Consider the following 542,978-nt stretch of genomic DNA (forward strand, 5'->3'; position numbering starts at 1 on the left):
GAGCCATGGGGTTTGGGCAGCAAACTCACTGGCTCACTCATTGCCTCTGCAGGACTAGCAGGGAATGGTCTGGCTATTCTCACCACCTACATGACCTGCCCAGGCCTTGGAGCTCACTAGCCTCATCTCCCAATGTCTTGGTAAAGAGGGGAAGCCACAAAGCCATCTTGCCTCCTGTAGCTGAACTTCAGCCATCACCACTTTCTAGCCTTGGGCAACTACATAGCAGGGCCTCCTGGGCTCTCCACACAACCACTGCACACAGAGAAGGGGTGGCACTTAATGGAGGCCTGACTCAGATGTGTGACCTAGGCCGACCTTACTCCAGAACAGAATTCTAGTCCCATGCCTAAATCTGGTCCTCCACTACTTTTGTAAATAAAGTTTAATTGGCACACAGCTGCACTCATGCATGCATTGCCTATGGCTGCATTCTTGCTGTAATGGCATAGTTGAGGAATTTTGAGAGGCCCTGCGGCCCACAGAGCTATTTACTATCTGGCCCTTTTACCAAGCCACTTTGCTAACCTCTCCACCATTCTGCAGTGCCCAGGACTCTGTTTACCCCTTGACAGGGAGCCCCCTGTATCAGACCTATTAGCTGACAAAAGCGAGAAGTAGCATGTGGGGTGAGGGTAGTTGTGAGTGACTGTCCTCACCTCAGCCTTCAGAAGACCTGGGTTTGGGTCCCTAATCTGCCACTGACTGGCGAATCACTGAATTTTTCTCTGCTTCATCTACCCATCTGATAGATGGAAAAGACAATCCCTGTGACAATACCAGTCACTCTGCCTTTCCCTGTGAGGATCAGATGAAATACTATCTGTCTGAGCTTCTCAAGCTGAGAAGCACAGAGTCAAGAGCAGCTACTCTCCAACCTCAGCAGGCATCAGAATCACCTGGAGGGCTTGTTAAACTGTAGCTTGGGGGCTCCGCCCCCTGAATTTTGGATTCAGTAAGTCTGGGGTAGGGCCGGAGAAAGTTGCGCTTCTTTGAGAATCTCTGCCCTAGTGAGTGGTTCTTCACATGGCTGCACATTAGAGTTACAAGAGAGCTTTAAAAATCCACAAAGAAATAAAATACCTAGGAATACAGCTAACCAGAGAAGTGAAAGATCTCTCCAAGGAGAACTAACAAAACACTGCTCAAAGAAATCAGAGATAACACAAACAAATGGAAAAATATTCCATGTTCATAAATAGGGAGAATCAATATCGTGAAAATGGGCATACCACCCAAAGCAATTTATAGATTCAATGCTATTCCCATTAACCTACCAATGGCATTCTTCACAGAACTAGAAAAAACTATTTTAAAATTTATATGGAACCAAAAAAGAGCCTGAATAGCCAAGGCAATCCTAAGTAAAATGAACAAGGCTGGAGGCATTGTGTTACCCGACTTCAAACTATACTGTAGGGCTACAGTAACCAAAACAGCATGATACCAGTACAGAAACAAACATATAGACCAATGGAACAAAATAGAAAACCCAGGAATAAGGCTGCACACCTACAACTATAAAATCTTTGACAAATCTGACAAAAACAAACAATGTGGAATGGACTCCCTATTTAATAAATGGTGCTGGGATAACTGGCTAGCCATCTGCAGAAGATTGAAACTGGACCCCTTCTTTACACCACATACAAAAATCACCTCAAGATGGATTAAAGACTTAAATGTAAAACCCAAAACTATAAAACTCCTGGAAGACAAGCTAGGCAATACCATTCAGGACAAGCAATGATTTCATGACAAAGATGCCAAAAGCAATTGACCCAAAAGCAAAAATTGACAAATGAGATCTAATTAAACGAAAGAGCTTCTGCACAGTAAAAGAAACTATCAACAGAGTAAACAGACAACTTGCAGAATGGGAGAAAATATTTGCAAACTATGCATCTGACAAAGGTCTAATATCCACCATCTATAAGGAACTTAAATTTACAAGAAAAGAAAACCAAACAACCTATTAAAAAGTGGGCAAGGGGGTCAGGCACGGTGGCTCATGCCTGTAATCCCAGCACTTTGGGAGGCCAAGGCAGGCAGATCACTTGAGCTCAGGAGTTCAAGATCAGCCTGGTCAACATGGTGAAACCCCGTCTCTACTAAAAAAAAAAAAAAAAAAAAATTAGCCAGGCATGGTGGTGGGTGTCTGTAGTCCCAGCTGCTCAGGGGGCTGAGGCATGAGAATTGCTTGAACCCTGGAGGCAGAGGTTGCAGTGAGCCAAGATCATGCCACTGCACTTCAGCCTAACCAAAAAAAAAAAAAAAAAAGTGAGCAAAGGACATACATATATATTCAGATATTTTCCAAAAGAAGACATATGTGCAGCCAACAATCATATGAAAAAAAGCTCAGCATCACTGATCATTAGAGAAATGCAAATCAAAACCACAATGAGATACCATCTCACACCAGTCAGAATGGTTACTATTAAAAAGTCAAAAAATAACAGATGCCAATCGTGGAGAAAAAGGAATGCTTATACACTGTTGGTGGAAGGTAAATTACTTCAACTATTGTGGAAGACATTGTGGCGATTCCTCAAAGACCTAAAAACAGAAATAACATTTGACCCAGCAATCCCACTACTGGGTATATACCCAAAGGAATGTAAATCATTTTATCATAAAGACACATGCATTGTGTATGTTCATTGCAGCAAATTATCCACAATAGCAAAGACATGGAGTCAACCTAAATGCCTATCAGTGGTAGACTGGATAAAGAATATTTGTTATATATACATCATGGAATACTATGCAGCCATAAAAAAGAACAAGATCATGTCCTTTGCAGGAACATGAATGGAGGTGGAAGCCATTATCCTTAGCAAACTAACGCAGGAATAGAAAACCAAATACATGTTCTCACTTATAAGTGGGAGCTAAATAATGAGAACACATGGATATATAGAGGGAAACAACTCACACTGTGGCCTATTGGGGGTGGGAGGGGGAAGAAGATCAAGGAAAATAACTAATGGGTACTAGGCTTAATACCTGGGTGACAAAATAATCTGCACAACAAACCCGTATGAAGCAAGTTTACCCATGTAAAAAACCTGCACTTGGACCCTTTAAGTTAAAAAAAAGCTTAAAAAATCCAGATGCCCAGGTCACAGCTCAGGACAATTAAATCAGAACCTCTGGGAGAGGGGCCCAGGCATTAGCATTTTCTGAAGCTCTTCCAGTGATTTCAGTGCACAGCCAAGGTTAAAAACAACTGACAGTGGGCCGGGCGCGGTGGCTCACGCCTGTAATCCCAGCACTTTGGGAGGCCGAGGCGGGCGGATCACGAGGTCAGGAGATCGAGACCATCCTGGCTAACACGGTGAAACCCCGTCTCTACTAAAAATACAAAAAATTAGCCGGGCGTGGTAGCGGGCGCCTGTAGTCCCAGCTACTCGGGAGGCTGAGGCAGGAGAATGGCGTGAACCCGGGAGGCGGAGCTTGCAGTGAGCCGAGATCGCGCCACTGCACTCCAGCCTGGGCGACAGAGCGAGACTCCGTCTCAAAAAAAAAAAAAAAAAAAACTGACTGTGTATTAACTAGTGACACTGGGAGGAATATCTGGGTCTTTTTCTTGTTTATTTATTGATGCTATAAGATTTATACTTTTAAAAAATCAGATTGAATACAGATACATTATGGAATAAAATGCAAAATATGCATGAATTTTCAGGCATTTTCTGTTTGTAATGAACTGCTTAGGTTACATCCTGCTACCAAAAAGTATCTTGCATTTTGAAAGAAGCTGAGGTTGCGCTGCCTTATCCTGAGCAATCTTTGTCTAAATTCCTACACAAATGTGTATCCAATGCAGCCACTGATAGCATCCTAGGGCTACCTTCTCTTGCATCCAGCTAAATCAACTTCCTCTGAAGTGCACTTGCATCTATTTCTCTCCTCCACCATCCAAGCCACCATCACTTCTCACCTGTATCCTGCAATGGCCTATTAATGAGACTTCTGGCCGCTCTTCCCTACATTGCCTACTGACAACAAGAGCAGTTTTATGAAACGTAGAGCTAGTATGTCTCTCCCTTGCCCCAAAACTGACAGCTCTTTCCCATTTACACAGAATAAAATCTAAACTCCTCACCTGGTTTATAGCTTCCACCCACAGCCCACCTCCACACCCGTGTCTTGATTCACTCTCACTGAAATGCCCTTGACACAGGGCTTCGCCCAGCTCCTCAAACAACCCAAGTGCAGCCCCACCCAAGACCTTTCCTCACCCCAGCACTTTTCCCCACATCTCTGCATCCTTCAGGACTCAGCTGAAAAATGCTGGCCCACGAGCACTTCCCACCACCTTAGCAAAGGCAGTCAGGCTCTCCCCACCTACATTACACTCCATCGCAGCTCCTCTTTCACCTGCCCCTTTCCTTTATAACAATGATCACAGTTTGTAATCATTTCTTTTTCCTTTTCTTTTTCTTTCTTTCCTTTTTGGACTGTCTGCCACTCCAGAATCAAAGTTCCTTCAGAAAAGGAACCGAGAAACTTTGTTCTCCATCCTGCCTCTAAAACAAAACACTGCTCAGTCAATATTTATTGCATTAAGGTTAATTTAGTGTTTTTATCAACCACCCTTGACTTCTCCATCTTGTCACCAAGGGACATGATATGCAAGGGTGCAGCGTCCATGCCCGTGGTGGGGAGGCAGGAGTGAGTGAGGCTCAGGCTCCGAGGGGGCTGCTGCCCTCATTCCTGCCAACTGTGGTCAGGTAGGCCCATGGTTGCCAGATCCAGATTTTTATGTGATCTTAAAATCTTGGCAACTAAACTAAACTTAAAAAAAAAAAAAAACACCATTGGGAGGCCAAACAAAATACACAACACATCTGTGGGCTGCATTCAGCCCAAGGGCGGCCAGTTTGCAACTTCTGCTGAAATCCAGATGGACCGAATTTCTCTTGTGATCTACCAGCTCAGTTACCCTATCAAAGGAGGAATGAGGTTAGATGTGGTTCAGATTATCAGTGTTTCCTAAGAAAGGACAGTTCTTTGAACCATGAATTTGACTATGAACTTCAAGGGCTGTAGACTCTGTGATGGGGCGAGCTCGGCCAGCCTGTCATTCGATCAACATTCCTTCATCCCTGGTATGTGCCGGGACCAGGCAGCCCTTTGGGTAATGGCTGATCAAAGCCTTAAGCCATGCTGCCTCCAGCCAGGCCCCCAGTGCACCCCTTCCCCACTGTGGCCCCCACTGAAGCCCAAACTTTACTCCTGACCTGATCCTTCTCACCAACAGCAAAACTCATGGCTCCCACCTCACCTATCCCCTTCCTGGCCCCTTAGAAACCTGCTTGCCCTCAAGGACACCACCTCCTCCCCCACATCCTTGTCAGAGGAGACGTTCATCCTTCCAGCTTCCCCTTCCCCAACAGTGGCAACCCTTAAGGTAAATGCAGTAGTTTGGGGTAGGGGGTGGCCAGCACAGTGACTTTGTTTTGTTTGCTTCATTTTACTATGATTCCTCCATCACTTATCTATCCATCCATCCCTCTCTCCATCCATCAGTAAGCTTTCCTTTCTGAGGCATTTCAAAGCAAATTGCAGACATCAGTACCCTTCACCATGCATGTTACTAATATTCAATATTTGTTAGTGATTTCTTTTTATTTGAGATAAAATTTGCCTCCAATGAAATGCACAAACCTTAAGCAGATAGTTGCTAAGGTTTGACAAATGCATACAACTGGGAAACCCAAACTCTTGTTGATATACAGAACATTACCATCATCTCAGGGAGTTCCTGAATGCCCCTTTCCCACTCACTGTCCCCACCCCATCCCCCAAGAAGCAAGCACTGTTCTATTTTTCACCATAATGAGTTTTGATGACTCCAAGACTTCATATAAATGAAATCATGCAGCATACACTATCTCGTGCAAGGCTTCACGCAGTGTTATGTGCTTGAAACTCATCTGTGGTATCTTGTGTATCTGTAAGTTGCTCCTGTTTATTGACAAGTGTGCCATTGTATGTTTCTCTGTTTTCCTATCTATGGGCATGTGGACTGTTTCCCGTTGTTGGCTATTGTGAATAAAGCTATTCTGAGCATTCTTGTGCAGGCATTTTGGTGTTCATTTCTCTTGGGTAAATACTTAGGTGTGGAATTGCTGGGTCACAGAGTCAGTAGATGCATGTGTCACCTGGCTGTGATGGGGGTTTCTGTTTGATCAAATGATATCAGCAATCACAACTCAGTTTCTTCTATGGGCCAGACCTGGTTGGATATTTCCAGCAAACGAAAGACAAAGCACTTGGCCTCAAGGAGCTTGCAGTCTAGTGAGGGGGACTGATGAGCACATGTGACTACTTAAATGACAACACCTGGGACATGGGGCTCTTCATCTGTTAAAGAGAGAATGAATGAGGATGCCCTGCTGAGCCTCATGTTCTGAGCAGGGAGAGGTCCCAGCCTCCAGGAGGGCTTCTTGCAGGAAGCAGTACTTACGCTGCACCTGGAAAGGAGGGCGAGAACTGGGTGGGGGGAGGAGAGTCATGCTAGGCTGGGGAGGCGAGGAAAACTTGGGGGCAGGACAGGGCCAGGCATGTCCCAAAGACAACTGGCCTGGCCTAGAAGGGCCTCGGGAGTGGAGTACCATAAAATCAGGCTGCAGGATGTTCAGGGCACAGATCTTTGAATTTCAGGGTAAGGAGTTTCGGGTTTTGAAAGACTCTTCTTCCGTTGTAGAGCACAGTAAACTGGGTTATCAGTCATTTTAGCCCCCAAAACAATACTCAAAACATCTGGACACAGCCATGAAATGTTTAAGTTTCTTAGAATCTCCAGTTGCAGAAAAATGAATCTGTCATTCCAACACTGCTCCAGTGACATCTTGGTTTCACTTTTTAGTTTTTCAGTTAAGTGGTTAAGCTTCACAAGAATTGCATAGAGCTGGGAGTCTCTTGTCCTAGGATCAAGTGGTTACTACAATTGCTTCTCAATCATCCCCACTTTGGGACTTCATGCCCTGCTCTCTGCTCTGTGCTGCCTACAGTTCTGAAGGCTGGAAAAGCAGGATTTTGGCCACAGTAGTGAAGTGAGAACATCTCTAGTTCTCATGTTCCATCCTTAGCAGCCTGGGCCACAGAACAACATGCTCCAAACTGGCTGGCATTGTCTTGAGGCTTCTACGTGACAAGAAAGAGATTGTGCTCGAGGATTTTTGCATTCTTTCCCGGTAGGACAAGTCATCTCTGGGCAAAAACAAATGTCTCCACTCTTTAAAGTCTGTGTATCTTTTCCAGACTTAGCAAAGAAACTACCAGCAACTAAGCCTGGCTGGGTCTCTGACTCAGAATCCTATAAAGACACTTAGATGGCCTCGGGCAGGAGAAAAATCTGTTGACCAGCTCTTGCGATCTTACAACACACTTGGGTTGGCAAGGCTCCAAAGTGGCCTTCTGATGTGATGGCCAGGTTGTAGAAAGTGGGCCGCCTTGGGAGGTGCACCCTCAAAGAAGAAATGGAGGACCGCCGTGTGAATAACCGACTTTCCTGCAGGCCTTCACACACCATTTATTCTATTTAGAAGACAAAGCTCACCAAAATAACTCAGATAGGTTCCCTGCGTCCAAATCTCAGATTTCATCACGCTGGAGAGTACAGGGAATAATTGCCTTAATTTCCTGGGGTGGCCAGACAGCCCACAGCTAGAGGGCAGCTTGTACGGCATAGTAGCGCCTTTGAGATTTCCTCTCCCCTGCTCCTATCGAGTAGACTGTCCCAGTTTGCTTGGTGTTTGTGGTTTTGGCACTAAAAGTCCCATATCCCAGGAAACCCTTCAGTCTTGGGCAAACTGGAATGGTTTGGTCATCCTGTAAACAGCAGCAATCCTAAAAAGCACTTTTCTCTAAATAAAACTTGGGCTTTCTAAAGCATTGGTTAAAAGAAGTCTTCTCAGGGGCATGTGCTGACAGCTACCACCCCAAATCCAGAGCCACCTCACCACCCAACGGGGGTGGCTGAGTGAGGCACAGCCATGGCCCTCCTGCAGCCAGGCTGTCAGTAACTTGGGCCCTGGGCCCTGGAGGATGCGCTGATGGTCACGGGAGAAGAGTCAGGGCTATGGTTTCGGCTGCAAAGACGGTTTCTGGATCAGTTTCCACAGTCTTTGATGAGGCAATAGATCTTACATGGCTGTTTTATTTGCAGATTTCAGAGGAAGCAAATGATCTACAACCAGTGAGCCTGACTCTGACCTGCGGGTAGGAGGTCAGGTCATTGCAGCCCTTTGGAGGCCTTCACTCTGTGCTGGGTTAGGAGAATGTGTCCCCTCTTCCACCTAGAATAAAGATGACACAGCTTTGGAGGGTGATTTGTTGCATCCTGCAGGGTGAAAAGGAGACAATTCATCTATGTAGCTTTTATTTCTGGAAGGTCATTCTCTTGTATGCCTGTTCCTCTCCACTAGACTTAAAGGGTCTGAGATTCTTGCTGCCAAGGAAGCCACTTTTGTCCTCCAGATATGTCAGTGTTGCTCCTCAGGCAGCAATCTCAGAAGCCAGTGCAGATCAGAGCTCTGAGTGATCCCTCTCCTAAACCGCATTTGAGGTATGGTAGAAGTTTGGGGAATCCCATCGTTCCACGGGTATTGGGCCAACTAGTCTGAAGCAGATGTCATAGTCTAAACACAGATAAAGTATAAAGTGTTCCAGGAGCTTCCTCCCATCCTCTATCCTGCCCTCTACCACACACACACCTGATATTGTGACAATGCACTATTAACAACATCACCAATTGTCCCTCGAGGATGCAAAGCTGAGCTCAGTGCCTACAGCTCTCGGACAATTGTGGGCACATGTCCTCTCCCACTCATGCCAGCCAAGACACACAATGTGTTCTGCGTTACAGACTAGACAGGGGGTCTGAAGAACAAGGAAATAATTCAGTCTTGCAGGCTGGGGTGAGATTGCGAATCAAAAGAACAATTTATGAGATCATTCAAACCTGGATGTGAAATTAATACCACACGGGATAACTCACCACAGACCACCTTGTTTGATTTTATTTTTTTCCTAGGAATAGGGTCTTCCTCCTGCTATCATTTATGTTTCAGACATTATAAAAACAACACAACCCTCTTGCTAGAAATTCCTGTAAGTCTGAAGTGCGAAGAGTTATGGCAGTAGCCTGAGCTTGAAGCAAATTTTGTCTGTTGTAAATGAATTCACTTTAGTTGAAGAGACTAAGTGTGTGTGTTAACCATTATCAAAACCCAGGAAGAAAAGTGCAACTTTGGTCAGGGTAGTGGAACCAGAACTTTCCAAGTCACTTGTTTAAAGCTCAAAGCCCTGGTCCTCAGGACCCCACTCTACTGGTGAACTGACATGTTCTCTGGGCTCCCATGAGACAAAAAGGAAAGCGCGTCAGCCTTTTGTCATTCCTTCCTAACCTGCCACACGGTCCAGGAGCCAAAACGAGTCCTGGTCCCACCCTGGAGGAGCTCAGGGCTGAGATTTTGAGGGGTTTGGAGCAGGCCACAGGGCTGAAAAGGGTTCACAGGGCTCCAGAGGCTGCAGAGACTCAAATCCATGGTGCTGAATAAAGCCACAACCCCATAGTTACTGGGATCAGGTGTCACATCATGTCACTAAAATAACCCTCAGTGCAAGAAAGAAAGGGAACGTAGTCATCTGGGCCCACCTAGTCTGGGCATTGGGCCCTCTCCTATGGAGACTGACTGAGACAAAAAAAAGTCTGCTGCTTTCAGCCTTCTGTGTAAAAGCGGCCCCGCCCCCAGCGGCTCCGCTAACCCATTTGTAGAAGGTCCTCTCTTCTCCAGGTGGCTTTTCCCAGTCCCTCTGGGCCTCCACCCCACACCTGTGACATTCACTGCACTGGATGCTCCTACAACAAGGAGACAGAGAGGCCAAAGGAACGCCAGCCCTCTTGAGCTACTTGAAAGAGATTGTGGGCAGGATTGTGTGCCACACAGATGGATGCTAACGGGTAATTTAAAGTTTGCTTTTGTCAGTTTACTCCAGCAATTGGGAAATAGCTGTATGGAAAATACGAATTAAAACAGTTCTGGCTATCTACAAACTATCCCCCCACTTAGTGACCCAAACCAGCAACTCTTCTGTTGTTTCTCAAAAGGCTGGGTGCTGACCGGGCTCTGATGGGGGGCATTTCTGCCCCATGTGATGTCGGCTGGGGCTGAGGTCATGTGAGGCTTTATTGGGTTGGCACATCCCAGGTGACCGCTCACTTGACTGGCAGTGGGTCCCGGCGGTGAGTTTGGAGCTGAGCTGAGGCTGCTGACCACAGTGCCTACGTGTGGCCTCTTCGTGTGCCTTAGGCTTCTCATGGTCACTGGGTTCCAAGAGTGAGAGTCAGAAGAGGGAGTGGCCCAAAGAAGGAGGAGGCAGGAGGTTGGACTCAGAAGGCAGATCCTGAGACGGGCACAGTGCCACTTCCCCTGGGTCCTACTGATTTAGCAAGTCCAGGGCCAGCCCAGCTTCAAGAGGAGGGAAATAAACTCCACTTCTTAGTGAAGGGATTGACAATTTACAGCCACCTTTAACCCAGCACCATAACCTAAAGTGTAGCCTTTCCAGAGAAGACAATGTATGCTAGTCTGTGCCCATACAAACCCATCCTCTCAACCTACACAGCCCTTGCGAAGGGTCCCGAAGCCAGGCTGACTTCCCATGGAGTTTAAAACCAGTATTCCCAGCCTGGGCAACATGGCGAAACCCAGTCTCTACAAAAGATCAAAAACTAGCTGGGCATGGTGGTGCACACCTGTAGTCCCAGCTACTTGGGAGGCTAGAGAGGAAGGATCACTTGAGCCTGGGAAATTAAGGCTGCAGTGATGCAGTGAGCTGTGATCACCCCACTGCACTCCAGCCTGGGCAATAGGATGAGACCCTGTCTCAAAATAAAATAAAACCAATACTCCGCTCATGGCTCTTCCCTTGAAGTAGAAGCACTGTCCTTAGAAGGTGAATCAAAACTGGTGGAGTTAAGACCACAGCCACCAGAGCAAAGGACAGCTCATTGTCAAGGTGGGAAGAAGACTCCCCCTCAGGACACCTGCGTGGGGCAGCACCTGCGGGCTGGGCAGCAGCAGTTGCCATCTCCGAGGGCAGTCACCACACTCCCCAGTCACAGGCCACTCTCTGAAGGAGTCACTTGTTTTCAAGTTCCTGTGGGCACTGACTCCTGCTACAGCACTGACAGCCCAAACAGGTGTCAGCGCTGGGTGGCAAGTGGGCAGAGATCGCTGACAGCAGCGTCGTTTCTTCACTCAATATTTGGATGCACACTGCCAAGTTGTCCTCTAGAAAAGCTGTGCCAATTGCTAGTCCTTATATCTGGTGTACTGGTATAGCTAGAACCTGGACAACAGTGGGCTTAGGACTTAGCTGGAGGAGCTGTCTAGCACCCCAAAGGAGTGTCAGGCTCCCTTCCTTGCATCCTCCTCCTCCTGTCAAAGTCACCCGTGACCTGCTGGTGCCAGTCCTGACGGGCTCCCTTCCATCTTTGCTCATTCATTTACCTCCTCATTGTGGCGACTGATGCTCCTGTCCACCCCATCCCCATGGCTGGCCTTTTCTCTTTACTCCAGTTCCTTCATGAGCTCCTCTCTTTTGCCTACCCCTTGAACATAACATAGATGCTTCCCAAGGCTTTGCCCTTGGCCTTTTGCTCTTTTCTTATTCCAAGGGGGGAATGCTGTTAATTCTCATGTCACTCATTACCACCCGGGGGCTTACTGCTCAGACACCTTCTCTTCAACTTAGATGTCTCTTTCCATATTGTTTTGTGTTTTTTTTGGAGGGTTTGTTTGTTTGCCTGTTCGTTTTTTGAGGCAGAGTCTCGCTCTGTCACCCAGGCTGGAGTGCAGTGGTGCCACCACAACTCACTGCAGTCTCAACCTCCGAGGCTCAAGCAATTCTCCTGCCGCCCAGCTGGAACTACAGGTGCCCGCCATTACCCCCGGCTAATTTTTGTATTTTTTTGGAGAGATGAGGTTTCATCATGTTGCCCAGGCTGGTCTTGAACTCCTAGCCTCAAGCCATCCACTTGCCTTGGCTTCCCAAAGTGCTGGGATTATAGGCATGAGCCACAGTGCCTCTCTCAATGTTTGATTCTACATCCTCAGTTACCAGTGAAGATCTTTCTTGGGATGTCTCACAGGCATGTCAGACTCAACAAGTCCAGACCTGAACTCCTTGCCAACGTGCTCTTCCCTGGATTTCTTGTCTCCATGACTGGCATTGCCACTCAGCCAGGTCCCCACACCAGGGCACTGGAGCCAGCCTGGGGGACCTTCCCATCTACACCCCCACAGCCATTTGGTGATCAGAGCCTGTTGAGTCTGCCTTCTTTGTGCTTCCAACTCTCTCTGTTCTCCCTCTCTGTTACTAATGCCCTCATTCAGACCCTTATTACCTCAAACCCTTTGGAAATGATATTTTGTCACCCACTATGCAGTGCTTCATGGGTCTCTAATCTTCTTTTATCAATGCACCAAGAAACAATGTAGAAGGACAGTGCAATGACACTGTAACCAGATAGAGTTACAAAGAGTGTGTTTCCCATACTGGCCAGGAGGGATGGGCTATTTACAGTTCCTTCTCTTTACCTCTAAGAAACATACCAACAGACACTAAGCCCTGCTTGGGCCTGATATTTCAGAACCACCTCAACAGATTTGGTTTCTCTGACTCTGGGGCTGTGTGTGCCTTCCTAGGTCATTGATAGCCTTCTTCTCCCAGCTTCCCCTGGCTCCCCAGGAAGCCTAGGTCAGGAAGTGCAGCAGGAGGTGTGTGGGGAATGTGTAATCCCTTTTTCAGAAATATTGTCTGACTCATGCATCTTTCTCACCAAACCAGGCCCAAGAGGAATTTGGGGCCACAGGTATGGAGAAGGCATCTCAAAGATGATCCTAGGGTCTGGGTGGCTCACAGGACTCTCCTGCAGTTGCTCCCTATTCTGGGTCTGAAATCATTCAGTTTGGGGTAATACTTGCTTGTATGCATGGTTTATTATTATTATTCTTGAGATGGAGTTTTGCTCTTGTCACCCAGGCTGGAGTGCAATGATGCGATCACGGCTCACTGCAACCTCTACTTCCCAGGTTCAAGTGATTCTGCCTCAGCCACCCGAGCAGCTGGGATTATAGGCGCCCGCCACCATGCCCAGCTAATTTTTTGTATTTTTAGTAGAGACAGGGTTTCACCATGTTGGCCAGGCTGGTCTTGAACTCCTGACCTCAGGTAATCCACCCACCCCGGCCTCCCAAAGTTCTGGGATTACAGGCGTGAGCCACCGTGCCTGGCCATTACTTGTATGCATGTTTTATGATGTCTTTAAGAAACCAAAATTTCATGATGCAAAGCAGCTGTGCCTTATTCATCTCTGCCCCTTTCTCTTCTTAGCACCTCGTTCTAGTTTCTGGCACACAGTCATTGATCAATAATTATTGACATTCATTGATTGGCTTTTGGTCAATCATAACTTATGTTTATTGAGTACTTACCTGTGCCACATACAGTTCAAAATACTTTAGATATATTAACTCATAAAATTAACTTATTGAGTCCATGTAACAACACTGCTATCCTCATTTTAAAGCTGAGGGGAGTGAGGCTTGGAGAAGTGAAGGTAACTTACTAAACACATAGAGTGAATTAGAGGGAAAGCCAGGAGCTGAATCTAGGCAGTCTGATCCTGGAATCCAACTCTTAACCATACCCAACACTGCTTTTGTGGTACAAGGTGAATAAGGATTATGCATCAGTAGTTGGAAAGGTTGTTGGTGGTGAAAGTGGTGTGGTAGGGGGGATGTTGGCTCATAAAACCTCAACTGTCACAGGGATTTACCCCAGAAAAAGGAAACCTGTGAACTGGATTCCTATAGCACTTTGGTTGTATTAGGTTGGTCAGGTCACAGATTAGAAAAAGCAGGAGTCTGGGTAGACATTCTATTATTATATTTTAGACAGGGTCTCACTCTGTCATGGAAGCTGGAGTGCAGAGGTGCGATCTCAGCTCACTGCAACCTCCATCTCCTGGGCTCAAGCAGGCCTCCCACCTTAGCCTCTCGAGTAGCTGGGCCTACAGGTGTGCACCACCATGCCTGGATAATTTTTGTATTTTTTGTAGAGACGGGGTTTCTCCATGTGGCCCAGGCTGGTCTTGAACTCCTGGGCTCAAGCAATCATCCCCACCTTGCTGTCCCAAAGTGTTGGGATTACAGGCATGTGTCACCATGCCCGGCCTGGACACTCTTTTCTATATTAAAGCCCGGGTGATTGGCCCAAGTGTCCCCATGAGGCTTATGAGAAGCAGGAGATGCTGAAATCAATTCCTATTGAAGTGCATCTATTTCTACCTTCTTGCATTTTCTCTCCATATCTGGTTCCTCTTTCATCTCCCAGTTGAACCGGAAGCCTTTGAGGGTAGAGACCTTATTTCAGGCTTCATTTGGTTCCTCACAGTGACTAACTCAAGGATGGAGACTCAATCCATATTTGCTGGCTCACTGATCGATTAGAATTTGGTTAAGTTTGGAACCTAGAAGGTAAGATATGCTTAGCCAGACTAGCCAGGCTAGTCGTCTCTTCTCTTCCTATGACAGAGGGAGTAGCTGCAGTGGAGCTGAAGGCACACAGCTGTTGCACATTATGTTGTGATGACTGTGAAAGCAACTCCAGTTCCAGACCAAAAAAAAAAAAAATTTAAAGGTGCTGACTTTCCCTGATGTCAGAGATGACCCATTGGCTAGATTCTCTCCTCAGACTTCATATCCAGGCCTGGTCTTTGCCAAAGATGGAAGTTTATTAATTACCTTGAGTTGGTGAAGTGGGATCTAGTTCCCTCCCCTGTACTCAGAAAATATGGAAGGACTAGTGGCCAAACACCACTCTGGAAAATTACTACCCATGTAGGAGATTTTGTGGCAGGCTCAAGAGGAAATGGAAGATTTTGACTGCTCATTCCTGAGCTAAGGAGAAGGCATTTAAAGACTTACCTGTAGGGAACACTTAGTCTGCTCCCATCACAGATGCCTTCTCCAGAGCTTCCTTTTTCCTCGTTCTTCTCCAGTGCTTTTTTTTTTTTGAGACAGAGTTTCACTCTTGTTGCCCAGGCTAGAGTGCAATGGTGTGATCTCGGTTCACTGCAACCTCTACCTCCCAGGTTCAAGCAATTCTCCTGCCCCAGCCTCTAGAGTAGCTGGGATTACAGGCATGGGCCACCATGCTGGGCTAATTTTTGTATTTTTAGTAGAGAAGAGGTTTCACCACGTCAGGGTGGACTTGACTCCTGACCTCAGGTGATCTGTCTGTCTCAGCCTCCCAAATTGCTGGGATTACAGGCTTGAGCCACCACGCCTGGCTCCAGTGCATCTTGGCTTCCTCATCCATTTCAGTTTTCCATCCAAATTTCTGATTCTTTCTATCAATCTGCCTCCTTCCATCACCTCAGATAACCAAGTCTCCCTTCTTTGGCCTCTTCTGAAAACTTATGAGCAAAATTTGAAAGAGAATTAGATCAAGTTTGCCTCTGTCTCTCTCAACCTCAGTTGTAAGAATCAGAAAGTCCCTTATAGTTAAAATCCACTCAGGCTAACAAAGCAGGGAAGTGGCCTTTGGTCTTTGGGTCTGTAGACATCGCTGAGGATGAACAACCACTCCACTGCCTATGCTTCTCATTATCCCTGTGTGCCTGAGGAAATGAGGCTTTTTAAAAATATACTAATTTGAGATCTCTGGAAAAATCTCGGTTTTTATTCCAGGTAATTTTATGACTCATTCAGGATAGTTATGTGGTTCATCAGACCCTTGAAACTAAAGACTGAAAGAATTAAACAAAACCAAACAAAATACTACAGACTTGGCAAACCTCAGAGCAATCTATGACATTTGAGAGAAGTAACTCAGTTATTTAAGCTTCACTGTTAATGTTGAAAATAAGAAGTAGCACGTGGTTATAATAAGCTTTGCCCTCTGAAAACTGTGGGAAGTGGCTGAGGCAGATATTTATTGGGTTGTCTCCCAAAACAGTGATTATCTCTTCTCTGATGATTACTCCACCGTGCCCCATAAGGGTAAGCTTGGGGCAGCCATATTTATGCAATGTGGGCTGGAGTGAATGCCTGGTTCAAGATGGGTCAGTCAGTGGCTCCTTCCTAAGACAATGGGAATGAAATCAAGAGGGACATTCGGTGTTTCTTCAGGTGGCTGCAAACTTGGGTTCTATTGGTAACCCTGTTCTCTGATGTGTGTACTTGAGAAGCAGGGCTAGTTTACAGAGAGATAGAGAGGGAGAGGGAGAGAGCATGCGGAACTGAGAGAGAACTTCCAGGTTTCCCCACAGCCTTCCACTTCCTGGCCCCAGTTCCTTTCTACATTTTTGCCTGTAGGTTCTGTGAAGCATCCCTCTGGCTTTATAATAAATTTCCCCTTGCTGGTTTGAATCGGTTTTTATCACTTGCAAATCAAAAGAATCCTAATTGGTATAAGAGTGATATTTTCCTTCCAGGTATTTGATTAAAAATCACATGTATTAGAGACAAAATTTAAATATAAGCCTATCACTATAGAGGTACTAACAGAATCACTAACAGGAAGATTGGTCTAGAGATGCAGTGCTTTTAGGGGCCATCATTTAACACACGTGGAAACTGAGGCCCAGGAAGGCCACATCCCTTGCCAAGGTCACGTCTGTGTCCGAACCAGGCCCCTAGACTTGACTCCAAGACCATTACTCTTCCCCTAATACTCATTCACTTTGATTGAAGTATTGTATTTACATTCACAACTTGTGCACTTTTAAAAATAGTCGATATAGTCCTGCATATTCTTATCTCCAATTTTTGCTTGAAAAGCTGAAACTTGAAGATGCTAAATGACATCAACAAGGCTACACACTAACAGAACTAGAACTAGAAGCGTTCCCTCAGGCAGAAGGTTTGCCCCAGGAGGCCAGATTTCTCCGTCCATGCATGCAGGTCGACATTGATGCGGTTAGATGAGCAGATATATCAGGTAGAGTTTTTGGGGTGATTCATCTATTCAACAAACATTTATTGAGTACTTACTGAATTAAGGTGGACATTGTTCCTGGGTCAGGAGATATGGTGAGGAATAAATTAGGTTGATTGGTCTTCTGAGTGTTTGTGAGCTTAAAGGGCTTTAAACCTAATATATGTATATGTGGGAGGGGGGGTCCACAGATGTTTGGGCTCTGGGTGGCAGTGAGAGATCCCCACTCAAGTGTAAGTTCCACAAAAGCAAAACTGGCTTATTTGACAGTGTCACCAGAATAAATAGCATGGTGCCCAAAGCATGGTAGAGTGAGTGAGGGAATGAATGTGACCGACCCAGAGAGCCAAGGAGGTGAACAACTACTACAGCAGAGTGACTCTGAGTACAGAAGGCTCAATTATCCAGGCTCATCTCCTTATCTGTCTGTTTTTCCCAGTTGCTAGAGTGTGACTTCTTTAGAGCGAAGCTGTTTTGTTTGTTTATTTATTTTCTGAATTCCCAGCACACATCAGAGTGTGCTGGGGATACAGTCAAGGAAGCTCTTAATTGGGACATAAGAAGCAAGCTTCCTCAACATGGTAACTTTTAAACAAGTCTTGGCAAGGTGAGATGGAACTTGGGTAGTGTCTGCCAGAAATGGACAGTTGGGTTTGATCAGGTCTAAGGCAGTCTCTGTTTTGACCCAGATATTACAAAGTCCCTCCTCACGAAGATATGCACATGTGATTGTGGAAACAGTGGAATGTATCTGGGATTAGAATGAAATCTGCCAGCTGATGGAAGGAATATAAATACAGAAATGGGAACATGGGGGAAGGATGGTTCCATGGGTCCAAAGTCCTTTGAAGTGAGGGCTTTTTGGACTTGCCATGTTCTTGATTTAAAAATGTCACGGTTCCCCTTGGATTGCAAATATAATATCTGACCAACAGCAAAACCATTGTCATGGGTGCCTGCCTCTGTGTCATGTAAAAAAACAGTGAGATTTGACATGTATTTCTTCAATGGGTGTTGAGTGATAAATCATCCATTCGTCCATTTATTCAATGTATGATTTCTACATTTATCTGGTGCCTATATTATGGTGGGTCAGGCTATGGGCAGCTCAAAGATAAATTTACAGAGGACTATGCAATTAACAGCTTGTCAGCTCTGTGTACAAAACTGTTAGATTCTCTATCATTCTTGGCCATAGTGGTAAGAGGTAACCTTTGGAAATTAAAAGGTACGAAACAAACTTTAGGCAATTACAGTGATAACCCACCTGCAGCAGGATTTAAGTACCAGTCAGTTGGTCTGGGCCACATTTCCAAAGTCACTAGGAGTCCTGAAAACCTCTGTATAATAAGGTAAGTTTTTCATTAAGCTATTTTTATTTTATGGTACAGGAAATTGGTTGAAGCTGTCAAAAAGAATCACTATTAAGCATGTTTTCTGGGGAGAAGAATTCTAGGACAGCTTATCAGAGGGGTCACCCCAGGAAAGGGGAGAGATGTCTGTCACAGCCTGATGGGTGGTGTCTCACCATTGATCTCTGGCAAGTTGTCCTGGAAAGGATGGTCAGAGTTCCAAAGTACAATATTATATTTCCAATTAAAATGTAAAAATAAACCTTTTTCATAAAACACATTGGCCTCGGCTCTGGAAAGCGACTACAAAGCCCAGTGCTTTGATTGAGAAAAGCTGAAAGCAGACACTGTAATTGATAAAGGAGATAAGTCAATCTGTGTCCTTTAGAGAATAATGAGTTCCATTTTTCATCAAAAAGATCTCCTTGTGCCGAAGAAACATACTTTCAATAAATCTACTTAATGGTTTCCCTCTAATGATATATAACATTGCTCTTTGGAACCCAGCGTTGCAGCGGGTCCCTGCCAACAACTGCAGGCCACCCATCATCTGCATTGGTAATTCAACCCAAAGAAAACCCAGGCGGTTCCCAGGAAGTGCTGCTGTGCAGGAGAAAATACCCGAAGGCCTTCCTGGACTCTGTGAGCAGGTAGAGAGGATGGGATTTGAATAAATAAGCTATCACTAAGCTTGAGCTCCTATGCAAATTTCCATTCCCTCGCCCCCACCACCATTGCTGTATTCATGGATATATCGGCTCTAAGGGTGACTTATCTAAGGATAAGCTGTGTCAGACAGCTCAAGAGTTAAATCCTTCAGATACTTGCGTCGTGAGAACTGATTAGCTGGGTTTGTTCCCGGAGCTCATTGCTCTCCTATAGACCTGACAGCCTTGGTGTAGTTTGCTGCAGGCTGCCGGAGGGAGCCTGTGTTTATTGCATTGGGTAAACTGAAGATCCACTTCAATGATCCTGCCTGAAGCAGTGCCTCGCCCCATTTGAGGGTCTAAACCTCAGGTGGCGAAGGCCTAGCAGAAGGAAGGGCCTGTGCCCTTCAAAGGGAATGATTTAGGGCCCTCTGTGCCCTGGTGTCAGGCAGCAGGACTGGGTTTCCATCCAGTTTACCTTTGTGAGCCCCAACTTTACAAATGTGCTGCTTTTTTTCGCAAGGACTCAGCTTTATGTAACATAACCTATTTCCTCCAAGGGCACCCAGCCCTCCCAATACTGACGGACTTCCCCACATGGGAATCATTAAAAACAACCCTAGAGTTATTTCCTTATGTTGCTGTTTGTTTATTCTCCAGTCGCGTGTGAGTCAGCCAGATCATGATTTGTGGTGGTTTTGCTTGTGAAATCTTACATAATTATATTCCTATTGTCATGTTGGGTCGAGCAGTTAGACCATATAGTGTTTTCTCATTGCACAACGTTTGCAAATCAATAAGGAGAAAGCCTGAACAATGCGATGACGTTGGCCAGGAACCCGGCCCGAGTCACCCAGGAGGCGGCTCTGCAGTTTCGCAGGTACAGCCTATCCATTCTCTAATCCCACTGCTGGGCAGAGTGACTAGGCCGGGTGGTGGCCTTTCGGATGGGTTTCACGGAGGTGATATTTAAAAGATGAGAGTGAGAGAACAAAAGAACAACAACAGCGCTTCACACAGAAACCAACCACATTTTTACTGCATCTGCTCCACGCTGGATTCCAACATGCTGGCCCGGAGCGTGGCTGGCTGGAAGCAACTCCAACAGGTTTTTCCCTTCCCCGTCATGTACATTATTTATTTTTGATCCTACTCACTGTCCCAAGTCCAGAGGCAGTTACAAAAAACACTCTTGATGCAAACCGTGAGTGGCTACAACACACGGATGGGGGTGGGCGCGATTCCCACAACAGGGAGTGGAATCCGGGAAAATGATATATAGGGGCAAGACGCCCCCTTACTTGCTAAGAGTATATGGAGCTCAAAACCCACAATTGCTTTGTTTTGTTTCTCAGTTCCTGGAGTATGTTGAAACTACTTGCTCTTAACATTAGTTCGTATTTTTCATCAGATATCTGACCTGATTTAAAACATGTTTGTTTGCATACATCTTTTTGTAGTGCACCTTATAGTTATTCCTACTGATATAGGATGAAGATTATAAATATCCGCATAAAAAGAGAAACCATGTGACTCTATATGAAGACAACCATCACATTCCACAGCACATCGTTGGTTCATTTTCGAATTGTCAAGCATTATTTGAAATGAGAGAGAGAGAATATAACTGAACACAAGCACCACGACAAAACAATCATAACAACAGAACCAAACCCAACTTCTCTATTATTAATCATGTTAAAATTTTAGCTTTGTTTCTAACACTTTTCTTTACTTGTTATTTTAAGCTCCAGTAGCAGGATCAGATTTCTGCTGCCTCTGGGCAAATGAGTTATGATCTGATCTCGAGTTCCAAGGGAAATGCTCAAAGTTTTATTTTCCCCCAGTTGAATAAACAGTACCATGTATATTATCTCTCGTGTTAGAATAGTGTTGTCTTCACATAAGACTCAAATAATGGTATTAGTCATTCATTTCCCTGAACACAGACACCCTCATGCGTGCTGACAGGTTTATAAGGATGCGGTGGCAGCCGCGGGTTCTGGGAGCTGCTAGACGGCCGAGTTTGATTTCTTGCAGTCCTGAGCGATGGAGCCCGGGGGTGCCTGGTTATTGTCCGCTTTCTCTCTCAGATGCTTGGCTTGTCTGAAAGATTAATACATTAACAAGAGCTGAAGGCCTGGGGTTGCACATCTTCAGACATGTTTATTAGCAGATGGCACAGAGGATTCAAAGGTCACCACAAAAGTGACATTTTAAAGTGAAACAACAATATTTATGTTCAGATAGTCTACTGATGAGATCATGTGGAAATGTTTTTGATTAAATTAGCTTATAAATGGTTGCCAATCTATAGACAACTTAAAATGCCATGTCTGTTTACCAAATGTTTTCTTCTCACGCTCTCACCTTCTAAATATTAACAACCAAATGCTGTTTGTTCTTATTAAAAATTTTTTGGAATGCTCATTTAACTGTAAGATCAGTGTATCTGGTTTTTACTTCCTGGGTTGACTATTTTTATTTTCTTTTAAACCTAAAAATGTTATCTCCTGCATGTGTTCTGAGATCCTACCTGCTATTATTACTGCTTGGAAAGAGTTTGAATTCTACTATATAAATATAACCCCTTTCCATTTTTTTTTTTAGTATAAATTGAGTCTCCGGAGAGACCCCAAATTCAGTCTCTTTGGTGAGACCTTCTGTTCACATCTCATTAAAACAAAGCTATGAGCTGGATTTCAGAAATAATTATGACAGCTGCATTTTTGCCTTTGTAGCCCTTGGGAGCCACACTTTGTGGCAATGTGTACTGGTGTTTCATAGAAAACAATACGAAAAACCAAATGCAGCCAAGGGGAGGGGCGCCTCCTCTCAACTTCTTTTCTTTTCTCTCCGCTTTTTGCCCACAACTTAGCAGGACTGTGAGTGAAAACTTTTACCTCTGAAAATGGCTTAGCCAGACAATGCTCTACAGTATGAAGTGAAAAACAATGTTTTGTAAGTTTTACAAGTCTCTACAGTCAGGACAATGCACAAATATTTCCAACAAAGCAATGAAATGCAAAATCAATGACCAATTAGTAGGTTAAAACTTTCACAGAAATATTACAGGAGATGTATATGGCCATATATACTGGTTTTCATTTCTTTACATTTAATTGTATTATTAATAATTGTGTAAGATGTAGATACTATTGTCTTGACTTTTTAAAACATTATTATCTATGTCTTATCTTTTGTACAGTTACAATTAAAGGTGTAAGAATACTGACAGGGGATTTACTCACTTTTCAAGAGAACCTTTTTCGATATTCATTGCTCCATCGATTGGATCCAGTCCTTGTTCAGAAAATTGTTTCAAGGCACTTAAGGCTGCCTAAAAATGAAAACAAACAGAGAGAGCCATTCACTGACTTCAGTGTAATGAACAAGTAACTGAAAGAAAGCTGAGATAGAAAGACTCTCATTTTCATTAGTCTACATAATTTTTTTTTTGCATTGTTTAACAAAAGTACACTAGAAAGTCTGCATGATCAGGCAGCAGTGTATATACATAACCGGAACTAGAAGGGCTTTAAGTCTCCTGCCTTATCCCTTCTCCACAGTTTTGCAAAATTGTGATGTTTTATCTGCAAACATGGCAACACCTCATATAAGCTTAAAATACTTCCATGGTGACATTGCATAATTTCTCACGTTACTGAAACTACACATTCTCTTCTCTCAGGTGTGACATCCAAATTTTCCACCTTGAGTATTCTTTCCAAAGTGAGCATAAAGGTATTGTTCAAACTGATAGACACTTAGCCCCAGTCAAGGTACAGAATGTCAGCAGAGGAATGGACAGTAGGTCCTCATGCAGACTGAGAGGATGGATGGTAAGATGGGATCCTGAGAGGATGAGGAAAGAGAGAAAGTTTGGGCTGGTCATGCTCTGGGGAGGCAGGCCTGCCGGGCAGAGCCTCCCGAGGTGTTGATAGGCTCGGGGTGCGTGGGAAGCCGCAGGGTGTGAACAGGCTGGTGGAGCCTTGCTGTATAGCTGGGAGGCACCAAAAATGCCATGCTGATAAGATCTACATAACTTGTTGACACTCTTGTGCATGTTCCAAACTGTTATTTCTTTGAGTAAGAATTTGGGTCTTCCTTCCCTCCCCCAAGCCCGACACTGCTGAGTGAGATTGGAAGGGCTCTGCTGAGTCTGAGATGGGCGTGAGCAGGCAGGGCTGTTTTCATCCTGGGGCATCCCGCTGGGTCACACTTGGGGCATCTGTGTCTTCTCAGCTGCCTTTGAAAACGAGCTAGCTCTTGGCGGTTTCCCAAACTTTTATCTGCCAAGAGCTCCTTTAGGGTAGCTGACTAAGTGCATGATTTCCTTTAAGTTTCTTTATTCAGAATATATTTTGGAGGTGTGATTCTTTTTTAGTTAATAGTCTTGTGAGGTTTACAGAAAACTTGGGCAGGTAGTACACAGAGTTCCCATATTCTTCCCTCCCCTAAATACAGTTTCCCCAATCATTAACATCTTGCATTGGTATGGTACATTTGTTATAGCTGATGAACAAATATTGATAGCTTATCATTAACTGAAGTCCATGGTTTACATAAGGGTTCACTCTGTGTGGTACATTCTGTGGGTTTCAACAAATGCCTAATGGCATTTATCCACCATTAGAGTATCATATAAAATAGTTCCACAGCCCTACAAATCCTCTGTGCCCCACCTATTCACCTCCCCCCACCCCCACCAGCCCCCTGGCAACCACCAATCTTTTTACCATCGCTACAGTTTTGCCATATAGCAGTTGGGATCATACAATATGTCACCTTTTCAGATTGGCTTTTTCACTTAGCAATGTATATTTGAAGCTCCTCTATGTCTTTTTGTGTGTGTGTGACTGAGTCTTACTCTGTCGCCCAGGCTGGAGTGCAGTGGCACGATCTGGGCCCACTGCAACCTCTGCCTCCTGGGTTCAAGCGATTCTACTGCCTCAGCCCCCCAAGTAGCTGGGACTGCAGGCGTGCACCACCACACCCAGCTAATTTTTGTATTTTTAGTAGAGACGGGGTTTCACCATGTTGGCCAGGCTGGTCTCGAACTCCTGACCTCGGGTGATCCACCCACCTTGGCCTCCCAAACTGCTGGGATTACAGGTGTGAGCCACTGCACCCAGCCCCTCTTTTTGTGAATGATATGGCTTTTCATAAATGAGCTTCGTAGCTCCTTTTTATTGCTGAATAATGTCCCATCGCATGGATGCACCACAGTTTGTCCGTTCACTTATTGAAGGACATCTTGATTGTTTCCAGTTTTTGGCAACTATGAATAAAACTGCTATAAACATCCATATGTGGAGTTTAATGTGTAATATTCATAATACTTTTTTCTTTCTTCTCTCTTGTTTTTCTATTGTTGTTTTTAAATCACAAATCCTATATCCAAGCAAAAGTCGGCATGTGTCCTTTCTTTTTCTTTAGATTACTCCTTCCTTTCAAATCTTTAAACCAGGCTTCCTAGATCAGAGGTGCTGATGTGAGTGCCCACGCAGATCTGCAGCCCTGGCCCGGGCATCCCGAAGCAGGGAGGATGTGGCGCTCAAGTCTCAGTTATCATCATAATCTCTTTGGACCTGGAGTGCTGCAGGGAGAAGGTCAGTGATGCCACCCCATAGCTCCTGATCCTGGCCCATGCTCATGCTGGACAACAGCCAGGTGGGTTTTGGTGGGAGGTAGGCGCTAACTTCAGTGGGGTGGGAGCTGTGTGGCCATCTCCCTGGATACTGTTATAGGTCGAATTGTGCTCTTCCCCCAAATTCATATGTTGAAGTCCTAACCCCCAGTATCTCAGAATGGGGCCTTATAGAATGTGGCCTTATTTAAAAATAGGATTAGTACAGATGTAATTAGTTAAGATGCGGTCATACTGGAGTAGGGTAGGTACCTGATCCAATATAACTGGTATCCTTATAAAAAGAGGAAACTGGAACACAGACCCACACAGGGAGAACGCCACGTGAAGATGGTGGCAGGGGCTGGAGTGATGCCGCAGCAGCCAAGGAACACGAAAGATTGCCAGCAAAGCACTCGAAGTGAGGAGAGGGGCCTGGGACAGATTCTCCCTCACAGCCTTCAGAAGGAACCAGCCCTGCCAGCACCTTGATCTTGAACTTCTAGCCTCCAGAACTGTGAGACAATACACTCCTGTTGATGAAGCCACTCAGTTGGTAGTACTTTACTACAGCAGCTCCAGCAAACTGTACAGGGACCTCATAGCTTCTCTTTAAGGATAGCAAAATCTCTCTCTCTCTCTCTCTCTTCTCTCTCTCTCCCTGTATTATTTTTTGTTATAAAAATAGTTTTTTGTTACAGAAAAGTCAGAATATATAGACAAGCAAAAAGAATGTAAAATGTATCCACAGTCCTGCTCACCATTCACAACTTGGCGCATGTCTTTCCATATCACTTGTTTTTTCTCTCTCTTTTTTTTGAGATGGAGTCTTACTCTGTCACCCAGGCTGGAGTGCAGTGGTGTGATCTTGACTCACTGCAACCTCCACTTCCTGGGTTCAAGCAATTCTTGCACCTCAGCCTCCTGAGTAGTTGGGATTACAGGCATGAGCCACCACACCCAGCTAATGTTTGTACTTTTAGTAGAGACAGGGTTGCACTATGTTGGCCAGGCTGGTCTTGAACTCCTAGCCTCCCAAAGTATTGGGATTACAGGCATGCGCCTCTGCCCCCAGCCTCCATATCACTTTGTATCCTCTCCCCATGTCTACAAACTGTAGCCTGGATCATGTCTTAACACTGTAGGTAACCTGCTTTTTTTTTTTTCATTGATAAATAATAATTGTACACATTCATGGGGTAGGTAACAATGTTGCAATACACATAATGCATAGTGATCAGATCAAGGTAATTAGTACATCCATCATCTCAAACATTTATCATTTCTTTTTGTTGGGTTCATACAATATTCTCCTTCTAGCTGCTTGAAACTATAGAACATATTTCTGTTAACTATAGTCTTTCTACAGTGGTATAGAGCAATAGAACTTATTCCTCATATCTAGCTATAATTTTGTATCCTTTAATAAATTTCTCCCTATCCCTCTCTTCCCCCTACCCTTCCCAACCTCTAATATCCTCTGTTCTACTTTTTACTTCTATAAGATCAACCTTTTTAGCTTCCACACATGAGCAAGAACAAGTGGTGTTTAACTTTCTGTGCCCTGCTCATTTCACTTCACATTCACCCAGTTTCATCCACATGGCCATAAATGACAGGATTTCATTCTTTTTTTATGGCCGAGTAGTATTCCATTGTATACATATACCATGGTTTTTTGTCCGTTCATCTGTTGTGTGCTCTTTTCATTGAATGTGTGCAGTATCAACAGAAACATTTCAGTAGCATCACTTCTCATGACTGCACAGTATCCTATCGATATCCCGTGTGATACCAACACTGCACCAAATTTCCTATTGGTTCAATCTTTATGCATCATCTCAATACTTTCCTTATGATAAATTCCTAAAATTGCATTTCTGAGCCAAAGATGATGTCCATTTTTAAAGATTTTTTTTTTTTTTTTTTTTTTTTTTGAGACAGAGTTTTGCTCTTGTTGCCCAGGCTGGAGTGCAATGGCGTGATCTCGGCCCACCACAACCTCTGCCTCCCGGGTTCAAGCGATTCTCCTGCCTCAGCCTCCCGAGTAGCTGGGATTACAGGCATGCACCACCACGCCAGATTACTTTTGTGTTTTTAGTAGAGACGGTGTTTCTCCATGTTGGTCAGGCTGGTCTCGAACTCCCGACCTCAGGTGACCCGCTTGCCTCAGCCTCCCAAAGTGCTAGGATTACATGCGTGAGCCACTGTGCCCAGCCTTAAAGATGTTAATATGAGCTCTCTATCCACCCTTGGAGAGGTTGTGCCTGCAGCAGCAGTGGGAGGAGGGTGTTACTCTAGGTGCTTCTGGAATTACCTCTCAGAACCATTTTGTGGGTCAGAGAAGCAAACCAGTTTTGTCATCTTTTGGCCCCACCTTATTTTAATGTGTTCATCCTGGTTGTTGACCTTCTTCACTAGACTTGGCTTTGTCTGAAGTTTTGCTGTTTTCAAAAATTAAACTCACCCTCAAAAGACTGAGGTTTGGACAGTTCTCCCCACCCTCCCTGCAAGAAAGGAATTCACAGAGGAATTTGACTCTCAGGGAGCTTTGATTCAGTGACTCTGAGGTCCTTTTAAGTCCTGAAGTGCTAAGGCGGCTATGCTGAGGGCAGTGCACGTGCCCACAGCCTGTGTCCATCAACCGGGGCCCACTGTCCCACCTCACACATGCGCGTGGGGCGCTAAAGGCCAGGCTCACTCACTTGTAGGCTCCAAGGACCAATCCATGCCAGACCTTTTTCCAGATATTCCCATTTTCACGGAGTGGGCTCATGAACTTCAAGTTCTTTGTATATTCAACAGTTTTAACAAAAGACCAGTTATTTTTCTTCTGAGCCATTAAAATGTGAATTATTGGCATAAATTCTGAAATTTATGAATTTCTTCCAAAGTGGACAATTACATTTGAAATTTTATTATTTTTTGTAACATAATGATAAATTATTTAACATTTTCTGTGATGACAACACCTGAAATATACTCTCAGAGCAATATCAAAATGTGCAGTACTCAACTGTTAGCTATATTCACCACACTGTGCAGTAGATGTCCAAAAAAATCAAACTTATCCTTTTTATCTGACTGAGACTTTGTACCCTTTGACTATCATTTTCCCATTCCACCTACCCCCAGCCTCTGTACCCACCACTGTACTCTCTGCTTCTGGGAGTTCAATTGTTTTATATCTCACATATAAATGAGAACATGTGGGATTTGTCTATGTTTGGCATATTTCACTTAGCATAATGTTCTCCAATTCTATCCATGTTGTTGCAAATGACATAATTTCTTCCTTTTTAAAAGCTGAACATATTCCATTGTGTCTATATACCACATTATCTTTTTCCATTCATCCATTAATGGACATTTAGGTTGATCCCGCATCTTTGCTATTGTGAATACTGTTGCAATAAACATGAGGGTGCAGATATCTCTTGACACACAAATTTCAAACTTTTTAGGTAAATACCCAGATGTGACAGTGCTGGATCCCAAAAGCACCATCACAGACGGCTACTGAGAGCCAGGAAATGGAACTGTGCAATGTGATACTGCTGAATGGGGTTCCTACGAGCTCTAGGGCTTCTCGGTCCTGTTTTATTCCTAGCAAGGGCAAAACAACAACTAAAAACAATTTTTAAAAATCTTTAAAAAATCGTTTTTAGGCTACTTGTAGCCTGTTTTCACTAGGTACACTGGGAATACTTGGTTCTTAGTGTGGCCTGAACACCAGAACCAAATGACCTGCTTCACCCAGTCCAGGACCCATGGCACCTGCTGTCTTCCATCTGAAGAGAACTGCATATATGAGACGAAGGCCAGGTCTCAGGGAGCAGCTTCAGCGTTTTAGCTCTTGCAAAATCTCCTGGATGATTTTATCAACATGCCAGGCAGGTCCCCGTGCACTGTCAAAATGATCGTCATCCCTCCAAGAATGTCCTAGAGTCTGGAATGGCGGCGTGCTCTCTCACTTGATGCCACGAATGGATTTTCAGAATTCTTGCGTGGCTGCTCTCCTCCACAGGTGTGCTTAAAGGCTTCCAAGGGGCAGTCCCTTATCTACCTGATCAGATAACTCAACCCACATCTCACTGATAACCCTGAATACAATAGCTTATAAGTATGAGAGGGATTTCTTTTCAATTTATAAGAGGCAGTGGTGACCGATTTATCTTAACCTATGTAAACAGTAATAGCTACCATTCGATGAGCATCACTCCGCCATTGTCATGGGACTGGCCCTTTACCTGCCATGACCTGAGTTGTTATCACAGCCTTGTGAGATAGTTCCTACCCATAAGGAAACAGAGGCTCAGAGAATTCAGTAACCTACTTAAGGCCACACAGCTCATAAGTGGCAGAGCAGAGATTTGAAACCAATCTATATTCTTGCTCAGGTCTCTCTCTTTTTTTTTTTTTTTTTTTTTTTTGGGACAGAGTCTCACTCTGTTGCTCACGCTGGAGTGCAGTGGTGTGATCATGGCTCGCTGCAGCCTAGACCTCCCAAGCTCGAGTGATTCTCCCACCTCAGCCTCTCAAGCAGCTGGGACTACAGGCAGGCACCACCATACCTGGCTAAATTTTTTTTTTTATTTCTAGTAGAGACAAAGTCCTGCTATGTCACCAGGCTGGTCTCAAACTTCAAACTCCCAAGCTCAAGCAACCCTCCCGCCTTGGCCTTTCAAAGTGCTGGGATCACAGGCGTGGCTCATGTCTCTTTATTTCCTCCAAATTTAAAGCCGCTCACATTCCACATACCTGATTTCAGCAGAGTTTCTTTTAATATTAATATTTCAAAATCACTCATTACCTCTTCCACACTCATTCTATTGTTTCTCACAAATAATTACTTGAGGTAAGCTCATAAAGTTATCTCCATTTTCTAGAAAAGGGGTTGATTGTTTCGTGGGGAGCACACAGTGTCCCGTCGGCAGTCCGCTCCCAGCCCTGGGTTGACTTCCGAGGCTTCGCTCAGCACTTCCGTAACACTTGCAATTTTGGCTAAAACTAAATTACTAATTATTATGTCACTTGGGTTTTGTTACCCAGTGGCCAGAGACAAGACTACTGGATTCTCCATTTCTTCACATTCTGAGTATCTTGTTCCCTCCTCCATTTCTCTGAAAATTCTTTTTCATTTCTTACTTTCCTGTGGTTTCTAGCAGGAGGGAGAAGCCCCAGGGTTTTGCTGGGCTTGTGGCATGTAGGATGCTGCAGTGAGAAGAGACACTGGGATTGCAAAGGTGAAGAGAACAAAAATCAAGGGTGAAGGGTTTAACTGTGATGTACAGATAGCAACAAGCTCAACATGTTCAGGAAAACAAGAGTGGGCAGGGCCTGCCGACCAGGTACCCCTCTCACAGGTACGGACAGAACCCTCAGAGCGGCTGCCTCCCTGCTCACCATGAGCTCAAGGAATCAGGGCTCTCCTCTCACACTTCATCACCCCCTATTTTCCCAGAAACAACACTTTACAGATTAAAGAACACTATGGAAAGAGATGAGTTTGCTTCTCTTTCTACAGGATCATGCCAATACCTGTAAGAGCCACACTACCTTTAGCAAGAACCAAGTATATACTGAAGTTGGCAAGCAGAATGAGCTTTTGCTATCAGATTGATGATTTCAAAGAACATATAATGCAGTGGCTTTGTGAACAAACACTGAAATTTAACAGTCCACAAAAATGTTTTACTAAATACCTCCAAACCTGTTCAGAAGATGGTAAAATCAACAATATCCTCATGTTTAAACTACTCTAACAGAATAAATTGTTAACTTGCTACAGGCCAGTTGCTTTAAAAATTCAAAACATTATAAATATGCTACATAATATTAAAAGACACTTTGGAATGAGAGAAGACGCAAATAACCTTCATTTTGGAAGACATACTTGAAGCCTGATTAAGAAGCAAGCTCTAAACTTTATATTTACTGAGAGGGTAAATTGATAACAAGGTGTTTAAATCCTACCATCTGCATTTCACTTTCAACATGGACAATTTGCTGTGTAGTAAGTGTAAACTAATCTTGGGGAGTTGTGGGGAGAAGGCAAATCTGGGTTCCTTAATGAGGAACATCCTGAATGATGCTTAAATCCGAGCTGTGTAACTTCCCACACGCCGCAGATTAGAGAATTTCAAAGATACACTAACATAAGCATCCAGAACGCTCCATAAGTCTTTGGCCATAAACAAATGGACAACTAAATGATTTCATTTCCCAGCTCAGAAGATGTTTTCCTAGCAAATCAAAACAAACACATTTAGCATCTACTTGTATGTTACCACAGCCTACTAACCGGAATCTTAAACTCAGCTTTATGACGATTAATATGTTCCAGGATTTTAAAAAAAGAAATAAAAGGTACATCTAAAGCAATAACTGTAGCTTCCTTTGAAGGAGAAAAATTAAAGAAGCATTTTAGAAAAGTGGATGACATTTCCTTTCCTTATTCCTGTCTTTTCAGGTCAACACATATTCATTTGCATGTGACTGTGTGTGCGTATCTGTGTGTGTGTCTGTCCCTTAGAGGAAAGCATCTGCATAGATACAAGAAATATTTTTGTCCCCCAAAGATTTTACAACTGTTTTGTGAGTAAAGCCCCACAGGTTTTAGAACAGATGTCGCTACCATTTCATGTATCGCTTGTTTTGTACGTAGTTATAGCAATGGAGAAACATGATGCCAATAAGATACTTTTCATGCCTATTTCTTGGCCTTGGTTTGCGCGCGCACGCCTGTGTGTGTGTGTGTGCTCACAGAATGGAGGTGAGTCCAGTCATGTCTGTAATTTCTAACTTTCCTCTTGTCAATTAGCAATTTGCAAATAGTGTTGAAACCAGCCCTGCTTCTTTCTTCAGGACTAAACAGTTTGTAACGACAATGTAGCAGCATTCGGCCATTCTCTGAGAGATAACGGCAGTCTTCATTAGCAAAATGTGGGTGTTAACTTATCCCCTTGTGACACGTAGTTCTTTGTGGAGTCTTTGAGTATTGATGTCCAATGGATCTTTTTATTTTGTCTTTTTCCATTTCAGTCTTTCCCCACTGACGTCATATTCTGGTTCCCAGAAATAGACAAGTAGTTCCCATTAAAGTCGATGGTAACAAAATATGTCTAAATGTGGCCTTCATTTTTTAAGTGTTCAAAGTTTGGTTTGTTTTGCCTTTTCTCCCTGAAAAGCTTGTTCATGTTGAACTCCTCCTGGGAGCTGATCTAACTGCTAGATTCACCTCAAAATGCACACAGTAGTCATATATGCAGTTAATTAAATCCGTCTCCTTTCACAAGGAAATGAGAGGTTTCGAATGTAAATGTCTTCATCTGCAGTTGAGTATTCTCCTAATTTCTCATCCCAGCAATCTCTGATACTGAATCTATATTAAATCATAAAAATAACTGAAAAACCAGAAGGTTCTTCAATAAGCTTGAAAGTTTATTGTCCAAAGTATGTCAATATTAGTATTTCTAAGTTATCCTTTTCTTTCTTTGAAAGGTCTGTAATTAAATACCGTGTCTCTTTTTATATAAAATAAGAGAAACCAAAAAGACATTTGTATATTTCTAAACTTAAAACTTTACGATAGGCTCTTCAGTCTGTTACATTTCAGATGAATCAATGATATGACTTTTTTTAAATAAAAAAAGGATTATATTGAGCTTGAGTTAACCCACTTGCTGCCCTGTTTTCTAATAATTTCATTATAGCCTGCACTTTTTATTCATGCTTCCACGATCCTATCAGTTCAGGTAATTTCCATAAAATTGGTACTTTCTAAAACGGCTTACCCTCAGAACAAAGGAGCATCTGCCTGCTAAGGTGGTGGTTACTCATAAAAAAAATAGAGGAGTAGGTGGTCGGAGAGACACATAGATTTTAGACAGTTGCCTAAGATGAAGAACAGGTGTTTTCACTCTAGAATTTGGGGAATTCATTTAAAATCGAGCACTTAAATCACAGACCTAGCCACTGCCTTTATTTCTGCAGTCAAGCTCTTAGAAGGATGATGGTGTAGCTGCTAGCCTTGACAACAACGCAGAGTGGAACTGACAGCAGGAGTAACTGCACAGAATGTGTTCTGTGCTTAGAACAAATGTTGAGTGCAGAGTCCTCGCTACTAGGCCTTCCTCTGACCAGGCTGTTTTCCTAATATTATTCCTTTTCAAATTCCTGGGTTTTGTCATTTATTTATTTATTTCTTTATTTATTGAGATGGAGTCTTGCTCTGTTGCCAGGCTGGAGTGCAATGGTGCAATCTCGGCTCACTGGAACCTCCGCCTCCCGGGTTCAAGCGATTCTCCTGCCTCAGCCTCCCAAGTAGCTGGGACTACAGGTGCCCGCCACGACACCCAGATAATTTTTTGTATTTTTAGTAGAGATGGGGTTTCACCATGTTGGCCAGGATGGTCTCGATCTCCTGACCTCATGATCCCCCCACCTCGGCCTCCCAAAGCGCTGGGATTAAAGGTGTGAGCCATCATGCCCGGCCTTTTTTTTTTTTTTTGACAGAGTCTGGCTCTGTTGCCCAGGCTAGAGTGCAGTGGCACAATATCAGCTCACTGCAATCTACGCTTCCCGGGTTCAAGCGATTCTTGTGCCTCAGCCTCCCGAGTAGCTGGGATTAGAGGCGTGAATCACTATGCCTGAGAAATTTTTGTGTTTTTAACAGAGACATGGTTTCGCCATGTTGGCCAGGCTGGTCTCGAACTCCTGGGCTCTCAAGCGATCCATCTGCCCCAGCCGCCCAAAGTGTTGGGATTACAGGCGTGAGCCACCGTGCCTGGCCTATTTAATTATTTTTGATTCAACACAAAGTCCCCTTTGTCACGGGGCTTACTGAAACAGAGCTGCGGGCACATCCACCTGCTGCTGAGGCACGAGTCCACACGGCAGGCTCACTCTGTGTGGCGGGCAGAATCGTAGCCCCCCAGATGCCCACGTCCTAATCCTCAGAGCCTGTGAACACATTACTTCCCATGGCAAAAGGGACTCTGTGCATGAGATGAAGGTATGAATGGTGACGTGGGAAGGTTAGCCTTGGGTTCTCCCGGGGTCCGCTGCAATGACACAAGTGCTTAAAGTCAGAGAACATTTCCTGGCTGTGGTCAGAGAGAAAGATGTGGCTAGGGACGAAGGGCCCAAGAAAGGCAATGTTGCTGGTTTTGAAGATGGAGGAAGAGGGCTTTCAGCTTCTAGAGGCCACTCACATTCCTTGACTCAACACAAGGAATGTGAGTGGCCTCTAGACGCTGAAAAAGGAAAGGAGGTGGATTCTCCCCTAGAGCCTCCAAAAAGGCAGTGCTGACTCCTGATTTTAGCCCAGTGAGACACCTGTCTGACTTCTGGCCTACAGAATTCCAAGATCACACATTTGTGTTGTTTTAAGCCACTAGGTCTGTGGCAATTCGTTAAGGTAGCAAGAGAAAATGAATACACTCTCCCTGTCACCTGAACAAGGAAGGGAGAGGGCTTGGCATGTGGAGTCTGTTAGACTTGGATTAAAACTCCAGCTCTACTGCAGACCAGCTGTGTGTCCTTATGCAAGTCATTTTATCTCTCTGAGCCTCTTTTTCATCATTTGTAAGCTGAAGGCTACGTGAATGCACCGGATTATCTGAGAGGTGAATGCCTTGACCATAGTGGTGTTTAATAAATGAGGGCTTTCATTACACATCTTTCTCTCTTTTGCTCTCTCTTGAGTCCAACATCCAGTCATGAAATTCTTTACACTCCCTTTCTCACTCCATATTAATTTAAGTTCAATTTCCTTTGTATTTTTATTCATTCCTTCAGCCCATTGCTCTCTCACTTGTCTTCCTAAGAGAACCCTATCATTAAGCCACTCTCAATCAAAAGCCATTAGTAACTCCCGCCCCTAGAATCACATTCCATATCTTTGCCCCAGCATTCAAGGCCCCCATTGGCTGGCCCCATTCTACCTCACAACCTCATTGAGTGCCAGTCCATTTCCCAGAGTGTGAACCCCAACCCAGGAGACCAGTCCCTAGCCTCAGGAACACCTGGCAGATGTCAGCGTTATCCACACGCTCCCTGGCCAGCTGGTATGGAGATGCCCCCCTGGACCTTCTGCCCTGCTGAGGTTGGTCTGCCCACTGTCTCCACACCTTCGCCCCTGCAGTCTTTTCTGCTTCTCCAGGTGGATGTCCCTAATTTCCCACCTGCCTCCCTCTGGGTTCCTAACAGTGCCTGCCATTTGCCTCTCTAAACTGTGAGTCACCTTTGATATGTTTACGTCTTGTCTCCCAGGTAGCTGGTAAACCCTTGGCTGGTGGGGCCCCTTCCCTCTTTGAAATCTTCACAGTGTGTCTACAGAACGTCCTCAAAAAATATTCCTCAGCTGATGACCCATCCACTTCCATCTGAAGTTCCCCCAGGAAGACAGGTGCTCGCAGACAGGGGTCTTATTCTGTTCTGTCTGTTCTCAGAGCCAGCATCTTGCCCTGGTTGGCTTTCCTCTCAGCAGGTAGCACTCCATATTTCTCTCCGCCTCTTAACACAGCCCTCAACCCCACCCTTGGGCTCTGCGGCCAAAATGCAAAGGGATAAAAAGTCCTAGGAAGCAGGACTGGGTTGTATCTATCTTGTCCAAGAGAAATGTTCCTGCCCCATAATTTACCTCCAAGGAATATGGATAATAGTTACTGTCTTTTTGAGATGTCAGTCATCTGAGATCTCAATCTTCTGTCATCTTCGAGGTCTGAAACAAGTGTTTTGCCCTCTTCAGGCCAGTCTGGGGTCTGCAAAGGAGATGCCTGGGAAACCTTATCTGGGAGGACTCCACAATTGGGGTTTTGCCTAAGACCTTGGTGGTGGCACATCCTGAACCAGAGGGACCTGAGGGAAGCACCTCTCGCCCGAGAGGAGCCTGGGTCTGTAGGGCAATCATGGCTGAGTTCTGCCTCCACCCCTCACCCCTCACCACTTGGAAGGTCTGTTTGAGATTTCTTGGTCCTTTGATATTCGACTCCAACAAAAATGTGAAGCATTCCTGCTGAACATGGGCACAGACAGCTCTAGTTAGGAATTTCATTTTGGTTTGAGTAAGCAATTGATAAAACCTTACATTACGGTTATTTCATCATTTTTGCTGCACTTAGCATATTCCTGGATTGCATGTGGGAGGGCTGGGGAGAGGGGGTGATGGTCAAACAAGATAACCTTTGAAGTTCTGTTTAATTCTGAATATTGGTTTTATTGAAATAGAGGCCCCAGCATAAAAGATGGTAAAGGCAGGTTCTCTCAGTGGGTGAAGGATGCAGTGAGCCTGACGTTTTTCTTGGGACATTTGGTGGCCATCCTAGTGGTGGGAGGACAGCAAAGACGGAGCTAGAACAGACCTTTGCTCCGTCCCAAATTTCTCCCCTTAACCTCCTCTTACACCTGATTTTACACGTATATTTATCTATTTATATTTTTCAACTTTTAAAAATAAAAGTTCTAAACCTTTGCAAAAGTACAAAGGATAATAATACACCGAAGCTCCCTCATCCATCACCCAGATGAGTTATCAGTATTTTGCCAATCTTTTTTTAATTTATTTACTTATTTATTTATTTATTTATTTATTTTGAGACAGAGTCTTACTCTGTCACCCAGGCTGGAGTGCAGTGGCGCGATCTCGGCTCACTGCAACCTCCGCCTCCTGGGTTCAAGCAATTCTCCCTCCTCAGCCTCCCAAGTAACTGAGATTACAGGCATGCACCACCACACCCAGCTGATTTTTGTATTTTCAGTAGAGGCGGGTTTTCACCATGTTGGCCAGGCTGGTCTCAAACTCCTGACCTCAGGTGATCTGCCCGCCTCGACCTCCCAAAGTGCTGGGATTAGAGGTGTCAGGCACCGTGCCTGGTCTGTTTTGCCAATCTTGTTTCAGGTGTCTCACTCCATGTTTTTCCTGCAATATTCCAAATCAAATATCAGGTAAAGATACATGCCATTAACACACCTAACAATATTAACTCTAAATCCTTTATATCATCTAAATTCCTATGTGAACATTTCCTTGATAGTCTCAACAATGTCCTTTAAAGTCAGTTTTTGAATCTACATCCTGACAGCTCACACACTGTATTTGATTGATTGATCCTTTAAGATCTAGGAGTTCTGTTGTGGGCAGGATAAGGGCCCCCAAAGATGCCCATGTCCTAATCCATGTCACCTGTGGTATGTTACTTTACCTGGCAAGGCAACTTTTCAGATATCATCAGGTTAAGGACCTGGAGATGGGACAAGTAGCCAGGATTATACAGGTGGGCCCAATCTAATCACACAAGTGCTTAAAATTAAAGAACCTTTCCCAGCTGAGGACAGAGATAGAGACATGATGATCGGAGAAGGGTGTGAGGGATGGGTCATTACTGGCTCTGTACTTGGAGGAAGAGGCCATGAACCCAGGAATGCAGTGGCCACTAGAATCTGGAAAGGCAAGGAAACGGCTTCTCCCCAGAGCCTCCAGAAAGGAACTCAGCCCTGGGGGCACCTCAATAGCTCCAGCGAGTCCATGGGAGACTTCTGACCTATAGAACTGCAAGATCACACATTGCTGTTGGTTTAAACCACCACGTTTGTGGCAATTTGTCACCACAGCCATGGAAAAATGAATATACATCTTTTTAAGGGGGACTGAAAGTCACACTGAGGTGTAAGGTTGGTGTTGGGCCCAGGGAAAGGTAAGGGTCTCGCTGAGATGCATGGGGAGGGGAGGCTGGGCCTGAGAAGAGCGGCCCAGGTGCCAGGGGACCTTCGGTTGCCTCTGCCCACTCCTCACGGGCCAGTCAGGCAAGAAGAGAAGAGCTCGCCCTCCTGCTGCAGTGGCCTCTTCGCAGCAGGATCAGGCCGCCTCCCACCTACACCCTTCAGCAGCCTCCCCTGCCCTTGGAAGGCAATCACGCACCACGCCCCCGTTACTCCTCCGCTCTGTGCTGGGCTCCTTTCTGTCCCTCTGCTGGGACAAGCTCCCTCCTGCCTCAGGGATTCCCGCTGGCTGGTCCCTCCGGCCATCCCTTCTCCACTGGCTGCTCATCAGCTCCAGGTCTCAGCTCCAGGGAGGCCTCCACTGACCACTCTGTCTAGAGTGTGCCCCCCAACAAATCACAGGACTGTGCTTATTTCCCTCATAGCACTTGTCTCAGTCTGTCATTATTTCTGAAGGAAGGGGCTGGCCTGTCTGACTTACTACTGGGGTATGGCCATGCATTCAACAAACACTCATGGAGTACCAGGCACCACGCTGGGCGCTAACAGACAGTCATCACCTTTCCATGGCATGCGTCTCAGCAGGGAGACAGGCAGGACAGCGACGGCAGTGGAACCAGACAGCTGTGAGGAAAGGACATACAGCAATGACACCAAGAGGTGGTGCTCAAGTCGCCCTGGAGGAAATGGAGGTGTCCCAGAGAGGCAGCATTTGGGGTGAGCCACAGGGAGCTGGGGCACAAAGCCACTCAGATTGGCTGCAGCCACCAGGGCGAGTGGGAATCCAGGACACCGTGAGTGTCCCAGGCAGTTTCAAAGCTGTGGTGTAGTAAAGGGCAATGCCTTATTCTGGGGAAGGCTGGGCCAAGCCCAAGGAGTGGAAGCTACAGGCAAACAGATTCGGGCTCAAAACAGGAAGGAATCTTGTGTCCAGCGAGGGCACGCTAGATGCTAAGACTGGGTGACACCTACTACCTTGGGCCAAATGTCAGATGGGAGGCAGGTGGCTGTGTAGGCCTCTCATCTTTCAGGCTCCCTGATACTCAGGGTTAGGCCCGCTAACGGGGACAAGGACACATAGGTAAACAGCACCAGCAAATTTGCAACGTGAGAAGGGCTATCGGAGAGGTGGCGTTCAGAACTACCTAATGTGTGGGGAGCTTGATTTGCTGGTAAAAGCTGTCTTCCTTCCCGCTGTTAGGAGGACACATTTGGACCTGAGCTTCACCACTGGTCATGTGAGAAAGCCTCTATACCTGGTTCCTCAACGTCTCCGTTTAGAAGACTGCATCAGCAAAACCATCCTACCATGGGAATTAACTGATGGATGTGTCTGGACTTCCCAGGGGGTTCTCCATGGACAGCATTGTGTTGGTAAATATTTAACAACTGACTCTTCGTGGGGAGAAAATCACTAAGTGTAGCATCTGTTAACACCTCCACCCTGGCTGATGCGCAGTTGGGAAGACATGTGCACAGCTGGCACCGTGAGCTGGCAGGAGCTGCTCCAGCACCCCCATTGCATGCAAAAGTCAAGCACTATCTCCAGCTCCCTGAATCCTGTGTGAAGGCAGGACAGCAAGCTGGTTAAGAGGCTAAGATTTGACTGGGCATGGTGGCTCATGCCTGTAATCCCAGCACTTTGGGAGGCAGAGGCAGGCAGATCACTTGAGGTGAGTAGTTCGAGACCAGCCTGGCCAACATGGTGAAACCCCATCTCTACTGAAAAATACAAAAATTAGCCTCACATGGGGGTGCACGCCTGTAATCCCAGCTACTCAAGAGCCTGAGGCAGGAGAATTGCTTGAACCCGGGAGGTGGAGGCCGCAGTGACAGGGGTGGGAAAGAGGCTGAGATTTGCAGCTGAACAAACTTGGGCTCAATGAGCAGCTCCAACTCTTACCGGTCATATGACCTTGAGCAAGTACAAATCTCAATTAGTAAATAGGAAAGCATCTTCTGCTGATGAAGCATTCATTCTGTTCTAAGGACTTGCCATCTCCTAACTCACTTAATCTTCACAGTAACCACAACAGGTTGGTTTGACTCTCACTCGCAGTTAAAGACGAGGAGACGGAGACCTAGAGGAAGTCATTTGTACAAGGCCATATGGCTTGCTCCTGATAGATCTGGAATTTGGACTCAGGCAGCCTGGTTCTGGAGCTGAATTCTGAACTACCTATATCATCCCACCTCAGTCCAGTGAGAGAACGTGTCATCTGAGTGCTCAAGATACATCAAGAGCCCGACCATGTCCTGGAGCCTCTTAAGAGCGAAGCTCAGGGTGCAGGACCTGAGAGGGTGTTAATCAGCCGCTTCCATTTTTTTCTTAATATGGGAAGACTAGATTTTGCTTGGCTTCTGGAAACCGCTGCCATCTTGCTTTTCCTCCTACTTCAGCTCTTAGTCTCCTGTGCAGCTGGCTTTTACTTCTTCCTGACTTTTCAAGCCCATCCTTGGACCTCTTATCTTCTCCATCAAAATTCTCTCCCTAGATGATTTCACTGAGGCCGATGGCTTAAATCCCTTAGAAATACTGATAGCTCCAAATCCCTATCTTTAGCCTGGCCTCCTGCCCTAGAATTCACATGTCGAAGTGCCTAGTGGATTTCTCCACTTAGATGTCTAATAAGCATTTCAAACCTGCCCAAAACGAAACTTGATTACCATCCCCAAACCACTCTTCCCTAAGAAAATGGTGTCCCCATTCCACCAGTTGCTCAGGCAAAAACCCTAGCAATCAGCCTCACTTGCTTTCATTCTCTCTCATCTCCCACATCAAACCCATTAGCAAATTCTGTTGCTTCTTTTTTGAAATGTACTCGGAGGCTACTTCTCACCACATGCTCTGCTATGGTTCTAGCCCAAGCCACTGTCAGTCTCTCCCAGAGACACAAGCTGTACCTTCCTAACTTGCACCCCTGTGTGCATCCCTGCTCACCCAAAGCCAACCCTTTGCATATATCCAGAGTGATTTTTTTGAAATGTAAATAAGAACTGGTCACCACCCTATTCAAATCCTCCAGGGGCTTCTCATTTCTCTTAGAACAAAACCCAGACTCCTGACTACAGCCCCAAAGCCCTACATGATCCTGCCCCATTTACAGCTCCAGGCTCATTACCTACCTCGTGCTCCCAGCCCACGGATCATCGCCTACCACATGCTCCCAGCCCCCGGATCTCCAGCACATCAGCCTCTTGGCTCTTCTTAGAACTTCCTGAATTCACTCCTGTCTCAAGGACTTTCCTGTGCTTTTCCTTAGACAGGAGATACCCCTCCCAGTTCACATGGCTCACTCGCTTCATCCAGGTCTCTTCTCCAGTGTCCCCTCCTTGTGACCCCTGGATCTAAAGGAGTTGAACCACCCCACTCCTACCCTTATATTCTCATAGCTCCTCACACTGCCTCACTTTTAGCAAGATTTCATTAAAATTTTATTGCTGTCTAAAATTCTATTATATATTTAACCATTTACTTGTTTAGTATCTGTGTCTCCCATTAGCAAGTAAGTTCTGGCCAGGCGTGGTGGCTCACACCTGTAATCCCAGCACTTTGGGAGGCTGAGGCAGGCAGATCACCTGAGGTCAGGAGTTTGAGACCAGCCTGGTCAACGTGGTGAAACCCTGTCTCTACTAAAAATACAAAAATTTGCCGGGTGTGTTGGCATGCACCTGTAATCTCAGCTACCCGGGAGGCTGAGGCAGGAGAATCGCTTGAACCTGGGAGGTGGAGGCTGCAGTGAGCCAAAAGAAAGAAAGTAAGTAAGTTCCATGAAGGCAGAAATTTTCTGCTTTATTCATTGCTGAATACTCAACATCTAGAATTGTAGACCCTCCATAGACACTTACTGGCTGAATGACTGAAAGAATGAATGAGTGGTTAGAAACAGTACCCATGTGGAAGAATATATAGCCACCTCTTACACACAGTTTCATTAATTCTCAGAAGTTTTCTATGGCAATTAGGAAGCAGATTATTTCGCCCGTTTATTGAAACCCAGAACTAACGATTGATGTTTAAAGACTAATCCGTCTGGAGTAAGTAGCTGCTGAACGTTGGCCTTTCAAATGAAGTAAGTTAAGTATTATGTGTCTCTAATGTATTTTAAACTTGTTTTATGTCAATTATATTATCACAACTTTGGAAGAAACTTTATTAGGACAAACTTTAATATTTTTTTCTAGAAAGTATTTTTTTTAAACTAACACAAATGCAAAGTCACTGTAAAGTTCAAGAAGTAAACGATATCTTCTTTTAGTTACAGCTGAAAGGAAAGCACATCACTAATAATACCAAACTTGGTTTGGCAATTTTTAGAAACCCCATTTAGGCCAGGCGCAGTGGCTCACGCCTGTAATCCCAGCACTTTGGGAGGCCGAGGTGGGCGGATCACGAGGTCAGGAGATCGAGATCATCCTGGCGAACACGGTGAAACCCCTTCTCTACTAAAAATACAAAAAATTAGCTGGGTGTGGTGGCGGGTGCCTGTAGTCTCAGCTACTCGGGAGGCTGAGGCAGGAGAATGGTGTGAACTTGGAAGGTGGAGCTTGCAGTGAGGCGAGATTGCACCACTGCGCTCCAGCCTGGGCGACAGAGCGAGATTCCGTCTCAAAAAAAAAAAAAAAAAAAAATTAAAAAGTAATGTTTAAAGTCTATACTTAAATAACCATTTCAAAGAAAAAGCTAGTATCCTGATTTCTGCAAAACATCCTCATTAAGACAATGTAACCATACAAAGAGATTTACTCTGTGTTTGAATAATATGGTCACAAGTGGTCTCCCTTACCTACCTCCACCCCTAAATGAGAAGAAATTTAGTATACTCATGGGGATATGAGTTAGGCCTGCCAAATACTTTTGGAAAAAATTCTGCTAAATTGTTTCTAGAAACTGCTAGTACTGTTAAGAGGGTTGACACATTCTAATATATCCAAACACAGTTTTTTCTAATTGCTTGGCTGCAAATGAACTTGTAAGGTTAAAAGTATAAGAATTTATTCCATGATCAGTGATGGAATCCTAATCCATCTTAAGCTGCATGCATGACAACTGGCATTTCCTAATATGTATTACGAGACAGAGAATTTTTTAAAATTTTTGCCTGAGGGTACATTCCCTTTCAAAAGCAGAAGATTTTCTTCTTTTGCTTTCTCAAGATATCACGCTAAACTTCATTCTTGATGGTTCATCTATTAAGGAAGCAAGATAGAAAGGAGAATCCATGATAGATTTATAAATTTGGGGCAAAATGTAACACAAAGCATTCCAATACGCAACTTCAAATCAAAACCTCAACTTGGGCAAGGGATGTTATATCAACCAACAGCATTCTTTAGAAATGCCTGACATTCAATTGGATAGAATTATATATTGAAATAGATTGTAGGCATATTGCGAATGTTTTTCCTCTAGCATCTGGTAGTATCAAAGCCCAGGAGGAAAAAAAGGGTGACTGTGCCAGAATTAAAAAGCTGCCTCTTTGGATAAATATGTGGAAAGGTTATGAATTAATTTATCAAAAGGCTAGAAGAATTTGCTGGAAGTCGGAGGGGGAAGCGGTTTCTAAAAGCAATAAGCTATTTGGAATTTGGCAGCATGCAACTTAGTGCTTTGTATAGCTAGTATTATTAGCCAAATAAGGGTAAAATGACATTTCAAAGGAGGAAAACGAATGAATGAATACATGCATAGAAAGCAACAAGGCAATATCCTAATTTGTAAATGTAAGTAGTAGTCATAGTGTCTGAGATGTAATGTGGGATGAGCCCCAAGGGAAATCAGGCACCTTCTCAATGAAGCCTTTTTAGACTTCAAAGAAAGTAGTGGCTGGGTGCAGCGTATCACACTGTAATCTCAATGTTTTGGGAGGCCAAGACAGGAGGACTGCTTGAGGCCAGGAGTTTGAGACCAGGCTGGGCAACATAGTAAGTCTCTGCCTTTAAAAAATAAAAATTAGCTGGGTGTGGTGGCATATGCCTGTAGTCCTAGCTACTTGGGAGGCTAACATGGGAGGATTGTTTGAGCCCAGGAGTTTGAGGCTGCAGTGAGCTGAGATTGCTCCACTGTACTCCAGCCTGGGTGACAGAGTGACACCCTGTCTCTTAAAAAAAAAAAAAAAAAAGTAGTGACTTGTGATTTGTGATCTGGATACTAGTTAAAGTTAGCTAACTGCTAAACAAACACTCCAGAACCTCAGTGATTATGGAAAGCCCAAGTAGGTGTTCCTGGGCAGTAGACCCTGGTCAGTCAGGGACCCAGACTCCTTCCATGTTGTGACTCTGCTCTCCTCTAGGCTAGCATTATGGTCCTCTCCTTTTAGCCAGTGGAAGAGAAAATAAAATGGAAGGTAGTGCATAGGAGGATATTATGAATGAAGAGTGACAGCTGGGTGCTGCGGCTCACGTCTGTAATTCCAGCACTTTGGAAGGCCGAGGCGGGCAGATCACTTGAGGTCAGGAGTTCGAGACCAGCCTGACCAACATGGAGAAACCCCGTCTCTACTAAAAATACAAAATTAGCCAGGCATGGTGGTGCACACCTGTAATCCCAGATACTCTGGAGGTGGAGGCAGGAGAATCGCTTGAATCCAGGAGGTGGAGGTTGCAGTGAGCCGAGATCGCGCCATTGCACTCCAGCCTAAGCAACAACAAGAGCAAAACTCCATCAAAAAAAAAAAAAAAAAAAAAGAATGAAGAGTGAAAGCCCTCATATTCCATTGACCAGAACCCAGTGACACGACCACACCTAACTCCATGAGAGGCTGAGTAGTGTAGCTGTGAGCTGAGAATTCTGAGGAAGCAGGTGTGAGTAATTAGTTTCTACTGCAAGTGGTACCATGACACTGTACTCACTTGCTGAGAAATCTCTGTTCTATCCCCCCATGGTAAATTGTAAGTTCCTAGAACAGGACAGAGTTAGGTCTTCTGTGTCTTGGTATCTTTAACGCTAACACTGGCATGGAGTTGATGCTCCATTTGTAGTCAGTGGATGTGGCTGTCTGGCTCACAGCACCCAGCACAGTGACCTGGCGATGTTAAGACTGGTGTTCTAATATTGCCAAGAAATACTTGCATTTTTCTCCCCTCCTCAAGATGGCTTCCCTGTGAAGACACTTCCAGAGGACACAGGGACCACATGCTAACAGTAGGCAAGGGGCACATACTTTGTTAACTCTCATTGTGTCTTCAAGCTAGGAGAAGCCTTCAGAGGAAGGCGTCCTCACACTCTTCACCTCTAGAAGGAGCGCCTAGATGGCGAGGCTGTGTTCCTGGAAGACAAAGAATAGGGCGGAGGGTTTCTAGTGAAACCCAACCTCATGAATAAAAAGAGAGCCAAACTCGAACCAGACGTCCTTATCAGCCAAGAAAGAAGTCAGAATTTACAAGTGAGTGAGCAGCACTATAGAACTTTAGACAAATCCAGAATCTTATTCTGTCTCCATTTTATTTCACTTAAAACAGGAACAGCCCCCACATGAATATTCAGGGACCACAGAGGAAGGGGTTTCTGCAGGGTTGCACTCCACTTTGCGTCAGGCTAGGAGAGGATGAATCCTAAGGAAGAGACGGCGGCAGCAGTCCCTTATTCATTTTTTTTATACGAAAGTACAAAGCAAAACAAAAACAAAAACACAATCACAAAACACAAAACAAAGCCCCCCAAATAAAATTACAAAACAAAAAAAGTGCAAAATTACAAAACAAAAAACGAAATTTTAAGCTTTATTTTTTAAAACACAATTACCATCAAGGAAAAATGGATACATTGGACCTCATCAAATTACAACTTATGCTCTGTGAAAGACTCTATAAGAGAAGGAAAATGACAAGCTACAACAGGGAGGAAATATTCGCAGACCACATATCTGACAGAGGGCCAGTATCTGGAATGCATGAAGAACTCTCAAAACTCAACAGTGGAAACAAACAATCCAATTAGAGAATGGGCAAAGGACACGAAGAGACATTTCACCAAAGAGGATTTACGGATGGCAAACGTGAAAAGACGCTCAATATCACTGGCTATTAAGACCATGTTATACACCTGTTAAAACAGCTGACATAAAACGTAGTGACACCACCATACGCTAGAGAAGATTCGGGGGAACTGGATCCTCAGCCACTTCTGATGGGAATGTAAACTGGCTCAGCCACTCTGGAAAAATAGCATGGCAGTTTCATAAAAAACTAAACATTCACTTACCATACAACCTAGCTATCATACTCCTGGGCATTTATCCCAAAGAAATGAAAATTTATATCCATATAAAAACCTGTACACAAAACTAGAAACAACCAAAATATCCCTAAGCAGGTGGTGGGTTACAAATTCTGGTGCATCCATACCATGGAATACTACTCAGCCATCAAAAGGAACAAACTATTGATATAACTTGGATGGACCTCAGGGACATGAAGCTGAGTGAACAAAAGTCCATCTCAAAGAGTCATGTTATTATGATTCCATTTATGTAACATTTTTATAATGATAAAAGCATAGAGATGGAGAACAGATTCATGGTTGCCAGGGCTGGGGATGGTGGGGAAGTAGGTGTGAGGGGAGAATAGACAGCACGAGGGAGAGCCTCATGGTGACAGAATAGCTTTGTATCTCGATCGCTGAGTGGTTGCACGAATCTTACACACGTGATAAAATGGAACAGAGCTGCAACATATGTGTTCTACTAATATGGATCTCCAGGTTTTGGTACTGTCCTACAGGTCAGTGAGATGTAACCACTGGAAGAGACTGTGTGCAGAGTACGTGGGACCTCTCTGTACTATTTCTACTACATTCTGTGAATGTTTAATTATATCTAAATGCAAGGTAAAACAAGAACAAAATTAAAACTGTGCTTTTGGAAAAACAGTATTTTACATTTTTAATTTAATTTAATTTAATTTTTTTTAAAGACAGGGTCTCACTGTGTTGCCCAGGCTAGTCTCGAACTCCTTGCCTCAAGTGATCCTCCTGTCTTGGCCTCCCAAAGTGCTGAGATTACAGGGGTGAGCCATTGTGCCTATTTTTAATTTTAAAATTAATAACTCTCATTGTAAAGTGTTTAAGACTATTTAAATGTTAAAGGAAAGTCCCCCATACTGTCTCACCCTTCAATCAACTCCAATCTCATGTCACAGAATAACTACTATGAACAGTCAAGTGTGGTGTGAATCTTATTTGTTATATTCTTTTCTGTTTGTTTGTTTTTTTGAGACACAGTCTCGCTCTGTCACCCAGGCTGGAGTGCAGTGGCAAGATCTCGGCTCACTGCAACCTCCGCCTCCTGGGTTCAAGCAATTCTTCTGCCTCAGCCTCCCAAGCAGGTGGGACTACATAGAGGCGTGTGCTGCCACGTCCGGCTAATTTTTGTATTTTCAGTAGAGACAGGGTTTCACCATATTGGCCAGGCTGGTCTCGAACTCCTGACCTTGTGATCTGCCCGCCTCGGCCTCCCAAAGTGCTGGGATTACAGGCATGAGCCACCGCAACCAGCCAATTATTATATTCTTATAGACACATATATGAACTTTTGGTTTTTTCCTCAAATGGAATCACTATGCTAACTCTTCTGCAACTTTTTTTTCCCACATAATAATAATACATCTTGGACATCTTTTCAAGACACCATAAACAGCTCTATCTCATTCTTTTTAATAGCTGCATGGCATTGCGTCATATGGCTGTGCCATAATTGATTTAATCAGTCCCATAATAATAAACATTTAGATTGTGTCCAGTTCTTACCAAAAATGCTGCAATGGATATTCCTCTACAAACGTTTTGTGCAAATACTACATCTATAAGACAAATATATGATTTTGATAGACAATGTCAAATTGCTTTCTTAAAAATTTGTAACAAGTTGTGGGTAAAAGCAGCTTTAAAGAGAACAGGAGGGCAGCTGCCTCCCCAAGGGCCTGGAAGGGAAGGGACCCGAAGGAACCTCGCTGACCACGAGGTGGAACCCCTGGAAGAACCAGGGCGCCTCCCACCTGCACTGGTGGGGACATCAGGCTTATGGAAAGTTAGCAGTCGTTTTCCTTTTCCTCCCCCCTCTGGGTGGCTAGGGGACACTTCATCTTTATCAGGAAATGAAGTGAGATTATCTAACATCAGAGGATCTATCTTACCACCCTCTGGAAAGCGACAGCAGGGCTAGTCTTCCCTCTCAAGACACACCTGGACATTCCCATGAGTGCACACACTGGCTACGGCATCCATCGATGGGATTTTTAGCCAACATCTTCCAACTTCACTTCCTCGTTTCCACCACCGACCCATTCCCAAAACAATTCTAGTTTGACTTTACACTGGACTAACCCGGGTGCAAAGTGACTGGACCCTCCCAAGGAGGACCCTAGGCAAAATCCTAAAATGGGCCTGCCATAAACTGATCCTTTCCCTCCCAGCTGCAGGTACCCATGAGTGTTAAACTAGAGAAGGCAAATGTTGGCATAATCATATTGGCTTACAGGAATTCATGGGTCAGGGATCATTTTGGGAAGGAAGGATATAAGATTTTAACGTTTGCTAAAAGGAGATACAAGTCTTTTTTTTTTTTTGGAGACAGAGTCTCGCTCTGTCCCAGGCTAAAGTGCAGTGGTGCGATCTTGGCTCACTGCAACCGCTGCCTCCCAGGTGCAAGCAATCATCTGCCTCAGCCTCCCGAGTAGCTGGGACTACAGGCGCACGCCGCCACGCCCGGCTAATTTTTTGTATTTTAGTAGAGACGGGGTTTCACCGTGTTGCCCAGGCTGTTCTAGAACTCCTGAGTTCAGGCAATCAGCCCGCCTTGGCCTCCCAAAGTGCTAGGATTACAGGCATTAGCCACCACGCCCGGCTAGGAGACACAAGTCTTAAAAGGATTGAGCGACACTGATGTGTTCCTGAGCTCACAGTTGCTCAGAAACTGGGGTCTCAGTGAGGTCATGGGACTCATCCACGTCACAGGGCTGGAAGATGACCCACCTGGCCTTGAACCCTGGTTATCTGTTTCCCAAATCAGAGTTGGTGGACAGAGCAACGACAATCCAGCTGGAGCGATGGTTCAGGGTATGTCTTCACCCAGCCCTTTCGGGATGCCGCGTGCCTGCACTGTGGGAACGCAAGTGGACAGCCGGTCCCTGCCGTGGGCGCTAGGGGCCAGTGCTCAGCGCGGGAATATTCCCACCGCCACGTGCGCGCGGACAGCGGGTACTCTGAGGAGGGGCCTGCAGCCTGGCTGGGGCTGGGAAGACTTCCTGGACGAGGGGCAGCCCGGGTTTTCCTCAAGGATGAGCTGGAGTCGGCCCCCGGCGCAGGAGCAAGGTGCCGGGACAGGGCCGAACTGGGTGAGAGGCCTGGGCCAGCCAACAGCGGCCTTTGAGCAGGGACCGCGCAGCTCCGTGTCCCCGCAGTGGGAGGGCGGCGGGCAGGGGCCGGGCGAGTTAGGCCGCAAGCATCTGCTGGGGCCGTCGCAGCACTATCCCACAGACCGCCACTGAATCAACAGCCCCCAGTTCTCCCTGGGCTCTGGAGGCCGGAAGTCCAAGAGCAAGCATCAGGATGGGTCCCTCCTTGGCCTGCAGGTGGCGGCCTTCTGGCTGCGTCCTCCCAGGGCCTTCCTTCTGGGCAGCACACCTGGCTGCTCTGTGTCCTGATCCCCTCTTCTGAGGACACCAGGCAGATTGGATTGGGGCCAACTCTTATGATCTCATCGCCACTTTACCTCTTTCAAAGATTTTATCTGCAAATACAGCCACATTCTGAGGTACTCGGGGTTAGGGCTTCAACGGATGAATTACAGAGGTGGGGGCACAATCCAGTCCGTAACAAGGCTTTTGTGTCATTTCCAGGGGCACAGATTCTCCCAGGCACCAACTGGAACCAGGGCAGCAGCAAGCTCAGATTTGTTTTTGGAAGGCCTGTCTGCCTTGGGGTTGGGTGGGCAGTGGGACCACCGGCAAGAGGCCTGCAGGACAGATTAAGCTCCCTCTTGACTAAGCTCCTACACCAGCCCACCCCCTTCTTGTTACAACCACTTTTGCTGGTTGGCTCTCTGGACTCCTGAGGCCCAGGAGGGCTTAGGGTGGGGGTGAGGCGGGGAGACGCCTTTCCCGGGGGCCCCCTCACTACTCCTGCCTCTGGCAGGAGGAGCTCTGCAGCGTCACTATCTGGACCCAGCCCGTTGGGCACCTTCTGCAGACTCAGAAGGGAGCAGCACTTCCCCACCGGGGCTACAGGGAGGGCCAGATACCTTCCAAGGGGCAGTCCTGGACAAAGGCAGCAGGATATGCCGGGCTGGCAGAGGCAAGGGATCAGTGGACAACCAAATGGCCTTCAAACCAACAGAGGATGGGTAACTTTGGATGCATGGATTTGGGGGCTTTATGAATTTAGACATTTAAAAATACGTATTAATAAGTAACAGAAACTTACTTCTTTAGGCACAATATTAGAAATATTGGAAGTATATTAGAAGTTATTAAACCAACTGGAGATCTTTTTAGCCAATGTTTTAAACACATTTATGACTAGAGCAAAAACTTACTTTCAAAATATTGTGATAGTTGTATGTCGACATAACTTAGGAAAATTGCACACATTTTTATCTTATGTAGTTTAAAACTATTCTTCTGTGAAGAGGTCCATAAGTTTCACCCGATTGCCAAAGAGTCCATGGCTCAAAAAAGGTTAAGAATCCCTGTTTAACCAAAGCCACGGATGAGATGAGGTGGAGTCCAAGGAGAGGAAACTAAAGACTCATTTTACCCTCTAGTAATAAGACGTTTGGGGGCTAGGACTTCAGAGAAGTTCAACTGCTCTGGAGCAACTGGAAAGTTCAGGGCTTCAAAATATAATACAGGTAAAGAAAAGCAAAGTATTGGTATTCTTCTGATGACAAATGTTCTTTGATTTTCATCATCCTTCTGAACACAAGTCACAAGTTTGAAAACCTGTATAATGCTGATCATCTCAAGTACCCTCTGCCTTCAATCTTGGGTGTGATTATTTGAAACCTAACAATGTGTGCAAAACCAGGAGAAGGCTAGGGAGTGAGGGATTTTGCCAAAGTCACACAAGTGTGTGTGCTGTTTCTGCTCCAAGCTGATTAGATGCTTCTATTGTTATGTATCAAGACATCTCAGGGTGTGGTTGCCCTAAAGGAGACAGTGAGGCAAGAAGGTGACGGCATTTGTAGTTACCAGCCACCCTCCTGCTCTTTTAGGATGTTTGTGTATACACACCCTAATGCCAGCACATGAGGATGTGGAGACCAGGCCCAGGAGGAATCCATCCTCACAAACACCGAAGAACCCAGTTATCCGTGTGCTGATCCACACGCTGCCGGCAAAGCCTGTAGCTGGCAGGCATCATGCCACATTTCTCTCCCAAAGCAACCCTATAAACGTAATCCTTGAACAGGGCCTTCTCATTTCCAGCAGCTCTTTCATAATTTTGTGCTTTCTACTTTTTGAAATGTTGTCTTGGCTCATCCCACTTGAACCTACAGCCGTCAGCTTCTTTAATAGGGGTGTCTATAAAGAACTGCCCTAAAATATGCTTTTCCAGTGCACTTAATGTCTTTCCAATTAGATCCAGATGTGAAAAGCTGCAGGAACAGTTCTCAGGACTGGACAAGATGACATAAATCTTGCAGCTGACAGAGATCCCACTGAGCTCAGTTGGGGAAACTCACAGAGAACTTGTTTGGGGCCAGAAAAGCGGCTGGGTATAAAGACAGATGTGTACACTCGGATTCAAAAAAATATGTTAAGAGAGAGAAAGCGTTCCTCTAACACAGTGCCTACAAATACGGCTGAGGCATGAGGCAGGCTGGGCTACCCACCCCCCGCAACTAGATCAAAGGAGGTGATTGAAAAGGCTTTGGAGAGAGCAGACCAACTCAGCGATGCTTCCTGGTCTCCTTAATTGCTCTTCTCAGGGCGAGGAAGGTGGGCACTCCTGACAGACCTTGCTGGAGGAGAACAAGGGCTGTTTGTGCAGCTGAGGACTTGGCTTTTATTTTTTTAATGATCAGGTTTTGTACACTTTCCAGAATGTTCCTTTTAAAAATAGTATATTCTTCCTTCTCTTCTCCAGATGCTAGGAAGTGCAGGTTCAACCCAAACCGTGTCTATTTCAAAGGGACACAAAAACCCAGAGCTGGAGTTAAAGGAGTTTGGTGGCATGCTGCCCAAGGACTGAAGGCTTTGGTTTTCTTTTACCTTCCCAAGTAATTTTGTTTTTGAAGGTTGGAAAACAAATTCCACAGAAGGATCAGCTTCTGCAGGATACAGCCTGGAGCAAGGCAGAGCAAGGAGCTGGGTGCAGGGCTGAGCCAGGACCAGGGCAGACACGGTCTCTCAGACAGGTGCCGCCCTAGACAGACAGCTCCTGATGCATCCAGGGGCTCACTTTCTAGTATTTCAGGTTCCCAGGGGAGGAACTGAGGGTTTTCTTTTTTCTCTCAAGAGGCTCCCTCCAATTATCCACTGCCTCTTCTCTAACTCTTCTCTCTCTCTCTCCCTATCATGACACCCGGCTCTGTGACAGAGGACAGAGGGGCTTCGCTGCACACTTGCTCTGAGGAGGCTCAAAGGGCCCATTTGCAGCACCTGGTCAGGGCCACTCTTGCAAACCTCGCCTGGGCCCAGCCCACCCAGTGCTGGAGAAGCCCTGTCCTCCTTGGCTGAGACCTTTTGCTTTTCCTGCCATGCATCCCACGGAAGGCCTGATGATAGTGCATTTCATTGACAATTTTATGACCCTGGCCATTTCCCCCTGTAACAATATCTTTAAAATGGCTCCTTGTCTTCAGGTGGGTGAGAGCAGGGCTGTGCTCTTCCCTCTCCTTCCTGTCACTAAACGTCTGTGCCTTAAGCAATAACACTGAAGTAGTAGAATGTGAGTTCTGGATCACAGAACTGCACACATAACTTTGACCACTTTTGTTTCCATCCTGAGATAAAAGCCAAAACATATTTTTAAAATTTATGTTTTACATCTTTTAGTTGGGCATTGCTTTTCTGAGCGAATTCTAAGTATTGTAAAGATGTCTTCAAAGACAGACAACCTCGACTCTAAAGAAATTAATGCAAATTACAGTGTATCTCAGTGACATGCTAATTTATAGCACCGTAAAGGTACAGTTCAAAGCTCCAACGAGCCAGAAGAAAGTCGGTGGATTGATGGTTTGCAGTAAGAAAGGTTTAGAAACAATAAAATGTAACTAGGATTTTAGTTTGGAAATGAACTAGGGGTCCATTTGTTCCACGTTACTGAGTTTTTAATTTAGATCTGCTGTTAAAACCTAATGCATTTTGTATTTGTGGCTAGTAAATGACTCTGACTCGGTGTCTTCAAGGAGACATTGAAAAAGAGCAGGAATAATTCTCAAAGATAAGACTTGCAGCTGCATGTTTCTTAACAAAAAATATAATCTCTAGATCTCACCTCTAAAATGTGATTACAAAGCAGAAAAGTAAAATGAAACAAAGAAACAAACAAAAGAAACACCTGTGATTTTTTAAAAAGAGGTTGGCAATTATTGTAAAAGGGAAAACGCATTTCCGTAGAAGCAAAATTCACTTGTAGTAGCATATAAAATATCATGCTGTATATTCATGAACTGGCAATTATTAATCCCAAACACGTGAATTTGAGTAAGAATGTAAAAGCTATCATTTGATGTTACAAACAATGACTATGTAAGCATATCTTCCCATTTCTTTGCTCAGTAATCCTATCATTTACACTCTACATGGACACTGAATGTGCAAATATATTCGGCAAACACACTCTAGATTCTAAGAGCTGTCTGGGAAAAATCAAGGGGCACCTTGTTACCTACCCAAACCAAACTGGTGAAAATTGGCACAAGTGCTTAGGTGCTTTGAGGCCTGAGTAGCTAAACCAGTTTGAAAATAGATACCTCTTTTTAGAACACAGAAGGAGAAAAAAAAATTTTAAGAGGCAATTAATTTCTTAGGATAAGTAGATTTTTGTTTTAATTTTTATACCAACAAGAAATTAAACTCTGGTAATACAAATAACATCTTTTAAAAAAAAAAAAAGATACAAAGCTACTGATCAGGCATGTATCTGTTTTGTTTTAAGAAAGCAAATTCCTGGGTGTGGGTCAGTGTAGCCCTCTCTCTGTGAGGATGACAGTTTTCTGAAGTGACGACTTGCTCCAGAGCCACTCCACTCCAGAGGGCTGAGCTTCAAGCTGTCCCTTGGATGCATGTCTGTGTAGCCAGAAAACAAATGTACACTTTTACTAAATGTTGTGTTCCTTTTACTCAAGATCACCTAATTCTAAATATATTTTTCACAAAAAAAAATTCAGAATATTAGACTATTTAAAAATTAGTTATCCTTAATGAATATAAAGGTTAATAAAATTATTTCTCAATAGAGCAAGCCGTAAAAAAGGAATTCCGTTCCCCAATCTAGCAGTCACAAATTCTGCACTTTAGGCTGTTAGTTTTTAAAATGCCACACATTCATAAAGTGGTGTTTTGCTACACATGCCAAAATATTACACAGTAGCTGTGATATGACACCAACTGGACAAATTTAAAATTTGTGGAACCCTGAAGAATTACATTTCTTCTTGGATTATCTGATTGCTGATTTCATCTGCAGCTGTAACCTAATTTTTACAATGTTAAGTGGGCCTACCTTCAACTCACATAGTTACTTTAGCTTCTTGATAATATGATCATAAAACCGAATTTGAAAGACTTCCTTTTGTGATCTGTGTATCTGTATGGAGGGATGTTTTCTTAATCCCTGAATCAGAGGTGGCAACAGACAAGGGTAGTGAAGATTAGGACTCAATAGAATGGGGTCCTAGGTCACTCTGTCCCAACAGGACATGCCAATCATTTATCCATCCACTCTCTTCTTCAACACAGAAATAGCAATCACAGACCATGATGACATCTTCCATTTGAATGGCATTTTACATTTTCTTATTTTTAAAAAGAGAAGAATAAGAGTATTAGGCAAGGAAAAGACTAACGACGGCATTCTTTCAAGCGGCGATTAATATGCATGGTCTGTAGATGTATATTAACACACACACATCATGGATTTAAATGACTTTATAGTAAAGCCACAGTAGGACTGTGCCTCCCCACAAGACAATGGTGCCCAGTGAGAGCTGCAGCCTATGCAGATCTGGGAAGTTGTGGCTGTGGAGCGGTTGAGTGCTCCTCCCACCACTAGGAGAGAGGTAGTTTAGGCAGGACCTTGGAGTCCAAGCCAGCTCACGCTTAGAGATAGGATTCAGCTTCAACTGGAGATGGAAACATTTAGCCAGTTCATCCTACTCAGTGTTTGCGGCATGACCCTAGAATTCTACCATGTGCAACCCTACCAAAAACATGCCTTGGTGCAGGCAGAAGGGCCATCTGGATCCCATCTCCTCATACAAAGGTGCAGGTCACAAAGCCTCCTGCCCACTCTGCTTGGGCTGGCTCTGAGACTCACAACTATCTATCTAGAGACTCACAGCTATCTGATGGTAAGCAAGCTTACACTTGCAAAGGCTCAGGAAGGACAGGCCATGAGATTGATTTGGGGAATTTAGCAACTTGGTCTCTGGTCAAACTACTACTCTCTCAGGGGCTGTGTGGCCAGGGCGGAGGGTTTGGGAGCCAGGAGTACAGGTTGGGAGTCAAAGGCCATCATGTTTAGGAGGCTCACTGTTGCTGCAGCAGACACTGACACCAGACCTCCCTTGACCTAGAGAGAATGTGGGACTTGTCCCCATTAGGCTCTGGGGCAGCCTCAGCTCAGGGCAGGCCAGAGCAGCCCAAACCAGGAGTGCGAGGTATGTTCACAACCTCCAGAGACAGGCCCAGGGGTGCTCTGTGCCTCTGCTGAGGTTATTCCCTATCCTTAAAAGGCCCTAACCTCTTATCTTCCTCTGAAAAACCACCGTCATTTCCTCCCCTAAAGTGCTCTCCAAATTTCATGTCTGTCCGTTGCACTTCCAGAATGCTTTGCCCATATATCTGTTATAGTTTTTTTTTTTAATCACACTGATAATATGTGAGACTACAACGTGTCTCTGTACACCACCTGGCCGTGGTCAAGGGGGGTGATGTACATATCTCTCTAGCCCCAACACATAACCTAAAACATAGTGGATGTTCAGTACATATGAGATGGATGGACGGACGGATGGATGGATGGATGGAGGGATGGATGAGAAGCTGAGGTTTAATGTCTGAGTGTGTCATCCAAATCAAAGTTCACTGGCTGTTTTTAGAGTTTAAGAAGATGGATTAAATGTCTAGACCCATGTCAGAAAGGATCCGTGTACTGGTACAAATGAATGACGATCGGACATGCTCTCCAGTGGGCAGACTCAGGCTCAGCAGTGAGACAAATACCCTTAAAATCTTCAGATCTGTGAACAGCATGTGTTTCTATCTTGTTGTCATGGAGCATTGTTCAGTTAAAAACCGAAAGTCAAACAGGGAATAAATAAATGTGCCACAGGAGATTAGGCACAAAAGGGCAATAGAAAATATACAGTGTGGTCTATTTAAAACAGGTCCCAGTTGGTGATATAGAAGACTTTAAATAGGGCCTCTTTAAAATAGGTGAACCTAAATTAATCCAGTGTAAGAAATGGAACCTCTCATCTTCCATTACATGGAGAAAGAATAACTGAAATCTGCCCAGAGTTATCAATCATTCATTCAGTCAGGTATCTTTTGAACACCTCCTAAGTGTACAATATAGTCCCTGCTTTGCTGAGGATGTAAAGAAATTGGAAATGTGGACATGAAAGAGGAAGAGTTTGCTAAGTGGGAGGGGGAGGGAGCAGGTGCTCCTCATGGCAGGAAGGGAGGGGGCAGAACAGTCCTGGTGTGGAGGCAGGAACGAGCATGGGGCCCATATTCGGAGGTCTTGGGGAGTTTCTATTGCATTCCGTCTTACCAGATAATTATTCTCTTCCTACCGTTCCTATGTGGGTTACTGGAGCTGATAACATTCTCTATGTTTACAGCCACTGATATTTTCTCTATGATGACATATGTTTCAAGTATGGAAAAATGTATATGCAAACACATTTGGGCATCTATTTAAACATGGAAACAGTACAGGGGCTGCTAGATTCAAATTCCAGGAGTTGTACCGAATATTTTATTGAGTAGTGAATCACACGCAGTGTACCGAGTAACAACATTTACCAAATGAAACCAAGGTCTCTTAATGTTCCCAAATCTTTGATTCTCTAATATAATAAATATATTGCTACTCAAACATTCTTTTAGCCCTGACATCTTTCTTTAACTTGCATTGGGAATTCTTTGAAGTTGAGTTTTCCTCAGGACATATTATATCCATAAATTAGATTTTTTTCATAATCCTCTCTGGCCTTTTCTAGCTCATCAAGGGCACTGAAAGGGATAGAAACGATGACTGTGCAGTCAGATATCTGTTTTCAAATGGAAAATGGCAAGAATACTAAAGAGATCTACCCCAGCTTAGAAATACACAGAAAGAAATTTCAACAACCAAAAACCACCTCCCTTCAGATGTTACTATCTACATGACAATCAACAATCCAATACACTGTAGGTTGGTGTCCAAGCTCAGGCCCTTGGAGGCTGCAGCCCTCCCAAGGACCCCATTAGGATAAGGGCCAACAAGGCTGCCCCCAGGGGCTGTGTGGCCTCCACACTCTTACACGCGTAGTTGAATCTTCATCTCGAATGAACCGCTTAGGCTTAGGCACCCTCTCATATTTCCATTGGTGATGCTGTCACAAGGGAATTTCATTTTATACTTTCCAGCCTAAGAGATTTGGTACAAAAAAGATATGCCGCCAAAATAAAAAGATGGGGGAGGAAAAGAACATCTCCCACGTCCCTGTGACGCCAAGGCTTTGCTCAGAATTTATTTAAGTCTGGGTTTAAATACCATTCTTGGCTTTTTCTTTGGTGTAATATTTGTATTTGCCTGACTCTCCTCTCCATTGAAGTATCCCCATTTTAGCTGTTTTTATTCACATAATTTCCATTAGGATAGGCATGATATGCAAAGTACTTAACAGGTAGGGAGTGCATGGGCACCAACCGAGCAGAACTAATTGCCACCCTGGGCTGGGGCAGAGCCTGAGACACTCCCTTGTTGCACTGGGTGTGATCCCTTGAGTAGCTGGGTCTTGTGGAGGTGAACGGGGTCTCAGGAGAGGGACCTAAGCATGGGGTTGGAGGAGGGCACTGAGGACTTAAGGCCATAGCTACTTACCAATAGCAGATAATTGGCAACATGGAAGTATTTCAATATTTTAACAACCTATATGGACATACTAAGGCACACTAACACCAACCTGCTAAATATCACTCCCATTAAAATCTACCCTTAAATTTCATTCCTGAATTTGACTTTTAAAATTTCCTTCCCAGGAACCTCACAGGAAGAACTACTTCATTAAAATTCTCAGCTTTACTTCCATAAAATAAAATTGGTCCTAGGATTGACTTGGAATTTTGGTTTTCACCATTATGGTTTTCCTCATTAGACAATTCAGCTTCATGATAATGGATTTGAATCTCATGGTTTCCACTTTGATCCCTGTTCAGTATTAGAATATTCTAAGAAATCCAGGAATCATACTCTTATTCCTTCTTTCATTTAATGTACAAACACCTTTTTACTTTATCAGTTCTTTGGGCTTAATCCTGTCTAGTAAGTTTACAGAAACAAGAAAGAAAGAGAAAAAAGCCTGCAGTTTCAGTAACAGTTGCCAGACATTCTCTCCCAATACTTGTGAAGCAAGGCTCAAGGAGAAAGCTAAAAAACTGAGAACAACAACAAAAATCACCCAAAAGTAGCTACAGTATAGAAGCTTCTTTTAAAAAAAAATTCACTAACTTGAATATTTTCTCTAACTGCAAAAAATGTTGGCTTATTCTGAACCCATTCAAAGATATGAGAAAGTTACCTCTTGTAACTTGAATCTGATCCTTGTCAGGTATATTCTCAAAAGAGGAAATCAGCATTTTATCCAGATATATTTGGAACCAAAGTGGTGTAAACCAAGCTCTGAATACAGAAAGAACAGGAAGAAGTTGATGCTGGTCAGTGGGTGGGTGGCACTGGAGAAGGGCAGTAACACTTGACATTAATTATACATTGCCCCATCCGATCCTAGTCAGGGTATTTGCCAAGAAGTTCTTACATTCCTGTGGCCAGGGAACAGGGCCACACTAGAGTTTCGTGGAAAACAACAGTGCATTATAAAACATTTAAATCATTCCAACTCCCTACAATGACTAAATGATTTGACAACATTATTTTATCGAATGGAAGCCTACTTTCATGAAAGTAATCACATTTTCATCTTAAGGATTTTTTTCAAAAAGAACTTTCCTATATTCATTTTTCTTTAACAACTAACGGCTGCTGTTTTGGTGTTAACTTGCCAAGGTTTTTATATTACTAAGGTAAATGCAGAGACATAATTTGAAAAAGAATAATAACATTTAAAGGGTGCTCTTACTTTGAGAGTGTATAGTCACAGAAGAGAAGCCAAGAAACCAAGCTCCTCTTCTAACATGAAGAATGAATTCCTAGTGAATACAGGTAATATGAACTGTTTCAGATAGGCTTTATTATTAGATTTGCACCAAAAAAGCCATATTTTTCCAGTCTATAGAAATAGCCTTTGAGAATACATTTTCCATATAGAAATCAGAAACCCCTAAATACATTCTGAGAGCCATCTTGAGTGCCCAAACTTTTTAAAAGGGGAACTTGAAATAGTTGGAAGCACTCTGGTTTCTGGAGCTGCATTTTTACCCTTCACCCTGTCAGGAAGGGGGGCCTCCTGTGTGAAGTCGCCTCTCGTTAAGATGATCCCCTCCGCGAAGACCTCAACCAGCAGCCCTACCATGTGCAGAGCTCCCACTGAAATCAAAACCCAACCTCAAGCTCACACAGCTCCGCCTCCACATATCGTCACATCCCACACATGCTGCTGTCATCACACCCACGCTGTTGTCACAACACCCAACGGGCTGTTACTAAGGGCCCTGGTATGCTGCTGAATATATGCATTCAATAGGAATTTTCAAAACATATTTCAGGAATACTTGTCCTTGGTTCCGCATCATCTGCTCAATGCAGCCACTGTCTCTGGAAGGAGCAACTCCTATCGGGCACCGCTCCTTTGACTCTTGGGGCCTCCTGCGTCCCCAGCCCCAGCCGTGAATACACAATGGAGATCAGAGGAATGCTGCAGGAGGAATCTAGGGCAGTGCTTAATTGGATCATTCCCCTTCTATTAGACCATTCATATAGGTCAGCACATCTCACTTCACCCTCTCCCTCTACTCAGCAGTGGCTGCCAACCCAAGCTCAGATGCAATTCAAGTTATGTATCTGTATCTTCTTAAGATTCCCAGGGTCTTAGCCTGAAGTACCTGACAAGTTATGTTTCTGGCAAAACATTCCTTCTAGCCTCTTCGATGCTACGAAATAGCTGTGGTCTCTGTATGTAATCAAACAAAAACTAGAAGAAAATGGGGGCGGGAGGGCATTGTTGTTGTTTTGATTAAAGTGGTTTGGGCAAGGTCATCTGTTCCAGGTTAGAAGAGAGACATTATTTGACAGACAGCACAAATTACTGATTCAATACTTGGGGGCTCTTAATTCTTGTTAAACATGTATGGTGAATTACTACAGGGGACGAGAGAGGTTTTGAACAAGTTTAAACACATTTGACGATATCTAGCTTAAAAACTCCTTGTCACCTTTCCTGGAAATTGATGTGAGTACCCAACAGAGGTAAAGGATGGCTAAATAATTATTACATTGGCCTTTTGAGGAAAATGCCTAAGTGGCAGGGATGACTTGTTCTCTGCTAAGGCTCTGAGTACTCTTAGATCCATGGTCTTCTAGACTTGAGCTGTCTTGTGCATTCTCTAGTTGCTTTGGAGGTCTCCATTTTGGTGACAACAGAGGCATTATCAGTTGCTTCTGGAATGACAGCCATAATTATTTAGTGCCAGACACTATACACAGCTTTATTTTTATATATATTCTTCAAACCAAAGTCATAAGGAGCTCTAAGATTGTCCTAACATTATCTTATGGTAGGTTGGTCACATCCTTCAGATTTCTCATACGCTTCTGAGAGCAATTCATTCCAATGGTTTAGCCATTGACACAAGAACCAGCTAAGACTGAGAGCCTGAACTGTAGCTCTGAGCTTCTGTTTCTGGGGTGTGCCTGCTCCTCTCCTCTCTCCACACTATTTTCCTTCTTTCAGTTGAGTTCACCCAACATTCATTGGGTAACTGTGTGCCAAGTTCTTTAGTATGTATTGGGTAGTGGGTGGTGATACAGGCTGTAGAGTCAGACCAACCTGGCCTGAAACCTGGCTAGGAGACTTAGGGGAAGTTACTTTACCCCTCTAAGTCTCAGTTTCTTCAATGACTATCCTCAAATGAGACAATGCACACAAAGTATTTAGCAGAGTGCTTGGCACACAGGAGATGTGCAGGACATAATATCTCTCACTATTTCACAGATATACACGACAGATCACAAACAGCTCATGAGCTAGTGGGAAGGAAAACACTACAGGCCATCTGAGTATTTCCTAGTAAGGGCTAGTTTCAAAGGAGTAATAATTATTCCAGCCTTAGTAAGTGGGTAGGTGGAAGATGGGGCTCAGAGGAGTAATACAGGAAATGATACCTGAGCTATGCTTTATTGGATAAGCAGTGGAAGCCATCCTCTGTGGTTTGAAAGACAATCATAAACCTTGTAGAGTCATAAGTAACATGGCAAATATGAGGTGACTTTGGAAGCTCCACACCATTTCTTCTATGTATTAAATGCACATGCTAAGGAGAGGATACCACTTGCATCATGTCATGCTGGTGGCAGCAAAGAGGCCAACAGAGAGCATAAGCACAAGCACGGCAGCAAGTAGGAGGAGGATGGAGACTGTGTAGGAGGGAGAGAATGAGGTGGGGAGAAGCAGAAGCCAGGCAGGAACGCAACCGCGGGCTTTCACCAATCTGTGGAATGTAGGGGAACTCAAACTCAGAGCCTGCAGGGATGGAACTGGACAGTCCCCAAGAACTCTGCACTTGGGACTCTGCCCAGCCGTGTGGCCACACCCAGGGCCCCAGCTGTCTGGTTCTCAGCAGCTCTGCCCAGGCGCTTCACCTTTGTCAATCCGATCTTCCTGCTTCTTTGTCTGCTTTGATTACCTAAGCCACGCCTGCCACATCACCCCATCTCTCCATCTTTTCTCTTATTATCCCCCATATAGAATGACTTTTTGTTCACATCTATCGGTAAAAAAAATTTCACCTATTTTATTTTTTATTTATTTATTTGTTTTTTTGAGGCAGAGTTTTGCTTTTGTCGCCTAGGATGGACTGCAGTGGCATGATCTCGGATCATTGCAACCTCCACCTCCTGGGTTCAAGCAATTCTCCTGCCTCAGCTTCCTGAGTAGCTGGGATTACAGGTGCCTGCCACCACGCCCAGCTAATTTTTGTTTTTGTTTTTGTTTTTTTTTTAATACAGACAGGGTTTTCCCATGTTGGCATGTTGGCCAGGCTGGTCTTGAACTCCTGACCTCAGAAGATCCACCTGCCTCGGCCTCCCAAAGTGCTGGGATTAAAGGTGTGAGCCACCACACCTGGCCTATTTTATTTTTTTGACAGGGTCTCGCTCTGTCACCCAGGCTGGACTTTAGTGGCATGATCATGGCCCACTGCAACCTCCCCCTCCTGGGCTCAAGCTGTTCTCCCACCTCAGCCCTCCAAGTAGCTGGGACCACAGACATGCACTACTATGCCCAGCTAATTTTTGTATTTTTTTGTAGAGAAAGGGTCTCCCCATGTTGCCCAGGATGGTCTTGAACTCCTGGGCTCAAGCGATCCTCCTGCCAGGCCTCCCAAGGTGCTGGGATTACAGGCGCGAACCACCACAGCTGGCCAATAAAACATTATAAACCTAAAAAATATGTAAAAGATTTTCCTTATTCCTGCTGCATCTATGCACTTCAAGCCTTGCCTATATTGTGATATGCCAAAATATGTGTTAGTCAAATTTAATGTCTTTATGATATCTAGTATTAGAAAAAGACAACTTCTTTGAGTGCCTTTAGAGTATACACAGCAAAGACTATGGGATTCCAGAGGGTGTAGCCAATGATGGTGAAGAAACCTTCTCTGAACATGTTTTTGCAGAATAATGACTTTGAAGGCAGTCATATGAAGAAGCAATGGGAAAGCCCCTTCTTCTTCCTTCCAGGATGCCTGCCTGCCGGCCTCCCCACTTGCACTTCCTGAGGCACAGTGGAGAAGCAGAATCTGGTAGACTTGGGTTTGACCCCTGGCTGTGTGATCATGGACAAATTATTTAGTAGTTATGATGCTTACTAGAAAGTGACAAGATGAACACTGTCCAGTTTTATCTGACTTTGTACCTTCAATGCAATATGCTGGTCTTTAGGAATGAAAATGGCCATAGACCTTGTGCATGGCAACATGCATGTGCTGGACTTTTGCTGGTCTATTTTTACTTTCTTTTGACCTGCCTCGAACTGGTGAAATACAAATTAAAAACACTTTTATAACAATGTTGTCCAGAAAAACTGTATTCCCCATATCTACTTCATTTCCTATGTGCCAGTTCTGGAGAGTAAATATGGTTTCTGTATGAATTTCTGAGTACTTGTTCATAAAGGATACTGCTTCATAAGAAAGACTACAGAAAAATAAATCACTGTAATGATTACAGAAGCCGGTGTTACTAATGTTCACAGCTCAGGTTGCTAAGTTTTTCTAAGTGCTCAAGGCCTTAGTCTGATGCTCTTTGCTTTAGGTTTACCAACTGATGTGCAATCCAACATTTGGACCCTTACTTTTATGAGAAGCATGTTCAGAAAAAGAAATCAAGGTATATGTACTTCATTTGGGGAGGAGGCTTTCAAACAGGTAATTTCCTCTGTTCCTTGTTTATCTCATATCTGGAATGAATAAATTTCATTTTCGTAAAATGATTTCTGCTGAGTGAGCAACCACGAAGATATTCATGAACTGTGGTATGCAGGACGAGATAAGGACAGTACCTTATGTCTCCTGGAACTGACTTTGAAGGATCTTTCATTTTCTCCTTCCACACAGATTTGCTCACCTTGTGTGTACTGAGAAGGAAGTGGGGTTGGTGGCTACAAAAGACTTCAAAGTGGTGTTAATACATCATAATTCTTCTCACTGAAGGCCAGATTTATTAGGAAACATCTTTAGTACACCTATTTTTTCCTTTTGGTAAAGAATTTGGATTTCGAGACAACAGTTTACAATGGGCCTGATAATCTAGCAATTTCTAGCTTTTGAATAAACTTTTCCGGGATATTGCCTGAAGTAAAGGGCCCTGTTTTTTGTTTGTTTTGGATTTGTCTTTTTGCACACAGCTCCTAAGAAACAGGCTGGCAGATAGATCAAGCAGAACCCAGTTTTGAGAGGCTACCCAATCTTCTAAGCTCACGTCAAGCTAGCAAATTGGTTCTCAGAAGTCTCCATTTTCCCTCAGAATCGTCTCTGAATGAAGGTCCTTGCGGCTGCTTACTGTTCTTTTAGAGGGTGACACCTATTCTCTATTCTCCTTCACTTTGAATATCATTTTTCAAGCTTTCTGAGAAGCGCTGTTACACTTCTATGAAGAGACTCCAACTGCCAATCTTGAAATATTCTTTGAAACCAGTAACACCAGGTGCTCTGTCCAAGAAGCAAAGGAGGCAGCTCCATATAATAGACAATGCAACATTTGTTCACAGGCAGCATTGGATTTAAATACGCACACACAGAAATGCACACGTGCATGCGTGCACGCGCACATACACACACACACACACACACACACTGCAGCCTTAATAGCTCAATGTTTCTCTTGAAACACTCCAAGGGTTTCAGGAAATGCAAGGACACTTTCAAAAACAAAGTGTAAAAAAAAGGAAACAGAATAATCAAAGGAAAGATTATAAAAGGAATCCAAATTGAATATAGCTTGTAATAACATGCTTAACAGAAAGGAAGTTGGGAGGTTAGATGAAGTTATATCACCAACCTGCAAATAAAAATGATCTCTTTCAGAGTGATTAAAGATCTACTCTTTGTAAGCAATTTCAGAGGCATGGATTTGTTTTGTGATATCATATTAAGAAGATACAGCTAAAATGAGGTCATTGCCCAATGGAGGATGCCACCATTTTCTCAGCATAATTTATGTATGAAACCAAAAAACTTATAAGAATAAACAGCAACATGATGCTCTGTACTCTTGCTGAGAAAATACTTAATTTCGTTTTGAGTTTTTAGACAGTCTTGCTTATCAAAGAGCAGAAAAATGCAAAGGAGAGAAGTCAGGTGAAAGAGAAATGAGCCCACCCCGGCCCACACTGACAGCTGAGCTGGGCCCCTCAATTTCCCGGCCACGGAGGCAGTGTGGCCAAATAGCGCTGGGGTGTCCTCTTCAGTGCTCAAGAGTCATTTCCATTTCTTTTGGGTGCCTATTTTGTGTTTTCTAGCACATGCAATAATATCGTAGTAAGTATTTAATGGCATTTTTTACCACAGTTCCTTTACAATATCCTAGAATATAGCCCATTGTCCTTAATTTCTATATTTAATAGGAATGTTTTTGACTAGAAAATATGTTATACTCATTTTCTTTGTTAGTAGAGGTATTAGAATGCCTCACGTATTACTGTATTTCTTAATTATGTCTTCAAACTAATTATCTCTTTCTAACTAGGCTTGGGTGGCTGCATATAATTTTTTGTTTGGGATGATTAACTTCCCTCTTCGCTTTTATAGGAGAGTGTTTTTAACCTCTTTCTGCTCCTTTTTTGAGTTTGTTGTGACTGATGCTGAACACCAATCATTCTGTGTCTGCATCACTGGCTTGCTTGGTTGGAATCCTTGTAACTGTGTGTGCTCACTGGCATGTGCATGTGCATTGCTTGATTAGACCATACAGGACTTGGTGTCCCCTTCCCTTGTTGTCTTTCATTCTATTGCAGCCTATTTCTCACCCCTGTCTTCATTTATTTATTTACTTATTTTGAGATGGAGTCTTGCTCTGTTGCCCAGGCTGGAGTGCAGGTGCAGTGATCCGATCTCAGCTAGCTGCAACCTCTGCCTCCTGGGTTCAAGCGTTTCTCCTGTCTCAACCTCCCGAGTACCTGGGATTACAGGCACACGCCACCACGCCCAGCTAATTTTTGTATTTTTAGTAGAGACTGGGTTTCGCCATGTTGGCTCACCCCTGTTTTCAAAGGCAGTGTATACTGGTGTAGGGTCATGCCCAGATGCTCTCATCTTAAACTCTTGACTAATTCATCGAACACAAGCAATGCATTCTTGCATTTTAGGATAGCACACTTGTAGACCTCACAAATGTAAATGGCAACCCATACATTACATTCCTTTAAGCCAAAATACCATGGTTCAATCTTAGAACTGGTTTTCTGGGTTTTAGACTCATGGAGTTACCCATGCATCTTTATTATTTTCAGGTTCTATTCATTTTTAATGTGGCTAGAAACTGGAGTTCTGTGTCTTTAAAAAAAATAATCCCTGGTGTTTGTAATAAAATTCCTCTAGAGGAGAGGTGAAAGGGCTTGAGCAACGCCTTTCTACCCTCTGGCTTATTAGAGAGGATGAAGGTTTCTAGGCAGGATGAAAGAAATAATCCAGGAAGGAAGCCAGGAAGAAAAAGGGGGTGGAGGTAAACTTAAGCCAGTGTCGAGAGGTTGGCGAATGGAAGAATGTGACACAGAAGAGGGGGAAAGGAGAAGCCACTCTGATAAATCTCACCATCCTTCCTTAAAGGCCTGTTTCAAAGGCCTCTTGCCATGGAGTTGCCCTGGCCTTTCCCACTCTCTCACTCTCCCACCTCATGTCAGCCTCCACTGGAATCCCAGAATGTTTTATCTACATCTCCCTTACAGCCCTCATCAACTTCTACTTTGTGCTGTGAATATTTATGTGACTTCCTGTAAGCCCTCCACTGACTCGCCATTTAATAAACCATTATTGAGCACCTCTCTGGGCGCCGGGCGCTTTGCTAGATGCCAGGGATACACAGATGGTTGTGGCACCGCCTCAGCTCTCAGGAGCCTCCCAGTCTTGGCATGGCTCTGGTCTACCAGGCCCACCATCCATTGTGCCCACCATGGCCTGTTAGTGCAGTCTCCCCTGCCTGAAATGGCCTTCCTCTCCTTTTCTCGTTTGTCTTTCAAGGCCTTAGACATAAACTCTTCAGGAAGTTTTTTGGGAACTGTTGAGTTCCTATAGAATATGCACACACCTCTTTCAGCACTTCCCATAAGTTGACATCTTCCATTTACAAGTCTATCTCTGCCACTGGACTCAGGGCAGAAGTCTCACTTTTTAATCTTTGATTCTCCAACTTCAAGAGCTATGCCTGTTCTATGGTAGATAGCCACGAAATATTAGTTGAGTTAATAATTGATTAGTTCTTCTCGGCCGGGCGCAGTGGCTCATGCCTGTAATCCCAGCACTTTGGGAGGCCAAGGCAGGTGGATCACGAGGTTAGAAGATCAAGACCATCCTGGCTAACACGATGAAACCCCGTCTCTACTAAAAATACAAAAAATTAGCCGGGCATGGTGGCGGGCACCTGTAGTCCCAGCTACCTGGGAGGCTGAGGCAGGAGAATGGCGTGAACCCGGGAGGAGGAGCTTGCAGTGAGCCGAGATCGCGCCACTGCACTCCAGCCTGGGAGACAGCGAGACTCCGTCTCAAATAAATAAATAAATAAATAAATAAATAATTAAAAAAATTGATTAGTTCTTCTCACACTGTCCCTCTAAGGTGGGGTGGGAAAGATATCATTTGTCCCCTTTTACAGCTAGGAAAACAAAGGGGTAGAGAGCATCAATAACTTGCCTCCAAATTTAAATGATGGTAGAGCCAGACAAGAAGCCGTGTCTGCTCTATTCTCCAGGCTAAACAGATCTGCTATTAGAAAAAGGTGTACCTGTTTCCCCTGTGTCCTTTTACAAACCACTGCTCAACGAAATAAAAGAGGATACAAACAAATGGAAGAACATTCCATGCTCATGGATAGGAAGAATCAATATCGTGAAAATGGCCACACTGCCCAAGATAATTTATAGATTCAATGCCATCCCCATCAAGCTACCAATGACTTTCTTCACAGAATTGGAAAAAACTACTTTAAAGTTTATATGCAACCCAAAAAGAGCCCACATTGCCAAGTCAATCCTAAGCCAAAAGAACAAAGCTGGAGGCATCACGTGCTACCTGACTTCAAACTATACTACAAGGCTACAGTAACCAAAACAGCATGGTACTGGTACCAAAACAGAGATATAGACCAATGGAACAGAACAGAGCCCTCAGAAATAATACCACACATCTATACTATCTGATCTTTGACAAACCTGACAAAAACAAGAAATGGGGAAAGGATTCCCTATTCAACAAATGGTGCTGGGAAAACTGGCTAGCCTTATGTAGAAAGCTGAAACTGGATCCCTTCCTTACACCTTATACAAAAATTAATTCAAGATGGATTAAAGACTTAAATGATAGACTAAAACCATAAAAACCCTAGAAGAAAACCTAGGCAATACCATTCAGGACATAGGCATAGGCAAGGACTTCATGTCTAAAACACCAAAAGTGATGGCAACAAAAGCCAAAATTGACAAATGGGATCTAATTAAACTAAAGAGCTTCTGCACAGCAAAAGAAACTACCATCAGAGTGAACAGGCAACCTACAGAATGGGAGAAAATTTTTGCAATCTACTCATCTGACAAAGGGCTAATAACCAGAATCTACAAAGAACTCAAACAAATTTACAAGAAAAAACAAACAACCCCATCAAAAAGTGGGCGAAGGATATGAACAGACACTTCTCAAAAGAAGACATTTATGCAGCCAACAGACACATGAAAAAATGCTCATAATCACTGGCCATCAGAGAAATGCAAATCAAAACCACAATGAGATACCACCACACACCAGTTAGAATGGCAATCATTAAAAAGTCAGGAAACAACAGGTGCTGGAGAGGATGTGGAGAAACAGGAACACTTTTACACCGTTGGTGGGACTGTAAACTAGTTCAACCATTGTGGAAGACAGTATGGCGATTCCTCAGGGATCTAGAACCAGAAATAACATTTGACCCAGCCATCCCATTACTGAGTATATACCCAAAGGATTATAAATCATGCTGCTATAAAGACACATGCACAGGTATGTTTATTGTGGCACTATTCACAATAGCAAAGACTTGGAACCAACCCAAATGTCCAACAATGATAGACTGGATTAAGAAAATGTGGCACACATACACAATGGAATACTATGCAGCCATAAAAAAGGATGAGTTCATGTCCTTTGTAGGGACATAGATGAAGCTAGAAACCATAATTCTCAGCAAACTATCACAAGGACAAAAAATCAAACACTGCATGTTCTCATTCATAGGTGGGAATTGAACAATGAGAACACTTGGACACAGGAAGGGGAACATCACACACCGGGGCCTGTTGTGGGGTTGGGGGAGTGGGGAGGGATACCATTAGGAGATATACCTAATGTAAAGGATGAGTTAATGGGTGCAGCACACCAACATGGCATATGTATACATATGTAACAAAGCTGCATGTTGTGCACCTGTACCCTAGAACTTAAAGTATAATAAAAAATATATATTTTAAAAAAAAAAGTGTGTCTGGATGGAGACTGAGTAGAAGGACTGAGTAAGGAGACGGGACAGATGTGGTAGGAGGCCTATTCGGCAAAAGAGAGGTCACTGAATCACAACCACTTCTTGTTGTCTCTAAAGAAGACAGGCTGGGGGTTAATGCTGCTGCGTGGATTCTATCCACGGTCAGTTCGAGAAAGGAAAAGAATATGGGTGAGAAAAACAAGGGTGAAAAGCAGATTAACAAGTGGCTGCCACTGGATAAGAACTCACAAAAAAAAATCCAGACAGAGAGCACCTGGGGAGAATCAGATTAAACCTCGAATTAAGAGCGAGGTTGTTTGACAAACAACACTGTGACCCAGGAAATATGGGAAACCGCTGAGCAGATTTATGAGTGAGTTTCTAATTGATGTGGCTTTTAAATGTGCAGATATATTTTTGTTTTTATACAAGGGTAAACAAAAGGCAGCACAAGCAGTGGGAGGGGCCTGACTGATCCATCTGAAGCGAGAAGCCCTGGATTTAGGTCTCTCAAAATGTACAGGCTCTGTGACTTGGGCAAGTGACTCAGCTTCTCTGAACCTTAGTTTCTTTTTAAACAGTGGGTAAAGGTGATGCTTTTGCAGGGATGTGGTGAGGATCAACTCTTCTTTACACTAGTGAATTCGGATTTGTTTTTCAAATGACTACATTCAGGGTTGGATTAGGTTGTTGGCCAGCTTTCTCAGAGGCTTCTAGGCAGATGTGTCTTCACGTCTCCTTGGGAAGGCTTCAGTCGTGTGGCTATCCCTGACTGCAAGGGAGTCTGGGAAAAAGATCCCCAGTTTTGCTTTTCCTTTGGTTTGGCTTCTATAAAGGGAAGAATTTAAGGCAGAAGAGAATTAGGAAAAGCTTTAGATTAGTCAACATAGGCTATAATACCCAATACAGGGTAGCAACAGCACATGTGTATCTGCACAGAAGAAAGGGATTATGAGACTAATAAAGCAAAGTCGTAGGCTGGGGAAGGTGAATCTAATTAAATAGTAAATTAAAAGTAGTAGAGGCCGGGCGCAGCAGCTCTCGCCTGTAATCCCAACAATTTGGGAGGCCTAGATGGGAGGATTGCTTGAAGCCAGGAGTTCAAGACCAGCCTGGGCAACACAGTGAGATCCTGTCTCTACAAAAAAAATTTTTTTTTTAATTAGCTGGGTGTGGTGGTGTGTGCCTGTAATCCCAGCTACACTGGAGACTGAAGTGGGAGGATTGCCTAAGTCCAGAAGCTTGTGGCTGCAATGAGCTATGATTGCACCACTGTACTCCAGCCTGGGCAGCAGAGTGAGATCCTGCCTCTAAAAAAAAAATTTTTTTTTAAATAATAGAGATAGTGGCATGAAGAGCCCAGTAAGAAATTACTGAAGCAGTGCCACCACTAGTTTCTAGGAAAAATAACACATAGGCATGTTTCCTGCAAAACTGAGTAGAGATTGAGTTACTTTTTCAGGGTCTCCCTTTTTCATCATCTGATATTACCATTTGCTTTTTATGTCTTCTCTTTAACCTCCACTCCCCTCCCCAACTCCTAACAGTTTTTAGTTCCTCTAAATCAGTACTCCCTAATGCTACTTTATAGTGAACTCGATTTTCCAAGGTTTTTTTCCTCTTTCTTTCCCCCAATAACTCAACTGTCTTATATTTAATTTTCTGACATTCTAATTCTCTCTCTCTTTTTTTTTTTTTTTTTTTTTTTGAGACAGAGTCTCACTCTGTTGCCCAGGCTGCAGTGCCATGGCACAATCAGGGCTCACTGCAGCCTTGACCTCCCAGGCTCAAGCAATCCTCCAGCCTTGGCCTCCCAGGTAGCCAGGACTACAGGCACACACTAATATGCCCGGCTAATTTATTTTTTTATTTTTATTTTTTTTTAGTAAAGATGGCATTTTACTATGTTGCCCAGGCTGGTCTTAAACTCCTGGACTCAAGCGATCTGCCTACCTAGGCCTCCCAAAGTGCTGGGATTACAGGCATGAACTACTGTGCTCGGCCTCATATTATAATTCTTGATTCCTCCTTCTGTAATTAAAAAAAAAAAGGCTGGGCATGGTGGCTCACGCCTGTAATCCCAACACTTTGGGAGGCCGAGGTGGGTAAATCACCCGAGGTCAGGAGTTTGAGAACAGCCTGGCCAATGTGGTGGAACCCTGTCTCTACTAAAAATACAAAATTAGCCGGGCATGATGGCAGGTGCCTGTAATCCTAGCTACTTGGGAGGCTGAGGCAGGAGAATCGTTTGAGCCCGGGAGGCGGAGGTTGTAGTGAGCTGAGATTGCGTCACTGCACTCCCGCCTGGGCAACAAGGGCGAGACTCCATCTAAAAAAAAAAAAAAAAAAAAAAAAGAAGAAGGAGAAGAAAGAAATTCACGTTAAGACGTAGGTAGGTTAGCACTCTCTTGTAATACTTGCATTTAAGTAGGGAGCATTGTACGACAGAACCAGTGGAAGAGGGACTTTCAGATCCCTTGAAATTTGTCAGATATTACATACCTACGTTGTTTGAGCTAAATGCTAACACTATTAACAAAACCCAGGAGTGGAGGTGCAGGAAGGGAATGCAGAATGGATTCGCCTTTCATCAGTGTGTGGTGTAGGACAGGGCGGTAGTGTACTAGAATTGGGTGGAGAGGGACAAATCTGTCAAAACATGAGAAGAAAAACTGATGTGCTAAGAAGAGATGACATTACGTTTAAAACAAGGCTTCATGAAAAGCTATACAGTTGGGTAACACCCAATCAAAATAGTGCCGCTAATGGACTAATGATGAGCATGGAGATATAACTGTGAATTATACATGGTAACTGAGGGAGGGGAGTGGGTGTAGAGAGAACAGAACTGGGGAAGGATATATAAAGGGTAAGTGAAAAGTTGGCCCCACATACACCAGGCCAAAGTTACAGAAAATGCCTTTGCTTTGCTTATTCTTCAGTAAAATACATTATTTTTTTCTCCTGGGTGTTTAACTGTAAGTGTGCACTATTAGAAAACCATCAATAAAAAAATTGATAAATGAGGGAATAATTACTTAAAATATAAAATAATTACCAGCTTTACAAAAGAATTTTCTTCAAGGCTTAAGTGCCATTTAAAATAATGTTGAACATGCCAAAGAAATTTTTTTTTTGCATATAGTACAAACTTCAAAGAATTCTGTTTCATAAAGTAAGGATGGCTCATATAATAGAGAGATAAAAGTTGCAGTGGATTTGGTTCAGCATTAAAAAAACAAAAAACATACACTGCTAATAGATAAAGGAGACAGAGAAACACAACCCACCTTCGGCTGTATTAAGGGGTCATTTTATATGTTGTGCCAGTAAGCTCCTGTTTCACCAAGAAGAATTCATTAAGTGAGAGCAAGTCAATGAAAATGAGCTTTATTAAAAAAGAACTGATGTAATTAAAGGTATTGGTGAAAACTAGCTCAGTTATGAAGGGGAAATGACTCAGCAGCAAATTTAAGAAATGAAACCATATACATTAGAATCTTTTCCCAGTTTTAAGTTATTTCAGAAAAAAATATAACACTCCACACAATAGCCAAGGTGCATGCCAGCATGAAGGAGGAAGAAGTGCTTATATAAAACTGTCATTCTTCACATACTAGTGAATTATAGCATTCATATGCTGGCAGGCCGAGCAGTCAATGAGGAGAGTAAGAAAGCCTGAGACTCAGGCTGACCCGGCTTCAGATGGGCAGTGGTGACTTTCATCAGTGCTGTTCTACATGGTACAGTCTAAATGAGAATACGTGACCTCTGAAATACTCAAGAGCTGTATACTGGGGAAAATACACCTAAGACTCTTGGAGCATCCCAGATCCAATAATATTTCTGTCAAAAAAATGTATAGGTAAGTCGAATGATAGAATATCCACAGCAGAATGGCTGTGCAATACGGTTTTGAAAAAGAATCATCCTATCCAAGTTTATGTGGTCTTAGTCACATGGCCTGAATATGGGACAAAAATCCACATGCCTCAAGTCCAAGCAATGTGCACACTGGGCGTTTTTGCAGACCTCAGATATATGGATATGCGATGAAGCCAGAGGGCTGTGTGAGGACTGGCACCTTCTTCCCCGGGAAGCCCTCAGCTTAGTGTTGTCTTGTGATCTGAACATTGGCCTGGAAGGATAGAGAAACGGCCAGAGGCTTGGATTTGCCAGTGATGCCACATGACAAGCCACTGCCTAGTCTAACACCTCCTAATACAGCACCATGACAAGGATTAAGTGCTCACTAGCTAAAAAATAAAATTAAAAGGTGGATCTGAAGGTGCTTTGAGTATTAGAACACTTAGACCCACCTCACCCTCATGCCAAGGATGGCAGGCAGAAAGCGGGAGGAGTGAAGAGGAACATTGTGAGAAAAAAGGAGATGGAAGAAGGTTGGAAATTTCCAGCTACAAAATAATAAATAACCCATAGTAGACTAAGTTCCAAGTGGGTGGCGCTTTGCAAATGAGAATGTCATGTTTTCATACACTCTGTGATCCACATAACCTTTTTGCCCACCTCAGAGAGTTGCTAAGACCAACCAATGAAATATTGTCTGCAAGAGTGGTTTTTGAACTACAAATCCTTTAATAATTTGCTGTGGTATGTGGTCTAAATGGTTAAAAAACAAAACAAAACAAAACAAAAAAAAACAGAAAACCCCACAAAACCTGGGAAGCTTGAAGAGGAATACCTGAAAATGGTTAGGCCTTTAGCAAGTCCCTGGAGTCTGCCATTTCTTCTTGAAATGTCTGCCAGCATGCGTTGGAACTGAATATTCTGGGGTAATAAAAGGGATATTTCACCTTATAAAATGCAAATAAAAGTTGAGTGATCAAGTTTGGGGGATGGGTTACTTCATGATCTAATTACTGTTGACTTATTGTGATATGTAAGGAAAGAGCGCTAGAAAAAGTCTCAGTGCATCTGAAACTTTATCTTACCTAAAGAATAAAAAGACCTTCAACACTTTCTACTCACAATCCGCTGCTCTATTAACAAACAAAAGCAAAACCAAAGCCCACCACTTTCTATCTCTGAGCATTGTTCATGGTTGGGTGTCTCATGGCTTTGTTCCATCACTCCTCAGGTAGAGGAGGTGTATTCTGTTCATCTTAATGGGTGTGTCTTTTAGGGGAGGAAGAAAAAAAAAGTAGGCTGGTTTGAATTTAAGTTAATCCCTGCCTTCTGATATTTATACAGCTTATTTTTATTTAATGTTCCAACAGACAAGTAGCCTATATGCCAAAGTAGCAGAAAAGGCAACATTTAAAAAATGGGCCAGTCTCCTCAATAGAATTGGGTACACATGTTCACCAAAAGATAAAAATAACAGTGTACGTCACAATATTATTCAACATAGCTAAAATCTAGAAAGGTTACATAAATTATGAGACAGTCACATAACTGAATATTATACAGGCATGAGAAGAATAACCTGTGACTATAAACAGATACAATATTGAGTGAAAGAAACAGAAAACAGATTCAAGATTGAGTCACCAAAGAGTATTTACAGTAAGATTTCACTTACGCAAAGTACAAAAACAAACACAACTAAATTATGTTGTTGGGAGACAGAACAGTGGTGACCTTTGGGGAGAGGGTGTGACTGGAAGGGGATCATGGGGTGGGGGCTTCTGGGAGGCTAGCGTGTCTCCTGAGCAGGATACTGATTACACAGGTGTGTTCAGTTTATGAAAATACATTAAATGTACACTGATGTACACTTTTCTGCAGTATATTGTATTTCAGTGAGAAGTTTTTCAAAAAAAATGGAGCAGCCTTCTAAGTTGGCAGGATTCAGTTAGACTTGCTTTGACGTGTGCTCTGAGGCCATCTGTTCTCAAATCCCCTGTTCCCACAGATCAGGATGCAGCTGAGGCACAGAAGCTTGATTTGCTTCGAGGCTTTGCAGCTGAGACCCGGAACATATGAATGAGTATTTTACTCTTACTGTAAATCATTGAGTCAGTACATAGATCTATAAATTCAGTGGATGCTATTTTAGTAATATGGATTTTGTTCCATTTTTGAGATGTCTTAAAAACCTTAGAGATTTCACATCTCCTGTACGAAAGAAATCATCTATAAAAACGGTCTATTGAATTTATTTAAGTCAACAAAGGATTTTCTTACTGATATGTGATCAGGGTCTCATTTAATACTAATTTAGAAGGTCCCTTTGGAAACAATCATGCTATGATTTTAACTCCCTCATTTTGTGGGTCAGGAATCTGATACCCAAAGAGGTTAAATGATATGCGTATGGCCATGCAAATATTCCAAAGCAGAATATGGACTAGAATTCAGGTTCCCTAACTGCTAAACCAATTTACTTCTCATTCTAGCTTTCTGGCTTCCATGTTATTGTTGATTCACAGAATTATGAACAACTAAAAACAGATGATATAAAATTGACAATGTAATGACACTAAATGTTTACTTCATTGTGACAGTCATATTTTCTAAAGAGCAGGGCCAATAAATTATGTGGCCCTGAGTAATTACTGGTTTTTAGAAATTAGCTAACACCAGTTTAGAAATTAATATGTTAACAGTACTTGAAAAAAATGGAATACTCTTATATTGGAAATGATTGTTACCAATGGGAGCGATATGGGCACCTTTATTTTCTTATTCAAGAACATACCTTGTCAGAGGAGCATGAATGACCTCAGACCACCCAGAACAGAATTTATCAGGCCCTTCTACACACCTCTGAGGACATTTAGCTGAGATGAATCTGGTGTTATTATGGAAGTTCTTGCCTTAAGAACATTTGGATTATTTTTATCTTATGATGCTCTTTCAAGGACTATTTACTTGCTGTGGGTCATTTCTATTTGTAAATGGTAATAGTCACCTGAAATTGAAACTGTATTTACCCATGTCCATTCTGTTTCCAAGAATCTAGATTGCTCTAACTCACTTGCTATAGAACAAAAGAAATTCATTATTTTTCAACTGCCTTACTTTCTGTATTATGGGTAATGTACTATGACTTTGTATTATGACCCTTATCAGATTAAAAATATATGTTTCCTTGATCATAGCTGTATAACATTTATGGTCTGATTCAGTACACTTCTAATAATAGGAAATGCAAGATTAAACTAGGCTTTAAAAACAACCATTGATGAAAATGAATTAACAACGTAAATATTGAGGCAGACATTAGTATCTTACCGCATTCTCATCCTAAGGCCCTCAGATCACTGGGGGGTGTAGATTGTACTTTCCTCTCAAATCTGAGGAATGGTTACATCTTTCATGGCATTTGTACCCACAGATGACTTGCTGGCCAAAGGCCCAGTGGACACATGGAGACAAACGCTCGTGAGAGCAGCCAGACTAAGAAGTGGCTTCTAGGTACCATAGAAATGTCAGCATAGTGAGAATATTACATATATACCATCCCAGTTCTAATTAACAACTGCAGGGGCATAATGTGAAGTTAATTCATTCAACAAGTATTACTGAGCACCTACTCTGGCAACTGGAGCTCAAATGAGATAATCCACGTGAACAGCAGGATAACACTTCCTGTGACACTGAAGAACTGGAAGAATTAACCGGGTAGGTGGGGGTGGAGTGGAAGAGAGTAGTGCCACTTGGGGACACTAAGAGGTTCAGGAGAGTGGCGCCATCAGACGGGAGGGGAAGAGTTGGGGCTACAGAGATGAGCAGGTGGCAAAGCATGGACAGACCCATCATTCTTGTTACAGAGGTTGGTTTTGATCCTTTAGACAGCAAGAATTCTAAAAAGCAATGCTTTACACACCGTAGGATCTCATCTATTAGTTAGCTCTGAAATAACTTTCATGGGGTCCAACCAGCACTACTTTTTCAACAAAAGAGATCAAAATAGAATAGGATAGAAAAGGACAGAAAACATAAAACTTGTTCACATATATATATTGATATGAGTATTGGGTCATGATGTTAAATTTATTTTTTATTGTGAGTCACAGTCCAGAAAGTTTGAAGGTCACTTCTTTGAAAGCATTTAAGTAGAGGAATGATATGAACAGCCTTGTGCTTCAGAAAATCAATTTGGCTGCTGTGCAGAAAGGACTGGCGGCAGGCCTGAGTACAGGAAGAACAGTTGCCATAGTCAGGCTAAAGAGGACAATGCTAACTGAGGGCAGGGCCAGTAGACGGACAGAAGTTCTACAGAGGGATACCAGGAGGGATACACTGAGGAGGACAAGATTTAGCTGAGGAAGGTGTCCAAAATGCAACCTGGACTGTCTAGGTTTCTGCATTAGGCAATTGGGTGGGTCTTGCTGCCCTTCTTTGTGGCAAGTAAGGAATGCCAGAGCAAAAGCAGTTTTAGGGACAGAAGAAGATTATTAGGTTGAGACATGTTGAGATAAAAAGTTGAAAACATGAAGAATAAGTACAATTTTGATAACTTTATAGAAACAAATTCATTATACTGCTCTACAAACCAATCATGATCAAGTGTCTATTGTCTGACGCACTGAAGTGTGATACTAATGTTAGAAATATATATGTATATATATATATTTTTTTGTAGTAAGAAAATGCAGTAAGTACAGAAGGGATTTGCAAGTGCTCACAATTTGGGGACAAGTTTTTATAAAGACATCTTTTAAAGCAAATGCGAAGAACACTTACAGATAAGGGCTGTAAAGATTAAAGATAAAGTATATGAGCATGTACAGGGGTGTCCAATCTTTTGGCTTCCCTGGGCCACATTGGAAGAATTAAGAATTATCTTGGGCCACACATAAAATACACTAACACTAACGATAACTGATGAGCTAAAAAAAAAAAAAAAAAAATCGAAAAAAAAAATCTCAAAATGTTTTAAGAAAGTTGATGAGTTTGTTTTGGGCTGCATTCAAACCTGTCCTGGGCTGCATGTGGCCCATGGGCAGCAGGTTGGACAAGTCTGATCTAGCACAATACCTGACGCAGAGTAGATGCTCTAAAAATAGTTTTTTTTTTCCCCTCCACTTTTTTATACCTTGTCATTAAGTCTCAAGATGCAGCAATGCAAACTATTTACATAAGTATATTTCAAGTCACTTGATAGCTAGAGTTAGCAAATGATGCTCTGATTCACAAAACGGTTTATGTTCTTTGTTTTACAAGGGCTGCCAAGAAGTTAATGGGCAAATTCATGATGCATCTCTAGTAAATGTACAGAAACTCAATATATGCATTTTGCATATTTCACCTATCCTATTTTTAAGCCTTTTTCTCAATTCCTTCACCCCCCAAAAATCATTAAGAATTGTAAAAAATCACTTTAAATATTTTTTCTGAAATAAGCCAAAGCCTATAGACAGGTGGGTAGATGGATAAATAGATTAGATAGACAGATAGATGGTTGAAACTGATGGATGGCTATATTTTAAATTATTAATCAAATATCTACGACTTTGGGTAGCTGAATCAGTTGCCTGAACCTTGTTTTCTTTTATTAAAAAATGTATTACATATCATAATGTAGAGAGAAAAGTATAATGAACCTCCATGAACCCATGCCCCAGAGTCAACAATTATCAATTCATGGCCAATTTTGTTTCATCTATACCTTCACCCACTCCCCCAACCCCTGGATTAATTTAAAGCAAATTCTAACCACTACATCATTTCATTGGCAAATGTGTTAGTATTAATCTCCAAAGAACAAGGACTCATAACTACATCACTGTCGTACCTTTAAAAAGTTAATAATTCCTTAATACCATCAAACATCAGTGTTCAAATTTCCCTTACTGTTTCTTAATTTTTTAAATAATTTGTCTGAATTTTAGATACTGATTATTTCTGGGTCAACTTATAAAACGATTTCTCAGAAAGTTAAACTGAGGACCAGAATAGAACTTTCCCAAGGAACCTTCCCTTCACGGCATGAGACTGGGATTCCTCTAGCTGTTCATTCAAATCCCCTCTCTCTTCCTGCTTTCTCCCTATTCTGCACACACACACACACACACACACACACACACACACACACACTCTCATACAATGGGGGAAAGCTTTAAAACTTGTGCTACATGTTAGGCTGTATGAAAATGAATGTTTAACATTAAAATAAAAATGATAATACAGTAGAAAAAATAAACAAGCACTTAAGAAAACTAGTCTTAAGAATTATCAAATTTTTAATTAATGACAGCTATCAAAACTTTGAGCAGGATATCTTCCAACAAAGATACACTTAAATACAATATACGTGTGTGTGTGTGTGTGTGTGTGTGTGTGTGTGTGTGTAGACCTAAAAAGAACACTTTACTGTGCATTTTGAAATAAAACATCCTACTCCAAAGTTTCTGAAGTTTTATATCCATTATATCTCTCAAAGTATCTTCAGGAACATAGACATATTAAAATGAATCGCTTCAGGAAAAACAAGAAAAAGCATCCCACACTGTCAGATGCATCTTTCCTTCTACTGCTCCCGTCTTCTTACTGGTTTCCCTGTCTCCAGTCTTTCCCTCCTTGGTGTCATCTAGATGACACCATCTAGATGACATAGATGCTAGCAAAGTTTGTTTTCTAAAACACAGAACCAAAATCTCATGTCTTACTTAAAAGTCTTCCATTGTTCACCACTGTCTACAGAATAGAGTTCAAATTTCTAACAGTGGCAGTCAAAGACTAATATAATCTACCCCCACCCAATTCTCCAGTCTTCTATCCCACTGCCCTTTCCACCCCAATATCCTCAATGCCCTGGCTATGTTGGAATAGTCCCATTCCCTGAACATGTCTTCCTTATGCCTCTATGGTTCTGTTCATGTTGTTCTCTCTGAAATACAATATTCCCTATGTATCCAATGTATAATAAATGTGAGCTTGCAATGAAGAGATAAAGGAATAAGACATGAGCTTTTCTCTCAAGAAGCTCACAACCTCATTACAGACAGAGATAAGTAACTTTCAAGAGAGGTGTGATAAGTACAGACATATTAAGATGTTCTAGGTTTGGTGACAACACGAAGAGGGATTTTGCTGTGGACATGAGACTATTAGCATTTGGAAACACAATGTGCAGAAAACACATGGAGAAAGGAGGGTCCAATGGATGACTTAAAATCCCCCAAAAGTGGACATGTCAAATTAATATATAGCCACGGGATGGTTATATCCAAGAGATAACTGAAAATCATTTGCAGCTGATCACAGGTAATGCCTATGAGAGACTGTAATTGCAAACTCAAATGTAATCAGTTTGCTTCTTTTAAGAAGCCTTTGCTATCAAATAAACACGAAATATGTAGGAACCAAACTGGAAGTGCAGGATGGTAAAGGGAGGCTGAGCAATCTGACTTACGCATGAAGAAAATGAAGCAGTTACTTCCAACAAAGAATGAAGCATACTAAAGTACACACTCAGAGAAGGAAGAAATTCAATGTGATACTAACAAATCAAGCTAGCTTAAACTTAAGTGTGCCATACTTGCTGCCACATTCACTCTGACATCATTTAAATCATGTAAATATTTTAAAATTCTTGTCATAAAAAGTATAACACATATAAAAGAATACATATATGCTGTTTTATTTCAAACTCACACATACTACACACAAGTATTCATGTACCCACCTGCCAGGTTAAGAAATAGAACATTATCAGTACCTTGGAAGCCCTTAGAATCCTCCTGTCCAATTGCCTTTCACTCTCTCCCTCTGAGTGGGAACCACTGTCTTGCTTTTTGTATTAATCATTCCTTTACTTTTCTTTATAACTTCACCACACACATTTTTACCACCTAGAAAACACTTGGGGTTTTAGTTTTGGAACCCTGCACAGCCAGCGCAAAGCCAGAGTCTAAGGAAAGCACAACATTGCCATTATAGATGGAGGGCCGGGAGAAAAGAAACAGCAGGGGCCTGCCTCATCTGCCTCAGGTTCTCTGAGAAGTCAAATTGCACTTGGAAATTCTGATACATGCCAAAGTTTGAGAGCCACTGGCTAGGGTCCCTTCTAGCTTCTGATTCTAGAATAAGTATTTGGATCAAAATAAGCCAAAAAACAAAAAAACAAAAAAACAAAAAACCACTTTTTTTGAGTGAACCAAACTAAAGCATTCTCTAGCTAGAACGGGCCTTCTGCAACCCCACATTTATATAATGTTGCTCCAACCAAAGGCTAAATTGTTGTATGTTAGTTATATACTAATAACAACTATGCAAAGAACTAAAATGTTTTAAATAGGATTGTATTTCAAAAATATGGGGAAATATTCATTGCTTTGAATTTTTAGCTGTGATTCTTAAAGGTAGGAAATACTGCTTGTTGAAACATTATAATGAATTTTCACTACATGTAACCAGTGAGTTTTGGGGATGAATCACAGTTGAGTATGACTCAAAAATTCCCTCCTCTTAAAACAACTCTATAGGGCAGCGCTTTTGTTTTCCTTTAGGTCTAGTACCGTAGGTGGGCCATTTTCTGAGTCCAGTTTCCCTACTGTGAAGTTAGTCTGTGTGTATATAGTCTTTTGAGTGCTATTCCACAGAGGTGGGGTTCTTTTTCCTTTTATTTGAATTTACTTTTATACCTGGAGAGATTCTTTTGGCTGCGGCTGGTTTATACTGTTTGAGCGCCTCCCAGGTGTGGGGCCACACTTGGTGCTTCACACCTATTATCTCATCTAATCCCCACCATAACCCTGCTGGATAGGTGTTGCATGCCTCATTAGAGACAGGTAGAGCAACTGGCCTGTGATCGCACTGCCAGGAGTCTCTTGGTGAGCTGGCAGATAAACTCCCTGACTACAACTCCTGGAGAATTCCCACCGGGGCCACCATAGCTACTGGCTACAACTTCAAAAAAAATAAAGAATAAAGAAAACAGAAAGATTTATGATCTAAAAAAAAAACTGTCTTTTTTTAGTTGAAAAATTTAATAGACATTTGCACATATGAACAAATTGGTTTATTTTCAGGTATCTCTAGGTATGAAAGGAATCCAAAGGAAGGAGAAGAAATCCTTTGCCTTGGCACTTTGCAAACTGACTACTTGCAAACACACACTCTCATACGAGCAGTCTATGCCAAAGAAGCTCTTTTAGGAGACAGTAACAGAAGTGATCTCAGTATTCTGCCCTGCATTTAACATAGACCACTTATTTGTGTTAAAATGTATTTAAGTTTTATTTTTAACAGAAGTCTTTTATTTGGGTTACAAGCTATATATACTATTAAGAAATTTATTTTCACGGTCAGAGAAATTAAGAATTACTAATTGTGACAGATATTTTAACATGTAGCAATAACTGGGGGTTATATTTATAGTTTGTTAATTGATTGAAAACACTCAAAAATAAGACTTCACAACTTCCTTTGCAGGATCATGTTGAGAAATTAGGACCAGCTACTGTGTACTTACACCAAGGTTCAGGTGTTAAAGTACAGATGCTATTTAACCAACTGAGATGACTTAATTGGTGGTTTTCTCTATAAAGAACGGTAAACAGAGCTCCCATATCTCTTATAATTTCCTTGTATCAGAACCAAAAATAATATTTAATATTTGCTTTGCACCTTACACAATAAATTTTTAAAAAGCCCCATACACAGAGTAATCAGTGGTCAGCAAAGAATGTGCAAGCCTATCACAGACTCTGGAGGATGGAGTTGCTGGACTTTTTCCTCTGGTCTCTAGTAGCATAAAAATGGAGTTACAGAAAAAGTGCTTTCAACATGCTGATAAAAGATTAAAAAGAATCACTTGGCCTGAAGGAATTTTAACAACATAACATTAAGGAGAAAAGAAGCTGTAAAATAAAACCAAAAAGCATGTCCACAAGAACTTAAAGAAATCAGGGGGGAAAAAACCTCACAAATTGTCTAGGCAGTCGTGAGCAATCATTGACTTGGTTTGTTATAATTTTAAATTAACTTCCCTTAAATATGTGATTTATATGTGACCATTTATATAGCTCTTATCTATGATTTCAAAGGTGATCAGTTCAAAGCTTAATGAATTTTCTTGATATTGAATTTTTCAACCTTTGAAATCTTATATTTCAGTAATGTACTATTACCTTAACATTTAAGCAAAGCTGCATGATCTAGAGAGAATTCAATCTCTTCTGATGATTAAATTTCAGTAATTGAACATAAAAACATTTGGAACAAGAAGGACTGTATAAATGAACTGTCAGCATATATTACAACATTACAATGTTGCTTAGGTAAGAAAATGCTCCTTGAAGAAGTTGGCACAACGAGAAGCCAATAGGAAAAACAGAGGAAGTAAGCTATCACTGAAATAATGAGCAGGAATTCCATTAAGGCTCCAGGCCAGGTATGTGAAGGAGGTGTGATTGATATGCAGGACTTGGAGATTAACTGTGTGGGACTTGCTGAGGCCATGCCTACATGCATCTAACATAGTGCTATATTTGGTATCAGACTTTGACTGAAGTGGTGTTTACAGAGTCACTGCTCTTGCTAGTTCTTTTCTTTTAAATGCTAAGGATTTTGTTTCAGCCACAGCGTCAGGAAGGGAGCATTTTCACGAGGCAAAGAAAAATATAGTCATATCCGGAGTTAGTCTCACATTAAGATGCAATTAGTGTTCACTTTTAGTGTCAACAACTATTTAAAAAGCTACATTTCATACAAACACAGGGATGACAATGACCATGAGGTCATCAAGTCCCTGTGTTCCTATCAGTAGGTCCCCTTGGATATTGCTAATAAATGATAAGATTTTAGAAGCCAACATAATGATATGATATAAAAACAATGTCAAAAATTTGATATTTATGAGTATGGCAGTATGGAAGAAGACAGTGTTCTGAGGCTGCTTCTAGAATTGCTACAGAGGATTGGAATCTAGTTCAAGTTAACGTAACATCCTTCAAAGGTTAAAAGACAAAGGTTACTTCCGAATATATTATTTCTATTGCAAGTGACTACATAATGGAATAGAGGTCAGCTTGGTGGATTTGGAAATTCTTAGTTTTTAAAACATTCTTTCTGGAATAGAAATGAAGCCCTGGAAATCTTGCAGAGTAGAACTCAGCTAATGAATGGCTTTCTATGATACGATTTACTATATAGTGAGGGTTAAATAATGTTCTATCAGATTCACCTGTTACTTACAATAAAAGGATATTTAAAAAGTATAACAAAAATATCTTAGTTTGTAAGGTGGATATCAGTCTTGCTTACCAATACCCAAGTTACATAAAAGGGTCCCATTTTCCTGTTTATGGCTCCTGCTTTTCACTAGAAGAAATGACCAGCCTGTGATTCCCAGTTCTGCTACTAGCTCACTGTAAAACCCTGATAAATCAATCACTCGGCACTCCATGGCAATCACAAACTCAGATGTGAGCACACTAGAGGTTAGTTCAAATTACGTACAAAGGTTTCTCTAATAAAATAAGGATTGACAACTGGGGCCATGACAGAAGAGAAGTCACTTTAAGGTATTTACCTTTTCCATACCTTATTAATTAGTTGATAATTTTACATCATAATTACACTTGATCCTTCTTCCAAGACCAAATTCAGGTAGATACATTCTAATTTCACAGGCAAAAAACCCAGAACAGCCCCTGTTGTTTGGATTCTATGATGCATTCCTCAACCCCAGCAACTGGTATTACAGGTACTGTTTAAAATGTTGCTTTGTTACCCTGAGAACTACATCCTTACTCTTTTTTTTTTTTTTTTTTTTTGAGACAGAATCTCGCTCTATCACCCAGGCTGGAGTGATAGTGGCACACTATAGTGGAATGTGCAGTGGCACAATCATAGCTCACTGCAGCCTTGAACTCCTGGGATCAAGCAATCCTCCCACCTCAGCTTCCAGAGTAGCTAAATTATTTGTTCTAAAATTATTATTCATATAACACATGAGCATTGATTCTTTCCAAGACAGGCACAATTCTGTGAATGTAAAAGTTGGTGCTCTGCCCCCGGGAAGTTTACAATCCAATTACCAAGTGGCCTCGTGAGAAAAGTGCCAAGTGCAAGTAGGACCAGGGAAGGGAGAGATCCGAACCTGCTAGAGAATTAAAATACATGCTTCTGGATAAAGGTGGCTACTGCAATGGGATTTCAAGAACCAATATAATGGCAAGCTCGGTAGCTCAGACCCGTAATCTCAGCACTTTGGGAGGTCCAGGCATGTGGATTGCTTGAGGCCAGCCTGAGCAACACAGCAAGACCCTCACCTACAAAAAATAAAAATATTAGCCGGGTATGAGCACAAGCCTATAGTCCCAGCTACTCAGGAGGCTGAGGCAGGAGGACTACTTGAGAGCAGGAGTTTGAGGCTATAGTGAGCTGTAATAGTGCCACAGCACTCCAGCCTGGACAATACAATGGGACCCTATCACAAACAAACAAACAAACAAACAAACAAAACCATGATAGGCAAAAGTAGGGAAAAAGCTGTCCAAAACAAGGAAAGGCAGAGTGAAATAAATAGTCAGGAAAGCCCAAGGAAAATTAGGTAATTTGGCCAAAGCCAAGGACTGTGTGGGGGGCCAGTAGAGGAAGAGGCTGACAGGAAGTTCAGGGTATACTCTTCAGGGTCTTGGCTCCTTCTCTTAAGGAGTCTAGACAGAGGGAACAACATAGAGGCCAGACCTCTTTCTATAAGTAACTAACCTGTTAACTTTGCCAATTAGGTACATAATAGAATATCCTTCCTCGTATTGATTGTGTGAACTCAGTGAACACAAGAGTCATGTTTTCTCACTGCTGAATCCCAGGGGCTGCCATTAGTAAACACTCCACTTTTTCTTGTTGAATAAATAAGTAAATGAACAAGTAACTAAATTGATTCATTAAAGGTACATATAAACACTTTAATTTTGCTATTAGTATTCTCTTAGTAAAAATAAGTTCCTGTGTAATTTATTTCAAATAAATGAACACTTGAATAATCCAGCAGTTTCTTCCCTCCACATTACTTTCTTTCCAGGTTACTCAAAATGTCATATAACTAGAGAAATATTAACAAATTTTATATGCAAGAAGATGATGTCACAAACATACTTCAGACTGGTTTTGCATATTATCAACTAGCTATTAGTATAAAAAGTAGAACAGCTACTCTATCAAACATGACCGCTAATTTTAGAAAATCCTTTCTCTTTTTCCTGAAAAATATCCATTTTATATATATATATATACATACACACATTTATAAGTAAATATATATATATATTTTTTTTTTGAGACAGGGTCTTGCTCTGTTACCCAGACTGGAGTGTAGTGGCATATTATGGCTCACTGCAGCCTTTACCTCCTGGGCTCAAGTGGTCCTCTCACCTCAGCCTACCAAGTAGCTGGGACTACAGGCGTGTGCCACCACACCTGGATGATTTTTTTATTTTTTGTAGAGACAGAGTCTTGCTATATTGCCCAGGCTGGTCTTGAACTCCCGGGCTCAAGTGATCCACCTACCTCAGCCTCCCAAGGCACTGGCATTACAGGTACAAACCACTGTGCCCCACCTCATATCTGTTTTTAACAGGGTTATTTCAAGCTGGAAATATAAGCAAATCTTTTTATAATGGCAACAGAAAACTATATGTAATATTTCAAAACTTCCCTTTCTCACTGGCCATTGAACTCTTGAGATGTCTGGAAGTGGTAAAGGCAATAAGCTCTTGTGACATTATCCAAGCACGAAAGCATTTTCATGAAATCATGGCCTAAGAACACTCTTGTCTATCAGGCTGCCAGTGCTATCTGTGGGTCAGTTAGGAAAATGATGCAAAGAACTTCTTTTGAAAGGATTCTCCAGAATTACCTCTAGGAAGGACTCTGGTGCTCAGTGCCTATAATTAACTCTGGTGGGTGGTAGGAGTGGAGGTTGGCAAATGTGTGTCTTGACTGGCATGTGAGTGAGGGAATTTGGTCTTTCTCTCCCACTAATAGCCATTGGAAATTAATAAGAAAGTGAAGAGGTGACTTGTGAATTTTATGTAATAATAGAGGAGGCTCCCAAACATTGCAATGATTATGGATGAAGAATTTACTTCTTTCTCCTTTTTCACATAAACACACAGAAGTGCCCTTCCATTTGATAAAGAGGGTGATAGGAGATCTTCTGGTTTGTTTGTTTAATGTCCAAGTCTTGCCTGATCCTGCTGCACTCTGCAATTTGAAAAGGAACACTTTTCTTATAAATAGCCCACATAAGGCATCTTGGGACATCTTAAGAGCTTTACATATATCTGTACAAGGCAATATTGTGGCATTATTATCAATGTTGAACAATGGTTCAAATAATCCCAGGACAAATTAGCTTAATACAGATTAACCACTCCTACCACAAAAGAAAACCAAAATTTGGGATCCAAGAAAGGAGAGGTTAAATTCCAAAAACCAAAAATAAATTTTTATTAGGTACAAACTATAATAAAAAAATTAGTATATCACAACCTATGTTAGCTGATTGAGATAAAATATTTGGAAGAATCCGTGATTCTGAAATACAAATTTTCTTACATATATTCTTTGGGAAAAAATCTGTTTACCATGAACAAAAAAACATTTTGTGTGGCTCAAATATTTAAGCTAGGCCAATTAGTTTGTTTAGTGGCATACAGTTTGCACTCAATAAATGTTAGGGAATATATGTGTGAATGAATAAAAAATGTACCATAAATACTTTTTGTCTCTTGAAAATACAAAGGGCTAATATAATTGTACTCTTTTACAGAGTAGGAATTTTTTAATTACCTTAACTTGTAAACATAATTTCAAATTCCAAATAAAATGATAAGACTAAAATCAGAAAACAATATATTATGTTCTGAATTTTTACAGTGCTTTTGACACTACGTTTATATTCCAGTTGTGAATGTTCAAATATAAAAATGGGTTCAAGTTTTCTATTTAGAAGACCAAATTCACCATAAAATAGCTTTGGATCAGACAGATCCCAGCATTTATGTCTTGCTGGTTCAAGGAAATAAAGCTGTAGTAAAGGAAATAAAGCTGTAATAAATCGCTCCAAAGCAAAGGCAAAATGACCACCCAATTAAGCTATAACTTTAAAAATCACCTTGAGGTTACCCTGGGAAGAAATATGAGGAAAAGGGCAATTAAAGATCAGTCTTTTAAATCTGAGGTCTCCTCATTGACAATGAAAGATTCAGTTACTTAAACTGTTTTTCACTGTTTCATTTATGAGTTGCTTTTAACAATATTTCATCCCTCAACAGAGGAAATAAGAAATCCTTAAAAAAAAAAAAAAAAAAGCTATACCAGACTATCAAAATCGTTGCTAAGGAAAATAAACTAATCAAGATTGATCTCCTGGGTCCTCAGAAGTTCACCAATTCCAAATGTTCTCATAAGTTTCAAAAGAGAATAAAACAATTAAGCTTCCTTATAATACAATGCTTAATAACTCATTGTGGGTCAGAGGAATTAATGACAGTGGCATTTTATAAAATACATTTAACTCTAATTAAAAGTACTCATTTATTTCTTTTCTGAATAGCCTGTCTCTTTCCCACATACTAAAAAGTCTGGGTCAATTTTTTTTTCTATCAATTCTTAAGGGATTTTCTAGAATAGTTTTAAAGAAAAGATGGGATGTACTGCTGTTAGCAGTACTTTCAGCAGAAGGAATTTTTTTTTCAAATTTATTAATTTTTAAAAACGAACAACAATGTAACTAAAGAAAAATGTCTACAAAGCAAACAAAATGGTGACTTCCTTTATATGCAAGCACAATGATCCATTATTTCCTTTTCAAGAGGCCTTCAATATTAGTTACTGAGAGAGCAAATGACAATGAAAAAAATATTAATTGCATTACTGAAAAGAGACTATAAGGCAATAAGCTTATTTTCCCTCATTTAAAAATGCTCTTCCTGCTTCTTTTAAATTCCATTAAAAAACATAGTTTGCTATAAATGACACACAAATGGGATGAATAAATAGTTAAGTACAACTGATGGAGGTCTTAATCTAATGTACCGTTGTCTGTCAGCTAATCTCTCCTGGTTTAACAATCTGAGTTTAACTACTTCATGATGAATGAGACAGGGTGCAAATGACCTGAGTGTTTCAGCCCATAAAACAGGCTTAGGGAAATAAAACCTGCAAATTTGATCACCAGACTTAGATTGACCACCATTGGCAATGCAGTTAGGGTTTTAAAGGAATTGTCTACGTGTAATATTAAGTAATGAAGTTGCAATCATTTATACTTAAAGTACCATTTGCTCTAAAGCAGCTTACTATTATATGCAAGATTTGCCGTTACATAACTGAAATTCAGATAGCTCTGAATTCAAAGGTGGTGAGCTAATTGTCAGAGGACCTACTGAGGCTGAGAGTTTTATAGACTCAGTTCTGCAGAAAGTTTCTTAGGAGCATTAACATGTACTCACATTAAGCAAGAAAGACTCCAATTGTTAACAGCAGTAGGTCTATTGTTCAGGAAGTAATACTTTTCATGAGATTCATTATGAAAGAGAGGGGGGAAATCCTTTTTGGCATTCTGCATATAAAATCTTCTCAGAAAGACATCTGCAGTTTAAAAAAATTCCACCTACTTTTACTACTACAACCTTTGTTAATTTGCTACAGTTCTCTGCTCCAGTAACTTAAAAGTCATTTCCTTAAGAAAACAGATGACAGACAACTTGAGTGACTGATTATATTGTGCCATCACTTTGTTTTTCTCAGAGGCCTTGGTTTAAGAGGATGGATGTTCGTGTAAATGACAGCAAGGGGAGCTTCGCATAAGATTTCACTTCTGTTCAAAGACAAGCTAATGTAACCTCACTGCGGTGCCATCAACTTGACAAATGGACACCGCGCAACCCTCTGCCTCCCACTGAAACCCGAGAGCCTGATTTACACAATATTCTCCCTGTAGATGGAAAAAGACTTCATGCTGCTAGGCTGTATAATGGGTTGATCTGATAATTCTTTGCATGTAATGAAATTTGATAATATGAAGGTGAAATGCATCTCAAAGAATGAGGCAAGCTAATGAACTTGTAAAACTACACTTAAGTCTTTTAAAACCTGAATAAACATTAAAAGGGACTTAGCTCAATCCATGTTGAGAAAACGTAGCAGTTCTCATGTTTTAACTCTGCAATCAAAGATACACGGCCTTTACTTACAAGGAATAAAAGATTCCAGCTCTAAGGAGTATAGCTCTATTCAAACAATTCAATATGATCTGTAGAAATTGCTGTGCCTTATCTTTACCATCAGATTTTGCTGGTCCTCAGTTCCTTACCTCAAGAATTCTACATTACTTTATCCTGTTAAATTATTTTCCTGGGAGCTCAATATTCTTCCTTCTAAAGTAGAAAATTTCTTAAAGAATTGATAAATAATGCCATGCAAAATTAACAAATAGTTCATCTGGAGATTTAAACGTACCTTAAACTGGCACAAAAATCACAAAAATCAGAGCTTCATAAGAAACATCCACTTCTGTTTTAAAGTCCTAAGTTCTTACATATTCAAAGTATGAATGTTTAAATAAAGTATTCTGAAAAGAAATTCATGGTATAGTATATTTTATAGGCAAGGCTGATCTCAAATCCTCGGCAGTAAAACTGTCTATTAGTATTAATGCCTGGAAATAAACTACAATCAGAAGCAGTTTTAACACATGTAAATGTTGGATGAGGTAGAATTTTAGGCTTATATTTACTTTGCTGTTGTCACAAATAAAAAAAGCACTTATGAAAACATTTCATGCTGAAGTGAATGGATTTCAACAGCTGCTGATTTGGTGACATGGAGAACCCCAGAGGAGACATCCTGCTGAATTAACGTTTTGGAAATGTTAAAAAGAAACTTCAAACAGACCTTGTTTAGCAGGCGGTCAAAGATTTTGCTCTGTGGGGATCATGTGAAGGCTAGCAGAGCAGTCACTCAGGCATGAATCAGACTTGTCAATAGTTGCCTATTTTCTCAACAGGTGACTTAAATAGGCACACAGTCTATTTCCCCTAACATTTCTGTGTGTACTTGTGCACAAAAAAATCATCCTAGACTTTGCTCTGGGATTTATTTAGGAAGGCACAGCATGCAGGGATGGGGAAATAGTTGTTTAAGGGGTTTAGACATATTTTTTAAATGTGTACTTTTGCTTTTTTTAACTAAAAAAATTAGCTAAGTTACATTTAAAATCTTATTTTCAAACAAACTTTTATCCTAAGTTAGAAACCTGGAAGAGATTCAATCAAATAATTATAGGACAGTAAAGAACCTTGAAGATAGCAAAGATCAAACCCATTATTTCACAGATGAGGAAACTAAGGCCTACAGAGCTTTAAGTGATTTGCCAAATATTTACTTGTTCATGTGTTCGGACTAGAACTTCCATTTTCTGACTCCTTGGTTCAAAATTAGTTCACTAAACTTATCCTTAAGAAATAAATAAGAAGTAGTCTTCTTTGAGCAATGTAAAAATACACAAGAGAAGAAACCATTAAACTGAGTAAGATCTCATGGTTCAGTGTTTTTCTGATTTGGCGTGTTTTGATTATTTTCCTTTAAGCTGGCCACAGAGAAAGAGAGAGAGTTAATGGAAAATTCCTTCCCCACACCACCAAGAAGTAGAGGTGGGGGCTGGGGTGAGAAAAGGCCCAGTACCAAGATGTGTTTTCTACTTTCAACATTTAGGAGTTTAGTGTAAATGTAGAGTACAAAAACAATAAAGCATTTCTTTGTTACTGACTCAGATTGGCATTGTAAACTATGCCATACAAGCTACTATTATGTCAGAAAATTACCAGGTATCCATTAAATGAGCTCAGACTGTTTTCTATTGTTAAGAATTTTTTAGTTGTTTTGGAAAGCCTAAGTACAGAGTTCAGTGAAAGTTCTCAGAGGTGACTCCACAATCACAGCAGTACTCATTACCTTAGTCAACCTCTCCTACTGCTTCCATCAATGCACGGTCATTACCAGCCAATGCTAAAATGGAATCCGAGGCTTAGTAAATCACCTCCAATTGACAAGATGCTTCCTAGATAAGTACTCTCTTGAAAATACTTTCTACATGATTCAGAGTTAAAAATTAGGAAGAAAAGCAAATGCCAATGCCATCAACATACACACACACATATACACAAACCTCTTAGGACCCAATTCCTAAGAATTCACTAATTCTTGTTATTAAAATTCATCTTTTGGAAGTTTAATTCTTCATATGGTATGAGGAAACAGGTACTCTAATGCAAAGGTTGATGGGAGTGTAAAAGACAGATTGGATTTATACATCAAAATGAAAAATGCACTCATCCTTTGACCCAACATTCCTACCTATAGAATGCTGAGGAGATAATTCAACAAGTGAGGAAAGATATATGTGCAAAGATTATCATGGCAGTATTTTTTATGGTAGTACAAAGCTGGAAATTAAGTTGGTGGTAAAATAAAGGTATATACATACACTGGCATACATGCAGCTGTTAAAAATCACTATTCACTTAATATAAAGCTACAGTAGTAATAGCAAATGGATCAATGGAACAGAAGAGAGAACCCAGAAACAGACCTACACTTACTTGGTCATTTGATTTTCAAAAAAATGCCAAGGAAATCCATTTATGTCAGAATAACTGAATATCCATGTGGAAAAAATAAACTTCAACTTCTTCCTAACACCACACACAAAATTTAACTTGAGGTCTACCTTAGACCTGAATGTAAAAGCTGAAACTATAAAGCTTTTAGATGAAATCAAAGGAGAAAATCTTCACAAATTGAGAATAGAAAAAAAGTTTCTTAAAGATAATCATAAAATAAAAAACTGATAAATTGAACTGCATCAAAATTTAAAAATTCTCCTCATGAAAACACATTGATAAGAAAATGAATAAGGAAGCCTAAGAGACTAAGAGAAAACAGACTAAGAGAAAACATTTGCAAAACATATATGACAAGGGTTTGGATAAGATATATAAAGAAATATAACTTAATAATGAAAAGACAAACAACCTAATTTAAAATGGAGATAAATTTGAATAGACTCTTCACAAAGAAACATAAATAACCAATAAACACAGGAAAAAGTACTCAATGTTATTAGTCATTAGGGAGTAACAATTTAAAACCCTAATGAGATACCATTACACACCCACCAGTATGGCTAAAATTAAAAGGTCAGTAGCAAATGTTGGCAAGGATATGTAGCAACTGGAAGTTTCATACATCGTTGGTGGGAGTGTCAAATGGTCCCTTATACAAAACACACACCTACCCTATGACCCAGCAATTCCACCTCTAGGGATTGATGCAAGAGAAAAAAACATGTCCACAAAAGCCTTACACAAGAATGCTCACAGCAGCTGTATTCATGATAGTTAAAAAATGGAAACAGTTCAGGTGTCTATCAAAAGGAAAATGAACAAACAAACTGCATTTATGCAATGAAATACTATTTAGCAAAGAAAGAAACAAATTATGGATACACAGAACAGGGCTGAATGTCAAAAGCGCTTTACTGAGTAAAAGGAGCATTACAGTTCATTTATATAAGGGCTGGAACAACGATTGCCTTTGAGGGTCGTGTGGGCTGAGATTTACTGAAAAGGGACGTGAAGGAACTTATTGGGATGATAACGTTTTATATCTTGACAGGGGTTTGAGTTGTACAAGCATATGATCAGAACTTGTCAAGTGGTACACTTAAGATTTGTACACTTTGTTGTTTATCTCAAAAGAAAAAAGGAACTCACATTTAAGGACGCCCATGCTAAAGTACTCGGGGTGGAGGGAGTATACAGATGTCTGCCTCTGTCTTTGAAATCCAATTCAAAAATGAGATGGGTTAATAGAGACCCACTTAAATAGAGAGATGAGGTGAACAAATATAGCAAAATATTAATTATACAATTTAGGTGGTAGGTATGTGGGTATTCACTATAAAATTCCGTCTCTCTTATTCTCTTGGTGTGTGTGTGCATGCATGATTGCAAGTGACTTACAAACAGCATGTTTAATTTTTCAAAATACCATTTTTCCAAACTGACATTTTAACCTCTATTAATAGACACTTGTTTATTTTTGTACTCAATGAAGTTTAACTTCTCCTAAAACATAGAATAATTAAATAATTTTCAAGTTCATCTATGGCAAATGTCAAAGGAAGATATACAATAAAACTGGTTCTGCTTGATCAGTTGATTTGGATATTGAAGTTTTCCACATTTTTAGACAATATGAAAGTACAGTAGTTTTGCACCACTTTCTATTAAAAATCTACAACATGGCTCAGAGCAGAGACTCTTTTAAAAATGATCAACAACAATAAATTGTAAGCCACTTGTATTGTAATTAGGAATCCCAAAACTTTTATGAAATATTATCTTAAATTTTAACGGAAGTTTTGTTAACAAATAACATTATAAATTTTGTAGATTACTGATTTACATGCATGTGGAAGGAAAAGCAAAATCCTTCCAATTGTGCTGAGCCATTAAAATGGAGATGAACCATAAGATACTGCAAAGCCCAGAAGGTCATGTGTAATTAAGCACATATTCTCCGGCTTCTTTTATCATATATTCATATTAAAAACTTAAACTGTATTCCACTTATAAATCAATGGATTCTGCTGATAAAGATGGGAGTTTTTAATTCTTATTTGTTGGGTATGATTTTTTTCCATTTTCAATGGAAATAATAAATCTACTTTGTATCACATTCTGGGATGGTTGGGTGTAATGCAAAAATATCATGTAAGGAAACTGATATATTCAAATTAGAAGTGAGTTGGTCTCTCCAAAAGTATTTGGTACTTTTTTAAGTACCTGTTAAGTGCTGTTAGAGTATGCATTTTCCTCTCAGGTATACAAACACTGAGCATCATATATCAAATTAAGTAGAAGTATTCTGCCATTTAATTGGAATTGAGGATTTTTAAATGGTTAATAAGAAATAGTCAAAATGTTAAAGGCAGTTTATCTTAAGCATTTACATTTTTCTTCTAACAAGTTATTTTTTAAAACATATCAGTTACTTTACTAAATGACTTAATTCTTTATTTAGTGCTTTATCTGCTAACATACTATCATAGAATCTTCCAGTGTTCAAATAAAATGTCAATAAAAACTTATACTTTTTATTAGTCAATATGCCCACATTTAACTATATGGTCCCTTACTTAAATCATAAACTACTCTAAGGAATGATTCATAAAGCCAAATATATATATATATATATATATATATGTATAGTTAACACTATTTATTGGATTTACCTAACAAAAATGTGACTATAAAACAATGATTAAAATATCTAAAAGATTATATAAATGAATATTGTTTTATGATATTAATCTACGGAAGCAACAATTGATTCATACAGTTGTAGAATTCCATTTTGGAACTTTCTCTCACAAGACTGTCCACCTCAAGTTTGTATGTTCTCTTTTGTCTCCCCGCACACATATATGTACACACACAAAGCTGCTCTCTTTTATAAACACATTTTGTTTCAGACACAGTATTACTTAGCAGACACCTCCAAATAACTTGTAGTTATTTCTAAAAATCAAAATCAGATTATACAGATGTCTGCCTCTTTCTTTGAAATCCAATTCAAAAATGAGATGGGTTAATAGAGACCCACTTAAATAGAGAGATGAGGTGAACAAATATAGCAAAATATTAACTATACAATTTAGGTGGTAGGTATGTGGGTATTCACTATAAAATTCTGTCTCTCTTATTCTCTCGGTGTGTGTGTGTGCATCAAAAATACACAAATTTGCTATCAAAAGAATGTTTAGAAAATTCCAAGATGTTTCTGAAAGTGGAAACCTAAATGTATTACTAAAATATGCATACACAGCCTCCCCAGATGTGAAGATGCCCACTTTGGAGGAATCAATGCTTACTTAGATGTATGTACTCTGGAATGTGTATGTGTCTGTGTGTTGTAACTGCCACAACTGAAGGAAGTGTGCTAGAATGGAAAGAACTGTATCAGGTATCACAAAGCCTGGGTCTGAGTATCAGCTCTGCCATTTATAAGTTGTACATGTTTAGATCAATCCCTTTACTTCTTTGGGCTTCAATTTCCTCATCTTTGACATAAAAGTGTTGATCTAGACCAGCACAGTCCAACAGAAATATAGTGCAGGCTACATATGTAATTTTTGTAGCCACATCTAAAAAGTAAAAAGAAACAGATGAAATTAATTTTAATAATATTCTTTATTTAACCAACACAGTATACCCAATATATTACCATTTCAACATTTAATCAATAAAAACTTATTAATGAGATCATTTACATTCTTTTGTTTTTTGGTGCTGCCTTTCAAATCCAGTGTGCATTTTATGCTTGGAGCACACATCCCAATTTGGATGAGTCAAATTTCAAATGCTCAATAGCCACATGTGGCTAATGGTTAACGTATTAGACAGCACAGACCTAGACAGTTGCTAATAGTCCTTTCAGTTTTATAATTTTTATTACTTTGTTGTTGAAAATAATATATTAATAAAATTAGCATCAAATTCAGTGCAAGTATATAAAAATCATAGATCAAATGCTTCCATGGAACATCTACTTTCATCAGGAAAGGTTCATTAATTCTTATCTGGCAGTTTAAAATTCTGGATGATTTTTTTCTAACATTGAACAATCATTAAGAAGTAAAGAACTGGCAATTATCTTCTGAACTCAACCTCACAGAAAGTGGATTACTTCATCTATTAAATTGGCTTAAGTCTATTAAATAATTGCCAAGTCCCCATTTCACATTCTATGATGCAGATTTGGCTCTAATCTGAAGCTTTAGATCTTTATGTAATCATAAGAATTGCAAGACTGGTTTTAAAATGAATAAACATCCAAAATTACTGCTATAGCAGTAAAGCTTATTTAATTTCTGCTTTGTTTCATGTAGTCTAAATTATGAAGATTATTAAAGGGCTTTATTTTAGTGAACCACATTTATATAAGCAAATCAATATTCAATAATAAATATCATTGCAATTCTTGGCAAAGGATTGGGAAAGGTCATGTTCATTAAAACAGGTGATATAAAAGCTGATACTCAGGTTCTAACTGAGAAAAACGTATAAACTATTAGCTATGAAGTATCCCTCGGTAATAAAGACTGAAGTAGAACCTACTTGCATCACAGGACAACTTTTCGAGTTATCAATTACACTTGCAATAGAACCTCTGCAAGTTATTTATCTCCAGGTAAAAATCATACATAATTTCAACTAGCTTATCAGTTTTTATACCAAACTTTACAGAAATTATATAAATGTTCTCCCTGATGTTGCTATAATCTTTTGACCCTTTTCTTCCCCCTCAAATTTATAACAGACTAGTAATAACACACTCGAGTGTTTCTGTATCAGTATAATTACCATAACAGAATTATTTCTTAAAAAGAAGTGAATAAAACATCTCACATGCTTTGTCAAAATACAAAAGGTGTTTCTGCAAATCTCTAAATTTCGTTTTAACAAATACACAGTGAAAGCTGGTAATGATACAACATATTTACAGGTGGCAACATAATATACTGATCTCTTAATGTCTAGCACAGGACACATTGTGTTTGTAAATTTGCCAGTAAGATAAAAATCATGTCCGTTGAAGTTAACTTTCTACATGATTGATATTTTAATGAACATTTAGCAGAGCCAGCCTGCCACATAATACTACCTTATTTCTGGGGGAAAAAAGGTAAACATTATTGCCATGCTGTAGTCACCTATAATTCCTCCAGGCAATTATCTATTACACGTCAGAGACCAGTGAAAAAGTAATAAAGGCAAAGGCAAAGAAACTCTAAACATAATATGGCCCATGCCCAGCACACTGCCTGGCATTTAGGAGACATTCAGTGTTTGTTGAATGAATGGCCATAGAACATATGTACACAGTACAGTCTACATGTGTGTATACACTGTAGCCTGCATTGATTCCATAGGTAAATAAATACACTATACATTTAGTAGGTATGCATGTTTACTTTCCTTTTTGCTAGAAAACTTTTATCCTGATTCTGAAGTCCAAATCTAGCTCTTCCTTGGGGTGACATAAAAACTCAAGTCTCTTTCCTGCTTTCATCATTAAGTACTTCATTTGTTCATCAAGTATTTGTGTAACTGGCACTATGATAGGCATGGCGCTGACATAAAAAGAAAATCATAAAGACAAACACATAGACTAATAATTATAGTCCTTATTTTGTAAACAAGGGAATTGCTATTTGGGGAGATTAAGAAACTTGCCCAAGGCAACCCAGCAAGTGAGTATATGAACCAAGTGTCAAAGCTGTATCCATATGTTTTTCAACTACCCCATGAGACATAAACATTGAGCAGCTAAGGGAATGTGAGGGTTAATTTTATGTGTTAACTTGGCTGTGCTGTGGTGCCCAGTTGCTTGGTCCAACACTAGTCTAGATGTTCCTGTGAAGATATTTTGCAGATGTGATGAACATATATAATCAGCTGATCGAATAAAGCAGATTACCTTCCATAATGTGGGTGGACCTTATCCAATCAGTTGAAGGCCTTAAGAGCAAAAACAGGATTCCCAGAGAAGAAGGAATTCTGCCTTAAGACTGTAACACAGAAATCATCCCTGAGTTCCATCCTGCTGGCCTACCTTCAACTCAAACTGCAATATTAACTCTGCCTGTTTCCAGCCCACTTACCTGCACTATAGATTTTGCACTTGCCAGCCCTCACAATCATGTGCACCAACTATTTAAAATCAATCAGTCTCTCCCCGACCTACTCTCTCAATACATGTATGTCCTGTTGTTACTCTGGAGAACCCTGACTGACACAGGGTGTCATGGCTAAATATGGAGGTTGAGAGGGCATCAAAATGTGGCTAGTAGTGCAATACTTGAAAGTGGATAGGACCCAAATGGACCCAAGATACCAAGGATAAAGCCTTGAGCACAACAGCATTTAAGGGGCCAGCAGAAGTCAAAGAGCCAAAAGGAAGAGATAAGTCAGTCATGGCAAAAGAAGGCTTCACAAAGGAGGGAGGCAATCCTGCAGAAAAGGCAAGTAGGAGGAAGTCTGAGCATAGGCCTTTGTATTTGGCAATCAGTAGGACAAGGGTGACTGTGGCCAGGTCAGTTGCAATGGTGACTGGGATGGTATCCATCCTGTATTCACTGTATTGTCTACCAGTGAATAAGAGGTGAGAAACTAGAAAAAGGTTGGCAGTTGAGGAAAGGAAGAAAATAATAGCTCAAAAAGGACAGAATGGTGGAGGTGGAAGACTGTGTTAGAATTAGGGAGACATTTGTAAGTTGAGGGAAAGGTGTCACTGGAGAAGAAGATAAAGATAGATAGAAACTAGTGAGAAAACAAGTCCCAGGAGTAAGATATCCTTGCATATGGGCTCTAGACCACGGGAGTATGGAATAACTCTAATCAGAAGTGAAACGCCTCTGTCAAAGACAAGCAGTGATAGTCAAGAGATTGGCGCTCTCACGGATTGAGCTGAAGCTGGGGCTCCATGCCTTTATTTTATTTATCTTATACTTTTTCAGGGAATTAAGAGGTGAGGTCATCACTGAGAGTTCTTATTAAATAACATATATGTGTCTAGTACCATATGGGATTCAAAAAAGCGCAAGACCCATTCTTTGCCAGTCTATCTGTCAAGCTATTATGGTCCAGTATATAGTCTCTCAGAAGCAATGGAGCATTGGTTCCAGGAACCCACATGGATACCCAAATCCACAGATGCTCAAGTCCTTTATATAAAATGGCATAGTATTTGCATATGATCTATGCACATCTTCTGTATACTTTAAATTACCTCTAGATTACTTATAATACCGAATACAATGCCTACCTACCACTTCGTTGGTGTGGATTCAACATACTACTTGGCACATGGCAAATTCAAGTTTTGCTTTTTGAAACTTTGTGAATTTTTTTTTCCCAATTATTTTTGATCACTGGTTATTTGAATCCACAGATGTTGAGGGCTCACTGTAGTTAAATTATCCCTAGTATTAAGTTACACAGTATTTTGTGGGAAACCTTTAACAAACTATGCTCGTTTCTGCCAGTGATTAGTAAAAAAAATATTGTTGGCCCTGTTTTTCATCATTTGTGCACTTTAAAAAAATAGAAGCTTGAAAATGTGATTTCTGCTAGTTATATTTTCGATTATAAAAATAAACATATGATCTTAGTGGCAATAAGAATATGACCGTGATAAAATTGCACAGTATATTTTAATCTTACTCTGTTCATATGTTTAGAAGACTAAACTTGAGACTAATTATATGATCAATGTCTCCTGTTTTATTATTTTACCTCAGAATATTAAAGTGATTACACAAATAATAAGTAATGATATTTTTCCCTTAAAATATAAAGGAATTTGCACAATTTTCTCACATTCTGCTAAACAAGGAGATGAATGGTTAGAGGCTAAAATCTTTAAGTTCTCCAATGATGCATTAACTAAACCAAAAAGACAACTTTACTCATTTCAAAATGTTTTATTATAACAGCAGTCTTCGAAGGCAAACACAAAAGATTCTACTATGCTTAGATTTTAAAACATAAATAACCAATTTAATGCATCACTAATGATGTACAATAGATGTCTTCTGCAGTACCAATTCAAATAAGAGACTGATGTAATCTGCCAGATACTTCAAAGTAACTAATTTGGTAATAAGAAAATACTTCTTTTGTGCAAACTTTCCTACTTAAAAAAAAAACTGCAGAAACCCTCCCAGTTGAATATTTACTAAATAAAAGTACTGAACCCTCATTAAAATGTGATTTAATAAGAAAAAGAGAACTATGCACTTTAGGCCTTCAAAATTTATCTTGAGTAACATTAGGCTTTTAGATGGAAATACATCTCTATACAAAGAAAACAGATATTAATAGCAAATTATGATCTATTTTAGAATTGTGTATTTATATTTGACATCTTAAAATTTTAAATATCTATTACATTTGTTGCTATTATGTTATACACCCTATATACACACACTCCAGATGCCTTATCTATGAAAGTATACTAGTACATTTCACTTCCCTATAAATCTTCCCCAGTATGTGTAAGTAAAACATTTCCCAGACTCTAAACCTCTAAAGGTAAAAGCTTAGGTCAGAGTTTCCTGAGCATATTCTACTATGATGTTAGTATGTTTTCCTGGGGAAAGAATCTTAGACTTCTCTTTGCCTTTGTTCTCCCTTACCCATCAGAGAATTCAAACTTTTGGCCTTAATGGGAAAAGAAAGTATAAAATTCAACAAGTATTTCCAAAAGCAAGTTCAATGCAATAATTATTCATTGGCCAAGATATTTGTCAATTGCTCTTTTGGCTCACAAATTCAACCAAAATATAAATGTAAATTAAGATGTTTTCAATTATCTATTGCTTCTTCTCCAGCAGCAGCTAATCCTGAGAAAGTACCTATTATTCCAGAGAGGAAAAAGGAAGCAGGAGTTTCCATTTCTGTTGGCCACTTGGGGGTAGGAGTGTGTGTGCAGAAGTAGGACACAGGAGATACTTCTTAGGGCTCCTTCTGCTGATATTCAAAAAACCCAGAATCCAAATTACCTAATTTGTGGAAAACATTTTCTTAAAATTGGATTTTTTTTATGGCTAATAATTGGGCAGAATTAGCATCCATGAAGTTACAGTAGGATTTTCCTTTATTACATCATATTTTAGGATATATGTTCCCAATTAAATAAAAAATTATTGATTTGAACCATTTATAATGTTACCAATAAAGCATTATTATGATACCTATTCTACAGAATTGCAGAAGCACCAGAAAAAAAAATTCCTCATAAGAATTTGCTAACTTCTTACTTCATATTAACTGTTGATACATGTCCTATGCCAGTGCATTAGCCATAATGCTTGCAAATTTTCTTGACTTCCCCTGACCCACTAGATAGAATTCAAATTCGTCATCCTAGTGTCCAAGATGCTTCACTCTCTGACCTGTACCTCACATTCTAACCCTTGTTCCCACTAATATCCAAAGATCAACCCTATACCTCAACCAAAAGGTCTGTCAAATAAATGACCTTGTGCCTCCCCACTCAGTGTCTGGGCCCATGCTAGCTCTATCTAGTAAAAGGCCCGAATGCCTTTTACTAAATGCCTTTTTTCTCTATTGCCTAGAGGGAGCTCTGGTTCATCCTTCAAAGGTCACCTTCTGCATAAAATTCTCTTTGTGGAAATCACTCCTGCCCCATCTCTAAAATTCCTTAAGCATTTTGCTTATATATCTCATAGGCCAGTTATGTGTTGTTGTTGTTGTTTACATTACAGATTTTCTTCTAATTATAATGATTAATTTTTAGGGACAGCATCCATTTTTTATACACATTTTAAAATCCACATGGGCACATATTGTCACACTGGCTTACATGAGGCAGATATTCAATAAAGGTTTATTGAATGATTAACTTTTATGTTATCATAATTTTGTATTTGGATTTATTCTTATTTGAGCAATCATTGTAGAAACCAGTGGGAAAAACTGCTACTGCCTGCAATCTCCTTTCAAAAGCAAACAATAGAAATGATTAATCTCTTGTTACAAATTTGATTGGAAGTAAGAATAGAGATCAACCTCATGCATAAAATGAGACAGCAGAAGCCCATAACAAGACTGATGTCAGGAGCTAAGCAAAAGGTCTGAATGACAGGTGCCCTCATAGCTGTGGAAAAGACACGCTGCATAGCACAGTGTACATGGGAGACACCATTTGGCATAAAACATAAATGAATACATAGTACATCGAAGTGCTTTATAATGAAGTTATGCTGAATATATTTTTTTTACTACCCTATTGAAGTGGTCAAATTTTAAAACCTCCAAATCAATGAGGCTTAAAGTAATAGCAGGGCTCATTTCCTTGGATGATACATGATTCTCTGTTGGGAGTTCTATCATCTACATAAACTGAGAAGCCGGGAATGGAAGAATTAATAAAATAGGGTTTCTTTTCATGGAATTGACCTAAACAGTGAATTACTATTTGAAAATTACTCATCTAAAACAAGAACTAAACACTCAAATGCCTTGATTCTTGTTTAAAATCCAACAGCACTTTTTTTTTTTTTTTTTGGCACATAGGGATACTAAATGTTTGTTGATTTTGTTGAATGGATAAATGAATGACTAGCTGCTTTTTAAAATTAGAATATTAATCACTTCTTGGCCTTTTGGCTAAGACCAAGTATAAAATTAGAATATTAAATAATTAAACAAGTGATGCAATGTTAATATCTGAGCATGTACTTCAGGGGAAGAAAGTGAAAATTTGTCTCTTGGCTGAGATTGAGAAATGTTCCCCTAAATTTTATACTGTTTCTGGCTTCGTAGGACACCACCTCCAGGGAAACTCTATTTCTCTTTGACAGTCCCAGGGGCCTGACCAACCTTAGGGAGGGAGTCAGTTTCTATTAGAATGAAAGCAATAGTCTGCTGCCCATCAAAGATATCTGGAGACAAAAGGACAAAGTAAAAGACATATAAAAAGAAAGAAGAGGGAAATTGCAACTGATGTCAATATTAAAATGAAAGTGGACCATTATTTGGTGACTTTAATAAAGAAAACCTTTGAATAGCACACTTTGAAAATGCTATTTTGTCTCAGGTCATTTTTACGCATATCCCAAGACCCATATAGTCAGTAGGACCTCCAGAAACTTTTCACATTCATGAAAGCCCAGAGGGGGAAGCAACCTACAGCGATATTAGCTTAAAAATGACTTCTAATAGCTTCCTACCAGCTACTATCAGATACAATAGCTTACTTAAAATGGAACTGATAATTTGGCACCAGGTTCTTCAATACTTGGCATTTCCCAAGGACTCCTGAGACAAAATTATCAATGACCACAGTCATTTTTTCTTCAGTGTTTCATGTGAAAGAAATACTAAGTTGTCACAAAATATTCATATTGCTATCAAAAATCAACACAAGTTGTAGATTCATTTTTCCTTCCTTTATTTTACAGACTTTAGGGATTACATAGACTATACATTTCAAATGTATAGAGTGTTTGAATTTTTCAAAATGACAGTTTTGGGGACGCACCACTTAGGAAGCAGAGACAACACAGGGTGTGGGAGCCTAGCTGTTAGGTCTCTCTCTGGCAGCTTACTTTTGCCACCTAGTGGGGGAGGCAGTTTCAGAGTCAGGTTTTATGTTTTGTATAAATAAGGTTGTCTCCTTTAAGACCTAATGATCAGCTGATTTGAAAACAAAAAACAAAAAACAAAAAACAAACTTGTTTTTCCTAGTGAGGATTTTATATAGATTTTTTAAATAACCTTAAATAATTTCTCCAAATTGGTTTATTCTATGGCTATTGGTTTTCTTTCAAGCAGTTAGTATTCACTACAATGATTAACTTAGAGAATTCAAGGTAAAAATAAAATTTTGTATACATCTATAATTTGTAACTATTCAGAAGAAAAAAGGCCTTTTCCTGGTTTCCAGTTATTTTCTATCCCTTGACTTTGTAGTATCTCACAAGATCTATCTTTTGGCTCATTGTTGTTCTTTCTACTTAGGTGGGGACCAAATCTATATCTTTATCCCTAATTTCTCACTGTGGCTACAATCTTCAATCTTCAGTTATCCACCAAATCATCTCTGGAAGACATTTAATATGGCAAAAACCTAAGTCATCGTTCTCCAAAAGGATCAAAGAATGGGCTCTCCTTTTGAGCCAGTGTGGCAGGCTTAATCAGAGCTAGAGTGCAGCCCAGGGCTAAAAATGGCAGAAGAGATTTTTTTAAGCAAGTAAAAATTAATAAAAGTTAAGCAAAAGGAACAATCAGAAGTCAGGATCAGTTTACTGGGCTGGGCAGGAGGAAACACAATGATCAAGAGAGGGTGGAGCAATAATAGTGAACAGGAATTGAGGTCAGGAACATGGGAAATTTGAGGCAGGTCACAAAGTTAAAGCTAAAAAAATTGGAAATAAGAAGTAAAAGAGGTTGGACAGAGTACCACAGCTCAAGTCCTGAGGCCTGGACGAGTCCAAGAGGACCCCCTGAGACATGGAAGGTTTGGGCCTAAAAATGCATGGTGACATGTTTTTCCACACTTTCTTCAAATTATAAAAGCCCCTAGTTCCCATGGAGAGTCAGTCTGCTGAATTTCTTGAAGTTTCTGACCTAAATAAATTATTGCTGATGAAAATTTCCATGATCATGAATGACCGTATAATAGAAGCTTAGAAAACTACTTCTTAACTGCTTTATTAAGGTGTAACTGACATACCATAAAGTTCTTCTGATACGGTGTGGATGTCTGTCCCCTCCAAATCTCATGTTGAAATGCAATCCCCAGCGCTGGAAGTGAGGCCCGGCAGGAGGTAACTAGATCGTGGGAGCAGAACGGTGTAGCATCATCCCCTTGGTGATAAGTGAGTTCTCACTCATCACATGAGATCTGGTTGTTTAAAAGTATCTGGCACCTCCTCCCTCTCTCTCTTGTTCCCATGCCCGCCATGTGACACGCCTGCTCCCACTTAGCCTTCTACCAGAATTGTAACCTTTCTAAGGCCTCATCAGAAGCCAAGCAGATGTTGGTGCCACCCTTGCTGTATAGCCTGCAGAACTATGAGCTAATGAACCCTATTTTCTTTATAAATTACTCAGCCTCAGGTATTTCTTTATAGCAATACACGAATGGGCTAACACGTGTTCCATTGTGAGTAGTTTTAGTAAATTTAGAAACTTGTGCAAATGTCACCATAATCTAGTCTGAGAACATTTTCATCACCACAAAAGTTCCCCTGTGCACGTATGCAGTGAGCCGTTGCTCCTAATTCCTAGTCCAAGGCAGCCACTGATCTGCTTTCTGTTTCTGAAGATACAGGCTTGCTTCAGAGACATTACAGGTGAGGTTCCAGACCACTGCAATAGAGTGAATATTGTAAAAAGCAAATCACACAACTTTTTTTGTTTCCCAGTCCATATTAAAGTTATGTTTACCTACACTCCAGTCTATTAAGTGTGCAATAGCATTATGTCTAAAAAAAGAACATACTTTAATTTTAAAAACAGTTTATTAGAAAAAAAATGCTAACAATCATCTGAGTCTTCAGAGTTGTAATTGCTGGTGGAGGGTCTTGCATCAGTGTGGATGGCTGCTGACTGATCAGGGTGGTGGTTGCTGAAGACTGGGGTGGCTATGGTTAAGTTCTTAAAATAAGACAACCATAAAATTTGCTGCACGGACTAACTCTTCCTTTCACAAAAAATTTCTCTGTAGTATGCAATGCTGTTTGATAATATTTTACCCACAGTAGAAATGTCTTTAAAAATCGGAGTCTATCCTCTCAAACCCTGCTGCTGTTTTATAAACAAAGTTTGTGTGCCATTCTAAATCCTTTTTGTCATTTCAACACACTCACAGTATCTTCACCAGGAGTAGATTCCGTATGAAGAGACTAGTTGTTTTGCTTATCCATAAGAAGTTCAAGTTTCATGAGATTGCAGTAATTCAGCGCTATCTTCAGGTTCCATTTTTAATTCTACTTCTCTTACTATTTCTACCACACCAGTAGTTACTTCCCTCACTGAAGCCTTAAACCCCCTCCAAGTCACCCATGAGGGTTGGAATCAACTTCTTCCAAATCCCTGCTAATGTTGATATGTTGACCTCCTCCCATGAATCACAAATGTATCTTAATGGCATACAGAATGGTGCATCCTTTCCAGAAGGCTTCCAATTTACTTTGTGTAGATCCATCAGACGAATAACTATCTATGGAAGCCATAGTGTTACAAAATGCATTTCATAAATAATAAAACTTGAAAGTCAAAATTACTCCTTTATCCATGGGCTGCAGAATGAATGCTGTATTAGCAGGCATGAAAACAACATTCATCTCCTTGTACATCTCCATCATGGCTCTTGCATGACCAGGTACACTGTCAATGAGCAGACATCTTTTGAAAGAAGCCCTTTTTTCTGGGCATATGGTCTCAACAGTGGGCTTAAAATACCCAGCAAACCATGCTGTAAACAGATGAGCTGTCATTCAGGCTTTGCTCTTCCATTTCTAGAGCACAGGCAGAGCAGATTTAGCCTAATTCTTAAAGGCCCTAGGATTTTCAGGATGGGAAATGAGCAGTGGTTTCAACTTGAAGTCATCAGGTGCCTTCACCGCTAACGAGAAAGTCAGCCTGTCCTTTGAAGCTTTGAATTCAAGCATTGACTTCTCCTTTCTAGCTATGAAAATCCCAGATGGTATCTTCTTCCAATAGAAGGCTGTTTTGCCTCCACTGAAAACCTGTTTAGTGTAACTACAGTCTTCAATGATCTTAGCCAGATCTTCTGGATAACTTGCTGCAGCTTCTACATCAGCATTTGCTGCTTCCCCTTACACTTTTATGTTATGGAGATGGTTTCTTTTCTTAAACCTCATGAACCAACTGCTGCTAGCTTCTTTCTTCTCTTCTGCAGCTTTCTCACCTCCCTCAGTCTTCATGGAATTGAAGAGAGTTAGGGCCTTGCTCTGGATTAGGCTTTGGCTTAAGAGAATGCTGTGGCTGGTTTGATCTTCTGTCCAGACCACTTGAACTTTCTCCATATCAGCCATAAGGCTGTTTTGCTTTCTTATCATTTGTGTATTCACTGGAGTAGCACTTCTAATTTCCTTCAAGAGCTTTTCTTCTGTACCCACAACTTGGCTAACTATTTGGTACAAGAGGCCTACCTTTTGGCCCCTCTCAGCTTATGACATGCCTTCCTCACTAAGCTTAATCATTTCTAGCTTTTGATTTAAAGCAAGCAATATGAAACTCTTTCAGCTGAACACTTATAGGCTGTTGTAGGGTTATTAATTGGCCTCATTTCAATATTGTTGTGTCTCAGGGAATAGGGAGGCCTGAGGAGACGGAGAGAGATGGGGGAATGGGTGGTCAGTGGAGCTGTGAGAACACACAGAACATTTATAAAGTTCACCATCTTATATGGGCATGATTTGTGGCACCCTAAAACAATTACAATAGTAACATCAAAGATCACTGATCACAGATTACCATAACACATACAATAATCATAAAAAAGTTTGAAATATTTCAAGAATTACCAAAACGTGACACAGAGACATGAAGTGGGCACATGTTGTTGGAAAAATGGTGCTGATAGACGCTCGACATAGGGTTGTCACAAACCTTCAACTGGTAAACAATGCACTTTCTGCAAAGCACAATAAAGCAAAGCACAATAAAATGAGCTATGCCTGTAATTTACCTTTTCTGGAAATTTCATATATATGCAATCATACAATATGTGGTCTCATGTCTACTTTTCATATAGCATGTTTTTGAAGTTCATCCATGTTGTAATATAGATGTAGTTCAAAATAGTGCAGTAGTTCCTTTTCATTGCTGAATAATATTCCATTATATGGATAAATGACATTTTGGTTACCCATTAACCAGTTGATGGACATTTGAATTGTTTCCAGTTTTTGACTACTATGAATAATGCTGCTACTATTATTTATATACAAGTCTTCCTGTAAACATATGTTTATTTTTCTTAGGTAGATACTTCGAGTGAAATTGCTGGATCATGTGGTAAATTTACATTTAACTTTTTAAAGAAACTGCCAAACTATTTTCCAAAATGCTGTACATTCCTACCATCAATCTACAAGCTTCCTATATAAAGTTTCTCCATATCGTCACCAACATTTATTATGGTCTTTTTGAGTACAGTCATCTTAGTGGGGTGTGAAATGGTATGTTATCGTGATTTTACTTTGCATTTCCCTGATGGCTAATGACATTCAGCATCTTCTCAGGTGCTTATTAGCCAACTGTATATTTTCTTTGGGTGAACTGTCTGTTCATATCATTTATTCATTTTAATTGGGTTGTCTTCTAATTATTGAGATATAGGAGCTCTTTATATAAACTACATACAATTCATTAATCAAATATATAATTTGTAAATATTTTCCTCTAATCTGTGGCTTTTTAAAAAACATTTTATTTTAAAATAAATTTTTAAAAGCAGAGGGTCAGAAAACATCAGTGGCTGCCAGGGGTGGGGAAGAGAATAACTGCGAGGGGGTAGAGGGAAATATTTTGGGTAATGCAACTGTTTAGTGTATTGATTAGTTATATAACGATGCATTTGCCAAAATTCACAGATTGGATATTAAAAAGGGTGATCACTGGGTGTAAATCATAACTTTCTTTTTTTAAGAGAAAGATACTGAAAAGAAAGGAGCCAAATATTTTCCTTATGTGAAAAAAAATAGGGTTTATGGTTTTCTCTGGTACATAGTAAAAACAATTACTGGGGAATTATAGTAAAGAACAGTAAGATGAGAGATTTCTTCAATATACAACCGGTAAAAAAAAAAAAATTAAGAACAATATGCTTATGCAGAGGAAATTTTTTTGTATTTGAGTTGATAATTTGACCTGGAATTTTTCTGTTGGCATAAAACTGTTAGAAATGCTTATTTTTTAAATTTCACAAAATTCTCAGGTAGTAAGCAAAGCATTAGAACAATAAAGGCCTCTACAACTAGTTCCATACAGCATTTTGATGTAAAAATATGCATAAATCTTTAATTGGAAAGTATATTTCTTTTTCTTTTTCTTTTTTTTTGAGACTGAGTTTCGCTCTTGTTGCCCAGGCTGGAGAGCAATGGCGTGATCTCGGCTCATGGCAACCTCCACCTCCTGGGTTCAAGCGATTCTCTTGCCTCAGCCTCCCAAATAGCTGGGATTACAGGCATGTGCCACCACGCCCGGCTAATTTTGTATTTTTTTAAGTAGAGATGGGGTTTCTCCATGTTGGTCAGGCTGGTCTCGAACTCCCAATCTCATGTGATCCGCCCACCTCAGCCTCCCAAAGTGCTGGGATTACAGGCGTGAGCCACCGCGCCTGGCCAGAAAGTATATTTCTTTACAGCAAAAAAATTAATAATATTTGGACAAATAGTCAAATTTGTACAAATAGTACAATTCAGATGTAACACACTAACTATAAACTATGTATTTTTACAAGAACTAATTTCAAAATATACATATATGGATGTATTAGTCCATTCTCACACTGCTAATAAAGACACACTCAAGACTGGGTAATTTGTAAAGGAAACAGGTTTAACTGGCTCACAGTTCAGCATGACTGGGGAGGCCTCAGGAAACTTACAATCATGGCGGAAGGGGAAGCAAACACATCCTTCTTCACATAGCAGCAGCAAGGAGAAGAATGAGTACCCAGTGAAGGGGGAAGCCCCTAATAAATCCATTAGATCTCCTGAGAACTCACTCACATCATGAGAACAGGATGGGGGAAACTGCCCCCAGGATTCAGTTATTTCCACCTGGTCCCTCCCACGACATGTGGGGATTATAGAAACTACAATTAAAGATGAGATTTTGGTGCCAAGCCTTATCAATGGATTTACACAATTGATATTTAGAAGCTCTTCAAATCTGTTTGTAAATTTAAAAGTTAAGTAGAATCATCTCTACCTTGCAATTGGGAGCTGCAGCAGGTCAACTGGCAGCGCCTGCCTGCGTGGGCAACGTTCTTGGTGACCACCGAAGGCAGTGTGGGCTCATCAAAGCGAGGCTGCTCCCTGGGTTCCTTCCTCTTCGGCTACTTATGGTGTCGGTGCATGAGATGCTCTATCTTATCCACGAAGGGAAACAACCTACTGGACATCTGAAAAAGTGAGGAAACTAAACGTGCAGTGTTGTGCTTACTTCTAAGCAATGGAGCTAATCCAGAAGGGTCCATACCAGGCTGATAAAGCACTTCTCTTTTGGTTTAGTATTCACCTTCATCAACATCACTTTCACCATCACAGTCATTCTACCCCTCCTCCTCATCTTCTTCTTCCCTCCTTTCCTCTTTAAGAACTTTCAGGTATTTACTAGTGGAAACCTTCTTTGGCAATAATACACCTTCAAGAAACTGAAAATTTTCTGATTCCTCTGCTGTATTTGCTAAATTACTGTTAGTGCTTTCTTCTTTCCACTGCCATGACTGTAGGAATAGATGGTTAGAGACTTAACAAAGAGTTGTGTGGCCTTGGCCAGGAGCACCTCGAGGTTGATGCACAACACCATGGGAGAACTCTTCATGATGACCGGATGTGAGACAGGGACAGCAAGAGGAGCCGCTGCTCCCTGCACTTGTCTTTGCCCACAACCACGTCCCCCACTTTTCCGCCCCTCCCATGTGGGTGGCAGCTGGTGCCCCACCATGAGGTGGCTCTCAATTTTCATTTTCTTAATAATGTTGTTAATGCACAAAAGTTTTAAGTTTTGGTAAAGTCCAATTTACCAATTTCTTCTTGTACGGATCATGATTTTGGTATCATATCTAAGAACTCTTTGCCTAACCCAAGATCATGAACATTTCTCCTATGGTTCTTTGAGAAGTTTTAAAGTTTTGGGTTTTACATTTAAGTCTATTATCTATTTTGAGTGAACTTTTGCATATGGTATGAGGTAAGGCTCCAAATTCATCTTTTTCATATGAATGTTTTATTTTCCCAGTACCCTCTGTTGAAAATGTTATTCTTTTCTGATTAAATTTCCTTGGCATTTTTATTGAAAATTGATCAAAAATAAATATAAAAGTTCATTTCTGGACTCTCAATTCTGTTCCACTGATCTACATGTCTATCCTTAATGCCACTAAGTAGAGTACTGTAGTTTTACAGTAAAACTTAAAATTCAGTAGTGTAAATGTTTCAATTTTGTTCTTCCTTTTCAAAACTGTTTTAGCGATTCTGGTCTCTTTGCATTTCCATACACATTTTAAGGTCAGCTTGTCAACTGCTATCCCCAAAAGCCTGCTGGGATTTTGACAGGGATTGTATTAAATCTATAGGTCAATTTAAGAGAAAGTACGAACTTAACACTAAAGGTTCATCTAATCCATGAACATTGAATACCTCTCATTTGTTTTAGATCTTTAATTTCTTTTAGCAATATTTTATAGTTTTCCATGTGCAAATCTTGCATCTCTATGTTTAAACTGATTCCTAAGTATTTTATTCTTTTTGATGCTATTGTGAATGAAATGGTCTTAATTTCATTTTTGGGTTTTTTTACCAGTATATACAAATACAACAAATTTTTGTATATTCATCTATAAATTATATCCTGTCTGTAACTGAACTTGTTTATCAGTTCTAATAGGGTGTGTGTGTGTATGTGTGTGTGGGGTGGGTATTTCTCAGGATTTTCTACATACAGGATCACATCATCTGGAAATAAAGAACATTTTGCTTCTTCCTTTCAAAGCTACATGCTGATCTATCTTGAAGTTTATGGGTGTGGGTTCTTCTGCCATCTCAAATCTGTTATTGAGTTACTCAAGTGAATTTTTCATTTCGGTTATTGTACTTTTCAACTCCAGAATTTCCATTTGACTTTTTAAATAATTTATCTTGAGATTCTTTATTTGTTGAACCATTGTTATTATACTTTCCTTTAATCCTGGTTTTCTTTAATTCCTTGAACATATTTTAGCTGCTTTGAAGTATCTGTCTGCATAGTACATCTGAGCCCACTCAGAAACACTCAGCTTCCACTTCCATTCACTGCTTTTTCCCCCTAAGTATTAATCACCCTTTTCTTTCTTTAAATATCTTGTAATTTTTTAAGCCTGAATTTTAGGTACAATATTGTACTAACTCTGGATTTTTATGTTCTTCCCTCGGGATTGTTGTTCTTGCTGTGGTTTTCTTTTTTTGTTTATTAAGTTCCCTAAACTAAATCTGTGGAATCCATCTCCTTCATGGTGCATGGCTGCTTATCTCTCTACTTAATTTTTTAAAACTTATTTTTGTTTTTATTTTTAAGCCTGATTCTTAGGGGTCACTCCCATGTCTGCATAGCTTAGTGGTCAGCCAGTAATTAGTCGGTGGTTATGCTCAAATACCCTAAGCTAGTAAAGCTTTTACCCTCTGCCCATGGGTCTGTGGTTGGGTTGGGGGAGCCCATTAAAAACTCAGGCAGTTTTCAAGTCTGCCCTGGCATTTACTTTCTGCCAGGCCTTTTTGCATCTTCTCTGCATATGTGCAGATTTCACAGTCATCCAGGGTATATAGGTAGCTTGAGCCCTCTTTGATATCTCCTGCTTGTGTTTGAAGTGTTTTGGTGAGTTTATCAAGGTTCCCTATCACTGTGCCATTTTCCCAAATCTCCCTGATAGATTTCTGGCTAGTCTGCTGATACACTGTTGGCCCCAACTAAGAATGTAACCTCAGGTTCACTGAGTTGCTAGCTAGCCTTTCTTGTCTCTTACCGAGATGTCTACTGTTACTCATGATGTTGGTGGGCATGGGGCTTTCACATTCCATTTCACATCAAGGAAGGCCACTCCATCAGTGAAACTGATGGTTTTCATGGCCTTCTTTACCCTTGTAGAACTATTGTGCTGAGTCTGCAGGTGGGGGATGGGAGCACCCGCAGGCAGAAACACCACAAAATCCTAATTAGCTTACTTGGAGCACTATAGTTTGTCTATGAATAAATGCTTCTCAATTTGTTGAGTGTCTTTTATCAATTTTCAGAGTCCTAAAGTTGCTGCGTTTGACAATTTTGTCTAGTTCTATTGTTTTTTGGAAAGGGAATTTGTTCAGCTCTCACTCTGTTCTTTTGGTAGTCTACCTTTAGAACTATTGTTAAGAGCTTTTTTTCACTCTTTCATACTCAGCTGGTCATCAAGGCCTGCTGATTTTTTCTCTGCAATGTCTCTTTAGGAGAGATGCTGCTTTCCTTGCCATTTTCAGAGTCACACCCATCAAGGTGATCAGTATCCATTCCTAAATTTCTATGATAGAAGCCTTCCTCCTCATCACAGTCAGTTCTGCATCTGGCTGCTAGATTGATCTTACAGACACCAGCATAATCACATCCCTTGTTCCTGAATGAAGAACGGCTCTTTGTTGCAAAGAACATAAATTTCATACTGCTCAGCCTACCTTTCAAGAATGTATTCAACTGCCTTGATCTCATGTACAATCATTTATGTCTGGAACTCCCACCAAGTTGAGTTTTTCTATCCCCACATATTCTTTGTCAACTTCCATTTTTCTACCTTTTCTCATGCTTTTCCCCTATGTGGAATGTCCTTATAATCTGCCTTTCAATTTTTGGTCCATCAACTCCTAAAAGAAGCTTAATCAGATTAATTCTTCTGTTGTTGATCATTCCTATACTCCATAGCTCTTCAGTATTCATATGTAGATTTTTAAAACATTTCTGGCACAAAATCTTACTGGTTTGCAATTGGTCTTCAATTATTTCTGTATATGTTTTATTTTTTCTCCAACTTTTTTTTCCTTTTTAAGGATTTATTTTTTAGAACAGTTTTAGATTCACAGCAAAATTGAGCACAACTTACAGAGACTTCTCATATAACCCTTGCCTCCAACTTTTAATTATAATCAATTTAGGACTTTATTTACAAAATAGAAGATACTTCTTAGCATCTAGTACAGTGGTGGACATGCAGCTGGTGGTTAAAACATGACTGTCGAGTGAATAAAATGTTTCTTGATCTTCAATGAAAATTCTAAAAAATCTTTGAAAATGAACACTTTTGGATTTCTTTTTTCCCGAAGACCTTAACTCTTACATATACCTCTGAAAGCAGCAGTAGTATTAAAACTATTTAATAGTGTGCCATGAAAACTGAAAATAAAATTAGAAAAGAAAACAGAGTCCTGAAAACTGCTGGGCCAAATAATGACCTATTAGTTCCTAGACCATGGGGAAGTCCCAGAGGTCCTGGACATGAGGCCATGAAGGCAGGGGGTGAAGCATGAGGTAGCAGCTATTTGCCATGTGGAATGAAAGTATTTAAACATTTTAACAATTGGCACAACAGTATCAGGGGACAGCCTGAATGTTGGTTCTGCCAGCAAGTAGACTGATACTCTCTGGATTTCATAATGGCTATAGAATATCTATAAAGCGGAATTCTGTCAACCTTCAGCAGTTTTGGATTTGGAAAGAAATATGAGAATAAGTCCCTGAAATGTAAAGTGCAGACAAGAACAGTCAGAAGCCAGTGTCAAGGATCAGTTAAACAGCAAAAGATCATAGAGTACAAAAGTACCATAAGCCAAGACAAACCAACAGTGGAGACCCTAGTTAAGTAACTAGAAGTCAGAGTTCAAATTAAGTAGGTGGAACAAGCCAAACAGATAGTAAGGAAATTCTAGGTGAGGATCCCAGCAAACAGTTGTCTAGGAAGCAGAAATGCATGGATAAGGAGACTCTGACTTCAAGGCAACCTTCTCCCTGTGCTGAAAAAATTTCTTTCTCTTTTTTTTTTTTTTTTTTTTTTTGAGACACGGTCTCACTCTGTCACCCAGGCTGGAAAGCAGTGGTGGCTCACTGCAACCTCCACCTTCCAGGTCTTCAGCATATCAGTCTTTTAGAGTAAGACATTTAAGTGTGGGTCTTGATAGGGCACTGACTTTTTTTTTTTGGAAAGAGAGTCTTGCTCTGTCACCCAGGTTGGAGTGCAGTGATGTGATCATGACTCATTGAAGCCTCAAACTCCCAGGCTCAAGCAATCCTCCCACCTCAGCCTCCTGAGTAGCTGGGAATATAGGCACACACCACCATGCCCAACTAATTTTTTTTTGGTATTTTCTGTAGAGATGGGGTTTTGCCATGTTGCCCAGGTTAGTTGCAAACTACTGGGCTCAAGCAGTCTGCCCGCCTTGGCCTCCCAAAGTGCTGGGATTACAGGCACAAGCCACCATGCCTGACCTAGAGCAGTGACTCTTCTTACCAAACAGTAGAAAACCTGACCTAGGTTTGCTCGTAGCATTATCACTGTTTCATCTATGGAGGGTAACAGAAGACATTTTTTTTTATCACTACCTTGCCCTTAAAATTTAATTTTCACATATTAAATTATGTGAAATTAAATTTCACATATGTCTAGAATATTTGGGGGTTTAAAAATGCCTTCAAATTTCTTCCATCAGAGGATGCAAAAGAGAAGCCAATTAACTAAAGGGTATTTTAAAAAATATGTAATCTAAAAAGGCATTCAGTGCCAACTTAGAAACAAAGAGAGTAGGCCAAATAACTATTAGCAATGAAAGAAAAATATTGAAATTTTTGAAAAATAACCAGTAACTGGTCTGTCTAAAAAGGAATTTTGGACATGGGGAGAGGCATGACTTAATTGAAGGTGTATTGCTAAGGGAGAGAAGGTTACCGCTTTTCAGTTTTAAATAGTGTAATAAATCATACGCAACACCATAATTTAAGTTTATGAGGAAGGTAATACTCTTTAGGTTGTAAAAGTGACCTCCAGTGGGCAATAATGCTCTCAAATCCGTGGCCTAGGGAACTATATTCCATTGATCGTCACTTTAAAAAAGTCTATATAGGCAACAGTTTTCCACTATAACTTTCACATCTATTTAGCAATTATATACATATGGTTATTTATTGGTTTAATAATGTATCTGGTTTGATTCATTAGTAGTGAACTGTTAACAGAAAGGTTTTTAGCATATTTCCCCAGTGATCTTCAAATCAACATCAAACATAGAGGCATACAGAATAGTAGGAATAGTAAATTCCTACCTAAATATTTTTAATTTAGAGGGGACACTAAGAATTAGAATACTGAATTTAAAATGAAGAAACTGGGCAGGCATGATGGCTCATGTCTGTAATCTCATCACTTTGGGAGCCTGAGGTGGAAGGATCAATTGAGCCCAGGAGCTCATGACCAGGCTGGGTAACTAAGAAAATAAAAGAGAAGAAAAAAGAAAAGAAAAGAAATTAGCTTATTAGGTGTGCTGGCGTGTGCCTGTAGTCCCAGCAATTCAGGAGGCTGAAGTGGGAGGATCACTTGTGCTCAGGAGTTTGAGGTTACAGTGAGCTAAGATTGTGCCACTGCACTCCACCCTGGGCAACAGAGTGAGTTCTTGTCTCAATAAATATAAATAAATAAATAAATAAATAAATAAAGGAACTACCGATAAGCGGCATATATGCAGGTCCAAAACTGAACAAAACTTACTAGAAAATCTAGAAAACACTTTGGGTTCTATTTATACTTTGTCTCCTATGAAATCATGAACATCAAATTATCTTCAGAGATAACCTGTTATGAAACACCAAGCTACAGATAAACTGAGGTACAGATTAAATAACCACATTTTTAGTCTTTTTTAGTGTGAAAAGTTAGGTTTTTTTAATTCTAAAATTTCACACTTTTTGCCCATTAAAATAGCTGTTATTCATCATTTCAGGAAAAAAAAAGTGGGAGAAGGAAAGCAATAAGTAAGTTCGTGGCTTTTGACTCTAGTCCAAAATTATTTTATGGCTCAAATTAATAAGTCACTTGTGTGCACAATATCACTGGATATATGCAACCTCTCAGAAATGTGGTTATGCTGTTCTAAGCATATATGAAATTATAAGTCAGTTATAAAATACACAATATTCAATCTTCCCACTAGCTTCCCCTATAACTCACTGTTGGTTCTGGAAACTGCTTATATATCTGAAATGAAAAAAGTGAAAGATCACTATGGAAATAGCAGAATATTCTTTATTACTTAAAAAAAAAGTTCTGCTCAGAAGTGTTTCTAAATGGAATTTCAGCAAGGAGAGAAAAGTAACCTTTGCCATAGGCAAACTTTCTTTTAACACTCTGATAAATACTGATGAAGACAGACTTATTTATTATTCCTTCAGAAAATAAAATTGGTTTCCACTGTAAATAAATTCAAAATTCAGTCAAGTCTAATTGTGCTATAAAATGGGCAATAATTCCAGAAAACTGGCTTCTTTCCAAAAGAGAATGGACTCTGAATAACCATATTTAAGGCAATATTTGATACAAAATTCAGAAGGTGAATTTTTAAGGCTTCTTCCTTCTAATCCTAGGATTGAACTAGCAAACTTTCCCTGTAAAAAGTCAGATAGTAAATATTTTAGGACTTGCAGGCTATAAGGTCTCTGTCATAACTACTCATATCTGTCATCACAGTGTGAAAGTGGCCATAGGCAATACCAAAATAATGGTTGTGGCTGTGTCCCAGTAAAGCTGTATTTACAGGCACTAAAATTCAAATTCCATATAATTTTCACATGTCACGAAATACTATTTTTCTTGTGATATTTTTCAGCCATTTCAAAATGTAAAAGCCATTCTTAGTTCAGGTGGTGGGCTGAATCTGACTCACAGGCCATAGTTTACTGACTCTTGTTTTCGTCCACAGTCTATTTTTAGCCTATTATTTAGATAGAATAATATCTATCCTGTGGTGAGAAGCTCCTGGTGACTTTTCCTCCTGTAATTTTTTTAAAGATATGATTAAATTCCTTAACTATAAGATATAATTTGTGTAAAACGAAAATTGTATATAATAAAGTTAAATGTCAGCAGAAGACATTTTAGTTCTAAGATCAAGGGACAAGTTTCAGAGGGAGGACACATTTTGAAATATTAAAAAAAATCAACAAATACGAAAGCACTTTACCAAAGCAAACATTAAAGTTGATGTTCATTTTTAATATATCTGTCTTAGCACTCTAATTCATAAAAAGTAAACAAAAATCAAGTTATAGTTTGAATTTTGGCAGCTCCAGGACCTCCTGGAAGTTGCCAGCGGCAGTGATTATACCCAATCTTTCCACACCCCACAGCACTCGGCGCTGCTGACGTACAGAGCAAGCAAAGCCGCTGAAGTTCAAAACCTGCACTGAATCTATCTCAAACAAAGAATGCCAGGACCCACTGCAGTGACCCCTAGGATGATGACATGGTATCTGTTATTACGCAATGTCACTTAAGTATGTCTTTTATATTAATAAAAAAGTTCGTCTTGGTAAATTCTTGCTCAAACCTATGATGTCTCTTTAGATTCTGAGGAATGCAGTCATGAATGACATTATTCAGTGAATAGTGACTTGTATACTAATAAGGAGGCTGCCCCTGGTACTTGAAGAAAGTAATTTAGGACACCACGAAAAATGTACTCATATGCATAATATGTTAGAAAAATGAAAAGTTATAAACAGAGAAAAGAACTAATGGAGATATTATGATGGATTTCTAAGGCCAATTACATGTATTTACAGTATGTGACTACACCAAGATCAAGCTCTGGGATTCTTTCACAAAAAAATGTCCTTATAGGGCCACCACTAGAAAAAGCTTACTAGGCCAAACATTCTATTTCTCTCACTAATTTTACCAAATGAATTTTACCAAACCTAAGTCATTCTAATTTTCTTAGAAATTCAATTTAATTCCATCCTATAAACACATATCAAGTGCCTCGTAAGTGCAAGAGCATAAACACTGAGAATACTGAGGTGAGCAAGACTCTGCCCTGTATCTCAAGGAGATCACTGCCCAGCGGGGTAGACCAACATGAAGAGATCTTGGGAGACAGTTTGATAAGTGTAACAATGGGATAATGTACAAAGTACAGATAGAGCTCAAAGGAAGCAGAGTTTTAACTCTCTCTTGGTTTGGGGAAGGCCTATTGACTGGAGTGACATCTTGGCTGAATCTGACAGAAAAATTAAAATTCCCCTATGAGCAATGAGAGAAAGGGCCAGGCAGAGGGAACACACATGCAAAGATACAGATGTAAGAGCATGAAATATGGTAACTCAGGACTGCTAGAGCATAAAGCGTGGGTATAAGTACAGGGTGAATGGTAAAAGATGAGATTGGAGACATAGGCAAAGAACCAAATCACAGTCCCCTGAGATTTCATCCTATAGACTTGTGCATCCAACACCCATGTGGCTACTGAGCACCTGAAATGTAATAGTTTTAAATCAGATGTATTATAAGAAGAAAATACATACCAGATTTCAAGTATGAAAGAATAGTATCTCAATAATCTTAAAAGTTGATTATATGTTGAGATGATATTTTAGATATATTGGGTTAAATAAAATGTATTATTACAATTAATTTTAACTGTTTGACTTTTTAAAATGAGGCTACTAGAAAATTTAAAATTACATATGTGACACTTGATCCCTTATGTAGTAGTCCTTGCGGTTGATTCCTCAACAACTACTTCACCCCAAGCATTTAAACCAGAAGTGATTACTTCTCCTGCCAGCAACTGGTGTAGAAATGGGCACATGACCAACCCAACCCAGGCTTATAAATTGAGGGAAAGATAGCTGGAGGGGTTCCTGGTACAGGTGTCTTTGCCCAGGACACAAGAAGATCAGCTCTCTCCTTCTGGATGTGGTTATACTGCACACAACACAGAGAACTCCTGTGGCTATCTTTCTGAGTCAGAGGATGAAGTGGAGGATGGCAGAGCTAAGAAATGGGAATAACCTGAGTCCTTGCTGACATCATTGAGCTGCTTTATCAACCAACCCTGGAGCTCACCCTTCCTTTGAACTTCCTGTTATGTGAGATAATGAGGTTCGTTATTATTTAAGCCAATATGAGTCAGGTTTTCTGTTACTTGTAGCCAAAAGCATCCTGGCTGATACACTCCATTAGACCACAATTACCTCAAGGGCAAGGGAATACAGATACTATCACTTAAGACCATCTCGTACTGCAAAAGGTCTGTACATAGTCTACAATCAATATATTATTGTTGTGATAATGTATATTGGGGTAATATGTGGGAAGGCTTTCCCTTTCTTAGTTCTAAAATATCATTAGTTGTAAGACATTACAGCCTAATGACTCAGGCGAGGAGAATTTTAATTAATCAGAGAATAACCTACAAGCAGAACTTAATCAAAACTAGAATACTCATTAGATTTGTAAATTGTTACACTTCATGAATGTCCTTTCATTAAGAGGCCTGACTTGAATCCTAGTCAAAGCATACACATTGGAAACAATTCAGCTTAATTTTACTAATCTGGACATAAACCCTTAAAGGTGATTTAGCAAATATACAACTGCTAGAGTTTATACCTCATTATTCTGAGAACTAAGCAAAATAATGTATGGAGAGCCTAGCACATATGTATATGTATGTATATGGTAAACATACTACATATAGATTTGGTTCTTGCTTATTTTCTCTTGTAGAATTGGATTTTAATTCAAAATACAAATGGTTCCCAACTTACAATGATTCAACTTATGATTTTTTGACTTTAAAATGGTGATACACATTCAGAAGGAACTGCATTTCCAATTTTGAACTTCCTGGGCTAGTAATATGCATACCATACTCTCTTGAGATGCTGGGTGGCAGCAGCAAACTGCACCTTCCAGTCAGCCACTTGATCATGAGGAAAAACAACTAATGAGGTAGGCTAAGCTAAACTAAACTATGATATTCAGTAGGTTAGGTGCATTAAATCCATTTTCTACTTATAATATTTTCAATTTAGATGGGTTGAAGAGCATTTGTAATATATGAAATATGCAGTCATTTACTCTATGTGGTAATCTTGCTTTTGTTGACTAGAAGTCAGATTACAGTAAATACTAATATACATATGTTAAACTTCATTGGCTAGTTAATGCTTGGTTAGGTGGTTGATTTACTAATTCATTCTTTCATGTATATGAAGCAAGTAAGCTCAAGATGTAACCTCAACACAATAAGGCAGGCAGCAGTAAAACTATCAACTAGAAATTAGAAGCTATAGTGTTTTTACTAAGCTACATCTACTTACCCAATCTTTGTGAGATTTGGTGATATTGACAATGCAATCAGAATGAAGATGAATAAAAAGGAAACAAAGATAGGGAAGGAAGTTTATGACTTTGGGGCTGTAATTAGAAGGTGACTAATGTAATTAAAGGAGACAGGAAAAGATACTTAGTAACATCTAAAAGTGATGAGGAAACATATAGAAAGGGTGTCATGACAGAGTCAAGAATAATACTTAGTGAGTTATATCAAGCTAGGAGATTACAAAACCCTCCTGAACTATCACTAAGTATGTTGCTTTTAATAACATACACTAACCAATACAACCAACTTCCAAATAGGATATGCTGAAGAATATTGAGCAAAACCCTCACCAGCTCAATCTTAAAAAATAAATGACTGACAAGTTCAAAATTTCATAAGACAATTGGCTCAGCAATTGTAAATCAGTGACCTTTGTATGCACTAGTGTCTAAAGGAGTATTCCTACACACAGTTGTTCACAGTTAGCTCATGTTTGCTGAGAAATCTGTATCTGAAAATTTAAGCTATGTTTTTGTTCTGGACAATTGAACTAATTTGAGTGTGAATTTCTAATATCATATTTGTTGTGATGAATAAGGTAAACATGAGAATGTCAAAACATTCTCTCCAAGACACCACGAGGACCTCCAGGCAAACCCAGCCTGAATGACTGCCCACTGTCTGGATGAGAATTCAGGGTTTCAGGATGGGAAACTCTGGCCTACAGACGTCTTCGCTAAAGCCAGACAGGAGTGGGCTTAGACCACTTTTTGTAGACTGATAATTACTTTAAGAAGTCTGGGCCAGGTGCAGTGGCTCACACCTGTAATCCTAGCACTTTGGGAGGCCAAGGCGCGCAGATCACGAGGTCAGGAGTTCGAGACCAGTCTGCCCAACATGGTGAAACCCCGTCTCTACTAAAAATACAAAAATTAGCCAGGTGTGGTGGTGTGCACCTGTAATCCCAGCTACTCAGGAGGCTGAGGCAGGAGAATCACTTGAACCCAGGAAGTGGAGGTTGCAGTGAGCCGAAATCACGCCACTGCACTCCAGCCTGGGTGACAGAGCAAGACTTCGTCTCCAAAAAAAAAAAAAAAAAAGAAAGAAAAGTCTGAAGCAGGCCTTAACTAATCACTGGCATTTGGAGAAGCTCTAAACCAGGCTATGGGTTAAATTTAGTGCATTCCAAGGTGGAGCCAACACACCAAGAGAGCACAGGAGAGGTAAGAGGATGGCATCCACATTTTCTCAGAATCAGGACTGCATATGAGTACGTGATAAAGCAATGAATCTGGCTGTTTTTTTTAACATTAGGCTTAATCTAGTATTATCTATATACAGTAAAATTTACCCTTTTTAGAGTGTAGTTCAGTGAATTTGACAAACGCAGTCATGTTTCTACCACCACAATTAAGATGTAACACATTTCCATTACCTCCCAAAACTCCCTCATGATACTTTGTAGTTAATCCCTCTCCACACCCCCAGCCCCTGCAACCACTCATCTGTTTTCTATCCCTATAGTTTTGATTTTTCCAGAATGTCATATAAATGGAATCTATAGTATGTAGCCTTTTGAATGGTTTCTTTCACCAACCATCATGTAACTGACAACAAGGCCAGTGAGACTCGGACACAATTGATGAACTGGAAAGTGGTAGGAATTGAAGTTGGATAAGTGGAGGGGGCCAAATCATAGGAGTTTGTGTGCCACAGCTAAATTTTTTGCATTTTATAGGAGGTGTGATGGGAAGCCACTGGAAGGTTTTGTGTAGTTGAGTAAGGTAATCAGATTAATTTTTCACACCTATAATCCCAGCACTTTGGGACGCTGAGGTGGGAGGATTGCCTGAGCCCAGGAGGCTGAGGCTACAATGAGTTGTGATTGTGCCACTGCACTCCAGCCTGGGTGACAGAGCAAAACTCTGTCTCAAAATAATATGTGAAAGAGAGACTACAGTGGAACAAAGGTAGAAAAAATGAGGCTAATTTAGAAGCTGCTGCAGTCATCTGGGTTAAAAATGATAGGGACTTAAACTAGAATGGTAAAATTGGAGGTGGTGAGCAGCAGTCAGGTCAGAGACATAATTTAGAGGAAGAGATGCTGGGACAAGGTGTAGCATGTGACGGGGACTAGGGGTTCAAGGAAAGCTCCAAGGATGGTCTGAGCAACAAGGTAATGATGGTAACATTCACTGGGACAGAGGAAAGGACAGAAGAGGTAGGAGCAGGCATGGTAGGGGGACGCAGGGAACAAAGAGTTCCATAAATTTGGGCATCATCAGCATATAGATGGTATTGAATCTTTCCCCTGATCATTTTGCATATCTGTATCAACTTCTGATAGAGAAATTTCACTTAACAGTCTCTGTCCTGTTACCCTTTAATACAGCAAATGAATGCACCAGGTAATGTATTCAATTTCCACTTCACTAAGTTCCTAGGGTTACATTTTTAAAAAATAAGAAGATAAGCTATAAAGGCTCAAGTCTAGAGAGCTCTTCCATTTCTTGCCTTTGTTTTCCACACAGGTAAGAACAACCTGTGTTTCATAAGAAGGACCACTTCCAAATTTCACATACACTTTTTTTCTCAGAATACCAATTCTGTTTGGTCAACTGCATTGGGCCAAATGGATTATGAATAGAAACTTTAAAAAAATGATTACAATTTTTCTTGCTTTAAAATGTTTCCCTGTTTACTAGCATTTACAAATTAATGGGTGAAAAAGCATTTAGTGGTCCAAGTTTTCCACCTTATGAGATCAAGTTGATGCTGCTACGGTGAAGGAGTACCTTTTGCTTAGACAGACCCTCAGGTTGGGGAGAGGGTAACGGCAACATAATGTAGAAAAGCCAGAGGGTGTGAAGTGGGGATTTACTTTGTGTCTCCTTTCCCCAGGGAGCCCAAATATCCAAGAACAAGAGAGGAGCAGTGATCACACCACCTACTTTCTACCTCCTAGGCCACTACAATAGTGTTTGATGTACAGGATGATTATTCCTGTCCAACATTTATTCCAGTCATTTATTCATCTACCAATGTGACCATCATCAACACATTTCCTGAAAGTTTCTATCTTAAAATTTCATGCAAATTTGTCATCTATAAAATAGTTGTATTTGCTTTAATATAAAAATGTCTTAATTTATCATTGAGTGCAATTGACATTCAGTTAGATATAGTGAGACCACTATGTACAGTCGTGCAGGTGTACACTGCACACCTCAATGGGGTGCATTCACACTGCAGTTATTGTAGATTTATTACAAAAATTTTCTGTCAGATGGCAGTAAAATGCCTTGAGGAAGAGGCACTTTTTTTTTCTAATTTGTAAAGGTGTCATATGGGTGAACAGTAGCCCTGAACTTTGAGTACCTTGGCATAGGAACTTGGCACAAGCCCAAACTAGCCTCATTATCTTATATATGAAGAAGCCAAGTCCCCAAGAGGTGAAGAAACAAGGTCCCAAAGCTAGTTCAAGGCAAAATTGCATTTGATCCCAGTCTGCACTCTCACTCCAGTGTTACAGCAACATGCCACCTCTGTGAACAGTGGGTTGCTCTTTTCAGAGGTGTGGGTTACTGATGTGCTCTTTCATTTCTTTGCTCAGCCTTAGAAGAGACCTTTCCAAGATAGGTATCCCACGCTGCTTTTGACATTTGCCTCTACCATGAGTGGATACATAGATAGATATAAAGTTAGCTATACTGTACTTGCCCAGTATTCAAAAAGGTGGAGTTGCTAGACTGTAAGCTCCATGAGAGCAAGAACCATGTCTGACATTCTCCTCATGTATCCTTAGCACCTAGCATACAGTCAATTTGTAGTTTATACAAGGAAACATAATACTCTTCTGTAAGCTAATTTAGGCCATGCCCCTCAGGTTCCTACTGCACTCTCTTCTACAGCTAGGGCATATGTCAATGTAAAACCCTGAGAAGCACTGGAGTGGTCTCTAAGCTGCTTTCCATATTAATATGCTACAACTGTTTATTTTTGGTTGGGCTCATTCAACCTGGATCAGGAAGATCAGTTACAGAATCATAACAGCACTGGAATGGATCTTGTAAGTCATCTAACCCAACTCCTTCATTTAACATAACCAGGAAACAGAGTTGCAAGGAAGTAACAGAATCCATCCAGGTAGCTGCAGCAAACCTATACTATGGTCCATTCCTAAAACTCAGATTTTCTGACCACCAATTACATGATCTTCCCTAAATATCACAATACTTCCCCACCAATGAATGAATAATGATTGGAAACAAACAATGTCAGAGACATTGTGAACTAGAAAGGTATGTCCTTAAGAATGTTTTCCAAAGTCTTGTTTGAGTTGGACAATGATAAATCATGAGTTTGAGAAGATAGACTATTTATTCTTTCCAAGCAAGAAGTACTAGTGAGATAGAAGAAAAGAAGATTAGTTAGGTAAGACTATTAGAAGTCCTCAAATTTACTGAAAAACGGATATAAAGCTGGATTATAGTTGTTCTGTACATGAATGGCTAATTTAGAAAGCATAACTGGTTAGTCATACAGAAAACATGTATGTCTATTTACTCTGACTCCAAGCCAGAAATTCTGTGATTTAGGACATTAGTTTAGTCTAAAGGGATTATTTTAATGAAAAATATGTATTCTGTTGTAAACAGGATGTATTCTCAAGCTGCTATCTAAACAATAAAAGGAATTTGTTTATTAAGAAACAATACACTTTTCAGATTTTTAGCTTTATTTCAGAAATAAACCTTTAAAAGTAAAAACAATACTGGAACTTTATTTCAATAATATCCCAAGTTATGGGACTAAGTTGATGGTTCTGAAAGTTTACACAGTTGTTCTACATACAGTCACATGCTGCATGATGACGTTTTGGTCAATAACAGACCACAAATATAATGGTGCTCCCAGAAGGTTACAATACCATATTTTTACTGTACATTTTCTATGTTTAAATATACAGATACCACTGCATTACAATTGCCTATGGTATTCAGCAAAGTAACATGCTGTACACGTTTGTAGTGGGAGCAGGAGGCTCTACCACATAGCCTAGGTGTGTGGTAGGCTCTAGTATTTAGGTTTGTGTAAGTACATTCTGTGATGCTTGCACAGCAACAAAATCACCTGATGATGCATTTCTCACAACATATCCTTGTCATTAAGTGACGCATCACTGTACATTCTATAATACAAAACTCTTTTTAACAGAACCAAATGAGTATACTACAGCGAGACTCCAGTGTTATCTATGTTGTTTTGTTGACCCTTCCTCTCATATATAACTATTAAAGATAAAAATAACCTGTGGGACAACTATTTTTCATATAAAATAATTCCATATTTAAAATAATAATGAACTGCAAACAAGAAGTCTAAAATAATTTAAATCTACTATGATATCAATTTCCCAACGCAAACAATTTTGATTTTTCAAGTCTAGCAGATGGTGCTAGCAGATAATGTATTAAGGAAAGCAAAGCTGCATGTGCGCACATAGCTTCCATTTTGATGGCCTTCCATTTCCGAGCTGGGCCATAACACAGCAAAATGGCAGTGGCATATTATACCTGATCATGGCTGGCTTCAATGGAGCTTCCAATAGCATGGAAAGTCATCTGCACAGGGGCTAATGTCAGACAGGTCACACACTCTTTGCCACTTTGTCTATCACAGTAGTGAACCTATAACAGAACACACGCAATCCACTGAACACCATTTTCAGAGGGGACAAGATGCAAATAGGTCCTTTTGCAAAGGGTCTAGATTTCAGGAAAATTCAAATAATTTACACAGAACACACTTTAAATATTTAAAACCTTATTGAACCCCTCCAATATCTGGGACTTGAATTGAATCTATTAATTCCATCTTAAGTCTTTTTGAGGATTTAAGGGAGTTTAGGAAATGCTATGCAAAGTGCTTTTACATTATAGCTAGTAGAAAAATTCACAACTAAATGCTATACCTATCTTTCAAGTCCAGCTTTTTATAATACATGATCCATAAAGGGCTCAAGCATATGCGTAAGTCAAAGTTCATCTGATTCTAATGTAACTTTGTCAACCTGAATTTTCTGTCTTCTTTGACTCCATGTGTATGTGACTGCCACATAATTGGTACTGACACTCTTCTATTTCTACAGTATAGTCCCTACAAAACCACTGTTGAATATATATCACTATATCATGTTCTGTTTGAAATTGTGACATTACAATCAAATTGAATTAAATTGAAATGATTTGTAATGTACAGACCAAAATAAAGTGGTCACAATATTACCTTTCATTTAGTTAAATACAACTAACCATTATTAAAGCCACATGTAAGACACTCCACATCAAAGGTAAGGTACATGGGGAAGGGGGAAGAGTTTGAGTCCATCTTCCCATTAAGAAAATTTCCATCCTTCCATTTATCTACTGTCAAAAACTTCCAGGTTTTTAAAATTGTAAGCTAATAAAGTAAAAAGAGCATCACTTTCATAATAAAATTAATGAAAATATGCTTATAGAATAAATTAGGGTTCCTATTTATTATATTAGAGAGAAAATTGGTTTTATTAGCTATAACTTGCTCAATTTGTTAAATGTGTATAGATTTAGGATAAAGGCTTAAGTGAAAATTTTGAATTTGTGAGGAAGAAAATTAAAACACATACCTGAGTTAGTTCCTTGTCTTGGTTTTTATTGAATACCTGAGTTATTCCCTTGTCTTGGGTTTTATTCTAATTGCTGCATAATGTCCATATATTTTTATTGCAGAATATGGCCTACGTTTATTTAATCATGTATAATATGGATCTGACTGAAAATTACAATATGAGCCCTAGTCTAATGGCTTAATAATTCAAGTTTTTTAAACCAGTAGGGTTGTTAAGAATGGCCATCATTTTCCCTGGAGGTAGGGAAACTTCTTCCTGGGAATCTATAAAAGTAGTTTAGAGCTCAAATCAAGTCAACATAAAAGCCTTATTCCCAAAGTACTATAAAGATTTTGTTATAAAAAATATTTTTACCAAGTTAACCTTGGGGAAAAAGGTTCGACAACAGTTCTAATTCACCATCCTACACTTTCTGAGCAAATTAAAAGCTCAGTCAATGTATACGAGTTCAAGAATGTGGAAGTGTTGTTTACTACACAGCAACCAGGTATAAGGGGAAAAATGAAACTTATCACATAACAGGTTTATGTAAAAGCCAATAAATGCTGGCACTAAAATAATAGCAACAGTTCACAACCATTTATGGCATGGTTAAACTATTATGTCTGATATAGTGCTATTATAAAACATGCTCTTTTAAAATTTAATAAAATATAATTACCCTTTCGACACCAACTGAAAGTCTGCATGAAAGACATGACAATCTCCTAAATATACAGTGACAGTAAACACACTTCTATGTCAGCTGACTTAATGTAGCTCTATTCTTTCTCCTAGAGAAATGAAAATTAGAAAGGACAAAAATAGGACAATTGCAGTCAAAAAAATAAACTTTAAACTTCGTTTCCATCAGTGACTCAGATACAATTAATGAGACATATAACTTTTCTCCCAACTGTATACAATTCACTGTGAAGCCTGCAAGTACTAATAAAACATTGTGCCTTACAGACATTCAATATTAGTGTGTTTACATATATAACTCATATATGAAAGATAAATGTAAAGGTGCAAGTTAGCACACAGCTCCAAAGATGTCACAGCACCCAATGATGTGACAGAGACTGCTAGTTGTCCTCCAAGATTCTTCCACCGTAATTCTTAGCCAGGCACTTGGAAGCTCAAAATAAAAAACCATATTTTCCAGGCTCCCTTGCAACTGGCCATATAACTAAGTAGACTGTAAAAGAAAGAATTATGTGGCAGCTTCCTGAAAACTTTTAAAAGAGATTTCAAGTGCGTGCCTTTTGCTCTTTTTTACCCATTTTGCCAACCTGCTGTTTGGAGTATAGATATTATCATCTTGACTGCGAGGACAAAGGCCAAAACCTAGATGAGAGTAGTGAGTTGGAAGGGAACTGGGTCCATGAGGACTTCATGGAACAGAACCATCATGCCAGCTGTAGCCTGCAAGCTTATGGACCTTTAAGTGACAAAAAAAAATCTCTATATTGTTTAAGCCACTGGGCTTTTTATCACTCACAAAAGAACCTAATCTCAGTGAGATTTTCTCCTATTGGCCCATAACTGACACCAAGACTCATGGCCAAACCAAAAGAAGCTCTAGAGAGCTGCCAACATTTAGGGCTAGGCTTTCCCCTGAACCCCCTTGTAAAAGTCAGTACAACTGGTCCAATCACAAAGAACACACAAAGGAACAAAGGATGGGGGAGTACAACAGGAGGGAATCATCTGGATTGTCAGCCTGATGAGAAATACAGTATTTCCAGCTAGTGGGTAGCTCTAAGAGAATAGCTGATACAGAGTGGGAATACCTGCATGAAGGGGAGGCTGACATTTCACTCCCTGGTGGGAGGCTTGCTGAGAACTGAAACTGTAGGCCCTTTTTGAATAGAAATTTTGACCGAGTTTGCTGTATGTCCCTGGCAGCTTAGAAGCACATGAAAATACAGAAATTGGGCTTGGAGGTATCTGAGAGCTTATTGAAGGAGTCCTAGGTAGATAGTGTACCTGAAAAAAACAAAAAGATAAAGGAAGATATGATCACTGCCTACCTCCATGGCCTTTGAACAGCATGAGAGAATCCCAGCAGAAGCCAAGGGGCTACTCAGGCCAGCCAAAGTAACACTCACCAACAGAGGAGGTCAGAGCACAAACCACTGGTAAAGCCAAAAGAAAACGTGGCTGTCCCTCAGGGCCAGAGGGGGCCACTGACTCAAGACACATGGACATGGTGTACATGGAAAAGCACAATGGAGGCCACCAGGAGTGGATGAAACCAGGATGAGTAGCAGCTTCCTCTACCCTAGTCACCCTCTAACCCTCCAGAGCAGTAAGGCCATGAAATAGACGTAAAGTGTGCAGGAAGGTGTCTCAGAGCAAGGTTAAGCTCTGACCCCACCAATCACAAATACATATGCTTGAGTGAGATGAGGAGTGAAAGAGATCAGTGTACACTGTCCCTCCTCTAAGTCTCTGGAGCCAAAATGAATGGCTTGCAATGGAAGGATATGAACTTGGAGTTCTACACTGATGCATTAGATTTTTAAAAACTAAAAGCTAGCCAGAAAACTATGGAATTTGCCAAAGATATCACAAAGGAACATGAACGGGAGATGTGGCAAGGCACGGAGGAAGGGGGTGACTGGAGAAATATAAAATCATTCTGTGTTATATCCCCACTGCATTGAGACTGCTCAGTAAACCAGATAAAAATATGTAGGGAAAAACATGAAACTCTTGCTTGAGGACCCAATTTCAAATTAAACGTAATAATATGCTGATAAAAGGCCTTAAGAAAAAGTCACATTTTACATACTCAACCAATGACTCATAAAGACAAGTTAAATATGGCTTTCTTCAGGTATATATTTTCTTCCTGGAAATAAAAATATCAGTGTTCATGAAACTGTGAATTAAAAAAAATATGTAAATGACATTTTGAAATTCACTCTTCTAAGTCTAAAAATGCTTCTTATGATTCAAAGCATTTGCAGGAACCAGGAATCTTAGAACACTATATTAAAATAATTAGGGCAACAAAATTCCATTCATTGTGTCTGTAACACACAAATCTTCAGAACTGACTGGGTAAACTCTTTCTGCTAGAACAAAGCAGTGCGTTTCTACAAACGTGGCCTGAAAAATTCCAATACACAATGTCATAGGACCTTGATTTTGATGAAAGAAAAATGAATAAAGATAATTATAGAAAATTACAAAAGAGTCATCACCCTATGTTTTGTAAACCAACAATAAAATCCTAAGGCCCCTGCAGCCAACTTAATAGACCCCCTCTGAGTCAAGGGGACCTCAGAGAAACCTGAAAAACTGAATTCCCAGCCATGACAGAAAGGGAGGTTGGATATGCGCAGTCATTTTAGGCATAACTAACCAACATTAACATTGAAATAGAGGTCATAAGACTGATGAAACATGTTATTTGTGGCAATAAGATTCTAAGTTCCAACCTGACTCTAAGTTTCAACCATAGCATCACATGACAGATAGCAGTCCCTGAAGGAAATTAAAATATTTTACCCCAATATATATTTAAATGACATGCCTTGAAATGGCCCTGCAAAGCAGTACCTTGTGCGGGGAACATGCACCTGTACAGAAACTCCATTAAGCCTCCCCTTTTTAGGCCTTTCCTGGGTCTAAGAGATTAAATGAGAGTCTGGGCTGAGCATGGTGGCTCACACCTGTAATCCCAGTGCTTTCGGAGGCCAACAGGGGAGGATCCCTTGAGCCTAGGAGTTTGAGACCAACCTGGGCAACACAGGAGACCCCATCTCTACAAAAAAAATTAGACAGGTGTGGTGTGCCCAGGAGTTTGAGGTTGCAGTGAGCCATAACTGCGCCACTGTACTCCAGCCTCAGTGACAGAGCGAGACCCTGTCTCAAAAATATAAAAAATTTTAAAAATGAGAGTCTGGCAACTTTAAGCTCTGAAAAGAGACATTTACCATCTATTCTCTCTAAAGGCTGTCACCTATGAGGCTTCATCTACATAAGAAGAACCTTGGCCTCCACAACCACTCCCTTTATCTTAAGCATTTATTTCTAAACTGACTTCAAGTCTTTAGACAAAGCTTAACACTTTCAACCAATTGCCAATCAGAAAATCTTTGAATCCACCTATGACCTGTAAGCCACGCACCTCCTCCACTCCCCACCCAGCCCCTTCCACAGCTTCAAGATATTCTGCCTCCTTAGGTTGAACCAATATGCACCTTCCATGTATTGATTTGATTTTACCTACAATTCCTGTCTCCCTAAAATGTAACTCCAACACCCAGTGCACACTTTCTCAGGACCTCTTGAGACTGCTCCTTGGGCTATGGTCACTCATTGGCTTAGAATAAACCTCTTTAAAAATACTTCAGAGTTTGGTTTATCAACAGTTTAAGATTTATTATTTATAAATTACATCATTTTGCTGCCTTTGGTACTCTAAAATGTGAGCAACCAATCTTGATTTTTATAATGTTATAGAGCTTCTTCTGGATTTATAACACCATCAACTACTATAAATTGATATTTTGTTTCTTTCTCATGAATTTACAAAAACTATTCCACTGAAAGGTGAGTTATAAATTTCAATATATCAATTAAATAAGATGGCTTTCTTTGAAATTTGCAAATCTATAACTTTTAAGATAAGTTTCCTAGTTTGATTTGTAATCTCATAAACCCAGATGAGATACTATACTTGAGATGGTATACTAAGTTTCCTAGTTTGATATGTACTCTTCTAAACCCAGATGAGATACTATACTTTTGCATTCTGATATTGACTTTGCCAGTCTAAAGACTTCCTTTTTTCTGAAGGGAAAATCAGGAAGTATTCATAGAATCACTTCAAATATTCATAGAATTTAAGAAATAGACAAGGCACTGTGGTTCACACCTGTAATCCCAGCACTTTACAAGGCCAAGGTGCGAAAACTGCTTGAGGCCAGGAGTTTGAGACCAGCATGAGCAACAGAGAGAGATGAGACCCTGTTTCTGTCTGAATGAATGAATGAATGTCTTAAATTACATAAAATGCTAGGTGTGTGAATTTTTTTCATGCTGTTTTGAAAATATGAGGGGCCATCCAAATAAAAATTTAAATTTCCTACCCCCAGCTCCGAAAAGAAGTTGAGTCAAACTACTTCCTGCAGAGCTAAAAGTCCTTGATGTTGCATGACTACTAATTTTACTAATCTCAGCAGGGAACTGGGTTAACTGCTTGTCTGTCGGATGTTTTTAATGGCCATCCCCTATGGAACAAAAATGAGGAGGGTATAAAAAAGACCTATGTTTAAAGAAAGTTGCTTGTTAGATCATTAAGGTATGTGATACATAGCACAATCACTGTGTTAAGAAAACATGTATTGATTAGTACACCTCAGATTCATTAACTGTGGAGTTGACTTCACAGCAGTAGGTAGCAATTCCACTGTAGCTACTGCACCGAAGCCTTGCACAGAAGAGTACAGGCAGCAAGGAGCTGAAGAGTGACAGTTGAACACTAAACCTTAGGAGATTCAAAACATGCTTGATTCTCGCAACATCTGCACCTCAGTTGTACAAAGTTGTACAAATAAAGACCCAAATCTTTATTAAGACAAAATAGCATGTTCTTGGCAAGGCACAAAGCAGCTTTCTTTCATAAATATTGACCTAAATAAGTAGATTAAGTTGGTTTCAAAACTTTACTACTTTTTTTGATCACTTGATGACATGTAAATTATTGTATTTATTTAACTACAGTCAACAGTACAAATCTACATGTTAGTTCTATTTATAACTAATGAATTAATGTATAAGTAAACAAAATTAATTTATGCATGAAAAGTATACAGAACTGTAGCTAGCTCATGATTAGCATTAATAATAAATATCAGATAGTCTTATAACACATCCACTCATAATGTAATAAAATAAATGACAAGATAATTATTGACAGTAATATTAATGAGAATAATATCTGTTACTGTCTCTTCAGTTTTTTCCCAGTCCTTTCCATAACTAACAAACATCATATCCACTCCTTTGTAACAAAAATATGAACATACATTTAACATGCTTGGTCATGTACCAGTGTTTTAGTTGATGCATAATGTTTCACTCTAAATGCAATATGCTTGTCACATTAATGCCTCTAAAGGGACATGGATAAATAAATGAATGAAATTACATTACACAGACTGAGACACAACTTGGAATTATCTTTTCTCTCTTTTAAAAATCCTATGTTTTAGATAAGCTTTGAAAATTACATGCTTATATTTGATAATCAAAATCTGGCAGTAATGTATAAAGATTTTTTTGTACAAGCCACGGATAAAAATTGTCTAACAAATGAAACAGATGTGTTGTCAGCATTGTTTAGGGGGATAATAACATTCTTACTGTAAGTGACAAGCATGTACATGACAAAAATCCTAAACATTTGATTTTTGCTTTTTTTTTTGAGACGGAGTCTCACTCTGTCGCCCAGGCTGAAGTGCAGTGGCGTGATCTTGGCTCACTGCAAGCTCCACCTCCCGGGTTCACGCCATTCTCCTGCCTCAGCCTCCCAAGTAACTGGGACTACAGGCGCCCACCACCACGCCTGGCTAATTTTTTGTATTTTTAGTAGAGATGGGGTTTCACCGTGATAGCCAGGATGGTCTCGATCTCCTGACCTCGTGATCCGCCCACCTCGGCCTCCCAAAGTGCTGGGATTACAGGCGTGAGCCACCGCCCCTGGCTGTTCTTTGCTTTTTAGTTTCCATTAACTATGCCAGTGAAGGTCTAGGGAGACAGCTAGTTAGGACATAAATTACACTTACACACACACAAACAATTATTTTAGTTTTACATTTCCATCAAAAGAAAACACTAAGTGATTCTTTAACAGTTTCACGTCTACCAGAAAAGGCACTTCCCTATTTTGCAGTGTGCACCCATGTTTTGACATACCTATATACATCATTTACATATGTAAAAGAAGCCACATTAAACGGCAGAGGGCTTTGTAAAGAATTAACTTTTTAATAAGAAAAATTATTTTCAACATTAAAGGAAAATTGTGGTTACACAGGCAGTCAGTATACCATCAAACTAACACAAACTCTTCTCTCTATGGGGCAAACTCTACTATTTCTAATGTATTACAATTCTATTGTATTGAATATCACTTCAAAAAATAGGTATCAAACACAGGACCTTACAAATCTTATTATATACTGACTTAATTCATAATGGCATTTAATTTTTTTTAAAAAAATATTTTAACATGGTGCTTTCTACTCAGGAATTACAGATTTTCAAAAGGTATAATATATACTTGAATTTAAAATAGTTACATTTATGATGACAGACCATTTATGATTTCCACATCCAGACAAGATGAGATAGATTAACTTTTTCTTATTTTTCCTGCTTAACTACAAAAAGCTCTGGACGCTATATATAAAATAAGCATAATTCCAAAATGTGGAGAGAAGGAGGAAGACTGACTAGGGTCTTTGGGACCCAAGGAATAATACAGTAGTGAATTCCTAAGTTTTCTTTTTGCTTTACATATCCTTGGCTGGGTACCAGAAAAGCCAGCAACTTGAGAATGCCAATGGGTATAGGTGGGAAAAAAAAGCCCTAAGAAAGTCTGCTCTTTCTAACCAAAGGACCAAAAAAATAATAATATAACAACATATAAATCTTTTAGGCAATAACTGCCCTACTCCAGGGAAACACCATGGAAAAAATGGCAGATCCACCTCCATCCCCAACAGCAAAAGTCAATTTGGAAGCCTACACTTTCACCTTACCAGACTGTAATGAGGTGACCCAATTTCCTTGCTAAAGTTGTGACAGAGAAGGCCAAATGGGGAGTTAGGATTTTCATCCCTGTTGGATCCCTGGACAGTCACCTGTACCTAGTGATGATGGGGCGTCGTACTCCTCCTTGCCAGGGTAGTGTCAGTAGAGGCATGGTGGAAGGTCAGGACTTTCACCACCACCCAGCTGTAACAATATCCCTCCTCCCAAGAAGATGTCAACAGAGGCTAGGTGGAAAATGTGAACTTCCAGTAACAAGGCAGCACCCCTATTCCCTAACTGGTACAATGTCAGAGGAGCCTTACTGAAACAGAAATTTTAGGAACATAGTACTCAAAATGTCCAAAATTCAGTAGAAAATCACCCTTATACCAAGAACCAGAATAATCTCAACTTGAATGAGAAAAGGCAATCATCAGATGCCAACAAGATGTCACAGATGATAGACTTATCTGACAAATATTTTAAAGTAGCCATCATAAAAATGTTTCAATAAGCAATTACATACACACTCTTGAAACAGATTTTAAAAAATAGTCTCACGAAAGAAATACAAGGTAACTCAGTAGATGGGCTTCATAGCAAAATGGAAAGAACAGAAGAAAGTATCACTGAACTTGAAGATAGAAAAATATAAGCTCCCCAATCTGAAAAACAGAGAAAAAAAGACTGAGAAAAAAACAAATAGTGCTTCAAGGGTCTGTGAGATCATAACATCTAATCTGATGACTTGTGTCATCAGAGTCCCAGAAGGAAAAGAGATGAGTGGGACTGAAAAAAATTCAAAAAAGTAACAGCTTAAAATTTACCCAGTTTTGGTAAAAGATAAACCTATACCTTTAAGAAGCTGGGTAAGCCCCAACAGGATAAAAACAAACAAATCAACAGACAATCAAGCTTCTAAAAATTAAAGCCTAAGAAAAATCTTGAAAGAAGTGAGAGAGAAACAACTCATGACCTACAGAAGTAAAAGAAAGACAGCAGTTTCTCAACAGAAACCACGGATGCCAGAAGGAACAGGCATAACGTTTTCCAAGTGCTGAAAGAACTGTCAGCCCAGACTTTTATATCTAGAAAAAATATCCCTGAGGAAGAAAGGAAAACCCAAAACATTCTCAAATACAAGGAAACAGTCTGTCACCAGCATACCTACCCTGAAACAATGGCTAAATTAAGTTATTGAAACAGAAAGGAAATGATAAAAGCAGGAAGAACAAACATGAAAAAGAGTATGAATATTGGTAAATACAACAGGTTTCCTTTCTCTTTTTGAAGTTTCTAAATTATATTTGACATTTGAAGTAAACACTATAGCACTGTCTAATGTGGTTCTAAAAGCATGTAGAGGAAACATGTTATAAAGAGTCACATAAAGAGCACTGAGATGGGCACAGTATCACTTCTGTGATAGTCTTACCAAAAATGCACAACCTCAATCTAATCATTTGAAAACATCAGGAAAACTCAAATTCAAGAACATTTTACAAAATAAGTAATTGATTTTCTTCAAAAGGGTTAAGATTGTGAAAGACCAAAGAACCGATACTTGATTGGAAGAGACTTGAGAGACTTGACAACTAAATGCAATGTGGATCCTAGACTGGATTCTGGACCAGAAAAAGGACATTAGTAGGAAAACTGGCAAAATTTGAATAAAATCTGTACATTAGTTAAGAGTTTTATATCATTTTAAATTTCCTGGTAGTGATAATTATACTATGGTAATATAACCAGTAACAATAAAGTCAGTACTATTTTTTTTACTTTTCTGAAAGTTTAAAATCCCTTTTTAAGGGCCATTTACAATACGAAATAAAATCATTAGTGCTATGAATTGAGGAGAATTGAAAGTAGCCAAGAGCCTATTAAGAATAGATAATAAACTTAAGTGTTTCTTTGCATGCCAGAATTTTATATGTAAAGAGTCTTCAATCAATGAAAGAAGGGAATCTGTGGGGACTAAATTTTCTCTTAATTAGAAAAACAAAGTCAGTGGGGCAATGTGGTACTGTCTACCTCTGATATGGAAAGGAAAAAGGGTACAGAAAAAATTTCTAGTATAAAGGCCTGGAGACTTGTAATATTGAAAGCTTCATGAAAAAGAAGAGTAAAAGCTTTCTCCTTAAGTCAGAGTTTTAGAGAAAAAAAAAATAGTAACATAGGCCTATGCATGAGAATCATAGTAATGGGGACCAAGAAACTTAAACCAAGAAACATCAATACTTGCTACTTGATTTGCAAAAGATAAGAAGAAATAAGTTGGTGCTTAAACTACAAATCCAAATTGGTAGCAAATACCACTACTTATGACAGATTCTTTTTTAGATAGTCCTATTTTTACTCTAAGAAAGCATTTCTACCACTACCTCAACTTTCTCCCCTATCATTCACTTCACTGAAAAAAGTTTGCACTAAAGCCACCCTAACAGGGAACAGTAACCACATAAATACCAACTCTATTAGGTTTTTCCGTGCAGCATTTGACACAGAATTTGATGGAGAGTCAGGAGAGGCTACTGCCCCAGAAACTAAGAGAAAAGAAAGTCCAAGAAGAAAGAAGTTTGGATTTGAGTCCAGCCAGATTAAGTGCCTCAGAAAATAAAACGCAAAACTATTCAGAGGACTGTAAACAGAATCCAAAGTCTCTATAATGTATTATTCACAAATGTTAAGATGCAATCCAACATTACTTGCCATAGAATAAACAGAAAAAGGTGATTTATACTCAAAAGAAAAGGCAATCAATAGACACCAAACTCAATACATCTCTGATGTTGAAATTATGGGGATAAAAACGGTGTTTAATGCACCTATGCTAACTATATTTGAGCATGTAAAGGAAAATACATCTGCAATTAATGAATGGATAGAAAATCTCTGCAGAGAAACAGAAACTAATGAAAAGGACCATATAGAAATTCTAGAAATGAAAAATATAATTACGCAAAATTAAAAAAAAATTTACTGGATTAAGGAGACAGGAGTCACTGAACTTATAGGTCAACAGAAATTGTACAATCTGGGCCAGGTGTGGTGGCTCATGCCTGTAATCCCAGCACTTTGGGAGGCCAAGGCAGGTGGATCTCTTGAGCTGAGGAGTTCGAGACCAGCCTGACCAATATGGTGAAACCCCATCTCTATTAACAATACAAAAATTAGCCAGGTGTTATGGTGGGTGCCTGTAGTCCCAGCTATTCAGGAGGCTGAGGCAAGATAATCGCTTGAACCTGGGAGGCGGAGGCTGCAGTGGGCTGAAATTGCACCACTGCACTCCAGCCCTGGGCGACAGAGTGAAATTCCATCCCCATCCAAAAAAAAAAAAAAAAAAATTGTACAATCTGAAACTAAGAGGAAAAAAATGAATAACGCCTCAAGGAATCTGTGGGACAATATCTAAAATGCATGTAAATGAAGTCCCAGAAGGAAAAAGAGAGAAAAAAGGAGACAGAAATTATTTAGGGAAAAAAATGGCCGAAAATTTCCCAAATTTGATTAAAATAATAAATATACAGATTAAAGGAAAAAAGAGATATATAGTGAGATGAACAGTGTACCCTAAAAGATATATCCAAGTGTGTAGCCCTAGTACCTTTGAATGTAACCTTATTTGAAAATAAAGTCTTTGCAGATGTAATTAAAGACCTGGGAATAAGATCATTCTGAATTTTGGGTAGACTCCAAATCTAATAACAAGTCCCCTTATAAGAGACAGCAAAGAAGAATACACATACACAAAGGAGAAGGCCATGTGAAGATGGAGGCAGAAACTGGAATGATGAATCTACAAGCCAAGGAAAACCAAGAATTACCGGCAGCCACAAAAAGCTAGAAAAGAGGCACAGAACAGATTCTTCTTCAGAGCCTCTAGAAGGAACCAACCCTGCTGACACTTTGATTTCAGACTTCTGGCCTCCACAACTGTGAGAGAATAAATTTCTTTTGTTCAATCCATCGTGTTTTTATGTAATCAATTATGTAATGAATATCTTACATTTAGAGATTTTCCCATATTTTGAATTATTTTATTTGAACAGATGTCAAGTTTACCAGTTAGTAATTAATTAGTCAATTCAATGAATATTTTAAAAGAATTGGTAGAGTTCCAGCTTCTGACAACAGGAGAATGAATTCACTGGACAAAGTCTTTTGCAGATATCAAAGTAAAATATAGACAAAATAAAAAATATTTGAAGACACTAGAATGTTACCAAAATCAAGCAGATACCAGGGCAGAGATTTCCCTGGAAAGATCAAAACGTATGCAGTAAGAATTATGAGTTTTGACTTTTTTTTTTTTCATCTGTGCTTCTTATAGTTCTACTGGTGGAAAACTGCAGTCTTACCCACTGGAGGACGCAGAGGAAAGAGTTTAGGGTTGGCAAATGAGCTAGACATTTTGGGAAGAAATCCCAGGAGAAAGCTGCAGAAGTGGCACAACTCTAAATCTGAATCTTTTACCCAAATTCCAGCTGACTGCTAAACTTCACATGCACAAGGGAGATCTTGGAAGGCCCAATGGAAAAGTAGGCAGAAACCAGTGAGAACTGGTTGAGATTTGAAAGTCTGCTACTTTTTGAATAGAGTGCAGTCCCTAATCTGAATGCAGCTCAAATGATTGAACGCTAAAGCTTTATAGGCCTGTAGTATCAGTGGGTGTGTGGCTGGCAGATCAGCTAGAAATTTAGAGGAGGAAATGCTAGAAAGAAGAAAAGGCAAAGAAAGTGGGCCCCAAAATATAAGCATAAACTCAGCCCAAATAATTGGCTTTCACTATATGATGCAGGCACAGAGGAGACCATAAGAGAAAATGCTGCAGTTATAAGGTAGAAATACTGAGTAGAGTGTATCAGCTGAGGGATACCACCATGAAGAAGATAAAGCTTGCAGTTTTAGCTTAAGCAACTTAATCAAAAACCAAAACCAAAATAAAAATATTAATCTGGGGAAGAAATGATGATCCACAGTTGCAACATGTTATCCACAATGTCCATTTTTCAAACAGAAACTAAAGACATGCAAAAATCAGGAAAAAGGTAAATCACACTCATGAATAAGGCAGTCAACAGAAATTGACTCCTAATGGGCCCAGCTGTTGGATTTAGTTGACAAAAAACTTCAAAGCAGGTATGATATAGATGTTCAAAGAATTAAATGAAAATACAATCTCAGTAACTATACAGATATGGAATCTCAACAGAGAAAAGGAACTACAAAAAAAAACCAAATGGAAATGTCAGATGTGAAAAATACAACAAAATGAAAAATTTATTATAGGGGCTCAAGAGCAAACTGGAGAGGATGGAGAGGATGGAGGGAAGAGTCTGTAAGAATCCAAAACTTGAAGGTAGATCAATAGAAATTACATAATCCAAAATACTAAAGAAAAATAAATAGAGCCTCTGAAGCCTGTGGGAGAATAACAGGAGATTTAACACATGTGCAACTGGAGCTCTAAAAGGAAAGGAGAAAAAGGTAGAAAACTTTTTTGGAAAAAATAGTGTGGTCCAAAACATTCCAAAAATGGTTAATAAAAAACACCATTTTTTAACTATTATTTTACAGTTCTAAGAAGCTAAATGTATCCCAAACTAGATTAAAAACACTCCTACATGTACCATAATCAAATCGGTGAAAAACAAAGATATACAAAGTATCTTAATGCTTTAAGTATTAAGAGGAGAGATTCCTTGCTTAAGCCTAGACAAAACACAACATGACATACATGGTCCTGTAACAACTGGCTATCCTATGAGAAAAAAAATAAATTTCAACTCTTACCCCACACCATACATTAAAAATTAACTTTAAGTGGGTCTTAGCATTAAATATAAAAGCTAAAAGCATTAAATGTCCATAACAAAACTTAAGATAAAAAGTCTTTGTGATCTTAGGGGTAGTCAAAGATTCCTTAGATTAGACTAAGAAGGCATAAACCTTAAGGGGGAAAACTGAAAATTTTACTTCATTGAAATGGAAAAACCTCTGTTTTTCAAAGGATCACATTAAGATAACAAAAAGACAAGTCATAGGGAGGGAGATAATATTTGTAAGGCAAATGACTTATGGCCAGGATACAAAGAACTTGTGTAAATCAATAATTATGGGGGAAAATCCCAATTAGAAACTGAGTAAAAGATGTGGACACTTCGCAAAGATACACAAATGACCAATAAGCACATGAAATGAAGCTCATATCATTTGTCCTCAGTGAAATACAAACTAAGATATCAATGAGACACCATTATACTCTCAATAAAATAAGACTGACCATATTAACGTGTACAACCCTCACACATTGCTGGTAGGAATGTAATGTATGTAATACATTAAAATAGAATCTGAAAGTTTCTTATAACATTGTATGTACACTTACCATGTGATCCAGCAATTCACTCTAAGGTATTTTCCCAAGAGAATTGGAAACATATGTCTGCACAAAATATTGTAAATCAATGTTCATAAACAGCTTTATTTATAATGGCCCCAAAGTGAAAACAACCCAAATGTCCATCAACAGGCAAACTGAAACAATCTGTGGCATATATACATAAAATAAACTAATTCTTAGCAATAAAAACTACTGATACATGGAACATGCGTGAATTTCAAAATATACTGAGTGAAAGATGCCAGATACAAAACTGTGAATACTGTGTAATTCCACCTATATGAAATCAGTGAAAAGACAAAACTAATTTTTAGTGCCAGAAAGGATTTTGTGGTTGTCTGGAGGTGAGGAAAATCGGCGGCAAGGGCGGAGGCAAATCTTTTGCAATAAAGAGTCCCATCTTGATTATGGTGGTAGTATACATTTTGGTGACTATATACATTTTTCAAAACTCATCAAACTGTACAATATGGGTGTGTTTTATCACATGTAAATTATACATCAATAAGGTTGATTAAAACACTTACGTGTAGTTATCTCTGACACAACTGAAGACACTAAGTCATGGTTTATATTTTGCATAATCATAAGTAACCTCACAATTAACTAATTTCCAAGCAACTGTTACATTAGGAGCTTAACACCATTTGAATTTATTGTATGTGTTCAGATGTGTTTATCTGCCCTTGCACCTACACCAAACCCTCCCCTCTTCCACACTACCATTCTGATGTTAGCTCATTGAGGGCAGAAACCCTGGCTATCACTTTCATGTTATATACTCAGTGCCAAGTCGTGTACCTGGTCCATGGCAGGTGCTCAATACACACTGGTTGAATTCATGAGTAAATGAATCCCTTACATGTTAGTATGCTTCTGGAATCTCTTGTAGGCCTTTGTCCATTCTCCCTGGGCAATATTAACTGTTTCTATGGCTTCAGTTATATCTATACACTGATGACTCTCAAATCTGTATATACTATGTTCTCTTACTGATCACCAGACCGATTTCAACTGCCTACTGGACAAATCCATGTGAATGTCCCACAAGCAATTCGAATTCCACGTTTAAAATGGAACTCGTTAAGTTCCTCTAAGTTTATTCACCTCATCCATAGTAAAAATAAAACTTTGCCTAAACATCTCACACTCATACTATCTCACTTACTCCTAAAATGGTCTCTACTTACTTTTCAACATATGTAAATCCAGCTTCCACCCTAACCAGGCCAGTGAAAGCATCCTCTCTGAAGTCAGCACAAGAGATCATTTAATTTTCTCAATTGAACCTTAGACAACTGTACCCTAGATCCACTCCTCCATGCCCAACAGCTTTGTCTTAACTCAATCTTTATTCTTTCTTTCCTGGATTCATGAAAAACCATTCTAATTGGTCTTTCTGTTATCAAGTCTGTCTCTTTCTTGTCTAGTTCATCTTGTACACTGCTGACAGAATTATCTTTCTGTTAACCAATCATGTCACATCTCTTTTAAAGATAAGTCAGTGGTCTTTGTCTAATGGCTAAAAAAATTCTAACTCCCAACAATACACACACATTTTTTTCAGCCTCCTCACTAGCCACTTCCACTTTAAATTATTTTCTAAAACACCATGCCCTTTTATGTCTTCAGTGCTTTGATGCTTCTGCCTATAATTCCTTTTCTTATCCACCTTAAAATCTGAAGTATTCTTTAAAACATATTTCAAATATTCCCTCTGCTATGAACTCTTCCCTAATTCCTCAGCCAGAAATGTTCATTTCCATTCACAATTCTTGACATCACTAACCACACTTCGAGTTAACATTTATCAGGTTATACTTACTATGTCATTTATTATGTGGGGTAGGCATTACAAACATTATTTCTTGCACCATGCTACAAACATTTAACTATTTTTTATAAGACCATTGTGTAATGTTTGAACACTGATCCCAGGAGACAGGATTTGTGGCCGTGGGTTATCTTCTTCTGCATATTGATTTTATTTGCCTGTCAGTCTCCAACTTGACCATAACTCCCCGAGTCCAAAGTTTAGCATGTTTAGCAAGTTTAGCATGCTACCCAGCATTTGTAGGCCTTTAATGAGTACTGCTCAGTGTGAGCAAACAAATGTTCCATGTCCTGTGCTTCAGCTGAATCAGTTCCAATGTTCAACGGGATGGCATTCTATGGGCAGATTAACTTCATATCCATCTAATTCTTCATATACATGCTGAAATTATGGAAACCTCTTCACAATATACTATCTACCACCTATCTTTCCCTTAGTAAGAGTTTTTCAAACTGTAAACCTAGTACTGTTTTCCAGCAATGGTTCAAATGTTCCATTTTAGGACTTGATTCTAGACTTTATTTTGAGACAGAGTCTTGCTCTGTCTGTTGTCCAGGTTGTATTACAGGTGTGAGCCACCTCATCCAGCCTGTACTTTTCTTATGCTTTTAAAAAAATAGATAATACTACAGATAAAAAAAAATTTGGAAGTTTTTCAAGTATGTGTTTTCTCTGACAGTTAAATCTGCTTTTTGATGTGACTATATTAAGATGGCAGAACTTTCTAGAACCTAAAATCTGTCAGGGTTTAAAATCAAGTAAAAACAAGTAAACTACATTACTAATATGATGTTCGATGTATGTATTCCCAAATGTGTTTACATATAAAATTTTATATTAGAATAAAATCTAAAGTCCCTTCCATCTCAAAGGAGTCAGAATTCTTTTTTTTTTTTTTTAATATATATTTTTTGAGACAGAGTCTCACACTGTCGCCCAGGCTGGAGTCCAGTGGTGCGATCTTGGCTCACTGCAAGCTCCGCCTCTTGGGTTCACACCATTCTGTTGCCTCAGCCTCCCTAGTAGCTGGGACTCCAGGCGCCCGCCACCATGCCTGGCTAATTTTTTGTATTTTTAGTAGAGACGGGGTTTCACCGTGTTAGCCAGGATGGTTTCGATCTCCTGACCTCGTGATCCGCCCGCCTTGGCCTCCCAAAGTGCGGGGATTACAGGCGTGAGCCACCACACCTGGCCCTACTGATTTTTTTGAAACAGGGTCTTGCTCTGTCATCCAAGCTGGAGTGCAGTGGTGGGGTCTTGGCTCACTGCACTTCCGCCTCCCTGGTTCAAGCACTTCTCCTGCCTCAGTCTCCCAGTAGCTGGGATTACAGGTGCCTGCCACCATGCCTGGCTAATTTTTGTTTGGTTTTCTTTTTCTTTTTTTTTTTTGGTAGAGACAGAGTTTCACCATGTTGGCCAGGTTGGTCTCAAACTCCTGACCTCAAGTGATCTGGCTGCCTTGGCCTCCCAAAGTACTGGGATTACAGGCATGAGCCACCATGCCCAGCCAAGGAGTCAGAACTCTTAAATGGCTTACTCAGTTGTATATATAGTTGAGGGCAGAAATAAATTTATTAATGAAATCTATGACAAAAACAAACCAATATCCAGAAGACTATGGGCCACCACCACACATTAGTCCTACTTACAGGGACTGGTCTTCAAACATTATACAGTAGCTTTCTTCAAAATCAAATAAAGATTTGTAGGCAAAAACATACCAGGTATTCTGAAATAATATATGTAATGCCTACTTCACTATGGGATATGTGAGTCCATCAATAACTGTCAGTTTCCTCCCTAGTTTATCCATATATCCCCTAAATGCATGCCCCTGTTATGTCAGAGCAATTTTTTGAGTATGCAAAAATCTTTTACATGCAACATTCCACATACTGTTCTTTCTTAAGAGTTGCCTTGGGTGAGAAGAGAACAATACATATGAAATTTCAGCCACTGTCATTTGTGGGGGAAAAAAAATCTCCTTAGATATAGCTGGATGCTGGAGAAAGGGAAATGCTGGACTCACTTCAACATGACTTGGAATGAGTGTAGGTATACAGCTGCCATCCACCTGAAGAGTACCATAATTAATTATATGTCAGGAAAAATTACATCATTGTCAATCTTTTCTAGCAAAAGGAAATGTAATGCATCTTTAGATGAAAAATAATTTTTTCCTTCAAATACTTGATTTTTCAAATAATTCCAAGTAGTAGAATTTTCATGTTGAGTTGAAATCTCTTCTGATACAAACAGAAAAGGTTATCAGATAGTTCTACTTGGAAAGGACACGAAATGATAATCATCTTTTTCTGTATCATGATGGCTCATTTCAGATCTACATTAAAGTTTCTTTGGTTGGAAAAGCTCTTACAGTGTTTGTATATTACTTAGATTTTGTTGAACTATCTTGTGTCTCTTACTATGTATGTGCTGGTGCATAAAGGCTCAAAATAAGTATCATAGCAACATAGTTTACGCAGTAATAATGGACTGTTTTGCTCAAGTCCTGCTTGATTCTTATCTGTATTACTGTTACTCATTGTAGTTTTTATATGCACCAGGATTTCTTTCTTCAAACATAGTATTTTTTTTTTACAGGGTTTAAAATTTCAGTAAAATGAGCTGATCTACAATTCTGCTGGTTTTTATGGAAGTACAGGTGTGTGTTATGTTTGCATATCCCTTGGACTTTGGCCTGCATATCAAAGTCTAAGGACACCAGACACAACAGGTCAGTTTGCATGAACTGGGGCTGCCCACTGGAATAACAAACCTGAGTGTTAATGTCACTAAAGGAAGACCAAGCCTTCAGGAGAGTTCTAACACATACTTAAGTCTTTCCAAGGTCCTTGGAAGGTAGTAGAGGTCAAATTCAAGAGAGCTTTTTAAGAATTTTTAAGATTTTAATGGCAAATCAGAGCAGCATCTGCTGACCAAACCCATAAATGTGTTTTGCTCATTGTAGTCTAAGTAATTTATTATGGTTTTATACATTTGTTTAATAGCCTACATGAACATTTGGTCTCAGAGGCAACACAGTAAGTTATGTTTCAATGACAAATTAAAAATAAGGGAAAACACACAGTTGGGCCCTCCATATCCATGGGCTATGCATCCAAATATCAAAAATATTAAAAAAGAATTGAAAAAAAACCACAAAAAAGCAATATGGTATAACCATTATTTATATAGCATTTACATTATATTAGGTATTATAAGGCATCTAGACATGATTTAAAGTATAAGGGAGGATGTGTGTAGGTTATATGTAAATACTACAACATTTTATATAAGGGACTTGAGCGTCCATGAACTTTGGTATCTTTGGGGGTCCTAGAACTAATCCTTCCTGCAGATACCAAGAGACAACTATATTCCTAAATGTGGGTGTGTATGTACATGCATTATTTCTTTCTCCATATTCTCCTAAGAGGAATTTACAAAATTGTACTTGTATTGATCTCCTAACAAAAATGAATACCTTATTCTAAAAAAAAAAAAAAAAAGCTGCTGCAAATAGCCACCTTGATGATAACTATATGGATTGGAAAACATGAGGTATAGGAGAGATAAGAATAAATAGGTGAAAGGTTGATTCTCAGATTCTCAGGGAGACCAGCCACCACCCCCCACTTCCACTAGCCCCATCCCAATATAACCTATACTAAGTCATATTGTTAAAAAATAAATACTTACAAGAAGCCTGTGGCTATAAAAACCTGCTATCATCATATTAAACTCCACAAAAAGAGGCATATGAGTTGAAATGTATTCAGCGTGAATTATATTTGAAAAGGAAGATTTTAATTTAAGTGGACAATCTCATCTTGCTGGAAATGTCATGATTATGATCAACAATGAAATGCCCCTCCATAAAACACTCCCTGATTTTGGACAATAAACTAATTATAGTTTAACTAAAACACCAACTAAGTGTTTCTTTATATTATTTATGTGAGGGAAAAAACCTAGTTTGTTACACTATACTCGGAAGGTTTCACAAACAACACTGTTTCAGTGGATGATGCTCACAGGAGAGGCACAGAATAGCAAACCGAAATGAAATCCATCTAGAAGGGACGATTTGCTAAAATAATCCACTTTCATTTTCAACCTAATTTTTAATGACTAGTTTAAACAAAGAAACCACTTATATTTATAGATTTCTAATATAATTAGCATAGAAAAGCATATTAAAGATGTGAAAACTTAAAATAATGCAAAGTACAACATGAAACAAATTCTTTCACTTCAGCTCAAATGCACAGCATTTCAAGAGTGTCTTTTGCATAATAAGTTTCTTTAAAAAGCTGAATGATTTTGAAACATTTTGCCATTATAGTAAAAGTGTACACAACAAGGAACCCTGAAACACTATGGTAGGACTACAACTTTGAATGAGTTCTTATAAAATGTGTAGAAGTTACAGAACCATACGATTAGGCTGAACAACAAAGTCTGAAGTTCACAGAACTACTGAATAAAACATTTAAAAGAATATAAATAAAATGTATTAATACTTGATAAAACTTGAAAGAAATAAACATTCATTTCTGACAGAGATCCAAAAGGTTCGATTCTAAAATACGATAAAAACTTTAGGTGAGACCAAACAAGAATAAAAGAACTGCTGAGAATGTGTAAGTGTTTGGTCACATTCTGCTCTCTTAAGTCAGTTTTATTAATAACTTTAATTGTATAATAATTTTACCTATTTTGTAGGTTTAAAAGAATTTGAGCTTGGATACCTACATTCAGTTGATCAAAGTAGCTTTTTGTAATTTATAAATTCAAATTAAAGACTGGGTGATGAAACAAAATTAAAAGTTAAAACAACTTTGTTTTCAATACACTCATATATTTTTACTTTGTAATACAATATAGCTGTCACATACAATGGCTCTAGTAGGCTTAAATCAAATTGCAATGGGCAAGGAAAGCCAAAGAAGGGTTTACACAATATCCAATAAGCAACAGTATCTGTTCAGTGTGCAATAAAATAAAAAAGTTCTAACCTAGAAACACAGAAAAAGAATTTATTGTTTTTAAGTTTCAGAAATAAAAGTAACAGAATAGCGTATAATCTGTAACAAGCTGGTCCTATAATTTCTAAACTACAGTCCAATTAAAACATTTAAGTAACAGAAACAATCTACATGTTTTTCTACCAGGTAAATATACCTGAGAGGGTTACCTATAAAGAAATAGGCTTTAAAACTTTTAACCACAAAGAACCTTCTGCTGCGACATTATGAAGATGGGCTATGCATGTGGCCAGACTAAGTCATTTCCCGGAGATTCTGCTCACTGCTTAGCTGCACGTAGTGGTCCATCAGTGACAGAGTATTTTACATCAATACCAGCTCATTCAACCAAAGAAGCACAGTAATATTTTAAAATCACCTGTTTATATTCATTAGTATGTAAAAATCACAATACACAGATTTGGAAACATATAACGTGTCCATAAAAAAGAGTATATTATGTAAGCATAAGCTTTTTAAAAAGGCCTTAGCAATGCAATAATGAGGGAAGCAGACTCTACATGTTGACTACAGTGAAGATATGTTAAAATTATAATTATTGTCATTGCCAAGAGCTTAGAAATAAAAACAAATTAAAAAAATTAAGACATTCTGGTAGCAAAATTACATCTACTGTAACAACAGCTCCAAGCAAAAAATCAATTCAGAGCTTGAATGCAATTTGTGCTTTGTTTCTATAAGAATGCAGTGTTACTCTCAGACATTTCTAAATGATTAGATTCATAAATAAGCAGTGAATTTCTTTTCATCACAATTTATTTCTAATTCATCCTACGGAGATTATAGATAGAACTAAAAATTACTTAGCTTTTTTCCAATACTTTATATAAATTGAGATCTTTTTCTAAACAGTGATTTATTGTGTTTCTTAAGGTAAAACAACAAAAACAAATTCTAAAATTGTAACTTTAAATTAAGTGGTTAAAATTTCAGATGACAGAGCCAATAACTGGTAACAGCTTCTTTAAGTTCATATTAAGAGTCCAATTAGAAACACTAACAACTACCTGGCAATAGTTTGAAAGAATCAGAAGGGTTCGGTGAAGGGAAAAAAAAATCCGAACATGCAAAACACCCTCCAAAACACATGACCTTCTTTTTCATTTTATAATCTAAACTTGTAAAATATTTATAAATACATGATCATTCTACACAATACAGATCTTCTAGAGCATTTCTAAAGGATATTACAGTTTTTGGTCTTAAGGAATAAAGACTAAGATGGAAAAGGAGATGAAAACAGTGAAATCTGAGGAAGCAATACACTCTCTACACACAAGCAAACTGTAGTTCATCCAGTCAAGTTAGCGGTTACAGTTCAGTACATGATTTTCAAGGCAACTAAGAAATCAAGACACAGATATTTCCCCTTCCTAGAGTTTACAATTCTTTCAAAAGCTCCAATGTATCCATAAAGGAGTGCTGATTTTTGTGGGTTTTTTTCCCAGAAGGAAACAAAGAATAAATAGGGGAAAAAAAGTTTCCATCCCTAAATTCACATACACAACAAGTTAAGTTAAACTATAAGCTAGTTGTAGACTACCCAGTGAAACAGAATTGTTGGTACTATCTGAGGCAGGTGCTACCCTCCCTAGTCAGTTCAAGACATGATCCAGTAAAACAAATACACATTGTTATGCCTCAAACAACTATAAAGCATTTCATTATTCTTCAAATATCATGTTTAATTAACTCCTAAGGTAACAGACTTCTAGAATGTTGTATCTTAATGGTGTACCTGAATCAATACTAGCAACAGAATGCAAAATTCAAAATTGCTATAAAGGTAAAATCATCATAAAAAAGAACTCAATCCTTATGTAAAAAAAGGGAGAACTGAGTGTGAAATACTAACACCAAATGTCTGAAGGCAGAATTTTTGTTTGTGGAAGACAGAGCGAAGAGATAGGTGCACCTAATCAAGACCAAATAGAAGACAGTGAAGAGTATGAAAAATGCTTAAAAAAGAAGAAGGAAAATGGAGAAGAGACAGGCAGCAAAAGAATTACTAGATAGATCAAAAATAAGAGAAAATGAGGCATGTGCATATGGCTTTTTTGTCTGTCCTTTGTGTTCCTAAATAACTTAAAACGTAAGTGGCATGTAGGCCATACTACCAGGCAAGAATGAGCCTTGTGATGGATACAGATGAAGAATCTGAGGCTAATGAATTGTTTTGTTTTTTGTTTTTGCTTTTAATTCATACCTGAAAGCCTTGAATCCTTGCTAAATATTCCAGTTGTTTTGAAGGTTGTACTGGAGAACAAGGGGGAGTAGGAGAACTTCCTTTTAAACCTATGGCTTCAGCTGTAGAAGATGTTCCATTCATAAGGAGTTCCCTGGCAATTGTAGCTGAACTATTCGATGTGGGAGATATACTGAAGAAAGAGCTTGAAGGTTGGTTCATATCTTTGGGTGACAAATAGCCTAGAGTAGTGCCAGAGATTACTTTGTGGCGGCTGGCTTCCATCTCTTGATAAACATCAGGAGACAAATGAAGAATTCCTTTTGGAGCTATAAATAAAATGAAGAACACTGTTATTACACTTAAAATAATTGAAATAGAAACATAGCATTATTAACTCAATGGCTTTACTTGGTGTAGTAACAAAGAAATGAGAAACACTGCCAAACAAGTAACTTTGTCATACTGTAGAGGCAATTGCAGCTTCTATTGAAAGGTGAATAATGTCTGTTTCAATTTTCCTAAAATTAGAGGTTTAAAAACATCCAAAAAAAGTGGTTTCAATGGGACTTATGTGTAGTAGTGAAGCTATAAAGGGACAAGGGAAACTGAATGTGTGGAAGTATAATGGGGCAGAAAATCAGGAATGTGCAGTGTCTCCACCCTGCAATTTAATATTTTATATCTCATAAAAGAGGCATGAAACCCCAACACATAAAGCAATTGAGGCACATCAGGTAAAATAAAGGCTGAATCAGTCCAAATTTCTTTGGAGGTACAAATGCATGTATTCAACAGCCTAGTGATCCTCTCACCTCCACAAGGATGTCCCACAGACAACTCTAACTCACGAACACATAAAAAAGCAAATGGGTATCATCTCAAAACTAGCACTGTCTCTAACTTGCTTTGCTCATACTACCATGTGGCTGCTCATGACCCAACCTAGACTCCTGGCAACCATCTCTGATTTACTCATAAGCAAGAAGTTATCGTGTTGCTCAAACATCTCAAGAATATGACCATTGTAGGGATTATCTAGTGCATTAATTCAAGCCAGGCCATGGACAGGTTCTGAAATCAAGAGGAGTGGGGGCTATGTCATTAGTTGATGGAGCTTAAACCATATTAGAGAAGCACTTTCCTTTGACTATCATTTGTCTCAGAGAAGTTTCAAACCACATTTCAAACTGCTTATTCTTATCTTTTGATCAGGTATCAATAACTCTCAAATGATATTATCTTTTAAAATTATTGGTAAGTCACCACTCATAAAGAATGTGCTCTGAGAGACACAACTTAATTTCCTGTTCTTGCCCCTTCCTCTCCTGATGCTAACCTTCTGATTCAAGCTTTCAATGTTTCTCTGCTGCTAGTATTCTCAGTGTCCATTTCCCAAAATGTGTTCTATAACATGGTCCCCAAATAAAATGGTTCCATAAATAAAAACTGAAAATAATGCAAATTACATAATACAAATGCCTTTTGTGAAATTAAAAATACACATTAGCATAGTGAAGAATCAGAAAACTCAAAGAACAAAAATCTATTCAACTTGGTTTAACTCAGGATTCCCGAGTTTACTTTTTGTCCAAGCCTTTAACATAGCATGAATAAAACAGCTAACACTTTGGGAAATGCTGGAGGCTAGCCCAACTCTCCTCTGACTCAGTCATTTCCAATGACCTGTCTTTGAGATTGATGATCTTTTCTTCTGCTTGACATTGTCTGCTATTGAATCCCTCTGGTAACTTTTTCAATTTATTGTATTTTTTAGCTCCATGCTTTCTGCTTGGTACTTTTTAAAGTTTTCTTTTTGTTGAAATTCTCACTTTTTTTCATGCATTGTTCACCAGACCTCAGTGGGAAGGTTTATAAGGATTACTTTGAATTCTCCATCAGGTAAATCACATATCTCCATTTCATTAGGGTCAGTTTCTGGAGTTTTACCTCATTCCTTTATTTAGAAAATGTTTTCCTGTTTCTTCATTTTTCCTTGATTCTCTGTGTTTGTGTCTGCACATTACATAAGACAACCACTTCTCCTAGTATTCATAAACTGGCCTCATACTGGAGAAGATCCTAACCAATCAGCCTGGACAGAGATTCTGGAGGCCTCTCAAACTTTTATGCTAGTCTAATCCACTTTCTTTGTTCTTGGCAGTCCCCAAGCATCAGTCCCTTGCTTGTCTCAGTCCCATCAGAGCTCTGAAGCAAGCAAGACTGAAGCCAATTCTTCAGGCAACTCCCAGATAAGTTGGGTCATTGGATACATGGTGCACCTCTTTGCCTCTCCAGGAAAAAGCTGAAAGCTGAAGCTTTTCAACAGTTAGCTTTGTGCTGGGCTGAGCAGGGGATGGTTACAGTGACCACCACCACCAGCCACCTCTTTCTTCATTGGCCCCGGGGTTGCTAAAATATGCCATGTCCTGTCAGCACTCTGAGACTGGCCAGACAGAAGCCAGTCCTCTGGGTAGCCCCAGAAAAGCTAAGGCATTGGATGCGTGGTATACATCTTTCCCCTTCTAGGCAGAAAGAAGCTGGGAGCTGGGGGTGGAGGGTGGTTGTCCTGATTGTATGGCACTGCACTGTGAGGAGGGATTATGGCATGAGGGTATCTTGAATTTCCCTGCCAATTAAGATCTGGCTGGTTTCATGCTCACCCGGCATACAGGAGCCTCTTAACTGGTTTCTGGATTTCTCACAAAGAAAATCTGCCTATAAATTATTGTTGAATTGCTGTGTTCCAGGGCTTCCTATTCTACCATCTTGCCAAGGCTAGAACATTCTCTTACTTAAAGGTCTTTCACCAGTTTATCAGTTACACTATAGAACCCAAACTCCTTAGGATAACCTAGGAAGCCCTTAATAATCTGGCTCCTACTTATCTCTCTATCTTCATCTACGAAATATTTCATGAAGATCCCATGCTCCAGTTACACAGATATATCCAATACTCCAGGCTGTTTGATCCCAACACATCTTTATTTCTATTGTTCGGTTACACACATGCACATACTCTCTTAGTTAAGCTCCAACTGCTATTGTGCTAGTTAAGCTTCAGGCATCGCACCAACCAATACTGTCCTGACCTCAAGTCATGCTCAGTCTATCAGGAGAGGAACGAAAATGGATAATACAATGTGATAGGGGTCTCACTAGAGACAGGTGTATAGAGCAGTGGGAATGGGAAAGGAGAAGTGCTAAAAGCTCAGGGAAGGCTTGCTGGAGATGACGATGACAGCAAATTTCAAAGGATGAGGAGAATACAGTCCTGGAGAGCAGATGGCCAGCAGGAGCAAGGGCAGGGACCTGGAGAGTTTGTGTTCTAGGAAACCTGAGGCCATGCCTTATCACAAGAGCATACAGAGAGTCAGAATTGCAAATGCAGGTGGGGGCACGCAGGGGCCAGGGTCCAGGGAACTTTATCCTGATGCCATTAAGTATAAAAGAGTTTTGTAAGTTTTTTAAAAAAAACTTTAAATAGCTTAAAATAATACAGACAGTCCTCCGCATGCATGAGTCCCATATCCCTGGATTCAACCAACTGTGGATAGAAAACATTTGCAAAGAGAAACAACAACAACAAAAACAACAACAAAAAACCCCACACAAAATAAAAAATAATGCAACAATAAAAACAATACAAATTTTAAAACTAATACAATAACTATTTACATAGCATTTATATCATATTTGATGTTGTATAATCTAGAGAAGATTTAAGTATACTGGAATATGTGCATAGGTTATATGCAAATATGATGCCATTGCCATTTTCTATCACGGACTTGAGCATCTGTGGATTTTGGTATCTATAAGGTGTCCTGAAACCAATTCTTCACAGATATCAAGGGATGACTGTATATCAATCCTATTTTATGTATTTTCTTTATTCCTTTATGTTAGCTTTCAAATTCTCTACATTAACATGTGTTAGTTTTTTTATAATCAGGAAAAAATTTCAATAAATTTTTTACAAGAAAACATTATGTACTGGAAAAAGTTAAGATAAATCTCATCAGCCAAAGGACATTACTTTCAACATTTTGCTTTAAAGATATGTTTTTAATCCTGTTTTATCTATGCACTTTTTAGTTGTTGTTTACTTGAAAAAACAAGTTAAATACATAGGAATACAATATGATCCTGTCACTGTTTATAAAACAATATATTTCTACAACTAATACTAAAAGTATAAAATGTCATTATATGAACTGTTTCTTAAAACAATTCCATATTATCAGACATCTAATTTATCTCCAGTTTTTTGCAATTATAAACACAGTGATGAACATTCTTGTAACTCAATCCTTATTCACATGAAAATTTATTTCCTCAAGTTAGAAGCGGAATTGCTAGCTGAAAGGATATTTTAGAGTTTTTGACACTTAACAAATTGCCCTCCAAAGAAGCTGTACCGATACCAGACGCCCACAGAGATATATGAAAGTATCTTGTTTCCTATTTTGGTATTGGAAATTACTATAAAAAATCTTAAGGCTGGGTGCTGTGGCTCATGCCTGTAATCCCAGCACTTTGGGAGGCCGAGGCTGGCAAATCACGAGGTCAGGAGTTCGAGACCAGCCTGGCCAACATGTTGAAACCCCGTCTCTACTAAAAATACAAAAAATCAGCTGGACGTAGTGGCAGGCGCCAGAAATCCCAGCTACTTGGGAGGCTGAGGCAGGAGAATCGCTTGAACCCGGGAGGTGGAGGTTCCAGTGAGCCAAGATCACGCCACTGCACTACAGCCCAGGCAACTCTGTCTCAAAAAAAAATCTTTGCCAGTTATCAACAGTAACAGAAAGCAGGTCAGTGGTTGTCTGTGGAGTGGAGCTGGTGGGAGTGACAGATTGCAAAAGGGCATGAGAAATCTTTTGGTGAGAGGAAAATGTCAAGACTGATTAAACTGTAGACATTATGTGCAGTTTATTATACTTCAATTATACCTCAATAAAGTTGTAAAAAAAATTTGCCAATTTGATAAACGGAGTGTCATATTACTGATTTTTGTTTTTTACTATCTGCATAAACGTTACATATATTTTAGTTTAAAGAATAACTTAAATGTTATAATTCTAACTTCTATACTCAATTTAAAAAATCAAGAAACTTAACAGCATTACTTCAGTATTGTTATTATACAGGACTAATGGGTTTGCCAATAGCAATATTATAAAGCAACAAAAATGCTCTCCACACTCAAGAGAGGCATTACCTCACAGCATAAGAACGTGGAGTTCAAGCTCTCTTATTCTACAGTAAAGCCTAAGTGGACTTTTCTTCACAAATAAAGATTACTTTCTACAGAGTTCAACTAACAGACTAGTCATAGAAATAGCATAAAAACATAGATTTATGTGGTCAAGAACTGAATGACTTTTAACTTGAACATCAGTAACAGTATTTGGATGGGTGTTAATTCACTTAGGATCTTCCTGTTGTAAATTTAAGTCGCTTTTCAATAGTATAAAGATCTAAAAGTAGAATCAAAGAGTAATTTAGAGTATGCATATTTAAGGACCTTATTTTGCTAATTAGGTTTCTCCCAAAAAACTACCCCAGTTCATACTTCTATTAGTAGGATGTGACTGTTTTCCCACACTTCTCCCACAACAGGTTTCAGTTACTCTAAATAATCATTGCCACTCTACAATAATTCAATGTTAATTTATTTTTGTTTGGTTACTGCTCAGGATAAACTTTTTCTCATGTAGCTACTTTAGGTCTGTGCCTTCTTTGACCTCAATTTTGCTCATGGACTTCAACCACTACACTTCCCTCGCTCAGGCTTGTAACATCCATTATATTCATTCACCCTTTATCTGAAGAGGTCCTGAACCCATTCTGCCATCATCTATCTTTTGTCCCTGGTTTTGCCTTTGATGCTCCCATCTTGGTACAGTCTATAACTACAGTACACAGTTACAATGCAGATACAACATGGGCACTGTTCTAGTACTTTACTTCTCATTTAATTCCCATAACAACCATATGAAATGGGCATTATTATTTTCCTATATTAGAGATGAAAAAAACTGAAGCATGGAGAAGATATGAAACTCTCCCAAGGTCATACGGATAATAAGCAGCAATGCTAGAATTTGACTCCAGGCAGTCTGTCTCTAGAGTTTGAATACTTAACCATTACATTAAATAGCCTCCTAAAAGAACAGGTAGGAAACTAAATGCAACATCTCACCAGCTCCAAACCCCTAAGGCTTAATCCAGTAAGTAAATGCCCGGGGTTTGCCCAGATTGGTTCCAAGGATGACCCATGTCATGATGGTTGTCCCTAGATGTTCCAGAGATGAGCTCACCAAAATCTCACTGAAGTATACAGAGTTTATATATGATTTTAAAGGTCTAAAGTTGCCAGGGACTGTGATATCTTAACGCCAGGCTATTGTACCCACTTGACATGTTTTTGCTCAGTAGATCTGTGCTTCTTTCAGATGGGTATATGAATCCTCTGGCACACAAATCTTCCTGGAGCATCTTTATGGAGCTCCAGTAAGAAGAGGGACTTTTGAATTGGAGAGCTCTTAAAAGGTTTTATAAGCGAACTTAGGAGAACCTTGCCTTTCAATGATCACTGACGTCATAACTCTTTCAGAGATGCTGAAGAAGATAAGTGTTTGTCAGTAGCAAGTGGTATCAGAGGTATTAAAACACGGCAAGCCAGGCAGCAAGAAAGATAATGCCACTGATCCAAATGGTTACTGCCACTCCACTGGAACTCCCAGTTTCTCTGGAAGTTCTTGGAATGGGCATAGCTATTTCACAATAAAATAATTTCTTTTCATTTTTCACAGCAAAGCTTTGGAAAAAAAAACTTTGTTTCCATTGCCAGCTTGAATTTACGCCTCAACAATGTTGGACTATAAATTTGTTTATAAATACCCAAATATCCAATAATACTCAGGCCCACTTTGCTACAGTGAGTTTTTCACAATAAAAAATTATAATTAAAAATTCTTAAGAACTAGAAACAGGGGCTTCTGGTTCAAAACAGGAAATGTGAGAAAATTATGAACAACAGCATGATTATCCGTCTCTAGTGATTTTTAAAAATCATTTATATGAGAACTGGTAGGCTCCAAGTAAGGTCTGTAGTCTAGTTCATTGTATTATGACAATTTCCTGGTTTTGAAAATGTACTGTAGTTATATAAGACATCACCACTGGAAGAAGCTGAGTGACGGGTACATGCAACCTCTTTGTACCATTCTTACAACTTCTTGTGAGTCTATCATTATTACACTTTTAAAAGTTTTTTTGAAAGCACCGTTTTATGCTGCTCTGGGCCTCTCCCTCAACATAGAGACCCCAGAAGAGGGTGGTGATGGGGACACCAAAGTGGGAAGGACTGGCGGCATCACCATTCCTAGATATAGCTCTGAGGATAAGCAGGGCTGGCACTGGCAATGCCTGCTCCTTGACAACTTTGCTCACGGCCTTTGCCTAATGCACAGGCCCTGGCTCCCCAGGCTCTGGGTGCTTGACTTTTAGCTACATGAAAGCAAGGGAGATCCTGATGACAGTGTGGGCCTCATAGCCGGGACCTTGTTCTCTCCCAGGGTAGCCTGAGGCCACGTATTAGGTAAGAGTACATGTGACCCAAGGGAGCCTACTGGACCACCATGGTCATGTCCCTGAAGGTCAGGGACAGGTGGAATGCACCCTTGGCATGATCTTTAGCTACTAGACTGATGTGAGCTACAGAAATCCCCCTTCCTGCTGCCCTGTTGTTGGGATCAAATTAAACAGGTAGTATTTGTATGTGACTCCACCTCTTCTTTTACACACAGCTCACTGCAAATCTGGTCTTCCAGATGAGGCCCTCAGACCCTTAGTTCTGCCTAATTTTTAAGCCAAATATATACTACTTATGATATCAAAAATCAACAATGCAAAATATAAACTCTTGTGGAAAACTAAAAAGAGAAAATGTTAGCTAAGAGCAAAACAATGAAAAAATTTAAAAAAAGGTAAATAATTTGTTAGAGGTTTCTTCTTAAGATCAGTTTCAGAATCACCTTGGAAACAAAAAAGACACACTAAAAAAAGAGTCATTACTGAACAGATTTTTTTTTTTTTTTTTTGAGACAGAGTCTCGCTCTGTCCCCCAGGCTGGAGTGCAGTGGCGCCATCTTGGCTCACTGCAAGCTCTGCCTCCCGGGTTCACGCCATTCTCCTGCCTCAGCCTCCCGAGCAGCTGGGACTACAGGCTCCCACCACCATGCCCGGCTAATTTTTTATATTTTTAGTAGAGACGGGGTTTCACCGTGTCAGCCAGGATGTTCTCGATCTCCTGACCTCGTGATCCGCCCACCTCGGCCTCCCAAAGTGCTGGGATTACAGGCGTGAGCCACCGCGCCTGGCCAAAATGATGTATTTTAATGTGCTCAAAAAGCATATCCTGAACAGTGGTGAAAATCAACCTTGCTCTTACCCTTAGAGTTGAACGGAAGCACTGATTTTATTAATTTGTGCATTTTATTGGTCCTTTTTTTTTTTTTTGCTACATTTAACATAATGATGTATGTGAAGGGTTCTTAATTTGGTGAATGTTTATGAATAAAATTACTGACAAAGAACTTTTCAGGAAGATGTTTGCCTTTTGGTGAACACAGTACCAACGGGAAAATGCACTTAGTCCACTCTTGCCCCCAAAAAGGCAGAATCCCAGGTCATGACATAGCATCCAGCACACCTCCAAGAGGAAGAAGGAGGAATACAAAATAGTAAATAATACATATTCCTCAAAACACCAGAAATGAACAGAAATAACAGCAATAAAGGTTTTTCAAAAATGTTTTAAAGATCAATTTATGATGAACTGGGAAATGCCTTTGGAAAGCTTGTACCTTAGTCAAATAAAAGTGCGAGTGAGTTTTCAAATTCAGGACTGGCTGCTGTTTTTTCTTTAAAACAGGAAAATGGAAAGTATTTAATAACAAAGAATATGAACCTGGGTATGGTGAATAAATTCATCATTCATCTTTTTTTTTAAAACCTTACACAAATGCAGTAACTTATACTTTTGCCAGAAATTTTCTTTAACAAGAAGATTCTGGAGCCCAAAGTGAGTCATGCAAATCAAAGAACAGTCTGGCACAGGGGTTATTAATAGTGATCCAAGGGCCCCTAAATAGTTTGAAATAGGTTGACTTCACAACAAGGGCAGTGCACATTGTATATGACTCAGAGTCACTGTGGTGCAGGGAAGTGATTGGGGAATTCAGGAATTCCCCAGAAGCGCAATCACCACTCATCTTAATAATAAGGAAGATTTCACTTAGTTGGCTTATTTAGGAGAAATTTTTTTCAAGGCTCAGCTTTTCAATAAAGACACAACTGTGACTATTTCTACCAAGTAAGACAAAATAGTTGCTGTGAAAATGATGTCTGAGAGCACCTTGTGAGGATAATGAGTCATCTTCAATTTTTAGTTTATTTAAGTGGGGTTAAAATGTTGCTCGTAAAATAAAGATCGTTCTTCTTGGTTATGCTTCTTCTCAGAAAAACTCCATTAGTTATGATTTCCCTACGACAGAAAAACACCAAAAAATGGATTATATAAGTCTGACATATGACAAAAGTGACCTGATCTCTCAGCAGGAAGAAACACATACTGAAATGTCTACCGCAGCAGCTTCCAAACACTGCACCACAATACTCCTCTGCCAGGATTCCTATTGCTTCCTAGTCAATACCTGCAAACAGCTCACAATACAATAATAGTACAATACAATAACAATAATAATTCTGGCTAAAACTCAGAGTCCTTACTAGATATCAGGCTTGTTCCAAATGCTTTGCATATATTAGTTTAGTAATCCTCACAATGACCCTCAAGAAGTAGGGACTATGAATATTCCCATTTTACACTTGAAGGCCCTAAGACACAGGTGATATGACTGGCTTAAAGTTACAGCCAGTAAGTGGCAGGTGTTGGGGCAGTATCCAGGCATCCGGCTACAGTCAGCAAGTATAACTACCTTTCAGTAGTAAAACAAATAACAAACCAAGAACTACTGTTCTTATATCTATACATTTAAGAAGTTCTGGGCATTTAGATTCTTGAAATATTCTAACACCATGATAGAGACAAGAAACTGTCAAGATATTGAACTTCATTTCTTCATTTCAGACCTATTTTCTAGGCTCAATGAACCTCAGTCTCCCCTCTCATAGTAAAAGAAAAGATGGAGGTCAGTGCAGTGGCTCACACCTGTGATCCCAACACTTTGGGAGGCCAAGGCAGGAGGATCACTTGAGGCCACAAGTTCAAAACCAGCCTGGGCTATACAGCAAGGTGCTGTCTCCATAAAAAATTAAAACTTTAGCTGGGCATGGTGGCATGCACCTGTAGTCCCAGCTACTCAGGAGGCTGAGGTAGGAGGATCCCTTGAGCAGAGGAGTTCAAGGCTGCAGTGAGCTATAATGGCATCTCTGCACTCCAGCTTGGACACACTGTCTCTTTAAAAAAGATAGAGAGAGCGAGAGACCGAGATTTTTCTCACTGTAAAACCACCCATTGGGAAAAATGTAAAAATAATGCGCTTGGCTATTTTCACAATTTTGTTTGTGGGAAGAAAATAAATTCAAATATTAGGTTCACACAAAGAAAAACTTAAGCACAGCCTTAGGATGAAAGAACTTAACCCACAAAACACTTTCTTACAATTCTCCTTATATGATCTAATTATGATTTAACAATTTACTACACATTAGTCTATTATTCAGTCTATTATATATTATTCAGAAACTTATGGAAGAATCCACAATATTATTAATAAAAACAACTAACTGGAACTGTATAAATATTAAGTATTGGGCTGGGTGCAGTGGCTCACACCTATAATCAGCACTTTGGAAGGCTAAGGCAAAAGGGCTGCTTGAGCTCAGGAGTTTAAGACCAGCCTGGGCAACACAGCAAAACCTCATCTCAAAAACTGTATTTTTAAAATAATATATATATATAAAGTACTTATCCAACTTTTAAATTTTCTTGTAAAAATAACAAATTCACTTTTTAGAACCAGGAAAGAAGCAGACTAGCAAGAAAGAAAATTTAGACAAAACACACCTTAGTCCAGCCAAATACACACAAAAAAACGTGTTCTCCCACTTTTATCTATGTATCAAAGGCAGAGAGGGACTTTCACCCTTGCAAAGCTGCAACAACTCTCCCCAACTTCCCTGATGTGGAAGTGTCAGAAAAAACTGAGTAGGCAGCTTGGACTTTCATCCTAGCCCCGTGGTGTCAGTGGAGATCATGTAGGGACGCTAAACTTCTACCCCCACCTAGCAGTAATAGGATGCAACCCCCCTCCGTGCTGGAGTGGTGTCAGGAGAGAATAAAGGAGAATCAGAACTAGTGGGAACAAGGTCACCTCACTATGGTGTCAGTGGAGACCATATGGGGACCAGAATTTCCACTCAATCCAGGGCTGGGGGTAGGGGAGAGGGTATGGCTATAACAGCACAACATGAGGAACTGTCATGGTGACAGAACTGTTCTGTATCATATTTATATTAATACCTTAGTTGTGATATTGTACTATAGTTCTGCAAGATGTTACCAGAGATGAACAAGGCAAAGGGTCCATAGGATCTCTTTGTATTAATTCTTACAACTGCATGTGCATCTACAATTTTCTCAAAATAAAATTTTTATTAATTATTTTAAAATTTATTGTAGAGACAGGATCTTGCTATGTTGCCCAGGCTGGTCTTAAGCCCCTGGCCTCCCACTTCAACCTCCCAAAGCATTGGGATTACAGGCGTGAGCTACCATGCCTGGCCATCAAAATAAAAAGTTTAATAAAAAAGAAGTCTTGGGTGACACCAGCAAGATGGTAGAACAGGAAGTCCCAGCCCTTATTCCTAACTCATACATTGGTTTAACAATGATATACAGACCAAAATACCTTTTTGAGAATTCCAGAATCCAGTTAAGAAGTTGCAGTACCCCAGATGAGCACAAAGCCAAGAATGGCCACACTGAAACATGTAAGAACAATTTCACTTTACCCACACCACCCCCCTATAAGTCAGCATAGCTTAGTGCCACATAGCTTAGTGCCGGGAGAGAGCATTCCAGATCACAACTTCTCCCTTGGGGTAAAGGCGAGTGGAATGTGCATCCAACATTTTAGGTTTTCGGAGGGCTTCCCAAGGGACTAATTTTTGTCTTGCTTCACTTGGAGTGCTGACAGAGCCAGCATATTTTGGATACCTGGGATATTTAGTTTTCCCGGCACCATTTGTTGAAAATGTGGTACACATACAGCATGGAATACTATGCAGCCATAAAAAAGAATGAGATCATGTCCTTTGCAGGGACATGGATGGAGCTGGAGGCCATTTTCCTTAGCAAACTAACACAGGAACAGATATCAAATACTGCATGTTCTCACTTATAAGTAGGAGCTACATTATGAGAACACATGAACACATAGAGGGGAACAACACACACTGGAGCCTATCGAAGGGTGAAGGGTGGAGGGTGGAGGGTGGAGGGTGGAAGGTGGAAGGAGGTAGAGGATCAGGAAAAATAACTAACAGGTACTAGGCTTCATATCTGGCTGATGAAATAATCTGTATGACAAGCCCCCATGACACAGTTTACCTACATAACAAACCTGCATGTGTACCCCTGAACTTAAAAAATGAAAGTTAAAAAAAAAGAAAATATACTCAGTGGGTCCTCAAATAATGTTGTTTTGTTCAACATCATTTTGTTATAATATTGATGAGAAAAAAAATCAAATCCCACCTGGGCCACTGTCTTATGTGGAGTTCTCATGTTCTGCCCATATCTGCACTGGTTTTCTCCAGGTCCTCCAGTTTCATCCCACATTTAAAAGATATGCATATTAGGTTCACTGGCAGGTCTAAGTTGTCCCAGTATGAGTGTCGTGTGTGTGTGTGTGTGTGTGTGCACATGCGTGTGCACATGTGTCCTGGAATGGAATGACATCCTGTCCAGAGTTGGTTCTTGCCTCTGCTCCCTAAGCTGCTAGGATAGGCTCTGACCAACCTCAATCCTGAACTGGAATAAGCGGGTTAGAAAATGAATGACTGAATGAATACAAATGAATGTAAAATTAAAATCTGTAAAATGCATGATAATCATATAATATGGTTTGGCTCTGAGTCTGCACCCAAATCTCATGTGGAATTGGAGTCCCAGTGTTGGAGGAGGGGCCTGGTGGGAGGTGACTGAATCATGGGGGCAGACTTCCCCCTTGCTGTTCTCCTGATAGAGTGTTCACAAGATTTGCCTGTTTGAAAGTGTGTAGCACCTCCCCCGCTTGCTCTCTCTCTCCTGCTGGCCATGTGAAGATGTGCTTGCTTCCCCTTTGCCATCTGCCATGACTGTAAGCTTCCTGAGGCCTTCCCAGAAGCAAAATCCTGAACAGCCTGCAGAACTATTATCCAATTAAACCTCTTTTCTTTATAAATTACTCAGTCTCAGGTATCTCTTTACAGCGCTGCAAAAACAGACTAATACATTACACAAATGCACAACAATAAACAATGCAGTATGAAAGTGTTCAGTGAGCCCACCATATTTGTTATTGTTTGTTTTTTAATTGTGTGGTGGAAGGAAGTACTGCTTACAATTTTCACTTTGCAAACATTTATACTTTGATTTAACCCACCACCACCATGACTGCTATCACTCACTTATTCACCCCACATTGAGTAAACAATTATCTTGTTTTTATTAAACTTTCTTAATTGTACATGTAAGCTCATATTTATTTCAATGTTTAATATTACAATTTGGGTCTTTATTGAGAAGTCTGGTGATATTTCTCTAACCACAAATATGTTGTAAGAACTTAACTCTTGTTTATATCAATCAGCCTATGGTAAAACTGATTTCGTTATATGTCATTTCACTTAAAGTAGTAGTTTCCAAGAACCTATCAATGATGTTAAGTAAGAACTTACTGTATTTAATTTTTTTAGTGGTAAAGCAAAAAAAAAGAAGTCTAATGTTCTGTATTAACACAAAATGTAATAAAGTAAAAACAACAATAGTACATTGGTAAATGCACCAGACTGGAGCCCAGCTATCTGGGTTTGAGTTGAGGCAGCAGATATTCTCCTTATCATGCTTTCTTCATCTGTAAAATGAATTAGTCTTAAGGAACTTGAAAATCTCTTTCAGCCCTAATAATCTATGAATCATCTTAACACAAACCAGAAAGCTTGGAATAAAAGAACACACTTGAATAACATCACCCAAAAAGCCTGTTGAGTGTTTTTTAAATTTGACTATTACTAAAGTTTTTTTAAATCTTAAGAAAAATCAAGTAATGTAGATGGCTGTGTCACTGATGTAATAATAGTTAAAACAAACATTTCACATAGTTTCTCAGCCATTTAGTGTTTTTACATGATCCACCCAAATATCAATCTGGTATCTGAAACAACAGTTTGAACATTTTCCATGTAATAAAACATCTTAAATGTTTTATAAAAAAAGATTCTGGTACATGATATATAAAACATTCTTTCAAAAAATGCGTACTTAATTTTAATGGAATTTCTTAAAAACACTATTCTCTTTTTTTCCTTTAATTACCAGCAAATGATATATCTAGAAATAAAGGTGCTGTCTAGTGGCAACTGCAGAGACCCTGGAGTCAGAAGACATGAGTTCAAGTCTTCACTACCTTTAACTAAGAGTGTCTTTAGACCTGTTATAAAATCAACTGAGCCTCAATTTTCCTGTATGTAAAACATGTGAGGTTGGACATTCTCCAACCTTTTCACACTTAAGACTCCTTATGTTGTTTTTCTTCTATGTATACCATGCTTAAAGGATCTGTCTTTCAGACAGACTGCATTTATTAAGTAATAATAAATCATCTTTCAAAGACTGCCAACCTGAGATTCAGAACATCTTGAGGTCTGAATTCAAATAAAATTCTAATACAAAGCAAAGCAATCTACTAAGAGTAACTGTATTACTTCCATTAGGTTGCTGAAATACTAATTATGCCAACCATTATTATATTGAATCCAACAATACCACGCTGAGAATCTCAGGTCTGGATCACACCTAAATTCCTAGAATTCTAATTGTTATATGTTATAAACTACTCAAAAGATCATTAATACAGTGGGGAAAAAAAAGTGAAAATGCAATTCTTGCATTTGCTCAAATACTGAGCACCAACAATGCCAGATACTGTGCTATATGATTTACTTTTTAAGATTAAAAAAAAGGCCAGGTGCAGTGGTTCACGCTTGTAATCCCAGCACCTTGGGAGGCCGAGGCGGGCATATCACCTCAGGTTGGGAGTTCGAGACTAGCCTGACCAACATGGAGAAACTCCATCTCTACTAAAAATACAAAATTAGCCAGGTGTGGTGGCATATGCCTGTAATCCCAGCTACTCGGGAGGCTGAGGCAGAAGAATCACTTGAATCCGTGAGGTGGAGGTTGCAGTGAGCCGAGATTACACCACTGCACTCCAGCCTGGGCAACAAGAAAACAATTAAAAAACGATTAAAAAAACTGATATTTTTTTTCAAATAATATTTGTCTCTCTCCCTTTTTTTTTTTTTTTTTTTTTTTTTTTTTTTTTTTAAGATGAAGTCTCACTCACTCTGTGGTCCAGGCTGCAGTGGCACAATCTGTGCTCACTGCAACCTCCACCTCCCACGTTCAAGCAATTCTCCCACCTTGGCCTCCTGAGTAATTGGAATTATAGGCATGTGCCACACCATGCCTGGCAAATTTTTGTATTTTTAGTAGAGATGGGGTTTCACCGTGTTGGCCAGGCTGGTCTCAAACTCCTGACCTCAAGTGATCTACCCACCTCAGCCCCTGAAGTGCTGGGATTACAGGCATCCCACCTTTTCTTACTTGCTGGGGGGGAGGGGGGAGTTGGGCGGGATGGTGGTGTTTATCTTAAATATGGACTAGTCTTTCAATAAGCAATTTCATCTTTAAAAACTACTGAAATCATCAATAATACCAAAAAGGGTACACTATAATAAACAAATACTTTCTAAAAAAATGAGAGAATGAATGATGCATTAACATTATACGAAGAAGTTTTAGGGAAACTATCTGCACTGCCTTCCTGAACCTTAATAGTTTTCAACCATACAGTTAGTTCTCTGTTGCTTATTTTAGTGCTTCATAATTGATGCTTTGACTACTCTCACATCTCTTATTTCTGTTGCCAAGGAAGGAGATTTTTGTCTTTTCAATTACTTGTACTCCATGTAGTATGTGCAAGAAGATTACAGACCAAGTACATCTTTATTCACATTTGTTTAAAACACACATTACTTTAAACTGACTCATGTTAAAACACAAGAAACACTCAATGATTAAGCTGGGTGCAGTGGCTCATGCCTATAATCTTAACACTTTGGGAAGCCAAGGCAGGATGACTTCAGGCCAGGAGTTTGAGACAAGCCTGGGCAACTCTGCAAGACCTTGTCTCTAGTGGGGGGAGTGGGGGCAAAGCTGGGTGTGGTGCCACGTGCCTGTAAAATTAGCTACTTGAAAGGCAGAGGCAAGAGGATCCCTTGAGCCCAGGAGTTCAAGTCTGCAATGAGCTATGATCATGCCACTGCACAACTGACAGAGTTTTGCTAACAGAGTGAGACCCTATCTCAAAAAAAAAAAAAAAGACAACGATTAAAACTGGCACATAAATAGTTAGATGAAAAGAGGAGAAGAGAAAGTCTGGAATAATACCAAATTCATAATCTTAGTATATGGTAACAGTGAACTCTCAATGCAGTGGGGAATAAAGTTGGGTCCATACTTTCAGTATAAATAACAGATGGATCAAGACTTCAAGATTTCAAAAAATGAAACTATAAGAGTTCCAGAAGATAACTTAAAAGAAATGTTTTGATTGGAGGTTCCAAGATGGCCAAATAGGAACAGCTCCATGCTGCAGCTCCCAGTGTGAGCGATGCAGAAGACGGGTGATTTCTGCATTCCAACTGAGGTACCAGGTTCATCTCACTGGGGCTTGTCGGACAGTGGGTGCAGCACACAGAGCAGGGTGGGGCATCATCTCACCTGGGAAGCGCAAGGGATCGGGGAATTCCCTTTCCTAGACAAGGGAAGCTGTGACAGACGGTACCTGGAAAATCGGGACACTGCCACCCTAATACTGCACTTTTCCAACGGTCTTAGCAAACGGCACACCAAGAGATTATATCCCGCGCCTGGCTCAGAGGGTCCCATGCCTACAGAGCCTCGCTCACTGCTAGCACAGCAGTCTGAGATCAAACTGCAAAGTGGCAGTGAGGCTGGGGGAGGGCCGTCCGCCATTGCTGAGGCTTGAGTAGGTAAACAAAGCAGCTGGGAAGCTCGAACTGGGTGGAGCCCACCACAGCTCAAGGAGGCCTGCCTGCCTCTGTAGACTCCACCTCCGGGGGCAGGGCATAGCTGAAAAAAAGTCAGCAGAAACTTCTGCAGACTTAAACGTCCCTGTCTGACAGCTTTGAAGAGAGTAGTGGTTCTCCCAGCATGGAGTCTGAGATCTGAGAACAGACAGACTGCCACCTCAAGTGGGTCCCTGACCCCCGAGAAGCCTAACTGGGAGACACCTTCCAGTAGGGGCTGACTGACACCTCATACAGCTGGGTGCCCCTCTGAGACAAAGCTTCCACAGGAACGATCAGGCAGCAATATTTGTTGTTCTGCAATATTTGCTGTTCTGCAGCCTCCACTGGTGATACCCAGGCAAACAGGATCTGGAGTGGACCTCCAGCAAACTCCAACAGACCTGCAGCTAAGGGTCCTGACTGTTGGAAGGAAAACTAACAAACAGAAAGGACATCCACACCAAAACCCCATCTGTACGTCACCATCATCAAAGACCAAAGGTAGATAAAACCACAAAGATGGGGAGAAACCAGAGCAGGAAAGCTGAAAATTCTAAAAATCAGAATGCCTCTTCTCCTCCAAAGGAATACAGCTCCTCGCCAGCAAGGGAAAAAAGCTGGATGGAGAACGACTTTTACAAGTTGAGAGAAGAAGGCTTCAGATGATCGGTAACAACAAACTTCTCCAAGCTAAAGGAGGATGTTCAAACCCATTGCAAAGGAGCTAAAAACCTTGAAAAAAGATTCGACAAATGGCTAACTTGAATAAACAGTGTAGAGAAGACTTTAAATGACCTGATGGAGCTGAAAACTATGGCACAAGAACTACGTGACACATGCACAAGCTTCAGTACTGATTTGATCAAGTGGAAGTAAGGGTATCAGTGATTAAAGATTAAACTAATGAAATAAAGCGAGAAGTTTAGAGAAAAAAAGAGTAAAAAGAAATGAACAAAGCCTCCAAGAAATATGGGACTATGTGAAAAGACCAAATCTACGTCTGACTGGTGTACCTGAAAGTGAAGGGGAGAATGGAACCAAGTTGGAAAACACTCTGCAGGATTTTATCCAGGAGAACTTCCCCAACCTAGCAAGGCAGGCCAACATTCAAATTCAGGAAATACACAGAATGCCACAAAGATACTCCTCGACAAGAGCAACTCCAAGACATATAATTGTCAGATACACCAAAGCTGAAATGAAGGAAAAAATGTTAAGGGCAGCCAGAGAGAAAGGTCAGGTTACCCACAAAGGGAAGCCCATCAGACTAACAGCTGATATCTCGGCAGAAACTCTACAAGCCCGAAGAGAGTGGGGGCCAATATTCAACATTCATAAAGAAAAGAATTTTCAACCAAGAATTTCATATCCAGCCAAACTAAACTTCGTAAGTGAAGAAATATGGGACTGTGTGAAAAGACCAAATCTACGTCTGATTGGTGTACCTGAAAGTGACTGGGGGAATGGAACCAAATTGGAAAACACTCTGCAGGATATTTTCCAGGAGAACTTCCCCAATCTAGAAAGCCTCCAAGAAATAGCGGACTATGTGAATAGACCAAATCTACGTCTGATTGGTGTACCTGAAAGTGACGGGGAGAACGGAACCAAGTTGGAAAACACTCTGCAGGATACTCTCCCAGAGAACTTCCCCAACCTAGCAAGGCAGGCCAACATTCAAATTCAGGAAATACAGAGAACGCCACAAAGATACTCCTCAAGAAGAGCAACCCCAAGACACGTAATTGTCAGATTCACCAAAGCTGAAATGAAGGAAACAATTTTAAGGGCAGCCAGAGAGAAAGGTCAGGTTACCCACAAAGGGAAGCCCATCAGACTAACAGCAGATCTCTCGGCAGAAACTCTACAAGCCAGAAGAGAGTGGGGAACAATATTCACCATTCTTAAAGAAAAGAATTTTCAACCCAGAATTTCATATCCAGCCAAACTAAGCTTCATAAGTGAAGGAGAAATAAAATCCTTTACAGACAAGCAAATGCTGAGAGATTTTAGTAAATGGGCTAAATGCTCCAATTAAAAGACAGACTGGCAGTTTGGATAAAGAGTCAAGATCCATCAGTGTGCTGTATTCAGAAGACCCATTTCACATGCAGAGACACACATAGACTCAAAATAAAGGGATGGAGGAAGATCTACCAAGCAAATGGGAAACAAAAAAAAGCAGGGGTTGCAATCCTAGTCTCTGATAAAACAGACTTTAAACCAACAAAGATCAAAAGAGACAAAGGAGGCCATTACATAATGGTAAAGGGATCAATTCAACAAGAAGAGCTAACTATCCTAAATATATATGCACCCAATACAGGAGCACCCAGATTCATAAAGCAAGCCCTTAGAGACCTACAAAGAGACTTAGACTCCCACACAATAATAATGGGAGACTTTAAACACCCCACTGTCAATATTAGACAGATCAACGAGATAGAAAGTTAACAAGGAAATCCAGGAATTGAATTCAGCTCTGCACCAAGTGGACCTAATAGACATCTACAGAATGCTCCACCCCAAATCAACAGAATATACATTCTTCTCAGCACCACATCGCACTTATTCCAAAATTGATCACAGTGTTGGAAGTAAAGCACTCCTCAGCAAATGTAAAAGAACAGAAATTATAACAAACTGTCTCTCAGACCACAGTGCAATCAAACTAGAACTCAGGATTAAGAAACTCACTCAAAACCACTCAACTACATGGAAACTGAACAACCTGCTGCTGAATGACTACTGGGTACATAACGAAATGAAGGCAGAAATAAAGATGTTCTTTGAAACCAATGAGAACAAAGACACAACATACCAGAATCTCTGGGACATATTTAAAGCAGTGTGTAGAGGGAAATTTATAGCACTAAATGCCCACAAGAGAAAGCAGGAAAGATCTAAAATAGACCCCCTAACATCACAATTAAAAGAACTAGAGAAGCAAGAGCAAACACATTCAAAAGCTAGCAGAAGGCAAGAAATAACTAAGATCAGAGCAGAACTAAGGGAGATAGAGACACAAAAAACCCTTCAAAAAAATCAATGAATCCAGGAAGCGGTTTTTTGAAAAGATCAACAAAATTGATAGACCGCTAGCAAGACTAATAAAGATGAAAAGACAGAAGAATCAAATAGACGCAATAAAAAATGATAAAGGGGATATCACCACCCATCCCACAGAAATACAAACTACCATCAGAGAATACTATAAACACCTCTACACAAATAAACTAGAAAATCTAGAAGAAATGGACAGATTTCTGGACACATACACCCTCCCAAGACTAAACCAGGAAGAACTTGAATCCCTGAATAGACCAATAACAGGCTCTGAAATTGAGGCAATAATTAAAAGCTACCAACCAAAAAAATTCCAGGACCAGATGGAGTCACAGCTGAATTCTACCAGAGGTACAAAGAGGAGCTGATACCATTCCTTCTGAAACTATTCCAACCAATAGAAAAAGAGGGAATCCTCCCTAACTCATTTTTTGAGGCCAACATCATCCTGATACCAAAGCCTGGCAGAGACACAACAAAAAAAGAGAATTTTAGACCAGTATCCCTAATGAACATTGATGCAAAAATCCTCAATAAAATACTGGCAAACCGAATCCAGCAACACATCAAAAAGCTTATCCACCACGATCAAGTTGGCTTCATCCCTGGGATGCAAGGCTGGTTCAACAAATGCAAATCAATCAATGTAATCCAGCACATAAAGAGAACCAAAGACGAAAACCACGATTCACTCAATAGACGCAGAAAAGGCCTTTGACAAAATTCAACAGCCCTTCATGCTAAAAACTCTGAATAAACTAGGTATTGATGGAATGTATCTCAAAATAATAAGAGCTATTTATGACAAACCCACAGCCAATATCATACTGAATGGGCAAAAACTGGAAGCATTCCCTTTGAAAACTGGCTCAAGACAGGGATGCCCTCTCTCACCACTCCTATTCAACATAGTGTTGGAAGTCCTGGCCATGGCACTCAGGCAGGAGAGAGAAAGAGAGAAAGGGTATTTAATTAGGAAAAGAGGAAGTCAAATTGTCCCTGTTTGCAGATGACATGATTGTATATTTAGAAAACCTCATTGTCTCAGCCCAAAATCCCCTTAAGCTGATAAGCAACTTCAGCAATGTGTCAGGATACAAAATCAATGTGCAAAAATCACAAGCATTCCTATACACCAGTAACAGACAAACAGAGAGCCAAATCATGAGTGAACTCCCATTCACAATTGCTTCAAAGAGAATACAATACCTAGGAATCCAACTTACAAGGGATGTGAAGGACCTCTTCAAGGAGAACTACAAACCAGTGCTCAACAACATAAAAGAGGACACAAACAAATGGAAGAACATTCCATGCTCATGGATAGGAAGAATCAATATCGTGAAAATGGCCATACTGCCCAAGGTAATTTGTAGATTCAATGCCATTCCCATCAAGCTACCAATGACTATCTTCACAGAATTGGAAAAACCAACGTTAAAGTTCATATGGAACCAAAAAAGAGCCTGCATTGCCAAGTCAATCCTAAGCCAAAAGAACAAAGCTGGAGGCATCATGCTACCTGACTTCAAACTATACTACCAAGCTACAGTAACCAAAACAGCAGGGTACTGGTACCAAAACAGAGACATAGACCAATGGAACAGAACAGAGCCCTCAGAAATAATACCACACATTTACAACCATCTGATCTTTGACAAACCTGACAAAAACAGAAATGGGGAGAGGATTCCCTATTCAACAAATGGTGCTGGGAAAACTGGCTAGCCATATGTAGAAAGCTGAAACTGGATCCCTTCCTTACACCTTACACAAAAATTAATTCAAGATGGATTAAACACTGAAATGTTAGACCTAAAACCACAAAAACCCTAAAAGAAAACCTAGGCAATACCATTCAGGACATAGGCATGGGCAAGGAGTTCATGACTAAAACACCAAAAACAATGGCAACAAAAGCCAAAATTGACAAATGGGATCTAATTAAACTAAAGAGCTTCTGCACAGCAAAAGAAACTACCATCAGAGTGAACAGGCAACCTACATAATGGGAGAAAATTTTTGCAATCTACCCATCTGACAAAGGGCTGATATCCAGAATCTACAAAGAACTTAAACAAATTTAGAAGAAAAAATCAAGCAACCCCATCAAAAAGTGGGCAAAGAATATGAACAGACACTTCTCAAAAGAAGACATTTATGCAGCCAAAAGACACATGAAAAAATGCTCATCATCACTAGCCATCAGAGAAATGCAAATCAAAACCAGAATGAGATACCATCTCACACCAGTTAGAATGGCGATCATTAAAAAGTCAGGAAACAACAGGTGCTGGAGAGGATGTGGAGAAATAGGAACACTTTTACACTGTAGGTGGGACTGTAAACTAGTTCAACCATTGTGGAAGACAGTGTGGCCACTCGTCAAGAGTCTAGAACTAGAAATACCATTTGACCCAGCCATCCCATTACTGGGTATATACCCAAAGGATTATAAATCATGCTGCTATAAAGACACATGCACATGTATGCTTATTGCGGCACTATTCACAATAGCAAAGACTTGGAACCAACCGAAAAGTCCATCAATGATAGACTGGATTAAGAAAATGTGGCACATATACACCATGGAATACTAAGCAGTCATAAAAAAAAGGATGACTTCATGTCCTTTGTAGGGACATGGATAAAGCTGGAAACCATCATTCTGAGCAAACTATCGCAAGGACAGAAAACCAAACACTGCATGTTCTCACTCACAGGTGGGAACTGAACAATGAGAATACTTGGACACAGGGTGAGGAACATTACACACTGGGGCCTGTCATGGGGTAGGGGACTGAGGGAGGGATAGCATTAGGAGATATACCTAATGTAAATGACGAGTTAACGGGTACAGCACACCAACATGGCACATGTATACATATGTAACAAACCTGCACATTGTGCACATGTACCCTAGAACTTAAAGTATAATAAAATAAATAAATAAAATAAAAATAAAGAAATGTTTTTAATTTCAGAGTCGGAAAGGTATTATTTATTATACCCAACTTACACATGCTATAAAAGAAAAGACTATTTTAAAATGTCATTCAAATATATTAAAAAGAAAAACCAAACTTTAAAAGAAAACAGAAAAGAATTTTCATGTCATAAAGGCACACAGTCCTACCAAGTAAAAAAAAAAAAAAAAAAAAAAGAGAGAGAAAAAGACTAACCAATCTAATTTCCAAATGGACATCAGATATGGTTATGTCATTCACAGAAAAAGTATAGCAATGGCTCATAGATCTACCAAATACATAGTCTCATTCTTAATAAGAGAAATGCAAAATAAAACTATACTGAATACCATATTTCAACTATCAAATTGGCAAAGATTCAGAACTTTGATAGCACACTGTGTTCCTGAAGCTGTAGGGAAACAGGAAATCTCCTACACTGATGGTAGAGACGTAAACTGATTCAGTCTATTGACAGTACTCTGGCAACATCCATCAAAATTAAAAGGATACATACTCTGTAATGGAGTAATTCCATTTGTAGGAATTTCTCCAACAAATATGCTACCACATACGTAAAATTACTTATGTATGAGGTTTTTACATGGAAGATAATAGGAAAATACTATAAACAATCTAAATATCCATCTGTGAAAAATTGATTAAATAATAATAAATCCCTATACATATCAATAGGAAAGGATCTTCAGGACATACTGTTAAGCTAAAAAAAAATGGGTAGAACAGCATGTTCAAAAGGCTGGGGGATTGAATAATATATATTTGAATTTGTGTGTGTATATATGTGTGTATAAAATGCATATACATTTATACATATGTATATAAATCATATATATAAATTCTGGGACAATACACACACAAAAAAACAACCACAAGTTACTTGCTTGAAGGTCAGGGTGGCCACTGCACTAATGAGGACAAAAAATACGGACAGCTGTTTTGCATTTTTAATTTTTCCCCATTCAAAAACCCCAGTAAAAATAGAAAATGAAAAATAAAATTAATGAAATAGTGGAATTTGAACTAAACTTCAACTAAATTCATTATCAAAAATGAAATTGAAGGTAAAAAATGATAAAAGATTTCTACTTGTTACAGCATGGAAAATTAGATGCTTTGAAGGGCCCTCCCACTATGAAACAACTGGTATTTCTTGTAAATTTGAACTTACACATATTATATTTCACTCCCAGAAACTCTTATACATGTGCACCCGTAGAAATGTTCAAAAATGTTCATAATAATATTGTTTATAATCACAAAATCCTGAAAATATCCCAACTGTGGACCAACAGATGAATGGATAAATCATTATGGGATATTCACATAGTGGATGAAATACTTTATGTAACAAAACAAAATAATCTTAAATTGCAATCTTAAGTGGGGGGCGGGAGAGGGCAGAATTCCAGAGGGCAATATACCATACGACGCTATTTTTCTAAAGTTTAAAAAAAAAGCAAAATTAAATAAATACTGATAAGGACTCATTTATTTGATGAAATTATGAGGAATAAAGGGTGGGGCGACTACATATAAAATTCAGAGATAGTGGCTACTTCTGCTGGGGGAGGCATAGCCAATGGGGGATATGAAAGAGGAGAACAAAGGTGAAGGTAAATATATTGGTAATGTCTAGTTCTTAAATTGGGCGGTGGGTTCATGGGTGTTCATTATCTTGCTTCATAACTTATATAAGTGTTAAATACATTATGCATCAAATATTGCTTATTTTTCTTTAAAAATAATAGCAGTTAATGTTTCTTCACAAATTGTAATACACTTTTAAGATTTTATAAAACTCCATCTTTCTAGACAAACTGAATGAGTAATTAGGAGCATTACCTTTATTTTCTCCTTATGCTTATTGTAAAGTTTCTTTGCTAACACAGAAAAGCAATTAAGTAGTTCTTAATACTTCAACTTTGAATTTCTGCAAGATATTTATCTGTGTTATCATTACAGTCTGCTCCTAATTTTGAAAATACTAATTTTAAACACCTTTTGATCCCCATAGACCTCTTAGAATACACAGTACATATTCTAAATTTCAGCATACATTTCAGAAATTGGAATTTCATTCAGACTCTAGAAAACTGTTTCTTATTCTTTACCTTCAGAAAAGTTTCCTCAAGACTTCAGTATACAGATAATTCTGCTTCCCTAGCTGTTTAAATATAATATTTATGGCCGGGTACACTGGCTCACGCCTGTAATCCCAGCACTTTGGGAGGCCAAGGTGGGCAGATCACAAGGTCAGGAGATCGAGACCATCCTGGCTAACACAATGAAACCCCGTCTCTACTAAAAATACAAAAAATTAGCCGGGCGTGGTGGCAGGCGCCTATAGTCCCAGTTACTGGGAAGGCTGAGGCAGGAGAGGGCATGAACCCAGGAGGCGAAGCTTGCAGTGAGCCGAGATTGCGCCACTGCACTCCAGCCTGGGCGACAGAGCAAGACTCCATCTCAAAAAAAAAAAAAAAAAAAAAAATTATATATATATATACACACACACACACATATATAATATTTATGCTTAAATGCAGTCAGATTGTGTATTTCAGGCCAAAGTTTGTAAATGTAAGTGTTTTAAATATTCTTCATTTTTTTCTGATTATAAAACCAGTATATGTTCATTATGGAAAACTAATCTATTTTTCCGTATGTTTTAGCCAAGCTCTACAAAGAAATGGGCCTAAGCTCTGTATACTTATGGCTAATTCCCTTCAGAATGACAATAAGTCAGAGTCCCATCAGCAGCATGTGACAGTCTGTTTCCCCAACAGTTGGAAGTATCATTTTTAAATCCCTGACAATTTGCATGGATCAGAAATTTCATAACATTTATTTTTAATCCCCATTTTCCTGATTGCTAAACATTTTTTCATGATTTCTTATCTGCTCTTTTTAATTGTCTTCTTAAGACCTTTGGCCATTGGGGTGTTTGCCTTTTTTTAAAAAATTGACTTTTATGTGTCCTTTGCATATATTCAATTTGTTGCTATGCTGCAATTTATACTGTCATTTGCCTTTTTATTTTCTTATGCGGCTCCTTGAACTTGTTTTTAGCATTTACGTATATAAATCCATCTTTTTTACTTTATGGTTTCATCCGTTGCTCTTATGCTTAAAAACACTATCATACTGCAATGAATAAATGCATCCTAAAAATGCTCATATTATTTCCATTTTTTAAAAAAATGTATCTGGTATCTTTTTACATGTAAAAATGAGCCAAGCGAGTTTTTAAAATCACAATTTAAATTCATTAAATCTTTCCTGAGAATATTGCAGAAAAACATGTTATCTGTGCTAATCTGATTAAAAACTTACTCTCTAATTTCAGATTATTTTTCCTTTAAATCAATGGATCTTTAAAGACAGACTCAACTGGTATGACTAAAACAGAGGCAAGCTTAACATTACCTCTAATCTTCCTTCCTAGATTCAGTAGGCAAGAAAGGAGAATTCTTGTCAATGTAATTTTTTAAAGACTATAGCTTCTCACCACTCAGGTAGGTCTAATATACAGTCATCAATGTAAAAGAAGGATGATATCATTCTGAAATATTTGGATCTTTCCTCCTGCGTTCAGAGGAGAAGCAGCAATTCTACCTGCAGGCTCAAATGGACAGCAATGAGAATATGTATGTTCCCATTGCTCCCAATTGCTTCAGATAGCCCTCTATTTACGGGACCTTTGTTTGAAAACAACCAGGTATTCAGGGACTGGGCTGCCCAGTACAAGTAACCCACCAATCCTTCTAAATAAGATCACTAAAAGCTGGCTACATTCTTACATTTCTAACACAGTATTTATGTCTAAAGAAATAATTAAGTTGGATCACTCAGCTTTATATTTACATCCAATTGGCTCCAACTGTTTTAACTGTCTCACTACAAAGTGGTTTTTACTATGGGAACCCCAAAGGGAATTTGTTCAGGGAGCGCTCTCAAAACACTATTAAAGAAAGTATATATTAATCTGTTACCTTAAAAGTCCAACACTTATATACCTCCCTTCTATCTCCCACCCCCTACCCTCCCCCCCCCCAAAAAAACCACAAAAAAACACTAGAGGTTCTAAATATAGTACACAGCATTTGGGAAACCAGCAGGCAATCTACCCAATGTCATATCACTGGGACAGTGTAGCCTCCTGGTTTCAGGATGTTCAGTGTTTAATAATACATGCATATGAAACAAAAGTGACAAAAATATTGGTAAGTCAATTAAGATCCTAAAGAGGTCAATAAGAATGCTATCTCATTCCACAAGTATTTGTCTTTGGTCATCTCTAATGAACCTACAAGTGCCAGCATATTTCACAGGGGCTAAATAAAACTTTTAAAAAGGTTAACGGAAAAATATTTATGTGAAAAATGCCTCCGAATAATCTTTTAGTGGGTGGATTCGGCACATACCAGTGAATACCTTTGAGCTTAGTCCAATCTCGAATTAAGCTACAGTTCACCTTTAAGAAACTATGAACCTGCTTTTAAGTAAAAGCCTGTATTAATAAGAAACATGGAATGTGAATACAAAAAGAGATGTTATCAGCTGAACTGTATCTAAATATTTTACAAAGTTTTCCAAGAGCCGTGAGCTGTCAGTAGATCTTTAAAATTGATGATCTTTTTTAAAAAAAGTTATTCATTCATCTGTAAAAATCTAGTTTTTTATGTGTACACCAAGCATAAAATTGCCCTATGCTAAACTTAACATAAACCTCCATTACAGAGTTATGTGTTTTTATTCTTCAACATAACTATTACAGTGATTCAAAGGATAAAAACACACTTAGAATAGTCTACCTTCTGCTGCATTTCAGTACAATGAAGAAAGCCTGAGCAGCACCCAAAAATTAGGTCCATATTTTAAATCTGCAGGCAATCAAGCAAGGAAAATAAATTGAGGAACCAGGCTATGTAATCACAATCACTTGCAAAACCATTTAAACTATTTTCTAGTTGTAATTGTTAGCAGTTTCCTATGACTGTAATCTTTTAAAAAATATCTTCCACTTAAAAAATTAAATGCACATGTACATTAATGTTTTTTTGTCTACTTATAGTTAGGTGCCATGCTGGATTAAAATTCCCCTCTTTCCCCTTTCCAATTCTGCATTCCCTTTTCATTTTTGTACATTATGGTTCCAAGCTAATTTCGTATTATTTATCCAAATAATGGGTGGCTAAAAATTTGATCTTTAAAACTACAATTTTGAAGCAATGTAGAGTTTAACAAAACATAACAAACAAAAAACCATAGTGAGTTAGCCATTTCATGATGACAGTGTTTTTCACAAAGTAGTATGTTACCTTTTCAGATGTTATTCAAGGATGGGTAATCATTTTATAAATGTTACATAATTAAAGATTCTCAACATTATAAATTAGTATGCATAACTCTTAACAGAGAAAATTGAATAATAAGATGTAAATTGAGTTGTTCAAGGTCAGACAGTATGTCAGTGAGGCAGCCAGCACTGGCAATCTCAAATTCCTGTCTTCCCCCACATGTGCCATCCCACAAGATCCCTGCTCTAACCTTTGCCTGCAAAATGCTAACTCCGGTATTCTTCACAGGACAGAAACCATTTAGAATACAATTTCAAACTTAAGAAACTGATTAAGAAGTTAACCTAAATATTACCATAATATATGAATTTAAATTAATTTTCAGCTAATTGGTCCATCATCTGAATGATCAATTCCTAAGCACAGTCCAACTTCTTCCTAATGTTGTATTTAAGTGCCAATGAGCTGGCTCAAGGGGACTCAGGTTTCACTTGTGAGAACTAACCCTTGGGGAATGAAACAGCTACTTTTCAGAGCTGGGCTGCCCTTATCCTCTATCGTAATCCAAGGAAGGGACAATCCAGTGTTCATTCAAAGAACTCTTAGAGCAGCTTTCTCACCTCCTTACAGCTGGGAAGGGATAAGAACATTCTTATTTCAAAGCCTTAATCTGAACCATTGTAGACCAGGAATTCCTAAAGCATTAACCATCTGGTTAAGTTTTAAGCTGGCTTCAAATAGTTTTCTCACTCCTAACTTTATGTCTCAAGCAAACCCGTTATGCAATCTTACACATTTCTGATCACTTAAACTCACTGGCCTCTTTGTGATATTCCTTCCCATGTCTGCACAGGACAGAAGTATCCCCCACTTGTCATCCCATGAGATGTATCCCTTAGCAAGTTAAAAAAAAAAACAAACACATAAAGCTAGGGGCCAAAACATCATTGTTTAATGATGGAGCCTGCAGGTTATCTATAAAGTGATTTCACGTTAAAATTGTCAAGTTAATAACTATTTGATCTTTATATTAAAATACATAAAGTTTATATTCTTTGAAAAAAATGTTTAGTGCCTAAATGTAACTATTCAATAATAAGCTATATATTCTTGGTCACCATATGTATGCACAAACCATCTGACAGACAAAAGTATAAGAATGGAATTTCTGGCACGCCTACATAGAATAGTATCATTTTTATAAAAGACAAGAGGGAGGAGGCATGGAAGGAAATCAACATTCATTACGTGCTTACTAGGAAACAGGTACTGTGCTAAGTACTTTACATAAAACTGCAATCAATTTCATGTTTATTACATTCCCTCACCAAATCATTATAAACCAATATATTCAAACATCAAAGGAACTGAACACAAACTCTAGGAATCCTGAACTGATTCCATTTTTTCCTTGGGCTATGTGCTAAGGCCATCATATTCATCACCCCTATTTATATAGGCCAAGGGCTCAGAAGCACATTAATTTAAATTATTCCCAGAAAGCAACCCCAAAATGCCATTACCTCACTGAAATATTCTTTTCAAGAGGCTAGTTTTGATAATCCAAGAATTCAATTCTTATGAGCATACTTTGATAAGAATTTGTTACTAATTTCATTATACATCAAGAGACGAGCCACTAATATCAAAGACTAAAACCATGGATTACGATAATTTACAGATTTAACCTTTTTCAGTGTCCAGAGGTTGTAAAGAAGATAGATAGGGTTGGAAATGGGATAGACTGGGTGTTTTTACTAGCCAAATATTTTGATTCACTGATTTACAGTAAAATGTTAACTTCAGTGAAATAGATACTTTTCAGGAAGTGAGGGAGAGTATTAAGGAAAAATGTCTAAACGTCCAATGTAAAATATCTTGATCATATACATTTGAAAAAAATTAGTAAACTGAAATTGTTTTTTAAGTGTTTGACAATACTGTAAGTGGAACAAAACAGCAATTTTATTCTTACACTTCTGACATTTCACTTAGTGACTTTAATAAAATATTAAAATTCTAATGACTCAGCAAAACGCAAAAAATGCTTAGGCAATGTTAAGTGAAAACAATAAAATTTTATGTATATCATAATTATATAAAAATTTGTGTGCATAAAAAATAATTGGAACTTTGAAAGTTGATTTGACAGTATAATCAGCTTATAATTACTTCTTTATTTTTATTATAAAAATTATTTTTATATTATTTAAATTATTTTTTATATTTTTATATTTTTTATAATGTTGTTTCAATAAAAATGGCAACTTTAAAAAAGCATGTGATCCCTACATGTATTAAATGGCAGTCTGTCTGCAATGGCTTAACTGTGTTAAGTGTATCTGTGTCTTAGTTTTCCAGCTATTCTGTCAGTTCCAGGAAAGCAAACACCAGGACTCCTTTGTACCCTCCAAAATACTTAACACAGCCTCTCAGACCCAGATAGACCCAACCAATCCCAGTGACAGCTAGTCACTGAGCCACTGATGAACACCAAGTGCAGACAACATAAAAATGAGAACTTACTATTATTTGTTGGTTCAGGAAACCCAGGCTTTGGACCACTCCATCCTTTGTTTTCCCCTGTCTGAAAGATTAAATCAATTGTTCAAATCCAGAGAAACAAGCTTATTCAAAAAGAAAAAAAAAAAGGTGACCAATTAAGCAAAGGCAAAGTCCTCTCACATGGTTATTCTGCATATTATCTCTATCTTTGACCCTGGGATGATGGCTACAAAAGAAACTAACATGAAGGGTATCATTTATTCCTTTTCTGCACCTAAATCTACTTATGTCCTTCTACTTTTGTCTGATAATGTAAATTTATAATTCAAGGCATAAAGCCAATATTCAATATATGTATTATTAGAATGTAAGCTCTAGCTAGGTGGTGAAAAAAATAAATCTTTTTTTTTTTTTTTCTTTTTTTTGAGACAGAGTCTCATTCTGTCGCCCAGGCTGGAATGTAATGGCTTGGTCTTGGCTCATTGCAGCCTCCGGCTCCTAGATTCAAGGATTCTCCTGCCTCAGCCTCCTGAGTAGCTGGGATTAGAAGTGCCTGCCACCACGCCCGGCTAATTTTTGTATTTTTAGTAGAGATGGGGTTTCGCCATGTTAGCCAGGCTGGTCTCAAACTACTGACCTCAAATGATCCACCCACTTTGGCCTCCCAGAGTGCCGGGATTATAAGCATGAGCCACTAAGCCTGGCCAAAAAGTAAATATTATTAAAATAGTAAATAATAATCATCACCACAAATGCTTAAGTGACCAAAAGAGCTTTTGTATGATTCCCGAGGTCAAATTAACAACCTAACAATCAAACATTTCTGTAGACAAAAATGTTACTATGTCCATCTAGAAAAGTCCTATGGTAAGGGTCACCAAATACTGCTATAATGACATATACAAAAAATACAAATATAAAAATAAAAAATTAAAAAATGACATATACAAAAAAATTGAAAACTAAGTCCTAACTTTAAGCAAACTAAGTCCTAACTTTAAGCAAAACATGTAATATTTTGGCAAAATAATCATTTTGCCAAATGATTAGTGTTTGGTATAAAATACATTCTGAAATGTAGATGCTTTGAAGTAGTAAGTATTCAAATCAAATTAATAAGTGACTTTAGTTATATTATCTTTCTGTACAGCTGGTAACTTATCTCTTATGATGATCAGCATTTTATATTTACGTTAACGGTCAAAGGTCAAATGGATAATTAAGCCTAGATATAAACACAAAATACAATTGCTGCAAATAGTTTACCCATGTTCATTTTTTAAAAAAAGTTGTTCTTATTGAATTCATTCCTTTTTAATCATACATCTTAGGGTGACAAGGAAAGATATAGTGGCAGACAGCAGAAGCAAAACCGAAAATAAAGAATCCTGAAGAGTAAGTTGACAGTATGTTAGAAACAACCAGCAGCTTCATATGAACTAGGGAGCATCTCTTTCTCTCTCTAATTAGCTCTTTTATCTCTTTAAAACACAAATTCCTGTCTTCATCAACATTTACCATTCTGAGAGATTGCTGCTATAACCTTTGACTGCAAAATGCTAACACAGGCATCCTTCACAAGAGAGAAATTACTATGTAATAAAATAGACTGATAGTAGTAATAGCTAATAGCTAACACTTAAGATTTAAAAGTGGGGTTGCTAATGTGCTAAGTGTTTTGCATAAATATGGATTATCTCATTTTCATCCTCACAAAAATTTGGTAAGATAAGTGATATTAACATTCAATTTTACAGACAAGCAAACAGGGTTAGAGTTCCTGTAATTACTCTAAGGTCACACAGATAATATGCACAGGTGCCAGGACATCAAACTACATCTTCTAACTAGAGGAGAGTAATCATGCTACCTTTGTACTGCCATTATCAGGAGAGAAAAAAGAAGCTAAAGAAAGGAATGAACAAAAAAGTTACAGATTAAGTAAAACTGTGCCATCTAAGAATGAAAAGAAAAACAGTGAGATGAAGAACAGAGTTTGGAACTATTAAGAAGAATGCTCTAAAGGTACGGCCAGGATGGAAAGGACTACTGCAAAAACAAATGAGAGGAAACAGAAGTAGACCAGTTTCAAGGGATGAAAGAAATTTAAAAGATTTTGAAAAGCAGCTAAAATAATTATTCACATGAAAACCTGGTGAACAGAAAGAAACAAAGTATGTTCAATTTTTCTTTTACATTCCTACCATACTTTTAATTTTATTCATACCTCCAAAACATAGCCTGTACTTATCAAAGTGCTGACAACTGTTTAGGTTTTTAGAGAAATAATTACGTTTCCAGAATCCTGGAGCAGTTCTACAATTAGCCACAGGATTCTAGTCTTTCTAAACAAGTTTTTCATTTTTAATAAGTGGAATTAATAAAATCTGTTTTATTCGACTAAACTAATTTCTTCTATCCTTACCTTGCTTATGTTACCTTAATACTATACAATTGGCTGGATGTGGTGGCTCAAGCCTGTAATCCCAACACTTTGGGAGGCCGAGGCGAGCGGCTCACCTGAGGTCGGGAGTTCAAGACCAGCCTGACCAACATGGAGAAACCCCGTCTCTACTAAAACTACAAAATTAGCCAGGCATGGTGGCCCATGCCGGTAATCCCAGCTACTCAGGAGGCTGAGGCAGGAGAATCGCTTGAACCCGGGAGGCGGAGGTTGCAGTGAGCCGAGATCGTGCCATTGCACACCAGCCTGGGCAACAAGAGTGAAACTCCGTCTCAAAACATGTATATATTATACAATTTATCCAGTAGGTAACATATGATTTTCATCTGAGAGCTATGCCTAACTTCAAAATTTCTTTCTTTTAAAGAGCATTGTTTGAAGAGTAAGGGGAAGAGGTCAGGAGAGATGAGGTCAAAGTAATTACTACGAGAACTTCTCTCTTGAAAAGGAGAAACCCAGCAAGCACAAAGTACAGTTCATCTCCCAATCCTTACTTTCTGTATTTCTTCTACTGTACCCCTCAGACACAAACAAGAAATATAAAAGGAGATGATATGGTTTGGCTCTGTGTCCCCACCCAAATCTCACCTTTAATTGTAATAATCCCCACGTGTCAAGGGTGGAACCGGGTAGAGATAACTGAATCAAGTGGGTGGTTCCCTCATGTTGCTCTCTTGATGGTGAATGAGTCTGACAAGATCTGATGGCTTTATAAGGGGTTTCCCCTTTTACTCGGTATTCATTTCTCTGTCCTGCTGCCCTATAAAGAGGTGCCTTTTGGCACAATTTTAAGTTTCCTGAGGCCTCCCCAGCCAGCCCTGCAGAACTGTGAGTCAATTAAACCTCTTCCTTTATAAATTACCCAATCTCTAGCAGTTCTTTATAGCAAACAAATAAAGGAGGCAACAGCAGGAGGTAAGTCAAAGTCTGGAAAGTGGAAAGCAGATGAAGAAGTTGTAGCTAGCTTAGCAGATGTGAGTAACTGAAACCTAACCTGCAGAGGAAGAAGCCAACAAAGAGCTCACAGTAAGGTGATGTGTCACCCAGAACCCTAGAAAGCCTCCAGAATTAGGAGTACACCTGGTACATTTAAAGATGAATCCTGGAAGGGGCTGAAACAGAAAGATTTGTCTGGAAGTCTTTTCAAGGTATTATGAAATCTCCCTATCACCTCTTTGACCCCATGCAGTCAGGTGCCTACCCCTTCCTAATAGGGGTTTCCTGTTGGGAGAGGCTAAAACAGAGGCTCTGGATACCAGGCATAGCTGAGGGTGAAATCCATGTGTCACCCTGCAAATAAGGAGATGGGAGTTCCAAGGTTTCATACTGAAAAATAAGATTCCAAGCCTCTTTTCTCATTTGCCCCTCAGAAGACACATCCAGGGTTCCAAACCACAAGGAACAGAAAGATAATGAGGAGAACAGAAGAAAAAAAATGCAAGAAAAAAAAAAAATCCTCAGGCACATAAGAGAAAGACTACACCCATTAAACAAGAATAGGAAGGCTTAAAAGGAATATTCTGAGAATGAGGAAGAACTCTGGGAAATCAAAAATAAAATAGCTGATGTGAAAATGTCAGAGAGGGACTAGAAAACAAACTTGAGGAAATCTTCCTAGAAAACAGAACAACAACAAAAACAGAAATAGGGGGAGAAAAGAAAAACCACAAGACCATCCATAAGATTGGCATCTCAGAAATAAATAACAGCAAAAATAAAAGTAAAGAAATTATTAAAGAAATAATATAACAAATTTCTCAGTTTAAAGTATATGAATTTCTAGATTAAAACTCAAATGTCCAACACAATTTATCAAATACGCATATAAAATACACGTATCTCAGAACCCCTGAGAAAACAGAAAAGCATCGAGAGGGAGGAGAAGGGTAAAAGTTTCATATACAGGTTGAAGAATCAGGTGTTGAAATTTTAACAGCAATGCTGGGAGGTACAAGACAAGGGTGCGATGCCTTCCCAACTCCGTGAAAATTTACTTCCAATTTAGAATTACAGCTTAGAAATAAACTATCAAGTGTGAGGCAAATATAAAAAAATTTCAGACCACAAGATCTCAAAAAAAAAGTTTACTTCCCATGTATCCTTCACAGGGAAGGCCCTAAAGTATGTACTCCATCAAAACAAGAAAGTAAACCAAGAACAAGGGAAACTGTCCAGAAAATAGTCAACTCAACAAAGGACAGAGGCCAGAGAAATTTTCAGGATAATGGTGAAGAGAAGAACCTTAACAGCAGCTCTGCAGCAGGCATATCGATCAATCTGAAACACAAGAGGAGGATAAAGAGCTCTAAGGGTTGGGTAGGGTGTAGGTTGGGAAAGGAATGAAAAAAACTGCATGATGTGCTTGACTGGTAAAGACTTTGGGGACAGAAAGATGTAGAAAAGTGTATGTGTGGAGTATGTACCAGAGTTAAACCCTCATTTTCCATAGCAGAAAGTACATTTAATTTTTTTACTTTTATATTACTTCTCATAATATTTAAACATGAGAAACCAAGAGATAGCACAAACTACCCATAGTGGTAAATAATAAAATAAATAGTTACAATAGGTGGTAAAGTGGTTGCCTCTGGCAAAGGGGAAGCAGAAATGGCCAGTGGCAGGGAAGGAGAACAGGATATTTTGGTATTTTAAATTATAAACCTTGAGTTTTTATACTATTAATCTTGTATAAATTCTGCCTTTTTATATATTTATTACTTTGAGTATGAGTACTACTTTGATGAATATAATGATCAAATACAAAAAAGAGTAGTCATGTCTTGACTTCAACAAACTCCAAGATATTAAGAAAACCTCTAAGATATCTGAATGAAGAAAATCAAGATGCAAGAATGGCATATAAAAAAGAGGTGAAGAGAGTATTCCACTTTTCCTTAGAATCTGGAAACAACGACAAACAGCCAATATGAAAAAGACAATTGCAACTTTTCTTGAACCCTTTAGAGACCTGAGATTACAAGGTAAACAAGCAAAATGAATTCTAGTGAGTGATAAATCCTTCTGGGAGAGATAGGACTCACAAAAATGTTAACAGCTTTGGCAGGGCAGGGATAGCAGAGATGACTGCCATGGATGTTAAGTAAGAAGAAAGTAGATGAAATGTTAAATTCTTAAAGCCTGAGTATGAGCTAGCATGATAGTTTAGAAAAACTGGGAGCTCCAGACAGCAGCTCTTTTCCATTGTCCTGCCCTGGATTCTCAGGAGGACAACTGGGGCTACAGCTGCAGACCAGAGAGAGCCCAACTTGGTGCAGGAATGCAGCTGGTTAATGGCTGCACTGAGGGATAAGCACAGAACCTTGCCACTTCTCTAGGCCACTCTCCAATACAAAACAAAAAATTTAAGCCACTGGGGGAAGGGTAGAAACAAATCCTATATGCCGTTGGGGCAAAGGCAGGAAATTCTCTGGTCCTAAGAGCTCAGTAAAGCTTCATTGCTTCTGAAGAAGGATTAAAAGCAAAAGCTATATGCTCCTGGGGAAAAAAAAAGATAGAAAACCTACCTGAGAGTAAGACACTACACCAGTATAAAGCAGAGGTCTGCAAATGCTGGGAAATGTACAGGAAACTCTCTCATGCCCAAACTGCCCAAAAATCCAAGATAAAATTTGGTTACCACAGAGAAGACAGCAAAAACAGAAAGATCCACCTCTGACACCCAGGCTCACAGAATCTGCCAGAAAATGAAGCTGGACAAAAAAATCAAGAACTATGACACCCACCACAATCCCAGGATTACATAATAAATAGCAGCGGTCTACTACAGAGCCTGAAGAGAGATAACCCCATGCCATGACACAGCAAAGAGGAGACCTCTAAACCTGAGGGCTGAGCAGAGAAACTGTGAAAAAATCCTCTCAAAACCTCACATTACACAAAGCACAGGTAACAGCATATCACTATTGAAGAAATTTGTAGTTAACAGTGACTATGGCAATAACAAAACCCAAAATGAATTCAGTTAATAACTAGACTGATGCAACCCTCGATCCAAAAAGTCTGAGAGAGAGACATATGCTGATTTCTCAACAAATACTATTTGACTTAGCCTCTACTATTTTTCTGTTGCAAGGTCCAACACTCATTCAAAAATTATGAGATACCCAAAACTGCAAGAAGAAATAAACCACTGCCAAAACATAGGGAAGTCAACAAAACAGGGCCCAGGGATGACCCTGATGCTAGACCTTTCAGAAAGGTATTTTACAACACCTATGATTCATAGGTTGAAAGACCAACTGGAAAAAGCAGATAACATACATGAGCATATGGGGAATTTCAGCACAAAAATAGAAACCACAGAACAAAAACATAAGGAAATCCTAAACGAAAAATATTAGAGATCAAAACATTGATGTCATTATTAATAATGCATTAATTCAGACTGCACACAGCTGAAGAAATATTGTTGAACTTGTACACAAATCAACAGAAATTACTCAAACTGTTTAATAAAGAAAATCCTATAAGACAATACCAATGGTCTAATGAATGTATAAATGGAAACTCCACGGAAAAGAGGGAGAAAACAAGGAAATATATTTTAAAAGATAATAGCTAAGAACTTGTCAAAATAACTGATTCCATGACATCAAATCACAGATCCAAAATGCTCAGAGAACCCTATAAGGACAAGGAGGCTGACAAAGATGAGGATGAGGATGAGGAAGGAAGAGAAGCAGGAGGAGGAAGAGGAAGAGGAGGAGGATAAAGAAGACAAGGAAAAGGAGAAGGGAAGAAGAGAGAGGAGGGAGGAGGAGAAGGAAGAGGGAAGAAGAGAGAAGAAGAAGAATAGGGAAGGAGGAAGAGAAGAAAGAATAAAGAGGAGATAGAAGAAAGAGGAGAAGGAAGTAGGGGGAGAAGGAAGTAGGAGGAGAAGAAAAAACGAGAGAAGAAATGAGAAGAAGGAAGAGGATAAGAAGGAGAAGAAGAAAAGGTGGAGGAAAAGGAGAAGGAAGAAAAATAGAAAGAAGGGAGGAAGAAGGGTGGGAAAAGAGTACAGGGGCAGAGGAGAAAGAAAGGAAGAAACAAAAAAAATCAATTAGATACATCACAACCAAACTGTTGGAAAATAAAGAAAAGAAATATATTAAAGGCTGAGAGAGGAAAAAAAATACATCAACAAGAACAAGTAAGAACTACAACAGACTTTACATTGAAAATTATGCCTATCAGGAGACAAGGGAGCAAGATCTTTAAAGTACTAAAAGAAACAGGAAACCCAGAATCCTATATCCAGAAGAAAATAACTTTCAAAAATGAAGGTGATTCATTGGAGGCTTAAAAAAGAAAAAATAACGTGAAATTTTCTGCTAGAGCAGTCACTGAAGAGCAGCAGCCATAGTTCTGCATTACCCCATGCCCATGGGCCTCAACCAGGGCCCAAGGTGAACAAGAATATGAGCAAGCTGAGGCAGGGCTGCCACCCTGGACACCTCACCAAGCACACAAAGCTTATGTAAGACATCATCTGGGAGGTGTGTGGCTTCCCCCTGAAAGTGGCATGCCATGAAGCTGCTCAAAGTCTCCAAGGACAAGCGGGCCCTCAAGTTCATTAAGAAAAGGATGAAAACACACATATGCACCAACAGGAAGCAAGAGGAGCTGAGGCAATATCCTGACTGCCATGAGGAAAGCAGCTGCCAAGAAGGTCTGAGCCCCCACCCCACTCTGTGTATAATAAAACCTATAAAGAAAAAAAATGAAAGTGAAATAAAGACTTTTTTGGCAAACAAAAGCTGAGAGAATGCACTGCCTACAGATCTGCTAAAATAAGTAATATTAAAGGAAGTCCTTCAAGCAAGGAAGGGGTATAATACCAGAAAGAAATTTGAGTTTACACAAATAAATGAAGGATATTGAAAATAATCAAAATGAGAGTAAATATAAAAGGCATTTTCTGCTGATTTTTATCACTTAAAAAGATAACTGACTATATAAAGCAAAATTAGTAACAATGAATTATACGGTTTGAAAAATATAGAAAACTAAAATGTATAGCTACAATAGGAGGTCAGAGAAACTTAGAGAAGTAACATATGTGACCACAATAGAGGTCAAAAAAGAAAAAAAGTAAACAGAGTACGTGCGGGAAAAAAAAAAGGCAACTAATAAAATGGTGTGTTTAAATACAACAATCTCAATAACTTCAGTAAGTGCAAATGGTCTAATCACCCTAACTAAAGGGCACAGTTTGTCAAATTAAATTTTAAAGAACAAGACCCAATTATATGCTTTCTAAAAGAAACCAATTTAAAGATAGGTTAAAAGTAAGCACAGGAAAAAAAATATCCCATGCAAACACCAGTCAAAATAAAACTGGAGTAGCTATATTAATATCAAACAAAACAGATTTCAGAACAAGGAATAAAGGGAAATATCCAATAAAAGTGGTCAAGTCTATAAAGACACAACACTAACTGTATACGTATATAACAACAAAGTTTCAAAATGCATAAAACAAAGACTAATAAAACTGTAAGAAGTAGAAGTAGGAAAATCCAAACTTATAGTTGGAAACTTTAACACTGGACAAAACAAGTAATCGTAACAGATACAGGGCCTGAAAGAAGAAATCAAGAGGGAAATCAGAACATATTTTGAGTTGAATGAAAGTAAAAACCCATACAGCGTGTATCCCAGAGGTAAAAAAAAAACAAGAGAGAGAGAAGAAAAACCCAACTTGTCAAAATGTGTAGGGCAGAGCTAAATCAGTACTTAAAGAAAAATTCACAGCATTAAATGCTTATATTAGAAAAAAGAAAGTTCTCAGATGTATAGCCTAAGCTTCTACCTCACAAAATTAGAAAAGAACAAAAAATTAAAAACAAAAACAAGTGAAGGATAAAATAAAGAGCAGAAATCAAAAAAACTGAAAATAGAAAAACAGAGAAAAATCAATGCAACTAAAACCTAATTGTTTGAAAAGACTTAAAATTTTATAAAACCCCTAGCTAAACTGAACAGAAGAGAAAAGAAATAAATGATCAATATCAGAAATGAAAGTGAGTATCATTACAGATTCTGCTACTACTAAAAGAGTAAAGAAATGTTATTTAGATTCTGCCACTATTAAAAGAAAAAGGGAATGTTATAAACAATTTTATACTAGTAAATTCAACAACTTAGATGAAATAAACTAATTCTTTGAAAGACTAAAACTACCAAAGTTCATTCAAGCAGAAGTAGGTAACCTAAGTAACCCTATTTTTAAAATCTGAGTTTGTAGTTAAAAAACCCTTTCCACAGAGAAAATTCTAAGCCCAAAAGCCTTCACTGGTAACTTCTACCAAATAATTAAGAAATACCAACCAGGTGAGGTGCCTCACGCCTGTAATCCCAGCACCTTGGGAAGCCAAGGCAGGCGGATCATTTGAGGTCAGGAGAGCAAGACCAGCCCAGCCAACAAGGTGAAACCGCTTCTTTACTAAAAATACAAAAAATCAGCCAGGCATGGTGGTGCACGCTGTAATACCAGCTACTCGGGAGGCTGAGGAGGGAGAATCGCTTGAACCTGGGAGGCGGAGGTTGCAGTAAGCCAAGATCGCACCACTGCACTCCAGCCTGGGTGACAGAGCTAGACTCTGTCTCAAAAAAACAAACAAAAAAATCCTGTTTTTGCTGGTTTTAAATATTGCTTTTGCCACACTCATCAAAAGTCTTATTGATAAATCAATATATTCAGTCCTCTTATTTGATCTCTCTGCAGCATCTGACTACCACCTAGCAGTCATTCTCTATTCCTTTTTGCAGGTAGTCTTTCCTCCTCTTTTTTCCTGTACCTTGCATGCATCTTATCTACTATTCAAATCTTACCCATTACATTTCTGAAATATCTCTGGAGTCTTTCTCTTCCTCCTCTCTACCTTCACTGTCTCAGTTCAGACCCTCAATATCTCTCACCTAAACAACTCTGGTTGCCTCCTGACTGGCCTTTCTGCCTTTGGTTTCGCTCTGCTCAAATCCATGCTCCCCATTACTTAGAGTTATCTTTTGAAGAATGCAAACCAGATCAATTCACATTCATGTTCAAATCTTAAATAAGCGTTTCTTCAAACCTTCTACTTCGCATAATAACAGTGACCTCAGCTTTTCCTGACTTTCCAGGTTCATCCTCATGCTCTCTAGGTTCTGGGATACTATAGTTTTGTTATATGGTTAAAATTCCTCACTCCCTGCACTTAAAGAACGATCAGCTCCTTGAGTGCAGAGACCAAGTCTCAGTCATCTTATTAAAATCAGTCATTTTAAGTGTCTGGCATTTAGTGAGTGTGATGATTAACTTTACATGTCAACTTGTCTGGGCCACAGTGCCAAATGGTCAAACATTATTCTGAGTGTTTCTGCAAGAGTGTTTTTGGGTGAGATTTACATTTAAAGTGGTGAACTCTGAGTAAAGCAGATCACCCTCCACAGTGTGGGTAGTCCTCATCTAATCAGCTGAAGGGCCTGAACAGAACAAAACGCTGACCTCCCTGGGCAAGTGGGAATTTTCCAGTAGACTGTTTTTGGACTGAAATTTCAACTCTTTCCTGAGTCTCCATCCTGTCAGCCTGTCCCATCAGATTTTACACTAGCCAAGCCTCCACAATCACATGGGCCAATTCCTTAATATATATACACAGACAGACACACACATACACATACACACACACACACACACACGTTGATGGTTCTTTTTCTTTGGAGAACCCTGACTTATACGGTGGTTATGCAAAAAATGTTTTTCAAATTAATGAAATTAATTAATGCTGGTTTTTTGTTGTGTTTGCTTTCACTTAATTTACAAATACATGTCTGTGAGGAGATTTATTTTGACATATTTTTATAGATCACTCACCAGTTTTAAGTCAATATAAATGTGTTAAGTTAAAACAACATATATACAATATAAGGACTATAGAAACTGGAACACATGTTAGGTTTCATGTTACAAATACTTTTAAAAGAAGAAAAAGTGTTGACTAGCCAGGTTATAAAAACAGAATTGAAATCTCTAGCAATAATACACAGGCAAAGATTTTTTAAAATCATTCAAAAGAATTGCCTAGAAAACAAAAAAGTACATCTAAGTGTCTTTATATATTTTTGTTTCTAATTCTAAACTTTTAAAATGTGTTCCTGTAGAAACTAAAAATATCTCTGAAACAGAATTCTTGTGTGAGAAGATGGCCTGGTCTAAAGCATATTACTTTTGATAAAAGTAATTAGGAAGCCTGTTTTGTGAATGTTCACATAAATAAAATGTTTGGTAGAAATAATGTCTACATATCCACAGATAACAAAATGATACTTAATACAAAATGGAAATAAGCCAATTTCTGCCAAGTTATCTGCCAAGTTCTGAATTCAGGGTTCTCTGCTTCCCTTGTAACAGATGTAGGTGTTAATGATGTCATTAACTGCTGCAGAAAAAATAGGGGACCATGAACACAGGTCTTGGCAGAAAATAAACACCCTATGAGTTCACCTTTAAATTTAAAGTAAATAGAAAAATTAGTTTATAGAGTGTCTGTCCAATATAGTTCCTGCCCTAAAGGGATAAGTCAGAATTTTTATTTCCAGTGTTTTCAGCTGTATTCCAAAAATAAAGGCTAACAACCTGTGTTCTTAAAAGGCACAAATTAAGACTGTGTCTATATGGCAAAAACAACCAGTCAACAAGTTAAAAATGTTAAATTGGTATTACATAAAATATGTACAACCATACAACAAACTTTTTGTATTTTCTAATCATAAGATTATAAATACTCATTAATATCTCATCTTACTCCATAAGTATATGTTATTTTGTGCTTAGATCATCTATCTTTGTATTGCCTCAGAAAAGTTAAAATTGACATTTACTTTAATACCAGTTAAGACCAAAATTTATTAATCACTTTGATATTATGACAGATAGGATACATACATGTAAACTTAACTCTTACCTTCTCAAGTTGATCCTGAAGATTAGTGGATGCTTTATAACCAAGTTGTAACAGCATTGCTTCTGCAGCATTTTTTTTGGCTATCTTTTTATTAGGTCCTGTTCCTGTAGCAACTTCATTGCCTACCTTCACCTGGTAAGATTAAAGAAATAAATTAAAGAAATAAATTTATGATAAATTTAAACAGGAAGTCCTTACATCATAAAGCAATTCTACTCTCTAGCATTTGAAAACATAAAGTTCAGTCCAAAATAAAAATGGCAACTAAGATAACATTTATGTAATGTTGTATATGTACATGAAAAAAATATGAAAAAATGGTCCTTAAAGTATCAATGGAGGATTATCTCAGGATGGTAGAATTTTATAGAATTTTTACTTCCATATACATTTATATGCTATTTGATTTTTTAAACACTAAATTTATATTATTTATATAAGCAGAAAAATAAAATTTATATTTTAACAGCGTTCATGTTGGTTATGACTACATTTTAGCATTCTTATATTTCAATTAATAAACTGAAAAGGCTAAAATTCATATTGGTGCCATTTAAAATAATGTTCAAATTGCAACATTATGTAAACATTCAAGTTTACAAAGATTTATATTAAATAGTTCCTGAAGAGAATTAATATACAAGTGTTGCTACAACATTATGATTAAAAACAAAGGCTTCTGGCCAGGCGCAGTGGCTCACAGCTGTAATCCCACTTTGGGAGGCCAAGGCAGGAGGATCACAAGGTCAGGAGTTTGAGACCAGCCTGGCCAATATGGTGAAACCCCGTCTCTATTAAAAATATAAAAATTAGCCAGGTGTGATGGAACACACCTGTAGTCCTAGCTACTCAGGAGGCTGAGGCAAGAGAATCACTTGAACCCAGTAAGTGGAGGTTGCAGTGAGCCACGATTGCGCCACTGCACTCCAGCCTGGGGCCACAGAGCAATACTCCGTCTTTAAAAAAAAAAAAAAAAAAAAAAAAAAGGCTTCCAAGTCAGATTGGGATATGAAACTCAACTCTATTATTTCCTAGCTGTATGAACTGGTACAAATTATTTAATATCTCTAAGCCTCAGGTTTTTCATCAGTAAAGCCGGGGTAATACCAACTACTGCACAATGTTGCTTTGAAAATTAAACAAGATAATGTATGTAAACCACAGCATTTAATCCATCACAATTGCTCCAAAAAAAAGATTTTTATCATTAGAACTATTCTACAGTTATCTTCTGTGAGCAATTTATACATGTACTTAAATACACATCAACCATACAACTATAAAAAGTAAAGTAGATAGCAAAAAAGGATAGAATTACAAGGAGAAATAGAAAATACACAACTATAGTTGAATTTCTTTTTACACAATGGTCTCAGTAAGTGATTGAAGAAGTAGTTAAATAGTTAATCACAACTTTGGAAATTAAACAGTGTAATTCTGGTCAGGTGTGGTGGCTTATACCTGTAATTCCAACACTAGGAGGATTGTTTGAGGCCAGGAGTTTGAGACCCGCCTGGGCAATATAGTGAGACCCCATTTTTACAAAAAAAAATTTTAATCAGCTAGGCATGATGGTGCATGGCTGTAGTCCCAGCTACTTGGGAGGCTGAGGTGGGAAGACTGCTTGAATCCAGGAGTTCAGGGCTGCAGTGAACTGTGATCACATCACCACACTGCACCCTGGGCAACAGAGTAAGACCACATCTCTAAAAAAATTAAAATTAAAAATTAAAAATTTTATAAACAATGTAATTCCAAATTACCTAAGGGCAAAAGAAGAAATTCCAGTGAAAACTAGAAAATATTTTAAATAATCCATGGAAATATATCAAAACTTGAAGGACACAGCAAAAGGAGGGTCTAGAAGAAAATGCATAGCCATTAACAGCTTACAGGAGGGCAAAAAAGTAATGAGCTAAACATCCACCTCAAGAAGTCCCGAACATATCAGCAAAACAAACCCAGAGAAAATAGAAGAATAAAAAGCAAAAAGGAAATACAAAACAAAGTACAATAAAGTAAGAAAAGCCAAAAGTTGGTTCTCTAATAAGACTAATAAAACAATAAACCAAAAGTAAGACTGATCAAGAAAAAAAATACGAGTTCTTCTCTGAGATGGGTATTTTTAAAAAAGAAAAGAAGAAGAGAAGACACAAATAAGAAATGAAATAATTAAAAAGGGAGATTACCATCACTTCTGTAGCATTACAAAATAATAAGGATTACTGAGGCCGGGTGGAGTAGCTCACTACCTGTAATCTCAGCACTTTGGGAGGCCAAGGCAGGTGGATCACTTGAGGTCAGGAGTTGGAGGCCAGGTTGGCCAACATGATGAAACCCTGTCTTACTAAAAATACAAAAATTAAAAAAAAAAAAAAATTAGCCAGGCATGATGGCAAGTGCCTGTAATCCCAGCTACTTGAAAGGCTGATGCAAGAGAATTGCCTGGACCCAGGAGAAAGAGGCTGCAGTGAGCCGAGATCATGCTACTGCACTCCAGCCTGGGCGACAGAGTGAGTCTCTGTCTCAAAAAAAAAAAAAAAAAAAAAAAAAAAGGAATACTGAGAGCAATTTCATGCTAAAATTTAAAAACATATTTAGATACAATGGAAAAATTCCTAGACAATACAGATTACCAAATTGCCACAGAATAAGCCTAAAGAATATGACTAAAACTACTAATGAAATTAAACCATAATTAAAAACTTCACAAAAAGGACTCTTCAGATCTTCTCCATAAAGTTCTACTCAATATTTAAGGAAGAATTATGCTATTCTTTTCATCCAAATTCATCCATAAAACACGAAATGAGAAATCAGTCCCCAATTATTTTATGAGCTCTCATTTTGATTCCAAATCCCAACAAGAATAGTATAAGAAAGAAAATTTACAGAACAGTTTCACTCATGAACATAGATGCAAAAGTTTTAAACAGTATAATGAATAAAGCAATATAGAAAAAGAAAAAGATTCATGACAAAGTTAGGTTTATTGCAGGAATGCAAGTTTGGTTTAACATTTGAAATTCAAACTAGAAATCGACATTTATTCATAATGAAAATTATTAGCAAACTAGGAAAAGAAGAAAACTTTTTTTTTTTTTTTTTGGGATGGAGTCTCACTCTGTCACCCAGGCTGGAGTGCAGTGGCACGATCTCGGCTCACTGCAAGCTCCACCTTCCGGGTTCACGCCATTCTCCTGCCTCAGCCTCCTGAGTAGCTGGAACTATAGGTGCCCGCCACCACGCCCGGCTAATTTTTTGTATTTACAGTACAGATGGGGTTTCACCGTGTTAGCCAGGATGGTTTCGATCTCCTGACCTCGTGATCCACCCACCTCGGCCTCCCAAAGTGCTGGGATTACAGGTGTGAGCCACCGCGCCCAGTAGAAGAAAACTTTTTAAATATGATAAAGGGCATTTTACAAAACACCTACAGCAAACCTCAGGAAACACTGTACTTAATGTTGAATGAAACTAATTAGAAACAAGACAAGGATGTTCCCTATTATTACTACTGTTTAACAGTTTACACAAATCCTAGACAGAGAAATAAGGCAAGGAAAAGTAAAAAAAGAAGCAGAAGGGAAAAGAACTCATTATTTATAGATGTGATTTCATATATAAGGAATCTAAGAAACTCCACAGATGAATTATAGGAATTGATTAGATTGTAATAAGCTCAGTATGAAAAAGAGGACTGCATTTCTACATTCCATCCACATTCAAGTAGAAGATGAAAAATATTAAAAAGATAACATTTACATTAAATGAAAATCAAATACCTACGATGTGCAAATCTTCTACATAGAAAACAAAGTCTTATTGAGAAACTTTAAGAAAAACCTAATAAACAGAGCAAAATGCCATGTTCATGGATTGAAGACAATACTAATGTAATAGTATCAGTTCTCTTCAAATTGACCTAAACTCAATTAATTGAACTCAATGAAAACTCAATCAAAATTCCATATATCTTTTTACAATACTTGAACAAGATGATTCCAAAATTTACATGGAAATGTGAAGTGCTAAGAACAGCCAAAATCCTTTTGAGGAAGAGCAAGGTGGGGGACACTTATTTGTCTGGATATCTAGACTTATTATGAGGTTAATATAAAGAAAAAATTTAAATTTGACTACACTAAAAATTACTCTTGTTCTTCTAAAAGCACTATTTAGAAAGGAAAGTCACAACACAAGAGGAGGTATTTAAAATGCCATATAACTGCAAAGGGCTTGCATCCAGAATATAAAGGAGGTTCCCATATATCAGTTTTTTTAAAAAACGAGCAGAAAAATGAGCAAGAAAAGTGAATGGGCAATCCATATCTGAAAAGTTGAATTGTTTTACCAGTTATCATTTTACTTAAAAAAAAGTTAGAAAGTTTCAATAATAGTTTCATGCCACTTTAATACATTTCACAATGACAACAAAATTCAGTTTTCAGCTATACAGCATGATACTCTAACCATACTTTTCTTTTTTGTCTATTGTGTAAAATCATAATATTGGCTGTTTCATCTGTCCCAGAACATACAGATTCCCATTTGGTATCCACACTTGAGTACTGTTCATCATTTATTCTTACATCCGTATTTACAGTTTTTATTTGTGTTATTATTTCCAACAGTACTTTTTTTTTTTTTTTTTTTTTTGAGACGGAGTCTCGCTCTGTCGCCCAGGTTCTGGAGTGCAGTGGCACAAACTCGGCTCACTGCAAGCTCCACTTCCCGGGTTCATGCCATTCTCCTGCCTCAGCCTCCCGAGTAGCTAGGACTACAGGTGCCCACCACCACGTCCGGCTAATTTTTTTGTATTTTTAGTAGAGACGGGGTTTCACTGTGTTAGCCAGAATAGTCTCGATCTCCTGACCTCGTGATCCACCTGCCTCGGCCTCCCAAAGTGCTGGGATTACAGGCGTGAGCCACCGTGCCTGGCCTCCAACAGTACTTTTAAGCTTCAGTGAACCACCCAATTTTAAGGAACTGGGAGAATATACAACAAAATGGTAAGAAAATACAAACTTAAACATAAACAATGTACAAATGATATAAAAAAGGTGCTGTACTCTCTTTTAACAGAGTTTCAGTAAAGACAAACTAAATGACAGTTCATACAGCACATGAAACGCTGAAAACATATTCATTACAGAATTTCTGTAACAACTATCACAAATTGTATAGTTTAAACCTGTGAAATATTTTTTAAATATTTCATTGCCCTTTTTTCTGAAACTGGAAACCACTATGTCATGACAAATCAGAAGTAGTCTTTGGACCTCACTCTGAGAAGGACAAATCTAGTACAGTCAGACCAGGTACTCAGAGCCAGATGAATACACACCACCTGCCGTAACAGTGTCTGCCTCAACATGGCAGGCCCTATGGATAATCTACTCAAATCCCTGGCTAGAGTTACCTCTGCTCCCTGTTATTTTTTCCAATGCTTGGTTTGTTCCCCCAGCTTCATCAGTCCCTATGTTGCTGCTGGAATCCTTGCTAGTGAAAAGATCAGGCCAGTTATGTCAGAAGCTTCCTCTACTGCTCTGAGGCCTGGTCTTGGACTTGTCAACTGTAATGCTGTTCCCATTCCTGTATTCACCTTGTCTCTCCATCTGCTAGATTTCCATCTGGCCTATTCTGATACCTTCAAGACTTACTTCTTCTAAAACAAGTGCTTCCCAGATTCATTTACCCATTCACCCAGCCCTTGTCTCATGCAAATTTTAATAATCGCATGGTTGAATAGTTTGTAAGCAGTTATCCTAATTTGTTAATATAAAAAGACCACATTGCCAAAGGACTTTCATTCCCTGCTAATAAACACAATGGTCACTCAAAACATCACTTTATTATAAAAGTTAAGTAAGTTTATGAATTTCACAAGTCATCTTCCTTGAGAAGTCACAAATTTTATAACTATTGTAAATATGGTCTCTACATTTAAATGTTAATTTCTATCTGTAAAGAAGCTCAATTATTTTACCATGCAGTAAATTTAAGACTGCCAAATGTTTGTCTTTAAATTTAACAGCTCATTCACATGAATCAAATCCTCAAAAACCTAAGAAACTAAAAAGTTCTGAAATAGGATTTACCAAAAACTTAATTTTTATTTATTTTTTAACAACCTAGTGATCTCAATCACAGGCTGAAAAGTTAGTAATACAGTGTGCTGATATGCAATTTGGTTTAGTTATCATTATTTTCTGTTTGAAAGATTAAAATACTCCTCACCAAAAAAAATGAAAAGCTTTAAGAAATCTGCTCTGGAATAAAATACCCAAATAATGTCATCGGAGATTTTCTTTTGTTTATCTAGTAATCAACATAAGTAACTGCATCCATTTTTTAATATATAGACTTTTTCTTTGGTAACAGATAAAAATGAGCATCTCATCTCTAGATATTTTGCTGCCACATTCAATTATAACAAATGATAACATTGCCTAAGTAGTTTATACAAAGGCCGTTACTTTGATAAAATTGCTGCAATACTGTAATGAATCCACTGGGGCTTCCAGAAGGGGAAAAAACAATATGAATTCAGTGCGAAAACATTTAAAAGCACAGCCAAATGTCCCCATTTGACTAGAATGTTTATGAATACCCATAAAATGGAAGCTGGCCTAAGATATGCTAAATTCCTCTTTCAAAAGGGGTACTCAATATACTCTGTAGAAAAGGATTTGTTTAATAAAGCCAAAGCCAGTTTATATTCCCAATACATGTCTAAAATTCAGGCGATTTTTTTCTTCAAGCTTTGGCATTCAAAGTATATGTTCCAGAATTCTTCAAAGTTAAGAATGTTAAGGAAAAAAATAGTGAACATATTTTACCAGTGAAAATAATAAAACAATCATGTGCTGGATCCTAATAACATCTTGATAATAATGTGATTACTAACCAGAGAATTCCCCTCTTTTTGGATATCTGGGTTCCCAGGAGTGACTTATCTATGACTACATTATAAGTTAACATCTCCAAAAAAAACCATACAGGCAGAAAGGCAGGCAGCAAATATCTATCAAATGTTTATTAAGATCCTACTATTTACAAACCACTGTATTGGGTACTGAAAGATAAAGAAACATGGAGATTATAAATTGGGAGGGAAGGCACAACTTAGCTATACACTTAATCAATTTGAGACACTGTATTTGAGTGCCAAAATGTCTACCACATGGTCAGCACTTAATATTTGTTGATTTTATCTAAGTTACATAAAATGTGAGATCCTTGGATTTGACTAAAAAGTTTCTGTGACTAACCAATTATTTAAAAAACAGTTTGAGACTAAGCACAGTGGCTCACGCCTGTAATCCTAACACTTTGAGAGGCTGAAGCAGGAGGATCACTTGAAGCCAGGAGTTTAAGGCTAGCCTGGGCAACATAGTAAGATCCTGTCTCTATAAACAACAACAATAAAACAACATTTAATTAGCTGGCCATGGTAGTGTATGCCTGTAATCCTAGGCTACTCAGGAGGCTGAAAAGGGAGGATCTCTTGAGCCCAGGAAATCAAGGCTGCAGTGAGCCAAGATCATGCCACCGTACTCCAGCCTGGCTGACAGAACAAGACCCTGTTGCCCCACCAAAAAAAAAAAAAAAATTAAAAAACAGCTTGGGGAAAATAATAATTTAAATATAGACTGGGTATTAGATGATTCTAATGAATCATGTCTAATGTAAGAAAAGCTTTCATATTTCTTAGAAACATACACTGAATATGTAAGGCTGAAATGACATGTAGTTAGAAATTATCTTTGAAATACTTCAGTAAAAGAAGAGAGAAAGGAAGAAAGAGAGGGAGAAGAGAAAAATTAATAGCTGAATCAAGTGTGGCAAAAATCTTAATAACTGTTGTGTTTGAGTGATGGGCATATTAATGGTCCATTATTATTCTCTCCCCACCTTTGGATATGTTTGAAATTGTAATAAAAAAGTAAAAGAAAAATTTCTTAAGACTGGAGTTTGAGCTGGCAAATGAAGATGAATAGGTAGGGGTTGAAAAGGAGAGCATATTAGGCATTCTACTTCATTCCTAGCCCATCCGCCAATACACTAGCAGCCATTCCTTGATTTTCTTGGCTCCACAATGCAGCGGTCAGATCTCAGCAATCCTGAGTGCCTCAGCCCCCACCATGGTTAGCTAGCCTGCTTACTCTCTTTTTCTAACTTTGCTGACAGCCCACAAGCTCAGGATTTTGGCCCTGATCCATCTACTACATCCATCCTTCTAAATTTTGTTTCTAATTCCATGTGTCTCCAATTCCCAGTAGTTAATAGACTCCGGCTACAAAATGTAACACAAAAAGTTAAAAGATAGGCATTAAATGATAAACTCCATGGTAAATAACCTGTGTGAACTCAGAGTCCCTTGGAAAACTCATGTTGTCTATTGTAACATGTCCTTGACACTTGAATGTTTCCACCAAGTTGGTAGGTGAGCCTGGACAGAATGAATGCTTTAACTGGAAACAGTTTTACTTTCTGCTCTTAAGTCCTAGTTTGCCTTTTGCCCAAATGCCTATTCCATCCTGGGGATTTCTAAATCTTTTCAATAGTTTTAAAAGGTTAGAAATACCTGCATCACAAATTCTCGACGTCGAGGCATTCCTCTTTCTGAAAGCAAAACATAATCCGGCTCCTTTTCCTTTTTGGCCTGTTGAATTTGCGCCAGGCGGCTAATAGGGTTCATCCCTTGGCCATATTCTGGTCCGGCCTAAAAATTAATTTAAGAAAAAGTTTTAAAATATGCTTGTGAAACCTGTTATTGAATCCTTAAAGAAACAGTGCTTCTTCCCTCCACCCCCACACCCCAAAACTGTGACTAGAAAAGATAAATGAGTCATTTATGAATATTTATAAAGGAAAATCATAAAATAGACCTGTAACCAAGGCTTCCATGGGACTTGGGGCTTAGATGTATTAATGGCAAGGTGTCAACTATGCTTTTTAAATTGGGCAAACTCTTCAGTATACCAGAGGTGCTTCACAACTTCTGTTCATCAAGAAACATCAAAAAGAACAGAAGAAGACCAACCATGAACTGGGAGGAGATCTCTGCAACACATATCATTTTATTTTATTTTATTTATTTTTTTGAGACAGAGTTTCACTCTGTCGCCCAGGCTGGAGTGCGGTAGTGCAATTTCAGCTCACCACAAACTCCACCTGCCGGGTTCAAGCGATTCTCGTGCCTCAGCCTCCCAAATAGCTGGAACTACAGGCGCACCCACACCATGCCCAGCTAATTTTTATATTTTTAGTAGAGATGGGGTTTCATCATGTTGGCCAAGCTGATCTTGAACTCCTGACCTCAGGTGATCCCACTGGCCTTGGCCTCCCAAAGTGCTGGGATTACAGGTGTGAGCCGCAGCACCCGGCCACAACACACATAATTTTAAAAAGACATATCCAGTATCCAAAATATATTTTTTAAGACCCCTTAAAAGTACTAAGAAAAAGAGAATATAAAAGGGAAATGGGCAAAAGAGATAAATACTTCACATAAGGAAAAACTCAATATATGAAATGATAACTAACCTCTAGGACACAGAAAATACATATTAAAAACCTCAGTGAGTTACTATTTCACATCCACCAAATTAGCAAAAATTAAGAAGACTAACAGCCCCAAGTGGTGAGAACGGGGAATAACAGAAACTCTTATAAACACTGGGAGTACTATAAATCGGAAAACAACCTGGCAATGTCTAGTAAAGCCTGAGATGGTACATCCTACCCCAACTAGCCTATTCCTAGGCACATATATACCCTAGAAAACCGTAACCCATGCACAGTAGCTCATATGTACAGGAATATCCACAGATGCATTATTTGAAATAGGAAAAAAAAAATTAGAATATTCACCAATAAAAGAACAGATAAATTACAGCATGTTCATATAATGGAATGGTACATAGCAGTGAAAATGAATTAATTATTGCTACATGCATCAAGATGAATGATTTTCAGAAAGAATAGTAAGTAAAAAAGGCAAGCTACAGAATAATATATATATAGTATATTTTATGTAAAGCCTGCTAAAACTACAAAATACTGCTGAAATTAAGATCTAAATAGTCAATACATCATGTTCATCGATCAGAAGACTCAACAATAAGATGTCAATTCTCCTCAAAATCCCAGTAGGCTTTTTTCCTTTTTTTTTTTTTTTTTTTTTTTTTTTTGAGACAGAGTCTCACTCTGTTGCCCAGGCTGGAGTGCAGTGGCATGATCTCAGCTAACAGCAACCTCTGTCTCCTGGGTTCAAGCGATTCTCTTGCCTCAGCTTCCTGAGTAGCTGGGACTACAGGCGCACGCCACCATGCCTGGTTAATCTCTGTATTTTTCATAGAGACAGGGTTTCACCATGTTGGCCAGGCTGGTCTCAAACTCGTAACCTCAAGTGATCCTTCCACCTCGGCCTCCCAAAGTGCTCAGATTACGGGCATGAGCCACCGCACCTGGCCCCCAGTTGGCTTTTTAAAATTTAATGTGTAAGCTGATACTAAAATTCATATGGAAATGCAAAGGACAAAGAACCAAACTTTTGGGGGAAAAAAAAAAAGACTCAGACTACCTAATTTCAAGATTATAAAACTATGGCATTCAAGACGGTGTGTGTAGTATTGGTATAAAGATAGACAAAGGGACCAATGAAACAGAATAAGTGCCCAGACACAGATATATATACACACATACACATACACATACACACACACACACACACACATACACACGGTCACATGATTTTCAACAAAGGCACAAAAGGAATTCAGTGGGGTAGTCTTTTCAGCCAATAGTGTTGGGACAATTGGCTATTCATATGTAAAAAGAAAAAGAAAAAGAAAAAAAAATCTTCAAGCCAAACCTCATAACATTTATAAAAATAGTTAACTCAAAATGCCTCACAGACGTAAATGTAATTTCTAAAACTATAAGATTTCCAGAAGAAAAATTTTTGTAACTTGGTTAGGTAACAATTTCTTAGATATAACACCAAAATCACGTTCCATGTAAAAAAACTAATAATAATAAAATGAAACAATATAAATAATAAAATAAATATAATAAATCTTCAAAATTAATAACTTCTGCTCTTTGAAAAAGACAAGTCACAGACTTGAAGAAAATATTTGCAAAGTACATATGTAATAAAGCACCTGTATCCAGAGTGTATAAAGACCTCTAAAAATTCAATAATAAATTTATTATTATTTGAAATAAGCAATTAAAATTTGTTAAGCTGGCAAAAAATTTAAATAAACACTTCATCAGGCCTCATGTGACAGTAAACACATAAAAAATTCTCGATATCATCTGCCACAGAGGAAATGTAAATTAAAACCAAAATGAGATATCAATACATGAACATCTGAAATTTTAAAAACTATGCTAGGTGTTAGCAAGGATGCGAAACAACTGGAGTTATCACACACTGCTGATGAGAATGTAAAAGTGCACAGCTGCTACAACTTTGAAAAACTAAAGTTGACTATATACCTACTAAATGACCAAGCCATTCCACTTTGAAGGATTTACCCAAGAGAAATGAAAGCATATGCTCTTAAGATATACACACAAATATTCATAGCTGCTTTATGAGCAACAATCAAAAATTAGAAACAGCCCAAATATCCACTGACAGGTGAATGGATAAACAAGTGGTGGTATATCAATTCAATGAAATATTACCTGCAAAAAAACAGAACTACCAATTCATGCATGCAACGATAAGGATGAATCTCAAAATAATTATGCTGGGTTAAAGAAGCCAGCCAAAAAAAGAGTGGTTTCTCGGCAAATTAAGGTAGAAGATTACAAAGGGGCATGAGGAAAATTCTGGGAGGAATGGATGGGTTCATTATCTTGATTGTGGTCATAGTTTTACATATGCGAACAAATACAAAAACATATCAAACAGTGCACTTTAAACATGTACAAGTCACTCTATGTCAATTATACCTCAATAAAGTTGTCTAAAGGAACTAAACAAATAACTTTTTTTAGAAAAACAAACATAGTAAAACTATAAGGTAGGAAATGGTCATACAAAACTAGTGATAGAGGTTGCCTAGGGAAGGTTGCATGAGGACGTGATGGAAGAAGAGCATACAGAGAGCTTCAAAGCTTATTGAGAAATGTTTTATACTCAAGTTGGGCAGTAGGTCTTTCTCACACTTACTTAGTATGCTTTTTTATTTATACGCAAGTTTATATATAGCTTTTTGTATGTATTATAACATAAAAGCAAAAATTCAGGCCGGGCATGATGGCTCATGCCTGTAATCTCAGCACTTTGGGAGGCCGAGGTGGGCGGATCACCTGAGGTCGGGAGTTCGAGACCAGCCTAACCAACACAGAGAAACCCCATCTCTACTAAAAAAAAAAAATAACAAAAAATTAGCCGGGCATGGTGGCACATGTCTGTAATCCCAGCTACTAGGGAGGCTGAGGCAGGAGAATCACTTTAACCCGGGAGGCGGAGGTTGCGGTGAGCCAAGATCGCACCATTGCACTCCAGCCTGGGCAACAAGAGCAAAACTCTGTCTCAAAAAAAAAAAAAAGAAGCAAAAATTCTTGGAAACCAAATTATCTTTCTGCATATGAACTTTCTTCATGTATTTTTCCTAGAAATAAAAGTCTGCGTATATCATATGGTCAAAACTTTATTTCCACCTATGAAAATTTATTCTTGTCTCTACTATCTGTAGAGACATGGATAATCACTCTGTTACAGATTACACGTTACACTAAACTTATGTAAGAGCCACTATGCAGTCTTAGCTCTTCCGGATGATTGCTGCCATTTCATCTTGACAATCTGTAGTTTGGTGCTCCAGGTACAGCCTCCAGGCAGATCCCTCATGGTCTTTCAAACCATGTTTAGGATTTTGGACTTTATCCAAAGAGTAAGAAAATTACTAAAAGGTTTTAAGCAGAGGCATGATATGATTAGACAGGTGTCTCTAAAAGATCATACTTTTTAAACGATCATTTGGTGTCAAGAGTACTTGTAGCCAGTTAAAACCTTAACTGTAGTAGTTCAGATTAATAGATGTCTGTGAGTTGGACAAAAGAGTGGCAGAAGGGATGGAAAAAAAGGAACCAACTTTAAAAACATTAGGTGACAAGGCCAAGCACAGTGGCTCACTCCTGTGAGAGGCCAAGGCAGGGCGGATCACAAGGTCAGGAGTTCAAGACCAGCCTGACCAACATGGTGAAACCCCGTCTCTACTAAAAATACAAAAATTAGCCAGGTGTGGTGGCGCACGCCTGTAATCCCAGCTACTCAGGAGGCGAGGAAGGCAGGAGAATCGCTTGAACCCAGGAGGCGGAGGTTGCAGTGAGCCAAGATCATGCCACTGCACTCCAGCTTGGATGACAGAGCAAGACTCCGTCCCATTAAAAAAAAAAAAAAGAAAGAGGAAAAAAAAGAAATATTAGCTGACAGAGTAATAGGCCTTAATAACTGATAGGACGTAAGGGGTAAGAGAGAAGTTAAACGTCGGGCGCAGTGGCTCACGCCTGTAATCCCAGCACTTTGGGAGGCTGAGGTGGGTGGATCACAAGGTCAGGAGTTCAAGACCAGCCTGGCCGACATGGTGAAACCCCATCTCTACTAAAAATACAAAAATTAGTCGGGCATGGTGGTGGGCACCTGTAATCCCAGCTGAGGCATGAGAATCGCTTGAACCCAGGAGGCAGAGGTTGCAGTGAGCCGAGATAGTGCCATTGCACTCCAGCCTGGGCAACAAGAGCAAAACTCCATCTTCAAAAAAAAAGAGAAGTTAAAAATGACCCCCAGCAGTTTCAGCAGCTGGATGTTAGTGCCAGTCACTGAGATAAAGAATGCTGCAGGAGAAAGAGGTTTAGAAGGGAAAATGATGAATTTGGGCCCAAAACTTGAGGCACCTGTGAAATAGTAAGTGGTGATGTCTAATAGGTAGTGCAGAGCATACGGTATTCAGGAATCATCTATTTAAAGATGAAATTGAACCCCCAGAAGTAGAAGAACAGCTTAGGGAAAGAGGAGGAAAAAGACTGAGAACTTCACTGTTGCAATGGTTAGATGAATGGAAAGGAAAGAGCAAAGGAAACTTTTAGCTTTTGATAAAATACTGGTTTCAACTTCTACTTATATCCTGAAAAAAAAAATTAAATAAAGGGCTGGGCGCGGTGGCTGATGCCTGTAATTCCAGCACTTTGGGAGGCCGAGGCAGGTGGAACATGAGGTCAGGAGATCAAGACCAGCCTGGCCAACATGGTTAAACACAGTCTCTACTAAAAATACAAAAAAATTAGCTGAGCGTGGTGGTGTGCACCTGTAATCCCAGCTACTCGGGAGGCTGAGGCAGGAGAATCGATTGAACCCAGGAGGTGGAGGTTGCAGTGAGCCGAGATTGTGCCATTGCACTCCAGCCTGGCAACAGAGCGAGATCCTGTCTCAATTAAAAAAAAAATTAAATTAATTATAAGGGGAATGAAGAGGGACTGATGAGAAAAGACAAATCCACATAATAATTTATAAGTCTAAGATTGAAATCCCAATGAAAAGGTAAAGAGAAGCTCTGAGTCTAGCACTACAAGTAGTATGCCCAGTTCATGAAGATGTTAAATAAGTAGGAATGTGTTTCCAGTGTCTTTATTTCTGTTTAATTTGACTCAAAGAATGTCTCTGAGTTCCAAGGAAATTATTGTTGATATAGATTGCAATGAAAAGAATCAGATACATAAATCCAATTTAGATAATGATGGAGTTCAGTGTACATTAAGAATTGCTTGGGGCTGGGCACAGTGGCTCATGCCTTTAATCGCAGCACTTTGGGAGGCCAAGGTAGGCAGATCACTTGAGCCCAGGAGTTTGAGACCTGCCTGCACAACGTTGCAAAACCCTGTCTCTACAAAAAATACAAAAATTAGCTGCGCGTGGTGGTGTTGTGCCTGTAGTCGCAGCTACTTGGGAGGCTGAGGTGGGAGGATCACCCGAGACCAGAAAAATCAAAGCTGCAGTGAGCTGAGATCCTACCATTGCACTCCAGCCTGGGCAACAGGTGAGACCCTGTTTAAAAAACAAAACAAAAAAACAAAAAACTCTGGGTGGCAAAGGCAGGCAGATCACTTTAGGTCAGGAGTTCAAGACCAGCCTGGCCAACGCAGTAAAACCCCATCTCTACCAAAAAATACCAAAATTAGCTAGGTTTGGTGGCACATGCCTAGTCCCAGCTACTCTGGAGGTTGACATGGGAGAATCGTTTGAACCCAGGAGGCAGAAGTTGCAGCCAGCCAAGATCATGGTGCCACTGCACTCCAGCTTGGGAGACAGAGTTAGACCCCGTCTCAAAAAAAAAAAAAAAAAGGCAGCCAGGGAGGGGATGACTTGGTTTCTTGCTCTGACTGAAATGAACTACCAGCACCCTTGACAATTAAGTTATTCCTTGGACAGCAAATCTTAAATCATCATTCTATATACCAATAAGGACAGTCTTGTAATAATTGTGTCCAGAACATTTGATCTCTAAGATTAGAAAGCCTTCTTTGTAGTCTCGTCTTATAGAGGAGAATTACATTTAAAAACAGAATGTAAACACAAAGACATTATCAGGGCAGTTTTACATGTTAACAGGATAACCCTATACAGTGACTCTGAAAATCCAAAAGTTCACAATTAACCAGTATCAAATGGGCACTGGAGTCAGATGTGACAACTGGATCTGAAAGCTGATTCTGCTACAGGATCTTGGATAGGTTTCTTAAATATAAAGGGCCTCATTTGTAAGATGGAAACGAATGCTGCATCACAGAGTGATTAAGTGATCAAATGAGACAATGTGATTATTTTATTACTTTAAATAAAACCAAGGCAAATAATCATAGATATTTTATCTGCTTCCACTGAGTGTAACAAACTATAGACCCTCAATGTATAAGCCATACAAGGAAGTGAGGAATATGCTAAAAATCAGGATACTATTCCAAGCTGATCCATTTACTGACATAAGGTATGAACATACTTAAAATTATCTAGATTCCAACTCATTATACACATGTTGTTCTCTCAAAATAATCTTACATTTCAGAGGGTATCTACAAGCTTTATTTTAACATAAGACAGACATGGCAAAAGTAACTCCAAGTGTGATGTATATGAGGAAAAATGCAGGAGGCTAACCTAGTCTGGGAGTAGGAGAGGACCAGAGGAGTTCCTAAAAAAGTCAAGTTTATGCTGAGATCTGAATGATGCATAGGAGGGAAGTTCTGGGATAATATTGCTTATATACTGGAAGCAGTAGCAAATAACTGAGAATTCAAAATGTTTCTCCTGTCTCCCACCTCTGGGGAATAACATTTAAATAATAATCTTGCTTTTAATAGCTATAGTTAAAATAAGAGTTAGATTTATATCCTACTATAGAAATGTAGAGATCTTTTCCAGCCTAACAGTTTATTATTATGATTATTATTATTATTATTATCATTTTGAGATGGAATCTCATTCTGTCACCAAGGCTGGAGTGCAGTGGCAGTGATCTTGGCTCACCTCAACCTCTGCCTCCTAGGTTCAAGCGATTCTCATGCCTCAGCCTCCTGAGCTGTAGCTGGGATTAGAGACGCATGCCACTACACCCGACTAATTTTTGTATTTTTAGTAGAGACCAAGTTTTGCCATGTTGGCCATGCTGGTCTCGAACTCCTGGCCTCAAATGATCCACCCGCCTCAGCCTCCCAAAAGTGCTGGGATTACAGGCATGAGCCACCATGCCCAGCCTGGTTTATTATTCTTAATTTATCAAGATAAAACTTAGTTTAATAGAGCAGACGGAAGTTATGTGACCAGTTTTGTGCCACCATTCCAACATAAAACGCTGTTCCTCCATCATAGAAAAGCCATAGATTTTATATATTAATAGATTTAAGAAAACAGTTCATGGATATATTCACATAAACATAAAATGTGAATAGGTAGTATTAGATACAAAATACCAATAGTTAATATGTGTTATTTATTATAGTATTTGCATTATCATTAATAACAATGAATACTTAATAATTACTAATGCATTTTGTGCATTGTTTCAGTTAATACTTATAACAATCCCATACAGCAAGGTCAGTTACTATTCCCACTTTATAAATGAAGAAATATTTTTAAAGTTAGGTAACTTGCTCAGGCCACAGGGATTCATACTCAGAATTGACTCCAAAGTTCATTCTCTTAATAGCTATATTCTACTCCTGACTGTGTAGGAGGAGCATATGAATGAAAGTTCCAGTCCTCTTTGGAACCACTATGACTCATGATAAGTGGATCTATTTGTATTTACTTTTAGTCTACCTTACATATAACATATAATTCCAGTTCAGGGAATGCATTACCTACTACATCTTCTAAGTGAAGTCATGTCAGTATTCATTAAAAACAAATATTTAAGTAGTTATTTTTGTATATATGTATATATGTATTTTAAATAAAGGTACAAAGGTATAAAACCTGTAAAAATATCTAAATTGTGCCATTGTGCAATCAAAAGAAATCCATTGAGATTAAATATATTTCTTATCTGTAATCCTTCATTTGTATAGCCTGATCAGAAGAAGGCTGCTAAATCAGTGAGGCTGAGCCAGCAACTAAAATGCTGGCAATTTAAGGCTTTCTCTGGAAACACAGAACTCTAGCTGCAGACATGTCATACGTGTCAAGCATTCACAGGCACTGTCCTGTACTAAATCCTGATTCATCTCATTCCTCTGATATTTACCTTGCTTCTCTTATTAATGTAAATAAATTCTCACCCAATAAAAGAGTCACAATATCTTGAAAAGCTGTGTGCTCTATATTCTTCTTTGGCAAGGTATACATATCTGAATGAATGGCAACAAAATAACACCATCTACTTCATATGGTTGCTATGTGGATTAAATGTGATTAAAGCATGAAAAGTGTTGGGACAAAGTCTGGCACATAGACTGCTTTATGATTTCCAGCTGCTGTAGCTATCATTGTTAGTATTAGTCACATGATTTTTTTGTGTGTATCCTGTTACCATTTCATGATATCCTAAGAAGTTACTATGCAACAGCCTTCTGTGCAGAAAGAACACTGGATTAGAGATCAGAGCGGTTCAGGAGGTTTGACATGATTGCTGAATAAAAATGGGCAAACTCTTTGAACACGTTTTGTAAAATCTTATTTGTAAAATGAGGGCTAACATCATCTACCTTACACGGTCATGAGGGGGATTATAGTAAAGGTGACATGAATGGTAAAGCACTTTTTAAACAACAAAGAAATACATAAATACCTAAGGTATTATGATTATTTGATGAACCAATGCAGGTGCACAGGTATTTAAAAAGCAAAATAGAATTGTCATTAATTTATAGTCACATGTGCTGCCCTGATTTCAGGACTGTATATAGTCCATAAGTTCAGGGATCTGCCTTATAGAAAAATGCTTATCTATAGCTACTATAATATTTATTTAGTAAAACTGACTGATGTTCACAAATATAAACTTACCTTTACTATTGTTTTAGGGCGTTTTTTAAAAAATAGTTTTGGCTTTTCCACCACAGGAAGAGGTGGAAGTTTTTTAAGCTCCTGTAAGACGGTGGTCGCAGCGCGCTTCTTGGAGAGTTTTTTGCTATTTCCTTCTCCTTCTGCAGAGAACTCTCCTACTGACACTCGAGTAACAAAGCTTTTCATATGTGGTGGTCCACTTTCTTTAATAACCTATTAAATATAAGTAAAATATTAAATAATGGATAGGCACTTGAGATGTATTCTTAAAGTATGACTTAATATTCATATCAAAACCAAAATTAGTATTATGCCAAAATTATAGTATTTCTTTAAGAAAGCTATTATGAAGGTATTATAGTGGGACTATTTGTGACACTTGATGCTTAATGCAATTGAAACAAAAGAAATCTAAATAAACACATTTGATTCACAGTCAAAATGATTTATTACTTTAAAACAGATCATTCTAATTACAGGTTCTCCATGTCTTATGGAACACAAATTTAAGAACATCAAAGATACCATTAGATTAGATACCATATTAGATTGGTCATCTAGAATAATTTGTATAAAATTACATACCTAACTTCCTCCTATGTACGAGTAAGTTGCTGCAGAAACGAGTAGTTCTATAAACCACAAGGCACCGTGCCTGTGGAAGCCTCTCAAAAACAGTCGATGGATAAAAATAAGCTGTTTTTGATAGGGATGTCAAAAGCTGTTTTACAGAAAGGGATATTTATTCTTGTGACACGATTTTAAAAAGGTAAGTAGGTATGCCAAAAAAATTCCTAGCTTTCTAGAGTAATGAGTTATGGATCTGTCAACTATGAATGTAATGTTCCTAAACCTTGTTTAATCTGCAATACTAAATATTTAACCTTTAATTGTTCACATTAGATCATCATTATAAACATCAGATATCCTATATCATAATATATTGATGTTCCCAAGAACATCTAAGAATAATAAAACTGTCTGTTCTTACTCATTGTAGCCTTTAAAAAAAATCCCAATAATTTTTTAGTATAAGCAATTACTTTTTACAGGTTTTCCAAATTTTCCGTATCATTTCTTGCTGGACCAATAGGATCTCAAGTACATTCTCTCCCTGACTTCCTCATTTTGCTGCTTTTAACAAGCTGTGGACCGAGAACTGAGATAATGCAACTTGTAAGAATGTGTCCAAGAGAAAGCAAACAGTTTCTCAGTCCAACTCAGATGATCCTGCCAATGAGTAAGATGTGGGAGCTTTCTAGTAGGTGAATGTCATACAATGTGAGGGAAGATTCTCCACAACTCTTTCAGCTTATTTCCTGGTTCTTGTCTACTTTCCAGACATGAGTTGTAAAATTAGTGACCTCTTAATAAGGGAAGTATTATAATAATTATTTTTTTAAGTTTTCTTTTTTGAAATTTCATACAATTTTATGAATATATTTGCGATATATTTATCTAGCTGTTAAGTCAAGAGTTGCTTCATTACATCTTACTTCTTGGTGATTTTGTTAGTTGAGGTTAAAGTGAAACATATTTTGGCCTCCACACAATTGAAAAAAAAATTGGATATTAACATGTGTGTCACTAAATCTTAACTTGAATAAATTTAATTTAATCCTATTTAAAATACCAAATCCTATAGGATACCACAAATTATCTATACCCAGAAAATAACTTTTATAATAAAAATTGAAATACCATGTATACAAAAGGCTTAATACAGAAAAGAAAAAAATCAGAAGGAATCTGTGTTATCATCATGATTTCTATTTTCACCAGGGCCTAGATCATTTCATAATACTGGGTTTGAACATATAGAAGCACACTAACTCTTGCAGGATACTAATACACCAGTTAATTTGATTTGTTTGTTTAAAATAACCACAGCAAGGGAAAAAATGGGAAGATCTCTACCGAGTACATACCTCAAAACTGACAGGCATATTTCGCTTCAGAGCAATTTCAAACACTAAGCTGATCTCAGACTTATTTGCATCTTTGTCATCATCCATATCCTTTCCTGATTCACCATTCTAAATCACAAAAAATAGGATAACACTGAATCTTGACATTATAACAAACTTTACTTTTATTCTACAGTCAAGATGGCCTATTTAAATTACAAGAAGAAACAACAAACTATATAGACTGTATCTGCTGCATTCTCCTGTAACCACAGCGGTCAAGGGCTTTGCTGCCAGGCTTTTTGTTACTCGATTTTTAGCTTGTTTTCCTTGAAGGAAAAGCATTTAATGCAGACTTTGGAAATCTTTTACTCAACCATACACTAATTTGAGTTTAGCCTACATCCCTAAACCTGGCACTCTTGTTTTAGAGTTCTCTACCCACCCAACCCCCAACACCCAGGAATTCCCCCACTGGTGTTCTAATGTGATCTATGAGGATGAAGTTACAGAAAGAGTACAGGATGCAAACCAGGAGCATCCTAATTGGAGATCTATGTCTGGCACAGGCATTGGTTTACTTTATTCACTTATTTAACACATACTTCTGGAAGGCCTCATATATGCTGAACTTACTATAACTATTAGAGAGAAAGAGACAGTATTCCTGCTGTCAAGAACTGGGAGAGAATGATCTAGTGGGAAAACAGACCAAGAAATAGATAGGAGCTCTCATGAAAGAGTACAAGCAGAAAAACACCTAAGTCTGCCATTAAGATAAATATCAAAGGAGAAAGAAACAATTGGTTTGGGGAAAGGAAAACTGTAGAGGTTGAACTGTAGGGTAAGTAAGAAGCTCACTATGCTGCCGGGCGTGGTGGCTCATGCCTGTAATCCCAGCATTTTAGGAGGCCAAGGCAGGCAAATCACGAGGTCAGGAGATCGAGAACATCCTGGTTAACACAGTGAAACCCCATCTCTGCTAAAAATACAAAAAATTAGCTGGGCATGGTAGCATGAGCCTATGGTCCCAGCTACTCAAGAGGCTGAGGCAGGAGAATCGCTTGAACCCGGGAGGCAGAGGTTGCAGTGAGCCGAGATCCTGCCACTGCATTCCAGCCTGGGCAACAGAGCGAGGCTCCATCTCAAAAAAAAAGGAAGCTCACTATGCTATGTATAGGACATGCCTGAGCTAGAGATACTATTTTGAAGTCAATCAAGAAAGTAGCTGAAGCCATGAGAATGAGTGAGATTACTTAAGAACAGCCTCAATGTCATTTGTAAAACAAAAGAGGACTGAAAAATCCATAAAATCTCTTCCACTTTAAATCCTTGATTCTAGATTCACACAATGTAATCTATATTCAATAAACATAGTATGAAATATAAGCCAAATCAATGTTATTTCTCATCCTCATATACATCCCCAAATCCCCAGTTGCCTGGGAAGTGAACTCAAGGGGAGAACCAAAGCTCTGAAAGGTAGTCACCCTGCAGGAACACATGAAGCAAGACTGTCAGGTCTTCACTCTAGTATTCTTCCCTATCAGAACAGATTATTTATTTTAATTATAAAATGCTCTGATTTGTTTCACTGGGAAAGTAGAAAGAACAGACTGTCACATGCAGCAGCACCACACCTGAGGAGATCTTTCTGGAATAGGTTCATTCTGCAGTGCTTGGAGGGCTTTCATTGCAGCATTGTGTCTAGCAGCTTGTCGAGTCTTTCCTTCCCCAAAAAATTCATTATTTCCTACAGTGAGCTGAACATAAAAGATCTTAGGCACTGGGCAATGATACCTAAAATAAGAAAATAAAAACATTAAAGTTAGCTTAATAAAACCACTCTATAATCATTCATAAGATTTGTTTAAAATGATACCAATTATATAATGTGCTATACTCTTAATAAAACTTTAACCTCGAAAACATACTTTTTTGATAAAATGTGAGTCAATACATCTACAGATAATAGCTTATACTGATCTCCATGAAAAACATATATAGAATACAACATTAAACATAAAACAATACAGTAAAAATTATTTAATTATATCACAGGATACTTCCTGGTGAGAAGTGTTCGGTCAGATTTTGACAGAAGTAAGAGAACAGTCTGGTAAAGCTACAACAGAGGCTGGGTCAGGCAAGACTGTTCAGGCGACAACATGTAGATTACCGTGCTTTTTGCAGAAGATAATTACGATTAGAAATATAGAAGCAGAGAAATGGACCGACTACAATGCAAAGTAATAAGGAGGGCAGATTCAGCATAAGAATAAGGAGTTTAGGCCAGTTCTTAAGCAGGAAGTGTTATATTCATACATTTTACGGTGACTGAGGTAATGAGGCTAATGAGGTGTGACTAAAAAGCTGCAATAATGCAGATATGAAGAGATAACAGAGGTTGTAAGAAACAAAAAAACCAAAAGAAATTAAGCAGAAAAAATTAAGATATGTAATAAAATCCATTAATTCAACAATTATTTATGGAGTGTCTTCTATATGACAGGGGACTATGACAATGAACAACAACACTTAGAGTGGGGAAGATAAACAATAAGAAAAATATGTAGAATACCTAGTATGTTAGATGTAGATGTAAGAAAAAGTAAAGAGGAAAGGGTTCAGAAGTGTCAGGGAGGTAGGTTTTAGATAGGGTGGCCAAGAGAAGTTTCATTGAGAAAATATCAATTGTGTAAAGACATGAAATAAGTTAGGGAACAAGCCATGCAGATATCTGGGACAGTGCATCTGAAGCAGAGAGTATACCAGCAGCAAGGGCAGCGAGGCAGGAGTGTGCCACACATGTTCAAGTAACTCGGAGGAAGCCTGTCCGGCAAAAGTTTAGGGAGACAGGAAAAGCTAGATGAGAAGAGGTGGCAAGATTCCATAGGGCCTTCCCTACAAATTGCTGTAGGCATTTTTACCCCAAGTGAAATGACCAGCCACTGGAAGGTTTTGCACAGAGAAGTGACATAATCTGACTTATCTCTTGGAATAACCATCTGACTACTATTTTGAGGACACACTGTAGGGGAACAATGCTGGAAGCAAGGATATCTAATAGGCTACTGGGATCATCAAGGGGAAAGGTGACAGTGGCCTGAACTAGGGTGTAGCAATGGAAGTAACAAGAAGTCATTGTTTCTAGATGAATTTTAAAAGTAGAGATGATGGGTTTACCCAAAGACTGGCTATGGAATATGAGAGGGGAGTCAGGGATGACATCACGGTTTCGGAACTAAACAACTGGAAAATGGAGTACCCATCTATTGAGACAGTGAAGATTGCAAAAGAAATGGGTTTGCTGGGGGTGGATTTCAACAGCTCTGTTTCGGGGATATTCAATTATTAGACCTATTAGATATCCAAGTGTAGATGTCAACTGGACAACTGAATTTATAAGTCTGGACTTCAAGAAAGAGGTCCAAGATAGAAATAACATTTGGGAATCATCAGTATACAGGTGGTATTTAAAGGCATAAAATAATGAGAACTCTGTGGGAGGGTGTGATGGGAGAAAAGCCAAGCAAGCACGATGTCCTTCCTGAAAGTCAAACAGGAAAAAAGTCTATCAAGGAGAAGGGAGGGATTAACTGGATCTAATGCTACTAACAGGTCAAGTAAAATGATGACTGAGAAATATGACCACTGAATTGAGCAACTTAGCAAAATAAACAGAATCGATTTTGATGGAATGGTGGATTTACAACTGCAATGCTGAAAAAAATGAGTTAAAAATCACTCCAGTCCTAAAAAATGTTTGTTTCCAAGCAAAAAGAAGTCCAATTGAGGTCCTACTATATTTTAGATAATTACTGCACATCCAAGTAGTGACGCTCTATGTTCAACCTGAGATAAACTGGATAGAGCGCATCATGTAAGCATTCACCAGGCAGATGGGACTAATCAATGAAGGTTTACTGAAGGTGAAGAACTAGAAATGTTGATTGGTACTGAAGATACAGATTTGTGAGGCAATAATTGAAACCATGCAAGTGGATAAGCACCTGGAAAGGGTAAGTGTAAAGGAATCAAAAAAGAGCCTAAGGCTAGGAACTGATTAATGCCTGTGATCAAAGTGCAAGGGAAACAATAGACAGCAGTGAAAGAGATGAAAAAGGGTCAAAGTTAGAAGAAAAATTACAACACAATGTCAGGGACAGGAGTAATTAACAGTGTCATATGAAGGAGAGGAATTCAGAGTATGAAAAAAAAGAAAAAGTTGCTGTTTTAAACGCTTAACTTAAAATCAATTTTCTTGAACTACAGTTTTCTATTAATTTAAGATAACGCATTTTAAATGTTTTTATTATAAACAAAGATTAAAAAGCATTAAAAAACTACAATCTTTTTTGCTTTTTGGTTACAACAATTAAATATTGTGTACTGAAGTGCACAATTTCCTATCATCTATTTTATTTTAATCCCTTTAATGCAGAAATTTATTTTAATTCCTTAATGCAGAAATCTGACAGACTAATATGAATAACGCCGGTCATCTTCACTTTGTATTTCACAAAATTCAATTTTCCCACCTCCACATAACTTTGTTTATTTTTAACTGGTGGTACTATAAAACTTTAAAACAGACAACTTGAAATCAGAAATTTACTCCTGAAGTGAGATCTCATATGGCAAACTTTCACCATAGAGCAAATGTTTACAATTAATTATAAACTTCTGAAAATAGAAGGTCCACAACTGAAATGCTAACAGACCTTTAACTACAGTAGAGGGAGTGGGCGCCACTATAATCACTAAGGCCTGCTGACAATTACAAAACTCATTTTGGTTTGCCACAGAGACAAACAAAATTTCTGTTCATTATAACTTTACTGGAATATGATGTCATAACACATAACCATACTGAAACAATCTGCTGATTTTCTGGCCAAAATATTAATTGCACACCAAAGAGCCCTTGGGGCCTCTCCCTTTTTGGTCATCAAATATGGCTCAATGTATGTGTATGTGCATGCATGTGGATATATATGTATATATAAATTATATTGTGTAAGTATCAGAGGAAAAATTAAGTATGTTGCATTTCTAACATAAAAGGTAAAAATTCTAGCACTAACAACAGGAAATACCAAGACTGGATGCCTGACTTATTTCATTCTGTTTCACTTCATCCTCTTACTTAACAATGATTCTTAATAATACACCCCACATGGTTTGAATACCTTATATATCACATCTCCTCATACCATCATGACAATCAAGATTAGCCAGAGCACTCTCATTAATTGCATCCAGATTGAATTACAGGGGAGATGATGCAGAATGGTTTTTGTGTGATAGGTCTGGTCTCAAAATACTTATTTCCTTTGGTAAAGAAATACCCAAAATTTATTAATTATAAAGATTGATATGTTCTATTTAGTGGATTTCCTTCTACTTTCACTTATTTCAAGTATTAAGCTCACTTTTAGTAAGGTATTTGATATGGTTTGGCTGTGTCCCCACTCAAAATCTCATCTTGAATTGTAATCCAAATTGTAATCTCCATGTGTCGTGGGAGGGACCTGGTTGGAGGTTAAGTGAATCATGGGGGCGGTTTCCCCCATGGTATTCTCATGATAGGGAGTGAGTTCTCACAAGATCTGACGGTTTTATAAGCGTCTGGCATTTCCCCTGCTGGCACTCATTTCCTCTCCTGCTGTCCTGTGAAGAGGTGCCTTCTGCCATCCTGAGGCCTCCCCAGCCATGCAGAACTGTCAGTCAATTAAACCTCTTTTCTTTATAAATCACCCAGTTCAGTCTCGGGTATTTCTTCACAGCAACATGAGATCAGACTAACACAGTAGGTATAATAAGTGATGTACATATTTTTACAAATCAGTATATTTACCTAAGCAGACATAGCTATTCTTGAATGATTTTTCTCAAGTAGAATTCTGTGGTCAATGTTTAGATCCCCATAATGATTACTGTTAAAAGATGAACCACGAAAACTCACCCATCCAAGTTATTTAAGTTTCAGGGTCAAATGGTTGAATTTCTTTTAAATCCCAAAAAAGTCTTGGGATTTGAAAGATCCTACTTACATCAGAATTATCTTCCATGCTTGTTAAAAATGAAGATTCCTGTGATCCAAGCCTGATCTGCTGCATCAGAGTTTCTGAGGATGGAACCATAATTTTAAGCTGCCCTGCTGACTCTCTGCACGATAAAGGTCCAGGATTATCACCACATCCCACAATGTGGCCCATGTGACTTGGCAATTGCTTCAGAGTCCATTCAAGGAGACCACACACAATGCTTACTGCACAATGGTTAGGTCTTTCTCTCTTTTTTTTTTTTTTTCCTGAGACGAAGTCTTGCTCTGCTGCCCAGGCTAGAGTGCAGTGGCTAGATCTCGGCTCCCCGCAAGCTCCGCCTCCCGGGTTCTCGCCATTCTCCTGCCTCAGCCTCCCGAGTAGCTGGGACTACAGGCGCCCGCCACCATGCCCAGCTAATTTTTTTGTATTTTTAGTAGAGACAGGGTTTCACTGTGTTAGCCAGGATCGTCTCAATCTCCGACCTTGTGATCCGCCCGCCTCGGCCTCTCAAAGTGCTGAGATTACGGGCGTGAGCCACCACGCCTGGCCAGGTCTTTCATATCTCTTTTTCATTTAATCCTCACTACAGCCTGGTGAGGCAGGAGATGTCCCCAAGGTCACCTTAAGAGGTAACAAATGTCCCCAAAAGAGTTGCTGGGAACCAACTTTAAGTCTGCCTAACTGCAGAGTCCAGGAAATTCCGTATGGAGTTTCCTAAAAATCTGCTTTATCTTCTTCCATTTTTGTTCATTTTCGTTTATTAAATTGTCTATCTTCATGGAAGGCCAGAGAACCTAATGCAAGGGATCTAAACTAAGGCCCACTGATAGACTTCAGAGATGTTTTATTGAGTGAATGGCTGCTGAAACAAACAGACAACCATGATGAAACACTGTGTTTCTGCAGCATGTCAGATCAAATAGACACAAGTGCATGACGTAAAATCAAAGTGAAACATCAAAATGACCAGCGTTGTGTGCCACATTACTTAACAGACTAAATCTGACAAATGCTGCTTGCAAGCCTTTTTATCCCATGTCTCCTTGCCTTCTAACTGCTGGAAGTCTTGCAAAAAATAAATAAAATTGTAAATAAAATAAAATAGAATCTTCCTTTCCTTTAGATCCCAAACAAGTCTTGAGATTCAGCCTATCTTCAAGATACCACAAGTCAATACAACAGTAAGAAAGAATGTATACTGGTTCCTTTGATTTAATACTTGACATTCCTTACAGTTTTTTTGAGTAAAGGAAAGATTTTACATTCACTTATATTTGACTGTTAGTTGTAGCAACTTTTTATACCACATATCCTTGACAACCTCCCTAAAGTTACTTCATTTAATGCCCTCTTTATGGACTCATTTTGTATTATCTTTCTAAACAACTAAAATCCCGTATGTCCTCCCTACCATTCTGTGACTGTTTTATTCTCCAACATCTCCACTTTCCTGAGTATCATTTTTACAAGGTGAGAAAGACATATCCCAAATAACATTAGGATTTTTACAAATTGAAAAATAATTACCTCATTCTATTTGATAGCATTATTCATAAATCTCAACACAGCTTAAACATTCATATCTCCCCTACAGACTTACATCTTAAAATATATGAAAATGCTATCTTCCGATCTAATAAGGAGAGGCTTTGGATTTCTGTGTTTATTTCTAACATTGACTGGAAACAGAAATGTCACTTAACCTTTCTATCTCAGTTTACTTATCTGCAAAATATTTGTAGAATTTATGTTTAAAGGACCCTAAAGGCCAAAACTAAGAATTCAAATGACATGTCGATTATTTTGACTCTTTGTACACTTTTTGGCACTGCTAAGCATTCTTTTTCTTGCTGTAGAAAAACAGCAGGTTTTTATCATAGAGCTATAAAATAGTCCTTGGCACATTTTCAAACTTGTATGTATATAAAATATCTAGATAGAAGACAGTTCTTTCTCTATTCATATCTACAAATTTTGAAAAATATATCTTTTATGAGATCTAACTGTTAATTCTTGAGGAATTTCAAATATTAGGACTGATTAGAAAGGATTCACAGGTCAGATGAAAATATGCTTTAAAAGAGGTGTATGGATATTCTATTTGTAGAATTACTGTAAGTATGTTTTAAATGCCTAGAGGAAATATAGAAAGATATGCACTAAAAGCTAGGATAGGGTGTTTTGAAATGATAGCATTATAAATGATGTTCTTTCCTCTCATAATTTCAAGTTTTAAAAAATAATACGGTACACTAGAATAAAAATGGAAAAAAAATACTTAATTGAAGGAAGTCTAGTCCCTATCCAAACAAATGTAAATCTGTGTTTGAAATTAAATTTGATAAACTAGTGGAATGATTTATGGAATACAGAACACAAACCAAGAGAATAAGTAACTTGTACTGTATCACTGACAGTAGTGCCATAATCAGGACTATGCAAGGCACAGCACGTTATCAAAGAGCCCCATTATTGTAAACACACAATCACCACCCTCAATCTCATACTTGGAACCAACATAAACCTGTTCTTGCCCCTTCTCTAAATGGATATATAGATAAATCATTATCACATCACCATTATCATAATTAGAGCAAAAACATACAAAGCACTTACTATGTGCCAGGCACTACTCCAAGCATTTAGATACTAATCTCACTGAATCCTCACAACCTCACTTCATTTTACAGATGAGGAAACTGAAGAATAGAGATATTCACTAACCTTCCCAAGGCCACCCGACTTGAGCTCACATTTGAGCCCAGGCAGTCTCACTCCAGAACCCATGCTCATAACTGCTATACCATGCTGCCTCTGAATGAACTGGATAGATGAACACTATAAACTGCAGAAGTACTAACTATAAACTCTGAAGAAGTCATGCTGGACTGGGAATATCAAAGCAACTTAAGTCTCTCTAGATGTATGAGATCTGGCAGATTCTGAAGATCTCTGTACGCCAAAAGTCAGGTGCAGGATATCAGCTGCCAAAGGCAATGATGGGGACACTGTAAGTCTAGAAGACCAAGTTGACTGCAAAGTCCTATTTCCTCTCTGCTCATTTTTTGTCTCCTCTTAACCCACCCATCTGGAGCCCAGGTTTAAATGTTCTCATTTTGTGGTTTGCATTTGGAAATGCAAATCCAAACCACAATAAGACACTACTTCACACACCCACTAGGATGGCTATAGTTTAAAAAAAAAAAGTCATAAAGACATGGCAAATTGGAACCCTCATACATTCTGGTGGGAATGTAAAATGGTGCAGTTGCTATGGAAAACAGTTTACCAGTTCCTCAAAAAATTAAACACAGAATTACCACTTGACCCAGCAGTTTCACTTCTAAATATATACCCAAGAGAAATGAAAACTGGGGTTCGAACAAAAACTTGTAGGTAAATGTTTACAGCAGCATTATTCCTAATAGTCAGAAAGTGGAAATAACCCAAAGGTCCTGATGAATAAATAAAATGTGGTATGTCCCCACAATGGAGTGTTTTACAGTCGTACAAAGGAATGAAGTATAATTACATGCTACAACATGAACGAACTTACATTATGCTAAGTGAAAGAAGCTAGATACAAAAGAGTATATACTCTATGATTCCATTTAGACAAAATATCCAGAATAGGCAAACCCATAGAGACAGAAAGTAGATGAGTGGTTGCCAGGAGCTGGGAGGATGGAGTTTGAGGAGTAACTGTTAACAGGTATGGGGTTTCTTTTAGGAGTGATAGATATGTTTTGAAATTAGACCATGGTGATGGCTGTACAACACTGTGAACGTACTAAATGCACAATGAATTGTATACTTTAAAATAGTTAAATCTTGTGTTACGTAAATTTTATTTCAATACAAATCATTTTTTTTAAAAATGTTGATACTCCCTAGGGTTCTATTTTGTTTCTCACTGACAAGACAGTTTTTGTAGGTGATCTCACCTACTCTCATTCACATTCTTGGCAGACTCCCACAAACTAGCCTACCAAATTTTGTAAAGGGAAGTGTAAAAGACCTCCCTTTTGCACTCTAGGATGTTACTGACCTGGTCTTCTTCCTACTCTTGTCTAATTGCTAGGGGGGTATGTGAATTACATTAGTAATTCAACATATACTTATTAAAGGCCTACTTCATGCTGGGATGGAGTTTTAGTTTCTAGAGATGGAGGACTGCCCTCAGGAAACTATCAATCAAGTAAGTACACATACACACATACACACACACACACACACACACACACACAGACACATACACATCAACAAATGAGATGAGCTAGGAAGAAAAATAAAGCATGGTATAGAAAAAGAGTAACAGGGGCTCCTTTAGGAGGTGACATTTGAACACAGATTTGAATAAAGTGAGAATTCTAGGCATGGAAATGCCAGAAAGAAAAAGTGCTCTAAGCAAATAAGACAGCAAGTGCAAAGGCCCTGCAGAAATAACATGTTGGTTGGTCAATTTTTGAGAAAGGGCAAGTGTTCCTTGTACCTGACGAGCCCTGAGTCAAGGAATGATTAGTAGGAAACTAGGTCTGAGAAGTCACCAGGCAGCAAATCAGAACTTAATTCCACATGATGGAAGCCACTGGAAAGTTTTAAGCAGGAAAGTGGCACAATCTGACATGATTTAAAAGGATCTTGTTGCTATTTACCTGAGGAGAGGCAAGAAGAGAGTAGGTGACAAGCCATTCCATAGTGCAGGAAAAGTCATCTCTAAAAATAGGAGACTGAACTGCCCAAGAAAATATAGGATTGCAGGCAGTGCTACAATTTCACTTAAGGATTGTGGTCATTATATCAAGGTGGACTAGTCAGCATAGGTGTTTTTCTGTAGCTTCCTAGGAGCAACTGCAGCAGAGTCAGAGGAGCTGGAATTAACCAGTTACAGTTTTGCCAAGCATCGCTGCTCATTCCAACTGGGAGGCAGTAGAACACACAGGAATTAGGTAGCCATAGGACTAGTGAAAAATGGGTGATCAACTCTAGTGAAAAGCAGCCACGCCAAATCTGGCAGGTGAGGAAAGCGTGCATCCAGCCTGGAGGTTCTGCTCAAAGTCTTCAGGTGCTAAAGGACACCACCCTATTTCTTGCCCTCCTGGTGGTCAGACAGTGTGTGGCAGAAGCAGTAAGATGTGCCTCCCCTGTGGTGGCTGACAAGCAAAGCAGTGCTGGAAGTGTTCCCACTTTGCAACTGTGAAGAAGGTCCCTGGCAAGGCGATCTGGGGGCCTCTTCTTCCAGTGTGCTGCCACTGTGTTCCCCTGGGTGCTGCAGCAGGCCTGTCTGAGAGGTAAATGGCTAGCACTGTGGAAACCAGCAGAATTGTGGAGTGATGCTGCAGGAACATGGCAGCGGGGGGAGGGGGGGCGGGAAGGCGGGTTCCCTGGAGTAGTATTTCTCAAGTGGGTCCCACATAGAAAACACTGGGGTCTTCCTAATGGGGTCTAGAAACACTTGCTAAAAAGCAGATTCAGGGCTGACCAAAGGGATTCAGGATGGAGTCCAGGAATGCGCACATTACCTAACAGCCTAGGTGGTTTGCACACATGCTACAGATTGAGAAGGGCCTCATCACAGGGGCCTTCTTCCCTGTTTGTGAATACAAAGGCTTCTGATTCCTGAATATCAACTTTGTAATCATCTGCCTTACAGAGTGCTCGTCCTGTCTTTAACGGGATTTTAGTTAATTCTCTCACCATTTGTTTCATAAGAAAAAATTAGGATTTTCCTATTATTTCCAGAATTTGTTTTTCCTATTTATTTCCACAATTTATTTTACTAATTTTGTTGATCCAAACTTCCAAAAGAATACTAAAATAGCAGCTGATAAAGAATATTCTTATTTCTTACTTGAATGGGAACACAGCTAGTAAATACTCATTAAACCTTGTTAAAAAAAAAAAAAAAAACACTGACAGTGTGGACAGAGGAAAATATTTTTAGGTTTAGAATAAGATCTACTGGATTTAAGTTCCAGCTACTAGATCTATAAAGACTTTGGGCAAGAAGCCTTATGTTCTCTAAGAGCCATCAGTAATAAGAACAATTTTGTCTGTATCAACTTTCAGCTTTATTCAAGTGACAAACCAGTTGAAAATTATTATACTTTTCATGAAATATAGCATATCTGTGTACTGAGGGACAATTTTCAAATAGATATATACGTTCACACATATACTTTGCAATTCAAAAACATACAATTTTTTTAAAAATATAAGTTTTTTTTTTTTGAAACAGGGTCTCGTTCTGTCACCCACGCTGGAGTGCAGAGCATGATTATGGTTAACTGCGGCCTCAACCTGCTGGGCTCAAGCAATCCTCCCATCTCAGTCTCTCAAGTAGCTGGGACCACAAGCATGTGCCATCATGCCTGGCTAATTTTTTTTTTTTTGTAGAGACAGGCACTCCCTATGTTGCCTAGGCTGGTCTTGAATTCCTGGGCTAAAGCAATCCTCCCAACTCAGGCTCCCAAAGTGCTGAGATTATAGGCATGAGTCACTGTGCCCAGCCACTTTTAACTTTTCAATATATATTCACTAAATACTGCATGCTAGTAATCTAATAGCAGAATCTTACGTACTAAAAACTTATGGAAAATATGGCTTATTGTCTGAGTTGTAAGAATATTCCTATTATTTAATTCCAGCAGCAGATATCATCTTTGGTTAAGGGTTCTCTGAGAATGCACTTTGAAAACAACTGGTGTAGAAAATCTCTCAAGTCCTTCCCACCAACAAAAGGATTCACGAAACGAGCTCTAGAAAATACTTATAAAACTTCTATCTCTCCATTAAGTCCACAAGCATATGTTTTTGAAAAGTTTGTTAGAAGTATAAAAAAGCATGAAAGTATAAAAGATACAAACATACTGGATTTTTTAAAAGAGGGTTTACACTCTTTTTCGATAAATTAATTTTATAATGTCTATAATAAAAGATTCAAATGGATGATTACGTTTGCACTAAAATCTTCCAAGAAGTTTAAAAACTGTTTGCTTTATTACAACGTCCAGCCCAGGCATCTACTCCAGTGCTTTTGCTGATCAGAATTAACTATCAACTTTGGATGTTTGCCCACTTCACATACTCCCAAAAGTAACATGGAGACATTACATCAGCGGTATTGCAGAAAGATTAATGTGCTTTGTTTGGAGATGCAAACTAATTATACTTACTGCATACTTCTAGTATTCTGTCTCTTTCACTCAAATCTAAATGAATTTAGTCATACATTTGCATACAGTTTAATGATAACAATAATGTGTAGTTAATAGATACTCACTGGAACAGAAAAAATTTACTTGGCATTTTCCCAGCTAATTGTTTTTACAGCTTGACTTCACTTTATACATTAGGTGCATTCATAAAAAGGTTTACATAAAGCAAATATTTTCATACTAAGTCCCATTTTCCCACTGTTGCCCAGTATTAAATCTTGAGTTATATTTCTACAGGAAAATGCTGGCTCCAACACATCATAAAAATTATAATTAAAAATCTAAACATACATGCCAAGGAATAGGTATGTTTAATACATTATTTTACAAAACACTTTATCTTCTCACCTGCGATAAGAATTAATCTAAAAGATAATCATTTTGTTTCATAGTCTCACAATCATTAGAAGGACACGTATGTTTTTTAAAAATTGCAGGGTTTTAAAGTAGCTTCATAGAAACTAAAAGTAGAAATATAATTTATTAGCTGGAACTGCCACATGGAGATCTCCTGTCAGATTTTAGGCAATGCAAATAGTCTCAGATTATTGACAGTAATCATTTAAGGGTCTTAGAAATTTCTTCGGCTATGAGTAACACACTTTGGGGGGTTCATTACAATCCAAACCAGATGATTTACTGGAATTATACAGATGCTCTGGAGCCAATACCACTGTCTGACTCGAAGCCCACTTTTCTCTTTTGAGGCAGGGCCTCCCTCTGTCATCCAGGCTGAAGTGTAGTCGTGCGATTATGCCTCACTGCAGCCTCAACTTTCAAGGCTCAAGCAATCCTCCCAAGTAACAGGAACCACAGGCGTGCACTACCACACCTGGCTAATTTTTTTTTATTTTTATGTTTTATAGAGATGCTTTTCAAAGAAATAGGAAAATGAACTTTGCTCAACTACCTGGATCCTTTCATACTGTTTAATATTAAAAGTGTAAAAAAAAGCAACATTTGCTAAAATAGTACAGCACTTGGAACTTTTAGAAAACTCTTCCACTTTTAAAGTACCTTGGATTAATGTTAAACAATTTATAATTTTCAGTCATTTTAAATTAATCTGTAAAATTTTTCCTGCACAAATCCTCTGGGGAATGCACTGTGTGGATTTCAATTACCTATGCTCTCCTTTTCCTGCACTGCTGCAGATACGCAAGGTATGCTTTTACATCAGTTAGTCAGTGTCAACTGTGACTCTTATTCCAGGATGCACACTAAGCTGAGAACTATCCAATCCTCTTTATCTTTGCCATGTACCCTGAGGTAAAACACAGCAACAAATAAGGGAGATGATATTGGTAAAGAGACAATATTGATATCCAGTCTGACTACCACACATAGGAAGAGGCTGAAGTAATACTTAGAGCTTTGAAAGGCTAACAGTTTTGGCCTCGGGTTATGATGGTTTACTCCTGTTCACAATACAGATACGTGTATTTTAGTCACACTAAATACAAAGTGTGGCCAAAGACATTCTTTTCTGTGGACAAAATAGTTTTTGAAGATATTCTGAAATAACTCAGTCATCATGACATCCTACTATTCCCAAAGAGTGGATGTTTACATGAGTTAGTGTAGCATAGCAGAAAAAGCACGAGCTTTGATGACATATTACTCCTGGGCTGGAGGGCCAGCTCAGCCCTTTACTAGCTGTGTCACCCTATGCAAGATACATGCTGTGTCAGAACATAGTAGCCCCAGGAAATCATAGTTGTTGGCCTCTTCCCCTCTTGGCAACTAATCCATCAGCCTTCTTTGATATTCTACAATGTTTCTATGAAGCTGCAGCATCTCTAAAGCTTTTGGTTATTCCCTGTAAAGAATACCCTTAGCTGTGGTTATGCTGGCAGAATCTCTAGACTTTCATTTCACACGCTCAGTGGCACCCCTAGTTTCCCATTAGCGCTTGTACCATACCCGGGAGAACATCACTTCATGCCTGTCTAGGAGATCTGACATTTGGTTCATTGGTCACTCAAGAATGCCAATCTAGGCCAGGCACAGTGGCTCACACCTATAATCCCAGCACTTTAGGAGGCCAAGGCAGGAGGATCACTTGAGGCCAGGAGTTTGAGACCAGCCTTGCCAAAATAGCGAGACTGTCTCTACAAAAAACATAAAAAATTATCTGGGCATGGTGGTATGCCCTTGTAGTTCCAGCTACTCAGGAGCGGAGGCAGGAGCACTGCTTGAGCCCAGGAATTCAAGGGTACAGTGAGCTCAGCATCAAATGTACCCTTGTGGTTTGAGTACCACTGCACTCCAGCCTAGGCAATAGAGTGAGACCTCATCTCTAAAAAAAAAAAAAAAAGAGGAATAAAAAAAGAACACCAATGCAGTTCAAAACACCAAGCAGTGTGCAGAAGATAAGCTGATAAATTCAGATATTATAAAAACCAGTAGAAATCAACTAAATAAGCCTCTGGAAGAATTTAATGTAAAATAATAAATAACATTACTACAATTTTTAAAAATTCTCTTAGTCTTATGTAAAGGCCATTTATTTATATGTTTGGGGTTCTGTTCTACACAGACTGTTCTGTATAGACTGTTCTGTGACCTGTCAGTCAATTACAGTACAGGAGTCTAGTAACTCATTTATCTTTAAAGAAGTGCATCTTGACCAGAGAACATGAGAATGTCAACAAATCATAAGGAAATAAATAAAGCAAGTTGGTCAAGGTCCTTGTAACTGAAGCCAAGAAAAAGCCTGGGAAATTAATGAATAATAAGCTCCCAGGAAACTCAAACTGAGAAAAGCAGTAAGCCATGATGAGAATAATACCTGAGATGATTAAATATATAGTCCAAATATTACTGCCTACGATCCTAAATCTTACCCACCCACAAAAGAGAACAGCCAAAAAGCTGAAGTCGCTCATTTTTATCTCAATGAGAGAGAGGAGGGATAAGGACGAGGCAAGAAGGGGGGAGGAGAGGGAGGGAGGGAGGGAGGAAGACAGAGGGAGGAAAGGAGAGAGAGTGCACGAACACGAGCAAGAGAACAAGGGCAAAAAATACTTGCTGATAGTAGGTATGATATTAAGAATATTGTATTATATTGCATTAGAAATATAGACTATTGAAAGCTGACATAAAGAACTGATTTGGATTTAGAAAAGATCAGAATATAAGATAGTTTTATTTCCATTTTAAAATGAGTATGTAAACAACTATTAAGTTCAGTACATTAAAAAAAAAAAAAAGTCTTGCTGCCTTTATTGATATGGAGAAAGCCTGCCACATACTCTTACAAAGACAGGATGTCAAGCAAACCAATAAGTCATTCAAACCCAGTGTATATAAGGTTCCTTAAGTATTTGAGGAAACAACATGGAGAATTCTGAAAATCTGAGACCCACATGGGAGTAAAGAAAGAATGCATCTTAAGCAAATTTTACTTATTGTTCTCTTTGTTATCCTGAAAAAGTCACTCAAGAGAACAAAAAAAGGTTTGCAAATAAGACCATGTAATCCTATTTGCAGAGGATGACACTTCTTATGAGACTTAGAAACCTGCAATACAATCTGAGCTTATAAGACTGAGAACTCCAAAGCAGGAGAGTGATCAAGACTGACAAGAGTACGACCATGGTGATCTCTCAGGAAGCTAAGATCACCCCAGTTATGCATAAAAAATTCTGGCCAGAAACTGAACACTTCAGAGCTGGTGAACTCATGATAAAATCAAACAGATGAACAGCTAAACTTATAATCTTAGTTGTCACTTGACTCTTGTTTTATCAAAATGTAATTCTAATATAATCAAAATAAGTATATCCTGTTACTTCTCAAATTTAGAAAGGCCAGACTCCCCCGCAAATGCTTGAGAACCCTGTATTAGACCTCATAGTTCCTCAACAAAGGGAAAAGTTTAGAGTAAATGATACGCATGCTATTCCAGGAATAGTGTTCTAGGAAGGCTACAAAAGGGACAATTTCTGCTTATACACAGGGAAAAAGGGAGTTGTATTCACTGCAGCCCTAGTGTATGGTATCCAGCATGATACCTAGCACTTAAAAGGAGTCCACTACATATCTGTTAAATGAAGGAGAGGTTATAGCTAACAATTACTGAGTGGTTTACTATATGCCGGCACTGAGCATGCAGTAACTCATCTAATCCTCACAATAGCCTGATAAGGCACATACATATTGTTATCATTTCCATTTTATAGTTGAGGAAACTGAAAAACAGAGAAGATAAGTTGCTTGGCCTAGGTGGAGCCAGGTTTCAAATGAAGATAGAGTGGCTCCACAGCACCCCCTAACCTCAATACTACATTACTATATTCCTCTCAACTTAAAAGTGAATGATTGCAAGGGAGAGACAGGACCAGCAAGGGCCAGGTTCTCAGCTATGTGGGAGTAAAGCAATCAGGACTAGCAGAAGGACAAGTTCAAAGTGAAAGGATGCATGTGAGATCTGGATGGGGAAGTGCTGGGAGTGAATGCACTTTGTGACTATAGACTCCAAGTACCTCTTAACACTGGGCATGATCTGACCTTGAGGCAGCTACAAGATGAGGATGGGCTAGATCAGTGGTTTCATCTTTGCCTATATACTGGAAGTACATGAGGAGCTTTAAAACATACTGAGGACAAGTCAGTAAGAAAAAGACCACTGAGGCCAGGCACGGTGGCTCATGCTTGTAATCCCAACACTTTGGGAGGCCGAGGCGGCTGGATCACCTGAGGCCAGCAGTTCAAGACCAGTCTGGACAACATGGTGAAACCCCATCTCTACTAAAAATACAAAAATAAGCCAGGCGTGGTGGTGGGTGCCTGTAATCCCAGTTACTCAGGAGGCTGAGGCAGAACTGCTTGATCCCAAGAGGCAGATGTTGCAGTAAGCCGAGATCATGCCACGGAACTCCAGCCTGAGTGACAAAGCGAGACTCCATCTCAAAAAAAAGAAAAAGACTACTGAATCAGCACAAAAAATAGCACAGGTTATACACTTACAGACCACAGAAAAGGAAATATAAATGACTTTATGCATATGAGAAGATGTTTGACCTCATTCATAATTAAAGAAATGCAAATTAAAATGCCAAAGAGGTATCATTCTTCACCTAATTATATTGGTAAAAAACTCCAAAACATTCAAAACAGCCTCGTCTCTAGTCTAGATTATTGTAATAACCTCCCAACTGCTCTCTTAATCAGCAAAACGGCTTTTTTTTTTTTTTGCTCAAAACCTGCGTTGGCCGGGGTGGGCGGATCACGATGTCAAGAGATTGAGACCATCCTGGCCAACATGGTGAAACCCCATTTCCACTAAAAATACAAAAATTAGCTGGGTGTGGTGGCGCACACCTGTAATCCCAGCTCCTTGGGAGGCTGAGGCAGGAAAATCATTTGAACCTGGGAGGCAGAAGATATAGTAAGCTGAGATTGCGCCACTGCACTCCAGCCTGGCAACAGAGTGAGACACCGTCTCAAAAAAATAAAAAATAAAAAAACCTACATTGGTTTTGCATTTCATTCATAGTAGCCAGAATCTTTACAATGGCCTACAAGGCCTTACATAAATCTGGCTCCCAGTCACATCTCTGGCTTCTTCTTATACCACTCACCTCTTCACTTACTCTTCTCTAGCCACACTAGTCTCCTTTCTGCTCCTCAAACTCACCATATAAGCCTCCACGTTAGGGCCTTTACAATGGCTGATCTCCTGCTTCTCCCCCAGACATCCTCAAGGCTCACTCTCTCACCTTCTTAAAGTCTTCGCTCAAATCTCACCTCTCAGCAAGACCTCTCTAATTCAAATTGTGATTCCCATCCTTTTACTCAAATAGGGCTCTATTCTTCCTATATAAGCACTTTTCACTTTCTAATCTACTATACAATGTACTTGTATTTATTTTTTATTTTCTATCTCCCCCAACTAGAATGTACACTTCATGAGGACAGAAATGTCTGTTGATGTACTCCAAGTACCCATAAGAATGTCTCACCACGTGTATGTATAAAGATACATTCTGCAACACTGATAACATCAGAAGATTCAAAACAACTAAATGTCCATGAATACAGGACTAAGAAGTTAAATAAATTACAGAGAAATCACACAGTGGGATACTAAACCGTTCTTAAATAAATAAAGCAGTAACCCTATTTCCAGTATGGCCAAGTAAACTCTCACTGAACTGATTCTCCTGCAGGAAACAATAAATTCTGAACAAACTGTAAAAAACAATCATCTAAAGGTACCAAAAAGTCAATGAAACAGGTGGACACTGGAGGCAAGTTAACATCTGGAAAAAAAGAAGAGCATAGGATGCATTTCTCTCCCTTTTTTTCTTTTAATAGCTTGAATTTGAAGGCAAGCCCATCTATTCCATGTGAAATAGCTAAATGCCACTGGAAAATAGTCATACTGGTTTGAGGAGCCAGCGATAAGGGCTCATATTCCACAGCCCCTGGAATATGGAGGAGGAAATATTAGAAATAAAAATCTGAGGCCAAGGGCGGTGGCTCATGCCTGTAATCCCAGCACTTTTGGAGGCCAACGTGGGTGGATCATGAGGTCAGGAGTTTGAGACCAGCCTGGCCAATATGGTGAAACCCCATCTCTATTAAAAATTAAAAAATTAGCCAGGCATGGTGGCAGGCAACTGTAATCCCAGCTACTCGGGAGGCTGAGGCAGAAGAATTGCTTGAACCCAGGAGGCAGAGGTTGCAGTGAGCCAAGACCGCGCCACTGCACTCCAGCTTGGGCAACAGAGTAAGGCTCTGTCTAAATAAATAAATAAATAATCTGGAGAGAGAGAGAGCTTCATATTCTATGTATAAAACTGTTCGAATCTCTATCTGACCCCTGAACCACACACACACACACACACACACACACACACACACAACCTGGAACCAATTCAAAGAAATTTAGCTATGAGATTAGAATTTGAGGTGCCTGCCACCCAATGCAGAAAAGTTTTGTTGAGACCCCAGCCAACTAACTGCCTGCCTAAAAAATTTTTTTGGCCAGGCATAGTGGCTCACGCCTATAATCCTAACACCTTTGGGAGGCCAAGGCGGGAAGATTGCTTGAACCCAGGAGTTAGAGACCAGGCTGGGCAACATAGCAAAACCCCATATCTATAAAGATAAGACAACAAAACCCCATATCTACAAAAAATTAGCTGGGCATGGCAGCATGTGCCTATAGTCCTAGCTACTCAGGAGGCGGAGGTAGGGGGATCACCTGAGCCTGGGAGGTGGAGGTTGCAGTGAGCCAAGATTGCACCACTGCACTCCAGCCTGGGTGACAGAGTGAGGGCCTGTCTAAAACATACACACACACACATACACACACTTCACAGGAACATAATAGAATCTAGGTTCTACAACATATAATTTTACAATGTCCAGAATACAATCCAAAATTATTCAACATATGAAACAGGAAAAAATGATCCATTCGCAAGAGAAAAAAAGCTGTAAGCAGAAAACTACCCTGAAATGACCGAGATGTTAGAATTAGCAGCAAGGGGCCGGGTGTGGTGGCTCATGCCTGTAATCCCAGCACTTTGGTAGGCTGGGGTGGGTGGGTCACTTGAGGCTATGAGTTCGAGACCAGCCTCACCAACATGGCAAAATCCTGTCTCTACTAAAAATATAAGAATTAGCCAAGTGTGGTGGCACACAGCTGTAATCCCAGCTACTCAGGAGGCTGAGGCATGAGAATCGCTTGAACCTGGGAGGCAGAGGTTACAGTGAGCCAAGATCACGCCACTGCACTCCAGTCTGGGTGACAGAGGAGACTCTGTATTCAAAAAAAAAAAAAAAAAAGGAACTAGCAGCAAAGTTATACTATGTTCAAAGAGATCAAAGAAAATATGCTTTTAATGAATAAATGTATGGAGAATTTCAGCAGAGAACAGTAATTATAAAAAGTAGCCAAATTCTAGAATATGATATTCAAATTTAAAATTCACTGGATAGACATAATAGCCAAAAGGAGATGACCAAGGAATCAAGATTAATCAACAGAAATTATACTACCTAACTATTAGAAAAAAAGAAGTTAAAAAAATGAACTGAAGCTTAGGGACCTGTTAGACAATATTAAAAGGTCTAACAGAAGGAGAGGAGGAAAAGGGGGGAACAGAAAAATATTAAAAGACCTAAGACCCAAAAATTTCCTTTGGTAAAAGGCATATTTACATATTCAAGAAGCTCAGTGAACTAGATTAATATAAAGAAAACCACACAAGATATGTTATAGTTTAACTGCTAAAAGCTAAAAAGATATATTATTTATGGGGAGCAACAATTCAAATGATGGATGACTTCTCAAGAGAAAAAATCTGAGGCCAGGAGACAAGTGGAACAACATCTTTAAAGTCTTTATAAAGTGCTGAAAGTTAAAAAAAAAAAAAAAAAAAAAAAGAAAGAAAAGAAAAAAAAGAAAAAACTGTCAACTCCGAATTCTATATTCAATGAAAATGTCCTTCAAAACTGAAGGCAAAATAAAGATGTTTTCAATAAACGAAAATTCAGAGAAGTCATTGCCAGAAGACCTGCACTACAGGAAATACTAAAGGGTGTTCAAGCTGAAGAGAAGTAAAGCCAGACAGAAATCTGGATCTTCAGAGAAAACAAAAACAAAAACAAACACAAACACAAAACAAACACAAACACAAAAACAAAACAAAGAAAGGGAAATGATAGATATGTGGGCAAATAAATTCAAGACCTTTTTCTCTTAATTTCTTTAAGATATAGACTAAAGCAAAAAATCATAACATTGTGGAAGTTATGATCTATATAAATGTAATACAAATGACAACTATATATGGGGTGGGAGTTAAATAGACCTATATGGTTGCAGGGTTTCTAAAATTTTCATAATCAGGTTAGAAAAAATAATGCAGCTTCTTACATACTGACATGGAATGCTGTTTAAGGTATTTTTCAAAGGAAAAAAAAAACAGATTCGGAATACTATTACAGAATGATACTTTCTTAAAGTAAATACATATACATATCCAGAGAATATCCTGAAAGGATAATACATGAAACTGGCAGGGGCAGGGGCAAAATTGGGTAACTGGAATGCAGGGGTGGCATAGTATTTACATTAATATTTGAATTTTTTATATTTTATACTGTATAAAATAAATACAAAAAATTAAATACCCACAAAAATCAAAAAGTAAAGGCTCTGAGAACTTCTACAATAAGAAAACGTTTAAATTTTCCTTGATCCAGCATTTTACAAACCTATATGACTATAGGAAACTGACTCCTCTCTCTTTTTCAAATAATAGCTATTTCTATCCCAATAGTGACTGGTATTGCTTACACCATATTAAAAAACACTTATTTTTTTAAATCAATTTTTTACTAGTTGTACCAACTAAATCTAGTAAGAATATAACTCAGGTCATTTGAAATATTCTTTTTTTTTTTTTTTTTTAAAAGAGTCCATCAGAGTAACTTCAAATGTAATTGCAATTTCACTGGCAGTCTAATAAAATTCCATCCACTAAAGTTCTAGACTTAATATTTTCCAAGACATTCTTAAATTCAGTCACTGTCCCATGCTTACCTGTTTTTAAAAACTCATTAGGTACCTCTGTTATTACTGTCCAAACTGAATGATATCAACTATTTCTGAAAACATAAAAAATTGCTTGTTGAACATACAAATGATTCCATAAGAAGATGCCACAATATATTTTAGTTGCTAAAGATTAATATGAAATGATATCACATGACCTGAGTCATATTCTTACTAGATTTAGTTGGTACAAGTAGTAAAAAATTGATTTAAAAAAATGTGTTTTTTAATATGGTGTAAGCAATACCAGTCAGTGTTGCAACAGAAATAGTTGATTAATATGAAATGATATCAACTATTTCTGAAAACATAAAAAACTGCTTGTTGAACAGACAAATGATTCCATAAGAAGATGCCACAATATATTTTAGTTGCTAAAGATTAATATGAAATATAACCATTATTTTGATACAAAAAAGAAAAACAAACCCACAAATTCTTGTTAAAGTTCAACAGATATTATTTAAATTGTAGTATCTTGTTTTTAACAATTTAACAGTTTAATAGTGAAAATTTTTTCTATGATACATTAATTTCACTGGTTCGAGTTTCTAAATCCACTTGACAATTTTCTTTAATAGTATATTTTATTCAATTTATCTTTGTACCTACACTAACAAAGGAAAAAGAATACAATTTGTGAATACCCAGAAATTCTTTAATCATGGAGAATGTATACAATTGTTTCTATGCTCTTTGAAGGGAGGACATGATCCTAGTTTCATTTGTGCTAACAAGGAGAATTTATTACTAAAAGATCTGGGAGATGAATGAGATGCTAAAACGAAAGACATGGAAGCCTAGCAACATATTCTAGTCTAGCTAACCCTTCCTAAGAAAAAAAGATAGTACTAATAGTAAGGTGCTAATGAGCCGTACTTGGTACCCTCATGCTCGACAACCTTCTCAGATCACTCAGGTTGAAAATAAACTTCTGTATTACAACTGAAACTAAAAATTACACTGAAAAGGACGCGTTTAGCACCGTAGAGGCTCCTACATATTTAAAGCCACTTCTTTAAAATTCCATGTTTTAGATGTTTGAACAAGACATCAATAATTCCATTATCCTTGTTCTGGTTTGATATTATTTTTATCTCTCCCAAACCATAAAATTTGCAAAAGAAAAAATTCAACTGCAAAATTATTCAATATTTGGAAACGAAAATTTAACAAACCCTCTTAAGAACCAATAAAAGAGCTATCAAATAGAATACAAATAGATACATAAAATTTTATACACTGGTAACAGCATTCAAATCAAAGAGGTGAAGTATTCTAAGAATATTTACTCCAGTTGTGTTAGGAACAAACTAAATTATGACTTCCTCGGGCCAACTAAATCCAGTAAGAATAACATTCTGTTGCTAATATGATCATATGAAATAATTATTTTTAAAAAGAACTTAGCCTATCAAAGTCAACTTCAAATATAAAAAGTGTTCCCCATCAATCAAGTGTATAGAAACAATATAAAATTATTCAAGATTTATTTTACAAAGATACTTCTCAAACCCAAGTGCTTCCTATAATAATATACATCATATACTGTTTACTGATCAATAGGAAAAAAGAAAAAAATGAAACAAAATTAGAATAAAATATACAACTTCTACCAGAAAAAAAAAGAGACTAGAACCAGCAGGGACAAATAAGTGGAACTGATTAGAAGACACTGACTTAAAGAATTGGTTACATATAAAACATAGATTCCTATATTGGATATACCTAAACTTATAATCCCATACACTCTATTATTCATTAATACAGACTAGAGGTCCACAAACGTTCTGAAAAGAGCCAAATAGTAAATATTTTAGGCTTTGCAGGCCATAAGGTTTCTAACACACCTTCTCAATACTGCTGTTGTATTGAGAAAGCAGTCATAGACAATACATCAACAAATGAGGGTGGTGGTGCTCCAATAAAATTTTGTTTTTATGGACACTGAAATCTGAATTTCATATAATTTCTACACATCACAAACCAATCTTCTACTAATTTTTTCAATGATTTTTAAATATACAACCTTAGATCATGGGACATACAAAAAAAGAAAGCTGTGGGCTCTAGACTGCCAATCCCTGTCTCATCTAGAAATACATGAAAAGTAGTTACTAGAAATACTTTCCAAACATTCTTTCTAATAACTGAATATCAATAATGTTGCATTTTTACTATGCCATTATTTTTACCATATGTAAGTTCTAAAACAGTATAATCTGCCAAAATAATGACGGAATCAAAGCTAAGAAAGCTAAAATGAAGTATTCCTAATATTTCAAAGCCACAAAAAAGAAGCAATAAAAAAAACAGAAAAGTGTTGTTTCATTACACATTCCTAGGTCATAAATTTCACGTAGACTTAAACTAACTCTATATAATACTTGCCCACTGAGTGATACAAAGTTATTAGTTATATTATGCCAAATTTAGAATTTCATTAATTCCAAATGTAATATAGTATTAAAATGTGGCCAAAAGAATCCTGGAGCCTGGGTGACATGGTGAAACCTCGTCTCTACAAAAGACACAAAAATTAGCCAGGCATAGTGGCCCTTGGACCACCTGGTCTATATTAACGAGCTACTAGGGAGGCTGAGGTGGGAGGATGGCTTGACCCCAGAAAGTGGTGGTTGCAGTGAGCCAAGATGGTGCCACTGCACTCCAGCTTGGGCAACAGAATGAGACCCCTGTCCTCCTACCCCTGCAAAAAAAAAAGAATCCTGGTAGTTTCATAGTTAACACTGTTTCATATGGTAATACTGAAATGTCTTAGAAAACTCAAAGGACAAAGTTGTGAAAACTGTATTTTAATTATAGCTTACCCTTTAACTAGTTGTTAAGATCTTCAGCAAATCATGTCAGCCAGCATTTCCTAAAGTTTGCCCTGTATCCACAGATCATTCATTAATGTAACAGGATCCATGGCCAACTGAGTCTGAGAAATGCTACACATTATATACATCTCTAGAAGATTTATAATGTACTTAAGCATATCGTAAATTCTGAGAAGTTCCGCAGTAAAGAAAACTGTTGGTTTAATCTGGTATTGTCCAAACTTAACTACTTTTTGTGTGTCATACTTATTAACATCCAAAAAAACCTAAAATTTCTTAAAACATACTTTAGAAAATTTTCTAATCTCTAGTCGAAATCAGATAAACATCCCTTTGGGTTCTAAATTTTAGAATTCTGTGAGACTAATTCTAAGTGGTAATTTTGTGAAAGCTGTTCAACTATTAAGTTCAGGTTTACAAACCTGGAACCTCTGGATCAAATGTACTCTTTTATACTCCCACAACACTATGAACTTCCTCTACTAGAGCACTTATCTTTAAGTAGACATCATTTCTCTAACTTTCTAGACTCACTCCTTAAGTGGGAGATGGAACCATCCTAGTTTCTTCAACACTTAGGAGAATGCTTGGATCACTCACTAAATGTGTTTCGGTTTTGGTTTTGTTTCTATTTTATTGCAATAATCTCCCACTTGATCTACCCATAACCACTCTTGCCTTTCTCCTACTGCTTCTCCATGCAAACATGGTCAGGTCTCCTCCACTCAAAAACTTTCATCTTTGCCAGGAGGGGTGGCTCACGCCTGTAATCCCAGCACTTTATGAGGCCAAGGTGGGTGGATCATGAGGTCAGGAGATCAAGACCATCCTGGCCAACATGGTGAAACCCCATCTCTACTAAAAATACAAAAATTAGCTGGGCGTGGTGGCATGTGCCTGTAATCCCAGCTACTCACAAGGCTGAGGTAGGAGAATCTCTTGAACCCGGGAGGCGGAGGTCACAGTGAGCCAAGATCGCGCCACTGCACTCCAGCCTGGCAAGACTCCGTCCAAAAAGCAAGACTCCGTCCAGAGCAAGACTCCGTCCAAAAAGAAAAAAAAAAACTTTCATCTTCCACTCTTCTGAAAATGAAGACCAAATTTCGTAAAATAGCCCTGGAGGATCTAGTCTCTGCCTACCCTCTCCTGCTTTACCTCTTTTATCACTGCTTTTCTTTATTTTATCTGCTTTAGCCATACAAAGCTAATAAAGATGAAACTAGACGGCATAGAGAAAAAAGCAAGGCAGGGGCCTGGGGAATGTCAGGGTAGGGTAGGGTGGAGTGGGTTGGGGTGAAATGAAAGGCAAGACTGAAAAGGTTACATTAGACCTTGGCAAATGAGAGAGAACAGAAAATAAATACCTCTAAAATGGGAGTATACCTGACTTGTTTGGAAACTGCAGCCAGTGTGGCTGGAGTGAAGTTGGAACAGCAGGGAGCAGCAGGTGGGTTAGAGAAGTAATAAAGGTCTGAAAAAGCAGGGCTTTGTAGGGTGATGTATATGCAATCAACTCCCATAGTTACCTCTCTCATCTAGATCTCTCCTGAGTCCAGTCTCCTACATGAAACACATATTTGACAACTCCTCTTGGATGTCTTACAGACATGTCTATCCCCGAAGTCTTAACTGCACTCCAAATCTGTTTCTTCTCCATTATTTCCCATCTCAGTAAATGGCAGTAACCTCTATCCACTGGCAAAAGCAAGAATCCTAAAAGGTTCTCCCACTAAATTTAGAATAGACATGAAATTCCAATTAAACATCCTCCACACTAGGCAGCTACAGCCTTTAATTAATATAGCAAATATGGTAAAGACCCTAATCCCATACATACAGTACTCCGTTAAGTATTACCACCCAGTCACATATTACACACATACAAGAAGGAAATCACTTGCATCTGAGTCCCAATCAAGGAGTTCACATTCCTATGGGGGCAGAGACTAGGTGAAGTGGGACAGTGAATCGGCATATCCTCTGAAATGCCCAATGTCCATCTAAGACAAAATGGTACCTGTACCCACAGGGTTAGCCCAAATAGTATAATAGCTTCGAGCTAAGAGGTAGCCATCATGGAGGAAGAGGTCCTTATGGCCTCTGACAATATCAATTTAAAAACAGGAGGTCCAGTGAGCCCATCAAGCAAGATCAACATCCCATATACCTGTACTTTTATACTCTAAAAAGAGATGGGAACACAGACTAGGAACTACTGCCGTGTTTGAAAATGCCCCCATGTTTGTTTTCTGTGCTACTGTCTGTTACTTCATAGTGACTAGAAACAAACTCTACAACAAAAATGACAATACATTATGGTGTATTACTACAGCAGAATACTATGTAAATTTATTAAATAGTTGTACACTTAGTTACATGGAAACTCATAACACATTCTGAAGTGAAAGCATAGTATATAATTTGCATAAATAGATACACTCATATAAAATGCTACAGCTGCACCTCTGGTAAGCCAAAGGTTTGTATGGACTTGTCCTAGAAAGCAGGAAAGTGAGGAACTAAGAAGGCAAAATGAAAAATTAGAAATAGATTTTGAAAAGTAAGTTTTACAAACTTACCTGACAAATTTAAGAGAAGTGAAATTATACATAGTGTATTCACTGACCACAATGGAATCAGACTAAACATCAATAACAAAGATAACAGGAAAAATCTCCAAACACTTGGAAACTACACTTCTAAAATAATACAGGGGTCAATGAATTAACAAGGGAAATTTTTAAACTGAACGAAAATAAAATACAATATATCAAAATTTGTGAGATGCAGAAGTGAGAAAAATTCATAACACTAAATACATAGATCAGAATTAGCCAGGTGTGCACCTGTAGTCCTAGCCACTCAGGAGGCTGAAGCAGAAGGATCACTTGAGCCCAGGAGTTTGGGGCTGCAGTGAACTATGATTATGCCACTGCACTCCAGCCTAGGCAACAGAGTAAGATCCTGTCTCTTAAAAAAAAAAAAATGTTATGAAGAATGGTCTGAGAAAAAAAAGAAAGAAAAGATGAAACGTTTCAAATAAATAATCTAAGCCCACACCTCAAGAACAAAGAACAAGAAGGGGAAAGTAAATCTAAAGAAAGCAGAAGGTAGTAAATCTAAGAAGAGAAATCAATAAAACTGGAAACAGAAAAAAACTATACATAAAAGCAATTAAACAAAATCTTGGTTCTTTGAAAAGGATAATAAAACTGACAAACTTCCAGCAACACTGACAAAGAAAAAAGAAGACACAAATCATCAATATCAGAAAAGAATAAGGGATTATCACTAGAGACCCTGCAGACATCAAAAGAATAAGGGAATACTAAGATCAATTCTACACACAGAAATTTGACAATTAGACAAAATGAGCCAAATCCTCAAAAAGCACAAGCTATCACAACTTACCCAATATGAAGATGACTTGAAAAGCCCTATAAGTATTCAATAAATTGAATTCATACATTTAAAACTCCTAAAAAAGAAAATCTCCAGTTGTGGGTGTTTTCAGGAAGAATTCTGCCGAACTTTTAAAGATGTAATGTCAACTCTATAAAATCTCTTCCAGAAAACAGAAGAGGAGAGAATGTCTCCCAACTCTTTTTATGAGTACAATAGTATCCTGATATAAAAATCAGAAAAAGAATGCCAAAGGGGTTATGGTGGGGGGAACTACAGACAAATATCGTCCATGACTATAGAGACAAAAAACCTTAATAGAATATTAGCAAGTAGAATTTAGCAACATACATAAAGAATCTTAGACCATGACCAAGTATCGTTTATTGCAGGCATACAAGGCTGGTTCAATGTTTAAAATTCAATCAATGTAATCTATCACATTAACAGGTCAAAAATGAGAAATCATATGATCAGTTAATTGATGCAGCAAAACATTTAACAAAATTCAACACCCATTCACGATAAAAAAAATTCTCAAAAAACTAGGAAGAAGAACATGTCCAGTTGGATTTAAAATATTTACTAAAAATCTACACCTAAAATCAGACTTAATGGTGAAAGACTGAATGTTTTGTACATGAAGAATGAGGCAAGGAGGTCCACTCCCACTACTCTTACACAACACAGTGCTTGAAGATCTAGCCAGTGCAATAAGGTAAGAAATGAAACACGTATTAGTCCGTTCTCACATTGCTATAAAGAAATACCTGAGACCAGGTAAATTATAAGAAGAGTTTTAATTGGCTTATGGTTCTGCAGGCTGTACAGGGAGCATTGAGGCTTCTGCTTCTGGGAGGCCTCAGGAAATGTACAATCATGGTGGAAGGCAAAGGGGAAGCAGGCACATCTTACATGGCCAAAGCAGGAGGAAGAGAGAAAGGAGGGAGGTGCTACAATTTTAAACAACCAGATCTCATGATAAGTCACTCATTATCACGAGAACAGCACCAAGGGGATGGTGCTAAACCATTCATGAGAAACCATCCCCATGATCCAATCACCTCCCACCCCACCCAACCTCCAACATTGGTACAATTGAATATGAGATTTGTGTGGGGACACAGATCCAAACCTTATCAAAATGAAAGGCAAGCAGATCAGAAACAAAGAAATAAAAATGTCCCTATTTAAAGATGAAATAATTGTCTGTGTAGAAAGAAATATATTTTTAATTACCTAGAACTAATAAGTGAATTAGCAAGTTCATAGGACACAAGATCAAAATACAAAAATTGAAATGTATGTCTACATACCAGCAATAAATACATGGAAGGTGAAAGTAAAAATACAAGAAAAGATCTACTCTAAAATTTACATGGAAAGGCAAAGAAAGCAGAGTATTCAATTTTGAAAAAGAATAAAGCATAAGAAACCACTCTATATTATTTTAACACTTATTATGTAACTTCAGTAATAACACTGTGAGGAGTTGGTAAAGACACAGAGTTCAACAGAACATAATAGAGAACCCAGAAACAGACCCACACTAGTGTGGCCAACTGTCTTTACACAAAGGTGAAAAAGCAATTCAATGGAGGAAGGAGAGCTATCCAACAAATGGTGCTGAACAACTGGATAACCACAGGCAAAAAACCGAAACAAAAACCTTTGACCTAAACATGACACCTGATAAAAAGAAGCTAATTCAAAATGTACATTTAAATGTAAACCATAAAACCTTTAAAAGAAAACCTAGGAGAACACCTTTGGGGATCTAGATTTGGTGAAGAGATTTAGACTTGATACCCAAAGCACACTCACAAAAAAAATTGATAAACTGGACTTCATCAAAATAAAAAACTTTTGCTCTATGAAAAACTATGTTAAGAGGATGAAAAGACAAACTATGAACAGGGAGAAAAGATTTGCAAACCACATATCTAACAAAGGATTTATATCTAAAATATATACAAAACTCTCAAAACTCAACAGTAAAAAAAAAACAATTTTATAGAAAATGTGCATAAGACAGAGATATTTCACCAAAGACACACAGCCAGACACACACACACACACACACACACACACACACACACACACGAAAAGATGTTCAACATCCCTAACCATTATGGAAATGTCAATTAAAGCCATAATGATATATAACTACACATCTATCAGAATGACCAAAATAAAAATAGTGACAACCACAAATGCTGTGGAGGATGAGAAGAAACTGAATCTCTCATACATTCCTAATTGTGATACCAGACAGTTCAGCAACTCTGGAAAATAGTGTAGCAGTTTCCTAGAACACTAAACATATATTTACTACACAACTGAGGTATCACACTCCTGTGTTTTTATCCCAAAGAAATAAACATTTATGTCCATACAAAACCCATACATAGATATTCACAGCAGCTTTATATGTATAGCTAAAAACTGAAGAAAAACAAAACATCCCTCAATAGGTGAAGGGTTCAACAAACTGTGGTACACAGAACACTACTCAAAAACATAGAATACTATTCAAAAAGTCACATACTATGATTCCATTTATGTAATATTCTTGAAATGACAAAAGCATAGAGATGGAGAACACATTCATGGTTGCCAAGGGCTAGAGATGGTAGGGTAGCAGAGGTGAAGAGAAGAGTAGTAAGGGACAACATAAGGAAGAGCTTTGTGGTGACAGAATAATTCTGCATCTTTTTTTTTTTTTTTTTTGGAGACAGTCTCACTCTGTTGCCCAGGCTGGAGTGCAGTGGTGTGATCATGGCTCATAGTAGCCTCAAATTCCTGGTATCAAGCAACCTTCCCACCTCAGCCTCTCAAGTAGCCAGGACAACACACATGTACCACCATGCCTGGCTAATTTATTTTTATTTTTGTAGAGATAGGATCTCACTATGTTGCCCAGGCTGGTCTCACACTCCTGGTCTCAAGCTATCTGTCCCACCTGGGCCTCTCAAAAGAGCTAAGATTATAGGCATGAGTCACCATGCCTGGCCGAGTTCTGCATCTTGATTGCTGCAGTGGTTGCATGAATCTACATGTGACAAAATGAAACAGAACTACAACACATACATTTACCAATGTCAGTATACTGGTTTGAAATATTGTCCTACAAGTCTGTAAAATGTAACCAATGGGGGAGACTGAGTGCAGAGTACATGGGCTTCTGTGTGCCATTTTTACAACTTTCAGTGAATCTCTAATTATTTCTAAATAAAAAGATTTTTTAAAAGGAAGACAGAATAACTAAATCAATAGTAATTAGCAGTATCTACATTCTCAAGTTTCCAAATACGTATCTTGAAAATTTACATCCCACATATACTATCATTCCTAGTATTTTCTTGAATGATTTTATTTCATGGTGATTTTTATTCTAGAAAAAATACGTTCTGAAGTGAGGCTTCGAGCGTTTTACTTCACAGTATCCAAAATACCCAATAACAAAATTATTTTATAAAATGGGTTTGAGTTTTGCAGAAATAGATTTATAATCCAATTCTATAACTTACTTTATAAATGATACTGAGCAAATTAAACTTGAGTCTCTGTTTCTTCATAACTAAAACAGGGATAAAATATATATACCTTGGAGAACTACCACGTCTGTGTATAAAGAAACTGGCAGTGTTCTACACACAGTAGACTACATAACTTTTACTGTTATCATCTTATCTCCCTGAAGGTAACACACATTCCTATGGGCAGGAACAATTTCATGTATTTCCCTTGAATCACCTTACTGCTGTCAGCATGGTGATAAGTATACAAAAAATACCCAACATGCAATTTTCTTTGAACTTTTAACTTCTGCCATTAAAATTACCCTTTTTCTTTACTGTAAATGGTTATCCCCTGATTTTCTGAAAAGGGTTAGGTTTGGAGTCTTTCAGTTGTGTCTTGTTTTTCAAATGCGAGTTTTCTTGTTTTTGTTTTTTAGAGACACAGTCTCTCTCTGTTACACAGGCTGGAGTACAGTGGTACCATCATAGCTCACTGCAGCCTCAAACTTGTTGGCTCAGGCGATCTCCTCCTGCCTCAGCCTCCCTAGTAACTGGGACTACAGGCCTGCACCACATGCCCAACTTATTTTTTAATTTTTTGTAGAGACTAAGTCTTGCTATGTTGCCCAGGCTGGTCTCAAACTCCTGGCCTCAAGCAATCCTCCCACCTTGCCCTCCCAAAGTGCTGGGCCACCAGGCCAGCCTCCAATAAGAGCTTTTTGATGAAGCTAGTATGTAGTTTCTAAAGGCATCAAGCCAAGAAAGAGTAGTTCAATGGTGTAATAGTTCAGAGATGCAAAACAAAGACCGAGATTTCCAAACATTCTGCACATCCCATATTCTTGTTTCTAACTCAGCCAGTTAAAAATATTTTTTTGATATCCAATAAGTGGCATTTTTCCAACGTCTCATCACTTCATACAGATCATTATTCTTGCTTACCATTTAAGTAAAGACTTCTATTTGTATTTAAATTGACTAACACTGCTCCCCATTACCCCTTTCTCAACACAGAGCTCCAGGTTGCCAACCCTGATCTTTTGCAATTTTCTAGAAATTATTTCTAAACTCACCTATTCCTCATTATATTTGTTCCATCACAACAGAAATCATAAAAAAGATAATACCAGCCCCCACTCTGTAATTTGGTATCTTCTCTGAAGAATATATATATATATATATATATATATGGTGCAAAGATAGCACAGAATTCTCATACACCCTTCATCTAGCTTTCCCTAACGTTAGCAACTGACAAAAACACAGTAACACTGGTCAAAACTGGAAACTGAACATTGATACAACAGTATTAAGTAAATCGCAGATTTTATTCAAAGATTCTGTACTTTTTGAGTAACTGGTGACACTGGACTTCCAGATATGATGGGGATAACTGAATATCCAGATGTCTTGGAGAATTTCTATTATCATTCCTAATTTAACATGGTCCCAGCTGCTCTATGATGAGCTTTGATTCTCTATGAGAGCATAGAGTCATGCTAACATAGAATCTTATGTTGGATGAAACCTTGGAAATAATTTAAATTTTTTTTAAGTATAAATTATGACCCATTAACAGGTCATGAAATAAATTTAATAAACCACAACTATAATTTTTTAATAAAACAAAATAGAAAATATTAGAGTATAATACAGATGTTATGGGTATCATAAATTTTTTGTTTTAGTGATATATGTAAAAATGTATATGTGTGTGGATGTAGGTATGTATTTATATACTGGGTCACATTATTTTTAAAAATTCCTTAGCAAAGGTCAGAGTCAAAAATGTTTTAAAAGTCACTCATCTGTATCAAACCAAAGAAAGTTCTCTTTAATATTCCTGACAAATGATAACCCCCCATCTCTAACTAAACACTATTAAAGGTAGAATATTTGCTACTTATACATCAGACGGTAATACGTATTAGGAAATTTTTAATGTAGAACCAACATTTCTCTGTTGACTTTTGATCTACAACTCACAAAAAGGGCGGGTTTTTTCCTTCTAAAGAAAAATACTGTGCAATCCTATTTCTTTTTTTCCATCAAATTAGTGAACAGAAGTTCTTACACCTAGAAATCAAAAGTTCCAAAAGAAAGTTTCCTTTTCAGTTCCCAAGAAGAGACTGAAAATAAAGGGCAATAATAGAAGAACAGAAAAATATATATGTAAGGACTCTAAATGGGAGAATAGAAGCAATGCCAAGCAAAAACGTCAAGTCGATAAAGGAACATCTTTGAGGAAATGATATAAATATTGGATCCTGCCCCTGGCCAGCCCTGCCCGGCCATGCGTCCCTCTTCCTCCCCACCTTGCGGCCGGCAGCAGCCCTCTAGCTTTGGCTCCGTGGACTGGCTCTCCCAAAGCAGCTGCTCAGGGCCGACCCACACCCCCAGGCCTGCCGAGGTCTCCCTGGGGAGCCTCCCTGGCCCGGACCAGGCATCTGGCCCCGAGGAGCCCCCTCAGGCCGTCAGCATCAAGGAGGCTAGGTCCTCAAATCTGCCTCCACCAGAGACGGCTATGGCTGGGTTGAGGAAAGGGCCAAACGCCTGGCGGGCCCCACTGTGTCCACACAGCCTTCACCACGGAGCAGGTCCGTGGCTTGGAGGGCATCTTCCGGCACCACCAGTACCTGGGCCCTCTGGAGTGGAAGAGGCTGGCCAGGGAAATGCAGCTGTCGGAGGTCCAGATAAAAACCTGGTTTCAAAATCGCCGCATAAAACACGAGCGGCAAATGCAGGACTCCCAGCTGAACAGCCCCTTCTCGGAGTCACTGCACGCACCCCTGGCTTTCCACTCACCGTCTTCTGGCCTTGCCAATGGCCTGCACCTGCTGTGCCCTTGGGCACCCCTGCCTGGGCCCCAGACTCTGATGCTGTCCCCTGGCTCCTGAGGTCTCTGCCAAGTGGAACAAGAGGCCCTGGCCTCTGAGTGGGCCTCCTGCTGTGGGCAGACTCTGGCATACCACCCCCCAAAGCCCAGGAAGTGGCATGCATACGCTGGGACCAGCCCTGTCCACGGGGCCCTGGGGCCTGGTGTGCTCTGCCGGAGACGGGATGCATTTTGAGGAAATGCCTCTGACTCCAGGCCTCCCATACAGGTCTGTGCAGATTGCACCTGGCACCTACCCAGAGAACTCAGCTGTTCTGTTTACATCGTGGAGGCACCTCTCACCCTGACCCACGCAAAGGTTCTGGAGATTTCTGGAGAATATATTTATTAAAGCCACCTCTTCACCAAAAGTTACCAAAAGGGTTGGTTTAGGAGTAAATGAAGGGTCAGTGTAGAGTCAAACGCAGAAGCGGGCTTGTTATAGGGAGGGCTTTCAGCATATGATAAAAGGGTAATTTGTTTTTTAAAAAGTGTTGGAAAAACTGGTTTTCCAGTTGGAAAAAGTAAAGGTTGTAAGCTTTGTGTGTAAAAAAGAAAACCATGAAGGATTGGAAGGGGAAAAAAAAATTATATAAATAAAATTATCAAACTCAGGCAGATAATCTCATAGAAGTATGCATTACTTACTAGCAAATCTTCTCATTTTGGAAAATGTTTCACTTTTTAATTTTTTTAGACACACAAAGAAGAAGAAAAACTTCCACATTCAAAAGAAAGACTAAACCATGCACAAATGAACCCTTTCTGTTTCCTTTAACATACAAGAAAGTGATTTCATGAAATTTATTAAAACTGTTATTTCTGGCCAGGCGCGGTGGCTCACGCCTGTAATCCCAGCACTTTGGGAGGCCAAGGCACACAGATCACAAGATCAGGAGTTCAAGACCAGCCTGGCCAACATAGTGAAACCCCATCTCTACTAAAAATACAAAAAAAAAAAAATTAGCCGGGCGTGCTGGCGGGCATGCTGGCAGGTGCCTGTAATCCCAGCTACTCAGGAGGCTGCGGCAGGAGAATCGCTTGAACCTGGGAGGTGGAAGTTGCAGTGAGCGGAGATCGCGCCATTGCACTCCAGCCTAGGTGACAGAGCAAGACTCTGTCCCCAAAAAAAAAAAAAAAACTGTTATTTCTGTCCAATTCCAAGCAACCAAAGTACTTCATGTCATTAAATATGTATGTGTAACACACATACACATACATATATACATATAGATATTCACCAAACCTGTATTCAACTATCTGGCCACTTCATTCTACTCAAAAGGCAGATCCTTAGCAAAATGTATGACAGAAAAAAATAAATTCTGAAGTAAAAAAATTCACCAACTAGATAAAACTCGATGTATTCCACAGTTAAGGGGACATCTTAGGGCCTAATTAAAGCCCTGCTACTCTTACTTTGCCCCAAATTCAAACTATAATATCAGTTTTCAAGATAATAGCAATTGAAAAGCATCAAAGAAAGAAGCAAGCAATATGCAAAGGTGCACTGACAAAAACAAGAAATAAGATGACAATCTGACTGACAACAATGATTTGGAAAGTAACTAAAAGCACACTTGGGTACTCTAGAAACAGATGTCTAGAATTATCTGGTATAAGGACAAACCATGTATATATCTCATGAGGCTTGTAATACTTATTGTTTATAAGGTTGACAATGAGTCAACAGCAACGATTCTTTATGCTAAGAATTGTGGCATTTTCTATTTAAGGATATAAAAAATATATGCCATAACTTTTAGAAATATTTCTATCCAAAATTACTGAACTAAGTAAAGTTTTAGGTTCCAAAAAAAAGTGAACCCTCAGCAATGTGGGGAAACTAGCTGTCCAGAACAACTGTCCCTAAGGAGTGTGGTTAACTGTAATTCTTCCCTTCTTCTTTACTTCTTTCAAAAGTTCTATGACTATTCAAACCATCTCATAATCTTTGATGTTAATAGAGGGTAATGTGTTTTGGGTTGTGGGGACCAGTATTTAAATGACTGGACATAGAATTACTTGGGGAAGTTTTAAAAAACAGTGGGGTTCAAGCTCTGCAACCAGAAATTCTGATTTAATTAGTCCACATAAAGCCTGGGCATCAGAATTTTTAAAGCTGCCCAGGAAAGCCTGATGTTCAGTCAGTGTTAGGAACCACTTAGGTAAACAGTTTTCTTCATGACACCTTTAGGAATCTTCAAGAGAGATACAGTATGCAGCATTTCCAAAATTTGTCTTCAAATCCCTTTTACCATGGAACATCTTATAACACTGACTTAGGTAACTCTTCATCTGAAAATCAAGGTAAATATTAAGTTTAGAATCAAGCTGTATAGCTTTTCAAACTTTGTAAAAGTTCTAATGTGGTTAGGAAGAGGGAAGGGGAGGGAAAAAATAAAAGGATGACTTACTTTTATCTTGCTACCACATTTTTTATATTACAAAAATTCCAAATGAAATATTTTAATTTTAACTTAAAATTTCATAGTTTATTTTAATCATGCTTATATTAAGCCTGTGACTCAAAAGCATTTACATGTTGTGAAAGCTAATTTCAAAGATAAAACCGTGCTGCCCTCTAATGGTTCAAGATAAATATTTTTACCTATACATAGTAGTAAGGTGATAAATACAATTTTATTATTTTATAAATGGGAGGATTACACTATATACCAGAAAAGAAAAATAAGATTTCAATTTTTGGTATAACTGAGCCCAAAAACTTAACTATGACTGCTATGTTCAAGCTCAACACCCTTTTAACTGTCCAGGCACACTGGCTGACCCCTGTAATCCCAACACTTTGGGAGGCCAAGGTGGGAGGATTGTTTGAGCCCAGGAGTTTGAGACCAGCCTGAGCAACATAGTGAGACCCCATCTCTACAAAAAATAAAAAATTAGCCAGACATCATGGTGTCCCAACTACTAGAGAGACCGAGGTGGAAGGATCACTTGAGACCAGAAGGTCATGGCTGCACTGAGCCGTGATCATGCCACTGTACTCCATCCAGCCTAGATGACAGAACAAGATTGTCTCAAAAAAAAAAAAAAAAAAAAAAAAAGAACTCTTTTAATTATCAAACCATTTCTTAAACCACCATATTTGCCTATGCATGTGTAAATCAGGATAAAAATGTACACCTCTTCTGCATTCTGCAATAGCCATCTCTAACTTAGCTTCTTTTTCAAATAAATCTATGGCAGTAGTGTTCAAACTTGAATGCTCGTACCCTACAAAAACATTTTAGAAAGTTACACATATTCTTGCATATTTCTTCTTACAGCTGAAGTTTTAATTCACATTTTTAAAATTTCATTAAGTACTTGCAAAGGATGTAGTTTCTAATTTACTGTAAATATTTACATTTTAAAATAAAATTATGTCACTCTTTTAAGTGTATCCAAAAACTGAACTATCATAGCAAGCTGACATCCACCTTTATCTACTTAAAAAATACATAAATTCTGTTAAATACAACAGAAATTTTACACCAGCTGTATCTTGTTTAACTTGCATTTTACTGCACTCTCTCCAAATAATTTCATCCTAATTTCATATTTTATAACTAAAAGTCTTTTATTCCTCATTCTACCATAATTCTATGCAACAAAAATAGATATATTAATTAAAATTATAGAAGTTTGTATTTCCATGTAAGTTAGAAAATATTTTGTGCAATGAGCCATTACTGCAATTATTAGCAGATAATGAAACAAATATTATAATTTTAATACATCTTTTTTTTTTTTTTTTTTTTTTTTGGAGACAGAGTCTCGCTCTGTCGCCCAGGCTGAAGTGCAGTGGCGCGATCTCGGCTCACTGCAAGCTCCACCTCCTGGGTTCACGCCATTCTCCTGCCTCAGCCTCCCGAGTAGCTGGGACTACAGGTGCCCGCCACCACACCCGGCTAATTTTTTGTATTTTTAGTAGAGACAGGGTTTCACCGTGTTAGCCAGGATGGTCTCAATCTCCTGACCTCGTGATTCGCCCGCCTCGGCCTCCCAAAGTGCTGGGATTACAGGCATGAGCCACTGCGCTAGGCTAATTTTTTTTGTATTTTTAGTAGAGATGGGGTTTCACCTTGTTAGCCAGGATGGTCTCAATCTCCTGACCTTGCGATCCGCCCGCCTTGGTCTCCCGAAGTGCTGGGATTACAGGCATGAGTCACCGTGCCAGGCCACATAATTTTTAAACAAAAAGTAAAATATTAATGGACATGAAACTCACTGACATTTATAGAGCTTTTTTCTTTATATTGATGTATCTAAGAAAGAATATTTCTTACTGCTAAAATGAGATAAGTTCTCAATTCTACTCTTATTTCACTTATTTCAGGTATAATCACTAAGAAATGTAATTCACATTAAAAACTAAATCACTCTGAGTTTTGTTATAACAAGGTCACTCAATTTTTTCTATGCCAAAACACACACTGTGATCTACCATCAGAAATTATTTTTAATGATGTGGCAATTGATGTTAAGTCCTCTCACAATTTGCTGAAAGCAAGTAACCAGAAACTACCTGACTTACAAAGGATGCATTACACATTTGCTACAATTATTCAGATTCTCCATTTCTGGGAAATATTCCAAAACAGTATTACTATGACTTATCAAATGATTATGAATTATACCTGCTATTGTTTCCCTTAGCAGTTTAATTTTATATACTCCAAAAGGGTAGAAAACATCAAAATATTGTTAATTCCCATATCCTTTTGCTGAAATAACATTTGTTTTATAAAATGCTTTGATCTTATCATACACTTCAAATATATTTTACCCAAATGGTAGAGCTGCAAACAGCTCATTTAATTTATGGTAAACACCCGCTGTCAACCAAATGCCAAATCAAAATCTGCCTTTATTTCTCAACTCAAATACATTTCAGGCTTAAACAAAAAAGATTTTAAATTTGTCTCATAAAACAAGGCCCAAATATACACTACATACAAGAGACACCAAAAACAGAGAAAGGCTAAAAAGTTGTACCAGCTTAATGAAAACGGAAAGCAGTGATTGTTATGCTGATATCAGACAAAGCAGAGTTCAAGCAAAAAGGTATTAATGGCGAACACTAGGTATTAATGCTAAAACCTGCAATTCTTCAGTGATATATAACAGTTATGAATACCTATGCACCAAATAATGCAGCAGCCACCTGAAGCCAAAAACTACAGGAGATGCAAGGAGATATAAACAAAAGCACACAAATACTAAGAGATTTTAACACATCACTCTCAGTACAACACAGATCAAGTGGACAAAAAAACATATAAAAGACCAAAGCAACAAACTCTTACAGAAGATGTTATGCTGTATATGTGTGTACATATGATCCTCCATTTGATCTCAAAGAAAGCATAAGGTAGTACCACAAGGTGGAGATCTTACAGTCTCAAATCAAAATATAACAAACTAGAAATTAATAACAAAATTTTAAAAAGCAAAGGGCCCTTCTACTTGAAAAATAAACCTTTTATTAAGTAATTTGTACATGAAAGGGAAAATACAAACTAGAAAATCAATACTGAAAGAATAATAAAACTACCACATAGCAGAAACTATAGTACAAATGTAAAACAATGGTCGAAGGAGAATTCATAACCTTCAACAGTTATAGCAATAAAAGTATTCAAATGAATGAATTAAATTCAACATAAATTTTTAGAAGGTATATATTATTACTAATTTCATATTAGATTTTATTTGCTCATTTTTTTCTTCTATATTTATATTGGTATTAGACTGCAACTTCCTTTTCTGTACTGTCTTTACCAGGTTTAGGTGTCAATGACAACTTTATTTGCTAAAAAGAATTCAGAGGCCGGGTACAGTGGTTCATGCCTGTAATCCCAGCACTTTGGGAGGCCGAGGTAGGCAGATCACCTGAGGTCAGGAGTTCGACACCAGCCAGGCCAAAATGGTGAAACCTTGTCTCTACTAAAAATACAAAAATTAGCTGGGTGTGGTGGCGCACACCTGTAATCCCAGCTACTAGGGAAGCTGAGGCACAAGGATCGCTTGAACCCAGGAGGCGGAGGATGCAGTGAACCAAGATTGCACCACTGCACTCCAGCCTGGCAACAGAGCAAGACTCCATTAAAAAAAAAAAAAATTATTTAAAAGGCACAACAGTCACACTCAGTAACATGGGGTTTTAAGAACTATCTTGGGGGACTGGGCACGGTGGCTCACGCCTGTAATCCCAGCACTCTGAGAGGCTGAGGTGGGCGAATCACCTGAGGTCAGGAGTTCGAGACCAGCCTGACCAACATGGTGAAACCCCATCTCTACTAAAAAAAAATTAAAAAATTAGCCAGGCGTGGTGGCCCACGCCTGTAGTCCCAGCTACTTGGGAGGGTGAGGCATGAGAATCTCTTGAACCCAGGTAGGGGAAGTTACAGTGAGCGAAGATCGTGCTACTGCATTCCAGCCTGGGCTACAGAGCAACACTCCATCTCAATTAAAGAAAAAAATTATCTTGGGACGTTCACCACCATTTATCACAATGTTTCTATGAGAAAATACATTCTAAGTTTCCAGTAATCAACATAAAAACAAAGTTTGGAACAAGGCCTACTTGATGATCACCCAAAATCTTACCCAGAATTTATTAGACACAATATTACATTTCCAAGAAATTATGTTATTGCAGAAACTTCTATAAACATGTAACATAAACCCTCATTAATAGTCAAAGCAAATTTGTTTTAAAAACCATACTTATGCCGGGCGTGGTGGCTCATGCCTGTAATCCCAGCACTTTGGGAGCCCGAGGCGGGTGAATCACGAGGTCAGGAGTTCAAGACCAGCCTGGCCAACATGGTGAAACCCCGTCTTCACTACAAATACAAAAATTAGCTGGGCATGGCGGCACATGCCTGTAGTCCCAGCTACTCTGGAGGCTGAGGCAGAAGAATCGCTTGAACCTGGGAGGCGGAGGTTGCAGTGAGCCAAGATCAAGCCACTGTACTCCAGCCTGGGCGACAGAGAGAAACTCCGTCTCAAAAAAACAAAAACAAAAACAAAAACAAACAACAACAACAACAACAACAACAAAAAACCAACCATACTTAAATTGCTTTCTAAATCCAACGGACACTAAAACTTCACAAAACCTTCACTGAAAATCAGTATTTGAAGAAAATGCATAAAAAGTGATTGAGCATTAAGGAGAAACAGCTGGTGGATAACGTTTTTTGATTCATAAAGGAACCCTCCAAAACAAAGCAGAAAAAAAAGCTTCAAAAGTTTTTCGGAATTTTTAGAGCAATGAATGGCAACCTACATAAACCTTTCAGAATTCTGAATACTGAAAGCCCACATATTTATATGTCACATGACATATTAAAAAGAGCTTCATGGCCTAGCTTGGTGGCTCATGCCTGTAATCCCAGCACTTTGGGAGGCTGAGGCGGGCAGATCACCTGAGGTCGGGAGTTCGAGACCAGCCTGACCAACATGGAGAAAACCTGTCTCTACTAAAAATACAAAATTAGCCTGGCATGGTGGCACATGCCTGTTGTCCCAGCTACTCAGGAGGCTGAGGCAGGAGAATTGCTTGAACCCGGGAGGCGGAGGTTGCAGTGAGCTGAGATCGCGCCATTGCACTCCAGCCTGGGCAACAAGAGCAAAACTCTGTCTGAAAAAAGAAGAGCTTCATAATTTAAACTGTCATTGTACCCAGATTTTTTTTTAAACACAAGTAAATAAGCATTGCTAAGCAAGATTTTGCTCAACTGAACAAAAAAATAAAGATATTGGTGAAAGAGCATTGCTTCAAACACAAAATAAACCAAGTATTTTTCAGAGCTTGAGCAACAGATTAATAAAACTAGCCTCAAATAAAAGAATAGAGAATGCTATTTATTTCTCCCTTTCTAGACAAAAGTTGTTAAAATTTTTAAATAACTTTAGGACTAGAAAGATAGACCCCTTGTTGTAAAAACATTACGAATTCAGTATTAATCAGATTTAAGTCATGGCTATATTTTCCTAAATAATCGCAGCAAACTTGAAGGGAGAAAAACTTATGGTAATTATCTTTTTGTTGCCACTTTGTTTATATTCACTTTTGTAGAGAATAATGCTTAAACTTTTAGCACAAAGAACTCAAAAAGGATTTCAATAGCATTAAAAAAAAGTGACCAAATGAAAATCAGACTAAGGTCAACCCAAAATTATAGAGACATTTTTTAATTTAAGAATTGGCTCTGTTTACTTATGCTTTTGTTTTTGTCTAAAGGGGATATGAAAAATGTTAAAACTTGTGTGACATATCCTGTAATCCCAGCACTTTGGGAGGCTGAGGTGGGCAGATCACAAGGTCAGGAGTTCAAGACCAGCCTGACCAACATGGTGAAACCCTGTCTCTACTAAAAACACAAAAATTAGCTGGGCATGGTGGCGCACGCCTGTAATCCCAGCTACTCAGGAGGCTGAGGCAGGAGAATCACTTGAACCTGAAGGCAAAGGCTGCAGTGAGCTGAGATCGCATCATTGCACTCCAGCCTGGGTGACAGAGCGAGACACCGGCTCAGGACCAAGATTAAGTGGTGATCCCCTGCCTGGCTGCCTCTAAAAGCAGAACAAAGGAGCAGGGAGTCCTGAAGTTCTATCATGGTAAATGTATTATCAAGTTATTAGTACTTGAATACTAACTCTGTGGCAAGAAAACAGACCAGATATTCCTTGGGAATCAACGCTGAGAAAGCTGAAAGACCAGCTTGAATGGCTATCAAGCTAGACAAGGCAGAAGAGGTATGTGTATAAAATGCTGCATATAATTACACAAAGGCCACAGATTTTCCAAAGCTCATGTTTAAATCCTAACTTAATAACTCCTGATATGCGCAGTTTTCTAAGGGAGAAATGATTCTCTGGGTAACAGTGGCAGTATTATTCCAGGGTCAAGTAAATTTTAACACGGGCCAAAAATATCCATATGCAATAGAGAATCAGCCATTCCTCCTATAAAGCATACACCCAGAAATAATAACAGAATCACAGCCTGATTTAATTTTTTTAATTAAGCAGATGTAAATTCTTTTAAATCTCCCACAGTAACAATGTCCAGTACAAATACACTGATATTTAGATTCTTTTAAAGGAACTCAAAACACTACAGTAAAGTAAGGTAAAGGGTCATGCATGGTCACTGAATTACTTTATTAAAACCTGAAAACAACACTGTAAGGAAGCGTTATTTATTCTCCTAACTTACAGGTGAATTAACTGAGAATCAGAAGTCGAATAACCTGCTCAAATCCACATAACTATGATTCCAACTCCAGAGTTTCTACTTGTAACTAAACAAGCTAAAATGCAATAAAGGCTAACAATTATAATAACAATCAGTGCACAAAGGCAGAAGCTAAGCAACTGAACCAGCCTATCATTCTGTCCTCAAACACCCTATAAGGTAAATATTATTTTAACTTCTAGAAAAACATTTACAATGTTTTTGGCCAAATGCTTGAGAAGCAAAAATCTGGCGCTTTCTTATAAATATTTTTAGCCTCAAAGAAAATGGAGGATTACAAAATGTTATTTTTTAAATCAATGTTATTGAGGTAAAATTTACATTTAATGAAATGTGCCTATTTTAGGCTCAGAGTTTGATGAATTTTGACATACACTCATATTAACAATCACCAAAATGAAAATATAGAACATTTCTATCACCCCCAAAACTTTCCTTGTATAGGAAATTCCCAGCCCCAAATCTAGACAATCAAAGAACCTCTTTCTGTCACTACGGATTAGTTTTGCCTATTCTAGAATTCCACAAAAATAGAATCTTACAGTATCTACACTATGTATCTGTCCTGTCTTCTTTTGCTCAGCATATTGTTTCTGAGATTCATGCATATCATTGGATGAATCACAAGTTTTGCTGTTGAATAGTATTCCAAGTCATGGTTACGTTACAGTGTAACCATTTACCTAGTGGTAGATATTTGGGTTGTTTCCAATTTGGGGCTATTATAAAGAAAAATGCTACAAACTTTCATGTATAAGTCTTTGAATGGCCATATATTTTCATTTATCTTAGGTAAATACCACATGGAATTGCTGGGTGGTAAGATAAGTACTACATGCTTAACTTCATAAGAACATCATAAACTCTGACAAGGTGCCTGTACCATTTTATATCCCCAGCAGCAATATATGAGACTTCCAGTTGCCCCACCATGACACTAGGTGTTGTCAGTCTTTTTAAACTTTAGCTATGGTTTTAATTTGCATTTCCCTGATGACTAATCACTTTGAGGATCTTTTCATGTGTTTATTAGCCATTCTTATCTCTATTGTCTATTCAAAAATATTGTCCATTTTTGTCTTATTAATGAGTTGTAGGTATTCCTTTATATATTCTGAAGTCCTCTTTCAAATATATGTATTACGAATGTTTCCTTCTAATATATGTCTGGCTTTTTCATTTTGTAAAAAGTGTCTTTCAAGTACCAGGAGTTTAAATTTTGATGACTTATAATTTCTCAATTTTTTCATGATCCATGTTTAAATTTTGATGACATGTAATTTCTCAATTGTTGCATGATCCATGCTTTTTGTGTTCTAAGAAATCTTTGTCTATTTCCAAAGTAGCAAAGTATTTTCTTCTGGAAATTTTACTTTAACTTTTACATACATGTCTATGACCCATTTCTGATTTATTTTTGTCTGTGGTGTGAAGTCAAGGTTCAGGGGTTTTTTGTTGTTGTTGTTGTTGTTGTTGTTGTTGTTGTTGTTGTTGTTGTTGTTTTTGAGACGGAGTTTCACTCCTGTTGCCAGGCTGGAGTGCAATGGCACAATCTCAGCTCACCGCAACCTCTGCCTCCCGGGTTCAAGCAATTCTCCTGCCTCAGCCTCCTGAGTAGCTGGGACAACAGGCATGTGCCACCATGCCAGGCTAATTTTGTATTTTTAGTAGAGACAGGTTTTCTCCATGTTGGTCAGGCTGGTCTCGAACTCCTGACCTCAGGTAATCCGCCTGCCTCAGCCTCCCAAAGTGCTGGGATTACAGGCATGAGCCACCGCGCCCAGCCCAGGTTCTTTTTTTTTTTTCTGTCAGAAAGGCCAATTATTTTACTATTATTTGTTGGAAAGAGTATCCTTTCCCCATTAGCACCTTCACTGGAATTAATTTTGAACGAATTAAATTGTTCATATATGGATTGATCTATTTCTTGCCTCCATATTCCAGAGATCAGCAAACTTCTATAAAGGGCCCGATATAAAATATTTTGGGCTTTGCAGGCCATATGATCTATCACATCTATTCAACTCTGCTGTTGTAACACAAAAGCAGACTATAAATAAGCAAGTACATACAATACCTAAGCAAGTGACTGTGGCTGTGTTCCAATGACACTTTACTGACACACACTAAAATTTCAATTTCATCTAAATGTCATGTGTTGTAAAATATCATTTTATTTTTGATGTTTTTCCAACCACTTGCAAATGTAAAAAACATTACTTAGCTTGCAAGCCATACAAAAACAGGCAAGCCAGACGTGACCCATGGGCTATAGTTTGCCAACTGCTGTTTTATTCTGTTTCACTGATCCATATATCTGTTCCTATGTTAATTTTCTGCTGTCTTGATTATTGTAGCTTTATAGCAAATCTTGAAGTCAGGTAGTGTGGGCCAGCCAATTTTGTTCTTTTCAAAATTGTTTTGGCTACTGCAAAAACAATTTGCAGTAGCCAAATTGTTTTTTTGCATCTCCAAATGTCAGCACTACTTTATTAATTTTACCAAAAAAAAAAACCCTACTATGATTTTTGTTACAACTGCATCGCATCTTCACATCAACTTTGAGAGAACTTAAGTCTTAAATAATAGAGTCTTCTTTAATTTGAGCAGTATTTTATAGCCTTCAGTATACAGGTTGTGTACCTATTTTATTAAATTTATCTCTGAATATGTTTTCACGCTATTTAATTCCCCAACTGCTCATTACTATTTACTAGAAATACCACTGATTTTTGTATACTAACCTTGCAACTTGTGGCCTTACTAAATTCACTTATTCAGTAGCTTTTCAGTAGTTTTGATTTATTATTTTCTACATACAGAATCATGGTGTCTATGAAGATAGTTTTATATCTCCTATTCCAATATTCCCCCATTTGTTTCTTCTTATTGTTGCACTTGATAGAACTCAAGTAAAATGTGGGGTTCTTTGTTGTTTTTTTGAGGCGGGGTCTCACTGTGTTGCCTAGGCTGGAATGCAGTGGCGATCACAGCTCACTGAAGCCTTGACTTCCCAGGCCCAGGCAATCCTCCCACCTCAGTCTCCCAAGTAGCTGGGACTAGAGGCACATGCCAACAGAGATGGGGTTTGGTCATGTTGCCCAGGCTGGCCTCAAACTCCTAAGCTCAAGCAATCTGCCCACCTCAACCTCCCAAAGTGCTGGGATTACAGGCATGAGCTACCGTACCAGTCCTTAAGTATAATGTTGAACAGAAGTGATAACAGTGTGTATTACTGCCTTGTTCCTGATCTTACAAGTATTCAGTCTTTCACTATAAAGCATAATGTTACCTGGAGGTTGTCTGAAGAAGCCATTTATCAGATTAAGAAAGTTCTCTTCCATTCCTAGTTTGCTGAGTCTATATCATTAGTGAGCGCTGACTTCTGTCAAATGCTTTTTCTGCACCTAATGAGATACTGATACGGTTGTTCTCCTTTATTCTATTAATTGGGTTAATTACTTTGATTACTGAATACTAAATTCATCTTGCTTTCCTAGAATAAACTTCATTTAATCATAATGTTATTTAAATTCGGCTGAATTTAATTTGCTGATATTTTGTTAAGAATTTTTATCTGGCTGGGCATGGTGGCTCATGCCTGTAATCCCAGCACTTTGGGAGGACGAGGCGGGCAGATCACTTGAGGTCTGCAGATCAAGACCAGCCTGGGCAATGTGTTGAAACCCTGTCTCTACCAAAAATGCAAAAAATTAGCCAGGTGTGGTGGCATGCGCCTGTAGTCCCAGGTACTCGGGAGACTGAGGCATGAGAATCGCTCGAACCTGGGAAGCAAAAGTTGCAGTGAGTCAAGATCAGGCCGCTATACTCCAGCCTGGGCAACAGAGCAAGACTGTCTCAAAAAATAATAATAATAATTTTTATATCTGTGACCATGGGGGATACTGATCTTAAGTTCACTCTTCCTCATCCTTGCTTTGGTAACTTGTTCAAATTTTCTTCTCTGGTTTATGAGAGTTTTAAAAAGACATTTTTAATGCATCTTTGTTACGGCTTTAGGTTAATTTCTCCCAAATAAAAAAAAATCCTAATTTAACATTATTTTTAACAAAATATTTAAAAAGTTACCTTGCTGCCTATCTTTCAGTTCTATATCTATTCTATAAAGTGATATCTACATGAAGTAGAATCAGTTTAAGAGTTCTGACACACATTCCATGTGTAAAGCATATGAGAAAAGAGAAAAGAATATATTCCCCAAACCAAGGGATGTAGTATACAAAAGGCAAAGTTCTATATCTATTGAAACAAATTGGGCTTTTCACCACTTTATGCTTACTTCATTTATCCAAGAGAATTTAATGTTGTATACTTGGATGACTTTTTCCTATTGGGTTGAACATATGAAACTGACATATTTGTAGGTCAAAGAAACGTCAAATATTGGCAGTTTCATATGGTTTAACCTCTAATTTAATGGCCTTGGAATAGTAACCAAAGTGAGCTCACCCAGTCTGTATGTTGTTTGATCAGTATACAAGCACCATCTGGTGGCAGAAACCAAAACTGTAGGTTTGTAACTGTTCATATCACTGCTGGTACAAATACAGTCATCCCTAGGTTATCTGTGGGGAATTGTTTCCAGGACCTTCACCCTTACCTGCTACAGATACCAAAATCCATGGCTGCTCAAGTCCCTGATATAAAATGCTCAAGTCCCTGATATAAAATATTAATATTTTAATATTTGCATATAACCTATGCACATCCTCCCATATACATTAAGTCATCTCTAGATTACTTATAATATCTAATACAATGTAAATGCTATGAAAATAGTAGTTACACTGCGTTGTTTAGGAAATAATGACAAGAAAAAAATGTCTGTACATGTTCAATACAGATGCAACCACCCTTTTTTTCCTGAATATTTTCAATCCACAATTGGCTGGATCCATGAATGCTGAGCCCATGGATACAGAACCCAGGGATACGAGGGGCCAACTGAATATTCAACATCAACTGTTGTACTTTCCAATATGCTTTTTAAGAGGGCGTTACAAATGAGTGAAAAATCTTATATGCAAAGTTTGAACAACCTCAGAATAGATAGCACACCAACATCACAATACTTAGCAACAAATCATCAGCCTATATAACATAAACTGAAATGTAATATACAAGCTGTTTTCATAAATCAGAATCTTGGCTATTATTAATTTTACTGATAATTAACATAATGCAATAAAGTCAATCTGGATGCTTCAAAAAACTTCTTTCGCCCTATCAAATTTCCACTGATAGCCATCACTATCTGTAAAATGATTTCCGTGTCTCACAGATTTATTTCACAGGGGTACAATGAAAAACCAAGAAGCCTTAAGTAAGTGTCTAATTCTGGCCATAGAAACAAGTAATATTCAGGCAAAATAGTCCAAATTGTTTTCTTCTTGTTTAACTTGCTATGACTCAACATATATTAAAAGAAAATAACTTCACCAACCTAGCTATAAGAGATTGGGCCAAGAACTGGATACATTAGCTAAAGGTAACCTTGAAACAAAATATACTAAACACATCTAATGAGAATGTAGGCCATAAAATTGTTCCAAACTGAGTGTTAACAAATAAACAAACCCTTTGGGGAAGAAAGGATACATCTTCAATGAACAAAGAGCTGATAGATCACTCAAACTTGCGTTGAATCCTAAACTGCCATTTTCTTAAGATATATTACACAAACCTATTCTGAAAGCTCTAGATGTTATACTACCTCTTGCCACGTCTACTTCCAACAAGTCTTTAAAGTCAAAGATAATCTTTGCTACCCTTCATTGTGGCCATAAAGAGTGATAAAATGACTCCTAAATACTTCGTAGGCAATTTAAATGCAACATAGTGCAAATTAAACTCTTCATCTTTCCAAAAACCTGCTCTAACTACTCTTGTGGTGAACAGTATTACTAGCCATCCAAATATCTGAAATTATCCTTAATACCCCAAATGCAATCAAGTCTACCTTCTAAATATCTATAGACACTGTCCCCTCCTCTCCATCTGCACTATTCCAGGCCTGCATCACATTATGCCTGAATTACAACAACATTGTTGTAATTCTTTATCCCTTCAAGTTTTAGGAATATTGCCAAAGCAATATTCCTATAACATATATCCAGTTATTTTATCCCTCAGCTTAAAATCCTTCAATGACTCCCAATCACCTTCAGAATAAAATCCAAACCTCGTGGCATGGACACTTCAGGACATTCAAATCGGGGCCCTGCCTAGACTTCACTCTTCTCATTCCAGACTTACCGAACTGTTTCTAAGTCCATGAATGAACTAAACTTCTCAGGATTCCTAGCCTTTGTTCCCAAAATCTGTATTACTTTTCCTTGCCCTCCTCACCTGGCTAAATCCTAGTTAACCTTGAAGATTCAGTTCATCCCTCCTGGAAGGCTTCTTTGGTGCCCCAATCTGGGTGGGGTGCTTAGTTCCTTCCTAATGTTTCCATAGCACCATCGGGGCACATCTACATTCTGTTCTTTCTTTTGTTTTCCTCTTCTACTAAACTTAAGTCTATTAGACTGCCTGTCTTTCCTCAAAGTCTCTACTCAAACACAACATGTGGCAATGAGTAGGCATGCAATAAATGTCTGCTGAATGAAGATGACCTCACGAAAGTCCTTCGTTTGCTATTACTATCTCTGTTTGCAAATGAGGAAATTAATGGCGGTCCAGAGCCTTGTGCAAGATCACTTAACTAAAAGCATCAGAACTAGGAACTGAACCAAATGTTCTGACTGTAATGGCAATAATTTTCTCTAAAAATCTTTGCTTTTGAGGAACCGCTCCATAAAATTGTACCCTGCAGAGTAGTTTGGATGGGGCTAACCTGTTTCTCCAGGTTGGACATATAACCCAGGCTTGGCTAAAGTAAAGTATGTCCCTACCCCCAACCAAGTTTGAATGATTAATTCCAGGATGGACAGTTTACTCCAAGTGTTTGTGGGGACTTTTCTAATGACTATCAAAAAAAAAAAAAAACTGCACCTTCTTCACTACAAGTCTACAGACTATACAGTGTATGAAGTATAGCAAATGGGAACCGGCTTATTTGAAAACAAAGCAGAGAAAAAAAGAAACGAGCTAGAAAGAGAGAAATAGAAAATGAGGAAGAACAACACTAAAGCCCTACATCCAACCATGCCTGTACATCTCCCCAAGAGATATCCCAGTTACATAGCTCAAAAATTCCCATTTGCACATAACCTAGTTTGAGTTTTGGCCCCATGGAAATCTACACCAGCAGATCAAGGGGCCATTTGGTCTGCTGGTCTGCCATTTTGGCCATTTGCTAAGCAATAATATTTTTTTATCTGTGAATATACAAAATTGAAAAACTGTCTAAATTCAGCCATTCTATTTCTCTAATGTACATAATTTTTATAAGAAAGATGGGAGAACAAAAGCACGAAGTGTTCTCCAAGCTTTACCTTGTACTTTGTCAAATGAATTTTTATATGCTTTCTGCTTTATAATATATCTGTTAGTGAAAAGTGCCTCAAATGATAAAGAAAAATACATAACCGGATGTAATTATTGTCAAACATCTTGGGCATAATAAAAGGAGACAGGTACTTCAGAATCCAAGTTGTATCTACAGAGTTTGCTCATGGATAAATGTTTTTTTCTCCACTCATCATTAAAAAAGAAGAAAAATTCAGTTCTTCTTAGGCCTTTGAATGAGTGCAAGTGGAGAAACCTCATCAGTAGAGGGGGGAAAAACAGCATAGGTAATACCTAATTTTGCTTAATATTGCTTTAGGTAGAAAATAAAAGGACCTTTTCAAAAATCCCTCTAAACGATACCTGTTTCTTGGACTTCACCTTTCATTCCCTGCCTTAAGAAGCTAATGATTAATCTGGGTTCTGACAAGGAAAAGAGCGTCTCCTTGGATCTTTGGCTCCAGAGTCCCTGTAATCCATTCAAGTGTTGCCATCTATAAATTAAGGTCATATGAGAAATCATGGTTGTAACAGCCTACTGAGTAATGGTTAGGTCTGCGCTTCTGTGAGCAGAAAGAGCTTTTCAGTTGAAACACGGCTTGGTAGCTTACTAGTACTTTCCGATATTCTTTTTACCTTTTTGTGATCTGCAGAAAATCATAAAATAAAGACACTCCAAAAAAGGAAAAGTCCACATTATCTATTCATGGAATGGCCTAAGGCACACCCTTTATTTATGACTTTGGAGAAATCATAAATAAAATTATTGTACCCCTCACAACAACCATAAGAATTAGATCTTGGAACTAGAAACTGCCAACAAAGAAAAAATGCCGACATTCTTAACAGAAAATTTAGAAAAGAAAAAAAGAAAATCAAAACCACATGATCCCTGTCTAATTTCACATACTAACTCCTCTCTCCCTTGGTTCACTCTGATCAAGCCACACTGGCCTCTTGAGGCCAATGCCAGGCACACTTCTACTGCGGGGAGTACTTGCTATTTCTTGAGCCTGGAATTCTCTCTCTCTCTCTCTCTCTCTCTCTCAACATTCACACTGCTTTTTCTTTCTCTTCCTTTGAGGTCTTTATCAAAAGCAACCTTCTCAGTGACTAACCACTTCTTATTGACTGACTACCTCCCCTACAAGAACATGAGCTCCATAAGGACAGGGATTAGTGTCTGACTTTTCATTGCTTTAGCACCAGACTTTTTAAAAGTAATAAATTTAGAAGTAATAAAAGTAGTTTATTTCCATTTAAAAGTAATAAATTCACTAGTCAGAACTGTAGCAAAATTTCAATAAAGGACCACAGATACCAAAATAAAACAAATATAAAGATGTAATACTCTCACAAATCTATTTACTAGAGTACATTAGCAATAAAATTAGTATACAATAGACTAGGTGTTCCTTACTCAGGTGACTAAAGATTATCTACTGTGCTGAAGTGGGCAACTAGCTTTATTTATTTACATTGGGGAACTTCAGATTAAACATAAAGGCAATGGGCATATTATACAGAGAAAGAGAAAATAAAACAACTACAAGAGAAATGTGTTGTCCCTTGTGCCTCCTATGCGGTGTGGACACCAAGCTGAGGGCTGGGAAGCCTGCCATTGTATGCATCACAATTAGAAGCAGAGATGTTACAGGAGAGAATGAAATATACCAAGGAAGCCAAGAAAAGCTGAGGGTTTCGGCCCATTAGCAAGGGGAAGATAGTAGATACACTCTGGAAGCATTACCTAAGGGAGAAAAAGACGGACTAGATGCCACCAACTCCAAGTTTCCACACCTCGTGGACAAGGCACATGACCACAAAGAAAAGAGGAACTAAAGGACAACACAAGATGCCTCTACAGAGGTGAGGTATATAGATGCCTCTCCCTTCCTAGCATACAGAAAGCTCCCCCAGGCATACCTAAGAGGAAAAGGGAAGGGCAGAAGTCTAATACAGTGTGCAAATTCTTCTTAGAGAACCTAACCTAAATATTATTATATTTAAAGGAACTATTTACAATTGAATAGAACTAAGTTTTAAATGGATACAATTAAAGATAATTTTTCCCCTAGCAAGCAAGAAACCAAAAAGTATCAGATTATTTATGGACTAAATAAATATCTTCCCTACACATCTAAGTTATGGTATCAGTAAATACATAAAACCATAACAAAAGCACCAGCAAATATCTGATCAAATGTAGGAAAGAATTTCTTAGGCATAAAAGAAGTGAGAGAAATAAAGAAAAATCAATAGATTAGACCACATAAAATTTTAAAACTATAGGATATTAAAAACAAATACACAATTAAAACCCAAATTTTTTAAAGCAGGAAAATTACAACAAACAAAATAGACTGAAGGTTAACATCCTCAACACATAAACATTTGAAAACTGGTGAGGCAATGGAATAAAAATCAGCAAATTAAAACAGACAAATCAAAAAGGATAATAAATATCTAAAAAAAAAACTGTTCAGCCTCACTAGTAATCAATAAAATTGAATTTTAAAAACTACTACTTGATGGCCACATGAGGTGGCTCATGCCTGCAATCCTAACACTTTGAGAGGCCGAGAGAGGCGGATTACTTGAGGTCAGGAGTTTGAGATCAGCCTTGCTAACTTGGTAAAATGCTGTTTCTACTAAAAATACAAAAATTAGCCGGAAATCGCTTGAACCCAGGAGGCGGAGGGTGCAGTGAGCTGAGACCACACCATGGCACTCCAGCCTGGGTGACAGAGTGAGACTTCATCTAAAAAACAAACAAACAAACAAAAAATAACAAAAAAACACTATTTTTTAACTACCAAAGAAGACAAAAACCTTTTTAACTCAGTGTTGTCAGAGTAGAATAAGCATTCTCATATACTGTAAGAAATTAGTACAAACTTTAGTGCAATTGGGCAATGCTTTATTCTTTTTAAAGAATATTCCCCTTATAGTAATATAAGGAAGGAAATAATCAGTGATGTGAACAAAGATTTACATAATGATTATTTACTGCAGCAATCTTAAAAAGGGGGCATAAACAACCTAGATAAAAAAATAGACATACATTTATATACCTTATGAAGCCATATGAAGCATTATGTAGCCATCAAAATTATTTAGTGCCAGGCACAGGGGCTAACGCCTGTAATCCCAGCACTTTGGGAGGCCGAGGCGGACAGATCACTTAAGGTCAGAAGTTCAAGACCCCCAGCCTGGCCAACATAGTGAAACCCCATCTCTACTAAAATACAAAAATTAGCCAGGCATGGTGGCAGGTGCCTGTAATCCCAGCTACTCAGGAGGCTGACACACAAGAATCACTTGAACCCTGGAGGCTGAGGGTACAGTGAGCCAAGATCACACCACTGTACCCCAGCCTGGGTGACAGAGTGAGACTGCGTCTCAAAAAAAAAGAAAGAAAAGAAAAAAAATTCTTAAATATATGACAAATGGCCACTATATTAAGTGAAAAGAGAGGGCTTGTTTTGCATATACAAGATACACAAATTATGATATATCCATACAAAGTACACTAACCAGCAATAAAAAAGGGCAAAACCCAGATATAAGCAACATGGATGAATCCCCAAACAAGAAAATCATTATACAAAGTAAAAGAAGCCAGATGCACATAAATACTGTATGAGTCTAGATATAAAAAGTTCAACAACAGGCAAAAACTAGTCTATGATAATAAAATAGTGATTATTTCTGGGAGAAGGATGTGTCAAGGACAAAGAGGTCTGAGGAAACTCTCAGAGGTGATGGGAACACTCTGTATCTCGATCTGAGTGGTGATCACGTGAGGATATCCGTATGTAAAAAGTCATCAAATAAAGTATAAATACATATATACATACATAAAATAAAGTCATCAAGAGGTATACTTAAGATTTGTACATTTTACTGTATGTCTATCATACCTTCATAAAGTACTACAAAAACTGCATATAAAGGACAACTTCAACTTGGTTAAATATATTTAAATGCAAAGAAAAAAAGAATGTAAAGTACATGAAAATATAAAAGGTGGCAAATTCTGGGATTACATTATTTACATTTTTTCTTTTTTCCCTATAAATTACAAACATTCATGTTCATTAATGTATTTAGACAAATCAAGAAAAAAACTGAGCTCTGCTTGGTAAATGAATGAGAAAGTCAACACTATAAACTGTGAAATGACTTTAAGACTTGGTCTTCCCTGCAACAAATACAGGGCCCTCATGACACAATAAAAACTAGTTCCTTCAGATCTTTTACGTTTGTGGGGTAGGGGAAAAAAAAAAAAAACTAGTTCCTGAAAACTGGGTTTCTTTATTACTTTAAATATTCCTTGTGAACCTGCTTTATCTAAATTCCATGCAAAATGCCCAAGGTCAATTAGATTTACAATGAAAATACTCTTTAGAGTGTGAGAAACTTTTACAACATGGATAAAATAATAATTAAGAACAAAACCAAAAAAGACATACAAACCTCTGATTGTACATGCCCCGAAAGTTGTAATTAGCTCTATAATTTGGGAATGGCTTTGGATCTAATGGCCTGTAGATGGCAGGCTCTCCCCTTTTCATAGCAAGCCCATTCAGTTCCACAGTTGGAGTTATACTGCCTGTTTAAAAAAAAAATTAAAGGCACACAAGTGAAATATCTTCACAATTAAACATGCAAGCTATATTTATACAATGCTTAAATACCATGGAAGAAGGTAAGAATGGATGGACCACCTGTATGATTTTCTAAGGAACTGCAAAAACAAAGTAAAAAACCAAGAAAATAGTTCCTAATAAAATCTTGGGATTTTGCAATGTTTTCTGTACATTAATGACAAAAAATCTGAGTGTGCAATCACTACTATCAAAACATAGTAAACAGACGATTCTTAGATTGCTAACCGTGAATATTATTTTTTAAAGTACTGCATTTCATCATTACTTACCCCAGAAAGCTTGCATGTATTTAATCATTAAAAACATCATCTGTGAATATTTTTATTTATACTTTGGTAATTAAATAACTAAGCATTGGCAAGAAAGTCATCAGTGGTTCTTGGACTTATCTAATGAAAAAAGTTTTTTGAATTTTTTCTATAACCAACAAAACAGAGTAAATATAAGCAATGTTTCCTGAAACTAAAATGTCATCGAATATATTCCTAGCAAATATTAAAGATACGTACAAGTAGCATTATCAATAAAAACAAAAGACTGAAAACAACCTAAACAACCATCAATGCAGCATCAGTTATATAAACGTCCATAGCATAAAACACTGAACAGCTATAAAAGGAGGAAGACTACTACACACCTTGCTTCTTTTATTTTACTTAATATACCTTGGAGGTTATACCTTAGCAGTGTAGGGTATAATGTTAAATGAAAAAAAGCAAGGTACCAAATAGTGTGTGCTTTATATTATCTTTTGTCTAAGAAAGGTGAAAATGAAAATATAAATACATATTTGCTTACTTTTTTTAAAGAATAAACCCAAAACTAAAAAAGAAAAAAGAAGTTACTTAGGAATGGAAGCTGTATGTCTCTGAATGTACACTGTTTCATAGATTTTATTTTGAAAACATGAATTTTTTGCATAATTATAGAAATCAAAATTTCATCCAAAAGGGGTGGGGGAGCAATCTCTAAAATCGAAAGAAAACTGGAACTAAATCTATCTACAGTGACTTAACCACAAAGAGAATTATTTCAAAAGACTTTAAAAACTGTAAAATAGCCATGAGATCCTAAAGAGAAAAAAAAATCTTAAATTGTTTTCAGTAATCACATTGTTAGTAACAAGTAATATGCTTTTACTTAAGTCAAACAAAATTAAATAAAAATGGAGACAAAGTAATCTCTATAAAGAAAACAAAGCAATTAAAACCTAATTGATTGGTGGCCCTAATCATACAAAGAACAGTTATTTCAAATAACTTTAAAATATAGTCAAATAACCACATATTCTAAAGATTTTTTTACACCCTGCAAATAAATCATAAACTATTTTTAGTAATCATGCTGTTAGTAATATTGGTGTCCCTGTCTCACTGCAATTGCTATTATAAAATTATTTTATATATATATATAATATACATAAAATAGACTAAAGAATTAATGTCAGAAACAAGATTTTTAGCATAAAGAGACACAAATATAAAATCAAACACACTACCTAAAACCCTGTAGTTTTAAATCCTAACTGAAATCCTAACTGAAAATATCACAATGAATTCATGATGTATTTTCTCTTAAGGAAAAAAAAAAAGTACTAGGTATTTCCTAGCTTAAGTATCCACTTAAGAGGCCTAAAAGCCATAACCAATCCATTAAGCAATGAGGATGGCCAGCATCCAGAGTTTGCTTTATAATTATCATTTCCCAATTTTTAAAAAAAAAACAATTCTCGAAGAAATGGCTCCTTCCCAAGCATGATACTGACAAATAAAGGGAAAGAACTATGTACTTACCTTGACTTTACAGAATAATCATACTCAGAAAAAACAGATAATGAGGGAAAAGTTCTTCATCTGTTAGCCAGAAGGATTGCAGCTAATGCAGAAGAAATGACCCTCCCATCTGGCAACTACTGATAAAATAATGGATCTTTTCGGCAATGAGCATCGGCAGGCTTCTAAGACCATTAGGTCAACTAGGGAACTTTATGGGAAACATGATAATGGATGAACCAGGCTAGGATAACTGGACCTACTGATCTACTTAAAAATCACAAAATAAAAACAAGAAATTAAATGCCTTCTGATGTAGTACAATAGGAAGTAGACAAAACTACCTATAAAACAATTACCAAAGACTTCAAAACTGAATCTATGTAGCCTCTAGGTTATCAGTTTACAAGAAATACAGGGGACAGGCAAATAGGCTGTACATCACCACGGGTATACCATCAGCAAAACCAAGAACATAGAAATTCTAAAGGACTAATGACCTGGTTTCTTAAATAATCTATGTAGAAAAATAAAGATGTAAAAGGATTCTATATCTTAAAAAATACTAAACAAACTAAACAGACATTATCAACCAAATGCAATAAATGATCCTCATTTTAATCTTTATTCAAATAAACCAATTATGAAAAAAGCGAGGTCAGACGTGGTGGTGCATGCCTGTAATCCCAGCACTTTGGGAGGCTGGGTTGGGGGAAGGCGGCAAGGAGATCACCTGAGACTAGGAGTTTGAGGTTATAGTGAACTATGTATGATCACAACACTGCACTCTAGCCTGAGTGACTGAGCAAGACCTGTCTCTAAAAGCATAAAATAATTTTTTAAAAAATTTTAATGAGTCAATAAGAGAAATCTGAACTCTAGACATTTTTTATTATTAAGGAGTTACTGTTTTGTTTGCTTGATAATGATATTGGGATTAGTTTTTTAAGAGTTATCTTAAAATTCAGTATGTATCTTTAAAGATACATTTACAGATGAAGTGATATATCTGAGATTTGCTTCAAAGTAATCCAGGGAGAGACAGAAGAGAAACAAGACTGGCCGGCCACTGTGAGTTGATAATTGCTGAAGCTCGTGAGGGGTCCTAGGGACATTCACTATCTTATCCTCTTTACTTGTATAAAATTTGAAAAATTCCATAATTTAAAAAAAAATGTAAAATTATGTCAAACTATTTTAAGTACCAAAAGGATAATTAATAAAACATATGTATATATGTTCTAACAAATCATGAAGATGAATATAAAGCTTTTACAGGAAGTGAAATTCACTGTAAATTCTGTAATATTTCATTTGAATCATGCCTTTGTACCACACATTTAAGATCCCATTCATTACATACAAAAATGGGTCCACTTATTGCAGCAGAGAAACTGGGGCTGGCATAAAGTACCAGCCAAGGGGAGGCAGAGCCTGACACAAATGTAAAATTGGCATCCAGATTATAAGCAACCCATCAAGAGTCAACACATTGCTCATCTCATTTCTAAAGAATTAATGTGAAAGCACTGAAGAGTATAATAACAGGAATAAAATCAAGGTTAAGAAGAGGAAAAAGGGAAAAATAAAATGAAAAGGAAGACAGCCAAGGAGGAAGAAAGAAGAAGAGCAAAGAAAAGTTAACCTAATGAATATTAAGTCCAATTAGTCCAAATCCCTAATTTAATATACACATTTAACGGCAAAAGAAAGTCAAGCATAAAGAGACTCTCTGTGCTTACTTTTTCTTTCTTTCTTACATAATTTTACTGCAGGGTAAGTAAAATGCACAAACCTTAAGCATATAGCTCAATGAATTAGTACATATGTAAACACTTACGACTACCGTCAGATCAAGATATGAACATTTCCATCACCCAGAAGGTGCCTTCAGCCTCGTTCCAAGTCAATATCCACCTCCCCAGGTTGCCCATTCTGACTTCAGGCATTATAGATTCATTTGCCTCTTCTTCATATCTAAACATGTACCACTTTCCATCTTGCTTCTTTCACTCAACGTAATTTTGTTTGCATATATTAGTATTTTAAGCTTCTTAAATCACTAAATAGTATTCTACCGAATGAAATACCACGATTTGTATTTTGCTGTTGATGGAATATTTGGTCTGTTTCTAGTTTGGAGCTATTATATATAAAGCTACCTTGAACATTCTTTAATAAGTCTTTTAGTTTTAGATGAGGAAAAAAAATAACAACAACAACAAAAAAATGCTGGGTCACAGAGTAGGTTTATGTTTAACTTTATTAGAAACTGCCTAACAGGTTTCCAAAGGTATTTTTTAAACACCAGAGCTGTCTATGCCTTTAAAAGTTAAAATTTTAAATTTCATAAAGATTTCAGTTTAATAATTAACATGTTAATCTGCTGTCCAAGATTTATGTCACTTTGAATTCTATTTTGCAATAATCATACAGTCACAAATAGCATAAGATTCAAATGCGGAAAAAAAAGAAAATGAAAAGCTTGAAAGATTTCATCATTTAAGGAAGGCAATAAATAAGAAATATGTTTGAAAATCACCAATGAGGTGATCTGAATGCACTGTTGAGATGTACTGTCTGCCACTCATACCATAAATTGTATTTTAAAATAGGTAAAAGTGTTGTATTCATATCATTTAAATGAATAAATAACCTCATACACATTCCTCATTAGAAAGTAAGACTACAGTGCATTTTCTTAGAAATGTTACAAACTGGTCTTAGTGAAGGAAAATAGAAGAGAAGCAGAAGAGCAAAAACCATGCTGAAAGATTTCCAACTCCTAGAGCAAAGTATCTCCATCTCTTTCATACAGAACTAGACTGACACCCCTACATGTGCATACCTACTTTATATATACAATAATGCTTTCATAGAAAACATTTACAGAGTAACTTCAAACTATGAGATGCCTCCAAGTAATGTTAAATACCATTATTTTGAGTGTGGGAGAGTTGGATCCAGGTTTCATAAAGATAATCATCACATAGGGTTTCTTGTGTATTATAAGGCTACAATGTTATTTTGTTTAAGTTTTTTGTTTGTTTGTTTGTTTGTTTTTTGAGACAAGGTCTTGTTATGCCACCCAGGCAGGTCTTGAACTCCTGGGCTCAAGCGATCCTCCTGCCTCAGCCTCCCAAAGTGCTGGGATAACAGGGTGGGTCACCGCTACCGGCCAAGGCTATTGTGTTGACACTGTAAACACACCATCAATTTTTGGGGGGTTCTTAGATAGATTAAAGGAAATTTCTATATTTACCAGTGATAAATACAAAAAGGCTAATTAATTAGGAGTACAAACGTGCATAAGAATTTTGGATTCCTATATGTGGCGTGTAAAAAAAAAATGCTACAACTAGTTTTCAAAAAGGAACATGTTACTAACACTTAGAACAGCTCTGTAGAAAGTTAAAAAAAATCCCAGGAAAATAGCAGTCACTGAATAAGTATTTGTTGAATAAATAAACTGATTAACTGAGAAACCAGTGATTAATTGAGAAACCAGAGCTCCATGGAGAAATGTCTGGCTCCAGGGCTGGGGCAAGGAAAATACAAGATGACCTAGGAACACTTTATTATGCCAGAAAGTAAAAATGTCCAGAGCATGACGGAGAAATATCAAAAGGGCAAAGGAGTCAATTGGAGGGTCTGTACCACTAGCCAAACCTGGAATCATTTAAGCAACAAAATAGATAATGATAGTAACAAATTATAAACTTTTAAGTAGAACAGGAATCCAAGGGGCTACAATGACATAAATAGGCAAACAAAAAGAAGATGAGGGAAAAGCAAAAGCTACCTTTGGGTACAATGCCAATTAACAAATATAAAAAAGAAACTGGAATTTTAAAAATCCCCCTTTGGCAACCTTCAGGGTCATAACTGATTCAGATGAGAATCATCAAGAGATGCTAAATCTGGAAGGTGAAAGGAAGCTTGATGAGGAGCAGAATATTTATACATATATATACACACATATATACACATATACGTATATATGTACATATGTACATATACGTATATATGTACATATGTACATATGTACATATATACGTATATGTGTATATATATACACACATATACGTATATATGTACATATATACATATATGTATATATGTACATATATATGTATGTATACATACATATGTATATATGTACATATATGTATGTATACATACATATACACACACACACACGCTCAAAATGTCTCCTCAGAAAATACTTATTACTTACTATTCAACAACAAAACATACGGATTAATTAACTTTACAGCAAAGAAGCCTGGCATACTCCTCACCGCATGACAAAAGTCGTCACTGATGGGACAAGTCAATCTCAGGCGTCTCCTCATAGAAAGCACTAAGTCCAAGTCACTTTTGTGGTATTCATGCTAAAATGCATAAATCATGAGGAAACACCAGACAAACTCAATTGAGGGGCATTCTAAAAACTCTGTGGTCCCATATTCTTCATAAATGTTATGGTCATAAAAGGTAAGAAAGACTGAGGAACTGTTTGTTACAGATTGAAGTGGAATGAAGAGAAATGTTAAGTACATGTAACACATGGTCTTGATTAGCTCCTGGAGCTGTAAAGGTCTGGGATGATTAGTGAAATCTGAAATGGAGTCTGTGGATTAAATGGTAATATGGATCAAAGTTAACTTCCTGATAGAACGGTGTCCGTGTCCTTAAGAAATACACATTGAAATATTAAGGGGTAATGGGACATCATGTCTACAACTTATTCCCAGATGGTTCAGAAATGCTATCAATGGGGAATAAAGGTGAAGGATACATGGGAAGTCTATGTACTATTTCCACAAATTGTATATAAATCTGAAATTACTTCCATAGTTTAAAAAAAATAAAAGGGAGAAAGCAAAACAGTTCTATAATATATTCCCAATTACTAACAGATCAACCACGCTGCAAATGAACTTAACTCCTTGTTAGGATATAACTTCTTTTTAAGACCCATCTACACACTGTGGAGTCAAGACTGGATCTTTCCTCCACAGACCTATTACTTCTCAATACTGAGTTACAGTCACCAGGTTTACAACAAAGGTGCCACTACACTGCAGAGGGGAATGGACTATCTTTTCAATAAATGGTGCTGGATTAAATGAATGTCCATATGTTTTTTAAATGAAGAAAAATATTGAACTCTACCTCACATCATACATTAAACTCGATTCCTGACAGACTGTAGATCTAAACTGTAAAGATCTAATAATACTGCTTCTAAAACTAACATGAGGTTATCTTCATAAACTTGTAAGAGACACAGGTGTATTAAATGGCACACCAAAAAAGCGCTAACTATAAAGGAAAAGACTAATAAATTAGCTTCCACTAAACAAGAATTTTGTTTTTGTTTTTGAGACGGAGTCTCCTTCTCACCCAGGCTAGAGTGCAGTGGTGCAATCTCAGCTCATTGCAACCTCCGCCTCCCAGGTTCAAGCGATTCTCCTGCTTCAGCCTCCTGAGTAGCTGGGATTACAGGTGCACACCATCACGCCCAGCTAATTTTTGTATTTTTAGTAAAGTTGGGGTTTCACCATGTTGGCCAGGCTGGTCTCAAACTCCTGATCTCAAGTGATCCACCCACCTTGGCCTCCCAAAGTGCTGGGATTACAGGTGTGAGCTACCGTACCTGGTCTCATTGAAAAGAATTTCTATTCATCAAAATGTACCCTTAGGAGTATAGAAAGATATTTGCAATACACATATCTGATAAATTATATGAATCCAGAATATGTAAGAACCCTGTAAGCCAATAAAAAGTAGAAAAAATTTTAAAACAGACAATGCAGATTTTTAAGTGGGAAAAACATTCCAACCAGCACTTTACAACAGAGCCTAGCCTAATGCCAACAGGCATATGGAAAGATGCTCACCTGCATTTGTTATTAGAGAAATGCAAATTAAAAACACAATGAATTACTATTATACCTCTCAGCATAATAGCTAAAATTTTGAAAGCTGGAGATATCAAATGTTGATGAGGATGTGGACAGCTCTCATACCACTGGTGGGAAGGTAAACTGACATTCTTTGACATTATGTATTAATACCAAATACATTCATAACTATGACCCAACAGTTCCAATCCTAGATATATTCCCAAGAGAAATGTATGCATATAAGAATACTGTTCACAGCAGTATTATTTCTAATAGCTCAAAACTGGAAACAATTCAAATACGTATAATAGTACAATGAATAATATGTAAATTATGTATACTTATGCAATAGAATACTACATAGCAATGAAATACTATACCATTAAATGCAACATAGATGACTCTCACACACAATATTGAGAAAAATGAGCTATCACAAGAGTCTACTGTCTGATTCCAACAAGAAGGCACAACTAATCTGGTAGAAATCAGAATATTGGTTTCCTTTAGAGTTGTTTAACCAACTGAAGTGGGCATGAGGGAAGCTTCCATAGCAATAGTAAAACATGTGGTGAAGTGTTCACAGCATAAAAATTCATCAAGCTCTATAACTGTAATGTGCCCTTGTCTGTATACAGTATTAGACTTTATTTTAAAAGTTTACACCAAATAATCGATTCATTCTCTCAGCTTACTACAACACTCAACCATGGAAATTCTTATCTCCACTGGGGCCTTTCAGACACTCTCCTGTTTCCTTCCTCTGATTCTTGCTGGTTTACTTCCTGCTATAATCCTCTAAATATGGACTTGACCCAGAGCTCAGCATACAATTAACTGCTCTTGCTTTACATTATATGCCTTAGACAGCTTGTTCTGTTCCATTCCAAATGCCACTCTCAACACTCCTGCAGAGCGGGAGGCATACAGTACTCAATGCACGTGAGTGTCTTTCTTTCTTCACCCATAAACTATGGCAATGGTTTTTTAGTGTCTCCCACCTTCCCTTTACATGTCAAACTGAGCTTCCTAAAATACTCCTTTAAATGCATCATGCACTGCTCATGAATATTAATTCCTCCCAGCTACGTGTAAAACTTAATCTCGTAAAGCTAGCATTCAAGTCGTCCCAATTCACTCACTAACTACATCTCCAGTCTTACCTCCTACTAGTCATTTACCTGCTCTAATTAAAAACCATCTATAAAAATTTTTTTTACCAAATCCATTGTCCAGATTCCTACTTCAAAGCCTTTCCTCATAGTATTCCCTCCGGCTAAAATATTCTTTCCTCTCGTCTATAACTGCCTACTTTTCGGTCAAGGCCTGTATCTTACTTCAACTACTTCAGTCCATGTTTATCATTACCTGTAATACTGATGGCTGTTATTGTCTACTTGGCACTTAATCTTTACCATCAAGTTATGTGTTCATATATAAGACTGTAAGACACTCACTGAAAGGGACAAGGTTTTATATCTCTTAGATATGTAAAAAGCAAGTGTTAAATATATCATGGTGGTGGTATGCTACTAATGATCAACCAGTATTCTGAAGAGGCTTTTAAAACTTAGAGAAATAGACAATCCTTTAGGAACTTCAAAAGGAAGAGAATAAGTTTTTTTTCTATTATAATAATATTTTGGCTTATTTAAGCTTAATAAATACTGCAATCAGTTGAATAGAAGCAGAGACTTGCAATCAGAAAGCCATGGATTCTGCAGAGTAGTCCTTGAAAGGGCAGAGAATGTCAACCTAGCACAGACCACATAAGAATGAAACAAGTGTCTATGTGATTTGATTATGAATATAAGCAAATAGAGAATGATTAAATACATTTTAGAGTTATTGTTGACAGGCACAAAATCTTTTTTTTAACCTCCATAACAAAAATATCTAAGGTGAAATTAATATTGACTAGAAGGTAACCACTTGAATTAATCAGTTAACAAATGAATGAGTAAATGGATATATGGCTGGTACTAAAGTTATAGTAATTCCATTAACCTAATGTTATCAATTAATACACTATGTCCAAAATACAGGTTTGCCTTTCCCAATAGATAATGGGACATATAGATTCACTGAGGTCACCCGGAGAAAATGATGGATATCAGGCAGAACTAACTTGCAGCTCCCACTCAGGACAAAACAGCATGTGGAGACTCACAATGTAAACTCTGCTCCAAGAACCACCACAAGAACATACCAGGAAAACTGAAAGAATTCACAGACCCTTTGAAAGAAGCAGCTTGCCGCTGCAAACTCCATGAGACAGCCAAAACACTGTGAGTGCCCAAAGTGTGAGAGGGGGAAAGTCTGCCTCCAAACACACATCCTCACTGGGGAACCTGAAAATCCAGATCACAGAAGAATTTAACCTTACCTAGGACTGAAACAAATTTAGAGAGCCGAGCGAAACATAAAAGTAGAAGAAGCAGGCCAGGAATGGTGGGTCATGCCTGTAATCCCAACACTTTGGGAGGCCAAGGTGAGTGGATCGCTTGAGCCCAGGAGTTTGAGACAAGGCTGGCTAATATGGTGAAACCCTGTTTCTACTAAAAATACAAAAAAAAAAAAAAAAAATTAGCTGGGCAAGGTGGTGCACACCTGTAATCCCAGCTACTTGGGAGGCTGAGGCAGGAGAATTGCTTGAGCCCAGGAGGCGGAGGCTGCAGTAAGCCAAGATCAACGCCACTGCACTCCACCCTGGGCGACAGACTGAGACTCCACCTAAAAAAAAAAAAAAAAAAAAACTAGAAGCAGCAGTGATAAGAGACCCCTGTAGACACTCCCAGTCCCTAGGGAAGCCATTTTTTTTTTTTTTTTTTTTTTTTTTACTTTCATCTCACAGTGGTCCTTGGGGAGGGCAGTCAGTGGAACTGGGGAAGTACCACAGTGAGAAAGACTTCTAGCTGAACGCTGTAGTAATTTTGACTGAATGCAAATTTTCCTGGGCAGAATCTGGGCGGGGGGTGGGGGAGGAGGTAGGAATAGGGGCCCGGCGGGAATAGGGGGCCAACGGAAAGTACAGATATGAGAACAGAAGCCACTGCAGGCAGGGAGGGGCAAGGCCTGAAAGCCCTGCTTGCTTTCTTAGCAGGAAGACTTCTAGCCTAGGGCAAATGCTTTTTCTGCAGACACTCCCCAATACCAGCTTGGAGTCCAGTAGCTCCACTGGGTAGCTAGACCCAGAAGAAAAATAACCATCGCTGCAGTTCAGCTCTCAGGAAGCCCCATTCATAGGGAAAGGGGGAGAGAACCACATCAAGGGATTATCCCTTGGGATAAAAGAATCTGAACAGCAGATTCAAGATCTTGCCTCTGACACAGTATATCCAAATGAGAAGGAACCAGAAAAACAATTCTGGTAATATGACAAAACAAGGTTCTATAACACCCTCAAAAGATCACACTAGTTCACCAGCGATGGATCCAAACCAAGAAGAAATATCTGAATTACCAGAAAAAGAATTCAGTAGGTCGGTTATTAAGCAGCTCAAGGAGGCACTAGAGAAAGGTGAAAGGCAACTTAAAGAAATTTTTAAAATAATACAAGACATGGATGAAAAAATTTCCAGAGAAATAGAATCATAAATAAAAAAGAGTCACAACTTCTGAAAATGAAAGACACACTTAGAGGCATGCAAAATATACGGCAAAGTTTCAACAATAGAATCAAACAAGCAGAAGAAAGAACTTCAGAGCTCAAAGACAAGGCCTAATGAAATTAACCCAATCTGACACAGACAAAGGAAAAAGAATTTTAAAAAATGAACAAAGCCTCCAAGAAGTTTGGGATTATGTTAAACAACCAAACCTAAGAATAAGTGGTGTTCCTGAGGAAGAAGAAAAATCTAAAAGTTTGGAAAACTCATTTGAGGGAATAATCAAGGAAAACTTCCCTGGCCTTGCTGGAGAGCTAGACATCCAAATACAAGAAGGTCAAGGAACACCCAGAGAATTCACTGCAAAAAGATCATCACCTAGGCACACAGTCAATCAGGTTATCTAAAGTCAAGTCAAAGGAAATAATCTTAAGATCTGTGAGGCAAAAGCACCAGGTAACCTATAAAGAAAAACCTATCTGATAAATAGCAGATTTCTCAGCATAAAATCTACAAGCCAGATGGAATTGAGGTCCTATCTTTAGCCTCCTTAAATAAAATAATTATCAGTCAAGAATTTTATGTCCAGTGAAACTAAGCTTCATTAATGAAGGAAAGATAAAGTATTTTTCAGGCAAACAAATGCTGAGAGAATTTGCCACTATCAAGTCAGCACTAAAGAAGTAATAAAATGAATTATTAAATCTTGAAACAAAGCCTCAGAATACACCAAAACAGAACCTCCTTAAAGCATAAATCTCACAGGGCCTATAAAACAATAACACAATGAGAAAAAACAGACAAAAGGTACTGGGACAACAACTAGCACAATGGATAGAATAGTACCTCACATCTTAATACTAATGTTGAATGTAAATGGCCTAAATGCTCCACTTAAAAGATACAGAATGGCAGAATGGATAAGAATTCACCAACCAAGTATCTGCTGTTTTCAAGGGACTCACCTAACACATAAGGACTCACATAAACTGAAGGTAAAGGGGTAGAAAGAGATATTTCATGCAAACAGACACCAAAAGCCAGCAGGAGTAGCTATTCCTACATCAGATAAAACAGACTTTAAAGCAACAGTTAAAAATGACAAAGAGGGACATTACATAATGATAAAAGGACTAGTCCAACAGGAAAATATCACAATCCTAAATATAAATGCACCTAACACTGGAGTTCCCAATTTATAAAACAATTACTACTAGACCTTAATAAATGAGACAGAGGGCAAAATAATAATAGTGAGGGACTTCAATACTCCACTGACAGCACTAGACAGGTCGTTAAGACAGAAAGTCAACAAAAAAACAATGGACTTAAACTATACCCTACAACAAATGGATTTAACAGATATATACAGAACATTCTACCCAACAACTGCAAAATGCACATTGTATTCATCAACACATGGAACATATTCCAAGACAAACCACATAAGCCACAAAACAAGTCACAGTATATTTAAGAAAATCAAAATTATATCAAGTACTCTCTCAGACCACAGTGGCATAAAATTGGACATCAACTGCAAAAGGAACACTCAAAAAGCATGCAAATACATGGAAATTAAATAACCTGCTCCTGAATGATTGTTGGGTCAACGATGAAATCAAAATGGAAATTTAAGAATTTGAACTGAATGATAATAGTGACACAACTTATCAAAACCTCTGGGATACAGAAAAAGTGGTGCTAAGAACAAAGTTTACAGCACTGAATGCCTGCATGAAAAAGTCTGAAAGAGCACAAATAAGACAATCTAAGGTCACACCTCAAGAACTAGAGAAACAAGAACAAACCAAACCCAGCAGAAGAAAAGAAATAACAAAGATGAGAGCAGAACTAAATGAAATTGAAACAAAAGAAATACAAAAGATAAATAAAACAAAAAGTTGGTTCTTTGAAAAGATAAACAAAATTGATAGAACATTAGCAAGATTAACCAAAAAAAGAAGACAGAAGATCCAAATAAGCTCAATTAGAAACAAACAGGAGATATAACAACTGATACCAGAGAAATACAAAATATCATTCAAGGCTACTATGAACACCTTTACACACACAAACTAGAAAACCTAGAGGAGCTGGATAAATTCCTGGAAATATACAACCCTTCTAGGTTAAACCAGGAAGAAACAGAAACTCTGAACTGACCACAGCAAGACTGAAATGGTAATTTTAAAACTGACAACAACAATAAAAAAAGCCCAGGACCAGACAGATTCACAGCTGAATTCCAACAGACTTTCAAAAAAAGAACTGGTCTTAATCCTATTGGCACTATTCCAAAAGACAGAGAAAGAGGGAATCCTCCCTAAATCATTCAATGAAGCCATTATCACCCTAATACCAAAAACAGGGAAGGACATAACAAAAAAAGAAAGCCACAGACCAATATCCCTGATGAACATAGATGCAAAAAATCCTCAACAAAATATAAGCTAACTGAATCCAACAGCATATCGAAAAGGTAATTCACCATGAACAAGTGGGTTTCATACCAGGGATGCAGGGATAGTTTAACGTCCACAAGTCAATAAATGTGATACACCACAGAAACAGAATTAAAAACAAAAATCACATGACATCTCAACAAAGAAAAAGCATTTTACAAAATCCAGCATCCCTATATGATTAAAACCCTCAGCAAAATCGGCATTGAAGGGACATAGCTTAAGGTAATAAAAGCATCTATAACAAACCCATAGCCAACGTTATACTGAACAGGGAACAAGTTGAAAGCATTCCCCCTGAGAACTGGAACAAGACAAAGATGCCCACTTTCACCACTTCTATTCAACACAGTACTGGAAGTCCTAGCCGGAGCAATCGACAAGAGAAAGAAATAAAGGGCATCCAAATCGATAAAGAGGAAGTCAAACTGTTGCTGTTTGCTGATGATATGATCGTATACCTAGAAAACCCTAATGACTCAACCAAAAAGCTCCTAGATCTGATAAATGAATTCAGTAAAGTTTCAAGATACAAAATAAACGTACACAAGTCAGTAGCTCTGCTATACACCAACAGCGACCAAGCTGAGAATCAAATCAAGAACTCAAACCCTTTCACAATAGCTGCAAAAAAATGAAATACTTAGGAATGTACCTAATGAAGAAGGTGGAAAGAACTCTACGACAAAAACTACAAAACACTGCTGAAAGAAATCATAGAGGATACAAACAAATGGAAGCACATCCCAAACTCTTGGATGGGTAGAATCAATATTGTGGAAATAGCATACTGCCAAAAGCAATCTACAAATTCTATGCAATTCGCATCAAAATACCATCATCATTTTTCACACTACTAGAAAAAACAATGCTAAAATTCATATGGAACCAAGAAAGAGCCCACATAACTAAAGCAAGACTAAGCATAATGAGCAAATCTGGAGGCATCACATTACCTGACTTCATACTATATTATAAGGCTATAGTCTCCAAAACAGCACGATACTGCTATAAAAATAGGCACATAAACCAATGGCACAGAATAGAGAACCCAGAAATAAAGCCCAATACTTAGAGCAAACTGATTTTCATCACAGCACACAAAAAATATAAAGTGGGGAAAGGACATCCTATTCAACAAATGGTGCTGGGATAATTGGCAAGTCACATGGAGAAGAATGAAACTGGATCCTCATCTCTCACTTGATACAAAAATTAACTCAAGATGGATCAAAGACTTAAATCAAGACCTGAAACCATAAAAATTCTAGAAGATAACATTGGAAAAACTCTTCTAGACATTGGCTTAGGCAAAGGCTTCATGACCAAGAACCCAAAAGCAAATGCAACAAAAACAAAGATAAACAGATGGGACTTAATTAAACTAAAAAGCTTCTGCACAGTTAAATAAATAATCAGCAGAGTAAACACACAACCCATAGAGTAGGAGAAAATCTTCACAAACTATGTATCTGACAAAGGACTAATATCCAGAATCTACAAGGAACTCAAATCCCCAAGAAAAAAATAATGCCATCAAAAAGTCAGCTAAGGACATGAATAGATAATTCTCAAAAGAAAATATACAAATGGCCAACAAACATGAAAAAATGTTCAACATCATGAATTATCAGGGAAATGCAAATCAAAACCACAATGCAATACCAACTGATGTGGTTTGGCTGTGTCCCCACCCAAATCTCATCTTGAATTGTAATCCCCATAATCTCCATGTGTCAAGGGAGAGACAAGGTGGAGGTAATTTGCATCATGGGGGCGGTTTCCCCCTTGCTGTTTCCATGATAGTGACTGAGTTCTCACAAGATCTGATAGTTTTGTAAGGGTTTGGCAAGTTCCTCCTTCAGTCTCTTTGTCTCTTGCCACCTTATGAAGAAGATGCCTGCCTCCCATTCACCTTTAACCATGACTGTAAGTTTCCTGAGGCCTCTCCAGCCATATAGAGCTGTGAGTCAATTAAACTTCCTCCTTTCCTTCATAAATTACCCAGAATCAGGAAGTTCTTTATAGCAGTGTGAGAACAGACTAACACACCACCTTACTCCTGCAAGAATGGCCATAATTTAAAAATAAAAAAATAAAGGATGTTGGCGTGGATGTGGTGAAAAGAAACACTTTTTTTTTTCTTTTTTTTTTTTTGAGATGGAGCCTCGCTCTGTCACCAGGCTGGAGTGCAGTGGTGCGATCTCAGCTCACTGCAACCTCCGCCTCCCGGGTTCACACCATTCTCCTGCCTCAGCCTCCCAAGTAGCTGGGACTAAAGGGGCCCGCCACTGCCCGGCTAATTATTTTTGTATTTTTAGTAGAGACGGGGTTTCACCGTGTTAGCCAGGATGGTCTCGATCTCCTAACCTCGTGATCTGCCCACCTCAGTCTCCCAAAGTGCTGGGATTACAGGCATGAGCCACTGCGCCCAGCCGAAAAGAAACACTTTTACACCACTGGTGGGAATGTCAACTAGTAAAACCACTATGGAAAACAGTATGGAGATTCCTTAAAGAACTAAAAGTAGAACTACCATTTGATCCAGCAATCCCACTACTGGGTATCTACCCAGAGGAAAATAAGTCATTATATGAAAGAGACACTTGTATACACATGTTTATAGCAGCACAATTCACAATTGCGAAAACATAAAACCAGCCCAAATGCCCACCAATCAACGAACGGATGAAGAAAATGTGGTGTACATATATACCATAGAATACTACTCAGCCATAAAAAGGAATGAAATAATGGCATTTACAGCTAACTGGATGGAGTTGGAGACCATTATTCTAAGTAAAGTAACACAGGAATGGAAAACCAAATGTAGTATGTTCTCATAAATGGGAGGTAAGCTATAAGGACACAAAGGCATTGAGAATGATACAATGGGCCGGGTGCGGTGGCTCACGCCTGTAATCCCAACACTTTGGGAGGCCGAAGCAGGTGGATCACGAAGTCAGGAGATGGAGACCATCCTGGCTAACATGGTGAAACCCTGTCTCTACTAAAAATACAAAAAAATTAGGCCGGGCACAGTGGCTCACACCTGTAATCTCAGCACTTTGGGAGGCCGGGGGGGGCAGATCATGAGGTCAGGAGATCGAGACCATCCTGGCTAACACAGTGAACCCCATCTCTACTAAAAATACAAAAAATTAGTCAGGTGTGGTGGCACATGCCTGTAGTCCCAGCTACTTGGGAGGCTGAGGGAGAAGAACTGCTTGAACCCGGGAGGCAGAGGTTACAGTGAGCCGAGATTGCACCACTGCACTCCAGCCTGGTGACAGAGCGAGACTCCATCTCAAAAAAAAAAAAAAAAAAAAAAAAAAAAAAACAGACTTTGGGGACTCTGGGAGAAGGTTGGGAGGGGAATGAGGGGTAAAGACTACACATTGGGTACAGCATACACTGCATGGGTGATGGGTGCAACAAAATCTCAGAAATCATCATGGAAGAATTTATCAATGTAACCGAATACCACCTGTTCCCCAAAAACTATTGAAATAAAAAAAAAAAGATAATGACATATAATGTTGTTGGTATTGTATGCAATTAGAACAACTCTTCAAAATTATTCTTAGGAGCTTAAAATTAGAACAGTAATTTACTTAGCAGTATTTTACATGCAGGTGGTTTGCGGAATTTATGATGGGGTTTCTTTCTTTTTTTTTTTCTTTTGAGACAGGGTCTTGCTCTGTCGCCCAGGCTGGAGTGTAGTGGCGTGATCTCGGCTCACTGAAACCTCCGCCTGCCAGGTTCAAGCAATTCTCCTGCCTCAACCTCCTAAGTAGTGGCGACTACAGGCATGCGCCACCATGCCCGGCCAATTTTTGTATTTTTAGTAGAGACGGGGTTTCACCATGCTGGCCAGCCTATATATAAATATATAGTTTTATATATTATATAAATTATATTTATATAATTATGTATAATTATATAATATATACAATATATTATATAATAATTTTTTTAATTTAAATATAAATTAATTTAAATATAAATCAATTTATATTTCTATTAATTTATATTTATAAAATTTATATTTATAATTATAAATATATATTTATAATTATAAATATAAATATAAATTATATTTATATTTATATTTATAAAAATAATATATTTATATTTAAATTAATTTAAATATAAATATATATTTATAATATATAAATATATTATATATGATATATAAAATAAAATATTATATATAATTATATAATATATAAAATAAAATATTATATATAATTATATAATATATAAAATAAAATATTATATGTAATTATATAATATATAAAATATAGTTTTATATATATAACTATATATTTAAACTATATATTTAAAAAGAGAAATTAATCATTTTTTGTAATTTTTTTTTTTGCAGGGGTAGAAACAAGGTCTTGCTATATTGCCCAGGCTGCTCTCAAATTCTTGGGTTCAAGCAATCCTCTTACCCAGGCCTCCCAAAGTGCTAGGATTACAGGTGGGAGCCACTGCACCAGGCCACTATCATTTTTGTTTGTTTGTTTTTTGAGACGGAGTCTCACTCTGTCGCCCAGGCTGGAGTGCAGTGGCAGGATCTTGGCTCACTGCAACCTCCGCCTCCCGGGTTCACGCCATTCTCCTGCCTCGGCCTCCTGAGTAGCTGGGACTACAGGCACCCGCCACCATGTCCAGCTAATTTTTTTGTATTTTTTTAGTAGAGACAGGGTTTCACTGTGTTAGCCAGGATGGTCTCAATCTCCTGACCTCGTGATCCACCTGCCTCGGCCTCCCAAAGTGCTGGGATGACAGGCGTGAGCCACCGCGCCCGGCCTACTATCTTTACTTTAAAAAAAAAAACTCAGTCAAATTTTCTGTGCTTTGTATTCAAATATGTTTTTGCCAACATTAAAAAAGTAAACAATGCACTTTTATAGTATCCACTAAAGCAAATTTTAAAAACAATTACAATTACTTTTTCATCCTCTCACCTTCATTTTTTTTTTTTTTTTTTGAGATGGAGTTTCGCTCTTGTTGCCCAGGCTGGAGTGCAATGGCGCGATCTTGGCTCACTGCAACCTCCATCTCCCAGATTCAAGCAATTCTCCTGCCTCAGCCTCCTGGGTAGCTGGGATTATAGGCACCTGGCTAATTTTTTATATTTTTAGTAGAGACAGGGTTTCACCATGTTGGCCAGGATGGTCTCGAACTCATTACCTAACGTGATCCACCCGCCTCGGCCTCCCAAAGTGCTGGGATTACAGGCGTGAGCCAACGCACCAAGCCTCCTTCAGTTATTTTTATGCTGCCGTGTGTGTGTGTGTGTGTGTGTGTGTGTGTGTGTGTGTGTGTGTGTGTGTAGGTATGGGCATATGTGTACTATTAATACTTGCTCACTCTGTTACTAGCCTACTATAAATGAAACATACAACAAGCAGAACACACATAGCAGACAACATAACAGAAGGAGTCACTGCCATACCTGGGTTATTGTTAACATTACTTTTGGGTGGCTTCTGAACTGGTTTGGGAAGCGTAGATTCAGTCAAAGCTTTACTGGCAACAGCCTGTTGAGCCTTCTTTATACTGCTGCCTTCGGATTCCCATGTCTGCTCACCAAGACTCAGCTGCACTGAGAACATCTTAGAAAAACATAAATAGACAAAGAAAACATTAAGACTTTTCCAAGAAATAAAATTGGCTGTCTGAGAGAAAAATAAACATCATAGAATCAGAATTTTAGAGCTAGAGGTGACCTTACCTACAGATCATTTGCAACAAAATCTTACTCTACCTAGTGAAGAAATTTTAAGAGAGTACCAAATTCTGTTCTATCCTATCCAAAAGCTTAGTAGCAGATCTAGGTGTACATTCTGGGTAGAATAAATCAAGAAGCAATCTTTCCTCTAAATGGAATCACAACGTTAATGTCATTCAAATGGTCCTCAGAAAAGCAGAATAAGTAGAAATAATAAGAGAAACTGTAAGAGAAGCCAAAAGACCATGTGTCTATAATACTTTTATAAAATCTAATTCCTTGAATGTTACATTTAGCACAATCTAGGCAATGAGTCAGGCAATTCTATTAAATATTATACTACCAAAAAACTCTGAATCTCCACAACAAACATTGAGCCAATCACTAAATTCTGTCCATTTTAACATCATAAATATTTCTCAAATCTTATTCCTCTCTCTGCCAACTGGATCTAGCCTTTCATCATCTTTAGCTTGGACATAATATTCTTCCAGCTGATCACTGCTAAAACTATCTTTCTAAAACACAAATCCAATTTCATCACCCCAATCAACATCAGGTTAAAACCCTTCAACTGTTCCTGTTTTAGCATGGCACAAAGGCTCTACCTGTGCATCCTCATCTCACACACATCCTTCCACTAACATGCCCTGAATTCCATTCTCACTGTATTTCCATATGAGCCCCCAAACCTATTCTTCACCTTTAAAATTCAGAATCAAGTTACATGATATGCGCATAATTGGTTTCACTCCAGACTGCATATTACTTTCTAGGAATACTAAGTATTAACTTAAAATTACTTATTACAAAAAAATATATATTATTGCAGAAAGGAGATCAGATAGAAAATACCTTCACTAAGTTAGCATCACCAATAATCATAGAAATTGACGTCATGTGCCCCCTGATACAATCCAGTGAGAAGTATACATCAACAACCATGTACTATTCTTGGCCAAAAATGTTTAATCTGAATCTAATCACAGGGAAACAACCAGGGAGATCTAGATTACGGGACATTCTATAAAACAAATGGCCTAGGCTCCAAAAATGTCCATGTCATAAAAGGAAAAAAAAAAAAAAAAAGAATGCAGGGAGGACACTAAAGAGACATGAAGGCCATGCACAGTGGCTCACGCCTGTAATCCCAGCACTTTGGGAAGCTGAGATGGGCGGATCACAAGGTCAGGAGATTGAGACCATCCTGGCTAACACAGTGAATCCCCGTCCCTACTAAAAATACAAAAAAATTAGCCAGACGTGGTGGCGGGTGCCTGTAGTCCCAGCTACTCAGGAGGCTGAGGCAGGAGAATGGCATGAACCCGGGAGGCGGAGCTTGCAGTGAGCCGAGATCGCGCCACTGCACTCCAGCCTGGGTGACAGAGCGAGACTCTGTCTCAAAAAAAGAAAAAAAAAAGGAAAAGAAAAGAGACATGATAAATACCATGCAAGATCCTTCATTATATCTAAAATGGGAAGGGGAAAAAAAGCTATAAAGGACATTCAGAGGACATCTGGGGAAATGTGACTATGAACTATACATTAAGTAATAGGTTTAGCCAGGATTAAATTTCTTGTGTGATTAACAGTATTGTGGTTATGAAGAACGTCTTTAGTCTTACAAGATAGATATGTAAGTATTTAAGAGTGAAGTGTCATGGTAGCTGAAATTTACTTTCAAATTGTTCAAGGAAAAAGTATATGTCAATATAGAGGGAGCAAGAAATAAAGTAATGTGGCAAATAAATTAACGATCGGTGAATCTAAACCATACATGAGTGTCTATTACACCACTCTTTCCATTTTTTCTGTAGATTTTTAATTAATCAAAATAGAGAATTGGGATTTGTCATTTGAAATTCACAATATAAACATACCTGTTTAAAGTGATTAAATTTTCTTTTATTCTAATTCAGTTTAAAATATATACCTAAAATGTATCTTTAATACTCTCTCTGGTTTCAGAATGATTTTTCAATGACTAGCTCTTTGTTTTTCTTCAAATTTTGGTATTTAACAAAGAACTTTGCCACAAAGTAAGAAAGTTTAAAGGTTTCACATGATATATATAATATACATACTCTTGCATATAGCTCATATGCTTGAAAACAGAAATACCCACATAAATGACCTTGAGATTCCTGATTGCATCAGGAAAGCATATTAAATTTACTCTGCATGTCTCCAGACCTGACCTCTCCTAAACAACAATCACATAAATCTAACTGTCTACTTGGTATTTCCACAAACTCAAGAGGTAAAAGGTCAAACAAAACACTGCCTCCTCCACTCTACCCCCTCCAAATCAGTTCATACCCCAAAATGTTTCATCCATTATCTCCCAACAGTTCAGGTTCAAACCTCATTAGTTTCGTTTATCCTTGCCTTCCTAAGGCTTATTTAACATCTCATAACTCTTCGTTGTAATTTATATTGTCACCTCCTTAGTCTAAGGTTTCTATAAACTCAGACTCAGTATACTTCATTTAGCTCCTATCTCTAATCTTTCCTGCCTCCTAATCATCCAGATGTCACCATTTTCCCAATCTCATGAGCCAGACACCTTTGAGAGGTCTTCCCTTCTCTCCTGCTTTTAACAACTACTGATTCAACTTAAATGTTTTTCAGACCTGGCCTCCTCTCTTTATATTAAGATATATACATGCACCAATGTCTTAGAGGACAATATCAGTATCTCTCCCCTAAACTACCACAACACCACCTGTGGTATATAAGAAATATGTATTTGGTCTCTGGCCCTGGTTCCTAACACAGAGCTCCCAAAACCTTGTACTTTCCGGAAGGACAGGAGAACTAGGAGCATTTTTGTTCTAATATTTGGTCTTTGATCCCAATTTCTAACACAGAGCTCTTAAATTCCTTGGAATTTCCTGGGTGATAGGAAATTTTTATTCTAATGAGCCAACTCTTGGCAGGCCCCTGGATAGAGAGCTAGTCTGAGGGCCAGTCACCAGAAAAACTAAGCCATGGTTAGAAACTTCATTTTTAGCCCCATCCCATTCCTATCCACCATGGAGGAAAGAGAGGCTGGAGACTGAGTTAATAATCGATCATGCCTATGTGACGGAGCCTCCATAAATATCCCTAAAAGATAGGGTACAAAAAGCTTGCAGGCTGGTGAACACACTGAGGTGCTGCAGGGTGGCACACCCAGACAGGGCTTGGAAGCTCCATTTCCCTTCTCACACACTTCATCCTATGTACTTCTTTTTTTTTTCCCCCCGGAGATGGAGTCTTGCTCTGTCGCCAAGGCTGGAGTGCAGTGGCACAATCTCGGCTCACTGCAACCTCCGCCTCCCAAGTTCAAGTGATTCTCCTACCTCAGCCCCCCAAGTAGCTGGCATCACAGGCACAAGCCACCATGCCGGGCTAATTTTTGTATTTTTTAGTAGAGACGGGGTTTCACCACGTTGGCCAGGCTGGTCTCGAACTCTTGACCTCGTGATTCACCCACCTCAGCCTCCCAAAGTGCTGGGATTACAGGCGTGAGCCACCGCGCCGGCCCTCCTATGTACTCTTTATCTGGCTGTTCACCTATATACTTTAGAATATCCTTTATAATAAACTAGTAAATATAAGTGTGTGTTCCCCTGAGTCTTGTGAGCTGTTGTAACAAATTATGGAACCTGAGAAGAGGGTGCTGAGAATCCCCGGTTTATAGCCAGTTGGTCACAAGTTTAGAAGACCCAGATTTGTGACTGTCATGTGAGGTGAGAGCAGTGTTGTGGGACTGAGCCCTTAACCTGCAGGGTCTGCACTAACCGTGGGCAGTTAGTGTCAGAATTTAGTTAAATAGTAGGACATCCAGTCAATGTATGGGGACAATTGCAGAATTCGCTGGCGTGGAAAAAAACCCCACATATTTAGTGTCAGAAATGAAGTGTTACAGCCAGGTGTGGTGGCTTATGCCTGGAATCCCAGCACTTTGGGAGGCCAAGGTGGGAGGATCACTTGAGCTCAGAAGTTCGAGACCAGCCTGGGCAACACAGGGAGACCTCAGCACTACCACAAATGTAAAAAATTATCCAGGCATGGTGGTGCGCACCTATAGTCCCAGCTACTGAGGAGGCTGAAGCAGGGGGATCCCTTGAGCCCAGGAGATGAACGCTGCAGTGAGCTATGACTGCACAACTGCACTCCAGCCTAGGCAACACAGCAAGACCCTATCTTGGAAACAAATTTTTTAATTTAAAAAAAAGTGTTGGAAGTATAGAAAAAAATTTCTTTTTACTATCTTAAAGCAGTTCCCTTAATATGACTTTCCCATTCAAACTACCATTCTTACCACCATCGACATGAACATTCTGTAAAACCATCAACATGAACATTCTGTAAAATATAAGTATTTCCAAGGCAATCCTATGCTTTTCTACAATCTCTCTTAAGATTCCTACTACAGTAAAAAGTGTAGTAATTTTAAGACGGAATGCTGGAGACACACTGTTTATGAATTTAAGCCTTGGCTTCACCATTTACTATGTACAACACTGGGAAGTTAATTATTCTTTCTAACTCTCAGCTTCTTACCTCTTTAGTGAAATGAGGCTAATAAGAACACACGGTTAGTTGTGAAAATTAGAACAAAATGGTGTAAACACCCCCACTTGAAAGTCAGAGATTGTCAAACTAGGTAAAAATGCAAAATCAAACTACATGCTACCTACAAAAACTGTACTTCAAATATAAAAGCACATATAGTTTTAAAGTAATAAGAGAAAAACATATACTGACATAAATCAAGGAGAAATTAGAATGGCTATATTAATATCAGACTAAGTGGATTCCAGAGTAAAGACTATTACCAGTGGTAACGAAGGTCATTTCATATGAATAAAGAAAGCAATTAAGAAGACATTGATATCCTAAACATTTAGGCACCTAATAACACAGCTTAAATAAATGAAGCAAAAACTGACAAAACTTAAACTATAAAATTGACAATTAAAGTCAGATTCAATACTCCTTATCAAAAACTGATATAACAAGCAAAAAAAATCACCAAGAATATAGTACAGTTGAACAACACTATCAGCCAACACAGTCTTATCAACACTGTTAGAATACTCCAACCAAGAAAAGCAGAATATACACTTGTTCTCAATTGTTCACAGGACATTTACCAAGACAGACCATATTCTGGGCCATAAAATAAGTCTCAATAAATACAAAGAATTCAGACCACACACAAAGTATGTTCATTGGGTAAAGTTACAGAAGAGGGTAGAGTAAAATTACAGAGGAGGGTAGAGCAAGATGGTGGAACAAAAGCCTATATATCATTCATCACGCCCAGTGGAACACCAAATTTTAACAACTATGGACACAAAAAAGCACCGTTACAAGAAACAAAAATCAGGTGAACAATCACAGTGTCTGGCTTTAACTTCATATTGCCAAAAGAGGCATTGAGGAGGGTAGGAGAGTCTTGAATCACCAACATCAACCCTCTCCCACACTCCCAGCAGCAGCCATGTGGCGTGGAGAGAAAATCTGTACACTTTGAGGGAGGAGAGCACAGCTATTGGAAAACAGTACATTAAACTCAGCGCTGCCCTGTCACAGCAGACAATGAAAATGTGCTGGACTCAGCCAGCACCTGCACAGGGAGGGAGGATTTGGACCAGCACTAGCTGGAGGGGAATTGCCCATCATAGCAGTTGGAACTTGAATTTCTTGGCAAGACTTGCCACCACAGGCTGAAGTGCCCCGGGGTCCTAGATAAATCTGAAAGGCAGTCTAGGACACGAGACTGTGCTTCCTAGGCAACTCCTAGTGTGAGGCTGGGCTTAGAGCCAGTGAACTAGGATGGCACGCAACCTAGGGAGACACCAGCTGGAATGGCTAAGGGAGTGCTTATGCCATCCCTCCCCTAACCCCAGGAAGTGCAACTTGTAGCAACGAAAGTATCTACTTCCTTCTGCTTAAGGAGAGGAGAGTGAAGAAAAAAGAGAACTTTGTCTTGCATTTTGGATATCAGCTAAGCCACCATAGGATAAGGCACCAGGCAGAGCCGTGAGGCCCCCATTCCAGGCCCTAGCTCCAAGATAACATTTGTAGACACACCCTGGGCCAGAAAGGAACCCACTGCCTTGAAGGTAAGGACTCAATCCTGGCAGGATTCATTATCTGCTGACCAAAGAACCAATGGGTCCTGAATAATCACCACTGATACCCAAGGAGTATGCAGTGGGCCCTGGGCTCTGACATGTACTGGCTTCAGGGGTGACCCAGCACATTCCCAGCTGTGGTGGCTATTGTGAAAGACTCCTGTTTAAGAAAAGCAGACAGAAAAGTAAAGGGAACATTGTCTTGTGCCCTAGGTACCAGCTCAGCCACAGTGGGAAGAGCAAAAAGCAGGCTCTTGGGGTCCCTGAGTCCACACCTACGCTGGACAGCATTTCCGGATCTACTTCAGGGAGCCCACTGCCCTGAAGAATGAGCCCATGGACCAGTGGTGGTGTTGGTGGCCACACAAGGGGAGGTTCCTCTGCCTGTGGAAAGGGGAGGGAAGAGTGGGAGGGATTTTGTATTATGGATTGAGTGCCAGCTTAGCCACAATAGAAGAAAACATCAGGTAAATTGCCAAGGTTTTTGACTCCAATCCCTGGCTCTCAGACAGCACCTCTGGACACAAGGAAGTGAACGATCTCTACAATGAAAACTATAAAACACTGATGAAAGAAACTGAAGAGGACATGGAAAAATAAATTGGAAGAATCAAAGCAATCTACAGACTCAACGCATTCCCTATCAAAATATCAATGACATTCTTCAGAGAAATAGGAAAAACAATTCTAAAATTTATATGGAATCACAAAAGAACCAGAATAGCCAAAGCTATCCTGAGCAAAAAGAACATAACTGGAGGGACCACATTATCTGACTTCAAATTATACTACAGAGCTATAGAAACCAAAACAACATGGTACTACATAAAAATAAACACACAGACCAATGGAACAGAAGAGAGAATCCAGAAACAAATCCACACACCTACGATGAATTCATTTTTGACAATAGTGTCAAGAACATACACTGGGGAAAAGACAGTCTCTTCAATAAATGGTACTGGGAAAGCTAGATATCCATATGCAGAAAAATGAAACTAGACCCCTATCTATTGCCATACACAAAAAAAATCAAATCAAAATGGATTAAAGACTTAAATCTAAGACCTCAAACTATGAAACTATTACAAGATGACATTAAGGAAAATTTTCAGGATGCTGGAGTGGGCAAACATTTCTTGAGTAATACCCCACAGGCACAGGCAACCAAAGCAACAATGGACAAATGGGATCACATCAAGTTAAAAACCTTCTGCACAGCAAAGGAAACAGTCAACAAAGTGAAGAAACAACCCACAGAATGGGAGAGAAATATGTGCAAACTATCCATCTGACAAGGTATTAATAATCAAAATATATAAGAAGCTCAAATAACTCTATAGAAAAAAATCTAATAATCCAATTTAAACAACAAACAGGTATATGAAAAGGTGCTCAACATCACTGATCATCAGAGAAATGCAAATCAAAACTACACTGAGATATCATCTTGCTCAAGTTAAAATGGCTTTTATGCAAAAGTCAGGCAATAATAAATGCTGGCAAGGTTGTGGAGAAAAGGGTACCCTCATACGTTGTTAGCAAGAATGTAAATTAGTACAACCACTATGGAGAACAGTTTGGAGGTTCCTCAAAAAACTAAAAATAGAACTACCATGCAATCCAGCAATCCCACTGCTGGGTATATTCCCAAAAGAAAAGAAATCAGTATGTTGAAAAGATATCTACACTCCCATGTTTTTTAGGAGTGCTTACAATAGCTAAGATTTCGAATCAACCTAAGTGTCCATCAATAGATGAATGGATAAAGAGTGGTATTTATACACAATGGAGTACTATTCAGCCATAAAAAAGAATGAGATCCTGTCATTTGCAATAACATGGATAGAACTGGAGGTCACTATGTTAAGTGAAATAAGCCAGGTACAGAGAGACAAACATCGCATGTTCTCACTTATTTGTGAGGTCTAAAAACCAAAACAATTGAATTCACAGAGATAGAGAATAGAAGGATGGTTACTAGAGATTGGGAAAGGTAGCAGGAAGGTTGAGGGGATGGGAAGATGGTTAATGGGTACCAAAAAAAAATTAGTTAGAAAGAATGGATAAGACCTAGTATTTGACAGCACATAGGGGGACTACAGTCAATAATAATTTAATTTTACACTTTAAAATAACTAAAAGAGTATAACTAGATTTTTGTAACACAAAGGATAAATGCTTGAGGCTTTGGATACCCAATTTCCATTATGTGATTATTATGCATTGCGTGTCTAATCTATGTGAAAAAAAGATTAGTAGCTGCCTGGGGTCTCAGGTACAAAGAGAGATGATTACAACAAGGAATGAGAAAATTTTGTGGGACAATGGAAATGTTCGTTCTTTTTCTTCACATAGATATTTTGGTACATGCAACATACCAAATACGTTGTATGCATTGGGTATACCAAAATATCTCATGTACTTCATAAATATATATACCTCATAAATATATATACCTACTATGTACCCACAAAAATTAAAAATAATTTTTTAATTAAAAAAGAGACAAAGAATATTATTATTGATAAAAGGGTTAATTCATCAAGAAGATAAAACAATTATAAACATATGCACCAAACAACAGAATAAAGAACTTCTCAAAACTGAACAATAAAACAAACCCAATAAAAAATAATGGGCAAAGATCTGGACACTTCACTAAAGGTATACACTGATGACAAACACACAAAAAGATAGCCAGCATTATCAGTCACTACGGAAGTGCAAACTGAAACCACAATGAGATTCCACCACATACCTATTAGAATGGCTAAAATTAGAAAGGCTGACTATATAACCTGTAGGCAAGGGGGCAGAAAAACTAGAACTCTCATACACCGCTGAGGGGAATGTAAAATGGTACAACTATATTTTGCAAAAAAATTTGGCAATGTCTTAAAAAGTTAAACATGCACCTGCTATACGTTCCTGGCACTCTTATTACCAAAGAAATAGAGAAAATAAAATAGAGAAAGAGAAAAGGTAATATATGTCTGATATGGTTTGGATCCGTGTCCCCACCCAAATTTCATGTTGGATTGTAATCCCCAATGTTGGAGGTGGGGTCTGGGGACTGGATCATGGGGGCGGATTCCTCATGAATGGTTTAGCGCCATCCCTTGGTACTGTCCTCACAATAGTGAGTTATCATGAGATCTGGTCATATAGAAGTGTGTGGGACCCCCCCAATCCCCACATTGCTCCTGCTTTTACCATATGACATGCCTTTTACTTCCACCATGATTGGAAGCATCCTGAGGCCCCCCCAAAAGCAGATGCTGCTATGCTTCCTGTAGAGCCTGCAGAACCATGAGCTAACTAAACCTCTTTTCTTATAAATTAGCCAGTCTCAAGTATTTATAGCAATACAAGAATGGACTAATACAATGTCTATATGAAGACTTGTATATAGATGTTCAAATTAGCTTTATTATAATAGCAAAAAGCTAAAAACAATCAAAATATCCATCAACAGATGAATGTCCAAAAAACAAAGTGTGCTATATACACATAATGGACTACTCCTCAATAATAAAAAGGAAGAAATACTGACACACACAAAACATGAGCAAACTCAAAATAACTATGCTAAGTGAAAATAGTCTGGTAGGAGTACATACCACTATATGATTACATTTATACAGTTTTAGAAACTGCAAACTCATCTATAGTCACAGAAAGCAGATTAGTAGCTGTGTGGGGTCCCAGGTACAAAGAGAGATGATTACAACAAGGAACGAAAAAATGTTGTAGGACACTGGAAATGTTTGTTCTTTTTTTTCCACATAGATATAAAGCAGAAACAATACTTTTGGCATGGGTTAAATTATGAAAGAAGTCAGTTTGCATTGCTTCAAAAAATGTTCTCCCATCTTTTTAGTATTTTCTCTCTCATGACTCTTTACTACATTTCCCTTCCACTATCCTCACTCTCTTATCCTATACTTCCACTGCAAATGTACATAGAAAGAAAATGATGATTTCATCGTGCCTGAAAATTATGTATTCAAGAGGCACATCCTACAGCTCAAAATCTCTGCTCTAGCCCAATACTCATCAACTGATGAAATCCCCTCATATAACAATCACTACATACAATCAGCCAAATTCAAGATGTAGAACATTTTATAGGACAAATTACTCTATTTCTCCAACAAATCAATGTCATAGGAAAAGAGGGGATGGGGATAAAAGGAGTGTTAGTATTAATAAATAAAAGAGACCAAAGAGACATAGCCACCAAATGTAATACATGATCCTTGTTTGGACCCTATTTGAACAAACCAAATGTAAAAAGACATCTCCAAGTCTAATTAAAAAAAAGATGGATACAGACCATGTATTACATAATATTTGGGCTTCTTAATCTACTCATAATGACGGTGTAGTGCGCAATTTTTTTAAAGGTCCTTATCAGTTACAGATGCATACCAAAGCACTTATGAATGAACAGACATAGTTCTTTTAAAAACTTTAGTTCAAAAAAGTGGGTAGGGGATGGTAAATAAATTTATCTTGGCAAAATATTCAATGTTGGTATCTATTTCAAATTTTTCATAATAAATTAAAAGTAAGATTTTTGTTTGTTTGTTTTTTGAGACGGAGTCTCCCTCTGTCGCCAGGCTGGAGTGCAGTGGCGCGATCTCAGCTCACGGCAACCTCCGCCTCCCAGGTTCAAGCAATTCTCCTGCCTCAGCCTCCCGAGTAGCTGGGACTAAAGGCTCATGCCACCACGCCTGGCTAATTTTTGTAGTTTTAGTACAGACAGGGTTTCACCATTTTGACCAGGATGATCTCGATCTCCTGATCTCATAATCTGCCCACCTTGGCCTCCCAAAGTGCTGGGATTACAGGCAAAAGTAAGATCTTAAGATGTTGTGGGTTTCATAATGAATGCTATGAGACAAAACTCCTAACAGCATGATATGCACCTTATTTATTTTCAGTGCAGGAACAGTGCCTGCCCCATAGTAAATACTCAACAGACCTTTTACTAAGGGGTTGTTTTAGTCCTATATATGACTAATAAGCAATGATATAATTATTTGGGTACCTCCATCATCAACACAATGCTTAAGAACTTACAAATCGTCACTCCATTATACCACTTTATGAGGTATTATATTACTCCATTTACAGATAAGAAAACTGAGACTTTAAATTAGTTGTTCAAGGCCACATAAGCTGGGCAATGAAGGGCAAAGATCAAGCTGGGCAACTCTAGCAAAGATTTTTTTTTAAAGACTACTTGGCTTAAGGGCCAGTGGATGACATTGCCTCCCTCAGTGATACCCATTCCAAAGTAAACCATCTCAAAGTATCAGCACTAGTGCAATTTACTTGAAACTTAGCCAGGCTTACCAAAAAATTATCAGAATAGGAAAATAATGGAAAAGAAGAAAATGCCATTTTATGTTATTCATGGCTCTCTTCCTCATATTCTAATTAAAACAGCCTTCTTTCGAGATTTGAGCAAACCAAAACAATAATCTGTAGAAAAAATAACTGTATACAGGTACCTAGGAAATAAACTAATATTACAATAACTCCCATTATTATAAGGTATACTAACTTGTTTCAGAGTTCAATTAAAAACTGAGCAGAAAAATAAAAGAAGACAAAGCAAAGACTAAAATAATTATTTTTTTAATATTCACATGTTAAAAAGTTGTTCAGAATTTGTGATACTCATGGGGGAAGGAGGAAATCATGTAAACGTAAGATAGGCCACTACCTGTCAGCATGATATAAGAGAAGACAATTCCATACCATACTGAAGACATTAACCTCTGTCCTGTGTTTCCAAACTCTGGCTGTACTTTTGAGTCATTTCAGAGCTTTAAAAAATTCCTGATTGTGTGTGCTTCACCCAAGACCAATTAAATTAAGGGGATGAGACTCAGGCATAAGTAATTTTTAAAGCTCCCAAAATGATTCCAATTAACAGCCAAAGTTGAGAACCACTTCTCACATATGTCAGCATATGTGTAGTATGTGTGTGAATTGCCATATAATTAATGTACCAAGAAAAAAAAATTTTTTTTTTGAGACTGAGTCTCACTCTGTAGCCCAAACTGGAGTGCAGTGGTGCAATCTTGGCTCACTGCAACCTCTACCTCCCAGGTTCAAGCAATTCTCCTGCCTCAGCCTCCTGAGTAGGTGGGATTATAGGCACGCACCACCACACCCCGGCTAATTTTTGTATTTTTAGTAGAGAAGGGTTTCACCATGTTGGCCAGGCTGTTCTCAAACTCCTGACCTCAAGTGATCCTCCCGCCTCGGCCTCCTAAAGTTCTGGGATTACAGGCATGAGTCACCATACCGAGCCCCAAGAAAATTAATGAGTTGAAACTAGGTTTAAATTTTTCTTACCAGAGATTATCATTAATTTCATTAAAATACATTTTATGTCTCACCTAAAGGCCACTGATAGACATACATGAATGAAAATGATTTTGCTTTTCACAAAAAGGATCCAGACGTAGCCAATTAGGATTAATATTAACTATATTATTATGTAAACTTATCAATATCATGTTTCACTCAACAACATGCCAATTATTCTAGTACTCTTTTTAAAAATAAGCAAGCTACAGGCTAAGGGGGGTGGTGTATCACCAAAGCACCTACAGCAACTGGCACAGGTTGGCAAAAGGGATCTCCAAATCTCCCTAAAACCAAGGGAATCCTGGGACTATCGAGAAATAAGAAGAGACCCACTGTCATCTACTTTCATCACAACAAACCTGTTTAGCCTTTAAAACCCCAGCAGTGAGACAAGGAGATAGATAAAAGGTCAGTTCATAAACCCTTCCAAAAATTACAATGGATTCCTAAAGAATCTTAATGAAAACCAAATCCTCCTAAGAGTCCTCCAGAAACTTCCCAGGTAGGCTGACCTTCCTTTACCATATATAGAGGATAGGGATGATGTCACTAACTGTTAAGAGCAGTCTAGCTCTTCACTCTTAGGAGAAGGCAGAAGAAGCAAAACTGGAGAAATGGCCTTGAAGAGGTGAAACAGGTTGGGATCCAGGACACAATGGAGGAGCTGGGCAAGTCAGCTGAGGGTACCTACATAAAAGGCACACAACATTTAAGCAGGTTAAAGAGCTATGTGAGGATTGGGGAAAGAGAGGAATAGTAAAATGGTGGCAGAATCAATGGATCTGCAGTACGAAAGGACTGTGGAAGTCAAATTACTAGAGGGAATGAACTAGAAAGTTAAGAGGCAAGTGTCACAGAAAGATGAAAGACTGAAATTAACATTATGCAGTTATTGGTAATGATAAGGTCAAGAATGTGATTATAGGCATGAGTGGCTGAAGGAGAGTAGAGAACAAGATCACTGGAGATGTTAAAGAAACTGAAAGGTCAACATGCTGGAACAATCATCTATTTAAGTGTTGAAATCACCAAAAATTAAAATGGGGAATGCTAAAGAGAGTGAAAGTGAGCCATAAGAAATGTGATGGAATCACCCAGATGTAAATGACAATCATGAGGGAATGTGGGAAGCGTGTCTGCTAATATGAAACTCAAAACTGGGGGATTGTCTCAAGGAAGAATACCTGGAATTGGCAATGACGAGCAAAGGGTATATACTACAGGGACCAAGAAATGTAAAAGAGTAAAATACACACCCAAAAATAAGCTCAGTCTAGCACAAAACAAATGACCAACATATATTACTGTACTATAACACAGTAACGGCTACCACAGAGAACTATAGGTCCCACTGGAGGCCCAGTAGAGGAATCAGAGGTTTCACAAACGTGTGGAAGATGTAACATGGAGCTGAGTGCTCAACAATGAGTAAGGGCAAAAGGACCTTCAAGACAGAAAGACACTACAACTTAGGCAAAGGCAGAGAGATGTGAAAAGAACATAAAGCATTCTGAGAAATGCAAACAGTTCAACATGATTAAGGGCAGAATGAGTCAGAAAGAGAGTCAGGACATATACCTGGAAAGGTAGACCAAGGCTACAACTATTTTTTCTGCTAAAGCAAGAACAAAAGATATGAACAAATTAAATTGTTGCCCCTAAATCCTTCATAAAAACCACTAATAGAAAACAAAATTGACAAATTGTAGTTTCCTTTTATCTTCCTTAGTTTGTAGGAGATGCCAGGATGCAAATAACCTAATAGCCAGTTGCTTTAAGAAGATTAATCAGCCCTTAGAGAACAAATGCTGCTACATTATATACAAATTTTATGATCATTATGATAATCTCCAATAGCCAAGATTTAAATGTGCCATAGAAAATTATGCACAAGTAAGATATTGTAAGCAACTGAATAGAGCTCAAACATAAATGCATTAGTTGTAGATTTGTAACATGTATATATGCAAACAAAAATGTATACAGCTATATATAAAAATTGCTTTCCATTTAAAAAAACAATATAAGTGAATGCAGAGATAATAAGAACAGTGGTATATACAACTTTTATAAATGATTAATGTTAGAATTAAATATCACATTGGAAAAGATGTCTCACTAGGTAACTGTTGGTATATTTACTGTCTCCATTTCTACTTTAGCAGCTGTGATTTAATGGAAAGCACACCATATTTGGGAGCCAAAGAAAATATATTCAAGTACTGGCACTGGCACTTATGAACTATTAAGCAAGTCACTTAACTTTCCTGTGCCTGAGTTTAAATTACAAAATGGAAATCAAAAATCCATATATCATGTGGTTTTATTATGATTTATATGAAGTACTATATCTAAAAGAGCTTTGTAAACCATAGTGGGCTACAAAATAGTTTAGTTACATACTTTGAAATATTATTAATGTAGAACTAAAAGCCTTCAAGCCATCTGCCGAACCCCCACTCCCCAAAATAAAGCACGATTAAAATCTGAGATGATAAATCTGTTAGTTTGATAAGTATGTCTCACCACCTCTCTTCATAACCTTACCTTTGAATGAGCAGGCCCTCTTTCATTCAGAAGTTTATACTGGGGTTGGACTCTATTGAAACGGGCTAACTCATTTACCAGACACATTGCAGTTTTCTCTTTTGGGTTTGCCATTTTATCTTGGAGAGAAGCTGTAAATAAAAAGGCTATAAAGTTTTTGTGAAGAATGACTTTACAAAATGGAAGAAAAACTAGTTTTGACTTTGAAGGTAGATTGTATATTTAAATTATTTTCATGAATTTTGTATTTTAAAAATTCAAATTACCTAATGTCTTCCATTACATGCAACAGAAATATGTATCACATTTTAAACAATAAATTAAGGTAAAATTTTTCCTAAGTACCTAAGTTGTTCTATGTATATAACAGCATGCTTAAAGATTTTAAAGTAAAATTATAATAATTTTTTATCTTAAAAACTTTCCTTTCCCCTCAAAAAATTTACTAGAAACACATACGTTTCCTGGTTCTTATTACTATGAAACTAAATTTTGTCTACCTTCTTGATCGTTTCATCTCAATTTTTTTCCTTCTCATTATGAGGCAGTGTGTTAGAAAAAGCTCTAGACTTGGGAATCAGGTCCTAAGTTTAAGTACTAGCTCTTCCAACTACAATTTTTTGGTAACTCTAAACAAATTAACTCCCCTTTCTGTTTTTTTAAATAAATTTTCAAAGTTGTAAAAAGAATAATTTAACAAGTGCCCATGTACTTAACACCCAGTGCTTATTAACCATGTTCCATGTTTAACTCTTATTAAAAAAAAAATAGGTGGTATTCCATTCCTGTTAAGTTCCTTATATCTTTTAGAGTATTGATGTATGTGGTTCTAGACTCACATAAATGGTATTATAGCATTATAATAAACATTCTCACAGTTTACTCTCTTCACTCTTCATTGTGTTATCAAGACTTTTACTTATATAAATCTAGCACATTAATTTTAACTACCATAGAATTTCCTTCACAATATTGCACCAGTTTTTTTATCCACTCCTCTACTGAGACACTGGGTTGTTTCCAATTCTTCACTCTTAAAGAGAGCATGCTGTCAAATAGCTCTCAAAATGACTGTACCAAATTACCTTCCCCTACCGTTTCTCCTCAAGCTCAAAAACATGGAATATAATCAAGTATTTTAATTTCTGATAATTTGATATTTGACAAACAGTATCCCATTATTGTTCTTTGGATATTTTTCTCCACTACTATTTTATGTTTGTTTGGGTTTTTTCTTGTTCAGAGACAGTCTCACTATGTTGCCCAGGCTGGACTCTAACCCTGGGTTCAAGCTATTTTCCCTACTCAGCCTCCCAAGTAGCTGAACTACAGGCTTCTATCCTTTTTTTTTTTTGTATTATAGTTACCAACTTTTCCTTTTATGGTCTGTGCTTTTTACGTCTTGTTTAGGAAGTCCTCTCTAACTGTCAAGATCTCAATGATTTTACTTAAACTCACTAAGCCTTCTATTCTTCCTATAAAATGAGAGAAATAAATCTATCCCACTTAAGTCCCAAAGTTGTTGTGAGATTAAGAGTTGTAAATGTATGATATGGTTTTCTAAACTATATCGCAAATACAAGGTACTATTATAGCTTCAGAATATTTTTCTAATACCATATTATTTTAACCTATATTTTTCCTTTCTCTCATTTATAGACACATTTAATTACTTTTTTCTTTCACTTCCCATAAAAAATGCCAAAAAATATTTTAAAATCTAAGCATAAAACATGCAAGTGGATTACTTCCTGCTCATTTAAACTATAGTCACAATAAATACAGTTCAATTGTAGTCACAAGAATACTTAAAATGAATGAAAATGGCTGGCTTTAGGAACTTCATCTACAAACTTCCTAGGCCAAAGTTTAATATTAAAAATAATATTCTTTTACATTTCTAATACTCTTAACAGGCCCAATAATTTGTACAATGGCTTGATTGCGATAATTATGATTAAGAAACTATTTTATAAGAAAACTAAGTAAGCATCTGGTAAGACCTAAGTAAAATGAAGGAATCTAAGCAACCAATTGCAGGGCCAAGACAGCTGACAGTAGATTCTACAATTAAGCCATTGTAAGTGGCTTGCAAAAAAAAAAAAAAAAAACTAGTAATTATTACTTTTGGGAAAAGTACAAAAAAGACAAAAGTCAAGACAGTTTTGAGAAAACCTGCATTTTACCTATTCCATTGCATATCACACAAATTTTATAAAACATCCTGTTCAATTTGGAAAGTCAGTCGTTATAAGAAAACACAAGGTAACCTGAGACGATAATCAGTTTTGGCCTTTGCATACCATTGCATGAATTCAAGTGCAACAGACAGCACAGCCAATTTAATATCAAAAAGCAAAAGCAGAATAATTGGTTAAAAATGAGAAAATATTAAAGTCTGATAAAAATCAGCCAATTTTGCATAACACAAATAGCATTTATACCACCACTGTGTAATTTTCATAATTCAGTAATGCTGCATATTCATCTGTTACAATGCAAAAAATATTAGAAGCATACATAGTGTGAAAATTTTATACTATGAAAATTGCTAATAGCATAGGTTCTACACATATTAAACAGCGATTTAAATGGTTCATTTATAATGAACCCATTTGGTATGAAAACCTAATCTAAATCCTCTAAAGGAAAATGTTAACAAATAACATGGTATAAAACTTATATTCCATTAATTCTGACTTCCTGCTTCATAAAAGTTAACATGAATCCAATAACACATTTTAATGGGTGACTGAAGTTTTAGTGTGAGAAGTGTCCAAGATCCCACTTTGATAAAGCTTCAAAATTGAAATCAAAATGTTTAAAGTTGATAACTTAGGAAATAATTAGTCATAGTTGTAATGTTTTATTTTAAAAAGGGATTAAAACAAATAGTTGTTCCTTTTTTTAATGAGAAATCTTAATAGGATTCTTACTTGACAGAGAGCTCAGTAATACAGCAATAACTTTCAAATTACACCAAAATTTAGATAGAGCATCTATAAAAACAAACTGGTCTATAAAATCTGAGACACATAAAAAAGTTATATAAATCTTTTTTAGAGAAGTCAGTAGTGCAAAAAAGTGAGAAATGCACATAATGTTACACAGGTATGCATTTTCAAAGACCTATAGATGTTATCACTGAAGATATTTTGAAATAGGCTTCAAGTCCATTTGGTGGCTGGAATAGTAGAGACCTACTTAGAAGTAAATAAAATTAATAAAAATGGATTCACAATCTCAGACTCTGCCACTTTGAAAGAACAACTGCCACATGATGGTTAAGAGCCTGTTTTGGATATCTCTGTCACTTACTAATATCTGTGTGACCTTGAGAAAGTACTTAAATCTCACTTTCCCACAAAGTAAAATAGAGATAATAGTTTTTCTTATCTCACTGGATAATTGCATGGATTGAATGAGATAATACCAAACACTGTTAACAATGATTAAAAATTCATTATTATTCTGATTTAAACATTTGTTAAAACAATTACACTATCATCAAATATTAAAACAGTGGACATAAAAAGTCATGAAAAAAGAGTTTATAAAACTAAGTAAAAATATTCTTAGTTAAAATATTCTGTTATGATAAATTGATTTTACTCATACAAATATACTTCTTGGCTGGGCATAGTGGCTCACATCTGTAATCCCAGTACATTGGGAGGCAGAGGCGGGAGGATCGCTTAAGGCCAGGGGTTTGAGAACAGCCTGGACAACATAGCGAGACCTCGTCTCTACAAAAAAAATAAAAATATTAGCCATATGTCATGGCACATGCCTGTACTCCTTGACACTCAGAAGGCTGAGATAGAAGGATTGCTTGAGCCCAGGAGTTCCAGACTACAATCCAGCCTGGGTGACAGAGTGAGATCCTCTCTCAAAACAAAACAAAACAAAAAACAAGTATATTTCTGTAGTAGTCTGTGAAAAGCATGTATTTGTTATTATTTTTTCCACTGACTTATAAACCCATAAGTTCATTTCCACTGAAAAATTCTCAAATATGATATAAATTATATTAAAGGTTTACATGTGCTAGGAAATATTCTACCTTCACTGATACGAAACTTGGTTAGATATAACTTACAATTTTGATAAGAAACACTGGTAAAATACATATTTATAATAACAGTATTTGCATATCCAACAAAAACATAAATATACTCTATTTTTAGATTCACTCTATTTTTATGTCTTCACAAAATGTCCTGGACTCTGGAATTTGAATCTTCATTTTGCCTGTTCATTTGTATGTGTAGGAACCAGTGAAGAAACACAGCAACTGTGTTCAAGTCACTGAACAAGCTACAAAATAATGTAGCTCACAGGCAAAATGATCTGTCCCCAAAGGAGTTCACAGTCTGATAGAAGAAACAGACACAGACAATAGACAAACACAATAAATCACAATATAAGTACTATAATAAGGCTGTTACAAAAACTCCTTAGACAAAGGGTGTATGGAAAGGCAAGTTTTAAGAGGTGGTGATTAGATAAGGAAAGCAAAAATTCACTTAGGTAACAAGGGAACGTGAGAGAAAGACAGTCCAAGCTTTTCAAGGAGTATAGACACAGGAGAAAGCACATAAAACAACATAACTTTCTAGCAAATGCAAGCAGAAAACTGGCAGAATACAGAATGCATGAGAAAAAACAGCAGAATAAAACTATGTGACCAGAATTCACTAGAACACCAAAAGTTTCCTAAACCAGAACTTAAAGTAGCATTTTTTAAAGTAGCTATATTCCAGCCAGAACTGTTGCTAGTAAGGTCACAGACTACCTCGCTTCGCAAGGCAAATCATTCCAAAGAATCCTTTCCATCCTTGGTCCCAGAAATGACTTAAACACAGTTTCTTTCCTTTTTTTTTTTTTGAGACAGAGTTTCACTCTTGTTGCCCAGGCTGTAGTGCAAGGGTGCGATCTCGGCTCACTACAACCTCCACCTCCTGGATTCAGGTGATTCTCCTGCCTCAGTCTCCCGAGTAGCTGGAATTACAGGCATGCACCACCACGCCCAGCTAATTTTGTTTTTTTAGTAGAGATGGGGTTTCTCCATATTGGTCAGGCTGGTCTTGAACTCCCAACCTCAGGTGATCCACCCACCTCGGCCTCCCGAAGTGGTGGGATTACAGGCGTGAGCCACCACGCCTGGCCTTAAACACAGTTTCTATGTCTCTTTACTGGTTCCCCTTTCTCTATTCTCTGCTATTGGAGAGAACTCATCCTAATTCCCAAGTAAAATAAGAAAGAAAAAAGTCAAAAGAGCAAAGGACCCTTTCATGGGCTCTTGCCTTCTAGGAGCAATCTGACAGATATGTCCCCAGCTATTAACTAAAACAAACCTTCTATTTTCAAATTAGACCCTAACATAAGGCTGTCCAAGCAAAATTATCGACGAACTACCCAGGCATCAAACTGCTCCATTTTTAACAGTCTGTCCATTAGGAAAAAATTTAAGTTCCTCTCTCACATAAACACAAAGATAAATTTCAGAAATATTAAAATGCAGAATACAAAAATTTCACAAAAACTAACGGAAACTAGCTAAATATCTGTCATACTCCTTTAACACAGAAGGCCTTCCTAGATATGAAAAGGAACCTAGAAGCCATAAAGGCAAAAACTGATAGTTAACAACATAAAAATAATAAAACTTCTCTAAAGCAAAACATACCACATATGACACTAAAGTCTAAGCCACTTTGAGTTAGTTTTTGTATACAGAAGAAATACTTGCAATATGTGAAGAAAGGCCAGGCGTGGTGGCTCACGTCTGGAATCCCAGCACTTTGGGAGGTCAAGGTGGGCAGATCACCTGAGGTCAGGAGTTCCAGACCAGCCTGGCCAACATGGTGAAACCCCGTCTCTACAAAAATATACAAATTAGCCAGGCATGATGGCGGGTGCCTGTAATCCCAGCTACTCAGGAGGCTGAGGCAAGATAATCACTTGAACCCGGGAGGTGGTGGTTGCAAGTGGAACCAAGATCGCACCACTGCACTCCACCCTAAGCAACAGAGCGAGACTCCGTCTCAAAAAAAAAAGTGAAGACAAACTGTTAACATTCATAAAATAAAGATACTATAAATCAATTTTTTTAAAGCCAATAGGAAAAAAAGGGCAAAGGTACACACAATTCACATAATTTCTTGAGTAAATATACCTGTTCAAAAGAATGTTAAAGAGCCTGGCCAACATGGTGAAAGCCTGGCCAACATGGTGAAACCCTGTCTCTATTAAAAATACAAAAATCAGCCAGGCATGGTGGCACATGCCTGTAGTCCCTATTCGGGAGGCTAAGGCACCAGAATCGCTTGAACCTGGGAGGCGGAAGTTGCAGTGAACCGAGATGGCACCACTACACTCTAGCCTGGGCAACAGAGTGAGACTGTCAAAAAAAAAAAAGAAAGAAAGAAAGAAAAATTCAAATTCCAGTGATATATAATTTTCCCCTATTAGACTGATAAAGATTTTTTTTTAATAATCATTTAAGTATTAACAAGTATGTGGGGAAAATGGGTGAGAATTCTGTTGGTGCAAATACAAATTAGTACAAAATTTTTGATGGGCAACATTGATTAAAGTTTCAATTGTACCTATCTTTAAAACAGCAATTATTAATCTGAGGATTCATACTACAGGAAGACATTTGCAATGATAATCTGGAAACCAAGACTATAATAGCAAAAACTATAAATAAGATAAATATTATTATTTACCAAAAATTGGTTAAACTACATGAATTATGCAGCTTTGAAAAGAGAAAGAGGTACAGAGCTTATGAATCAACACGTGAAAACTTTGCAAACTGGTGAATGACAAAAGTTACAGCAGCTTACTGTGTGATCATATATTTATCTTTTTTTTTTGAGACAGAGTCTCGCTCTGTCACCCAGGCTACAGTGCAGTGGCGCGATCTCGGCTCACTGCAAGCTCCGCCTCCCAAGCTCAAGCGATTCTTCTGCCTCAGCCTCCTGAGTAGCTGGGATTACAGGCATGCGCCACCACGCCCAGCTAATTTTTTTTTTCTTTTTTTTTTTTTTTTTTTTTGAGACAAGAGTCTCGTTGGGTCACCCAGGCTGGAGTGCAGTGGTGTGATCTTGGCTCACTGCAAGCTCCGCCTCCCGGGTTCACGCCATTCTCCTGCCTCAGCCTCCCGAGTAGCTGGGACTACAGGCGCCCGCCACCACGCCCAGCTAATTTTTTGTATTTTTAGTAGAGACGGGGTTTCTCCATGTTGGTCAGGCCAGTCTCCAACTCCTGACCCCACGTGATCCACCCGCCTCGGCCTCCCAAAGTGGTGGGATTACAGGCGTGAGCCACTGCGCCCGGCCAGAGTAAGTTCTTTCTAGTCTTGACAGTGCCACCATGGTCCTGGAAAACAGAAAAATAACGCTCAAGGATCTGATTTAAAGCAGGCCATGTTATGCCTCCATCTCCAACTTTTCCAGTGAAGCTATCTAGAGATTTAAACAGGACAAAAACACAGTGTGTCCTTACCAGTATTTAGTTTGGTCAGTCTTCTTAACTCCAGTCATTCTAAATATGTGTATAATGATACCTCGTGATTTTAATTTGCATCTCCCTAATGAATACTGTTAATTAACTTTTTTTCATTTGCTTATATGTCATCTGTATCTCCTGTGGTGAAGTGTCTGAATATTTTACCACTTTTGATTTTTTTTTTCTTATTGCTGAATTTGAAGAGTTCTTTACACATCCTACATACAAGTTATTGATTAGACATATGCTTGGTAAAGATCTTCTTCTAGGCCAGGCACGGTGGCTCACGCCTGTAATCCCAGCACTTTGGGAGGCCAAGGCAGGTGGATCGTTTTAGGTCAGGAGTTCAAAACCAGTCTGGGCAACATGGTGAAACCCCGCCTCTATTAAAAATACAAAAAGTAGCTGGGCACGGTACTGTACACCTGTGATCCCACCTACTCAGGAGGCTGAGGCACAAGAATCACTTGAGCCCAAGAGGTGAGGGGCTGCAGTGAGCCAAGATGGTACCACTGCACTCCAGCCTGGGGAACAGAGCAAGACTCTGTCTCCCAAAAAAATAAATAAAGTAGTAGGAAAAAGATGAATTGCTAACAATGTTGGAGCAAATGGACAGTCATCTTAGAAAATAATAAAGGGGAATCACTACGAAAAAAATAAAATTTTTTTCCCAAACTGTGGCTTTTCTCTTTATTCTCTTACCAGTGTCTTTTAAAGAGCAGATTTTAATAGTCTAATTTATCAATTTTTATAGTTTGTACTTTTAATGTATATCTAAGAAATTATTACCTAACTGAGGTCTAAAAATTTTTTTCTCCTGTTTTCTTCCACGAACATTATAGTTTTAGGTTTTACATTTAAGTGCAGAAGCCATTTTGAGTTAGTTTTCGTATACAGTGCAAGGTATGAATCCATTTTTTGTATAACAATATCCAATTGTTTCCAATTGTGGAAAAGGCTACATTTCTCCCACTACATTGCCTTTATGTCTTTGTCAAAATTATTAGTTATCTACATGTAAGGAGTTTATTTCTGGACTACCAATTCTGTTTTCACTGATCTATTTGTCTGCTGTTGTTGTTGTTGTTGTTGTTGTTGTTTTGAGACGGAGTCTCGCTCTGTCGCCCAGGCTGGAGTGCAGTGGCGCGATCTCAGCTCACTGCAACCTCCACCACCTGGGTTCAAGCGATTCTCCCACCTATTTACCTATTTTTATGCCAAACTATTTTACAGCTTTTTAATTCTTGAAATCAGGTAGTGTTGGCTCCCACACTGTTCTTTTTCACAGTTGTTTAAAGTTCTTTAAATTTCCATATGAATTTTAGAATCACCCTGTGCAGTTCTATAAAAAAGCCTGCAAAGATTGAAATATGTCTCTTAAATCTATAGAGTAATTTGGTGAAAATCAACATTTTAACAAAGTTGAGTATTCCAACCCATGAAAAGGATATACAGTCACTTCTCATTATTGAGATAATAATATGTCAATGACTGTTATGTGAATTAGAAATTATAGAGCCATTGCTCCCAGGGGAACTGAAGTATTAGGTTCTTGCAAGCTTCTGCTGACATTTTTGTGAACTGATCATATGTCATGTTTTATGTGTTTCTGTTTAGAGACTTCTTGTTTAGTATGTATTACTAATATATGTTACTGATTCATTAACATTGAACTCATGTCCAATAGTACTGTTTAACTCCTGCCTGAATAAAGCTTATCTAATACACATATATTCTCCGTAAGGCATATCAGAGCCTCCCGGTACTTAGAAACACTATATGGCACTTAAACGTTACACTTTAAACGTTTTAAACATCAAAATAACCATCTTTGTAAACATCAAAATAACCAACAAAAAGCACAAACATGCAAAAAATGCAGCACTAAATAAACCAAGAAAGGGCTACTTGCTTATAGTATGAAACCCAAAATAAGAAAGCAGAGCATTGTCTTGTTTGATCCCAGCTGGGTATATACGTGTGCACTGGGTGATTCAAAATGTTTTGCCCCTGCAAGTGTCTGAGAATGACCACAAAAGCACTGCAAGTATTGGTTTTGGGGTTACAAATAAAAATTAGTGAGTAAGCCAATTCCTAGGTAAAGAATCCATGAATAATGAGAATCAACTGTATCTTATTTAGGTATCCTTTAATTTCTTGCAGCAGTATTTTGTAGTTCTCATTTTCTTTAACATATTTTGTTAGACTTATCTCTAAGTAGTTCATATTTTTGATGCTTTTGAAAATGCTACTCTTTTATTTTCATTTATGATTGTTCTCTGCTAATATATACAAACACAATTGGTTTTTGCATACTGCTCTTCTATCCTGCAACTCTGCTATAGTAATTTATTATTTCTAGTAGGATTCCATCAGATTTTCTACATAGACAATCAGGTCATCTGTGAATAAGGACAGTTTTATTCATTTCTTTCCAATCTGAACACCATGCATTTCCTTCTCTTGCATGATGGCATGGGCTAGAACCTCCACGGCAACGTCAAACGGAACTGGTTAAAGTGGACATCCCGTCTTCTTTTTTTAAAAAAAGTGTCCAGTTTTGGCCGGGCGCGGTGGCTCACGCCTGTAATCCCAGCACTTTGGGAGGCCGAGGCGGGTGGATCACAAGGTCAGGAGATCGAGACCATCCTGGCTAATGTGGTGAAACCCCGTCTCTACTAAAAAATACAAAAAAATTAGCCAGACATAGTGGCGGGTGCCTGTAGTCCCAGCTACTAGGGAGGCTGAGGCAGGAGAATAGCATGAACTCACAAGGGGAAGCTTTCAGTGAGCCAAGATCGTGCCACTCCAGCCTGGGCGACAGAGCGAGACTGTCTCCAAAAAAAAAAAGTGTCCAGTTTTTCACCAATAAGTACAAGGTCAGCTAATAAGGTTTTTCATAGATGCACATTAGCAGACTGGGAAAGTTCACTTCCACTTCTAGTTTGCTGAGAGTCTTTATGATACTGAATATTAGATTTTATCAAATGATTTTTCTGCATCTATTGAGATGATCATGTGATTTTTGCTTTTTACTTCATTAATATGGTAAATTACACTACCGATTTTTTTGAACATTAAACCAACCCCCCATTCCTGGGATAAACCCCACATGGTCATGACATATTATCCTTTTAATAAACTGTTGAATTAGATTTGCTGAAACTTTGTTTAGATTTTTGCAATTATATTTATGAGACATGCTGGTCTGTAATTTCCTAAAAATGTATTTGTCTGATTCTGGTATCCCAGTAATGCTGGCATCATGAGCCTTGTAAAAAATTCCTTCCACTTCAATATTTTTAAAAGCATATAAAATTGATATTATTTTTTCCTTAACTTGTATAATTCACCAGTGAAACTATCTGGACCTAGAGTTTTCTTTTTAAGTAGACTTTTACTACAAGTTTTATTTCTTTAACATATAAAAAGCTACTCAGGGCTAGGCATGATAGCTCATGTCTGTAATCCTACCACTTCAGGCCAAAGAAAGAGGATCACTTGAGCCCAGGAGTTAGAGACCAGTCAGTACAACATGGTGAAACCTTATCTCTACAAACATTAAAAATAAAAAAATTAGCCAGGCATGGTAGCATGTGCCTGAAGTCCCAGCTAGGAGGCTGAAGTGGGAAGATCACTTGAGGTCAAGGCCACAGTGAGCTATCATCGGACCACTGCTCTCCAGCCTGGGCGACAGAGTGAGACCCTGCCTCAAAAAAAAAAAAAAAAAAAAAAGCTATTCAGGTTATCCATTTTCTTCTTCTTCCTTTGGGATTAATTTGCTCTTCTTTTTCTAGTCTCTTAAGATGGAAGCTGAAGTCAAATATTTGAGCTATTTGAGTTCATTCTTCTTTCAAAATATATACATTTGGAGCTATAAATTTCTCCCTAAATATTGGTTTAGCAATATCTTCTAATGTTGTATTGCTGTTGTCATTTAGTTTAAAATACTTTCTAATTTACCTTTCCCTCTTTTTAAACCATAGATTACTTATATTTTTTAATTTCCAAATATTTAGAGATTTCCCAAGAATCTTTCTGTTAATGATTGCTAATTCCACTGTAATCACATACAATTTTTTATGACTTGAATCCTTTTGAATTCATTTAAGACTTGTTTCATGGCCAGGCACCGTGGCTCACGCATGTAATCCTAGGAGTTTGGGAGGCAGAGGCAGGAGGATCACCTGAACTCAGGAGTTCTAGACCAGCCTGGGCAACACAGTAAGATCCCAACACTACAAAAAAAAAAAAAAAAGAATATTAGCTGGGTGTGGCGGCACACATTTATAGTCCTAGATACTCGGGGAGCAGAAATGGGAGGATTGTTTGAGCCCAGGAGGTCAAGGCTGCAGTGAGCCATGGTGGTACCACTTCACTACAGCGTGAACAAAGCAAAACCCCACCTCCAAAAAAAAAAAAAAAAAAAGTACTTTATGGCCCAAAATACGGTTTATCGTTGCAAATGTTTTGGATAAACTTGTGAACAAATATGTATTCTACTCTTTTTAGGTAGAGTGTTCTATAAATGCAATTAGGTCAAGTTGGTTAACAGTTATTCAAGTCTACTATATCTTTGATGATTTTCTGTCCACTTCTATCAATTATTGACAGGGGTTACTAAAATCTCCAATTATGACTGGATTTCTCAATTTCTCCTCGCATTTCTATCAGTTTTTGTTTCATGTGTTTTGAAGCTCTGTTATTAGGTGCATAAACATGTAACATCATTATGTCCTCTTAACTGACCTCTTTACCATTATAAATGAAAATGATCTTCTTTATCCCTGGAAATATTCCTTGCTCTGAAATATACTTTAATATTAATATAGCCACTCCAAGTTGCTTTTGACTAGGTTACCATATTATATCTCTTCCCATTCTTTTACTTTTAACCTGTTTGTTTATAAACTGTTTCTTGTAGGCAAGCATATAGTTGGATCTTGCTTTTATATCCAATCTGACAAATTCAGCCTTTAAATTGGAGTGTTTAGACTATTTACATTTAGTGTGACTATTCATATGGTTAGGTTTGATTCTATCATCTTGCTATTTATTTTATATTTGTCCCATTTGGTGTTTGTTCCTTTTTTCTTCTTTTTGGACTTCTGTTGAATTATTTTGTGTGACTCCATTTTATCTCCTCTTTATTGGCTTATTAGTTGTAACTCTCTATTTTGCTATTTTAGGGGCTACTCTAGAGTTTACAGTATACATTTTTAACTTGACACAGTCTATCTTCCAGTGATATTATCACCTCACACAGAGCAAAAGAATCTTATAACAGTATACCTCCATTTCTCCCTCCCTGCCTTTTAGCTATTGTTATCATGCATTTTACTTTTAGATAAGTTATAAACCCCACAACAGCTTGTTAATATTTTTGCTTTAAGCAGTCAGTTATCTTTTAAGGAGATTTAACTGATAAGAAAAAAAATCTTATGTATTTACCCAAGTAGTTACCATTTCTAGGGTTCTTTCTTTCATGTAACTCCATATTTGCATCTGGTATCATTTTCCTGCTGTCTGAAGAATTGCTTTTAAATTTTCTTCCAGAGGGGAAATGTTAGCAATAAATTCTTTCTGCTTCTGTGTTGTAAACATCTTTATCTCATCTTTATTTTAGAAACATATTTTTGTCAGATACAGAATTACAGATTGACATTTTTCATCTTTCAGTACTTTAAAGATGCTTCCCCAGTTTGTTTGCTTATATCGTTTCTGATAAATCTATTAAGAAAATCATCTTTATCTTTCTTCCTCTACATGCAAAATGACCATATCTCTTTCTCTGACTGCTTTTCAGATTTACTCTTTATCATTTGCTTTCAACAATTTGATTATAATGTATAGTGAGTCCTCACTTAACATCATCAATAGGTTCTTGGAAGCTGCAACTTCAAGTGAAACAAAGTAGAACAGAACCAAATTTACCATGGTCCAATCGACATAAACAAGTGTTAAGTTCCTACAGTGTATTTCTAGTTACAAAAACATCACCAAACTTCTAAATAAATACCAAAACACTTCTAATATTAAACAATGAAATGAATGTGAGCTACACATACACTTAAGAAAGATTAATAAAAACAAGTAAGATAATTATTTGCCCAATTTTTCTAGTTCAGGGTCACAGGTGGTCAGAGCGTATCCTAGCCACTCAGGGCACAAGGCAGAAACCAGCCTTAGACAGAATGCTATTCCATACTAGAGAGCGCGCGTGCCCACACACCCACACACACACACACATACACACACACACAACAGACTAACTCATACTGGAACAATCTAGAGAAGCCAATTAACCTAATGCTCACATCTCCCTAATGTGGGAGGAAACTGAAGTCCCAAAGAAAACCCATGCAGACATGGGAAGAACATGAAAACCTCACACCAATACTGGCCCCAGCCAGGAATCAATTCTTTTTCTCTCATCAACATTATGACAAAATGATGTTGAAAGAAACATTATTTGAGGACCTGCTATACCTTGGTGTAGTTTTATGTTTCTTATACTTAAAACTCATTCAACTTCTTTATCTGTAGGTTTACGGCTTAAGTCTAAAACATTTTTGGCCATTATTTCTTAAAATATATTCTTCTGTATATTATGTCCCTTGAGAACTACAATTATTCATCTATTTGGCTGCTTGAGTGTGTCCCACAGCTCACTGACTTTTTTTTCTTCTTTCTCTATGCTTCATTCTGGATGGTTTCTATTGCTCTGCCTTCGAGTTCATTCACAATTTTTTCTGCAATGTCTAATTTACCATTAATCTCATACCGTATATTTTTCATCTCAGTTGTAGTTTTCATCATTGTAAGTCTGATATGGGTCTTTTTGTCTCTTCTGTATCTCTAACTTTTTGAATACATGGAATACAGTTATAATGTTTTAATGCCCTCTGCTAATTCTATCATCTGTGTCAGTTCTGTGTCAATTTTGATTGAAGATTCTCATAATTATGGGTCATATTTCATGCTTCTTTGCATACATGGTAATCTTCAACTGAATGACATACCTTGTTAATTTTACCTTGCTATATGACTCCTACAAATCTTTTTGGACTTTGTCCAGGCATACAGTTGAGTAATTTGGAAATAGTTTGTTCCTTTCAAGTCTTGCTTTTATAATTTACTAGTTCGCTCCAGAGCAGCAACATCTTCTCAACTCAGAGTCTGCCAGACTCCACATCTCAGTTTCTACTCTCTATGTCACATCCTGGAAAATCTCTCAGTGCAGTAGGCCTGGGGCAATTGTAGGACTCACCTTGTTTGTTTCTTCTCTCTCAAGAATCACTTGATTCTTGAGATTAAGACCTGAATGTCTTAATCATTGTTGTTTCTACATATTTTGTTTTTTTGGAGAAGAGGGGTAGGATTGTTTCAAGAGGACAGTAAACATGATCCTTGTTACACCACATGGACCAGAGGCAAAAGTCCCCATCCGTCCTTCTTATTTAATCTATCTGTATCTATTTAAAATGAGTTTCTTGTAAACATCATAAATATATGGTCCCTGACTTACTATGGTTCACCTTATGATTCAACTTTACCATAGTGACAAAGTGATATGCACTCAGTAGAAACCATACTGAAGTACCTATATAAGCATTCTATTTTTCACTTTCAGTATCACATTCAACAAATTATAAGATATTTAACACTTTATTATAAAATAGGATGTATGTTAGATGATTTTGCCCAACTGTAGGCTAACTTAAGTGTTCTGAGCACATTTAAGGTAGGCTAGGCTAAGCTATGATGTTCAGTAGGTTGTGTGTGTGTGTGTGTGTGTGTGTGTGTGTGTGTATATATATATATATATATATATATTTTTTTTTTTTTCCTTCTGAGTCAAGGTCCCACTCTGTCACCCAGACTAGAATGCAATGAAGACTACAACTCACTGCAGCCTTGACCTCCTGGGCTCAAGTAACCCTCACACTTCAGCCTCCCAAGTAGCTAGGACTACAGGTGCACACCACCACATCCAGCTAATTTTTGTATTTTTTGTAGAGATGGGTTTTCACCATGTTGTCCAGGCTGGTCTTGAACTCCTAGGTTCAAATTATCTGCCAGCCTTGGCCTCCCAAAGTGCTGGGATACAGGCATGAGCCACCATGCCCAGTTAATTATGTGTATGAAATACATTTTTGACTTTCAATATTTTCATCTTACAATGGGTTTATCAGGACCTAACACCATCATAAGTCAAGGAGCATCTGTACTTGAGTCTTGCTCTTCTATACAATCTGACAATCTTTGCCATTTAAATTGAGCATTTAAGTCATTTACATTTAGTATAATTGTCAATATTACTAGATTTATATCTACTGTTTTGCTATGTTTTTGTCCTGTTATTTGTTCCTTTCTTCATCTTTATCTATCTTCTTTTAGACTGATTATTTTTAGTACCCATTTTATATCCTACATAGGCTTACTATTTTTATTTTGTCATATAGGAATTGTTCTAAAACATACACAGCCTACCTTCAAATATCATTCCACTTCATGTATGATATAAGCACCTAAAAATTCTATACTTCCCTTTCCCTTATCCCATTCTTTATGCTACTGACATCAATTAATTTCTATGTATAAGCCCTCAAGGCATTGTTAGTATTTTTGTTGTAGTCAATTATCTTTTTAAAAGTTAAAAATGGGCCAGGCATGGTGGCTCACACCTGTAATCCCAACACTTTGGGAGGCCAAGGTGGGCCTTGGCCACTTGAGGTCAGGAGTTCAAGACCAGCCTGGCCAACATGGCAAAACCCCATCTCTACTAAAAATAAAAAAATTAACCGAGCATAGTGGCTCATGCCTGTAATCCCAGCCCTTTGGGAGGCCGAGGCAGGTGAATCACTTGAGTCCAGGAGTTGGGAGACCAACCTGAGCAACATGGCAAAACCCCTTCTCAACAAAATATATAAAAATTAGCCGGATATAGTGGTGCATGTCTGTAGTCCCAGCTACTTGAGAGGCTGAGGTGGGAGGACTGCTTCAGCCTGGGAGGTCGAGGCTGCAGTGAGCCATCATCGTGCCACTGCACTCCAGCCTGGGAAACCTGTCTCAAGACCTGTCTCAACAACAACAACAACAAAATTTTTATTTCAATACCACCAATTTTCAGCTATTTGATTATGATGTGTGTGGTTAGGTTTTTTTTTTTTTTAATATTTCTTCTACTTTAGGTTGACTTCTTACCATCATCTACAGGTTTATAGTTTCTACTAAACAGAGAACAGAGGTTTAAAGTCATTATTTCTTAATGTCATTCGCAGCAACCTGGATGGAACTGGAGACTTATTCTAATTGAAATAACTCTGGAATGGAAAACCAAACATCATATATTCTCACTCATAAGTGGGAGCTAAGTTTGTGAGGATGTAAAGGTGTAAGAATGATACAATGGACTTTGGGGACTTGGGGAAAGGGTGAAAGTGGTATGAGGTATAAAAGACTACACATTGAGTACAGTGTACACTGCTTGGGTGATGGGTGCACCAAAGTCTCAGAAATCACCACTAAAGAACTTATTCATGTAACCAAACACCACCTGTTTCCCAAAAACTGTTGAAATAAAAAATAAATAAAAGTCATTATTTCTTATAATATTTTCTGTTGCCCCTCCCTTCTCCTAGGATTCTAATTACACGTCTTAGGCCACTCGATATTTCCCACAGCTCACTGATGCTGTTTTTTTCTTTAGTCCTTCCACCCTGTGCTTCATTTTGGATAGTCACTATTGTTATCTATTCAAGCCCACTGATGTGTGTCTTATCTGCTATTAATCCCATCCAATATATATTTTATTTCAGATACTTCATTCTTCATCACTATTTTTATATTTTCTATGTATTTCCACATCATCTTTCTGTTTTCCCCTCGTGTCTTGAACATTTAGAGCATATTAGTAGCAACTGTTTCTATATCTTTGTCTGCTAAACCATCTTTATCATTTCTGGGTCTCTTTCTTTTCAGAAAATTTTTAAATCCTGGCTATGGGTCATATTTTCATTCTTCTTTGTAAGCATTTTAATATTTTATTGAGGTAGAATTGACATAATATCTAATTAATCCATTCAAAGTGAACATTCGGCTGGGCACGGTGGCTCACTCCTGTAATCCCAGCACTTTGGGAGGCTGAGGCAGGTGGATCACTTGAGGTCAGGAGTTCAAGACCAGCCTGGCCAACATGGTGAAACCCCATCTCTACTAAAAATACAAAATTTAGCTGGGCGTGGCGGCAGGTGCCTGTAATCCCAGCTACCGAGGAGGCTGAGGCAGGAGAATCCCTTGAACCCGGGAGGCAGAGGTTGCAGTGAGCTGAGATCACACCACTGCACTCCAGACTGAGCGACAGAGGGAGACTACATCTCAAAAAAATAAATAAATAAAAAATAAACTGAATATTCCAGTGGTATTTAGTCCACTCACAGTGTTGTACAACTACCACCTATACCTAGTTCCAAAACACTGTTATGACCCCAAAAGGGAATTCAACACCCATTAGGCAGTTGCTTCTCATTCACCCTTAATCCCAGGCCCTGGCAAGCAACAATCTACATTCTGTCTCATAGATTACCTATTGTGCATATTTCACATAATTGGAATCATACAATATGTGACCATTTGTGTGTGTCTTCTTTCACTTAATGTTTTCTAGGTTCATCTGCATCGTAGCATGTATCTGTACTTCATTTCTTTACTGCTAGACAATTTATGGAATACAGACTACTGCAATTTGTTTACTCATTCATCCACTGATGGACATTTGGGTTGTTTCCACCATTTAGCTATTGCAAATAGTGCTGCTATGAACATGTGTGGTCATGTATTTGTTTGAGTACCTGCTTTCAATTCTTCAGGGTATATACCTAGGAGTGGAATTGCTGGGTCATATGACAAGTCTATGTGTTCCTTTGAGGAATTGTCAAACTCTTTTTTCCACAGAGGCTGAACCATTTAACATTCCCACCAGCAACATACGAGGGTTCCAGTTTCTCCACATCGTCCTCAAAACCAGTTCCTGCCCGTCTTTTGATTCTGGCCATCCTAGTAGGTGAGAAGTGGTATCTTACTGTGGTTTTCGTTTGCATCTCCCTGATCACTAATGATGTTGAGTATTAATGATGTGTTTATCTTCTCAGAGTAACTGTCTATTCCAAGTCCTTTGCCCATTTTTTGGTTGAGCTTTTTTTTTGCTGTTGAGTTGTAAGTTTTCGTTCTTGTATTTTGGCCATTGGTCCATTATGAGTTAATTTTTATACATGGCATGAAGTAGGGGTCCAACTTTATTGTTTTGCATGTGCATCTCCAGGGGTCCCCAAACCATTTGAAGAGATTATTCTTTCCCCACTGAATCGTCCTGGCATGTTTGTTAAAAATCAATTGCCTACAGATATATTAATTCTGGACTCTCAATTCTATTAGTCTATACATCTATCCTTATGCCAGTACCACACTATTTTGATCATTGTAGCTTTGCAGTAAGTTTCTTAATTGGGAAATATGAGTCCTCTGGCTTTATTCTTCCTTTTTCAAGATGGTTTTGGCTATTTGGATCTGTTGCAATTCCATATGAATATGAGGATCAGCTTTCCAACTTTTGCAAAAAAAAAAAAAAGGCCAATGGAATTTTGATAGAGATTGCATTGAATCTGGAGATTGCTTTGGACAGTATTGCCATCCTAATGGCAATGTAAAGTCTTCCAATTCATGAACACAAAATGTCTTTCCACTTATTTAGGTCTTCTTTATTTCAACATGTTTTATAGTTTATAGTGCACAAGTCTTTCATAAGCAAGTCAACTCCTTTAGGCTTTTGGATGCTATTATAAATGCAATCTTTTAAAATTTCTTTTTGTATTGTTCATTCCGAGTACACAGAAACACAAATGTTTTTTGTGTGCTACCTTGTACCTACAACTTTGCTCAAGTTATTTATTAGCTTTAGTGGAGGTTTTTCTGGATTCTTTGATTTTCTACATATAGGACCATGTCATCTGCAAACAGAGACAGTTTTATTTCTTCCTTCCAAATCTGTATGTCTTTGTTTCTTTTTCTTGTCACACTGCTCTGGCTATAACTTCCACTACGACTTGAATAACTGGTGAGAATGGGTATCCGTGCCTTGTTCCTGATCATAAGGGCAAGGATTTCAGTCTTTTACTATTGAGTTGGATGTTAGCTGTGGGTTTTTTCATAAACGCTGAATGTTGAGGAAATGTTTAAAAAAAACAGTTCCCTACTATTCCTGATTTTGAGCGTTTCTATCAAGAACAGCTGTTGAATTTTGTCAACTGCCTACTGTATCAATTGAAACAATCACATGGGGGTTTTCCCCACTTCATTCTATTAATGTGTTGTACTACACCACCCTTGCAATCCTGGGAATAAGTCCCACTTGGCCATGGTGCATATTCCTTTAAATATGCCGCTAGATTCAGTTTGCTAGTATTTTGTTGAAGATTTTTGCATCTTTATTAATAAGGAATATTGGTCTGTAATTTTCGCATTACGTCTTTGTTTGGCTTTGGTATCAGGGTAATAATACTGGCCTCAAAGAGTGAGTTAGGAAGTATTCTTACTCTCTCCTCTCCAATTTTTTGGAAGAGTTTGAGAGCGATTCTCATACTCTTTAAATATTTAAATATTTGGTATTCTTCTTTAAATATTTGGTAGAATCCACCAGAGAAGCAATATGGTACTGGACTTTTGATTGGGAGTTTTTGTTTTGTTTTGAGATAGGGTCTCACTCTATCACCCAGGTTGGAGTGCAATGGCATAATCATGGATCACTGCAGTCTCAACCTCCCAGGCTCAAGTAATCTTAGTTTGGGAGGTTTTTTAACTAATTCAATCTGTTCACTTGTAAGTCTGTTATATTTTCTGTTTCTTCTGAGTCAGTTTTAGTAATGTGTATTTCTAAAACTGTGTCCATTTCATGTAGGTTATCTAATCTGTGCATAAAATTGCTCACAGTATTCTCTTTAATCCTTTTTGTTTAAGGTCAGTAGTAATGTCCCCACACTCACATCTAGTTTTAGTTATACCTATCTGTGTTTTTTCTTTGTCAGTCTAGCAAAAGGTTTGTCAATTTCATTGATCTTTTCAAAGAATCAAACTTTTGGTTTCACTAATTCTCTATATTATTTTCCTATTCCCTATTTCATTTATCTCCACTCTAATCTTTATTTACTTCCTTTTTCTGGTAGCTTTGCATTTTCTAGTTTCTTTAAAATGTAAAGTAAGATTATTTATTTGAGGCCTTTCTTATTCTTTAATGTAGATGTTTATTGCTAATAATTTCCCTCTCAGGACTGTTTTCACTGCATCATTTAAGTCACATATATTGTTTCCATTTTAATTTATTTCTAAGTATTCTCTAATTCCCACATATTTGTAAATTTCCATATATTTGTAAATTTTCCAGTATTCCTTCTGTTAATGATTACTAACTTCATTCCACTGTGACTGGAGAAGATACATAGCATGATTTCAATCTTTTTAAATTTACTGAAACTTGTTTTGTGGCCTAATACAGCCTAGAGAATGTTTCATGTATACTTTAAAAGAATATATATTTTGGCAGGGTGCAGTGGCTCACGCCTATAATCCCTGCACTTTGGGAGGCCGAGGAGGGTGGATCACCTGAGGTCAGGAGTCTGAGACCAGTCTGGCCAACATGGCAAAACCCCGTCTCTACTAAAAATACAAAAATTAGCTGGGTATGGTGGTGGACACCTGTAATCCTAGCTACTCAGGAGGCTGAGGCAGGAGAATCACTTGAACCCCGGAGGCGGAGGTTGCGGTGAGCCAAGATGGAGACATTGCACTCTGGGCTGGGTAACAGAGCAAGACTCCGTCTTTCAAAAAAAAAAAAAAAAAAAAGACAAAAAAAAAAGAATGCATATTTTGCTGTTGCTGAATGTTCTGTATATGTCTGTTAGGTCTAGTTGATTAATACTGTTGTTGAGGTCCTCTAGTCCCTTACTGATATTCTGTCTAGATGTTCTATCCATTGCTAACGTCAAAGAAAGCATTTTTTGACTGAATGACAAAAACTAAATTTTACATTGTTGGGTTCTGAATTTTGTTGTATTCCTCTAAATAGTGTTCTGGTGCAGTTAAGTTACTTGGAATCATTTGGAGTCTTCTGAGGACTCTTCCCAGTGCCCCATGTATTCTACAACATCCTTTACTCTGCATAGTAGGAACACGACTATTTGAAGCCTTATTGTGAACTCTGGAAATTGTTTTTCTTAGTGCTTTCCAAGTGTTTTCTTCTCTGGCCTCAGGTAGGGCCTGTCAAACATCTACGAAATCAGAACTCAGCAAAAGATTCCAGGAGAACCCTCTGGAGATCTCCAAAATGCATGCTCACTTGTTCATGCTCTCTTGCTTTTTAGTTTATGCCTCCCCAACGCCAATCCCAACCCCCTTAGCTCTTTTTTCTCTGGTACTCTGCCCTGTAATTCTAATCACCTTGATCTTCCCAAATTTTTATCTTTGTCTTTTTATCTCAGTAGGACTGCTGGGCTCTGTTTTGGTTCCTCCACACCTTGCACTGCAGCCAATAAACTGCCTCTAGGCTCTGCAGTAAGCTGTTACAATTGAAGGGCTTTACCTTCACTTGTTCCTATTCTCTCAGGGATCACAGTCTGGTGCTGCCTGTCATCAATGTCTAAAAGCTATTGTTTATATATTTTATAAATTCTCAAGTTATTTAAAGAGGAAGAGTAGATTTTTGCTACATAACAAATTACCTCCAATTTTGTGGCTTTAAAAATCAAGCATTGGCCAGGCACGGTGACTCACGCCTGTAATTCCAGCACTTTGGAAGGCCAAGGCAGGAGGATCACCTGAGGTCAGGAATTTGAGACCAGCCTGCCCAACATGATGAAACCCCATCTCTACTAAAAATACAAAAAATTAGCCAGGTGCGGTGGTGCACGTCTGTAATCCCAGCTACTCAGGAGGCTGAGGCAGGAGAATCACCTGAACCTGGGAGACAGAGGTTGCAGTGAGCTGAGATCGTACCACTGCACTCTAGCCTGGGTGACAGACCAAGACTTCAACTCAAAAAAAGCTAAAAAAAATTTAAAAACAAACAAAACAAGCATTTCTTTTTTTCACACAGTTTCTGAGGGTTGCCAATCAGGGAACAGCTTAGATGGGTAGTTCTGGCTCAGGATCTCTCATGAGGTTGCAGTCAAGATGTCAGCAGGACAGATGTTTAGGACTGGAAGCTTGAAAGCTGAGACATCTGCTTCCAAGAAGGCTCGTTCACATGCTGTTGGCTAGAGAGGCCTCAGTTCCTTGTTGGCTGTTGGCACGAGGCCTCAGTTTCCCACAGCATGGGCCTCCCCATCGGGCCATTCACAACATGGCAGCTAACTATTCTCAGAGTGAGTAATCCAAGGTTGGGGGTAGTGAGGGGAAGGAGGCGGAGCCACATTTGTATTATAAATAACCTATCCTAAGAAATGATCCATCACTTCTGTTACATTCTATTGGTTCCACAGATAAACCTCAATATAGTGTGTATGGGGATTACACCATGGTGTAAATATCGGGATGCCGGGATCATTGGGGGCCATCTTGGAAGCTGGCTACATATAAAATAAATCCAGTTCCCATTATACCAGCATGGGGGAAAGTAGAAGTCTTTCTTACACATTTTTAACCTCCTTATGTTTACTATTTTTCTTATCCCCTAACTGTAGGCTATATTCTATGGCTACAAGAGACATGAGCAGATTACAGAGCTCCACACCCAGTCTTGGAAAGAAAAGTAACTACTACTAAGTAGCAGCAACTTTTAAGAGAAAAGAATAGAGTTCCTGGTGCTTGTGGCAAGAAGCAGGAGGACCTCGAAGCCAATCTGGGCTTGAGAAAGTGGTTCATTCCCCCAAATACTTCACTCAATGATCTACCTAAATGTCTGCCGTCTGCCCTCCTTTCCCACCAATTTCCAGTCAGGCAGCAATAGCCAACAGCAATATTAATAGTAAAATTAATAGCAGTAGTACCAGCACCAATGCTAAGCATTTTGCCTTTGTTATCTCAATTACCCCTCACAACAAACCTCTGAGATAGCTGTCATTATTCCTTACACTCTAGACTTTGTTTCTTGGTAGTCATACTCTGGTCTTACACTATCCAGTGTAATAAAAACTTTTTTTTTTTTTTTAATAACACCTGGCTCCCTCTTGCCCTACACGGTTCTGCTACTCCTTTGACACGGAAAAATTCTGTCTTGTCCTGCCTGTCATCCCTTCCACTTCAGTTAGGCCTTAAAGCTTCCTCTTAGCTACCATGTTCCCAATATCTACTATCAAACCTCACTAAAAAGAATCACCAGACTATTTTGATCCCTGTAAATTCCCAGTTGCTAGGCTCTCCCAATACTACAACCACCTAATATAGACTTTTCCAATTCCTTAGGACACACTGACCTGTCAAGCCTACCTCACCAGCTAATCTCCAAAACTTGGCCCTACTTCAGCTACTCATTTAAAAATATTATTCACAGCATGTATCTTCGTAATTTATATTTGCTGTAGCTTACTGCTAAAATGAGTTCCTTTTCCTGGGGGACCTATAATTAACGATCAGGGAGAAAGGCCCAAAATATACCATACTGGTAAATATTATGGTACCCCAGAAACTAGTATACTCCCATTGGTTATCTGTTGAATAATGACTGAAAAGTATAAAGTAATGATTATAAATACTAACTCAGAAAATTATCAGAGGGCATAATCCAAAGAATGTTATTTACAAATAAAAAGAAATAGATGACAGTAGACATATATAAGCAATCCACAAAAGGCAAAACACGAAAGAACAAAAAATATTTAAATATTATAGAAACACAAAATAAAATACCACCTTTTGTCAGACAGATTAGCAAAGACTGAAATTTTGTCAAGGAAGTAAGGAAACAGGTAGATACACTTCTGGCAGATATAATTTTGTCTTTTTGGGAGCTATACACCAAATATCTTTAAAATCCACATACATCTTTGACTAGTATTTCCATTTCTAATAATTAATTCTAAGAAAATAATTGGACAAAGAGATATACATTAAAAAAATTTACTATGGCACTAACTACAATATAAAAATCTGTCCAACAATAAGGGCTTGGTTAAATTTTAGTACATCCAAACTAAGAATTATTATTAAATCACTTCAAAACATTACATATTGTATAATCCCAGTTTTTAAAAAGTAACATATATTCACATAAAAACATACCTGCATAGAAAAAAAATCTAGAAGTATACACCCCAAAATGTTACCAGTGATTATCTCTGTAAAAGAAGTGGAATTTTTTGTGATTTTTTTTTGTTTGTTTTTCAGGGTTTGTTTGTTTTTTTTTTTTTGCTTATCACACCTAATTTTCTACAGTAAGCATAAGTTGCACATGGATAATAACACACATTCTTAAAAGGCAAAAACAACAACTATGATCACAATTTAAAGGCAGAAAAGTGCTATTATCTTAACAGAACATGGAACATCCATGTTCTATGATAATAATAAAGTTAGGCAAAGTTAATATCAAATAACCTGATATTCAATAGCCTAGTTTTTAATTAGTTTTAGTAACACATATGGAAGAATCTGTTATGAATAAAAAACCATGTAGGCCGGGCACGGTGGCTCACGCCTGTAATCCCAGCACTTTGAAAGGCCAAGGCAGGCAGACCACGAGGTCAGAAGTTCGAGACCAGCCTGACCAACATGGTGAAACTCCATCTCTACTAAGAATACAAAAATTAGCCAGGCATGGTGGCATGCGCTTGTGATCCCAGCTACTCAGGTGGCTGAAACAGAAGAATTGCTTGAATTCGGAAGGCGGAGGATGCAGTGAGCCAAGATCATGCCACTGCACTCCAGCATGGGCAACAGAGTGAGACTCCATCTCAAAAAATAAAAATAAAAAAGCATCTAATTCAGGTATTTTAAGAAAACAAAAGCCTTCCCAAATAAAAATGTAGTACTAATCCTAGAGACAACGTTGAAAATCACGTAGTAAAAATCTCAACTGTTTCAAGCTGAGAATCAACTTAAATCCCCTTTGCATGCCTAGGGTGTCATTCTGTTACCCAGGCTGGAGTGCAGTGGTATGATCACAGTTCACTGCAGCCTCAATCTCCCAGGCTCAAGTGATCCTCCACCCCAGCCTCCCAAGTAGCTGAGACTACAGGCATGTGTCACCATATCTAACTTTTTTTATTTTTTGTAGAGACAGGGTCCTACTATGTTGCCCAAGCTGGTCTCAAAATCCTGGGCTCAAGCAATCCTCCTGCTTCAGCCTCCCAAAGTGCTGGGATTACAGGCATGGGCCACCACACTGGGCCCCTTTACACATTTACCTTGAGAACCCTCGCTGTTATGAGAAAGTGGTTGCCCAGAAAGTAAGATTCAAAAATCACTCATGAATTTAAGAATTCAACTCTATGTTTAGCTGAAGAGAGTCTTCATCTCAGACTTGAACAGTTTGGGGGATGACAGTTATAGTCAGTAACAAGAAGAGGGGGGGTCTCTTAAATTGTTCTAGGAATACACTTCTGTTAAGATTGAGCATCCTAAATCCAAAAATCTGAAATCCAAAATCTCCAAGATTTCAAACTTCTTTTGTACCAACATAATGCTCAAAGGAAATGCTCATTGGAGCATTTTGGATTTTGGATTTTTGGATTAGGGATGCTCAACCTGTAGGCAAAATTCCAAAATCTAAAAAAATCTGAAATCCAAAACACTTCCAGTGCCAAGCATTTTGGATAAGGAATACTCAACCTGTACAATTTAAGTATGTATATCTCCAGGCACTGTGTACGATTTCTAGCCAACATCCAGGGAATTGCTTGTGGCCATGTAGAGAATTGCCTAGGAACTGTTTGCAATGCCTGATTCAACATGACCTGCAACATAGCCAGTTAGTAAATCCTCATTAGGACTAATCCATAAACTATAATTTTCAATGAAGTTGGCTAGCATAAAATGGTCATTTCCAAATGTCTGTGGCAGAAGATGAAAAATTATTTTAATTGTAACCAAATAATTAATGGCAGGTATCCATAGAAAGTTATTTAGTGGCAACTTCACACCTATAACAGTTTGCAAATAAGGTCTCATAATGCTTCCACTGGGATTTGAGAGCAGCTGTGAGGAAACAGGAAGCACTAAGCACAGGACAGCACTACGATTTCTTTAAATTATTAGTAATGTTTTTGATTAAAGTAATTTTTGTTGCACTAGGGAAGTTTCTAGTAGAGGAGAAAACTAAATAACAACTTTACATGAGGGAGAGTTAGTTGCATTTGTGTAACACAAGCAGCATATAACACCAAAACTGACAACATAATTACGTGGTTATTGTTGAAAAATAAATATCTCCTTGCTTTAGTGACAACTCTAGCACCATTCATATATTCATACACCCAACAAATAAATGTATGAAAACTATTTACATTGTTTATTCTAGGACCTGGAGATATAAGAGTAAACAAGAAAAGTCACTGTCTGTCTTCATGAAACATACTGTCTAACAAGGGAGACACATGTTACAACAAATAATTACATATTTGACTATAACTACAAATGTCGTGTTATTAAACTAAAGAGCAAGGTGCTATAACAGCATATAGCAGGACTGCAGTCAAGCAAGCCAAACCCAGGGGTGGGGAAGAGAGGTCCAGCAGAGGAAATCTGTGCAAATCCCTGTAGCCAGAACAACCTTACCCAATCTAGGAACTGAAACGGTCCAGTAAAACTGAAGCACTGAGATTATTTCTAGGGCACACATTAAGTCTAAAATGTATAAAGACATCGAAGAGATCAAGGTGGTAAATGCTACATGAGTTTGGAGCTCAGAAAAAAAGGTCTAGACCAGGTATAAACTTAGAAGTCATTAGCTTAGAGATGGCATGGGATGCACAGGAACTAGAAATTTCTTTGGCAAGGTGAGCAGGACTATATATCGGAAGGCAAGCGGTCAAGATTACTTTCTTTTTTTTGGAACGAGTCTCGCTCTGTAGCCCAGGCTGGAGTGCAGTGGTGTGATCTCAGCTCACTGCAACCTCCGCCTGCTGGGTTCAAGCAACTCTTCTGCCTCAGCCTCCCAAGTAGCTGGGACTACAGGTGTGCACCACCACGACTGGCTGATTTTTTTTATATTTTTAGTAGAGATGGGGTTTCACCATGTTGGCCATGCTGGTCTTGATCTCCTGATCTCAGGTGATCTACCTGCCTTGGCCTCCCAAAGTGCTGGGATTACAGGCGTGAGTGACCACGCCTGGCCAAGATTACTTTTTTTTTTTTTTTTTTTTTTTTTTGAGACAGAGTCTCACTCTTTTTGCCCAGGGTGGAGTGCAATGGGGCGATCTTGGCTCACCGCAACCTCCGCCTCCCGGGTTCAAGTGATTCTCCTGCCTCAGCCTCCAGAGTAGCTGGGATTACAGGCACGCACCACCATGCCTGGCTAATTTTGTATTTTTTAGTAGAGACAGGGTTTCCCCACGTTGGCCAGGCTGGTCTAGGACTCCCGACCTCAGGTGATCTGCCCGCCTTGGCCTCCCAAAGTGCTGGGATTACAGGCGTGAGCCACCGTGCCCAGTCGATTACTTTCTTAATCACAGGGGAAAAAAAAAAAGTTTAATTACTTCTCTGTTGATTTGCAATCAAAAGAAATAAAAGTATTTTGTTTCTTTCCTTTTTTTTTTTTGTTTTTAAGAGACAGGGTCTTACTATGTTACCCAGTCTGGCTCAAACTCCTGGGCTCAAGAGATCCTCCCACCTCACCTCAGAAAGTGCTGGGACTACAGGTGTGAGCCACCCAGCCTGGCCAAAAGTATTTTCTAACACTATATAGTTATGATACAATGTTCTATTTGATCGGGAAAGGTAAAATTAAATGTATAAAGTTCTTGGAGAAACGTCAAGAACTAAGAAAAACACTTCTTTCAGTGAGTCTAAAGTATTATATGCTGTAGTTTATCAGGGCACTTCCTTCTAGTGTTTTTCAGTGCCCTGGAAAGTGAACCTTTTTTTAAAAAAAAAAAAAAACGGATACAACTACTTCACAAGATTTGTCACTAAAAATGCTTTGAGTCTGCAGAACTGCCACCTACTGAAGCTGTATCATGATCATAAGCATTCTGAACACATTAACAAGTCCTAAAGGGATGTGACATCAAGAACAGACAAACCTTCTGCCTTGCACAACCAGAAGTTATCAACTTTCAGAAGATCATTCTAATCCTTAAACAACCTGCCCTACACAGCCTCCAATGATGACTATACAGTAGGTAACTGCTTTAAAAAGTGATGAGTCAGGTTACAGTTATAGAAAAGAAAAGCTGAGTTAAAATGTTCCACAATTTACAGCCAAAGCACCATGTAAGCATGAAAAATGCCTTAACACAAACTCACCTGATTTATTTGAAGCATGTTAAGACAATATTGACCAAACTGCTGTATCCCTCACGGCTCCAAAAACTGGAAAACGAAAATGAAGAAATAAAGTTCAACTTAGCTGATAACCTCAATGACTGGTATTTTAAACACATGCCCTTGATCAAAATCAAATATAAAATGTAATTTATCCAGATCTCCATAGAACTTTCTATGATGATAAAAATGTTCTGTACTTGCACTGTCCAATCTGGTAGTCATTAGCCACATGTGGCTACTGAGCACTTGAAATGTGGCTAGAGCAATCAAGAAAATAAATGTTTAATTTTCTTTCATGTTCACTTGAATAACTACGTCACTAGTAGCCACCATACTGGACAGTACAGATCTGAACAAAGCTCCTTCTGCTTCTAGACTTCTAAGACAATCCCAACAAAAGTGAAGCTGTTAAAAATAAATCTGAGAGTTTCAGGTTAATATTTAATGTATACTTCCCTTTTTGCAGTCCTGTTTTAAACAGCTTTGTTCCCATCTTCTACACGATAAATTAATCCTAAAGAAGATGCAACATCACAAGTATTCTCTTAGATGGTATGGAAAAGAGCATATAGTACAATTATCTTGCTGAATATTTTCTTTTTCTCTGTCATTTTGTCTGTTATCATCAGTATAAAAATAGTATGTATATTAAAATTTCAGGCTGGGCGTGGTAATCCCAGCATTTTGGGAGGCCAAGGTGGGCGGATCATTTGAGTTCAGGAGTTCGGGACCAGCCTGGCCAACATGGTGAAAACCCTGCCTCTACTAAAAATACAAAAATTAGCCGGGCATGGTGGCGCTCGCCTGTAATCTCAGCTACTCAGAAGGCTGAGGCAGGAGAATTGCTTGAACCCAGGAGGCAGAGGTTGCAGTGAGCCGAGATTGCGCCATTGCACTCCAGCCTAGGCGAAAGAGCGAGACTCCATCTCAAAAAAAAAAAAAAAAATTTAATTTGAAAACAGATGCCAATGAAGGGCAGGAAAGTCCAAATTATAAACAAATAAATCATGAGATCTTGTAATGAAAAAAAGTTTATATAAAATATAAATTATATACAGACCTCTCCCCTAAAAATTATCTAAAGCAACAACACAATTGTGATACACAGCAAAAGGCCTATATCTAATCACTTGTGTAGAAACTGTTATGCTGCTAAATTTTAATATTGAACTTTCCCCTGGAAGCAAACGTTTTGTAAGTACACACATACATACACAAACACACACCCATATTTGGCTACCATTTTTTCAAGATGACAAACTAGAGTCCATTCAAAATGACTTTGAAAACTTTAATATTTTTCTTACAATAGTGTCCTCAGCATCTGCATCAATTTTTATTTATTTTCTAATTACTGTCACATTTCCTATGAGAACGGGATGCTGTATAAAGAGCACACAGCCTGGATATTGGTGAATTTGAGTTTTAGTCAAAGTTCTTCAGGAGATTACCTTCTGAGCCTTGGTTCAAATTACTTTGTGTATCTTTGAGTTCTTCTTTTTCTGTCTTCTTTTTTTTCTTCAATCTTTAAAAAGTAAGCTAAATTCCTTGTGGTAGGCAGCCTCTAACAAACAGAATATAGCAGAAATAATGAGATACCACTTCCAAGATTAGGTTATAAAAATTCTTAGGTGTCACCTTCTCTCACTCATTTGCTCAGAGGGAGGCAGATGCCAAACTGTGGTGCCCTTTGGAGAGGCCCATGTGGCAAAGAACTGAGAAAAGCCTCTGGCCAACAGCCAGCAAAAATTGATTTCTTCAGTCCAAGAGCCCCAGGAAACTGAACCCTGCAAGAGCCACATGAATGAGTTCAGAAACAGATCTTCCACCAGTAGAGCTTCCAGATGTGACTGCAACCCCAACTGACAGCTTGACTACCACCTATTTTATGAGCCACAGGCACCCAGCTAAGCTGCACCCAGATTTCTAACCCACAGAAACAGTAAGATAATGTTTGTTGTCTTACGTCCTTAAATTCTGGTGCAATGTGCTATGCAACAATAAATAAGACTATCCTGTCCAACTCTATAATGCAATACTCCCATGGTGCTTTAGGTATTAATTAATATTTGGATAGGCAAAAAAAATAAAATAAAATCCCTGTTCAACATGAGCAAATGAGTAACATTAGAACTTCAAAGTGGCAAATTATAAAACTTAAACATTTATATTTTCAATTCAAAAAATGAGATTATTAACAAGTGTAGCATTAGTCATATGGCGTTAAAATACACTCGCTTTCAATAGGAATGGAGTATCTCATTAAAAAAATACACTAGCTATAACTTAAAATACAAACACAACCAATCATCTTTTTCTTTTTTTAACTGAAAACAGTTCATTTAAAAAGTAAAGTGTGAATAACCACTAAAGCATCTCAGTGATTTAGTGTCCCTTGCTTTCTAGAATTTATCATTACTGGTCGGGTGCAGTGGCTCACGCTTGTAATCTCAGCACTCTGGGAGGCCGAGGTGGGGGTATCACCTGAGGTCAGGAGTTCAAGACCAGCCTGGCCAACATGGTGAAACCCTGTCTCTACTAAAAATACAAAAATTAGCTGGGCATGGTAACACATGCCTGTAATCCCAGCTACTCGGGAGGCTGAGGCAGAAGAAATAAATGCTTGAACCCAGGAGGCCAAGGTTGCAGTGAGCCAAGATCATGCCACTGCACTCCAGCCCAGGTGACAGAGGAAGACTTCATCTCAGAAAAAAAAAAAAAAAAAATTAACATTATTAAGCATTCACCAACTTTGAAAAACTCCATTTTGTCTTTATTAGTATACGTTTCTAAAGTTACAAATGCTTATCTACAGATCTCTATGTATTTCTTCAATATTAGAGGCTGATAACACTGGTGGCTGATTCCAAGCAGCAAGCAGAGTAAGATATTGGGGTACCTTTTTGAAAGTTCTAACCTTCTTTTTTTTTTTCTTTTTTTTGAGACGGAGTCTCGCCCTGTCACCCAGACTGGAGTGCAACAGCTCAATCTCAGCTCACTGCAACCTCCACCTACCAGGCTCAAGTGATTCTCCTGCCTCAGCCTCCCCAGTAGCTGGGGATACAGGTACACACCACCATGCCTGGCTAATTTTTGTATTTTTTGTAGAGATGGGGTTTCACCATGTTGGCCAGCCTGGTCTCGAACTCCTGGCCTCGGGTGATCCATCTGCCTCGGCCTCCCAAAGTGCCAAGATTACAGGCGTGAGCCACCACGCCCGGCCCGAAAGTTCTAGTCTTCTGACACAGAAAAGATATTCCATGAAGTAACAAAAAATAAAACTTTATGAACATAAAATTAACCATACGATTTAAATATTCTGTAAGCCTTTTCTTTACAATATAAAGAGCTGTAGAAATTAAAACACATGAAACTAATGTCTATAACAGCACTCTGTAATTGGCTAACATTCTGAAAATTATACTTTTTTAAGCAAACCAGTTATATTAGATTTACATCAATTTAAAAATTGTAATTTGTAATTATACCATGGGCAATTCAGAATGTTCACAGTGGCACGTCTTTAAGACTCTGTTTCTACTTTAAAGACACGCCCAGTCTACTGTCACATATTTTAAACAATTTGCTAAAATATCAAGACATATCAATAAAATGCAGAGCAGTTTTATACTACCTATGGTTTCATAAAATCCACCTCCTCAGCTGGGTGTGGTGGCTCACGCCTGTAATCCCAGCACTTTTGGAGTCTGACGCGGACGGATCACCTGAGGTCAGGAGTTCGAGACTAGCCTGGCCAACACGGCAAAATCGTCTCTACTAAAAATACAAAAATTAGCCAGGCATGGAGGCATGCACCTGTAGTCCAGGTACTCGGGAGGCTGAGGCAGGAGAATCGCTTGAACCCAGGAGGCGGAGGCTGCAGTGAGTGAAGATTGTGCCACTGCACTCTAGCCTGGGTGACAGAGTAAGACTCCATCTCAAAAAATAAAAATAATAAAAAAAAAAATCCACCTCCTCTATCAAAAAAGTTTCCAGCTACAGTTGATTCCAATTACAACTAAGCGCTTTTAGAGAAATGTATCCACGCGTCCCAAAAATGCCCTATCTGGTCAGGCATATGAAGACAGGCAATTCTAGATTCCAAACTACTAAATGAAAACAAGCAGGATTATAGGGAGACGGCTGGGGAAGACGTGATGCTCATGAAGAATGGCCCAACCTGTAACTGCAATGTACTGCTGATATAAGTCGTACTTTAATTATGAATTACATTTTGCCCATCTGAGAAATTAAAAGCTGTACAGAAATCTATATAATCCCCAATAATTAAACTGCTTTATAAAACGGCACTGTTATTAAATATGTATAAATTTTTTATATCAGCACCCATCCTACAGTTGATAGGCAATTCTCACTTAAATGTCTTATTTGACAACATGAAAAGCAAAAAAAATTTACTATCCCTACTCTTAGACTACAAACTGCTACAAAACTATCAATTCAATGCTTATTACTCTAAAAAAGATATACGGTCCTTTAAAGAGCTTTTTAAAATGTTTTTCATTTTGATTTTTCAAAGTGGGTACCCAAAAACACTGCTTTTATGTAAGGAAAACAGAAGTCTTACGCCACAAACTATTCTAGTGGAAAACTCTAAATAACACAGGCCAGAAAAAAAAAAAGGAAACTAACATTTATCAGACACCAATTGTATACGCTAGGTGCCACATTTTGCCATTTTTACATCAACTCATTTAATCCTCATCATCCTGGGATGTAGGCATTATCTCCATTTTTCTAGAGGTTGGGTTATTTGCCTACAGTCACACTGCTAGGTTTAGAACAGTTCATTCTGGCCCAAAGTCGTCTTTTCTTCACTATACACCAAATTATAAAAGACTTGCCTTCTTTTTAATTTTTTTTTTTTTTTTTTGAGACGGAGTTCCACTCTTGTTGCCCAGGCTGGAGTGCAATGGGCACCATGTCGGCTCACCGCAAGCTCCGCCTCCTGGGTTCAAACGATTCTCCTGCCTCAGCCTCCTGAGTAGCTGCGATTACAGGCATGCGCCACCACAGCCGGCTAATTTTACATTTTTAGTAGAGACGGGGTTTCTCCATGTTCGTCAGGCTGGTCTCGAACTCCCAACCCTCAGGTGATTCACCCACCTCGGCCTCCCAAAGTGCTGGGATTACAAGCATGAGCCACCGTGCCCGGACTTTTTTTTTTTTTTTTTTTGAGACTGAGTCTCAGTCTGTCACCCAGGCTGGAGTGCAATGGCGCCATCTCAGCTCACTGCAACCTCTGCCTCCCGGGTTCAAGTGATTCTCCTGCCTCAGCCTCTCGAGTAGCTGGGATTACAGGCGCGCACCACCACACCCAGCTAATTTTTGTATTTTTAGTAGAGACGGGGTTTCACCATGTTGGCCAGGCTGGTCTCGAACTCCTGACCTCCTGATCCACCTGCCTCAGCCTCCCAAAGTGCTGGGATTACAGGCATGAGCCACCCCACCTGGCCAATTTTTTTTATTTTCTATGATCAGCTTGGTGAAAAATAAAAGATTTGCCTTCTTATAATTTTTCCTGGAACAAAGTCAAGGGCTTGACCTCTAGGACAACATAATGGCAAAGCTCCTATATAGAACTTGGGGAGGATTATTTAAAATCAAACGATGCACACATAAATAAAAATGATAATTATTACTGATTCTAGACATCTAATATTTTGTGTACCTATAAGAGGCACAAATATATCTATATGTGAATAATCATACTGTGCGTGTCTCAAACAATGCAGTCTAAGAGAATTCAATTTTGCAGTATCTAGAGTTTTCCCTCTTTATTATGATCTGTACCTATAAATGATCAGATTCCCAGCACTGAACGTGCACAAAACAAGATAATAATAGGAATAAAGAGAAGGGTAGGCACAAAGGAAAAAAAAAAAAAAAAACCTACCATATCTTCTAGAACCTAAACAGGAAAACCGCTCTGCCTCGATTTCTGGATTGTTTGTGTATTTAAAAGCTTGATGACTATCTTAGATTTTTTTTATATTCATACTATTTGTTGAAAAGCAAACCAAGCCACTCTTCCTAGCACTTCATTCCAGACAAGCCAAGTAAGCTAAAATGTAAAATTTGCATGGTTTTCCAAGCTCAAGTATTTAGGAGTTAAGGACCACAATGTATGTAACTTACCCTTAAATGGTCCAGGGGAAAAATATTTTGTGTGTGATAGAGAGCAAATAATAAATGCATAAAATGTTAACAGGTGAATCTGAATAAAGGTTACAAAGATTTTCTTTGTATTATTCTTATTCTTGCAATTTTTCTGTAAGCTTGAAATTATTTCCAAATAAAGTTAAAATTTAAAAATTACACAGCATTTTATTTGAAATTAACAATACATACTTGGATTACACAGCAACATTCTTACAAATACAAAACACTGTTTTTATGGGGAAAAATGCAGTAATTTGTGAGCAAGTATGTACCATATCCTACCAACTTATCATCACTTAGGAATAAATTTCAGACTAGCCTACCATATAATAAAATATGGCAATAGTGACTTGACTTGAAACCATAGCAGGAAAACACAAACACACCAGATAGTTTGGCATAACTGCTTCGCAAATTTAATATAGGCCTGCTGCAAAATGCAGCAATCTACAATTAAAGTGTTACGTGATATCTCTTGTTTGCAGTAAGATACAAACTGAACAATGAAAACCTGGCCATACTACAAAACAGAGATGGAGAGTAAGTCTTGGTTTTGGTAGTTTTATTAAATAAGATTTTTCCACCGCAGCTCAGTTCACAATAGTGTACTTGAATCAACTAAAGAAAGCAAGGACGGGGAAGAAATATCCTGGAGAAATGTTGAAATCTTTTCTCCTCCAAGGTTACTATCACCCTGCCTGTCCATCACAATTTTGATTTCAAGTATTCACTATGCTGGTCTGAAACACAGGATGCATCAGAAGCCAAGTAATGCTCAGCAAAAGTTCACCAAAATTGTGAAAGCAAACATTAAATAATAAACGTTTTCAATTAACAGTAAAATATCTTTAAAGGATCATCTCTAGCCTTTCTTTCTGCAGGATCCACCCACTTTAAAATCCTTTGGTAAATTCCCAGGTCTACCCTAATTGAATGGTCCCTCTCTATCTGCTCAAGCAGTTCTTAACCCTTTGGAGTGGGGATGGGGGTAAAGGGACATCACAGCAAATATGGACCCTTACCAAAGAAAATTATTCACAAATGCAAAATTCTACACACATTTCCAAAGACTTCCAGAATCCCACGGCCATTACCCCCACCGCCTCCCTAAGAATCCCAGAGTGGCGTGCTTCTCAATGGCCTCTGCGGAGCACCCCCAGCCCCCAAGCCACAGCCCCCGGCTCGACCCCGAAGAGACTAGAGTTCCTGCTCTCACACAGCGGATTCCGTAACTGAGCTTTGTCTCCTCGCCCAACTCCCTTCACCCCGGCAAGGTCACTACCGCCAACTACCCCTTTAAGCCGAGCCATCACGGTAGGAGTTCGTAACAGCCACAGCAGAACTTGCCTGTCATCGGATATATTTTGTCCCCTCGGCCCCACCTACCCTCCCCATTTCGGCAAGTTACGTCTTTACCACTAGCCCATTCTACAGAAATAGCTGCCGCCGCCACCCTCCGGCGCGCCCCGGCCCCGCCGCTCCGCCTCCAGCGCCCCCAGGCCCATTTCCCGCAGACCCTCCCCGGGCCGCCCTCCCCTGCTCTACTCTAGGCGCTCCCTCTCCCTCGCAGCCACACCGTGGCTGCACTCGCCGTCCTCTCTTCCGGCCGCTACCACCCCGGCCCCCTAGAACCCCAGCCTCCCGCGCCCGCAGCCGCGTTCCTGCCTCCCCCACCTCCGCACCCCGACTTGGCCCGGCCTCCTCGCCTTCCTCCCGGCTCCTCCCCTCAGGACACCTGTGTCGTCCCACCCCCTCCACCACACACGCACCCCCCACCCCAATTCCTTCGCCTCCCGGTCCTCCCTCCCCCGCCGGTCTCCCCTCCCCGCTGCTGCCCCGAGAGCCCGATGTGGGAGGGAAGGCGCGGGGGAGGGGAGGCCGCGAAGGGGGCTGCTCTTCTCCGGGTTCCCCGTGCTGCGGAACTGCAGGGCTCCCCAGCGCCCTCTGCCTTCCTCGCCGGCGGCGCGGAAGTCGGGGTCTCCCGGGCGCCCCCGATGAGGGTATTTACCTTCTTGCCGGGGACACTTTGCAGACGGCTCCAACATTGGCAAACACTACAGAGAACTGACCCCGCTCGGCCGCCGCCGGCTTCCACCCCTCGGGCTCCCCGCCCCCCGCCTCCGCCCGCCTCCGCCCGCCTCCCCGGCGCTCCCGCCGCGCCCTCCCGCGCTCGCGCCGCGCGCCCCCGCCTGCGCAGCTGCTCCCGCGCCCCAGCACGCCCGGCCGGCGCGCGCGCCCGGCACCGGCTCTACCTCCACTCTGCCTCCCGCCGGCCCGCGACCAAGCGCGGCCATTGTTCGCGACGCAGCTCCCGCCCCCTGGCGGCTGCCGGGCCCCAGCAGCTGCAGGCTCTGCGGGGCTAGCGGCGGTGAGCTGGGCCCCTGGGCGAGGGCCATTCCCGGGGGGCTTGGGCACGCGGGCGAGCGACTGCGCAAGGAGCGCGCCCGGTCCGCAGTCTCCTCGTCCCCGGCGCGACTCCCCGCCCCCTCGTCTGCCAAGGGTGGGCCTGGGGCAGCCCCTTCCACACCTGCAACTCGGCAACTTCCTTCCCCGCCCGACTGACCGTCTGTTCTTTCTGGTCCGCACCCCGTGCTCTGATTCCCCGCTCGTACCTTTCCCAGGCTCTCTGGCTGCCCCTCTGTGCTGTGCAGGGGACGCGCGACCATCCCGCGTCTGCTCCGGCCGCCGCTGTGCGACGCACGGTTTAGCGGATCTTGCACCTTTCTAGACGGGGGAGGGGGCGGGGAGGAGGTTGCTTCACCGTCTCGCCCAGCAAACACCAGGGATCCGTGATCACCTGCTCGCCAGACCTCCTCTTCTACCGAAAATATTAGTCACATGAAAAAGAATCCTTGGAGCCAAAAATGAGAACCATTGAAAACAATGCCCTGAATCCTAGATTTATGAGGCAAGAGTGCCAGAAAACAGAAATTACGTCTTGATTCGTCCTGGTTTTGATGTGGATTACTTTTGTCTAGATAACTTCAACCCAGTTAAGCTCGATGAAACTGAACACTTCGTTTAGTAACCGGCACCAAAAATAATCTGACAAAGAAATTTCGAAATAGAACTATTAGTGTGTTTTCACAAACTTACTCGTTTGCAACGTTATTTCTAGGGTTTCTTCCCAGTGTCACTTCTCTGACTGAGAAATGTCTCCCAGGCCGGTGATTTCAGTCATCATCTAAAACCAATCTCATGTCTGCACCTGGGAAGGTAGTGTGTGTCCTGGTTAACAGCAAGGGCGCCAGAGTCAGATAACCAAGGCTGGATATCCGCTTGCTAACTGGTGAGGAGACCACGGGCATGTTACTTATCCTGTGCATCAAGAGGAGACTACATGTGATAGATAGTTCGTATTTAAATGTGACAATACATATGAAGCCCTTTAAATAGGACCGGGCAAGTAGTACCTCTCCTGGTACAATGTTAGCTACAGCTATATTTTTCCTCCCAGAACTCCTTCCTATGCTCCTTTCCCCTCTTTTCACCTCTGCCAGTTCCCTCGGATTTAACATGTTGCATCCTCCATAAATTTGCTGTGCTCCTTCTAGAGGCTTACGCACCCAGTCAGCATTCTAATACAGTCATGCCTTACCTAGCCACAAGGATATGTTCTGAGGAACGTGTCATTAAGCGATTTTTGTTGTTTTGCGCACATCATAGCGTGTTCTTAACGCAAACCTAGGTAGTCTAGCCAACTACTCGCTTTGGCTATATGGTATATAGCTATTGCGCGTAGGCTGCAAACCTGTACAGTGTGTTACTGTACTAATACTGTAGGCAATTGCAACACAAGGGTATTTGTACCTAAACATAGAAAACCTACAGTAAAAGAACTATATAATTTTTTTTTTTTTTGAGACGGAGTCTCGCTCTGTCACCCAGGCTGGAATGCAGTAGCACAATCTCAGCTCACTGCAACCTCCACCTTCCGAGTTCAAGCAATTCTCCTGCCTCAGCCTCCCTGGTAGCTGGGATTATAGGCACATGTCACCACGTCCAGCTAATTTTTGTATTTTTAGTAGAGACGGGGTTTGACCATGTTGGCCACGCTGGTCTCGAACTCTTGACCTCAAGTGATTCCCCGCCGGCCCCCCCCCCCCGCCCCTCCCCGCCACCTCGGCCTCCCAAAGTGCTGGGATTACAGGCGCCCGGCTTAAAGAACTGTATAATCTTATGGGACCACCGTTGTATATGCAGTCCACCTGTCCATCATTGACCGAAAGAAGTTGACCAGAAATTGTTGAATATTTTGAATGAATACCTTACTTTCCCACCAGCCATACCAAGGGTCAAGCTGCCTACCTCTGTGTCTTTCCATAGGCTATTCTCTCTCCCTTCAGGCTACCCTTCTCTCGCCTGGTGAACAAATAATCTTTCACGGCATTCAAAAATCACCTTCTTGGCCGGGTGTGGTGGCTCACACCTGTAACCTCAGCACTTCGGGAGGCCGAAGCGGGCAGACCACGAGGTCACGAGTTTGAGACCAGCCTGGCCAACATGGTGAAACTCCATCTCTACTAAAAATACAAAAATTAGCTGGGCGTGGTGGCACACACCTGTAATCCCAGCTACTTAGGAGGCTGAGGCAGGAGAATTGCTTGAACTCGGGAGGCAGAGGTTGCAGTGAGCTGAGATGAGCCACTGCACTCTAGCCTGGGCAGCAGAGCAAGACTCCATCTCAAGAAAAAAAAGAAAAAAAATCACCTCCTTGAGAGGCATTCTCTAACACTCCTCTGAGCAGGCCAGTGCTCTTCTCTTGTACCTCTCTTCTCTGATATTGTAGGTATGTTAGAATTTTTTTTTTTAGCCTGTCTGTATCTACCAAACATTGCATTGTTGAAGGGCAGGCTCTGTGTCTCATGCATATCTGTAGTCTCAGCATCCAACAGCAAGTAGGTGGACGGTAAATCCTTTGGTATAAATGGATGAGTTTATACTTTTGGAAAGAACTCTGAGGTGGTCAGATTTCATTCTCTTTGATTCAGATCCTTAAAGTTAATTGAAAACTTTATCCCTCCCGTAACTGTTCCTCATAACTGATTTTCAGTCACTGGTAAACCCCAAATAGAATGAATTTTTCTAAGTCACAATTATCAGAAAGGAAATTGTTTTTTAATTGAATCAGCACTTTCAGTTGCTCAAGGTATATAGTATCAGTACATGAAATCACCTGAGTGACATGGAAATCCACACATTACTCTACAATCATTTTAGGATTTACTTTAAAATAAAATATTTGTATAGGAGTTGAAAATAATGAATATTTAAAGAGCGGTGGGCCAGCCGGCTGTGGTGGCTCACGTCTATAATCCCAGCACTTTGGGAGGCTAGCGTATCACCTGAAGTCAGGAGTTCGAGACCAGCCTGGGCAAAATGGCAAAAACCCCATCTCTACTGAAATTAGAAAAACTACCTGGGCGTGGTGGTGCGTGCTTGTAGTCCCAGCTACTCAGGAGGCTGAGGTGGGAGGATCACTTGAGCCTGGGAGGCAGAGGTTGGAGTGAGCTGAGATCACACTACTGCACTCCAGCCAGGGCCACAAAGAAAGACCCTGTATCAAAAAATATAAATAAATAAATAACAGTGGGCCTATTAATAGGCAGCTGATTAAAGCAAATGAGGCCAGGCGCAGTGGCTCATGCCTGTAATCCCAGCACTTTGAAAAGCCAAAGCGGGAGGATCTCTTGAAACCAGGGGTTTGAAACCAGCGTGGGCAGTAAAGTGAGACCCCACCTCCATTTAATTAAAAATAAATTTAAAATTAAATTTTTTTTTAAAAAGCGTCTGATTTATCAACACATTTTTACCAGTCACCATTGCAGTGAAATGTTCAAGCATCAGGAAAAAGATAATGCTTTCAAATTCACCATTATCGGATTTGAGCAGTTTGAATGGGACAGATTCCAGAATCACAAACTCCAGTTTCCTTCTATGTCCTCTTCTTTCTTATATTATGTCTTATATTATGATGCCCTTTTCTTGACATTTATTTTCCTGTAAAATTCATCTAGCCCCCAGCACCCACCATAGAAGTTACCCTCCTTTACTGATGATATCTGAATTTTTTTAATTTTTTTTTTGAGACAGAGTTCTTGCTCTCGCCCAGGTTAGAGTGCAGTGGTACAATCTTGGTTCACTGCAACCTCTGCCTGCAGGGTGCAAGCGATTCTCATGCCTCAGCCTTCTGAGTAGCTGGGATTACAGGCATGTGCCATCAGGCCTGGCTAATTTTTGTATTTTTGGTAGAGACAGTTTGTTTTGCCATGTTGCCCAGACTGGTCTTGAACTCCGGGCCTCAAGTTATCTGCCCTCCTCGGCCTCCCAAAGTGCTGGCATTACAGGAATGAGCCACTGCATAGCCCTGAATTTATTTTTATCACTACACACTATTTATGTGTTTCTTCTACTATATCTTAAGCTCCTTGAAGGCAACAACAATGACTTTCTCTTCTTTGTTTCTCTGGGACTTAGCACAGTGCTCACTAAATGCTTGTCAAATGAAGGGATTAGCAAATTTGACCAACATTTACTGAATACCCACTATGGGCCAAGTACTATTCTTGGCCTAGGGATGTATAGCAACGAAAAAAATCTGCAAAATCTTTGTCCTCATGGAACTTACAGGGGAATGAATGAATAACAAATGCATGAAATAAGCACTTCCAAATACTGTACTTTATTAGAATAGCATTCTGAGGCCGAGCGCGGTGGCTCATGCCTGTAATCCCAGCACTTTAGGAGGCTGAGGCAGGCAGATCATGAGGTCAAGAGATCGAGACTGTCCTGGCCAACATGGTGAAACCCTGTCTCTACCAAAAATACAAAAAAATTAGCCAGGCGTGGTGGCACACGCCTGTAGTCCCAGCTACTTGGGAGGCTGAGGCAAGAGAATCGCTTGAACCCGTGAGGCGGAGTTTGCAGTGAGCTGAGATAGCTCCACTGCACTCCAGCCTGGGCAACAGAGTGAGACTCCGTCTCAAAAAAAAAAAAAAACCATTTTGAAAATTCCCAATGTATTTATGTGTTCAGTAATAAAAGTATTGCTTGAAACTCAACTTGTTTTCATAATAATGTCAAAATAATTATTAAGGTATTAGCCACCTAAAACGCTGCTAAAAAACAGTAGAAATATATTTTACAAAGTGGGCTAGGTGCTGTGGCTTGTGCCTGTGACCCCAGCATTTTGAGAGACAGAGGCAGGAGGATCGCTTGAGGCCAGGAGTTCAAGACCAGCCTGGACAACATGGCCAAATCCTGTCTCTACAAAAAATTAAAAATTAGCCGAGTGTGGTGGTGCATTTCTGTAGTCCCTGCTACTTGGGAGGCTGAGGTGGGAGGACCACTTGAGCCCTGGAGCTCAAGGCTGCAGTGAGCCATGATCACACCACTGCACTCTAGCCTGGGCAACAGAGAGAGAACCTGTCTCAAAATAAAAAAAAAAGTAATCAATTATGTATAAGAAACAAGCAGGTATATGAAAAAATGCTCAACATTACTAATCATCTGGAAAATGCAAATCAAAACCACAATGAGCTATCATCTTACCCCAGTTAGAATGACTGTTATCAAAAAGACAAAAGATAAATGCTGGCCAAGATGCAGAGAAAAGGAAACTCTTGTACACTGACAGTGGGAATGTAAATTAGTACAGCCGTTATGAAAAACTGTATGGAAGTTTCTCAAACAACTAAAAATAGAACTGCCATACAACCCAGCAACCACTACTGCATATTTATCCAAAGAAAAGAAAATCAGTATAGCGAAGAGATATCTGTACCCCCATGTTCATTGCAGCACTATTCATAATAGCCAAAATATGGAATCAACCTAAGTGTTCATCAGTGGATGAACCGACAAATAAATGGGTATAATGGAATATTATTCAGCCTTATAAAAAGAGATCCTACCCATTAAGACAAAATATATGAATCAAGGATATTATGCTAAGTGAAATAAGCCAGACACAGAAAGACAAATATCACATGTTCTCACTCATATGTGGGAGCTAAAAAAGCTGATCTCATGGAGATAAAGAGTAGAATGATGGTTACCAGAGGCTGGGAAGGGTGAGTGGGGGAAATGAAGAGGGATTGGTTAATGGGTACAAACATACAGTTAGATAGAAAGAATAAGTTCTAGTGTTCAATAGCACAGTGGGGTGGCTATAGTTAAAAATAATTTATTATATATTTTAAAATAGCTAGCAGAGAAGATCTGAAATGTTCTCAATACAAAGAAATGATAAATGTCTGAGGTAATGGATATCCCAATTACCATGATTGATCACTATACATTGTATGTATGTATCGAAATATTACATGTACCCCATATACATGTACAGATACCATGTATCAATTAAAAAAGAAAACTCTCAACTAATAAGAAAAAAAATAAGGAAACAAAAATATACTTAATGAAGTATGGAAAGATTCTTTTTTAAGACTTTTTTTTATCCCCCTGAGACAGGGTCTTGCTCTGTTGCCCAGACTGGAGTCCAGTGGCACAATCATGGATCACTGCAGTATTGACCTCCTAGGCTCAGGTGATCCTCCCTCCTCAACCTCCCAAGTAGCTGGGACTACAGGCACGTGCCACCATGCCTGGCTAATTTTTTTAATTTTTAGTAGAGATGAGGTCTCACTATGTTGCCCAGGCTAGTCTTGAAATCCCAAGCTCAAGCAGTCCTCCTGCCTTGACCTCCCAAAGTGTGAGCCACAGTGCCTGTCCTCTTTTAAGTCTTATGGCACATGGTGTTAAATAATTTTTTTTGAATACAAATAATAGGAACCGGGTGTGGTGGCTCATATCCGTAATCCCAGCACTTTGGGAGGCCAAGGTAGGAGGATCACTTGAGGCCAGGAGTTCAAAACCAGCCTGGCCAACATAATGAGACCCTGTCTCTACAAAAAAAAAAAAATTTTTTTAATTATCTGGGCATGGTGGCATGCACCTGCAGTCCCAGCTACTCAGGAGGCTGAGGTGGGAGGATCACTTGAGCCTGGGATGTCAAGGCTGCAGTGAACTGTGATGGTACCACTGCACTCCAGCCTGGGTGATAGAGCGAGACTCTGTCTCTAAAGAATAAAATTAAATTAAAAACAAAAATAAATACTAAGAATAAAAAGAAAAATTTGCCAAGCATGATGGTGCACACCTGTAGTTCCAGCTACTCGGGCTGAGGTGGGAGGGTCTCTTGAGCCCAGGAGTTGAAGGCTGCAGTGAGTCATGATCATGCCACTGTGCTCCAGCCTCAGAGTAAGGCCCTATCTCAAAAAAATAAATAAGTAAATAATAGGGACCCAATTATGCTTGTAATGACTTTTCTTTTTTCTCTATAACTATCATCTTGTCTCTGAATTTTTTTTTCTTGGGGATATTCGCATTTTCCACCATGCCAGAAATTTGGTTGTCAGCCAGTCTATCTAGTATTTTGATTCTAATTTTTTCCTTAAATTTGTAATGGCATCATTTAAGTCTTGATTTCATTCTTAATTAAAATACAAGACAAGATAGCTTTACAGTTTGCCCTTTCAACTCAATCTGTGTTTTATCATCTGTAAGTTGAAGGTTTTTTAACAGAATATACAGATTCTACAAACCTTGGCATGTCCTTGTCAGGTAGCCTGTTTGAAGAGACGTCAACTGCCACGTCAATGAGTCAGGGCTTTCATGACTAAGTCATCCTGGGACCCCATGGAGAGCTCTAGTGGGGAGGAGAGTGAGGACTGGGACAAGCCCATAGAGGTTCCCATCCTCTCTGTGCATCCAGTGGTCACCAACAAGATAAAAGTGAACCAATTGCAGCCACAGTGGGGAGCCCCCAAGAATTGCCCCCACCTGAAAGACTGCAGCACACCACGATGTGGGATTACACTACCGTGGAATTGGTGGAGCTGGGAAATAGGTTCAGACACAAGGGGAGCATCAATAGTGGGGTGGCTGCTCCATCTAGGAGTTGTGGAGACGGAGGAAGGTATTATACACCCGAGACTCAGGATGAGTAAAATGGCATCCATTAGAAAACCCGTCAGAAAAATATGTTACATTTTTCTGTAGTGCAAAGCCTTCATAGAAATAGTCTTCTGTTCCATGAGGTATTTTTCTTCTAACTTGAGTTCTTCCTTTATCTTTTGAATACAGTGTTCCATTTGTTTATTTAGCTATAATAATGGCATAAGTTTTTTATTTTTATTTTTTTTGAGATGGAGTCTCGCTGTGTCACCCAGGCTGGAGTGCAGTGGTGCCATCTCAGCTCACTGCGAGCTCCGCCTCCCAGGTTCATGCCATTCTCCTGCCTCAGCCTCCCCAGTAGCTGGGACTACAGGTGCCTGCCACCACGCCCAGCTAATTTTTTTGTATTTTTAGTTTCACAGTGTTAGCCAGGAAGGTCTCGATCTCCTGACCTTGTAATCCGCCCGAATAATGGCATAATTTTAACATAATTTATTCTTATTTTGTTCATATTTAATCTGGGAAACTGTACCCAGATCCTCTATTAGCTTAGCTTTGCCCAGTCTAATGGGCTTCTGGAGAAAATAAGATTTTATTTCATTAGTTTTTAGGAGTCGGAAAGGGTCTAGAACCTGGTTTTATTCCACCCTCTTTACCTTAAATATCTAATACTTTTCTTTGAACTATACAAATATATTATGTATGTAACAAAACCTAGAAGTGTAACTTGTTAATTATTATTTGAATGTCCTTGCAGTGGAAATAAATTTGTGACATCTCTGCACACAAGAGAAGGAGGAGGGGGCTAGGGGAGAAGGGAAAGATGGCAAGTATTGCTTTTTAAACAAGTACAATGACTTCTTTAAACACTTCTTAATTGTGACTGTTTTGACAGACATCATCTTAGCAATCACTTCATCTTTCCTTTCCAATAACTTTTCCAAAAGACTTCATTATAAACTTCATAAAACATTGTTTTTCTCTTGCCAATTATAAAGGAGGGAAAAAACTAAAAATTTCAGCTATGTATACCTGTATTGAAGAGGAACAATTCCAGAATTCCAGGAACTGAGGATAAAGGGGCAGACAAGTAGATTGGCCACACACAATGGCAGTGATACAGAGAAACTACAGACAATATCTGAACAATTTTCTGTAGTCTCTCTGTATCACTGCCATTGTGTGTGGCCAATCTATTAATATTTATCTGTCCCTTCATCCCAAGTTCCTGGAATTGTTGCTTCTCATTCTTTCTTTTCTTGGCTAATTGTCAATGGCATTCTGAATTTGAGACATATTGCAGTGTAATATGGCACCCCAAAATGTAGCAGCTTCAAGCAACAATTTATTTAGTTCAGGCAGGGCTCAGTATCTTGTCTCTGCCCCATGCAGTATCAGCTAAGGGCACCTCAAAGGCTGGGAGCCCAAATCATGTAAGGACTTACTCATCTATAGTTGATGATGGTTTTCCACTGGGACCGCAGCTGGGGCTGTCAACCAGAACACCCACATGTGGCTTTTCTATGTATCTGCAGATGATGCTGGGGTAGGGCTGAGAGAGGAAGGAACAAACCCTGAGTTTGGCCCCCTCACAGCATGGTGGCTGGGTTCCAAGAAACCAGAAGTAAAAGTCACTACTTTCTTAAAGCGTGGCCCAGAATTCAAATATGCTTTGAATTCTGCCCATATTCTACTGGTCAAATCACACAGTCCAGATTCAAGGGGAGGGCACCTGATCCTTTCTTTCCGTGGAAGGCACGTCAGAGGATCTTAGAATCACATTTAAAACTCCACACATTTTCCTGTAATCCCAGCACCTTGGGAGGCCAAGGCAGGCGGATCATTTGAGGTCAGGAGTTCGTGACCAGCCTGGCCCACGTGGTGAAACCCCATCTCTACTAATAACACAAAAATTAGCTGGCCGTGGTAGCAGACGCCTGTAATCCCAGCTACTCAGGAGGCTGAGGCAGAAGAATCGCTTGAATCCGGGAGGCAGAGGTTGCAGTGCACGGAGATCATGCCACAGCACGCCAGCCTGGGTGACAGAGTGAAACTGTGTCTGAAAAACAAAAACAAAAAACAAAAACAAAAAAAACAAAAAATACCTCCACACATTCTCTGAAACATATCACCTTGTCTTTTCACCGTATTGCTCCTATGTTAATATAAAGGTGACATAGAAAATTTCCTTCCATTGGTACCTACGCGTGTCTGCATGAATCATTTCAGCTGGCTTAATTCATTTAACACCTTTCTTGTGCTGAAGACAGATAGGCACACCTGCACTGCAGAGATTACAAACACCAGATTGAAGTGGAACAGGCCTTACTAGTCTTTTCTAGTCTATTCTCCTTCCCAGGTCAAGGGGGATGCTTTAGGCAAGTTAAAACAGTCAGTAGTTGCGGTAGCAGCTGAGATGAAGGAGTAAGTTGGAAGCTGGAGGAAACTCCCAGGCAGTAACATGCAATATGTAACATTTAGTCATGGCCTGTTTCTGGGACATGCTGTAGCTGGAAGTGGGCCATGATCTCAGTGGGGAAATGGCCTAGGGAGGGACCAACGGAAGGCTGTCTGACAAGGTCGGGCCAGGCTACTAGTGTCAGAGTGCTCAGTACCCAGAGCAGGGTTTGTTCCTTCCTCTCCCAGCCCTACCCCAGCATCACCTGCAGGCCTGAGCCCTTCATTCATTTTCTCATTGAACAAACATGCCTGCCAGTGGCAGTGCGGCCTGCTGGCGTGTTCAGATATTGTCTCTAGTCTTTCTGTATCACTGCCACTGTGTGTAGCCAATCTACTTGTCTGCCCCTTCATCAAAGTTCCTGGAATTGTTGCTTTCTGCATCCTGTTGACTGCTCTCCAACACACACAAACACACACACACACACCACATACCATTTCTTTTTTCCTTTTCTTTTTTTTTTTTTTTTTTTTTTTCTGAGACAGAGTCTTGCTCTGTCACCCAGGCTGGAGTGCAGTGGTGCAATCTCGGCTCACTGCAACGTACACCTCCCAGGTTCAAGCAGTTCTCCTCCCTCTGCCTCCCAAGTAGCTGGGATTACAGGTGCCCGCCACCACACCCAGCTAATTTTTGTATTTTTAGTAGAGACTGGGTTTCACCATGTTGGCCAGGCTGGTCTCGAACTCCTGACCTCGTGATCCGCCCACCTCAGCCTCCCAAAGTGCTGAGATTACAGGAGTGAGCCACTGTGCCCGGCCTCTCTTTTTTCCTTTTCAATTTTTATTTTAGAATCGGGGGTATACATACAGGTCTGTTACAAAGGTATATCACACACACGCACCATTTTTAAAGATCTAATATACAACTTTCTCCTATCTAGGACCTGCTGGCCTCTATGCCTAGGGCTGAACCCAGCCTGCTCTCTTCCTCTCCTCTAAGGATATCATCACTTCAGTGTTGTCCCAGACATCCGTGAACAATAAAACCACAGCTACCTCAAGTCTTGTATGTTGACCCACTCTTTTCCTTTCCTCCTCTACTCCAGCTTTAACCACCAACCTTTGCTTAGTTTGAATTGAGTTTATGATACCTTCTCAGAGTTGTTCTAACCTTTTGGGGACCTCTGCTCCTAGCTCCCTAATTTGCTTGGAACTGCACTAAGAAGGATACCCTTGACTTTTCCAAAGTCACTCTGGCCAGATCACCACTATGTTATACAGTGTGTTTGTGAAAAATTTTTTAAAAGTACCTCTCTAGGTAGTCACAGATCTTTAGGTACAAGTGTTGCTGAGTAAGCCTCACCTTTGTGCCCAGAGAAAAGGAGTGAGCAGAACATGCACAGTCTACGGTATTTTGTTTTGTTTTGAGACAGGGTCTTGCTCTGTTGCCCAGACTGGAATGCAGTTGCACGAACACAGCTCAATGCAGCCTCAACCTCCTGGGCTTAAGCAGTCCTCCCACCTCAGCCTCCCGCATAGCTGGGACCACAGGTGCATGCCACCACACCCAGCTAATTTTTTTTTTTTTTTTTTTTTTTTTTAGTTGAGGCAGGGTCTTGTCATCTTGCCCAGGCTGGTCTTAAACTCTTGAGCTCAAGTGATCTACCCACCTCAGCCACTCAAAGTGCTGGGATTACAGGCATGAGCCACTGTGCCCAGCCAGTCTAAGGTATTTTGTTATAGCAGCCCAAATTTACTAAGACAGAGCCCCTTTGCTGGGGCTTTTGTGAACAGACAACCCAGAACACTACGCATATTGTCTTTGGGCTGTCAAGCTCAGTCAATTCCCTTAAGCTAGTTGGTAGCTTTCTCAATACCCTTACCTTAGAAATGGTCTAGAGGCTGGACACAGTGGCTCATGCTTATAATCCCAGCAGCACTTTGGGAGGCCAAGGAGGGAGGACCACATGAGCCCAGGAGTTTGAGACCAGCCTGGGCGACATAGCGAGACCTCATCTCTACTAAATTAAAAAAAAAATTAGCCCAGTGTGGTGGTGCATGCCTGTAGTCCCAGCTACTTGGGGGACTGAGGCAGGAAGATTGCTGGAGCCCGGGAAGTTGAGGCTGCAGTGAGCCCTGATCGTGCCACTGCACTCCAACCTGAACAATAGAGCAACCCTGTCTCCAAAAAGGGAAAACAGAAATGGTCTAGTCTTTGCTGTTTCACTCCCATGTTGGTGCCACTTTTCCACTTCTTCTAGTGAGTGTCTGTCTCCCACTTCTTATAAGGAATTAAAATACTCGTCACTAGATCCTATCAGGTCACAATTTTCCCAGCACTTCCTTTAGAGACAGGGTCAATGAATACTGTCAGAATTACCCTTGGATCCTCTAAAATGAGAACACAAAGCCAGAACCAGTCTAAAGACAGGGCTAGCAATATTAAGCATGGAAAATTTTAACCTATGGATTCCCAAATTCTAGATCATAAGCAGGACTGATCCAGAACATCATGTAGCATAATTCCATGGAATCATTACACTGAACATTAATAGATGTTATGTCAGTAAAGAATTCTTTAATTAAATACATCCAAGAAGCTGTGAATTCAACAAAGTTAAAGAAGCTTGGCCTGGTGCAATGGCTCATGCCTGTAATCCCAACATGTTGGGAAGCTGAGGAGAGAGGATGCTTTGGGCCCAGGAGTTAGAGATCAGCCTGAGCAACAGAATAACACCCCATCTCTACAAAAAGTTTAAAAATTAGCTGGGCATGGTAGCGCATGCCTGCAATCCCGGCTACTCGGAAGGCTGAGGTGGGAGGATTGCTTGGGCCCAGGAGTTGGAGGTTGCAGTGCACCACTGCACTTCAGCCTGTGTGACAGTAACACCCTGTCTTTATGAAAATAAAATAAGAAGTTTTTTTTTTTGATTGCATTACTTCTCAAAATCTTCTGCCAATATAAGTGAAGTTTGCAAGAAAGGGATTGGATCTGTTCTATACCCCAGGTCCATTTGACCGTAGGAACTTTTTGGCAGGAAGCACATCAGTGGAGCACATTTTGGGAAACACAAAGGCACAGTTGGAGATCAAGCAGAAGGGTTCTACCTAGGGTAGAACAGAAGTCTCTGATGTTCAGCTAAGAATGGGAAGATTTCTGGTAAAATGAAAAAGATCATTGCATTGCTGATTTTGCCCTCCATCTTTAACCATCAATTGACTTTTATAGGCTTTCTCTCTGTTCTCTAGTAGCTCTACTTTCTTAATTTTGAGCTTTAAAATGTCATCTTGGACTATTGATGGTCCACTCAAGATGTACAACACCAACTCTGGAGGCAGGTGATCAACCTTTCATTAGAAATTAAACAGTCAAGACAAGTAGAAGACATGACAATGTCTGCAAACATCGATTTCAATGCTTTAAAGCAGAGGTCAGCCGGGCATGGTGGCTCAGGCCTGTAATCTCAGCACTTTGGGAGGCCGAGGCAGGTGGATCACAAGGTCAGGAGTTCTAGACCAGCCTGGCCAACATAGTGAAACCCCATCTCTACTAAAAATACAAAAATTACCCGGGCGTGGTAGTGCGCGCCTGTAGTCCCAGCTACTCAGGAGGCTGAGGCAGGAACTCACTTGAACCCGGGAGGTGGAGGTTGCAGCGAGCCAAGATCTCACCACTGCACACCAGCCTGGGTGACAGTGCGAGACTCTATCAAAAAAAAAAAAAAAAAAAAAAGCAGAGGTCACAAAAATAAATAAATAAATAAAAAATAAAGCAGAGGTCAGTGAATCAAATCTGGTCTGCTGCCTGTTTTCGTAAATAAAGGGCTTTTGAAATATAGCTATGCTCTTTCGTTTACACATTGTCCATGCTGGTTTTATAAATCTGCAGAATTGAGTACTAATAGAGAATCTAGGGCCCCACCAAAACAAAAATACTTACTATAGAGCTCTTTATAGAAAAGTTTGCCAGCCCCTACTTACAAGAGAAAATAGGCCAGGTGTGGTGGCTCACACCTGTAATCCCAGCACTTTGGGAGGCTGAGGTGGGCGGATCATTTGAGGTCAGGAGTTTGAGGCCAGCCTGGCCAACATGGTGAAACCCCGTCTCTACCAAAAATGCAAAAATTAGCCAGGCATGGTGGCATGCACCTTTAATCCCAGCTACTCGGGAGGCTGAGGTTGGAGAATCACTTGAACCCAGAAGGCAGAGGTTGCAGTGAGCGGAGATGGCGCCACTGTACTCCAGGCTGGGCAACGCAGCAAGACTCCATCTCAAAAAAAAAAAAATGAAAATGAAAGGTGATGTTAGTTCAAAACTCAATATGTGTCCTTTTCAAAGTCATATTTCAAGGAGTTTTGGTAAGTTTAAAATAATGCAATTAATGATATTATGTGTACTGTAGCCATTTCTGTGTAATCTGAAGCATTTCCTTTCTCTTTTCTTGGATAGCTCCTCTTCCATATATAAACCTCTCTCCTAAATTTGAAAGGCATATGGAAATCACTTTTTCAAATTGGTACTTCTGGCTTAAAATGGCAGACTGAACACATCCATTTATCTCTCCTCCCTCCAAAGTCTTATTATAATGAAGTGAAGAATTTAAAAGGCATATGCCCACAAACACAAATAGAAGAAACAAAGTGCATGGAGAAATAATAACTAACCTAATGAGTCTAGGAAGCGGAAGCCTCACTAACCAATATAAAATGAGCTGATTTTACAAGAAGAATCTCGGCAAAGCTCAGGAACGAAGGCACCAGACAGTGTTTAGAGGAGATAAGGCATTAGGCTTATAGCATAACTGAGGGGAAAATCTGTATAAGGAACCATTAAATTAGTTTCCACCCCCACAGCAAACAACAACTCTCTTGTCTCAGCCTCCCAAGCAGATAGGAGGTTTATTTTCTGGTGAAACTGACCCTGGAAAGAGGCCCAGGGCTCACAAACACCAGGCAGAAAGCCGGCGGCAAAGGTAAAAGGCCAACGACAACGGACTTGGTCCAGGTGAACCCACCTGACACGCGCACGAAAACTTCCCTTGCCCTCCCCGGCTACTCGTTGTCCACCGAAATTCATTCTCCTGACTTCCACGACAATTGAGTTGTAGCTAGGCAGGTAGGATGTCAGGTTGGGAGCACACAGCCAGCTCACTGCAAGTAAGTGTGACCACACAAGGAAGCTCTACCGGAGGAATGGACACAAACACATTCTTGCTCCTCAACTGCTCCTTGCTACTCTTTTCTCTGGCTTAAGCACACGCTAGCCTGAGGCCCTGTTTCTACCACAAAAAGGACAATGCCCTAGGGCAGCGTTTCTTTTCTTTTTTCTTTTCTTCCTTTTTTTTTTTTTTTTTTTTGAGACAGGGTCTCACTCTTTCTCCCTGGCTGTAGAGGTGTGATCTCAGCTCTCTGCCTTGATCTCCTGGGCTCATGTGATTCTCCCACCTCAGTCTCCTGAGTAGCTGGGATCACAGGCATGTGCCACCATGCCCAGCTAAGTTTTTGTATTTTTAGTAGAGACAGGGTTTCATCATGTTGCCCAGGCTGGCCCCAAACTCCTGACCTCAGGTGATCCACCCACCTCGGCCTCCCAAAGTTCTGGGATTACAGGCGTGAGCCACAGTGTCCGCCTAATTTTTGGATTTTTAGTAGAGACAGAGTTTCGCCATGTTGCCCAGGCTGGCCTCAAACTCCTGACCTCAAGCAATCCACCTGTCTCAGCCTCCCAAAGTTCTGGAATTACAGGCGTGAGCCACCACGCCTGGCCTTTTTCTTTTTTAAAAAAAACTACTTTTGTAACAAATGAAGGAGCTTCTTTCTGAGGTGATGAAATGATCTGGAATTAGGTTGTGGTGATGGTTGCACAGCATACTATAATGCACTGCACTGTACACTTCAAAAGGGTGAATTGTATGGTATGTGAATTACTGTATCCCAATTTTTAAAATACATGGAGATAAGTATCAGTAGCCATAACTAAAATAGGTGAGAAGGACCAGTGCAGTGGCTCACGCCTGTAATCCTAGCACTTTGGGAGGCCAAGGTGGGCAGATCACTTGAGATCAGGAGTTTGAGACCACCCTGGCCAACATGGTGAAACCCTCTCTCTACTAAAAATACAAAAATTAGCCAGGTGTGGTGGCATGCGCCTGTGGCTCCAGCTACTTGGGAGGCTGAGGTGGGAAAATTGCTTGAACCCGCCCTGCATTCCAGCCTGGGCAACAGAGTGAGTCTCTGTCTCAAAAAAAAAACAAAAAACGAAAAAAAGAGAGAAAGTGGTAGCCTCTGGAAAGCTCAACTGGCACATAGGAAGAGATAGAGCCGATATCTCCTGCTTTTTCTTATGTCTTGTGTTTGACATTTTAAGCTATTTGCATACATTGCTTTGATAAAAATAAAACTTACTTTTAAAAATCACTGTGTCAAAAGTCTCCCTAAGCCTCAATGGAGTCCAGAATTGAAATTAAAACAATGTTAGTTAATTATGTAACTCCTTTCCAAAAAATGACTTTTTACTTTTGGATAGTAATGGAATCTATTTTCCTGCCTGAACAATATTTTCTTGAATTTAAGATCTAGGAAAGCATTGGGAAAAGGAAGCACAGAAATAGAGGTGGCACTGGTTAAATTGAAGCCAAGAAGAATCTAAATTCGGGGAACAACTTAGGTTGAGCCAAGAGCTTTTTACTTATAAAACTGGTTAAACACTTATGCTTGAAAATGAAGTTGAGAAAAGGAAGGTATTAAATTGTAAAATATACTCACTTCCCAAATGAAGATACAAATATTCTGATTGAATATGAAATCAGAAATAAAGTACTTAGCAAGCACCCGAGAAGTTTGTCTTAAACTAACTGTACTGAAGTACTTTTTTTTTCAATCATGGACTGATACTTGTATAAAACACAATAAAAATGAATTACCAGGTCAGGTGCAGTGGCTCACACATGTAATAGCACTTTGGGAGGCCAAGGCGGGCAAATCACCTAAGGTCAGGAGTTTGAGACCAGCCTGGCCAACATGGTGAAACCTTGTCTCTACGTAAAATACAAAAATTAGCCGGGCATGGTGGCGGGCACCTGTAATCCCAGCTACTCAGGAGGCTGAGACTAGAGAATCACTTAAACACAGGAGGTGGAGGTTGCAGTGAGCTGAGATCGTGCCACTGCACTCCAGCCTCGGTGACAAGAGTGAAACTCAGTCTCAAAAAAAAAAAAAAAAAAAGAATTACCAGAAAAATGAAAAAAAAAAAAAACCAAACAAACACATACAAACAATAAGGCTGAATTTTCATTCTTAGCTTAAACAGGTATAATATCACTCTGACAAATTGCTAAATATGTTTCTAAATATGCATTCTCAATTTTTATACTCATCTCTTCATAAACTGTTTGTTGTTTTTTAGGGACAGGGTCTTGTTAGGTTGTCCAGGCTGGTCTTGAACTCTTGCACTCAAAGGATCCTTCTACCTCAGCCCCCTAGGCATCTGGGACTACAGCACATACTACCATGCCCAGTCTTTATAAATTGCTAAAAAATAGTTCATATAGGCCGGGCGCGGTGGCTCATGCCTGTAATCCCAGCACTTTGGGAGGCTGAGGCAGGTGGATCTCCTGGGGTTGGGAGTTCGAGACCAGCCTGGCCAACATGATGAAACCCTGTCTCTACTAAAAAAAAATATAAAAAATTAGTCGGGTGTGGTGCCGGGCACCTGTAATCCCAACTATTCAGGAGGCTGAGGCAGGAGAATTGGTTGAACCCGGGAGGCGGAGGTTGCAGTGAGCTGAGATCATGCCACTGCACTCCAGCCTGGGCAACGAGAGTGAAACTCCGTCTCAAAAAAAAAAAAAAAAAAAAAGGTCATATAATGGCACAGAGCCATGGACCAACTTTGAAAAGCACAGCTCTAGAAACTATGGAATTAGATCCTTGCAATTATTGAGTAAATCTTCAAATAGTTTCAGAAGCAAGAGGCTACTAGAAGCAAAAATTTAAAAATAGCAAGGGAAATAAAATTGTCTGATAGTTCTATATTACAGCATTGAATAAATACCATTCACTTGCTAAATAAATACCATTCACTTATAGAAAGGGCTGCAATTATTTTACAATGGCAAAAACTGGGTGCAAGCTAAATGGACATCAATGAGAGATGGTTAAAAGTTGTAATACATCTATACTATGGAATTCAGCATAGTTTTTGTTTGTTTGTTTGTTTTTGTTTTGTTTTTTGAGTTGGAGTCTCACTCTGTCACCTAGGCTGGAGTGCAGTGGCTCCATCTCAGCTCACTGCAAAGTCTGCCTCCCAGGTTTAAGTGATTCTCCTGCCTCAGCCTCCTGAGTAGATGGGATTACAGGCACATGCCACCATGCCCAGCTAATTTTTGTGGGTTTTTTGTAGAGATGGGGTTTCAGCATGTTGGCCAGCCTGGTCTCGAACTCCTGACCTCAAGTGATTCACCTGCCTTGGCCTCCCAAAGTGCTGCGATTACAGGTGTGAGCCATCACGTCTGACGCACATAGCCTTTTAAAAGAAGATGTATTCACATGTATTAGCCTGGAAAAATGTCCTTGTTACATTATTGAATGAAAACACACAAACAAAAACAAGTTCCACAGCACTGTATATAGAATGCAATCCCATGCATTAGAGGGGGAGCCCAGGATATGTGTACATATTTACATTGTAAAAGTGTAGAAAAATATCTGAAAAGAGATGCACTAGACTGTATACCTTCATTACCCTTAGGGGCTGGAAGAAAAGGGACAGAAAGTGAGAAACTTTCACCAATAGTTCATTCATTGGACAAACATGTACTGAGTACCAACTGCCCTAGGTGGCAGGAAAATAATGACGACAGCTGATAAGCAAGTAAACAAAGAACTTGAAGGAATATACAAAAATAGGAATGAGAGAGGAAAAGGGGAGGGAGGGAGGGAAGGGAAATAAAAGCAAGTTCCAGAACATTAGAGAGTATTTTGTCCCACATATTAGAGAGTGGGCCCGGCTATATGTCAATATGTATATAGTGAATGCATAGGAGGAAGGCGGGAAGGGAGAGGAGGGAGGGAGGAGAGGAGAAGAAAGAGAAAAGGAGGAGAGGAGAAGTAAGAGAAAAGGAGGAGAGGGAAGTGAAAAGGAAAGAAAGCAAGGAGGCAGGGAAGAATGGAGGAGGGTACATTTCAGATGGTTTGAAACAAAGGCAGTGAAAGGAATAAAGAGTGACTGGGAAAAAGGCAGGGACCAGGTAGTGGCGCTAGTTTAGATACCACCATCAGAGACATGCCATAGGAGCTAAGAAAGTGGATAATGAAGGCTGGGCTTGGTGGCTTCCTCCTGTAATCCCAGCAGTTTGGGAGGCTGAGGCAGGTGGATCACCTGAGGTCAGGAGTTGGAGACCAGCATGGCCAACATGGTGGAACCTTGTCTCTACTAAAAGTACAAAAATTAGCCAGGCATAGTGGCATGTGCCTGTAATCCCAGCTACTCAGGAGGCTGAGGCAGGAGAATCGTTTGAACCTGGGAGGTGGAGGTTGCAGTGAGCTGAGATGGCACCATTGCACTCCAGCGTGGGTGACAGAGCGAGAATCCACCTCAAAAAAAGAAAGAAAGAAAGACAATGAGAAGAGATGTGCAAAGAGCCTCGAGAAGTGTAATCTGTGTGCCAAGTATATACATCTGTTTCAGCAGGCATCCACTACTATTAGATTTTTTTAAACCAATAAAACGTTTCAATTTTTATTTTCATTTTTTTTGGAGACAGAGTCTTGCTCTGTCACCCAGACTGGAGTGTGGTGGCGCGATCTCAGCTCACTGCAACCTCCACCTCCCGGATTCAAGTGATTCTCGTGCCTCAGCCTCCTGAGTAGCTGGGATTACAGGCACACACCACCATGCCCAGCTAATTTCTGTATTTTTAGTAGAGAAGGGTTTCACCATGTTGCCCAGGCTGGTCTTGAACTCCTGACCCCAGGTGATCCGCCTGCCTCGGCCTCCCAAAATGCTGGGATTACAGGTGTGAGCCACCGCGCCCGGCCTCAAATATTTTTTAATTAAGAAAATGATCCATTGTAGAAGTTCTATAGCATTTTGAACTCTGATCTCATTTTCTTATGGATACAAATATTCTAAGTGGGTACTGGGCTCCTAGACAAGACTGCAGAAGTCTATTTAATCCTCAAAGGCTATGTGTAGTGAACAGATGGTGGCTGCTAAAAAGATAGCTCCGCGTTCTAATCCCTGGAACCTGTGATTATCACCGTATATGGCAAAAAATGTGACTCAAATCCTGAAAGGAGAAGCTTATCCCAGATTATCTGGTTAGACTCTACAAGCAATCACACGCATTAGAGAAAGGAGGGGAAATTTTGGGATAGACACAGAGAAGACATACAGAAGAGGAAAAGTCAATGTGGCTACAAAGGCAGAGATTGGAGCCACGCGACTGTGAGCCAAGAAACGCTGTCTCTACTAAAAATACACCGTCTCCACTAAAAATACAAAAATTGGCTGGGTGTGGTGGCACGCGCCTGTAATCCCAGCTACTCAGGAGGCCGAGGCAGGAGAGTAGCTTGAACCCGGGAGGTGGAGGTTGCAGTGAGCCGAGACTGCACCACTGCACTCCAGCCTGGGCAACAAAGCGAGACTCCATCTCAAAAATAAATAAATAAATAAGTCAGTCCGGTGCGGTGGTGTGTTCCTGTAGTCCCAGCTACTCGGGAGGCTGAGGCAGGAGAATCACTTGAACCTGGGAGGCAGAGGTTGTGGTGAGCCGAGATTGTGCCACTGTACTCCAGCCTCAGCAACAGATCAAGACTCTGTCTCAAAATAATAATAATAATAATAGCTAACATTTATAGACAATTTACTATAAGTGCTTTAATGTGTTTGCTCATGTACATGCTATAACAGCCCTAGGAAGTAAGTATCTGCTATCTGTTTTCAATATTTGAAAACAAAATCCAAGGGGCAGAGGTTAAGTAACTTGGCTAAAGTCACACAGGCATAAAGGGAAAGGGCCAGTATTGGAACCCTGGCAGCTTGACCCCAGGGCCCCTCACTCTCCACTACTGCCTGCCTGCAGATAATTTTTTACCTTTTTTTTGTAAAAAAAAAAAAAAAAAAAAAAAAAAAAAAAAAAAACTCTGGACACTCTCAAGGGTTTTAGAGATAATAGCACTGACTTTTTTTTTTTTTTTTTTGAGACAGAGTCTTGCTCTGTCACCCAGGCTGGAGTGCAGCGGCGTGATCTTGGCTCCCTGCAAGCTCCATCTCCCGGGTTCACACCATTCTCCTGCCTCAGCCTCCCGAGTAGCTGGGACTACAGGCGCCTACCACCACGCCTGGCTAATTTTTTGTATTTTTAGTAGAGACAGGGTTTCACCATGTTGGCCAGGATGGTCTCGATCTCCTGACCTCGTGATCCACCCGCCTCAGCCTCCCAAAGTGCTGGGATTACAGGTGTGAGCCACCGCGCCCGGCTAAGCACTGCTTTTTAAAACAAAAATCAATAGACTTCATTTTTAAAAGTAGGTGTAGGTTTACAGAAAAATTGAACAAAAATTAGACTTCCCATATGCCTCCTCCTCCCTTCTCCCAGCTGAACATCCTCCATCAGTGTGGTACACTTGTTACAAATGACGAACAAACATCCATACACATTCTCTCTCTCTCTCTCTCTCTCTCTCTATATATATATATATATTTTTTTTTTTTTCTGAGATGGAGTCTCACTCAAGTGATCCTCCCACCTCAGCCCCCCAAGTAGCCGGGACTACAGGTACGCACCACCACGCCCAGCTAATTTTTGTATTTTTTGGTAAAGATGGGGTTTCCCCATGTTGGCCAGGCTGGTCTCAAACTCCTGATCTCAAGTGATCTGCCTGCCTCAGCCTTCCAAAGTGCTGGGATTACAGGAGGGAGCCACTGCGCCCGGCCCACATTGTCAATATTTAATGCCCATAGTTTATATTAGGGTTCACTCTTGGTGGTGTACATCCTATGGGTTTGGAGAAATGTATAATGACATGTGACCACAATTACAGTATCTTGCAGAGTCTTTTCATTGTCCGAAAAAGCCTCTGTGCTCTGCCTATTCATTCCTCCCTACCCCAACCCCTGACAACCACTGATCTTTTTACTGTCTCCATAGTTTTGCCTTTTCCAGAATATTACATACTTGGAATCATACACAATGTAGGCTTTTCAGATTGGATTATTTCACTTAGTAATATGCATTTAAGTTTCCTCCATGTCTTTTTATGACTGGATAGCTCATTTCTTCTTAACACTGAATAATATTCCCTTGTCTGGATGTACCACGATTTATCCATTCACTTACTGAAGGACATCTTGGTTGCTTCCAAGTTCTAAGTAAAGCTGCACATTTGTGTGCAGGTTTTTTTGGTGAATGTAAAGTTTTCAACTCATTTGAGTAAACACCAAAAAACAAGATTGCTGGATCATATGGTAAGAGTATGATTTAGTTTTGTAAGAAACTGCCAAACTGTCTTCCAATGTGGCTGTACCATTTTCCATTCCCACCAGCAACGGGGTTCCTGGGTTCCTGTTGCTCTACATCCTCACGAGCATTTGGTGTCAGTGCTCTGGATTTTAGTTAATTCTAATGGTGTGTAGTGGTATCTCGTGGTTGTTTTTAATTTGGAATTCCCTGATGATACATGATATTGAATCACACTGCTTTTTAGTGCTTGATTTTAATCCAATACTAAATTTATGTATATAGTTGTACATAAACATGCCTCTCTATATGAAGTTTATGATATTATAGCTGAGAAATGGAATTATTGGTGGCTTTTATTGTCTTTATACTTATTGCATTTTGCTCCTGTGCATGTAACAGATTACAAGCTTTATTAAGATTTTCAGAGGGGCCAGGTGCGGTGGCTCCTGCTTGTAATCCCAGCACTTTGAGAAGCTGAGACAGGCAGATCGCTTGAGCTCAAGAGTTGGAGACCAGCCTGGACAACATAGTGGGACCCTGTCTCTACAAAAAAAAAAAAAAAGAAAGAAAGAAAAAGGCCTGGCATGGTGGCACATGCCTGCGGTCCAAGCTATTAGGGGCTGAGGCAGGAGGATCGCTTGAGCCCAGGAGATCAAGGCTGCAGTGGGCCATGTTCATATCACTGCACTCCAGCCTGGCTGACAAAACAAGACACTGTCTCAAAAAAAAAAAAAAAAAAAAAATTATCTGGGCATAGTGGCGTGCACCTGTGGTCCTAGCTATTTGGGAGGCTGAGGTGGAAGAATCACTTGAGCCTGGGAGGTTGAGGCTGCAGTGAGCTGTGATTGTGCCATTGCACTCCAGCCTGGGCAACAGAGGAAGACCCTGTCTCAAACAAAAAAAAAAAGAAAAAGAAAAAAAATTTTTCAGAGGAAGAATTATTTTTAAGACTTGTGATTTATGATTTATCTATGCTGGGTAACTGGTTGTTATTTTTTCTTTTGTAAAATTAATACAAATCTAGTTAGTATGCTGAATCATTTATTTAATGCTTTTAATTAATTGAAAATTATTTGGTTTATTAACAAAGGTTCCTAAATATTGGCGATAAAAGGTTTATAATTTCCAGTTGTCCTTTTTAAAAGTTGAGCACAACATCTCAAAATCAAATTTTAGGAGTGTCTTCTGATCATTGTAGTGTTCACTGCAGTAAGCCAACACTTTTGTGACTTTCCTAATACGTACAGAATCACTTCATATATATATATATATATGTATGTATGTATATCACTTCATATATATCACTTCATATATATATATATATACACACACACACATATTTTTGAGACAGAGTCTCACTCTATTGCCCAGGCTGGAGTGCAGTGGCGCAATCTTGACTCACTGCATCCTCCACTTCCCAGGTTCAAGCGATTCTCCTGCCTCAGCCTCCCAAGTGGCTGGGATTACAGGCTTCCACTGCCATGCCCGGCTAATTTTTGCATTTTTAGTAGAGATGAGGTTTCACCATGTTGCCCAGGCTGGTCTCAAACTTCTGACCTCAAGTGATCCGCCTGCCTTGGCCTCCTAAAGTGCTGGGATTACAGGCGTGAGCGACTGCGCCTGGCCTCCTTCTAGTATTTTAAACAAAACATGTTGAATGAAGAAATAATGTGTAATTTAAATAATCTCAATTATCATAGTAGCATTTGAAAGTTATTTCTAGTTTGCTAATTTTAGCACAAATCCTGTCATTTCCTCAATTGCTTATACAACATGGGCTGATACAAAGGACAAAATAGTCCTCAAGTAACGCATAGCCTATTTTCTACACTATATTTTATCGAAGCTCTAGTATTTAGCATATATTTAATAACTTATAAGATTCAGTTAGCATACTGTATTTAATCTGTCTTGTCTAAGGTTTATGATAGAACAGCAAAAATTTGAAAATACACTTGAGTTAGTGCATTTTCCAATTTAAATTAGTCTTTAGTAGCATCTTTGTAGGTTTTATTGAAGTGTTGAATTAACACTTTGCTTTCACCTCTTTGTCTTTGAATTCTTAGGTTATAAAAATTAATCCGTTGTAAGTGACATGTTATTCCTTTCATGTGCTGTAAGCTCATAATTCGTTTTATATTTTAACACATTACAGAAACCTTTTATGTCACATCATGTTTAATTTTAAATCACCATTTAAATGAAACTTAAATCATTATGTAACTTAATATATCATATATATCCCATAACAGGGCTGTGTGCATTGGATATCCATCAATTCTTTTAAATAGTAAAATTCAAGGGAATTATATTATGCGTGTATTATACTAATACATATAATTCGCCTCTAAATTACATATTACGCGAATACGTGATCTCCCCCTAAAATATACAATATGTTTCATTATGAAACATATCAACACCTCTTACAATGTCCATTATCAACATCTTTCCAACATTCCTCAGTAGAAAGTACAATTAATGGGCTGGGCACGGTGGCTCATGCCTGTAATCCCAGCACTTTGGGAAGCCAAGGCAGGCAAATCACGAGGTCAAGAGATCGAGACCATCCTGGCCAACATAGTGAAACCCCGTCTCTACTAAAAATACAAAAATTAGCCAGGTGAGGTGGTGGGCACCTGTAATCCCAGCTACTTGGGAGGCTGAGGCAGAAGAATTGCTTGAACCCGGGAGGTGGAGTTCGCAGTGAACCGAGATCACGCCATTGCACTCCAGCCTGGGCGAGAGAGCGAGACTCCGTCTCAAAAAAAAAAAAAAAAAAAGTACAATTGACGGTCAGGCGCGGTGACTCATGTCTGTAATCCCAGCACTGTGGGAGGCCGAGGTGGGTGGATTGTTTGAGCCCATAGTTTGAGACCAGCCTGAGCAACAAGAAGAAACTCCATCTCTACCAAAAATACAAAAAATTAGCTGGGCATCTAGCAGGTGCCTGTAGTCCTAGCTACTTGGGAGGCTGAGGTGGGAGGATCACTTGAGCCCAGGAGGTGGAGATTGCAGTGAGAGATCACGCCACTGCACTCCAGCCTGGGTAAGAGTGAGATTCTGTCGAAAGAAAACAAAAAAAGGAAGGAAGGAAGGGAGGGAGGGAGGGAGGGAGGGAGGGAGGAGGAGGGAGGGAGAGAGAGATAGAGAAAAGAAAGAAGAGAAAAAGAAAGAAACAATTGATAAAATAAAGTTTCTAGTGACTTTGTTAAGGAAATGCTAGAGAGCAGGCTTCACTATAGGCTTTACTGTACATTCTATATGTATGTTTACCAACAAACATAAAAGGAAAAGTACTAGCTTTACTTCATCATTTAAGTATAACTTAGCAAATATTTATTTATTGTTCCATAGTGGAAAAAAAGTATATATATATGGTAGAGAAAGCACAGGCATAAGCCACTGCAGTCTAGGTGGTGGGGCTGCCTTATCTGCGTCCCTGCTGCCTCCATGCCCACTCCCCAGATATTTTACTTTCATAAAAACCTCATCAATTTAAATATTTTATTTTATTTCTTTTCTTTTTTTTCTTTCTTTCTTTTTTTTTTTTTTTGAGACAGTGTCTCGCTTGTTGCCCAGGCTGGAGTGCAGTGGTATGACCATGGCTCACTGCAGCCTCAACCTCCTGGGCTCAAGCAATCCTCCCACCTCAGCCTCCCGAGTAGCTGGGCCTACAGACTACTGTAGTAGCTTTTGCCACCACACCCAGCCTCCTGCCTCGGCCTCCCAAAGTGCTAGGATTATAGGCATGAGCCACTGTACCTGGCCTGGTTAGAATTCTTTAGATAAATACACACACAAATTTAGATCTATTAGCTTCCACTTGGTCAATAATCCTGTAGTAGTAGAGAAAGATAAATGTTCTCTTCTCATCAAAGTTCCCCAACTCCTTTGTCATTGTGTTGGGAAACTCCTCCTCCAATTCCACATGGTCCTGATGGGGCTGTCACCCCCACCACTATAGAGACAGCCCTAAGACCCAGGCCTGGCCAAAGCCCCCATCTCCCCAGCCTCAGTGATGGCTGAGGGAGGCTGCAGTCATAGGCTCCAAAGAAGACCAACCAGTATCTTCTCTCAGGTTGATACACAAACACTGGGAAAGAGACGTTTGTTTTCTGAGTTGCTAGGCTGAGAAGATAGAGCTATCAGGGACACTCTTGGCCACCATTTCTGGAGGCCCTGTCTATAGAATAAAGCGAAGCAGAGCTGGGAACGGGAGCCAGAACCTCGTGACCTTCTTTGAGCTCCTGCCTCCAGCTGTTCTGAAGCCAGTCCCCACCCCTAGACTCTCCTGTTTTATAAACCAGCAACTCTCTTTTAGTTTACACTAGTTTTATTTGCAACCCATAATAGGCCTAATACAAAGTGGGTCCAACTTGAAATGTGGAGAAACAGGTGGATGTTTAGGAACATTAAAAATATGGGTATTCCTAGAGCTCAGGAAGCGGAGGCTGCAGTGAGCTGTGATCGCGCTACTGCACTCAGGTGGCAGAGCGAGACTCTGATTTTTTTTTAAGTGTACTCTAACCTGAAATTTCTTTTTGAAGACTAGGAAGATTTTGCCACTGATCTCAAAACAGTTCTGTCAAGTAAAATACCATCTTTATTCTAAATAGAAATCATATTTCCCCTTAATTTTTTGTTAGCTGCTTAAATTACTTCCCCTCTTTCAGCAAGAGAATAAACTAAAATGTATAAACTGTGCTGTTGTTCCCTTGCTGTATTCTCCCCCAAGACTGTTGACATTCCTTATGCTGAATTATAGCTGAAAATCACTTTCATCTTCTGACCTCCTGGATTGATGTCGGAAAGAGAAATATTACTTGTATCCTAAGAAACTTGGAAGTGAGTTAAACAGTCATTCTCAAACCTGGCTCTGGATCAGAATCAGCTGGGGGAGTTTCATTCCCCTAAAATATGAAGTCTGCCCTCATTCCAAATCTCACTGGAAAGAGATTGAGTTGAATTTATCCAACATTCAGCAATGCTCTATTTAACAAAGTCATATTTTTTTTCCTGAAGAGACAGAGATGTAAAACAATATCTCCTTGCTTTGAGCTCCTGAAAGTTTCTCTTCAACTTTGTGAATAAAGCAAACACTTTGGCCATCTAAAAATTTGAACTAGAGGTATAATTTTAGGAACATCAAAATGAGAATAAATTGGAATTTGATATTTGAACTTAAGGTTCAGAACTTTTGTTGGTTTAATCATTAGACAAACATTTATAACAGGAAATATGCAAGCAACTGCGGATAAAAGCAGAAAGACATATTGTTTACCTCAAGTCCAAAATCAAGTAAATTTCCATGACTTATGTCAAATTTCCAGAAGTATTGTTATTTTTGCTCCTGTTTAGTTATATGTATTGACACTCTATTCTTCTTATGTACTACAGAAGGCAATGTTTTCCAAGAAATTCTTATCTGTTCTAGAAACTACGTTCAGAGCTAGGAATTATCTCTAAAGGTCTTTAACATTACTTCTTAGGAAAAAAATATGTTCAAGGAAAATTAGAATGTATTGTAGTCTAAATCCATAAGAAATTGCCTTGAGTGGTCTATTCTGGATGGTTGAGCTGGAAATTAGGGTCAGTTGCGCCTACCAAGATGACCTTCTTTACAGCCTGCTTCTGGACACAGGAATCCAAGTACTAAGACAGTAGCAATAATTTAGAGTTAAATGGGACTCTTTTTTTTTTTTTTTTTGAGACAGTCTCGCTCTGTTGCCCAGGCTGGAGTGCAGTGGCGCAATCTCAGCTCACTGCGACCTCCGCCTCCCAGTTTCAAGCAATTCTCCTGCCTCAGCTTCTCGAGTAGCTGGGATTACAGGTGTGTACCACCACACCCAGCCTCAATGGGACTCTTGCGGTGTTTCCTGGCAAGAATGGAACCCCTTGGGTGGGGGCCATTGTTCCAGGACCCATATATTCTTCCTATTAGAAACAATGCCCCATAAATAGGCCTGTGAGTCAAGTGCAAATACAGCATCTTGGAAGATGGCACCCATCTTTGGAGAGTGTTGCCTCCAAACCGATAAGTCAGCTGTTCCTCCAGTAAGCAGTGCTAATGTTCTTTCAGGTTGATTACTTTGGGTGGTGCTGTGTGATAGGGCCAGGTGACCTCTGGAGCTTTGCTGTGAAGTAAGTGTCCTGGTCAGATGCTCTGTTGTGTGGGATACATGCCTGTGAATCAGGCACTCCATAAGACCCCAGACAGTGATGCTGGCTGATAGACTGCGCAGGCAGAAAAGGTAAACAAATACCCAGACAGTGTTATTCCAGTGAGAATGAATTGCATGCCCTTTGTACTAGTTTGCTAGGGTTGTTGTAATAAAGTACCACAAACTGGATGGCTTAAACAACAGACATTTATTTTCTCACAGCCCTGGAAGCTAGAAGTCCAAGATCAAGGTGCGGGCAGGGTTGTTTTCCTGTGAAGACTCAGAGGGTAGGGTCTGTCCCAAGCCTCTCTTTGGTTTATAGATGACCATCTTCACATTCTTCCTGTATCTTCACATCTTCTTCCCTTTGTGTGTGTCTCTGTGCCCAAATTTCCCTGTTTATAAGAACACCAGGCTGAGTACAGTAGCTCATGCCTGTAGTCCCAGCACTTTAAGAGCCTGAGGTGGGTGGATCACTTGAGTCCAGGAGTTCAAGACCAGCCTGGGTGACATGGCAAAACCCCATCTCTACAAAAAAATTAACCAGGCATGGTGGTGCCCACCTGTAGTCTCAGCTACTCAGGAGGTTGAGGTGGGAGGAGTGCTTGAGCCAGGGAGTCGAAGGCTGCAGTGAGCTGAGATTGTGCCACTGTACTCCAGCCTGGGCAACAGAGCAAGACCCTGTTCCCCCACCCAAAAAAGAAAGAATACCAGTCCCACTGCATTAGAGCCTGTTCTAATGACTTCATAATAACTTGATTAACTCTGTAAAGACTTTGTCTCCAGATAAGATCACATTCTGAGGTACTAGGTGTTAGACTTCAACACAAAATTGAAGGGCATAGCCAGGGACCACATGGACTAATGGAGAAGGCATCTCACTTCAAATTTGAAGGGCACACAGTTCAACCCACAACATCCTTCTAGGACAAAAGGATCCCAATGTAGATAATGTGATATCAGCTGGAATGTTGGGTCCTGAGTGTATATATATATATATGAATTTATATATAATTATAATTATTTATATATTATATACATAAAATACTTGCTAGAAATATTCTAGAGCTTTGTTCTACAATGTAGTCTGGTTATGTGGAAAGAGTGTAAACCTCTTGAGACTTGCTTTTTATGTTTTTTTAGAGAATTCATTAAGGATTAATTTTTCCTCAATAATAGGCAATGCTTTCTGAATATTCCACCCTATGCCCCCTGAATTGCACGGTTTTGCATTCTGGCTGGAGGAACACAAGCTCTTCCCAGCTTTGTGTGATCTCTGCCTATCGCTCATTTTGGTTGGTTCCTTCCCCAGCTTCACAGCCCCCACACATGCTGAAGCCACACTGGCTGCCCTCTGAGATCCCTGGGGCCCTCTTTCTAGAAAGCCCTCTCCTCTTTAGTACTCCCACCTGAGGACTCCAGTCACCCTGGGCCTCCCTGGACTTCCGGCTTTGTCTCCCCAGGTCAGGAGGATGGCTGGGCTACGCCTGCTTCCCTGCGATCCAGCAGTGAAGCAGGTGTAGGGCTCACTCCATCTGTTTTCCTTCGTTCAGTGACTGATGCCCTTTTTTGCTTGCTAGCCAGTGTTTTGAAAATTATTGTTTCATATATTTCATCTGAGTTTTTAGTTCTTTAAATCCAGTCCCCGTTGCTTCATCTCGGCTCGATATAGAAGTTTGTAATTAAAAACATGCCCTCTGAAATGGAGTCCTCACTGTCAGACAGACAGTGAGTGATTAGGTCTCAATGCCCCATTTAGCACCTTCCTCGTGCACCACACCCAGTGCCAACTGTGTTGATTTGGGTCCTCCAGGAAGCAGATACTGGAGTTAGGAGGGCAAGAGGTTTGTTAGGGGAGTAAGTTTGTGAAAGACAGAGGAAGAGGATTGGGCTAAGAAAACCAAACAATGATGCAGATCTGAAACCTGGGAAGGTAAAGAAGAGGCAAATTTGGGCAGACAGAGCTTTGGACTGGAAGGCAGATCTGACAAGTTCTCGCCAGCCAATGTGGAGGTTTAGAGCAAGGATTACGTGTTAGAGAAGTGCCACGCTGAGCAGAAATGGCCAGGCCCCCACCATGCTCAGTCATTGGCTGGGGGCTGTGTGGAAGAAGTGTGGCCATGGCTCTGAAACTGAGGCAGATCCCACAGCAGCTGCCGCACTGCCTGCAGCTTTCCAGCAAGTTCTTTCATGGAGGCAGGGCAAGGCAGGTCCCCACAGCTGCTGCACTCGCCTCGCACTCACTCAAGACACTTTTTTCTTAGACTAGAATGTGTATATTTCAACAGACCAGAAAATGGAAAACAATATGTGTGGAGTTCACTAATTCAAATAGAAAGCAAAGGAGTGACTATTTGGAACCTGCTTGAACTCACCAAAAACAAGCCACACCAGAACAACTAGTATCTCCTTTCTAAATTTACATGGTGGTTCCCTCTTATCCACGGGGGATACGTTCCAAGACGCTCAGTGAATTGCTGAAACTGCCAATAGTACCAAATCCCTTATATACTATGCTTTTTCCTACATAGACATACCTATGATAAAGTTTAACTTCTAAATTAGGCACAGTAAGAGATGAACAATCATCACTAATAATAAAATAGGCCAATTACAACAATATACTGTAATAAAAGTTATTTGTGAATGTGGTCTCTCTCTTTCTCTCAAAATATTTTATTGTATTGTACTCACCTATTTTTAGACCTATTTTTGACTGTGGGCGACTGCAAATATGGGAATCAAAACCATTAATAAGGGGGGCTACTGTATAGAAAGATGACCCAAGTGATAGTAGCATGATGTTTGATAGTAGTTACAATGCTTAAATAATATGCTTGGCTGAAGACACTAAATGAGATAATAAATGGTATGCTGTAGGCTTATGTCTTTGCTTTTAAACACTGAAAAGGCGAGGCAGGTGGATCACCTAAGGTCAGGAGTTCAAGGCCTGCCTGGCCAACATGGCAAAACATTGTCTCTATTAAAAATACACAAATTAACCAGGCATGGTACGTGCCTGTAATCCCAGCTACTTGGGAGGCTGAGGCGGGAGAATCACTTGAACCCAGGAGGCGGAGGTTGCAGTGAGCCGAGATCACACCACTGCACTCTAGCCTGGGTGACAGAGCAAGACCCTGTCTCCGCTGGGCACAGTGGCTCATGCCTATAATCCCAGCACTTTGGGAGGGCAGGGAGGGTGAGGCGGGCAGATCACCTGAGGTTGGGAGTTCAAGACCAGCCTGACCAACACGGAGAAACCCCGTCTCTACTAAAAATACAAAATTATTCGGGCGTGGTGGCACATGCCTGTAATCCCAGCTACTTGGGAGGCTGAGGCAGGAGAATTGCTTGAACCTGGGCGGAGGAGGTTGCAGTGAGCCGAGATCGCGCCACTGCACTCTAGCCTGGGTGACAAGAGTAAAACTCTATCTCAAAAAAAAAAAAAAAGAAAAAGAAAAAGAAATGTTTTTCGAGCTTGTTTTCAACAGCAAACACTTTCTCCTAATGCAAACGTCTATAGAATATCAATATGAAATATACTCACGTGTGCCCCTGAGGTAACTGCACGAAACTCCTAGAGCTCTGAGAAACAGCTTGAAAATCCTTGCTCTAAACCACAGAGCAAGTTCTATTCTCTTTTGTATCTTAGACTATTTGAAGTGGTAAGATCAGTTCTGGTTACTACACTTTAAAGCATCTTTGAAAATCTTGACCCTACAAAAGAATGATGCAAGGATTTGAAAATGTATCATATTAAAAACCAGTAAAGGAAATGTTTTCCTCACTGTGTCATGAAATATGTTCTTGAAATATGTTCTCAAAACACCTGAAAATATATGGAAAAGAAACCAGGACTTATTCCGTGTTTCCAGAAGACAGAACTAGAAAAAAGGGATAGCGTGTGTGTGTTTGTTAGGGCTGCTATAACAAAGTAGTTCAAACTGGATGACTTAAAAGAAACCAGACATTTGTTGTCTCACAGTTCTGGAGGCTGGAAGTCCATGATCAAGGTGTCAGCAGAATCATGTTCTCTCCCACAGCTCTAGGGAAGAAACTTTCCCTGCCTCTTCCAGCCTCTGATGTTCCCAGCAATCCCTGGCATTTGCTGGCTTGTTGATACATCACTCTATGACTGCATGGTCTTCTCCCCATGTGTCTGAGTCTCTTCTCCAATTCTTAGGACACCAGTTATATTGGATTAAGGTCACATTCTACTTCGGTATAACCTCACCTCAACTAATGACATCTGCAATGACTCTATTTCCAAATAGGGTCACAATTTGATGTACTGGGAGTTAAGACTTCAACACATCTTATTGGAGGACATGATTCAACCCGTAATAGATAGTATGAAGGCAGATTTCAGTTCTGAAAAAAAAATTATTTATTTATTTATTTTTTGAGACAGTATGTCACTCTATCTCCAGGCTGGAGTGCAGTGGCACAATGCAACCTCCATCTCCCAGGTTGAAGCAATCTTCACACCTTAGTTTCCAGCTACTTGGGACTACAGGTGACACCACCACATTCAGCTAATTTGTTTGTATTTTTTTTGTAGAGACGAGGTTTTGCCATGTTGCCCAGGCTGGTCTCGAACTCCTGGACTCAAGAGATCCACCTGCCTCAACCTCCCAAAGTGCTGGGATTACAGGTGTGAGCCACCACGCCTGACCTGGAAGAAATAACTTTCTAATAATCAGATTTATTCAAAATTGCAATGATTTTCTGAGTTAGGTTAATCCCTGTAAATGAAGGTGATCAGGGTGATCGCTTCAAAGACATTCAGAAATAATTTATTCATTGATTAGGCTTTTGGACTAGAAAGTATTAAATTCCTGGCTGAGCGCGGTGGCTCACGCCTGTAATCCCAGCCCTTTGGGAGGCTGAGGCAGTTGGATCTCTTGAGGTCAGGAGTTCAAGACCAGCCTGGCCAACATGGTGAAACCCCGTCTCTACTAAAAATACAAAAATTAGCCAGGCATGGTGGCATGCGCCTGTAATCCCAGCTACTTAGGAGGCTGAGGCAGGAGAATTGCTTGAACCTGGGAGGTAGAGGTTGCAGTGAGCCTAGATCGCACCATTGCACTCCAGCCTGGGTGACACAGTGAGACTCAGTCTCAAAAAAAAAAAAAAAAAAAAGTATTAAATTCCTTTCCAGCTATTAGTTAATGGGCAATTAACCCATAAACTGAGTAAAATCATCACACTAAATATTTCACTATCATTGCTACCTAAAAACTTCAGCTCCCGTCTCCACTTACTAATTGACTATATAAGCTACCATACTCGATGCAATGGGGGAATGCAAACACATCTCCTTTTCTCCCAAACCTGCTTCTTCTCTTTGTACTTTGGTGAAAACTATCACCCTCAACTCATTTGTCCAAGCCCAAAACATAGTGGTTATCTCAAGTATAAGTGTACTGACTTTCAGCATGGATTTTGGAATTTGTCCGACTCAGGTTTGGGTTTTTTTTTTATTTTTATTTTTAAATAGTGTCTCGTTCTGTCATCCAGGCAGGAGTGCAGTGATCTTCTTACCCCAGCCTCCCAAGTAGTTGGGACCACATGTGCAGACCACCATGTCTAGCTAATTTTTATATTTTTGCAGAGATGGAGTTTCACCATGTTGCCCAGGCTAGACTCAGGTTTTTAATTCTAGCTCCATCACATTTAAAGTGTGTGATTTTGGACAATTTGATTATGGCTGAATTTGTCCTCTTTCTCATACCTTATTTCAGGCAGCCATCATCCTGTCTTTATTACTAAAAGCCTTTTTTTTTTTTTTTTTTTTTTTTTTTTTTGAGACAGAGTCTCGCTCTGTCACCAGGCTGGAGTGCAGTGGCATGATCTTGGCTCACTGCAACTTCCACCTCCCGGGTTCAAGCGATTCTTCTGCCTCAGCCTCCTGAGTAGCTGGAACTACAGGCATGCGCCACTAGGCCTGGCTAATTTTTTTTTTTTTTGTATTTTTAGAAGAGACGGTGTTCCACCATGTTGGCCAGAATGGTCTCGATCTCTTGACCTCGTGATCTGCCTGCCTTGGCCTCCCAAAGTACTGGGATTACAGGCATGAGCCACTGTGCCTGGCCAATTGTTTTTTTTTTTTTTTAATTGAGGTATAATGTACAATAATCTACAAATAAAGTATATAATTTGATGAGTTTGACATATACATCTGTGAAACCAAGACAATCAAGATAATGAACATATGTATCATTCCCAAAAGTTTGTTTCTTCCCCTTTGTAATCTCCCCTTCCCGCCATCCCATTTCCCTATGCAAACATTTATCTGATTCTGTCACTGTAACTAAGGATGCATTTTCTAAAATTTTATGTAAATAAAGCCATACAGGATGTATGCTTTTTGGCCTGGCTATATTCACTCAGCATAACCGAGATTTATCAGGATTCATGAACTTCATTACATGTATCAATAGTTTGTTCCTATTTTATTACTGAATATTATTCCATTGTATGGAGAGTTGCTTATCTGTTCACCTATTGATGGACATTCGGGATGTTTCTAGTTTGGGCAGATTACATAAAACATAAAATGTTTTATGTTTCATATAAACATTAGTGTACAAAGCCTTTTGTGGACATATGCTTTCTTTTCTCTTGGGCAAATAGCTAGGTGTGAAATGGCTGATTTGTATAGTAGGTATGTGCATAACTTTTAAAGAAACTGCCAAATTATTTTCCAAAGTGGTTATACAATTCTAAATTCCCACCTGCAGTGTAGGAGAGTTTCCATTGCTCCACATCCTTGCCACAACTTGGTATGGTCAATGCAGTGGGTGTGTAGTGGTATCTCATCATTGTTTTTATTTGTATTTTGCTAAGGACTAAAGGTGTTAAGCAGCATTCCACGTGTTTGTTTGCCATTCCTATATTCTCTTTGGTTACATATCAGTTTGAGTAAAAAACAAAATCACCCATTACTTCATTGGGTTTTGTTATTGAATTTTAAGTTCTTTAAAAATTATAAACATATCCTTTATCAGATATATTTGCAAAGATATTGTCTTATTTTCATAGTTTGTCTTTTGAAGAACCTGTTTCAAATTTTGATGAGTCCAACTCATTCTTTTAGAATTTGTGTCATAGTTAAGAAATCTTTGTCAAATCCAAGACCTCAGATTTTCTCCTTTTTGAAGTTTTATTGTTTTTGCTCTCAATTTAGGTCTATGATTCATTTTGGGCTAATTCTGTATACAGTGTTAGGTAAGATTTTTGTTTTTTGCATACGGCTTTCCAAATGTTCTAATGCCTTTCGTTCGATGGAGTATTGCTTCACCCACAAGTGCCCTGGCATCTTTTTTTGAAAATCAATTGACCATATTTCTGGACTCTCTATTCTGTTCCACTATGTCTATCTTTATTCCAGTAGTTCATATTATAATCAATTCAAGCCATCATCCTTTGTCTGGATTACTGAAAAAGCCTCTTGGGTTCTGCTCCCATCCCCACATCCCCAGCTCTGTGACTCTTCCAATCCATTCTCCAGACTACAGCCAAGGCCAAGGTAATTTGTCCAAAGTGCAAATCTCATTCCACCAGTCCCTTTGCCCACAATATTAAGTCAAAACTTTATAACATGGTTTTTGTTTTTGAGATGGAGGCTTGCTCGGTTGCCCAGGCTGGAGTGCAGTGGTGCGATCTGGGCTCACTGCAACCTCCGTCTCCTGGTTCAAGCAATTCTCCCACCTCAGCCTCCCAAGTAGCTGGGATTACAGGCACATGCCACCAGCCCGGCTAATTTTTTGTATTTTTAGTAGAGACAAGTTGGCTAGGCTGATCTCAAACTCCACACCTCAGGTGATCTGCCCATCTCAGCCTCCCAGAGTGTTGGGATTACAGGTGTGAGCCACACCTGGCCATAACATGGTTTTTTACCACTCTAATTCAATGCTCCCACCACACTGTTCTTTATCACACCCGGGCCTTTGCAGTGTGTGCTTATACATGCCCTCATCTTCACTCTCCCACCTTTACCCGGCAAATACTCATCCTGCAGTTTGTCATGTTCCCTGAATTCTTTCTTGGACTCCATGTGTTGATTTTTCCTGCCTCGATGCTCACCCAGCACTCTGTGATTACCCCAGGATACCAAGTGTCAAACTGTATTTCAATAACCTGTCTGCCTTCCCTGCCTGATCATAGTTCCTTGAGACACAGTAGGCATTCAATATTTAAATGAGTATAAAGACAAACAAGATAGGTTCTCATTCTTCAGAAGATCCCAAGTTAAGCCAGGCAGATCAGCAAACCATATCAGATCATGTCAAACTCCTCTACTGCTTTCTAGGTCTGTTTATATTCCTGCTGGCTGTTAATCATGGTGTCTTATTTCCTAGAATGTGATAACTTTATGTCCTAGGAAGAAAGTATCTTCCTCCAGAGAGGATATTCATTTGCTTCTGCATGTCATCTCCTGAGGACACTGCTAGTCAGGGACCACACCTTAATCCAAGTCCAAGGCTTGACATTCCCTGAACCACCCTAGAGTGGGTGCAAGTCTGAATGATGGCTGGTTTACTTAGCTGATCTTTACTATGAAGTAGACCTACTGGGTCTAGCTTTAAATTATTTCTTGGTGGGTGGGATGCTGGGGTAGTACTTCAGACTCCTTGTTTTAGGCATATCCTGGGCAACTATCCTTGTGATACCGCCCACACAGTAGCTCAGTTTCATAACTATTTCTTCCCAGTTGACAAATTCCCTGAGGACAAAAGAACTCTTAGTTGCTGGGCTCATCTCTCAGCTAATGGAAACTGAAGGACCAAATAACTTCAATCTTACCCTGACTCACAAGGACCTACATCATTCCAAATACCCTGCTCATCCTGAACCAGTCACACAGTCCTTTGTACTGATCTTCATGCAAACTCCTCTCCTGTCCTAGCATTTTGTACTTGGGAACTCTGTTCTTGCCTGAAACCCATCTACAAAGTTTACATTTTTCAGGTCATGACAATATTTTTATTTTTTTTAGATGGAGTCTTGCTCTGTCACCCAGGCTGGAGTGCAGTGTGTGGTCTCAGCTCACTGCAACCTCTGCCTCCCGGGTTCAAGCAATTCTTGTGCCTCAGCCTCCCAAACAGTTGGGATTACAGGCGTGTGCCACCATGCCCAGCTTTTTTGTATTTTTAGTAAAGATGGGGTTTCTCCATGTTGGCCAGGCTTGTATCGACCTCCTGGCCTCACTGATCCGCCTGCCTTGGCCTCCCAAAGTGCTGGGATTACAGGTATGAGCCATCATGCCTAGCCCATGACAGTATTAAAGAAAATAAATTCAGGGGGTACACGTGCAGGTTGGTTACACAGATCTATTGCCTAATGCTGGGGGTTTGGGCTCTACTGAACCCATCGCCCAAATAGCGAACACAGTACCTAATATGTAGTTTTTCCATCCCTGGCACCCATCCACTCTCTTTTGGAGACGGAATCTCGCTCTGTCCCAGGCTGGAGTGCAATGGCGTGATCTTAGTTCACTGCAACCTCCGCCTCCCGGATTCAAGCTATTCTCCTGCCTCAGCCTCCCAAGTAGCCGGGATTACAGGCGCCCACCACCACGCCGTTAGTTTATTTTTAGTAGATACGGGGTTTCACCATGTTGGCCAGGCTGGTCTCAAGCTCCTGACGTGATCCACCCGCCCAAAGTACTGGGATTACAGGCGTGAGCCACTGTGCCTGGCCCGTCTATCTTTATGCATGACAGTACTTTTCACAGACATGTTTCTTTGATAATCAGAAACTAAACTATCTGCACCTCTTAAGGCTTGTCACATTTTATATGATATGCTTTTCTATTTATTATCTCCCTTATTACATACGCCCTTTGAAGATATATACCTCAGCTGCCATCCTTCTTGGCATATGAAAGGCACACAATAATTATCTGCTTAATGCTGGTTTTTAAACTCTGTGTCAGGTTTACCTTTATGATTTTATGGTTCCTGAGATGTATTTAGTTTAAAACAATTAATTTGTGACAAGCAATTTGCCTCAGAGATAAAGATATGAGAAACACCTATAAAAAAAGCCAAAACCAATGAAGAATGGTTAATGATTTATTTAAAAGTAGTTTTCTCAAACTCTCTGGGATAGAAAGAGCAGGGTTCTGTTATACATTTTACTCAGGTGGTGGTTCTGGATATATGTTTCAAAATAGCTAGCACCTAAGTTTCTTTGAGAAAGCTAGGATAAAAATACAAGCATAACCAAGTTAATTCAATACACACTTATTAAATGCCTATGTGCTACAGGTGCTGTATACTAGGTACTGTGTGCTATGTGCTGGGGACACAAACACAATTGCAACACTGTCCCTATTGTTTAAAAGTTCAGGATAGATGACTGGTAGGGAGAGAAGAAAGGACAAGGATGATAACCTTTCAGCTACCTTTGAACTAGACCTTTCAGGTAGAAACGCAGATCATGAACATTCTAGGAGGGAAGAACATTAGCAGAAGGCAGCGGAAGCTTGCATTGCTACTGCTTATGAAACAAGGTTTGTGGACAGCTGAAGAGCAGCCTAGGGACACCAAGGCCAGGTAGTGAAAGGCCCTAATGGTAAGGAGACTGGAGAGAAGGTAGAAATCTCAGAGACATTTTAAAGTTACACTCAACAGGACTTGAAAAATGCAAGGAGAGGACTACTGAGTCTCATTGCTTGATTAAGTTGGATGGGAATGTCATTAAATTATAACAGGATAAAAGAAATATGTTTTCATTGAGGTATGGAAACATAAAATTTTAATGTTGAATTGGCTATCTGCAGGATACAGCCATCTATATTAGGATCTTGTCTGATGACATATATTCACCCACATTAAGTCCCTGAAGGCCAGATACAGACATGAGAAGATATTTCCTACCTTAGTTGATAAACTTTCCTTATTATTTCCATAATCCGCTTAACTGTAAAGGGCGTAGGGATTCCCACTTATGTATTTTGCATTATGCAGGCAAACATTAAAAATAAATCTTACAGGCAACTAAAAAAATGGTTGAAAGGGGCTCCCAACAGGACAGATAACCACAGTGGCTTTGAGCTTTGTTGTCCAAGTACACAAAACTCTTAGCTGTGTCACTTGCTTCTTCAATTTAGCTTATGTTTAATTTTGTTATGTGTTATGTTAGTGTGAAAATGAGTAAGAAATATAGGGAGGACATAAACAGAGTCACTTATCCAGAGTAGCTTAAACTAATGGAGAAAAGTCAAATCCTACTATGGAAAGTAGAAATTAAGGATTATAATAAAGGAAAAGGGCACCATCAAAGTACAAAAGATGGTTCATATATTTATCTAACCATCTACTAACATAGTTGTGTAGGACGGCAGGAACAGCTTGAGACATGATCGTTTTTATGGCAGAATGGCTGCCTCAATGAGGACTAAGGTGCTCCTGGGGCAAGCAGATCCCCTGCAGAAAAGCTTAGAATTACCAGCAGAGCATATTTAATTCCTCCTGTCAGGAATAACAGATGCTGAGATAGCCCCTTCTTGTGGTTATTTCCTTCCTCTTCTTGCAGCTTCAAGAGTCACTCATTTAAGTCATTAGTTGATCTGTTTGTATACTCCAGAAAGCATCCAGAAGTTCTTAGAGTATGCCCTTAATTGTACAACTTGAAGTTCAGGAACATCGGACTCACGATAACTCTAAGCAAGTGCCCGGGTCTCCATTTCCATCTTCACTGAAAACACTCAGTCTTTAGTTGGGACTTATTAAAACACTAAAACTAGCTATATATTACATAAATGTGATGTGTTAAATAGATGGTTTAAGTGACTATCTTCATTCTGTTGCACTCATTTTGGAAATGGACATGTTCCTGTTTCTATAATCCTTTAAAATTCAGTCTTTTGTGAAGAGAAACTACTGTACAAATACTTCTACGTCATAAACCAAAAAGAGGTCTGGTATCTATCCCATTTAGTATTCAAGTCTACAGAAAAAATCCAGTAACAACTGCTTTATTATTAAAAGTTATGAAATTCCATAAAGCAAAGTAATCTGCATTCAACTAACAAGTCTGATACATGTATTAAAAAATATATAACATAGATTTGTCTGTTTTAACATTTATATTCTATTTAAAAAGTAGTGACTTTACATATTTTGCAACTTGAGTTTATAAAATATATACATCCACCCTATTCAAATCCTCAAGCATGAGCTTTCATTCCTATTAATAAAATGCACACTCTGTAGTTCTGAATAATAAAAGGAAAATGGCACCAACTAAAACAAACAAATTCATTTTGACCTGAACATGCATTTAGTTTTTGGCTACTGATCAACCCAATAATCCATTTTACCTTGAACCTGACCACCAATTTGCCTTTACATAAACAATCTGTGGTTAACTATGAAGAGATGCATTTTCATGGTATCTGACACAATTTACCAAGTTCCTTATGGTAGATTTCAGGCTTTAAATTGTACGTTTCAGGCTTCAAAAGAGGCAGGATTATTAAATCTTTCCATACACCAGAAAATCTGACAAGTGATGTCATTTTGAAATCATGCTTTTGCCTTTGAGAAAACAACTTAGAATTGTTGTAGGACCATCCTTTTCTCAAAACCCAGAGAGTGTATGTGCCAAGGACTAGAACAAGAATTGGATCTCTCCTTTTCCCAGTCAACTCCTCACTCACCATATTAAAACTGGAGTTCTTGAGGTATGTTAAGATAGATCAGCTTCTATTCAGGCATTCCTTCCACATACTCAAAATACCCTCAGATATTTTATTAACAAAAAATTTTTCATAAAAAAATAGTCATTTAATCATTCTAGAGACTCATCACAAAATACAAGTCACAATATTAACATATGAAAATTAAAATTACAATTAACATCTCACCAGGATCAAAGAACCCTAACTTCAACTTTCAGGATAGAGAGCTAAGTTTCAAGTACATGTCTAGATTCTATGTGCCTCTAATGATAATGATGTACATAAACCTGTCTTAAATCGGCAAACAGACGAGGCATGGTGGCTTGCACCTGTAATCCCAGCATTTTGGGAGGCTGAGGCAGGAGGAATGCTTGAGCCCAGGAATTCAAGATCAGCCTGGGCAACATGGTGAGACCTCGTGTCTTTAAAAAAAAAAAAAAAAATTCTATCCATCCAGGCATGGTGGCACACACCTGTAGACTCAGCTACCCGGGAGGCAGGAGGATTGCTTGAGCCAAGGTGGTCAAGGCTGCAATGACTGTTCCACTGCACACTCCAGCCTGGGCAACAGAGGAAGACCGTCTCAAAAAACAAAAAACAACCCACACACAATTTATGTTGAGAAAGCAAGTCTCCCACAAATTATTTTTTAAAAATGATTCCAGGCTGGGTGTGGTGGGTCATGCCTGTAATCGCAGCACTTTGGGAGGCTGAGGTGGGCAGATCACTTGAAGTCAGGAGTTCAACACCAGCCTGGCCAACACGGTGAAACCTTGTCTCTACTAAAAATTAGTCAGGTGTGGCAGCACGTGCCTGTAATCCCAGCTACTCAAGAGGCTGAGGCAGGAGAATTGCTTAGACCCAGGAGGTGGAGATTGAAATGAGCCAAGATCGTGCACTGCACTAAAGCCCGGGTGACAGAGCAAGACTCCGTCTCAAAAATAAATAAATAAATAAATAATAAAAATAATCATTCCACATCTCAAAATGACTTAGAAATTTAAATGGAAAAAATAAATAATTTGCTTGGATAATGATTTGGCTTTGGGAGAGTCCTCATCCGAAAATAACAAAATTTCCTTAATATTAGTACTAAAGAACTAATTACAGCTAACAGCTCATTTACCAAGTAGTCAATTATTCAACAAATTTAGCCATCTACTGACAAACTGAAATTAGTATCAGAAACTCCATGGATTTTATTTGTAGGAGAGCATTTTAAATTTTTCAAAAATTCATGGCATAATTTTAATAATCGTCCTTCTGTAGATTCCCTAACCTCAGAAAAAAAAAAAGAGAGAATAAATTAGAAGTGAGAAAAGGAAACTGCGGAAGACTGATACATTGGACATCTGTGGGAAGAGGCAGAAAAGTAGGAAGAAAAATAAAGGACAGATTTAAAACAATTTAAAAAGGACTACAAAGAGGATTGGGGCCAGTTGGTGCAGATTAAAAGACACCTTCTTCACAGACCTCAATCATGCACAGGCAGTAACGGCATTACTATAACACATAACAGTATAGTAGCTGATTTTGATAATGAATCCTCAGAAAAGAATAATATGGTTAAGCTTCAGTTCTTTTTGAAAAACAATTTACATACACAATTATGAATAATTGTAAATTTTAAGCATTCAGCTAAGATATGTACAAAAAAATTAATGAAAGTGAGATCAAGAAATATAAGCAGCAGTAACCATAAAGGCTTAGAACTAGTGACACTGAATTCTTTATTTAAAAAAATTTTTGTAACACACAGTACCTCTTCTTCTCTTCTATTTTTAGGAAGAAGTTATAACAAGTTTTAAATATCTCAATTCTGAAAAACAATAGGCTTTTAAAAAATAAGACTTGATTACCAGAAACAAGTAATATGTAGTTACATAACCATTTTCATATCACTACTCATTTCCATTATTTACCAATTCATCTTTGATGCAACTTGGAAACAATTAAGCAGTCACTAGACACCTGTTTTAGAATCTGAAGAAATTATTATCCACCACAGGAATCTAATGATATATATATTTGCATATATTTAAAATTTCATGAGGGAAAAGGTAATAAACTATTCTAGTTATTTTATACCAAATATTGATATTCCTAGTCAAAACAACAAGGAATTAAGATCTTTCTCCAGGTGAACTGCTGACTATATAGAAGCTATTTCCAGCACTTTCTTCTGGGGATTAAAAATGATTTATTTCCCTGCTGGCTAAAATGATAAATTATATATTACAAGTAAGTCCTTCAGAAGTGAATATTAATTCCTTAAGAGAACCATAAAATGTATTTTTAAAAAATTCTCTTAAAAACTGAAAACAATCCTTCTCTCTAAACCTATGGCATTAATCCCTACTTGACCAAAAAAAAAAAGGAAGGGCATCATGTTCATGATCTAAGCATGCATAAATAAGGAAGTAAATGTATCACTGTCTTAATAGAATTTGGCAAACCAGAAGAATGGCCTAAAAATAAATAAATAAATAAATAAAAGAAGAAGAGTGTACCTTATCTTCTAAGTATGAAAGTCTAATTCTGTAGGCCTATGTAGCAAATAGTGCCCCACGAGGAAATGCAGGGAGGAGGCAAGTAGCATATTCCTATATACATTTTCTTGATATTCTGGTTGTCTTTCAACAATGCATTACAGAGAAATATTCTTTTTATTATTACAAGCCATTAATTGCTCTCTGTAGAGCAATGACTCAGATAAATGCCTTATGACTTTTAATAATGTAACTAACATATAAATTAAATCTAAGTGCAAGGAGTTTTCAATGATTCCTAAATTCAAGAGAGTGTTGTTAGCCTGATTATGAATTTTAAATGTCTGTGCTCCTATATTTTAGGATATTTCATCTTATTTTCTACTCTTTAAACCATAAGATGTACCGAAATTATTTCATTTTCCTCTACTTTCCTGTTTCATTTTAGTTTACTTTATGGTATTTATATGTAGAGAGAGAGGTATGTTAAAATATTGTCATAAAAAACTCAATTGAGGCTATATATGACCTATTACTCTATAGTATAGCATTGTTAATCTTTGACTCAGTATATTAATTCCTTTGGTGAATAAATGTCACCGGTCATTTCTTTATAAAAGCATTTTAGTAAGAGAACCAGCAATATGGAGACAGATTTCTCCCTAACCCCCAGAAAAAGATCAAGTCAAACAGTAGTGTACAGCAGTTACGTAAAATATGAAAATACATAATTTACAGCTGCAATTTTCATATTAAAAGCAGTTTAAAACTATGAGTAATTCAAAGACTTTCTGTCTTGGTTAAACAGGCCAACTAATAAAACTGACAGAGATCATTGTGAGAATTTATCTAGTCAAGATAGAACAAAAACGGTTATAATTTTTTAAAAGTGGTAATTGTTAACTAGCAGTATATAAACAGTGTCCACAATTTGGTGGCTGGCCACGGTTTTAATTTTTTTTTTCAAGTTATTTCTATAGCAGACATATTTTTGAAGTCTACCCACCCCTGAGTTCAGCAATTATACTTTGAGTGTAAAATTATATGCCCTTAATTAACAACATGTACAAAGCTACAAAATGTCATCTATACAGATTAAAAACAATTTTAAAATATTATTTACCAATTATTGATTGAATGGTTTTACTGGGGTACGTATTTCAAACCTTTCAGCCAACTGGCTTTCAGTTTTAAGCCCAAATTGATTCATATATTCACTGCAGGATATTTCAAAAAGAGTGCAACAATAAGGCATTAGTAAAAATAACATTGTAGTAGAAACAGATTTTGCATATGTGAAAAGGTAATTTATAAAATACATTAATCACTTTTTAAAAAGAACTTAGTTGTAGTATCATTAACTCACATGGTACTGAGAACTGGACCTTTCAACAATTTTTTTTTTCTATAGAAAGTTTTATCTAGCTGTAAGCAAAGTCTTTTCAACAACAAAACAAAACCCTCCAGGAAAAACTATATGGCTGTGTGAGACAAATAAGCAACCATTTGATAGTGATTTTTGCCTAAATTTTAAAATAAAAATGTCCACACACTTTTGTTAAAACATTAAGCCTCTGTCAAAAATGTATTTCTTATTTTAGGGTACAGGATTAAAGGACAAGATGATACTCACAAGTAAAGAAAATTTACAAGAAAAAACTTAACAAAAGTTTCAATAAAAGTATTGTAACATTCAGACTTGACTTATAACAAAAGAAACAAGATTGCAAACAAAAATGTTTACGGGGTTTCCAAACATAAATAAATGAAATAGTGTTTAGGCAGTAGGGCTCATGCTGATGGCTAGCAGGAAGTTAACAGAGTGTAACTTACTTGGAAAAAATCTTTAATGTACAAATAACAAGCCCAAATTATGGACTGCAGCAATTTAATCATCACTGCCATTTTTCTTACTTCCAAAATAAAGCCTTGATTAAACAATTCATACCCTATATTACTCATACCTTTACTTCAGAGATTGAGGAACTATATACAACAAATTAATTTATTTTCACCATAGGGATAACATACTGTACCTCTCTGCCAATGTTACTTGAAAATCTTCCATGTCAAAACAACTTGACAGTAGATATAAACAATTCAATAAATATGCAATGATCTTTCATTACAGTCCTTTAAAGACGCATGTTAATTCATGCTGTTAACCTTAGGATCACAGTGCATAGAATCCAAATATAAACAGTTGGGGTGACTTTTAAAGTAATGTTGGATCCCTCACTTTATTTATATTCCCACTATAACCAGTAAGTTCATTTCATAGGCCCTATCATGCATTAATCATTGAGTGGCAGGAGTTAATGAAAACTTTTCCTGTTACAACGTCCATTGCCGGCAATGAACGTACCAAAACCGCCAAGGAAGTCATTGTTATTGCACAATACATGAGGACCTGGAGCTTTTCCAAAAGCTTAAAAAAATAAAAATAAAAAATGGAATAATATTTGACATTTCCTGACACCTGCATTAATACTGTATGACTAATAAAAGCATGTCAGTTGCCTGGACTGAACCAGCGATCAACATGCGCCCAGAATGCACACGAGTAAAAATGCAGTAAAAGGAAGTAGTCTTCATTGCCTATAGGTCACTTCCAGTCAAAGGTTAAAGTTCAAAGACTGAATGATCAAAGTGCTCATTTTCTCAGTAGGACTATCTTCTGCTAGGAGGATGATAACAGTGGCATCAACAAGTATCATCTTTAAGAAAAGGAGAAAAAAGATAATTAAAAAGTCAAGCATGTATAAGTAAATTCTACAAGTCTGTTTAATGTAGAAATAATTTCAATTAGCAAGAAGTACATAGTTTACATGTCTGATCTGCCTCCCCCAAACCTGTGAATACAAAGTGCAATATATGTTCAATTATACAGTGACAAACAAATTAAGTTTTATTCTTTCAGAGAAATAGTTCACATAAACCTTAAAATGATATATTAGCACATTCTATTTAAAATAATAAACTGACATGACATGTTAGTACATATTCAGGATGTATCAATCTTAAGAGAATTATTTTATGGGCAACAAGTTCACATTGTAATGAGACAGAAGTAAACTCCTGATCAACAGTGCCATGCTATTTAACACAGAATAATACACAATTTGTCTTTAGACTGTGAAGGAAGTAACTGTTCTTTACCAATGAGATACAATCTCCAAATCAATAAACAGTTAAGATTAATTTCCCTTTAGAAAATACGTTTTCAGGCCGGACACGGTGGCTCACACCTGTAATCCCAGCACTTTGGGAGGCTGAGGCGGGCGGATCACTTGAGGTCAGGTGTTTTGAGACCAGCCTGGCCAACATGGTGAAACCCTCCCTCTACTAAAAATACAAAAATTAGCTGGGCGTCGTGGCACACACTGGTAGTCTCAGCTACTCAGGAGGCTGAGGCAAGGGAATCGCTTCAACCTGAGAGGCAGAGGGAGGCTCTGTCTCATAAAAAAAAAAAAAAGAAAATAAGCTTTCAGCAAGTACAGATACATATGTAAATGGGGTCATTAAAAAACTCATGAAATTATTTAATAATAACTTCTTGTAGCCTCAACACATATATATGTAACACAGACAACTTTAGGATTATTTATTTTACAAAATTTATTTCACAAAACATATCTGAAAGATTTATTCTGAGGATGAGTTATTCTTCAGAAGGAAGCTACATAAAGAAACTAAGACTGGTGGCCAAGAGTTGTGAAAGCACTCAAGGAAAAAATTCTGAAATCCTAGTCAAAATATTTTACAGACTGTCTGATATGGTTTGGATATCTGCCCCTTCAAATCTCATGTTGAAATGAGTGATCCCCCATGTTGGAGAGGGGCCTGATGGGGAGGTGTTTGGGTCATGGGGGCAGATCCCTCAGGAATGGTTTGGTGCCCTCCTTGCAGTCATTCGTTCACATGAGATCTGGCTGTTAAAGGGGCTGGGACCTCCTTCCTGTCTCTTGCTCCCTTCTATTGCCATGTGACTTGCCTGCTCTCCCTTCAACCTTCCACCATGAGTAAAAGCTTCCTGAGGCCTCACCAGAAGCAAATGCCAGCACTATGCTTCTCTACAGTCTTCCAAACTGTGAGCCAAATAAACTTCTCTTCTTATAAATTAGTCTCAGGTACTTCTTCAGAGCAACACAAAACAGATTAATACACTATCTCATGTTAGAATTGATATACTGCTAATTAAAAACCAGTAAAATCTGACTTCTAAGCTGGGCAAACTCATAGAGTATTCCATGATCCAGTAATTTCAAGGGGGAAACAGACTGGAGTTTAAAAATAAATCATCCCTAATTCATTAGACACCTTAAAATAAATAAGAATAGTATCTTTAAGAAAACAAGTAGTTTATATCCTCTAAAGTTCACTCACAATTTTCTTGGCAATGCAAAGTGGCTCACGCCTGTAATTCCAGCATTTGGGGAGGCTGAGGTGGATGGATTGCTTGGGCCCAGGAGTTCAAGACCAGCCTAGGCAATACGGCAAAATATTGCCTCTACAAAAAATACAAAAATTAGCCTGGCATGGTAGTGCATGCCTGTAGTCCCAGCTACTTGGGAGGCTGAGGCTGAGGTGGGAGGATCGCTTGAGTCTCAGAGGTTGAGGCTGCAGTGAGCCGTGATCCCTAGCCAACACCATCTCCAAAAAAAAAAAAAAAAAAAAAAAAAGGGATGTTCTTTAAATTATTGTGGTACTTGAAACAGAGAAGATATACTTGTTATGGATATAAAATAAACTTAGGAATATTAATAAGTTCCTTAAAACATCGCTTCTGCAATAGAGTAACAATAGGGTTGGTCCCTGAAACTAACACTAAAACTAATCATACTCAAATCTCTAAGCTAAAAGATGGCACTAAAATTCTACCTAATATGTCAAACTACTGGGGATAAATTTTAAGGTGATACAAGATAACAATATATACAATAAGAAAAGTGACAGATAAAATTCAATTTGAACATAATGTTATCCAGTTAACTACCAATAAACTTGTATCTCCAAAGACATACCATCTTTGACAGGTGGTAGCACAAATGCATCTTTATTTACTAACTTGTTCATTGCAGAAGGTTTTTAGTATAGTAGGTTTTCTGTAGAATGTGCTACCAAAATGATTAGGAAATCTTTGTGAAGCTACTTTCCAGATCCCAATCCCTGTTTTTGACTGATATGATACTACCCACCTTTGAATACCCTCGTTTTGAAGAAACAAATGATCTATAACAGCTAGATCAACAGGGACTTGCGGGACTATGAATCCATGATGGCTATATGTAATCAAGAGTTTATAAGCAAACTTTAAGTATAGATACAACTATGAGCCAAAGCCATCGCCATCCTTTTTCTAAATAGGATGGCCATAACTAAGAAGCAAAAACTTATCCGTTACTAGAAAGAACATAGTTTGCTAGCCAGATGAAAGTATTATTGGATACCAGGACAAACTCACCCCCCAACCAAAAATAAATAAATAAAAAATAAAAAAAATCAGAGTAACCCATTTTGGGTCAAGACAAATACAGGCTGACAAAAGGTGGTAAAAGAATGGTATATTTAATCTCTTGGTTAAAGCATTTGTAACAAGATAATGGCCTGAAGAAAAATCTAATTATTAACCATTTATATTTTTCCTGGAAATTCAGAAGCCTCTACTAAAATTACACTTTCAAATATAACATACAAACTGCCAGTTTCAAAGAGGTGGCACCTACCATGGCTAACTTCACGGGGCTTCTGAGAAATGTAAATGAGAAAGAACTATATTAGAAGAAGGTCATTTAGTTTTCTCCTGAGAATAAAAACTATCATATAGTTTTCCAACTATCATGGAAACCCATCTCCTTGGATATCCCCAGGGACAGAAGACTAGAAAAAAAAGGAACACAGTAATACAGGTCAGTGGATATGAAGTGGATGCTACCTCCAAGAAAGAGAAAATATTTAGTTTTGTCTCTCAATAATTTAGGGAATTAAAATTTTCCTTTAACGAACCAATTCAAGAGATATTTCAAAGTAGGCAGACAAAGACTTGTTAATCAGCAGGAAACAGAAGGCACAAACAAACTGAGTAAAAGTTTGGACTCAGGAATTTAGAAAATGGTTTTATAACTTCAAAAGCTGGTACAACAACACAGGTAAATCTATGGACAGCAACTATACAGCAGGAAGAAAAGGAGTTTGATACTACTAGTCTGAGACAATTTTATGCTCCTGCCCTCTTGTAGTCTTTATACTTCTATAGAAATGTTCCAGCTGAACAGAATCAGAATGCAGTCCATGGTTTTTAAAAACCGATATTCCTCTACACCTTCCCCAAATTACAGACTCATTTTGTTGGATATGCCATCTAAACATTGTGCCAATTCATTTCCTATGAGCTTAGGTCTCTGAAACCAATCTTCAACAAACAGGAGCCTTAAGTTACACGGGGTGAGCATCCCTAAATCCAAAATCTGAAACTTTTTAAGTATCAACATGACACCACAAGTGGAAAATTCCAGACTTGACCTCATGATGTTAAACAGTTAAAACTCTGTTTCATGCAAAAAAATTATTTAAAATGCTGTATAGGTCCAGTGTGGTGGCTCATGCCTGCAATCCCAGCACTTTGGGAGGCTGAGGCGGGCAGATTGCTTGAGTCCAGGAATTTGAGACCAATCTGGGCAACATAGTGAAATCCCATCTATACCCCCCAACAAAATATACAAAAATTAGCTAGGCATGGTGGTACGTTGTCTGTAGTCCCAGTTACTCGGGACACTGAGGTGGGAGGATCACCTGAGCCCGGGAAGTTGAGGCTGCAATGAGCCATGATCATACCACTGCACTCCAGCCTAAGTGACAGAGTGAGATTCTGTCTCAAAAAATAAATGAAGTTTTGTATAAAATTACCCTCAGAATATGTGTTTAAGGTATATGTGAAACATACATAAATTTCATGTTTAGACTTGGCTCCCATCCCCAAGATAGCTCATTATGTATATGCAAATATTCGAGAAAAACAAATTGAAACCCAAAACACTTCTGGTAGCAACCATTTCGAATAAGGGATATTCAACCTACAGTTTATAACCAACCATTCAATTTTCTAACACTTTAAGGAGAATGGTTCCAGCCAGCCACATATCTGTCCTCCCCGCTGTGGAAAGCAAATCATTTATGAAACTAAGTTGTATATGCCTGATACTGACCTCAGAAAACAAATGGACCATACAACTAATGGACTTTAGTTGGCTACCTCACTGAAATTATTTTTATGGTCTCACAAAGAGACACGTTCAAAAGATACTTTCTATCTTTCCCAAGAACAATTATCATGTCTGTTTTATGATATAGAACTCTGAGGCCTCAATCATTCATTTATTGGTGCATGGAACTGTATGCAGATCTGTTTTCTAAGGAAGATTCTAGCCCTGAATCATAAGAAAATTCCTTAGCCCATCTATATGCTGAGGTGAGTTGTCTATTTTGCATATCTATTTTGGTTAGGCTTGTTTTTTTTTAACCCTATTCTCCCTGCTCAATTGATTATTCAAAGCATAAGAATCCCCTCCCACTCCCGCACTGCCTTAACTGGCAATGAATAAATTTGAATTTCAAAGCAGGTATGACTTCAATTTCTTAGTGAATAGAAACTATAAAGGAATTCTGGAAAACACATTGATAGTCAACTACAAGTAAGTAATAAAGAAATGTGCAGTCACTATCAATACAACTTTTTATTTAATATATCCAAAGACCTCTAAACACTAATGAGGTGACTTTTTACATGGTAATAAATCACTGTGTGGTAAATAAGAACCTCAAAAGAAATAAATACAAGCTATGATGCAAGCAAAGACAATAACAGTGGGGTAAACAGTGACTGGCCTAATTCTTAAGGGATTCTAACTAATAATGTAGAAAACCACAAATTTAAGCTGAGAGAGGTCTCTTCCAAGAACGTTACAAGACCAGTGCTCTAACCCCTGAGCTATGGAGCCCTTGTGTCTTCTTCCAAGAACTTTAACACAGGTATTTGGCAGCTCAGCTTTAGCATGTCAGCAGAGTCCTCCTCTTATAAAACCAGGAAATGAAGCAAATTTCAGATTTGTTGTTTTTCATTAACTGTGCCTCCATCCTGCATCCAGCATCCAGGAAGTATATATACAATCACTAATCTAAACCAAACCTCTCTTGCCTCTTTGCTTAGATCTGACAAACACTGACTCACCTTGACCCAAGTATGTCGGGAAGCACCACACAGGAGGACTGTGGAGCTTGAGACCTGAGGCATACAATTCCACTTAGTTTCTAGAAACTGAAATGCTAAGTGTTTCAGTGAGTTTATCCAATTCTTAGTAAGCTTTTGTTCAGTTTCTGATCTTTCTGCCTAGCCTTGAAAGTCACATAAGGAAACTGGCCTGTTCTGTAAGCCTTTGAAAATTAGATGATGCTAAGAAACATCAAGAGTTCATATGTCTTGGTAACTAGGTGTTATACTGGAACAAAGCAGTATAACACCTAGAGCTAAGCAGGAAAAGATACTGACTTGTGGAAAGTTCTAATAAGAAAATTAATGTGTTATACTTTTTACAAGCGTATGATTATCTTTGATAAGATTACCCAAATTTACCTATAATGCCAGGACAAGCTATTATTTACATTGCCTGTGACTGCTATTCTGATATATATAAAGGAGAAGACAGTATGTGCTACACAGCTGAAATGCATTAGCTTTTTAAAAGTGAAGGAAAAAAAAAGTGAAGAAAAAGTTCAAAGAAGATTCTCTGCAGCCATCCTAGTTGGATGACAGAACAGCTGCTTTACCATCTCAATGTGTAACAAATATTTCCATTCCTTGATTGCTATGAAACTCACTTTCAAAACAAAGTTGTCCCTTAAAAGGAGAATGGTGGAGGGGAATGATTCTAACATTCAGCATTCAAGCAAGAGGAGAAAATATATTAAGAGATAAGAATGGTCATCGCAAGTCAATGAACCAAGGATATTTTAAACAAAATTATCTGTAAATGAAAAAAAAAATTTATGTACCCAGGACTGGGGACTGGAGTAGAATAGTCATAATTCAGGTGAGTAAGAATCCAGTGCCTTTTAAAAATAGCTCATTTGCATTGGGGGGGCGGGGAGAGGTGAAAGAGGAAAGGATAACTTTAATCTGTTTATTGGAAAAACGAATTACTGTATGAACTTCAGACTATTTTATATTATGTGAAAGGTTAATTTGGTTTGAAAGCCTATTTTTTTGGTACTTCTCGGCTTACTTGGAGATTACGTGTCTCCAAACTACTAAAAAGAACTTTCTACTTCAGTCAACAAAGTATGGATTTCTCAGTAACATAAAAACTGTTAACTCTAAGAAAAATAACTTCTATTGGCTGGGCGCAGTGGCTCACACCTGTAATCCCAGCACTTTGGGAGGCCGAGGGGGCAGATCACCTGAGGTTGGGAGTTCAAGACCAGCCTGACCAACATGGAGAAACCTCATCTCTATTAAAAATACAAAATTAGCCGGGCGTGGTGGCACATGCCTGTAACCCCAGCTACTCGGGAGGCTGAGGCTGGAGAATCTCTTGAACCCAGAAGGCAGAGGTGCGGTGAGCCAAGATGGCGCCACTGCACTCCAGCCTGGGCAACAAGAACAAAACTCCGTCAAAAAAAAGAAAAAGAAAAAGAATAAGAACTTATATTTCTATTATAAATCCTAATTTAAAGAATTAATCCTTATATTTCTGGTTTTATCTTTCCCCATTTCTTATTCAAAAGCAGGTAAGAAGAAACTCTGAAGTATTCTTAGATGAAAGACTTCTCATAAATCCTTTCAACCATATAACCCAGCATTAGAGGGGCTAGAAAACCGATTATCTTTTTGAACTTTCTCCACTAGGGAGTAGTAAATAAGGAAAAAATAGGAATACCCTCTAATAATGGCATGAGAAAGTACGAGAGAGGGTTGTACTTTAAAAAATGTGTACTTTTAAAAAAACTCATCTTCTAAAACACAATGTCCCCTGAAGTTGCATGAAAAACCTCAAGGTGGTTTAAAAACACTTGTAAAAAAGAAGAATCTTTCAATTACTAGTGAGATTGAATCTATCTGAACCAGAATTACTAGAGTCTTAAAAACACTGACACTTAAAAATAACTATGTTTGTCAATATTCCTAATTGGCTAATCTTAATTTTTGATGCATGTGGGAACTCACTATAGTAAGATAAAGGAGTTTCTGACACTCAAGGATTTTTTTTGTTTGTTTTTTAAGGCTTTTTTGTAAAGGCATGAAGAAGCGGCTTAGTGTTTGGTCCTAAAAGGCAAAAGAATGTAAGAAAGAATTAGGCCTGTTTATTAATGAGTCTATTTGGAAACCTTGTCAAATAATCTCAGAAACAATAGTTCTCAGAAGACTAGCTACATCAGAATTATCTGAGGGTATCTTAATGTAAACAAAACCAGCATTCAAGTTTATTAGGTTCCTCAAAGGAGGGAGTACTTAACAAGGCTTTGGTAAAAGAGCTCCTAAGAAGAGAGGAGTTGTGTGTGTAGTAGAATTAATTTGAGGCAAATAGCACATGTAGAAGTAACAGATGGCAGACTAAGAAACTGAGTATATAATAATAAAGTACTACACTGAATATTTCATAAATAAAACTTTTCTTGTGTTAAGGATTTTTTTTAGGACAGATTCTCTGAAGTTTAATAACTAAGACAAATGTTTGCTCTTGAATTTTAAGCTTGCTAAATACTGCTAAACTGCTTCCTTAAAGGATTACACTAACTTGCTACATACCACCAGCAAGAATGAAAACAATTTTATTCTACCCTTTACTCTCCCCTTCAGTATTGCATTTGTTTTATAAAACTCCGCAGATTCAGAAACTGTTTCAAAATCTTAAACTGGTAATTATTTTACTGAGCTGCACTTTTTTGCCTATTTTGTTTTTTATCCTTAAGTAACTTTCATAAACGGTTTATTTTTAATAAGCTATAAACATTTCACAATTTTTTCAAACTTTATAACGATAGTGCTTTAAAGTTAAAGAAGCTGTACATTTTCATATAATTGAATGTTTAATTTCTTTGTGATTCCTTTTAAATTCAGAAATTCTTCCTTTCTCCAGAGAGCTGATACCCAACATTGAAAAAAAACATTTTTTTGGTTATATTTTAAAAATAGGCCAGGCGCAGTGGCTCACGCCTGTAATCCCAGCACTTAGGGAGGCTGAGGCAGGCGATCACCCTGAGGTCAGGAGTTCGAGACCAGCCTGGCCAACATGGCAAAACCCCTGTCTCTACTAAAAATACAAAAATTGGCCGGGTGCGGAGGCTCATGCCTGTAATCCCAGCACTTTGGGAGGCCGAGGTGGGCGGATCACGAGGTCAGGAGATCGAGACCATCCTGGCTAACACAGTGAAACCCCGTCTCTACTAAAAATACAAAAAATTAGCTGAGCGAGGTGGCGGGCGCCTGTAGTCCCAGCTACGCGGGAGGCTGAGGCAGGAGAATGGTGTGAACCCCGGGAGGTGGAGCTTGCAGTGAGCCGAAGTTGCGAAACTGCACTCCAGCCTGGGTGACAGCAAGACTCCGTCTCAAAATAAAGAAATAAACAAAAATAAAAATAAAAATACAAAAATCAGCTGGGCATGGTGGCGCGCCTGTAATCCCAGCTACTAGGGAGGCTGAGGGCAGGAGAATTGCTTGAACCCAGGAGGCGGAGGATGCAGTGAGCCTAGATCACGCCACTGCACTCCAGCCTGGGCAACAGAGCGAGACTTCATCTCAAAAAATAAATAAAAAATAAATAAATACAAATACTGAACCCACAAGAAATATTTTATGCAGTGAAAATATTCCTTCTCCAAAGGATTACAGATTTTCCAAGATGATTACTTACTAAATAATCCTTCCCCTTATCACTGATTTGTAATGCCTTATCATATATTCAAATGTTATATTCAACTGGGCCTAAATAAGAGGAACTGTATTTCAATGATCTGTTCTTCTATTAGTATTTTTAGTGTCCTGTCTGGTAGATTAATTCTCCTCCATTACCTTTATGGCTCAAAATTCAAACTTTATTCTTCTCATCTACTATTTTTTTCCCAAACTTTTCAAACACCTATCTCCCTTCCCACCCCCACAATCATTCACTGGATTTGTAATGAACTCCATCGAACCTACAGTTTGTAAAATACACGTATTTTTATTTCACGGCTCTTAAAGTTTTGCCATTTTCTTCTTCTTCTAAGTCATATGTATTTCTTATTGATATTACCCCAAATTTTCACATTTCTGTCTCTCAGGAACAGCATATTTCTTTGTTTTCTTTTTTCTTTTCTTTTTTTTTTTTTTTTGAGACGGAGGCTTGCTCTGTCGCCCAGGCTGGAGTGCAGTGGCGCGATCTCCGCTCACTATGAGCTCCGCCTCCTGGGTTCATGCCATTCTCCTGCCTCGGCCTCCCGAGTAACTGGGACTACAGGCGCCTGCCACCACGCCCGGCTAATTTTTTGTATTTTTAGTAGAGACAGGGTTTCACCGTGTTAGCCAGGATGGTCTCAATCTCCTGGTCTCGTGATCCACCCACCTCAGCCTCCCAAAGTGCTGGGATTACAGGCATGAGCCACCACGCCCGGCCACTTCTTTGTGTTTTCTAATTTTTAACTACTGGCATAGTTCTATTGCACTGACTCGGGTCATCTTTTTGTTCAACACCTGGGGAACTTTTAAGTTTTTAATTCACTCAATTTAGGTGAGGATACAGAAGGCTTCACACTGGATAGAAGATACGGGGAGAAGGTCATACATAGTTCAATTAGTTTTTGCTAGTTCTAATTTATTATCAGGTTAACATTAAAAAAAACAAACAAACCCACACACATAAAAAACCCCAAAGGCAATACTCTTATGTATACAAAAATCACAGGGGATGGTTTTTGTTTACTTGCTTCAAAAAGTACACTGAAGAATACAGACTTTTTGTTTTTAATTTCAAATAACTCTTCAGGGAAGCATTAAGGTTAGTTTAGAAATGCTAGCAGCTCTGAATTATCATTACCATCCCAACAAATACAATAGAAATTTAAAATTAGAGAGTAGTTTATTAATACAACTACAATCAGCAGAATCTCACTTTTTTTTTTTAAGGGATAATGATTAGAATAGAGAGCTTTCTAATTTAATGAGGTACCCCTTACTGTGACTCCCGCCTCCTCCCGGCCATGAATACTACCAGAACTAAATGAACAAACAAGGCATCAAAACTTCTATTTCAAACAACAGATTTCCCAGTAACTAGTTCTTTTTTTTTTTTTCCTTTGGAGATAGAGTCTCATTCCATCACTGTCACCCAGGCTGGAGTAGAGTGGCGTGATCTCAGCTCACTTCAACCTTCACCACCAGGGTTCATGTGATTCTCATGCATCAGCCTCCGGTGGAATTAGCTGCAAGCCACCACGCCCATCTAATTTTTGTACTTTTAGTAGAGACGAAGTTTCACCATGTTGACCAAGCTAGTCTTGAACTCCTGACCTCAAGTGATCTGCCCACCTCTGCCTCCCAAAGTGCTGGGATTACAGGCGTAGGCCACCATGCCTGGGCTCCCAGTAAATAGTTCTAATTTGATCTAAAGATTATTAACAACTTCTTTTTTGTAATACAATGGTAGAGTCTCCGAATGTCAAAGTAATTTTACATTTTACTTTTATGAAGGCTATGATTTTGTTTGCCCCATTAAAAATCTAGTGTAGTGCTGGGCGTGGTGGCTCACGCCTGTAATCCCAGAACTTTGGGATGCCCAGGTGGGCAGATCACCTGAGGTCAGGAGTTCAAGACCAGACTCATCAACACACAGAAACCCCGTCTCTACTAAAAATACAAAATTAGCTGGGTGTGGTTGCACATGCCTGTAATCTCAGCTACTTGGGAAGCTGAGGAAGGACAATCGCTTGAACTCAAGAGGCAGAGGTTGTGGTGAGCCGAGAATAACACCATTGCACTCCAGCCTGGGCAACAAGAGCAAAACTCCATCTCAAAAAAAAAAAATCTAGGGTAATTCATCCATTAAATATATTAGAATATTTTAAAGAATTTTCTTCATATAACATAAATATAACACCAATTATAGCTTCTCTTCTTTTTCCCAAGTCTTATAGCAAATATATATAATCTTCATATCAAAATGCTAAAAAGTTATTACAAATTCAAACTGCTTACCATGATACCACCATTTTGTTTTCTTTGGATTCTTGTTACATGTTCGCACATAAAAAGAATTATCCGGTGGTCGTCTCTGAAACAAAAAATAATTTAAATAGGTTGAAAAACAGAAAAACTGAGAGGGTGACAGTTTTAATAAAAGCTTAAGAAAAATTAACAGAATGCATAAAAAACAATATAAACATGAATAGTATATCTAAAAGAATAAAAACTATAAATGTATTCCAGGAAATGTGTATGCTTAACACCTAAATTTAAAAAAGGAATAATAAGCGTGTTTGAGTGTGGTCTGTGTTAGGTTCTAGCCTGGCCAACATGGTGAAACCCAGTCTCTACTAAAAATACAAAAAAATTAGCTGGGCATGGTGGTGCGTGCCTGTAATCCCAGCTACTTGGGAGGCTGAGGCAGGAGAATTGATTGAACCCGGGAGGCAGAGGTTGCAGTGAGCCAAGATTGTGCCATTGCACTCCAGCCTGACAACAGAGCGAGACTCTCGTCTCAAAACAAACAAACAAAAAATTAAATAAATTATAAGGGGAATGAAAAAGGACTGATGAGAAAAGTCAAATTCACATAATAATTTAAACATAGCCGGGCGCAGTGGTGGGCATCTGTAATCTCAGGTACTTGGAAGGCTGAAGCAGGAGAATTGCTTGAACCCAGAAGGTGGAGGTTGCAGTGAGCTGAGATGGTGCCACTGCACTCCAGCTTGGGTGACAGAGTGAGACTCCATCTCAAAAAATAAATAAATAATAAAACAAAGGGCCAGGCGCGGTGGCTCATGCCTGTAATCCCAGCACTTTGGGAGGCCGAGGCGGGTGGATCACGAGGCCAGGAGATCGAGACCATCCTGGCTAACACGGTGAAACCCTGTCTGCTAAAAATACAAAAAAAAAAAAAAAAAATTAGCCAGGCGTGTTGGCGGGCGCCTGTAGTCCCAGCTAACTCAGGAGGCTGAGGCAGGAGAATGGCGTGAGACTGGGAGGCGGAGCTTGCAATGAGCCGAGATTGCGCCACTGCACTCCAGTCTGCGTGACAGAACCAGACTTCGTCTCAAAACAAAACAGAAAAGTCTACTAAACTAGATTTGTCGGGAGAAGTATAGCAATGTACAAACCTCCACAAAGAACTATGTTTTTACTGTAATAGAATACCATCAAAGATAGACCAGAAGATTCAGTTTCTAAACAATATTTAAGAGAAAAAATGGGAAAAATATATATTGGCATTTCTACTATAATTGGCCTTTCTGCTGAACATATGCCCTGACTAGAACAATATATGAGAAATATATGGCAGCTCCGCAAGGGAGCTACCGCAGATAAAGTGATGCCAACAACACTGAAGATATATTATGGAAGAGACTTTTCCTGAAATTTGTTGCATACTGCCTAGACAAAAGAAAATGTTACCCTCTACAAAGACTTGGAAACATCAAATTTATATTAAAGCTATATTAAAGTTTATAGATACTATGATAGATATCCTTTGGTCTCCTTTATGCCTTTCGGAATCATTCCAATAACTTGATTATTTTCCTATCATTAAATATTGTATAGTGTATATGCAGGATTTATTTTCAGACTTAAATCTGCTTAGCTAAGCTAATGAAAATGAGATTAAGGGAATCCTTTCCTCTACCTGAGGCTAATGAAAATAAGTGAATTTGGTATGACATCATTTAAGGAAAGTCTAACCAGAAAGCAATGGTGAGTAGGACTCTGTGATAGCAGGAAGGAAAACAGTTAGTCCATTTGGCACTTCTAAAACTCATATATGTAACTATCAGTCTAGTTGAGCCTCACAATGCTCTTATGTGTTAATATTATAGTAATTTCATTTAACAAAAAGAAACATTAGAGCATAAGACAATCAAGACATTTAGGTATTCCAAGTCAATCTGTGGACACAATTTGAGAAAATTCCTAAAAAATGAATATTATGAAATTAGATGCCTGACTACTTCAAGGAAGGGATGATTCTACAAAGTTAAATCTATGTTCATATGGAATTGGTACTACTAGAGCAGATACTTTCACAAACTCATTTTATGTATATGTTGATTAGAACCCAAGAATCATCAGAAAAGTCTTCAAAAAATACATATTTAGAAAAAAGAAATACTCAATTCTATTTGCTTAAATCATTTATCTCCCTGACAAATGATCAGGGAGATACAGTTCTTGGAAAAGAAACTATACAAAAGAAGTCTTACGAAATCGTTTTAGGAATGGGATACAAACTGAAAAGTTTGAACAATGTAAATATATTACAAAGGCATGCAAATAAAGTGGAATTTACTGAAAGTCCTGTGATCTCAATATCAGAAATTATCTTTAATCCACTGCAATCTAATGACATACTGGATTTAAATACCTTCAGTTTATGGAACCACTCCTGACTGTGTAAAAGGAAATTGGAATAGAAGAATTATGACTAAAGTCCCAAACACCTAAAGTAAAATATTTAATAGTAGTAGAATTAACAAAGTAAAGCCCATAGAACCATGTCCACTACGGAATAAAATTTACCCGTTTTAATAGTAAAACGTGTAGATGGGTATTTAAAATACTTTTCTTTTTTCTTTTTTGAGACAGAGTCTTGCTCTATTACCCAGGTTGGAGTGCAGTGGCGTGATATCAGTTTACTGCAACTTCAGCCTCCTGGGTTTAAGCAAGTCTTGTGCATCAACCTCCCAAGTAGCTGGGACTACAGGCATGCGCCACCACGCCCAGCTAATTTTTCTATTTTTAGTAGACAGGGTTTAGCCATTTTGCCTAGGCTGCTCTTGAACTCCTGGCCTCAAGTGCTCCACCCTTCTCGGCCTCCCAAAGTAGTAGGATTACAGGCGTGAGCCACTGCACCTGGCCTAAAACACTTTTTAAGGTTTCTTTGGAGCTTAGATCTCTCTAATGCCAGATCGTCTCAATGCCAAGGCAAATTTCCTCTTCATCTTTGTAACTTATCACTTAGCACAGTAAAAGTAGCACATACTAGGTACCTAGTAAATGTTTTTTGAATTTTATCGTATTTCATGGAAATCTTGATTTCTGTATTATCATCTTGGTTAAATATTATACAACTATTACAGTAAAAACATAGTTTATTAGTGCTTTAAATGGAATGATTAGTCTTATACTAAGTATACAAGAAACACTAGTAGCAGACAACTAGAATGTAAGGGGAATGGTGAGGGTTAGAGGAAGATGAAGGAAGTACATAGAATATAGTCATTCTCTAGTTTTTAATAATAAATCATTATATTTAAATGTAAATAAAATCTAATAATCATGAGGCACATGCAAGACTATGTACAGATATCGCTGACATTTATCTCTTAATAACTTTCTTATTAAATACTGTTGTTACCGTCTCACCTTTCTACAGTCTTTAAGCGTAACAGGAACATAGAAGGCCTTGTACCCACAAACTGCTTTGCCCTACACATAAAAGTTTAAAACGTGTGTGTGTGTTGGGGGTGGGTGAGAGGAGAAACTATAACAGCAATAAGCAACAAATGAGTAAAAAAAAAAACAAAACCAATTTAACCTATTATTTCACATGCTGTGGCTTAGAGTGCTTCAGATTCTAAATAACCTATCATTAAAAAATGAACTATTATCTTAAAAGTTCTCCAAATACTAATTTAATAAAAATGACAATCAGTTCAATTTGGAGAAAAGGAAAGAAAACTGTAAAACACAAATAACTCCCTAACCTCTAGGGCAAAGCTGTTTCTCCTTTAAACAGAATGCAAAAGGAAAACCCTCATAGGGATTTAAGAGGGGTTTTAAAATGTAGAAATACATAAATGTTATGCTATACTAACCCTTAAGCAGGAATGACAAGAGTGTCAGAAGTGTACAGAGGATTCAGATACATTTAAAGGGTATCCTAAATTTATATGTATATTTTAAATTTATTTCATTATTATTTTCTTGAGATGGAGTCTCGCTCTGTCACCCAGGCTGTAGTGTAGTGGCATAATCTTGGCTCACTGCAACCTCCTGGGTTCAAGCAATTCTCCTACCTCAGTCTCCCGAGTAGCTGGGATTACAGGCATATACCATCACACCCAGTTAATTTTTGTATTTTTAGTAGAGACAGGGTTTCACCATGTTGGCCAGCTGGTCTCGAACTCCTGACCGCAGGTGATTCACCTGCCTAGGCCTTCTAAAGTGCTGGGATTACAGGTGTAAGCCACCGTGCCCAGCCTACATTTTAAGTTTAATTAAGTGATTTTTTTCTTTCTGTTTTTTTTTCCCCCCACTTCCATCAGACATAGAATCTGTGGATTAATAAAGGAGAACAGGAAGAAACGCCCTGAAAATTCGACTGGTAAACTGGTCTTCCTCCTTCAACCTAATCATTAGGACAGGGAAGCTCTGGTTCCTGAAAAATTCCCTGGAACAGGTTGATCGGGTGGGAGCTGGCAGAGGGGAGAAGGAAGCTATGATGCACTTTTCTGAGGCTTTCCACTGTGAAATCTACAAAAAGAATTTCTTGTATACTTTTACCTGTGCATGCTTTTGGGAATAAAATCAGCTTTAAGAAAATACCGTACATTTCCTGTTTAAAAGAATATAAAACAGTAAGTCTGGCTTCTACCCCATTCAACATGTAAAACTTCTATTTGGAATGAAAGGTATCAAAATAACTTTCCAATTTATTACTAAACATGAAATTCCCTATAATTTTCAAATAAAAAGCATAAATCCTTCCTCCAAATAAAAATAATTACATATTAAAATTGTTTATCTACCTAACTGAAAGAAAAGATATTATCTGGAATAATTCTGAAAAGTCCTACCTTTTCCTTGCAGCTGGAAAGCATGCTAATAATGCTAAGACAAACTGATTGGACTGAGAGCGCTGGGGACCAGTCTTCTGTTAGAATGGATAAACAGATATGACCATTGCTATAAACATGAGGATGAACAGGAATATTTTCACCAGTAAACATGACCTAAGAGAGAATAAAATTCCATTAAAACTCAAATATTCTCTACTACCAAAAACTAAAATATTCTCCACATATAACAAATATTGATTATAAAAAAACAAAAAACCACCAAAATCAGTGCCAGGAACATGATAAACAACTGCTTATTTGTTTACTCTCATAACTCAGTAAGTATTGGTTTCACTGAATGAATAACCACATAGTAGGGAAAAGATGCCAAATTATTTTTTATTTCGGTTATTTTTGATAAATTCTCCTTAAAAATTCTAAACTACGTATTTTTTACTAGTGAAAGACAACTACATTTATAAGAATGATTTTTCAGATTTTGCTCATTGCTCTCTGCATATAAAAATCAAGTATGATAAAATTCCAAACAAAAATATTCAATTTTGGGAAAATATGAATGACAGGTGGTAGGAACACTCCTCCTACTACTACCTGTTAACAATGTTAGCTCTAAGGCACATGTGCAAAGGGAAATGACTGTTATATATTCCACCTCCTCTAAACTTACACATCCATTATGATGGGTACAAGTTACTAGCTGTTAATCGGTAAATAACTATGTGCCTAGACGAAAAATACAAAAGTTGACCAAGTCTCCCAATTTGCAGTTTTACTCTCCTTTCCCTTTTACTCAATTCTTCTGTAACACTGTTTTTCCTTTCTCTATCTTGTCTCAGCAATGTTTTGAATGGTAATAAATCTATTATTTCCTTCCTTTGCTCTAATAATTCAATAAATATCTTAAAGTAGTTTTTCTTAAACTTATTTACCTAAGCAAATAGGCAGGAGAATAAATTCATATATCCTGAGGAATCTGTAAGCATAGTCCAAAGTTGCTCGAAGAAAGCAGAAGTCTTATGTTTACACTGTGTACTATATTTATTCTACAGGTTAGCAGTAATTCCTAATTCCTGACCTCGCCAAAAAAACAAACAAAAAAACAAAAGAACACATAGTTGGAAGATCTGCTTAAAAATACAAATTCAAGTGTCCTACTTTCACAGATTCTAATTTAGTAAGTATGATTAGATTTTTATAAAACCCATCAGATATAAACCAACAATTCCTAAATCAGATTTACAGTATCTCAGCCCTGCAAACTGCCTCATACCCAAGTACAACAGAATATCAGTAAGGAGAAATCTTACCTTAAGTTATAGCAGAAACTGATAAAAGATATACAGTATTGCTTTAGGCATACCCTTTTTTCTCTTTATAGAGCAGAAAAAAGAACCAGTGAGGTAAATATGAATAGAATAAGGTATGCTATAGTTTAATATGGAATATGTTATAGGAAATTACCATAAGCTAAGGTTTTATATATATTTTAAATATCTAGCTATGAATCTGATTTTGTTACAATTTTACAAAGATTTACATGTTAATAAAGCAGTCTTTCATATGAGTAGAGCCTTCTAATATTTCAAATATATTAACTAACATATGGGACACATTTCCTTGGCTAAGACTAGATAAGACAGCAAAAGGCATTTTTTCCCCAAAGGAACGATTTTCCATACTTGCATCTATTTCTTTTTTTTTTCTGTAAATTCTGGACATCAACTCTCCATTCCCACTAATAAAAAAAAAAAAAAAAGGAACAAAAGTAAAGTCTCAAAATAAGAGAAATCAAGTCACTTATCCTACCTAATTGCAGAAGATTCCCTGAAAGGACTTTGATTTTGTAATGGCTACACTCTAAGCATGACATTTATCTCAATTACATCTATTGGTGCTAGTACCCTCTTCATTACTTTTTGCTAAAAAAAAGTATTGCTCTAGAAGTCTTGGGGCTGGAGCCGGACGAGCTGTCGGGTGGCGGCGCCGCAGCCATGGAGGGAGGCCACGGCGGCGGCTCGGGTGGCGGCGCTGGGAGGCGGCGATGAGAGGCTCGCACGCCTCCAGCCCGGCCCCAGCCCCCCGGGACGGAGAGCCGAGCAGCCCCGGCTCTGGGCTACGGACTATGGGCGAATAGCTCTGACCACCGGGCGAATAGCTCTGACCACCCGGCGAAGCATGCCGCCTGCCTTGGCCTCCCAAAGTGCCGAGATTGCAGCCTCTGCCGGGCCGCCACCCCGTCTGGGAAGTGAGGAGCGTCTCTGCCTGGCCGCCCATCATCTGGGACGTGAGGAGCCCCTCTGCCTGCCTACCCAGTCTGGAAAGTGAGGAGCGTCTCTGCCCGGCCGCCATCCCATCTAGGAAGTGAGGAGCGCCTCTTCCCGGCCACCATCCCATCTAGGAAGTGAGGAGCGTCTCTGCCCAGCCGCCCATCGTCTGAGATGTGGGGAGCGCCTCTGCCCCGCCGCCCCGTCTGGGAAGTGAGGAGCGCCTCTACCCGGCCGCGACCCCGTCTGGGAGGTGAGGAGCGTCTCTGCCCAGCCGCCCCGTCTGAGAAGTGAGGAGACCCTCCGCCTGGCAACCACCCCATATGAGAAGTGAGGAGCCCCTCCGCCAGGCAGCCACCCCGTCTGGGAAGTGAGGAGCGTCTCTGCCCGGCAGCCACCCCATCCAGGAGGGAGGTGGGGGTCAGCCCCCACCAGGCCAGCCGCCCCATCCGGGAGGGAGGTGGGGGGTCAGCCCCCCGCCCGGCCAGCCGCCCCGTCCGGGAGGGAGGTGGGGGGGTCAGCCCCCCGCCTGGCCAGCCACCCCGTCTGGGAGGGAGATGGGGGGGGTCAGCCCCCTGCCTGGCCAGCCGCCCCGTCTGGGAGGTGAGGGGCGCCTCTGCCTGGCCGCCCCTACTGGGAAGTGAGGAGCCCCTCTGCCCAGCCAGCCGCCCCGTCCGGGAAGGAGGTGGGGGGGTTCAGCCCCCCGCCCGGCCAGCCACCCCGTCCGGGAGGGAGGTGGGGGGGTCAGCCCCCTGCCAGGCCAGCCGCCCCGACCGGGAGGGAGGTGGGGGGGTCAGCCCCCCGCCCGGCCAGCCGCCCCGTCCGGGAGGTGAGGGGCGCCTCTGCCCGGCCGCCCCTACTGGGAAGTGAGGAGCCCCTCTGCCCGGCCAGCCGCCCCGTCCGGGAAGGAGGTGGGGGGGTCAGCCCCCTGCCCGGCCAGCCGCCCCGTCCGGGAGGTGAGGGGCGCCTCTGCCTGGCCGCCCCTACTGGGAAGTGAGGAGCCCCTCTGCCCGGCCAGCCGCCCCGTCCAGGAGGGAGGTGGGGGGGTCAGCCCCCCTGCCCGGCCAGCCGCCCCGTCCGGGAGGTGAGGGGCGCCTCTGCCCGGCCGTCCCTACTGGGAAGTGAGGAGCCCCTCTGCCCGGCCAGCCGCCCGGTCCGGGAAGGAGGTGGGGGGGTCAGCCCCCCGCCAGGCCAGCCGCCCCATCCGGGAGGGAGGTGGGGGGGTCAGCCCCCCGCCCGGCCAGCCGCCCCGTCCGGGAGGTGAGGGGCGCCTCTGCCTGGCCGCCCCTACTGGGAAGTGAGGAGCCCCTCTGCCCGGCCAGCCGCCCCGTCCGGGAGGGAGGTGGGGGGGTCAGCCCCCCTGCCCGGCCAGCCGCCCCGTCCGGGAGGTGAGGGGCGCCTCTGCCCGGCCGTCCCTACTGGGAAGTGAGGAGCCCCTCTGCCCGGCCAGCCGCCCGGTCCGGGAAGGAGGTGGGGGGGTCAGCCCCCCGCCAGGCCAGCCGCCCCATCCGGGAGGGAGGTGGGGGGGTCAGCCCCCCGCCCGGCCAGCCGCCCCGTCCGGGAGGTGAGGGGCGCCTCTGCCCGGCCGCCCCTACTGGGAAGTGAGGAGCCCCTCTGCCTGGCCAGCCGCCCCGTCTGGGAGGGAGGTGGGGGGTCAGCCCCCCGCCCGGCCGGCCGCCCCGTCCGGGAGGTGAGGGGCGCCTCTGCCCGGCCGCCCCTACTGGGAAGTGAGGAGCCCCTCTGCCCGGCCACCGCCCCATCTGGGAGGTGTACCCGGCAGCTCATTGGGAATGGGCCATGATGACAATGGCGGTTTTGTGGAATAGAAGTGGGGGAAAGGCGGGGAAGGGATTGAGAGATCGGATGGTTGCCATGTCTGTGTAGAGGGAGGTAGACACGGGAGACTTTTCGTTTTGTTCTGTACTAGGAAAAATTCTTCTGCCTTGTGATCCTGTTGATCGGTGACCTTACCCCCAACTCTGTGCTCTCTGAAACATGTGCTGTGTCCACTCAGGGTTAAATGGATTAAGGGTGGTGCAAGATGTGCTTTGTTATACAGATGCTTGAAGGCAGCATGCTCGTTAAGAGTCATCACCACTCCCTAATCTCAAATACCCAGGGACACAAACACTACGGAAGGCCGCAGGGTCCTCTGCATAGGAAAACCAGAGACCTTTGTTCACTTGTTTATCTGCTGACCCTCCCTCCACTATTGTCCTATGACCCTGCCAAATCCCCCTCTGTGAGAAACACCCAAGAATGATCAATAAAAATAAATAAATTAAAAAAAAAAAAAAAAAAAAGTATTGCTCTGTAAAAGAAAACAAATGCTTACATGGTCTTATAGTTCCACACTGGAGTCTGTCCACAACTGTTTTTTAATGAAATTTTATTTTTCATAAATATGAACTATAGTTTATTACATCATATGCATCTGATACTCCCATGTGTTGTAGATGTACAGAATGGGAGTTTACAAATCTTATGGACATCTACCTTGAGGTATTCATTTTGCCATAAAAAGCCATTTGACCAGTAGGATATTTTCATTAAAACACAAGCAATACCCAAGAGTTTCTTCTTTGGCCACAATTATTTTTTTAAAAGATATTTTTCGGTGTGGCTCATGCCTGTAATCCCAGCACTTTGGCAGGCCGAGGTGGGTGGATCACCTGAGGTCAGCAGTTTGAGACCAGCCTGGCCAGCATGGCGAAAACCCGTCTCTACCAAAAAATACAAAAAATTAGTTGGGAGCGGTGGCACGCGCCTGTCATTCCAGCTATTTGGGAGGCTGAGGCAGGAGAATTGCTTGAACCCGGGAGGCAGAGGTTGCAGTGAGCTGAGATCGCACCACCGCACTCCAGCCTGGGCAACAAGAGTGAAACTCGGCCTTAAAAAAAAAAAAAAGATATTTTCCCCAGTAAGGTCTCTATCAAGAAGTCAAGAAGAATAGTGATCTGAAAGTGCCAGGAAGAAAAAAAAAAAAAAAAAGAACAACTGCCAAATTATCTTCTTTGGCAAAACTGAATCACCAACCTTTAAAGAAAATAGCAACACGAAGGTTACTACATCATGTTTCGCCCAGCCAATTCAGAGCACAAGGAAAACAGTATTTTTCCTAAAGAGAAATGGTTATAAACTAAATCACTTGGCCTGAGAGCCAGTAAGTGGGCATGAACCAAAAGGTACTCAGGAGAGAAGAGAAAGAAAAGCGATGAGTAGCAGTAGAAAACACCTACAGCAGATGCAGCAGATATTCTGTAAGCAAAGAGAACCAGTAATGAAGAAGACAGAAACAACTGTGAAGTAGAAGAGGACTGAGATAAAAATAATTCAGATCTCAATAATCTTTAAATAAAACAGCAGGGGCTTTTTAACATACTGCATGCAGGGCAAATGCAGCCACCCTAAAACTTTTAGCAACCAAAACCAGGGGAATTAATTACTTGCATGTAATAGGTAACCCTTAGGGCCTAACCTGCCAGATACAGAATTTTAGAAGTTTGTCTAAACATATAAAGGGTGAATTTACATGCCAGAGGTGAATTTCTGAAATAAAAGGAAATTTTTTTCAATAGTTCATTCACATAAGGGGCAAATAAGCATGGTTTCCACAGATGGTTTTTTTTTTTCTTTCCCCAGATAGAGCTTTGCTCTTGTTGCCCAGGCTGGAGTGCAATGGTACGACCTTGGCTCACTGCAATCCCTGCCTCCCAGGTTCAAGTGATTCTCCTGCCTCAGCCTCCACCTGCCACCACACCCAGCTAATTTTTTGTATTTTTAGTAGAGATGGGGTTTTACCACGTTGGCCAAGCTGGTCTCGAACTCCTGACCTCAGGTGATCCACCCACCTCAGCCTCCCAAAGTGCTGGGGTTACAGGCATGAGTCACTGCACCCGGCCCACAGATTGTTCTAATGTAAACTTTGCTAATCTGGTTCTCTGCATGGGGAAAGTAACCAAGGCAGAATTTCTTCAACTGCATACTGTTAGCCATCCTCATTTATTTAATACTCTCTACAAGCCAAAGGAGAAAGTGAATGTTTCAGTTTTTTAACGCAGTCAAGTAGTTTCTACAAACAAGAAATTATTAAGTTGTTTCTAAGGTTCAAAAAAATTTTTTTGGAGTTTCAAGTAGCTGACAAAACTGACTAGAACTGATGTGACAAAACAACTGAACACAATAAATTTGAAACCATAGGAACTTTGCGAATGTATTCAAAATAGTCATATGAACAGCCAACGATGGAGACCACGGACATTCCTCGCTGCGTAAATTACACTAAGTAAAATGGAATTACAGATTTTTAAAGAACTATTTGATGGAAATACAGTTTTAGAAAAGGATCTTAGACCGAATGTACATGAATCAAGTTTGAAGTTGCATTAGAAACAGTCTTTTTTTTTGAGATGGAGTCTCGCACTGTTGCCCAGGCTGGAGTGCAATGGCCCGATCTCTGCTCACTGCAAGCTCCGTCTCCTGGGTTCACATGATTCTCCTGCCTCAGCCTCCCAAGTAGCTGGGATTACAGGCGCACACCACCACGCCTGGCTAATTTTTTGTATTTTTAGTAGAGATGGGGTTTCACTATATGTTGGCCAGACTGGTCTCGAACTCCTGACCTTGTGATCTGCCCGCCTCGGCTTCCCAGAGTGCTGGGATTACAGGCATGAGCCACTGCACCCAGACTGGAAGCAGTCTTTAATTATTACTACATTTCCAAACATCTCCCGAGCAGTATGGCTTATTCAAAAGCAAGTGAGAGCTAAGAGAGAAATAATTATGCTCAGGTTATGTATCATTTTGGAGATAAGTATGTTTATCCCACAACCAACCTGAAATTTTAAGCAGGCCAATCTCTGGGTAACTTTTGGGTACTGTGAATGTAGTGCCTTTCATAAAACTACTAAAATCTACACTGAAAGCCACCATAGTGATAAAAATAAAAAATAAGAATGAACAGGGGCTGGGGATGGTGACTCACACCTGTAATCCTAGCACTTTGGGAGGTCAATGTGGGAGGATCACTTGAGCCCTGGAGCTCAAGACCAGCCTGGGTAACAAAGTAAGATCCCATCTCTAAAAAAAATAGTAACTAGCCGCATGTGGTGTCATGCTCCCGTAGTCCCAGCTACTCAGGAAGCTAAGGTGAGAGGAATGTTTGAGCCAGGAGTCTGAGGTTGCAGTTGAGCTACGATAGCCCATGGCACTTCAGCCTGGGCAACAGAGTGAGACCCTGTCTTGGAAAAAAAACAAAAAACAAAAAACCTCACTCAAAGTTGGTGTAGTCAGAGAAATAGCTCGATATTATAGCTACCAATATTTACAATGACTTAATAAAAATCAATAATTGAAAGTAGACTTGTAATTGTACACTTCTATATGTTTATACAGTTTACCAAAAACCTCTGCATTACTGCTAAGAACAAAATAAAGGATGGGTATCAGGTACCTTTCTAATATGAAATTCAAGAATTTTCAAACATCAAGCCCAATACTGAAAGGCCTTATGGTACTGAGATCTTACCACAAAGGAGGCACACTACTGTTCAGACTAGAGTTGCAGAGGTAGTTAGAACGTCTGTAACCTAACATGGTGTCAAGCTAGGTCAAAACACAGTGTATATAAACGAGCAGTAAAAAACAGAATATAATTATAAAAGCCAATCTACAATATGGATACCAAGGTTTTTCCAGGGACAGTATGAGGAAAATATGTTCTCTGATTACAATTATTATAAGATAGTACTTAATGCAGACAACAGTAATGTGTAACTACATAAACTGAACATACAAGCAATCAGTTTATTGTTGTAATGGAAACTAAATCAGATATTTATGTATAACATACAATACAGGTAGTCTACCATAAATGGTATTTGACAAAAATGACTGGAGATTGGAATCTTAGCATACCTTTCCATTCAATTCTCCCTTTTTAGTCCTCTCATACACAGCAAGCATCCGTAAGTGTTCCCTGTTACTCTGTAATAACGAGTACCATGCAGCTATAGTGCAAAGACAAAATTATTGGACACAACGAAACTAAACTTGGATTGTCTTGGATGGTAATCATTCTCTTCCCTTTATATTCTATGTTCTTTTAGCCTACTAGTCTAATCCTCTATCTTCCTTCCCCTTGACCCCCAAGGCTTCAGTGAATAGGGTTCACTGTTAACCTTCTTGTCAGGTGTCCAAGACGCTTGTCAATTTAAGGCAATAAAAACTGTTATTCAAAGACTTTGGAAAGCTTGAACGTCACCCCATGAAAGAGGATGGAAAATCAGACCAGGAAAAAAAGACAAGATGAGGACATCACGAACATAGGTTCTGGATCTCTGCAAAGAATGAATTTTGAGCAACAGAAAAGGGTCCGTGGTAAGGAGGCATGAATAGGAGGGGGGAATGAGGATGAAGAGGAAGGTAATTACTCTTTTGCCTCAGTACTTTTAAAGCTTTATAATCAAGGCAATTGTACTTTCAGCACCACTCTTAGCAACAAAATGGCTTCTAATCAAAGAGACACTGTCCCCTTCCCTCTAAAATAAACATTTTCCCTATTTCTAAAATACTGAAAACGTCTTCATCAAAAATTAGCTAAAAGTCTCTAAAACAAGGCCGGGCACGGAGGCTCAAGCCTGTAATCCCAGCAGTTTGGGAGGCCGAGGTGGGCGGATCACTGGGGGGTTAGGAGTTCCAGACCAGCCTGGCCAACATGGCAAAACCTTGTCTCTACTAAAAATACAAAAATAAGCCAGGCTTTGTGGTGCGCGCCTGTAATCCCAGCTACTGTGGAGGCTGAGGCAGGAGAATCGTTTGAACCCGGGAGGCGGAGGTTGCAGTGAGCCAAGATTGCGCCACTTCACTCCAGCCTGGGCAACAGAGTGAGACTCTGTCTCAATAAAAAGTGCCCAGGCATGGTGGCTCACACCTATAATCCCAGAACTCTGGGTGGCTGAGGCAGGCAGATCACAAGGTCAGGAGTTTGAGACCATCCTGGCCAACATGGTGAAACCCCATTTCTAACTAAAGATACAAAAAAAATTAGCTGGGTGTGGTGGTGCATGCTTGTAATCCCAGCTACTCAGGAGGCTGAGGCAGGAGAATCACTTGAACCCAGAAGGCGGAGGTTGCGACGAGCCAAGATCATGCCACTGCACTACAGCCTGGGTGACAGGGCGCGACTCCATCTCAAAAATAATAACGATAATTAATAAATCAATGTAATAGATGTATTTCAGATTTCTTTCACTCAAATAGAATGCTTTAACAGAGGAAAGGGGTACAAATACTGGATATGTAAAGGAATGGAAGAACTTTCTCTTGGATATAGAAAGGAAAAGTAGTAATAGAGTCAAGATACTAAGCTTGAGGACTTCAGAGGTTTTTTTTTGTTTTGTTTTGAGATGGAGTCCCGTTCTGTCGCCAGGCTGGAGTGCAGTGGCACGATCTTGACTCTCTGCAACCTCCATCTTCCAGGTTCAAGCAATTCTCCTGCCTCAGCCTGCTGAATAGCTGGGACTACAGGTGCACACCACCACGCCCAGCTGATTTTTGCATTTTTAGTATGGGTTTCACCATGTTGGCCAGGTTGGTCTCAAACTCCTGACCTCAAGTGATCTGCCTGCCTTGGCCTCCCAAAGTGCTGGGATTAGAGGCATGAGCCACCACGCCCAGTTGTGGACTTCAGAGTTTTGATGGAGATGGGCCATCCCTCCTAATACCTATGATAGAAACGTCAAACTTCTTTCACACTGCAAGACCCTTTTTGATTAGCCCCAAAATAACCTTCCACTCTCATCTCCTGCTGTAATCCCCCATGTGTCGACACATAAAACTACAAGAGCCCATGCTCACAAATGTAAGGAGGCCAAGTCCTTTCACACCTTGCCCTATACTTTTCACATAAACTCTTTTTGTCCTTTAAGGCCCAGTTCTACCAGTTCAAATAGGTTTTTCTTTGCCCCCTTAGAATATTCTAAATTGGTTGCTTTCCCTTTTGCCCCCAAAGCATACAATTCACACTTCAGTTGTCTGTACAGTTGCATATGCCAAAACTCATGGAGTCTTCCTTGACTCCTCCCCTCCTTCAATCATACTCCAAATTAATCCATTAGCAAATCCTGTTGATTCAACCTTTAAAACAGGTCCAAAACATGACCACCTTCCAAAACGTCCACTGCTACCCTTCTGGTGCAAGTCACCATCATCTCTCACCTGGGTTACTTTAACGGCCTATCTGATCTCCCTGCACCTTTATGCCCTGAACGGTTTATATGCCACACAACAGCCAGACTGTTCCTTTTAACTTTAAATAGGACTATATCGTTCCTCTGCTCAAAACCTTCCAAAGGCTTCCCCATCTCACTAAGAGTAAAAAGTCAAAATTCTTACAAGGGGCTATAAATGTCCTATATAATCTGTGATGACCGCTCCAGCCCAAATGATCTCTCTGACTAATACAGTTTGGATGTTTGTCCCCTCCAAATCTCATGTTGAAATGTAACCCCCAATGTCGGAGGTGGGGCCTGGTGGGAGGTGTGTGGGTCACTCTGGGTGTGTGCTCTCATGAATGGCTTGGTGATGTCCTCGACAGTGAATGAGTTCTCATGAGATCTGGTTGTTTCAAAATGTGTGGCACCTCGCCACTGACTCTTGTTCCCACTCTCGCCATGTGAGACACTGCTCCCTCTTCACCTTCTGCCATGATGGTAAGCGTCCTGAGGCCAACACCAGAAGCAGATGGTGGCACTATGCTTCTTGTACAGCCTGCAGAACTGTGAGCCAATTAAACCTCTTTTCTTTATAAATTACCCAGCCTCAGGTCTTTATAGCAGTGCAAAAATGGCCTAATACACTGACCTAGGCCTTACACTCCCCTTCCTGTTTATACACCACTCCAGGGACCCGTCCTACATATTCCAGATTTAGAGCCTTTGCATTTTGTCTTCATCTGTTCTTTCTCTCAACCCTTTCAAATGGCTTACTCCTGCACATCTTTCAGATCTCTCCTCCAATGTCACCTTCTCAGTGAAATCTTTCCCAATGACTCTATCCAATATTTCAACACCCTCATCTCCCCTCCTTCTGTACTTTTCCCTCACCATCTTCCATACTATATGTATTTTACTCGTTGCTTACTGTCTCTCCCCACAAGAATGCAAACTCCATATAAGCAGGGTTTTTGTTGCTGTTGCAGTTTTGGTCATCATTGAATCACCAGCACCCAGCACAGTGTCTGTCCCATGATACATCCTCAAGAAATACGGAATGAATATTTACCTATCCAAATACTAAACAGATTATAAACTGTTTAAAGGCAGGCCCAATGCCTTTTAAATCTCTGTACTCTCTCCCCTCTCTCAAGAAACAGTATTTGATACATAATTCATGCCCAATACATGTTGAATTAACCAACCATTAACCTGTATCCTAGCATAAAAAAGCAGAATATGTACATAGAAAGCTATTTTCTGTATGGCTGACAGTAAGTGTACATTAGCGGCAAGCAGTGATGAAAAGATGCCTCATCTCTGTTTCCATATTAACAGACAAATTGTTTGTTGTTATTCTTTCTTTTAAGGCAAATGACTGAGCCAAACATATTTTAGATAGGTAACTTTTTCATTAAAAGGCAGGACACAACATGAGACATAAAATATAACTGGTAGGAAGAAAAACACAACAAACCATAATGGTGTGTGACAGTCTTACTGATCTCATTTACAGGTACAAAAGCAGTAATTTCACAATGAGATTGATCTATTCTAGAAATATTTTCCAAATTCTACTCTTGTAACTAGTGATAAACTCAGTACTGTTCATTGCATAGAAAGATGAAAGACTTTTCTTTCTTTTTTTTATTAGAGATGGGGTTGCCCTACGTTGCCCAGGCTGGTCTCAAAACTCCTGGGCTGCCTTGGCCTCTCAAAGTGCTTGGATTACAGGCATGAGTACCATGCCCAGCCAGAAAGATGAAAGACTAATTTAGGTAACAAGTGCTAATGCTACAGAGTTTCATCAAATAAAATTTTGGGGGAATTTTACTGCCCTAGAGGACTGGTTCTAGCCACTTTCCCAGGGCAGTGGATCTCTGCAAAGTTTCAGTTATTGGAAAAATCTTGAAGTCTATAAGCACATCAAGCATTGATGTTTGACCCATTATAATTATGTTAAAACTATATAGATTATGTATAAATACATTTTAAAAAATTTTAACGTATTACTGGCCTCAGAGCAGTTCTGCCATTTTCTCAATCAATGGATATTAGAATATACAACCTCTATGCCATGTGAGGGACTACAGAATTAACTGATATTAAAAAGGAATCCTCACTGGGCGTGCCTATGATCCCAGTACTTTGACAGGCCGAGGCGAGCAGATCACTTTAGGACAGGAGTTCAAGACCAGCTGGACCAACATGGTGAAACCTTGTTTCTACCAAAAATACAAAAAAAAATTAGCCAGGCATGGTGGTGCATACCTGTAGTTGCAGCTACTCAGAGAGGCTGAGGTGGGAGAATGGTTTAAGCCCAGGAGGCAGAGGTTGCAGTGAGCAGAGATCACACCACTGCACTCCAGCCTGGGCAACAGAGCGAGACTCTGTCTCAAAAAAATAAAAAACAAACAAACAAACAAACAAACAAACAAAACCAAAATAAAAAAACCAAGCTAGGCATGGCGGCAGATGGCTGTAGTCCCTGCTACTCTGGAGGCTGAGGTGGAAGGATCACTTGAGCCCAGGAGTTGGAGGCTGCAGTGAGCTATGATTACACCACAGCATAGGTAGATGACAAAGGGAGACTCTGTCTCCGCACCCCCACCCCACCAAAAAGTAAATTTAAAAAGGAATCCTTATATTTCAAAAAGAGTGAGAATAACTGACCTAGAGCTTTCAAAGGTACCATTCATTCCACATATAATCTTTCACTTTCAGAGAGAAAATTACTACACAGATAAATAGGCATTTTTTCCACACCAGTACTCGCATCTAATTGGCAGTATGGCAAAGGAGGAAAGGAAAGACTTGGGTTTGGGTCTTGACTGTCCTATAAACTAGGTATTAAAACGTGAACAAGGCACTTCACTTCTACAAGTTTCAATTTCTTCACATATAAAATGAGGATGAATCTACCTCCCCTAACCACTTCATTAAAAGATGTTAGAAAACAAAATCAGAATGGAAGTTAAATTATGAAGTACTATAGAAATATTACCATACAGAATGCATGCAGGTGCAGAAAAAGTTAAGTTTGGATGTGACTATACAGGGACTTGAATGCCAGGCTAAAAACTTGATTCCATAGGAAATAAAGAAACATTAAGAGGTTTTACTGTCAGGGGGTGAGGAATTCTGGGGATGGTGGAGTGAGACAGTGTGTGTGTGTGGTGGGGGGGTGGAGTGGGGTGTGGGAGTGTGTGTGTGTGTGTGGGGGGGGGGTGTGTGTGCATGTCCATGTGTGTGGTATGTAACCAATGAGATAACTGTGCCTTCAAACAAATCTATTGGCACCGTGAAAGGATGTAGGAATTCAAAGAACTAAAGGCTACTGTAATGGTTCAATTAAAAGATAAAAACCTGGACTAGGCCAGGCATGGTGGCTCACACATGTAATCCCAGCACTTTGGGAGGCCAAGGAGGTGGGCTGATCGCTTGAGCCCAGGAGCTCGAGACTAGTCTGGGCAACATGGCAAGACCCCATCTCTACAAAAAATATAAAAATTAGCTGGGTGTGCCATCAGATGGCCAAATCATTATTTACTGGACCAGACCTTTTCAAAACTATCAAGCAGATAGTCAAGGCCTGTAAAGTGTGCCAAAGAAATAATCCCCTGCACTGCAGGCCATACATTTCAATCCCTCTATCTTTAACCTCCTTGTTAAGTTTGTCTCTTCCAGAATTGAAGCTGTAAAACTACAAATCGTTCTTCAAATGGAGCCCCAGACAGTCCATGACTAAAATCTACCACAGACCCCTGGACCGGCCTGCTAGCCCCTGCTCCAATGTTAATGACATTGAAGGCACCCCTCCTGAGGAAATCTCAACTGCACAACCCCTACTACGTCCCAATTCAGCGGGAAGCAGTTAGAGCGGTTGTCGGCCAACCTCCCCAACAGCACTTGGGTTTTCCTGTTGAGAGGGGGCACTGAGAGACAGGACTAGCTGGATTTCCTAGGCCGACAAAGAATCCCTAAGCCTAGCTGGGAAGGTGACCGCTTCCACTTTTAAACACGGGGCTTGCAACTTAGCTCACACCTGACCAATCAGATAGTAAAGAGAGCTCACTAAAATGCTAATTAGGCAAAAACAGGAGGTAAAGAAATAGCCAATCATCTGTTGCCTGAGAGCACAGAGGGAGGGACAATGATCAGGAAATAAACCCAGACATTTGAGCTGGCAACAGCAACCCCCTTTGGGTCCCCTCCCTTTGTATGGGAGCTCTGTTTTCACTCTATTAAATCTTGCAACTGCAAAAAAAAAAAAAAAATTAGCTGGGTGTGGTGGCATGCACCTGCAGTCCCAGCTGCTTCGGAGGCTGATATGGGAGGATCACTTGAGCCCAGGCGGCAGCAGTTGCAGTGAGCCAAGATTGCACCACTGCACTCCAACCTGGGTGACAAAGCGAGACGCTGTCTCAAAAAAAACAAAACAAAAACAAACAAACAAAAAACCAGACTACAGCACTGACATTAAGAAAAGAATGGGCTACCTTTCAAATGTAGGAGGGAGGAGTGTGGAAAAGAGAAAAACTGAGCACAAAAATAGACAGGTGGACAGTAACCCAGGATAAAGAAAAACAAAATGTTCTTTGTTATTGGAAAGATCAAGTTTAGTTGTGTTAAATTTGAGATGTCTGGAGGTACTCAAGTATTTCAACAAGGGTGTGAAATTAAGCCTTAAAAAAAGAAGTGTTCCCAGAGCTGTAGATCTGGGAGTTAGCTGCTTAAGGTGACTGAAGGTGAAAGAAGAGTGAGAAGAGTAACACAGTGCTGAATAAAGAACCTGGATAACACCAATGTTAGAAGAACAGACAAATAAAATCAGGGAAGGAGGATAAAATGAATTTGAAATAGGACAATAGGGAGAATTTATTACAAATGCTGTAACTTACAGAAATATTAAAGAAGAAATTCAACATAATGTTTAAGTTTGATATTTGATTTAGAATTAAATATTAAGGAAAGAGTTTAGAGAACACATTTTTGACTTGGTTTCATGCTTACAGAAATATTATTTTCCTCTGGTGAAAAATCTGTAAGCTCCCAGAGTAAGCCTTCCCCCAATATCTCCCTAGTCAAAAGCTTTTGAATTGGTGTGAAATATTCTTCCTTCCCATACCATCATTGAACTTAGTTGAAGGTAGACAAATAGGCTGATGATGAAAACAGACTGAGATCCTGTTGTCTCCACACATTTACAGTCAGAAATGATGCTGGCCAGCCAGAAAGCAACAAAAGTGATGACAATCTTCTGGAGAGAAGATGTTTGTTCTTTGTATTATAGTCTACAAATGCTTATTATAGACATCTAGAGGTCACAATAGCACATACCCTTTCACTTTAACTTTTATGAAAATGATAAAAATAAGTCCTAAAAGTCTTGGTAGTTTTCTGCTCATATGAAAATTTTAGAACTTAAGGAGTCAGTATCCATTGAAATCTATGCTTTAAAACAATTCTCTCTTTACTTATAGCATGATACAATAACTGACTTTATCTCTTCTCTTACATAACTAAGAAAAGATTAAGCTGTGTTTGGTATATTGTTTAAAGTGACAATGAAATATGATTTTCCTCCAAATAGTACATTTCAGCACCCAACAAGCAAAATTTTCAGTATCTGGGAAATATTTCAGGTATTTGGTTGTATTTTCCAGAATAGCTCATTTGCTAGCAATACTAGAGAGAGCTGGCATCACGTCTTACCATTTTAGCCAACGGATCTCACAAGCCTCAAATTTTAAAAATGAAGTGCTTTGTTATAATAATTCTCTGAAGAATAAGTAATTATAGTAACTCATTTACTTATCTTACCAAGCCAGAAACCTGGAAGTCATCCTAGAGTCTTCCTTTCTCTAACCTCTGATTAATCATTTACTATAGTTAAATAGCTCTCAAAAAACATTTCTCTACCACCATTATCCCTTGTCTAAGTATTAAGCTATTAACTAAACTCACTGGGCATCAAATTATAATAATCAGACTTTGTGCTGATGTTTAGATATTTAACATCTGATGATGTACTCTGCCCTTCCTGTACTAAAAGGCTGCAAGGACAGCATGTCAATGCAAAATCATAGTACTCCTTCCAACAGAGAACTTTTCTCTTCACCATGTGATTCTACCATCTGACCTAGGAGAAGTGCCTCCAGTTATTCCAAAATGCCAACTTCTCCGACGGCCTAGAGCAGTGGTCCCCAATCTTTTTGACACAAGGGACCGGTGTGGTGGAAGACAATTTTTCCATGGATGGGGTTGGGGATTGGATGATGGTTTTGGGATGGAACTGTTCCATCTCAGATCATCAGGCATTAGATTCTCATAAAGAGCGTGCTATCTAGATCCCTCACATGTGCAGTTCACAATAAGGCTCGTACTCCTATGAGAATCTAATGCCATTGCTGATCTGACAGGAGGCAGAGCTCAGGCGGTAATGCTGCTCACCTCCTGTGTGGCCCGACTCCTAACAGGCCATGGACCAGTACTAGTCCACCGCATGGGGGTTGGGGACCCCTGGCCTAGAGGCCTGGTTAGATTTCTGTTCCCTTTTCTGTTAGCATTTATGGATAAGCAACAAATGAAACCATTTTAGAAGCAAAATGCAGTAAAGCCCTAATCCCAATAAAGTGTAATGTTCATATCTTGATTATATGACAAATAAGATAATGAAATAACAAATCCATCTACATACGTATAACTGATTTATATGTTTTTACTGAGTCAAACATCTCTGGCATTTAGCTATCTAAAAATACAAAAAAAAAATTTAAAGCAAGGCAATTACCTGAGGAGAGTCAAAAGGATATCGACTACTAAATTTAAATAGAAGTTGAAATTTTTCCCCTTCATATAAGGTACCTGGTGCACCTTCCATGTCTACAATCCACCTAGAATAGAAAAGGCAAATTAAAAACTTAAGATAATAGAGACTGGGGTAAGGAGGAGAAAAGAGGACACCAAGTACTTCCTATACACTAAGCACTAGGACAAGAGTTGGTTATGTGTAACAGCACATGCCAGCCTCCCAATAACTCTCTTACTGTTAATTCTCATGACCTATCCCCTTCTCTGACACTCAGGGGTGAAATAACCAGATCAAGGTCAGACAGCTAGCAAAAGACAGAGCCAGGTCTAAAAAAGCAAACTAAATAAAACCCAAGGCCGGGTGTGGTGGCTCACGCCTGTAATCCCAGAACTTTGGGAGGCCAAGACAGGCGGATCACGAGGTCAGTTTAAGACCAGCCTGACCAACATGGTGAAACCGGTCTCTACTAAAAATACAAAAATTAGCCGGGCATGGTGGTGTGCACCTGTAATCCCAGCTACTCAGGAGGCTGAGGCAGGAGAATCGCTTGAACCCAGGAGGCAGAGGTTGCAGTGAGCCAAGATCGTGCCACTGCACTCCAGCCTGGGCTACAGGGCAAGACTGTCTCAAAATAAACAAACAAACAGACCTCAAACTAAGGTGCACTGACACCAAAGCCTGTGCTCCTCCTAATTGATTTATACTACCTTATTTTTTCAAAGTACCATTTCTACAATGCTGATATTACGTATTCTATACATAACATCAAACAAAGCAACTGCCTCTGATTATTACTGGTGGAAGCCATGGAGAAATATGTATAGACAATGACCACAGAGAACCGTAGCTGTCAGACTTATTTTTTTCATCAACATTCTAGAGAAGATTAACAGGGCAAGGGGAGCTAAACTGACATCATTCCACTTACTCTGATGATTAAGCAAGGCTTTGTAGTGACTTTCCTTTATCTCTCACTATGTTTCAATTGTTTAATAAAGCCCATTTCTATGGCATCTATGCAAGCCTTTGTTTTCATATATAACAATCATAAACATAAATGTGTTATTTACAGTTTATATACTATTCTTGTTATTTTCTTTAAGATGGGGGGAAGAATAAGGGATAATGACAGCAAAGATAACAGGGCAGCATTAGAAGCAAAAGTGAATTGAAGTCATTAACAATGTGTTCCTAATTATAGCTCTGTCACTTATAATTCTTGTACACCTGGGCAATTCTCTTGAACTTTTCAGTTATTAAACTTTCTTGTATTTAAAATACAAGAAAACAAAAGGAAGATAGAAAATACAGTGTTGGGATTCTAGTCATCACCATACATACTATGAACCTAGGATTATGTAAAATAATAAATGTATCTATTCTCTAAAAGAAATCAGCTACAGTATACAGACTCTTAAGAGCATGGCTATTCATTTTAAGAATGCACGCTGAGTACCATACATGGTAATAAAAGATACGACCACAGACCCAAGAGACAATATTTTATAGTGAAATTAGACAGTTATAACTGAAGTTATACTGAAGTGGCAGTTATAGTTAATCTTAACTCATTGTGTGAACAAGTTATGTTATCTCTCCAGTTTTAACTACCTCAATAATAAAACAGAAGATAATCACCTCATAGTGTTGTTGGAAAGATAAATGACCCTACATACGTAAAAAACCTAGCACATTCCTGACTCAGAGTCAATACATGGTAAATTAAATGCAATGCAAAAGCTGCATACAAAACAAAAAACTATCTCTTTATATATTAGGTCCTTCTTAATCTTCGAAATTCCTTTCTTATTTTTCCACCCACATCCACTAGGCACAGTGATATTCCCAGGAAAAACGGTGGTCTTTCATTCTGTTTATATGGTAATTTTAGGACACATAACATAAATTAACATGTAACCTATACAAACAAGCACAGCTTTTAAAAATAAAGAGCTAAGCAAGTATCTCATCAATCCTTGTAATATCTGCATGACATGCAGATACTGACACGAGGTCAAAGGCAGCATAACTTTCAACATGGTGCATGGTACTTTCTTTTTTTTTTGGTACAGAGTTTTGCTCTTGTTGCCCAGGCTGGAGTGCAATGGCGTGATCTCGGCTCACCGCAACCTCCGCCTCCTGGGTTCAAGTGATTCTCCTGCCTCAGCCTCCCAAGTAGCTGGGATTACAGGCATGAGCCACCACGCCCGGCTAATTTTTTGTATTTTTGTAGAGAGGGTGTTTCTCCATGTTTTTCAGGCTGGTCTCGAACTCCCGAACTCGGGTGATCTGCCCGCCTCGGCGTCCCAAAGTGCTGGGATTACAGGTGTGAACCACCGCACCTGGCCTGTGCATGGTACTTTCTAATAATCCTTTTGTTTTGAGACAGGGTCTCACTCTGTCACCCAGGCTGGAGTACTGTGGTGCAATCAGGGCTCACTGCAGCCTTGACCTCCCGGGCTCAAGTGACTCCCCCACCTCAGACTCCCAAGTAGCTGGGACCACAGGTGCACACCACTATGCCCAGCCAACTTTTAATTTTTTTCTTTTTTTCAGTAGAGATGGGATCTCCCTATGTTGCCCAGTCCGGTCTTGAACTCCTGGGCTCAAGGGATCCTCCTGCCCCGCCTCAGCCTCTCAAAGCATTGAGATTACAGGCATGAGCCACCATGCCAGGACTAATAAGTTTGTATTAGTTAAAAAAGTTAAGATATGTTCATTGTAGAAACTTCAGAAAAGTATAAACAAAAATCACCCAGTGATAACCACTGTTAAAGTTTTTGGGGGTATATTTCATTCTAGTCATTTTGCTGTTTCCTATACCATCGAAGCCTATATGAAATGGCAGCCCAGTAGCTGCATTTTGTGCACACTTAAATTACATCAATTTAAACCATCAGGGTTTATGATTCCAATCACAAGCATATGCCCCAGAGTAAGGATGCAATGAGACTACATGTGTTGTTCTCTCAATTAGTCTCAGTTCTTTAACACCTGTGAGTACCTAGTACTCTGTAATTCTAATGTTTAAGCATTAGAATTTTTTTTATTTCTTCACACATCATGGTTCTTAATCAAAGACACAACCATCTATTCCACTCTGGAGGAAAAACTGGCTTTGGTGGATTTATTAAAAGAGGATACATACCAGTAAGGTCTTCCTAAAGGATTTTTCAAAGGTAATTATAACTATACAAAATTTTTACCTTACATGCTGACTACAGACTATAATTCAAGTGATGCCATTTCACTGCACTGCCTTGACAAACCTTTTCCATATTATTGACATTTACACTATTCCCAAATTATCCCTAGAATTAGCAATGTTGAAATGAGTATAGTTAGTTCTAAGTCTTTTTCTAGATCTGTTACTTTCCTAGGATGGTGTATGGTAGGTCAAACATGATAGTATTCATATTTTTTAAGGTCTCAATATATGCTACCAAATTTCTTCCAGAAAATTAAAAAAATTGTTTTTGTGGGTACAAAGTAGGTGTATATATCTTTGGGGCACATGAGATATTTTGATACAAGCACACAATGCATAATAATCACATCAGGGTAAATGGGGTATCCATCACTTCAAGCAGTTATCCTTTCTGTTACAATCCAATTATACTTTTAGTTATGTGAAAATGCACAATAAATTATTGTTGACTATAGTCACCCTGTTGTGCTCTCAAATACTAGATCTTCTTCATTCTATTTTTTGTACCCATCAGAAAGCTTCTTAATGTGCTTTCATCATCCTCGTTATGGATCTTCCACATCCATATCCACATTTCATATACTCTTAACAATCTGATTCTTTATAAGACTATTTTATAGCCTAGAAGATGGCACAAAGGTAAAAATTTTATGGTTCATTTACAATAAATTATTTTAAAAGAAAAATTCTTGCCTGACCAATATCTCAATATAATAGGATTTACTCTACAACAAAGGTATTGTTGCTTTGGCTGTTATAATTTGTGGTATAACTACCTGGTAATCTATTAAAATGTTTCTATTTGTAAAAATTTAAAACAGTCCTTTAACTTTTTATAAATTATTGTGTTGTGTGGTTTCCCCATCCTCCCAAAAAAATAAACGATGAAAGAAGAAGTAATCTCATTATTATCACTTTCCTTGAGAACTATAGGGACAGCTGTTACAGGATACTCTGAGGTAGGTTAAGAAAAGGAGAGAGGAAAAAGATTAAAATGGGATATAATCTGCATCAGGATGAAAAAAGAGTCAGTTTCATTTGTTTAATAATATGCAACAAATGCCACTCTAAATGTATGCTCCATTTTTGGTTGTTTTAGAACAAGAGTTTAATATTTTCTATGTATGATATATACAAAAAATCAGTTTAGAACTCAACAATATTTTTAAGTGACTGTTAAAGACGTGTATTACATTTTTTTTTTTTCCAAAAGAGTCTATACATCCATTCGTAATATGCTTGTTCTTAAAGCTTTGACCCCTGTCTTAGGTACTGATACAAATGCCAAAGTCAAAGGTACCCAAAACTGTTTCCTCTGAAAGGGTAAGTTATATGAATTTTGGTCACTTTCACTCCCTGGACCTAGACTACACTAAATATTTGAATTGGCTCATTTGTCCTACAAGTTGGTTTACAATCAGTTTTTATCTTATTGGCTACTTTTCCTTTTCTTTTTAGAGGTTTTTTTTAAGTGGAGGATAAATTATTTTAGATTTCTCCACGATTTCAGAACATTTACCACTGTCTAATAAAATTATTAAATGACTGCTGAGAGTCACACTTTCACTTTGTTGCCCTTCTGTACAGGATGCAATTGATGTTTTTAGGGCATGGGATACCTCTTGACTATTACTCTCTTCATATGCCTAAATAGATACATATTTTTAATTTGATAAAACCTCACACCAAACAGTTCTTTAATATTATAGATGAGGATCACTTCATAAACAAAGTCAGTGCCACTCAGTTAAACAAAATTTTTTAAAAATGTACCAAAGATAGTTTAAAAACAGCTTTACAAATTATGCAACGTTTATAATGCCGTAAAACAAAATTGATTATATATATAAATGCACAGAATAAGATCTGTTTACTGTATTTACCTCTTGGTGAAAGAATGAAATGTGAAAATAATTTTGTAGTTTTAAAAAGCGGGTGAACATTCATACATTATTGGTAATAAAACAAAGAGCCCTTTAAAAATTAAATACTTACTGTGTAATTGAATTTTGAACACTCTTTTCATTTAAGGTCATTCCAGGAGGTGGGTCATTTTGCAAAGCCAACAGTTCTTTCTGTAGTCGTTTCTAGAAAAGAACATCAATAATAATTTGTCCTTTTTGAGACTAGGTCTGGGTCACCCAGGTTGGAGTACAGTGGTGTGATCACAGCTCACCACATCCTCAAACTCCTGGGCTCAAGGAATCCTCCCACCTCAGCCTCCCAAGTAGCTTGAGACTACAGGCGCACACCACAATGCCCAGCTAATTTTTTTTTTTGGTAGAGATGGGGTTCTCACTTTGTTGCTTAGGCTGGTAGTGAACTCCTGGCCTCAAGCAATTCTCCCAACCTCAGCTTCCCAAAGTGCTGAGATTACAAGTGTGAGCTACCACACTCAGCCTGTACTTTTAAAAAAACAACATAACATCTTTCCAGTTATCCTTGATAATATCCTTCTACAATCTGAAATCATTAAATTTCCTCCAAATGTTCATACCTTTCTCTTTACTAGCCCCTTATATATCCTATATACATATTGCTCAAAATTTGAATAGCCTGTCCTATAATTCACAATCTATTGTCAAACTATTTCAACACTAGAGCTTCCAGGCAGCTGAATGTATGGAGTTTCCTGGAGGGTGGCACATCTGGAACGGAACATGGAAACTCCACATCCCTTCCCTCATGTACTTCTTCATCTGTATGCATTATAATATTCTTTCCTATAAACCAGTAAATACATCTATGACAGTAATAGTAGTTCTGGCAGCAGCCACCAGGGCCTCAAGAGCACAGCCAAATGGGTGGCTTTCCTGGAGAATCTGCTGGAAGACCTAGAAGGCATGAAAAGATTAAGGAAATTTTTTAAAAAGATATTCAATGAAGAAAATATTTTGTTTTGGCTAGCATGTAAAGATTTCTTTTTTTAATGCAAGATAAGCAGATGCAAGTAAAGGCAAAGGAGGTCTACATGACCTTTCTTTCCAGTAAGGCCTCGTCACAAGTCAAAAAGAACATATTTTCACTCAACAAAAGATCTTTTCACTCAACGAAAAGATCCTGAAAGAACCACATCCTCTGATGTTCCAGGAACTCCAGGACTGGATTTTCAATCTCACGAAGTACAACAGCTACAGTAGCTGCTTAAAGTTTGACTAGGTTTGTTGTTGTTTATTTTTTAAGAGACAGGGCCTCACTCTGTCACTCCAGGAGGCATGCAGTGGCACAATCCTAGCTCACTGCAGCCTGGAACTTCTGGGCTCCAGCCGTCCTTCTGCCTGAGTCTCCTGAGTAGCTAGGACTACAGGTGTTCAACACCATGCTTGGCTAACTAAAAAAAAAAAAAAATTTTTTTTGTAGAGACAGGGTCTCACTATGTTGCACAGGCTGGTCTTAAACTCCTGGCCTCAAGTGCTCCTTCCACCCTGCTTTCTCAAAGGATTACAGGTGTGCGCCACTGTGCCAGCCCTGATTTGCTTTTAAAATACAAGCAAACTGCAAAAGAAGAGAAAGTTCAACCTGATGTTCAAACTACAGCTAGAAAAGCTTCTAGAATTTTTAACACAAGTTCCCAAAGACTGGCAGATTTATGAAGGAAAGAAAGTAGGCTACGTGTGGTGGCTCATGAATACAATCTCAGCGCTTTGGGAGGGAGAGATGGGGAAAATGCTTGAGCCCAGCAGTTTGAGACCAGCTTGGGTAACATAGTGAGACCCTGTCTCTACAAAAAAAAAAAAAAAAAAGAAAAAAAAATTATATATATATATATATATATATATATATTAGCCAGGTGTAGGGGCATGCACCTGTACTCCCAGATACTTCAGAGGATAAGGTAGGAGGATCTTTTGAGCCCAGGAGGCCAAGGCTGCAGTGAACTATAGTTGTACCACTGCACTCCAGCCTAAGTTACAGAGTGAGATTCTGTCTCAAAAATAAAACAAAAATTAGAAAAATCATAACAAAAAGAAGCAAATAAACTTTCAGGGTTTCTAATTGCCTTGTTATGTACAAAAACTGAATGGGATATGTGTATTCTCTTCAATGGGATACGTGTATTTTATTAACTGCTTGACCAGTAAGTTTTGCATAATGGCTAACCTTACATTAAAAAAATAGCTTTGAAGTTTCGGTTCACAAAACGAATCGATTTCTTCCACACTGGAAAAAATATTTCAACACGGATGCTGTAAAGCAGTTATGACAAATAGGCAGTTACCTATACAACATCAAGACATCATAGCTACTATATTGAGGTTGTAGGTCGAGTAGCCATTATCTGAACTGCTTGTGACCAGAACTGTTTCGGATTTACTGGTTGAGCATCCCAAATCTAAAAAGCCAGAATCTGAAATGCTCCAATGAACATTACCTTTGAGTGTCATGTTGCTACTTAAAATGTTTCAGATTTTGGAGCATTTCACATTTCAGATTGGGGATGCTCAACCTGCTTGTAAGGTCTTAACAGCTTGAGTTAAAAGTGCTTAAAAGTTTTAGCAGTGCTTCCTTTGCTGCTTTCTAATTATAAAACCCATAGTTCGGCTGGGCGTTGTGGCTCACGCCTGTAATCCCAGCACTTTGGGAGGCCAAGGCGGGAGGATCGCAAGGTCCAGAGTTCGAGACCAGCCTGGCCGATATGGTGAAACCCTACTAAAAATACTAAAAAAATTAGCCAGGCGTGGTGGCGCGTGCCTGTAGTCCCAGCTACTCAGCAGGCAGAGGCAGAAGAATCGCTTGAACCCGGGAGGCAGAGGTTGCAGTGAGCTGAGACTGCGCCACTGCACTACAGCCTGGGTGACAGAGTGAGACTCCACCTCAAAAAAAAAAAAAAAAAAAAAAAAAGCCATAGTTCTCCATAATCCTTAAAGAATGTCATTTCACAGACAAGCTTTCCAGAGAAACTCTAAAAGTAACCCTTTATGCAAAAAGCCTTTCAAAAATTTTATGCCTTGTGACGAGAATGAAATAAGAAAAAAGAAAAGAAAATATTAATAAAATTTTAAACGATTTTATATGTATAATTTTTAAAAAATTTTAAGTAATTTTAATATATAATGATCACCTGCAGAGTTTAATATTTCAAGGTTATTGTTAATGAACATCGTTTATAGTAGAACATCAGAATACAACATATTATGATCTGAGATATGTTAAGGTTTTCTTCCTACATATTAGGTATCCTAAAATGGCTACGTATTTTGCACGCTTATTTGTACAGCTTTTATTGTACACCTCTTCCCTTGTTATCATCAGTGGACATGCTTTTTCAGTGTACAACCAGGCAAAAAAAAAACAAAAAAAAAAAAACACAGTAGTCCCTAATTTATGAATTTTAAAACCAAATAACTAATGTTATTAAAATTGCATGCAAGATTATAAAGAGTCTTAATATGACTTTTTTTTCAGAGACAGGGTCTCGCTATGTTGCCCAAGCTGGAGTACACAGGTGCAATCCCACTACTGATTGGCATGGGAGTTTTGACCTGCTCTGTTTCTGACCTGGATCGTTCACCCCTCCTCCTGAGACAACCTGGTGGTCCCTCGCTCCCGAGAGGTCACCATATTGATGCCGAACTCAATGTGGACACCCAATCGACATAGTGCATGACAGCCCAGAACTCCTGCCGCAGCTTTCCAAATAGCTGGGACAACAGGCACCTACACTACACCCAGCGTAAGTCTTTTCTTAAAGTGAAGAAGACAAGTATGGATATCTGTTCATTTCTTAAGAGTTCTCTGCTTAAAAATTGGTTTCTGTTTTTTCTGGACAATGAAATATTACTATCAGTAAGTAATGTTTCTACGTCTTTTCAATTTATGACACTTAAAATAAGCTTAGCCATCCAACACCACTACAGATAGAAAACTGTGTTGTGAATCACTGTAATGGACTTTAAATTTGCTTAAATAATTTGTTTTGAATAAAGACAAATTTATGCAAATTTCTGTTAGAACAAGGTTTTAATTATTTTCTACTGATATTCACAAATCAGGGTTCTGTGATCACGTACTTTTTTTAAAAACTGGGTCAAACAAAGAACTGGCTTCTTCAACAGAACTTTCCATATACTAACTTGTACAGTCATTGTCCAAAGGCAAGATGACATAAAGAGGTTTCCAAAAATAGCTGAGCACAGTGATGCATGCCTGTAGTCCCAGCTACTCAGGGGGCTGAGGCAGGAGAATTGTTTGAGTCTAGAAGCTGGAGTCCAGCCTGGGCAACACAGCAAGAACTTGTCTCTAATAACATTAAACAAGGCCAGGCACAGTGGCTCAAGCCTGTAATTCCAGCACTTTGGGAGGTCAAGGAGCATGTAATGCCTGAGGTCAGGAGTTCAAGACTAGCCTGGGCAACATGGCGAAACCCCATCTCTACTACAAATACAAAAATTAGCTAGGAGTGGTGGCATGCGCCTGTAATCCCAGCTACTCGGGAGGCTGAGGCACAAGAATAGCTTGAACTCGGGAGGCGGAGGTTGCAGTGAGCCTAGATCACGTGAATGCACTGCAGCCTGGGCTATAGAGTGAGACTCCATCTCGATAAAATAAAATAAACAAAAAACTCCCAACAACAACAAAAAAGAGGTTTCCAAAGATAATAGAACCCTTTGTAGAGCGTCTCAAGCCTTGTTTCAAGGACCATATTTTGGGAAACACTGCTGCAGAAATCTTCCAGATCTTGAGAACTTTACTAAGTCAAGAAGGATAATCCTTCTTAGTAGGAGAAGCAAGAATATAAAGGAGAATCAATCTGCATAACTACCAAGCGAAACACAAGACAACAAAAGCAAACTAAACTAAAAAAGCGCTTTATTGGTATACCATCCCTGGTCTCCTGAACATAATGGAAAAGGGTTCTATAGAAAAAAAAAAGTTTCTCTTTACCCTTAGACTTCTTTCATCTCCACAAAGGAAGGGACCTGTGATAGCCAACTTTCAAGATAATTCCCAACAAACTCTAAAGGTCCTAGTATTCACACCCTTGTGTAGTTCCCTCCCTCAGAGCTGATCTGTGTGACCAATGGAATACAGCAGAAATGGTGTGTCACTCCCAAGATTAGATTATTTTAAAAACTATGGTTTCTGTGGCCGGGTGCGGTGGCTCATGCCTGTAATCCCAGTACTTTGGGAGGCCGAGGTGGGTGAATCACCTGAGGTCAGGAATTCGGGACCAGCCTGACCAATATGGTGAAAACCTGTCTCTACTAAAAATACAAAAAATCAGCTGGGCGTGGTGGCATGCGTCTGTAATCTCGGCTACTCGGGAGGCTGAGACAGGAGAATTGCTTGTACCCGGGAGGCGGAGGTTGCAGTGAGTGAGATCAAGCTGCTGCACTCCAGCCTGGGCGAGAGAGCGAGACTTCGCCTCAAAAAACAACAAAACAAAACAAAACACTATGGTTTCTGTCTTGGTAATTCTCTCTCTCAAATCACTTGCTCTGGAGGAATCAAGCTATCATGTTGAGAACAGCCTAATTCAGAGGCCTTCATAGTGAGGAACTGAAACCTCCTACCAATAACCATGTGATGATTTGTAGGCAGATCCTTCAATTCAAGTCAAGCTTTCAGATGACTACTATCTTAGCGAGTACCTTACCTGCAAACTCAAGAGGGACCCTAAGCCAGAATCAAACAACTATGCCTCTGATTCCTGACCCTCGGAACTGTGAAATAACATTTGTTGTTTTAAATCGCTAAGTTTAAGGGTTTGTTACGCACTGATAGATAATACAGGACCACTGCTCCATCCTCCCCTCCATCCCAGAAGGGACTGTCATCTACTTCCTCATCAATATCACTAAGTCACAATCTAAGACATTCACTGGACCATGCTTTTTTACTGAGGGGGTGGAATTATTACATTAAAAAAAGACAATTCATGCCAGCCCCCAGCCTTCTTAGCTACTAGGCAATAAACTGCCTTGCATATTCACATCCCCTGAAATAGTGAGAGAGAAGGGCCAGCATTTGGGGGGTTAAATGAGTACATACTACATTCACAAATAAAACATTTTTTAAAAAGATACAAACAGTGAAAGGTCAAGCAATGTGTAGTATCTGTTCTGCAGATTCACAAAAACAGAATTCACCCTTAGTTGCATTCTTCCCAGAACAACAGTTCATTAGCCAGGGCAGGAAAAATCCTGAAGTCGTGATTCTAAAAAACTAGTTCTAAGTCTCCCAAATGTAGACATAGAAGAGCTGAAAGAAAATGATTTAAAGAGCTGCATGTAAAGATAAATGAAAATTCACATTTTGTTTGTAAATATGAAGAACTAGTATGACCTTTTAGAGGTCACACAATCCAGAAAGCTATAATCACATGAGGCTGCATTCACCTATAAATGAAGACAAAGTATTAACAAATTTGTTAAGAAACACTAGTATTTAGGACAGAACACTTGCTAAAGGTATGACACCACTGGCTTATAAAACCATCATGGCCATACTGGCCTGCTTTCCCAAGTGGTAGGGAAAATGGCAGCTACAGATTGAGATAACTACAAAATGGAAAATAACTGCAGAATGTTAAGTACTGTAAGTAAAGCAGCAGAAACACCCAGAAACCATGGGGGAAAAGGGAGAAGAGGACATGAGAAATTAGGTTCCAGTGGTTCATAGCCAAATATTACCCTTGTCTGTCCCAAAATTGGTGAGGTATGGGAAAATTAACCACAAATATACTACTCTCCTCTGAATCTAAGACACACCATCAATTGTAAGATGCATCATCATTTTATGTGTCACTAGGAAAGAAAAACTGCTGCCAATTAAACAATGACACACCTTCAATAACACATATCCTGATTTGAAAGATGTTAAAATATGGAAAAAGTGCATTTAAAAAAATGAAGTGGGTGGGGTACGGTGGCTCATGCCTGTAATCCCAGCACTCTGGGAGGCCGAGGCAGGTGCATCACCTGAGGTCAGGAGTTCGAGATCAGCCTGGCCAACATAGTGAAACCCTGTCTCTACTAAAAACATAAAAATTAGCCAGGCGTGGTGGCATGTGTCTGTAATCCCAGCTACTCAGGAGGCTGAGGCAGGAGAAATGTTTGAACCCAGGAGGCGGAGGTTCCAGTGAGCCAAGATCGTGCCACTGCACTCAAGCTTGGGCAACAGAGTGAGACTCTTCTCTTAAAAAAAAAAAAATTATGAAGTGGTATTAAAGAGTTTAATTTTCCTAAGTCTACTGAAAAATAAAACTTCGAATATGTTTCTGAGTAACTTTTTAAAATTGATTTAAAAATATATACTTTGTAGAGACAGGTTTTAGCTGTGCTGCCTGGCCTGGTCTCAAGTGTTCCTCCCACCCCAGCCTCCCAAAGTGCTAGGATTACAGGCGCAAGCCATTGCACCCCCAGCCCTGAGTAAATTTAATAACTGATTCTTATCTTGGTATTTAACACCTACCCCAAAACACATGACTTCAGCAAATCTTTAAATATGCACTTTATTCCCAGAATTTGCATAGGAGTGCACAGACATCTATCCTCCCAGGGCGAAAAGACCTAAAGTTATTTGCAAAAGAATCTCATTCCAGAAGAGGCTGTTTCCTTTTTTTTATTCTTCCATCCAAAAAAGCCAGTCAGGTCCAGAATGTAAATGTTTTGAAGCATCTCAAATCTGGAGAAAACCTGAAAACTCTAGCCCTTACCTTGTGTTGGTTCAAGTCTGCAAAGCACCCAAGAATCTGAGCTCTTCTAAGATACCCAAGGTTTACAAATTCAGTAAGAAGGATTCTGATACATCTAAATACCAATAATGGTATGTAAATGATTACATACTTTCAGAACTGGCTCGGCTTTTCAGTGATTTTATAGTCCAGCTAGCAGCCAGCTCCCTTTCTCTCCTTCCTCATCATAAAAATAAATGATATGAAACCACACTAATTTATTCCTTTTTTCCCCCCTGGTAAGAAAACCATTGACAAATTCCATAATTAACTATTGTCAATGTATTGGGACATACCACAGAACGGAATGCCAGATCTGTATGTCATAATACCTTGGTTGAAAATCTCTACTCTAGATCACTACAACAGCCTGCGATATGCGACCCTAAACTTAAGAGTGACACCAGCCCAGGCACAGTGGCTTACACCTGTAATCCCAGCACTTTAGGAGGCCAAGGCAGGAGAATTACTTAAGCCCAGGAATTCGAGACCAGCCTGCACAACAGAGTGAGACCACGTCTCTAGGGAAAGAAAAAGAGATGACACGGGTTCAGTTCCTAAAACTTTTTTCTGCTTGAATGCATGTGAAGGATTATTCCTGAAATTTACTCTCCCCTATGACTGGGACTTACTACAGGGGTTGAGGTGTAAATTTAAGTTAACATCAAAAGGATGCTCAAGAGATTAATATACCCACTTCTCCCTATTTTGCACTGTCACCTCTCCAAGAATCACTGTAAAGGTTGCTTCACATCAAAGGTCAATCAGATGTTTGCACAGGACTGTAACCTTTGTAACATCACTTCAGCCTCTGATTGACTGCTTTCTGCAACTAATCAGACTGATTGTGGGCCACCACTTCATTTACATGAAGTGAACACCAAGTGGCCAATGGGAAACCTCTAGGGGGTATTTGGACCCAAGAAGATTCTGTATCTGGGGCCCTTGAGCGGCTGCTCTGGCCACTCCAACCCTGTGGAGTGTACTTTCATTTTCAATAAAGCTCTGCTTTTGTTGTTTCATTCTTTCCTTGCTTTGTGCATTTTGTCCAATTCTTTCTTCAAAACGCCAAGAACCTGGACACCCTCCACCGGTAACAAATGCCCATATTTACATATTAGTTTAAGTTTGCTATTTCAGAGAGCTGCGATGATAGGTACATCAGTACTGAAAAAGCACTACTACTTGGTTCTTCAGTAGGGAACATTACTGTTTAGAATGAATACTACTACATCAAATGAAATGATCCTGGTTATTTTGAATCATGGAAGACATTTTTAAAAAATGCTCCTAGTTAAAAAAAAAAAAAAAAAAGAAAAGTATTTTGGCACATTGGCTCACACCTGTAATCCCAGCACTTTGAGATGCCAAGGTGGGTGAATCATTTGAGGTCAGGAGTTTGAGACCAACCTGACCAACATGGTGAAACCCCATCTCTACTAAACAAAATGACAAAAAATCAGCCGGGCATGGTGGCACATGCCTGTAATTTCTGCTACTCGGGAGGCTGAGGCAGGAGAATCTCTTGAACCCAGGAGGCAGAGTTTGCAGTGAGCCGAGATCATGCCACTGCACTCCAGCCTGGGCGACAGCACAAGACTCCATCTCAAAAAAAAAACACAAAAAACCCACAAGTATTTAAAATAGCATCCTAAAAAGCTCATTCATTTCTTTCTTGGTTTTTTTTTTTTTTTTTTTGAAACAGAATCTTGCTCTGCCACCCAGGCTGGATGGAGTACAGTGGTGCAATCTCTGCTCACTCAGCCTCTACTTCCCGGGCTCAAGCGATTCTCATGCCTCAGCCTCCCGAGTAGTTGGGACTCCAGGCATGCATCACCACACCTGGCTAAATTTTGTATTTTAAACATGGTGAAATGGGGTTTCACCATGTTGGCCAAGCTGGTCTCGAACTCCTGGCCTCCAGTGATCCACCTGCCTTGGCCTCCCAAAGCACTGGGATTACAGGTGTTGAGCCACCGTGCCTGGCCAAAAGCTCATTCATTTTTCTTTTCTTTTTTTTCCCCCCAAGAAGGAGTCTTGCTCTGTCGCCCAGGCTGGAGTGCAGTGGCATGATCTTGGCTCACTGCAAACTCTGCCTCCCAGGTTCACACCATTCTCCTGCCTCAGCCTCCTGAGTAGCTGGGACTACAGGTGCCTGCCACTACACCTGGCTAATTTTTTGTATTTTTAGTAGAGACGGGGTTTCACCATGTTAGCCGGGATGGTCTCTATCTCCTGACCTCGTGATCCGCCTGCCTTGGCCTCCCAAAGGGCTGGGATTACAAGCATGAGACACCACATCCGGCCAAAGCTCATTCATTTCTAAATTAGTTTGGCTTCTAAGCTAATTCATTTCTGAAAGTATTATCCCACATTAACACATGTTGAAAATTAAAGCACAAAAAGTTCAAATGATACTCTTGTGGTTATGAATCAAAACTGGAAGAACAGAATATATCCTTCTGAGATGCTTAATAATGGCAAAATATCAACCAAGAAATTGATAAAATTCCTTACTTTGTAAAAAACTTACTTTCCAGTGAGGGAAGAGATAGTCAATAAATAAAAACAAAGCAAGTAAGTATCCAGTTGTTCTTTTGTATCCTCAGGAGCTTGATTGCAGCCCTGCCCCTTTTGCATACCAAAATCCACATATCCCGGGGGCTGAACCCGCATACAGATAAGTCAACTCTCCGATACTCAGGTATAAAATGCTGGCAATTGGGGGAAAAAAATCTACATAGAAATGGACACACAGAGTTCAAACTCGTGTTGTTTCAAGGCTCTACTGTACTATATAATATATTAAAATATGAAGAAAAATAAAGCAAATTAAGGGGATGGGGGAGGTATAGAGGTCTCACATTTTGTAAAGTTTTATCTCAACTTGACATTTTGAGAAACTATCCTAAAGGGTAGAAATCCTCATTCAGGGAAGTTAAAAGTATAAACAAGAGAAGAAAAAACATTTAAAAATGTGGGAATATATAATGGTTGCTAATACAACTGTATATAAAATAACCAAGAATGTTTTCTCCAATTTCATCTAACAACCAACTAAAGATGGAAAGTTAAAAATAGGAGCGCATGATGGAAAAAACAGGAACACCATACACATTAATATTAATAGCACTGCACTAATAAGTAGATATTATTTTTCCCTAACAACATTAAGAAACAGAATTCTAACAGTGGCCACTTCTCCCTTCAGAGGGAAATGTGAGGCAACGTATTAGCTTTACTATTTTTTTTTTTAAACAGAACTAAACTCAGGCTGAGTAAGGAAGCATTTTCCCTCCTACTGAATTCTGATGACATTTCTAACAGTTACTTATTAAAACTGTTTTCCCTTTCAGGAAAGAGAATGCAATGTAGGTATTCATTCTTAGTTTAAGCTAAACTTTTTAAAATTCTGACAAATGAAAAAGTGTCAAGACTTAATGATTTCTGCTCTTAAGAGCCCACAGCCCACAAAAGGAGACAAATGTGCCAATAATTTCTCCATGCTTTCAGAGTACAGTAGTGTCCAAAAGAAGAGTGGTAAGAGGAGAAAAACCAGGACTGTGGTATGCACAAAGCCAAGGAAGAATATGTTTCAAGGACTAACCAGACTTTCTTTTCCAGCACAATGGCAGAGTATATACCCCGGATAATTACAGAGAAAACAAAGACAAAGTGAACGCAGGAACTCTGAAATGTAAGGATTAGGACTGGATTTTGCCGTGGAGATTTCAAACAAATCCAATAGCAAAACCGAAGTGAAGATGCTAACAGAGGAGCTACCTGAAACTATGATCCCTCAATGTAAAGGTGAACAAGAAAATGGGCAAAGAGACAACAATGAAATTTGCCTACTTTAAACTGAAAAAAATTCTCCCCTGAAATTTCATAACCTCAACCCACATGGATTCATAGCCTGAATTCCTGCTACCTGAGAACATTAAGCAAGGATTTAATAAAAAGTAGTCCAGGAAGTGGTGGCCTCAAGGCAACCAGCAGAAACAAACACAAATATAAATCCTGGAGAAATCCAAGTTCTGTCCTTTGAGGCAACAATTTCACTGCTCAGAATCGTAGAAAGATACATATAAAATAGCTTCACTGTAAACAAAATCTAGAAATATATATCCATCAATAGGTAAATTATACAAATTATAGCATAGCAAACTAAGACTATGCAACCGTTAAGAATGACGTGGGGCCGGGCACAGTGGCTCACACCTGTAATTCCAGCACTCTGGGAGGCCGAGGCGGGTGGATTACGAGGTCAGGAGATTGAGACCATCCTGGCTTAACATGGTGAAACCCTGTCTCGACTAAAAATATAAAAAATGAGCCGGGCGTGGTGGCGGGCGCCTGTAGTCCCAGCTATTCGGGAGGCTGAGGCAGGAGAATGGCATGAACCCGGGAGGCAGAGCTTGCAGTGAGCCGAGATGGTGCCACTGCACTCCAGCCTGGGCGACAGAGGAAGACTCCGTCTCAAAAAAAAAAAAAAAAATGACGTGGACGTGAGTACTGACAAAAAAATAATAAAGAACTCCAAAACCTACTGAAATAAAGAAAAAGCAAGCCTCAAAAATACATGTAATTTGTTAAAATAAAAGGTGTCATTACACAACATATAAATGCGTACAAAGGACCAAAAACACATTCAATTATTTTGTACTTGGAAATGGCAGTGGAGAAAGAGGACATACTGTTTGCACTACATGCCTTTATATTATTTGGCTGTTTTACAAAAATGTAGAAGTGTATTTTTTGTATAATTAAAAAATAACTCAATGGATGATGAAAACACATTCACACAAAAACATATATACAAACATTCATAGCAGCATTATTCATAATGCCAAAAAACAACCCAAATGCCCACTAACTGAAGAATGAACAAAATGGGACAACCATGCAATGGAATTTTATTTCGCCTTCAAAAAGAATGAAGTACTGACTCATTTTACAACACAAATGAACCTTGAAAACATTATGTTTTTGAATGAAGCCAGTCACAAAAGACCACATATTGTATGATATCACTGATATGAAATGTCTATAACAGGCAAATCTGTAGAGATGGAAGGTAAGCTGGTGATTGCCAGGGGCTGGGGAAAGGAGAATGGAGAGTGACTACTTATGGACACAAAGGTTGCTTTTTGGGCATGATAAAGATGTTCTAAAGTCAGATTAAGGGTATGGTTGCACAACAGAGTAAATAAATTTAAATTATCGAGTGTAGAAATGGGACTATTTTATGACATGTAAATTACCTCTAAATAAAAATTTTTTCACCGAGCACAATGGCTTGTGCCTGTAATCCAAACACTTTGGGAGGCCAAGGCAGGAAGATCACTTGCAGCCAGGTGTATAATACCAACCTGGGCCACACAGCGAGACCACATCTCTACAAAAAAATAAAAAATTTGCCCGGCATGGTGGTGGTATGCACCTGCAGTCCTAGCTACTCCAGAAACTGAGGGGGAAAGATTTCTTGAGCCCAGGAGTTCAGGTTATAGTGAGCTATGACCTAGCCACTGCACTCTAGCCTGAGTGACAGAGAGAGACCCTGTCTCTTTAAAAGAAAAAAGAAAACCTCAATGAGTAAAGAAACTAAACACAGGTGAAGAAAGAATTTCTACTTAGGAAGATGGTCTGAAGAAATTACCCAGGATATAACTCAGAGAAACAGATAATGAAAATATGAAAGGTAGAGACACAAAAAAAAAAAAAAAAAAAAAAAAAAAAAAAAAATTAGAGAACAGAAAGCAACATTTTCTATAAATGTTTCTTAAATAATAATGCGTGGTGGTGCACACCTGTGGTCCCACCTACTCGGGAGGCTGAGGCAAGGAAATTGCTTGAACCCGGGAGATGGAGGTTGCAGTGAGTCAAGACTGCGCAACTGCACTTCAGCCTGGCAACAGAGCAAGACTCCATCTCAAAAAAAATAATAGTAACAACAATCATAACGCCTGAGAATCTCCCAGAATTGTTAAAGACATCAGCCTTCAGGTCAATGAAGCCCAATTAATTCTAAGCAGCATAAACAAGAAATCCAAACTTAAACATCACTGTGAAAGCATAAAACACCAATTAAAAAGAGCTAATTCCCCTCCCCCTCCCCCTCCCTCTTTGCACGGTCTCCCTCTGATGCTGAGCCGAGGCTGGACTGTACTGCCGCCATCTCGACTCACTGCAACCTCCCTGCCTGATTCTCCTGCCTCAGCCTGCCAGTGCCTGGGATTGCAGGCACGCGCCGCCACGCCTGACTGGTTTTCGTATCTTTTGGTGGAGACACGGTTTTGCCGTGTTGGCTGGGCTGGTCTCCAGCTCCTGACCGTGAGTGATCTGCCAGCCTCGGCCTCCCGAGGTGCCGGGATTGCAGACGGAGTCTCACTCACTCAGTGCTCAATGTTGCCCAGGCTGGAGTGCAGTGGCATGATCTCAGCTCGCTACAACCTCTACCTCCCAGCTGCCTGCCTTGGCCTCCCAAAGTGCCGAGATTGCAGCCTCTGCCCGGCCGCCACCCCGTCTAGGAAGTGAGGAGCGTCTCTGCCTGGCCACCCATCGTCTGGGATGTGAGGAGCCCCTCTGCCCGGCCGCCCAGTCTGGGAAGTCACGAGCGCCTCTTCCCGGCCGTCATCCCGTCTAGGAAGTGAGGAGTGTCTCTGCCCGGCCGCCCATCGTCTGGGATGTGGGGAGCGCCTCTGCCCCGCCGCCCCATCTGAGATGTGAAGAGAGCCTCTGCCCGGCCGCGACCCCATCTGGGAACTGAGGAGTGTCTCTGCCCCGCCGCCACCCCGTCTGGGAGGTGCGGAGCGTCTCTGACGGGCCACCCCATCTGAGAAGTGAGGAGCCCCTCCGCCCAGCAGCCGCCCGGTCTGGGAAGTGAGGAGCCCCTCCGCCCGGCAGCCGCCCCGTCTGGGAAGTGAGGAGCGTCTCCGCCCTGCAGCCGCCCCGTCCAGGAGGTGGGGGGCAGCCCCCGCCCGGCCAGCCACCCCATCCCGGAGGTGGGGGGCAGCCCCCGCCCGGCCAGCCGCCCCATCCGGGAGGTGGGGGGCAGCCCCTGCCGGGCCAGCCGCCCCATCCGGGAGGTGGGGGGCAGCCCCCACCTGGCCGCTGCCCCGTCTGGGAGGTGGTGGGTGCCTCTGCCCGGCCGCCCTGTCTGGGAAGTGAGGAGCCCCTCTGCCTGGCCACCACCCTGTCTGGGAGGTGTACCCAACAGCTCATTGAGAACGGGCCATGAAGACGATGGCGGTTTTGTCGAACAGAAAAGGAGGAAATGTGGAGAAAAGAAAGATCAGATTGATACTGTGTCTGTGTAGAAAGTAGTAGACATAGGAGACTCCATTTTGTTCCGTACTAAGAGAAATTCTTCTGCCTTGGGATGCTGTTAATCTATAACCTTACCCCCAACCCCATGCTCTCTGAAACATGTGCTGTGTCCACTAAGGGTTAAATGGATTAAGGGCAGTGCAAGATGTGCTTTGTTAAACAGATGGTTGAAAGCAGCATACTGGTTAAGAGTCATCACCACTCCCTAATCTCAAGTACCCAGGGACACAAACACTGCGGAAGGCGGCAGGGCCCTCTGCCTAGGAAAACCAGAGACCTTTGTTCACATGTTTATCTGCTGACCTTCCCTCCACTATTATCCTATGACCCTGCCAAATCCCCCTCTCCGAGAAACACCCAAGAATGATCAATAAATACTAAAAAAAAATTTTTAAAAAAGCTAATTCTAATGCCATACACAAAAGATAGATTAGCTACAAAGTTATAGAAATTAGAAGGCTACCATTTTAAGAACAATGATGTCAGCACTAGAAATCAGTAAAAATATATTTTACGTAAGTAAAACCGCCAATTTAAACTACTATACCAAGCAAAACTAAGTTTAAAAAAAAATGGATGAAATAAAGATACGTGCAGACAAAAGTTTTACTACCAACAGTAACCAACAAAAGATTAAACCCTGAATTCCTTCTGGAAAATGATCCCAAGGGACAGATCTGAGATGAAAGAATGGTGGGCAGATACTTAAAGTGTGTACATCTAAACAATGAATAAAACAATACAGGCCCACAGTTCCTTATGAAACAGCTCTTGGATGGGCACAGTGGCTCACACCTATAATCCCAGCACTTTGGGAGGCTGAGGCGGGTAGATCACCTGAGGTCAGGAGTTCGAGACCAGCATGACCAACATGACCAACATGGTGAAACCTCGCCTCTACTAAAAATACAAAATTAGCCAGGCGTTGTGACTGATGTCTGTAGTCCCAGCTACTCAGGAGGCTGAGGCAGGAGAATTGCTTGAACCTGGGAGGCAGAGGTCTCAGTGAGTCAATATTGCACCACTGCACTCCAGCCTAGGCAACAAGAGCGAAACTCCATCTCAAAAAGAAAAAAGAAAAAGAAAAAGAAAAAACTCTTTGGGGCAGATGTTTCAGACTTAAAAATTTTTTAGATTTAAAAAAATTTTTTATAAAGCAGCACACCACCAAACACATTAGTAATCAGCACTAAAATATGTGAATACTTACAATATACAGGATTTTTAGGAATACTGCAATCTAATGCCCCAAGGTCACAGGCTCTGCCACCAGGAAAGTTTGTGACCAACTTACAAAAAAAATTTTTGGTTTTTAGATCTTTTTTAAATTTTGGATATGATAAGAATATGAGCACAAAATGTCTAATTTGTAAAATAAAACAAGACAGAACGAAATTACAAGGCATTCAACACATAAATTTGGAAGCAGGTGATGGGGAGTTAAAGCATTTTAAGGTCGTAGTGTTTAAGAAGAGTGCAAACATGCAGATAAACTTTAGATTATAATAAGTATGTTAAATTAGCTACCATAATGGCTACAAATCATTAACATAAAAAACTAACTGGGCCAGGTGCAGTGGCTCAAGCCTGTAATCCCAGAACTTTGGGAGGCCGAGGCGGGTGGATCACGAAGTCTCAGGAGATTGAGACCATCCCGGCTAACAAAACCCCATTTCTACTAAAAATACAAAAAATTAGCTGGGCGTGGTGGCACGCACCTGTAATCCCAGCTACTTGGGAGGCTGAGGCAGGAGAATTGCTCGAACCAGGGAAGCAGAGGTTGCAGTGAGCCAAGATTGCGCCACCGCATTCCAGCCTGGGCGACAGAGTGAGACTCTGTCTCAAAAAACAACTAACCAAACAGAAAAATAAGCAAAAGTCTAGAATTCGTAATTCACAAAAACACCATAATGGCTAATAAAAACAGGAAAAGAAACGCAACCTCACTGGTTATCAGATAAATGCAAATTAAAGCCACGCTACAATAAGTAATGGTTAACACTCAACAAACTGGTAAGACCAGCTTGGTAGGTATGTACAGGAACTGAAGTTCTCATACATGGCTGGTAGAAGTATAAACTGGTAAACAATTTTATAAAACTACTTGCTTTTTTTTGTAAACTTGGATATAGAAATATGCTCTCACCCACCAATTCCATTCCAAGGTATACCCAGCATATACCTTCAACAAAACACAGGTACAAGGAGGATGTTTGTAGCAGCATTATATGTGACCAGGCCCAAACAAGAAAAAACTCAAATGTCCATCATCAACAGTAAAACGGGTATATTGCGGCCGGGTGCTGTGGCTCACACCTGTAATCCCAGCACTTTGGGAGGCCAAGGCAGGTGGATCACCCGAGGTCAGGAGTTCAAGACCAGCCTGGCCAACGTGGTGAAATCCCATCTCTACTAAAAATACAAAAATTAGCCGGGCATGGTGGCAGGCACCTGTAATCCCAGCTACTCGGGAGGCTGAGGCAGGAGAATTGCTTGAACCCAGGAGGTGGAGGTTGCCATGAGCCAAGATTGTGCCATTGAACTCCAGCCTAGGCAACAAGAGTGAAACTCTGTCTCAAAAAAAAAAATAAAAACAGCCGGGCACCATGGCTCATGCCTGTAATCCCAGCACTTTGGGAGGCTGAGGCGGGTGGATCACCTGAGGTCGGGAGTTTGAGACCAGCCTGACCAATACAGAGAAACCCCATCTCTACTAAAAATACAAGATTAGCTGGGTGTCGTGGCGCATGCCTGTAATCCCAGCTACTCGGGAGGCTGAGGCAAGAGAATCGCTTGAACCCGGGAGGCCAAGGTTGCAGTGAGCCAAGATCGTGCCATTGCACTCCAGCCTGGGAAAAACTCTGTCTCAAAATAAATAAGTAAATAAATAAATAAATAAATAAATAAATAATTGGTAAATTGTATATTCATACATGGCAATAAAAGTGAATTACAACACAGATCATAGATCTCACAAATTAATGTGAGCAAATGAAGTCAGACAGAAAAATACAGTATAATTTCATTTATGTAAAGCTCACAAACAGGCAAAAGCATAGTATTAGAATCAGAATGTAAGCTGGGCATGGTGGCTCATGCCTGTAATCCCAGAACTCTGGGTGGCTGAGGTGGGAGGATCGCTTTCCAGGAGTTTGAAACTAGCCTGGGCAACACAGGGAGACCATGTTTCTACAAATAATAAAAAAAATTAGCCAGGTATGCTGGTGTGTGCCTGTGGTCTCAATTACTCAGGAGACAAGAGACTAAGGTGGGAGGAACACCTGAGCCTAGGAATTGGAGGCTGCCGTGAGCCGTGATCTCACCACTGCACACCAACAGGGGTGACAGAGTGAGATCCTATCTCAAAAGAAAAACAAAAAAGAAATCAGGATGTGATTACCTTTAGGAGAGGGAGGAAGTAGTGTTTAGAAACGGACATAAGGGAGGCTTCCAAGGTGGAGCTACCATTTTATTTTTTCATGTATGGTGATTACAAAGGTGTATTCACTTTGTGAATATATGAACTTTACATGTAGATTTGTGCATTTTCCTGTTTGTTGTATTTCAGTAAAAACATGTATCAAACTGATCTAAAATTGACTGTGGTGATAGTTGCATAACTCCACGAATATATTAAAAGTCATTTTAAATGGATGAGTATATTATGTGAGTTGGTTCACAATAAAGCTGTCAACAAAAGCAAAAAAAAGTTTATTAAACAAAAAAAAGAAAAAGCAAATATGGAAAATGTTAATTGTTGAATCTACACAAAAGCTACAGAGGTGTTACACTGTTTCTTTCTACTTTTCTGCATGCTTGAGATTTTTCATAAAAGTTTTCAATAAAAAATAACAGTAAAATAAGTGCAAAAAAACAGCTACAGTAACATCTAAAAAATATTGTAGGCCAGGAGCGGTGGCTCACTCATGTAATCCCAGCACTGTGGGAGGCCAACGCAGGTGGATCACCTGAGGTCAGGAGTTCAAGACCAGTCTGGCCAACGTGGTAAAAACCCCGTCTCTGCTAAAAATACAAAAATCAGCTGGGCATGGTGGCGGGTGCCCGTAATCCCAGCTACTTTGGAGGCTGAGACAGGAGAATAGCTTGAACAGCGGAGGTGGAGATTGTAGTGAGCCAAGATCGCGCCACTGCACTCCAGCCTGGGCAACAAGAGTGAAACTCCATCTCAAAAAAAAAAAAAAAAAAAAAATTGTGTGTAACTTCCAAACTAGTAGAGGTAGGAAAAATAGAATGAGAAAACAGAAAAAGAACTCAATCCAAAATAAGGAAAGACACAGACATAGGAAGAAAAGACAAATGAAAAGTACTTAAAAGGAAAGAAATAAATCCTATTATATTACTCATTAAAAATTAGACTAACTTCTTTAGTAAACAGTAAAGAATATTAGATTGGTTAAAAAGTATAGTTATTTGAGATTTTTTTAAAAGATATTACTAAAATGTTAAGAGTACAGAATGGTTCAGAGTCAAAGGATAGAAAAAAGATACTAGGATAAGTTTTAAGAAACAAAGCTGGCATTGTTATGTTAATATCAAGTGAAACAAATGTTAAGGCCAAAAATAATAAAAGATAGAATAACTATATAATTATATAGTCACCATGAGCATAAAACCTGTATACACTTAATAACAACCTCAAAATAGATAAGCAAAGGACAATCTACAAGTCTATCTTCATAGAAGATTTTAGTAACACCTCTCAAAGTAATGAACAGCTCAAGCAGACCAAAAAGCAAACAAAAGGATAACCGAATTGAGAAAGTCAAAAGAATAGACATTTAATAGAAGAGCCACAAATGCCCCAAAACACATACAATTATACTCAATTATTCTTATTAGCTAAGGAAATATAATAGAACCATAAGGAGTATCTTTCACCAAAATAAGTCCAGTGTTGGGGAGAATGTGGTATACCTGGAACTCATGTACTATCAGTAAGAGCATAAACTGATGTAATTACTTTGGAACAGGATGGCATTATCTAGTAAAACGGAACAGACATGCTATAACCTAGTACTTGCATTTGTAGGTCAATACCCTAAGAGAAAACCATGAAAATGTGTTACAACATTTAAACCAGCACTGTTCATAACATGTTAGGAGTAAAACTGATCAAATGTGATAGTTTATACCATGAAATACCACTTACTTAGCTTTAAAAATATACTGCTACAAAGATGGATTAATCTTGAAATGATAAAAGTCAGAAAGAATTACTAACAGTATGAGTCCATTTACCTAAAGTTTAAAAACAAACAAAATATATTGTTTAAAGTAAATATAAGGAAAAATAAAGGATCACAAACATAAAATCCAAGACAGCAATTTACTGTGGGAAGGAAATAGTGAGGTACAATCAGCAGGACATTAAAAAAAACAAAACAAAACAAAAACAGGACACAGAAGGGGCTTCAAAGGTAATGGCAACTTTTATTCCTTAAGCAATGTGAATATTTTATAAATATTCTTTAAAATATTCACCTATGATTTCTATTTTTATATTTTTATTTAACTTTTTTTGAGACAGGGTCTCACTCTGTTGCCCAGGCTGGAGTACAGTGGCGCAATCTCGGCTTAATGCAACCTCTGCTTCCTGGGCTCAGGTAATCTTCCCACCTCAGCCTCCCAAGTAGCTGGAAACACAGGCATGCACCACCACATCCTGCTAATTTTTGTAGAGACAGGATTGCGCCATGTTGCCCAGGCTGGTCTTGAACTCCTGGGCTCAAGTGATCCTTCCACCTCAGCCTCCCAAAGTGCTGAAATTTTAGGTGTAAGACACCATGCCCAGCGTCACCTATGATTTTTAAATTCTTCTGTATGCATGTTTCATTATCTTTTTTTTTTTTTTGACACTCTTAAATTTGATTGTGAAGGGAAAGAAAGCAACAGGGTGGTAGCAGAACTGAGGCAGAGGCAGGTGTTTGTTAGGAGAAACTTCTGCATATGTAAATATTGAAGAGACGGGTAAAGGCTAGAGAAAGGTGGTGATAAATGAAATTGTAAAATAACTGAGAAAGAAGAGATCAGCTAGATGCGGAGTACAGAATTAGAGACTTTACAAGGGATTGTGTTTTCAATGGTTGTTACTACTCTATACAGGAAAAAATATACATTTTTAAAAATTAAAATCACCCCTTAATCTCACCATGCAGTGATCTCCTTGGGACAGTGATTTTTCTTTCCATGAATCTGTATTTTCTAATATTTGGCAATAAACATATGTAAAGTATTTTTAAATAAAAATATGATCATGCTGACAACAATGTGGCATATGTACAGGAGAAGACTGAAGGCAGGGAAGACAGGCTGAAAACTACTAGAAAAAAATTACATTTGAGACATTACTAATGAACAACTGGAGGAATCAAAGGACTTACTTAGGATGCAGAATGAACTAGATTTGGTGACAACTGGATGTGCAAAGTGAGAAAGAGAAGAAATGAGGCTGACCCCAGAGTATTAGTCTGGATCAATGACAGTGTTCTTAACTATAAAAGAAATACAGGAAGAAGCTAGGCATGGTGGATTCTTGGCCTATAATCCCAAGTACTTGAGAGGTTGAGGCAGGAGTTCAAGACAAGTCTGGGCAACACAGTAAGACCCAGTCTCTCTTTTTTTTTTAAAAAAAAAAAAAAAAAAGGAAAGAGAAGGTGGAGGAAGGGAAGACAAAAATGAAGGGGGAAGGAAAAAGGAGGGATGGGGAAAAAGAAGAAAGGAGAGGGAGGGGAGAGGAAAGAGGAGCAATACAGATAGCTGGTCTGTTTATGAAGGGTTGGAGGCAACTGAGATTAAGATTCGTTTTGGACCTGACCAGTTCAAGTTTCCTGTGAAGACTCAGATTGACAGAACAAAACAACGGAACCAGCCAGAAATGAACAATGACTATTCCCTTTAAATAGAGCTGCCCTCTTTAGGGTGGGTATGCTGTCTACCATGAATCCAATGTATGTACATGTACCTTAAACCTGCTTGGCTCCAAGAGGCAAAGAGTTTACTACCCTAGAATCAAATTTTAATTTCTCAAGCTAGTTCAGAAGTTATCTGTCTAGTATTCAGGAAATGAACACTCCAAATGAAATATTTGTTTTCTGAAAACCTTGACTCAGAATGAAATAAAATACAGTTCTGTATCTTCCTCTCATTGATCCCTGCATTTCACGCCATAGATGAAAAGCAGTAATTAGCACTAAGCCTGACAGAGTTAATGTTTCATTTAAGCCAACCATTTTTATTTTACTTTGGAAGAATAAATTTTTTTTCTTGTAAAAATACAATTCAAATTTTTTTACCTTCCAGGTTTCGGCAGGCTTAGCTACCTTCAAAGATTCTGATATATATAAATTAAGAGTTACACAAATGTCATAAAGCATGTGGTGAAAAATCTACAGCCAGGGTCTAGCACAAAGTATTAGATACGCTGAATAAAATGACTGATAACGCCACCTTCAAAAGGTGGGAAGTTTGATTTGACCAACAAATTGAACTACAAATCTCACGAAAGAACTATGTAAACTATGTATTAGTATACTAGGGTATGTCATGTCATGTATTTCTTCAAAATGTAAGCAAAATGCAAACTTTAAGACTGTAAGTTAGGTGCTGTAAGGGATATTCTATGGTCTGAACATTTATGTCCCTCCAAAATTCATATGCTGAAATCTAATTCCCAAAGTATTGGAATTAAGAGGTGGAGCCTTTGCGAGGTGACTAGATCATAAGGGTGGAAAACTGGTGAATGGGATTAGTGCCTATAAGAAGGCAGAGAGCTAATTTGCCTTGCTGCCATGTGAAGATACAGTCAGAAGGTGCCATTCTGGACTACTGAATCTGCTGGCACCCTGGATCTTGGACTTCCCAGCCTCCAGAACTGTAAGGATTAAATTTCTGTTGTTTATAATTACTCAGTCTAAGGTACTGAGGTATAGCGGCCTGAAAAGAGAGATAAAATAGTTGGTTAGATGGATTATTTATTTGGCAAAGTCTTAGTTGCCCAGGATGGAATACAGTGGTACAATCATAGCTCCCTCCCTGCAATGCTCCCGCCTCAGCCTCCCGAGCAACTGGGCTACAGGTGCATGCCACCATGCCCAGCTAGTTTATTTTTTATAGAGACAGGGTCTTGCTATATTGCCCAGGTTTGGAATTTAACTCCTGGCCTTAAGCGATCCTCCTGCCTCGGCCTCAAAATGCACTGGGATTAGAGGTGTGAACCATTGCGCCTGACCCAGCAAAATATATTTAATTGGAAACTCAATCTCCGATTTGTAGGAGTGTATAATACATGCAACTTTGGATAAGTAACAATGTGTACCTTAGTATCTTCATAATTAAATACCTCAGATTGTTATTGAAAGAACACAATGAGATGGGCTGGCAGATACAACTATTTTCAAGCTTAAAGTTCCAAATAAACATATTAAAGTAGTATTAATATTCACAGATGACAATAAGGAAAAAAATAAAATGGGAAATAAAAAGAAAAGATGATCCTAAAACAGTTTACCCTAACCAACTTTCTTGTAAAGTAAATAAAGCCAGCATGGTGGGTCATGCCTGTAATCCCAGCATTTTGGGAGGCCTAGGTGAGAAGATCGCTTGAGTCTAGGAGTTCAAGGCCATCCAGGGCAACATAGTAAGACCCCCATCTTTACAAAAAATAAAAAATTAGCTGGGCGTGGTGGTGCACGCTTGTAGTCCCAGCTACTCAGGAGGCTGAGGAGGGAGGATCACTTGAGCCTGAGAGGTCAAAGCTGTAGTGAACCCTGATTGTGCCACTGCACTCCAGCATGGGTGACAGCATGAAACTCCGTCTCAAAAAAGAAAGAAAGAAAAATATTGATTCTATGACTTAGTAACACCATTCTTAAAAATTTATACTAAAGAATACCATAAAATTAGGGGAGGCAATACAAATGCCTAGGAGTAAAAAATAAATAAATAAATAAATAAATAAAGTGGAAACAACAGTAGATCATGGCATATTGTTAGAATAAATATTGATGCTCAACTCTTTACCAACCAAAAGGCAGCTTCCAGAGCTTTTAAGTTCTATGACTTAAAAAGAAATCTAGGTTAGATCTTTCCTTCTAGTAGATTTAGTCTCAAAGGAATAAACATCTGGTGATTTGTAATATAATGAGCATTATTGTTAGAACATTCTTCTAATAAATCTATTTTTTAGAAAAGATGTACTGCATTGTCATTGCCATTTTTATTGCTGAGGTCAATATTTTCCAGTGAACATAAAATCTAGTTTTCTAATAAACTCATCTCAGACGGATAAAATTGGTACCATAGATTCTCTGAGAACATTTTTCTTCTGTCAAGTAAGTAGTGTTCTCTGAAAAGTATGAATTACAAATACAGTTAACCCTTGAATAATTTGAGAGTTGGGGAACCAAGCCCCAAGCAGTCGAAAACCCACATCTAACTTCCGACTCCCCCAAAACTTAGCTACTAATAAACCTGTTGACCAGAAGCCTTCTGTTATTTGTCAGTTACATAAAGTCAATTAACATGTTTTGTATATTATATACTGCATTCTTACAATAAAGTGAGCTAGAGAAAATAAAATGTTAAGAAAATCGTAAGGAAGAGAAAATACATTTACAGCACTGTGCTGTATTTATCAATACTGTAAATTTACGTCATCTGTTTATAAGATGGAATCATCTATCTGAAATGGTGGGCAACCACAACTGTAAATCTACAGTATGTATCAAGCAGTTCAACTTTTTCTGGCAATGTCATGACTTTCCTCTGCTTCTTTGGAGTACTTCCAGCATCACTGGTGGCATTTTGTATGGATTCCATAGTGTTTGATTCAAAGTTTGCAGTATTGCACTAAAACACAATGAAAAATACACCAGAATAGCAAGAGAGCACTTTTTACTGCGATATGCAATTTAAAGGCGAGACAAACTGCTCATGCAGAGGGTCATACAGCATGTTAAGTGGATATTCCCAACACTTGAGCTCACAGCAATAGCAACAGAAGGTGATTATGAAATTTTATGCAGTTATGATTTGATACTTCATCTTTATATTCTACTTTCTCTTTTTTTTTTTTTTTTTTTTTTGAGACAAGGTCTCACTCTGTCACCCATGCTGGAGTGCAGTGGTGCTATCTTGGCTCACTGCAACCTCCGCCTCACGGGTTCAAGCAATTGTCCTGCCTCAGCCTCCCAAGTAGCTGGGCTTACAGATGCACGCCACCACACCCAGCTAATTTTTTTTGTATTTTTTGGTAGAAACGGAGTTTCACCATGTTGACCAGGCTGGTCTCAAACTCCTGACCTCAAGTAATCTGCCCACCTCGGCCTCCCAAAGTGCTAGGATTACAGGTGTGAGCCACAGCACCCAGCCCTGTTTACATTTCTTGACTGTGAACAGTGCTGTATATGGTCTGTAAGTGTGTAGGTATGAAAGTTTTGTTACCTTCTGGACCCATTTTTTTGTTAATAAAAAAATCATTTAATTATTAATTAAATCATTACTTATTAAATGATTCTTAAAGTTCCTTTTAGTTTAAAAATCCCAGAACCTAGGTTATTCTACTCATTTTCACAAGTTAAAGCTTTATTGAGAGTCTTTTTACATATTGTTCAGCCTAATTCAATCATGTATCTGTAATTACTTTTCTATAGTTTTATACATAGTTTATATTCTCATTATGTTTTAGTACTTTTCTGTATTACCTTCGTCTAATGCTATTGTTATTTCCATATATCCATATCCTTAAACAACTATAATGGTTTAAAATGTTCCAAAAAAACTAAGTAATAAATTTGGTTTTAGTACAAACTGTTTCAGTCAACCAAATAAACAAATTACCATTTTGATAACAAATAGATTAAAACTCATGTCATCATTACCTTGTATCTTGTCCTAAGTAAACAGATTACCATTTTCAATTTAACATTGTAGGAAACGCTACTCAGTGTAAACAACTCCCCCCTCCCCACTTTCTACCTTTAAACACCCACTTAAACATAGACAAATTATATACACTTATGAATTTTTTTTTTTTTTTTTTTTTTTTGAGATGGGAGCCTTGCTCTGTCACCCAGGCTGGAGTGCAGTAGCGCAATCTTGGCTCACTGCAACCTCCACCTCTCAGGTTCAAGCAATTCTCCTGCCTCAGCCTCCCCAGTAGCTGGGATTACAGGCATGAGCCACCAGGCCCGACTAATTTTTGTATTTTTAGTAGAGACAGGGTCTCGCTGGTCTGGTCTCGAACTCCTGACCTCAAGTGATCTGCCCGCCCTGGCCTCCCAAAATGCTGAGATTACAGGCATGAGCCACTGTGTCTGGCCACACTTATGCATTTCTAAGCACTCTTTACACAGAAGATTTCCATCAGCAGGAATAAATTTTTTTTTTTTTTTTGAGACAGGGTGTTGCTCTATTGTCCAGACTGGAGTGCAGTGGTGTGATCTCGGCTCACTGCAGCCTCCGCCTCCCGGGTTCAAGCCATTCTTGTGCCTCAGCCTCCCAAGTAGCTGGGACTATTGGCATGTGCCACCACACCTGGCTAATTTTTTGTATTTTTAGTAGAAAGGGGGTTTTGCCATGTTGGCCAGACTGGTCTCAAACTCCTGGCCTCAAGTGATCCGCCCACCTTGGCCTCCCAAAGTGCTGAGATTATAGACGTGAGCCACCATGCCCAGCCTAAAATCTTAAAATGAACTGCTAACTTTATGGTTCCAGGGTAGTTACTTTGTCAAGCCCAAATACACACATAATAACAAGACAGTTTGGGAAACTTTTTAATTCAAGGAAGAAAGTGGTTTGTTTTCTTCTTTATCATGCTCAGGTATACTATACTGTGATTTTAGGGATTTTACCAATACTTTCTCCTGACATACTAGGTGGAAACTTGTATATGCTGGTCAGAGTCATCAACAAGTAGGAAAAAAAAATCACATTTAATTCTTACAGGAAGATTTTCTAAGCTGAAAAATACAGCAAAAATGTTTAAACCCTGGCACTTAAGGTAGATAGCAAACTAAAGTATCTCATACATAGAGAACTGACCAAAATAAAAATACCAACTTTTTTCACTAGAATAGTTTCAATGTATGTGTTCTAAAATATAATAATGTATTATAAAAGATTGCAAGTATGTAAGAGTATGTAAGATCAGTATTTTGATAAAGAGCAAGTTCAATCTTCTAAGCCTTCTTAAAAACAACTTTTGGGCCGGACGCAGTGGCTCACACCTGTAATCCCAGCACTTTGTGAGGCCGAGATGGGCAGATCACAAGGTCAGGAGTTCGAGACCAGCCTGGCCAATATAGTGAAATCCTGTCGCTACTAAAAATACAAAAATTAGCCAGGTATGGTGGCAGGCGCCTGTAGTCCCAGCTACTCAGGAAGCTGAGGCAGGAAAACTGCTTGAACCCGGGAGGTGGAGGTTGCAGTGAGCCGAAATCGCGCCACTGCACTCCAGCCTGGGTGACAGACTGAGACTCCCCGTCTTACAAAATAATGATAAATAAAAATAAAAATAAAAAAACCTTTTGCTTCAAAGTTTACATAAACTTGGGCCTCAGTTGCCAAAAGTAGCCATAGAATGATTCTGAGATTTTCAGAATACCTTTAAGCGGCTGGGCGTGGTGGCTCACGTCTGTAATCTCACCACTTTGGAAGGCTAAGGCAGGCGGATCACCTGAGGTCAGGTGATTGAGACCAGCATGGCCAACATAGTGAAACCCCATCTCTACTAAAAATCCAAAAGTTAGGCAAGGCATGGTGGCTCACGCCTGTAATCCCAGCACTTTGGGAGGCCGAGGTGGGTGGATCACCTGAGGTCAGGGGTTCAAGACGAGCCTGGCCAACATGGTGAAACCCAGTCTCCAATAAAAATACAAAAATTAGTCGGGTGTGGTGGTGCACACCTACAGTTCCAGCTACTTAGGAGGCTGAGGCAGGAGAACTGCTTGAACCTGGGAGGCGGAGGCTGCAGTGAGCTGAGATTATGCCATTGCACTCCAGCCTGGGTGACAGAGCAAGACTTCGTCTCAAAAAAAAAAAAAAAAGAACATAAAATATATTTATGACAAGTTTCATTCTAAGAAGGAATTAAGAAATATGAAAAGTACAAATACTGACTTATAAAATCAGTTTTGACATCCTACGTTGCCAATTCAAGAAATTATCAGTTTAACTTTCAATCATTTTCAATTATTAAAACTACAGCAGCTGAATTTTTAAAAATTCAGTATATTAACTGTTGCTAGTTCATGAAGATTTAAAATAATTTTAAAATATATTTTTAAAAGAAAAATCTGACTTCAGTCATAAGCAGACACCAAAAAAAAAGTCAATGTTAGAAAAAGTGCTAAAAAAAAAAAAAAAGCAGCAGCTAGTACCTTTTAACACTATTTTTACTATTTAGGAACATGGGTAATCCTTCCCAAGCCATCACCATTAACTGTCTTAACTTTCTGTTACTTGTACTTATTTTCATCACGAACTTGCAAGGCTTGCAAGGACTGAACCAACCTTCTCTATCATTAGGGGGGTTTTTGCGTGTGTGTGTGTGTGTGTGTGTGTGTGTGTGTGTGTGTGTGTGTTGGTTTTTTTGCTTTCTTTTTGGTGAGAGTCTTCTAAACTGAGCAATTTCTTCAAGCACAGGGGGTTTTTGCGTGTGCGCGTGTGTGTGTGTGTGTGTGTGTGTGTGTGTGTGTGTGGTGGTTTTTTTGCTTTCTTTTTGGTGAGAGTCTTCTAAACTGAGCAATTTCTTCAAGCACAGCTGACCCTCAACAACACAGGTTTGAACTGCACAGGTCCACTTATACATGGATTTTCTTCTGCCTTTGTCACTCCTGAGACAGCAAGACCAAACCCTCCTCTTCCTCTTCTCAGTCTGTAACAAGGATATTTTTGTGACTAGCTGGGAATGGTGGCTCACGCCTGTAATCCCAGCACTTTGGGAGGCTGAGGCAGGGGGACCACTTGAAGCCCGGAGTTTGAGACCAGCCTGGCCAACATGGTGAAACCTCATCTCTACTAAAAATACAAAAATTAGCTGGGCATGGTGGCGCGAGCCTGTAATCCCAGCTACTGGGGAGGCTGAAGCAGGAGAATCACTTGAACCCAGGAGGTGGAGGCTGCAGTGAGCTGAGATTGCACCACTGCACTCCAGCCTGGGTGACAGAGTACTTAATGAATAGTAAATATATTTTCGCTCATGATTTTCTTAATAACATTTTTTCTCTATCTTACTTTATTGTAAGAATAGAGTATATAATACATATATCACACAAAATATGTGTTAATCAACTGTTTATCTTATAGGTTAGGTTTCCAGTTAACAGTAAGCTATTAGTACTTAAGTTTTTGGGAAGTAAAGTTATATATGGATTTTTGACTGCACAGGTGGTTGGCTTCCTGTTGCTCAAGGGTTAACTGTAAATTAGAAGAATCTGAAGTAAAGCTCTGTCATCATGCAAAAGCTGTAACTACGTTTCAGAAACGCAATCTGTATTTCATAGACATTAACAGATGTTCTGTCCTCTGCAACATCTAAAAGAACCAAACACAAACTCCCTATACCAAAATACTCCCATCTCCCCTAAGCACACACAGTTCTACTCTCAGACACACCTTAAAAATAAAACATTTGGAAAAGGAATACCATTTCAGAAATGAGGAAAAGTATACAAAGACACAACACATTTGAGTTTGGAAAGAAAGCAATCACATAATCTTACTATCAATGAAGCAAGACCTAAAATTACTTGCTAAATTACTTGCTGTCAGTAAGGGTTACATACAGGAAGCTTAAGAAAAAATCTACTACCGGGGGCAGGGGGCGGGGGAAGAAAAGATACTCTCATTGAAGCATTATCTGCAAAGTGAAAGAATTACCAACCAAATATTAACTGGGCTGAAAGATGTGTATCATTAACAGGGAGCTTACCCTGATTTTAAAATGCTGTATAAATTTTCCTTTTCAACCCAATTCTTTACTTTCTCTAACTGGGACAAGGCAGAAGCAAAAGATAGACAGCAATGGAATCAGAGATAAGGCAAGAAGGCAATATACTCAACTGTGTTTTCCTATCACTTCTGGCCTATTCTGAAAACAGTACTATTTATCTTTGTTCTATTTATTAACCCAGAAAACATCTGAGTGATGATGCCAGTAAGCACTGCCCTCATTGAGTTAAAAATCTAATAAAGACAAAGTGTCTTTATAATAGCTACAAGGCAGAAGTGAAAAACCCTACGAAAGAGGTAAAACATGATACGGAGGCACACAAGGTACTAAAAAGTATGTACAGCTGTGAGGATGAGGCTAAGGTTGGTGGATTTATGATGTCAAAGTATTGAGTTACAAAGAACTAAAGTGGATTTTGAGTAAAATTTGAATTCAGGAAGAAAGTTCAAAGAGTGGAGGGGCTAACTAAATTATCTGCTAGGTAAGTTTTAAAAACAAACAAACAAAAAACCTAGGAACAACAAAAAAACAAGACGGGGAGCTATCAAAACTGCCCAAAATTCAAAATCAAAGTTCAGGATAGACATGGTGGCTCATGCCTGTAACCCCAGCACCTCAGGAGGCCAAGGGAGGAGGATCGCTTGAGGCAGAGTTTGAGACCAACCTGGGCAACATTACAAAAAATTTTAGAAATTAGCTGAGCATGGTGGCATGTACCTGTAGTCCTAGCTACTTGGAAGACTGAGGCAGAAGGATCCTTTGATCCTAGAAGTTCAAGGTTACAGTTAAGGTACAGCTGTATCACTGCATTCCATCCTGGGCAACAGAGTGAGGTCCTACTTCTAAAAAAATAATAAAAATAAAATGGAAATTCAACATAAAAAGTCACTAATAATAGTTGCTAAATACTCCTAGCAAGTAAAGGATACTGACAGAATCTCCACATACGCAGTAATATCCATAAGGACAAGAGAGATATAAGCCCAGGGGCCAGCATCAAACAACTTGATTCTCAAGAATTTTAGTGAACTGATAAGTTCAGCATAGGTTGTAGAATGAGAGATACAAGGACTAGCAATAATAATGACCCCAATGAAGGGCAAAAAGACTTAAAAACAAGAATATCATTCCAAGTACCTAGAAAGGACTATTCTTGGTACGGGGCCCTGATATGGTTTGATACAGGCCCCTAAGATTACTTCTGTTGTTATTTTTTGTAGAGATGGAGTCCTGCCATTGCTCAGGATGGTCTCAACTCCTGGCTCCAAGCAATCCTCCCACCTTGGCCTCCCAAAGTGCTGAGATCCCAGGCATGAGCCATCGTGACCAGCCCAGATTACGTTTTAAATGAGATTTTTATGCATATTCAACTCCAACGATTCATGATATAATAAAATATTTTTAAATTTTGTTTAGGTGGACTCTACCAGCATTAAAGAATCACTGAGCTCATAACTGAGCCTATGGAACCGCCCCATAGCCACATCTTAATGTACTCAGTTCACTAAAACTGCTCCACAAAAAGCTCTCATGACAGATACTTTGTTTGTTGTATAAAATGGCCATCAAACAAAACATTTTACTAAAGCTGATAGGACAGTCAATAAGTGCTCAGATATGTACAGGAAATGGGTAGTCTTTGACAGAACTATAATTATGTAGGAACAAAACAAATATAGATCTTTCCAATCTCGAATTTGATTCTTAAATCTTTCAAGAGGATTAAACTTTGAAATGTCTCCTGAACTCTAAAACAGGTACAAGGAGATGTATTACAACTTACCCAATTTACATAATTGGCACACCTAAATTCCTGCATTGTAGTGAAGACGAGTCCACAACTTTGGCTGCACATTAAAATTACCTGAAGGCCAGGTGCAGTGGCTCATGCCTGTAATCCTAGCACTTTGGGAGGCCAACACGGGCAGATCATGTGAGGTCAGGATTTGAGACCAGCCTGGCCAACATGGTGAAACCCTGTCTCTATTAAAAATACAAAAAATAGCCAGGCATTGTGGTGAGTGCCTGTAATCCCAGCTACTTGGGAGGCTGAGGCAAAAGACTCACTTGAACCTGAGAGGTGGAGGGTGCAGTGAGCTGAGATCATGCCAGGGCACTCCAGCCTGGGTGACAGAGACATCATCTCAAAAAAAAAAAAAAAAAAAAAAAAAAAGAATTACCTGAAGAGCTAAGAAAAATGACAATACCCAGGATGCATTCCAGAGCAATTAAATCATAACCTGGGGATGGTATTTTTTTTTAAAGTTTCCCAGATGATTTCGATGTGATATCAAAGTTGGAAACCACTGGTTTGAACTGCATGGTTAACTCAAAAAAAAAAAAAAAAAAACAAACCAAAAAAAAAAAAAGGAGGAAGGTATGATCTACAGTAGAAAATGAGAAAATGAAAGCAGAATCAAACAAGAAACCTGGATGTAGCAACATTACCTTTTACTAGTTTTAACAGGACTTCAATACTTTCAAATCAAAAGTATACTGAAACTTAAATCAAAATACAGCTGGGCAGAGTGGCTCACGCCTGTAATCCCAGCACTTTGGGAGGCTGAGAAAGGCAGATTGCTTGAGGTCAGGAGTTCAAGACTAGCGTGGCCAACATGGCGAAACCTCGTCTCTACTAAAAATACAAAAATTAGCCAGGCATGGTGGCACATGACTGTAATCCCAGCTATTTGGAAGGCTAAGGCACGAGAATCACTTGAACCTGGGAGGCTGCAGAAAGACAAGATCATGCCACTGCACCGGGTGACAGAGTGAGACTGTCTCTAAAAAAAATTTTTTTAATTAAAATACAGTCATTTCTCATTATTCACAGTAGTTAAGCTCTCTACAAAGTTGTGGCAAACACTAAATAAGTAAATATAGAATCCATGGTTAGAGGAAATACAGGGTTAGATTCCTGCCAGCCTCTGGTCACATTATTTTCTTCAACCAATCAAAAGTAACTTGTTTGCGTTTGTCTAAAGACTTTCTTTTTGAGACAGAGTCTCGCTCTATGGCCCAGGATGGAGTGCAATGGCATGATCTTGGCTCACTGCAACCCAACCTCCACCTCCTGGGTTCAAACAATTCTCCTGCCTCAGCCTCCCGAGTAGCTGGGATTACAGGTGCATGCCACCATGTCCAGCAAATTTTTTTGGGGGGGTGGGGGTGAGGGGATATTTTTAGCAGAGATGAGGTTTCGTCATGTTGAAGCTGGTCTCAAACTCCTGACAAGTGATCCACCCAACTCAGCCTCCCAAAGTGCTGGGATTACACGAATGAGCCACCATGCCTGGCCTCTTATTTACTATATATTGTTGATTAATATCAAACTCACAGCCAAAAGCACTATAACACATGCCTGAACAAATTTTCTCCAAAAGGCACAGCACAGCCTTCACGTATACAAAGGAACACTAGACAGCACGTAAGTTAAACAGTGAAATTACCAACAAAAAGCACAAAAAAGCGAAATAATGTGGCACAAAATAGACCTCAAAAAGTCTTGTTTGACCTCAGCTGGGAGTGTGTGCATAGAATGACAAATTCTTCACTGCTCTTTAAGTGTGCAAACGTCAAAAAAAAAAAAAAAAAAAAAAAGTACTGCGAGTATCAATTTTAGGGTTACAAACAAATGTTACGAAGACGTGAATTCACAAATATGGAACTCATGAATAATGAGGCCGGACCATAGAAACAATCAAGGTAACCTAAACTAATTGTTATAAAGAAATGAATTCTATGTCTGTAACCCCAGCACTTTGGGAGGCTGAGGCAGGAGGACTGCTTGAGCCCAAGAGTTCAAGACCGGCCTAGGCAACATGGCAAAACTCATCTCTACCAAAAATACAAAAATTAGCCAGGTGTAGTGGTGTGCACCTGTAGTCTCTGTTACTCAGCAGGCTGAGGTGGGAGAATCGCTTGGGTCCAGGAGGCCAAGGCTGCAGTGAGCCGTGACTGCACTACTGCATACCCTAGCCTGGATGAGAGTGAAACCTTGTCTCAAAACAAACAAAAAATATGCCCAACAAGGTAATTTTCTCCACTAGAATCCTTAAATTGGTTTTCCTAAGAATGTAACAAGTTTTCTTTTATCAGATCTCTCTATATATTTTTAAAACCTATTACTCGATTTCCTTAATATATATATGTTCCTTTCATGTAGTACAAAAGACTATTCTAATTTTAAAATTTTTTAAATTTTATCTTATGGACTATCTCTAATCATAAAATGCAGCAATATTTAAAGAAAAGGCAAGGTGGTTATACTAGACGACACCTGAGATGCCCTCTGGCTCAAAGATTTTGTAAGTCTAAAGACTGAAGTTGATAACGCCTCTTTTAATTACAATAAAGGCTTATAGGTGAACACAAACATATTCTCAGCAGACCAGGAGCGGTGGCTCACGCCTGTAATCCCACCACTTTGGAAGGCCGAGGCAGGTGGATCATGAGGTCAAGAGATCAAGACCATCCTGGCCAACATGGTGAAACCCCGTCTAAAAATACAAAAATTAGCCGGGTGTGGCAGCGCGTGCCTGTAATCCCAGGTATTCGGGAGGCTGAAGCAGGAGAATTGCTTGAACCCAGGGGGTGGAGGTTGCAGTGACCCAAGATTGTGCCACTGCACTCCAGCCTGGTGACAAAGCAAGACTTGGTCTAAAAAAAAAAAAAAATATATATATATATATATATATATATATATATATATATACTCAGCAATATTTTATACTACAATCACATTTTTTAGTAGTAGGACTGCAATATAAATTCTTATCTGAGGAACAGCTCTCCACTCACCCAGAGAAGTAACCTGAATCCAACTTGATACTATCAAACCTGATGGACTCTCAGCTTGGTCCTATACAACTTCAAATGGAAAACAAGCTGCCATATTAATACTATGAAACTAAATAATCCCTACATTATATGCAAAAATGAATTCAAAATGAATCAAAGACCCAAATGTAAAAGCCAGAATTATTATATTTTTGGAAAAAAACTTAGATGCAAATCTCCATCACCCCCTGGATTAGGCAATGATTTCTTAGATATGACACCAAATACACAAAGAAAAAAACATAAATTTTGCCAAAATTAATTTTTGTGCTTCAAATGACACTATCGGAAAATGAAAACAGCCCACAGAAAAAAAGTAAATTGGCTGGGCGCGGTGGCTCATGCCTGTAATCCCAGCACTTTGGGAGGCAGAGGTGGGCAGATCACGAGGTCAGGAAATCGAGACCAAAATCAGCTAGGTGTGGTGGCAGGCACCTGTAGTCCCAGCTACTCAAGAGGCTGAGGCAGGAGAATCGCTTGAACCCATGAGGCAGAGGTTGCAGTGAGCCAAGATCACGCCACCGCACTCCAGCCTGGCGACAGAGCGAGGCTCCGTCCCAAAAAAAAAAAAAAGAGGAAATTTTTGTGAATGTAATAAATAATGTCTAATAAAAGACATGTAGTCTAAATATATAAAGAATTCTTATAATTCAACAAAATGACAAATTGTTTAGGACCAGGTGTGGTGGCTCACGCCTGTGATCTCGGCATGTTGGGAGGCTGCAGTGGGTGGATCACTTAAGGCCAGGAGTTTGAGACCAGCCTGGCCAATATGGCAAAACCCCATCTCTACTAAAATATAAAAACTAGGGCCGGGTACAGTGGCTCACGCCTGTAATCCCAGCACTTTGGGAGACTGAGGCGGACGGATCACGAGCTCAAGAGATAGAGACTATCCTGGCCAACACGGTGAAACCCCATCTCTACTAAAAATACAAAAATTAGCTGGGCATGGTGGCACACGCCTGTAGTCCCAGCTACTCGGGAGGCTGAAGCAGGAGAATCGCTTGAACCTGGGAGGCAGAGGTTGCAGTGAGCCGAGATCACGCCACTGCACTCCAGTCTGGCAACAGGGCGAGACTCTGTCTCAAAAAAAAAAAAAAAAAAAAAACAAAAGACAAAAACCAAAAAATTAGCCAGGCGTGGTAGCACGTGCCTGTATTCCCAGCTACTCAGGAGGCTGAGGCAGGAGAATCGCTTGAACCTGGGAGGTGAAGGTTTCAGTGAGCCAAGATCATGCCACAGCCACTCCAGCGTGAGTGACGGAGTGAGGCTCTGTCTCAGGAAAAAAAAAAAAAAAAAATTTAATGGGCAAAAAATTTGCATAGATATTTCTCCACCAAAATACCAATATGCACAAGAAAAGACACTTAATACATCATTAGCCATTAGTGAAATGCAAACCAAAACCACAATGAGATGCCACTTCACACTAGGATGCTATCATCAAAAAACCACCATAATAAACACCGGCCAAACATAGAAATTGGAGTTCTTGCACAGTGCTCACAGGAATGCATGATGCTGCAGTTGCTGTGGAAAAGTCTGGCAATTCCTTAGTGTGGTATTGCGATTTACAACAAGAAATATATATCTTCATCCAGCTCCTAAAACCCTTGGAATCTTGGAAGTTATAAATATCCTTTTATATGTTAATACCATGACTGGTGGCTGGGGGCTCCTGGAGAGCCTCAGAAGGGAGACTGGCAGCCAAAGGAACCAACCATGTGATTAGAGGGTGGAAACATTCAGCCCCACCCCATCAATCTTTGGGGAAGAAGGGGGGGGCTCAGGGTTGAATGGAACACCAATAGCCAATGATTTAATCAATCATGCCTAAGTAATGAAGCCTTATAAAAACCCGAAAGGAGAGTTTGGAGAGCTTTTGAATTGGTGAATAAGAACATAGCCACATACCCCACGGGACCAAAGGCTCCTGGGTTCATGACCCTTACAAACCTCACATATGCATAGCTTCATCTGTCTGTTCAATTGTATCCTTTAAAATATCCTTTATAATACATTAGCAATTGTGAGTATACTGTCTTCCCCGGTTTCTGTGAGCTGATCTAGCAAATTAATGAACCCAAGAAGGGGGTTGTGGGAACCTCCAATTTGTAGCCAAGTCGGACACAAGTCGTGGGTAACCTGGGAACCTACAACTTGTGACTGGTGTCTAAAGTGGGGGCCAGTCCTGTGAGACTGAGCCCTTAACTCTGGTTAGTGCCAGAAATGAATTGCACAACACCCAGCTGGTGTTGAAAAATTGCTTGGTGTGAAAAAAAAAAACCCCACATATCTGGTGTCAGAAAAGGGGAATCAAGTGTTGTGGGCGAGTACATAAGAAAAATCATTGTTTTTTCTCTATAGACTTAGAAAGTTAAAACACAGAGTTACTGTATGACCCATTTGTTCAACATTTACTGAGGTCCTCCTACATGCAAGGTATATTAACAAAAACAAATTAAAACACAAGCCTACATAAAAACTTGTACATACATGTTCACAGCATTATTCATACTAAAAAGGGGAAACAATCCAAACTGTCAATTAATCCATTGATGAATGAAACAGGAAACACAAATATCTGATATTTAAATAACTGGTGAATGGATAAACTGCAGTATAACCAAAAAATGGGCCATTACTTGGCTACGAAAAGGAATAAGTATTCATACAAGCTACAACATGGATGAACCTCAGAAACATTATGAACTGGGCATGGTGGCTCAGGCCAGTCATCGCAACACTTTGGGAAGCCTAGGCAGGAGGGGTGCTGAGACTGGGAGTTTCAAGATCAGCCTCGGCAACACAGTGAATCTGTCTATATAAAAGCTTTTTTTAAGGCCGGGCACAGTGTCTCATGCCTGTAATCCCAGCACTTTGTGAGGCCGAGGCGGGCGGATCACAAGGTCTAGGAGTTCAAGACCAGCCTGGCCAACATGGTTAAACCCCGTCTCTACAAAAATACAAAAATTAGCTGGGCACAGTGGCTCACACCTGTAATCCCAGCACTTTAAGAGGCCAAGACAGGTGGATCTCTTGAGGTCAGAAGTAAGAGACCAGATTGGCCAACATGGTGAAACCCCGTCTCTACTAAAAATACAAAAATTAGCTGGGTGTGGTGGCGCACGCCTGCAGTCCCAGCTACTCGGGAGGCTGAAGCAGAAGAATCGCTTGAACCTGGGAGACGGAGGTTGCAATGAGCCAAGATGGTGCCACTGCACTCCAATCTGGGAGACTGAGCAAGACTCTTGTCTCAGGGAAAAAAAAAAACTACAAAAATTAGCTGGGTATGGTGGTGCATGCCTGTAGTACCAGCTATTACGGAGGCTGAGGCAGGAGGATCGCTTGAACCCAGGAGGCAGAGGTTTCAGTGAGCCTATGGTGCCACCACACTCCAGCCTGGGCGACAAAATGAGACCCTGTCTCAAACAAACAGCTAAGTGAAAGAAGCCAGGCACAAAAGGTCATATATAATATAATTCCACTCTCACAAAATACCCAGAATAGACCAATCCAGAGACAAAAAATAGATGAGTGGTTTCCAGACACTGGGGAAAGGGGGAAATAGGGAGTGACTGCTAATGGATAAGGAGTTTCTTTCTGGGGTGATGAAAATGTTCTGCAAACAGCAGTGATGGTTCTGAACAGATTAAAAACCACTGAATTGTATACTTTAAAAGGGTAAGTTTTATATGTGGATTATATTTCAATTAGAATAAAAAATTGTGCATTAAAAGGATGTCAAAATGGACTTTAATAGCTCACAATTTTATTTGACTAATTCTCAAGTTTTGAAGAGGATTGGCAAAAAAACACACACTTACTGGAAACCATACTTCCACCCTCCTTCCTGTGGTCTGAAAATACAAAGAAAGACCTCATGTAACACATGGTCATAAAGGAAATCTATTTTTTCCATTGATAGCTAGTGCAGGGACTAGAAATCAGAAAAAAAAAAAAAAAAGACAAAAGCATCTAGTAGAGTTAGCTTAAAATGGGAAACACAGCATTAAAAGATAACTCACCAATTCCAAAGATCCAGGAAATGAAATAACCTGTTTTTATCATCCCTATTTTATATTTGGAGGTGGGAGGTTACACAGCTATTAAACAACAAAACTAGAATTCAAACCCAAGGTTATCTGATTCCAAAAGCTGTGCTCACTTATTCATTTATTCAACATTTACTGAACCCTCCTACATGTCAGGCACTAGGTTACATCCAAGAAAATAGAAAACAAGCTAATTAATAAATAGCCAAAGGTATGAAGAATTTATCAAGGTAAAGGAAATTATTAGCGCTGGGATGGGAGAGCTATTTTATATTGGGTAGTCAGGAAGGGCTCTCTTAAAAAAAAAAAAAATTTGAACAAAGCTATGAGTGAAAAGAAAAAAAAAAAAAAAAAAAAGGAAGCCATCCAGATCATCCAGATGTGTGAGAAGAGCATTCCAAATAGAGAAAACAACAAGCAGGAGTAGCAAGGAGGACAATAAGGCTACAGAGACATGAGTACCTGGGAGAGGTTAAGACCTCCTAGGCTATAACATGAATTTTGGATTATATTCTGAGGAAGAGAGGGAAGTCATAGTAGGATTATGAATGAAATGACATGACTTTTGTTTAGAAAGAATCTATTGGGAATCTAAAGAGATAAGTAAACGGATGAGGGCAGAAGTAGGAAAACCAGTATGACACTGCTAATATAATCCAGGCAAGAAATGAGGATGTCATCTGTATTTACATCAGGAATTCAGAAAATCAGTTGAATTCTGGATATATTTTGAAAGCAGAGCAGATAGAAATTTGCTAATGGTTTGACTGTAGGGTGGAATGAACCCAAGGTTTCTGGCTGAGCAAATGGAATGAAGTTGCCTATATACCAACGTGGGGAGTACTACAGAAAACAAGTTTGGGTAAGATAAATACAAAATGCAGTTTTATATGTTTATCTATCTGCTAATCTGTTTTTGTCTACCCACTACACTCCATAATGATTTCTGTGCAATATAGCTTTTTAAAAAGTAGTGAAACAGGACCTGAATTTGGGTCTTTTCATTACAGAGCCTGTGTTCTTTATCTCTAATGAAGTTTTACAAAAGCAGCTAAATGAAAGTAGAGTCTTTTCTTAGAATAAAACAACTCAAAAGCATGTGCTGTTTTTTGGTGATCCAAGAACTACATTCACAAATAAAGGCTTTCAAATGAGGACACTTTAATACCTGACAAACATGAACAAGTATTTTGCAGATACTACTCATAATGAAGCAGACAGCAATAATATAAAGATGGAATAAAATTCATCTAACAAATGCTTAATTTAGGTAAATACTAAGGAGAACTATATTTTCAGAGAGATGCCAGATCATCCCTTTATTTTTTATTTTTATATATATTTTTTGAGACAGGGTCTCACTCTGTCACCCACGCTGGAGTGCAGCGGCACTTTTTTATTTTTATATAAATTTTTTGAGACAGGGTCTCACTCTGTCACCCATGCTGGAGTAGAGTGGCACAATCCTGGCTCACTGTAGCCTTGAACTCCCTGAGCTCAGGTGATCCTCCCACCTCAGCCCCCCAAGTAGCTGGGACCACAGGAATGTGCTACCACACCCAGCTAATTTTTGTCCCATGCTGGGATCATCCCACCTTAAAAACTCTCCTTGATAATGAAGATTATCTTTGAAGGCCAGGCGCGGTGGCCGGCCTTGAAGGATAATCTGATATTACTTTCTGCTTTAGATTTCCTGCTTCATTAAGGCAGGAAAAAATACTTTCCCTCTATCCCTTAAATGTGCACACAGTGACTACCGTAAATATTTGTCCATTACTTAACACTTCAAAAAGCATTCCTAAATAGCTAATTCTGCATTAGTTTAATTCTATTTTAGGTCAGTCTATTAAGCAATTCTACAATAGTAAGGTTCAGTACCTATAAAGGAATAATTTAAAATTCATATTTATATAATATACCAAAAAAGTGGCTTATTTTCTTGCTGCATGTGTTTGCCATAACTGTAATGTTCTTCATAGTATCTTCATATTCTTTATAAAAAAGGAAGTCAACTAACCTAATTTCATTCTAATAGAGACGTAGCAGTAACTGCTGGTAAGTATGTACTTATTTGGAAAGTGACTTACTCAAAATTACACAGTAACTGAGTAGTGAAACTAAGCTCTGAAATCTGTTGATGCTGTGAAGGTGTAAGTAATGAACACAGTTTGGCATCACAGAGAAATTATTCGTGTAATTATGTAACTTTTCAGTCAAGAATTAAGCATTTACTAAACTACTTTATAGTTTTTATAGCTAAAGAAAAGAAGAAATATTCCTGAGTTTATAACACAAGGTTACTTTATGTATCAAATTTTAAAAAGAAGTTCTCATGTGTATACTTGTGTACTGAGTAAAATTATAATTGTAAATTTTTACTGTTCAAAGATAATCCTTTTTTTTTTTCCTTTTTTTTTTTTTTTTGTTTTAGCTGGAGTCTCACTCTGTCGCCCAGGCTGGAGTGCAGTGGCATGATCTCCGCTCACTGCGAGGCGCCTCCGCCTCCTGGGCCCAAGGGATTCTCCTGCCTCAGTCTCTCAAATAACTGGGATTACAGATGCGCTCTACCACGCCTGGCTAATTTTTTTTGTATTTTTAGTAGAGACTAGGTTTCACCATGTTGGCCGGGCTGGTCTCGATCTCCTGACCTCAGGTGATCCACTCACCTCAGCCTCCCAAAGTGCTGAGATTACAGGCTTGAGCCACCATGCTGGCCTATTTTCTAACTTTTAATTATGTTGTAACCCTTCCATACTGACATCAACAAACAGACGTGGTATCTAACTGTCAAGGCAACATGACTACTATAACAGTAATGTCTGTAAGAGTCCATGTTCCATCTCTCTCAATCACTATAGCCAATTACTTGAGCAAAGAGCACTGGGCTGGGGGCAATGGCTCATCCTGTAATAATCCCAGCACTTTAGGAGGCCAAGGTGGGCCGATGGCTGAGTCCTGGAGTTCAAGGCCAACTTGAGCAACAGGGAAAAAACCCATCTCTACAAAAAATACAAAAATTAGCCAGGCATGGTGGCGTGTCTATAGTCCCAGCTGCTTGGGAGTCTGAAGTGGGAGGATCACCCGAGCCTGGGAGGACAAGGGTGCAGTGAGCCAAGACCGCGTCACTGCACTCCAGCCTCGGTGACAGAGTGAGACCCTGTCTCAGAGAGAAAAAATTTTAAAAGCTGTGAATAATCCAAAATAATGCATTATTTCTAAGTCTGAAAATAAGCACACATTCATACTTTATCTCCTGTTATTAAATCTCAACCTCCTTCCATCCCTACAAATTGACAGTTAACAGTCTAAGACCCAGCTAGGTAAGAGAGGAAGTAAATGCAGAAATTTCACAAGGGTAATTCAACTGACCATTTCTCTCAATTATATCACTGTTTTTAGAGTTGACAAACATCAACTACTATGCACTGACTTTCTAAGATCTTAAGACACAACGTAACAGGAGGTTGTATCTAAAATTAACAATTCTAGAATGTCAAATTAGAAAATTAGCGTATATGTTAAAATTGCTAACTTAGGAGAAGTCTGAATGAAGCAGTTAAATTCTAAAATCAGAAATTATATCCAGGAGGTCAAGTATTTCATAACATTAAATAATACATAGGAAAGAAAAAAAGGTTATAAAATTTAAAAACACGGCCGGGCGCGGTGGCTGACGCCTGTAATCCCAGCACTTTGGGAGGCCGAGGCGGGCGGATCACGAGGTCAGGAGATGGAGACCATCCTGGCTAACACAGTGAAACCCCGTCTCTACTAAAAATACAAAAAATAAGCCGGGCGAGGTGGCGGGCGCCTGTAGTCCCAGCTACGCGGGAGACTGAGGCAGGAGAACGGCATGAAGCCCGGGGATTGGAGCCTGCAGTGAGCCGAGATCGCACCACTGCACTCCAGCCTGGGCGACAGCGAGACTCCGTCTCAAAAAAATAAAATAAAATAAAAATTTTTAAAAGCATTTAACAACAACAACAAAAAATTCAATTTTAGGATTCACCTGAGAAAAGAATATCTCAATACTGCTACACTTTCAAAAATGTTTAGAATCACATAAAAATTCACTTCAATAAAAGAATGCTTCTGCAGTTTGGGGATAAAAGTTTCTACCAAATAATCAGTCCCTAAAACGCTAAAACTAAAAATTTGCTACAAGAAACTTTTCATGTAATATTTTAAGATTTTTAGAATTACCAAAATTAAATGTAGATCTGTTTAACTCCTATCAATTTTAGGTATCACCACAAATATAACATTCTCTTAATGATGGTTTCTTAAGACTGGGCACATTGGCTCACGCCTGTAATGCCAGGATTTGGGGAGGCCAAGGCAGGTGACTGCTTGAGCCCAGGAGTTCCAGACCAGCCTGGGCAACATAGTGAAACCTGTCTCTACAAAATACAAAAACCTGTAGTCACAGCTACTCAGGAGGCTGAGATGGAAAAGATCACCTGGGTGAAACTGCAGCAAGCCGAGACAGCGCCACTGCACTCCAGCCTGGGTGACACAGTGAGACCCTGTCTCCAAAAAAGAAAAGGTTTCTTAAAACATAATTTAACTGTAATCTTACTTGGTGATACATTACTTTTTTCTAGGAAGAAACAATAGGAAGGAAAAGAAAAAAAGAAAATGAGTAAAGAATGTCTCAAAGGGATCACATAAGTCTGAAAACTACTATCTTGAATTGTATATGGCAGAACTCTAGCAATATTAGGGAGTAGAGCGTCCCCAGCATTTACAGGTGTGCCAGAATATTGATCTCCCATCCCGGGAGTTTCATGAGGTGCTGCCTGCCAGGTGCTTCTAGCCTCCCAATCTCATCTAGTTTAGTGTACTATTCAAAACTTACTTTCTATGTGGGCAGAACCTAAAAGATGGTTGAGACGCACTGACAGAATACATTAAAGCAGTTACTAGCTCAACTTTAAAATACATACTCTCCAATAAGAAATTCAAAGTCAACCCTTACTTGTTTTACTCATTATCAAGTAATGAAATCCCATGTTACATTTGTATAATATGGCATTTTAAAAAAAATACAGTTCCTCTTAGAGCTTAAGTAACTTCTTCAGCAGCAGCAACATCCTGGTGTGGGTAAGATAAATCTACTAAAAGCTTTTTGGGTTAAGGACATGGTCATTCCATGTTACAGCTTATTTTTTCCTAATCGAAATCCCCAAATGATCAATTTCCTAGTCTTCTTCCATGCTTTTTCTCCACTGCACTATCACCTTCTAATATAATAACACACTTGGCCGCGTGCAGTGGCTCACACCTGTAATCCTAGTACTTTGGGAGGCCGAGGCGAGGAGGATCGCCTGAGGTCAGGAGTTCAAGACCAGCCTGGCCAACATGGCAAAACCCAGTCTCCACTAAAAACACAAAAAAAATTACCTGGGCGTGGTGGCCAGCGCCTGTAATCCCAGCTACTCAGGAGACTGAGTAGGAGAATTGCTAGAACCCTGGGAGCGGAGGTTGCAGTGAGCCAAGATGGCATCACTGCACTCCAGCCTGAGCAACACAGCGAGACTCCATCTCAACACAAAAAACAAAAACAAAACACAATTAACTTAAATATGTTGTTCTTATCTGTCTCTTCTTATGAGACTATTTATTATTAAATCCACGAGGGCAGAAATCTTGTCTGCTTTTGTTCATTGCTATAACCACAGCAACTAGATAAGTGTCTGACACATAGAGGTCCCCCAAAAGATAACTGGCTCAGTGAATAAACAAAGTTGATAATTTTATTGAAGATTTATGTATAATCTAGTTGTCTTAAAAGAGCCAAATGTTGCCATTAAGATAGTCAGGATATAAATTCTGTATAACAAAGATACAGAATAACCACACAGAAAGTAGGGTTGTCTTTCAAAAAGCTTGACATATATATTAAAATATTCTTAAAGATACTACCAGCAAATCTGCACTAGATATTTTAAAATACAAATAAAAAGGGAAAGACTTTTCAATAAAAATAGGAAGCATCCGTTTTCCATTCCTCTAACCAGAAAACACAGAAGAATAGAGAGTGATAAGATTTCGATGGAACAAAGTGAAGGAAAAACTCAAAAGGGTGGTAAGAGTCTGAGATAGTAATACTTAGGGCACAGAAAAATGCACTATTGCACTGTCAATCAAGTATTTGTTTCCAATTCTTAAGACATCATGTAGGCCAGGCACGGTGGCTCACACCTGTAATCCCAGCACTTTGGGAGGCCAAGGCGGGCGGATCACCTGAGTTCGGGAGTTCAAGACCAGCCTGACCAACATGGAGAAACCCCGTCTCTACTGAAATACAAAATTAGCTGGGCGTGGTGGTTCATGCCTGTAATCCCAGCTACTCAGGAGGCTGAGGTGGGAGAATCGCTTGAACTCGGGAGGTGGAGGCTGCGGTGAGCCAAGATCACCCCATTGCACTCCAGCCTGGGCAACAAGAGCGAAACTCCATCTCAAAAAAGAAAAAAGACACCATGTAAAGTTCAAGTTCAAGATTACCAACCTCTCTCTTACAAACAAATCTGCCTTTTCCAGATACTAAATCTAACGAGATGACACACTATGTTCTCTTGTCAAATACAAGTGTTGTGGATTTTAATCTTAATGTTTAGCCTCAAATAATGTTTTAATCTTAATACAGATAATAATCTTAAACTTGTCATAAAAAATGTTTTAATCTTAACACAGATAAAAATCTTTAAGTGATAATGTAGCCTATTGCATCTACTGTTCAACTAGCATTCCACTGTTCCTTTTTTGGCCTCAAATGACGAAACTTCTCTAACGTCTCTGGGGAGACTAGTGTAAAGTATGTTTCCTGAAATTGTTCCTGTTTTTTCCCTGCACCATTCGTGACATCTCTTCAACTAGAAATGTTACATAAAACTTTTCTGTTCTGCAGGCAAGTCCAGAGGGAGAAGCAAGGTAAAGAGAATATTGTAAGGAAAACAGGTTGAAAGGGGAATAACATAAAAGCACAGGAGTAAATGTGAAGCAAAGCTATATTTGTACAAAAGAGGAAGAAGATGCAGAAAAGGGAAGAAAAACACTTTTAGCAGAGAAAAGAAAAAAAAATGGAGGAGGAACAGAGACTTGCTTCTTCCAGAAACAAAAGCAAAAAACACTTCTAAGAAAACGTGGTCTCTTTACCCAAGGGGATATTATGAAAACGCTAAAGGGTACTCAGCTGACACTCCTATTGAGCGTTCTACTTTCTCTTCCAATGTCTTTGATACCGCTAGTCTTCACCTGTGAATTAAATGCAGGCTATAGATAACGCACTCAATCCCTGCACAACTACAATTGTGGTTGCCATCTTTGCCTGGAAACAAAAAACAAAAAACCCACAACTCCCTAGATTCGGGAAAAAGGAGTAAATTAAGTTGGAAAGCCAGAAAACCACGCCTTGCTAAGTCGGGGGGATATGGCACAGGTTAACAAACGCCTCCTACCAAACTAAGGTTCCACTAAAGGTCTGGGAATAAGGGCAAAGAGATGTATAGCCTTATCGCGACCGCAAGGGTGGGGCCTTGCAGGGGGAAACAAAATAGAGGGCAAGCTATCCCGAGAGGTTTAAGGGGGCTGAGGACTCGGCTCTCGGGAGATCGCCCATCAGGCGGTGGACACGGGGCAGCTTCGAGAGGAAGGAGACAGTGGACTGCTGGAGGAATGTCCGCGAGAATACCGAGGCTGATGGAAATAGAAGATACCCACGGGCACAGGATTAAGAGTCAAAGGGAAGAAGAGAGGGACGGGGCCGAGCAGTCTGGGGGGCCCGGCGTGGGAGGCCGGAGCAGAGGCCGCTAAGCGCCGTCCGCAGCCAGCCGCCTTCTCCGGAGACGCATTCTCGGCTCCCGCACACTCAGCCCCCCGCCGCCCCTGCCCCGGCAACAACCGCGGGCGCAGCTGTTTCCGTCGGGCCAGGGACAGCGGGGGTAAAGGCAACCCTGGGGCTGGCGGGCAGCAGACTGGCAGCGCCCGTGTGTGTGTGCGGGGAGCCGATTCTGAGACCGCCAACGCCAGACTTTGCCCTTTCTTCCCCAAGCCTCCTTTATCACCCAACTTCCCGGCCGGCTGGTGTCCGCTTCGACCGACGGATACCGCACCCCCCACAACGCCTCTCGCCGCCTCTTACCCCTCCCCCGACGCCCTGAGCTGAGGGAAAACAGGCCACCCGGACCGATCCCGAACCCGCCCGGGTGTCCCCGAATCGCGGACGCCACCCCCGCCCGAACGCTGGCACTCTCTCGGCGACTCCCTGGCCCGCCCAGATGCAGCAAACTCCTCTCACCTGCATTGACGCCATGATGGAACCATCCCCCCAAGACCGGCGAGGCCAGAGACGCAGGGGGAGGAGCTGCCGTGCTCGCGTCACGCCGCGGGGGCTCAACATCCCGGGCGCGGGGGCGGGGTCTGCGATGGGAAGGGGATGGAGCGAGGGGATTGGCTGGCGCGCAGGGCGGACGGGAGGAGGGGCTACGGGGCGGGGCGAGGGCGCGGTAAATGGCGCTCTGAGTACTTTCCGTTTCAGTCCGGCTGGCCGCTCACGCGTCGGGCCACCATTTACTCTCGTTACTGAGGAGACACGGCTCCAGTTTTGACCCGACTACGGTTGTTTTCTTCGTGTGTACCGCGAAATGCTGATGACGTCCGGTTCCGCGCAGTTTTTTTCCTATTTCGTTTCCAACGACAGTTGTGCGGTTCACAGATTTTTCCCTTGGGATGTGTTTTCCATACCTCCAAGCCCACTCTCAGAGCCTTGGGGCCCCATAAAACTTCATGCGCAGCTGCTTTCTGGTCTTTGCAGACCTGGAAGGCTTCTCGTATTCTTAATTTGGGGAAGAGAGACATAGGTTTCCTTGTACAACGGGATGAGGATTTAAGAGCAGAACGACACTGATATTTTAAAGGCGAGGGTATTTAGATTTGTGGAGCTGAAACTTGCCTGAAAAGGGAGACAAAATTTGGAAGTTTGTTGTGTGCAGTTTCTGCCCCTTACCCCAGCCCTTCACTTTTAAACTGCGCATATATCAACAATAGTTACGGTTGTTGCAGCAGTCTAAATTTGATTATCAGAGTTGACCCTAGGCGTGAATTTTTTTAAAATATACCAATGTCGTGTTATATACACTTATACCATTATGTCCAGACTTCTCTTAAGCCTATTTCGTGGTGGGCAGTTTTGTGGTCATTTAGGGATGAACTTGGGTAGGGAAAGCTGAGCATACATAATTTATTTTAGGAATGCACCAGTTCTGCCAACATTTATCAGAAGTCACGTTTTTAAAAAGCTATTCTGGAACTGAAGATGTCATTGGTTTATAAGAGGAAAATGGAAGCCAAAAGCTTACACCTCATGCTCTATCTTTAAAAATTAAGGTGGCAGACACAATGAGTAGAAGGCTTTTATGTTACCAAAATGAAGGCTTAAAATCTGTCATTTTATTGACTCGGCTTTCTTTTTAGAAATTTCTTTAAGATATAAAAGCAATGTGGAATATCACTCTTTCACACTCTTAAAATAGATTACGTTCTCTGGAACTTCTCTAATCTGAAATGTGTCCAAAAAGGAAAAAGATCTTTAAAATACGCCAGTTAGTCTATGGTATAATATTAAACACTATTCATGACTAGAGAAGTTATGGTGGTATACCCTCCCCTTTCTCAGATGTCCACCTTAATGCCAGAAATGAGCGGAGTTTCCCTTTGTTGTGCAAAATGACTGTGTCCTTGAGGGATGTTTGGATGCTCTTGGTAAACCGGAATCATCCAGAAGCATATCCGGTGTTAGCCTTGTTGTGTCATCAACATTACAACAGTGAGGAAACCCACATATTCCAATGAAAGAGGAAAACTTAAAGAAGAAGTTTCCAGTGTATTTTCTTTGAGATATATTTATTCCTATGACCTCAGAAGATCAGCTTTTACTGTCCAAGGTTCACTTTGCCTAAAAGCTGATTGTTCCTATGGAAAAAGTAGCATCGGATGACCCTACAAACAAAGCATTATGACATCATCAGAGCCAACAACCTGGCATGACAGATACTAATAAGGAAAAAAGAGGTTACAAGAATTCTGACACTCATCACAGTGGATCCAATATCTGGTCCCTTGGGTTTCATACATGTTAGAAGTATCTTCTCAGGAGGGAAAAGTCAATGCCAGTCATATCCTTTCTAGGTAATACTAAATAGCACATAATAACCTGTCTTCTTTTTTTTTTTTTTTTTTTCTTTGAGAAAAAAAAGTCTCACCCAGGCTGGAGTGCAATGGCGCGATCTTGGCTCACTGCAACTTCTGCCTCCCAGGTTCAAGTGATTCGAGTAAGTGGGATTACAGGCGCACACCGCCACGCTCTGCTAATTTTTTGTAATTTTTTTGTATATTTTGTAGAGATGGGGGTTTCACCATGTTGGCCAGGCTGGTCTCGAAGTCCTGACCTCGTGATCCACCCGCCTCAGCCTCCCAAAGTGCTGGGATTACAGGTGTGAGCCACTGCGCCCGGCCATTCTTTTGTTAATATTTAATAAAAAGATCCTGACATAGGAGCCAAAACAGTGACTTACAGATGGTATGGGGGGTATATAATTATCTCCAGTGAGCATGTAATGTTAATATCTAAAACACTATTATGCCATGTTTGAAGACTAGGCTCATATTTCTACAGAGCGAGGCTTACTATCATTACTATCAGATAGGCAAAAGTTAAAATGTCTGACAGGATAATGCCAGTGCACTCCAGTCTAGGTGACAGAGCAAGACCCTGTTGTCTCAAAAAAAAATCTGACAATACCAAAAGTGAGAGAGGAAGTGGAGCTCTCATAAACTCTATAGGAGTGACACTAGTGCAATCACTTTGGAAAATAGTTCAGCAATAATGAAGTTAAAGTTTCCCATATCCTTACTGGATCTTCTTAATAGCATCATATGAGTTTTATATATATTTATATATATTATAAATATATATATTTATTATATATATTTATATATATAATAAATATATATATTTATATATATTATAAATATATATATTTATATATATAAATATATATTTATATATATAAATATATATATTTATATATATTATAAATATATATTTATATATATTATATATATATATAATATCATATATATTATATATATGATATGTGACAGTTCAAAATCTCTTGCTAGAAAAAAAAAAACAGCTGGCATGGTGGCAGGCACCTGTTATCTCAGCTACTCGGGAGGCTGAGACAGGAGAATGGCTTGAAACTAGGAGGCGGAGGTTGCAGTGAGCCAAGATGGTGCCACTGCACTCCAGCCTGGGTGACAGAGTGAGACTCCATCGCAAAACAAAAAACAAACAAAAACAAAACAAAACAAAAAAGCTGGATTATAGTGGAAAAAAACACTTTTCATGAAGAGATGAAGATAGATACCAGCTCAATCTCTTGCCCTTCTAAAATTTTCTTTTCTTTTCTTTTCTTTTTGGAGACATAATTTCATAACACTTGTTCTCTTCTTGTTCAGTTGTTTGTTTTCTGGTCTTCCTGAAAACCAAGATGCTGTGCGAAAAACCCTGGATTGGGAACCAGAAGAGTTGTGTGCTCATCCTGATCCTCCCCAGGAGTGATACTAAACTTGTTTAACAACAGGTGTGGCACAGGTGCCAACCATTCAGAACGAGGCTGCTTATTACTGGTGTGGGGTCCTGAAAAGTCTCTGCTGAGTGGGCTGGGTATCTTTAGTCAGACCATGGGGAATTCCAGGTTGCAGGGGCGATTGAGAGGCTATGGATAGGAGGTTCTTTGGGAGTCTGAGGCCAATAGCTATTTACTCACCACTGTAGAATGATTTCAATGTTTTCTTTTTGGTGTGATGGAAATATCACACCAAATGAGTTGGTCGTTTGACTTCTTTAAACTTTAGCTTCCTTATTTGTAAAGCGAGAACAAAATTTCTAACACATGGTTTATGATGGGGTCTAAATAAGATCATGGATGTGAAGGATCTTTGTGAATTGCATAGCACCACATTGACGAGAAGCGATATCTAGTTTTCCTTCCTCATTACTCAGTGCTCTTTGTCCAGTAAGCAGGTGCAATGTTGACTGGAGATAAGGAATAGGGTATATGACAGTGACTGAAAAATACCTCTGCCAATATTCTCAAATTTCATATCACTTGTGAACATAGAAGAGTCTGGGCAGGCCAGGCGCGGTGGCTCACGCTTGTAATCCCAGCACTTTGAGAGGCTCAGGTGGGCAATCACCTGAGGTCGGGAGTTCAAGATCAGCCTGACCAACATGGAGAAACCCTGTCTCTACTAAAAATACAAAATTAGCCGGCGTGGTGGCGCAAGCCTGTAATCCCAGCTACTCGGGAGGCTGAGGCAGGAAAATCGCTTGAACCCAGGAGGCGGAGGTTGCAGTGAGCTGAAATTGTGCCACTGCACTCTAGCCTGGGCAACAAGAGGGAAACTCCATTTCAAAAAAAAAAAAGACCTCATAAAGACCCTCATAATTCCCACTGTGTGAGGCACAGCAGAAAGATAGCTGTTGATGAACCAGTAAGTGAGCCCTCATTAGACAATGAACCTTCCAGTGCCTTGATCTTAAATTTGCCAGCCTCTAGAACTGTGAGAAATAAGTTTCTGTTGTTTATAGGCTGCCTAGTTGATGGTATTTTGTTATAACAGCTCGAATGGACTGAGACACTTTGAACGGAGCTTGCTATCGACAAAATTTCAAGGTTGGAGCCAGAGCAGTTAGGCAAGAGAAAGAAAGAAAAGGCATCCAGATTGGAAAAGAGGAAGTCAAATTGTCCCTGTTTGCAGATGACATGATCTTATATATCAAAAAAACCTAAAGACTCTACCAAAAAACTCTTAGAACTGGTAAATTAAAGTTATGGAACATAAAATAAATATACAAAAATCAGTTGTGTTTCTATACATGAACAATCAACTAGCTGAAAAGGAAGTCAAGAAAGCAATCCCATTTATAGTAGCTACAAAAAATAAAATAAAATACCTAGGAATAAATTTAACCAATGAGTGAGGAAAACTACAAAACACAAATAGAAGAAACTGAAGAGAATACAAATTGAGAGACATCCCATGCTCATGGATCAGAAGAGTTAATATTATTGAAATGACCATACTACTCAAAGCAATCTTCAGAGTCAGTGCAATCCCTATCAAAATCCCAATGGCGTTCTTCACAAAAATAGGGGGAAAATCTCTAAAATTTGTATGGAACCACAAAAGACCCCAAATACCAAGGGAATCTTGAGCAAAAAGAACAAAGCGGGAAGTATCCATCCTACCAGACCTCAAAATATACTACAAAGTTGTAGTAACGAAAACAGCATGGTACTGGCATAAAAACAGACACACAGACCAATGGAACAGAATAGAGAACCCAGAAATTAATCCACATACCTAAAACCAACTTATTCTTGACAAAGGTGCCAAGAATGCTCACCAAGGAAAGGCCAGTCTCTTCAGTAAATGGTGCTGGGGAAACTGGATATCCACATGCAAAAAAATGAAACTAGGCTGGGCACAGTGGCTCACACCTGTAATCCCAGCACTTTGAAAGGCTGGGACAGGAGGATCAGTCGAGCCCAAGAGTTTGAGACCAGGCTGGGCAACACAGCAAGACCCTGTCACCACAAAAATAAACCAGCCAGGCATGGTGGCACATGTCTGTGGTCTCAGCTACTTCGGAAGCTGAGGTAGGAGGATGGTTTGGGTCCAGGAAGTTGAGGCTGCAGTGAGCCATGACTGTGCCACTGCATTCCAGCCTGGGCAACAGAGTGAGACCCTGTCTCAAAAAGAAAAAGAAAAAAAAGTGAGTGAAATTATGAAATTAGACCCCCAACTTTCACCCTATAAAAAATTAACTCAAAATGGATCAGAGACCAAAATGTAAGATTCAATATCATAAAACTACTAGAAGAAGACATAGGGGAACTGCTTCAGAACATTGGTCTGGGAAAAGGTTTTATGAGTAAGACCTCAAAAGCACAGGTAACAAAAGCAAAAATAAACGCGGGATTTTTTTATAAAAAAAAAAATGGGATTATATAAACTACAAAGCTTCTGCACAGCAAAGAAAGCAATCAACAGAGTTAAAAGACAACCTACAGAATGGGAGAAAATATTTGCAAACTAATCATCTGACAGGAAATTAATATCTAGAATATACAAGAAACAAATTTTTTAACTTAATTTTATTTTTTGAGACAGGGTCTCACTCTGTCATCCAAGCTGGAGTGTAGTGGCACGATCACGGCTCACCACCTCAACCTCCCAGGATCAAGCAATCCTCCCACCTCAGCCTCTTGAGGAGCTGAGACTACAGGTGCACACTGCTGCACCTGGCTAATTTTTTATTTTTCTTGTAGAGAGAAGTCTCACTATGTTGCCAAGGCTGATCTTCAACTCCTTGACACAAGCAATCCTCCTGCCTCAGCCTCCCAAAGTGCTGGGATTACAGGTGTGAGCTACCACGCCCAGCAGGAATGGAAACATCTCAACAGCAAAAAACCCCAACAATCTGATTTTTAAAATGGGCAAATGATCTAAACAAACATTTCATAAAAGAAGAAATGGCCAACACATATATGAAAATATGCTTAGCATCATTAATCATCAGGGAAATGCAAATCAAAACCACAATGAAGTATCAACTCACCGCAGTTACAATGGCTATCAAAGACAAAAAGTAACAAACACTACTAAAAGTGCAGAGAAAGGGAAACTTTTATACGCTGTTGGTGGGAATACAAACTAATATAACCACTATGGAGAACAGGCTGGAAGTCCCTCAAAAAAACAAAAATAGAACTAACATATGATCCAGCAATCCCTCTTCTGGGAATTTATCCAAAAGAAAGGAAGTCATTCCAGCAAAGAGACATCTGCACCCCCACGTTTATTGCAGCACTATTCACCAGAGCCCAAATAGGGAATCAACCTAGGTGTCCAACAACAGACGACTGGATAAAGAAAATATGGTACATATATACCACAGAATACTATTCGGCCATAAAAAAGAATGAAATCCTGTCATTCATGGCAACATGGATAGAACTGAAGGACATTATGTTAAGTGAATTAAGCCAGGAACAGAATGTTAAACAATGCATGTTCTCACTCATATGTGGAAGCTAAAAAAATTGATTTCAGAAGTAGAAAGTAGAACAGAGGATACTAGAGACTGGGAAGGGTAGGAGGAAAGGAGGGAGAGATCTGTTAAAAGATACAAAATTACAGCTCAATAGGAGGAATACATTCTTGTGCTCTATAGCACTGTAGGGTGACTATAGTTAACAATAATATATAGTTTTGTTACACTGTAGTCAGACATGAGCAGGGCAGGAAAGTGCCCCCCACCCCGACCAGGAATGTCAGGCAACCATCAGGTGATGGTCAGGCCATTGTTAAACTGTCTCTCTAAACTAACAATTGGTCGCAGCCAGCACCAGGGAAAGGCAGCCTCCCAATAGATAGAAACACCTGAAACTGGTGATCAGTAGCTTCCTGATAAGATCTCAGGAGTTGGGCAAGTAGGCTCAAGCATGCACACTAAGAGGCAAAATGGGAGTATTTAACTGGTATATGACCTTCTTCTAGGAACACTTGACTAGTAAGGCAAAAATGCCTCAAGGGAGCATGTGCACAATTTCAGTAAACACTGTGCATGTGGCCCCTCCCAAGCGCTGGCAGGCTACTGTACATGTGGAAGTCCACCCCAAGGGAAGAATCGGGAGAAAGGATGCAACCCTCCCGGAGAATGTCAATGTAAAAAACCCCTAGTCAAAGGTCAAACCATGCACTTGAATCTCTCAAGTGGCCTGCTTGGTCCTCTTCCAAGTGTATTTTACTTCCTTTTGTTCCTGATCTAAAACCTTTAAATAAACTTTTACTCCTGGTCTAAAACTTGCCTCGCAAAAAAAAAAAAAAGAAGGAAGGGCCAGGCACAGTAGCTCACACCTCCAATCCCAGCCCTTTGGGAGGCTGAGGTGGGTGGATCACTTCAGGTCAGGAGTTTGAAACCAGCCTGGCCAACATGGTGAAACCCCATCTCTACTAAAAATACAAAAGTTAGCCAGGCGTGGTGGTGGGTGCCTGTAATTCCAGCTACTCAGGAGGCTGAGGCATGAGAATCGCTTGAACCCAGGAGGTGGAGGCTGCAGTGAGCTGAGATCACGCCACTGCACTCCAGCCTAAGCGACAGGGTGAGACTGTCTCAAAAAATAAAATAAAACAAAAATAAAATAAAACTTGCCTCAGGCTCTCACTCTGCCTTATGCCCCTCAACTGAATTCTTTATTCTGAGGAGATAAGAATTGAGGTTGCTGCAAACCCTTATGGATTCTCCGCTGCTAACAGTTTCAGATAGCTAGGAGGAGGATATTAAATGTTCTCACCACAAAAAAGGATAAATGTTTGAGATGATGGATATGCAAATTCCTATGATCTGATCACCATGCAGTATATGTATTAAAACATCACTGTGTACTCCATGTATATGTGCAATTATTATTTGTCAATTTAAAAAACCCAATAAAACAAACAGGCCAGATGTGGTGTCTCGTGCCTGTGATCCCAGCACTTTGGGAGGCCAAGATGGGAAGGATCGTTTGAGCTCCAGACTTTGAGACCAGCCTAGGCAACATGGCAAAACCTTGTCTCTACTAAAAATACAAAAATTAGCCAGGTGTGGTGGTGTGCGTCTGTAGTCCTAGCTACCAAGAAGGCTGCAGTGGGAGGATTGCTTCAGCCTGAAAGGTGGCGGTTGCAGTGAGCCAAGATTGTGCCACCCTACTCCAGCCTGGGTGACAGAGACCCCATCTCAAAAATAAATAAAGGATACAATAAAACAAAACAAAAAAAATTAAGGTTGGGATGTTGCCTCTCCTCACCCACCAGTGTGCAAAGGTGGCCTCATTATTGTTCTATCTTCCCTACATATGGCATCTTCCCAGACCTGCCTTTATTAATGAAAATGCTAAAAGCAAACTTGGATTGAATATTTATATATGCCACATAAGCACTGTGAGAGACACCTTGTATTTCTTGTGTAGGGGGAAAAAGTGCTTCCTTTTACCCTCCTAGGTTCAGATTCTTTGGCTGGTCTACAAATTAAATGGACATAAGGCAGATTAACAGAAAAAAACCATTTTATTTTATATTTATTTATTTATTTATTTATTTAGAGATGGAGTTTCACTCTTGTCACCTAGGGTGCAGTGCAATGGCGCAATATGGGCTCACTGTAACCTCCACCTCCCGGATCCAAGAGAGTCTCCTCCCTCAGCCCCCCGAGTAGCTTGGATTACAGGCATCCGCCACCATACCCAGCTAATTTTTGTATTTTTAGTAGAGATGGGGTTTTCACCATGTTGGCCAGGCTGGTCTTGAACTCCTGACCTCAGGTGATCTGCCCGCCTCGGCCTCCCAAAGTGCTGTCATTACAGGCGTGAGCCACCTCACCTGGTCAGAAAACCATTTTAATTACACACCTGCATGCAGGAGTCCTGCAAAAATGAGACTTAAAGAAGTGGCCAGATGATTGAGGCTTCTATGTAATGCTGAGCTACAAAAAGGGTTAGAGGTTTCTGGGGGTTGGTGGGGAGAGTGGAGACAAATTATGGGAGGGTGATGGGAGGAAACGTGATGAATAAAGGTTGCCTTGTTTTACAGCTAAGTCTCTCAGGTGATAAAAGTTGTTTCAGAGTAGCTCTCTTCCTGGTACAGATGCCTTTATAAATGAAAATTTACTTTATATTTCCTTTACCAAGTGGTAACCTTTCAGAACTTCTGTGTCTGCAGTTCTCCAAAATAATATGCTAAACAAACAAACAAACAAAAAACAAAAACCACAGTCTATTTTAGGATGGCATATTCTAGTCTTCTACAGTCATATTTCAGAGTCACAGGTCCTGAACCCTATCCCTTGAATTATTTTATCTTTAATTAATTAATTTTTTTGAGATGGAGTTTCACTGTTGCCAAAGCTGGGGTGCAGTGGCATGATCTCAGGTTACTATAACCTCCACCTCCCAGGTTCAAGGAATTCTCCTGCCTCAGCCTCCTGAGTAGCTGGGATTACAGGTGCCCACCGCCATGCCTGGCTAATTTTTTTGCATTTTTAGTAGAGACAGGGTTTCACCATGTTGGCCAGGCTGGTCTCAAACTCCTGACCTCAGGTGATCCACCCGCCTCTGCCTCCCAAAGTGCTGGGATTACAGGCGTGAGCCACCACGCCCGGCCTATTTTTTATTTTTTTGAGATGGAGTCTCGCCCTGTCACCCAGGCTGGAGTGCACTGGTGCGATCTCTGCTCATTGCAACCGCCACCTCTCCCTCCCAGGTTCAAGCAATTTTCCTGCCTCAAACTCCCAAGTAGCTGGGACTATAGGGCGCACTACCACACCCAGATAAGCTTTTGTATTTTTGGTAGAGACAGGGTTTCTCCGTGTTGCCCAGGCTGGTCTCGAACTTCCTAAGCTCAAGCAATCAGCCTGCCTAGGCCTCCCAAAGTGCTGGGATTACAGGCCTGAGCCACTGTCCCAGCCAATTATTTTATATTTAAAACAGTACAATGAAGTACATAAAATGATTTCCTTCTTACAAATAAGGAAACAGGCTTAGAGAGGCTAAATAATTTGCCAAAGTCACCCAGTTTATGAATAGAAAAATCCAAATTTTATCTTGGGAATTCTATTTTTTTTAATGTTGCTTTTTGTTTGTAATGATGTCCACACAAAGGATCTACCTTGGGAATTCTAACTCTAGGACTCTAAAAATCGAATTCTCCAACCAGTGCACATATTATCTTTCAGAATCCTTTCATTTAATGACCCATATCAATAGGTTTTAGAAAAAAAGTAATACTGATCAAGTTTATTCATTTTGAACTACGAAACTTAAGTTAAACTTAAGGTAGGATAGATTTTACGTTTTACCAAGGATATCTATGCCCCCAAATATATCTAATTGGTGAATTTTCAGTTCAACAAAATTCTTAAAAATGTAATTTTGTCCAACAAGCCTATATTGAATGCCAGACACTAGAGATATAGAGATGAATAAGATACAGTTCCTGCCCTCACATTGCTTATACTCAGGAAGATGGATCTAAGAAAGGATTTAACAGAATATGGGAAAAGTTACTTACTGGCTATGATGGAAGCAAACGGTAGGAGCATTTGATCCCACCTGGGAGCTAAGGACATGTGTCTGGAAGAGCCGACATCTGAGCAGAGGTGCAAAGGGGTACAGGAAAGGAATTGGGAGAGGAAGCATAACTAGGTGATTGGTGTTTACAAGGGATGACAAACAGATTGGTATTGCCTAACAGAAATTGTAAAGACAGAGTGGAAGATGTGACCAAAGAGGCAAGTAAGACCAGGTCATGGAAGGATTTATTTATTTAGCCTGTGACACAGCCTTGAGGTGATTCTCAGAACATGTGCCCTTCATGGAAGGTTCTGTTGGCTAATGAGGGGGCTGGACTTGATCTTAGAGATCATTTGGCACATTCGAGGTATTTCCAAATAGAAAGTGGTAAACCAGGCTGGGTGCAATGGCTCACGCCTGTAATCCCAGCACTTTGGGAGGCTGAGGCGTGTGGATCACCTGAGGTCAGGAGTTTGAGACCAGCCTGGCCAACATGGTGAAACCCCGTCTCTACTAAAACTACAAAAATTAGCCAGGCATAGTGGTGCGTGCTTGTAATCCCAGCTACTTGGGAGACTGAGGCAGGAGAATCGCTTGAACCCGGGAAGCGGAGGGTGCAGTGAGCCAAGATCATGCCACTGTATCCCAGCCTGGGCGACAGAGCGAGACTTCATCTCAAAAAACAAACAACAACAACAAAAACAAAAACAATAAACCAGACTTGTGTTTTAGAATGATTGTTCTGGTGGATGAACAGATTTGATCAGGTAAAGTCAGCAAAGAAAAATCAGGAAAGTAAGCTATTGCCAAGGAGTGAGAAAGTAAGGATGGACTAGGACATGTATGGAAAGGAAGGGAAGGGCTCTAGCGACAGGAGGGAGAGCAGACAGGACTGACAGATCTGTTGTTTGTAGGGAAGGAGGAGGAGGAAAGAGTTGAGTGCTAGATTTCTGGTTTGAAAATAGAGGAGTTAGTAGAAATGGAGGCAATGAAAGTAGAAGAGGAAGAAAAAAGAATTCCCTTCTGGACATGTTTGAGATTTTCAAGTTTCCTATAGGTCATCTATTTCAGTCAGGTATTTTTCAAGTGTAAGTTGTAAAAGCTATCTCAAATGAATTCAAATAGGGAGGGGAAAATAAATTTCTTAAGAAATTGTGGGAACAGAAGCTTAGCTGAAGTGGAGGGCCACTTTTTCTGTGTCTCTGTGGTGAACAAAATAACCCCCAGTCTCCAGGCTCATATCCCTCCTACCAGCTCAGCAGCCCCAGGGATAGTTCTAGCTACAAAGATCTGATTGGCTTTAATCAGCTCCATCTCTCAACTAATCATCATAGTGATGAAGGAAGTGAGGTATTTACTCTGATTGGTTAGGTCTTGGCTGACTCTTACAGCATTGTGGCTGCAGGGCGGGGGTGGTCAGCCCCGCCCAGGTCACGTGTAATGAGACATCCCAGAAGGAAGAAGCTTCTTAAACTAAAATGGGAGGAGATAAGAGATGCCAGAGAAACATAAACTACAGATGTCCACTACTACAAGGAATATATTCAGTATATTCAGCAGACAATTCTACACCACAAGTTTCCGGCCCTTAAGCTGAGAGAAGGTGGGGAGAAACTCTCATTTAAGTAGAAGTTTTTGATTGTGATAACATTAGATGGCTTGAACATTTTAATGTCTGATAAGAGGCTGTTCTTGTGATAGAGGGACTAGAGCAGTTCTGGCAACTTTCTGAGATTTCATCCAGGGCAGAGAAAGCCCATCAAGCAGGTTTGAAAGGATAACAGGCAACAGCACCACATGGAGTCCAGCACATTCAGTAAAATGATTACATTTAAACCAGGAAAATAAAGAGATCACCCCAATACAGATTAGGAAAGAGAAGAACATGATGCTGAAGTCAGAAGCTAGGGGAACATCAGCATTTAGAAGCCAAAAAAAGGTCCTCAGGAGTCAGTACTCAGTAGCGGGTACCATATTTTCTGTTGGAATGAGTTGTGGAGTGAACTGGTAACTGAAGAAATAGATACATCAAGAAGCTTAACTGAAGCCAGGTGCGGTGGCTCGCACCTAAAATTCAACAGTTTAAGAAGCAGGGAGGGGGTGAGATGCAGTGGCTCACGTCTGTAATCCCAGCACTTTGGGAGGCCAAGGTGGACGGATCACTTGAGGTCAGGAGTTTGAGACCAGCCTGGCCAACATGGGGAAACCCCGTCTGTACTAAAACAGTACAAAAATTAGCTGGGCATGGTGGCAAGAGCCAGAAATCCCAGCTATTGGGGAGGCTAAGGCAGGAGAATCGCTTGAACCTGGGAGGCGGGGATTACAGTAGTGAGCGAGATCTTGCCACTGCACTCCAGCCTGGGCGACAGAGCAAGACTCTGTCTAAAAAAAGAGAAGCAGCCGCTGGGAGGGCAGGATTGGGATTGCTTGAGGCCAGGAGTTTGAGACCAGCCTAGGGAACACAGGGAGGGCCCCTCTCCCCATCTCTATCTACAACAAATAAAAAATTAGCTGGGCAAGATGGTGCATACCTGTAGTCCTAGCTACTTTAAAGGCTAAGTTAGGAGAATCCCTTGAGCCTAGGCATTTAAGGCTGCAGTGAGCTAGGTTTGCACCAGGGCACCTCACTGCTCTCCAGCCCCGGCAACAGAGCAAGGCTTTGTCTCAAAAAAAAAAAAAAAAAAAAAAAAAAAAAAAAAAAAAGCTTAATCTGAGAAAAGAAAGTGGGAAATGAGATAAATGCAAAGTCAAGAGTAGGGAACAGTTTAGTTTTTTATTTGCTTATTTTAGAAAGAGATTTGAGCATTTTCATTGCCTAAAGAGAGTCTGAGAGGTCAAAGACTGCAGGAGAGAGAGAGAAGTGTTTCAAAATGCTAGGAGTTTGAAGATGGAAGGCTGTGTGGGTGATGTACATTGGTTTTGAGGTGGAGGAAGACTCCTAATAGCTTTTTATGTTATAATACCATAGGACTGGGGGACATATTCTCCTATGATGTGACATAGGAATTATAAAACCACAAGATAGACATGGTACGTCTCTGTAGAACAAGAATTTTACTGTTTGGTAAGTTATTAAAAACAGAGTGGGCTGGGCGCGGTGGCTCACTCCTGTAATCCCAGCACTTTGGGAGGCCGAGGCGGGCGGATCACAAGGTCAGGAGATCGAAACCATCCTGGCTAACACGGTGAAACCCCGTCTCTACTGAAAATACAAAAAAAAAAAAAAAAAAAAAAAAAAAAAAAAATTAGCCGGGCGCGGTAGCGGGTGCCTGTAGTCCCAGCTACTCGGGAGGCTGAGGCAGGAGAATGGCGCGAACCCGGGAGGCGGAGCTTGCTGCCGAGATCGCGCCACTGCACTCCAGCCTGGGGGACAGAGAGAGACTCCGTCTCAAACAAAAGAAAACAAAAAAACAGAGCGTTCTTCAGACTCTGGAATTCAAGTTCACTCTCCAGTGGAAATTGAGAATCATTGAGGTAGATGTTAAACTTCATCATATTGCTTCCTTTTACTTAATTGGCTGTATCAAATGAAATGAAAAATAACAGTTTAAAAGGATTAGAGAAGCCAGGCTTGAAGAGGGATCTTACTGGCTGAAGATAAGTTTGAGCAACAAAATAAGGAATGTGACAAAATGAAACACATAACTATATACATAGACGTATCTATACATAATATAAATATGTATTGCACATAAAAGCAATGAGAGATTTAAAGAATAATAACTTTGCAAACCCTAGTAAAATAATGGAGTCTGGCATTGATCTTCAATTCGTGTTAAAACCATTAGCTGAAAAGTTGAGGAAGAGTCTAATAATGGATGAATCACACGGACACACATAAATTTATTGATTAATTTTAATGTCAGTAAAAGTGGGACAGCCAGATATTATGTGCTTCCTGAAGGTGGTTAGGAAGTAATAGATTAAGCACTCTTGCCAAAAGAATGTAATCAAGACCTATATCTCATGATCAGTTTATAGGAAATACAGAGTGAGTGAAGTGCAAAATAGAGGAACTTGTAAAACCACATCAAGAGGCTGCAAACAGCCAAAGTCAGATTATAGGAAATTCTACAGAACAAATGACGTAGTTTCTTCAATAAATGGTATAAAAGGGAGATCGAGGGAAACTCTCATAGATTAAAAGATACCCAAGAGACATATTAAACAAATGCAATATGTTAACCTCGTTTGGATCCTGACTCAAAGAACTAACTGTAAAAATACATTTTTAAAACAACAGGAGAAATTTTTTTTTTTTTTTTTTCTGAGATGGAGTCTCACTCTGTTACCCAGGCTGAAGGGCAGTGGTGTGATCTCGGCTCACTGCAACCTCGGCCTCCTGGGTTCAAACGATTCTCCTGCCTCAGCCTTCCGAGTAGCTGGGACTACAGGCATGCGCCGCCACGCCCGGCTAATGTTTTTGTATTTTTGGTCGAAACGGGGTTTCACCATGTTGGTCAGGCTGGTTGCAAACTCCTCACCTCAAATGATTCACCCGCCTCGGACTCCCAAAATGCTGGCATTACAGGCGTGAGCCACCGTGCCTGGCCAACAGGAGAAATTTCAACACAGACTGGATATGGTTTGAAAAGACAGAGTAAAAGAACATTAGATATGATAGATATGGAAGTCATAAAAGTGTTATTAAATATATAGGCATAGATGATGGTTTCTGCAGAAAAATAACATGAATGGAACAGAAAAAATATATAAAAGATTTGTGGCATAATGAGAAATATATATTTGGTCTTTGTCCTCAGTTCCTGACACAGAGCTCCTAAAACTCCTAATTTCCTGAGTGATAGGAGCACCTTTTGTTCTAATACTGTGACTCTTAGCAGGCCCCTAGATAACTAGCTTCAGGTTGGAGGCTAGAAAGATGGCACCTTGGCCGGGTGCAGTGGCTGATGCCTGTAATCCCAGCACTTTGGGAGGCCGAAGTGGGCAGATCACGAGGTTAGGAGATGGAGACCATCCTGGCCAACATGGTGAAACCCCGTCTATACTAAAAATACAAAAATTAGCTGGGTGTGGTGGTGTGCGCCTGTGATCCCAGCTACTTGGGAGGCTGAGGCAGGAGAATCAATTGAACCTGGGAGGTGGAGGTTGCAGTGAGCCGAGATGGCATCACTGCACTCCAGCCTGGGCAACAGAGTGAGACTCTGTCTCAACAACAACAACAACAACAACAACAACAACAACAACAACAACAACAAAGAAAGATGGCACCTTGATTAGAATCCTGGAACTTTCAGCCCCCCTCACCCCCAAACCTATAGGGAGAGGAGAGAAGCTGGAGATTGAGTTAATAATTGATTATGGCTGCATGATAAAACCTCCATAAAAAGTCCTAAACAATGGGGATCAGAGAACTTCCAAATTTTCATCCATATGCTGGGAAGATGGCACACCCCAACTCCACAGGAACAAAGGCTCCTGTTCTCTGGGCCATTCCGGACCTTGCCATGTGGCTGTTCATTTGTATACTTTGTAATAAATTGGTAAACATAATTAAGGTATGTTCTGAATTCTGTGAGTCCTTATAGCAAATTATAAAACATGAAGGGAGGCCAGGGGAGGTGGCTTATGCCTGTAATCCCAGCACTTAGGAAGGCTGAAGCCGGAGAATTGCTTGAGCTCAGGAGTTTGAGGCTGCAGTGAGCTATAATCGTACCAATACACTCCAGCCTGGGTAACAAAGCAAGACCCTGTCTCTGAAAAGAAGAAAAAAAGAAAAAGAAAATGAAAACATGAAAGGGGGGTCATGGGACCCCCTGATTTACAGTCAGTTGGTCAGAAGGACAGGAGGCCTGGGATGTGTGTCTGGCATTAGAAGTGGGGGCCGTGTCATGTGACTGAGGCTTCAATCTGTGGTGTCTGCACTAACTCAGAATAGTTACTGTCAAAATTGAGTTGTTGAATATTTGCTTGGTGCCCAGAGAATCGGAGAATTGGTTGTTGGTACCAGAAAACATCCCAGAGCAACCTAATAAATTATATATCCCTTAGTCATAAAACTAGCACCCAAGGAAATGGGAAAAATGCTAGCAGGAGTCCCACCAAGATCTGGAACAGGTACAAGGTGCACCCATCTCTATTACTACTTAACATTGTATTTGAGGTATTAGCCAGTTTAATCAGACAAGAAGGCAATTCTAATTGTTTTAATTTTGCATAATTTTTTTTTTGAGACTAAGTTTCGCTGTTGTCACTCAGGCTGGAGTGCAATGGCGTGATCTCAGCTCACTGCAACCTCCGCCTCCCAGGTTCAAGTGATTCTCCTGCCTCAGCCTCCTAAGTAGCTGGGATTACAGGTGCCTGCCACCACACCCAGCTAGTTTTTGTGTTTTTAGTAGAGATGGGATTTTGCCACATTGGCCAGGCTGGTCTCAAACTCCTGAACTCGTGATCTGCCCGCTTTGGCCTCCCAAAATGCTGGGATTACAGGCGTGAGTCACCTCGTCCGGCCTAATTTTGCATAATAATTGAATAGAAAAAGTTTAAGCTTTCTATGTGTAGATGATATAACGGCATCCCCAACAACCCAAGATAATTCAAGATAAAGCAGAATAAAGTAATTTAGTAAGCTAGAAGTATAGAAGATCAACATACAACTATTAATACCTTCACATATGCAAAAAATAACTAGTTAACTTTGGAAAACAATATGATGGTTTTTCCATAAATGAAAAATATAGGCCAAGTGCAGCAGCTCATGCCTGTAGTCCCAGCACTTTGGGAGGTAGAGGCAGAAGAGTCACTTGAAGCAAAGAGATCAAGACCAGTCTGGCCAACATAGTGAGACCCCATTTCTACAAAAAATTTAAAAAATTAGCTGAGTGTGATGGCATGCCCATGTAGTACTACCTACTCAGGAGGCTGAGGCCGGAAGATTACATGAGCCTGGGAATCAAGGTACAGTGAGCTATGACCTCATCACTGCACTCTAGCCTGGGCAACAGAGCAAGAACCTGTCTCTATTAAAAAAATACATACATATATATGTATATATATTTTATATACATACATAAATACATATGTCTGTATATATATTTATATACATACATAAAATTACCATATGATACAGCTACTCGGCTTCTGGATATATACCCAGAAGAATTGAAAGCAGGGTCTCAGGCCAGATGCAGTGGCTCATGTCTATAATCCCAGCACTTTGGGAGGCCAAAGTGGTTAGACTGCTTGAGTTCATGAGTTCGAAACCAGCCTGGGCAAAATGGCAAGACCCTGTCTCTACCAAAAAATAAAAAAATTTAGCTGCATATATTGGAACATCCTTGTAGTCCCAGTCACTTGGGAGGCTGAGGTGGGAGGATTGCTTGAGCCCAGGCTGGTGGAGGTTGCAGTGAGCAGAGATTGCGTCACTGCACTCCAGTCTAGGTGACAGAGTGAGACCCCTGTGTCAAAAAAAAAAACAAAAAAAAACAAAGAATTGTTGAAAGTAGGGTCTCAAAGATAAGTTGTACGCTCACGTTCATAGCAGCATTATTCACAGTAACTAAAATGTAGAAGCAACCCAGGCTTTCATTAACAGATGAATAGACAAGGAAAATGTGGTGTACACATACAATGGAATATTATTTAGCCCTAAAAAGACAGGAAATTCTGACAAATGCTACAACATGGATAAACCTTGAAGACATTATGCTAAGTGAAATAAGACAATTACAAAAAAGCAGTCATGTGTTGCATAACGTTTTGGTTAATGATGAACTGCATGAATGATCATGGTCCCATAAGATTATAATGAAGCTGAAAAATTCCTAGCACCTAGTGATGTTGTAGCCATTGTAACTTTGTAGCTCAATGGATTACTCATGTTTGTGGTGATGCTAGTATAAATAAATCTATTGTGCTGTCAGTCATATAAAAGTGTATATTAGTCCGGGCACGGTGGCTCACGCCTGTAATCCCAGCACTTTGGGAGCCGAGGTGCGCAGATCACGAGGTCAGGAGATTGAGACCATCCTGGCTAACACAGGGAAACCCCATCTCTACTAAAAATACAAAAAATTAGCCAGGCATGGTGGTGGGCATCAGTAGTCCCAGCTACTCGGGAGGCTGAGGCAGGAGAATGGCGTGAACCCAGGAGGCAGAGCTTGCAGTGAGCCAAGATCGTGCCACTGCACTCCAGCCTGAGCGACAGAGCGAGACTCTGTCTCTAAATAAATAAATAAATAAATAAATAAAATAAAAATATCTAGTAGCCAGGCCAGGTGCAGTGGCTCATGCCTGTAATCCCAGCACTTTGGGAGGCTGAGGCGAGTGGATCACTTGAGGTCAGGAGTTCGAGACCAGCCTGGCCAACATGGCGAAACCCTGTCTCTACTAAAAATACAAAAATTAGCTGGGCATGGTGGCATGTGCCTGTAATCCCAGCTACTTGGGAGGCTGAGGCAGGAGAATCACTTGAAACCAGGAGGTGGAGGTTGTAGTGAGCCGAGATCACGCCACTGCAGTCCAGCCTGGACAACAGTGAGACTCTGTGTCAAAAATTTAAAAATATATATATATAGCAATGCCCTAGGCCTTCACATTCACTCAACACTCACTGACTCACACAGAGCAACTTTCAGTCCTGCAAATTCCATTCATGGTAAATGCTATCAACCTAAATAATAAACAGAGAGAAGTTATTTAAAAGAAAATGTGGCCGGGCACAGTGGCTCATGCCTGTAATCCCAGCCCTTTGGGAGGCCAAGGTGGGCAGATCACCTGAGGTCGAGAGTTCGAGACCAGCCTGACCAACATGAAGAAACCCCATCTCTACTAAAAATACAAAAATTAGCTGGGCGTGGTGGTGCATGCCTGTAATCCCAGCTACTTGGGAGGCCAAGGCAGGACAATTGCTTGAACCCAGGAGGCGGGGGTTGCGGTGAGTCAAGATTGTGCTATTGTACTCCAGCCTGGGCAACAAGAGCAAAACTTTGTCTCAAAAAAAAAAAAAAAGAAAGAAAGAAAAGAAAAGAAAATGTTTATTTTGGAATAGGGCATTGCAATAGGAATACATGTACCAGGGTAAACTATGTGTGTATTCAGGGAGGTAAAGGAAGACAAAGGTTTTTTAACTCTTTTCCCATTTGGCCCAAGAATACTTGCCAGCAGTGCTTGCGGCTGCAGCATACCCCAAGATAACTTTGCCACAAAATATCTGGCTTTTATTAATATTATTACGTTTGCATCACTCCAGTGTGTTGATTTTGGAAACAAAAGACATCATTCTATTTGTAGCATTCTGTTTTTAACAGTGGTAGTTCGATTTACACACAGTAATTCTCGATGGTTGAAAATCAAATCCTAGAAAATGTAGCATTCCTATATGTGATGTTAGTTGTTCTCAAACAGTTGTTGGCCGAAGAGTTATTTGATGAATCTGATTTTTCCTAAATAGACGATTCTGGTGATTCAGACAATTCTGATGTTAGTTCTGTTTAGAAATAACTCCAAGAATACTTTTTATGTTTTACTTTCACATTGAAAATCAGTCAGATTTGCTTCAGCCTCAATGAGCTTGTTTATGTAAAATTAAATGAGTGCTGGCAGCAAGCTGCACCTTTTTTTCCTAAGTGGGAAAAGGGGTAAAGGAAAAATGAAGAAGATGATTACTTAATAGTTTTGAGATGATTATCCTTGGCTACAAGAATCAATAACAAGGGCGATGCCAGTCTGATCAATAACCAGGGTGATGCCTGCAAATGGATAGGCAGTTGCTGGGCAGATAGCCTCACAGAAGTATATTTTTGTGTAAAGTTGTGATGGCCTTTGTGTAGGGTTGTGGGTTTGGCAGTCTTTTGTGGTAATTCTTGTAGTTAGGCATTTTTTTATTTTATTTTCTTATTTTTATTTTTATTTTTTTTAGACAGAGTCTTGCTCTGTTGCCCAGGCTGGAGTGCAGTGGCTGCGATCTCAGCTCACTGCAAGCTCCGCCTTCTGGGTTCACACCATTCTGCTGCCTCAGCCTCCCGAGTAGCTGGGACTACAGGTGCCTGACACTATGCCCGGCTAATTTTTTTGTATTTTTAGTAGAGATGGGGTTTCACTGTGCTAGCCAGGATGGTCTCGATCTCCTGACCTCGTGATCAGCCTGCCTTGGCCTCCCAAAGTGCTGGGATTACAGGCGTGAGCCACTGCACCCTGCCGTAGTTAGGCGTATGTACATGAGAACCCTCCCTTCATGGCCTTCCCTGGCTCTATTTGTCAGGGCCTTGTTTTGTTTTTAACATAAGTGACTCTATTTTAATTCTGAGAACTTTTACATTCCCCTCTTTGAGAAAGATCTTTCTCCAAAAGCATCACTGATCAATCATCCTGTAGGTAGGTTTTGATTGTCCCTTGGTGCCAGGGTGGACCTGCCCCAGGTTGCTGGTCTGGTCCCATGTTGAAGAAGTGATTGGTGACTTGGAGTCAGTGTCAAAACCTTTGAAGGCACATTGGAGCAACAACGGAGGTTTGAAAAGAGTGGCTGTCAGGCTAAGTGTACCTGGAGTTTATTGTTAAGTCCAATTTTGTCTGTTCTGTAGTTTTTGCTATAACCTCAAAGTTCAGGACCAGAATTATTCTGTTAGGAGTTGTACTTCTGCAAAAGTTTAACAGGTAACAGATACAAATTTTAAAAGGTAAAATATAAAGTAAAACTAATAGTGTTATGACAATCCTAGTTAGCATAATGGTTTTGAGCTATGAACTAGGCTTAAAAGCAACCAATTGAATGAATCAAACGACTGTTATCCTGTCAAGTGGAAAGGTAAGCATTAAGAGTCTCATGGGCCGGGCACACTGGCTCACACCTGTGATCCCAGCATTTTGTGAGGCTAAGGTGGGTGGATTGCTTGAGCCCAGGAGTTTGAGACCAGCCTGGGCAACATAGAGAAACCCCATCTCTACTAAAAATAGAAAAATTAGCAGGGCATGGTGGTGCACACCTGTAGTCTCAGCTACTTGGAGGCTGAGGTGGGAGGATCACCTGAGCCCAACAATCAGAGGTTGCAGTGAGCCAAGATCACGCCACATCACAGCATTCCAGCCTGGGCGACAGAATGAGACCCTGTCTCAAAAAAAAAAAAAAAAAAAGAAAAAGAAAAGAAAAGAACAAGAAAAAAGAAAAGAGTCTCATGATATGGAGTCTTGTTGTGACCTCTTGAGAAAAGCGATCTATAGCATGAAAATGTCCTGGTTTGCAGTATGAATATCTCTGATGATGGCATTGAGCAGTGTGGTGAACTTTTTATGTGGTCCATATATCAGTCATAAGACTTATTCTTAAAATTCATCTAGTTTTGAATTATGGGGCTTCGGGAACAGAAAAGTTCTGATTTTTAGTATTTTCTCTTTTTTTTTTTTTTTTTGAGACAGAGTGTTGCTTTGTCTCCCAGGCTGGAGCAGTGGCGCAATCTCAGCTCACTGAAACCTCTGCCTCCTGGGCTTAAGTGATTCTTCTGCCTCAGCTTCCCAAGTAGCTGTTGGAATTATAGGCACACACCACCATGCCCTGCTAATTGCTTTTTTTTTTTTTTTTAGTCAAGATGGGGTTTCACCGTGTTGGCCAGGCTGGTCTTGAACTCCTGACCTCAAGTGATCCACCTGCCTTGGCCTCACAAAGTGCTGGGATTACAGGCGTGAACCACCACACCCGGCCCTGTTCTTAGTATTTTCATGGAAGAAAGTTGGATTGGAGGAATGTAGAAGAATTTAGAATCTAGTCTTGGCTATAGGTAGGTAATAAGAACTCAAAAACAATGCACAGGGCTACAATCTAATAACAGGTGTATTATAGTTTTTCTTTTAGAAATATTTCCTCTCTACATTGATCACATAGAAATGTCAGATTTAAAAACTTCTTGGGGCTAAGAAGCCAAAACCAAGGAAGACTTTAGATTTTCCTCCAGTGTGAAGGTTCCTGGGCCTGCCAGGAAGTGATAAGAGTTTACTCATGTCACTGTAAGGCTGAGAACTATTGAAACCAGGTATTCTATTCACGCTTTTAAATACGATATTTTAGTCAAGCCATTGGTAATATAACCCATATTTCCAATGGTATCCTGTTATAAAGAGAGAACAGATTTTTACTGAACTTATGCAAATAACCATATTGCCATAAGAAAACTCACAAATAACTTCTGAATTTTGGAGGGATCAAGTAGGGAGAAAAAGCACATGCTTCCACCTTTGTTCACAAAAAGTATACTTTACCAAATTGCCGTAAACTATAGATAGCTTAAAAGAAAATTTATTTAAATCTGGAAAACAAAAAGTTTAAGTAAAAAACCAAGTTTTAAAATAAAAGTCATAAAAACATTATCTTCATCAGTTATTCAATTTCATGAAATTAATTTTTGTTTCCTTTGATCTTAATTAGCAGTTTTGTGAATTTATCAGAGTTTTGGAAAACTTTTATTTAGTCTATTGATCTTAAAGTTGTTAGAAACTTGTTTTAGGAATACTTGTTAGAATCTTTTCCATGAATCTGATTAGATGCCACTAGAGAAAAATCAAAACCATGGATGATAGAGACAGACTAGCCATGTTTAAAATCTGATGAACATCCATTATAATCAGCAATTGACAAGTAAATGTACTCATTTTTGAGACATAAAACCTAATAACCAAAATTATGACTGATGATATACTAGACTTTTAAGAATTCTATATTACTGTAGAAAATTTATATCAATAATATACCCATAAATGTAACTGAAAAAAATCTAGTATGACTTATTATTTGACAGTAATAATGACTTTCTATAAATTTAATACATCAAACAAGTTTAATTATTTAGCATCTCTACAAAATGAGAGATATATCCTTTATTTTATTTTTCTTCATTTTTCATACAGGGTGCCACTGCAGGTAACCATCAGAGAACACACTGCTATTTTCAAATAAACAGAACTGAACAAAAGCATTTTAGCATGGTGTCTATGGTATCTTACTGTACATAGAAAACTGGTGAACATCTTCAGACACTAAGAGCAGGAAATAAAATGAGTGAATGCTATTTGTTGATACGTTTATGAATCACTCAATAGTGTTAATATAGGCTATCTTTACCTGAAAGCAAAACTACAATTACTGACTCTGGCAGCACTGGACAATTCTAAAATGCAGGTCTAATGAAAAGTAGGTACGACCAGCAAGCAAGCAAGGGACAGATGCCATGTCTGCTTCCAAAGGGCATGACTGATTTGGAACCAGGATCTGCAGATTTTAAGAGTTGATATAGTCATCTTAACAGCTTAATATTAAGTTTCCCTTACCTTGTATGTTGGCAATCAACAAAAGTGAGAATTTCTGAAATGAGCTAAATAGGATTAAAAAGCAGAACACTGTCCATATAACAGAATTGCTGCTTCACAACTTTTGCCCAGTTCTCATCTGTTGTCCTACAAAAACCTCTCATCTGATAAATTTTAGTGAAAACCTCTGCCAACTGTAACAGACTTTCTCAGCCCAGCTCTAGATACTTAGTATTTGAAACAAGGCTTGTGAAGTGGATGCATCCACAGGAAAATGCAGTGTTTCTACTGGAGGTAGGTGTCAAGTTTCCTTTTTATGTTGTCAAAGGAATCTGCTCCCATATAATCAGCCTGGCCCTGTTCCCACTGCTCCTTCCATTCTTCTGAGGATACAAAAGGCTGTGCCATAGCTGGGATCTCACCAAGGGACAGGTGTGATATGGCTCCAGAGACATCTTCCACATTTACATATGAGCAGGTGTCTTTGACAAGGCCAAATTGTTGAAGCAGAGGTAAAACGTTGCTGGTAAACATGTTCCACCATAGGATGAGAAACTCTGGATAAGTTATGTTGGGATCATGGGAATCACTTTTGACACTTTTTGTTTTGGGATCATATATATAATTCCATGGTTTGACTTGTCCCAGGAAATGCACAACTTTGGCACTTACACCAAACACTTTAAATGCTGGGAGATGGGAGTATATAGAGATGCTGCTTAGGTTATAAATAAATGGCAAGTGTTTTCTGATATCTGTTGTTGCCCAGTTGCTAAAAAATGTGTTCAGGCTGGGTGCAGTGGCTCATGCCTGTCATCCCAGCACTTTGGGATGCCAAGGCGGGTGGATCACCTGAGGTCAGACGTTCAAGACCAGCCTGGCCAACATGATGAAACCCAGTCTCTACACAAATACAAAATTTGGCCGGGCACGGTGGCTCACACCTGTAATCCCAGTGAGAGGTGAGGCCAGCTGGACTTCCTGGGTCGAGTGGGGACTTGGGGAACTTTCTTATCTTACAAGAGGATTGTAAAATGCACCAATCGGTGCTCTATAAAACGCACCAATGAGCACTCTGTAAAATGCACCAATCAGCACTCTGTAAAACGCACCAGTCAGCACTCTGTAAAATGCACCAATCAGCAGGATTCTAAAAGTAGCCAATCATGGGGAGGATTGGAAAAAGGGCACTCTGATAGGACAGAAATGGAACATGGGAGGGGACAATAAGGGAATAAGGACTGGCCACCCCAGCCAGCAGTGGCAACACACTTGGGTCCCCTTCCATGCTGTGGAAGCTTTGTTCTTTTGCTCTTCACAATAAATCTTGCTACCACTCACTCTTTGGGTCCGTGCCATCTTTAAGAGCTGTAACACTCACTGTGAAGGTCCACGGCTTCATTCTTGAAGTCAGTGAGACCACGAACCCACTGGCAGGAACCAACTCTGGACACATCTTGGGGGCTCGTCTGCGATGTTGCAATGCAATGGTCCGGGTACCATCGTACCCCTTTCACTTGCTATTCTGTCCTATTTTTCCTTAGAATTCAGGAGCTAAACACCGGGCACCTGTTGGCCAGTTAAAAGTGACTAGCGCGCTGCCAGACTAAAGACATGGGTTTCAGGCTTTCTGGGAAAGGGCTCTTCAACAACCCCCGACTCTTCGGAATCAGGAGCGTTGGTTTGCCTGGAACCAGCTTCCACTTTTCCTGCACTTCTAGGCTGAGCTGAGGGTCAACAGAGAGGAAAGCCATTCAGCTCTGGGGTCCCAAGAAGAAGTTGGTTGTCCCTGCAGCCCTGAGCAGAGCTCTCAAAGTTACGTCACCCAAGTGAGACTCGCCTATCTATCCTATCTATCATGACCATTGCCTCCTGGGTCCTAACGCCTGTCAGACAAACTTCCTGTTGCCTCTCTTCTCCGAGGCTAGTCCTGCTTCTGAAAATCACTCCCTAGTTTCTTCTATAAGGATGATTTCTAATATAGATTTTGGGACTCTGTTCCCTTCCTTAGGCACCCAGGCTCACCAATCAGAAAGAACCCAAATTGTTCAATGGGAAATAAGCACCCTGGGGCACTTAATTTTTGACCAGAGCCCCGTCAGGGGGGACTATCTGGAATACCATCTATCCTTTTAGGATCCTTCCTCAGACTAGCAGAACTAACAAAGGCTATTCCCAAAGCTAGCATATGGGGAGCCTCAGAAATTATAGACTCCTAAATTGGGGGGATATGCTTCCTATTCATATGATGAGAAGTGAGGACAAAAGGCGTCACCCTTCCAACCCTGGAGATCCCTTCCCTCCCTCAAGTTATGGCCCTCCACTCCATTTTGAGGCATATCATCTTTATAGGACAAGGGTAAGGTCCCAATACCAACAGGAAAAAACACTTAGGACTCTAACAGGTTTTCGAGAATGCATCAGTAAGGGCCATTAAATCTGACCTTTCTCAGTCCTCTTGTGGCCTAAGAGGAAAGGCAAGTGTACAGGTTTTCAAGAATGTGTCGGTAAGGGCCACTAAATCTGACCTTCCTCTTTGTAGGAGGAAAACAAGGGTTTCCACTGCTGCTTCAGTGAGCGCAACTATTCCAAACGGCAGGGTCCAGGGACTGTTGTGGGTTCTTGGGCGGGGGGAAAAACAGACAAAAACCACGGGTGGTTTTTTCTTTCTGTTTTAGATGGGAAACACTCAGGCATCAACAAGCTCACCCTTGAAATGCATCCTAAGCCATTGGCACCAATTTGGCCCATAAACCCTGAAAAAGAAGTGGCTTATTTTTTTCTGCACTACAGCCTGGCCCCAATATTTTCTCTCTGATGGGGAAAAATGGCCACCTGAGGGAAGTATAAATTACAATACTATCCTGCAGCTTGACCTTTTCTGTAAGAGGGAAAGCAAATGGAGTGAAATACCTTATGTCCAAACTTTCTTTTCATTGAAGGATAATCCACAACTACACAAAGCTTGCAATCTACATCCCACAGGAGGACCTCTCAGCTTACCCCTACATCCTAGCTTCCCTACAGGTCCCCTTCCTATTAATGATCAGCCTCCTCTAATCTCTCCCACCCAGAAGGAAACAAGCAAAGAAATCTCCAAGGGACCACAAAACCCCCTGGGCTATTGGTTATGTGCCCTTCAAGCTGTAGGGGGAGGGGAATTTTGCCCAACCCGGGTACACGTCCCCTTCTCCCTCTCTGATTTAAAGCAGATCAAGGTAGATCTGGGGAAGTTTTCAGATGATCCTGATAGGTATATAGATGTCCTACAGGGTCTAGGGCAAACCTTTGACCTCACTTGGAGAGATAACATGCTACTGTCAGATCAAACCCTGGCCTTTAATGAAAAGAATGCAGCTTTAGCTGCAGCCTGACAGTTTGAAGATACCTGGTATCTTAGTCAAGTAAATGATAGAATGACAGCTGAAGAAAGGGACAAATTCCCTACCGATCAGCAAGCCGTCCCCAGTATGAATCCCCACTGGGACCTTGACTCAGATCATGGGGACTGGATTTGCAAACATCTGTTGACCTGTGTTCTAGAAGGACTAAGAAGAATTAGGAAAAAGCCCATGAATTATTCAATGATGTCCGCCATAACTCAGAGAAAGGAAGAAAATCCTACTGCCTTTCTCGAATGGCTATGGGAGGCCTTAAGAAAATATACTTCCCTGTCACCCGACTCCCTCAAGGGTCAATTGATCCTAAAAAATAAGTTTATTACCCAATCAACCACAGATATCAGGAGAAAGCTACAAAAGCTAGCCCTGGGCCCTGAACAAAATTTGGAGGAATTATTAAACCTGGCAACCTCAGTGTTCTATAACAGGGACCAAAAGGAACAGGCCGAAAAGGAAAAGCAAGATAAGAGAAAGGCTGCAGCCTTAGTCATGGCCCTCTGACAAACAAACCTTGGTGGTTCAGACAGGACAGAAAATGGAGCAGGCCAATCACCCAGTAGGGCTTGTTATCAGTGTGGTTTGAAGGGACACTTTAAAAAAGATTATCCAATGAGAAACAAGCCACCCCCTCACCCATGTCCAGTATGTTAAGGCAATCACTAGAAGGCACACTGCCCCAGAGGGCAAGCGTTCTCTGGGCCAGAAGCCCCCAACCAGATGATCCAACAACAGGACTGGAGGTAACTGGGGCAAGTGCCAGCTCAAGTCATCACCCTCACTGAGCCCTGGGTAAGTTTAACCATTGAGGGCCAGGAAATTGACTTCCTCTTGGACACTGTCATAGCCTTCTCAGTGTTAATCTCCTGCCCCGGACAGCTGTCCTCACAGTCCGTTACCATCTGAGGAATCCTGGGGCAGTCTGTAACCAGGTATTTCTCCCACCTCCTTGGTTGTAATTGGAAGACTTTGCTCTTTTCACATGCCTTTCTTTTTATGCCTGAAAGTCCCACACCCTTATTAGGTCAAAGCTGGAGCTATTAGCTACATGAATATGGGGGACAAGTTACCCATTAGTTGTCCCCTACTGGAGGAGGGAATCAACCCTGAAGTCTGGGCATTGGAAGGACAATTTGGAAAGGCAAAAAATGCCCCCCACCCCAGTTCAAATCAGGCTAAAAGACCTCACCACTTTTCCTTATCAAAGGCAATACCCTTCCGGCCTGAAGCTCATAAAGGATTACAGGATATTGTTAGACATTTAAAAGCTCAAGGGTTAGTAAGGAAATGCAGCAGTTCCTGCAACCCCAATTTTAGGAGCACAAAAACTGAATGGTCAGTGGAGACTAGTGCAAGATCTTAGACTCATTTATGAGGCAGTAATTCCTCTATGTCCAGCTGTACCCAACCCCTATACCCTACTCTCTCAAACACCAGAGGAAGGAGAATGGTTCACTGTTCTGGACCTCAAGGATACCTTCTTCTGCATTCCCCTGCACTCTGACTCCCAGTTTCTCTTTGCATTTGAGGATCCCACAGACCACACATCCCAACTTATGTGGACGGTCTTGCTTCAAGGGTTTAGGGAAAGCTCTCATCTGTTTGGTCAGGCACTGGCCCAAGATCTAGGCCACTTCTCAAGTCCAGGCACTCTGGTCCTTCAGTGTGTGGATGATTTACATTTGGCTACCAGTTCGGAAGCCTCATGCCAGCAGGCTACTCTAGATCTCTTGAACTTTCTAGCTAATCAAGGGTACAAGGTGTCTAAATCAAAGGCCCAGATCTGCCTACAAGTCAAATATCTAGGCCTAATCTTAGCCAGAGGAACCAGGGCCCTCAGCAAATAATGAATTCAGCCTATACTGGCTTATCCTTGCCCTAAGACATTAAAACAGTTGCGGGGGTTCCTTGGAAGCACCGGCTTTTGCCAACTATGGATCCCTGGATACAATGAGATGGCCAGGCCACTCTATACTCTAATCAAGGAGACCCAGAGGGCAAATACTCATCTAGGAGAATGGGAACCAGAGGCAGAAACAGCCTTCAAAACCTTAAATCAGGCCCCAGTACAAACTCCAGCCTTAAGCTTTCCCGCAGGAAAAAACTTCTCTTTATACATCACAGAGAGAGCAGGGATAGCTCTTGGAGTCCTTACTCAGACTGGTGGGACAACCCCACAACCAGTGGCATACCTAAGTAAGGAAATTGATGTAGTAGCAAAAGGCTGGCCTTACTGTTTATGGGTAGTTGCGGCGGAGGCCATCTTAGTATCAGAGGCTATCAAAATAATACAAGGAAAGGATCTCACCAACTGGACTACTCATGATGTAAATGGCATACTAGGTGCCAAAAGAAGTTTAACCGCCTGCTTAGATACCAGGCACTACTCCTTGAGGGACCAGTGCTTCAAATATGCACTTGTGTGACCCTCAACCCTGCCACTTTTCTCCCAGAGGATGGGGAATCAATCGAGCATGACTGCCAACAAACTGTAGCCCAGACTTATGCCGTCTGAGAGGATCTCTTAGAAGTCCCCTTAGCTAATCCTGACCTTAACCTATATACTGATGGAAGTTCATTTGTGGAGAATAGGATACAAAGGGCAGGTTATGCCATAGTTAGTGATGTAACAGTACTTGAAAGTAAGCCTCTTCCCCCAGGGACCTATGTCCAGTTAGCAGAACTAGTGGTGCTTACCCGAGCCTTAGAACTGGGAAAGAAAAAAATAATAAATGTGTATACAGATAGCAAGTATGCTTATCTAATCCTACATGCCCATGCTGCAATATGGAAAGAAAAGGAGTTCGTAACCTCTGGGGGAATCCCCATTAAATACCACAAGGATATCATGGAGTTATTGCACGCAGTGCAAAAACCCAAGGAGGTGGCTGTCTTACGGTGCCAAAGCCATCAAAAAGGTGAAGGAGAAAAGGCAGAAGGAAACTGTTGGGCAGACGCTGAGGCCAAAATTGCTGCCAAGCGGAACCTCCCATTAGAAATACCTACGGAAGGACCCTTGGTATGGAACAACCCTCTCCAAGAGATTAAGCTGCAGTATTCCCCGACCAAAACAGAATGGGGAATTTCATGGGGCCATAGTTTTCTCCCCTCTGGGTGGTTAATGACAGAAGAGGGAAAGGTACTCATACCTGAAGCCAGCCAGTGGAAAATACTTAAGTCCCTCCACCAAACTTTTCATATGGGTATTGAGAATACTCATCAAAGGGCCAAATCCCTAATTATAGGGCCAAATCTCCTCCAGACCATCCAGCAAGTAGTCAAAGCCTGTGAGGTGTGACAAAGGAATAATCCCTTGGTCCATCGTAAGGCCCCTCTGGGGAAACAAAGAATAGGGTGCTATCCTGCAGAGGACTGGCAGTTAGACTTCACCCATATGCCTAAGTCAAGGGGATTTCAATACTTGTTGGTCTGTGTTGATACCTTTACAAATTGGATACAAGCCTTCCTCTGCAAGACAGACAAAGGCTCGGGAAATGGTTAAAGTCCTAATTCATGAAATAATTCCTGGATTTGGGCTTCCCCAAAGCTTACAAAGTGACAATGGTACAGCCTTTAAAGCCATGATAACTCAGGGAATTTCCAGGGCGCTAGGGATACAATATCACCTTCACTGTGTCTGGAGGCCACAATCCTCAGGGAAGGTTGACAAGGCAAATGAAACACTTAAGAGGCACTTAAGGAAACTAACACAAGAAACTCGTCTCCCATGGCCTACTGTCTTGCCCATGGCCTTGTTGAGAAACCAAAATTCTCACAAAATGGGGCACCTACTATCCCTTCAGTGTAACTACACCCTACAACTTTAAGCCCCAACTGATCGTAGTAACTTCTGAGTCACCCAAACAGCTCCATTCAGATGGCTTGTCCACTTCTCAGTTCGCCCCAAAATCATCACCACCTCCCTGCTTAACAAACAGTCTAGGTTTTGTAATGGCAAACATACTCCCTGCATGACCATTCACCCCTGGAGCCCCTGCAGCAGCACCCCCACCACTAGTGAATGTCTTCTTATCCCCTCTTTCAATCACTCTCTTGAATGATTCCTAGTAGATACAAAATGTTTTTTTCTCCAATGGGAAAATAGAACACAGGAAGCCACTCAGTTTGCTCCCAATACCCCTTTCTAGCTGCTCACCAGAGCTACCTTGGCAAGTACTCTAGGAGTATGGGAAAATGAAAACAACAAACTCACACACTTTTTAAACATACACAACCAGCCAAGACATATTCCTCTTATGTGGAACTTCAACCTATATCTGCCTCCCCACCAACTGGACAGGCACCTGCACCTTAGTCTTCCTAAGTCCCAACATTGACATTGCCCCAGGAAATCAGACCCTATCAGTGCCCCTCAAGGCTCAAGCCCATCAGTGCAGGGCCATATAACTAATACCCCTACTTATAGGGTTATGAATGGCCACTGCTACAGGAACCAGAATAGCCAGTTTATCTACTTCACTATCCTACTACCACACACGCTCAAAGGATTTCTCAGACAGTTTGCAAGAAATAACAAAATCTATCCTTACTCTACAATCCCAAATAGACTCTTTGGCAGCAGTGACTCTCCAAAACCACCAAGGCCTATACCTCCTCACTGCTGAGAAAGGAGGACTTTGCACCTTCTTAGGGGAAGAGTGTTGTTTTTACACTAACCAGTCAGGGATAGTGCAAGACGCTGCCTGGCGTTTACAGGAAAAGGCTTCTGAAATCAGACAACGCCTTTCAAACTCTTATACCAACGTCTGGAGTTGGGCAACATGGCTTCTCCCCTTTCTAGGTCCCGTGACAGCCTTCTTGCTATTACTCACCTTTGGGCCCTGTATTTTTAACCTCCTTGTCAAATTTGTTTCCTTCAGGATTGAGGCCATCAAGCTACAGATGGTCTTACAAATGGAACCCCAAATGAGCTCAACTCACAACTTCTACCGAGGACCCCTGGATCAACCCACTGGCCCTTTGCCTGGCCTAGAGAGTTCCCCTCTGGAGGACACTACAACTGCAGGGTCCCTTCTTTGCCCCTATCTAGCAGGAAGTAGCTAGCGTGGTCATTGCCTAATTCCCAACAGCAGTTGAGGTATTCTGTTTAGAGTGGGGATTGACAGGTGAGGGCAGCTGGACTTCCTGGGTCAAGTGGGGACTTGGGGAATTTTCCTGTCTTACAAGAGGATTATAAAATGCACCAATCAGTGCTCTGTAAAACGCACCAATCAGCACTCTGTAAAATGCACCAATCAGCAGGATTCTAAAAGTAGCCAATCGCAGGGAGGATTGAAAAAAAAGGGGACTCTGATAGGACAGAAATGGAACATGGGAGGGGACAATAAGGGAATAAAAGCTGGCCACCCTAGCCAGTGGTGGCAACCCACTCGGGTCCCCTTCCACGCTGTGGAAGCTTTATTCTTTTGCTCTTCAAAATAAACCTTGCTACTGCTCACTCATTGGGTCCGTGCCATCTTTAAGAGCTGTAACACTCACTGCGAAAGTCCGCGGCTTCATTCTTAAAGTCAGCAAAACCACGAACCCACAGGCAGGAACCAACTCCGGACACACCAGTGCTTTGAGAGGCCAAGGCGGGTGGATCATGAGGTCAGGAGTTCAAGACCAGCCTGGCCAAGATGGTGAAACCCCGTCTCTACTAAAAATACAAAAATTAGCCGAGAGCGGTGGCAGGTGCCTGTAATCCCAGCTACTCGGGAGGCTGAGGCAGGAGAATTGCTTGAACCCAGGGGGCGGAGGTTGCAGTGAGCAAAGATCGCACCATTGAACTCCAGCCTGGGCAACAGTTTGAGACTCTGTCTCAAAAAAAAAAAAAAAAAAGAAAATACAAAAATTAGCCAGGAATGATGGCGGGTGCCTTTAATACTTTAATACTAGCTACTTGGGAGGCTGAGGCAGGAGAATCGCTTGAACCTGGGAGGTGGAGGTTGCAGTGAGCTGAGATTGCGCCATTGCACTGCAGCCTGGGAGACAGAGCGAGACTCAGTCTCAAAAGAAAAGAAAAGAAAAAAATGTGTTCAGTAAGCCTTGGTCCCCACCATCAAAACTACCTTGCTCAGAAGCAAGATGCAACAGCTGATTATATATTTAAACTGAAGGCTGATAAACGAAGACTTCGGAATTGAAGCAGTCAGGCCACCTTGGGTCTGGTCCTGCTGACAATTCTTCTCTCTCAAAAAGATCATCAATATTTGCTAGGACCAGAGTATCTGCATCCATAAATACACATTTTGAATACTGTGTAAGCAACCAGCAGTGGAGCTTTGTCAGCGTGATACCCAACTCTGGCCTCTTCATTAAGGTTAGATGAGCAGAATTGTGCCGTCTGAGACATCTACCATGATGACTTCATCAAAGACTGTCTCTAAAACTTTTCTCATGGAGTCTCAGACCTGAGGGGTGGTGAGTATGACCAGTCTCTTGGTGGTCCTGTGCTGTTTCAGAGATGACCCCAGGGCCAGGACACCTTTGGTGTAGGCATCATTCGTGGTCAGTGTCACAAAGGCCTGATCTGTCATGGTGCTGCTGGGGGTGCAGGCAGCCGGGGCAGCCGCAGGTTGGGAGGGAGCAAGGGCAGCAAGGAGGGAGCAAGGGCAGCGAGGAGGCACAGCGGGACTATCCTTTAAAACTCTGCAGGGGTTCAACTGGAAGGTGCCAAAGTTAACTCTAGATCAAAAAGAAACTTTAGAATTTTGATCTTAGAGAAGTCTGCCAAGGATTCAAAAGCTTCAAAACACTTGATGAAAACATGACCACAGGCCATTGTGAAATAATACTCATTCATTTAACCAGAGTGATATCAAAGACTTAAAAAGCAATACAGAAAATAACGTGGATGTAAAATCCTTAACCCTTTCAAAGCTCAAAAAAATCTAATAAATATAACAGGAAATTATCTTGACAAAATGTAAAATCTTTCTTTTTTAAGGCTTCTCCTTACTGGAAGCTCATTTATCCGAGCTTGCAACAACCTGAAAGTCATACCTGATGAGAAGGTACTTGAATTCAATCAAACACGGGAAACATATGTGTCCAAGGTTATATGTATACAGCATATTATACAAAAATGTGGCCGGGTGTGGTGGCTCGCACCTGTAATCCCAGCATTTTGGGAGGCTGAGGAAGGTGGATCACCTGAGGTCAGGAGTTCGAGAACAGCCTGACCAACATGGGGTCAACCCCATCTTTACCGAAAATACAAAAATTAGCTGGGCGTGGTGGCAGGCATCTGTAATTCCAGCTACTCAGGAGGCTGAGGCAGGAGAACTGTTTGAACCTGGGAGGCAGAGGTTGCAGTGAGTCGAGATCTCGCCATTGCACTTCAGCCTGGGTGACAGGGTGAGACTCCGTCTCAAAAAAAAAAAAAAAAAAGAAAGAAAGAAAGAAAGAAAAATGTAAATAAGAACTAGTATCTTGAGCAGAAGAATACATGGCTCTTAGTAAAACCATGAGAAATTTCTTGGTTACATGAAACAATTCAGATACATGGAAAAAAGCCAAGAGGGCTGGGTGCAGTGGCTCACGCCTGTAATCCCAACACTTTGGCAGGCTAAGGTGGGTGGATCATGAGGTCAGGAGTTGGAGACCAGCCTGGCCAACATGGTGAAACCCCGTCTCTACTAAAAATACAAAAATTAGCCAGGTGTGGTGGCGGGCACCTGTAATCCCAGGTACTTGGGAGGTTGAGGCAGGAGAATCACTTGAAACTGGAAGGCAGAGGTTGCATGAGCCGAGATCGCGCCACTGCACTCCAGTCTAGGTGACAAGAGGGAAACTCTGTCTCAAAAAAAGAAAGAAAGAAAGAAAGAAAAAAGCCAAGAGTACACAAACCAACTTACAGTGAAGAAAAATATTGCTTGTCTAAGACTTTAAGACAGAACATCAGAACATTTCAGTGTCAGGTTATAACAGCAGAGTTAGAACTGGAGAAAAAAGTTACAGGAGCTAACTAAAGAGTTAAAAGAGAGTTATTACCCAAGTTGAGCAAAAATATGTAGCTTCTGAAGGGGAGAAAGAAGAGCTGATGGCAATGATGCATGACCTGCAAATTGTGTAGCAGGATACCACAAACTTTGAACTTCTGAGGTATGAATTTGAGGAACTCCAAGAGGAAAACTCTACCCCAAGAAATGAAATTACTATTTCATTATTATTATTATTATTATTTTGAGACAGAGTCTCGCTCTGTCACCCAGGCTGGAGTGCAGTGGTGCAATCTCAGCTCACTGCAATATCTGCCTCCCAGGTTCAAGCGATTCTCCTGCTTCAGCCTCTTGAATAGCTACAGGCACCCACCACCATGCTTGGCTAATTTTTTGTAGTTTTAGTAGAGATGGGGTTTCACCATGTTGGCCAGGCTGGTCTCGAACTCCTGACCTCAAGTGATCCACCTGCCTCAGCCTCCCAAAGTGGAAATTACCATTTTAAATGAAAAAGACAGCAGTTTAAACCTTGAATTAAGAAAATTAAATGTAAATGTAAAACAAAAAGTGTGCAGAGAATTAAAAATCAAAGCCTCTTGCAAATTTTACTAACAGCAGATCAGTATTTCGAGAAAAGATTATTGTTCTAACATAGGAGACCAAATTTGTAGTTGTATCAGTGTTTTCGTGTGTGCGTGTGTGTGTTTGTGTGTGTGTGTGATGGAGTTTCGCTTTTGTTGCCCAGGCTGGAGTGCCATGGGGTGATCTCTGCTCACCACAGCCTCCGCCTCCCAGGTTCAAGCGATTCTGCTGCCTCAGCCTCCCGAGTAGCTGGGATTACAGGCATGTGCCACTGTGCCTGGCTAATTTTGTATTCTTAGTAGTGATGGGGTTTCTCCGTGTTGGTCAGGCTGGTCTCAAACTCCCGACCTCAGGTGATCTACCTACCTCACCTTCCCAAAGTGCTGGGATTACAGGTGTGAGCCACCACGCCTGGCCCAGTGTATTTTTAATATTAAAGTTCAATCTTTAAAAGACAAATAATTGCCTTCTTATTGTAGTCAACTTGATGACACACAAAATTTCTTTCATAAATCCATTATTTGTGATCTTTTACAACCTGCACAGACCTTAAATGACATGCTTAGAATTTCTGCTTTTTCCAATACTTCCTCTTTTCTAAATGACTAGTCATTTTACTTTAGGACAAAAACTGACCACATAAGATTCTTTCTCATACAAAATTATCCTCTTTTCTTTCTAACCTTCCTTGCCCAAAATACTTTTTCCTCCCTATAACTTTCTTTACATTTCCCTCCTACTTAACTGCTTTCTTTCTATCTTGTTTCTATTCCTTTCCTAAGCACATATTTTGAAACAACTTTTAAATAAACTCTGATTTGAAAAGAGTTTTAGTTTTCTCAATAAAGAACACAGTTTTGGCTGGGTGTGGTGGCTCATGCCTGTAATCCCAGCACTTTGGGAGGCCAAGGCAGGTGGATCACTTGAGATCAGGAGTTCCAGATCAGCCTGGCCAACATAGCAAAACCCTGTCTGTACAAAAAATACAAAAACTAGCTAGGCATGGTGGCAGGTGCCTGTAATCCCAGCTACTCAGGAGGCTGAGGCAGGAGAAGCGCCTGGACCTAGGAGGCAGAAGTTGCAGTGAGTTGTGATCACACGACTCTACTCCAGTCTGGGCAACAAAGCTAGAGTTCATCTCAAGAAACAACAACAACAACAACAACAACAAACACAGTTTTTAATGCCTTTCTTATAAGTTTTATAATTAAAAACACATCTGGCCAGGTGCAGTGGCTCACGCCTGTAATCCCACTTTGGGAGGCTGAGGCAGGCGGATTGCTAGAGGTCAGGAGTTCAAGACGAGCCTGGCCAATGTGATGAAACCCTGTGTCTACTAAAAATACAAAATTAGTCAGGCATGGTGGCAGGCACCTGTAGTCCCAGCTATTCAGGAAGCTGAGGCAGGAGAATCATTTGAACCTGAGAGGTGGAGGTTGCAGTGAGCCAAGATCGTGCCACTGTACTGCAGCCTGGGTGACAGAAAGAGACTTTGACTAAAAAAAAAAAATCTAATTTTTTGTGGTATGTTTTATATACAGAATTATATCTATCTATCTATATCTATAATATACACACATATATACATATATGAATTTTTAATTCTTAGTAACCTCAGTTTCTAGCAATAACTTTTTTTTTTTTTTTAGATGGAGTCTCACTCTGTCACCCAGGCTGGAGTGCAGTGGCATCATCTTAGCTCACTGCGACCTCCGCCTCCTGGGTTCAAGCAATTGTCCTGCCTCAGCCTCCCAAGTAGCTGAGATAACAGGTGCCTGCCACCATGCCAGCTATCTGTTTTTTTTTTTTCCTAGCAAGAGATTTTGAACTGTCACATATCAGTATTTCATAGATGAGAACCATTTCATAATTTTTATTTTTATTTATGTATTTATTTATTTGAGACAGAGTTTTGCTCTTGCCACCCAGGCTGAAGTTCAGTGGTGTGATCTCAGCTCACTGCAGCCTCTGCCTCCCAGGTTCAAGCGATTCTCCTGTCTCAGCCTCCCAAATAGCTGGGATTACAAGCATGCGCCACCATGCCTGGCTAATTTTTTTTTTTTTTTTGTATTTTTAGTAGAGATGGGGTGTCACTATGTTGGCCAGGCTAATCTCGAACTCCTGACCCAGGTGATCTGCCCACCTCAGCCTCCCAAATCACTGGGATTACAGGCATAAGCTACCATTTCATAATTTTTAGAAACATGTTTCCCAGCTGGGCATAATGGCTCATTCCTATAATCCCAGCACTGTGGGAGGACAAGGTGGGAGGATTGCTTAAAGCCAGGAGTTTAAGACCAGCCTGGATAACAAAATGAGACCCCATCTTTACAAAAAATTAAAAAAATTAGCCAGGCATGGTGGCACATGCGTTAGTCCCAGCTACTCAGGAGGCTAAGTAGGAGGATTGCTTGAGCCCCAAAACTTGGAAATGATCTGGATATTTATGAGTACCTATCACTTAATTTAACATAACATTAAGATTTCAAGTTACATGGAAACTTAATTTATTAACATTTATCTCATATACATTTACCTAATTAATCTATTTGTAATTGTTATAACAATTATACCTAGATTAGTTAGGAAAACTGATATATTAGATAAAACTAGTCATCTTTTCAAGTTGTTTCCCTGTTAACCATTTTTATAGAGTGTGACCATCAGGTGTTCACCTAAGAACCTTAAATTTAAATATATAGGTATTTTGCCTACAACTCAGAAGATACAGTTCTTTTCTTTTTTTGAGATGGAGTTTTGCCCTTATTGCCTAGGCTGGCGTGCAATGGCATGATCTCAGCTCACTGCAACCTTCTCCTCCCAGGTTCAAGTGATTCTCCTGCCTCAGCCTCCCGAGTAGCTGGGATTACCGGAATGCACCATCATGCCCAGCTAATTTTGTATTTTTAGTAGAGATGGGTTGCCTCCATGTTGGTCAGGCTGGTCTCGAACTCCCAACCTCAGGTGATCCGCCTGCCTCGGCCTCCCAAAGTGCTAGGATTATAGGTGTGAGCCACCACGCCCAGCCTGATACAGTTATTTTCATTATACCAACAATATTGCACAAGACTATTCTGTTTTTAGGTTTAATTTATAGTTTGATAACCTTTGTGACAAGCCCTTACAGTTAAAACATCTAGTGGGGACAAATATAAAACTGTCTGACCAGTAAATCCAGGCAAAAATGTGTACTGAAAATTCCGAAGACATTTTTATTTTTATTCTACTACCAAATTTAAAATCAGCTTCTTTGTCAAAATTTACTTAAGTCACATTAATTAAAAGGCATTGAGTTAATTATTATATATGTTACTTGAATGCTCATTTATCTAAGCCAATCTGAATAGAATTTCTTAAGGGAACTTTGATAATGCCATATTTTACCATGTAAACACAACATATAACATAATACATATGCATGTACATAAACATACCTAAACACATATACACACACAAGGCTCTGATAGCTTTCATTTTAGAATTTTAGTCATAAGATAGTAAAATAAACATGAGTTCAAAAAAGACAGTTGGATCCAAATTACTTTTTGACAAAATGGGACCTGTTCACATGGCTAAGTTTTTATTTGACCTGAAAGGTAACCTAATGAAGGCTGTGAACCAAAATTTTGGGCAAAACAGTTCCCATAGAAGTTTCAATTAAAAACAAACACTTTTTACTCTTTTAACAGTTTCAAATGAGTTTAGGGTTAAATATTTAAATGTTTACATTTTAGTTGAAACTGGCTGAATTGTGTAAGAAATACAAAATCTCCAAGTGGCCTTGAATTCGTAACAAATCTTTCTTTTGTTTACTGGTCTGGCTTGCTTGACTAGTCAATGCAGGCAGGGAAACATTTTAGCAGTTTTTTTCCATTGGCTTTTGCTTGTTTTAGCCTCTGTGTGGCAGACAAAACAATGTTTATGCTGGACAGAGATTTATTATTATTGCTCTGAACTCAAGATTTCAATCTGTTTAATCTAAGATTCTAACTTTTATAAATATTTATCTAGTTCTTTTTTTTTTTTTTTTTTTTTAGGATATCAATCCTTCAATTAACTGTTCTATTACCCTAAGCAATTGTTAGTCAGGCAAACCTACTTTTACATTTTCAAACAGTCTCCTGGTTGTTGGTTGTCATGGAGTTGTTGTAATTTATAAAGCCATTAATTTCAAAGCACTTTAAGACTTTTAAGCCAGGCATGGTGGCTCATGTCTGTAATTCCAACACTTTGGGAAGACAAGGTGAATGGATTGCTTGAGCCTTGGAGTTCAAGACCAGCCTGGGCAACATGGGGGAGATGCCACTCCACCAAAACAAACAAAAACCAAAACCCAGAAATTAGCTGGGTGTGGTAGCACATGCCTGTAGTCCTGGCTACTTGGGAGCTGAGGTGAGAGGATTGCTTGAGCCTGGGAGGTAAGGCTGCAGTGAGCCATGATCATGCCACTGCACTCCAGCCTGAGTTACAGAGTGAGACTACGTCTCCAAAAAAAAAAAAAATGTGGCCGGGCACAGTGGCTCACGTCTGTAATCCCAGCACTTTGGGAGGCCAAGGCAGGCAGGTCTTTTGAGGTCAGGAGTACAATACCAGCCTGGGCAACATGGTGAAACCCCATCTCTACTAAAAATACAAAAATTAGCCAGGCATGGTGGCACATGCCTGTAATTCCAGCTACGTGGGAGGCTGAGGCGGGAGAATCACTTGAACCCGGGAGGGGGAGGTTGCACTGAGCCGAGATTGTGCCACTGCACTCCAGCCTGGGAGACTGAGCAAGACTCTGTCTCAAAAAAAAAAAAAAAAAAAAAAAAAATCTTGGCTAGAATGCCATAAACAGTGTTTCACCTCAACACCTGAGGAAGAGTCAGCTGATTCAAAGTAGGCGGAAAAAAAATAAAGAAATAAAGAGACAGAGAACTTTGAAGGCCCAACTCTATAGTTGCAGGACTTTCTTTAGCGTATTCAAATAATGATCATATGAGCTCTGAATTTTCACTGATGTAACTTACCCATCAGTTTTTGTTTTTTGTTTGTTTGTTTGTTTGTTTTTGAGACAGAGTTTCGCTCTGTCACCCAGGCTGGAGTGCAGTGGCGCCATCACGGCTCACTGCAACCTCCGCCTCCCGGGTTCAAGTGATTCTCGTGCCTCGGCCTCCTGAGTAGCTAGGATTATAGGCACGTGCCACCATGCCTGGCTAATTTTTGTACTTTTTTTTTTTTTTTTTTTTTTTAGTAGAGATGGGGCTTCACCATGTTGGTCAGGCTGGTCTTGAACTCCTGACCTCGTGATCCACCCGCCTCGGCCTCCCAAAGTGCTGGGATTACCGTGCCTGGCCTACCCATCAGTTTTAAAATGTGCATGAGAATGAGCTGCAATATAGCAAGCTGGATTCTCAGAAAACCTAGTATGCCTTAATGTTTGAAAATCCCATCCTATTTCTTATAAGTTCTCAAGAGCAAGGAAAATCCTATAAATCCTTTTAGAGAATGTCAGAAGTTTGGACCAATGTTTTAGATGGTGGCAATCATCCTAGTCATTTTTAATTAGCCATACTGCACCCACCATTGAGAATGTTTGTTTTTGCTCTTGGGAGATTATTAGAAACAAGGAAGGAAAAAGAAACAAAGAATTTAGAGGCACACATAAACCAAAATGAAACCAAAATCAGAGTGCTCACAAAAAATTTAACCCAGGCATGCAGATCAAAATATTAAATCAGATGTGCAGGTAGAAACAAAAATAAATTTACCAGAAAAGACATGTGTCAGAGACAGAATGTAAATTCTGTAAACAGAGTATTCAGATAAGAAGAACTTTTGTCTGTTTTTTGTTTTGTTTTATTTGTTTGTTTGTTTGAGACAGAGTCTCACTCTGTCACCCAGGCTAAAGCACAGTGGTGTCATCTCGGCTCACTGCAATCTCTGCCTCCTGGGCTTAAGCGATTCTCCTGCCTCAGCCTCCTGTGTAGCTGGGATTAGAGGCATGCACCATCACACCTGGCTAATTTTTGTATTTTTAGTAGAGATGGGGTTTCACCATGTTGGCCAGGCTGGTCTCGAACTCCTGACCTCAAGTGATCCACCTGCCTCGGCCTCCCAAAGTGCTGGGATTACAGGCGTGCGCCACCGTGCCCAGCCAACTTTTGTCTTTATACCAGAATGGATTTGCCAGAAAACACAAAAAGTCTTTAATCATCCTAGGAGAAATTTAAGGTTTTATATTAAGGCTGCCTTATATCCAAAACAAATGCGGAATGAAGTCAAAGTGCCTCTACTGAAAAAGGAAGATTTGGCCTGGGAGAAGATTCACCAGGGCGGAAAAGGCGAGCTATGGAAGCAGGGAGCTCAAAGAGCTCAAGCGAGTACTACACACTGATTCCAAGAATTGCTGATTCCTTCTTCTTTTTCTTTGAGCCAGAGTCTTGCTCTGTCGCCCAGGCTGCAGGGCAGTGGCACAATCTTGGCTCACTGCAACCTTCTCCTCCCAGGTTCAAGTGATTCTCGTGCCTCAGCCTCCCGAGTAGCTGGGACTACAGGCGTGCAGCACCATGCCTGGCTAATTTTTGTATTTTTAGTAGAAACGGGGTTTCTCTATGTTGGCAAGGCTGGTCTCAAACTCCTGACCTCAAGTGCTCCGCCCGCCTCAGCCTCCCAAAGTGCTGGGATTACAGGCATGAGCTACTGTGCCAGGCCATCTTTTTTTTTTTTTTTTTTAAGCTGCAGTCTTTCATTTCATTTTATTTTTTTCTTGTAAATTTTTTGTTTGTTTGTTTGTAGAGTTTCGCTCTGTTGCCCAGGCTGGTCTCAAACACCTGGGCTCAAGCAGTCCTCTGACCTTGGGCCCTCAAAATGCTGAGATGACAGGTGTGAGACACCGCACCAAGCCCTGGTTTTTGTTTGTTTGTTTTTTGAGACAGAGTTTCACTCTTGTCACTCAGGCTGGAGTGCAATGGCGCAGTCTGGGCTCACTGCAACCTCCGCCTGCCAGGGTCAAGCGATTCTCCTGACTCAGCCTCCCGAGTAGCTGGGATTACAGGTGCCCACCATCATGCCCGGCTAATTTTTTGTATTTTTTTAGTAGAGACGGGGTTTCATCATGTTGGCCAGGCTTGTCTCGAACTCCTGACCTCAGGTGATCCACCCGCCTTGGCCTCCCAAAGTTCTAGGATTACAGGCGTGAGCCACCGTGCCCAGCCAATTTTTTTTTTAATCTTTTATAGCACATTTGCACTGCACCTTTTCTATGGTTAGATAGATTCAGATACACAGACACCTACTATTGTGTTATAATTGCCTACAGTATTCAGTACAGTAACATGCTATATAGGTTTGTAGCCTAGGCGCAATAGGCCGTACAATATAACCTAGGTGTATAGTAGGCTAGACCATCTAGGTTTGTGTAAGTGCACTCTATGATATTCACACAACAAATTGCCTAACTATACATATCTCAGAATGTATCCTTGTCATTAAGCGACAGACGACTTACTGTGACTACACTTAAATAAAGTACTTAGAATCGTAAAAATCATAAATTAAGACAAAAAGTAGAATGATGGTTTTCAGGGGCTAGGTGGAGTGGGAAATAGAGAGTTATTGTTTAATGGGAATATTGTTTCAGTTTTGCAAGATTTAAAGAGTTCTGGAGATACAGGGTGGTGATGGTTGCACAATATGAATGTACTTAATACCACAGAACTATACAATTAAAAATAGTTAAGATGGTAAATTTTGTGTTACATGCATTAACTGCAGTATAAAATATTGAAAAAAACTAGTCAAATGATATAATGAAAGAGAAAGATGCATGTACACAGCAACAAAAAGAAAAAATACTTGAACATATACTTAATGAGAAATGTGAAAACCTATATGAGGAAAATGTTAAAACATTCCTGAAAGACACAAAAGTAAGCTTGAACAAATAGCCATTATTTTTTTTCTTTTTTGGGGGGGGTAGGGAAGACATAGTCTTGCGTGGCTTACACACGTGAGCCACCACGCCCAGTCAATTCTGTTCTTTTTTAACTGGGCCTACCCTCAGGAGAAACTACTTGATAGTTTCTGTGCCAGAAAGTAGGAAATTGCTCACAAAATGACGAGGACATATTAAAAGGACCCATGATCCCTCTTCAAGGGATTCCCATTGGCCATATTGAGATGCTTTGGATATTCAAAGCAATAATAATGGTAATGGATTGCCGGGCGCAGTGGCTCACGCCTGTAATCCCAGCACTTTGGGAGGCCGAGACGGGTGGATCACCTGAGGTCAGGAGTTCGAGAGCAGCCTGGCCAACATGGTGAAACCCCGTCTCTACTAAAGATACAAAAAAATTGGCCAAGCCTGGTGGCGGGTGCCTGTAATCCCAGCTACTCGGGAGGCTGAGGCAGGAGAATCACTTGAACCTGGGAGGCGGAGATTGCAGTGAGCCTATATTGCGCCATTTACTCCACCCTGGGTGATAGGGCGAGACTCTGTCTCAAAAAAAAAAAAAAAAAAAAAAAAAAGATAAAAAGAAAAAAAATGGTAATGGATTATAAAACACTGATTTATAAAAAATTGTAAATCATAGCAATAATCCAAAAGAAAGAGGAGAGGGGAAAGTTCTTTTTTACAGAAGAATGTAGCTAATAAATGAAGAAACAATTATAGAATTAGAAAATTACCATTGTGGAAACACCGATGTAGTACAAAGATCATCAATGGACACTAATACCATTAGATAAAATGTTGTTGAAGAACAAAATAGTCACAAAGTATCAAAGTATCGACTCTCTGATCACTTATACATTTCAAAGCCAGAAATATATCTTTATTAATAGAGAGATCTGGCAAATAGAACATGACCCAAGTGATCAAACTTAGCATTACTAATGATAGGACTGATATTATATGCCTCTTGACGGGATAGTATACAGCATTGCTTATTTAGTATTCTTTGACTAAAGTTTTAACCTGAATCAATCATGAAGGAAAAATCAGTCAAACCCAGATCGTGAGAGATTCTATAACACAGTTGGCCTGGGCTCTTCGAAAATGTCAGTATAAGGCCAGGCACTTTAGGAGGCCAAGGCAGGGGTGTTGCCTAAGCTCAGCAGTTGGAGGCTGCAGTGTGCCATGATTTTGCCACTGCACTCCAGCCTGCATGACAGCAAGACTCTGTCTCAAAAAACAAGAAAGAAAGGCCAGGTGCGGTGGCTCATGCCTGTAATCTCAGCACTTTGGGAGGCTGAGACGGGCAGATCACTTGAGGCAAGGAGTTTGAGGCCAGTCAGGCCAACATGGTGAAACCCCGTCTCTAGTAAAAATACAAAAATTAGCTAGGCGTGATGGCGCAGGCCTGTAGTCCCAACTACTCAGGAGGCTGAGGCAGGAGAATTGCTTGAACCTGGGAGACGGAGGTTGCAGTGAGCCAAGATTGCGTCATTGCACTCCAGCCTGTGCGGCAGAGTGAGACTCCATCTCAAAAAAAAGAAAAAAAAAAGAAAGAAGAAAAAAATTCAGTATGATGAAAAAAAAAAGGTGGAGGATTGCTCTATAATGAAAAGATTTAAGAGACAACCATTAAAGGCAATAATTAATCTTCAGTAAATTCCAGTTTAAAAAAAGTATTGGGATAATTGGGGAAATAGTAATGGTGTTGTATGAAAGTTAAATTACCTTATTGTACCAACCGTACAGTAGTTATAAAGAAAGTCCCAGTCCCTAGTAGAAACATGCTAACATATTTATGGATGAAGTGTGAGGATTCCGCAATTTACTGACATTCTGCAATTTACTGATCCATTAAAAATACAAATTTTGTGGCTGGGCATAGTGCCTCAGCCCTGTAATCCCAGCACTTTGGAAGGCTGAGGCGGGTGGATCACTTGAGGTCAGGAGTTGGAGACTAGCCTGGCCAACATGGCGAAACCCCATCTCTACTAAAATTACAAAAATTAGCCGGGTGTGGTAGCAGAAGCCTATAATCCCAGCTACTCCGGAGGCTGAGGTATAAGAATCACTGGAACCCAGGAGGCGGAGGTTGCAGTGAGCCGAGTTCGCACCACTGCACTACAGCCTGGGTGACAGAGCGAGACTCTGCCTCAGAAAAAAAAATACAAATTTCATGAACACATGCACAAATATATGTATTTATATTATATACAATGAGAGATGGAGAAATACATAGAGAAATATATAATTTTTTTTTTTTGAGAGAAGTCTTGCTCTTGTCCCCCAGGCGGGAGTGCAATGGCGTGATCTCAGCTCACTGCAACCTCTGCCTCCCTGGTTCAAGCGATTCTCCTGCCTCAGCCTCCCAAGTAGCTGGGATTACAGGCGCCTGCCACCACGCCTGGCTAATTTTTGTATTTTTAGTAGAGACGGGGTTTCACCATGTTGGCCAGGATGGTTTTGAACTCCTGACCTCAGGTGATCCACCCGCCTTGGCCTCCCAAAGTGCTGGGATTACAGGCGTGAGCCACTGCGCCCGGCCTCTATAGATAATTTTGATGGTTAATTTCTTGCCTTTTTTTTTTTTTTTTGAAACAAGGTCTAACTCTGTTGCCTAGGTTAGAGTGTGGTGTCTCGATCACTGCTCACTGCAGCCTTGACCTCCTAGGCTTGAGTGATTCTCCAACTTTAGCTTCCCAAGAAGCTGGGACTACAGGCACATGCCACCATACTGAGTTAATTTTTGTATTTTTAGTAGAGACGGGGTTTCACCGTGTTGCCAAGGCTGATCTGAAACTCCTGGGCTCAAGCAATCCGTCTGCTTTGGCTTTCCAAAGTGCTGGGATTACCAGTGTGAGCCACTGTACCTGGCCTGATCATTAATTTCAAATGTATATTCTTCCAGGCTATAGTACCTAACATACAATCAAACACTAATTTAGGTGATGCTGTGAAGGTATTTTGTAAACCTAGTTAACACGTATAATCTGTTGACCGTCGTAAAATTTACCCTCAGTAATGTATGTGAGGCCTCATTCAATCAGTTGAAGGCTTTAAGAGCAAAAACAGGTTTTTCCTGGAGAATAATCTCCCTTAAGATTGCAGCATCAACTCCTTCCTGAGTTGCCAGCTTGCCACCCTACCCACCAGATTTCAGACTTGCCAGCCCCCACATTGCATGAGCCAATTCCTTAAAACATATATGCAGATTGAGAGAGAGAATTATTTCTATATAGAGATACAGATAGATGATAGATATTGATATAGATACAGTCTCTTGGCTCTGTTTTTTTGGAAAATCTTGAATGATAGAATAATATAGATACATATATACATAACAGACACACATATGTATATATAAAGACAGACATACAGCAAATGTGACAAAATGTTAACTGACACACGTAAGTGAAGAGTATTCATTGTACTGTTCTTTTAACTTTTTTCAAGGTATGAAAATTTTTATAATAAAAAATTGGGAGAAAAGATTAAAAAAATGTAATTTAGGCCTGGCAAGGTGGCTCACGCCTGTAATCTCAGCACTTTGGAAGGCCGAAGCGGGAGGATTACCTGAGGTCAGGAGTTCGAGACCATCCTGGCCAACATGGTGAAAGCCCGTCTCTACTAAAAATACAAAATTAGCCAGGCGTGGTGGCGGCGCCTATAATCCCAGCTACTTGGGAGGCTGAGGCAGGAGAATTGTTTGAACCTGGGAGGGGGAGATTGCAGTGACCCAAGATCATGCCACTGCACTCCAGCCTGGGCAACAGAGTGAGACTCTGTCTCCAAAAAAAAAAAAAAAAAGTAATTTAATAAAATTGTTTGTTAGGGTAATACTGATCATTCAGCTCAGAGGCGACAGAGGGAGTGTCTGTCTCAAAAAATAAAGTAATTTAATAACATTTTTTGTTAGGATAATACTGATCAATCAGCTCAGAAACTTATCCTAATGAAAATAACAAAATTTAAATATAAGTGAAAACTCCTATAGATACTGACTTAAAAAAAATCAAGAACAAATCAGTCTGGCATCAGAATTCTCCACTGTAGCTGGGTTTGGTGGCTCACACCTGTAATCCCAGCACTTTGGGGCGCTGAGGCGGGCAGATCACATGAGGTCAGGAGTTCTAGACCAGCCTGGCCAACATGGCGAAACCCCATCTCTACTAAAAACACAAAATTAGCTGGGCGTAGTGGCACATGCCTGTAGTCCCAGCTACTCGGGAGGCTGAGGCAAGAGAATTGCTTGAGCCTGGAAGAAAGAGGCTGCAGTGAGCCAAGATTATGCCACTGCACTCCAGCCTAGGTGACAGAGTGAGACACTGACTCAAAAAAAAAAAAAAAAAAAAAAAAAAAAAAAGAAAAAGAAAAAGAAAGAAATTCTCCATTGTATTACTAGAAAACGGTTAACCAGTATCTAAAGGAAATTCTTCAAAGAAAGAATAATGTGACCCCAAATTTAAAACCCTCTAAGCAAAAGCTCATGGAATTTAGTTTCAGAGCCCTTTTATAACCAACTAAAAAAAGAAAAAACATCATCTTTGAGACAGAGTCTCGCTGTTGCCTAGGCTGGAGGCAGTGGTGTGATCTTGTCTCACTGCAACCTCCATCCACCTCCTGGTTTCAAGTGATCCTCCTGCCATAGTCTCCCAAGTAGCTGGGATTACAAGCGTGCACCACCATGCCGACTAATTTGTGTGTATATATATATATATATATATATATATATTTTTTTTTTTTTTTTTTTTTTTTTGAGACGGAGTTTCGCTCTTGTTGCCCAGGCTGGAGTGCAATGGTGCAATCTCCGCTCATTGCAACCTCTGCCTCCCGGGCTCAAGCAGTTCTCCTGTCTCAGCCTCCCAAGTAGCTGGGACTACAGGCACCCACGACCATGCCCGGCTAATCTTTGTATTTTTTAGTAAAGACGAGGTTTCGCCATGTTGGCCGGGCTGGTCCTGAACTCCTGACCTTAGGTAATCCACCCGCCTTGGCCTCCCAAAGTGCTGAGATTACAGGTGTGAGCCACCTCACCTGGCATTTTTTAATTTTTAGTAGAGACGGGGTTTCACTATGTTGGCCAGGCTGCTCTCCAACTCCTGACTTCATGTGATCTGCCTGCCTCGGCCCCCCAAAGTGCAGGGATTACAGGCGTGAGCCACTGTGCCTGGTCTTCTCATTTGCTTTTATTTGTACATCAATTTTAGCATGTATTGCTATTAGCCTTAGATCATAAGTAATTACAATTATGTGTGTCTACATCATTGCATAGTTGCATTTGCCTGTTTCTCTTACAGGTTGTGGCACACTAGACATTTTTATTTCCCATAAATCCTAGCACAGAGACTTGTACATAGCCAAGTTGATAAATATTTACTCTCTTTAACTAAGTTGAACCTACAGATTGCATATCCATGGGGCTGTGTGATTTAGAGAAAAAGACATGATTGAATATTGGCTGTACCACTAATTTACCTGCTGTGTGACCTTGGCCAAGTCATTTAATTTCTGAGTGTGTTTCCTCAACGGCAAAACATGGGAATAGTTATCTGGGTGTGGTGGCACGTGCCTGTAGTCCGAGCTACTCAGGAGGCTGCGGAAAGATGATTGCCTGAATCCAAGAGTTCGAGGCTACAGTGAGCTATTATCATGCCACTCCAGCCTGCACAAAAGAGTAAGAACCTGTCTCAACAAAGGAGGGTGGGGTAGGAGAATTGTTAAATACCTTCTAGTTTATGATTACATGACATAATATGTATAAGGGCACCTAGAACAGAGTGGTCTCAGAGTACAGTTTTTTAAATAGAAAGTTTTCTTAACTACAAAAAGGAACATAGAATTAACACATATTGGCCGGGCGTGGTGGCTTATGCCTGTAATCCCAGCACTGTGGGAGGCCGAGGCAGGCAGATTACCAGAGGTCAGGAGTTCAAGACCAGCCTGGCCAACATGGTGAAACCCTGTATCTACTAAAAATACAAAATTAGCTGGGCGTGGTGGTGCGTGCCTGTAATCCCAGCTACTTGGGAGGCTGAGGCAGGATAATTGCTTGAACCCGGGAGGTGGAGGTTGCAGTGAGCTAAGATTGCGCCATTGCACTCCAGCTCTGGGCGACAGAGCAAGACTCTGTCTCAGGAAAAAAAAAAAAAAAATTAATACATATTAAATAACCTGAGCTACCCAAAAATAAATAATTGGGAAATAAATGAATGCTAAATTTTCCATCATTTTCTGCCTGATAAAAAAAAATCCTACAGTATTACAGTAGGGGTATTTAATTGAAGATTTTAACCTGGGCTGGGTGTGGTGGCTCACAGCTGTAATCCCAGCACTTTGGGAGGCTGAGGTGGGTGGATCACGAGGTCAGGAGATCGACACCAGGCTGACCAACATGGTGAAACCCCATCTCTACTAAAAATACAAAAATTAGCCAGGCGTGGTGGTGGGCGCCTGTAATTCCAGCTGCTCGAAAGGCTGAGGCAGGAGAATTGCTTGAATCTGGGAGGCGGAGGTTGCAGTGCGCTGAGATCACACCACTGCACTCCAGCCTGGGCTACAGAGAGAGACTCGTCTCAAAAAAAAAAAAAAAAAAAAAAGAAAAGAAAAAAAAACCCAAATCAAGTGAGCAATCCCAGTACTTCACCTTCATATCTGCTCCAACAAGATAATTCTGAAAGAAATAATAAGGAATGATAGAAACGGGCTGCTACAGGATGCACGGGCCTCAGTTCCCTAGTTCATGAGAATTGAAGGAGTCCAGATTGAGCCCTACACATACACAGTAACCTAAGGCACCTCTGCAGTACAGCAGGGAAAGAATGGCCCTTTCAGTCAATGATACTGGGTCGACTGGATATTAATATCAAAGAAAATAAATCTTAGCCAACCTCTAATACCATATAGAAACATTAATTCTAGATGGATTGTAATTCTAAATGTGAAAGGGAAAACTACACTTTCTAGAAGAAAACATAAGAGAATAGCTCTGTGACCTTTAAGTAAACAAAGATTTCTTAAACAGAACAAACAAAGCACTCAACAGAAAGAAAAAAAATTATTTTTATTTATTTGTATTTCTTGAGACGGAGTTTTGCTCTTGTTGCCCAGGCTGAAGTACAGTGGTGCGATCTTGGCTCACTGCAACCTCCACCTTCTGGGTTCAAGTGATTCTCCTGCCTCAGCCTCCCAAGTAGCTGGGATTACAGGGATGCATCACCACACCCAGCTAATTTTGTATTTTTTTAGTAGAGATGGCATTTCTTCATGTTGGTCAGGCTGGTCTTGAACTCCTGACCTCAGGTGATCTGCCGCCTCGGCCTCCCACAGTGCTAAGATTACAGGCGTGAGCCACCATGCCCAGCCTAAAAAAATTATTTATTTATTTATTTTTATTATTATTTTTTGACATGGAGTCTCACTCTGTCATCCAGGCTGGAGTTCAGTGGCCCCACCTCACTCACTGCAACCTCCGCCTCCCAGGTTCAAGCGATTCTCCTGCCTCGGCCTCCTGCGCAGTTGAGATTACAGGCACGCCATCACCATGATCGGCTAATTTTTGCACTTTTAGTAGAGATGGGTTTTCACCAGGTTGGTCAGGCTGGTCTCAAACTCCTGACCTTCAGTGATCTGCCTGTCTCGACCTTCCAAATTGCTGGGATTATAGGCATGAGCCACCATGCCAGGCCTAGAAAAAAATAATCTAAATGATCTTATAATTAAGAACTTTTGTTCACAAAAATTCAACATTAACAGAGTGAAAGCCAAACCACAGACTGATAGAATATATTTTAATACATATAGTAAAACAAAAAGTATATATATAAAGAAGTCCTATAAACCAATGAGAAAGAGACAGGCAACCCAACGGAAAACCAGGAAAACAGTCTGGTGTGGTGGCTCATGCCTGTAATCCCAGCACTTTGGGAGGCTGAGGCCAGTGGATTGCTTGAGCCCAGGAGTTTGAGACCAGCCTGGGCAACATAGTGAGATGCCCCATCTCTACAAAAAATACAAAAGTTAGCCAGCTGTGGTGGTGTGCACCTGTGTTCCCAGCTACTTGGGAGGTTGAGGTGGGAGAATTGCTTGAGCCCAGGAGGTGGAGGTTGAAGGGAGCCGAGATCACAGCACTGCATTCCAGCCTGGGAGACAGGAGACCCTGCCAAAAAAAAAAAAAAGGCTGAACATATGCATTCCCTATGAATCAGCAATTTTACTTCTGGATATTTCTGAGTATTTACACAAAATGCATATAATTTGAGCACCAAACGTCATGTACAAAAATGTTCACGGTAGCTTTATGCATAACAGCTCAAAACTGGAAACAACCTAAAGGTCTATCAACAGTAGAATTGATAAACTTGTGTCACACACATGCACACGCACACACACACACAATGAAATACTTCACAGCAGTGCAAAAAAAATAATTTCTAAATGCCACAGAGATGAATCTCACAAACAACGCTGAGCAAAAAATGCCAGAAATGGCTGCAAATGGGGGCTTATGATTGTAATCCCAGCGCTTTGGGAGGCTGAGGCAGTCAGACTGCTTGAAGCCAGGAGTTCGAGACCAAATTTGGGCAGCATGGTGAGACCCCACCTCTACAAAAAATACAAAAATTAGCCAGGCGTGGTGGTAGGTGCCACACAAGTGCCAGCTACTCGAGAGGCTGAGGTGGGAGGATCACTTGAGCCTGGGAGGTCAAGGCTGCAGTGAGTCATGATTGAGCCACTGCACTCCAGCCTGGGTGAGAGTGAGATCCTGTCTCAAAAAAAAAAAAAAGAGCATTCAGCTGCCTGATAGCAAAGTTTCTTTCCTATATCAAATACAGTTTACCCCTTGTAGACTTGCACTTCTGGAAAAAAAAAAGGCTACTGCCTAAAATAATGCAACTATTCTTGTGTAATAAATAATGCGCTAGCCATACCCCCACAGAGGAGCAACTGAATGTCTTGGCAATTATTAAATTTTTTTTTTTTTTTTTTTTTTTGAGGTAGAGTCTTGCTCTGTTTTCCTGGCTGGAGTGCAGTGGCATGATCTCTGCTCACTGCAACCTCCGCCTCCCAGGTTCAAGTGATTGTCCTATCTCAGCCTCCTGAGTAGCGGGGATTACAGGGTTGCACCACCACACCCAGCTAATTTTTGTATTTTTAGTAGAGACAGGGTTTCACCATGTTGGCCAGGCTGGTCTCGGACTCCTGACCTCCGGTGATCCACCTAACCTGGCCTCCCAAAGTGCTGGGCTTACAGGCGTGAGCCACCTAGCCAGGCCAATTATTAAATTTTAAAAAATTATTTATTTTTTTGAGACAGGGTCTCACTCTGTCACCCAGGCTGGAGTGTAGTGGTGCAATAGTGGCTCACTTCAGCCTCAACCTCACCTTAGTGATTCTCCCACCTTAGCCCCCTAAGTAGCTGGGGCTCTCCCTGCAGGGTAATGAGCTCACCCTGCAGGTAACTCCAGGTAAGGGTGTTCCTGCTTCTTCACTCCAAGAAGATGGCAGCAGATTTAGCCGTTGAGGAGAGTCATTGGGGTTGGGAAAATGAATCCTGTTTAACTTTTGAGGTTCCCACTCTTTTCTCCATCAATGTGCCATATTTTACATGGCAAGTATCAACTCAACTGACACTTTAATTCCGTTTCTTGTTTGATTAAACTTCAAGTTTGCTTTTTCAATTATCAGAAAGTTGTCTGTGGCTGAAGAAGAGTACTAGAAATTTCCTAGGAAGATTCTGACTGTGCCTGGCAAAGAGACTCAGAGATTTAAGGTTATACTCTTTCTTTAATCCATCCAGTACCATGAAAAGCAACCATTTCACTTCTCAGGCTATAAATTATGAAAGTTAATTCTTCACATTTTCCATCCTGGGTTTTTTTCTTTTTTTCATTAAATAAGAGTTTAATTGAAGCAAGATCAGCCACACCACGTGGGAGATGGAGTTATTACTCAAATCAACCTCGGTGAAGGCTCAAAGGTTAGAGGTTTTTCAAAAACAGTTTGATGGGCAGCTGGCTAGTGTATGGGTGCTACTGATTGGTTGGGGATGCAATCGTAGGGGTGTGAAAAATGGTCCTTATGCCCTGAGTCCGCTTCTGGGTGGAAGCCACAGGACCAGTGGAGTCACAGGTCCAGATGGGGCCATCCAGTTGTTAGAAATGCAAAAGCCTGAAAAGACATCTCCAAAGGCCAATCTTCATTTCTACAATGGTGATGTTATCTACAGGAGTAATTGGGGAAGTTGCAAATCTATGACCTCTAGAATAATGGCTGAATTCAGGCTACTCTCATTCACCTAACTTGGTGGCCTTTTATTAGTTTCATGAGGGCAGTTTAGTTTTGGGGAGGATGATTATCTTTTTTTTTTTTAAACTTTTAAGTTCAGGGGTACATGTGCAGGATGTGCACACAGGTAAATATGTGCCATGGTGGTTTGCTGCACAGATCATCCCAATATCTAGTTATTAAGCCCAGCATCCATTAGCTATTATTCCTGATGCTCTTCCTCCCCCAACCCCATCCTGTTTTATTTATTTATGTTATTATTATTTTTTTGAGACAGGGTCTTGCTCTGTCGCCCAGGCTGGAGGCTGGAGTGCAGTGGCACAATCTCTGCTTACTGCAACCTCTGCCTGCTGCGCTCAAGCAATCCTCCCACCTCAGCCTCCAAGTAGCTGGGATTTCCGGGGTGCGCTACCATGCCTGGCTCTGGCTAATTTTTGTATTTTTTGTAGATACGGGGTTTCGCCATGTTGCCTAGGCTGGTCTCGAACTCCTGAGCTCAAGCGATCTACCTGCCACGGCTTCTCAAAGTGCTGAGATTACAGGCATGAGCTACGCACTCAGCCCTATCCTGTTTTTTGATAGGTGCATTGCAAGCATCCAAAGCTCTGCCCTCAATGGGCACTATATGTATGTATATATACTTTTTTTTTTTTTTGAGACGGAGTAGCTGTTGCCCAGGCTGGAGTGCAGTGGCGCCATCTCGGCTCACTGCAAGCTCTGCCTCCCAGGTTCTCCTGCCTCAGCCTCCTGAGTAGCTGGGACTACAGGCACCCGCCACCACGCCCGGCTAATTTTTATTTTTTATTTTTTGTATTTTTAGTAGAGACGGGGTTTCACCGTGTTAGCCAGGATGGTCTCAATCTCCTGACCTCGTGATCCGCCCGCCTCGGCCTTCCAAGGTGCTGGGATTACAGGTGTGAGTCACTGTGCCCGGCCTTCCTCCTTCCCTCCCTTCCTTCCTTCCCTTTTTTTTTTTTTTTTTTTTTCAGAGTCTCGCTCTGTCACCCAGGCTGGAATGCAGTGTCGCGATCTTGGCTCACTGCAACCTCCGCCTCACTGGTTCAAGCAATTCTTCTGCCTCAGCCTCCCGAGTAGCTGGGATTACAGACGGGCGCCACGACGCCTGGCTAATTTTTGTATTTTTAGTAGAGAGGGAGTTTCACCATGTTGTTTAGGCTGGTCTGGAACTCCTGACCTCAGGTGATCCACCGGCCTTGGCCTCCCAAAGTGCTGGGATTACAGGTATGAACCACCGCGCCTGGCCCGTCATTCCTTTCTTAAAATAAATATTACTTAATCATGGTGTAATGGTCCTTGACTACAGTCTGGGTTTGATTTGTTAGTATTTTATTCAGGATTATTGCTTCTATTTGCCTGTGGATCTCTTTTTTAGAGGGTAGCATTCTCACAGTTTGTTTATCAGGATTATGTCAGCTTCATAACATTGACTTGGAAATTTGCCATTTTTTTCTATATGCTAGAACAGTTTAGTGTGGGAATCATTACTTAAAGATTAAAATACACTCAACCATAAAACAGTCATCTCATGCCTCTTTGGAAGAGATCTCTTAAACTTTTCTCTATTTCTGGGTATATAACCTTTCTCATAGCAACATGTCTATGCATTTTTGCTTCCTTATTTTTCCCTTGGTATGTCCTACAAGTTCATCTACTGTTTTGAACCAGCTCTCTTATATTCTGCTGATTTACTGAGTCCTATTTTCTAATTGTTTCTATTTTTGCTAATTCTTTTATCCTACTTTCCTTAGCATTTTCTTCAGATTTTTTGAATTTAGTCACTTTTCTTTACTAGTTATTTTGATGTTTAAATGTTCAATGGGGTCTTTTGAGTTTATACCTAGCAGAATTGCTGATCATATGGTAATTCTATTTAACTTTTAAAAGAACTGCCAAACTTTATCATAGCAGCTGGACCATTTTACATTCCCACCAGCAATGCATACATCCTGGACAATATTTGCTTTTGCAGCTATGGTATCTCATTGTGGTTTTGATTAGAATTTCCCTGATGACTCATGACTTGAGCATCTTTTCATGTATTGTTGAGGTTATTTGTATATCTTCTTTGGCGAAATGACTATTCAGAAGCCACTATCATTTTTCATAGAATGCCAAATATCTAGATTAGCAACTAACAATCTAGAACTCAGCTTTCCTGCTTCCAATTCAGTATCCTTTCCTGAAAGTGGGGGACTGGATGATGCGTAGACATCCCCAGTTAGGCTACTTAAGACCAAATCTTTTATTTCAGCACTTATACACAGATAGTTAAGATGTAACACCAAAGGACCCAGAGGAATATAATTGAGACACTACCCTTACACATCAATAAGCTTAATTTAACCCCGTAAACGTTTACTGAATGCTCACTATGTGTAAAGCATCTGTGCTCGGCACTGGAGGAGATACTGAGATAAACGCTACTTCAAACAAACAAACAAACAAAGGCCAGGCACGGTGGCTCACACCTGTAATCAGCACTTTGGGAGGCCAAGGCAGGAAGATCACGACGTCATGAGTTTGAGACCAGCCTGGACAATATGGTGAAACCCCATCTCTACTAAAAATACAAAAATTAGCTGAGTGTGGTGGCATGCACCTGTAGTCCCAGCTACTCAGGAGGCTGAAGCAGAAGAATCTCTTGAACCTGGGTGGTGGAGGTTGCAGTGAGCCGAGATCACACCACTGCACTCCAGGCTGGGCGACAGAGTGAGACTCCAACTCAAAAACACACACACACACAAACAAAAACAAGACACAAATTAGCTGGGTGTGGTGGCGGGCGCCTGTAATCCCAGCTACTCAGGAAGCTGAGGCAGACAGAACTGCCTGCACCCAGGAGGCAGAGGTTGCAGTGAGTGGAGGTCGCACCACTGCACTTCAGCCTGGGCAATGGAGTGAGACTCCATCTTAACAACAAACAAACAAACCCCACTCCTACTCTCATTCCTGCTGTCTTACAATCTAGTCTTTAGAAGATATACATAGGACAAAAACTGCCAGTAGGAAAATAATGAAAATGTAGTTACATTTGAAAACAAATCATGTAACTTTAAATTGTGGTTTCATAAGCTTTTGGCCTTTTATGACTCAAAGTACAGCCATTCCACTAGTCCATGTCACTTCATGGACCCAAATCTTTAGGAATAGGTTTTCATCAGACAATACCACCACTGTTGTGGTGGTACTTTATCAGGTAGATCCTATTCTTGTCCAGAAGAGGAAAATAATCTTTCAGTGTGATGTTGCAAAAATACCAAAACGTTGGAAGCACAATGCTTAAATCCTGTCCACTTTGAGTGGAGTAACAGAGATAATGTTTTGCATTGTACAACAGCAGTTTTATAAAATCCATTTGAATTGCAATTTTGATGCAGCTTCTTTCTTCAAAAAGCAAATGCCTGGTGACTGCTTTACCAAAGAAAATTGAATAGAGGTTACCTTGTGAAATTAGTGTTTTCACAAATATACTGGAAAGAAATATTTGAAGTCATGTTAAAGACAATTTGATTCATTACTTTTATTTCCAAAGTTAGGCTTGCAACTTTAAATTTTGTTTTGTGACGTGACGGCTAACGGAGCCAGTTACTGGCTATGTGAGAAAGCTACTCTAATTCCTTTAGTTGTGCATCTTCTTCCAACCCAGCCTGGCCACTCACCTCTATTCAGAAGGTGTGGACAAAAAATATTTTACCGACTATTGCAAAACACTGAAAGAAAAGTATCTCCCACCACTGAGGCTATTCAAAAGATCATTTATTATAAGCTCTAAAGGCAGTTCCAGAAACATTTTGGGCAACAATAGCCTTATTAAATGAAGGATGATGTTCATTTATATAGAAATATTATACATATATATTTCTTAAAGTATTTATGTTATAGTCACGTCTCATGCATTAATTCCTGACCTCAGTTTGCCATTTTAATATTCTGTATATTGTGTATTTGAATACTTTAACAAAGATGACTTTCACTTCTTGGAGTGGTTCTTTAAAATCTAAGCACCATGTTTGTTCTAATTAACCTGAACTACAATCTGGATCTAGAATCTCACTGCAAGTTAGCTTGTGACCTTAAACTCTCATGGTTTTGTCTTGGACCCTTGTTTTTTAAAAGAAACCTCCACACTGAAAATCAAAAGGGAACATAATGGGATACAAATGGTGGCTTTAAGAAACTAAAGAAAGCTGAATTTTCACAAATTGTTGAATGAAATTATGGAAAGACAAAAATTGCTCTTGATGGTCTGAAGAAAATGCACTTTCCAATTCAAAATTATACTTCGTGAAAGCACATTCTTGCCGTTTTCTACAGCAGAAATTACACTACACTGATTTAAAAGACATTTGATAAATCTACATCAAAATGCCTATAGTTAAAGTCCTACTGATGTATTAAAAAAACAAAAACAAAAACAAAAAACTAACAGTGGATCTGAGCCAGTTAATACGTGTAGGCAGGATTAATCACAAGCTTTACTTCATGTAAAAAGGAGGCTCTGATGAGATCTTAGATAATTCTGATTAAAAAGTAACCAAATTTGAATTCTTATCCTCATATGTCATCTTATGCATGCTTTTCTAAATAACGAAGCAACAAAACATATCTCAAGTCTTAGCATATAAAATATATGTAGGTCAAATGTAACAAAGTATTTTTTATATTAAAATAACTGCAAGCCTCTAATACTATAAAGAGGGTGATACCGTTTGGCTGTGTCCCCACCCAAATCTCATCTTGAATTCCCACATGTTGCAGGAGGGACCCAGTGGGGAGGTAACTGACTCATGGGGGGCAGGTCTTTCCCATGTTGTTCTCATGAGTGAATAAGTCTCATGAGAGCTGATGATTTTAGAAAAGGGGAGTTTCTCTGCACAAGATCTCTTCTCTGGTCTGCTGGCATGTGAGATGTTCCTTTCACCTTCCACCATGATTGTGAGGCCTCACCAGTTGCATGGTTTTTTCTTAGTAAATTGCACAGTGTCAGGTATGTCTTTATCAGCAGCATGAAAATGGACTAATACAGTAAATTGCTACCAAGAGAGTGGGGTGCTGCTGAAAAGGTACCTGAAAATGTGGAAGTGATTTTGAAACTGGGTAACAGGCAGAGGCTGGAACAGTTTGGAGGGCTCAGAAGAAGACAGAAAAATGTGGTAAAGTTTGGAACTTCCTAGAGACTTGTTGAATGGCGTTGCCCAAAATGCTGATAGCAATATGGACAATAAATTCCAGGCTGAGGTGGTCTCAGATGGAGATGAGGAACTTGTTGGTAACTAGAGTAAAGGAGACCCTTGACATGTTTTAGCAAAGAGACTGGTAGCATTTTGCCCCTGCACTAGAGATTTGTGGAACTTTGAACTTGAGAGAGATGATTTAGGGTATTTAGTGGAAGAAATTTCTAAGCAGCAAAGCATTCAAGAGGTGACTTGGGTGCTGTTAAAGGCATTTTTTTTTAAGGCATTCAGTTTTATAAGGGAGGCAGAGCATAAAAGTTCAGAAAATTTGCAGCCTGAAAATGCAACAGAAAAAAAAAATCCATTTTCTGAGGAGAAATCTAACCCTGCGGCAGAAATTTGCAGTAACAAGCAACAAGGAGCGGATGTTAATCCCCGACAATGGGAAAAATGTCTCCAGGGCATGTCAGAGGTCTTCATGGCAGCACCTCTCATCACAGGCCTGGAGGCCTAGGAGGAAAAAGTGGTTTCAGGGTGGGCACAGTGGCTCATGCCGGTAATCTCAGCACTTTGGGAGGCCAAGGTGGGAGGATCACTTGAGGTCAGGAGTTTGAAACCAGCCTGGCCAACATAGCAAAATCCCATCTCTACAAAAAATATAAAAATTAGCTAGGCATGTCAGCACGGCATGTGCCCGTCATCCCAGCTACTCAGGAGGCTGAGGCAGGAGAATTGCTTGAATCTGGGAGGCAGAGATTGCAGTGAGCCGAGATCGTGCCACTGCACTCCAGCCTGGGCAACAGAGTGACTCTGTCACAAAAAAGTGGTTTTGGGGACTGGGCTCAGGGTCCCCATGCTGTGTGAAGCCTAGGCACTTGGTGCCATGCATCCTAGCCACTCCAGCCATGGCTGAAATGGGCCAACATAGAGTTTGGGCCGTGGCTTCAGAGGGTGCAAGCCTCAATCCTTGGCAGCTTTCAAATGGTGTTGAGCCTGTCAGTGCACAGATGTCAAGAATTGAGGTTTGGGAACCTCTGCCTAGATTTCAGAAGATATATTGAAATGCCTGGATGTCCAGGCAGAAGTTTGCTGCAGGGCAGGGCTCTCATGGGGACCCTCTGATAGGGCAGTGTGGAAGAAAAATGTGAAGTAAGAGTCAGGCATGGTGGCCCCCTCCTGTAATCCCAGCACTTTGGGAGGCCGAGAAGGATCACCTGAGGTCAGGAGTTCGAGATCAGCCTGGCCAATGTGGTGAAACCCCATCTCTACTAAAAATACAAAAACATTAGCCGGGCATGGTGGCACATGCCTGTAATCCCAGCTACTTGGGAGGCTGAGGCAGAATTGCTTGAACCCGGGAGGTGGAGGTTGCAGTGAGCTGAGATTGCACCACTGCACTCCAACCTGGAGAGTGAAACTCTGTCTCAAAAAAAAAAAAAAAAAAAAAAAGAAAAAAAAGAAAAAAGAAAAATGTGGGGTCAGAGCCCCCACAGGGAGTCACTACTGGGGCACTCCTAGAGTAGCTGTGAGAAGGCCATCCTCCAGACCCCAGAATGGTAGATCCACTTGACAGCTTGCACCGTGTGCCTGGAAAAGTTGCAGACACTCAACACCAGCCCATGAAAGCAGCCAGAAGGCAGGCTGTACCCTGCAAAGCCACAGGTGTGGAGCTGCCCACGTGAACTCACCTCTTGCATCAACATGATGTGGATGTGAGACATGGAGTCAAAGGAGATCATTTTGGAACTTTGACTACCCCACTGGATTTCTGACTTGCATGGGGCCTGTAGCCCCTTTGTTTTGGCCAATTTCTCCCATTTGGAATGGCTGTATTTACCCAATGCCCATTCCCCCATTGTATCTAGGAAGTAACTAACTTGCTCTTGATTTTACAGGCTCATAGGTGGAAGGGACTTGCCTTGTCTCAGATGAGACTTTGGACTGTGGATTTCTGAATGCTGAAAAATGAGTTAAGACATAGCGGGACTGTTGGGAAGGCATGATTCTTTTTCGTTGTTTTTTTTTTTTGAGACAGCGTCTTCTCTGTTGACCAGGCTGGAGTGCAGTGGTACAATCTCAGTTCACTGCAACCTCCGCCTCCTGGGTTCAAGCAGTTCTCCTGTCTTAGCCTCCCTAGTGGCTGGGATCACAGGTGTCTGCCACCACATCTGGCTAATTTTGGTATTTTTAGTAAAAACGGGGTTTTGCCATGTTGGCCAGGTTGGTCTCAAACTCCTGACCTCAAGTGATCCTCCCAGCTTAGCCTCCCAAAGCACTGGGATTACAGGCATGAGCCACCACACCTGGCCCATGAGTGGTTTTGAAATGTGAGGACATGAGATTTGGGAGGGGCCAGGAATGGAATGATATGGTTTGGCTGTGTCCCCACCCAAATCTTGAATTCCCACGTGTTGTGGGAGGGACTCAGCAGGAGGTAATTGAATCACGGGGGCAGGTCTTTCCTGTGCTGTCCTTGTGATAGTGAGTAAGTCTCAGATCTGATGGTTTAAAAAATGGGGAATTTCTCTGTACAAGCTCTCTTCTCTTTGTGCCTTTCACCTTCCACCATGATTGTGAGGCCTCCCCAGCCACGTGGAACTGTAAGTCGATTAAACCTTTCTTTTGTAAATTGCCCGGTCTCGGGTATGCCTTTATGAGCAGGAAATGGACTAATACAGAGAGGAAAAAATCAAATTCTGATGTACCTGTGTCTGTCCTATACGAGAGTACCATCACACAAAAATACAAAATTTACAGAATAATTTGATTAAGACCATGAGATCTATCTCAAAGCAACTTTAAAATTTCCCCAGCTGGGTGCAGTTTTGTGTGCCTTTAGTCCCAGCTATGAGAGGCTGAGGCAGGATGACTGCTTGAGGCCATGAGTGGAAGGCTGCAGTGTGCTATGATTGTGCCTATGAACAGCCACTGCACTTCAGCCTGGGCAACATAGTGGAGACCATGTCTATTAAAAAAAAAAAAAAACCTGAGGGTGAAGGAACCAAACTACAGAATAAGGAGGATGTAAACTGAATACTCCACAGGGCATTAAAAATTCATCTTCTGTTTTCAGCTAGAGATCCACAAAGGAGATAAATCATGTATGTGCCTAATTCAGGATAACTTACCACATTAGTACATGAATGCAAAATAAGTTGGAGGTTCACCTGGCATTAAATATATTGGTATGAAATCATAGCACATAAATTTTCCTTTATGTCAGCAGTTACTGTCAACCAGAGCTAAAACAGGATTTTCTCTCTATATAGCAGGCAATAAAAACAACTACAAGAATTCTAAATTCATCTAGCTGACATATTTAGTAATGACTGTAATATTTCATGCCTAATCCAGAGGCAGCAAAAAGCCCCATTTTCTCTAGTTCATAATTCTAATCTGACCATCTGGAATGTTATACAATTTTAGGCTTAAGCAACATCCACAACACAATCTTGTTCATTAATTTTCTAAAAGTTGGTAAACATTACCTTACAGATAGATGTGCAACCTCCTAATTCTATAGATGTAAAATGGAGGCCCAGGGCCTTGTTCAAGGTCACATGGCTATCAACACAAGATCCCCGACTTTCTCACTCTCAGGTTGGTACGCTAATATACCACAATATTTCTAGGCTAATAAATATTTGTTTAAATACACCATGGCTGGGCGCGGTGGCTCATGCCTGTAATCTCAGCACTTTGGGAGGCCAAGGTGGGCGGATCACAAAGTCAGGAGATCGAGAAGACCATCCTGGCCAACATGGTGAAACTCCATCCTGTTAAAAATACAAAAAAATTAGCTAGGCCTGGTGGCACGTGCCTGTAGTCCCATCTATTCGGGAGGCTGAGGCAGGAGAATCACTTGAACCTGGGAGGTGGAGGTTGCAGTGAGCCGAGATCGCGCCACTACACTCCAGCCTAGCGGCAGAGTGAGACTCCATCTCAAAAATAAATAAATAAATTAATACACCATTAGGTTTAATACTTAAGAGTTAAGCCTAATAGGAATATAAAACCTTATGACAAATACGACTGGCCTGGAAATAAACCAGATTTATATATTGCAAATAAAACACAACACACAAAAGATTAATGGCATCTCTGACTACCAGACATTAAGTGTTCTATCAATATAATCTATGTAAACACTCTTCACTTTTAAACAGCAATTTAAAAAAGAATTTATTTTTTTGAGATGGAGTCTCGCTGTCTCCCAGGCTGGAGTGCAATGGCGTGATCTTGGCTAACTGCAACCTCCACCTCCTGGGTTCAAGTGATTCTCCTGCTTCAGCCTCCCGAGTAGCTGGGATTACAGACATGCACCACCATGCCTGGCTAATTTTTACATTTTTAGTAGAGACAGGGTTTCACTATGTTGGCCAGGCTGGTCTTGAACTCCTGACCACAAGTGATCCGCTCACCTCAGCCTCTCAAAGAGCTGGATTACAGGCGTGAGCCACTGCGCCCGGTCAATTTTTTTTTCAGAGGCAGGATCTTGCTGTGTCACCCCGCTGGGGTGCTGCAGTGTGATCTCAGTTAACTGCAACCTCCACCTCTGCAGCTCAAGTGATCCTCCTGCCTCAGCCTCCTGAGTAGCTGGAACTACAGGCACATGCCACTGCACCCAGTTAATTTTTGTATTTTTAGTAGAGATGGGGTTTCACTATGTTCCCCAGGCTGGTCTTGAACTCCTGGCCTCAAGTGATCCTCCCACCTCAGCCTCCCAAAGTGCTGGGAAAACAGGAATGAGCCACTGCACCTGGCCATTAAACAACAATTTTATATTATTTCTTAGACTATGTGCACTATTTTCAAATAATATTGATAAGCTTAGCAAAATTACACTAAGATGACAGCTCCATGCATAGTAAGATGTCTCTAAATGTATTTCTCTGTTAGCATGAGCTGAATTTGCCACCTAAGATAAATTCTTTTTCACAGTATCAACAAGTATGTCCCCACTTTCTAAGCAGAGAGATTAGCTGGGTATGGTGACTCACACCTGTAATCCCAGCACTTTGGGAGGCTGAGACGGGAGGACTGCTTGAGCCCAGGAGTTTGAGATGAACCTGGGCAACAAAGTGAGACTCTGTATCTACAAAAGATTAAAAAGAAAAAAAATTAGCCTGGCATGGTAGGGCATGCCTGTAGTTCTAGCTACTTGGGAGGCTGGGAGGATCACTTGAGCCCAGGAGGCCAAGGCTGCAGTGAGCAGTGATCACACTGCACTCCAGTGTGGGCAACAGAGCAAGACTCTAAAAAACAAAATGAAAAAAATTAAATTAAAAAAGGAAGATTATCTTGATAATAACTGCATGAAAGATAAGCAATTTAAAAAGCATAACCTAGTGTAAAAATGAAGTAACTGAATAATAAAGAATTTTGTGGTAATGTTTTTTATGCAGAAAAAATAATATAGAATCTGCACATAATTTGAAAAGTAAATTACCAAGTGTCAGAAAACTGTTAAGATCTCAGTGTTATATCTTAAATTTAACCAAGTAAAAATTTCTGATATTCAAACACATGGCAGAAATGTCCTGAGGCAAAGTTTAACGAATCCTCAGAAAATTAAGGCTAAAAAAAAATGGCTAAAATATAGAAAAAAAACAGAAAATTAAGGCAAAAGAAAATTAAGGCTAAAAAAAATCAAACACTAAGTGTTCATCATACCTCAGCCTTTATTAACACGCAAGTACCATGTGCTTCAAGATAAACAGGCTTGCTTAGTCTTTGATTCAGTTTTAACGTCTTAAACTTAAGGTTACTTCTGATTCCAATACATAAAATAACCTATGAAAACTGGTCAAAGTTAAACTTTATTTCTATTTTTCTTTGTTTGAGACTGAGTTTTGTTCTTGTTGCCCACGCTGGAGTGCAGTGGCACGATCTTGGCTCACTGCAACCTCTGCCTCCCAGGTTCAAGCAATTCTCCTGCCTCAGCCTCCCGAGTAGCTGGGATCACAGATGCGTGCCACCACAGGCGGCTAATTTTTCTATTTTTAGTAGAGATGAGGTTTCACCACGTTGGCCAGGCTGCTCTGGAACTCCTAACCTCAAGTGATCCACCCGCCTCAGCCTCCCAAAGTGCTGGGATTATAGGCATGAGCCACCATGTCTGACCTTGACTTTTGAAATCACTATTCAGGTTTATACTTGGCATCATTTGTCACCACATGGCAGAATATAATTCTTGTACTTG

At 39.6% G+C, this 542,978-nt stretch overlaps 2 protein-coding genes, 1 long non-coding RNA gene and 2 pseudogenes across 31 annotated transcripts; 2 read left to right on the top strand and 3 right to left on the bottom strand.

Moving 5' to 3' along the window:
• Nucleotides 1-20,035: 20,035 nt before the first annotated feature.
• Nucleotides 20,036-345,241, bottom strand: STAU2 (staufen double-stranded RNA binding protein 2). Of its 21 annotated transcripts, XM_054656825.2 has the most exons (16): nucleotides 337,700-337,724; nucleotides 336,228-336,293; nucleotides 332,046-332,101; nucleotides 307,260-307,390; nucleotides 291,916-292,075; nucleotides 272,498-272,633; nucleotides 217,436-217,595; nucleotides 215,817-215,924; nucleotides 213,889-214,101; nucleotides 203,947-204,084; nucleotides 195,357-195,488; nucleotides 182,964-183,024; nucleotides 151,715-152,022; nucleotides 127,369-127,482; nucleotides 22,276-22,364; nucleotides 20,036-21,130 (listed from the first exon to the last, which is right to left on the bottom strand). In XM_054656825.2, the coding sequence occupies exons 4-16, from the start codon at nucleotides 307,371-307,373 to the stop codon at nucleotides 21,037-21,039; spliced, it is 1,827 nt and encodes a 608-aa protein (XP_054512800.2). In that variant the 5' UTR covers nucleotides 307,374-307,390; nucleotides 332,046-332,101; nucleotides 336,228-336,293; nucleotides 337,700-337,724; the 3' UTR covers nucleotides 20,036-21,036. The 21 variants fall into 21 exon arrangements, with proteins under 21 accessions (XP_054512800.2, XP_009453788.3, XP_063672456.1 ...); XM_009455513.4 differs by lacking the exon at nucleotides 332,046-332,101 and having other exon boundaries at nucleotides 337,700-337,766; XM_063816386.1 differs by lacking the exons at nucleotides 307,260-307,390; nucleotides 332,046-332,101 and having other exon boundaries at nucleotides 337,700-337,773.
• On the top strand, nucleotides 250,693-251,582 carry LOC745995 (homeobox protein VENTX-like; annotated as a pseudogene).
• UBE2W (ubiquitin conjugating enzyme E2 W) lies at nucleotides 337,725-477,656 on the bottom strand. Of its 9 annotated transcripts, none has more exons than XM_063816399.1 (7): nucleotides 477,306-477,486; nucleotides 468,779-468,811; nucleotides 430,129-430,220; nucleotides 424,905-425,007; nucleotides 407,632-407,787; nucleotides 402,818-402,893; nucleotides 337,725-337,812 (listed from the first exon to the last, which is right to left on the bottom strand). In XM_063816399.1, the coding sequence occupies exons 1-7, from the start codon at nucleotides 477,405-477,407 to the stop codon at nucleotides 337,769-337,771; spliced, it is 606 nt and encodes a 201-aa protein (XP_063672469.1). In that variant the 5' UTR covers nucleotides 477,408-477,486; the 3' UTR covers nucleotides 337,725-337,768. The 9 variants fall into 9 exon arrangements, 8 of the variants coding, with proteins under 8 accessions (XP_063672469.1, XP_063672472.1, XP_063672470.1 ...); XM_063816400.1 differs by lacking the exon at nucleotides 337,725-337,812 and adding an exon at nucleotides 373,678-373,808; XM_063816401.1 differs by lacking the exon at nucleotides 337,725-337,812 and adding an exon at nucleotides 377,063-377,130.
• A 1,418-nt stretch (nucleotides 477,657-479,074) lies between these two features.
• On the top strand, nucleotides 479,075-480,679 carry LOC107976342 (uncharacterized). The gene is made up of 2 exons (XR_001720241.3): nucleotides 479,075-479,194; nucleotides 480,527-480,679. It is a non-coding gene; the product is annotated as an uncharacterized LOC107976342 (long non-coding RNA).
• Nucleotides 480,680-501,291: 20,612 nt separating this feature from the next.
• Nucleotides 501,292-511,601, bottom strand: LOC464235 (glycogenin-1-like; annotated as a pseudogene).
• Between the last annotated feature and the right edge of the window lie 31,377 nt (nucleotides 511,602-542,978).

Source organism: Pan troglodytes, chromosome 7 (genome assembly GCF_028858775.2).
Source record: "Pan troglodytes isolate AG18354 chromosome 7, NHGRI_mPanTro3-v2.0_pri, whole genome shotgun sequence".
Lineage (NCBI taxonomy): Eukaryota > Metazoa > Chordata > Mammalia > Primates > Hominidae > Pan > Pan troglodytes.

Bases quoted from the DNA above. Each gene is read 5' to 3' on its own strand.
- STAU2 (XM_016959573.3), bottom strand. From the start codon at position 318,924: ATGCGTGAGCCACGGTGCCTGGCCATGAAACAAGTCTTAAATGAATTC. The intron at 272,634-291,915 runs GTATGGCAGTGA...TTTTTTAAACAG, and splicing joins TAATGTTAACAATAACCCAG to GCAGTATAACTCCAACTGTG. The intron at 127,483-151,714 runs GTATGAATTAAA...GTTCTGTTATAG, and splicing joins CAAGGATTCAAGGCTTTCAG to GTTCACTACTGTGATAGACA.
- UBE2W (XM_016959577.4), bottom strand. From the start codon at position 477,407: ATGTTGAGCCCCCGCGGCGTGACGCGAGCACGGCAGCTCCTCCCCCTG. The intron at 425,008-430,128 runs GTAAGTATTTAA...TTTCTATTCTAG, and splicing joins GTTCAAAATTCAATTACACA to GTGGATTGTAGACATGGAAG. The intron at 391,446-402,817 runs GTAAGCAGTTTG...TTGTATTCACAG, and splicing joins AACAAAATGGTGGTATCATG to GTTTGGGGGAGGCAGATCAG.